The 576,716-nt window shown below is 40.0% G+C and overlaps 3 protein-coding genes and 1 long non-coding RNA gene across 11 annotated transcripts; 1 reads left to right on the top strand and 3 right to left on the bottom strand.

Annotated features, from left to right (window-relative positions):
* Positions 1-4,227: 4,227 nt before the first annotated feature.
* akap6 (A kinase (PRKA) anchor protein 6) lies at positions 4,228-408,496 on the bottom strand. 7 transcript variants are annotated; one of them, XM_073040038.1, is made up of 17 exons: positions 408,396-408,496; positions 353,409-353,510; positions 350,276-350,589; positions 288,041-288,292; positions 280,254-282,254; positions 237,172-237,294; positions 227,182-227,278; positions 217,439-217,602; positions 130,122-130,270; positions 124,545-124,665; positions 94,904-95,050; positions 80,245-80,469; positions 54,144-54,359; positions 13,894-17,535; positions 6,967-7,107; positions 6,194-6,228; positions 4,228-5,305 (listed from the first exon to the last, which is right to left on the bottom strand). In XM_073040038.1, the coding sequence occupies exons 3-17, from the start codon at positions 350,585-350,587 to the stop codon at positions 5,026-5,028; spliced, it is 7,905 nt and encodes a 2,634-aa protein (XP_072896139.1). In that variant the 5' UTR covers positions 350,588-350,589; positions 353,409-353,510; positions 408,396-408,496; the 3' UTR covers positions 4,228-5,025. The 7 variants fall into 7 exon arrangements, with proteins under 7 accessions (XP_072896139.1, XP_072896141.1, XP_072896140.1 ...); XM_073040040.1 differs by lacking the exon at positions 408,396-408,496 and adding an exon at positions 361,025-361,043; XM_073040039.1 differs by lacking the exon at positions 408,396-408,496 and adding an exon at positions 360,908-360,999.
* LOC140725070 (uncharacterized) lies at positions 18,758-23,269 on the top strand. The gene is made up of 2 exons (XM_073040045.1): positions 18,758-19,026; positions 19,310-23,269. Exon 2 carries the CDS (start codon positions 19,478-19,480, stop codon positions 22,643-22,645), a length of 3,168 nt encoding a protein of 1,055 aa, XP_072896146.1. The 5' UTR covers positions 18,758-19,026; positions 19,310-19,477; the 3' UTR covers positions 22,646-23,269.
* Positions 408,497-437,385: 28,889 nt separating the features above from the next.
* Positions 437,386-446,985, bottom strand: LOC140723356 (uncharacterized). Its single transcript, XR_012097871.1, has 3 exons — positions 446,638-446,985; positions 442,744-442,902; positions 437,386-437,791 (listed from the first exon to the last, which is right to left on the bottom strand). It is a non-coding gene; the product is annotated as an uncharacterized lncRNA (long non-coding RNA).
* A 27,707-nt stretch (positions 446,986-474,692) lies between these two features.
* arhgap5 (Rho GTPase activating protein 5) lies at positions 474,693-545,924 on the bottom strand. Of its 2 annotated transcripts, none has more exons than XM_073040046.1 (7): positions 545,458-545,924; positions 540,091-543,998; positions 537,633-537,768; positions 493,922-493,999; positions 484,242-484,373; positions 481,557-481,662; positions 474,693-477,026 (listed from the first exon to the last, which is right to left on the bottom strand). In XM_073040046.1, the coding sequence occupies exons 2-7, from the start codon at positions 543,811-543,813 to the stop codon at positions 476,714-476,716; spliced, it is 4,488 nt and encodes a 1,495-aa protein (XP_072896147.1). In that variant the 5' UTR covers positions 543,814-543,998; positions 545,458-545,924; the 3' UTR covers positions 474,693-476,713. The 2 variants fall into 2 exon arrangements, with proteins under 2 accessions (XP_072896147.1, XP_072896149.1); XM_073040048.1 differs by lacking the exon at positions 545,458-545,924 and adding an exon at positions 545,344-545,415.
* Positions 545,925-576,716: the final 30,792 nt, after the last annotated feature.

The raw sequence follows: 576,716 nt of genomic DNA on the forward strand, positions 1-576,716 counted from the left end.
ATTGCATTTACCATCAACTTAGCCAGCAAGTTAACCTTTGGGGAATCCTATACGAGGACTCCCAAGTCCCTTTGCAAGTCTGACTTTTGAATTTTATCCCCAGTTAGAAAATAGTCTGTGTCTTTATTCCTTCAAGCAAAGTGCAAGACATCACACTTCCCTACAGTAATCCATCTGCCCATTCTCCTAACCTGTCTAAGCCCCTTTGCAGGCTCTCTGCTTCCTTTACATTGCATGCCTCTCCACATTTTTTTTTGTATTATTGACAAACTTAGCCACAAAGCCATGAATTCCATCATCTAAATTATTGACGTATAATGTGAAAAGAAGAAGTCCAAACACCAACCCTGTGGACCACACTCGTCACTGGCAGTCAACCTTTATGCCCACGCTTTGCCTCCTGCCAGTCAGCCAATCTTCTATCCATGCTAGTAGCTTTCCTGTAAAACCATGGACTGTAATCTATTTAAACACCTTGTCAAAGGCCTCCGAAAATTCAAGTAAACACCATCCACTCTCTCTCCTTTGACAATCCTGCCTGTAATTTCATCAAAGAATTCTAAGCAATATGTCAAGCAAGATTTCCCCTTAAGGAACCCATGCAGACTTTGGCCTATATTGTCATGTGCCTCCAAGTACCCTCAAGGTTGTATATGGTATACCTACTTTGGTATTAAACTTACCTTGAACTTTGATAATGATTTCTTCCAGCAAATTGTTTGTCATACCTTATTAGTGTATAGTACATTGTAGGACCAAACTGGTACCAAGGATAGACAAGTTATCAATTACTAATATAATTCCTTAACAAATAGTCCAAAAACATGTTTGAGCTAATTTGGCATTATTTTGTTAAATTTTTGATTGTTGATATCCTCCATTTCCCATCCCCCACCCCCAACACAGATAAATTATGCCAGAAGCACTTATTTGGAATTATTGTTTGGCAGTTGATCATTGGATTTCTCTTATTCATTAGTTAGGTACCTCCTCAAGAAAGTTAAATATGAGCATCAATTTAACTAATCTGAAATATTATTGTGATTCCATTTGTAATTATATCACTTTCTTTACACTTTGCTGAAGCCAGTTATACTTTTGAAGTCAATTACAAAATGGTAGTTTTCACACTGTAGCAAATAAATTATTTTTGTTCTAAAATTGGAAACCATTACTGTTGGCAATGAAGTGACTATCAACATGTAATAGCCACGTCAGTTTAACCAAAATGAAAAAAATCTTGAAAGTCCCATGCAGTTTTCAAATCTTAGAAACCAAACTGAAATCACTTGATTTGGTGATTTGGCATATCCTTCTTTAGAAACATACACTGGATATTAATAGAATATAATTTATTTTTGTATCATGTTTTATAGAATTCATTTATAATCTTAATGAAAAGAATAATTGGAGGAAAGTGAAAATGCTTCAAACTTTCTATTTCGTTCTATACTTTTATACAAAATTAAATAATCAATTTTCAATGATCACTTTAAAGTATAATTTGTTGCACCAAAATGGTGGAATGATATAGAAAATGGATTAAATTCAATTTTAGAGAATCAGTACCTTAGAAGTTTAGAAGTGAAGGCAAAACTGATCAGAAATCTGTATGTCTATTATCTGCTATTAATTTGATTCATGAATGATTGGTATAACACATCATCATTTGAGAAGGCAATTTTGTTGCTTAGATGTTTAATTTACCAATAGAATCCATAAATCATGTGTTCATTTTTTTACATAAACATGGTTACTTTTAACTCATAGATTTTATTGTTCATATTTATATTTATGGGTGCATTAGAAAATAAACTGGATAATTTAAAATACATTTTGTGTTAACTGTGTGGAATTTTCATTTTCAATGTCATTAGGTCTGAATAAAAGAAGATATAGTCTCTAAATGCCTATTGACTAATAGTGTTGCAACAACCAAATAGTCTTAAACATAAAAACACCATTCCTTAATTTACCCAATATTATGTGCTATAACTCAAACATTCTGTTGTTTAAGAATCAAAAGTTCAATTAATTTATGTATCGATCAATGAATTTGAATTATTGACTGACTGATTCATTCATTGATGCTGAATAAACACCAAGAATGCTGTATAAGGAATAAGTGGTGAAGAAGTTATTCTATCAAGAGTTTAATTGTGATGATAATGCAGATATCAACTATTGGCATTATCATTACAAATACTAGGAAGACATGGATGTTATCTTTTTGAATTAAGCTCAACTATAAGCTTAAATTAATAGCAAGTATTTTCTACACATGATTCAGATCTAAAGAATCTGTCAATCAATATCATGGAATAAGATGCATTTTATCATTAGATAAAATATGATACACTTTGTAAGTTGTAAAAACACCTTTCATGATGAAAAATAACAATTTATTGCCAATTTTAAAGCCCTTTCATGCTGCCCAAACATTTTTAGACTGATTTTCAACTTCAAACTCTTTGATATGTAGTTTTTCTTTTCCTCTCTGTAGGTATACCCCTTGCAATCAATTTATTTTAATTGTCATATGTATTATTTTGCACATCCATATTAAGCATTACTTGTTGGTTATTAAGTCAATTTTGAATCTGCCAGACCTTATGGACATTTTCTTTAAATGTTACATATTATTTTGTTTGAATTTATGCTGTCTGGACATCTATGCTCTTTTAAAAGATGCTTTTCATCTTTTTTGACTTAGGTTTTGAAAAACATGATACATAAAATTCATCATTAATGTAAATTCCTAATGACAGGTAAACAGATGAATGTACACAGAGGAATTTGATATATGTATGCAGGTGAAAGGAATAGAAAGATTTGTTAATGGGATACATTACACAAGGTAAGAGAAAGCTCATATGAAGTTGAAAACCCAACCCATATAGTCTACCCTTTCTTACAGTACTGTATTGTATAAATTAAATCCTTTTATTTTTTCCACATTTCTTTGCTAAAAATAGCTTAGAGCTTTAAGATTGTTTGCAAAAGCTTTTGTTCTAAATATTCACAGGCACCAACTATTTTTTCAAATGATATTTTCAGAGCTTTTTCACAAGTTAGCATTTAACTTCTTGAATATGTTATATAGAGTATTTCTGGAACGCACAATGCCAATTGACATTTTTTTTTTGCTTTCTCAGTACATTCTATGGGTGGAGTGTAAAATACTTCTGCAAAGTATTTTGCAAAGGGAACTTGTTGGTTCAATATAGTAGTTCCAGGTTATGAAATTCATTTTCAATTGAATTAAAAATTCACTACTTTAATTTCAAAATATTGCATGAATCTTAAATCAAATGCTAATTTCCACGGAAAACCAAACCCTAACTAAAATTAAATAGTTAATCATAATCAGTTTATCTTTATCTGTTCAGTCATCCAGATTAAATAATCAAGGGTGACAGATAGGCAACCTTCACCAATTAATATTGCTAGGTATGGGTAACATGATAGCTGAGTACACCTTTGTATCTTGACCCTCCAGAGGGTTGCTTTTGATTTACTTTTAAGTGCTTCTTCTTATTTCTCTACTTAGTAGGCTATTCAAATACTAACTGTTCTCTTCCTTGAAGAAATGCAATATTTCCCCTGACCAATGGGAATCACTAATCCATTACTTTTCAAAGTGGTGAAGGAGTACTTAGGATGGTATTGAGAACATCAAACTTTACATAGGAAGCATACATGGGCATTGCATGAGGTGCAGAATCAACCCACCCACCTTCTGAGAAAGAATCTGGATTTTCTCAGATCCCACAGAACCAGACTGAAAGTAAGTCATCCTTTCAAAAGGACTGCCCAGGAAGCAGGTAGGTATAATAAAATCTCACTGAGGGTCCTTCTGAGTTAACCAGAGAGATCTTCTCCAGCTAAAAAGGACCTAGTTGAGAATGACGTGATAAAACTTTTGATAGTAAGTTTATAAGTTCACCCATGCCATACCCACTCAACTGAATGAGTTAAAACTTCTTGCTCTGATTCCAATATAACACTGATCCTTAGTGAAATGTAAAGCCCAAGAACATTGGAGATATCACATCATTGTTGTATGAAATGGCTTTTCAGCTTTATGAGAATTTGGCAGGTAATGTCATATCAATCTTAGTTGTTTCATAATTTTTATGTTCCTGCGCAAAATTGTTGGTATAAACTGCAATGTAATATTTTAAACTATGCAGGAAATCTGTCTCTGGAAACCAATAACTCAGTCCATTTTGTTGTCTGATAAATTAATTTTTATTTGCCAACATTAATTTAACTTTAACCCATGCAATCTATCAGCTTAAGGCTTAATATTTTCCACATCACTGGACGCATTAACACAATACAAGAAAGCATTGTATATCATTGTACATGAACATTAGCATTTTCTTGTACATATGTACAGAAATTGTACACACGGCATAACCTTGCTATCACATCTCTTTAAGCCAGCTTTTTAACTGGGAAAAGCCGCTTCTTAACAAAGGTATCTGAAATACAGCAAGGCACACATTGTTAAAACATTTCTTCTCTTCCCCTTCTTAAGAAGCAGAAATAATAAAACTGACTGTGTATTGAAATGAAATACATATAATTGCAATGTACAGCACAGTAACATTGTTTTATAAGTTCCAGGGTTGCATAGATTGGATCTATGTATTCTATACATTATATTAATTACATAAAAATAAATCAAGGTGTGATAATTGAGATTCAACATAAAGTTCAAACTAATTCCTGTTATAAATATTATGCTACCTGCCATCTATTAAGTTTAAATAATATTCATGGTTCTTCTTGGAATTAGCACATTTAACATAATGAGGCCCACTTTCTGTGAAGGTGTTTGTTCCCTACAGATTCTCCCCTAAAATCCAAACATTACTCCTATATGTTAATGGGTGAAATGGCACGACATGAACTGACACAAAATTATAAATCCCCATACCTTTCCAAATGCTGTGGTTTCCCATTTAATATCAAAAAAGTACCTACACCAAGAGAATGAGGACATTTATAAGCTGTATATCAGAATGGAGGAGGTCCTTGGAGGTAGCTTAGGACAAGAATCCATAAAGAAGAATAATGATGGATGTTGCTGCAATCTGTTGGTATTACCAACAAGGGAGTAACGGCAACTGCCATACAAAAGATCAGCAAAAGCAACCGAATTACCACACCTGCATGAAAAACTCGCATTTGGAAGGAGCTTGTCTTCAAGATCAGTGAGGAAGAGGATGGTTCAGTTAGATTAGATGTTACCTTGGGAATAGTTGGGCAAAAATGGAGCAAAGATATGGCCAGATTTCTGGAGGGAAGAAAGAGGCAAATAAATGTTTAGTCAGCAGCAAAACAATAGAAAATTCTTCCTTTGGTCAACATTCTAAATAGTCAAATTTATAGCTACTTAATAAAATCATAAGATTATTAATTGGAATTGGAATTTTAATTGGACAGACTACTGAGCTGTTCTTGAACATTGACATCAAATAAAAATGTTTTCAAGTACAACATACTTCTGTCAGCCACCAAAAATCTAATTACTATAACAGTTGTACAGTAAATTAAATTACAATGGCATTAAATCATTGTTGAGCTTTTATAAATTTTTAATAATATCTTCACTAGTGGAGGTAAACTATCATGAGTGACCTTTCTTTTCTTGCTTCATCCTCAACTGTGATCTTAAATATGCAGACAACACCCTCAGGAACATGTGTCAATATGCAAACAACATTGATTGAAGCAAAGCCCTATGATAATGGATACATAAAGCAGCAATTGTTGGGCATCACATGAATATAAAAACCTGAAGTCATGGCTATCCATAATGCAAAGAGGTGAAATGCTACAGTCAAAAATATTCACTCTAGATATCCTTAAACCTAATTCATTCTACGTTTATTCTGTTATACATATTTTAAACTTCAGGTTTTTCCTATATCTAATAGCATGAAAGCAATAACATCTGGCCAGCCATGGGGTTCGATTTTCACAGTGAAGACTCAGTCTGGTATAATTAAACCATGCAGCAAAGAGCAGGAGCTTGTGATGAGGATTATGAGGAAATGACTCTCAGAATACAGTTGAGGAGATTAACGTAATGCACATCCCTTGTACAGCTTTTAGGAGCACTCCAGACATGCATTTATTCACCTTCTAAATTAGGCAGAAATAACTCAGTCTAACTAGTTACCTTTGCTTTTGATCTTGCTTTGTTGCTACTGACCTCTACATTTATACAGAAACATGACAGGTAAAAGAAAGAGAAGAGCAGTAAGCAGTGAATTCAGAAAGTAACAAGTGATACAGGAGGTCAAAAGCTTCAGTGCATTAACTCTTATCTTTTCAAAATAATTTTTCCAAAGGCACTTATTGATAAATGGAGTTTGAACTAATAAGTTTCAAGTCAAAGGTACAGTATTATAAAGCATATTCAGTTTGATGTCAAACAATTCCTGGGCAGAACTATTGAAGTATTTTTGTTTTCTGTTGATTATTAGTACCTTTTCCGACAATTGAAATGAAAAAACTGGTGATTATGCAGCAGACATAAGTAATTGCTGATAGTTCATGCCAGTTTATGGGATAAAAGGCAAGTGTTTTATGTTAATGTTTATGGGATAAAAGGCATGAGTTTTATGTTGCAGCCCCAGAAACCTTCAAACTGAAATGCACTAAGGGCAACTGCAGAGGAAGCAAGCCTGTCAGGAAACGAGCAATGGATATTTTATACAAGCATAGTAATCTTTCTATTTTGCAAAGAGATCTAAACTGACTGAGGGTAGATCACAATCCAACAATCTCAAAATATCTTTACTCTTTTAGATCCAGTCTTTGCAAAAGTACTGAAATGCTATTTAGTCTTCTGTACAGAGAAAGATTTGCTATCTAAGAGCTAGTTTAATGGATTTAAATCAGACAAATATTTGCAAAGTGAAGTATATTTAATTGACTCACATCCTATACCTTGGGTACAGATTTGGCAGCATGAGAGTCACTGGGAAGTTCACTGTGGTGGGATACATAAGGTGTAGGTTTCGTTTCAATGGTTTTAGAGTTTTGCTCTTTCCTGAGATTCTGTTTTACATGTTTTTGTGAGTTAGAGATCTGTAAATAAAAAAAAGCAGTTATTAGCAGTTTTTGATCAACTCCCATTTCCATCAAATTAAGTATAAAATGTAGCATGTGATTAAGCCATGTCACATTAAGACCATAATAAATCTTTGCACTTAATGTAGTCTCTGCCTAACTTCTTGAAATTTCAGATGCCGCAGACATTACTGTGAATATCAACATATGATTATCAAATTGAATTATTTTCACTATGTGAAAATACCTTATATTTACTCATTTAAAAAATTTGCATAGAGATTATAGCTGGACTGGTCATGAATATTCTTTGTGAGCAAATGTGGAGTTTTACTGTTACATGTTCCTTATCAGCATTAAAAGAACTGATCAGCTGAGGGAAAACAGTAATACACAGCTAACTGCTGCAAATTTCAATTTTGTATAGGATATTATTTGTTTTTATTAAATTAAATAGCTCATTAAAACAAATCCACTGGTGAAATACTGAGTTGCAGGCACATTTTCCCAATTATATTAACAATGTCTGATTATCATTTCAAATGTGTTAATTTAGATCCATCTTCATGAAATCACTTGCAAAACACCACCAGATACAATTGGACATCCCAAAGATTTATCCTTCCAACAAGCACTAACATATTTATAGTTCTTAATACCATCATCTTCTCAAAAATAATCAGTAAACTCCAAGATCTGGGCCTCAATACTCCTTTGTGCAATTGGATCCTGGATTTCCTCACTTGCAGACCCCAGTCAGTTTGGATTGGCAAAAAACATCCCCTCCACAATCTCCATCAGAACAGGAGCACCTTAGGGATGTGTGCTCAGCCCCCTGCTCTACTTGCTTCACACCTATGACTGGGTGCTAAGTACATCTCCAACACCATATACAAGTTTGCTGATGACACCACTGATGTGGGCCGTATCAAAGATGGTGATGAATCAGCATACAGGAGGGAGACTGAAAATTTGGCTGAGTGCTGTAATAACAACAAACTCTCACTCAATGTCAGTAAGAATAAGGAACTGATTGTAGACCTCAGGAGAAGGAAATCAGAGGTCCATGAGCCAGTAATCGTCAAAGGATCAGAGCCAGAGAGGGTCAGTACCTTCAAATTCCTGGGTGTCACTAAGTCAGAGGATCTGTCCTGAACCCATCATATAAATGTACTTGCAAAGAAAGCACAACTGAGCTTCTACTTCCTCAGGAGTCTGCGGAGATTCTGCATGTCATCAAAAACCTTGGCAGACTTCTATAGAAGTGTGCTGACTGGCTGCATTATAGCCTGGTACAGAAACAGCAATGCCTTTGAGCGGAAAATCCTTCAAAAGGTAATGGATTCAGCCCAGTACATCAAACGTAAAGCCCTCCCAACCATTGAGCACATTCACATGAAACGTAGTAGAAAAGCAGCATCCATCATTAAAAATCCTCACCACCCAGGCCATGCTTTTTTTCTCTCACTGCTGCCATCTGACAGAAGGTACAAATGCCTCAGGACTCACTCCACCAAGTTCAAGAACAATTACTACCCCTCAACCACTAGGCTCTTGGACTAAAGGGGTTAACTACACTCATTCTACTTCTGCTGTCCCCACAACTGATGGTCTCATTTTAAGGACTCTTTACCTTGTTCTTTCATGCTCGTTATTTATTGCTATTTATTTATATTTGCATTTGTACTGTATGTTGGCCATTGATGCTGTTTACAGTTACTGTACTATAGATTTACTAAGTATGCCTGCAGAAAAAGAATTTCGGGGTTGTATCTGGTGACATGTATGCTCTCTGATAACAAGTTCAACTCTGAATTTTGAACTTTTAAAGGAAACAAAGAGATCAGCACTATGAAGAAAAGGGATCTGGCATTTTTTTTTTGCCTTTTGTAATAACTTTGCAGGTTATGATTATTGCTCACAATTCCAGGATTTACTGCCATACTCTTGAACATAGAACATAAATCATTATAGCACAGTACAGTACCTTTGGCCCTTGATGTTTTATGGACCTTCTAACCTACTCTAAGATCAATTTAATCCTTTCCTCCTACATAGCCCTCCATTTTTATCTCATCCATGTACCTATTTAAGAATTTATTTAATGTCCTTATTGTATCTGCCACTATCACCAGCCCTAGCAGGGTGTTCCAAACAGCTACCACTCTGAGTGTAAAAGAAATGTACCTCTGATATCCCCCCTATGCTTTCCTCCATTAAGAAAATTAAACCTTTACTTCTATTAAATCTCTCCTTATTCTCCTAGGAATAAAATCCTCATCTATTCAACCTTTCCCTGTAACTTAGGTTCTCAGGTTCCGGTAACATCCTTGTAAATTTTCTTCGTACTCTTTCAATTTTACTGGTATCCTTCCAAAAAGTAGGTGACCAGAACTTCACACAATGCTCTATATTTGTTCTTACCAATGTCTTGTACATCTTCCAAATAACATCCCAACTCCTGTATTCAATACTTTGATTTATGAAGCCGGATGTGCCAAAAACTCTCTTTATGACTCTATGTACTTGTGAGGCCACTTTCAAGGAAATGAATTCCCATATCCCTCTGTTCTACTTCACTTCTTAGTGCCCTACCACTCACTGTGTAAGTCCTACTCTTGTTTATCTTCCCAAGTGCAACACCCCACACTTGTCTGCGTTCAATTCCATCTGCTATTTTCAGCCCATTTTTCCATCTAGTCTAGATCACACTGCAAGCTTTGACAGCCTTCCTCACTGTCCACGACATCTCCAATCTGCAAATTTGCCAATCTTTTTACCATATTATCATCCATATTATCCATATAGATAACAAACAACAACAGACCCAGCACCAATCCTTGTCACAGGCCTCCAATCGGAGAGCCAATCATCTACTAACACTCTTTGGCTTCTCCTGTGAAGCTAATGTTGAATCCAATTTACTACCTCATCCTGAAAGCCAAGTGACTGAACCTTTCTGACCAGCCTCCCATGCAGGACCTTGTCAAAGGCATTGCTAAATTCCATGTAGACAACATCTATTTCCTGTATATTTGGTTAGACACAACCTACTAAGCACAAGGCCACGTTGACTATCCCTAATCAGGCCCAGTCTATCCAAATACTCATAACATCCCTTAGAACATCTTCCAATAATTTATCCACAATTGATGTCAGACACACTGTCACTGCCCTATAGTTGGCTATCTTATTTTTAGAGCATTTCTTGAACAAGAGAACAACATTAGCTATCCTCCAATCCTTCAGCAATTCATCTGTGGCTAAAGACATTTTAAATACTTCAACCAGTGCACCTGCAAGATCTGGGAGAACACTTTGTCAGGCTGTAGGGACTTAGTCACGTCAATTTGTCTTAAAGCAGCAAGCACCTCCTTTTCTCTAATCTGTATATGGTCGATTGCCTCACACATTTTTGCCTCAGTTCTATAGACTCTGCGTCTGTTTCCCAAGTAATATGGATGCAAAAATTTAAGATCTCCCCCATCTCTTTCAGCCCATGCATGGATGACCACAATGACCTTCAAGTGGACCAATTTTGTTTCTTGCTATCCTTTTGCTCTTAATATATCTATAGAATTCTTGGGACACTCCTTAAGTTTGTTTTCCAGAGCCCACTCATGCCTTCTTTTAGCCCTCCTGATGTCTCTCTTAAGTGTTCTCTTTTATTTCTTATACTTCTCAAGTAAGTCATTTGAACCTTCCTGCCTATACCTGTCATGGACCTTTTTTTTCAACCAGAGTCTCAATATTGCTTGAAAACACAGTTTCCATGCAGCTGTTAGCCTTGCTTTTTATTCTGACAGGAAGATACAAAGTCTGTACTCTTAATACTTTACTTTTGAAGGCCTCCCATTTATCAAGCAACCATTTGTCAGAAAACTAACTTTTACACTCGCTGATCCTTTCTGATGACATCAACATTGGCCTTTCTCCAATTTAGAATCTCAACCAAGGATCAGTCGTATCCTTCTCCGTAATTATCTTGAAACTAATGGAATTATGATCACTAGGTCCTAAGTGCAGCACCTACACAAACATCTGTCACCTGCCCTGTCTCCTTCACTAATAGGAGATTCAGGATCACACTCTCACTAGCTGGAACTTCTATATATTGATTAAGGAAACTTTTCTAAACACACTTGTCCAACTTTATCCCATCTAGCCCTTTTACAGTATAGGAATCCCATTCAATATGTGAAGAGTTAAAATCAAGTACTATCACAACCTTATTTATCTTGCAGCTGTCTGCCATCTCTCTACAAATGTGCTCTAAATCCTGTTGACTATTTGGTGGCCCATAATATAATCCTATTAACCTTTCTATCATGAATTTCTTATTTCTCAGTTCCACCTATTTTGCCTCAGTAGACAAGCCCGCCAATCTGTCCTGTCTGAGCACTGCCACGGCATTTTTCCCAACTAGTAATGCCACCCCTCCCTCTTTAAACCCTCCCCTTCTATCATGTCTAAAACAATGGAACCTGGAACACTGAGCTGCCAGTCCTGCCCTTCTGCAACTAAATCTCACTAATGACTACAATATCATAATTTTACTTGCTGATCCATGCTCTAAGCTCATCTGCCTTCCTACAGTACTCCTTGCATTGAAATAGACACTACTCAGAACATTCGTCCCACCATGCTCAATTTTTTGGTTCCTGTATTTGTATGTAGACTGAACATCTTTCCCCACAATTACTCTACCATTGCCCTGGCACTCTGGTTCCCATCCCCCTGCAACTCCAGCTTAACAACTCTGAAGCAGTACTAACAAACCTTCCACAAGGATTTGGATTCCTTCCATTTCAGGTGCAAACTGTCCCATCTGTACACATTCCACCTTCTCCAGAAGAGACTCCAATAATCCAAAAATCTGAACTGAATTTAAATTTCCTGTTCACTATGATGAAGTTTGCAGCTGGAGAATTTAACTCAGATAAATAAATAAACAGTGCTCAGAGTTAATGCATAGAAATTCAAAAATATGTGCAGTATTAATATTATACAGGTGCACAAAAGACCTCAGCAAAATACTTTCGCATTTGGTATTTGGGTATAAATATTACTAGTAGAAGGAACAAGATAAAGTTTTGCATAAAACACAAAACAGCAGCGATTAATTGAAGTTATTGTAAATATGAAATAATTAAGAAACTTAGAGATGGTGCGGGGGGGTGTTATTCTACATAGATTTAATATCAATCGTGTTGATGCATAATTATTGATAACTGAATGCAGTTTTTAAGGTCCATTCAGTTGCAAGTATTTTCTTTGGCTTAAAGGCACCTAAACACCTGGTTATCAAAACAGATTTTCAAGATCATCTTAACATAGATAAAAGCACACTTGAAGGTTTCTGGTGAGGATCCACATTATTAGCTGTTTTCAATATAAAGTCACATCTGGATCTAACTTAGTTTTGACATCCACTTTCAACAGATTATTGTGCAAATGTTATCTGTGTGCTTCAGTGAAACAAGGGCATTTACAAAAAGATGATTTAGAAAAGAGCGCTGATGCCCACATGGGAGAATTAAGATGAAAACTCAGATTATATTACTAATGAAATAGACTAACAAATTAAACATTTCATAGATGTGTTGGGAAAGTACAGTTTGCAATTAATAACAATTCTTAAGCACCTTTAGATAGGATTATGATGTATCTCCAAGCTTGATAACTCAAATTATTGGACATCCTTCTAGTAAAAAACAATAATTCAGTCTTTTGCACCCTGGGCAGCAGTGACATAATCTGGATAACAATTCGGTCTTAGAGGATAGGTGCAGAGGCTGCTCCCTAAAATGCCTCCGATGTATGTAGGTATCATAAATGGATGGTGGGATTGATGGGATGAACTGATCTTTTCCTCTCTATTGCTATGAGTGAAGGTGAGGAGTAAGTGTAGTGCTGGTTTATTACCAAGAGATACACATGATAGCCATTCTACATCTCCGTTTTCTCAATAAACTGTATCTTTCAGGCTTATATCCTGCTACAATTTACTGCTCTGGAGATCAACCTTCCTAGAAGCATGTGTGTCAAGACAGGTTCAGTCAAATGATTTACATTGGAAATAAGGAGAGGATAATATTGGTGGCATTGCCATACATTATACTTATGACATTTATAGGGAATTCTGGCTCCTTCTGTCCCCACGGAATAATTTCACACATTTTGATTGCTTCTTCACTGCTTGGTTGAACTAGGCAAAAGGAGACTATGTGGGTCTCCCTACCTCTCTTTCTAAAAATATTGTTAAAACGCCCTGATATACATACAATACATTAAGTAAGTAAACTGAGCCAATTAACATTTTGAGTATGTAGTTCCTGTACTGTTGTAGTTTAATGCAGATTATAAACAAATATGCATTGCTTCTTGCACATGATTTTAACATCCACTAACAATTCTTCTGTGCCAGATGGCCAAAGGGAAAATTGTTCTCTTTGTCCTGGGTCATTGAGCCAGAGGTCAGACATATTAATCACCACAAAGACAGGTAAGTGAAATTTTCAACATTAATTCAAGTGACTTGTCAGTTATTTGAAATGAATTGAAAACTCATAAATAAAGATCTGCTTTAAATGGTTATGTTTAATTCTGTCTCCACTAAAATTGCACACTTTTCAGGATGTGATGATTTCAAACCAGATATTCCTGAAATTTTGCAAATGGCTTTGGAATAAATAAAATGGATTTTTTTAGTCTATCTATTTCAAGTAGAAAATAGGTTCAGTCATTCTACAGTAGATTGAGATACATTAAAATTATACAGTATTAATGTAGCAAATAACCTACCTCTTTTTGAGACAAATTAAAGATCCCATCATAATAATTTTCTTTCCTGTAAAGGATTTCTTTGACTTTGCAATCTGCACCTTGGTTATCTTCCTTAATAGCATGACCATTTTGTGGAACATTTATTTTAGTGCTAGGAGATAAATTGTCTTTTGGTTTCTCAAAATTAATGTCATTTGATTGCACCTCCACCACTGGATTAATTTTCATACTATGAGACCAATTTCCAGAAATATTTTCATAATTTTCCCTGTTCAATAGAGGTTTACTGGCCTCAACCATTTCAGCATTTGACATAACAGAGAAGGGCTCATTATCTGATGAATATTTTGTTCTGTTTCTTTGTTCTGTAGGATGCAAAGAATTAAGGTAAGGATTTTGAATATTACATTCCAATGATTTGTTATCTTCTGGTGGGTTACTTGTTTGATTAATGGGAACAAAACATGTATCTTGATCCTTAATAACTTTCCTTGTTTCACTCAGATTTCTATCACATGTGCTTTGGTCAAATGGTGCCACATGAGTAGTGTTTGATGCCACAATGTCTAGTCCATCATTTAACAATGGTAATTCATCCGGAATAGGGTCCTTTTGTAATGCAGAATCAAATAGGCAGGATTTATCGGATTGTTCTTCATGTACAAAGTTCTCATCTTCACCATTGTTTTCCAATCTAGCCTCTTCACTTAAATCTAACAGTAATGGTGTACTGCTTTTCTCATCTATGCAAGTGTTTACTTCACCACAGTCACTGTCATGTGAAGATATGGACAGATAGGAGTAAAAGTCTCCTTTTCGAAGCTGCAAAGCTCGGTGAGAGTGTTTCAACACTTTTTCCTTGATCTGGGCCACTGATGTTGGACTCACCATTTCAGAGTCCTGCTGAGATATATTCTTCAAGGCAGAAGATGCCATATCAATTATTTCCTTCACAAAATTATGAACCGAACTATCTTCTTCCCCATCACTATGAGGAATATTAGAGTGGCAGGTACAGTTTGAAATATCTTTTGCACAATCAATGTTAACTTCCTCCAACTCTCTGTTTTCTGAAATATGATGAGATGAGGATACAGCTGAATCTTTTCTGGCCGTATCTTCATCACCATGGCAGCTAAACATCAATTCTGCTTGAGAACCTTGATGTTGTTGTTTTCCCTCATATTCACCAATGGCAGATTTATCCCCATCTAATACTTCAACATCAGGAAATGTTTCAAGGCTCTTCATGTAAGTAGGCTCCCCATCAATGTTAAAAGTAGGTGATATTCCATTGTCTTCAAAATATATAAGCTTTTTATCCTTCTTTTCGGGTTGTGTCATGATCTGGGGAACAGAAATCTGTTGTGATTCTGTTTTTTGTTCAAATGGTTTATTAAATAATTCAGATTTCAAACATTCTGTTGTATGGGTTTTGCTAGTATTTTTCCTCTTTTCAAAGGAATTATGTTTTTTGCTGTCTAACATTCTACTTAGTTCTTTTTCATCTTTTAATGCAGATTTTTCCACATTGCCATTCTCTACATCATCTTTTAACTGGTGATTACAGTGTCTGCGAGCTTCTGTTTCAATCTGCAGGAAATGTCTTTCTTTTGGATGGAGCAAATTACTTTTACATTCTTTAAACTCGGACTGCTTTGATAATGAACTGTTTAAAAATGGATGAAGTGTGGAAGAATTTTTGAAAGCAGGTAACCTGATACTATTTGGGTCTGCCTTGCAACGATCCTTTTCTCCTGTATTCAATTTTGGATTCAGTTTTTTCTTTCCTTTTTGGGGGACAGAAAAAATTGGTTTAATCCAGTGGTGGAATTCATTCTTCATGTAGTCTCTATCTAAAAGGCGATTATTTTCTTCATTAATGTCATCATCAGTAGCAATACTGGAATCATCATCATCTTTAATGCACAGTTCCTCTTCAGTTAGTGTAAGGGTTGAACTGGAAAGTAAATCACTATCATCTTCTTCATCAGTACAAGCAGAAGTACAAGATACATTTACAATCATGCTTATATTGGTATCAGCTTCATCAGTTACTGAGTGATTAACACGCTTTTTGAATGATACATTGGAATCCAGAATTCTGTTTTTATGCACAATTATGTCCTCTGAGCATAAGGAGAGATCATCGCTGCTGCTTAGCTCTGTGAGAGAAGCAGCAGAATCTTCATTTGCTGATGATGTGGCATCAAATGATTGCTGTCCAATGAATGACATTTTAAGAGAGTTGCTCTGCAGTGTGATATCAGAAACACTACGTTTTAGTTTTGGACTAATTGGATTCTGGATGTTTTCTAAACGTTTCAAAAGGTCCAATGTTCTCTTGCTTAACTCCCCCACTGCATCACTACTGATACTAATATCCCCTGAACCTTGGAGGCTAAATAGCTCCTCTGTGATTTTGCATGGATTACCCCAGCTGTCTAAGGAAGTACTGCGATGGAGATCACCATTTTTGTGATTGTTAGTTCCATGCCTAAATATGTCACCAGCAATTGAAAGTGACTCCACAGATGACCTCTGAGACAAAAATGTGAGATCTGTTTCATTTATATCTGGAGATACTCCATTGTCATCTATTTCACTAGGACCATTTTCAAGGTTAACTGTACTTGATGATGCTGGCAGGCATTTTTCTGACCTAGCCAAGTCTAGTGTGCCATCTGGAGATGAGAGTCCATTTTTATAAATAATTTCAACTGGTTTTGGGCTCACATTCCCATTAGTAGTTTCCTTTTTTTCAGTTGTGTGACTTATGTTTAACTCAAGCTCAGGGCCCTGTAGGTAGGAATAGTCATAAAATGTGAATACATCATATTGTGCCTCCAGATCATTTGAAAAATCCTTTGAACTAATTTTATTCAGATGAAATGGCTGTAGATTGCCCTCATTACTCAGACACTGTGATTGAATTTTTTTTGACAATTCTGTTTCACTTTTTGTTCTTTGTGTTTCTGCTATATTCTTTATTTCCTTCTTTCCAAGCGAGTCTTGCCTTTTACAAATGCATGATTGAATCGGACAATCTTTATGTTTCAATTCTATTAGGGGGTGCAGAGATTTGCTAGCTAGCTTAATTTGTACTTGATCATCGTGGTTTGACAGAGAAGTTGTTTCTGCATCACCTTCACTAACTATTCCACTCTCACTCTCATGCCTCAGTGCTAATGGATTGTCCTCTTTTACTGGGATCAAATCACCCAGTAAGTCTGGCAAAGAATCATCAGAGGAGAAAGAAGAATCTTTACTTGCACTCCTTTGTAAATTGGTTAGAAGCTTTGCATTGGAAAAATTTGGTGCATTATTGAAGTATGATGAAAAATCTCTTCCAGGCAGCTGTAGATTATTTAAGCTGTGGTGCTGATGGGAATATGGACAAGAGGAAATAGGTGGTTCACCGGGACTGTATAGTGATTCTCCAGGCCCACTGCTATAATCGTCCAACATAAGTTCTTCAATGAGATTATTCATAGGTCCAGGTGAAAATTTTGATACATCATTCTGCTTGCATGCAAGATCAAGTGTTTCATCTTGGATACCAATCAAATTGTTACTCATGTCTGTTTCATCCCATTCCAGTGAATCTTCACCTGAGATATTTAAGTCCATCAGGCCAGGTTCAATACAGCTTAAGGAGACCTAAAAGATAACAAAAATATTTTTTAAGTGTTAGTTTTGTTTTATTGAGCATTGATAAATCAACGAGTAGCACTTTAAACAATATTGAACAAGAGGCTATCTGAACAACACACACAGAATGCTGGAGAAACTCAGCAGGCCAGGCAGCATCAAGGAAAAGAGTACACTCAACTTTTCAGGCCGAGACCCTTCAGCAGGACCTATCTGAAGTGGGTTTCTTCAGAGCCTGGTACTGTGTTCCTCATGTTTTATGACCTATATCAATGATTTAAGGATATAGGGGAAAATTCTAGGTGATATAAAACTTGACTCAAGCATAGACTAAGATTAGGGAAATCAGTTTAGAATTTCCTAACACACTAGTGTACACTGCATACTTTATTACAATGATATGGTAGAAAATTTAGATAAGGTTTATGGGCAAATTTATTTAGTTATGGGAAAGCATCATCTAGTCTGGCATCACTTTCCTCAAATCAAAGGAGACTAAGGAGAAGTTCAATTGACGTCCCGAAAAATATCAGAAGGTACACAGGAAGGGCTTATTCTCTCAGCAGTGAGGTTATTCATGGGGATGAAATATCTGAAACTTACTGTATACATTTGTACAGTAAATGTATAATCCAGGCTGAAATCCTTATCACATATTTAGAAATATCTGGATGCGCATCCAGATTCAGACATGAAAGTTAGAGTGTAGAATCAATCTAAATACTGCTTTTGTGGACAGCATGTTACATAGATTTCTGTAAAAGACTAAATAATACAGTTGATTTACCCATAACTGCATGATATCAAGTAATGTGATTTCTCTATATTTTACATAATTCTTGATGGACATAATTTCATCAATATATAGGGGTATTGCAAATTCACTGTTACAATTGGGCAAGTTGTGATTCGTGTGGATGCTGTAATTATTCAATATCATCAAAATTTAGAATATTTTTACTTTGGGGCCTCAGTAAAGCTATCTGTTTATTTTGGTGTTTGGCAACCTGCCCATTTGAAGGGGAGGAATGCCCTGCAAGCTCTTGAAGACTATTTAAAACATGAAGTCACACACCCATCGATTTTACTGAAAGCAATAAAATACAGAAGTCAGAAGCTAACCAAGAAGTTTTAAGCACTTCCATGATTTCTTATTGAAGCTACCACAAGAAGGGATGTTAGCCTAGAAATGAGGTTGGATGGGGCTTGTGCTGCCTTTATGGCAGTTATTTAGTTTATAATATTTTCGCTTAGTAATTCGTTTGTTAGCATTTTCTAGTTAAAGTTAGGATTGTTTAAGTAAATTCGTTGAAGTTAGGATTGTTTAAGTAAATTCGTTGTCTGTAATATATAGCAGCATGTGATGACGTCACATCCGGTTTCGCCGCGTCTTGTGGGAAAATACCGGTTTGGAGAAACGGGAAGGTGGGGGCTCACATGTGCGAGTCCAGCGCAAGAAAAGTTGTCTTCTACGCATTAGAAACACAGTGAAGCAACGCTGTAAGTTCACGAGATAATCGATATGTTGAATTAAAATGTTAACGCTGATTCTGTTAAAAGTAACGACGGTCAATAAGGTTTATGTTTTCGTTAGTTAAAGAGTTGCGGATAGTTGTGTTGAAGTGTATTTAAAGCAGTCAATGGCGTAAGTAGATTCTGACTGTATGCTGCACTTTAATGTAATGTAGTTGTTGTAGTTTTACCTTTGCAAGTATTTACTATGTAAATGTGATATCTAGAAGGAAACAAATACTGTACAAATCTTGTATTGTTTTATCAACAGTTTTCACCATACGTTAATGTGGAAGAGTGAACAATAAATGGTTAATCTTACTGCGACCTTGTTTTCATTGACTACGGTTTACCTCGGTGTTTAGTTCAGCGTTCTGTTACACCCGAGCGAGAACACTACAGTGAAAAAGCAGCATTATCAGGTGTTTCAAGTGCTGCAATGACAACTCGATCCAGCATCAAGTCGTTGCCATCCAGCGACAGGGGCAGTAGGGCATCATCAAGTAAGGCCGCCCAAGCAAGAGCTAAAGCAGAATCCGCCAAGTTGCGAGTGCGCTATGCCAAACAAGAAGCAAAATTGAAAATGAAAGCGGCTGCCAGAGAAGCCAAAAACCAGAAGGAAGCGGCTGCCGGAGAAGCCGAAAACCAGAAGGAAGCAGCTGCCAGAGAAGCCGAAAACCAGTTGGAAAGGGCAAGGATAGCGGCAGAGTTAGAAGTGCTGATGCTAGCACGAGAAGAAGAAGCTGCCAGGGTGGAAGCAGATTACATAGAAGATGCTGAAGGAATGCATGATCTGGTTGACGGAAAATCTACTTCAGAAAAGATCAGGTTGGAACGCACAAGCGACTATGTCCAATCTCAAATAGACTGGCAGACTCGTCCTTCCTCTCCATGCTTATCTGATAACGTCCCACATCATGAGGAGCCTCAGAGAGGCCCGATCGCATCACATCCATCCGAGGAAAACAATTTACCCTTGCAACTCTGCGACGAACTCAAGAATGAAAGGGCTCACGACAAGTACTTCTCGACACCAAACTTACCAGATTCGGGGAGAAGAGAGGCAAAGACCGAATTCAGAACAGCAAATTCCATAACAGATGTACGCCCTCAGTTGTATACCCGCCGACGTATTTCCCCAGCCCGCATGCCACTTGCAGTCGAACCCATGGCACGGTATTTAGCACGACGGGATCTCATCACTTCAGGACTATACCAGTTCAACGATAAACCTGAAAATTACCGTGCATGGTACTCCACATTCACCAACGCTATCGACGGAGTCCAGCTCAGAGCAACCCAAGAGTTGGATCTTATGGCGAAATGGCTGGGAAAAGAATCATGCGAACAGGTGAGACGCATACGTTCAGTGTACATCAACAAACCCGAGCTAGCCTTGAGCAAAGCATGGGAGAGACTTCGGGAGGGCTATGCGGCCCCCGAAATTATTGAAGCAGCGCTATACCGACGTCTGGAAAATTTTCCTAAGGTGTCAGCCAAGGACCACATTAAGTTAAGGGAGCTCGGAGATTTACTCATGGAGATTCAAGGTGCCAAAGAAGATGGCTACTCAACTGGTCTAGTATACCTAGATACTCCATCTGGGATTAGACAAATCGTGGACAAACTTCCATTTGGGCTGCAGGACAGGTGGTTGTCTGTTGCCTCAGAGTACAAGGAAGATCACAGAGGTCAATTTCCTCCCTTTGAGTATTTCACTAGGTTTGTGTGCAAGGAGGCGAAGAAGCAAAATGACCCTAGCCTCATGGGTCCAGGAAGCAGTACAATTTACACCAAGCCAGATAAATCCTCTTTGAATAATTTCAACATTAATAAACCAGTCTCAGTGCTTAAGACTGAAGCCTTTACAACTAACAACAACCCTAGCAAGAATTGTCCATTGCATAACAAACCCCACCCCCTCAAGAAATGCAGAACGTTTAGGGAAAAACCCCTTGAAGAGAGGAAAAGAATATGTTTTAAATGCTGTTCCTCTACCTCTCACCTTGCTAGAGAGTGTACGATCGCCGTGAAGTGCCCGGAATGTAATAGCACTAATCACGATGGGGCCATGCATCCCGGCCCGTTACCGCGAACCGACAACGCTCCTTCACCCCCACAACAGGACGGCGGGGAGGGAGAAGCTCACTCCAGGACAACTGTTGTCAGCTCGAGCTGTACAGAAGTTTGCGGTCAAGCTCAGTCAAGCCGTTCTTGTTCAAAGATCTGCCTCACTAAGGTGTACCCTAAGGGAGCCAAAGACAAGGCCATCAAAGCCTATGTAATTCTGGACGATCAGAGCAATCGCTCACTAGTCAGTCCAGAGTTCTTTAACTTGTTCAACATTGAGAGTGAGCAGTTCCCATACTACCTTAGAACTTGCTCATGCAACATGGAAACTTATGAAAGGAAGGCAGAAGGCTTCCAGATCGAGTCCCTGGATGATAAAATCGTCATCTGTCTCCCTCCACTCTTAGAGTGCAATGAAATCTTGAATAACCGCACTGAGATCCCGACGCCAAGTGCGGTGCTACACCAGCCACATCTCCACCACATCGCCAAACACATCCCAGAGCTGGATCCAAAAGCAGAAATACTCCTGCTATTAGGAAGAGATGTTCTCCGGGTGCACAAGGTCAGGCAGCAGGTCAATGGACCACACGACGCTCCCTTTGCCCAACGCCTGGATCTGGGCTGGGTGGTGATAGGAGAGGTGTGCCTTGGCAATGTACACAAACCGACAGTTAACACACTCAAGACCAACGTGCTAGAGAGTGGCCGCCATTCAATTTTTCAACCCCGCACAAGTGTCACGTGTATTAAGGAAGCAGGACAAGGCTTTAACAAACGTAAAGTAACTGATGAGATGCTGGGTCAGTCAGTCTTCACTCAAACTGAGCATGATAATAAACTTGCTCAATCAGCTCAAGATGCCATTTTCTTAAAAACAAAGGACACCAAGGTCTTCAGAGATGAAGCAAATAATGGGGTCGCCCCACTGCCTTTCAGAGAACCACACCAGTGCTTGCCAAACAACAAAGAGCAGGCAGTCAAGCAGTTCACGTCCTTGCAAAAAACCCTGAAAAGGAAACCTGAGATGCCGCAACACACCCGATTGACCCACGAGGTACTGTGCACACTAATGGCAGAGGTCACAGTCATTACAAATGCACGACCACTCCTACCCGTGTCTTCTGACCCGGAAAACCCCTTCATACCCTCGCCATCAATGCTCCTTACGCAGAAGGCAGGAGCTCCCCCTCCACCAGGGGACTTCCCTGATAAGGATTTGTACACAAAGCAATGGAGACAGGTCCAGGCTCTGGCAAATCGGTTCTGGTCTCGTTGGAGACAGGAATATCTACCTTTGTTGCAACACAGACAAAAGTGGACAGAACCCGGCAGGAATCTTCAAGTTGGAGATTTAGTCCTGCTCAGGGACAAGCAAATCACCCGCAACTGCTGGCCAATGGCCAGAATCACTGCCACATTCCCTAGTCGGGATGGACATGTCAGGAAGGTCGAGTTGAAAACTACCAACCAAGGCGATGTGAAAATTTACCAAAGGCCAGTTACAGAAGTCATTCAACTTCTACCTAAGGACTGATTTAGAGACTGAAGTTTTGTATTATGTTCATTGTGACCTTACGAAGGTCAAGTGTGGAGTGTGCTGCCTTTATGACAGTTATTTAGTTTATAATATTTTCGCTTAGTAATTCATTTGTTAGCATTTTCTAGTTAAAGTTAGGATTGTTTAAGTAAATTCGTTGTCTGTAATATATCGCGGCATGCAATGACGTCACATCCGGTTTCGCCGCGTCTTATGGGAAAATACCGGTTTGGAGAAACGGGAAGGTGGGGGCTCACATGTGCGAGTCCAGCGCAAGAAAAGTTGTCTTCTATGCATTAGAAACACAGTGAAGCAACGCTGTAAGTTCACAAGATAATCGATATGTTGAATTAAAATGTTAACGCTGATTCTGTTAAAAGTAACGATGGTCAATAAGGTTTATGTTTTCGTTAGTTAAAGAGTTGCGGATAGTTCTGTTGAAGTGTATTTAAAGCAGTCAATGGCATAAGTAGATTCTTACTGTATGCTGCACTTTAATGTAATGTAGTTGTTGTAGTTTTACCTTTGCAAGTATTTACGATGTAAATGTGATATCTAGAAGGAAACAAATACTGTACAAATCTTGTATTGTTTTATCAACAGTTTTCACCATACGTTAATGTGGAAGAGTGAACAGTAAATGGTTAATCTTACTGTGACCTTGTTTTCATTGACTACGGTTTACCTCGGTGTTTAGTTCAGCGTTCTGTTACACCCGAGCGAGAACACTACAGGGCTATTCAAGTAAAAATGTACGCATCATGAAATGAAATACCATTTCTTGGTTTTAATGCATCTCTTTGTAAATTCAATTTGACACTTTCTATCATGAGTCACGTTTGCATGTCTGATGTGCATCGATTGTTGTTCCTTTGTTGTTGGTGAAATCAATACGTATTGTCCTAGCAGCTACCCTTGTTTGATGCTGTCTGGTCAACCAAGGCTTTGCTCCAATATAAGCAAGTCCGACCCCATTGAGCTCCCACTCAGTCAATCCAGCAATTGACTCCCTGATCCCTGAGGTTCCAATGGTAGCCCATATCCAACATGGTCCCAGACTCTTACTTCATTTTTGATTTTCCCTCTACCCTGTAAGTCCCTGATGTTGGCTGCCTACTCAATGCTTTACCTGTTCATCGATTTTACTATATCCCATCCTATCTACCCTAATTTTGATAGCCATCCTTCTCTGCAAGCCCCAACACTGATCACTGATTGAAAACCACCATACCTGTGGCCCCATTATTGATTGCTCAGTAGATCAAAAGACTAACCATTTGCAGCACTGTGACTCCCAATGTCCTGGAAATATCTCTGTCTAGGTTGTCCCTCAAAGTAAAACAATCCATAAGCAACAAGTAAACTTAAAGTCATGGATCTTGATGGTGCATCCCCAAGCTGCCTTGGTGCTGCATCCAGCAGCACATCAGAAGTGCTACCACTTGAGCTTCAGCTCGACAGGGTGGAGGTTCTAATAGTCCTGCCCATTATTTCCATTTCACTGCATCCCATTTAATAATAACTATTTCTCTATTTCTAGCTCTCAAAGCACTTTTATCCCCTGCACACATCCATCTTATTCTGATCGTGCACTCCAGCACTTCTACAATAGCCACGGGTAGTTTTCAGTTCTTATCTGATTGCAAGATAGCAATAGGAGTAAGCTATTTATATTCTCTAATCTAGTCCACAAGTTAAAGTACAAAATTGGCAAAAGACTAATTTAAATAACATTAGACAGTAACCTGTAAAGATTGATTGGGAGACTCTGTTAGCAGGTAAAAGGATGTTTGACAAATGTTTAAAAAGAGGCATAACAAGAACTCAGTGCCAACAGGATCCTGTTAGTGTAGAAGGCAAGGCTGGCAGGATTAGGAAACCCTGGTTATTGAGGGCTTTTGAGGCTTTAGTCAGGAAAAAAAAAGAGGCATATGTCAGGAGGCATAGGCAGCTGGGATCAAGAAATGCTCTGAGGAGAATAAAGGATGTACCAGTGCACTGAAGATGGAAGTAAGGAAAACAAAAAGGTGACATGAGATATGCCTGACAGAGGGGGAATGGAGAATCTTAAGACATTCTATAAGCATATATGAAGAGCAAAAGGGTATTGGGGGAGAGATTAATTATCATTAAGGATGTGTGGTTATCTATGCATGAAGCCACAGGAAATGAGTAGAGTCTTGAGTGAATATTTTCACCTTTAGTTCTCATGAGGGTCATGGAAGTGAGGGCAATCAGGGAAAAGAACAATGATGTTCTGAAACATATCAATATTGCGTAAGAGAAAGTGTTGGTGGCCTTGATGCAGATAAAAGTGGATAAATCTCAAGGACCTGACCAAGTATATTATGGAGCATTGTGTGAAACAAGGGAAAAAACAGCTATGGAAGAGGGGCTAGAAGACAGGGTGGCTACTTTAGAAGAGCTGCGAAGACAAGTCAAGGAACTACAAGCCAGTGAACTTAAATTGTGGAAAAGTTACTGGAAATTATTCTGAGAGACATAGTCTTACTGTACTTGTAAAGGTAAACACTGATTAGGGATAGTGAGCAAGGCTTTGAGGATGGGGATCATTTTTCACAAATTTCATTGAGTTTCTTGAAGAGGTGACCAAAGGTTTGATGAGGGAGGGCTATAGATATGAGCTATAGACATTGTCTGTAGATTTTAGCAAGATTTTTGACAAGGTCCTGTAAACTGATCCAGAAAGTGAAATTCTATTGGACCCAAGGTGAGCTAGCCAATTGGATATAAAATTGATGGAGCAGGTCAGAGAATGATAGTGGAGTACTATTTTCTTTCTGTGTGGAGACCACTGACCTGTAGTGTGCCACAGGTATCAGTGTTTAACTCCTGTTGTCTGTCATATATATTAATGATTTGGATGAGAATCTAGGTGGTATGTTTTGGTAAGTTTACAGATGACACCAAAACTGACAGTGTAATGGGCAGTGAAAAAGTTTGTGTAAGGTTATAAAAAGACCAAGATCAATGAGGAAATGAGCAAAGGAATGACTGATGCTGTTTATTTATTTAGAGATACAGTGTGGAACAAGCTTTTCCAGCCCACTGAGCTACGCTGCACAGTAACCTACCAATTTAACTCTAGCTTAATCACAGGAACAATTTACAATGACTAATTAACATACTAACTGGTATGTCTTTGGACAGTGGGAGGAAATTGGAGCACCCAGAGAAAACCCCTTGTGCACATGGAAAGGAACGTACAAACTTGCTTACAGAGGATGCCGGAATTGAGCTCCGAACTCCAGTGCCATGAATTGCAATAACGTTGTGCTAACCACTACACTACTGTGCTCTAACTCCAATAAGTATGGTGACGTATTTTTAGAAATTAAACCAGAGTGGAACACACACATGGAATGACAAGGTCCTGTGGAGTGTTGTAGAATAGAGAGACTTTGGGGTACCTTTACATAGTTTCCTGCAAGTGGTAGCAATGGGTAGTTAAGATGGTGAAGAAGGCATAAGGCACACTTCCATTTTCTGGACAGAAAAATGTGTGCAAGCATTGGGATATCGTGCTGTGCACTGGGATATAAATGCACAATGCATTGATAAGACTGCACCCAGAATATTGCATGGAGTTCTGATCACCTGTACTATAGAAAGAAATTGATGAGAAAGGAGGCTAAGAGTTGATCTGATGAGGATCAGTAAAGTCATGAGGGACATAGATAAGGTGGATGCTCATTGTCTTTTATCTAAGGGTGGAGGAGTCAACAATTAGAGGGTGTAGTTTAAATGAATGTGGTGGGTGGCATATTTCAGTGTCAGGGCCTGCGCAGTATAGAATTTGAGGCCCAGTTCTCATCTAGGTCAGGTCACTGGACTGTAGGAAGCAAATGGTTGTCATGGACTCTGCAAATCCTGGACAGTTAAGTGTGGTTGTGCAGGGACTGTGGGTAGCAGTTCCTATCAGTAGTTCCTGTCCAGCACAATCCTGTCCCTTAGTGTGCAGACTTATTACAAAAATATTAATTCAAACAAAAACAATAAGTTTACAATCCAAATAGGTCCATTATTTTCATAGCTTTTTGTTACAGATTCTTAAAATAACATTTTCTTCATGTGATAGTCACTTTCCAGAGTCCTAGAGGCCAATTTCTTTCCACAGCTTTCTATCAGAGCAGCATGGTCTTTCCAAAGTGTTAGAGTTGCTTTTGACAAAGTTAAACTTTTAACCAATATTCTTTTCACACCTTCTTGTTGTAAATAAGAAAAACAGTGAGATCTTGTAGGCCCATGTTTAATCAAAAGGGTTATATTAATTGTTCTGCATCAAACCAGACAACACTGGCAAAGTTATTTGTACCAAGGAAACTGGTAGACCAGACTATTTTGTCAAATAGTATATCAAGCATAGTCACAAGTATCGTTGATCAATCAATAGTTAGGATATTTGTGTACTCCAAGAGTCAGCCCTCACAGCGTTAATTTTGGGTGTCTGGGAACTCCGTCCCCAGAAGCTTTTAGACTATCTATGTGAATTACTTTGTCCCAGCAAAGGTAGTTGAAAAACATCAAATGCAGATAATGTCAAACTCTAGTAGCAAAACAGTATCAATGTGAAGAAGTGTGTGGGATTGCTAATAATACCAAAGGGAATAACAGAAAGACAGGGTGAAAGAAAGAACTAGAATTAATTCCTCAATCTTCAGTTTCTACAATGGAAGACTTGCTCATCTGCAGCTCAATGGTATGTCCTTTTAGTTCATAAGAGCTGTACCTGTGTTTGGAAATCCTTTGGAAAAATCTTTTGGAATTTAGAAATCTTTTATATATCAGAAATCCATCATGAGTTTTAAATGTGCATTAAAAACTACATATTATGTACTATATTCTGTTGTGGGCCAAATCAAAGGACGGGATGAATCAGCACTTAGAAGGGAGATTGAAAATTTGGCTAAGTGGTGTCATAATAACAATCTCTCACTCAATGTCAGCAAGACCAAGGAACTGATTATAAACTTCATAGACTATATACACTGGCTGTTTTACAGCCTGGTATGGAAACACCAATGCACTTGAATGGAAAATCCTATAAAAAATAGTGGATTTGGCCTTGACCATCTTGCGTAAAGTTTGTGCAGTAACTTAACCAATATTTTTCCATAGCCTATTTCAATTAAATCATTGATTAATTTTTGACCTCTTGAGAATGTTGAGCACACCTATGTGAAATGCTGCCATGGAAAATCAACGTCTGTCATCAGGGATTCCTACCAACCAGGTCCTGCTCTCTTCTCACTGCTGCCATCAGGAAGAAGGTACAGGAGTCTGTAACCAGCTCCTTGGTGTTGCTGACATTGAGTGAGAGAAGGTACACCACCAGGTTCAAAAACAGTTACTAATCCTCAACCTTCAGGCTCTTAAACAAAAGGGGATAACTTCACTCGCCCCATCATTGAAATATTCCCACAACTAATGAACTCACTTTCAAGGACTCTTCATCTCACATTCTCATTATTTATCACTATTTATTCATATTTGCATTTGCACAGTTTGTTGTCTTTTGCCCTCTGGGTGAACATCCTAGTTGGGTGGTCTTCCATTGATTATTGTTATATTTATTCTATAGATTTGTTCAGCATGCTCACAAGAAAATGAATCTCAGGATTGTATATGCTGACATATATGTACTTTGTTAGCAAAAATTTTGTTTGAACTTTGAACTTGACTAAATTTAAATGTATATCATTAAAAATAAAATAAACCATATAAACTACTTTGTTAGCCGGAAGTATCTCCTCCTGGGTAGAAAGTGGTACCCACCACTCAGTAGTGGGTATTGGCCATTAGACCTCACCACAGAGACTAATCAGGGAAGTAAGCTTGTCTTTGAAGAGTCAATTGACACAGTATAACTTCCCTATAGTGAAGGTACCTACAAATGCCGATATCAGATAGGGCTTTAAACCTCCTTTTGAGTTTAGGGCTTTGCAGACAGCAAACCCAATACTATCACACTCAAGAGAAATGCACCTTTTGGAGCTGGAACAATTGACATGCATATAACAGAGGATATTAAAAGAAAATGTTGAATAAAATCACTATATCTTCTGTAGTGAAGTTCAGAGTCACTTTGAAGGAAGCATTGCCTGTCAATATTTATTCTACTTTGTATCAAGGCAAATTGGTATTTTGCCCTATGACAATAATATAACTCATAAACTACATTTATAATGGATTAATTTGCTGAGTAAGTTCAAAAATAAGTGGCCATATGCTTCCAGCAGTAAATTTACAGATGCTGCAGTATTTTCAATTATCAATACATAATCTGAAAAGAAACATAATTTGTCATAAATTTAAAATAACAAATCCTTTAGACTATTATTCAAATTTAAAAGTGCCTGATTTCATAACATCTAGGAAATTGCACTATGAACTTATGTTTTCATGAGGCCACAAACAACACCAATTTTAAATTGATTTCTTTCTTGAATGCCTTTGTTATGTTATTATTGTAAATGGTTCTCTCTACATACAACTTTTACTCTTGACATTAAAGAAACACAATGCTACAGACCTCAATAAATCTACACTGTCTTTTTCGATGTTCATAGCTCAAATTTCCCTTATACTAACATACCCAATACCATATCTCTTAATTGTGGTGCTTAAAAATGATTAGCATTTATCCCTCATCACTTGAAGTAGAGAGTGCCAGAGATTCATGAGCATTTCATGGAAGCACCTTTTCCTCATTTCAGTCTTAAATAGCTGATCCCTTCCCCTAAAACAATGATCTCCAGTTACAGACACATTGTCTAAACTGTGAAGGAATATGCTTTTGGTTTTAGTCCTTCACAGAATGTTGCCAGTATTGCCAAATGTGAAGGCTCTATCTCATATGTACGATGAACTCCAATTACTGTATGTGAGAAACTGCACCTCAGAGCAGAGTCCCTTCCTCTAAACTGCCACTGACAAAAGCAAGCTGAGCCAGAGCTTTATCATTAGTGAAATCTGAGAGCAATTTTAATAATCTTCAAATATTTCTAACATTCAGTGACCTTTAAAGACTAGGTTACACCTGGTAGAGGTAGCTGAATTCTTTCCACAAGGAGAACTTGTGAACCAGATGAGTTATTACAAAAATCTGGAAGTTTCATTGACATCACTGATGAAAGTTCTGTTTCTAAAATTCAACTTAATTACCTGAATTTAAATTTGACAGCACTAATAAAGGCTGGGACTTGTATATTGAGAGGGTTGAACTGTATTGTAGCACAAACAATGTGGAGGAGAAAAGGAAGTATCACACTTCTTAGCTTCAGTCTCTTTTGCAATCTAGTAACCCCTGAAAAGCTAGCAAGCAAGACATTCGACGAAATCGTTACAATTTTATAAAAGCACTTGAGCCCTAAACTGCTGGCAATAGCTGGGAGATATAGATTTTACAAAAGGAACCAGTCAAAAAATGAAAGCATTTCTGAATACATTGCAGAACTGTGCAAATGTTCCCAGTTCTGTGACTTTAGAGATGGACTTTCTGATGCATTAAGGGACAGGCTTGTATGTGGCATGTATACTCAAAGCACTCAAAGGCTATTATCTGAAAGAGATCTAACCTTAGAATGGACATTGACCATTGTAATATCATTAGAGACAGCAGCAAAGGATGCAGCAGAACTACAGAAAAGGAGGTTAGAATGCGAAATGCACAAAGTTTCCTGAATGGTGCAAAAAGCCAAAGATGTTATTGATGTGGCAAATCCTCCCATGATGCAAATGACTGTTGGTTGAAAGAAAAAGTCTGCAGAAAGTGCAGACAGGGTTACATGGAGAGAATGTGCAAGGCAGAGAAAAACCACAACCAAGTGAAAAATCTCAAACACAAAACTAAGCAAATGCACAAAGTTACGGAATGTAAAACAGAGTCAAACAACAGTCTGGCAAAGGTGAGCTGCCATGCCCAGAACTGCATAGTATAACTGAATCAGGTCACAAAATCATCATGATCACAATAGATGTGTCCGATGTAAAACTGAAAATGGAAATGGATACAGGGTCAGCTTTGTCCATAATTCCAGAGGATGACTACAGCAGTCTGTTTTCTAAGATACCATTAGAGAAGACCTCAGTGATGCTAAAGACTTAAAATGTCTCCCAAAGGCAAACTAAAACTAAATGTGACATATGGAGGCCAAACACAATAATTAGAGTTCTATGTATTGAAAAGTGGAGGGTCAGCACTTTTGGGACATGAATGGCTAAGAAAAATTCAACTAGACTGGCACTCAATCAAAGTTCTCAGTGTGATATCTACAGGCAACAGCAGCCCAAATGGTAGCACTAGCTAGAGACTGGTACAGCTGCTTAATGTTAATGAGAAGGTGCTTGGGAGGGGGTTGGTAAACTCAAAGGCGTGAAGGTCAGAATTGAACTGAATGGAACAGCAACACCAAGATTCCATAAAGGATGTCCAGTGTCATACACACTATGTCCTAAAGGGGATGCTGAACTGCAGAGCTTGGAAGTGTCTGGAATTTTCTCCAAGGCTGAGTGGAGTGAATGGGGCATGCCATTGCCCTGCTTGATCAAGAAAGGGAAGGCTGAAGCTGTTTGCATATGTGGGGATTTCAAGGTGATCATCAACCCGGTGCTGCGTTCTGTGCAGTAGCCCCCGCCACTAATAGACTTCTTTTTTACATCTTTGGCAGGGGGTGAGAGGTTTTCACAGATTGGCTTATCAGAAGCCTATCTGCAAATGGAGATTGAGGAGTCAAGCAGGAAGTTCCTCACAATCAACATTCACAAAGGACTGTTCCAGGATAATCAATTCGTATTTGGCACTGTGTCAGCTCCTGCAATTTGGCAAAGAGCAATGGACCAAGTGCTCCAAGTTATCCCAGGAACCCGATGTTACCTTGATGACATCATCATGAGTGGAAAAAATGATGAAGAGCACCTTCAGAACTTTTGTAAAGTGCTTACCAGGCTGATTAGTATGGTCTGTGTGCAAAGCGAGAAAACGTGAGTTTTTCATGAATGAAATCTCATATTGTGGACATGTCATTGACAAACATGGCTATATAAGTCACAAGAGAAGACTGAAGTAATGCTGCAGTCATCCAAACCAAAAAATCTTACCCCTTGTAAACTACTACCACCAGTTTCTCCCAAATATTGCTACAGTGCTGCATCCTTTGAATGCACTGTTGCAAACAGGAGCAAAGTGGGAATGGTTGGAAAGAGGTGAAAGAGCATTCGAGGAAACAAAGAGACTAATAACATCAGATGAACTCACCCATTATGACCCATCCCTGCCCATCAGACTGCCGTGTGATGTATCCCCTTATGTCATTGGAGCTGTTTTGTCAGACATTATGAAAAATGGATCCGAATGCCCAGTTGTGTTTGCTTCAAGATCACTGATGAGCGCAGAACGCAACTACACACAGATTGACCGAGACCTTTAGTCTAGTATGGGGAATAAAGAGGTTCCACCATGACTTCTATGGACAAAAAATTATGCTAGTGACGGATCACAAACCTCTTCTATCCATTTCAATCCCAGAAAGGAAATTCCAGTGATGACTGTTACCAAGTAACAACATTAGGGTTTATTCATAGGAGCCCACTCTAATGACATAGAGTTTAAGGATACCAAGCAACACAGCATCACTGATGGCTTGTCACATCTTCCACTATTGGCAAATGAAGAAGAAATGTCTTCATATTGTGACCTAGATGTAGTGTTCCACACCACATTCGTGAACCAATTGCAGGTAACAAATTCCAAAATACTAAGGTAAACAAGGAATGACCCGACATTGTCAAAAGTCAATGAAATCACCATGCAAGGATGGACAGCTTATGGTGGCCCTATATTTCCAGAGTTCTCAGCGAGATGAGACCAACTGTTGGTATGTCAAAGAACACTGATGTGTGGATCTCGTGTTGTGGTTCCATCTAAACTGTGCATTAGAGTGTTAGAGAATCTGCATGAAGGACACCTGGGTACAGTCAAGATGAAGAGTCTCACAGGGAGTTACATATGGTGACCGGGAATAGATAAACAGATTGAACACTTGGCCAAAAACTGTTCATGATGCCAATATGTTGAAAATGCATCCCCACAGGCACCATTACATGAGGAGGTGGCCATCATCGTCATGGCAAAGAGTACATATTGACTAAGCTGGGCCATTCATGGACTCCATGTTTCTGATTGCTGAGGATGCTCATTCAAAATGGCCAGAAGTTATTCCAATAAAGTCAATCACATCAGCAATAACTGTCTCCTCTCTGAGGACTATCTTTGCCAGAAACGGAATACCAGAACAAATTGTGAATGACAATGGACCATAATACACGTCAGAAGAGTTCCGACTGTTAATGAAGTAAAATGGCAATCAGACATTTCAAGTCAGCTCCTCACTGCCCAGCAATGAATGGGCTAGTTGAAAGGTTTATCCAAACCTTCAAGAAGTCCATTAAAATGATAGACAAGGAGGATATTTCCTTAACACAAGGTGGACAACTTCCTTGTTGTGTATTGGAACTCTGTTAATGTGATAACAAATCAAACGCTTGCAATGCTATTTATGAGCAGGAATCTGAGATCTTGTATAGACTTCCTGAAACCAGACCTCTGGAGGGAAGTGCAGAATAAACAGTTCAGCCGGTTGCCAATTGAAGCAGCAAGGAGCTTCGAGATTGGACAGGAAGTTCTAGCATGTGATTATGGAGAAGATATGTGGACACCCATTAAGATAGCTACAAGAACTGGACCACTGATGTACACAGTGGATGCTGGAAATCAGAAGTGGAGACATCATGTGGATGAGATACTGGATGCTCAACTGAAGAACAAACCTGAGTCGACTGTATCCAACAAGATGGACACATTACAGTCTCCAAATTACCTCTTGGTGAAGATGTCACTGACAGAAATGTGACACCGGAAACTAAGAACGTTGTCTTAGATAAGAAACCTACCAAACCTCATGTCACTCCACAGATCCAGAGGCACTACCCCAAAAGAAACAGAGCACCACCCAGAAGACTGAACCTTTAGAACTAAGAAGTTAGTTAATGGACTGTCATTGTGAAAGCATGTTTATTTGGAATATGGGTTTATGAAAGGGAAATTGAATGTGTGGTACATGTACAGCTTTATGTTCTATTAATCTAAAGGGGGAGGAAGTGTAATGTATGGATCTATTTCATTACATATTGATTTGTTGTCTATGCATGTCTCTCTCATAGCAATGTAAATACACCTTTTAAAACCATCTCCCACATATGTGCTTTTACTTAATTGCACAGACACAACAATCATCTAACTCAGATTATATAACAACTACGTCAAAAATAGTTCTGTCCCAGGCACTGAGCCTTGTAAGACTCCACTTTTTACAAACTGCCATCCTAAAATGATTTTTTAATTCCTATTCTCTGTTTCCTGTCCATTAACCAAGCTTCAATCCATGCAAATATACTACGCTCAAAGCCAGGAATCCTAATCAGATTCCTCTGTGGCATTGTTGAATTTCTTCTGATAATCTATATACTGGTACTTTCTTATTTAGACTACCAGCTACTTCTTCAAAACACTCTAGCATGCTGTATTTGTCAAACACATTTCACTTCCTTACGACCTGAACCTAATTAACTCTAACTATATTACAATTTTCAACATATGCTGACACTGTGGTTATAATAATGGATTTAGCATTTCTCCAGCGATAATGTCTGCCTTACTGTTTCTTTTTCCCTCATTTAATAGACAATTGAGTTACATTTGCTAACTTGGAATTCCCTTGTACCATTTCCAAATCTAGGGAATTTTGGAATTTCTGAAAAATTATCAACACTGATTTTGTAGCTACCTCTTGAGATTTAAGCCATTTGGTCTTGGATGTTTGTGAGACTTTGGTTTCACTAATATTTTCTTTGATAATTTTAATCAGTTCGAAATTCCTCAATCTCATAACTTGATGAATCTCTTTTCGTTTTTGTTATTCCATATTATAATTGCTCAATATGCATATACTGTGGATTCTGATTAACTGGAATACATAGGGACCATTACATTTTGGCCCAATTAAGCAGCTGTCCCAATTAGCCAAGGTTTCATGGAAATAGTTTAAAAAGTATATAAAAAAAGACAAAATACCTTTTAACTGAGTAACAAATTATGCATACAGATCAAATTAGAAAACAACTGGTGGTTGTCCATGGCATCGGATGGTGACCGGAAACCTGTGGGGGGGGGGGGGGGAGTTTTTAAAGTGGAAAAGCCGTTGCTCTGGAGTAGTTCCATTCTCTTGACCTTGGAAGTCCGGGTCCAGTGGGATGAGTAGACATCAAAACTGGGGTCTTCCATGATTGCAGTGGATGACCATGACTGCTTCTGTTTCTCAGCAGGCTATTTGTTCTCCATCTAGTGTTGCAGAACCATCTTCCAGGCCATTAGATCTCACTGTAGATTTCATCTGCCCAGTCTGCCGGAGCTGACTTCACATGCTAGGACAGGCCTGTCCCTGTCTCACTGAGGTATGAGACCCACTAGCTACTCTCACCTGATTTAGCTCGCCTGTCGAAGCAGTGTATTGATGTGTGGCCGCTGTCATATACAAACAGCTTCCTAGAGCCACAGGTGAGAACTGAGTGTCTGGTGGGGACCAAAAGTAACATTCAAGATAATTGTTGATGCTTTCAAATTCTTCTTGGTTCCCAACTTGTTGAAGTAGTGAAATTTGCATTTTCCCTTCCTTTCCAGTTTTGAAGAAGGGTCTTGGCCTGAAACGTCAGCTGTTCGTTCATTTCCATGGATACTGCCTGGCCTGCAGAGTTCCTCCAGCATTTTGTGTATGTTGCATCATTTCACTTGCCCATTTCTGGCACTTCTAAGTCTGAATGCTTGAAACTGCAGTGAGCAAAACAGTTCGGAATTGTCTTACTGCTTATTTCTCACCAACTATCAGTGACAAAAATCACTGCTTTTTCAACACATACACATAACTGATGCTATTAAAAAAAAATTTGCTCTAAGCAAAGTGCAGTCTCTAATGGCCACGAATGTGTACATAACTGATGCTAGTTAGAAAATGTTCAACAACAATCTGCCCCCATTAAGTGGCATATTGTCCCAAATAAACAAAGGAAATCTCGGCTATTTTCATGATTAGTTTTTGTTCTTTAAGAGTTGTCCCAAGTAAGTGACCCAATTAACCAATAGCCAAATTAACTAGAAGCCACTGTATTTATTCGATGTTTCCTAAGTTACTAATGATCTATTACTATTTAAAATTTCTGTTGTTCATAATTTAATTTCATCAAATGTGCTACTCCAATTATTTAACTTGCTTCTTCAAGTTTATTAATTTACCCCTACCTGGACATTTCTTCGCCAGGATGAGTATGCAGTCTAATCCACATAGTAGTTACTTTAGTTTTTAGTAGTACTTTACAAAATTTCTGTATATGTTGGTATCCTGCATACAGCTTCCTGTTGACTGCAAATTTGTTTGAATTTGTTTTAGTACTTAGGGTCTTTGAGTCTGAACATCCCTGTATTTTAAAAAAAACATACCTCCAGGGTGAGTGACACTGTACAGCCAAAAATGGAGAGACAGCAGCTTCCATCACATTGAACAGGAGATGATGAGAAAGATTGCAGGATCTTGTCAGTCAACACAAGGCGCAAATGCTGCCAATCCTAAACAAATGTCTTCACTCTACAGGCCAAGGAACTGCCCAGAGAACCATATCTCAGCTCTGAGCAGCTGCACCCAGTGCTGTCAGTAATAAATTTTGATACATATAATACTATAATGACCACTTTTGGCACTAATTTTGTTAGCACTCTTGTTCTGAAGAACACAGTCAGAGGGCTAAATAATGCTAATAAAACATTAACCAAACACAAATTAACACTTTATCCAACCTTTGCCTGATTACATAGAAATGTTTAAGATACATTGTATGATTATAATTCTTCAATCTTTTTAAAAGAACCGCAAAATATCTTTTAGGAAAGCTATTTTCTTTCTGCTTTTCTATATTTTTCTTCATTCACACAACTTAATGGAAATGTATAAAATAAGAAACATAGAAGACAGCATTATGGAATATCTATTACATGAACAATTATAGAAGAGAAATAATTGTAGACAACACATGGGACAGAATGAAACACAGCCAATGAATTGGCTATTAACCTGTCCTTATAATTATATAAAAGAACAAATTTGTATTGACATAACAATAAAATTTGGAATCCTTAAATGTACTTGTTAATGAATTTCTTTCATGTATTAATAAATTATCTGGCTGTAGGCTCAACATTTATCCAACTCACACATGATGTTTCACACCTCATAAAATGAGAATTTATCACATATTTTACATGGATTCAATGAAGCAGTGAAAGCTTGGTTTACAATTACATTATACAGTATAATCATAGCATTTATGTTTTAACCAACTTCAACCAATAGTTTTTCTATTCCGGGCCTTCCATGGTGTTCCAATTTGGAAGTTGTAAACTGATTAGCATTTGAAATTTTGATAGGTAGCCAGCTCACAATCATACCTGTACTTGCAAAAGATTGATTCAATAGACATCAGATAAGTACGAGCTCGTACACCAGCCAACACTTCCTCTCTGACAATATTGAGATAGAGAATGAATCACCATCGAGAGGATTCAGATTTGAAAATCTACTTAATCTGGCCAAATACCTAAACTCAATCCTATTCTAGTCTTGAGGTTGGACAAACTTTTTGTGATTGTATGGATCATAATATTCTTGAAGTTGTTAGTGGTTGAATGTCAATTTAAATCAAGAGTTGTAACTGTAGCAGCTAGTTAATACAAATAAAATGTCTTCAGACTTGGACAAAGATAGATACTTAAATAAACATCATTTTCTGGAGATACAACTATCTCTCAATGCAGCCCTCAAAGAAAATGCAAGAGACTAAAGATGCTTAAACCTGGAACCATGCACAAAGCTCAGGAGGAATTCAATAGGTCAAGCATCTATGGAGGGAAATGGACAGTTGATATTTTGCATTGAGACAATCAACCTGGGTGAGTTCCTCCAATACCTCATTCCAAACAAAAGAGTCTGAAATTTGAGAGTTGCCATTGCCGTTGAGATGAGCTCCCATCATCAAAATACAATTTTGCACATCTACTTATCTACACTCAAAATAGTGAAGTAAACTATGTAATTATAAATATTAAAGCTGCAGTTAATCACCCACTGTTTCTTTGTGCTCAATATGTATAAAATCTCTCTGTACTTTTCAACTCAAGTCAAGTCAAGTGAAGTCAAGTCACTTTTTATTGTCATTTAGACCATAACTGCTGGTATAGTACATAGTAAAAATGAGACGTTTTTCAGGACCGGACCGTGGTGTTACATAACACAGTACAAAAACTAGACTGAACTACGTAAAAAAAAAACTCAGAAAAGAACTACACTAGACTACAGGCCTACCCAGGACTGCATAAAGTGCACAAAACAGTGCAGGCATTACAATAAATAAAAAACAAGACAATAGGGCAGTAAGGTGTCAGTCAAGGCTCTGGGTATTGAGGAGTCTGTTAGCTTGGGGGAAGAAACTGTAACATAGTCTGGTCGTGAGAGCCCAAATGCTTCGGTGCCTTTTCCCAGACGGCAGAGGGAGAAGAGTTTGTATGAGGGGTGCGTGGGGTCCTTCATAATGCTGTCTGCTTTGCAGATGCAACGTGTAATGTAAATGTCTGTAATGGCAGGAAGAGAGACCCTGATGATCTTCTCAGCTGACCTCACTATCCACTGCAGTGTCTTGCTCAGAATGCTCTCAATACAACCCCTGTAGAATGTGATGAGGATGGGGGTGGGAGATGGACAGATGGACTTTCCTCAGCCTTTGCAGAAAGTAGAGATGCTGCTGGGCTTTCTTTGCTATGGAGCTGGTGTTGAGGGACCAGGTGAGATTCTCCGCCAGGTGAACACCAAGAACTTTGAACTCTATGAGATTTTTCCAAGGTTCTTCCAGAGGATTCTGAGGACATAGAACAGTACAGCACAGGAACAGGCCCTATGGTCCACAATGCTGTGCCAAACTAATTAAATTAGTAATCAAATGCTCAACTAAACTAATCCCATTATCTTTCCATTTCCTACACATCATGCGTTTATCCAAGAGCTTCTTGAGTGCCCCGATCATATTTCCCTCCACTACCACGCCTACAGTGCATCCCAGGCACCCACCACTCTCTGTGTAAAAACTCGCCCCACACATCTCCTTTGAACTTGCCCTCTGGTCTTAGATATTTCAAACCTGAGAAAAAGATACTCTATTTACGCCCCTCATAATCATAGAAACTTCTGTCAGATCTCCCCTCAGTCTTTGATGATCCAGAGAAAACAACCCAAGTTTGTCCAACTTCTCCTTATAGCATGTGCCTTCTAATCCAGGCAGTATTCTGACAAACCTCCTCAAAGCTTCGACATCCTTCCTATCACAAAACTACCAGAAACTAATGCACTAATTCAGATGCAGCCTAACTAGAGATTTTATAAAGTTGCAACATAACTTCACACTACTTCAACTCAATACCTTGACTAATAAAGACAAGCACTGAAGGAACCATGGTTGACAAGAGTTGTGGAACATCTAGTCGAGAGGAAGAAAAAAGCCTATGTAAGGTTTAGGAAGTAAGGATCAGACGTGTCTCTTGAGAGTTACAAAGTAGCCAGGAAGGGGGGACTTGAGAGATCCAGAAGGGGACAGGAGAAGGTCTTGGTGAGTAGGATTAAGAAAAATCCCAAGGCATTGTACATGTACATGCAGAACAGGAGGATGAATAGAGTGAGGGTAACACAACCAGGGATATAAAAGGAAATGTGCCTGGATTCAGAGGAGGTCCTCAATGAACACTTTGCTTTAGTATACACCAGAGAGAGGTACCTTGATGAATGTAAGGGTAGTGTAGGACAGGCTAGTATGTTTAATGTCACTGGAGGCCACATGGAATAGATTGCTATGAGAAGTAAGGTAAGAGATGGCTGCAAATTTGACAATGATCTTTGCATTCCCACTGGCTATAGGAATAGTACCAGAAGACAGGAGAATGACAAATGTTTTTACAAACACAAGAAAATCTGCAAATGCTGGAAATCCAAAGCAACACACACAAGAAGCTGGAGAAACTCAGCAGGCCAGGCAGCATCTATGGAAAAGAGTAAACAGCTGTTGTTTCAGGCTGAGACCTTTCATCAGGACTGGAATGGAAGGGGAAAGATGCCAGACTAAGAAAGTGGAGGAGGGGAGGAAGAAGTACAAGGTGGCAGGTGATAAGTGAAACCGGGAGAGGGGAGAGGGTGAAGTAAAGAGCTGGGAAGTTGATTGGTGAAAGAGATAAAGGGTTGGAGAAGGGTGAATCTGATAGGAGAGGACATCTCATACAACTTCAACATAACATCCCAGCTCCTGTATTCAATACTTTGATTTATAAAGGCAATTGCTTTCTTTACAACCAGATGTACCCATGAGGCCATTTTCAAGGAATTATGGATCTGTATCCCCAGATCCTTCTATTCTACCACATTCCTCAGTGCCCTACCATTCACTGTGTAAATCCTACCCTTGTTTGTTCTCCCAAAGTACAACAACCCACACTTGGCTGCATTAAAATTCATCTGCCATTTTCAGCACATTTTTCCAGCTGGTGCAGGTCATGACAGCATTTTTTGACAGCATTCCTCATTGTCCTGTATGCTTCCAATTTCTTTGTCTATGATGTGTATTTTTAACTGCATTCCCCCATAGTTAGATCTGTTTGGGCCAACAATCGTGAATGTGTAAATAAGAACAGGCCAAAGACTAGAGACAAGAAATCAACAGAGATATTTTGTTGATTGGGGAAAATGGGGAAAATATTAGATTTGCTTCTATATAGAAACATAAATGTAAAATTAAATGAGCATTGCCAGTAATACTCGTTTATTTTTCTGTAATAGCATTGTCACAGGACAGCAGCATCCATCATCAAGGACCAGCACTACCCAGGCCATTCTCTCTTCTCACCTTTTTTTATTTGTATTTTGTATATGCACAGTTTGTTATCTTTTGTACTTTGATTGTTTATCCATCCTGCTGGGTCTTTCAATGATTCTATTGTGTTTCTTTGATTTACTCTAAATGCCCGCAAGGAATTTCAGGATTTTATATCTGTTCTTTGACAATAAATTTACTTTGAACTATAGAAGTTCAAAGTAACTTGTACTTCAGTACTTGAACTATCAAGCTCTGAAATTTAGAATTGCAGTATCTTCTCACTCAGTGAAAAGTTAAGTAAACAGAGAGTTAAGACTTTACAAATATCACAAAAGTAGGTCAAAATAGGTCAAAACGGTTAAACCTACCTCAGGATATATTGTTGGAAGTATTTAGATATCTTACATTTGAAGTAAATGCTAATATTCATGCAACCTGAAAACATTTGCAACAACTGATTAATCATCCTACCTCATGGCTGAAAGAAACAATTGTCCTAAAAAGTTTACAAAGATGCAACTCATTTTTGGACTACACTTGGAAAGAGGAAAATAAGATCTGTGGTAATTAGGGTAGCAACTCTGAAGCAATTGCAGAAGGTGGTGAATTTGATTCCAAACATGGCTGCTGTTTCTATGGATGTAAAAATGAACATGGAAAGACTACATGTTCTGAGAACATTGGCAAACTTACACACACTGAAAGTGAGTAAAAGTTCATTAATGTTAGCCTAGGAGCCGCTGAGGGAGGTGGCTACCTTCAAGCAACTGACAACCTTGATTTTATGTTCTTGGTGTCTGGCCGCAGCAGTTCTCTTTGCTTCCTTGTGGAATTAAAAAAGTTGCAATCTTTGACATTTCATGCGAGACAGAAGAGCTCTCCTTTGGCATCAATTCAGTATATTTTGTTTTGGTTGCCAAAACTGAGAGAACTATCATTGAGTACAGTGGACACATGGGAGAATTTATCGTTGTGTTTTACAGCACCATAAATGAAGATTTCTGAAGAAGCAGATGTTTTAGATCCACACTGAATAGTGCAAATTGTCCATCATCCAGGAAAGCTCTCAAAGAACTTTCGAATATCCATTGCCTTTCTGTGAGTCTTACCAAGTCCTCTGTTTCACTGAATACCAATTTTTTACATAGTATTCTGGAAAGCTTTCAAATATTACTGAATTAGAACTGTCCTTTTGTCCAGAACTTGGCAAGACCAAAGATAAAAGTCTGAAGGTTGAAGAAAAGAGTGGGCAAGTCCAGAAGTCAGAGGCTTGATGTCTGCAAGTTCAGGCCAGAGACTGGAGATTGGAGGTCTGAAAGTCCAGGGACAAGGAATGGCAGCCTAGGCTTGGAAGCCTGTCTATGTGTGTGAGTCCTTAGGTGGGTAAAAGAATAAAGATTACCTTTATTTTTCACATATATATTGAAACATATGGTGTAATGTATTATTTTGCATCAAATCAAATCAGCAAGGATTGTGCTGGGCAAGTATCACCACGCTTCCAGCGCCAACATTGCATGGCTACAACTCACTAACACTGAATGCAGAACACTCGGAGAAAACCCATACAATTAGAGGGAGAACATTCAAACTCCTTACGCAGCAGCAGGATTGAATCCGAAATTATGATTGCTAGTGCCGTAATAGGCTTACATTAACTGCTATGCTACCATGCCACTCTTTTGCTATTTTACCGTGGTCCTGTTTTGCTTTGTTGTTGCCGCTTGTTTTATTCTGCTGAAAAGTGTGGGCATGTTATGCTATGGTGGCAGCAAAATGCGTAGCAACACTTTTGGGCTGCTCCCAGCACATCCTTGGGTGTGTTGGTTGTTAATGCAAATGACATGTTTCACTATACATTTTAATGTACATGTGATAAATAAATGTGAATCAGAGTAGCATGTGGGTTGGTTTTGGGGCACCAGGAGTGGGAGAGGATGGTGTAAGTTTGAAGAAATGATGGAAATTACCCAGATGCATCCTAAAGCTGTAATTCTGATGAATATGTGGGTCAAGGTGGTCCAGCAGCTGGGGGTGGTTGTTGGACAACCAATGGGAATAATGACTGCATATTCTAGTTTTTTCAGTTATTTACATAAAGGCTTTGAAAAAAGAGCAAGCTACTCTTACTTTTTTTGTTTATGTTGTTTTATTTATTTTCTAGCTGATATGGGGAGAGAGAGAGAGGAGAGAGAGAGAGAGGAGAGAGGAGAGAGGAGAGAGGAGAGAGGAGAGAGGAGAGAGGAGAGAGGAGAGAGGAGAGAGAGAGAGAGAGAGAGAGAGAGAGAGAGAGAGAGAGAGATATCTATAAAGGCCTGGATTCCACACTAGACATGTGGAATTCATGTTAATGTGACAGAAATGTAAGTGTCTCAATTCCACACAGGGTTCTCACATTTCTGAGAGATTTTGTTATTTTTGAGAAATCAGTGATTACTGTGATAAATTAGAAATTGAAATTGTTATTTTGGAATAATTGGAAATATTCTTAAAAATTGCTTTCCTAACAAGAATGTCTATTTCCCCCATAAGATTAAATGATAAGGATGAACACTATGATATTGCGCTTTCAAGTTATTTTTGGAAAGTTTGTTTTTATGATGTAATTGCAGTGTTTTGTTTTGTAAAATGCAAATAAGAATTCATCCTGGATTGGGAACTGGGGCAAATAGCAGCAATCCACTAGTGACCACCAGGAACAAGAAAGAGTGTAGAGGAAAAAACAGGGAGTCACTGACATCCTCGATTCCAGAAAATTGAACAATGAACATCTGCCTCCAGGTTTTCTTCTGACTGCTCCTGATGGAAGCAGACCCTTGAACACAAAGAAACATGAAATGGAACATGAAGAATGTGGTGAGACTATGTCAGCTCACTGCGATGAGGCATTAGAATGCATCTGTTGCATTTTATTATGAAGGCTGGCTGTGGGTGACAGATGTTTGATGGGATAGATCAACATTGAAAAATGGGGAATTGTGATGGTAGCAGACAGTTAATACAAATGAGAACCAGTCTTCAATCTAGGGCAAGGATAATTGCTTGAATAAATGCCATTTTGTAGAGAGAGAGCCAAATCCAAAGCAATGGAAGAATAAGACAGTTTTGGTTGGTTGGATTCCTGAAGAAAGTGCTTGACCACATCAGATGAGATATACTTGTATCATAAATATATAATTCTCCATAGCCACTTGCCTACATCCAAAATTTTGAAATAAACTACGTAATCAAAATTGTATTTAATCACCAGCTGTTATTTTATGTACTCAAACAATACAAAACAATATATTCTGAATTCAGGGAGATTCTTCCAGAATGCTTGCTTGTATTGCTGAATAAAGGCATTTTAAGCCTGCACCACTCATCTCCACGAGGCTCATTCAAAGTCACCGCCACTGCATCAGTCTTTTCAAAGAAGGTTTTGGTTTAAGTGTAGGTCTGATTTTAATTTTTCTGTTTTTTAAAACTTGAACTGGCAATCTTTTCTCTGACTTATGTTTCAAATTGTTCCCCCTTGCCTCCAGCCACCCATTTGCAGATATTTTGACAGGAGCTGAATATGAAAGAGAGAGAGAATGACCTATGGATAAATATATGATGGGGCGTGTATAGTGATGCTTCAGGGCCTTTAAAAGAGCTTGTTGCCACGGCAGATACAGTGAACCTTGTACTCTACCTTAAACATACAAACTGTGGAAATCTGTCATTTGCCTGCAACAGGCAAGGCTGTGCATGCTGTGTCAGAGCAAGCACAGCGTAAAGCTCCTTCTCCAGAGAAGTGTGGTCACTTTACACATTGCTGCTCTAAAAGCTTCAGGAATTAGGTCCATCCTCTGAAGTCATGTATTGTGAAGGGAAACGAGCCATCTCTCCTCTTGTTGCATCATTTCCTTTCAAATCTTCCATGTGGTCTGGTTTTCCCCCTACTTCCCAAGACATACAGTTTGGTAGGTTACTAAAAGTTGACATCTGAAAATTGGGAGGACTCCATAAAGTCCTGCCTCTTATCATCATCTTTGACCATCAGCAATCTAGTCTTCACAGGCATACTGTTTCTATCTGGCTACTGTAAGTTGTACCCAATGTGTAGAAGAATGGTAGAGTTTGGGTAGTGCAGAGGGGCTGATATGATGTGGGGAGAATAAAATGGTTCAGGGCAAAATCATTAGTAAGATGGGTATTTGATGTTGGTATAGAGCAAGGGACCTGTTTCTGTCCTAAATCTCTCCACAGAAATCATGATGGCAATTGCACAGCCTTTTCAATGAGTTTCCTTCTTCTCCTCTGACAAATAGTCACACAACAACCACAATATGATGCCAATCAGAAAGCTGGTAGAAGCCCTTTCTCAGTGCAATAAATAGATGGAATACTAATAACATCAAATGGTGCAGGAATAAATAGACATTTTTCTCCAATCGGTAAAAGCCAAGCAAAAGACTTTGTCAGTCACAGTCAAGAGAAAATCTGCAGATGCTGGAAATCCAAGCAAAACACACAAAATGCTGGAGGAACTCAGCAGGCCAGAGAGCATCTATGGAAAAAAGTATAGTTGACATTTCAGGCTGAGACCCTTCATCAGGCAGACTTTATGTCAGATAAGACTTTTCCTTTGGCTTCTGCAATTTATCTCAGCCTGCCGCTATTCACATTGCAGATGCATGACTGCATTGCTAGATCCAGTTCAAACAGAATCGTCAAGTTCGTTGATAACACAACAATTCTTCCTTGTACAACTGGATCCTGGATTTCCTCACTTGCAGACCCCAGTTTGTTCAGATTGGCAACCGCATTTCCTCAGTAATCACCATCAGCACAGGTACACCACAATGTTGTGTGCTTAGTGCCCTGCCCTACTTGCTTTATACTTATAACTCTGATGCTAAATACAACTCCAATGTCATATTTGTTTGCTGACAACACCACTATTGTTGGCCAAATCAAAGCTGGTGTCAATCAACATACAGGAGGGAGATTAAAAATCTGGCTGACTGATGCCACAACAACAATCTCTCACTCAATGTCAGCAAAACCAAAGAGCTCATTAGTGACTACAGGAAGAGAAAACTGGAAGTCCATGAGCCAGTCCTCATTGGGGATCAGAGGTGGAGTGGGTCAATTCCTCTGTGTTATTATTTCAGATCATCTATCCTGGATTTAGCATGTAAATGCCATTATAAAGAAGGTACAGCAGAGCCTCTACCTTCTTAGAAGTTTACAAAGATTTGGCATATCATCTAAAACTTTGACAAACTCGTATCTTTGCACAGTGGAGAGTACACCGACTGGTCACATCACAGCCTGATTTGAAAACACCAATGCCTTTGAATGAAAAACTCCACAAAAAGTAGCACATACAGTCCAGTCCATCACAGGTAAGGACCCTCCTCAACATTGAGCCCAGTTACTTATTTATTTATTTGTTTGTTTGTTTATTTATTGAATTACAGTGCGGAATAGGCCCTTTGGGCTCTTTGAGCCATGCTGTCCAGCAATTCACCAATTTAATCCCAGCCTAATCACAGGACAATTTACAACAACCAATTAACTACCAATCAGTACGTTTTTGGACTGTGGAAGGAAACTAGACCACCCGAAGGAAACCCATTGAATCACAGGGAGAATGTTCAAACTCCTTCCAGGCAACAGCGGGAATTGAACCAGATCGCTGGTACTGTAAAGTATTGTGCTAACAATTACATTACTGTGTCACCCCAATCTACATCTACAAGGACTGCTGTTGCAGGAAAGCAGCATCCATCATCAAGTACTCCTACCATCCAGGCAATGCTCTCTTCTTGATGCTGCCATCAGGAAGGAGGTACAGAAGCCTTAGGTTCCACACCACCAGGTTCACGAACAATTATTACCCCTCAACCATTTAGCTCCTGAACCAGAGTGAATAACATCACTCACCCCAACACTGAACTGATTCTTTCAAGGACTCTACCACTCATGTTCTCAACATTTATTTATCTATTTATTTATTTATTTATTTATTATTGATATTTGTTTCATATTTGTACAATGTGTTGTCTTTTGTACATTGATTGTTTCTCTGCCTTTGTTGTATGTGGTTTTTCGTTGATTCTATTGTGTTTGTTTGTATTCATTGTGAATGTCCACAAGAAAATGAATTTCAGGTTAGTATTTATATTTTGATAATGAATTTATTTTGATGTTTTGAATTTTGAACTTTGAACCTATGGAAATAGTTTCTCCTTATTTTCAGAAGTAACACCCTTCAGTTGAGTGCCAGCACAGGAGACAAGGATACCCCATGAAATTTAGTAGTGGATCCACCATTGACACAAATTAGCCACTGGTTGTTTGGAGCTAATTTAGAATAGTTCCTCTTTTCCCCACTCTGACCTCTTCTCACCTGCCTATTACTTACCCCTGGGTCCTCTCCTCCTTCCCTTTCTCCAATGGTCCACTCTCCTCTCCTGAAAGAATCCTTCTTCTCCAGCCCTTCACCTTTCCCATCCACCTGGCTTCACCTATCACCTTCCATCCAGCCTCTTTCCCCTCACCCTATTTTTTTTATTCTGGCCTCTTCCCCCTTCCTGCTCAGTGCTGAAGAAGGGTCTTGGCCCAAAACTTTGACTACCTATTCATTTCCATAGATGCTGCTTGGCCTGCTGAGTTCCTCCAGCATTTCGTGTGCATTGCTTTAGAACACTTTGTACCTACTTTATTTTTGAAAAATAGGTGTAACGCCCATTCAACTGCGAAATTCTAAAAATGGCAACAACATTCTTGATGAATAAACTCTTCTCAGGCTTCCAGCCAGGTACACGTATCGATTATAACGGATGTTTCAATGACAAACTCTGCCATCTTCTTCAGGAATGAATTTTAACATTCCTGCTGTTAAAATTGGCTTAGAGTTTTTGAAGAAATAGCTGAAGAATTTAACGTTACTGAGCCTCTTTTTGTGAATTAGTGTGAGGTTCAGTCTACAAGTAGAAGGAATGACTAATGTGTTAATTTGGGCTGTTTTAAATTGTATCAGGTCTCTATCTCTGTGTTTTGAATGACGTGTGTCTCATCACTTTTCAAGCTGCTCTTATTTATTCTAAAAAAAATGAAGGAGAAGAAAATGTATGTTCAAATAAATTAAATGATTAGCTACATATATCTACTGTTATGATTCAACTGCAAAACCAACAGTAAAAAGATTACAATAACTAAGTTTAAACTTGTGTTGCCTAGAAAATAAACAATGCAACATTGGTAGTTCATGAATTTGTATAATAAGGACATTCACTTGTTTGTTTTAAAATAGATCCTAACGTGTTGAAATAGCAGGCAAGCAAATTTCATTTGAATGTGTAAATGTGCATAAATGTTAATATCACAAAGTACAATTCACTCTATTTATGTTTGGAGCATATCATAGCACTGCAAGAGAACTATATGTATTTTGTTTTGTTCCTAGGATCCAAAGTAACAATTATTTCATTCTCCTTTACACTTTCGTACTGGAAATGACATTAAACAATCTTGAGTTTATTTTATTTAATCCTAAAGATATAATGTACATTTAAATCTATGTTTAAATTTCTACTAACACTATTAACTCATTTTCATTAAATGTCGATTTCAAACTAGAAATTGTAATACAAATCTAGTCTTTTGAAATTAATATGCACAGAGAATTTTGGATTGGTTATGGAAATGATTTAACAGATTATTTTATTTTTCACTTTATTCATGACAAAAAGGTCTGTCATAATGACCATGCAATGATTGTAAATCTAATATAATGGCAAATCTAACACTTGCTTAGGTATGTTGAACATCTACTGTGATGGATTTTTATTAGATTGGATTTTATTATCTGCATGCTGATAAAGGAAACACTAATGACTAGCTTTGTTTGTTATTACATGATAAAAGCCACAACTGTTGGCTCAATCAATCAGTTTAATCAAATAAAACATTATTTTCTTCCAAAATGTTCATGCTGACCTTGCATTCCATAGGAATTGAGTAATAAATAATATAACCACTGTAGCTACTTTACCAAGCTTTTATGTTTCAACAAAAATATACTGTAATAATGAAATCTGATAACAAATGTGGATGACATTTTGTGATAGTTATTAGTGCACACCAGATTTAAAATATCTTTCTGCATTTGGTTGTTAGAGATGTAAGAAAAAAGTTGTTAGATCAGGTAATTACTATTGCAAAACACATTAAAGAGACAATATAACTGGAACATTATTTTGACAGAAATTATAATCTGTCATCAATACATCTGTACATGAAAAAATTGAATTAAACCACTATGACCTGAAAGATTGTCACTTTCCTTTCTAATTATTTGTCATTTTATAGATTCACATCATTAACTTTGTTTTCAGGTATTTCAGCATCAACAAAGAAAAATCTTGGACTATATCTGGTGCGAAGTATTCATTTAGCAACATGCCCAAATCGAAGTTCCTTAACATGGACTAAACTCTTAGAGGCAAGAACATTCAAAGTACAATGGATTAAAAATACCAGCTTCAACCACCAAAGGGAAAGACCACTTACATGAGATTCGAGACCTCACAATACAAACATTGGGGGTGGGGACTGGATCTTGCTTTAATTGGTGTGATAGCACAGACCACTCCGGCTTATGCAGTTTTCCACAGGATAGTTTATTTCTAACGGATTAGCAAATCCCAGGCTGGTGAAAGGTCTCTATAATAGGCACACTCTACCCTCTGGATTGCAGCGTCAGGCATAAGACTGTAGTCTTAATGCATGTGAATATCTTTGCATTCAAAAATATTTAATAACAGGAACAATAAATAAAAATACTAATAAAATAATTAAAATACATATTCATTTTCCCCAAAAAAATTAAGACATTAAAAATCTCACTAAAGATAATGAATTATAATTAAATCCAACTTAATGGCATCAAATAAAAATGAAATTAAATTATGCTACCATTTACTTATTTCATCTAATTGATGTCAAAGACTCTTTGGATTTGCACCAGCTTAACTGGTATGGTGACGGTGGGCCTGAGTGAGGGAAGTTGGCATTCTGTGCAACAAAGTCTGACTCCTTCGTTAGACTCCATGAGGAGTCTAATGTTGCATAGCAGGTGGAAATGGATTAAATAGGAAAATCTGTCAGATCTACTTGAAAGATCCCTTCCAATTGAGATTTTACAATAACTTTCTCTAAATTTATATAAGAATTATCAACTACTATCAATTCAGAAAGGTGCATTTTATGCAATGTTATTAGCAATAAAATATGTAATATTTTCAAAAAGGCAACAAGTTGTGATTTTCCACCAGCATTATGTATCACGGTAAATTTATTACACCATTTAGTGCAAAAAGGAAACCTATCTCATTCAATCCACACAAAAAGAACACAATGTGATTCATTAGATTTCTTAAATATTTAGCGATGCTAAAACACGGAAATTAATTGTATTATGAAAAATCAGTGATAGAAATCTATAAAAAGAAAATCAACTTAAACCTAATTAGGCTGTTTCACAACCAGCTGAGTAATTCAGATACTTCATACCATCGAGGCTGTGTCACAATTAGAAACATTGTTATATATGTCAGCCATCTTCTAATACATGACTTTCTACTTAGTCCTAAAAATTGTAATACAGTATTACACAATATACTTCTAGTTGTTGAGAATTACTTTTTCAGCATTTGATTTAGCCGGTGAATGCATGGCAGAGGAACTAATGCAGGGGGCTGAGGTTCAGATTTCTGGATCATTGGGATCTCTTCTGGAGAAGGTATCCAAACCCGAGGGGACCAATATCCTTGTGAGCAGGTTGGCTAGAGCTGTTTGAGAAGGATTAAACTTATTCAGAGGTGGGTGGGAATCGGAGTGATAGGGGTGAGGATGGGGTAGCTGATTTACAACAGAGACAGAGTGTAGTGAGACTGCTAGCAAGGTGAAGATGATGACAGGGCAAAATTGCAGTCAACGGGATGAGTTGCAAAGTAAAAGGGGGACAAAATCCAAAAGTGTGAATATAGGACTGTAGGTGTGATATTTGAATCTGCACAGTATATGGAATGAGGTCTGTGTTGAGACCGTTTCTTTTTACGCTATGGGTCAATGATTTAGGTGTTAATAACAGATGACTTCATGCCCAAATTTGTGGATAATACCAAGATAGTTGGAGGGGCAAGTAGTGTGAGGAAGCAGAGAGGCTTAGACAGATTAGGAGATTGGGCAATGAAGTAGCAGCTGGAATACAATGTTGGAAAATGTATGGTCATGCACTTTGGTAAAGAAATAACAGTGTAGTTATTTTCTAAATGGAGAGAAAATTCATAAATCTGAGGAATTTAGTCTGTGTGCAGGATTCCCTTAAGGTTAATTTGCAGGTTGAGTTGATGGTGAGGAAGGCAAATGCAATGTTACCATTTATTTCAAGAGGATTAGAATATAGTTTCAAAAAACTAGGTAATGATAGAGATCAAGAAGATTATAAGGCTAGCAGGAAGGAGCTTAAGAATGAAATTAGTAGAGCCAGAAGGAGCCATGAGAAGGCCTTGGCAAGCAGGATTAAGGAAAACCCTAAGGTATTCTACAAGTATGTGAAGAGCAAGAGCATAAGATGTGACAGAATAGGACCAATCAAGTGTGACAGTGTAAAAGTGTGTAAGGAACTGGAGGAAATAGCAGAGGTATTTAATGAATCCTTTGCTTCAGTATTCACTACAGAAAAGGATCTTGGTGATTGTAGGGATGACTTACAGTGGATTAAAAAGCTTGAGATTTGCATTAAGAAAAACATTAAGAAAGAGGATGTGCTGAAGCTTTTGGAAAGCATCAAGTTGGATAAGTCACCGGGACCAGATGAGGTATACCCCAGGCTACTGTGGGAGGCGAGGGAGGAGAATGAACTTTGCATCATCAGTGGGGATGGGAGAGGTTCCGGAGGTTTGGAGGGTTGCAGATGTTGTTTCCTTATTCAAGAAAGAGAGTAGAGATAGCCCAGGAAATTATAGACCAGTGAGTCTTAATTTTAAGTTAATGGAAAAGATCCTGAGAGGCAGGATTTATGAACATTTGGAGAGGCATAATATGATTAGGAATAGTCAGCATGGCTTTGTCAAAGGCAGGTCATGCCTTACGAGCCTAATTGAATTTTTTGAGGATGTGACTAAACACATTGATGAAGGTAGAGCAGTAGATGTAGTGTATATGGATTTCAGCAAGGCAAGACTTATTGAGAAAGTAAGGAGGCATGGGATCCAAGGGGACCTTGCTTTGTGAATCCAGAATTGGCTTGCCCACAGAAGGCAGAGTGGTTGTAGACTGGTCATATTCTGCATTGAGGTCAGTGACAAGTGGTGTGCCTCAGGGAACTGATCTGGGACCCCTTCTCTTTGTGATTTTTATAAATGACCTGGATAAGGAAGTGAAGAGATGGGTTAGTAAATTTGCTGATGACACAAAGTTTGGGGGTGTTATGGATATTCTGGAGGGCTGTCAGAGGTTACAGCGGGACATCAATAGGATGCAAAACTAGGGTGAGAAATGGAAGATGGAGTTCAACCCAGATAAGTGTGAGATGGTTCATTTTGGTAAGTCACATATGATGACAGAATATAGTAGTAATGGTAAGACCTATGGTAGTGTGGAGGATCAGAGGGATCTTGGGGTCTGAGTCCATAGGACACTCAAAGCTGCTGCACAGGTTGACTCTGTGGTTAAGAAGACATTGGCCTTCATCAGCTGTGAGATTGAGTTTAAGAGATGAGAGGCAATGTTTTAGCCATATAGGACCCTGGTCAGACCCCACTTGGAGTTCTGTGCTCAGTTCTGGTCATTTGGAGTATTGTAAGCAGTTTGGGCCCTTTATCAAAGAAAGGATTCAGTGACATTGGAGAGAGTTCAAAGGAGATCAATGAAAATGATTCCAGGATCGAAAGGCTTATCATATGAGGAGCGTGGAATGGCTCTGGGCTTGTACTTGCTGGAGTTCAGAAGAATGACGGGGGAATCTCATTGAAATCTATTGAATGTTGGAACAGTCTTGATAGACTGGATGTGGAGAGGGTGTTTCCAATGGTGGGAGAGTCTAGGACCAGGGACAGAGGGACAGAGGGACATCCATTTCGAATGGGGATGAGGAGGTATTTCTTCAGCCAGAGAGTGGTGAATCTGTGGAATTTGTTGCCACAAGCAGCTGTGGAGACCAAGTCATTGGGTATATTTATTGCAGAAGTTGATAAATTCATGATTAGTCAAGGCATGTAGGGATAAAGGGAGAAACTGGGAGATTAGGGCTGAGAGAAAAATGGATCAGTCATGATGAAATGGCGGAGCAGGCTCGATGGGCCAAATGGCTTAATTGTGCTCCTATACCTTATGGTCTTCTGATTACTTGCTTTACATTACGTCAATGATATACAATTGTTAGAATTGTGAAGGGTCTTAGCACAAAACACTAATTGTTTATTCATTAATTGTTTATGACCTGCTGATTTCCTCCAGCATTTTGTGTGTGAAATTTAGCTCGATAGTCATCGGCAGTCAGAGAAGTAGGTACTAAGGGGCATCTCAGAGGAAGAAAGGGAGACTGAGAGTTCTAAAGAGGATTTCCACACCTTCAGGTTTTGTTGGTGAAAAGCATGATATCAATGATTGAGGATTTATATCTGGAGATGATTAGAGTAGCAGGGATAAACGCACTGTGTTATGTGTTAGAGGAGATTTGAGATACGTGTTTTAAAAGAGGAAAGAGAGGTAGAGAAGCAGAGCTGTAATAGGAGGGAACCCCAGATCAATGGCCTTGGGAGCTGAAGACATCATGGTTAATGGTGAAACGATTACACTCAGGAATTATCAGAGATGTGAATGGAGATGTTCAAATATCTTGGTTACTTATAGGTTTGGCAGGGAAATAGTGATTTGCAACAATCAATACTGAGATCAAGAGCTAATATCTAGATAACTTGTGCCTGCAGCATTCACATGAGGAATTCAATTAGCATGGCCAAGATCAGAATCAAAGACTTGATTGACATTTTCAGCCATGGACATCCTGTAGCTGTCCAGTTTCCTGCTTTGGGCAAGTTCTCTGAGATAAGAAAGTATGCTTGTCATACTGTTTCATTAAAGCAAATCTTCTCATCTACTAAACAAAGAGTAATATTTGTGTTACCTGTAGAACAGCTTGTAAATATCTTATCCAAGGCAGATGTGGACTGAAAAAAATATAATTTAAACATTTCTCCCAGTTCTATTTTATATATTATGTTGTGCCATGATAATGTCTAATATCTTCTTAAATATTTGATCTCCTATACGATGTTTAGAAATTGGCAAGGACAATGTAAGGAAGAATCGAAGAATATTTGAGAAGTAGGGTAAGTTCATCTCAGTCAGACTGTAGAATTTTTTACATTTCTCCATTTTGTAATGTTTCATGTTATATTACCTTGTACTGAAATCTTACCTTTTCTTTTCCTAGTTGCTTTTGCAGTCTGTTCTGCCACTGGATAGTTTGCATTATTATGGCTTCCCACCTTCTCTCCAGGTTCACAATAACAAGTTGCATTGACTGACGATCAGCTTCCAAACAGTTAGCATCTCTGTCATCGAGGAGACGTTGGCATAAGTGAAGTACAGAAATTATGCCACGCCGTCGTTGTTTAATTTCAGAGCACAGTGACTAAAAGCAAATTATTAAAATTAGTGATATGTGTTATCTTGTACATTTCAAACCAATATTCTTACAGCAACTGACATGATATAAATAAGAAGAATGAAAATAAAACATGACAATAGCCATCAAAAACTTCAGAAGCAGGGTGCTTATTCAGAACGCATGATGTAGGATTAATCAAATTCATAGATTCAGACTAATTTATGTTAGAAACAATTTAATTCCATTGTAGCTGAATGATATTTACAGGGTACTCTTCAAGTTTTAAGTTTCTCCATGTAAAGACAGTTCTGTTAAATCAAGAACAAGTTATCATAATCTTTCTCAGGTGTGAAAGAACACCAGAATTTACTGCCATTGATTAAATATTCCATATGAGAGAGAATAATCTGTGGAAACTAGAGCAGATAGGCTTTATAGTAATTCCAGAGGATACATGCTGTTGCTATCAACCATGAAATAATGATGTGTCTGTATATTGGATTTTTTTTCACTTTTGCAAATTATCACTCCATTGAACAGAATAATTATCACTCCAGATAATATAATAAATCACTTAACTTTCCCAAACAATCATCTGAAATTTAACCCTAATTTAAACAATTATTAGTATCAAATTACCTTAATGTAGATTTTATTTAAAGCATGGAATAACTCATTTTATTAAACTGTAACCTGCCTATGTGGTTATGCAACAACCAGTAAAAAATCTATATGCCTGCAAAAATTATCTGTGTATTTATGTGTGGACATATTGAGATAATATTGGAGGGCAGAATCACATAAGGTGCCAGTTTAATAACAATTAAACAATGACTGAAATAGGAATTCAGTCTTAGCATAAGAATAAAAATCACACAAGTGGTAAGTTTTACTAGTTTATTTGGAAAGCAGGACACTATCTCTTTTGATATAGTATACTGTATACTGTACTGAACCTTAGAGCACTGAGCAGGATCAACGTGGACTTGGAAACGTTCAAGCCTTGGTGATGTCTGCAGTTGCACTGGCCCTTTAAGACCATGCAGCTGTTAACAACCTGCTGAACCTTACTAATGTGGTATGGTGATCTACAAGTGGTGATCTTGAAACTCATCTATGGACTACTCTAACTATCTTCTCATAAATTATGTTGTTAAAAGATCTTTACTACTTTTTTAATTGCCTTTGATGACTGGAAAAAACAGAAACAACTGAAATTCATGTAAATAATTAAAATGTAGGGAATGTCAATAGCAATTTTTAAAATTACACTACATTCATTTATGTATATTAATTCAAATAGTAATATTAATTCCTTTACTTCCCATTTTAGTAAAATTCAACAGTCACATTTAAATGAATAGGGCTGTGCCAGTTATGTCCCTGGACTCACTAATGAGTCTAAATACAGTGTGGGTCAGATACACCTATATCTCACCGTCAGTGTATTGTGTATTGTGTGCAGCTGCATATAACCCAAATATATTAACATGCATGCTGCCTCTGGTTGATATTTATGTCTGAAGCCAGCTGTCATTACAATCCAGCCTTTATAGATTGGTGATGAGGATGGGTTCTCTTGCAGTTTACCTTTGGGATTACACTGGACAACAAATTTTTTCAAAAGTGTTGCTTCCTCGGAACACAAATATAATTTCAGACTACTTGTATCACGCAGGAATTTGGAGAAACAACAAATTAACTTTTATTGAATATCAAACACGAGGAAATCTGCAGATGCTGGAAATTCAAACAACAACACACACAAAATGCTGGTGGAACACAGCAGGCCAGGCAGCATCTATAGCACTGGCAGTACGGCAGCATTATCGACGTTTCGGGCCGAGACCCTTCGTCAGGATTATTGAATATAATGTGTTTAATTGCATAATGGTGCTGATGCTTTGCAATAGTTCAACTAAGTTGAAAATATTTTGTTAATGATTTTCATTTGTACTCAGTGTCTGAGGCTTCTCGCTTAAGTGTCCAACAATAATTCGCCAGCATTGATGGATTCCAGTTGCCCTGATATCTTTTCTCCATGACTGCAATGTCCTGGTGAAACCTTTCACTACGCTCATCACTAACAGCACCGAGATTTGCAGGGAAGAAGTCTAAATGGGAATGCAGAAAATGAATCTTTAGTGACATGTTGCATTTCAAGGTTTTATATGCTTGAAGCATGCTTTCAACCAGCTGCGTGTAGTTTGGTGCTCTGTAGATGCTGAGAACAATTTCAACATCTTCCTTGAAAGCCTTCCATGTGATTTTCTCTGGTCCCACTAGAAATTCTTCAAGTTGCCTGTCATTGATGACCTGTTTGATTTGTGGACCAACAAAAATGCTTTCCTTACTCTTGACATCAGTTATTCTGGGAAGCATCTGTCTCAAATATCAAAATTCTTCATAGAAATTTTTGTGCCTGGTGATAGCAAATTCCATCTTTACACTTCTAAACCCTATAATTATTACTAAAACCTGTCCTGCCATGCAGCAGCCGCACAGCCTAAGCATGCCCAAGCATGCCTGGACAAGATAGGAAACTTTCCAGCTTACATTGTAGGCAACATTTTAATTGCCTTGAATTATGAATTGAAATAATAAACATAAGTGATTTCAAAAAATGGTTCACGAATAGGGAAACTTCATGGTAATTTTCATGATCAGTAGCCCAAAATACATAAGATACACCTAAAGGTATTCAGGAAGTAAAATCTTTGTTGTCCAGTGTTATTGAAGGACATTGACAGCTCACACATGAAAAGTTTAAGGTGATCTTTTAGAACCAAAACTTTCTTTTTGTGTGGTGTTTGCCTGCAGACATTCTCAATGAATAAATTGAATCACATTCACCTAAGAGCTCTGTGTGGACTGATACAAGTGCACAGCACAAGAAGCCAAAATGGCAAGGTAAAGTTAAGTTGCTGGCCATTACAGGATTACCAAATGAATCAAGTTTAGCCAATTCCCTTTTGAATAGTGCTAGAGTAACATGGCTGCTCCGAGACTGCATCAAAAACCTTGGCATGTAAGATGATTCAGCTTGTACATCAGTCAGATGGCCATGTTCCTGAAAGCAAACAATCTTATGGAACATAGTAATGGTGCCAGAGCCCTGATCAGGTGATATTCAAGTATTAAAAGTACACCTGACAGGAGTTAGCCAAGAACTATTATGCCATGCTTCAAACTTCCTCATAGCACGTAAGACAATAAATTGGCTTGTCTACAGATGCTGTGCAGAAATTGGAAGATTACTGAAGCTGTTAAAATAGCTGAAGTCTGGACATTTGGCATTAGGTGCTAGAAATAGAGTGAACCATCAGTATTGTAATTTTGTTTTTGTGTTTTAGATTACACTTTGATAGATTTATGTGTGCACCAGCAGATAATTAACTCAGTTGAAGCTGTTGACCACACCAAACCTGCCCTTTGAACTTATTTGTCAAATTGTTGAGTTGATGGAAAAGGTGTCTAAGAAATCTAGAGACCGTCATCCCCCACATTCAACTGCTGTAGGTGCAACTTATAGTCAGGGAGGTGGAGCAAAGAGCCCTCTATGAAACTGAACCTGAAGGGAGCTGGTGAGACCTGTTCAGTCATTTGCTATTGTTATTCTGGACATCATGCCCTGCAATTTTGTCACTCTAGAACAGCCAAGCTTTTCAATGGCCAAAACACAGTCACATTTCAAAAGTTCACAGATCCAACGGCCAGACACACAACAAATGCAAATTCACTGGCAGCTCAAAGCAATAACAAAGGAAGCACTTAATAATTTCGGACTTGTTTTAGACAATGAAAAACTGGGATTATATAATATTATATATGTCTCATAACTAGCAACAGTAGCAAACATAGACATTCAGATAAAGAAGCTGATTAATAACCATGCATTGATGCAGTATATAATACTGCCACAATTTGATGATGAATCAAGACTGTTACTCTGGCAACTCCAGCCAGACATCATTGACAAAAAGTAGAGTCACATGGAAGATCTGTTCCAGTGTGGTTTCACAGGCAATAGGACAAATGATTGCTGCCATGAGACTTTGTAGGATTTGGAGTTATAACTGAGGATTCCAGGACTCAGCCCTTCTGTGTGCAAACCAGTGTCATCAACTCTAGTGGTCCAACCTGCTGGTAGGACAGAACAATGATGATGGAGGAGTTTGGAAATTATCATCCTGTAAGGTGTGATTCTGCAAGTTGGCCTAGGTCAGGATGTTGCTTGATTAGCATGTGGGACAATTCTGTCAGTTTGCACACCACTCCTCAGGAGTACTTTGCACTGGTGCTTTGGTTGATCTCAAGTGTTCTGCCCATTTTCATCCTTTCTTTTACTTTTAATTCATGGAGCACCCTGGACGCAACCACATAGGCCAGGCTAGGATAAGAAGTGAAATATATCTTATACTGATGAACGTAAGTCAATCGGATGAGGTTTGAAGGATAATTTGTCATTATCACTAAGACCAGCTTTTTAACCATCTGGATTCTTGGATCAGATTATTAATCCTGTAATTTACTCATACTGAAATAAAATTAAATTTAATAGGGTGAGGGTAGAGAAAAGAAATCACCATATTCAATCTCCCTATTGCATGTGTGCGGTGTTTATGTAAAAAATTAACAGAACACATGATTTTGAACTGAAGTAAGGAATTTCAGTCAGCAGAATGTATTTAGATTATTGGTGCCGTTTATAAAGATTTATCTTGGCAACTGGCACTCAATTCATATAAGCAAGCTGCAAAATGAACAATTATTTGACTCCTTTGCAAAATGTGTTGAGTTATACATCAGCAGGAAGATATTTTACAGGGATATTCTATTTGTTGATGTATTGCTTTTGCAATATTTTAAATTTCCATAAATCTATAATATGTAGAATTTCATTATTTCTATAATAAGAGCATATTGTACCTTTAACATTTCTGAATTTTAAATAAGATAGATGATAAATTTCCCATTTATTTATTGCCAAATATGGCTTTAAAGTGTATTTTTCAATTTTAGGCAGTAATGCATTTCCATCTACAATTCCTTAAGTTTCCTTAAAGGAGAAATCTACTATTTTAATCGTGAGTTTAAATCATTTAGTACAAACAGAGTCAAAGCCCATGAGTTTAGCCATGCACTGCCATGCTAAAAAGAAATTTAGTTTGTAATATCTTTTTTACCACCTTGAAGACTGCTACATGCAATGCATTCTGGATAACATTACATTCAGGTAAACTACACTCAGTGGCCACCTGTACACCTGGAATCATTTTCGTGAACCTTCTTTGAACCTCTCCAAGGTGCACTGGCTAAAGTATTTCCTTCTCATCACCATTCTAAATGGACATCCCTTGATGCTCAATCGTCCTAGACTCCCCCAATATAGGAAACGTCCTTTCCACATCTAATCATTTCAACATTCAAAAGATTTCAATGAGATCCCCCCTCATTCTTCTAAATTCCAATGAGTACGTGCCCAGAGGCATCAAATGCTCATCATATAGTAAGCCCTTCAATCCTGTAATCCTTTTCATAACCTCCTTTGAACCCTTTCCAAAGCCATCACGTCCTTTCTTAGGTAAGGGGCCCAAAACTGCTCACAATACTCCATGAGAAGCCTCAACCGTACCTTATATGGCTTCAGCATTACACTGCTGCTTTTATATTCTAGACCTCTTGAAAAGAATGGTAACATTGCATTTGCCTTCCTCACCACTGACTCCACCTGCAAGTTAACCTTTAGGGAATCCTGCACAAGGACTTCCAAGTCCCTTTTCACCTTAAGACTTCTGAATTCTCTCCCTGTTTAGAAAATACAGTAGTCCAAACTTTTATTTCTTCTACCAAAGTGCATGACCATACACTTTTCAACACTTTCCATCTGTCACTTCTTTCTCCATTCTTTCTAAGTTCTTCTGCGGCCTCCCTGCTTTCTCAACACAAACTACCCCTCCACCTGTCTTTGTATCATCTACAAACTTGACCATAAAGCCATCAATTCCATCATCCAAATAACTTAAAATTAAGTGCTCCCACTACCGATCCCTGTGGAACACCACTCGTCACCTGCAGCCAATCAGAAAAGACTCTCTGTCTCTTGCCATTCAGCCAATAGTCTATCCATGATAATACCTTTCCTGTAACACTATGGGCTCTTATCTTGCTAACAGCCTTATGTTTGGCACCGTGTCAAAGGACTTCTGAAAATCCAAGTACTCAACATCCACTGATTCTCCATTGTCTATCCTGCTTGTTGTTTCCTTAGATTTTCCTAAGATTTTATTTTCCTAAGATTTTTCCCTTAGGGAAACCTTGCTGACTTTGCCTAATTTATCATGCACCTCCAACAACCATTGAGTTCAGACTAACTGGCCTATATTTTAGTTAATTCTGCCTCCATACCTTTTTGAAGAGTAAAGTTACATTTGCATTTTCCAGCCCTCGAGAAGCATGCCAGAATATAGTAATTCTTGAAAAAATCATTACTAACGATTCCACAATTTTTACAGCTACCTCTTTCATAACTCATCATTTCTCCTAAGGGTTCCTTATCCTTAAGCTCCTGAATCAAATCCAGTTCAATACACCCAATCCAAAATAGCTGATCCCCTAATGGGCTCAACCACAAGATGTTCTAAAAAGACACCTTGTAAGCTTCTACAAATTCTCTCTCTTGTGATCCAAAATCAGCACCAACCTGCAGATTGAAATACCCTATGACTATTGTAACATTGGCCCTCTTCACATGCTTTTTCTATCTCCTGTTGTCATTTGTAGCACACATCCTGGGTACTGTTTGGAGGACTGAATTTAACTCCCATCAGGGTCTTTTTACCCTAGCAGTTCCTTAACTCCACCCACAAAGATTCTACATCTTCCAATCCTATGTCATCTATTCTCATGGACATGTTGGCCCATGGCTTTCTCTTGTGCCAAGATGAGGCCACCCTCAGGGTGGAGTAGCAACACCTTATATTCCCTCTGCCTACCTGCACATCTTTTAGATAAAATGTGTATCATTGGATGTTAAGCTCCTAAATGCAATCTTCTTTCAGCCACGACTCAGTGATGCCCACAACGTCATACCTGTTATCTTGAACGGAATGACAAAATCATCTACGTTATTTTGTATACTGCATGCATTCAAATGTAACACCTTCAGTCCTATATTCAATACCCTTTTTGATTTTGTCTCCCTGTTACAATGCAACTCATTCCACTGACTGCAGTTTTGACCTATCATCTGCCTGCTCCTTCCTGACAGTCTTGCTACACACTGCCTCTGTTTGTATTATCTGAATTTCCATTCTACAGCTCCCATATGACCTATGGGATTATTAGCATATGAACTCTGGATATTTAGATGAGGCCCCTGGATTATTAATCCAGTAATTTAACACTGTGCCATCACGATGAGTTGCACAGTGTCACAGGACTCAGCAATTTCTCCTCCAACGAGCTAGTGGGGTTGTTTACCCGCAAACTAGAGATATAACAGAAGCCCTGTGAATGAAAGATAACTCCTTTTTCTCTCAAGATTACATCAGTTATGATCTCCTAAGTGTAACTTGACCATTGCCTAGAAGGCTATTGTGTAGTGGGCTTCAAGGAGTAGGGTTGCTCTTGGAAGGTATCCCTACTGAAAGCCAATGGCCTTTAATAGCCATTCTCAGCTTATTAAGAGTCTACTCAGCTGGAGCAAATATATATCGATGCTAATACCTGACAAATACACAAATGTGTTGAGCTGATGTTACTGTGACATTTTTAATGGTTTGATGTATAAACCTCACGTAGAATTTTGGTTCAACACGAAGAATTTCTTTTCATTGTGGTCCAGTGGGTATTGTAATAGACAAAAAAAGAGGAATGAAAATGTGTGCTCCTATGTCTTGAGATTGCATCTTGATGTGCTGTCTAATAACTCTGCCAAAAGGGACCCTTTACCTTGTCCTTCCCTTCATTTTCCCCTTCTGTCCTGATGCTCTGAAGCTCCTGGTAAAGGATCAGATCCTTGGCTGTGAAACTGTGTGGCATGCTGTAGTACCCGTTGAATTTTGAGATGTGCTGGACTCTTGCAGAGTTTTTCAAATGACCCTTCAGTGTAATATTTTTTGAAGTAAAACAAGAGAGGTATCGTGGTGTATGCTCGTGCCATCAAACAGCATTAATAAAACATCACTTTTTATTGTTGTTTATGGAAACCTGACATGCACACTATGACAGCCACATTTAGCAATATGACAATCACAATTACATGTCAAAATATTGCTTTTAGGCATAAAGCCTCCAGTGTATGTGAAAGACAATACAGAAAAGGCCATCAAAGCTAACTACTTTGCCTCAAGATTACATTGGTTAGGATCTCCGAAGTGTCACTTGACCATTGCTTAGAAGGCTAATGCACAGTGTGAGAAAATGCGGTTAGATGTCGGGCTCCAGGATTTATGAAAGCACTTCAGAATTTAGATACATTTTATGATATTAATCATCCTTAAATACTAATCATCACTGTTACCTTGGAAGGATTGAAACTACCAAGATGCAGGCATGGCAAGAGAGTATGGCAATCCCATATGGAATGTTAAATACCAGGCCACTAGTTAATTGCTCAGATTTATCTAGTGGCAAGGAACAGTTATCAATATAGTAGGGTAAAACTTGTAAACTACAGATTGCCTTCTACCAAAGTTAACTGCTATAATAGGTAAAGTCTTGGGAGAAGGGATTGGATGATGGGTTTGGAGGTTGGAGGAAACCTTAATTGTTACCAAAACCAACAGCATCAATCCCAGTTTGATGGGAAGCAGAGTCTTCCCATTTTAACTTCTTCCTGCTCCATTATCAGCAGGTAAAGTGAAGCAAAATTGCTCTTTGAACATCCATAATGCCTTGTGAAAATCATATTTTAGATTGTTAAGCATGGGCTTAAATGAACAACTTGTCTATGATTGCCTCTATTTCACAGTACTTTTACTCCGATTATATCAAGGTTTATTAAGGGGTTGATTTAGTTTAGAAAATAAATCATTGAGCTGTAATTGCTCACAGCAAGTGCTCTTGTTCCATTGAATGTTTTTTTATTGCTGCCCTTTATAATCGTTTTGCTGACACGAGTTGGGGAATGTATCATTCTTAATAATACGCAGAAGAAATGGAAACCTGGTTTGCATTTGAATTGCTCTTTGATCCTATCATTTTCCAGTGGTGTCTCTATTTGGTGGACTGTCTGCTCAGATATGTTTGCAATATATTATAACCCACCGTAACTGCAGATATTACAAATGGTTACCCAGCACAGACATTTTTGGGCTTTTGCTTAACTTTGATAGTGACAATGTAAGTGCCAGGTTCCAACAATTGAAGAAACTTCACAATAAATAAACTTGAATGTAAAGAAATTCAACTGAACTGTTAAGCCGTCGTTCTTGCAGCAGAAAATATTATGCAAACAAAATCAGAATTTCATTGAAAGAGTTCTTGTTTGAACAGGACTCACAAAAATATTAAAGATCAATGAACCTGGACTTTGTTCAGACTCATTATCTGGTTATGGATCCAGGAAGCCTACAAGAACTTAAGATAGGTGAAAGGATTGACTTCTAACAGAAAGAATTTCCAATAAAAGGAAATTGATGGTTGATAAGATTCTCCATTGAGGAAACAGGCAGTTGAGTGTAATTCATTGCTGATACAGCCGGAGGGAATTATGTCAGTTGTACAAAGCAAGGATAATCTCAAAACTGAGTAAACAGGATTTCCAGTTTAAAATGCAGCTAAAAACACATAACCACAAGAAGAATAAGTGTAAATTGAACCTTATATATAGTTGGGAGTGTAAAAAAGTCTGTCCTTTGTTGTTTTACAATCCTAATTTTCCCAATTTATTCTCCATGTTATTTGAAAAATACACTGCAGTGAATTTAGTCTTCTTTCAAATTAAATTTAAAAAGTAAAACTCCAGTATCATCTCCTTTGATCATCTTTAAACCTTTAAAAGAACAATGAAGTATTTAAATTTACAAACTGACCAAAAATGTAAAAGCCATTCTTGATGTGTACCATGCTTTTCAAACATATTTGTCTTCACATTCTGACATAATTAACTCATTTTTAATCACAGGTTAATGTATTATTATCCCAATATCTCTTTATTAGTTCTACCAAGTTCTTTTGATTCAATATTAATTATTTTATATTTATCCATGTTATGTTGCACCCACAATATCAAGAATACCTAATTCTTTCTGAATTTGATTTCATGGCCATCATTTCTTGCTTGACTATAATTTCATCAGCACATTTGGAAGTTATGATTATGATATTCTCCTACAGATTGTTAATTTAAGTTAAAGGTAGCATTATAATCTTAAGTGCCTGGTTTCTATCTTATTACCAAGATATTCTCAGTACCTGTAATATTGGGATTAAAATAAAATTGCATACTGTACATGGCATGAAGTTACATCTTATTTTGTCTACATCAATCATAAAATGTGATCCATATGTAAAATGTTATGATAAAATATAAAAATAGCATCCTAAATGAATCCATCTTAGAAATATTTTTAAACAAGTCTTGGTATTGTTTTAAAATGGAATCAGATGCTAGGAATAATTTTGAATTACAGTATGTGAGAGTGAAAGTAATGGAAAGTCTTGCCTGATCATATTTACTGGAAATGTGTTGAATATCTAAGCTTTTATGTGAACAACCGCACAATGACAGATAACAAATCAATGCAAAATAACAACAAACTAAAATTATGTATTCCTTGGCTATGTCGCATTCACAAAATATCTTAACTACTGTTATCTAGGATAGTACACAGTTGCGAATGACAGAGGAAATTTTGATTTCATTTTGTATCTTTTTATAGGGAATATTAATTAGTTCATACTTGAATGCACAAAATACAATATCCATTCTTTAAATATGGCAAAATAATCTTCATGGAATGACAATGTAGCAAGTAAATGAATGTTAAATGAAAATATGTGGATTTGATGATTTTTCTTTTCAATAGAAGTCTGAGTGATAGAAATAAAACTTTTAAATATTGAAATGCATTTAAATAAATCATATCAACCATACAAACTAATTATATATGCTGCACATTCTATGCTTAACTACATTACTTAAGTAATTAATGTTTCACAAAATTTAAAGAAATTTAAATCTACTTTAAGTTTTAAGAAATAGATTGATTTAAATACTTTTAGATTTTCACTACATAAATTATTATTCATAACATCAAGGAATAAGCTATATCAGAGAAATCATCCTAAATGAAAAGAAAACATAACTTCTGCAAATATTTTACTCATAAGGGAACACATCAGAAATTATGAGAATGCTAGTCCAATGGAGGATATTTTATTTATTATTATGTCATCATAATTATCTCATCATAACTTATTACTTTTACACCAAGATCAGTAAAATCAATGTTATTTTAAAACATCTCTGCCTTAGGAATTGTTAATAAGAAGATGGACTGTTTGCCTGATATATCATGCATCAGTATTTCCAATCTCTTTTCAATAGTGCTGTTAATCAATTTTTGACTTTACTAGGATTGTTTCCTGCATTAGTGAAACAGGAAAAAGTAGTCCTGAATGTAATATTATTCAGAAAATATTTATCCACAACTGCAGAAGATTCACTGATGGATGTCAGACATCTTCCATAAATACTGTCATGACATCAAAATTGCTTCTACTAACTTAATAGAAAATAATTGTTTTTGTTAGTAGCACATTTCACATGGTACTGTATAAGCTATAAAATAAGTAGCCCTGTACTCAAAACTCTGAAAGGGTAATCAAATGTATTAGTGAGAAGGGAGCAAATGCACTATTAGTGAGAAAAATAAATTTTCATAGTTAAGCAAAAATGGTTGGAGACAGTTTTATGGAGAGGTTTTAAAATCTTATTGAAGCAAGTCCACTTCCAGTTCTGTACTCTGTTATGCTAATGTGACAGTCTCTCATTAATAAAAGCACTGAAAAGTACCTTACTTGAATTGTGGTAATGCATACTGTTCACTTTGGACATTAAAAGGAAAATTTATCTTAAGCATAACCTAAAGCAAGACCAAGAGTTTTCATAATCAGTTTAATTAAGTAGCAACTGTGCACTAGATTTTTAAAAATTACATAAAGTGAGCAGCAGAGAGGAAATTTTTAAATGCATGGCCTTGCCCATTGTTGATCATGTGATTTTCTGAATATTTATTGGAAAAATTATGTCGCCTCACCATGAGCAGCTTCTTTATTTACATATCCGGACCTTGATTAAATACAAAATGGGTGTAAATAATTTGGGACAGTTTCTCCTTCCCATTATAGACTATTTGGTTTCACTATTTTGTTAAGCACTCCTATGATGTACTATTTTGTCTGCATCAAATCAAAAAGATTATAGATTTTAATTCACTGTTTTGAAGATTTTATCAGTAATAGTAACTTATTTAATGAGCACTTTTCATACAGATGATGTAGTTCCAAGTGCTTTACAATGGGATTAAGTGCAAACATGAAAATAAAAGACAAAAAGATACACTATTAGTTAAAATCAATTCTAAAAGAAAAAGGAAGCCAAATAATAAATTAATACTATGAATCGAGTTTTTCCTAATTTATACTATGCCATTAATTTTTATTTTTGTGTTAGACTATGAAAATACAGAGTTGCAATATGGGCAGCTATAATCACTCACAGATTGTTTGCTTCACTCTTACATTACTGGTCTCCATGATAGGATTAGTCAAGTTTAAAATAATAATTTTGTTTGCAATAGTGTGGTTAAAAGAAAGTTATTATAAAGGCACTTTGCAAAAATTATGTTCATAATCAGCAACCATATTCATGAAATTGCATTAATAATGGTAAATTAATAGGCTATTAATTTGTATTTGTTAATGAACTAGATTCAATGCATTGTTTTGATTCCCTTAGCTATACTTTTTCAGTAACAAACATGGTTCTGAAAATATATTAGCAAAGGATCTTTTAGATTATTTCATCTTATTTCATGCATCTTTTGTTGGGAGAATCTTCTCATCATGTTGAGCTCATTTGTCTTAGTTTCTCTGATTATGAAAAAAGCTAGCCTGAGCCCCATACCTTCACAGTAAATGGCTCATATATAATGCCAATGCCACAAGATAGAGAACGTCAAGAGAAGGGTGGGGCAGCAAGACCTGTACATGAGCAGATTTTCTGGCATTGTACCAGCAATTACTCTTGTACGAAAACCGAAGGTGATATTCTAATATGCTTCATTCCAGTCCTGGAATGCTTACATGGTGATGCTGAGCTCTCCTCAGTTCTGATCACTTCAGTCCCCATATGCCCATCAATCACAGCTATGCTGAACTGTCTTGGTCCTCCAGGTCCACAATTTGCTGTTACTTCTACTAAGATCACTGAATGATCACTTTCAGTACTGTAACAACAGTTTCTCTATTAAGTGATCTGGTTGCCTGCTCTCTTTTACTCACCAACCTGTGTCAGCTCATAATGCAGTGGCATGATGTGATATTAACCAAATCTCTGCTTGCAGCCCCAATGCTCCCGCCTTAAAGGTAAACTGGTGAGTCATCATTTAATTTAATTAAAAAGCTGACTCACTCCACAATGGAACACCATTTGAGTTCATCTTCTGTCTGCACACTCCTATAAAATAAACCTATATATGCACTGTCCGCTTAAGAGGGGCCTTAACTGAATTTAAATTCAGGAAAAACTGCTGAATTAATTTAGAGACAGAAAAGTCTGCAGATGCTAGCATCTGGAGAAAAACATAAATTGCTGGATTAATTCACTGTGTTAGGCACCATCTACAGATGTTTTGGGTCTAGACCATGTATCAGAACTGAGAATGTAAACGGAGATAGCAATTATAGATGTGAAGGGGAAGGGTGAGGCGAGAGCTGGCAGGCATAGGTGGAACTAGGTGAGGAAGTAGTGATGGCAGATGAAATCAGGTGAGTGATTGGAAGAGTACAGGCAAAGAGAGAGGTAGAGAGATAAAAGGTTGAAGATTCTGAAATCTGTTAAGTAACGAAGGTGATGAGGAACCAGATAAGAGAAGGATTAAGATTAAGATAAGCTTTATTTGTTAAATACACATTGAAACATTGAATCATGTCATGAAATATATTGTTTATGTCTAAGACCAACACATTCTGAGGATGTGCTGGGGCTGTCCTGCAAGCGTTGCCGTGCTTCTGGTGCCATCAAAGCATGGCCACAAATTATTAACCCGACCCTGTATAGCTTTGGATTTTGGGAGGAAATTGGAGCAACTGATGGGAAGCAGTACATCGGGAGAACATACAAACTCCTTACAGACAGCATCCTGGGTTGCTGGTGTTGTAATTACAGAATACTTTACCACAACAAAGCACCTCTGTAACTTGGTGAAACTTTCTTTGAAGTGCAATACAAACACAACACTTATATTTAAATAAAGGGGCTCAAATTTGGAACCTCCGTTCAAGTTTCTAATCTTCTTTTATTGAGATTCATGGAATATTTACCCAAAGTGTTTTCCAGTGCCTCTTTACATTATTAATTGTCACTTCATCCATACTTTAGTCCTTTAAGAAGAAGCATGGGCAAGTGTAACTCAGGACTCCCCAAAGCTCCAGTGCTGATATGGTTCACAGATAGAATTATAGAGTCATAGAATGCTACAGCACAGTAACAGGCCCTTCAGCCCATCTAATCTGTGCCAAACCATTAATCTGCCTAATCCCATCGACCTGCACCTGGAACATAGCCCTCCATACCCCTCTCATCCATATACCTATCCAAATTTCTTTTAAACATAGAAATTGTACATGCATGCACAACTTGCACTGGCTGCTCATTCCACACTCTCACCACCCTCTGAGTGAAGACGTTCCCCCTCATGTTTCTCTTAAACATTTCACCCTTCACCTTAATTAATGACCTCTAGTTGTAGTTGCTCCCAACCTCTGTGGGAAAAGCCTGCTTGCATTTACCTTATCTGTACCCCTCATAATTTTGTGTACCTCTATCAAATCTCTCCTCAATCGTCTACATTCTGGGGAATAAATTCCTAACCTATTCAACCTTTCCCTAAAACTCAGGTCCTCAAGTCCTGGCAACATCTACATAAATTTTCTCTGTCCTCATTCAATCTTATTTACATCTTTCCTGTAGGTAGGTGACAAAAACTGCATGCAATATTCCAAATTGGGCCTCACCAACATCTTATACAATTTCCACATAACATTCCAATTACTGTACTAAATGCATTGATTTATGAAGGCCAATATGCTAAAAGCTTTCTTTAAGACCCTACCTACCTGTGACACTACTTGTGCTACAAGGGAGTATGTGTTAAATTAGACTTTAGTGACAAGAGCTCTGAGGTTGACTTTCAACTCAAGAACTCATGTATTAGCTTAGATTAGATTAGATTCAACTTTATTGTCATTGTGCTGAGTACAGATACAAAGCCAATGAAATACAATTAGCATCTAACCAGAAATGCAAAGAATAGTGTTATTTACAAAATAACTGCGAATAAAAAGTAAGTGCAACAGCACATAAATATAAAAGTACTGAGACAGCCCAATATGAGTGCAATACTGCTTAGCGCTGTGATGGGAGGTTCAGCAGGGTCACAGCCTCAGGGAAGAAGCTCTTCTTGAGCCTGCTGGTACACGAGTGGAGGCTCCTGAAGCGCCTACTGGATGGGAGGAGAATAAAAAGTCCATGGTTAGGGTGAGATGCATCCTTGATAATGCTTTTCACTCTGCCCAGGCAGCATTTATGGTAAATGTTCTCAATGGCGGGCAATTGGTGCCGATAATCCGCTGGGCAGTTTTCACCACCCACTGGAGTGCTTTGCAGTCCGATAGGGGACAATTGCCATACCACACTGAGATGCAGTTGGTGAGTATGCTCTCAATAGCACAGTGGTAAGCCACATTCAAAAATCAAATCTGAAGCACAATACTTCTTTCCAATTTATTTGTGATTCTATGATGTTCAAGTCCTTGGATAAGCCCACAATCTCATACTATAGCAACACTATATTCCTTCTTAGGCAACAAGATAGGGCAAGTGACTGAATTATCAATCTGGAGGCACTTAAGGTCCTGTAACCATTATTCTATTAGCTTTAAAATAGTTATGGTGGAAAATAGGACAGGTATACAGGATAATGTACTAAGCTTGTGAAAGCATTTGGTGAGATCTTGCAGAGGTTGACTGGATGGGACTGTTTTCTAGAGAGATGTAAAAAGATGACTCTACTTTAGTCAAGAAAGTACAGCAGCCCCTGCACTTCCTGAGGAGTTTGAGATGAGAAAGACTGCCCCCAATCTGACCACATTCTACTGGAGCAACATTGAGAGTGTCCTGACCATCAGAATCACCATCTAGTATGAAAATTGTGAGTCATCTGACCTCAAGATTGCAGCAGATTGTAAGGATTGCTAAGAGAATCATTGGGGTCTCTATCTCCCCCATCCAGAACATATATCAGAAACACCGTGTTTTCAGAGCCCACAGAATTATCAAGGACCCCTCCCATCCATCCAACAATCTGTCCGATCTCCTACCATTAGGCAGATGGTACCACTATATGAGAACAAGGACTGTTAGGCTGGGTAACAGCTTCTTCTCCTGGGCTGTGAGATTACTGCTACCACCAAGTACACATTACTTATGACAGCATTGCATTTTTGTTTATTTAACTATACCTCATATATGATCTTCATCTAGTCCATCTACAGAATATATATTTATTATCTGTTAATATTATGGTGTCAATATTATTTTATGTGCTGTATGTGATACATATACTGGGTTTTGCATCTTGGTCCCAGACGAACATTGTTTCATTTAGCTGTGCACATGTGTATGGTGGAACTTTGAGTGAAAAGCTTCTAAGAGTGTGATATCAGAAACCTAGGACTAATATGCTCCAGCTAGAGTAAAAGGCAAGGCTAGTAAGTTCAGGGAACGCTTTCAGCAAAGAGCTATTGAAGGGGCACTGTTCAGGAAAAAGGAGGAAAAAAACATCGGGTTTATGTGATAGGGAACAAATGAATCTCTTGATGACATCTAAGAGGGAGATCAAGTGGGCAAAAAGAAAGTATAGGATGGATCAGGCAGGCTGGACTAAGGAAACTCCCAAGAGATTCTATAGGAAGGGTAAGATGAAGGAACACATACCAATCCTCATTGAGGCATCAGAAGTGGAGAGAGTGAGCAGCTTCAAGTTCCTTGGGTGTCAAGATCTCTGAGGATCTAACTTGGTCCGAACATATCAATGTAGTTATAAAGAAGGCAAGACAGCGGCTATACTTCATTAGGAGTTTGAAGATATTTGGCATGTCAACAAATACACTCAAAACTTCTATAGTTGTACAGTGGAGAGCTTTCTGACAGACTGCATCACTGTTTGGTATGGAGGGGCTACTGCACAAGACTGAAAAAAGCTGCAGAAGGTTGTAAATCCAGTCAGCTCCATCTTGGGTACTAGCCTACAAAGTATCCAGGACATCTTTAGGGAGCAGTGTCTCAGAAAGGGAGTGTCCATTAAGGGAGGTCCCATATGGCCAGCTAATCTGGAAGGTTAGATCGCATGGGATCCAGGGTGAGATAGTTAATTGAATTCATAATGGACTCAGTGGTAAGAAGCAAAGAGTGATAGGTGAAGGATTTTTTTTTCAGTCTGGAGGACTATGGTGAGTTGTATGGTGACACAGGGATCAGTGCTGGAACCTTCATTATTTATATAAATGATTTGGATGTGAATGTAATTTTGTGAATAATACTAAAAAAAAGATGGTATTGTAGACTGTGAAGAAGGTTATCAAAATTTACAGGGTGATTATGATCAGCTTGGTAAGTGGGGTAAGGAATGGCAAATGATCCTTCAGTTCAGACAGGTGCAAAGTGTTGAATATTGAAAAGTCAATCCAAGGCAGAACTTATAGAATGGTCAGGCCTTGGAGAGAGTTGTGGATCACAGGGACCTAGGAGATGACACAACTAATTTTGGCAGAATTGAAGAGGAGATGTACAGGAGCAAGATAGATCAGCTGGTTGAGTGGTGACACAACAACAACAACTTACACTCAATGACAATAAGGCCAAGGAATTGATTATGGACTTCAGGAAGGGGAAGTCAAGGGAATACACACTAGTCCTCATTGAGGGATCAGCAGTGAAAAGGGTGAGCAGTTTCAAGTTCCTGGATGTCACCATATCTGAATATTAGGCCCAAAATATTGATTACAAAGAAGACACAATAGTAACTATACTTCATTAGGAATTTGAGGAGTATGGGTTGTTACTGAAGACATTCACAAATTTCTACAGATGTACTGTGGATAGCGTTCTTACTCATTGTGTGATCATCTGGTATGGAAAGGCCACTGTGCAGGATCAGAAAAAGTTGCAGAAAATTGTAAACTTAGCCAGTTCCATTATGGGCACTAGCCTCTCCAGCATCGAAGACACCTACAAAAAAGTGATGCCTCAGAAGGGTGGCATCCATTATTAAGGACCCCCATCACCCAGTACATGCCCTCTTCTCATTGCTACCATCAAGGAGTAGGTACTGGAGCCTGAGGACACACACTCAACATTTCAGAAACAGCTTCTTCCCCTCCACCATCAGATTTCTGAAAGGACAATGATCTGAATGGACAATGAATCCATGAACAATATCCCACTTCTTTGGCACTACTTATTTATTTTTATTATTATGTAATGCAACGTACTGCTGCCACAAAAGAACAAATTTCACGACAAATGCCTGTGATACTAAATCTGATTCTGATTCTGAGTACAGGTACATAGTTCTCTGAAAGCTGAGTGGTGAAATAGGTATTTGGCATGCTGGCCTTCACCAGTCAGGGCAATGAGTAATGGAGGTGGGATGTTATATTGCAGTTGGACAAATTTTGATGAGACCACACTTGTACTATTGGTCATATAACTGCACTTGGTTTCCAAATTAGTAATGTTTTTCCTGTAACAGGGTGACAGCTTTGGTTTTGGTAAAATTTACAAGAATGCTGCCAGGATCCAAGGGCCTGAGTTATAAGGGGAGGCTGTGCAGGTTAAGACTTTATTCCTTGGAATGTAGGTAATTAAAGAACGACCTTATAGACATGTATAAAATCATGAAGAGTATAGACAAAGTGAATGCACATAGCTCTTTTTTAATTGAAGGGAAGGGGAACTAAAAATTAGAGGCCATAGGTTTAAGGTGAAAGGTAAAAGATTTGTAAAGGATATGAGAGCCAGCTTCTTGTTCCTCAAAAGTAGTTGATTTTAAGTAGCATTCCTGCCACTATTTTCTAATCCTTCTATGCATTCCATTAGTGGAGTAAACACAGCTTGCCCATCTTACTGCAGTAAGTAATAGAATAGTACAGCACATTACAGGCCCTTTGGCCCACAATGTTGTGTCGACCCTCAAACTCTGCCTCCCATATAACCCCCCACCTTAAATTCCTCCATATACCTGTCTAGTAGTCTCTTAAATTTCACTTGTGTATCTGCCTCCACCACTGATCCAGGCAGTGCATTCCACGCACCAACCACTCTCTGAGTGAAAAACCTTCCTCTAATATCCCCCTTGAACTTCTCTCCCCTTACCTTAAAGCTATGACCTCTTGTACTGAGTAGTGGTGCTCTGGGGAAGAGGCACTGGCTATCCACTCTATCTATTCCTCTTAATATCTTGTACACCTCTATCATGTCTCCTCTCATCCTCCTTCTCTCCAAAGAGTAAAGCCCTAGCTCCCTTAATCTCTGATCATAATCCATACTCTCTAAACCAGGCAGCATCCTGGTAAATCTCCTTTGTACCCTTTCCAATGCTTCCACATCCTTCCTGTAGTGAGGCGACCAGAACTGGACACAGTACTCCAAGTGTGGCCTAACCAGACTTTTATAAAGCTGCATCATTACATCGTGACTCTTAAACTCTATCCCTCGACTTGTGAAAGCTAACACCCCATAATGAAGCTCATTTCTCACTGCTAGCCAAAGTCCATAAGATAGAGAATTTTTGACAATTCAGCTAGAGACCTCCTCCAATTAATTTGATCTGTATTTAACTATTGTATTGTTTTTATTTCTTCTGGGAACATCTGCATCACTGCGAGGTAAGCACTCATTGCCTATCATGAACTGTTGTTGAATTTTATGATTAGCCACCCCATTTCTGAGGGAAGTAAATGGCCAAATATGTTGCTGCAGCTCTGGAGTTATATTCTCGAGCTGCAGCAACATCACTAGGGCCAGAAGGGAAAAGGAAGACACATTTCCTATAGGGCATTAAGAAATCTGTTGGGTATTAATAATAATCTCGTAGTCTCATTATCATTATTATTTAGACAGGCTTTATATTCCAAATTTATTTAATTAACTGTATACTAATTATCCAGCAGGGATAGTACTATTCAAACTTGTATCTTTAGGTTATTGAAGTAGATTACTGTATTATATGTTCAGTAAAATAATCACCATGTGACCATACCAAGACATTTCACTCTTAAGATCATCAATGAGACTTAGACCATAATTTTTCCACTACAACTTGTAATTCTTCTGTACCTTGCATTCCAATTTATTTGTATACTGAGATCCCCAAAAAGAGGCCTTAATGAAGTCAAAAGACAAAATAGATAAATACTTGAAGGTAAAATAATTCCAGGGTCTTCGGAAGAAGCAGCACAATAACCTCTCACAAAGAGTTAGTTGAGAGACAGTGGGACAATTGTAACATAGATCCTCCAAAATTGTAACAGATTTTGTTCATTGAGATACACACAATGAGTTTGAGCTTCACTAAGGAACAACTCCAACAAAAAATAACTAAACAGCTTTAAACACTTCATATGCCCTTTCATGACCTCTAAAAACCCCTTGCTTATATGACTGCAACTCTAACATCACTCAATAATCTTGATCCAACATATAAACCAGCCTGTTTGAAGATAACCCATTCTCCATCCTCTACTCTTAAGTATTCTCTCCTCAAGCAGAGTGCACGGTGGCTGTGAAGTAGCAACTCATCAAAGTCTCGCTGGCTCCAACTCCCAGACTTACAACCTTCAATTTCAAGAACAAGAGCTGCCAATGTATGTGGACACCACAGTCATAAAGGATATTGAAAAGAAAATTTATTTCTACTCTTTTATCTTTTTGTTCCTGAACTAGATTCCTTATCCATCATGGAAAATCTTCACCACAAGAACTGGGGCTTTTCAAGATGCCTGCTCTCTACATTCTCAAGCAAAATTAGAGAGGGCAATGTCTGGCCTTGTCAGTGAAGCCTGCGATCCGCGTTAAGTTCTTCCTCCTGTCCTCCAATTCAACTGTAAGAAGCTGCCTGGAGTGTACTGGAAATTTGTCAAGGCTATGCAAATAGCTCAGACCAAGAACATACTGTCTGCTTCAACACCTATCAAAGACCAGCAGGGTCCCAAAGAGAAAAATCACCTTACTGATTATTCAGAACTTCCTTCAGTTAAAATTGGCAAAACCAAAATCATTCTATTCCTTTAAAGCATGAAATAATTTGCATTTATATAGCATCTTATTATGTCTTTCAGGATATCCTAAAACACTTCACAACAAATTACTTTGAAATGCTATGTATGTGAATGCAGTAACCATTTGCACACACCAAGGTCAAAGAGAACAATGAGATGAATTGATCAGTTAATCTATTTTTTGGTGGTGTTACTTGAAGAAAGAATATTGGCTTGGACATCTGTTCATCTTCAAATAGTGCTATGGGATCTTAAATGTCCACTTGAATAGGCGCAAGATCTCATTTTAACATTTAATCTGCTGAATGCAGCTCAGGCTTAAAAAGGCATGGGAGCTATAAAATGAAAACAGGCACTTGAACCAACCAGTTCTTGTCAGTGTCCATCCACCAGGAGAGAACAGTTTTAATCACTTTTAATTTGCACATAACCTCAGCATCTTTTCTTCCATTCACTATTCAATCTAATTTTGAATGTTGGCAAAAGCTTCTATCTCACCCATTAAGCCCAGAAAGGAATTCTATAGCCTCACATTCTTCAAACACTGTTAAATGTAATTTTGCATGAATAACCCTTCAGTCTTGAACGGTCTTCTATTTATTCTGTCCCACCTTTGTATAATTTTCCATGATTTTGTCATAGTGCTTCATAACTTACATTAAACTGATGATCTTGCACCTATTCAAGTGGAATTTAAGATCCCATGGCACAGGTCCTTCATTATGCTTTCTGCTTGTTAGCGACATTATGGGACCATCTTTCAGTGCATTGGCCTGAAATGCTAACTGGCTTTCACTCCATGGGTATACTTTCAGTTTCTGTTTCAAAGCTCCAGTATCCATGCAATATTCTTCTTTTACAATATTCGAGGTGGTCTCATCAAAATTGATTGTAATCGCAAAAAAAAATCTTTATCCCTGCACTCCAGTCACTATCCAAGAAAAATCAAGACATCTTTGCTCCTTTATAATAAGCCTGCAGACTCACAACTCTCTAAAATATATTTCCTTCAAAATTGCCTCCTGGAAGGACTTTATTCATTTTCCCAGTTCTTGCATTTTGTTGGCCAGAAAGAACTATAGTCTATAAATCAGTGATTTTGAAAGAATCAAGGACAGTGAAAGTGGACAAACCAGTTGTCCTTGTTCTTCCCATGAGAACAGAAGATTGGGGGCTGCCATTTTGTGAAGCTGCTCTGCATCATCCATTTTGTGAACTGGTTTTCCTTAGCTGGATCAATATTCTAACAAAGAAGCAACAATACTCTAGAAAATCTGATGGACTAGAGGTAATGTCCGAATATGAAGTTATCTGGAATGATATAACATGCAGGTTTACAAATTATGTGGTCTGTGTCTGCCCTGAATGATTCAAGCTGGTTACTAGTTTGGTAACTGATTTAGAACAAAAAGCCATAAATTACCAGTTGTCACTTGTGGAAGAAGACAATAAATGGATGTTGGCTTGGACCAGAGCCAATAAGAAGGTGATATAGGTCAGTCAGTTGACCCACTGCTAACGAGACTGAAATATGATATTTGAACTTGTAAGGAAAGAATATAAAAGCAGATGTTTGAATGAAATGCAGAAACATCTCTCCAGGGACTAACCACTGAGGAAATGGAGTATCCCACAGACATGTGGAGATTAGATTGGGTCTCCTTCTCTGGATATTACCTTTTCTATTCTTTGACTGTTCATGGATGGTCAGGAGAACTTAGTAGGTGTGCACAGAGGTACTTGGTTGTGTAAATTCACATGCTCTTCAATTGAGACAATAAAGGCACTTGTTGGTAGTTACAGATTCTCTCGGTTCCTCTCTGTTCTGATCATTATTACTAAGGGGTAGATCATTGTATCAGTTTCAGCTGTGGGGTGGAATCCTTCCATACAGCTGCCTCTTAGAAGTTTTCCTTCTCCAAGGACTGTGATTTCCCCTCATCCATAGCCTAGAGATCGCCTACATTAAATCTCATCTGTTTCCTGCTCCTCTACGCTTAGCTCCTTTCCATCAGGCCAGAGCAAGGATACAGATCCCCTGGTCTACATCTTGTGCCCATCAGGTTACACATTCAGTGGATCAACTTTTCTCATTTCTGCCAACTTCAACAAAATCGCCTTAATTCATGATTTCATTTGGCACAAAGCAACTATAAACCTATTAAACCCTGAATTCCTGAAATGATGTTTTACTTGAATAAAATGACAAAACATACCTGATCCAGTTAGAACGTGCCCCAATAAAATATCATTAATTTTATAAATAATATTTTGAGCCTTTCTCTTCCTTGCTACATGCACCAATTCCAGTTTTTAGAGAAACAGCTCCTTTTTTTTTTACCAATACTGCTCAACAAGCTGCCAGGAGATTTGCAAAAGATGATTTACCTTGTTTTTCTGTTATGGAGAAACTGTGAACTTGTTTACCTTCTCCCTTGATGATGTGGCTTAGATGAGCAACACAAAAGTCCTACTTACAGTCTCTCACTTTAATATTTTATGGTATGAATTCCGTTTTGCCAATACACTGAAGCATATGATACCAGGAGCAGATTTAAGGACTTGGTAAGGAATAAAGAGAGGTGTGTTTACATTCCCTTTTTATTTAAAAAATATAAATGGTATATTGGTAATAATGGAATAATTTTGGATAAAAAGTAGAATCATTTTAATAAAAGTCACATATACATTATAATTAATAAGCAAATTGTTAATTTGTCAAGTCTTTAATCAGTATATAACCAATAATACAGTGGGTAATTCTGGCATGACACAATTCTTCAAAGAAATCATCCAGACAGTTTGACATAAATGTATAAGTGGTCTAGATTATCAATAAGAAGAATTTATTTATCTTAGCTGAGGGATCAAAAGGGTAGGGATGTCTAAAACCAGAGGGCATGGATTTAAGATGAGAGGGAAAAGATTTAAAGTGGAGCTGAGGGCATGTTTTTCATAGTGGATTTTGGAACAAGCTGCCAGTGGAAGTGGTAGAAACTGGTACAATTACAGTTAAAGTAAAAAACATTTGGATAGGTTGCTGGATGGGAAATGTTTAGAGAAAAATGCACCAAGTGCAGGCAAATGGGACTAGCTGAGAACAGCACCTTGGTCGGCATGGACAAATTGGGCCTAAGGGGCTGTTTGTGTGCTGTATAATTCTATGACTCTATTGATATATAATTCATGCCTATGGTACCTCTTGCATATTCCTTTTTCATGACATGCTGGCTCCTATGTGGTGAAATAACCAGCAAGTTTTGAATCTTTACGTAAAAGATAAAATTATAATATGCTGTATTTCATCTTTATAAAGATGGAAAAAATGTTTACTTTTCCTTCATCTCAATTCCTCTTTTTCCATTGTCGGCAATTTTCTTTGATAATTTGGCCAACATATGCAGCACCTTATAGCTTTAATCCAAACAATGAGAGCCTGGGAAAAGGCAAGAACTACAGATGCTGAAATACTAAAGTAAAAACAATTAAGTCAGGCAGCATCTACAAAGAAAAGAAGGAGAAAATGATTCAGAGCAATGACAATTCAACACAACCTGAAACTTTAACTCTGATTCGCTCTCCACATTTTCCACCTGACGTGTTGAGTACTTACAGCATTTTTTTTATTTTATTACAGAATGTTGTGCTTTAGTTATGATTCTTTACCCAACCTATTCAAACTCTCAATCTACAATTTTTTTTACTTGACCCAACATTTGTTTTGCTCTTCATGTAAATGGGTGGGCTTGATAAAATTTAATACTAAAATTTGCACCCGAAAATATTGCCTGCATAGTGTATATGACTAGAAAAGAGAGAAGTGGGAAGTTCAGCTTTGTACTGGAATGCAAGTACAAAATAAAATAATAACATTGGCCAACATTCAGAAAGACTAATGGTATCACTTGAATTTTCTGTGGTAAATATGCCACAACTGTCATGCATTGGCTGAACTTCTAAACCTAATGTTCTCATCAGAATATTTTTATTCTTACATGCATATCTGATGAAAAATTTTAGTGCAAACAGTGCCTGGACAATTTGAGATTCTTCTTTATAATGAATGCTGAGAAAAGCCAGAAACTGGAATTTAACTGATGTAACCCCATTTTCATTTCTGTTTTCATAACAAGAAGTGTAACGGGCAGCCTATCGTGCAATTAGTTATGTGCAATTTGACAGTGCTCTCTGTAATCCTATCATATTTGTTCTTTTTTACAAGTTTCAGGAATTACTTTTATTTTCATACTATCTAACTTTGATTGCCATAAAGCCCTCAGAAATTCCAGGTGGGTGTAGCAAATAAGAGGCATAAAAAAGTCAGCAATAATACTCTTACCTTAAAATGCTGAAGTTTTTTCTGGGTCTCTGCTGTTCCTTCTTTTTCTTGCAGAAGGCAGGAGTTAAAGATGAAAAGCTCTGTATCTCGCATCCAACCTTTCAATTCTTTGATCCTGACCTCCAGCTGCCTCACTAGGCTACTGCTTTCAGGTGACAGAAGATTGCATGCTCCTGCACCATTTGGCCCCAGCGCTGCATCCTGAGTCTTCTCTCCAAGTGTTTTCTGACACAACCAAAGGGAAACATCAATTAGCTTCATGTACTGTCCTTATTTTTAAGGTGGCTATTAACAAGTCACTACCTTATTGACATACATACCAGCTGGAAGTGCCACTCTCTTTAAAAGTCCAATTAAAATGACATCTGAACCACAGTTCAGACTACTGCAACAGAGCCATCAAATACATAGAATATCAAGACATTGCCAAATAACAAAATGCAATATTAATTCATTAATTATAATTATGCTGCAAGTTTAAAAACTATCACAAAGCACACTGAAACCATCAATTAGATGATAATCCCCATAACTAAACTAGCCATTCAAAGCATATTAATCTTTGGCAATATTCTGAGTAATAATAGTTACTGTGTTGGACGATGGATGTGGGAACCATGGCATCCAGCCACAATTAAATCATTATATACAAATGATACCAGACTAATCTATTTGAGAAAAATGTTAGGTGAATAATTCTGGCAATTGAGTTTCTGAGATCACATGAATACTAATAATATAAAGCCTCACAGTGGAATCCAGATTTAGCTATTGTTTTCTGCTGTGACAAATTTACCAGCAGCATCAGACTCAATACCCTGAGAGAGTAGGTTGCAAAAAAAGAATTTATTGCTACTTTTTGTTCAGGAACACTTTGCAATCATAAATTCTTCATAAGCAGAATACTTCTGAGAATGGTCTGTCTTCATAAATATACGACAGAGCACATCAATTTCATTTAATTCACAATTTGTGGCAGCACAGCAGATGCCATTGCCTTTCTTGATAGGGTTGTTTAATATGCAATTGCGATGGAGTAATGTGCAGCACAGGGGACAAAATTTCTTGGATTAAACTCCACGCACCACTGACATTTTATTTTATCATTTTCTGTTGTCTGACTGTTCATTCTAGATGAAAGCAACATTAGATTCTCTCTCATTTTAGTTTAACTCTTTCTAAAGTATTTTTTGTTTCGTATTTATAATGTCAATTCAAATTAAATAGCAAAAATGTTGAATACTTTTGTTTTGTGTTTGTAATATAATGCATTACTTTTAGCTATGACAGATACAAGCTGCTAAACATTTACAGCTACACAGACTCCTGGCGTAATTTAAACATTATAATAAAAGAAAAGGAATTAAATTCTGTTTCCTTCATATGAGCCAGATACAGCTCAAATTACCAAAGCATGCAATTCTCATTTTCATTTTGTTTTCATTATTTTATTGAAGAGCAACTGGAACATTCTGATACATTAGTATAAACTTATAGTATTTACTTAATTAAACAGTTTGTCTAATGTTGTAATAGAATGGGTAAATGAAAACGGAGTCAATGAGCAAAAAGTCTAATACTGCAGTGTTTTTCCTTTGTGCACAGCAGTGATGTAATGACATGTTTGGATACAATCTGAGTATTTGATTATTATTCCTCCCTCTCTTCCTTTTCTTATCTGTCACTACTGCCTCCCTGTTACAGACTCACATTCAGCCTAGCGGCCTGGTTAGCATGAACTGCAGAATTTTTGAACCTTCTGTCAGTGCTTAAATTGTAAAATATTGTCCCTTGCAGAACAAAGGTGTCCACATTGGATTTTCTTGTGTTGTGTTCACAATGATCTATTCATATTTCTAGGTAAGACTGAGAAACTTACTTAAAGATTATACATTTTTAGTTATGGTAAAATTCCAGTTCTGCGTTTAAATTAGAAAATAATCAGTGTGTTAGGGAGGAAGAAATATAAGCATGGGAAGAATAATAATTAACAATGGGATCTCCTTACTCACAACCTGCAAGAATAGTCATACTATGTTGATTTTTAGAATATCAGATCTGCTGAAAACTTCCAGCACTTCCTGACTTTATTTCAAATTTCCAACATCTTGCAACACTGCTGCCTGATCTACTGAACATTTTCTATGTATGATCATACAATATTCTTCATTGGATAACCTCACACTTTTGATCTGCTTGTTTTATTTTCCATTATATTACAAAACAGTTCAAATTCAAGGAAAGATTATGATTACTTCCAGAAGAAAATGCAATAAAAGCTTTCCAAACTAGACATTGTACAATGTGTCATGAGCTTATTATCACTTTGTTACAGTGTTGTGATTTAAATTGAGTGTGCAGCTCAAAAAAATTCCATTCAGAGAAGGCATCCTATTGGAAAGCAAACGTACAAACTACTCAGCTACAAGAATTCTTGGGTGAATTTGAAATGTGGGAACATGCATTGAATCATTCCTGATTGAAAATTTGTAAATAAACTTCACGGTTTGTATGGAGATACTTGTTAACATAAGTTGTGCACTAAACAAGCTGTAACTAACTTTAGATGCCACTGTACTTTTACTCTGAAAATTCTAAAACCCTAGATTTTCTTAGTTTTGACGCATCCTTTGGTGACGATGAGTTGTGCACACATATGAAATCAGAGCTGGAGTAGGCCACTCAGTCCCTCAATCCTGTTGTGCCACTTAATAGCATCATGGGTGCTCTGATTATAATCTAGACCATACATTCCCCTCTATACAACCTTGCTATTCAAGAACAGCAATAGCTATAGGCCAAGGGGGGACTCAAATCTGCTCCACCATGTCTGTTCTAATCCTGGCCTCAGTATTCCTTTCTTGCCCACTCCCCCTACTCTCTGACTCCTGTGTTATTCAAGTATCTGTTAACCTTTGCATTGAATACATTCAGTGCCTCTGCTTCCGTAGCTCATTGGTTAAAGAATTCCTAACATGCACAACCATCTGAGAGAAGAAATCCATACGTCTCAGTATTGAGTAAGTAACCTCCTTTTCTGAAACAATGTCCCCTGGGTGAAGGTAACTACTCTGGGTCAAACGTCCTCACTAATCCATCCTGACAAGCCCTGCAGAATCTCTTAGTCTTCAACAAGATCACCTCTCATTCATCTGAACTCCAATGCACAAACTGCTTAATTTTTCTTCATAATGCATCCCAGGAATCAACCCAGTGATCCCTCTTCCCACTGCCTCCTGTGCAAGTATAAAATACCTTAAATATGAAAACCAAAACTGTAACAGTTCTCCAAGTATAGTCTTATCAGATCATTGTAGTTACATCAAAACTTCCATGTCCCTTTACCAACCACCTGGCTTCACCTATCACCTTCTAGCTTGTCCTCCTTCCCCTCCCTCCACCTTTTTATTCTGGCAACTTCCCCCTTCATTTCTAGTTCTGATGAAGGGTCTCAGCATGTAATGTCAACTGTTTAATCATTTTTGCAGATGCTTTCTAGCCTGCTGAGTTCCTCCAGCATTTTATGTGTATTACTTCAAGAATTGAGTTACTCCTACCATAAAAAGTATTCAAAGAATCTGTTTCTACCATTCATTGAGGAAGAGGATTCCAAAGGCTCATGACTCAAAACGTATTCGCCCCTAAAATCCAATGTGAGGATTGTAACGTATGGTTACGCTGTCTTCATTCAATGGAACACATCACTTGCCATGTTTGAATTGCTAGATAATTTTCATAAACTCAAGGACATTCTGCAGATGCTGGAAACCCACAGCAAAATGCTGGAAGAACTCAGCAGGCCAGGCAGCATTTACAAAAACGAATAAACAGTCGACATTTCGGGCTGAGACTCCTCATCAGAACTGGAAAGGAAGGAGGAAGACACCAGAACAAAAAGGTGGAGGGAGGGGAAGGAGGACAGGCTAGAAAGTGATAGGTGAATCCAGGTGGATGGGAAAGGTAAAGGGCTGGAGATGAAGGAATCTGATAGGAGAGAAGAGTGGATCATAGGAGAAAGGGGAGAACAAGGGGCACCAGGGGGAGATAATAGGCAGGTGAGAAGAAGAAAGTGGCCAGAGTGGGGAAAGGAAGAAGAGGGAAGCAGGAGGGGAAAAGAAATAAAAGAGAAAAAAAATACCATAAGGAGAAATCGATGTTTGTGCCATCAGGTTGGAGGCTATATAAATGGAATGAGGTGTTGCTCCTCCACACTGAGAGTGCCTCATTGTGGCAGAAGAGGAGGCCATGGACCGACATGTTAAAATGGGAATAGGAACAGGAATTGAAATGTTTATCCACTGGGAAATTCTGCTTTTGGAACATGCAGAGCTGTTCAACAAAGTGGTTCCCTCCAATTTACATCAGGTCTCACCAGTAGAGGAAGTTGCATCGGGAACACCAGATACAATAGACAGCCCCAACAGATTTGTAGGTGAAGTGTTGCCTCACCTGGAATGATTGTTTGGGGTCCGGAATGGAGGTGAGTGGAGAGGTGAATGGACAAGTGTAGCATTTCTCTTGCTTGCAGGGATATGTGTCAGGAGGGAGATTAATGGGGAAGGAGGAAGGAAAGCGAAGAGTTGGGGGGGAAGTAAAGAGGTGTTTATTGGTAGACTCCTGTTGAAGAAGACAGTAATTGAGGAGAACGAGGTGTCAGAGGTGAAGATTCATGAGGTGGTAGGTGAGGACAAGAACTGTGTACCTGTTGAGGCGGTGGGAACATGGGGAGAGTGTGGATAACTGGGAAATGGAGGAAATGCAGGTGAGGGCAGCATCGCTGGCGGAGGAAGGAAAACCTCATCCTGGGCACAGGTGCAGCAGAAATGAAGGAAGTGAGAAAAGGGAATAGCATTTTTACAGAAGACTAAGTGAGAAGAGGTGTTGTAAAGATAACCATGGCAATTGGTAGATTTATATAAGGTGTATGTTACTTATGGTTAGAGGCTTGCACAGTTACCTGAAATGCGTAGGCCCAGGCAAAATTTAGAGCTCATCTGCATCTCCTGAGAAGGATATGGAATTCAATTTCTTTTAGTGGCACATTTTGGTCTTGATATCTTAACTGAAGTATGAAACCACACAAAATTTCTTATTATGGTCCAGTTGTGAGAATTAGTCTCTAAAACTCTTGTGCTTATTTAGCTAACGCTGGGTAATCTCTGCCTCCCCTCCTTCCTCTTTCAGCCTCTCAGCATTCTGTCTCCAAGAAGATGCCCACTAATGCACCTACACTGTTTTATACTGTTCAGCCACCTACATTCAGAAAGAGTGAATACTGAACACCAAAATGACAGCCAAATATCAAATCAACATGACATCACTGTTCTCTTCTGTAGATCCAAGTGGCATTCATCATCGTCATAGAGTTGCACAGCACGGAATGTCCATGTCAACTTTTTGTCCATCTGACAAAATCCCATTTGTCTACACTAGATCAGTATTCTCTGTATCTTCCCTTTTCAAGTACCTGTCTAAATGTCTCTTAAGTGATTTTACCTGATTCTAAACCCTCCTCCAACAGTGAGTTCCAGGTATCCAGTTATCCAGTTCCAGGTAAAAACCTTCCCACGTAATCCCTGTTAAAAGTCCTTCCTCTCACTTTAAACATATACATTCCTACCAATCTCTAGATTATTCAAGTTCTCTAATATAACCATATAACAATTACAGCACGGAAACAGGCCAGCTCGGCCCTTCTAGTCCATGCCGAACGCTTACTTTCACCTAGTCCCACTGACCCGCACTCAGCCCATAACCCTCCATTCCTTTCCTGTCCATATACCTATCCAATTTTACTTTAAATGACAATACCAAACCTGCCTCTACCACTTCTACTGGAAGCTCGTTCCACACAACTACCACTCTCTGAGTAAAGAAATTCCCCCACGTGTTACCCTTAAACTTTTGCCCCCTAACTCTCAACTCATGTCCTCTTGTTTGAATCTCCCCTACTCTCAATGGAAAAAGCCTATCCACGTCAACTCGATCTATCCCCCTCATTATTTTAAATACCTCTATCAAGTCCCCCCTCAACCTTCAACGTTCCAAAGAATAAAGACCTAACTTGTTCAACCTTTCCCTGTAACTTAGGTGCTGAAACCCAGGTAACATTCTAGTATCTTGGTAAGGTCCTGGTAAACTTCCTCTGCACACATCTTAATAAGGATTGTGTGGTAGTCAGAACTTCAGGCAATATCCACGTGTGTCTAACTAGTGTTCAGTAAAATAGGAACATAATGTTCCAATGTTTATAAAAGCAAGCATGCTGTATGCCTTCTTCACTACCCTACCCGCCCATGTTGCTACTTTCAAGAGACTATGGACTAATTGAAACCTAAGATCCCTCTGTTGATCAATATTCCTTAGTGCCCAACCGTTTAGTATTTATGTCCTTACCTTATTTCACTTTGCAGAATTCATCACTTGGTACTTGTTGGGATTATGTTCCATCTGCCAACTCTCTACCCAGCTTTCCACCTGATCTATATCCTGCTGCAGCCGGATATTTGTTAACCTCAACACCATCAATTTTTGTAACATTCACAAGCTTACTAATCATATCTCTTACATTCACATAGAAGTCACCAATAAAGTCACAAACAGGTGTTCCAGCACTGATCACTGTCATACACCAGTGATCACAGTCCAAGTTAGAAAAGCATCTTTCCACAACTATGCTCTGTCTCCTATCACAAAATCAGTTTTGGATCCAATAAGCTAGCTCACTTTGGATCCTTTGTGTCTTAAACTTCTGGACCGATGTAGTATGTGGGCCCTTGTCCAATGCTTTACTAAAGTTCATAGAAGCAACATCTACAGTATCACTGCCTTCATTAATCTTCCATGCTATCACCTCAAAATTTAATCTAAGTATTTGGAGAGGATTTCTCCTGCATGAAGCCACACTGACTATCCCTGATCAACCCCAATCTTTTCATTTGTACATAAATCCTATCTCTTGGCATCTTATCTAGTAATTTCCTTATCACTGACATAAGGCTCATTGGTCTGTAATTATCTGGCTTATCTCTACTGTCTTTCTTAAATAAAGAAGTAACATTAATTATCCTCTAGTCTTCTAGCAACTCCTTTGTGGCTAATGAAGCTGCAACAATCTCCATCAGAGCCCCAGCTAGCTCCTCTCTTGCTTCCCGAGCAGATTTGGTTAGATCTCAACCAGGGATTTATGAACCTTTATGCATCCATTGTAAATGAACTTACTATCTTCCACGACCTTCTCCTTGGTAAGCAGAAGTGAGAAGTGTTCATTTAGGACCTTGCCCAAATTACCTGACTCCACACATAGGTTTCTAACTTGGTCCCAAAAGGGACTATCTCTATCCCTGGCTACTTTCTTGATCCAAATATGCTTATAGAATGTCCAAGTATCCAATAATGCCTGAACAATGTACAACACATCTGGCATCAGTTGAACTTACAGACACCAAAGGCATTATTTTGGATATGCTTTGCCACATTATGCTGTTATTTCACCTTAGTTACTTGTTTTGGCTAACTAGATTTCTCATGCCATTCAAGATATTAATATGTCTTATGGTATAGTTTTAACACAGATTGCTTGGCTGGTTTGTATTCATTTGCAGAAGGATGTAGGTTTGGACTCATGTCAGTCAAATCAAGTAACTAGGATGAAGCAACACCATAATGCAAAGCTGTGTATTAGTTAATAAAGCCACTGGTACATCTAATTAGTTAGATTTACTAATTAAACTAATAATTGTTTAAAAAATTGCAAGCATTATTATCAGGGAGCCTGCTAAAATTGGCTAAGAGGATTTGTATATTAAATGCATCTCTTACTATTGGGAACCTTAATAACCAGTATTGGTCTTTATAATTTGGGTGAGGAAACTCAGTGGTGCAGATGCCAGTTAGGGCCAAAGGTAGAGATTGGTTCACAGGCCAAAGAAGCAGCTGCATTGCTAAAAATATATTTAATAAAGCAGAGCAATTTTGTACCTATTTGCAGGAGCCCTTAGTTTCCTCAATCTTTGATGGGATTTATGTTCTCTCTGACACTTCTCCTCTGGTATATACCCAAAAATAATATCAGTAATGCAACAACAGAAGTTTTCTGCAGGGAGACTTTCAACATCACTGGTCTGACTTATATAACTGCAATATAATGTCCCAACTCTGTATTCAATGATGAAGGGCAGCATGTTTTTCACCTTTTTCACCATCCTGCCTACCTGTGATGCTGCATTCAACATACTCCTCAGTAACTCTGTTCCATCACAGTCCATTTGTTCTGTCATTCAGAGCATAACTACTATGCTGGTTTGACATTCCAAAATGGATCACCTCACACTTATCTGTATTAAAGTCCATTTGCCACTCATCAGCTCACTTCTCTAGTTGATTAAGATCCCCTGTAACCTATGCTAATCTTCTTCTCTATCAATGACATATCCGAATTTCATGTCATCCACAAACTTACTGACCGAGCCTTGTGTGTTCGCATCCAAATCATTTATATAAGTAATGAATGGCAAGGGTTCCAACATTAAACCCTGTGGCACGGCACAAGTCGCCAGCTTCCAGTCTGAGCAACAGCCTTCAATAAGCACACACCATACCCATAGTAGCCTAACAGTTATCGTAATGTAATTAGAGCACCAGCAAACCAGATTCACTTCTGCCTCTGTCTGCAGGGAGTTTTCACCTTCTTCCTGTGACCTTGTGAGTTTCTTTCATGTGGTCCAGTTTCTTCCTGCATTCCAGAGAGTACAGGTATTAGGCTAATTGGTCACTTAGGTGTAATTGGGCAGCACTGGTTTATTGGGCTGGAAGGGCCTGTTATTGCGCTGCATCTTTAAATAAAATAAATAATAAGTAAACCACCCTTGACTTCCTACCTCTCAGTCAACTTTGAATCCACCTAATTGCCTCTCTACTTCTCCCTGGATTCTTTGGGATCTAACCTTTCAAACTAAAGTACCATGTGGGGCTTTGTCAAAGGCTTTGCTAAAGACTAAATATACAACAGCTACTACCCTATCTTTATCTACATTTTAGTTGCCTTTTCAAAAAGTCCAAAAGATTCCTCAAACATGACTATCTACACATAAAGCCACGCTGACCCCTCCTAATCAGACTCTGTCTATTCAAATGCTGGTTGATCTTGTTCCTCAGAATTTCCTCTAGTAACTTCCCCACCATGAGTGTCAATCTAAATGTCCTGAATCTCCCTGGCTTGTTCTTGCTCCTCGTCTTAATGCTTCTCCGTGGATTGTCACCTTGTCGTGGTGGAGAAGCTTGTGTGGTCCTGAGATCCTAAGAGTGATGCTGTCTGGAGCTATGCTCCTGGTAGGGTCACCCATGGTGGTAAGGTCGAGGGTGAGGTCCCTGACAAAGAACAATCCAACCAAGACCTCAATGGTGGAACAGGCAGATGAAGTTACTTCGAACTCAATGGCAGTGAAGGCGGATGAAGGCTGCAACAAATCCATCAGCTCCAATTTCCGTGGTTTCCATGCCATTGGAATCAGTTGGTTGATTTGTGAAGTATGGTGTGCTTCTTGGAGTGCAACATCAAGTACACGTTAAACAAATACACACACAGGCATCTTCGCTCTGTGGAAACGGAATGAAGACCATCATCCTCGACCTCGAGGGATAGCCACAACGATGTCAACTTAAACAATGGAACAAACCTAGCTATCTTCAGGCTTCAGGAACTTCACCAATGGCTAATAATGAAACAAATTATTTGCAAGGGCTTCTGCAATTTTCTCTTTTGCCTTCCACAAAGTCCAAGAAACATTCTGCCAGTCCCTGGAGATCTATCCACTTTAATGCTCTGTAAGGCTGCAAATATCTCTTCTCTAATGATATTAATGTCCTCAAAAACATCTCCACTATTTTCCTTATCTTTTTAGAAGACTTGATTTTCTCTTCAGAAAACACTTGGGGGAAACATTCATTAAAAATCCCACCCATCTCCTGCAGCTTGAGACACCTAATGATCCCCAAGGGAACCTACTGTCTCCCTAGCCATGCTTTTACCCTTAATATAGCTGTAGGACTTCTTGGGATTTTCCATAACTTGCCAGATTCATCTCATACTGTCTCTTTGCCCTCCTGATTTCCCTCTCAACCCTTTAATAGTCATCAAGGGTTGTCAACAAATTCCTAAACACAATGTGTGCAACACGTGGTGGGTCAAATGGTCCTTCTTTTTCCATGTTGTATGAGTCTATGACTCTAATCCATGAATTGGCAATATAGATAGAACCAATCATATAAATTGGAAAGAGTAGATTATCTCGTCTTTATATGCATTCATAAAAGTTTTCTGGAATAGGGCACTCCAGAAACAGCAAGACTGCTGACTAATCTTTCTTTGGTAATGAATGATGAGTAACAAGACAACTTGGTTTAATACTTCAGCAACTGGAGAACATTTATCAAACAACCATCGCAATATTACTCAAACATTGGGGTGAATCAGTTGACCTTGCCTCCTCAACATTACTTGGATTTCCACAAGTGAAAGACAGAAGTCTCAGAGAAACTGGAGGTCAGGTGTCATTGTTTTTGATTGTTTAATCTGCTCTTGGACTCACCAGAGATTCTAGTGGTGGAGTTGAGACTCGGTGAAAAGAGGGTTCAGCTGATTTTAGCATCTCTGCCTTAGCTTTACACCTTGGTTCGGAGAAACTTTGTCTAATTTCTATATACATTATATGGTTATTTACGTTATATACATGATTATAGTTAAATGACAATAAACTTGACTTGACTACATCTGGGAGTGATGACACAAAAACATGACCTAGCTTATTTTAATGGGATCACTAATCCCAATGAAAAAGTTTGGTGCAGCTAGGACTTCAAATTAATTTTACTTCAGTGTTTAAAATTAATCGTTAGCATTTTAATACTTTTAATACCATTTTTATTTAATTATCATTATTTTAATTATTTAAATCTTCTTGCATACATTTTTAATTTGACTGGGAATCAGGTTTAAAAATAGTTGACATGTTTTTGAAAAGTTGCATATGGCTTCAGAACGATCCAAATCAATGTTAAGTTTGACAAAAAATAACTTTAATCAAAGTGACCAAGAGTACTGGTTTTGGTAATACTGACTTTTTACAAGGCAAGAAAGATCAAATTTCTTGGCACAGCCAATGGTTAAAATGACAATATATGTGATAGATATTCAGAAATAAAAACTTTATGCTGGATTTCTCTATACCCTGAAGGCAAGACTTCTTACCAAATAAATCAGCCATGAGTGGAAATAAAGGGTGTCTGATAACATAAAAAAGTGCATGTAAAAGAGCACAGAAATGTGCTGATCCAAAGTCACAGGATTGATGAGAAACCAGTAAGCATAGACAATAAACGAACTAAAAAAAGAAAATTGAAAAGAAATTTCTGATGTACGTCAATATTAATTCAAAAAGTTTTTACAATTATGTTAAAAGAGAAAGATAGCTAAGGGTAACACAAGCCCTTTGAAAACAGATACAAATAGTTTGGCAAATCAAAATGTGGAAATAGCAGACATTGAACGTTATACTTAAGAATATAACTGCATTAGAAATAAGCCCTTGAATAGGCCAACCTTGCCCTTCAGGCCTGCACTGCCATTCAACAAGATCATAGCTATTCTTACATTTTCCTGCCTTTTCACATATTGCTTGTGCAAAAAATCTATTAATATGAGTCTTCAATTTACTTTATGATTGGGGTTGAGAATTCTATAGATTCACGATCTTCTGAATGACGAATTTTCTGCTCAACTCAAAATAAATGTCTAACCAGCCTCATGGGACAGTCCTTTCATCCCAGGAATAAATGTAATGATTCTTTTACTACAGCCCTTTTTCTAAAACAAGGTGAATAAAACTGTATTATGTACTCCTGCTGTAACCTCATCAAAGCCTCATATAACTGTGGCATTTTTTTACTTGTAATATCCAACCATTTAAAAATAATGAATAATATCGAGGGTGATACTGGATCTCTTATTAGAAAATGAGACTGGTCAGGTGACAGAAGTGTGTGTAGGGAAACACTTTGGATCTAGTGATCACAATTCCATTTGTTTCTAGATAATCATGGTGAAAGATAGAACTGGTCTTCCGGTTAAGGTTCTAAATTGAAGAAAGGACAACTTTGATGCCATCAGAAAGATGTAGATTGGGTTGCTTTCATGCAAAGGGATACTTGGTAAGTGGAAGGTCTTCAAAGGGAAATATTGAGAGTGCAGAGCTTGCATGTAGGTACAGAAGAGATGTCAGGGGTAAGTTTTTTTAACGCAGAGACTGATGAGTGCATGGAATGGGCTGCCGGCGATGGTGGTGGAGGTGGATACAATAGGGTCTTTTAAGAGACTCCTGGATAGGTACATGGAGCTCAGAAAAATAGAGGGCTATAGGTAACCTGAGATAATTTCTAAAATAAGGACATGATTGGCACAGCTTTGTAGGCTGTAGGGCCTGTATTGTGCTGTAGGTTTTCTATACTTCTATATCCTCCTCCTTCAAAGAATGGGGTTTCATCTCATCTACCATTGATGCTGCCTTCACCTTTATCTCCTCCATTTCCCGAAGTTCCAACCTCTGCCATAATGTGGATAGAATTCCCTCTGTCCTTATCTACCACCTCACAAGCCTCCGCATCCAGCACATCATTCTCTGTAACTTCAGCTACCTTTAATGGGATTCTCCCTCCCCTACCCCTTCACTTTCCACAACGATTGCTAACTACGTGACTCCCCTGTCCTTTCATTCCTCCCCACCGATCTTCCTCTTGGCACATATACCTGCAAGCAGGACTGTGCTATACCTGCCCCTACACCTCTTTCCTCACAAACAAACGGTTCCTCCCAGTAAGGTGACACTTCACTTGTAAGGCTGTCAGGTCCTCTACTATATCTGGTACACCTGGTATGGCCTCCTCCACACCTTTGAGGCCTAACGTAGATTGAACACCTTTACTCCTTCTACCACAACAGGCAGGATCTCCTGGTGGTCACCAATTTTAATTCTACTTCCCATTCCCATTCCCATTCCAACATGTTTGTCCATGGTCTCCTCTATGGTCACAATGAGGCCATTCTTAAGCTGGAGGAGTTTGGGTAGCCACCAACCCATTGGCAAGAACATCAATTTCTCTAACTTCTGATAATTTCTCCCTTCTCCCACTTCTCTATTTTCCATTCCCATTCTAGCTCCCTTCTCACCCCTTTTCTTCTCATGTGTCCATCACCTCCCTCTGGTTCCCATCCTTCCCTTTCTTCAATGGTTCACTGTCCTGTCCTATCAAATGCCTTCTTCTTCTTCTTCTTCTTCAGCCTTTTACCTCTTCCACCTATCACCTCCAAGCTTCTTACTTCAACCCCCTGCCCCACCCACCCACCTTCCCCATCACCATTTTCTTCCCAAATCACCTATCACTTACTAGCTTGTATTCCATCCCTTCCCCCAGCTTTTTATTCTGGCTTCTTTTCCTTCCTTTCCAGTTGTGATGAAGAATTTCAGCCTGAACATCAACTCTTTATTCCTCTCCACAGATGCTGCCTGACCTGCTGAGCATTTTGCTCTGGATTTCCAGCATCCATAGAATCTCTTGTGTTTGTTCAATAATTTTCAGTTACATCTTAGGGTCTTTTACGTTTTTCAATTCTTTCTTGAGAGCAATTAGCCTTGCAGCTGAGACATTAGTACAATTCTGGGACTGAGCCTGTCAACTTTAATCAAAAAGGCTGGGTCTTGCCAATCAACTAGAATTGGCTTTCCCAATGTAGTATTGTAACTGGGGAATTTGGATTAAAACTTATTAGTTTAGTAATGAATAACTTTTGGTATAAGTTATTAAGGAATCCAAGTATGTGCCAGAACAAAGCTTTTCACAAGTAGCTAGCAGATGCTGTCTGTTTAGAAGACCAGTAAAATGATGCTTTAATTTTCTCTGAAAGTTGGTCTAAGTTTTGGAGAGTCATAACCTGCAGGATTGTAGTATTATCTGGAGTATTCAATCAGGCTTGACAGACTGACATTAGATCATTAAATTACTTGTGTCAATAAACTTACTGATTTGAGCAGAAGGGAATAATACATTTTAAATGTGCACCTATCCTCTTATTGACAGGATTATTTCAAATTAATCTGCGAATCATTACTGATAAAGAGTTGAACTATCAAAAAAAGATTTTTATCATGCGACATTAGTACAGTTTAAAGTGAGGATCATATTGTAGCTTATTTAACTTCTTTTCTAGTAGATTCTGCAAAAATAGTGAAAATTATTTCAACCTAACAACTGGTTGAAACACCATTAACAAGTGATAAGAATCATTCTTAATTATAGAAAACAAATTAGACTTGAATTAAAATTATCACTAGTTTCCAAACTCTATAGTGCTACCATGACTGCATATTTATACAACAAGCAAATTAATATATGCATTTTTAGAACTACGATTAGTCCTTTTCACCTGCAGAGTAAGAAAAATTAAATTTTGCAACAACATTTTAAAAATATTGGAAAAGGCAAAAATAGGCTATTTCCATAATAAAAAGTAATATGGTCACTTACTAAAGAGAAAATGAAGCTGGGAAATTTTAATTTATAACAATATTAAAATGAAAATGAATCATAATCATTAAAAAGCACATACCTCTAACAGATGCCATTTGTCTTTAATTCCATCCACTTTTTCAAAAAGATCACAGGGTAATGAGCTACCAGATTGTCTCAGTGATTCAACCTTCTTGAGTAAATGTATTTTCTTAGGAAGCCACATTGCCATTTCTGTGCTGTAACCCTGTAAAGCAAATAACTACAGCTTTGTATTTTCATTTAAATTGCCCAGTTTTAAATCACAGATAAAATGGAACTCAAACCATGAACATTAAATCATTCATACTTAAGCTAACTTTATTTCTTCATACATGTGAATCAATACAATCTACCTCAAAGTGTGAATCTTTTCTTGCTGGGAAATACAATGGGGAGAACAGGCAAAAGAAGTATTTATATAATGCCCATAAACAGTAAACACCTTTTAGGCATTTCTCTGACATTTTAGAAAAAGTTAAATTTGCCTAAATTTACAGTGTTGGAATGAATATAACACAGGAGATGCATATGAAATGCATCAATTCCAAGAAAACCGAGGCAGCAGAACAAGTTACTATGCATAGCCTAACCAAAGCCTTTAACTCCATCAGTTAGGTGGGCTCAACCTCTTCAAATTTGACTGTTACAGAGCGTGCAAGTCGCAGTAGTAACCATCAGATCTGTAACAGAAACAATCTCAGTGAAAATTGGTGTCAAACAAGGCCACGTCATTTTCCCCACACCTTTCTCAATCTTTCTTGCCACAACATTGCTCTTCACCTGCAACAAATTTCCTATGAGAGCAACACTAATGAGAAACTGATTAATCTACAGCAAATATTCTCCAGAATTAACGTCACTCAAACTTCAGTGACTGACTGTAGTTTGTAGATGACACAAGCTTTTGGGCACAGTTAGATGCCAAGCTCTAAGATAGACTCATTAACTGAAATATAAAAGAGTATGTATCTTACACATAACATCCACAAGACTAAGGTCCTTTACCAGCCTGCTCCGGCCTACCATAATTTTTGAACAGTAAAGGTTCATTACATGGTAACCTTGGAGAATATGGACCAATTTCTAGATCTCAGGAGGTACCTTTCAGCAAAGGCAGACAATGATGAATTTCACCACTACTTTCAATGAGTCAGCATATGCTTTGGGTTAGCTGTGCAAAATAGTATTTAAATATCAACACCTCATATCTCCTACAAACTTCAGGGTCCACTGGACAGCAGTGGTCCCTGCCTTTCAGTAAGTTTTTGAGTCTCAGAATACCTTCAGCAAACATTGGAAAAATTCAATGGAGGGCAATTGGCTGATATCAATAACCTCTTCCAAGCCAACATCTTCAGAATTGAGCACTGAATCTCTCTCAGTCCTTTGTAGAGGCCACATTTTCCTATTGTCCTGCTCATATCCCCAGGGTCCTGAAATAAGCCCTTTGTTACTAGGCAGACAAGGAAAATTATTCAAGAATGTGCTCAAAGCTCTTTGAAGATGTACAACATCTCAAATGACTCCAAGAATCTCTAGCTTTTGACCAGTCATACAAAAGGAATCACTGGGAGTCTATAGAACCTTGCATAAACAGCGGAAATAACACACCAACTCACAATCTACACACCCAGCCACCTCAGCAACTAGCCCCTGTCCTAAAGTGAGAGATTCTTACATCAGCTTCATCAGTTCAGATCAAAACCCACAAATCAGAAAGGAACCAAGTTATCCTTGACCCCAAGGGAGATCCCAAGGTGAGGAGTACCTGTCAAAAAAATTACTTTATTGAAACATGAGAAAATCTGCAGATGCTGGAAATCCAAAGCAACACACAAAATGCTGGAGGGACTCAGCAGGCCAGGCAGCATCTATGGAAAAGAGTGAACAGTCTGAGACCCTTCATCAGGACTGTAAAGAAAGGCAGAAGAAGTCATATTAAGAAGGTGGGGGAGGAGAAGAAGAAGTATAAGGTAACAGGTGAAATGGGGAGAAGGGGAAGGGGTGAAGTAAAGAGCTGAGAAATTGATTGGTGGTAAAGGGCTAGAGAAGAGGGAATCTGATAGGAGAGGACAGAAGTCCTATGGTAGAAGGGGAAGGGGAAGGAGCACCAGAGGGAGGTGAAGGGCTGGTAAGAAGAGGTGTGAGAGCGAAATAAGAATGGTGCATGGTGAAGGATAGGAGGAGGCAATTATCAGAAGGTGAGGAAGTTGGCGTTCATCCCATCAGGTTGGAGACTACCCAGATGGAATATGAAGTGTTGCTCCTCTAACCGGAGTGTATCCTCATTGTGCCGGTAGAGGAGGCATAGACTGACATATTGGAATGGGAATGGGAAGAAGAAATGAGATAGGTGTTCACTGGAAGATCCTGCTTTTTGTGGCAGGATTGTGGTTTCCCAATATACGTCGAGTCTCAAGCCACACTGGCAGCACCTGATACAGCAGATGACCCCAACACACTCACAGGTGAAGTGTTGCCTCACCTGGAAGAACTGTTTGGGGCCCTGAATGGTAGTGAGGGAGGAGGTGTAGGGGCAGGTGTGGCAATTGTTCTGCTTGCAAGGATGGAGGGAAGGGTGTTGTTCCTCCAACCTAGGTATAACACCCTATATTCCATTTGGGTAGCCTCCAACCTGATGGCATGAACATTGATTTCTCGAACTTCCAGTAATGCCCCCCATCCTCCCCCCTCCACTTCACCATTTCCCATCCCCTTTTCCTCTCTCACCTCATCTCCTTGCCTGCCCATCACCTTCCTCTGGTGTTCCTCCCTGCCTTTTCTTTCTTCCATGGCCTTCTGTCTCTTTCACCAATCATCTTCCCAGCTCTCTACTTCATCCCTCCCCCTCCAGGTTTCACCTATCACCTGGTGTTTCTCTCTCCCCTCCCCCCCCCCCCCCACCTTTTAAGTCTGCTCCTCAGCTTTTTTTCTCCAGTTCTGCTGAAGGGTTTCAGCCTGAAATATCGACCGTACTATTTTCCATAGATGCTGCCTGGCCTGCTGAGTTCCTCCAGCATTTTGTGTGTGTTGCTCAGAACCCTATCTCTGGTGTGGTTGTGGGACGATGGGGTCTGGGCAGATGTAAACCAAATGGAAGAGATGCAGATGAGGGCAGCATTGATGGTGGAGGAACGGAAGCCCCTTTCTTTGAAGAAGTAGGGCATCTCAGTTTTTCTTAAATGAAAAGCCTCATCCTGAGAGCAGATACGGCAGAGACGGAGGAACTCAGAAAAGGGAATGGCATTTTTACAACTGACAGGTTAGGAAGAGGCATAGCTGTGAGAGTCAGTGGGTTTATAAAGGATATCAGTAGATGTACTGTCTCCAGAGATGGAGATAGAGAGATTGAGAAAGGGGAGCAAGGTCTCAGAAATGGATCAAGTACTCTATTGAAACACTGTTGCCCTTGACAGCAATTGGTTGCACAGAACAAATAAAGAACAGTCATGTTATTGATTTTAGATCTTTTAGCATTATTTTTAAAACAATTCATTCATGTGACTGCCAGGGTTGAGATAACTGGCTGGTACTAACCAGCACATTACTTTTGCTTTAGTTGATCTAGTGATATTATAATTCACCTCTAATATAATTCTAAGCAAACTGTTCTCAGCTAATTATTTTATTTAATAATTAGTATTTTGATCAATGACTAAATACTCTCCAAAATCAAGACTATTGACTATGTATAGAAGAGATTTACAAAGATGATTGTAGGATCAGAGACTTCATTTACACAGAGAAACTAATGAAACTGGAGGAATTTCATTAGAATAAATAAAGATGTGGGAATTTGATAGCCTTCAAGAGAAGTGAAAGGGGTTTCAATAAAATCAATGGGGAGAAACCATTTTCACCAGCTTGTGAGTTAGCGACTGGAGGGCACATCATTAAAGTAATCACTGAAAGAAGACAAGGAGCTGTTAAGAGATTTCCTTCATCTAAAGACTGAAAACTGAATGCCCTAACAGAAACAATTGTTGAAGTAGATTCTGTAATTGCCTTTTACATGGAAATGACTTAATATCTGATGGAAAAAAAACAAATGTTAGAAAGATATTGAGAAAAACAGGTGAATGGAATCAAATGGATGACCTCTTCTGAGAACATGCAAAGGGGTGACAGCTTTTGTCCTGTGTTATAACATTCTATACTTTATGGGTCTGAACAGGGAGCTTGCGCTTTGTTTCACAGTAAGCATATTCAATCATAATTAGATTTGAAACAAGTGGTGGACCCTGTTTATGCTGGAGCTTTATGTTATTCAAGTCATACTGGCATTTCCTGAGAATTGGTGGAATTAGTAGAGCCTGTGAACCTTGCTGTCTAGCATCTACATGAAGGAAAGAATTCCCAATGAACTCACTTACCAGCATTACCAGAGGCACCACTTTCTGTGCACCCTGCATCCCAGCACAGAAAGCAGGAAACATCCAATATTTTGGTTGCCTAATAATTCAGAAAGGTTTTAAGTGTAAAATTCTTCCCCTGTTCTAATAACAGAACAGGATCATAGAGTTCTGGGTTGTACATTGCAGCTTTCTGTTTAAAATAATTATATTCTTACAAATTTTGACACAACATTATTGTATTGAGTGTTGTGTAATGAACCAGATTTGATTAGGGAGTTTGAGGTAAAGGAACCCTTAGGTGATAATAAAATGGTAAAATTTACCCTGCGGTTTGAGATGGAGAAAATAAAGCCAGATGTATCAGTACTGCAGTGGAGGAAAAGAAACTGAAGAGGCATGAGAGAAGAGCTGGTCAAGGCTGGGTGGACTGGGTGGACTGGGACTCTATCAGGGATGATAGCAGAGCAGCAAAGGCTGGAGTTTCTAGGGCAATTACAGAAGGTGCAGGATAGACACAACACAAAGACAAAAGGGAGGATAAGGCAACTGTGGTTGACAACGGAGGTCAGAGTCAGCATAAAAGCAAAAGAGGGGCATATAATAGAGCAAAAATTAGTGAGAAGTTAGAGGAACACACACAAAATGCTGGAGGAACTCAGCAGGCCAGGCAGCATCTGTGGAAAAGAGTGAACAGTTGACTTTTTGGGCCGAGACCACACTTGTTACATTGTGAGCAGTTTTGGGCCCTTTATCTAAGAAAAGATGTGCTTCCATTGGAGAGGTTCCAGAGGAGGTTCATAAGACTGATTCTGGGAATGAAAGGGGTTAATGTGTGAGGAGCATTTGATGGCTCTGGAACTGCACTCGCTGGAGTTTAGAAGAATCAGGAAGATCCCATTGAAACCTATTGAATATTGAAAGGCCTAAATGGAGTAGATGTTTTGTATAGTGGGGGAGTCTAGGACCAGAGGGCACAGTCTCGGAATATAGGTACATCCATTTAGAACAAAGATGAGGAGGTATTTCTTTAGCCAGAGGGTAGTGAATCTGTAGAATTTACCACCATGGACAGCTGAGGAGGCCAAGTCATTGGGTATATTTAAGGGCAAATTTGATAGGTTTTGATTAGTCAGGGCATCAAAGGTGATAGGAAGAAGGCAAGAGAATGGGATTGAGTGGGATAATAAATCAGCCATGATGAAATGGTGGAGCAGACTAGATGGTCCAAACAAGCTAATTCAGCTCCTATGTTTTGTGGTCTTATTATGCATTGCCCACTCATTTGCTCTATTTTAACTTTATTTCTCCCACAGTGTGCAAACATCATTTACTGAAGTTGTGCATGTGATCTATGACTTCATTGGTAGCTAAGAACCACAGAAACAGGACCATTCAGTCTTCCTATCTATATGGTCCTTTGGTTATAGAGATCATGCTAGCTGTGGACCCAGACTCATTACCAACCTTAAGTTACCCTAACAAAGAACACTGAATCTCATAAAGAAGCTTAAATATAATGGGCTAAATAGCATGGATGAACAAACTGACCAAAGTATTATGACTACTGGATGTGAACACACAGAGCATTCTTTTTATAATAGAGGCAAAATAATGGCACATAGACATAAACACCCACAATATGCTTGCCATTACAGATTGTAAATGTGATAAAGATTTGTAATTAAATATTCTAGAAAACAACATTTAAAACTGATACATAAAGTAGAAAAGTGGCAGAGTTAGCTCTCTTATTAATGAATGGATAAAGACATTTGAGGGAAAGGATTACAGCTCAAAATTATGAAAGTTTTAAAGCAGCTGAGAAACATAAAAGAGTTGTATATAATTGTCCAGTCATGATGAATCCAAATATTTATAGGTGCATGTAAGAGTAATACAATATTCATGGGAAACTTGAATCTAAAGAAAATGAAGCAAACCAAATTAGCAGTAACAGTATGGAGGATGAATTCATGGATTTGCATGAATTGCCTTTTCTAGTTCAGTATGTCAAGGAACCAATGAGGGAATAGGCTATTTTTGATCTAGAATTGTGTAACAAGGGTTAATTGTTAAGTCAGTAATGACTAAATAATAGAATATTATGAAAAAAATGAAAAGAAATTTAATTAAATCTGAAACCAGATCCTTAAATGTAAACAAACTAAAGCAGGAAGGCAGATGAAGTGAGTTGGCTATAGTATTTTTAAAAGGTATGGCATAAAACTAGTGATGCCTAATATTCAAAGAACTTACACATGCTGTAGTTTCCAAGTGATATAAATCACTTCCAGGTTAAAAATATCTAACAAGAAAAGTAGTGCAGTAATGGCTCTCAAGAGAAATTAACAACAGCATTTAGAGCAAAGGAAAAATCTTATAATGGTTCCTAAAGACAGCAGTAAACTAGAGTTTGATTGCATTTCAGAGTTCACTAAGGTATCAACAAGGAAGCAAAAGCAGAATAAGAAAGTAATGCAGTAACAAGATACAACACGATGGTAAAGATTTCCGTAGATATGAAGAAAGGAAAAGATTAGTTCAGCTTCAGGATTTCTTCACAGACATAGACAGGTTAAGTGAATGGGCAAAGGCATGACAGATGTAACATGATGTGGAAAAATAAGGTAATACAGTTTGGTACATAGAGTATTTGCGTATTTTAAAAATGATTAGGGAACAAAAAGTATCTGTACAACCTGGGCATCCTTGCACTTTAAGTTAACATACACATATAGTAAGCAATTAGGAAGGTAATATAACTTTTATTGGAATATAATTTGAGTACAAGAGATATCTTCCTCAAATTCTGTATGTTCTTGGCAAGACTGTCCATAAAATATTGTGTACAGGTCTCTATGACACGGCCATATTGAGGTGTGTCAGGAATGGACAGGAGGAGGAGTATAGGAAACTGATACAGGACTTTGTGATATGGTGCAACTCAAACTACCTGCGTCTCAATATCACCAAGACCAAGGAGATGGTGGTGGACTTTAGGAGATCTAGGCCTCATATGGAGCCAGTGATCATTAATGGAGAATGTGTGGAGCAGGTTAAGACCTACAAGTATCTGGGAGTACAGTTAGACGAGAAGCTAGACTGGACTGCCAACACAGATGCCTTGTGCAGGAAGGCACAGAGTCGACTGTACTTCCTTAGAAGGTTGGCGTCATTCAATGTCTGTAGTGAGATGCTGAAGATGTTCTATAGGTCAGTTGTGGAGAGCGCCCTCTTCTTTGTGGTGGCGTGTTGGGGAGGAAGCATTAAGAAGAGGGACGCCTCACGTCTTAATAAGCTGGTAAGGAAGGCGGGCTCTGTCGTGGGCAAAGTACTGGAGAGTTTAACATCGGTAGCTGAGCGAAGGGCGCTGAGTAGGCTACGGTCAATTATGGAAAACTCTGAACATCCTCTACATAGCACCATCCAGAGACAGAGAAGCAGTTTCAGCGACAGGTTACTATCGATGCAATGCTCCTCAGACAGGATGAAGAGGTCAATACTCCCCAATGCCATTAGGCTTTACAATTCAACCGCCAGGACTTAAGAACTTTTTAAAAGCTATTATTAATGCTTTTTGAGATAGTGATTTAGATGCATATCATATTTTTTACTGAGTTAAGTATTGTATGTAATTAGTTTTGCTACAACAAGTGTATGGGACATTGGAAAAAAGTTGAATTTCCCCATGGGGATGAATAAAGTATCTATCTATCTATCTATCTATTCTCTTTACCAAAGGCAGGACATGTGTGTAATAGAGGGAATGAATTGAAGGATTTCTAGATTGTATCCTTGACTTATGAGGAAGGATTAAATGGGTTGGCATATAGCCTCATCAAGTTGAGTAAGATGAAGGGTGATTTCATTGAAACATATAGATTTCATATTAGGCTTGACAGGACAGATGCAGAGATATTTCTAGAGGCAGGGATTCAAGATTGCTTCATGTTATTTACAGTACATAAGTGTAAAGGAGGATGAAATAATTGTTACTCTGGATCCAATGCAACACACAAAAAACATAATAAGATAAAGAACACAATTAAAAACACAAGAATTATTAATACATAAGGTGGCTTATAGACATTGATTGTATGTCCATTAAGTGCTAGGCACAGGAGTGTCTGTAGATAAAGTAACAGTGACAGGAGATAAAGCAGTGGTGGTGGATGAATGAGTGGAGGTGTTGATCTGCTTCACGATATGTGGAAAATAACTGTTGAACCTGGTGGTTCTGGCGCGGAAACTACATAGCCTCTTTCCTGATGGGAGTGGGACAGACAGTCCATGAACAGGGTGGGCGGGATCTTTCATGATGTTACTGGCCCTTTTCCAGCACCTTTCTGTATATACAGTATATCCTTGATAATGGGTAGGCTGGTGCCAGTGATGCATTGGGCACTTCTGATTACCCGGTGTGGAGCCTTTCTGTCTGCCATGGTGCAGTTTCTGTACCATGCATGACAGTCTCAAAGTAAGGAGTCAGCCATTAACAAGGAGAAAAAATTTCTTCAATTAGAAGATAATGAATCTTTATAATTCTTACTTAATAGAGCAGTGGGGTCAGTAGCTCAGTCGAATGAAGACGGAGATTATTAGATTTTTAAATATTAAGGGAATCAAGGTATATACATTACTGGATGAAAGTGATGGTGAGGTTGAAAATCAACCATGATCGCATTGATTGGCAGAGCAGGTACATGAGGCCAAATGTTCTATTCTTGCTGTTAGCTCTTTAATCTATTCCATACTACTTTGTCTATCATTATCATTTAAATGCCAGAAATTCTTTATCCCTTTTTTAACATGTGTGTACATGGTATCAATGTTATTTTAAAAAAATCAGTCCTTAATTACTTCAGTGAGGTGTGTCACTGATTGGTAGAATACCCAGCTATGTTATGATGTGTAATGATTGAACTAATTGAGCAGCCAATTACAAATCAGTTGTTAAGTAATTAGCTGTACTATCTTGGTTTCACACCTGTTATTTATATAAATGACCAGCGTGACAACTATGAAAGAGCAAATAGATTGAAACTCCTAATTATGTTGATTCATAAATGCTGCAGTTTACATCTGCAATTTTTCACATAGAGGGCTGTCGGAAATATTTTCTTCCAAGAAAGATACCAAGGAATGAGCAGACTGGGATTCCAAATAAGGTAAACACCATGGAAAAAAATATCACCCTGAGAAACGCTCCTTGCATTTTGGGCTTCAAAACACCAATGGCAGATGGCATTTAGCTGGTCAATTGCCTTGCTGTCATGCACAGCCTCTTTAAGAGGCTAAATCAAATTAAAGAACTAAGGGAGCATTCTAATGCTGTAGACATTTAATAGTTACTAAATTATTCAAAGATGAAAAACTACTGAAAGAAGACAGAAGATAATTAAACACAAGAAAAACTATCTGCTATTTGATACAATGTGAGAACAGAAACACAGTCAATACTTTTTTTAAAAAACTAAACACTGATAGGGATAATTACATTATTTCTGATATTTTCCTATAGCCCACACACTATCACTGATTTGCAGTAAATTGCATAAAATATAAGGCACATTCCAGGCACTCTAGAGTGGACATCAGTTCACTTTAGTAAAAAAAACTTCTACGTCCATTTGATCACTTATCCAATTGTCTCCAAACTGTTTGAAAATTCTCTGGACAAAGCTGAGATTGTTTTACATGTTCATACTTGTAATAAAACATTAATAAAATTATTATAGCAGAGAATCTATATTTTCAAATGCTGTGAATGTAATTAAAATACCACTTTCTTCTCCTTGGGCTAAATACATGCTTGTGTATAGTAATTTTGTTGAAAATTGCACCAGGCAAAGCTGGAGAATCAGACAAAGCCTTGAAACACTGTTAATTGTCACCATGGTGACCAGAAGAATAAGCCATTTTCAAACTCGTACAGAAGACTCACTTTGACAGATTTGGACACTTTTAAGTCTCCTTCAATGTTAGAAGAATGTGGTGTCTACCCATATTTGAGTCACAGAAGAAAACTATCACAGAGGCTTTCAAAATGAATCTGACCTTGAACATGTAAAAAAAATCTACACATGTTAAATCTATTGTAGTGAAAACTGTGTGAGATAACTGAATGTTATGTAGTAATGCTAAGCAAGTCAAAAAGATTTAAAAATATCTGGTCTGTCAGGATAAAGACTGTATAGTCAGTTTATGTGAACTACGCCCCAAAGTTCCCAAGAATTCATCTGCTGCAATACACTTCAGAGTAGGAGACTAAAAGGTTGAATAATGGTATTCAAATTAATGCTTTAAAAGCACACATTGAAGCAAGAAGTCCTTTCATAATTTCCTTGCTAGTTTGTAGGAAACTGAATTTGATTGAGTAAATACTTAGTGAAGCTAAAGTTATCTTTGAGGTTAAAAGAATGTCTTGCAGGTTAGTTGAAACCTGTTTAAAACTAAATAAATAAATATAACTGAAATCAATGCTGCATGAAAACAATTTAAATTGAATGGCAAATTCTTAAAAAATGTTTATCTGTAAACTTTTTTTAAAAAATTATAACTTCTGTTTATAATTATTTACAACTTGTCTGCCATTTGGGCTTCAAAGGTAATCTGTGTTTGATGTTATTCAGTGACAAAGACTTTTCATCCTGTTCTAAGTACTACTGAAAATATATACTGATTTATCCAAAGCTGGCATGTTTTTTTTTGAAGACAATTTATAGTCCAGGATGACCATTTACAAAATTTAGTAGGTACTGTATGTGTAGTTCTATCCAAAGCTATTATTATTATTGTATATAGTTGGTTGCTAAACAAAGGTCTTCAGAAATTTAGAACTTAGACTCATTCAGATATTAGATTAGAGTGTTCTCACTGCTTTGGATTCACAGAATGAAAAGAGCATTTGGAGAAAAGTAGCTGCAATCTTTTAATGCTGATGACCTCTGACAGGCTCACAAAATTTAGAAACAAGAGGTTTTTTAAGAAAAAGATAAATATATCCATAATTTCTGAAGAGGAGAACAACAGCACAATATTCTACACATTTTCTTCTGTAACCTAGTAATAATATAACTTGTTTCTGAGTACATTTTCTTTATGATCTTTGAAAAGATTAAAGAACTGCAATGTCATTTAAAATTGCTAGAACTCACCAAGCAAATTACATTTGAGGCTCTGAATCAGTTTTTTTTCTTCAAGCTGATTCCATTTACACGCATTGAAAATCACATTACATAGCCCATGCATTGTTAATTGGACATAGATTGCATTATCATCATTATAAATCAAACTCCAAATATCAAAATGAATTGCAAATTCACTAATAGGAGATCATGAAGCAATCTTTTTTAAATATCTTCCATTAATAATTAAATTCAAATTATATTACTTTGAAATTCTCTTATGAGGGTAGTCGGCTTATTCACTTTGACCCTGCTTTTAAAATACAGAAATTTTTCAATCAAGTTGTTGCTTTCCACTGTCCATTGTTTAAAAAGATCTGTAGTTGAATGCAAGAGTTTTTTAAAAAAAGAGCAGATTTACCTGAAACCTGAACATTTAATGTATTGAAGAAAAGTACTGATTGCAGTTAAGAGGTCAAAAGAGCACTTTCTTTACCTACCAAAACTGAAGAAAGCACATTACAAATGACAAGTATGTCATTTTTTTCAGAATCTTTAAAGTATGGTGTCTATATATAAAAGTATTTAGAAGGTGACAGTAATTTGACAAATCAGGAGCTCTTTAAAAGACTTTTGATAATATGGATTGCTGAAGACATGCAGGGTTATTTAACTTGCTGGAATTTTTTTCTGTGAAGATTACATTATGGTAGATTAATATTGCATTATAGCCATTTATCATTAGAAAAAACCTTCCTGTTGATTCATGTTACACAGCCAACAGTAAAAGAGTTCAGATATTAGACTGGAGTGTTCCCACTGCTCTCGATTCACAGAATGAAAAGAAGCAGTTGGAAAAAATAGCTGCAATCTTTTTATGCTGATGACCTCTGACAGGCTCACAGCTCTTCTATCTGCACAGAATTTGCATGGGGTCTGTGTGCATATGAACAATGTAACCTAAATGGTAGACAATCTTTATTCTAATGAAGTGGGTGTCAAGGTCAATGTAAAACTGCAATGATAAATGGAGCACTACTAGGCATGAGGATTCGCTCATACAGTGTGCTGCTTTCACTTAATTGTTGCCTGAAACATGTAAGTTAATAAAACATAGAAAACTCTTTATGCCAATTAGTTTCACTTTAATGTGCTAACATATTAGAAAAGAATCTTATAGATGGATGACAGCATTTTAGTTCTAAGAAACCTGATTACACCAAATCCCATTTTCAACATTGCTAAATGAAAGAGTGGGCTTCTGATAATAATAGGTAGCAGAAACTGCATTCATAACTTGAGCAAATTTTGCAATTATGATGCAGTCTTCCTGTACTTCACTACTTCAATTTTAGATTCTAATTTTAGTTCACCTGAAAATATAATTCCAAGTACCAATTACACAGCAAAATAGCTGTCATTAAAGATGGTTTGACTCTCCCATAACCTCTTTTATTCAATAGGCTGCCCAGCAAGTGGTAATAAGGATCTGGAGAACTGACAAGTTGGAAATATCATCTGTTGTTAATTTTCCTACAATTGGTTTATTAACCTTGATTTTTGGGGTGAATGAATGATTACAAATAGTAATGACGATGCGTGTAAGACAATGCTCCTATTTTAATTATCTGAGAGTCAAAACACATTTTACTTTCGTATATCTATTGTTTGAGCAGAAAATAATGAATGTAGCTGAGAACAATAGATGCCAGTGTGGGGGTTCAGTAGCAATGCAGAAAGCTACTGATTGATAAAAGACAAGTGCACACACTTTCAAACCCATGCATTCTTAATGTTATATTTTTCATTAAGGAAGGTGCATAGTGTCGGTGAAATGCTTTTGGAGAACCTTCAGACAAATCATACAATGAATGAAGACTCCTTGCAAATTGACAAAAATTTGTGAACATACAAATCTCCAAACAATGAAGAATGTGTTGACGTGGAGCAATGATTAGTGGCGACGTGAGTAGCAGTAATGGGAAGAATTCAAATAAATTCCAAATTGCCAAGAAAATGTGACTATTAGCAAATGCAAGAATCAAAGGCAATGGAAAGTTAAGATAATAGGCATATCCACAGGATGGAATAAATGCGCCACCTTGGGCCTCTTTAGGCACCTTCATGAAAATTGGTCAAAGAGAAAGAAGAAATCATGTTCATACAATAGAAATGTTATCAGACGTAGCTAATCAAACATCTGAAAGAAAATCAGTAATATTAAAAATAATAGCTATTAATTGGCAAATTTATTGTCTGAGGCTTTAGAGAGGAAAATCTGCATTGATAATTATTTTGATCAGAAGTTGTGACATTTTCAAAAAACTTTTATTGATTTTGTAGGAGTTGCTTAATCTCTATATCAATTGTAATGTTATTCATCCCAGCATATAGTAGCATTTAATATAAACAATTTAGGTTCTGTATATCAGATAAAATCATTTCATTCCTGCCTTTAATTATAGTTAGACTTTTTTTCATAATTTTAACATGAACAATGTGACCCACAGAATATATAGCAGCACACCAAATAAGAAGTGCACTTCCATACTGGTATAATTCACCAAAATATACTAAAAAAAAACTTGGCCACACAAAAGCTCAATACATTAAAATATTTATTTGATAATCATGTGCAGGAAACACTAGATACAGACTCATCTGTGTTAGATTTGTCCTGTCTGAAACATTGATGTGTCCATGAGGCAGACCCAGTGGGGTGTAGGCTACAAAATTAAACGGTTGTAAAAGAAATCTTAATGTGGGATGGAATTCAGTCTAACCTTGACATGACCTTAGAAAAAAAATGCATAAAGCAAAAATTAATGCTCTTTGTAAGACACATCAGATTTTGTAACCAAACAAGTTTGGAATAAGAAAAATGTGAAACTACTCGAAAAATGTTGACGAGGTCAAATTAAACAGCAAACTCTGGAAAAGTGGAGGCTTCAATAGACCAGATCTGTTACTGTGGAAGCATCTAAAGCATTTGGAAATGATCCAAGCAAAAACAGACACCGAGCAATATTGTTAGCTTGATTATTCTGAGAAAATTGTTTTTATAGTGTGGCTATGGGTGGGAGAAACTGCTAATTGCTTGATTATTACTGCTGGAAAAATAATTTAGAACTATTCATTTGTTCCATTGAATTACTGAAAGCTTGTAGGCCAGTTCTGCCTTCGTAAACTAAGACAAGGTATACTTGGCATGTGTTAGAAGTTCATAAAATTAACTATTTGTATAATCATTCCATGTTTTCATTTTAAATGTAACACAAAATAAAGTTTCAGTTTTCTACATGCATGAATTTACAATTTAAATATTGCGCATACTGATAAGGAAGTTCTACCTTTTGACAGTAAAACAGCCATTTACAGCATTTGACAAGTCTATTTGCATCATCAAGATAAATCATTTCAGAGACTGAATTTTTCTTCCTTGCAATTACTTTAACTTCATAATAAGTAAACAAGTTCAACAAAATGATTTTTTCATTGGCAATGTAGCATTCCATATAAATAATGAAACTACTTCTTAAAATCACTAATAATCCCCTCTGAGCTGATAATGATATTCAACTATTTAAATATTTCTGATATTTGTACCACAGTCCAGTTTGGAAATTAGGCCATCTGGTGGACATTATAGGTAAGAGTAAATAATTCAAAGAACTATCAACAACACACACAAAATGCTGGTGGAACACAAAAGGCCAGGCAGCATCTATAGGGAGAAGCGCTGTCGACGTTTCGGGCCGAGACCCTTCTATCATGTCACTTTAAAGGACTTAAGCTTGTCAGGACCACTATCAATAACTGGTGCTATGCAGTTGAAATCGAGTTTAATCTAGAGTAGAGCAACCTTGTGCAAATTGGTGCATGCCTTAGCAACTGTTGAAAAAATCATCTAATTTCTCTGAGAATTTTCTCTTGTAAAATGTGCTCAAATGATGGCTACTGTAGGGAAATTCATGAAAATACAGTACCTATAAAAAGTATTCACCCCCCCCCCAAAGTTTTCATGTTTTATTGTTTTACAACATTAAATCACAGTGGATTTGATTTGCCTTTTTTGACACAGATCACCAGAAAAAAACTTCTGTGTCAAAGTGAAAATAGATCTCTACAAAGTGATCTAAATTGATTACAAATATGATACATAAAATAATTGAATAAGTATTCACCCACTTTAATATGGCACACCAAATCATCACTGCTGTAGCCAAGTGAGTTTAGAAGTCACATATTAGTTAAATGGAAACATCCTGTGTGCAGTCAACGTGTTTCAATTGATTGTTGTAAAAATGCACCTGTATCTGGAAGTAACAGTAACTTCCAGTACAATAACTGCTGGTAAGTCAGTATCCTGTCAAAAACTACACCATGAAGAACAAAAGAACATTCCAAGCAACTCTTCAAAAAGGTTATTGAAAAGCATAAGTCAGGAGATGGATGGAAGGAAATTTCCAAGTCACTGAATCTCCCTTGGAGTACAGTTAAGTCAATCATCACGAAATGGAAAGACTACGGTACAGCTGTAAATCTGCCTAGAGCAAGCGATCCTCAAAGACAGAGTGACTGTGCAAGAAGGGGACTAGTGAGGGAGGCCACCAAGAGACCCACGACAACTCTGGAGAAGTTACAAGCTTCAGTGGCTGAGATGGGAGAGACTGTGCATACAACAACTGTTGCCCGGGTGTTTCACCAGCCGCAGCTTTGTGGGAGAGTGGCAAAAAGAAAGCCAGTGTTCGGGGGAAAAAACTCACATGAAATCTCAGCTGGAGTTTCCCAGAAGGCATGTAGGAGACTCTGAAGTCAGCTGGAAGAAGGTTTGATGACCTTCTATGGTCTGATGAAACCAAATTTGAGCTTTTTGGCCATCAGACTAAAGGCTATGTTTGGCATGAGCCAAGCACCACACATCAAAAACATACCATCCCTACCGTGAAGCATGGTGGTGGCTGCATCATGCTGTGGGGATACTTCCTTACAGCTGGAGGACCTGAAAGGCTTGTGAAGATAGAGGGTAAAATGAATGCAGCAAAATACAGGGAGATCCTGGAGGAAAACCTGATGCAGTCTGCAAGAGAACTGAGACATGGGAGGAAATTTGTTTTCTAGCAAGACAATGACACCAAGCATCAAGCCAAAGCTACACAGGAATGGCTTAAAAACAACAAAGTTATTGTTCTGGAGTGACCAAGTCAGAGTTCAGACCTCAATCCAATTGCAAATTTGCAGCTGGACTTGAATAGGGCTGTTCACTCATGATCCCCATGCAATCTGACAAAGCTTGAGCAGTTTTCCAACGTGCAATGGGGAAAAATGTACAAAGCTGATAGAGACCTATCCACACAGACTCAAGGCTGTAACTGCTGCCAAAGATGCAAGGGGTGAATAGTTTTGCAAACAATTACTTTGTGTTTTATATTTGTAATGAATTTAGATCACTTTGTAGAGATTTGTTTTCACTTTGATACGGAAGATTCTTTTTCTGTTGATTGGTGCCAAGTTAAATCCACTGTGATTCAATGTTGTGAAACAATAAAACATGAAAACTTCCAAGGGGAAATATTTTGTATAGGCACTGTACATCTGCAGTGAGCTTTAATTTCACTGTACCATACAGCAGGTTTTTCTTTCCTCAAGACATAGGTTTTACTAACCCTGTTTAAAGGCACAACATTGAAATAACATTCCTTGTTCACCCTGAAATGTGAACTCCTTTAACCTTGTATGTGTCTGTAACACTCCATTTAGGGTTGTCAAAGTTACAGTCATCTTCAGCTTGGGACAATTCCAGTCAGCAACTGCTGCCACCTCAGACAGTTGTATTGGAGCTCCAGGGTGTGGGGTGGTCTCTAAATTGGTAAATTGATTTGTAATTGTCACATTTACTGGGGTACAGTGGAAAAACTTGTCTTGCGTGCAGTCTACAGATCAATTAATTACAATGGTGCATTGAAGTAATACAAAGCAAAACAACAGTAAAGCATAAAGTCTTACAGTACATGGAAAGTGCAGTGTAGAGAGACAGTAGGTGCAAGATCACAACGAGCAAGATTGTGAGGTCAAGTCTATCTTGTACTAGGGAATAATTCAACAGTCTTAAAACAACAGATAGACTCCTTCCTTGAATGTGGTGGTACGTGCTTTCAGCCTTTTGTATCTTCTGCTTGATGGGAGAGGGAGATGAAGGTCCAGCATGGGTGGGATCTTTCTCAATGCTCGTTGCTTTGCTGAGTCAGCAAGAAGTTCAGACCATCGCTAGAGGGAAGGTTGGTTTCTGTGATGTGCTGAGCTGTGTCTACAACTCTTTGCAGTTTCTTGTGGTCATGAATAGAGCTGTTTCCCTACCAAGCTGTGATGCATCTGAATAGGATGCTTTCCAGAGTGCATCTGTGAAGGCCGAAGAAGAACTGCCAAGTTTCTTTAGCATGGAAGTAGAGACAGACGAGCTTTCCTGGCTTTGGCATCAACGTGATTCGACCAGAACAGGCTTTGGTGATCACAAACAAGAGAAAATATGCAGATGTTGGATATCCAAGCAACACACCCTAAAATGCAGGAGGAACTCAGCAGGTCAGGCAGTATCTATGGAAAAGAGTAAACGGTCGACATTTCGGGCTGGGTGTTGGTAACGTACACACCTAGGAACCTGAAACTGTCAACCTTCAGTTCTCAAATGTCATTCTCAAGGAGAAGGAAATTAATCTACATTCCCTTCATCCAATGAAGTAAGGAGAATGGGTACATGACAATTTAGCTGTATTTCAGTTGTTGCCTAAAGGGTAGACACTCCCTAGAGACCTCCCTGGCAAATTACTGCCAGGAATTCCCCAGGAGAGTCTTCCCACAGAACAAATATATTTGCTGTAGGCACTGTTTACCACCAGCCTTTGCAGTTGCCTCTGACCTTCTGCCAGCACTGTCTCTCAAACACCCTCATCCCATCATTGCAGCATCCATTCCTTTATTGGCGACACTCCCCTGTAATGGCAAAAGTGTTACTTGCCCCTTTGTGCTGTCTGCAAGATCACACCTAGCATTCTTCATTGTAATAACCACAAGAACTTTACTGAAACTAGGACTAGGAAAAAAGCATAAAGCGTCTTCTAAGGGCATGGCTACACAACACAGTAGCATCATATAGCACTATTAGAGGTAATTAAGTATATTGAAGTAATATTGAACTTTTCTTTGCTGTATAACAATCAATAACACAAATTGACATGTTTCAGTTGTACTGCGCATCATGAAATAGCCTACAAAACCAAGTCATTTTCTTCTGGAATTGCAAAATGATCAAATGTATTTATCTGGCTTTTTAATCAAACAATCTGAAGAAAGAGGAATCTGTAGAGTGGCATTCTCAATGATTTGTTATCTGAACATCATTGTGTTCAGTACAATTTTAAAGATGATCTAAATTTTGAGCTTTACATATCATAATAATATCAAATAAAGACAAAACAGAGCTGAGAGACAATAAACAAAAATAACCAGCATTAAATTCCTGAACAATGGATATAAAAGCCTTAGAATATTGGGATTTTGTATGATGTTTTTGGTAAGGTGTTTACAAAAAGCAGCTGCGAGCTAGACTGATAAGGAATTCAAAATTTATTTACATTTTATTACCCAAAGTATTTCAGTAATTGGTGTACTGTATTTTCTGAGGTATGTTTCAGGTAAACTGAACACTAGAATTTGGTTAACGATAAGCAACTAATAAACAGCATTGTATGAAGAACCTTGCCTAAATGAAATCACCTTAAACTCAACATCCACCTTCACACACTGTTCATAAGATTGAACTAAATAAATGTTTGCACAATATTTCTTCTGTAACAAATACACAATGCCCTGTTGGCAGCTAATTGTCATGAGATGCATGATACACATTTTATTTTATTTAATGATCACTCATTATATCATTCTCACTTTTTTACAATTTTACACAGATTATTTAGAAAGACTGAATATTACAACCTTCCACAACCCACCTGTTTTAACTTTTGTTTAAAATTGCTCTGTATTAATTATTGATTTTTTTTCTTTGCTCAGGCTGTTGTCAGATGTGGTAAATTAACAATTTTTACCATAACTGTGATAGTTTTTCTTGTTGCCAACTTACTTGTAAACATCATAAGAGAATAAACATCATATGAGAATGTTTGTCAGCCTAATCCAGTAAGAAATTTAGTTACAAGCAGAAGGAAAATATGACAATATTTAAATAATAACTTTAAAAATCCACTATATATATATACAGTAGTTGCAAAACAATTTTTCTTTTGTATATCACATATGTGAAGCTTAAATATATAGCTGAATTGTAATTAACAATCACTATTAATATTAATGCTAATAGGGCCCCATATCTTAGGAAGGAATGTACTGGCTTTGAAGAGGGTCTCAAGGAGATTTATAAGAATGATTCCAAGAATGAAAGGGATAATGTGTGAGGAGCATTTTATGGCTCTGGGCCTGTACTGAATGGAGTTTCAAAGAATGAGGAGGGATCTCACTGAAACCCACAAATGATGGAAAGGCCCAGAAAGAGTGGATGAGGGGAGGCCAGATCGTGGTGAATCATTGCCACAGACAGCTGGGGGTGCCAAGTCACTGGGTACATTTAAAGTGGAGGTTGATAGTTTCTTGATTAGTAAGGGTGTCAGAGGTTACAGGGAGAAGGCAGAAGACTGGGTTGCGAGGAAAAGTAAATGAGCCATGATTGAATAACAGAGTGAACCTGATGGGCCGAATAGCCTAATTCTGCTCCTATGTCTTTTGGTCTTGAGGCCTAATAATATTCTACATAATTCTACATAATATTTATGTAACCAGTTTCTAAATTGTGCTGTTGTTAAAGATTTTTAGTTCCTGGGAATTGGCTCTTCTAATGAGTTTTATTTAAACTTGCAGCACATAGCATTAAAAAAATCTTATTGAGGGAACTGCATGGGTAAAGCATAATGGAGTTTGTACAGTTATTTACTGCAGATACTTTAGAATTCTGGTAGTTTGCAAAACTTTGATAAACTTCTTTTCAGTAACTTTGCTAAATGATCTAATTTCTTTGTCTGATATTCCCAAAATTTAAAAATTAAACAAGGATATGTTTCATTGAAATGGTAAAGTGATCTCAAGAAACCATTTTCAATGTTTCTCCCAGACCCATCAAACACTCTTTAGTTCTTAGCACTAATTATAGTGACTAAAATAAAGAAAATAAAACAAATGTCTGAAAAGATGTTGCAATAAAAGCCACTGGTCATAACATAATGCCATTTTAAGCATATTAGTAAGGCTGAGGGTAGCAATACTGTAAGCAGGATGTCTAAGACATTATGAATTAATATATTCATAGGAATAAAATTGAATTGGTAATTTATTTTCATTGCAAACTTTTTTGGAATGTAAATCTTGTTTTCTGAAGTATACTTCTATCTCCTAGGAAACCGCTTTTAGCCTGCCACATTGAAGAAAAAAACCAACAGCTGCTTTTGTTTCTAGTGTAAAGCTTCCCCTTCATCTGAGCTCTTGCTTTTGAAAGTGTCTAGACCACACTGTGGTGTTTATATATCTGCACCTGTCTTTCCAAGAGCAGATAATTTTTATTCCTTCAGTATTTTGAAGGAAATATGCTCAACTCTTTACAGAACATATTATCAAACTCACACAAATGAGGTCATTATGTGGACATGGACACATTCTTGATAAGAGCAAGAATCCTGAAGAAACACAGCTGTGTGATGGATTATTCTCTCTGTTATATATTAAGAGCTATACTATGACTTTTCAAATGTAATATCGCATTCTAGCATTCATTCACATCAGCTTTCAAACCTTCTTTACCTTGTAATTCACTGCTTTGTCTTTTCCATAAATGATTTGGGGGTTTAAAAGAAATGTCAGAGGGAGTTATGTCTTAACTGTTGCTGGGATTATTCCCAGTCACATGGCCACTCTGTGCCACAAGTAGAGCACAAAAAGGTGACAAAGGCAGTGATTTCCTGTCAGTAAAGAGCAGGACAGGGCTGTCTAGAAGTGATGCAAATGAGGGAAACTTTCACCATGGTTTGTTTGATTCACTCAGGGTCAAAGCATGCCGGGCTGAGAGACAGAGCAGGAAGAGACCTAAAGGAAATATATCCAAAGCCTCTCAAGAAAATACAGCAGGTCTTCAGAAACTGAACTCCAGTGTCTTCTATGTATGATTTTGCTAAATAGAACTGCACAAGTACGATCCCAATAAAATTGTTTGACTGTAAAAAGGTTCAATTTTTAAATAATTCTCAAAGTTTCTAGCCATGAAATCAATATTAGATAGAACTGGTTCCACTCTTATGATTCACAAAAGCTGACTTGTGTCAATTGCTTCAAAAGAATAGATAAAATTATTTTGGTAATTTATCATTTGGAAAATTACTCCACCACTGGATACTCGGTTGCTATTTTGTAACCCAGTGCCTGATTTCTTAAAAGATACAGTAATTATTTTTCATGCAATTTTTTTGAAAGCATTTGTATTGCTTTGAAATGATTTTTGCAAATTATACACGGGGAAACAGACCTTCAAAATCTTTGCAGCAAATACTGGAAGTATGATTATGCAACAACTCGGCGACAACCATGGCAGGTTGTTGAGTGATCAAAAACAGCATTAAATTGCTTTGTTGAAGCATGTTATGATCTGAACTATAAAATACAATTAGCATTAAATTGTTGGTCATGGCTACCACACCTGTGAGAGTGCAGTTTCATGAATCAACTAAATGTTTCACTACATATAAGGGCAATTGGATTGACACTTAAAATTAAGTCAGAGAAAGAATGAAAATTCTGTTTAAAGTGAATAGATTTTCTAATGGGCAAAATGGTACCCCTCAATATGCAATATTGCTGTCCTCCAGTTTAATCAAACTTTCAAAAGTATATCTCCTTTTATTTGGCTAAGAACTGTTAATAAACTATTCACCCACAATTTCAGTATCAAAAATAACTTGACATAACAGTCATCTGATCAATTGTCTTACTGTAATATAAGCATGATGTAGGCTGTACTATTGCTCAAATGCTTGCATGTTAGTTATCACATTCCATTACATTTGTAATGAATAGGAGACAGCGTAGGCAATTGCGTTATGTGTGACCATGTATTGAGTTTTAACGTGCTTTTATGGCTGATGAAAACCTTTGAAAATACCTAGAATTTGCATTTAATTCACACCTTCAACAGAGCAAAATGTCTCTCGGTGCTGCACTGGATTAAACCCTCAGAATCCTAAAAATAGCCTCAATATTGAAATAATGTCTTCCAGCTCTAAGTTTTAATTACAGTCAACAGTGAGTCTCAGTTGATCTGGGCCAGATTTCAAGCGGCAATATTGCAATTGATTTAAATGCTCCAAAGCTAGAGGGGAAAAATTCAGGCAGAGTACCCTTCTCTCCATGCACATTAAATATTGAATAGCGGTAGGGTTTGATTATTTTGTGATGTTTCCATCACCAGCCACTCACCTCTCCCCACAGTTCCCTGGAAGACAAACTATTACTGTACACCATATTCTTCATGTGAAAAATTTGATCACTGATATATACCAAACAGCAATAAAGATTGTCAAACAAAACTATACAAGCATTTTAAATCTTCATAGTTAACTTTCCCTCCCCGGGATAAGACTTGGATCCATCCATTTATATTAGAAACTGAATATTTGGAACTCACATCAACCTACTCAAACACTAGCTATTTTTTAAACAGGCAAGATGTTTAAGTAAGGCATATCACTTACTAATGACAGTCGTTGCTATACCTGCAGGGGGAAATAAAAATACAATAACGTGGCTCAGTAGCTCAATGTTAGAATGTTGGATCCTCAAGTCCAAATATCCAGAAGCATTCATGGTGAAGTTTCTGTTACGAGCAGAATTGATCATCTCAGTTGTTCTATCTGGATGCACCCATGATTTGGTTATTGAATAAAGGAGTAACATTGATAGGGTATCAGAAGTGTCTGTCAACAAGGATGCTCCAGCTACTTCAATAAGAGGTTTCAGGTGGTATCAGATAACCTAGGTTGCCATAAAATATGCTGGCTAAGCAGAGTCTACTGTAGTCTTTTACGGAAATTTAATAAAAATAACGGCTACTACTGTGTGTAGAATCACTGTGATAATATGTTCCCTTTGAATACCTAAGCCTCTTTATCCAGTTGTTCAGTTACTGCGATGAGAACTTGATGGTTGCAATTTGCTACATACTACCTGAACAGGTAGTGGAGGCAGGTGCTCTCAAAGCACTTGCATATCAAGCAAGCACTTGAAATGACAATGCTAGAAGGCTGCTGACCAAGAGCAGCTAAATGGGATTAGTACAGATAGGTTCTTGATGGTGAACATCATTATGGTGGGACAAAGAGCCTGGTTCTGTGTGGTATGACTTAATGCTTCTAAAAATGGACAAGAATATCACAGATCAAGTCATTTAGTCTTTAGCTGGTTTATCTCAGCCAATTGTCCTTATTTCCATAGGTTCAGAAGGGCACTTTTCTTCACTGCTTCTCAGAAATAAACTGCAAGGCTTTTATTTTGTGGACATCAGCTGGGAAAACTAGACAAAGTATCTTGCTTTCAGCTAAAGTTTATACATAGTAATTAGCTACTAACAGGAAAGATAACAAGAAAGGGAGGATGACTCCACACCTCTGAAGAATTAGCGGCTTCAAAAAGAGAGAGCAAGAATACTTAGAAACATAGAAAACCTACAACACGATACAGGCCCTTCAGCCCACAAAATTGTGCCGATCCTGTCCTTGCCTGAGAAATTACCTAGGGTTACCCATAGTCCTCTATTTTTCTAAGCTCCATGTACCTATCCAGGAGTCTCTTAAAAGACCCTATCGTATCCGCCTCCACCATTGTCGCCAGCAACCCATTCAACACACTCACCACTCTCTGCGTAAACTTACCCCTGACATCTCCTCTGTACCTACTTCCAAGCAGCTTAAAACTGTGCCATCACATGCAAGCCATTTCAGCCGTGGGAAAATGCCTCTGACTGTCCACACGATCAATGCCTCTTATCATCTTATACACCTCTATCAGATCACCTCTCATCCTCCGTGGCTCCAAAAGGCAGAGTTCACTCAACCTATTCTCATAAGGCATGCTTCCCAATCCAGGCAACATCCTTGTAAATCTCCTCTGCACCCTTTCTGTGGTTTCCACATCCTTCCTGTAGTGAGGTGACCAGAACTGAGCACAGTACTCCAAGTGGGGTCTAACCAGGGTCCTATATAGCTGCAGCAAAACTTGGCTCAACTAAACTCAGTCTCACGATTGATGAAGGCCAATACACCGTACGAATTCTTAACCACAGAGTCAACCTGTGCAGCTGCTTTGAGCGTCCTCTGGACTCAGACCCCAAGATCCCTCTGATCCTCCACACTGCCAAGAGTCTTAGCATTAATACTATATTCTGCCACCATATTTAATAACCGAAATGAACCACCTCACACTTAATTGGGTTGAACTCCATCTGCCACTTCTCAGTCTAGTTTTGTATCCTATCAATGTCCTGCTGTAACCTCTGACAACCCTCCGCACTATCCACAACACCCCCAACCTTTGTGTCATCAGAAAATTTACTAACCCATCCCTCCACTTCCTCATCTAGGTCATTTATAAAAATCACGAAGAGTAAGGATCCCAGAACAGATCCCTGAGGCACACCACTGGTCACCGACCTCCATACATAATATGACCCATCTACAACCACTCTTTGCCTTCTGTGGGCAAGCCAGTTCTGGATCCACAAAGCAATGTGCCCTTGGATCCCATGCCTCCTCACTTTCTCAACAAGCCTTGCATGGGGAATCTTATCAAATGCCTTGCTGAAATCCATATACACTACATCTACTACTCTACCTTCATTAATGTGTTTAGTCACATCCTCAAAAGCTTGTGGATGTGAGAGAAAACATGAGCCACAGTGGCATTTGAGAACTGACCTTGGGTATTAAGAAGAAAAACACAGATCCCACTCAATATTAAATGTATTATGATTAGTTGTGTATCATGATTCTGGACCTAAATATTTTCTTATGACACCCAATGATCAGAGCTGTGGTAGAAAATTACACTTAAAAAAAAAACATGCAGGTTCTTCAGTGATGAGAGATGGCTGTTATTCTGTGATCTCAGCTCAGGTTCTAAGAACTCCAGCATTGTGGCATCAAGCTAAAAATAACTAAGGTTTAAATGAATCAGAGCTAAATAATCTAAAAAGGGAATACAGAGAAAATCAATCAGTATCCACAAGAGAAATGAAGGTTAATGTTTCAAGTTGAACCTAAAACCACTGAGTATTTCCAGCACTTCTGTCCAAGAACCAGAACACAATCCCACACTAGAAACCAGTAATTGGAAAGCCACAAAATTCACCTCTATGAATTTAGATGTGATTAGATCGGTGTACTTAATTTCCTCTCATTTCTTCCATGATGATTATTAGATCTTTTGCCAAGAATTTATGCTTTAATCCTTTTAATGGAGATGAGAAACTAATTAATATTGTTTTTTTTGCCTTTAATGGAATGTCACTATTAGAACCATCTTTAGTGAAACACAAAGTATTTCACAAGTATACGTGTGTCTGAAAGTGGATGCCATTTTATGTGTAAACCCGAGTATTGCCTGATTTCAACCAAGCTCTGCCAATTGATGGTACAAATTAAAGCTAACTCATCACAAGGACTACATTTCCAATGTACTGGAATGTATCATATTGCAGAACATGAAACTGCATGGCAAGTGTATTGGATATTAATGTAATAGTGAATGCCAGAGGAGAAAATCTAGCTGCAGCTGAATCAGACTGCAGGAAACTGAATCGTGGAGTTGCAGCAATATTGTGTGTTTCAAAATGATGATAAATTCACGCAGCTAATAATAACTAATACTCTGAAAAGCATTAAAACTATTAAATAAGCTGCCAGAACTGCAGAATTAAACAATGAAAACTTTAGGTTTAAATAAAATAAGTGAACAAGCCACAGCATCAAACTTTGTGGGTATTTCATAGTTGAAGTCAAACTGTCAGAGGGAAATGCACATTCTGGAAATGCTTTGAAACCTGCTTCTAAAATCTGGCAAAGTAGCACGATATGTGCTGGCCGACACCTTGCCAACTAAAATCAGATACATAACAACACATTCAATAACAATAGCTGGCAACTCAGTGAAGGTTTGAAGCCAGAGGAATTGTTCCCAGGGGCAGAGAAAATTTCCAAAAGTTTCAGACTAGCCTTTTGGTGACATATAAAAGATGATAGGAAACTTGGGGAAAACATAGCAGCAGAGCTGTACTTCAGGGCCACTTAGCTTTGATGGATATGCTTCACTGAAACCGTAAAATAGAGGCAGGGTTCGTTTTGAACAGGGATAATGCCACTTGGGATTGGTGGTGACACAAACATCATTAAGAATGCCATATACAACACTGTCATTAGTTCATATTGTAAAAGCAAATATATATCACAATTGTGCATCAACATAAACAAAACAGTATTTTTCAAATACAATGAACATGTATATACATTTATTTAGAAGAGGTTGTTTTTTTCCATAAGCCTTGTCTCCAATTTGCTGTGAAGTGTGAATTCAAAGATTTACTATTAAGTGGATAGCTCAAGGATCTCATTCCAAAACAAAACCTTTGTTTTCGTACAATAAACCCATTAGTAGATGGGTCAATGCATGATTTCTTTGAGAATGTGGATGTTGGTGCATCTGAAATTCAAATGACAGCCTCAGAACATGGCACTGTGCTATAGAATAATACCCATCAGCAGCCAATCACATTGCATTATTTCAATAAACAAATCAACCTTTTATACACAGATGCAAGGCAACATCAGAATGGCATATTCTTAGGGGAAGTAAATTAGAAGTCTGAATTTTTCTTAAGATTCTCCCACCCCTCCCCCATAAGCCACGCCGCAAAATGCCACAGGGAAAATGTTCCTCTTTCTGGAGTTGTCACAGATGGAAATATAGTTTAAGAAGATATGACAACAGGGGTTCTGAATGTTTGATAGGAAAAATACAGCCACAAAATGATGGTATTGTTTTAATATCACTAAACTTAAAGACTTGTGTAGAAATAATTCATTTGGAACACAAGGGGATTGGTAAAATGCCTTTAAATTGTAATGTAAAAACAGAGCCTTCTGTTATTTGAGGTGGTCAGCATGGTTGTTGGTCAGCAGCTTTGAACTCCAAAATTAGCTGAGTATGCTTTCATAGTGTGCAAAGAAGAAAATAGATTTTAAAAACTGCTTGTTACGAAACTGATATTAAAGCAAAGTCTTGTCTTTACTATTTTGCCAACATTCTGCATAGTATCAACAGGCGGAATTTCAGAACAAAATTTACCGACAAATGACAAAGACTGTATTTTATTTGTTCAACAAAATTTTCATCTGCAGGGATTAATACTGCAGGAGAAAATCTCTATCCTTCTAGAACAAAAGGGGAAAAATACCCTTATATCAGCATTTAACAAAAAGAAGAACTAAGTAAAGGAGATTCTAAAGATAAAGTTCAGTGGAGGTGAGGAGCGAAGCTGTGAGAAGATAGTAACAGCAAATGAAGCAGTGTGCTTGATTCTTCTAAACAAGCCCTCCTCAGCTAAGGGCTACTTTGAAGTTTAAAGAACTTGCTTCTTTCAGGAGTCTGTGTGCATCACTGCCCACCACTAATTAGCAGCATGCCAGTTTCATCCAGGTAAAGGAAGGACCCCAAATGTGGTGCATTCAAATAAAAATCAAAGAATACACAAACCCCTTTGTGCTTACTACAGTGCTTCAAAAACTCTCTTTTCATGTATGTAGTTATGCCCCTGGAGAATGCATGTGTGATTTGCTCTCACAGCTACCCTTGCCTCTATCCAAGGGCTGTTCCTGCATGTGGTCTGTTTTCTTTCCTCACGATTTCTCAAAAAATACAAAATCTGATTGCCCCTTATCTATCACTCCTGTACACCACCTACGGATTAGTGGCATCCACCCCCCACTGGCAGTGTGACAAACAATGCCCCCAGCTGCTTCCATTACTTTAGTTGATAATGCACAAACCTGGACGAGAGACATTTCTCCTGCTGCCACTCTTTAAAACGATAGTAAGTTCTGATGAAGCCACTAAGATAAGAGAGAGGCTCCTATTTGACCTTGAATTTCCATTGCTTGTATAAAAATGAAAAATTACGAGAAGAGCCAGAGGGTGGTTGTTTCTTGTCATTATCCTGTTGTCAATTCTGATGGTGGTTATTAATTTTTTCCTTTACGATTCACAATCTGCTCTTTGAAATGTGCCATATGTTCGAAGCAATTCAGGGATGACAACTGTCAGAATTACAACAATAAAAAATAGCCTAAATGAGGCAGATTTACTGCTGTGGAGGTTTGGCTGAAAATAACCCCAGAAATGCTAACATATTACTCCTTCCCTGTTTTAAAATGCCATTGTATCCACAGTATAAGCTTTGAGTTTTTTTAATCAGTAAAAGAACAAAACAATATTCTACAACATTGAGAATTTAATAGTTTATGTAACTGAGTGATGCTGAAATACACATTCCTCATTTTTCTCTTTGAAACTATTTAAATTAATATTAGATTCAAAAATATTTGTTTTAATCTTGTGTAAAATAACAACTCAAAGCAATAGAGGCTGCCCTATTTATAACTGATAAAAATTCATTGAAAGCTGACTGGTATCGATGCAGTGATAAACCATACTCCTGGCAAATTTTGTTCTTACAGTTTCTGAAGGGCAGACTAATCTGTCTGAAGCTTCAAATAAAAACACAGACTGTAAAGTAAAGCCCCTGCTTGCATTGACTATTCATTTTGTCTCAGTCTATTTATTAATCCTGTCTCCTTTATTTCTGCTTCTCTACAGGAAGGATTCTTCATTCCTTTATAAAATTAAACTTAATAGAATGTGATAAAGGGAACTCTTTGGCAATTATGATGTCTGCACTCTCTGCTGGCATGCAGGAGATGGAAATGAAGTTGGGGACAGGGAAGGGAATTCTAATAGGCACCATGATATATACAATGAACGTCAAAATGTCCACCGAGAGAAAGACTTGTCAGGATAATCAGATTTTCCATAGCCACATAAAGACAGTAACATAGGCTCTAACCTTGTAAAGATGCTGCTGCTGCTCTTCTGACATCATCAGGTCATGGCTGTCCATCACTATGGATTCCATGTCAATCAGCCAATCCCAGAGCTCCTGGTATTCTGATTCAAAGTCCAAAAGGCTGGAAAGCAGAATTAAAAATGCATTATGCATTATATAAATAAAATATATATTTCTGAATGTATACTGGCTAGAAAAAGTAATTGCTTGTTATAGAGAAAATTAAACTTGAAACTAGAAAGCAAGATTTCATTAGGTTTGATTATAAGATATCACAACATGATTAATAAATTAAGGTAATAATGCATCAGAGAGAGAGAAATACTATACATCAGCTTATTCGATGTCAGCACTGGTAGTATGACAAGCAATAATTTGTCACTGTTTCAACATACAGGACATAAATATATTCGGCAGAAAAGATTGGCAAAGTTATTTAATACCTATTTCATGTTTTAACTCGTTTAAAATTCTTCATTTCAATTTAGTCTTGAGCATCATTTCAACTAGATAGATGAATATCAGCAATGCAAGAGGGACAACAGCACTGAAGGCAAACTTGCAGTCAAAGGTTTTATTTGAAGATGAAAGTACATTGGGAAGGTATTTTATTTGGGCATGAGTGAGCATGCCAAAACGCTCAAAAGGCTGGATGCACCACTAGACAGGTAATCCCTATTGATATGTCCAGTGCAAAGGTAAGGCCAAAAAGTCAAAGCAAGGAATTCTCAAAAAGGCAGCTACGTATGTTAAAATTCAATAGGAGTTAATTAGATTTCAGCTAAATAAATCATTAGAATGAGGAGCTTAGAAGGATTAAAGCCATGTTCAGTTCAAAGCTGAGTGCCTGAGTTAAGCAAAGTACTGGGTTTACAACTCTGTATCAGCACTCCAATGGAGTGATAATTGTGGAAAGTTCATACTGCAACAAGGCTATGCAGAATTCTCAAGATTTACCAAAATGTAACTCTTGATGATGATCCTTATTTACACCTCATAACATCGAATAATTCTTGTCATAAATTAAGAATTAAATTATGCTTGGGTATTACAATGATGTCATTCAGCAATAGTTAATGGAAAGAAAACATCTTGAGGAGGATTTCTTGCCACATTCAAATGGGTTCCAAAAGCTGGCTCAATAAAACGTATATAAGTTTAGCAGAGTGAAAAAAAGAGAAATTTTGCTCTGCAGATCTACAAATAGCAGTTGGTTTTGCTATGATTTCAAAGAGCCATTCATTAGGCAAGATAATTACTTCATGATGAATTTCATAGTTTTGCATTTAGATTCTGTCTGAATAAACTGAAGCAGAATATTGGACTTATTGAGACATACTACTCAAAAATATTCAAATTCAGGCTACAAATATTTTTATACTTCCTGAATGAATTGATTTTTCATCAAATGTGTTCAAAAGTATAGTTCCTACTTCATGTAGCTTAAGTGCACATATATTGAAATAAAATACATGCCCTCCTTTGTTCACACAATAAAATTGAATAAATTCAATTTATTTTACTTGGTTAATAATCTGATGTATTGTAAATGACTGATAATTTTAAAATGGAATTATATAATTTTCTAAAGAAAAGTAATGTAATTGAAAACAAATCTCAAATCATATGTATTGTGTAATATTAATGTGTGCAATTCTGGTTGCCTCATTATAAGAAAAATGTGGAGGCTTAGAAAATGGTACAAAAGTTTGTCAGGATGCTGCCAGGCTTTGCAGGCATGAGCAATAAGAGAGCTTAGGACAAATATCGGTTATTTTCTCTGGAGTAACAGGATGAGAGGAGACCAAATAGTTTATAAAATTGTGAGAAGCATAGGTAGGGTAGACAGTCAAAATATTTTTCCAATGTTAAAATGTTAACGTGTAGTCAAGGTGAGAAGGGGAAAGTATAAAGAATAAATTTTATCATTTCTGTTGCATTTCAGTACTGGAGCTACTGACTTGACTTGTAAACCCATTAGCTTTTCAGGGCATTTTTTTCTACAGAGGGTGTTAGGTGCCTAGAATGGGTAGTCAGGAGTAGTGGTGGAAGCAGACATGATGGTTGTTTTTAAGAGCTTTTAGATAGACACATGAAGAATCAGAGTGGTGGTATATGGATCATTGCGAGCAGAAGAAATTTAGTTTAATTTGGCATTGTGTTTGGTACAGACATCAAAATTTCAAAATTCAAAACAAATGTATTATCAAAGTAAATATGTGTTACCATATACCTTGTATTCAATTTCTTGCTATACATAAACAGATAAAAACTGACATGCAACCAATGTGCAAACAAAGACAAACTGTGCAAATGAAAATAATATTGAGAACATGAATTGTAAAGAGTCCTTGACAGTGAGTCTGAAGGCCATACAGTCAGTTCAGAGTAATGGTGAATAAGCTATCAACGTCAGTTCAGGAACCTGATGGTTGTAGGGTAATAACCGTTCCTGAAGCTGGCGGCATGGGACCTGAGACTACTGTGCTTCCAGCCTGATGGTAGTAACATGAAGAAGACATTGTGGGCCAAAGAATCTGTTCCTGTGCTGTACCATTCTAGGTTCTATGTTACTTTTTAAAACATATTCTGTAAAACTTCTGCATTGTATGAATCGTTTTACATGCCTTAGATTCTTTGCTGATGGTTGACAAGGTCTGGAACATCACGGTGAAAGGGAGCAGAAGTTAATTTCACATCTCCTAGGATACTTAGGAGACCTTTTAAAACATTCTCTCCTTGACTAGTGTTCACTGACAGAGTCAAGACTAGACTTAGCTTTGTTAGACATTGCAATGTATTGGCTTGCTGTCACTGTCTAGGCTCACATTAGGAATGGGCAAAGTGTTGAAGGGAAAATATAATTCCCTTCCTTGTAAGTTCCCAGCTGAGCAATCCAGCAGGAACAGCTAGAAAATTGAGGAAAATAACTTCACCACACAACAGGAAGAAAATTTTAGTCATCTTGACCATTGTTTACAGATTTTCTTGTGGCTAGCTTAGGTAGATTTGGCTCAGCTGCAAGGGAGTTTGTCAACTCTTGGGAAATTGTGCAGCAGATAAAAGATCCATTGCTCCAGTGTGTGCTATTTGTAGGATGGTTTGCAGTATCTGTGAGTCCCTAATTTGCTTCCTTAATGAACCATTACAATCTTGAGCTCATCCCTTCTGATGATCCTGGGGGATAGTGTGAAATGTGGACTCTTTAGAATAAATGCCCATAGTTAATTTGCTTCCATTGTAAAAGTTATCCAGCTTGCCTTCAACTTCCATGTATTCCTGTTCATAGAACCGCCTCTCACTAAATGTTTGCAGGCAAGTTACATCTTAAAGGACTTCAGAACAATCCCAAAGCATTTCACAGCGGGCAGAGTACATTTACTTGTAATGCAGGAAAACAGAACACCCAAGTTGTTAAGCACATTGAGATATTAATGAAGAATAAGAACTCTGGAATGATCTTAAATCATTGACCTGCTGAAGAATGGGAATGATTTTCCTGCTTGGAATTTTTAAGTGGAATATTGAAACATCTTTTCTCAGCAATATTGCTAAAATAATAGATTATCTGATTGCTTCAGACAAAATTTTAAGAGTTTCAAAGTCTGGTACCTAATCACTCCCTAGTTAGATATTTTATTTAATTAATGTATTTCTCTTCTATAAAGATTTTACACCAGTCTGTTAATGTTCGGAATAGCAACTTCACCCATGTTTCATTGTCATGCAAATAGCACTACTTCTAAGGTGGAGATACCTGACTGAGCTCCATTTGAATTTAATGCACATCATACTACAGCTATAACTGGTCTAACTAACATCAATCACGAATACAGCTCCTACACTAATCCATACACTCAGTGGTCACTTTATTAGCAACCCTTGTACACCACAACTTAAGTACACAGACATAGTCAAAAAGTTCAGTTGTTGTTCAAACCAAACATCAGAATGGGAAGGAAATATGATCTAAGTGACTTTGACCATGGAATGATTGTTGGTGTCTGATGGGGTGGTTTGAGTATCTCAGAAACTGCTAAACACAAGGGATTTTCATGCACAGCAGTCTCTCAAGCTTACAGAGAATGGTATGAAAAACAGAAAACATCCAGTGAGCAGCAGTTCTGTGGGAAAAATGCCTTGTTAATGAGAGAGATCAGGGGAGAATGATCAGACTGGTTCAAGCTGACAGGAAGGCAGAAGTATCTCATGTAATGACGCATTACAGCAATGGTGTGCAGAAGAGCATCTCTGAATGCACAGCAAATTTAATCTTAAAGTGGATGGGTTACAGCAGCAGAAGATCATGAACATACACTCAGTGGCCAATTTATTAGGTACAGGAGGTACCTAGCAAGGTAGCCACTGAGTGAAAATTTAGGGTGTTGGCATGATTGAGTCAGGAAATTGTAAGTTTATGACTTGTTCCAGAGATTTGATCACTGGCTAAAACTCCAGTGAAACACAAACTGTCCATTGTTGGGTGAGATATTTGTCTCCCGGATAAAATATCACATATAGCTATTCAAAGATGAGCAAGGGAGTTTTATCCGTGGTTCTGCCTAAAATGTATCTCAATCAGCTTCACTAAAGAATATTTTATGGTTGATATCATTTTTTGCATTTCGTGGAGCTTGCTTTCTATAAAATTGAAGGCAATGACACACACAAAATGCTGGAGGAACTCAGCAGGTCAGGTTGGAAATCCAAAGAAATGGAAACAGTTTCTGTATTCCTGCATAACAGCACTAACAACACTTACAATACACCAAATTATCTGTGAAATGTTTAGGACACACTGAAATGATGAAAAATATAGAACATGTGGAATCAATCTTCCTCTTTTTTACAACTTTTCTGAGTCCCAATCTATTAAAACATCCAAACCCTTCAAAACATTCAGTTTTCTTGTTCCCATAATGTAGTAAGTTATAAAGTTGGGAAACCGAGGCACGTGGGAGATGGAGCAAAATTAGTCCTTTTCAACACATTTATTATTTTGCTTCTAGACACCAGAGGAATTCTTGTTGCAAATGTGTACTAAATATGTGACAATGCATATATGTTTTAGTTCTTTTTATTCAATTCATTCATGGCGTTATGTAGCACATAAGGCTGATCCCTTGGAAATACCTATATTGTGATTGGGTTGTGCAACCTGTGGTTTGTCTGTTGTCAAAACGCTGAATTATGAATCACTGAGGGTGGCAACAATAAAATTCTCTAAACTGGTAAAAAAAACACTGCTTTTTGAGTTGTTGTAGCACATTGAGATTGTTGACATATACAAATTAAATAGTAGGTGCAAAAGAAGATAAGCTTAGAAAATGTTTGTATGTATCAGTAATTTCAAAGCTTTGGGTGCAAGAGCTAAGTTTATCATCTGTTTTAACATGGGCAAGTTTTAATAATGAATTAGAGCTGATGTGGGTCACTGATAAATTGTGCTACGTAGTTTAGTCATAAAGGTCATAAAGGTTTACTGTGTGGTTAAGAACATTGACATAATATTCATAAAATGATTAATGCAGTTCAACATAGATTAACTAAAAAAGAAAAATTAAGTCATTTTGATACCTGTAAGTATCTAACCGATTGACTTTTGACATAGCAGCAAATTCTTGTTTCCGCTTGTTGCTGCTTGTATACTGTTCACTATAGAGCTTCAGTGACATCTGCTCCACGGCATCTCTTCGAGTTTCCAAGTTGATAAGCTGTATCTCTCCCTAGAAACAGAGTGCATGTAACCAGTGAACATAAATAGTTTAGCATTCATCAAACAATTCAGGATTTTCTCTGCAATGTTATTCTCCAAGCCTGGGAGTTCAGATGCCATCCTTGGAGACTCCTGCTAGTATATGGGCATTGCATCAATAAAAGGGCATAGATAGATTTTTTCACAAAGTGAGTAATGTATTCGCTCTCCCTTGTGTGCTATTCAACTGTATAATTTTGTAGAATGCAGGCTCAAATTTAGCAAGATTCAAATGAAATGCAGTACTCAGTGGGTTAACAATTAAGGTTGCTTACAATTTCTTGTTTCCAAGGCCAAGTCAGGGCAAAGTGTGGGAGTGATTTTACAATGTTCAGAAGGCTGGTATTACAATACTATTCATTCAACTTTATGTCACCAGAGTTTCAAGGGTTTAGATCACTTAATTCCATCAGCACAGCTCTGTTGCATAGCACTGACTGTTGCAAATTATAGGCAGAAGCAATTTACAACAATCACCTTGTAGTCTATGACAGATTTTTTTATGTAATCCCAGGTGCTTCCTCTGTTATTAATATTTTACCTGCAATGTTTTCCATTCTGTTTCAATTCTGTACTTTTAAAATCTAGCTTCAGACAGAAAGCCTTTTCCCAGCAGCATTCATTAGCATTTTCAATTCAAACTGCATTCCATAACCTCTGTTCACAACACAATTAATTTATCCATATCCTGGGGTAATTCAGGACTTCTAGTCTAAGACATGGGTACAATGATTTGCAGCATGAAGGCAAAACAAATTGTAGTTAAAATAATCAACATTAGACCTTAAAAATCTTAGTCCTGGTTTACTTAACATGTAAAAATGAAGCTGCTCATACATTGTATGACAATTTGGCCAACTTTTAAGCTCAACTTCTCTCCCCAACTTTGTGAGAATTTATGTCCCAATTTTTTTGTTTTGTTTTGGATTTCTTCTCAGCTGCTGAGCATTATACCAAATGAAACAAAGGGGAGACAGTCACTTCCAGACTGCTGGCATTGACATGGCACGAGGGAGTATCATTCAGCCCAATGAATCTATGCAGCTTTTCTGTAGAACAATCCAGACTGTCCTTGACCTCTCCCCTGACCCCTTCTTCCCCCCCCCCATCCCCACCATTTCCTGTGATCCTGAAAATTATTTTCTCTCAATTACATTCCCCAATTCTCTTTGAAAAAACCATTGTTGATTATTCTTGTACCACCAGTATGGGCAAGGATTTTCCAGTACATAACCACTGAACACTGACAAAGGGCTTTATCTCACATTCACCTGTCTCTTTTGTCCATCATTTTGAATTTTCTGTATGTTGCTCAGTCCTTGAACTATCCATTAACAGGAGTAGCTTCTAGCAATTTCTCCCACCTAAATCCACAGTGATCTTGGACAGTGCTATCAAACTTGTTCACAACCTTTTATGCTCCAAAGACAGCCACAAATGTTGCAGCCTAACCTAATGAAATCCACCATCCATGAAACCTTCAATAAACCTCCTAATCCTCTCTATGATTGTTATATTCTTCCTGAAGTGTGGTGACCAGAACTAGAGGTAATTCTATAGTTGTGATCTAACCATTACTTCACAAAGGTTCAACAGAAACTTCATGCTTTTGCCCTTTATACCTTCATCAATGATTCGCAGGATCCCAATGCCCTCCCAACATGTTCTGCTACTATAAAGGATCAATGAATGTACATACAAACATAGAAATTTCTGTTCCTATGCACCCTTGTGAAATGTGTTATTTAGTTTATGTTGCCTTCCCTAATTCTCTCCAGCAAAATGTTCCATTTGATATCCTTCTGTATTAAATTTTGCCTGTCACTTGTCTGCTCCTTCTGTAACCTACTTATGTCATCTTGCAGTCAACAACTCTCCTCTGTTTTTTGTTTAGCTCACCACCTCCAAGTTTGGTGTCATCTGTAAACGTTAACAAGCACAGAAGCTATTTTAGGCTCAGCAAAGCCCAACTTTGTAGCAAATGGGTTAATTTATTGTATTTGTTGATGTGGTTAAGGACATTGGCTAGCCTAACAAGGCTTACAATTTTCCCTTGCAACTAATGGGGCCCTGGTTTAGTATTTCTTCCATTGCAGTCTGACATTGCAGTACACCCTCATTATACACATACCTGTCTAGATCACATACAAGTTGTGAAGTAGACGTTTAAGGCATAACCTGTTGACTCAAAACTGAGAGGGCAATCACACAGGGAAATGGGTAGATGGTAACCGATGATGATGATAATAACTGTGACAGAGCCCTGCATTCCAAACTGCAATAGACTATCAAATTGCAGTCCATGCTTGTGATGCTTCATAGTTTAAAAATAAAATTTCACCCAGAATGCTGAGAAAAAGATATTATAAAAAGTAGGGAAAGTTGAGAAAAGAACCATATACTCAGACTGGATAATGGGGTTCATTTTGTGCTTTCCTACATTTAAAATAAATTATGAATTGTCCCTAGAGGACAAAATTGATTTTTGACTTACAGTATTTAATAATAGAATTATATTTGTTCATTTTATCATACTGGGTAATATTATATCCCCACTTGGATCCATCCTTTTGTAAGCATTCACGAAGTGTGGGATTCAGTGTCAAATACTGAATTTATTTCCATTATTTCAGAAAATGTAACACAATTGTTGTCACCCAGCACATAGCTAATACATATATTAAACTCTATGTAGAAATACTTAAAAGAGTTCTAAAGTATGAGTGTATTTGTTTTTTGCTCAGATTCAAACAGACTAACCAATTAACAGATCAGATTTTGCAATGCAAAAGCAAAAGTTTGAATGACATGAATCTCTTAAAGTAAGGGCTTAAGTATAAAAATGAATAGTGTTACAGTTCAAGTTTGACTTAAGATTTTTGCTTACTGGGGAGGCAGAGCTCATATTTTTATGAATTAAATATGTAACAGCTGATGGGAGAATATAATGAAAATAGCTCAACAGGCGAAGGCAGCAGTAGCCAAGATCATGGGATCGTGAGTGGCTCTGCTGTACAGGATGGCAGGGAAAAGAATGGAAGAGCTATAGTGATATGGCAGGATTGGTGAACCTTTCAGAGAGTGTGTGCCCGAATTGGCAATGATCTTCTAAAATTCCTCTCACGTGCCATGATAATTCTGAGCAGAGATTATCATTGATTAATGAATGTAACAACAATTATGAACTTTTTTAAAGATAAATAGATGAGTCCATTGCTTATTTATGTGTATTCATTGTTTTACTATTAATAAAGGTATATGAGACAGATTGAAATAAATGAAGTATTTTAGAAACCTGTTCAAAATTATTAATATTATTTTTTTAAAGATAATTGAAAAATAACATATTTTCTACATACTATTGTTATAAATAAAATATGTTTATTGCAAAAAGATAAATATTCACAGAGGCGTTAAACTACATATAGTAGTTATCTTTATTTTTACTGAATATCCAGTGTTCACTCACAAATGACAGAAGAAAGCAGAGCGAAGGCAATAGCAACTGGCCCAACGATGTACTATACAAATAATGATGTGTACACTAGGTCTGTGAGGATTTCAAATCCCATCACCCACATTTTGCATTCTCACAACTAGTCCATCTAGTTGGTGCCAAGCCGGCGTGAGATGTTTCCTGTAAAAACATCTCACTGCTCTTGAGTTATCAAAAAGAAGTCACTCTCTGCTTCATTTGGCAGTAAAGATAATGAGATAAGTATTGTGTATGTATCTTTTCACTCTGGATGGAATTTGAAGAATTGAGGAGCAGCTCTGCATGCCACGTACCAACAACTGTTTGTGCGTGCTATCTTGGACACATGCTAGAGGTTCACCACTCCTATTTGGGGATTCCATGGTAAGGACAATAGACAGGAGTTTCTATGGCCCCAAACAACACTCCCAGTTAGTGCATTGCCTCCTAGGTGCAAAGGGCAGGGATGTCTCAGAGAGGCTACACAGGCTCCTGGAAGGCGAGAGTGAACAGTCCATTATTGTAATGCAGGTTGGTACTAATAATATAGCAAAAAGTGGGATGAGGTCCTACAAGCTAAATTTAGGGAGCTAAGAGATAAATTAAAAGGTAGGACCTCAATGGTGATAATCGCAGGATTACTGTGCCATATGCTAGTCAGAGTAGGAAGAGCAGAATAGATAGGATGAATATGTAGCTTGAGCAATGGTGCAGGAGGGAGGGGTTCTGATTCTTGGGACATTGGAACCAGTTCTGGGAGAGGTGAGAACAGCACAAACTGTATGGTCCACACCTGGGAAGGACAGGGATCAAAGCCCTCATTGGTTTGTTTGCTGATGCCATTGGGGTTTAAATTAGTATGGTAAGGGGATGGAAATCAAGGCAGAAAGACAGAGAGAAGGAACGCAGAGACCAAAGCGAAAGTTAAAAAAGAGAAAAGTAAGTGTAGAGAAAAGCCAAATGTTAGACAAAAAGAATCTTAGATTCTAAAAGGACAATGAGTGAATAGGCACTTTATCTGAATGCCCATTGTATTCAGACAGTCAGTGAATTTGCAGCACAAATCAGAACAAAGTGTTATGATTTAGTGGCCATTACAGAAACATATTTGAAGGGTGGAGATGATAGGGGTAGGGAATTAAATATCCAGGGTATCAGGTAATATAGAAGGATAGGCAGGAAGGTATGGGAGGCTGGGTAGTGTTTATAATTAAGAATGAGATTAAGATGAAAGTAAGATACAATGTAAAATCTAAAGAGCAAAATGTTGAGTCCATCTGGATAGAGATCAGGAATAGTAAAGGGAAAAAATCACTGGTAGAAGTTGTCTATATGCCACCAAATAATAACATTAGTGGCAGAGGCAATAAACCAACAAGTATCCGATGCATATGAAAATGGAACAGCAACAATGCATATGAAAATGGAACAGCACAATGCTAGAGGAACTCAGCAAGACAGCCAGAATCAATGGAGGGGAATAAACAGTCAACTTTTCAGGCCAAGGCCTTTCACCAGGACTGGAAAACGAACAGGACAGAAACTAGAATAAGATCATGCCATCAGGTTGGAGGCTACCCAGACAGAATATGAGGTGTTGCTCCTCCAACCTGACCATGATGGCCTCATTGTAGTGGTTGAGGCCATGGGCAGACATTTTGGAATGGGAAAGGGAGGTTGAATTGAAATGGAACTTTCAATTTGACATCCTATTCCCATTCAGACAAGTCCCCATCAATTTCTCTAACTTCAGGTAAATTCTCTCCTATTCCCCTTCGATATTTTTCCATTACCCATTCTGGTTACACTTCTCACTGCTTCTCTTCTCTTTACCAGCCCATCTTCTTCCTCTGGTGCCCCTTCTCTTCCCTTTCTTCCATGGTCAACTATCCTCTCTTATTAGATTCCTTGTTCTTCAGTCCTTTACCTCTTCCACCTATCATCCTCCCCCTCCACCCACCCACCTACCCCTCAAATGCCTGCTTGTACTCTTTCCCTTCAAGTCTTGATGAAGAGTTTCAGCCCAAAATGTCAACTGTTTACTTCCTTCCACAGATGCTCTATGACTTGATGAGTTTCTCATTCTGCATGTGCGTGCTCTGGATTTCCAACATCTCTGTGTAATCTCTTGTGTTTAAGAATTGAAAGGCAGTTATCATAGGGAACTTTATCTTGCACATAGATTTGGTGTATCAAATTGATGGAGGCAGTCTTGAGGAGGATTTCATAGAATGTATCTGTGATAGCTTTCTTGAACAGCATGATAGTGACCTTAAAAGGGAAAATATTATTTTAGATGTGGTCTTGTGCAATAAGACAAGTAAAAATCAATGATCTTGCATTCAGTGATCCTTTTGGAAAGAGTGATCATGGTATGATTGAACTTTTCATACAAATGTAAGTGCAATAGTTTAATCTAAAACCAGTATATTATTGTCTAACTAAGGGAGACTGCAATGGAATGAGGGAAGAGTTGGCTAGTGTAAATTGGGAACACAGGTTGTATGGTGGGACAGTTGAGGAACAGTGGAAGACTTTCAAAGAGATCTATCACAGCGCACACCAAGAGAATAGATCAGTTAAGGGAAAGTGTAGTAAGGGTGGGGAGAGCCAGCCTCAGATAACTATGCAAGTAAAGGAAGGCATCAAACTATGAGATCATACAAATTCACCAAGAGGTCTGGTAAAACACAAGATTGGGAAGACTTTAAAAAGCAACAAAGAACTGAACAAGCAATAAAGAAAGAAAAATTAGATTATAAAAGTAAACTAGCACAAAATATAAAAGCAGATAATACAATTATATAAAGTGAAGAAGGTGGCTAAAGTGAATATGGGTCCCTTGAAAGATGAGAAGGAAAACTAATATTGGGTAATGTGGAAATAGCTGACTATTTTGAGTTGGTTTACATGGTGGAGGACATGTCTAACATGCTAAAGAGAGATGTTATGGATGCCATGGGATGTGAGGACCTCGATACAATCACTGTCACTAAAGAGATAGTGATTAGCAAACAAGTGGGTCTAAAGGTAAAAATCCCTGGTTGGTTGTGGTGGGATGCATCCCAGGGTACTGATTGAAATGGTGGAAGCCACATTGTTCAGTCATTAAGTCGAGTCCGACTCTTTGTGACCTCATGGGCAATAGGGTTCATAGGGTTTTCATGGCAAGATACGGAAGTAGATTGTCAGCCCTTTCTTCCGAAGTCATGCTAAAGCCATTTGAGACAACTTACCAAAATTCTCTGGATCCTGGATAGGTGCTGCGGATTTGAAGACAATCAATATCACTTCACTGTTTAAAAAGGATGTAGGCAAAAGATGGGTAACTATAGGCCAGTTAATTTAATGTCTTTAGTTGGGAAAATGTGTGATGCTATCATCAAGGAAGAAATGAAATTATGACTCATCTGTTAGAAATAGTTCCATCAGGTTGACACAGCATGGATTCAGGAAGGGAAGATGCTGTTTGACAAACATACAGGAGTTGGATGAGGATATAATGAGCGCAGTGGATAGAGTGTAGTGAACAGGCAGATGTTATATAATTGCATTTCCAGAACGTGTTCGTTAAGGTGCCACAAAAAAGACTTATCCATAAGGTAAGGATGCATGAAGTTGGGGGTAATATAGTAGCATGGATAGGGGACTGGTTAACCACCAGAAAGCAGAGAGTTGAGATGCATTGGTGTTTCTCTGGCTGGCAGTAGGTGGAGAGTGGAGTGCTGCAGGGGTCAGTGCTAGTTCCACAATTGTTCATGATGTACATTAATGATTTTGAAGATAAGACCAAGTGTAGCTTCTTTAAAGTCTGCTGATGACACTAATTTGAGTAGAAAAGCAAATTGTGCAAAGGATACAGAGAATCTGCAGAGTGATATTGATAGGTTAAGTGAGTGGGCAAGGGTCTGGTTGAGGGAGTACAATACTGTATTGGTAAATGTGAGGCCATTCACCTTGGAAGGAAAAATAGAAGATCAGTTTATTATCTAATGGTGAAAGGATGCAACATGCTGCTGTGCAGAGAGACTTGGAGTGCTAGTGTCTGAATCTCAAAGGTCAATTTGCAGATGCACCAGGTTATCAAGAAGGCAGATGGAATGTTGGCCTTCATTGTTAGAGGGATTGAATTTAAGAGGAGTGAGTTATACTACAACCATACAGGGAACCTCTGAGGCTGCACCTTGATACTGTGTGCAGTTCTGGCCATCTTACTTGAGGAAAGATATGCTGGCTTTGGAGATTGGTGTAGAGGAGTTTCACCAGGTTAATTCTGGAGATGAAGGAATTAGTCTATGTGGAGATATTGAGTTGCCTATATTCACTGGAATTCAGAAGAATGAGAGGGGATCTTTTAGAAACATATAGAGTTATGAAATAATAGATAAGATAGAGACAGAAAAGTTGTTTCCATTGGCAGGTGAGACTACAATAAGAGGGTGTAGCTTCAAGATTCAGGGCAGTAGATTTAGCACAGAGATGGAATGGAATTGCTTTTCTGTGTAATTCTTGCCAAAGAAGGCTATCACATTGAATATATTTAAGGCACAGTTGGATAGATATTTGAACAGTAGGGAGTTAAGGGTTATGAGGAAAAGGCAGACTGGTGGAGCTGAGTCCATGATCAGCCATGGTCTCCATTGATGCTGCCTGGCCTGCTGAGTTCCTCTACCATATTGTGTGTGTTGTTTAGCCATGATCTTAATGAGCGTTGAAGCTGGCTCACTGGGCAAGATCCCCTACTTCTGTTCCTATTTCTTATGTTCTTATCTTCCTATTAAATAGTATTATGGGATTCATTCTACTTGCCTAGTGTAGCTTTACCATTACTCAAGAAGTTCCTCATTACCCAGTATTAATTGTGCTTCATTAACATCACGATCACCATTCTGAAAATTTATTCCTCCACCAGCACTACACTGTAGCTGTAGTGTATGCCACCCACATGTGCTTTTGCATCCAACCAAGATTTTCCAACAGCACATCTAGCTCCAGTATCATTATTTCCACAACTCCCTCTTCATCATCCTGTTCCACATCTCTTGCCCTCCAGCCACTAGCAAAGGCTAATTCCACATAATTGCCATTTGGAAATGATCATATAATAGCTGTAACAGAAGGAGGTTTCCTTGACATTTCTTGTGCTTTTCAAAAATTTAGTACTGTACCCTCAAAACAATGTGTGCACAGTTGATGACTGCTTTGGACCACTGGGGAGACTACTCTCTTCCAGAATTCTTGTATGAATGCCATCAGCTGCTCTCTAGTGAAGGAAACAGAAATGAACCTGTAGAATAGAGTGGACACCAACACTAAAGGGAGCACACTCTAGAAACTCAATACAAATTGGCAATCATAGTCACAAATTCATGTGAATTAAACTTGGCAGGTGTGAGGCTGAAAAGGAAGGCTGCTATTAGGTAATTATTGTTTTATAGTTATGAAATTTTAAACCAAAATATAAGACATTTATTCCTCTGTAAAACTCCTTAGTCCACATGCCGGTGCCATTTCCAACAAAATAAATGATTTCCTTACATTTCCATTCCATATACAAACTACTAAAATGTCATATCTATAGAATCTGCATACAATAAATAAATTCATGCTAGGCTAGCTAATTTAAAATTTCCAGTCCAAAAGACTGGCTACCCAAAGTGAATCAGTATGGCATCAAAGTCACTGCTTCAAAGAGAATTGTATCCACAAAAAAAGAGAAAAACGCAGAGCACATATTGGTCACATCCACTGCACTGAGATCCCTGCTTTCCGAGATTGGCTCAAAACTAACACAGTGCACTGATGCAGAATAAAATCAATCTTAAGTTCAACTGTTTGATGAATATTTACTTCTGTCTCCAGAGTTTTGGGTTCAGATTTGAAATCTGCTGAATCATGTCATTTATTTTGTGTGTGTGCCAACACCAATTTACTATCTGCAAGAAAGTTCCTGAACTGGAAGTCCCTTGTGGATTCTCTGTTGGGTATTCTGTCAATCAGAAAAGGTATGTAAAGCACTGCCTGTAGGAACCATTATCATTTACTATTCATACCCTGTTCTGTATGCTCACAATGAATTTTCTGATTGCTGTAAGCTCTACATGTACTCTAGTGATAGCATATGTAAACATCAATCATTCATACATCATTGAAGATTACAGTGATATGTCAGTCAATTGTATAGTTAAGTATACTCTTCTAAGATCTGTCAATAATTACAGATATTCTGCCTCATATTAAAGAATTGAATGTTAAAAGTTTATGGCATGAAGTAGAGATGCATCTGTCTTTCAAAATCAACACAAAGAGAATATTATATGAAATTACAATTTTAGAAATAAGTAAAAAGCTTTTAAATCAAATCAATTATATTAAACCTTTCATGGTTTATAAAGGCACAATAGCAACTCCTTCCTGGGCATTGTAATAGACAGATATAGTTTAAAAGGATTTTCCTGCTCAAGTGTTTTGAATAAAACTGTAATAAATTTCTAAATGTTTTCCGTCTTTGTACAGTTTGAAACAATGAATAATAAATCTTCAAATGTACTTTAAAGCTAACAGGAAAAAAAAGGATTTGAAGAAAAACTCTCCAGGAGTTAAGCAAACAGGAAAGGGCTATATCAGAAACAGATGGTCAGTATCACATATATTTTTCAGGGAAAAATTGATAAAAATCAATGCCTCCAGTGACAAGCATTAATAAACTCTTCAGAATTTTAAAATTACAGGCTTGCATTTAATATATGCATTAGAAAAATATGCAAAAGATGATTAAGGAACAATATGGTTGAATGTTGAATTCAAATTATGGAAAACTCATAACAACAGCAGCCTCAATTGAGATATTTGGAAGATTAAAGGCCATTGCTTTAGGCAGGTGTTACACAAGATTCCATTAATATATGTAATTAACATTGGCCTAAGCTTTAATGAACATGCAAACCTTAATTAGCAATGTATTAGCTGACATGTAAAAAGCTGATCATAATGTCAGAACCAAAATTTGTAAGCTGAGATTGTACTAAGAATAAAAAAAAGTTCTATTTCTTTAATCATATTCTAAATTGGCACAAGATTTGTTATGGCTACTGAGAGGTTAACACTGTTTTTGGAACATTTAACAGGAATCCATAATGCTAACCAGTGTCACTCTTTTTGAATTCACAATATGACTGCAAAACACATTGAAACTGATTCTGCACAAGGTACTGTACATATAAAATCCCTTTACTTTGGTAAACAGAAAATATTTAATAACCTTATTAAGTATGCTACTTTTTAAAATGAAAATTGGGACCATTAGTGAAGCACTCTTCGCAATAAAGCGCACTGCACTATTTAACTGTTACCAGAAGAGTAAATTACAATTTTACACCATAATGCTTGCACATTCTTGAAGTCTACTAAAGGTAGTGATAATCTTTTTCCTTTCATACCATAATAGACTAAATCTATCAGTTTATCATTGAATAAATTGATAGCTATGGGGAAAGAGTATTATAACTAAGACAGTGAAAATTATTGATTTTAAACAGTTCCAGTACATTAATAGGGAGAGTAATTGCAGAAAATTGATGTTAATATCTGGTCATAAGTAACAAAGGAACTGTTGTGAAAGATCAGTGTGAAATTCTGAACAAACAGATATACTTTATTGACTAGGAAGAAGGAATAATGAAGTTATGCAAGAAAAAAAGACAACAGAAAACTGTTTTAAAAATGTCAAGCCGACTTCAAGTATTGCACACCACGAGCCTTTAACAACATATTAAATACAAAATACATGGACGATTACATACTCCTAGTAATACTACAATCAGTTTTACTTCTGCTGGGATAGCCTATTGAAAAATGTTTTGTTTAATTCTGAAACAATGAAATGTTAATATCAGTAATGAAGATGTTCTTTGATCTATATGTTATGTCTCAGGATCATTTCCAATACATTTGTTACAATACCAGGTACCTACATCTTCTGAAGATCTCATCTCAGTGGTTTAAACATCAAGAATTTTTGCTTCAGTTATCAAACCATGAAAAATTTACAAAATAAATCAATTAATAATGTGTTATCTGCATTTGCCATTGTCTTGGATTCATAAATGAAAATCTGGAAATCCCTCCAAAAATGTTAAATTCTCTAAGTTTATTTTAATGTTGCATCTGTCAGTGGCTAAATGGTCTTGACATGCAGCTTGTTTGCTTTTCTTTTCTGTCTAATAATCTACCTTCAAAGTTCCTGTCAGGTAAATGACCTTGTATTTCATTAACGGATAATTAAATGGATTTATTCCACTAACGGCTTTAATTAAAATGCTAGAAATATTGATTACCCCTATCATCCTTATTCCCAAGGATGAAAAAGGTTCTAAGAGTGTTTATTTAGAAACAGCAAAGAATTAAATTAGATTGAATCTCTAGGAGACCAAAAGAAATGTAATACTTTCTGTACTTCAAGCAGAAAATGAGATTTTGCTTCTTTGTTAAAACATATAATTTTCTTTAACAACAAGTACTGTTTAGTTTAATACCATCGGGGAGCTATTTTAAATAAATGTAAATAAGCTGTCATGGTAACAAACCTAGCACCTTGATATACAGGTATGAACATTACGAACCTGTGATTCCTATCCCACGGCAATAAAGCTGTACAAATCAAACAAAGCAGAATATCAACACCCTGTGCTCTTTTCTGTGTGCTGTCCAGATTTAGAACAAATAGCCCATTAATGTGGTCATAACATGCACCATTTTTGAAGCTGAATACTTATGACTTCTTTATTTGTTTCCTGACAAATGTGTGAGTAATGTTGCAACAAGAGAAGCCTTTCACAAGAGCATATAAAGCTTCCACCTCGCTCATCATCACACAGCAACATCTTCTGAACAATAGACTAGCTGTGTTATAGGGAAAATGTAACTAGAGGGCACACATTAGAATTTTTAGATTGGCTGAGGTAGGAAACAAAGATGTATGGAGCTATCATGTCAAACCCATAATGTCCCCTAAGGAGGGCTAACACATGTGCTTTCTTTAAATCTTCTTCAACCTGCTGGGCATGTTCCATCTGGGTAATGCTGGGCTATTTTAAAGGAAATGTTTTGTGACAGTCAGATCATTTTCCCTTTTAGGGTTGAGGTTGGCTCAACACCCTTATTGTATGTCTGCCTGAGGGACCAGACACAAGGTTTTCTAAATTTCATTAAAAGCATAATTGACTCTTAACCCTTGAAGCTTCACTCACAGCATTTGTTGCAATAACCACAGGGTGTTTGGTTTACACTACACAGTAAGAATTAAAACCCTTTTGGCTAAAGCTACTATAACAGAATTCGCTTTCTGAAATTTAATTTGAAGTGCAGTTTAAAGGTTTGAGAGTGAACTCTCAAGAATTTGTAAAATTCCAAATTGTATGACAAAATAAAAGAAATATTTCAAATGTTAATCTAATGGCAGATTCTATAAATCAATATTATTATTCAATGAATGACAGAGAAATTTGATATCAATTTCCATCAAATATAGTGAAGAAATATGATTGTGAGTAAGTTACTCTCTCATTCATCTTCTGCAAGTAAGATCTGGCTACTGCAGAATCCAACATCCTACCCCACTCTTCCCATTCTCACTCCTTGGAACCATATTTAAAATTAGCTGCCATTCACAAGAGGAAGCAGCGATTGCATATTCATGTCCTGACACTCCATGTCAAAGTGCATTCAAGGTTTCATCCCATTACTAAAACATCAGCATTACTCATAAATAAGGGCAAAGCGTACAGCTCAGTATGCTGAATGAAAATATCTTTTTGTGTTTATGAAATAATTCCGTAATCAAAACTGATCCATTTTCTTTCTAGAAGAACTGATGCAGCAGTTTACTGTGCTACCATATATTGGTCAGGTGTACAGAAACTTACAGTTGCATTCCATTCTCTTGACAGAAATATTGGCATTGTCCTTGATAGGGCATGAAAAATGCTAATGGATTTGAATTATTGTAATTCAATTTTTTACTTCAAATAGTATTAATTTTGACATTGACTGGGAGTAATATTATGTCAACCTACACAGTATGAGAAAGATCATTAAAGCAAACATTCCATCAAATAATTACGAAGCAAGATTATTGAGAAACAAGAAAGAAGGGTCATTGTTCATAAGTTGACCCTTTTTGAGGTTAAGCAGTCATTTAAGGTAGAACAGAAAATCACGGAGGATTGATTAGATGATATATTTCCTAGATCTTACTGAATTGATGAACCTAAAAGATAAGCGGATGTGGAAAAGAAATGAAACCTTGCAATCTATAGTCATACCATTCAATAATAATAAGAGGTGGATTTCTAAACTAGCTCATCAAAATAACAAATGGTAATTTTTCAAAATTAGACTAAGACCATCTGAGAACTGTCATTAAACCTGTTGAACCACAGGATTGAAAGAAGCTACAGAAAGTTGTAAAATTAGTCAGCTCCATCTCAGGTACTAGCCTCCATAGTGTCCAAGACATCTTCAAGGAGTGGTGCCTCAGAGAGGCAGTGCCCATCATTAAAGACCCCATCACCTATGACATGCCCTATTCTCATTGCTACCATCAGGAAGGAGTTACAGAAGCCTGAAGGCACACACTCAGTGATTCAAGAACAGCTTTCTCCCCTCTGCCTTTCAATTGCTAAATGGACATTAAACACATGAATACTACCTCATTAAAAAAATATTATTTCTGTTTATGCACTATTTTAAATCTAACTATTTAAAATATATATTTACTGTAATTGATTTACTTTATGTTTTTCTATCCAGTATTATCATGTATTGCCACTAAGTTAACAAATTTCATGACATATGCCGGTGATATTAAACCTGATTCTGAGACGAGTGGTGTTGTTTGGCAAACTATTCTTTACCTCCCAGTGTTTGAACAAAAGTTCTCTGACATTTTCCAAAACCTTGTTTTGGATGAGAATACCACCACTGACATTAGGTGACCTTCTCTCAGTCACTGACGCCAGTTTCACTGAAAGTCTCTGTCCCACAATGCGCAAGCTCACAGTTCTCAAAACTTCAAAGTTCATTTACCTTCTTCCCAACAATAAGTAGGATTTTTATGGTGTGGCCACAGTTTCAACATAATTTCACAGAACCCATTTCTTTCGATTTTAGTTCTCTTTATTCTCCCATGTCTACTGTGTACTACAAAAAGAAGTGGATACAGCCCAGTCTTTCACAGGTAAAGCCCACTGCACTACTGAACACATCTACATGGAACGCTGTCGCAGAAAAACAGCATCCATCATCAAGGACCTCCACTATCTCTTCTCCCCGATGCCATCAGGAAACAGATACAGGAGCCTCAGAACCGATACCAGGAACAATTATTACCTGTCAACCATCAGGCTCATGAACCAGAGGGAACATGTACCATTGTGCTGAGAAGGAGGGGTGGGGGTGTTATGCCTTGGATGTTTATATTCTGATCACAAGACCCTGTAGGATACTGGTAACATAGAATACTGCAAGTCAGGTTTACAGGTTCATTAGTAAGACTGGTGGTTGGGGAGCTGCACTGCCTTGGTTGTGGTGAGGACTAGTCCTAATCCTAGGCCGAGGCCACAGTGCTGCCTGCAGCACTCAGCCAGGGGAGGAGACATCAGGGTGGTGCTGCTCTCCTGTGTTAGCTTGTAGCTGCTCTCCATTGTTCGTTCAGTGGAAGAACAAGCTGGACCAGGACAATTTATCATCAATCTAGTCATGCCATAGAGACTTAGGCTACATTTTTTTCTCTCTCTATGACTGTATGTTTCTTTTTCTGAAATGATAACCATGAGCTATGTGTAGTTGGTAATATGTTTTGCACCCTGGCCCCAGAGGAATACTGTTTTGTTTGGCTATATTCATGTATTCTCTAAGAGGACCACAGCCTTGTCATTAGGGTTTGGAAGCTTGCATGCCTCAATGACCCAGGAAGCTATGTTTGCTGGAGTCAAGGCCTAGTGCTTTGGCCCTTGGTAGGGTCACCATGTCAAACAGGTCAAAAGGTAGAGGCCAGATTAAGCGTGGTCCACCAGTCCTCCAGGTTCAAGGGTTCAGCTCAGGGCTAACAACCTGAGCTGAACCCCTATATTTTCTATATCTGTGACAGACAGAGGTGGAAGACTTTCATTGCTGCCCTAAACGCCAGCGACATAATCAGAATCAGGTTTATTATCACTGGCATGTGACATGAAATTTGTTAACTTAGCAGCAGCAGTTCAATGCAATACATAATCTAGCAGAGAAAAAATAATAATAATAAATAAAATAAAACATAATAAATAAACGTAAATCAATTATGTATATTGAATAGATTATTTTTTTAAATGTGCAAACACAGAAATACTGTATATTTTTTTAAAATGAGGTAGTGTCCAAAGCTTCGAAGTCCATTTAGGAATCGGATGGCAGCGAGGAAGAAGCTGTTCCTGAATTGCTGAGTGTGTGCCTGCAGGCTTCTGTATCTCCTACCCTGGGTGCAAGCACATATTCATGTACGGTTGAATGATAATTAGACTTGAATTTGAACTTGAACTTCACTAAAACGAACACTGAACTGTTCCCACAATCTACTGACTAACTTTCTAGGACTCTTCATCTCATGTTTTCTATATATATGTGTTGCTTGCTTGCTTGCTTGCTTGTCTGTTTATTTATTTATTTATTTATTTATTTATTTGTAATGATTATTTTGCTCTTATTTTGTTCTTTTGTATTTTCTGTGAATCCCCACGATAAAATGAATCTCAGGATTATATATGGTGACATATATGTACTTTGATAATAAATATACTTCGAACTTTCTCACTTACATCTGAGTCAACTCTGATGCTTTTTTCCACGATTTCAGTTTCCTGTTCCTAATGTGTTTAACTTTGACCATGGATGTCCAATCCCTCCACACCTCCAACTTTACCTAAGGGGTCAACAGTTTCTCATCAACCCAAATCCAAACTAGTCCCCCTCCCCTTAACCATGACTTTTCTTCACCTGGCTAAACTCATTCTCACATTAATAAAAACACAAAATGCTGGCAGAACTCAGCAGGCCAGACAGCATCTATGGGAGGAGGTAGTGACAACGTTTCGGGCCGAAACCCTTCATCAGGAGTTTCGGCCCAAAATCTCATCACTACCTCCTCCCATAGATGCTGTCTGGCCTGCTGAGTTCTGCCAGCATTTTGTGTTTTTATTTATTTCCAGCATCTGCAGATTCACTCGTGTTGCCTCATTCTCACATTAAATAGCTTCTCCAGATCATGGCTATTGTTAAAGGAATGAGTGAACTTGGAAGCTACGTTTATCTCTTGATGGGATATGTGGAATTGTCTTTGTTTCATTTATATTCTGTACTGGTTTTTATTCCTGCTCCCATGCTGAAATCAAAATTTTCATCACCTTTGTTACCAAATTCTACCCTGCTCTCATGTTCATATGATCCGTGTTTGATACTTCCCATCCCTTTCTCAATATCTATATGCTAGTTCAAGGAACAGGTAGGCAATGGATATCTATTACAAGACCACAGGGCCTCACAGTTATTTTAATACAACTTCTCCCATTCTGCTTCTTGTAAGAACCAAACGCCATTCTCCCTATTTCTCCAAATCAGTTTGGATATCGACACCTTTCCTATCAGTTGCTACCAAGAAGTCTTCAATTTTCTTTAATCATTTTCCCCATCTACCAGAGATAACAAAGCCCTCATCCATATCTATTCCATTTCTCACATTTCTGTTCTCAATTCCTCTTGTCCCACAGAAATCAAGGGTAGGATTCTCCTTGAACTGAACTTCCACTGCACTTTCACCTGGCTATTATCTGTAAGTTTTTCCCACATTCAACATAATGCTAACACCAGACATATCATCCCCACTCCTTCCCTTTCAGCATTCCAAAGGGATTGGCGGACTTTGCATCACTGGTTCATCAAATGAATTTCTGGGCTGATGGCTTTGTCATTTTAGGAGAGATAAAGATAAAGATTTTCTTTAAACGTCACATATATGGAAATATTGTGAAATGCACTTTTGCGTCAGTGACCCACACAGCCCAAGGATTGTGCCGGAGCAGCCTGGAAGTGCTGCCAACATAGCACATCCTCAAATGACTAACCATATGGTTTTGGAATGTGGGAAGAAACTGGAGCAACCAGAGCAGACCCATGTGGTCACGGGGAGGGCGTACAAACTCCTTACATACAACAGAAACCCGATCAGTGACTGCTGTGGCTGGAAACCAATGTGCTAACTGCTACACTACCACATAGTATGCAGGTGCAGGACATAGTTCAGAAGACGTATTACAAAGGGGTTACAAATAATCCAAAAGTACTTCCCAGGTGAAGCAATAATTTACTCAGCCCTATTCCAATTTAGTGCACTGCAGTCAGTGCTCACAAAGTGATCCGCATGGTGGAAAAACCAAGAACAATGAAAGTCTTGTCTTACCATACTGTTTCACAGCTCCTTGGTAGAGATCATAAAGAGCACCAAATTTCTTGGTGTTCACCTGACGGAGAATCTCACCTGGTCCCTCAACACCAGCTCAATAGCAAAGAAAGCCCAGCAGCGTCTCTACTTTTTCTACTTTTTGCGAAGGCTGAGGAAAGTCCCATCTCCCACACCCCCCCCCCATCCTCATCACATTCTACAGGGGCTGTATTGAGAGCATCCTGAGCAGCTGCATCACTGCCTGGTTCAGAAATTGCACCATCTCAGATCGCAAGACCCTGCAGCGGATAACGAGGTCAGCTGAGAAGATCTTTGGGGTCTCTCTTCCTGCCATCACGGACATTTACACTACACACTGCATCCGCAAAAGAAACGGCATTATGAACAACCCCATGCACCCCTCATACAATCTCTTCTCCCTCCTGCCGTCTGGGAAAAGGCTCCGAAGCATTCAGGCTCTCACAACCAGACTATGTAACAGTTTCTTCCCCCAAGCTATCAGACTCCTCAATACCCGAAGCCTGGACTGACACCTTGCCCTACTGTCCTGTTTATTATTTATTGTAATGCCTGCAATGTTTTTGTGCACTTTATGCAGTCTAGTGTAGGTCTGTAGTCTAGTGTAGCTTTCTCTGTGTTTTTTTTTATTACGTAGTTCAGTATAGTTTTTTGTACTGTGTCATGTAACATCATGGTCCTGAAAAACGTTGTCTCATTTTTACTATGCACTGTACCAGCAGTTATGGTCGAAATGACAATAAAAGTTGACTTGACTTGACTTTCAAAGAGATCCAATCGTTATCTAGTGCAACACACACAAAATGCTGAAGGAACTCAGCAGGCCAGGTAGCATCTAGGGGAAGAAAATGCCTCCAGCATTTTGAGAGTGTTGTTTGGATTTCCAGCATCTGCAGATTTTCTCTTGTTTGTGATTTGATTACCTGGTGATTTGAGGCAGAACAAGGTAAAACTCTAACAATGCAGAATAAAGTGTGACAGCTACAGAGAAATTGCAGTGCAAGCAAACAATAAGATTGAAGATTATGTTGAGGTAGATTGTGAAGTCAAGAGTCCATCTTCTCATACTAAGATTAGAACCTGTCCTTGAGCCTGATGGAATGTGCTTTCAGGATTTGTATCTCCTGCCTGATGGAAGAAGTGAGAAGAGAGAATGTCCAGGGTTGGTAGGGTCTCTGACTATACTGGCCGAGTAGTAAAGAGTACAATAGTGTCCACAGAGGGGAGGTTAGTTTCCAGGATATACTGAGCTGTGTCCAAAGCAGATGCTGTAGCAAGTTGTGAAGCATCTAGATAGGATGCTCTCTATGGTGAATCAATACAAATTGGTAAGGGTCAGCAAGAACATGCAAAATTCCTTTAGTGTCTTGAGGAAGCTTCCTGGGAAGAAATAGATGTTGACAAATGAGAGGAGCATGAAATAAGAGTTAACTGAGATAGAAATAGTAGGAAGAAGGATGGACATGAATTCTCAATGGCAGACATCAAATAAGGCCATTCATGTCAGCCATCTTACATTTTTTCATACTATCATCTAAATCTCTGTGGACGTTCTTAAGACTAAGAGATAGAGTGCTTTGAACAGTCAGCAACAAAGTATAGATAGATAGATACTTTATTGGTCCCAAAGGAAATTACAGTGTCATAGTAGAATTGCAAGTGCACAGATATAAATATTAGAAAAAAAGTAGAAAGTATTAAAATACATTACCATAAACAGTGAAACCAGAGGGGTTCATCACTTCCACAGCTATAGGTTGACTCATTTTAGAGCCTAATGACCAAGGGTAAGAATGACTTCATATAATACTCTTTGGAGCAGCACAGTTGTCTTAGTCTATGACTAAAAGTGCTCCTTTGTTCAGCCAAAGTAGCATGCAAAGGCTGAGAAACATTGTCCAGAATTGCCAGGATTTTCTGTAGGGTCCTTTGTTCTACTGCAGCATCCAGTGAGTCCAGATTGATTCCTGTAACAAAGTCAGCCTTTCTAAACAGTTTATTGGGTCTGTTGGCATCACCTGGGTACTGGTGACTACAGACTGGTAGACCATATGAAGGGCAGGCCTGCATACACAAAGGACCTCAGTCTCCTCAGGAAGTAGAAGCGACTCTGGTCCTTCTTGTACACAGCCTCTGTGTTGGTGCTCCACTCAAGTCTCTCATTCAGGTGCACTCTTAGATACTTGTATGACCTCACCATATTCACGCCTTCACCATCAACAGTAACGGGGAGCAATGTAAACTTGCTCTTCCTAAAGTCCATCACCATCTCCTTTGTCTTACTAAAGTTGAGCTGCAGCAAATAATTCAGCTCGCACCATTTGACTAAGTCCTCCACCAGGGCCCTGTATTCATCCTCCCATTCTCCCTTATACAGGGTAAACAGGAAGAAAGCCAATATAGTTCCCTGTGGGGCCCCAGTGCTGCTTACAGCCGTCTGACCCACAGCTCTGAAGCCACACATAACTGTGGTCTGCCAGTCAGTTAGTCCATTATCCAGGATACAATGTAAGTGCCAACCTGCATTGAACAGAGCTTCTCCCCCCAGCAATCAGGGCTGTGTGGTATTTAAAGCACTTGATCCTCACTGTGCTGTCCTGCTTATCCAAATGGGAGTAGGCTCTGTTCAGCAGGTAGATGACAGGATCATCAACTCCAACGTGCTCCTGGTTAGCAAACTGCAGGGGATCGAGGGCTGATCTGACCAGGGGTCAGAGGTGAGCCAGGACCAACCTCTCCAGGGTCTTCATGATGTGTGAGGTCAGAGCCACTGGATGGTAGTAATTCAAGACATTCAGTTGGCCCTCCTTGAGTACTGGGACCACACATAATGTTTTCACACAGTTGGGACCCTCTCCAGACTGAGACAGATAAAAAATGTGCCAGAGAACCATACAGCTGCCCAGCACACTCCTTCAGGACCTTGGGGTTCGTGTCATCCAGTGCCACAGCTGCCTGTGGCAAAGAATTCCACAGATTTACCACTCTAGATGAGGAAATTCCTCCTCATCTCCGTTCTAAAAGGACAGCCCACTGCTCTGAGACTATGTCCTCTGGTCTTAGACTCTCCCACCATAAAAAAATCTTCTCCACACCCACTGTATCAAGGCCTTTAGTCATTACAAGAAACAGAGTGAGCGGGTTGTAGTTGAAGGCTGGGTTTGTTCACCAATGTGGTTTGTCGAAGAATGGTCACCAGCAAGCAGCAAATCTGTCACGGTCCGGTCTGTGGACTCCTCATTCCAATTATGTGCTTTTCCCAGTGTTCAGATGGGCGCCTTGATTAAGGCACCTGATCTTCATTTAGAACTGGCAGCATAAAAGGCTCCGGGTAACAGGTACTCAGGGCTGGACAGTCATCAGATGTTCATCACCAGTAACCAGTCACCGGAAGCCAGTTCGCTGAGAATCGTGAACTCTAATTGCTTTAGTGCCGTAGCCGCTTAGTGAATTCAGTCGTTTTCGTGTCCAGCTGAGTTGCCAGCCGTTTTGCTGCTACCCTGAGTTGGGTATCCTGTCTCCTCGTTGTCCAAGTCCTTCAAGTCCAGGCTCCAAGCTGTGTTCCAGTTCTAGGCTCCAAGTCGTGTTCCAATTCTAGGCTCCAAGCCGTGTTCCTGTTTCAGGTTCCGAGCTGTGTTCCAGTTCTAGGCTCCAAGCCGTGTTCCTGTTTCAGGTTCCGAGCTGTGTTCCAGTTCTAGGCTCCAAGTCGTGTTCCAATTCTAGGCTCCAAGCCGTGTTCCTGTTTCAGGTTCCGAGCTGTGTTCCAGTTCTAGGCTCCAAGTCGTGTTCCAATTCTAGGCTCCAAGCCGTGTTCCTGTTTCAGGTTCCGAGCTGTGTTCCAGTTCTAGGCTCCAAGTCGTGTTCCAATTCTAGGCTCCAAGCCGTGTTCCTGTTTCAGGTTCCGAGCTGTGTTCCAGTTCCAGGCTGAGTCCCAGTTAAGTTCCGAGTTCACGTCAAGATCCAAGTCAATTCCGAGTCCAAGTCCTAGTCCAGGTTTTACTGGTTTGTTATCCAACGTTTACGTCCATGTTGACATTTTTGTCCTCACTCCCTGGCCTTCCTAGTAACTATCAATAAACATTGTTCTGTTTAAACTACCTCTGTGTCTGTGTCCTGCACTTGGGTCTGCTCCCAGTGCCCCCGTAACAAAATCATGTTCTAGTAGGGTGCAACTGTCCAATATAGGCCCTTCGGCCCGTGATGCTGTGCCGAACATGTAGTTATTTTAGAAATTACCTAGGGTTACTCATAGTCCTCTATTTTTCTAAGCTCCATGTACCTATCCAGGAGTCTCTTAAAAGACCCTATTGTATCCGCCTCCACCACCGTTGCCGGCAGTCCATTCCATGCACTCACCACTCTCTGAGTAAAAAAACTTATCCCTAACATCTCCTCCAAGCACTTTAAAACTGTGCCCTCTCGTGTTAGTCATTTCAACCCTAGGAAAAAGCCTCTGACTATCCACACAATCAATGCCTCTCATCATCTTATACACCTCTATCAGGTCACCTCTCATCCTCCGTCGCTCCAAGGAGAAGAGGCCAAGTTCACTCAACCTATTCTCATAGGGCATGCTCCCCAATCCAGGTAACATCCTTATTGATCTCCTCTGCACCCTTTCTATAGTTTCCACATTCTTCCTGTAGTGAGGTGACCAGAACTGAGCACAGTATCCAAGTGGGGTCTGACCAGGGTCCTATTTGGCTGTAACATTACCTCTCAGTTCTTAAACTCAATCCCACATTTAATGAAGGCCAATGCACCGCATGCTTTCTTAACCACACAGTCAACCTGTGCAGCAGCTTTGAGTATCCTATGGACTTGGACCCCAAGATCACTCTGATACTCCACACTGCCAAGAATCTTACCACTAATATGATATTCTGCCATCATATTTGACCTACCAAAATTAACCATCTCTCTCTTATCTGGGTTGAAATCCATCTGCCACTTCTCAGCCCAGTTTTGCATCCTGTCAATGCCCCGCTGTAGCCTCTGACAGCCCTCAACACTATCCACAACACCCCCACCCTTTGTGTCATCAGCAAATTTACAAACCTATCCCTGCACTTCCTCATCCAGGTCATTTATAAAAACCACGAAGAGAAGGATCCCTGAGGCACACCACTGGTCACCAACCTCCTTTCAGAATATGACCCATCTACAACCGCACTTTGCCTTCTGTAGGCAAGCCAGTTCTCGATCCACAAAGCAATGTCCCCTTGGATCCCATGCCTCCTCACTTTCTCAATTAGCCTTGCATGGGGTACCTTATCAAATCACTTGTTGAAATCCATATACACTACTTCTACTGCTCTACCTTCATCAACGTGTTTAGTCACATCCTCAAAAAATTCAATCAGGCTCGTTAGGTGCGTCTTGCCTTTGACAAAGCCATGCTGACTATTCCTAATCATATTATGCCTCTCCAAATGTTCATAAATCCTGCCTCTCAGGATCTTCTCCATCAACTTACCAGCCACTGAAGTAAGACTCACTGGTCTATAATTTCCTGGGCTATCTCTAATCCCTTTCTTGAATAAGGGAACAGCATCTGCAACCCTCCAATCCTCTGGAACATCTTCTGTCCCCATTGATGATTCAAAGATCATTGCCAGAGGATTAGCAATCTCCTCGCCTCCCACAGTAGCCTGGGGTATATCTTGTCTAGTCCTGGTGACTTATCCAACTTGATGCTTTCCAAAAGCCAGCACATCCTCTTTCTTAATGTCTATATGCTCATGCTTTTCAGTGTGCTGTAAATCATCCCTACAATCGCCAAGGTCCTTTTCCGTAGTGAATACTGAAGCAAAGTATTCATTAAGTACCTCCGCTATTTCCTCCGGTTCCATACACACTTATCCACTGTCACACTTGATTGGTCCTATTCTCTCACATCTTATCCTCTTGCTCTTCACATACTTGTAGAATGCCTTGGAGTTTTCCTTAATTCTGCTCGCCTTTTCATGGCCCCTTCTGGCTCTCTAAATTTCATTCTTAAGCTTCTTCCTGCTAGCTTATAACTTTCTAGATCTCTATCATTACCGAGTTTTTTGAACCTTTTGTAAGCTCTTCTTCTTGACTAGATTTACAACAGCCTTTGTACACCATGGTTCCTGTACCCTACCATCCTTTCCCTGTCTCACTGGAATGTACCTATACAGAACGTCACGCAAATATCCCCTGAACATTTGCCACGTTTCTGCCATACATTTCCCTGAGAACATCTTCCAACTTCCTGAATGATAGCTCGTATTTCCACTTACTCCAATTAAATTCTTTCCTAACTTGTCTGTTCCTATCTCTCTCCAGTGCTATGGTAAAGGAGACAGAATTGTGATCACTATCTTCAAAATGCTCTCACACTGAGATACCTGACACCTGACCAGGTTCATTTCCCAATACCAGATCAAGTACAGCTTCTCCTCTTGTAGGCTTATCCACATATTGGGTCAAGAAACCTTCCTGAACACACCTAACAGACTCTACCCCATCTAAACCCCCTGCTCAAGGAAGATGCCAATCAATATTTGGGTAATTAAAATCTCCCACCATGACGACCCTGTTATTATTACAGCTTTCCAGTATCTGTCTCCCTATCTGCTCCTCAATGTCCCTGTTACTATTGGGTGCTCTATAAAAAACTCCCAGTAGAGTTATTGACCCCTTCCTGTTCCTAACTTCCACCCACAGAGACTCCGTAGACAATGCAGCCATGCCACTATCTCTGATCGTCAGTGCCACATCCCCACTTCTTTTACCTCCCTCCCTGTCCTAAATAGCTAAAGCCTGGCACTCTAAGTAACCATTCTTGTCCCTGAACCATCCAACTCTCTGTAATGGCCACAACATCATAGCTCCAAGTACTGTCCACGCTCTAAGCTCATCCACTTTGTTCATGATGTTTTTCGCATTAAAATAGACACATCTCAAACCATCAGTCTGAGCTCATCCCTTCTCTATCACCTGTCTATTCTCCCTCTCACACTGCCTATAAGCTTTCTCTACTTGTGAGCCAACCGCCCCTTCCTCTGTCTCTTCAGTTTGGTTCCCAACCCCCCCAGCAATTCTAGTTTAAACTCTCCCCAACAGCCTTAGCAAACCTCCCTGCCACGATATTGGTTTCCCTCGGATTCAAGTGCAACCCATCCACTTTGTACATGTCATGCCTGCCCCAAAAGATTTCCCAATGATCTGTATCCCTGCCTCCTGCTCCAATCCCTCAGCCACGCATTTATCCTCCACCTCCCTCTATTCCTATACTCACTGTCACATGGCACAGGCAGTAATCCTGAGATTACTACCTTTGAGGTCCTGCTTCTCAACTTCCTTCCTAACTTCTAGCAGTCTGTTTTCAGGAACTCTTCCCTTTTTCTACCTATGTCATTGGTACCAATATGTACCATGACCTCTGGCTGTTCACCTTCCCACTTCAGGATATCATGGACGTGATCAGAAACATCCCAGACCCTGGCACCTGAGAGGCAAATTACCATCCGTGTTTCTTTCCTGCGTCTACAGAATCGCCTGTCTGACCCCCTGACTATAGAGTCCCCTATCACTGCTGCCATTCTCTTCCTTTCCCTACCCTTTTGAGCCACAGGGCCAGACTCTGTGCCAGAGGTGCAGCCACTGTAGGTTGCCCCCCCTCCCCAACAGGGGTACTTATTGTTAAGGGGGACAGCCACATGGGTACTCTCTAGTATCTGACTCTTGCCCTTCCCTCTCCTGACTGTTACCCGCTTATCTGTCTCCCGAGGCCCCGGTGTGACTACTTGCCTACAGTTCCTCTCTATCTCATAGCATTTCATAGATTATACACCTCTCTCAATTGTCCTCTGCTCCAAGGAAAACAAATCCATCCTTCAACTACAACTCTCTCAGTCTGCTTCTTGTAATCATGTGGGTGTGGAGAGGATGGTTTCTATGGTGGGAGAGTCTAAGACCAGAGAATACAGCCTCAGGTAGAGGGGCATCCTTTTAGAATGGAAATGAGGAGGGTGACAAATCTGTGGAATTCTTTGCCACAGGAAGCTGTGGAGGTCAAGTCTTTACATTTAAGGCAGAGGTTGATAGATTCTTGATTGGTCAGGGCATGAAGAGTTACAGGGAAAAGGCAGGAGACTGGGGCTGAGAAAAATTGGATCAGCCATGATGAAATGGCCTAATTCTGCTCCTTTTTCTTGTGGTCTTATGATGACATCCCTTTATCTGAGCTCCTGCATCTCAGCTTCATCTGATCTCAAAATGAGGCTTTCTGTTCAAGGACTTCCATATTGTCTTGGGTTACAGAATGATGCTAATCAGCTGGTAGGTTAGGGTGAGCAATAGCAAATGGAATATGACCCCAATATGTGCAAAATGATGTATTTTGGGAGGTCTAATCAGAAGAAGAGAGAGACCTTTGTGTAAAGGTCCGCAGCTCCCTAAGGATGACAATGCAAACCAAGAGGCTGGTGATGAAGAATCTCTTCTGCCATTGCAGAAGCTCTCACACATATTATCTGAGAAATATCCAATAGTGCATTCATCACCAGCCACCCCCCCCCCCCAAAAAAAAACCTGAACTTTTATTCTATGGATTGAGCAATCTGATTTCTGTATTTTAACATTTCATATTGAATTTTTACATTTTACATAGTGACAATAGAGAATGGTTAATGGATTCTCAGATTAGAAATAAACAAGTCATAACTACTGGGGTGCTGAAGTGATTTGAGCTGGGGCCAAAAAGTGAATGTCAACAGCAATGTGATGTGAAAAGTGAGATTAATTCACTTTGGTAGAAAAGAACAGAAAAGTGGAGTACTTTAAAATCGTGAGAAATTGGAAGTTGTTGACTTCAAAGGCATTTAGATAGACTTGCATACAAATCACTGAAAATTAGGAAAACAGCTGTGAGCTTTCAATGCAAAAGGATTTGAACTCAAAAGCTGAGAATACTTGTTCCAATCATCTGGATTGATGAGACCACATCTGGAATATTGTGTATGAGATTTTCATCGTACCTAGGGAGTGATATACTTGCAATTAGGGGAGCACAACAAAGGTTCATCAGATTCATTCCATGGTGGTGGGTTTACTGTTTGAGAAGAGATTAGGCAGGCTAGATCTAAACTGATGTTCAAAGAATGAAAGGTGATCTCTCCAGAGGCAGATCGGCAGATATTTAAACAGGGAGATATTTTTTAAAACTCAGCGAAGGTATATTGCAATGAGAAAGAAAGGACCTACAGAAAAGATGGATCAACTGGGGCTAACTAAGGAAGTAAGGATAATATTAAATTGAAAGAAAAGGGCATAAAATACAAAGATTAGTGCTAGGGCAGCGAGTAATGAAAATTTAAAAAACCAGCAAAGGATAATTACAAAAATTATAAAAAGAGAAAGAAGAGACTATGAAAGTGAGCTACCAAATGATATAAAATAGAGCTTCTACATGGAAAATGGAAGAGAATAACTGAAATAAACTTTGGTCCCTTATAGAATTAGACAGGGGAAAATAAGAAGAAATAGAGAAATGACAGAGATTCTGGGCAACATTCTCAGTCAATATTTAAATGAAAGACAATAAAAACATTCCATTATTAATAGCTAATTGAGGGACAATAGGAAGGGAGGAAGTTAAAATGAGAGAAAAATTGCAAGACACACAAATGAGTTAAACTTAATAAATCCTGTAGAGTTGATAACTTCTATTCCTGCATCTTAAGGGAAGAGAGGTAGAAACAATGGATTTACCAAGATCCTCTGAATTCTGGCAAGTGTAATGGGTCAAATACAGAAAGGAAAGAGATAGCAGAAACCTTGACCTGTTAGCCAAATATCTACCATTAGAAAATGCTGGAATTTATTATCAAGGAGGAATTTAGAAATCATAAGAGAACCAGGCAGAGCCAGCATGCTTTTATGAATAGGAAATCATGTTTGACAAATTTATTAGAATTCTTTGAAGATGTAACAAACAGGTGCCACATAAAAGAGTCCAAGATAAGAGTATATGGGGTTGAGAATAATGTTTTGACATGGATAAAAAGGATTTGCTAAATAGCCGCAGGGATCTGTGCTGAGACCTCAATTATTTATAATCTATATTGATGAATTGGATGAAGAAACCAAAAATACTATAGCCAAATGTGGTGAGGATACAAAGGCAGGTGTTACAAGCACATGTTGAGGAGAACTCAAAGAGCTTGTCAACAGTATATGTGAATGTGTGAGTGGGCAAAAAAATCAACAGATGGTATAAAGTAGGAGAAAATGTTATCCATTTTGGAAGGAAGAATGAAAATTCAAATTATTTAAGTGGGGTCAGATTACAAAATGTTGCAAAACTAACATCTAACACAAAAGGTTAACATGCAGTTCCAGCACATAACTAGGAAGGTTAATATTTGGCTTTTATTGCAATGGAGTAAAAATAGAAAGTGTTTGTGTCTTCACAGGCTGTTAAATTCAGATTTGTTCTCCATATTTAAGAACTGATGTACCCGTAATGCTGGCAGTGAAAAGAGAGTACTCTAGATTGATCCCAAGGAGAAAGGGCATACCACATGATGATTGAACAGTTTGGGCCTACACACATTAGAACTTACAAAAAATCTAAGAAGGTCTTACTGAAATATACATGAGTGAATGCTGAGAGAAAATTCCCTTTGAGATTATCTCAAATTAGAGGGCATAATTCTTCAGAATAAGAAGTCACTCATATAAAATGAAGATGAGGAGGAATTTCTTCTCAAAGGGTCATAAATTCCTGGAATTTCCCAGAGAGTAATGGAGGTGGAGTGCAAGGCAGGCATTAACAGTGAATTAAGTTACAAAGGTGTTGAGGGCACTCAGAGAGAGAAAGAAAATTATGTTGAGTCAAGATTGGTTCCGCTAACATCTTACTGACTATGGATCAGGCTCATTGACCCACCACTATTCCTGTTCTTGTGTTCTAATGAATGGCAGGATAATCTCACGAGGCTCACAGGATGTATCTCATGGCTGGGGTGTCCAGAACCAGGGGTTACTGGCTCAAAATAAGGAGGCAACCATACAAGACTTAAATGAGAATCGTAGGAATTCTCTAACTGAAGGGCACTGAAGTCTCAATCAGCTACAATATTTGTTAAAGAGAGCAATAGAGTTCAGGTATTTAGAAAATGAAGAGTGCAGAAAAGAGGCATGGAGGCTAAAGCTCAACAGTAGTCTTACTGAATGGGAAAGAGACTGGCCAGGACTGACTGCTGATCAGATTCAGCAGGAGTTTTCAGTGGAAAAATGTCCCACACTCTGAGGAACAATATCTTCAGAAAATCTGTTCTTACTTAATTGTGAGACTCAGTCGGTCTGTCACTGACCTCCTGGCGTGGTCACACAGAGAGCTTAAGTTTGTGGTTCATTATGATTCTATACTATTAGGTTTTTGTGGGTGCTTTAAACTAAAGTGATAATAGTCAATTACACTCTCCATCTGTGGGAATACTGTAATTTTTGTAGAAACCATGTGCATTGCTTGCTGCTCCCTATGTAACCAGGAGGTGAGGTTATGTTTACTTCAGTGAAAACCTTTCTCCATCTCTCTGATGTGATGATAGTTAGCATATTGATTTTCTGTTGCTGATATCTCCATCACCAGCTTGGGATGGCCCTGCTGATAATATTTAGGACAACTGTGAGCTTTACAGCTGCAGTTAGAATTGTTCAAGTTGCATTTGTGACTACACATCTGTGTCACAACTACGGATTCAGCAGCGCAGTAGATACAGAAATTGCGCTTGTGAATTTACATGTGTCAGCTAATTATTATTTAATGGTGATAGTATTTAACTTCATACTTGTTGTCGTAGTGCTTGTCGAAACTTGGACAGAGCACAGCAATGCTTCGCTGCCCGTTTGCTTTCGGCCTTCCCTCAGAAATTGGACCTTCAAGTCAACAGATTCTGAAGACTAGCAGTATTCGTTTAATGTTTAGAGTTTCTTTTCAGCCACAGTGTAGGCTTCATTTCCCTTTTGAAAGTTTTAGTTAACGGCCCTATTTGGCCTAGCATTTATTGATTATTTTCCCTTTAACACTGTTCACATTAAAGTTTGTGAACTATCGACCTGTTCAGTGTCTCTCACTCCGCATGTGAGCCATATCTGAACCTGGTAACAATCTGATCTCTGACTGACTGATCTCTGTTCCTATCTTCTTACAGGAGCAGTTTCTGAAGAGTTTCTCCTCAGTCAGATTAGTAATGGACATTTTCTCCCTGAAATACTCTCCTGACTGAAGTCTTCCCCTTCCTATATTTCTGATGGCCCTCTCTGCCTCCTCATCCCTTTTATGCTGACAGTCAAGCAGAGAATTGTCAACAATCTATTAGCAAAATGGAGGACTATGCATGTAGAAGAGAAGGGTTAGATTGATCCTAAAGTAGGTTACAAGCTTGGCACAGCAGGTGCTGCCCTTACTGTGCTGCAATGTTCTATGTTCTATACCCCCATGTGCCAACTTGGAGAGATAAATGATGACTGGAGATTCCTAGCACAATTCAACCACAGCACCCTCTGTGAATGTAACAGCATGCTACCTGCTCACTCCAATGGATAAACTTCAAAGTACTTAATTCAATCATTCATAAACTTGTACATCCTTAAGGATCATTTTAGATAGTTCAGGTGGGGCCATAGAGTCACAACATACAGCAAGGAAACATACTCTTCACCCCAGCCCATTCATACTGACCAAGATGCCTATCCAAGCTAATATCATTTGCTTGCATTTGGCATAGATCCCAGATCTAAACCTTTTCTGTCTATGTACCTATCCAAATACCTCTTCTACATTGTAATTGGCCGTGCCTCTACAATTTTCCTCCTAATACCCCCACCTCCTGTGTGAAAATGTTTCCCCTCAGATCCCTTTTTAACTTTTCCCTCTCATCTAAAATGTATGCTCTTTAGTTTTAAGGTTTGCTTCCCTCTGAAAAGACCATGTGCATTCACCCTATCTATGATTTTATATACTTCTATAAAGTCACCTTTCAGCCTCCTATATTCCAAGGATAAAAGTCCCGCCTATTTAGCCTATCCTTAAAACACAAGCCCTCCAGTCTCAGTAGCATTCTTGTGAATCTTCTGTATTTTTTTTTTACCAATTTGATGACATCCTTCCTATAGCTGGCCAACCAATACTCCAAACTATGGTCTCATCAATGACTTGTATAGTTGCAACATGATGTTCTAACTCCTGTTAGAACTCAATGCCCTTACCATTGAAGGCTAGCAACCATGGCCTATCTGACCATGTCTCCATTTTTAGGGAATTATTCACCTTTAGCTCTAGGTCCCTCTGTTCCACAACTCCCACCGAGGCCCTAATATTAACTGTTAAAGTGCTGGTATGATTTAACTTACTAAAATGCAACATTTCATACCCAAGTCCAAGTCAAATTCCATTTTCCATCCCTTGATAAACTTTTTTATTTCATCTAGATCCTACTGTAATCTGTCATCTTTACTGCATACTACACCACCAGTTTTGGTGTCATCCACAAATTTATTAACAATGCCAACAATGTTCTCATTCAGATTGTTAATGCACTGCAGGTGACAAACAAAAGTGGATCAAGCACTATTCCCTGCACCACACCATCGAACGCAAGCTCCAATTTGAAAAACAACCCTGCACTACCACCTTCTATCTTCTACACCATGCCAATTTTGTACTGAATTGACTTGCTCATCCTGTTTCCTATGTGATCTAATCTCTTCCTGACTGAAGTTCCACGTAGGACCTTGTCAAAGGGTCAAATCCTTTCTGCTCTATGATCAATACATGACATCAACAAAAGTCATGGGGCCCAATTTGGCATAGTTAAGCTTCAAATCGGCAATGTAGAATGACTAACATCATCTACATCCCAACCTGCAATGTGCAGAACACATCATCTGCTGTGATATTCAATTTGTTTAAGTATGCAACATTGCTCTAACAATGGGCACTCAAACTGAAACAAATCAGCACTCATAACATTCAGGAAAACTTCAAACAAGCCTATCTCACTGCCACCAAGTATAATTCAAACTGCTTACCGTAAAGAAAACTCTACGGGACAAAGGCCTATAGATAACCATAAGAACATAAAATATAGGAGCAAAATTCGGCCATTTTGTCCACTGAATCTGCTGCACCATTTCATCATGGAAGATCCATTTTCCCTTTCAACCCCATTTTTCCTGTCTTCTCTCTGTAACCTTTCAAGCTCTGACTAATCAAGAACCTATCGACCTCTGCCTTCAAAACACGCAATGACCTTTCCTCTACAGCCACCTATGACCTATTCCACAGACTCACCAGCCTCTGGCTAAAGAAATTCCTCCTCATCATCATTCTAAATGGACATCACTGTATTCTGAGGTTGTCCCCTCTGGTCCCAGAATCCACAACTATAGGAAACATCCTCTGTACATCTACTCTATCTAGGACCTTCAACTTTTGATAGGTTTCAATGAGACACCCCTCATTCTTGTAAATTCGTCTGAGCAGAGGCCCAAAGTCATCAAACACTCCTCATACATTAACCTTTTCATTTCCAAAATAATTTGCATGAACCTGCTCTGAACCCCCTCCAAAGTCAACACATCCTTTCTTAGATAAGGGGCCCAAAACTGCTCACAATACTCCAAGTGTGGCCTCACCTATGCCTTATAAAGCCTCAGCAATACACCCTTGCTTTCATATTCTAGTCCTCTCAAAATTAATGCTAAAATTGCATTTGCCTTTCTCAACACCAACTCAACCTGCAAGTTAACCTAAAGGGAACCCTACATGAGGACTCACAAGCCCCATTGCACCTCCAATTTTTGAATTTTCTGACTGTTTAGAAAATAGTCTACACTTTTGTTCCACTACCAAAGTGCTTGGCCATACACTTCCTGACACTGTTTTCCATCTGCTACTACTTTGCACATTCTTCTAATCTGTCTAAGTCCTTCTGTAGCCTCTCTGCTTCCTCAACACTACCTGCCACTCCACTTCTCTTTGCATTGCCAGTAAATTTGGCCACAAAGCCATCACCTTCTATCATCCAAGTTATTAATAACGTAATAAGAAGTGGTCCCAACACTGACCCCTGCAAAACATCTCCAGTGACCGGCAGCCAACCAGAAAAGGCTCCCTTTATTCCCAGTCTTTGCCTCCTGCCAATTCTCTACCTATGCTAGCATCTTTCCTGTAATACCATGGGCTCTTATCTCATATGCAGCACCTGAAAATCCAAGTACACAAGATCTACTGATTCTCATTTGTCTATCCTCCTTATTTCTGCCTCAAAGAATTCCCACAGATTTGACAAGCAAGTTTATTCCTCAAGGAAACCATGTTGACTATGGCCTATTTTATCATGTGCCTCCAAGTACTCTGAGATCTCATCCTTAACCTTTGAGTCCAACATTTGCCCATCCTCTGAGGTCAGGCTAACTGGCCTATAATTTCATTTCTTCAGTCTCCATCCCATCTTGAATAGTGAAGAGACATTTGCAGTTTACCATTCCTCAGGGACCATGCCAGAATCTAGTTATTCTTGAAAGATCATCAGTATGCCTCCACAATCTCTTCAGCTACCTCTGTCAGAAACATTGAGCATAGTCCATCTGGTCCAGGTGACTTATCCACCTTCAGACTTTTCAGCTTCCCAAGCACATTCTTCTTACTAACTGCAATTGTATTCACATCTGCTCCCTGACACTCTCGAACTTACAGCATACTGTTAGTGTCTTCCACAGTGAAATAAGATGCAAAATACTTATTCAGTTTGTCCACCATTTCCTTGTCCCCTATTACTACTTCTTCAGTGTCACTTTCCAGTGGTCTGATGTCTACTCTTGCATCCCTTTTATTTTTTATATATCTAAAAAAACCTTTTGGTATCCTATTTTAGGCTAGCTTACCCTCATATTTCATATTTTTCCTCCTTATGGATTTTTTGTAGTTGTCTTCTGGTGGTTTTTAAAACCTTCCCAATTCTCTAACTTCTCACTAATTTTTGCTCTATTATATGCCCTCTCTTTAGCTTTTACCTGTACTTCGTTTTTTGAGTTCCCTTGTCAGCCACGGTTGCGTCATCCTACCTTTAGAATATTTCTTCTTCTTTGGGATGTATCTATCTTGTGCCTTCCGAATTTCTCTCTGATACTCCTGGCATTGTAGTTCTGCCATCATCCCTGCTAGTGTCCCCTTCCAATCAACTTTGGCCAGCTCCTATCTCATGCTTCTGCAATCCCCTTTACTCCACTGTAATGCTGATACATCTGAGTTTAGCTTCTCCCTCTCAAATTGTAGGGTGAAGTCTATCATATTATCATCACAGTCTCCTAAAGGTTCCTTTACCTTAAGCTCCCTAATCAAAACTGTTTCATTACACAACACCCAATCCAGAATAACTGATCCCCTAGTGGGCTCAACCACAAGCTGTTCTAAATAGCCATCTCGTAGGCATTCTACAAATTCTCTTTCTTGAGATCAAGCACCAACCTGATTTTTTTCCAACGTACCTGAATTTTGAAACCCACATTGCCCTTTGACAACACCATTTGGTTTCAACACAAATACACTATTACAGAAATTGAGTTCCTTTTGACTAAATCCAGTTGCTTTGAATGATTCTGTGTCCTTAACCTCTTAACCTTCTGGTTAAAGTACTTCAAAGAGCTGATATTGGATTGATCTAAAATGGGAAGGTTACAGTTAGATGATCCTCTGACTCACAATATGTGCTTGTTTTGTTGTCAGATCTTCTGGAATATATAGCCCTGTTCACTGAGAAACCAATCATATATCAAGAATTTTGCACTTTTACTTATGCAGACACCTGGGGAAATAATTGCATCAGGAAACCTGTCAAAGAAAAAGTTAAGTACTTCTCCATTTTGATCCCCCTGTTATGAGACAGGTAACAGAAGGTAATGTCACTCTTACTGCTTTAGCTGATAGTCTTGGATCGAATACAAGCCTCAGTTATCAAGATTGCATCTTTCTACTGCCAACTATTTCCTTGGGAATACCAGACTGATACATTGAACATCTTTGGGCATCATTATGACTTTAATACTTGGTCTCTTACAGGTGGCTTAAATACAATGCTGGCAGCTGAGTGGAGTGAAAATAAGCTGAACAAAATCAATTTGAGTTTTCCAATATCCAAGTAATACTATACTTGTTGCAGTGTTAATAATAATTAAATCAACATTTAGATAGTGCCTTTAAGGTATAAAAGTGCCTGCCCATTTCAGAATGGGAGGGTTTGGGGGGTAAAAGAAGTTTACATCCAGGAGAAAGTAAAAAATAAGCACTGGTTAGGAATTAGTCCAACATTGATGTTGTTACAGTTAAGTATGAGAGAAAATGGGACAGTAAGGTTGAGATGGGATTAACACAGTTTTAATTGGATTGACAGGGCTCATAATAGCAAGGCTGGACTTCAAATGAATAACAAAGAAAAAATGAAGTCACCATCATTTACACAAAACTGCTGGCCTTAGTTTGGTGCTGCTTGCTTTGATATTAAATTTGTTGAATATTCTAATTCTCTTGACTTATTAGAAAAGCCTGAATAGCATCTATTTAGTCTGCATTTTCAAGGATCTATATACCATCAATTCTAACTCTCATAATATATTTCATGATATTGGTATGTTCAGGTAGGCTTGTAGCCAAAGGTGTATCTGCTCCTGAGAAGCCCTCCTGTGCCAGGAGAGTGGCATAGTACAATGAATGAGAACACTGGGATCAAAGTACCTCTGTGGCTTCATACTTACTTGCAGCCTGAAGTAAGTCCATATATGTTCAGCTAACTCCAAAAAGTAAGTTCCAGAAAACTGTTTCAATTTCAATGAACTTAACTCAGATATTCAGTTGACGTTAAGACTTTGAACCTTTGCACTTATACTGTGCTTCTTATTTCACAACTTGTTTTCTTTGTATTTATATGGGTGAAGGTAAAGATGACACACTCTGGACTGCAAAATCATTTCATTTATCATAATTAAATTTGATACATGAGACTCAGCAGGTGAATCATACAAATTACAAAAATGATACCCTTTCCATTTATGTCATTTTGAGACTCCACTCATAGTCTCGAAATAACCCACTCTAAAACCAAATGCCAACATTTGAAGTGTTGTCATCGTTGCAATATAACAACTATAGCAACCAAATTTTGGACACCAGATAATTAATGTTAGTAATATTGATATTGTTTATGAGTAAGTAATTATAAACTTACCTTTAAGGTGAAAATTGAACTGATATGGTGATCTGAATCTTCTGGGAAATGCTGGCCAAGCTGGGACTATATACCAGCATTTCTCTTTGTAAGTGTCACACAGTTTGGGAGACTGACAGAAATGCATAAATCCCATGCTTGCCACAGCACTTTGTCAATAATTCCCCAACCATGTTCTGACATCAGACTTTTCCTGGAGTCCACAGGTGGAGAACAAACTTTTTCAAAAATAATACAGTACTGGGGAAACATTATTCATGCAGGCACAACAAGTCCATTCATTTAAAAAATGAAAGTCCTAGGTGTATCTAAACCAATTTATATATTTTACATAATTGAACTTGTTTAATGTTCTCAATTGTTTGAAAGTTTTTATGTTTTTTGAGTTTGATTTTTTTACCCAATTGTGTTTCAAATTTACATTGATTTTTGACAGATTTTTATGTTTTTATGAAAGATATTCAGGAATATTTGAAGTTTTTTATAGGTTTCATAATATTCCAAAGTTGTCAAAATCTCTGCTGGTGTTTTAGGGACAGAGCTTGATCTAGCTCACCCAGGTGACGGCATCAATAAGAGGCAAGGCACCAATGCTATGCAGAAGCCTTGTAGGCTTGGAGAAGCAAATGCCAATATTATTACATGCTCAAATGGATTATCCACATTCATCGCATAGGTTGAGAGAAACAAGAAAACTTGGCAAAAAAATCTGGCCAGACGCCTCATGGAATCTACCATGACTTTGATATTATGTAAATTTTTTATGATGGAAGCTGATCCTGCATGACAGGTAGGAAGTCTACCCTCCTAATGGCTAATTATGTATGTGCACAATCTGAGCACAAGATACAACAGCATCCTAAACACTTAGCACAAGATGTACAATTCATAATAATGTTAATTAAAATAAATTGGTGAAAATGGAATGTCTTTCTATAGAAATAAAAGAGTGAATTGAGTTTTGTTTAAATCAGAGCAGTTTAAACCTCACTGCACCTTTTAATAGTTGGAAGTTATTCCAGAAAACTTTATAACAGTTCTTATCTTCATTGCATGTTTCTTATTTAATATTATAAAATACATTGAACCCAAGTATAGCAAGCATTACATTAATTAAACAAGTTCCTTTTTGGCAACTGAGTTATTTTTGTCATCAGTTCCAGATAGATGACATTTATACAAAGTAAAAGTACAGTTTATACGAAGCAAGTAAAGAGAGGCGATAGTAGCTGTTACAATATTGCAGTGGGATTATTTTCATCAGACCTTGTAATCTAATTCACTCAGTGGATTCATTAAACAGCACCAGTTCTGCCAACCAGACACTCAACTAACCACAGAGGAAATAAACCTAATAACTGAAGATGGAGGAAAGCCCTGGATATGGCAGACTCCTTCAGGGGCTTTTAATCCTGGCATGAATTTTATGTTTCAGATATTGTTCCTGCCTCAGAACTGTATGCTTTCCTAATATAGAAATTTCTCTCTGATTCCCTTGAAGATCCTTTGCTAAAAACAGATCAAATTAGTGTTACAAAAATATTATCTTTAGAGCTTTACATCTGATATTTAGCACTAATTGTCTTGCACTGTTAAATAAGCTCATGCCTAACAGGGAATGGAAAAAAGTTATAACCACATATTAGTCATTCAGTGGATAAAAAAAGGCACATGAATGTACCACACAGAAGTATGCATGGTGAGAACCAATATCTACCCTATATTCCAAGACTGGACTGGTAGCATTGTAGGTTACAGCACTTTGAGGGGATGTGGAATTATCTTTTAAAATACAATGAGGATTTCTGTTTACATTGCTCATTCAGACAGCAACACTTTGGTGAAAAAAACAACTTCAATTCTTCCCTTATCCTTCTGCTAATTATTTTAGTGATTGTTTTTAAAACATAAGATGTGTCCTTCATTCTTTTTGTCTCTGGGTTACCTCTTAATGTATCTTTTAAGTTTCTTATATTCAGAATACTGAGTGATGTTACCTATTGTTTCAGATGTACATTTATGCACTTATGAAAACTTTTCTCAATTGCGAGTACAACACCATTGGCTCCACAGTGTCTATTCTAATCATGGAGGTTTTTTGGACACTTCCTCATAACTGAACACTGAGTATCTTTGAGGTAATAAACAGGGAACTGGATGCAAAATTCATCTACAACATTACTCATATGAAAAACAAAATTTTCATGTCAAATAGGTTTTACTAATGCTATTTCCTTAGCTACTAAACGGAACCGTGCTGAAGAACCAACAGTCAAACTGCACTCTTCCTTTGTCCTTATTGAGATCTGTGAATCTTGTGACCTCAAAAATAACTTTATAATATTCTGGGTCTGCTCAATCCTCACTTGTCACAGATTTAGAGTTGTGCGGTACAGCAGCAGGTGCTTCGGCCCATCATTTTCATGCTGATGACCAGCAAGACCCAGCTATACTGATCTCATTTACCAGCCTTCTGTGTCTTGATGATTCAAATGCTCTCTATGTTATGACAGCTTTGTCCATAGAAGTGAGAATCATTCAGCTTCACAGACTGATGATCATTCCGCAGGCACCTACTGCTCTCTGCCACATATAGACCCATACAAGTGCAGAACAATCCCATTCAGCCAATCATATCCTGTGTAGGCCTTATGTGTTATTACCCTTCATGCTTCTCCCCCATTGCACACTCTCCTCTGCTTAATAAGATTCAGATGGTTGAACTTCGTCCACTTTACATGCCCATTTTTCTGTTCCTTTGTGATTTTATAAATCTAACAAGTACAACCTACCAAGAACCTGGCTGATAAAATACTAGCAATGTAAGAAGACTCCATATTACTGTATCTAACATTCATATCTACCAGCTCAGAAATGCCACTTCATGAGTATTGTTGTTAAGGGACAGGATCTACATGTGATGAGTTCTAGGACCAATGCACCATCAAGATATTTTAACATCTTTCACCAATTTATTTTTTGTGATTTTTGTTTGATTGGCAATTTAATGCCAATTGCATAAAAATCACTTGGAATTTGTACAGGGGATTCACCTTTACAAAAATTGGGTTGAGATTGTACAATTTAGCATAATCACCTACTGAACAGAGAAAATAAAATCAGTCCCATCATCCAGGCTCAATGTAAGCTCTATGTCCAGAGCCAAAACCATTATGATCATATCTACTATATCCCTAAATCACACATATCACAGAATGGCTACTCCATGGAAGGAGGCTGTTTAGCCTGTCAAGCATTATTTAGATCTATGCAATAAAATCCAGCTAGCTCCGCTCCTCCGCTTTGACCAATAATCCTTTAAATTGTTTCAAATCTTATATTTATCCAACTACATTTGAATCTGTCTTCACTCTGACCCCTGATAGTACATTTCAGACCTTAACCACTTGCTGTGAAAAAAGCAACTATTCCTTGAGTCATTCTTGGCAAATCATTCCTGAATTTTGATTTCCCCACCAATGGAAACTATTTATCTTTATCTACTCTGTCTACACTCTGCATGTTTTAAAAGAATCTTAATTAAAATTCATTGCAAGTAGAACAAACCCAGCTTCTCCAATCTATTCACGTATCTAGAATCCCCAATTACTGGAATCATTTTAGTCAAGCTCTGGGAAAACCCACTTCCACTTCAGTATTCAGAACTGACATACAAAGATACAATTCCTGAATCATTCATACATCAGAACTGAATCAAGGTTCCAGAATAAGATGGCCTCAGAACTCTACTGATGCACCTGCCTGGTCCTTTTTGTCTGTCTGGCATTCACCCCCTTCTACTCTGCTTGATCTCTCTTTATTTATGGGGAGACTACCTTCTGCAACATGCTATCCATGAAACCTCACAATGGACTGCAGTGATGTGGGCATGGTATTAGCAATACCATGCATAAATGAAAAATAACCTTACTTTTGTATTCAGTTTTCCTTGCAATCAATTATACCATTCAATTAACGTTCTTAATTAATCACTGCAGAAATTAGATTGTTTCTTCTTGATTGTACAGCATTCAGCTCCATTCATAAGTCCTGAGATAATGGTGCTATCCTGTCCCACAGCAACACCTAGGTTTGATCATATACTTAGCAAGTAACATTTGTGCTTCACAACTGCAAGTTCTGATCATCTTGATGAGGAGAGAATTTAACCATATCCTCTTGGCCTTCAATGGCATTATCTCGATTCTTAGTTGATCACCATAGACCAAAAAAAATCAACTGCACCAGCTGCATAAGTGAAACTGCTACTCAGGGAAATGGAAATTCTGCTGCAAGCAAGCACATCTCAATCCTTCCCAAATCCTCACTAGCTCCTATCAGGCATAAATTAGAAGTATCATGGAATACTTATAACTTGCTTGAATGGCTGAAACTAAACCAAACAGTGTACTAAATATTACCAGTCTTCCTTTTCTTGTACATATTGGCATTTTTGATTGGCACTTCACCTTCCTGACTAAATAGCTAATTCACTATGTGACAAGAATAATTAGCACTTTAGTAACTCAGCAAAATTCCCTTTCCAGCATATAACATATAACAATTACAGCACGGAAATAGGCCATCTCGGACCTTCTAGTCCGTGCCGACGCTTACACTCACCTAGTCCCACTGGCCCGCACTCAGCCCATAACCCTCCATTCCTTTCCTGTCCATATACCTATCCAATTTTACTTTAAATGACAATACCGAACCTGCCTCTACCACTTCTACTGGAAGCTCATTCCACACAGCTACCACTCTCTGTGTAAAGAAATTCCCCCTCGTGTTACCCTTAAACTTTTGCCCCCTAACTCTCAAATCATGTCCTCTTGTTTGAATCTCCCCTACTCTCAATAGAAAAAGCCTATCCACGTCAACTCGATCTATCCGCCTCATTATTTTAAATACCTCTATCAAGTCCCCCCTCAACCTTATGTGCTCCAAAGAATAAAGACTTAACTTGTTCAGCCTTTCCCTGTAACTTAGGTGCTGAAACCCAGGCAACATTCTAGTAAATCTTCTCTGTACTCTCTCTATTTTGTTAATATCTTTCTTATAATTCGGTGACCAGAACTGTACACAATACTCCAAATTTGGCCTTACCAATGCCTTGTACAATTTTAACATTACATCCCAACTGCTATACTCAATGCTCTGATTTATAAAGACCAGCATACCAAAAGCTTTCTTCACCACCCTATGAACATGAGATTCCACCTTCAGGGAACTATGCACCATTATTCCAAGATCACTCTGTTCTACTGCATTCTTCAATGCCCTACCATTTACGATGTATGTCCTTTTTGGATTATTCCTACCAAAATGTAGCACACTTATCAGCATTAAACTCCATCTGCCATCGTTCAGCCCACTCTTCTAACTGGCCTAAATCTCTCTGCAAGCTGTGAAAACCTACTTCATTATCCACAATGCCACCTACCTGAGTAACATCTGCATACTTACTAATCCAATTTACCACCCCATCATCCAGATCATTAATGTATATGACAAACAACATTGGACCCAACACAGATCCCTGAGGCACACCACTAGTCACTGGCCTCCAACCTGACAAACATTTATCCACCACTACTCTCTGGCATCTCCCATCCAGCCACTGTTGAATCCATTTTACTACTTCAATATTAATACCTAACGATTGAACCTTCCTAACTAACCTTCCGTGCGGAACCTTGTCAAAGGCCTTACTGAAGTCCATATAGACAACATCCACTGCTTTACCCTCGTCAACTTTCCTCGAAACCTCTTCAAAAAATTCAATAAGATTTGTCAAACATGACCTTCCATGCACAAATCCATGCTATTCCTAATCAGACCCTGTCTATCCAGATAATTATATATACCATCTCTAAGAATACTTTCCATTAATTTACCCACCACTGACATCAAACTGACAGGCCTATAATTGCTAGGTTTATTCTTAGAACCCTTTTTAAACAATGGAACCACATGAGCAATATGCCAATCCTCTGGCACCATCCCTGTTTCTAATGACATTTGAAATATTCCTGTCAGAGCCCCTGCTATTTCTACATCAACCCCCCTCAAGGTCCTAGGGAATATCCTGTCAGGATCCGGAGATTTATCCACTTTTATATTCCTTAAAAGCACCAGTACTTCCTTCTCTTTAATTGTCATAGTTTCCATAACTTCCCTACTTGTTTCCCTTACCTTACACAATTCAATATTCTTTTCCTTAGTGAATACCGAAGAAAAGAAATTGTTCAATCTCCCAAAGGCTCAACAAATAAGGAAACATGTGGGTGAGGGTTGAGAAGACATTCACCTCAAAATTGTCCTCCATAAAAAGGATATAAAAACATTGGACAAGGCACAGAAGGATTTACAATGATGGACCCAGAAGTGAAAGGACACATCTACCTAGAAAGCTAAAGAAGTCTGGATTCTTTCCCTGAAAAAAATAAACACTAGGAGTGACGATGACATTAAAATAATACAATAAATTGCTCAGATAAAAGCTAAGGACCACAATACGCTCATCCATAAAAACAGTGTGAAAATCAGGCAAAACCCCTATTTCAATGAATGTTTGGCTTCAAAACTTAAAGTTAAATGATTAATTGTGAAATTTGCTATAAATAAGCTCGAAAATGAACAAAAAAGTAATTAATGCAAGAGTATACTTATGGGAGGATTAAATTAATTGAGAGAAAGTATGTGTGGAGTGTAACACAAGCATAGAGTTGCTGGTCCAACAGCTAGTTCTGTGCAATAAAGCTCCAAGTAAGCTTGCATATCTTTCGGACTTGAGATGTGCTGCCATTGCTTCATGTCATAACCTTAGAAATAATTCTTTCAAGCAAAATTGCAACTTAGAGCAAGTTAAAGTTCAATTCCAAGTTTAATTATCATTCAACCATACATTTATACAGCCAAATGAAACAGCATTCCTCTGGGCTAAGGTGCAAAACACATTACCAACAGCATACTGCACGAAGCACACAGCACAAATAGCACATATTGTTACAATTTCAGAAAGACATATAGACCCAAAAAATAATATAGCTGAAGTCCCTGAATGGCCTGTCTGTAGAATTGATGGTAAGTACTTCCACTGAATGAACTCTGGAAAGCATCACCAACGAACACCAGAGTGCAGTACCGATAGGAGTGGCTGGCCCCCTAACCACCAAGTACAGATTCCAGCATGCCCCACCTTGCAGCATCCATCAATACTTTTTCCAAGTACAATGAGGAATGGTCAAATAATATGTATGTTAATCAGCAATAACTAACTCATGAACGAGTAACTGAGAAAATTAGCATAAATAAGGCTGAGAATGAATTTTTGCAACAAATTTAAGAGATGCATTGCTGGCTGATTCACTCAGAGACACTCACATAGGATTCCATTAGTTTCTGTATTTTTCATATAATTTCAGTTTTCAACCTATTTCCCTATCAAGGTCAACTGACATGGCATATGATGTGAGTACACAATATTTCTTCTCAAAACAAGAAAAACTAAATAAATCAATATATTCCAAAACAAAATGTTGGGTCAAAATTTTGTCTTCTCATGACTTTCAAGTAGATTCACAGATTAAGCTGTTAATTGATTATTCCAACTTTCTTTATTTCTGCTGTCAAAAAACACAGCTGGTGCCACTTGCAGTGTGCATTTGTTTTCCTAACTGGTCAGACTCCCTGTAGCATTAATGGCATCTTGCCATTATAGTAAGGCACAATTTCTCCCCCTTCCCCCACCCCACCCCACCCCCAAATGTAAAACTTCAGTTCAAGGGACCATAATGCAGGTGAAATTTGTTTAAAGTGTTGGGTTGGGTTAACTTGTGGAAACTGTTAAAAATGTTGGTTTAACTTTCCTTGTGGAGGTATTTACAAATCTCATTAGGAAGGGATAAGTCTGATGATGCTGAATAATTTTCTTCGGTTGTTCTCCTCTGTGCATTAAGATGATTAGCTGTACACACCAACCGTTTCACAACAAATACTTTAAATGAACTAGACTTAAAAACTCTCAAAAAAATTAAATTAAATATTATTCCTTGGCACAGGTCAGATATGCAATGAATGGTCTTTTAAAGTATAACTCATTATATATCACCACTGAAATGTCTTTAATATCTCCTGATAAACTATAATCTTTAGTGTTCATGATTCAAGTTTAAACTTAACCAAAATATTTGGCCTGATTATTTGAACAGAATTCAGGTTGCAGATTCTCAAATGATCAGTTTCCTTTTAAATCACAAGGCTTGTTCTCTGAAATGTTGTTTTAAATACTTTGTAGGGAAAAATCATAATTCAATGATTTAAAAAAAGTCTGCACTAAAGGAAAAGCCTGCCAAGCTCATATGTGAAGAAAGGCCAATTTGACAAGTTCCCAGATGTTGACAACAATTCTACTGCTGGCGAATTCCCAATTCACCAATGTTGATTGGCCTTCGCCACTTTCAGGGAGACATAGCTGCATCTGGATCTATGCTTCTGGAGGGAAACAGCCACTTCAGGAGGAGGGAGGGAAACTGTTCCGGGAACAATTCTTGTGCCTAAAAGTTCAAAATGCATGCAAAACTAATAGCATTGCTGGCTCTCGTACTGAGTGTATCATTTGATGAGTTACACAGTTAATTACTATTAGCCAAGTTAATTTGTTGGAATAAACATAAACTGATTCCTTTTTATAAGTGCAACAAGACCAGATATTATGAGTGAAATAAATACAATTAGCGATTTTCATTCAATATCTAAGCCACTAAAAATTACTCCGGATTGTTTTAGAGCGGTTGTCTTCGTACAAACACTCAATTTGAAAATCAGAGTCATCAGTAATTGTAATGATTCCTTTTGTTGATTTGGAATTTTTAGTTATAATAGCTTGCTACTTACAGGAAGATTGCAAGGGAGGCCATAACGGGCAAAGAAGCTGGCTGTGCCAAACATGTGGAGGTCCTGTCAAAATTAGCCGCATGACCTTATCATTATTTCTTGAATCTGTTTACTGCATGGCAGTCAGCCAAACTGAAAGTCCAGTCAGTGGATAGGAAAGAAAATTATCAGCAAGAGATTATACTAGGACATCACTGGGTTGAACCACATGCAGTGCTGTAAAAATCGCTTTCCCATTTGTCTTGCTGAGCTAGCAGCTCTCTTTTCAGTTTCAATACTCCAGTTCCCAATCCCTGGGAAATCTGTCTGCAGCAGTGAATTTTAAAGTCATAATTTCCCTTTGTTGCAGTCTTCCTTCACCCTTTTCTCCCTCCTGTTATGGGGGATAAACTTCAAGGATACTATCTTTCAGATATGAGTTACATTTCTGCAGCCCTTGTTAAAACTCATACTGTCACAAGTAACGTCTCAGCAGCAGTTTCCAGAATTTACACTTTTTCATTAGGGACTGATGTACAGTTAGTGTAAGCGGTAGAACTATCCATGTAGCATTAAAAAATGTCAAGGCAATAACCTCAGCAATAAGCTAAGTCCCAAACAAGTATAAATTCCTAAGTACTCAGCTGTTTTGCTTTAGTCCCTTATAACTTCACTACATTCCATACCAATACTCGAATGCTTTTTTGTGCAGAAGTGCATTAATCAAGCATCACCCATGCCAGACAAGAAGAGGGTACTTGCCATTCAGCACTACAAGTTATGATGTTGGACAATGAAACCACTATGTTTGCTCCAGCTTGTGAGTGTCATTAAGTTGGACAGAATGATAGCTTGCATGATCAGTACGCAAGATGGCACCAGCGAACAACGCGTCCCACGGCGATGTTCTGCTGACAGTTCACGAAACTACTTCTTTTTTTCTGCAAATATGACTCTACTATTAAGCTGTGTGCACTTGGATTTACATTATGATGGTGTGCTTTGGGGCTGATTGAGCAATCTGGCACTTTGCTGATTCTAAGAGAGTTTGATGAGGTTTGGAGCAGAATGTGTGGCCTGGAGACAGGGTACGAGCCCGTGATCAACTCCATTGCTTCCCTCTGACTGGGGGCAAGTGCAGGAATCTTGGGATCCACATTGGCAGGATTGATCGGCGAGGATGTGGACTTGTTTCAGGGGACTTTGAGGTTCATGTTGCATAAGTTCCTGAACTCTGGTTACTCTTTCTTTTGCTGTTTTGGAACAGTTTGACTGGGGTGATCGATGTGGACTGCGGCTCATGGAATGTCCCTGCAGGCCACATTGGCTAGCAGTGCTGAACAGAATAAACTGGTTAGTCGTTTGATAATCTATGTGTTGTTTGCTTGCTTTTTTGCTATTTGCGCAAATTGTTCTTTTTTTGCATTGGGTGTTTGATGTTTTCTTGAATGGGTTCTGTGGTGTGTCTTTGTTTCTGGGCTGCCTGCAGGAGGACAAATCTCAGAGTTGTATTCTGTATACATACTTTGATAATAAATGTACTTCGAATCTTTGAACCCTAATAACATCACCAATGAATAGCTAATTCTCTCATACCCAGGACTGTGCAAGGATTTTACAAAACAAAAATTCCCAAGTTCAAAAACCACATACAAGGTAATACTTCATGTGTTTTAACCCTCTTCAATAGACAATTTACAGCAATTCTCGCTTCGCCTATATAGGGGGTGATAACCCCCGGCTCAGCCAAACTTAAGAAATCTCATTTGGGTGGATACTGTGAGATGTGTCCCTGTTACATATCAGTACCCCGAAATAACAAACAGTACACAATATGTGATGAAACGATTAAGCTCTTACTTTGACTAATTGGTTAGTAGAGAAACGAAATAAAAGAAAAAAGGGCCCAATCTTATCGAACAGTCTGTGCGCAAAGTTGAGCTCACTCATAGGCCGATCAGTCACCATCCATCTCCTCCGATCGTCACTGCCCTTCAGACCCTTGCTCTGAGTCCACCCCGTCTGGCGGTCTACCAAATCTCTCCATTCGCGTCTTCTCTCTTCATCTCTCTCTCTCTGGCAAAAGCCCCTGAGATCAACTGCTTCCAGATTCACAAGACAGGAACAATATCCTGATTGGCTAACATGCTTACCACAGTCCTGTTATCTCCAGCCATAACCCAAACATTGCTGCTACAGAGAAACCATTGCTTCAGCAGTGAACATTACAGAGAAGCCATTACAGCGCATTACATTACTTTCTTAAAATAAATGTTCAACTAATCCTTCATGATTTTCTCCAAGTTTATATAGTGCCAATACAGCTTTTCTCACAGTAGAAATCTACTTGGAACTTTCTTCAACCATTTAGTCTCAAAAATCTTTTGTGAGCTTTCCCACAAGGCTCATCTGCTAGCCTTACTCTCGTTCTTTCCATCTCCTTGGTCAGGTAGGCTACTAAAGTTACAAATTTCACCACTCTGGGACCAAGACAAAATGAAGTTCAAAGGTAAAGAAATGGCATAGAAGTCTTGCCATGAGCAAGATGTCACTGCAAAGGTCCTGCTGATACCAGATTAATTAATTAATTAATATCTGCACTGTCACAGGGCACCTATGAAGTACAACAAATCTTCAATTCTTTCCCATCCCCCCTTAAACTCATGAGAATGCGGTGCGATGTTTAGTTTCTATAGTGTTCTGCAGACCTTCATGTTTCACGGAAGGAGAAAAATGATGTTGATAGATGAAGAAGATGAGGATACATTCACAGCCTCATGATATTTCCATCTCTCAAGACAAAAAGCCTGAGGCCATTGTCCTTATCATCCCATATCAGTAAAGGGAGAGCTGAAAAGAATGGGAGCTTGACAGTAAGTTCCTTGTGTCCTCTAAGGCCAGAGGTTAGCATGTGTTGGAGGAATACTACATTTTAGGCTTGTAGCCAGCTGAAAGACATCTTACAGAAACACTAAACAAGAATCCTCAGAATGTGACAAAGAGTACTTTGTCAAAAATGAAAAAAGCTACTGGGGAGAGAACTGCACAGCAAAATGTTGGAAAGTGATCTGATCATACTATATCAACTTTAAGTATGATTATGCTTGGAACAGATTTGTTGTAGGAGACGAGGATATATGGGGAGCATTAAAATAGACAGATTTTGGATTCATCTACTGGCACTTCCCAGAGCTGTGTGCTCAGCCCGCTGCTATTCACACTGCTGATGCATGTCTGTGTCGCAGAATCCAGCTCAAACCATGGCATCAAGTTTGCAGATGACACCACAGTGGTCGGCCTTATTGAGAACAATGACGAGACTGAGTATGGAGAGGAAGTGGAGCGGCTGGTGGACTGGTGTGAGAAGAACAACCTAAGCCGGAATGTGAAGAAGACAAAGGAAACCGTTGAGGACTTCAGGAAGGTGCAGATGAACCATTCCCCACTGTGATTGCTCCTCCTTAGAGAGAGTTAAGTGCACCAAGATCCTAGGAGTTCACATCACGGATGACCTCATCTGCTCCCTTAATATCACCTCCCTGAACAAGAAGGCATAACAACGACCCCAGTTCCTGAAAAAAGTAAGAAAAGCAAGGCTTCCCATGCCCATCTTAACTGTGTTTTACAGGAGCACCTTTGAGAGTGTCCTGACAAATTGCATCTCCATCTGGTATGGGAGCAGCTGAGCATCAGACCAGATGCCCCAACTAAGGACTGTGAGATTGGCTGAGAGTATCATGAGGATCTCCCCACCATCCATTGAGGACTTTTATCAGGAGTGCTGCATACGCAGGGCCCTCAGTATTATTAAGGATACCACCCATCCATCCAGCATCCCCTTTGACTTTCTACCATCAGGCAGGAGAGTCCAATGCGTTAAGACAAGAATGGTCAGGATGAGGGCCAGTTTCTTTCCCCAGGCCACTAGGCTTCTGAACTCCCTGCCACATTGTATTCAAAGTGTCACTGGTTAATCTGTCCCGTACATTATAATATTTACTATTAATGCACTTAAGTTTGTTACTTACGTGTGATTCATCTGTAGATTTTATCCCTATCTTCATAAATTATTGTATGTTATGTGTATATTGTGTACTACTGTACTTTATACCCTGGTTCGAAGAAATGTTGTCTTGTTTCTATATATATTATATGGTTATATGTATGATATACATGTATTTAGTTAAATGACAATAAACTTAACTTGGCGGTAATAGAGTGATGATAACTGGGAAACAATCTACCAGATAGAAATAATCCTACTGTGATACGAGAAATAAATACTTGTCTAAGTGATAATGATCAGCTATACTTGGAAAATGGAGCTCATAGAGCAAACTAAGCAACTGAACTTTCAGGCAAATGTAACCAGGTGACTGCTGAATATCGTATTTTTATTGTTAAAGTGCACTTATGTATTCACTTTGGTAATGCTAAAATAGGTGCCTGTACCTTTAAGAGAAAACAGTGATGTCATTTTGCATGGGTGGAGTAGAACGAAGAGTTGCCATGTTCTAGAAAGGACGATGCTCAAATGCTTCTCCCAGGTTTGGTGAGGAAAGATTATTGTGAGTAAATGGATCAGCGCTGGTTAGCCTGATTGAGAAGTTCCTTAATCTAGGTTAGATTTTTTAGTAGTTCAATTACAAGGCAATATTTTGTAGAAGTTTATTTGTCTTCCTTTATTGTTTCATGACTGAATGTGAATGTAACAAAGTAATGTGAATGTGTTAATTTCTGTTCACGTAGTGTGAATGAGGAAGACTCATTTCAATGTCTAGCCTAATGAGTTTGGAAGTTAAGCATGTGTATGCCAAATGTGAGTATATCTCTTAGTTAAAATGAGATGTACTTATTCATATTTTCGATGATGTGTATAAGGTACAGGGTTGGTGGGATTCTAACATTGTTTATATTGTTTTTGTTAGAATTGCCACTACCATATTGGTTTTGTATATTTTGTTTTAGTTATTTTCATACTGCATACGTAACAAGGGTGTGGTCTGAAGTTAAACTGAGATTGTAATGGCGGGAATTGTTTTTAAAATTTATTTTGTCATTTTTTATTTTGATACCCTCTTTCTGCAATAAAACATCTAAAACAGATAAAGGAATTTAAGACCCGAAAAAGAATTTGTTGTCCTGCGTGTGTATTTTTCCCCAGGCTACAATACAAACAATTCCAAATGAAGGAAGACAATGGAAGAAGGAGTTTCTCTCTTCATTAAGTTGTCCAATGGCTGATGAGGGAAAATCATAAGCACAGAAGCAGTTTTATCTTAAGGTGATGCAAACCACCAGATACATCGATCCTTCCCTTCTCCCTTCAGGGTTCTGAAAAGAACATGTCGCTTACACTTCTATCTCCACCAATATAGACTTGCCCCTTTTCATGTCATCTACCTGTTTAATGCAGGTTATGTTACACATACCTTTTTATCTCCTCCGTTTCTGCCATCCAGGGATCCAAACACTCCTTCCAGGTGAAGCACTGACTTAAAGGTATTTCTTCCAGTTCAGTAATATGGTCTCTACTACATTGAGAAAACCACACTTGATTGCTTTGCTGAGACCCCCATTCAGGTCATGGGTCATGGGTGACCTTGATCTTCCAGTTGCCTGTCAGTGTAATCTTCTACCCTACTCCCAGTCTGATCTCTGTCTTTGGCTTCTTATGCTTTCCAATGAAGCTCAACATCAGCTCAAAGAATACCTCATTTTCACATGGGGCAAAGTCAACCTTGTGGACACAACAATGAATTCAATAATTTCAGGTAACATGAGAGTCCCACTTTTGATCCACATTCCCTGCGTTAAAATTTCTCTCTCCTCTTCTGGTAATTTCATACTCCATTCTTCTCTGTTTACATCATTCTCTGTCACATCTTTTGCTATTCTAAACTTTTTGTCACTGTTTCAGCTGGCCACTTGTATTTACCACTAATTCTTTCCTGGCATATGGAGCATAACGATACTTCCACGCTAAGAACATAGAAAATTGAACAGTACTGTACGGTAAAGGACCTTCAGCCCAGGATGTTGTGCCACCCTTTTAACATACTCCAAGATCAATCTAACCCTTTCCGCCTACATAGCCCTCATTTTTTCTGTCATCCATGTACCTCTAAACTGTCTCTAATATATCTGCTTAATCCATCCCCACCACTAGGAGTGTGTTTCATGCACCCACCACTCTCTGTAAAAAAAACTTACCTCTGATATCTCCCTATGCTTTCCTACAATTTCCTTAAAATTATGCCCTCTCATATTAGCAATTTCCACCCTGTGAAAAAGCCACTGGCTGCTTTCTAATCAATGCTTCCTCAAATTCTCATAAATCCTGTCTCTAGGAATCCTCTCTAATAGTTTGCCCACCACTGAAGTAAGACTATTCATTGGACTATAATTCCCAGGATTATCCTTATTACTCTTTCTGAAGAAAGGAATAATATTTGCTATGCTCCCCTCTTCTAGTAGCAGCTCCTGTGACTAGCGATGATGCAAAAATCATTGCTAAATGGACAGCAATCTATTCCCTCGCTTCCTGCAGTAACCTGTCCAGCGTGTCCCTGGTTCTTAAGTATCCTAATTTTTTTTCAAAAGTTCCAGCACATCCTTTTTCTTAATGTCAAAATGTTCCTGCATATTAGTCTGTTCTACATTGACCTCACATTCAGGAAGATTTCTCTCACTGGTGAATACTGAAATAAAGTATTCATTAAGTTCCTCATCTAGCAACTCCAACTCCAGGCACAAGTTTACTTTTTTTATTGCTGATAAGTTCTACCCTCACTCTAGTCACTCTCCTGTTCCTCCCATACAGGTATGCTAAGTATGCCTTACAGTTTTCCTTAATCCTACTTGACATATCCTTCTCACGTCCCCTTCCTGATTCCCTAAGTCTCTTCTTAAGCTCTGTTCTGTCTGCCTCATAACTCCTAAGAGCTGTGCCTGGTCCTTGCTTCCTAAACCTTCCGTATGATTCCTTCCTCCTCTAGACCTGATGCTCCACTTCTCTTGTCAACTGTGGTTCCTTCATCCCACTTTCCTTTCATTGCCTCAATGGCACAAATTTATCCAAAACTCTGAATAGATGGTCCCTAAACAACATCCACATTTCTATTCTGCATATCTCTGAGAACATCTGCTCCAAGTTCCTGCCTAATGGCTCTTATCCCTATCAAAGACTATAGTAAAAGTCAGGGAGTCTTCGTCACTGTCTCCAAAATGCTCACCCACTGAGGGATCTGTCACCTCACTAGTTTCACTGCCCAGTACTAAATACAGTATGGTCTCTCCTCTAGTTGGCCTGTCCACATACTGAGTCAGGAATTCCTCAGCCACAACTACGGACTCTGCCATGGACCTGGGTGGACTGCAGAGTAGGGTCAGCAATCACGCTTGTGAGTATGATATTCCAGCCAATTAGTGTTTCATTGTGGTGGTACTTAACTCCTTTCCTCTTGTTTCAGTTTCTGTTGAACCTTGACCAAAGGTCAACGCTCCCTGCTTACCTTTGTCCTTGCTCTGGGAAGGAAGGCTAACATTTAGGTTGATGCTGTGGTGAGGAGGAGCAGTATTTATTCATGTTAGTTACTGCAAACTCCGAACTGCAATGTCAGCGTTAGCTTTCAGCTTGAGAGCTTTAGTTAATGGCCCTAATAGCCATGCGGTTATTGATTTTCCTTTAATTCTGCACAGTTCTTATTAAGAGTCAGTGAGCTGTTCGTCCGATGTTGCATTGCACCCCCTGCTTGGGACAGAACTGCACACAACCATCAGCAAGACTCGACACCAAAAATGGACCCAGTGGAGAGAGAACAGCTGACCATGGCCTGATCAACAGGAGAGAAGTCACAGTCAGTGGAGGCCGCGTTAGTAGAGGAGACTCATGTAGTGCGAGAGCTACTCATGGAACGACAAGCCCCGTCCAAGCAGGAAGAACAGGTGTCAGCCCTCGCAGTGACAGTTCAGCAAATTGACATGGATAGTCTGAATCAGGTGGCAGCCATTACCACTCACTGCCGCAATTCACCAGCCTTCAGCCAGCATCCCCCTTGTCCTCCTCTTTAACAGGCTTATTAGACACAGCCACTAATACCCCAACTCCTGCAACTGGACCAGAACCAAATATTCCTCCACCAGGCAGATACTCTGGTGGCCCTGACAGCTGCAGGAATTTTATTATTTAAAGTGAACTGACTTTCCAAGCCCAGCCAGATCAGTTTGGTGATGATGCACGTAAACTGGCTTACCTAGCGAATCTCTTAGGTAGATCCCCATTCAGCTTGTTCAATGCTCTGTGGGAACAAGGTTCCACCACAGCCCTGTCATTCCAGCAACTTGTAGTTGAGTTCAAGAAAGTTTTTGATCTTTCATATGGGGTCAGGAGGCTGCCCATCGACTCTTGGACGGGCACCAAGGGAAAGGGACTATGCAGTAAAGTTCTGCACACCTGCAGTTGAGACAGGGTAGAACGAGAGATCCCTCATCACTACCTTCCAACGTGGGCTGAACACAGGGGTCCAGCTCAAGGTCACAGTGCATGACGAGCAGGAAGCCTGCATGACTTGATAAATCTGGCCATTTGGATTGACAACCAGGCAACTGAGTGACGCAGAAAAAGAAAGCCCAAGCTTTCTACTCCTTAGATCACTCTGTTCAACATCACTCAGTACACAGGCTGTGGAGGAGCCTGTGTGGGTGAGGTACATGCACCTATCACAGGAGGGACAAGATTGGTGCAGGAGAATAGGTGCCTGCCTCTACTGTGACTATCCAGTTCACCACCGGCATCACTTTGCAGTAAAAGTGGATACCTGTCAGCAGGAGGTGAAGTGGTGACCAGTCAATTCTCCCTGCAAGCATCTTCCCCTAATCACATAATGCTCCCAGCTTCCTTAACATGGCAGTCTCGGACCCACAAGCTTCAGGCATTTTCTGACTCTGGGGCAGCCAGGAATCTCACGTATTTCTCTCTGGCTCAAATACGGAGAGTTCTGACTCAGCGATTGAGAGAGAATATCAATGCCAAGGCCTGGATGGTCAGCTTCTAGGCACCAGCAAGGCCCAACTTTCCACAGAACCCTCCAACTTGTGCCAGAAGGCAACCATAGGGAACAGCTCTCCTTCTCTCTTGTTGATTCCCATGAACTGCTGCTGGTGTTTGCCCTTCCCTACCCATCTCAAAACATCCCAAGGGTGCAAGAATGAGGACTAGCATGCTGGACTACCTGGCTGGATTCCAATCAAGCCCCTGTTAGTGAACCCCCTCCAGTGCCAACTGCTAGTGTGGACCTGTCTGACGTTCTGCTTGAATACGCTGACCTTCTTGAGGTCTTCAATAAGAAGAAGACCACCTGCCTGCCTCCACACCAGCCATAGGACTGCACCATTGACCTCTTACTCAATATTAGTCCTCTCCGGGGCCTGCTCCTTTCCCTCTCTCATCCTGAAACAGTGGCCATGGAAGAGCACATCAAGGAGGAGTGGTCTTTGGATTTATCCATCCATTAACCTTGCCAACAGGATTGTGCTTCTTTTTTGTGAGCAAGAGGAAGGTAAGCTCTGTCCCTGCATTGATTACCAGCCCTTCAACAACATCACAGTGAAAAGCCACTACCCTCGCCCCTTGCTTGCCTCTGCATTTGAAAATCTCTATGGAGCAACAATATTTTCCAAGATAGATATACGCAATCTTACAACCTGGTTCATATCCAAGAAGGGGATGAGTGGAAGACAGCAATCAACTCCTCCACTGGTCTCTATGAGTACCTCATGATGCCCTTTGGTCTGGCCAATACCCCTGCTCTTTTGCAGGCCTTGGTCAATTATGTATCCTGCGACATGTTGATCAGTTTGTTTTCATGTATTTGGATAACATTCTTATCTATTCACCCTCTCAACAGGAAATCACCCAGCATGTCCAGAGGTTCTCAGACAACTTCCTGAGAACAATCTTTATGCCAAGCCAGCTAAGTGTGAGTTCCACAAAGAGCAGGTGTCATTCTTGGGCTATATCCTCACCCCTTCCAGTGTTCAAACGGACCCATGTAAAGTTCAGGCTGTTGCAGAGTGGCCCAAACCTTCTACAGTCAAACAGTTGAGGTGCTTCATGGGATTTTCAAACTTTTGTTCCACTTCATTAGAAACTTCAGTTTCATAGTGGCCCCGATAAATACACTCATCAAAAAGATCTCTGCAGGATTCCTATGGACATGTGAAGCAGACCAAGCATTCTCAGAACTAAGACGACACTTCACCACTGCCCTTGTGCAGTGAGATTCATCCAGTCCATTCATCATTGAGGTTGATGCAACAGATATCAGCATTGGAGCAGTAGTCTCCCAGCACTCTTCTCTTCTGCAGATAATCGGCTGCACCCGTCACTTCTTTCCTGTTAATTGACTCCTGCTGAGTGTAACTACAATGTTGGGAAAGCATGGTGACACTGACTGGAGGGGGAAAAATACCCCTGTCTAATATGGACAGATCACAAGAACCTCTCCTACATTCAGACACCAAGAGACTCAACTCCCATCAAGCCTTTTGGGCTCTCTTCCTCACCCGGTTTAATTTCACCCTCTCCTATTGTCCTGGCAGCAATAATACCAAGGCTGATGCTCTCTTCCACCAGTTTGACATCTGAGGACAATGCCAATCCAGAGCTCATCTTACCTCACTTGTGCACTGCTGCTCTTTTAATCTGGGGAATAGACGGAGAGCTGAGGACTGCCCAACAGTTGGATCCAGCTCCAGAAGTGGGGCGTCCCAACCATCTCTTTGTCCCTGCCACTATGCACCCTGGAGTGTTGGAGTGGAGTCAGTCTTCCCATCTGGGAATTCAATGGACCTTGGAATTCATAAAGAAATGATTTTGATGGGCATCTATGTCCTAGGACAAAGACATAATTTCTGCCTGTCACACTTGAGGCCAGAATGACCTATCACGTCAGTGCCCTGCTGGTCTACTCTGCTTGCTGGCTGTGCCTCACCACCCCTGGCCCCACCTTCCAGTTGATTTCATCACTGGTCTGCTCCTATCAGATAGAAACATTACTATTCTAATCATTGTGGACCAGTTCTCATTGCTTCACTTCATTCTCACTTCATTGCTCTCCCCATGCTCCCATTGACTTGTGAATCTACCACCCTCATGATCCCGCTCACGTTCATGCTGAATGACTTTCCTCAGGACATAGTTTCTGATCAAGGAGCAAACACTGTCGTTTTTGGAAGGCTTTCTGTTCCCTTTTGGGAGCCACAGCCAGCCTCACATCATGTTTCCATCCTTAAACTAATAGCCAGACCAAGAGAGTGAATCAGGAGCTAGAGGCAACCCTCCACTTCCTTGTCTCTTCCAACTCCACAGCCTGCAGCTCTCAACTGGTTTGGGCAGAGATTGCCCACAATAACCTCCAATCATCCTCCACTGGCATATCCCCCTTTGAATCCCAGAAGGGAGTCCAGCTACCTACCTCTCTTCCCTGACTAAGGGATTGATGTGGGAGGTCCTGCTGCTGAGTAGATGGTCCAATGGTACAAACACAGTGGCTTCTCTGCTACATGCTCAAAAACAAGGCACCTAGCTAGCTGACTGGCTCTGTTGAAAGGTGAGGCCTCTCGAGCCAGGGAAGAAAGTCTGGCTGGTGTCTTGAGATCTTCCTTTGAAAGTTGAGACCTGCAAGTTGGCCCCACGCTACAGTTGACAATTCAAAGTGGAAAAGGCTATCAACAGGGTCTTATAAAGATTGCCCCTACAATTATCAGTGAAGATCCACCCATTGTTCCATGTTTCTCAGCTCAAGCCGGAAACTTCCTCCCCCCTTGCTCCAGTCACTGCCCACTTCCACTTGGTTGGTGGGCCCCTGGTCTATTCCTGGCATCTTGCTGAGTGCAGGGCAGAATTTAGTATCTTGTTGACTGGGAGGGTTATGGCCCTAAAGAATATTCTTGGGTTCCAGCTGGGCATTCTGGCCAAGTCTCTCATTCAGGACTTCCAGCAGGCACCGGTTCCTGGCACCTTGGGAGCAGTGCCTAGGAAAGGGGCCCTGTCACAGCCACTGACTCTGCATAGGGTCTGGTTGCCCTCAAAGGTAGGCTGTGGAGTGGGTCATGATCATGAGAATGCACTTTCCAGCGAATTAGTGTTTCATTGTGGTGGTGTTTAACTCTCTGTCATTTCAGTCTTGTCGAGTCTTGACCGAAACCACAGCAACGTCAATGCTCCCTGCTTACCTTCATCCTTGTTCCGGGAAAGAAGACTACCATTTATGTTGATGCTGTAGAGGAACAGTATTTGTTAGTGTTAATTACTACTTCCAAGCTGCAGTGTTGGTGTTAGCTTTCAGCTTGAGAGTTTTAGTTAATGGCCCTGTTGGCCTAGTGTTTATTGTTTTTCCTTTAATTCTGCACAGTTCTTATTAAAACTCAGTGAGCTGTTCACCTGCTTCAGTGTCTCTTCCTTTGCACTTGGCATATAACTGCACATCTTTGTCATTCATCTGCCATATCAGCCTATCCTTATCTTCACTGGCACAGGACACAAGCAGCAATCCAGAGACTACTGCCCTTGGGTGACAGTTTTTTTTTAAACTTCCTACCTAGCTCTTCAGGACATCATCTGTTTTCCCATCTATATTATTAGTACCAATGTGTTCTGGCTGAAGAGTGCTGTGGACCTGATCTAAGGTAGCCCTGACCCAGACACCTGAAGTTTCTTTCACATGCACAGTATCTCCTGCTGTTCCTCCAACTATTGAATCCCCTGTAACCAACACTCTCCTCTTCTCCCTGTTCCCATCTGAGCCACAGAATTAAACTCAGTGCCAGAGACCTAGTCACTGTGGATTTCCCCAGTAGGTTGTCAGCCCTAATAGTATCCAAAATGTATACTTGTTATTGTGGGGAACAATCACAGGGGTATGCTGCACTGTCTGCCTATTCCCTTTCCCTCTCCCAACAGTTACCCAGCTACTTGCCTCCCTGTAGCTCCTACGTATCACGCCTCATTCTCCTGAATGATCTGTAAGTCATCCAGATCCAACACCTTCTACCCTTTCTCTTAAAACTTACTTCATTTCTAAATCTTTCCAGTTTCCACTGAAGAACACCACCATGAAATGCTAATTCTGTTTTTTTCTCCACGTTCGCTGCCTGACCTGCTAACAGTTTTTCCATTATTTTAATTTCAGATTTTGAGTTTCTACAATATTTTGCTTTCAATTGGTGTTGTATCTTGTTAGTCAATAAAGCAGAAGGATCTACCAAACTGTCAGACCTACACATAGGAAAAGGTTTTCAGGGCCTTCAGAAATTACCGTGACCCTCCAAGAAACGAGATAGTGGATGGCCTCAGGTTTTTCAAATGCCAAACAAATAGAAAGTCATTTGACCCATACTTGAATTCATGCAAGTTGCTGCCTCCAAACTGTAATGTCAGAGATCTGGAAGATTCTTCGATGCATGACAGAATTTTATGTGGAACTGAGGAAGAATCTATTGAGAGAAACACTGTGATCTAGCAAGATGTGCCAATTCCTATAAAGTCTCAGAGCTCTCCATAGCCACAGCTAATGGATTGGACAGCAGACAACAAAATTCTGCACAGAAGTGCAGGACAAATGAACAGCAACAGCTAAATTATGCCAATATTACAGCAAATAATATGAATGATAGAAGCAGAAATGAGAAGATATGCTACAAATGCAATTTCCAAAATGCATGCAATCAGCCATCTATTTTACTAAAGCATCACTTCCTCAGGTACTTGCATTCTTATGTTTCATGTCACTTCCTAAGCTCCCACCAAAAGCTTGTTCAAAAAGCATTCCTGTCACATGCTGTGAATTTTTGGTGAATCATGTTATAATATGTCTGTGAGCTACCTCTAACCATTCTCCATCTTGAAAAGACACAACGGTTTCTGACCTCAAAATGCTCTGATGCAGTAAGATGCACTTAATTTCAACCAATTCTTTTTATTGGTTTATAAAGCTAATTATTTTAATTTCCAATACAACTAACTCCTGGTGTTCCAATAAACCCATGTATTAATGGCTATGCAATGAATATATGTCATAAAATTTCAATTCATGTCCAATCTGACATTGATACTCTACTACAAAGATTCTCCCAGATCTGGTAGAAAAGGGATAGTTCATCATCCATGATCATATTAAAAAGTGGATCAAGCCCAAATGATCGAGCTGATTATATCTGTGTTTCTCTATTTTCACTAAACTTACATATTGAGGAAATTTCCAAACCTTTGCCTGAACAGTAAAGAAGTGCAAGATATCAAAGCAAGATTGTATGTGTTTCTACAAGTTTTTAAAATGGAACAAAGAAACAAAAATTAACGTTGGTCCCCAAGAACCTTCCTGAAGATTAATAATGAGGAATAAAGTAATAAGATAATTAAATAATAAGGTAATTAAAATTAATTATACTAATACTCACACAGAACACATAAAAAGCACACCAATTCAGGAGAAACATTAAATAGACGGTGACACTAAACAAGGTACAATGAGTGCCACTAGCATTAAAGATTAACAAATTGTCTAAACGTGGATGACTTATAACAAAGAATTCTAGAAGAGACAACTGCATAGAAAGTGGGTGTCCTGGGCAGGAGATGCCAAAATTGCCTGGATTTTGTGAGAAGTTTGCAAGATTTTGAGAGGTGGCAATTGTAACACTTGGTCACTGGGAAAATGTTAAAGCTATTATTAGGAAATTAGAAAGTAGACAGAAGATCATAGTATGATTCGGTATAGATAGCATAAATTTATGAGAAGGAAATATTGTTTAACAATTTAAATCAAGTTTATTAAGAATGTAATCCTTTTTTTAAGGACTAAAAAAATTGGAGGGTGGGTAGAAGCAATCAACATAATAAACTTAGATCTCCATTGAGTTGCTACAGAAATGGTTCCTGTACAAGATAGGATCTCACGTGATAAACATTGATGAGGGAATAATTACCTATCATAGGGAGAAAAAAACTGGGACAATCAGGCCGTTTTCTGGAGACCTGTTGCTATCAATGGTGCATGTATCTCATCCAGGGCTCCTAAAATTTCTTCAGAAGTTGAGCCAGAACTGTTTTTAAACACAGTTCCCCAAATTTATTTGTGAGTGAATGTCATCAATGTGATGACATTCATTTTGCATTATTTATGACACACTAAGAGCTTCTAGTGAAGACCAATAATATGCTGTGGAAAAGTGAGTACTTAATCTCTGGAATCATTTAAGCAACAGCTAACTACTGTGAAAGGGGACTTTTTACTAGATGGATGAGCTCGGATAAGTTGAACTTTTTGGTTTCTGCTGGTCTTATGAATTTCACCCTGACATTATTCTTTACACGAGTCCCTAGGTCAGAAGCAAGGATAGTGTCTGGAATCCTATGTATAATAACATTGACAATTGTTGTTCCATATGTTTGCATAACTAATAAAATAAATAATCCATGTTTCCAAGCCTGTTGTCATTTTATAACAAGAAGAAAATCTACATGTATCCAAATCAAAAGATTCTTTACTCATATTTTAAACACAAGTGTACTTTGCTTTATACTTCTTTGAATTTCTGTCTGTTTAAATACTACGTTTGACAAACTGTTTATTTTTGTTTGAGAGAATATTAACAGGGCTTTAATGTAAACACCAGTTATAAAGAGTTTTTGCTGTGTGAATTGGAACACTACTTCTTTTGCTGGATTTCTCATTTTATTATTTTTGCTTGACTGGTTGTTATGTTAAAATTATCCCTTAATCTTCTGGCATTGTTGTCTGAGGGAGTTAACTTCATCAGAAATAGTGTGACATTTCGATGATTATGTTAGCTCAAGTGTTCCACAGTAAAACTTTCCAAATCTTCCAAGATAATTCTCACAGTAGTACCACCAGCAATTGATAGTGAATTTAATTACCATTTTCACAATTTGCAAATTTATAAGCCTTTATTTTCTCAGTTTAATACCATTCTTAACTTCTTCAATTTGCAACAGATGAATTAATTTTCCTATGGACTTCCTATAAAATCATTGAATATTTTTTAGATGTTTTCTATTGCTTATCCACCATTTTATCTTTTCTCTTTTGAGCTTAATCATCTTTCATCTCATACCAATGTAAATGCATTTATTTAAATTTAAAACTTAAGTTTTGGACTACAATTTGTCTAACTCAAAATTGATGTAAACATTTTGTTATGTAATGCTCATGTGTCCCTAGAGGATTCAATACCTTATTAATTATTATCTAATTATTAATTAGATGCTAATTATTAATTATTAATTAATTGCTACTATCTTATTAATTAATCCGATCCTATTAGATTACAGATCTAAAATAGTCTCTTCCTGGTTACTCTGGGAAACTGTTGAGTGAAATGCTTTCTATGAACTTGTCCTCAAGGCTACCTTTGCCAATTTAATTTCCCTGGTTTATCTGAAGATTAAATTTGCCCATGATTATTTCATTATTGTTCTTACAAGCCTTTATCATTTCTTAATCTAAATATCTAACAACTATTCTTTGGGAACCAACAAAAGATTTGAACCAATTTTTTTCATTTCCCTGTTGAAATTTCTTATTTCCATCTAAACTGACATCTTGGAGCAAGATCCTATTTGTTTGTTGTCCTAAAGTAATTCTTTATCATCATAGCAAACCCCATTCCTGTCTGTTCAATTTTTTAAAAATTCAGTTCTAATCAGATGTAGATCTTAGTGCGTTTACTAGGGTTGGTTCAGTTATAATTCAAGGAACTTGCAACTTAATATTTCCCTAATCTATTGAAATACAATAACAGTGATATGCAGGAAGGAAACCAGCACAATTCTCATGATTTATTTGGAAAACCTGCTATAGATATGAACATCCCTGGTGTAGCCAGTGCTCAACCAGTCCCATCATGGGTACAACTCCCTACCCAACATCTACAAGAAGCCATCATCAGAGACACCCACTCTCCAGGCCATGCCAACTTCTCAAACTGCCATTAGGCAGGAGGTACAGGAGCCTGAGGACCCACACCTCAAGGTTCAACAATAGTTTCTAGTCCACTGTCATCAGGTCCTTGAACCAACCTATAAAACTTTAACACCTCAGACTATGTACGTTTTCTTCTCTCTCAATCTTGGACTAGGGCCGTTATGTTTGTTTTGCATACATCATGCATAATTTATGTTCATTTAAATTTTATGTTAACTTATGTTTGCCCTCATCTTGTAATGTCATATGCTGCCTGCAAAGAAAACTCATTTTCATGGCATTTACACCTATGTATGTATGCCTATGATAACAATAACTATGAACTTGAACTTTAAGTGAAGTCACAGCACTGATGCATGAACATAATTATGTGACACACAGCAGCAACAACCTAACCAATGATTAATTTCAAGATTTTAAAGCTTATGTTGTGCAACTATAAAAGAGGGAAATACAAGTTTTAGAATGAAGCATTATCGGACTGTCACACAAATGTCATGTTAATAGAGTAGGTTTACTGCTGGCATATTCTAGTATAGTCTTCTTCTTTCCGATGATAGAGCTTACAGATGAAATTTGCTGGTTGAGTTTGAACCTAAATTGCATTAAGACTGTGGTCTAAATTGTGTATGATATATGAGGACCAAAACACTCATCCATCTTAATGCTTCAAATGTGCAAGCATATACTTGAAACAGCTGGCATGCTCTTCAGTTAACTCTTATTAAACCTACAGTTGAATTAAAGAACGCAAACATTAGCCCAGCGATACATGACCAACTAGAATTGCTTGAATATTTCAAATTACTTCAGAAGCATTCAATCATATCAGACAAATTAAATCCAAGACAAAAATTTTCAAACAAAAATCTGTTACTTCCTCACACAGAATAGAGATCAACCCAACATTAGCCTAACAAAATTCTAACAGCACAAAGCATAAACCCTTAACAACACGAGGTTTGACAATTCAGAAAACAGGACAGACACATGCTTAACACATTAGTATTAAGAAGCAATAGCTATCAGGAGAAAGAGGGCAAAATTTAGTTACATCCAATTGCTTTCAGGGAGACAGACATTATTTCACAGAGTCATATCATCAAAATACCTTCAGTTCTTTGTCTTTTGAGTTTTGTTTCCATATAGATTGAACATAAGTAATTTGATGTTTAAAAGTGAAATTTGTTTCCGGGTGCAACCATTTTGCATTGTAGGGAATAATATTTTATTGGTTAATGGAAGGATAGAACATTATATAAGACAAAATGTCTACATTTAATCTCCAATATAACTTGTCTCAGCATGTTTTAGGGTTAAGGATGTCCTTAACTTTCCCATATGAGTTTGAAATTTCTTTTAGTATGTAGCTATAACTTACCAATCAAGAAGGGTCCATGATTTAGAAACATAGAAAACCTACAGCATAATACAGGCCCTTCGGCCCACAAAGTTGTGCAAACATGTCCTACCTTAGAAATTACTAGGCTTACCTATAGCCCTCTATTTTACTAAGCTTCATGTACCTATCTAAAAGTCTCTTAAAAGACCCCATTATATCCGCCTCCACCATCGTTGCTGGCAGCCCATTCCAAGCACTCACCACTCTCTGAGTAAAAAACTTACCCCGACATCTCCTCTGTACCTGCTCCCCAGCACCTTAAACCTGTGTCCTCTTGTAGCAACCATTTCAGCCTTGGGAAAAAGCCTCTGACTATCCACACGATCAACGCCTCTCATCATCTTATACGCCTCTATCAGGTCACCTCTCATCCTCCTTCGCTCAAAGGAGAAAAGGCCGAGTTCACTCAACCTATTCTAATAAGGCATGCTCCCCAATCCAGGCAACATCCTTGTAAATCTCCTCTGCACCTTTTCTATTGTTTCCACATCCTTCCTGTAGTGAGGTGACCAGAACTGAGCACAGTACTCCAGGTGGGGTCTGACCAGGGTCCTATATAGCTGCAACATTACCTCTTGGCTCCTAAATTCAATTCCACAATTGATGAAGTCCAATGCACTGTATGCTTTCTTAACCACAGAGTCAACCTGCGCAGCTGCTTTGTGTGTCTTATGGACTCGGACACCAAGATCCCTCTGATCCTCCACACTGCCAAGAGTATTATCATTAATACTATATTCTACCATCATATTTGACCTACCAAAATGAACCACTTCACACTTATCTGGGTTGAACTCCATCTGCTACTTCTCAGCCCAGTTTTGCACCCTATCAATGTCCCGCTGTAACCTCTGACAGCCCTCCACACTATCCACAACACCTCCAACCTTTGCGTCATCAGCAAACTTACTAACCCCTCCCTCCACTTCCTCATCCAGATCATTTATAAAAATCACGAAGAGTAAGGGTCCCAGGACAGATCCCTGAGGCACTCCACTGGTGACTGACCTCCATACAGAATATGACCCGTCTACAACCACTCTTTGCCTTCTGTGGTCAAGCCAGTTCTAGATCAACAAAGCAATGTCCCCTTAGATCCCATGCCTCCTTAATTTCTCAATAAGCCTTGCATGGGGTACCTTATCAAATGCCTTGCTGAAATCCATATACTAATTGTCTGCTGCCTCTGCTGGATTACTCAGCCTGAGCTAAGGCAATGGTAGAGCTGATGTATCTTGGTCAGTATTTTTGAGTTGGAGGCAAGGGTAGCTATATTTCCTATCTGACAACCACCAGAGGAAATGCACATAGGTGGAGTCATATAAAAAACTTAAGGGCATCTTTAACCTTCAGTCATGCTGTGATCCTGCTTGCAGCTGGATAATCTGCTGAGATGGGTGCTTAATGCCATTTTAATCAAAACTCTGCCTTTTCTCAGCCTCCAATGCTGTCTTCATTTAGTGTGGTGAGCTTGGTCACTATTCCCATTTCACTTTCCCCAACTTTAACTCCAAATTTGGTCCAAACTGAAATCACCATGAGAATACAGTAGTGGCTTTATGTGGTGTGTAGTAATAACCCAGAGATGGATTGTACATTAAGCAGGCAATTTGTTTGCTGGAGCCTAACAGTATCATTACTTATCCTGCATATTGATTCCAGCTAGTTGGTGATCTTCAGGGTCTAATAGCACTTTGCCTGCACTGTTTAATAAGCACCACAAAAAGCAGATTTGTGGACTGGAGACCTGGATTTCCCAGTAGGAATCCTTCTCCATCTATATTTTGACAGCATCACAGATGGTGCCTCTTTCCTCCCCTGCATTTAGATTCACACTTCATCAAGCTTACAGATTCAGAAGGTTTTCCTTAGGTTTTACCAATTCAAGGAGCATTGCATATGCAACCCACACAAACCCACCCCTCCAAATACTGATGACCTAGAGCCCACTTCCAGAAGAACAGCTTTGTCGGCACCAGTCAAAGTCACCATTGCCTTGAATTTCTTTATCACAGGACCTTTGTCAAATTAAATATGCAACAGCTCACTATTGTGCAAGGAAGGTGACTTATGCTGTCTCTGGCAGGTTTCACAGTTCATTTCTTTCGCAATAGGGCCAGTTAAACAAAAGTGGAAAGCTATCCAATTTCCCTGAATTTCATGAACATGAAAGGTTTTCATTTGATTAATGTGCAGATTGTGTGCAGCACCAATCATTTTATTCTGAATCTAATGCCTGCACCTAGTATGCTGTCATAATACTTTCATCTTCTGCCAACTCTCCATACTAACACTAACATTCAAAGCCAAGTATCAAGATGATTGATTGGTAATTAGGGCTTTGTCCTGAAGTTAAAGCTGATGGTCCCATTAAAACCTCTATAGACAGAAGTGGACAACCTCTATAACAGGGCACTTGGGAATGCAAGAAGGGGGATTCTGCAGACTATAAACATTCTGAAGTCTCTGCTGTTGTACAATTACAAAATGTTATAAAAATACTGAAGTCATCTCAGAATGCTAGATGTTTAAATCATGCTTATTGGCAGGTAACGTTCCCCTCACAGTACAGAGAAATACACCCAGCCTCCCTCTAAATTAATCCGTACCACCGCCTCTACCTTTTGCACCAGCTGCTTCATTTGTTTCTACATGATTGTACCCAAGTGGGTATTTGGGAATCTTCTCGGGTAGCTTTGAAGAACTGGGGTAATTGTTTTAGAGAAGCAGTTAGCCTGTAGAATTAATTTCCAATACCCATTCTGCTATCAAAAATAGTCAATATCAAGCATGAAACTCCTTGTTGCACAGGCCCTTGAGATGGATTTAAAGATTACAGTTCTCCAGAGTGATGACAACTCCTCACAGACAACAGTTTCTGAATTGCCACTGACTAGGTCACTGAAGACCAATTGTTCAAATCAGGTGTGTAAAACTGGATGAAAATGTCACCTTCAAACTAACCCGCAAAGATCCATTGAAGTAATGAATGGTAACTGCTACTTTGAAAACAATCATTGGTTGTAAAAGCTTCTGGCACTTTTATCATGCTTTGGACAATCTATCTCTACAGAATATTCTACAAGTCACAAGAACCATCACACACTGTTTTGAAGATAGTATCTATGCTCCCAAGCTATGATGCTCTTGAAAGAATGTCCTTGGGATTAAGCCAATGGCCATTTCTTCATCCTTTTCCTGGCAGAATGCAACTCTTATACTCTTTACTTGTTTATAGAATAGGCACTCAAGCAGTATTCACCCGGTGAAAGCTCTTTCAAATCCTTAAATACTCCTAAGTAGGCTGGTATCACAGCACTGGTGCTTGACAAATTAAGATGCTCTAATAGAATTAATAGTGAAGTATCAGAAATTCTAAGTTTGTAAGTGGCATTGGCTCTGATTCTGAAATGCCTGACTGATCATTGGACAAGTTCCTTTTTTCTCAAGATAGTGTTTATATTGTCAAAAGCAAGGATGTGTTTCAGTATGTACAGCCACATTTCACATTTCAGATTAAGCAACTGGATAATGACAATGCAATGCTTTCAGAGCACACACAAAAATGACATGACACATGAATAACCTAACCGAACTTCACCAATTTTCCTCCATCACCTCTGTACCTCCAGCTTGTTTTCTTCCTTGTAATTTTGGCAGCTTGTTTTCAATGTCGACCCAGCTCTCACTTTCCAGTTATGTTTTGACAATGCTGGTTTACTCAACATTTGCTCTCACATGTAACAAACAAAATGCTTAAAGAGGTTGAGTATGACAGTATTCTTAAAATATGGTGTATAAATTATTGAGAACATCATTCCTTTTTAAGCCGATTATACTTTTAAGATTGCTAGATAATTGCAGAAAGGCCACCTAAAGATAAGGACTCTATTTCCAAAGATTGCACCTTGTTTGCCTGTTTCTCTGACATCAAGGTAATGGCATGAAGGTAGTGTGAAAGGTAATTAATCCTCCATCATTTGCAAAGTACATGACCCAGGATTGAGGCCCTAATTTGGTTTGATCATTCTGATGAAACCATTCCTCCATTATATACAAACTGTTGAAATGGCAAAGATAGGACACATTGGACGTCCACCAAAAGGTTTGGAACAAGAGTCACAGTAATACAACATGCAGCCAGGTCCCGTGTCCCAACTTGTTCATGCCAACCAAGGTATCTTCCTGAGCCAATCCCATTTGCTTGCATTTGGCCCATATCCTTCTAAACATTTCTTATCCACGTACCTGTCCAATTTTTTTAAAATTGTGTAATTGTTCCTCCCTCTATCAGTTCCTCTGGCAGCTCATTCCATACACCACCCTCTGCATTACAAAACCTACCTCTCAGTTCCCCTTTACTTTACTCAATTTATACCTGTGCCCTCTGGGTTTAGATTCTCCCACCCTGGGGAAAAAAAGACCGCAATAATCTATCTTTACCCCTCTACATTCATAAAATCACTTCCTCAGCCTCTTTCACTCCAGAGAAAACAATCCCACCCTTTCCAGCATCTTATTTCTCATCAATCCTACAATCCTAGCAACATCCTCATGAATCTTTCTGCAGGATCCATAACTAATCATATCCTTCCTGTAGTATAGTGACCAGAGCTGCAGATATTCCAGGTGTAACATCAAAAGCGTATTTTATAGCTGTAAAATGACACACCAGCCTCGGCTGTGCTTCCAGCCTTTACTCTTCAGGAGTTTCGCAGCACTCTTCAAGTGCTGTAAATCTCTGGAATTCTCCACTTTCCTCCACAGAAAGCATTGAAGCTGAATGATGGAATAATTCAAGGCTGAGATAGATTGATTTAGGGATTATCAAAGAATCAAGGGCTGTGAGATGAGACAGGAAAGTGATGCTAAAGCATAGATTAGATCAGCCATGATCTTATTGAAAGATGGAGCATACTCAAGGGGCCATATAGCATTCTCCTGCTTCTATTTCCTATGTTCCCAATTTAAGCTGGTAAACATCTGTATAATCTGGGAACCTGCTACAAGTGGCCCCTGATACTACAGTTTCTTTAGATACTCTTCCACTTCTGGCTCAGATGCTGAAAACAGAATGGTGGATTCAATCCATCATCTTCTTTATACCATATTTGGTAAACTAATAAGGGACAATGCTCTTGTTCGTAATCTTGTGACCTGTATAATATCGGACCCCAGAGGGATAGACAACAGGTTGATGATGATGTCTTTTGATTGGGCAGATGTCCTACTTCATCATGTGAGCTGCCAGCCCCCAGAAATGGAACACTATAGAGCTTCATACAGAATGTGAATGGCCATTGCTTGGAGTAAATACTGGATGACAAATAACATATGTAGATTAGGTCTGCCAGCCAAATGGCATCACTGTTGAGCACCAAGTAGTTTCCATGAGCAAATTCATCACTCACACAGAAAACAGCAATTCAATTTCCCTTCTTTGAAGAAATTATTTCTGAAGGCTTCTTTTGTCTCCAAGCAATAGGTATTTTATTGCATCATGAAGGAAATATGACTTTCAGTGACCTGCTAGAGATGAAAAACTGCTTCATTGGGCAACCATTCAAGTAACTTTGAGGAAAACAATCAATGTTTCATCCTTGTAACTTTTTCATTTGGCTATTAAATGAGAAAACATACATTTTTAAAGCCAAAGCTCCTCCTTCACCATCTTTTTGTTGCAATTTCCTATCTAGCAGAATCTTTTCAAGGGTGAAGCTATATACTTCAAATGAACACAGAAACATTGTGCTTGAAGACAATTTCTCTGCATCAGTAAATGCTCAAATATAATCTACCCGACAAACACAAATGGCTTTCTAAGTATACTCGAGATATTTACAAGAGTTTACAGTTAATCCTCGAGCTAACGTTTAACCATAACTGACCACCAAGGAATCAGAGAAAACAGAGATGTTGCTGCAAAGAAAAATGGACATCAATGACCATGAGTGATCATTGCATCGTTTTGAGATATGTAATAAACAAAAATGTCAAGGTTAATTAACCATTGCATAGAATAGTGAAAGTCAATAAACTTCTTTTGGTAGCAACCAAAAACTGAAAAGTCATAGAGCCTTGCCTGCAAAATAGTCAGATGTAAACCAAAATTATTTATGTAAAAAAGCAGGGAAAACAGATTGCATAAAATGTGTCAGATTCTCCAGGGAATTGAAGATTCAAGGCGAAATGTTTGTATTGTAAGGATTGTTCATTTATGCTGTAAATAAATCATCTTTTCTGTGTACTCCACCATCAAGTGCCTCATGTTTATTCAAAACCTTGTCAGTCTGGACCCTTGAAGGAAAGAGGGTGACTCGTGGCTGACCCAATGATAGAGTATAAAGTAAAACCCAGAAAGAACTTATGACTAACAATGCCCTTTTCTTTTCTTTGTCTTCAGCTGATCAGCAAATATTATCATCCTGAATGTTTCCTGAAACATGGCTTCACGAGGACATACCCGACCAAAACGTTTCCATAGGCGGCTTCCAGACCGTTCGGGCTGATCGGAATTGCACTGAGAGCGGTAAGCGTAAAGGAGGGGGGCTTGCTGTTCTGGTTAACAACAGATGGTGCATTCCTGGTCATATTACGATCAAGGAACGTGTTTGTAGCCCGGATATTGAACTTTTTGCTGTTGGACTCCGGCCATATTATTTGCCAAGGGAAATCTCACATGCAATTGTGGTTGTTGTGTACATCCCTCCCTCTGCCAACCCGACGTCGGCGTGTAACTTCATTCACACTGTCATAGCCAGACTATAAACCCAGCACCCAAGGGCCCTCATTACCATCTCGGGTGACTTCAACCATGTTACCATGACTAGAACACTGCCCAACTTCACGCAGTATGTGAGCTGTACGACCAGAGGGGAGAGGACCCTGGACTTGATGTATGCTATTGTTAAGGATGCATACAGCTCCTCTCTCCTCCTCCCACTGGGAAGGTCAGATCACAACCTGGTGCATCACAAACCCTGCTACGTGCCTCTGGTGAAGAGTAAATTGCAACCTCGAGGACAGTGAGGAAGTGGTCGGGGGATGCTTATGAGGCACTCCAGGGTTGTTTTGCGGTGACAGACTGGCAGGCACTCTGTGAGCCACATGGCGAGGACATTGATGGGCTCACAGAGTGCATCACTGGTTACATCAACTTCTGTGTGGACTGCAATGTTCCGGCAAGAACTGTCCTTTGTTATTCAAATAACAAGCCATGGGTAACAAAGGACATTAAGGACATCCTGAACACTAAAAAGAGGGTGTTTAGAGATGGAAATAGGGAGGGGCTGAGGACAGTACAGAGGGACCTGAAAGCCAAGATCAGGGAGGCTAAAGACAGGTATAGGAGGAAGCTTGAGTGGAAACTCCAGCAGAACAACATGAGAGAGGTCTGGAGTGGGATGAGGACCATCACTGGGTTCCGGCAAACTAGCAACAGAGGAGCTGAAGGCAGTGTGGACAGGGCCGATAAACTTAACCTGTTCTTCAACAGATTTGACACTGTGACCCTTGCCCATCCCCCACATGATTCATCTGTTGTCGGCCCCCAACCAACACATACTCCACTCTCCCCTCCTACCCCTCCTCACAGCTCCCCACCCTGCTCTCATAACTACACCCCTTCCCCACCTGAAACCACCATGGTGGGCTTCACAGCTGAACAGGTGAGAAGACAGCTGAAACGTCTCCACCCAGGCAAGGCTGCAGGCCCGGATGGTGTCAGCCCCAGGGTGCTCAAAGCCTGTGCCCCCCAGCTATGTGGAGTACTTCACCATGTCTTCAATCTGAGCCTGAGTCTCCAGAGGGTTCCTGTTCTGTGGAAGACGTCCTGCCTCGTTCCTGTACCGAAGACACCACGCCCCAGTGGCTCCAATGACTACAGACCGATGGCAGTGACCTCCCACATCATGAAGACCCTGGAGAGACTTGTTCTAGAGCAGCTCCGGCCTATGGTTAGGCCACACTTAGACCCCTTCCAGTTCGCCTACCAGCCCCGACTAGGAGTTGAGGATGCCATCGTCTACCTGCTGAACCGTGTCTACATCCACCTGGATAAGCTGGTGAGCACTGTGAGGGTCATGTTTTTTGACTTCTCCAGTGCGTTCAGCACCATCTGCCCTGCTCTGCTGGGTGAGAAGCTGACAGTGATGCAGGTGGATGCTTCCCTGGTGTCATAGATTATTGATTACCTGACTGGTAGACCACAGTACGTGTGCTTGCAACACTGTGTGTCAGACAGAGTGGTCAGCAGCACTGGGGCTCCACAGGGGACTGTCCTGTCTCCCTTTCTCTTCACCATCTACACCTCGGACTTCAACTACTGCACAGAGTCTTGCCATCTTCAGAAGTTTTCTGATGACTCTGCCATAGTTGGATGCATCAGCAAGGAAGATGAGGCTGAGTACAGGGCTATGGTGGGAAACTTTGTCACATGGTGTGAGCAGAATCATCTGCAGCTTAATGTGAAAAAGACTAAGGAGCTGGTGGTGGACCTGAGGAGGGCTAAGGCACAGGTGACCCCTGTTTCTATCCAAGGGGTCAGTGTGGACATGGTGGAGAATTACAAATACCTGGAATACGAATTGATAATAAACTGGACTGGTCAAAGAACATTGACGCTAACTACAAGAAGGGTCAGAGCCGTCTCTACTTCCTAAGGAGATTGAAGTCCTTTAACATCTGCCGGACGATGCTGAGGATGTTCTACGAGTCTGTGGTGGCCAGTGCTATCATGTTTGCTGTTGTGTGCTGGGGCAGCAGGCTGAGGGTAGCAGACACCAACAGAATCAACAAACTCATTCATAAGGCCAGTGATGTTGTGGGGGTGGAACTGGACTCTCTGACGGTGGTGTCTGAAAAGAGGATGCTGTCCAAGTTGCATGCCATCTTGGACAATGTCTCCCATCCACTCCATAATGTACTGGTTAGGCACAGGAGTACATTCAGCCAGACTCATTCCACCGAGATGCAACAGTGAGCAGCATAGGAAGTCATTCCTGCCTGTGACCATCAAACTTTACAACTCCTCCCTCGGACTGTCGGAGTCACCCTGAGCCAATAGTCTGGTCCTGGACTTATTTCCACTTGGCATAATTTATTTATTATTATTATTTAATTATTTATAGTTTTATATTGCTATATTTCTACACTATTCTTGGTTGGTGCGACTGTAACGAACCCCAATTTCCCTCAGGAATCAATAAAGTATGTCTGTCTGTTTAAGGCACTACCCCATATAGGCAACTTCTCCCAGTGTATTAACAGCTCTAAGCCATTTATAAATGCTTTGGGACAAGAAACTTCATGTGCCTTGTGGTTAATGCAACATACAGGAGCTGACCGAAGTACACCAATGGGCACTGCACAGCTATTTTCTGTTTAACTGCAAAACATCCCTTGTTGTCGTCTATGGAGCATATTGGAAATATTATACATCAAAAAATACCACAATTACATGATTCAGAGTGCTCCATGGCATGAGATGATACGCAGCTCTCAGATTATGATTTCTCTTCTTGGTGATAATTAACCAAAGCAGCTCGATTCAACTCCATTAGCTCAGACTTACTGGACAAACTAACTGCTTTAATATCTGAAATTATAATAGTTTTTGCAGCTCATACACTTCATAGATAGTTAATAAGCTGTAACCTAACTGCCTACCCTTGACATTCAATGTCATTACCATCACTGAGTCCTCCACCATCAATGCTCAGGGGGCCTCCACTCATCAAAAACTGTGGACCAGCCACTTAAACCAATGACTATAGAGATCTGAGGATATGTAACAAGCAAGTGACAAGCATCTTGACACCTCAGGCTCCTTCCACTATCACTACAGCACGTGAGGATTGCGGTGGAACATGCTCCACTTGCACTTCAAATAAATCTCAAGGAAATTGGCGTCACTTAGGGCAAAGCAGTGTGTGTAAAAAGACAATTAACTACCTCAAAATATTTATTCCCACCACCATTGTCACACAGCGGCAGCTGTATACACAATTTACAAATTGCACTACAGCTAATGACCCAGGCTAATTAGACACCTTTCATACCCATGATGTTTATTGCCAAGGCCAACAAGTGCATGGCAACATTGCTGTTACAGATTCATCTCCAAATCAGTCACCATACAGACTTGGAAATACATTGCCAGTCCTAAATTGTCACTGGATCTAAAACTTGCAATCCTTACTCAATCGCTCTGTGAGAGGATCTTCACCAGAAGAACTTCAGCTGTTGAAGATTTTAAGTACTTGGTAAATTTTAAGCGCTGGTAAAATGGTGGTGTGCTCAGTCTTAGCAGCCTCTCTGTGTAATTGTTTGTCCTGTCTGTCTTTTTCAGAATTGCAAGACACTACTGGTTATCAAGAACATCAAGTACTGCAGGCCTATCCCATCGGCAAGTTGCTTGACAGTGGTGGAGCTGGACTTGTTGTGTACCGTGTTGCAGCCTGCTTCAGCTACCCTGGGAGGAAGGTGTCAGAGCCAGTGTGCGGAGGCTGTGCGTGTGCCAACAAATAGTGGAAATGATTAGCTTCGATGCTTGAACAAGATCACGAGATCTTGTTTGACTTTGGTAATGTAGAATAATACGACTCTGAGTCAGTGGTTCATTGGTGAGACCGATAGCGGGGGAGCTGCGCAGCCTCAATTGTTACATGCACCAGGCCCTCACGCCTCAGGGGGTCACCTGTGCAGACACCAGGGAAGGAGATGTTGGAGCTGGCTGTGCATCTTCAAAGGGCAGTGCCTCTGAAAGGCGGCATCCATTATTCAGGACCCTCATCACCCAGGCCATGCCTTCTTCTCACTGTTGCCATCAGGAAGAAGGTACAGAAATCAGAATGCACACACTCAGCGATTCAGGAACAGTTTCTTCCCTTCTGCCATATGATTTCTTAAATGGACATTGAACCCAGGAACACTATCTCACTTTTTTATATATTATTTCTGTTTGGCAGTATTTTAAATCTATATATATATATTTATATTTATTTACTGTAATTGATTTACTTATTTATTTTTCTTCTTTCTATATTATCATATATTGCCCTGCAGTTAATAAATTTCACAACACATGCCGGTGATATTAAACTTGATTCTGATCCTAATTCTAATTTCAAGCATTTGCAGAATCTCTTGTGTTGGTCGGTTTCCAGTTCATGAAGATGTTCTAACATAAATTATTAGTTCTTAATTCCTATTTTTTTAATGTTTAGTTTTATCAAGTTCACTTAAAGAAGCTCAGAGGCCTTTGACAGCAAGCATTCTGAAGAGTGGGTCTCAGAACTCACTGCTGAAGAGCAATGGCTGCTTTTTCCACTTTGCGGTATTTTCCACACAGAAAGTTCTCCTGCTTAAGCAAACCTGTAGGGCCTCAAAAGGGTAGTCTGACCACAAGAAAAGGATGGAGAAGTGACGGGGTGGGGGGAAGGGTTGGGAATGGGGGTATGGTTGGTGAGTGCAGGGTATGAACACATTGAACATGTTCCGACCAATTATATTTGCTTTGGCTCCTTGACAGCATTAGAGGCTCTGTCAGAGGATTAAATGTTGAGACCCCCTCAGTGATTTGAGCATGTAATCTTGGCTGACATTTTGCTGTACTACCAAGCAAAGGCTTTGTTCTAAGCGAGGCATTAAGCCAAGCTCAATTACAAAGGTAAAAGTTGCTGTCATACTATTCAAAAGGTGTCCAGTGTCCTGGTCAGTACCTGGCCTGCTTGCAACAATATCTAAACAGATGTGTCAGCACAATGGCTTTGCACAGAGTCCAGCTGTCCTGCATATCCAAGGTCCCAGTTCAATCCTGAGTCCAGATGCTCAGTGTGGACTTATTACACTCTCCCTGTGACTGTGTGAGTTTATCGTAGCTTTCTCCTATATCCCAATGAAGTACTGGGCAGCAGGTTACTGGACTATAAATTGCCCCCAATAGAGTTAACTGGTGGGAGAATCAGGGGCTTTTATTGGAAATGTGTGAGAGGATAGGTTACAAGGAAAGACAGAAAGTGAAGGAAATGCACTGATGAAATTCCTGTAAGACTCAATGTTCAGTTGAAGTGCCAAAAAGCCTCCTTCCAAGTCTTTAAGAAAATATAAGATTGCATTTACTGCTTTTGAATCTGATCTGGAACCAGAGTTGTTGCATTTGCAACAGTAACTAGATTTCAAAATAACCATTTTTTGCATGAAATGCATCTTGGGGCATCCCAGGAATGTAACAATTGCAACATACAAACAAGTGCTTCATCGCCGTCTATAGTTTTCATCAATTCCTTCTATCCTTTCAACACACGGGTTCAACAAATGGGTTCAAGGGAATAATAGTTCAATTACACATTCTAATTTAAGAAAGTACTTGGAACCAATCATGGAATGTTTTTGTGCTGTATAAGCACCAACCTGTAATACAAAGTGAAAGGATACCATTTACAGTAATTTCTGTCAATCCCAATTCCTCTAAAAATGCTGTATTTCCAGAGAATGTCACATTTTATTTGTTTTATTGTATTACGCTCACTGTGATAAATATCCTTTCCATTGCTGCCGCGTTTACTAATTTGATGTTGGTTCATAAATCTAAATGATATGATTTAAAGGTATTCTGAAGTTATTATTTTGTTGTCTTAAACCTGGCCTTTACTCATTATAATGAACTGAAAGGCATGCATCTATTAAAGTTCTTATCACTCCAGTGACTGCATTAGCACTTGGCTTCACTTCATAGCATGGTAATCAAAAGTAAAGCTCCCAAAAGATAAATATCTTTGATTTCCTACTGTCTACTTTATCCTATTCCACATTTACCGTACTCACAAGAGAATCAGGCCAATATCCAAACCTTCAGTTTTATACATTTCAGAAATGATGTTCCTCCAGTTGCTACAATCAATAAAAGGAGATATTTGATTTTAATTCTGCCAATAATGTCAATGTATTATTCTAAAACATTCTGAAAAGAAAAGCTAACATCCTTGAGCATGAAACTGTGTGGCTCACTGAAAACTCATGACATTGAGTAGGACCTGTTAATAAGACAATGGGAACTAAATTGGAAGGCTTCCAAATATGAGCACAGAGTTTGTGATGGGCAATTAACCAGCTCTCCTTGATGTAATGTAAGCAGCATATCAGTTTTAGGTTGTCCGTTTATTATAATAATTTCTGCTTTCAGCCAGCACTTACTGCATGTTTGATTGGCTGCGCACATCAGCATGGGGTCCAATATCATAATTTAGTAGTACCAATTAAAGCTAGCCAGCACTGCTTAAAGCTATATTACACTCTGAAAAGATGGAAGCATTGCAACTGAAGGAAGTCCTGATAGTCACACAAAAATCTAATCCAACCTGGGAATCAATAAAGTATATCAAACAAAAGAGAATGCCAGCTTCAAAGTTAGGACTGCACCAGAGGGCTTGAAGATGCAGGTGGACCATTAAATTTCTTTAGCTTCTACCAGCCATGCTGTAGCTACTGAAGGTACATTTCCTGGAGCAATTAAAAAGTACATGGTAGATGAATATTTATGATTTTATGTAATATGGCATGGTTTCACTTATAAAAACTTGTTTAGAAGTGGTAATCACTGAATCAAATATGCATAAAGCAGCTAACAATGGGCTCCTTTACCCAACATCTATTATTGGAAAATAATAGAATCAATTGGCAAGAAGACTTGGAAATTCATAATCCAATCAGGGTCAACATGAAGAATTAGGTCTGACAAATTGATTAGGGTTCAGTAGTCGGCATGAATAAAGTCAGGCCAGTAGGTGTAATTTATTTAGATTTTCTACAAGCATTCAGCAAGTTACCACGCAAAAGGTTACTTTGCAAGAGCATGGCTCATGTAATTGGAGGTAATATGTTACTGTAGATAGAGGACTGGGTAACCAGCAGGAAACAGTGAGTAGGGATAAGGAGATTATTTTCAAGTTGCAACCTGTAAGCAGTGGGATGCAGAAAATTTAACTGTTCACAATATACTAAAATTTAGAGGAAAGAAACGGTTGTACTGGAGCATGATTTGCAGATGAGGGGTTGAGGCAAGCTGGGAGAAAGATAAAATAAGTTCACAGAGTGAGACTGATAGGTTGAGTGAATGGACAAAAAGATGGCAATTGAAGAATAATGTGAGAAGTTGAGAAGTTGTTCATTTGTATGATGATACATGGTAATATTTAAATAGAGAAAGAACTGCAGAAATTTGAAGCACAAATGAATTGTGAGAGCTTCAACATGAAACATTAAGAACCGGCATATGCATGCAGTAAGAAATCGAGACAGTTAATGGCATGCTAGTTTTGATTTCAAGGGAATGTGGTGTGCAATCAGAGGGATATGTTTTCTGTGCATACAGTATGCTGTTGAAAGGGCCAGTTTCCATGTTGTAAGGTCCTAAAGCTCTCAGAGAGTGTCACTCGGAGAGTTGAAACCAGACATTTGCTGTCAAATCAGTATGATCTCACAATTTTGCATCATGCTAATGAAGGTCAGCTGAGATCATGATAATGCACTCACAAATGTGACAAATGGCCAAAGTGCTTGTGTGTGTGTGTGTGTGTGTGTGTGTGTGTGTGTGTATGCGCGCATTAAATGCCATTTCGGCCATTGAATGGCGAGCATTAGGGATGCAATTTCTCAGCCCCAAATAATATTCATGATATTATGTAGCAACAGAGCCCTGTCATTCTTCTTTGTTAATTTTCTGCAACTAACCATATAATGGATAATTTTGCAAATGAGGGTGATTTGTGGTAGTTAGATTTTTAAAAAAATAAAATTAACCGATCACATTTAAACATTATATTGTAGGGGTTGATTAAAGACACAATTATGTTTTCAGTTATGGAAACATTAAATAGTATCAATAAATTTTCAGCGGGTTCCTCCATTGCCTTTAATCTATCATCATTAGTGTGTCAGCTGAATGTTTGTTTGGAAGATGGATTTGTTCCATGAAATCTTTGGCAGATTTAAGGGTAATAGTGAAAACATTATTACATTTACCTTATCTGAAAAAAATGTGACAGAGTAGAGAGAAAAGCTAAATCATGATGAAGTGGTGAGTGATTACAGCAATTAATGCAATCTATTGGTTTGGGGGAATGGGAAAGTCAACCATCTAGATGAATGCTTCATCTTCCTTCCCCAGTGGCCCTGTAAATACTATTTTAATTCATAGAGTAATTACAGGCAAACTAATTCTGAATTTATAAAGGACTGGGAATTACATTAGACCAATTCAGTTCACTCCCATTACTTGCTGGCCATGTTCTTCCCTTGCCTGTATTAATCTGGTTCAGATATGAGGGCCCAATCAGCCTGGAGTAGATTTTGGAGGCACACCAAGACCTCAGCGGAGATTAGGCCTCAGGCAGAGAGAGGATACCATTTAAATCCTCAACCCTGTATTTGTCTTACAGCTTTTGGTAAGAGGCAAGGGTTTGGATCGGTTGTTATCTTTTGTCAAAGTCTGAGAGTCAAAGGTCTTTGATGATTAAAACAAATAAAATGGTTTTAAATTATTTTAAATGTGTTAAATCAAAAATAAATGTATTTTATTAGAAGATTAAAATGTTAATAAATAATTACAAATAACAAACGTAAGGGGAAAATAAATAGATTTAATTTATCTTTTTCTTTCCAATCTTCATGTTAGGAATCCCTTACATATGTCACTTAACTCAGCCGGGACCAATGGCAAGGCCACATAATACTGGGATGTTTTTAACTCATAGTGTCTGAGTGGAAGCAGATCTCTTCTGAAGTGCCAGACAGCCCACCTTGATTCAATCCATTGGATAACATCAGTTCAGAAACATTTATTGTATTAGTATGAAATTGTGTTCTTTTTTCCCAGCTATGCTAATAGCCTATTAACTCAGATATTTTAAGTAAGTTAATGCCTCCCACCGTAGTGCCTGCATGTTCTTCTGCATTGTTCATTGAAGTAAGTAGCAAAGCTAAAATCGCCAATCAGCATCTTCACTGAAGGGAGACAAGAGCTAACAGCAATGGTTGATTCAGCAAGGGATCAGGAGTCATAGCTCAATGAATCTCTAGAAATTTTAGTTCTTTAAGGTATACACCCATTATAGCACAGTTTCAAAAATATTTTGGATATCAGGCTCAAAGCTGTGAAGTGTTCATCATGTCAGTTTTCCCATAGAAACTTTTTTAATAAGCAATTTCCCAATAAAACTTGATGTAACAGAAAGCAGATATGCATTCCACAGAAGACAATTAAAATAACCAGATAGTGGCGTCTAAATATGCTGGCACGCTAGTGTTCGATGTCTGCTTGGAATTAGCAAAGAAGTTTGTGCAGATGAACGCTGTATAAAGCTTATCCTTATAAACAGCATTTTGGTTTTTAATTAAAATGGATGAAAGGGGATAGAAGAGAAATTGTACAACAAAGATTCACTGGGCTATTTACAAGGAAGATGGGACTGTTCTACAAGGAGAGTCTGTGGAAACTAGGTCAATACTTTTATAGGTTTAAAGGAAAGAGGTAATCTTGGTGAAGTATGCAGAGTTTCATATGAGATTTGACCAGGTAAGCTCTGGAGGATTGTTTCCAGGGACCGGAAACTCTAGGATTAAAAAACAGATTAAGGGATGTCTGGCTCAGGGTTGAGATAAAGATTCATTTCTTCAATCAGTGGGCTATGAATCAAGAGGAATGTATCTGACAAGATAGTCGACAATAAACAAAATAACATTTTGGTTAGAAGCTTGAACAATAAGTGGTTGATTAATGGTGTTGAGTAACGTCCAATTTGATAGCAACAAATATGTCAGAAATAGAAACTTTAGCATCTTTAATAAGGAGTTATTTGGCATTTATATAAGCAAGATAAAATAGCTCATTCATAAAATAGTCTGTTGCTTTTATAATAACTTCATTTCCTCAATATGAGAAGTGACCACAGAAATTGTTTGAAGGTTTCAGAAAGAAAATATACTCAAATTAGGAAAGCCCTGTTGCTCCTTTTTTTTTAAACAATTCTGTTGGCTTCACCCAACACTGCTAAAAAAAAAGTTAATATCAAGAGGAATTGGTTACTGCTTTTCAAAAGAACACTTTCCATTTTTTGGTCATAAGATATACAAAAGAAAATTATTGTAAAAATTCAGCTACACTCACATTGGAACATTGTTCCCTCTAAGAACACGGTTGCACTGCTGCACAGAAACTGAAATGCTCCTGCACACACAGCCTTTGTTGCCACACTGTTAGAATTTTTTAATATAATGTTAATATAATTTTGAAATTATGTTAATATGATTTTGAATTATGCTAATATAATTTTGAAATCAATGTTAACATAATTGTGAAATATCCTGTAATTAATTATGCATTAATGAATACAATCCATAAATCTGCTGCCTGAAGATTTTGACCAACCCACAATATCGAGTAGCATTAACTGTCCTTAACGATGTTTTAGAAGATCTGGCATCTGTTTTCTAAATTGCTTCAGAAAAGTTGTTTGAATACAATTGAAACAATGCAGCATGCAAAACCAATGTCGGTCACATTGACTTGATGATTCCATTTATTAGGGTGACTAAATGAACTATCTAATTGCATCTATAAGTTCTGAGTTATAAGTTCTATAAGTCAATACTGCGCCTATTATTCAATTCATTCAACATGTGCATTATCACTTGAATCCTAGATTTCCTGACAATGTAGTAAGAGAATGGCAAGCTTTTGACCCTATTGCGACTACAAACACAACCAATTTTGAATTTGGAAAGAGAATGTTGTACAACTGACAAAAAGAGTACTCAGTTACTATTAAGAGATACGATGACAATGTTGCCTTAAAAATATTACAGAAATACTGTCACTTCAAATTTGTTGTTTCTAAGAAAGTTAAAACTGGTTCAAATAAGACATTCACTGATATATTGAACTACATGCTTAGAAATGAAGAATTTGAAGAACTGCCAATTCTTGTTGACATCGTTGGAACATTTCAAGCTTCTAATGCTGACTGCGAATGTGGGTTCAATCTGATGAATTCAATTAAATGAGAATCCAGAAACAGACTAGAAGTGGAACAGTTGGATGATCCAATGAGGATTGAGATGTATCTTTCATATGGATGCAAATTTAATCTGAATAGTGTTTATAGACAATGGATTTATAATAAAGACAGATGAGACAAAGTTTATAAAATGTAAAAGATTTTCTTTGTTGCACTGTATTTCAGTATACCCTTCAATTAATAAATAAAATCAAAAGTACTTGATTTTTCAGTTTGCATTCTAAGTAATCATAGTATGCATATTACAAAAAAAATTAAAATGCCATGCAGTTTTCAGGCCGTGCTCAGAGCAATGGTTGGTGCACCTCATGTTCCACCTGGATAGCCTCCAACCTGATGGTACAAACACCAGTGTCTCTAGATTTCAATAATTTCACCAGCTCCCACTTCTCTCTTTTTCCATTCTCCAGTCTGTTTCACCCTCTCATCCATTCTCTCCTCTTCATCTGCCTAACACTTCCTTAGGTGTTCCTCTGGCTTCCATGATTTACTGTCTCCCCTTTCAGATTCCTTCTCCTTCATCCCTTCACCTCCTCCACCTCTCAGCTCCCAGCATTTTACTTCATCTCTCCTTCCCCACCCACCCACCTTACCCCTCACCTGCCAACTTGTATTCCTACCAATCCCCCACTTTCTTATTCTGGCTGCTTCTCTTTTCCTTTCAAGTCCTGATGAAGGATCTCCACCTGAAATTTTGACTGTTTATTGCTCTCCATCAATGCTGCCTGACCTTTGTGACACAAAGGTTGGGAGTGTTGTGGATAGTCTGGAGGATTGTCAGAGGTTAAAGCAAGACATCGTTAGGATGCAGTACTGGGGTGAGAAGTGGCAGATGGAGTTCAACCCAGATAAGTGTGAAGTGGTGATGCACCATCAATAACTCACGCTGAGACTTAGGAAGTGAGATATCGGCTTTTATTGACTGGAAGAACAAACAACACTACATCCTGGGAAAATGAGGGAGAGCAGCAGACCACAGTCGCCTTTATACAGGGGTCTGTGGGAGGAGCCACAGGAGCAGTCAGCAGGGTCTGTGGGAGGAGCCACAGGAGCAGTCAGACAGGTATATCTAGTTCACCACAAGTGGTCTATTTTGGAAGGTCAAATTTGAAGGCAGAATGGCACCACGTACGGCAGCCATGTTGTGAGCTCTGTCCCAACTTTACAATGTACTGCTAATTTCTGTGATTTCCTTCACATTTCTGTTCAAGAAGCTGATAGACACATCAGATATGATTGACTGACTCTTCTGAACATCAAGAAGACAGCATTTACCCACTATGTGCTGGCTTTTCTACACTGGGAGCCCCTGCTTATGCAATCCATGGGAGGCTCAGTTATTATACCGCCACTACCTTGGAAGCAGCGCCAGAGGTGAGGGAGAAGGGCCAGCGTCCTGGTGAGGTTGAGACGGCGTGCTAATTGGCCACTGCTCCCTAGCACACTCCTGGCTAACGTTCAGTCCCTGGACAACAAGCTGTGCAATCTGAGAGCCAGAATCTCCTACCAGTGGGAAACAAAGGAATATAACATTTTGTGCTTCGTGGAGACTTGGCTGACAGAGGAGATACCGGATCGCGCCATCAAGTGCTCTGGGTATCCCTGTTCTGGGCGGACAGGTCAAAAAATCTCTCTGGGAAGAGTAAAGGAGGTGAGGTATGTTTCATGGTCAATAATGCTTGGTGCGACCCCCGGAATGTGCAAGCCCTCAAATCCTTTTGTTCCCTGGATCTGGAGTACCTGGTGCAGCTGTGTAGACCTTTCTGGTAGCTGAGGGAGTCCATGGCTGTTATTATCACAGTGGTGTATAGTCCACCACAGGCTGATACTGACCTGGCTCTCAGGGAACTGTACAAGACCATCAACACACTGGAAAATGCACACCCAGAGGCTGCCTTCATCATTGCCAGTGACTCTAATAGAGCATCGCTGACTAAAGTCTCTCCGAAAATCGGATCACTCCTCCATCTTGCTACTGCCGAGGTACAGGCAGAAGCCGAAACAAGAGGCAGATATAGTTAAAACCATCTGCTATTGGTCTGACTAATCAGTCTCCATGGTACAGGGCTGCTTTGATGACATCATCTGGAATGTCTTCCATGATGAGGTTGTCTCCGAGTTCACGAATGAGGTCACAAGTTTCATCCAGAAGTGTATCGAGGGTGTTGTCCCTCAGAAATTGGTCAGGGTCTATCCATACCAGAAACCCTGGATCAACAGTTCTGTGCGAGCAGCACTCACTGCGCGACACAGAGCTTACATTGCCAGTGACCAACAGGAACTCAAAAAATGCAGTTACAAACTGCGCAAAGTCATCAAGGCAGCGAAACAACAATACAGGGACAAGGTCCATACTCAACTCTCCACCAACAACACAAGCAGCTTATGGCAAGATCTGCGCACCGTTGCAGACTTCAAAGCTAAACGCAGGGGAGTTTCCAACATCGATGCCTCTCTCCCAGACAAGCTAAATCCTTTTTTGTGCTCGATTTGATGTTGTCAACACTGAGCCCCTGAGGAGACCTGCGCCTTGGTCATCTCTGAGGCTGAAGTACGCAGGTGTTTCCAACGAGTCAACAGTTGCAAGGCTGCGGGACCGAACGGCATCACAGGGCGGGTACTCAGAGTGTGCGCGGCACAACTGGCAGGTGTGTTTACAGACATTTTTAATCTCTCCCTCTCCCAGTGTAGAGTGCCTTCCCGGTTCAAAACATCCACCATTGTTTCTGTACCCAAAAGACCAAGGTTACGTGTCTGAACGACTGGCGTCCTGTCACACTCACATCAATAATAAGCAAATACTTTGAGAGGCTGGTCAAGGATTACACCTGCAGCATGCTACCACCCAAACTGGACCCCCTACAATTTGCCTACCGACACAACCGATTGACAGATGATGCAATTGCCAAAACTCTATACAGGTCCTTACACACCTGGAGAGGAGGGATGCTTATGTGGGAATGCTGTTCTTGGACTACAGTTCAGCATTCAACACCATAATTCCCTCCAGGCTCGACAAGAAGCTCAGAGACTTTGGCCTTCACTCTGCCTTGTGTAGCTGGATCCTGGACTTCCTGTCAGATCGCCGGCAGGTGTTAAGGGTGGACTCCCTCACCTCTGCTCCTCTGACCCTCAACACAAGTGCCCCTCAGGGCTATGTCCTAACCCCTCTCCTTTACTCTGTATACCCATGACTGTGTCACCACCCACAGCTCTAATCTGCTAATTAAATTTGCTGATGACACTACACTGATTGGCCTAATCTCAAACAATGATGAGGCATCTTACAGAGAAGAAGTCATCACCTGACACAGTGGTGTCAAGAAAACAACCTCCCCCTCAATGTCGCAAAAACAAAGGAGTTGGTTGTGGACTACAGGAGGAATAGAGACAGGCTCACCCCTTTTGACGTCAATGGATCTGGGGTTGAGAGGGTGAATAGCTTTAAATTCCTCGGCATACACACCACCAAGGATCTCATGTGGTGACCTGATGGAGGTGTACAAGATAATGAGGGGCATTGATCGTGTGGATAGCCAGAGGCTTTTTCCCAGAGCTGAAATAGCTAACACGAGGGGGCATAGTTTTAAGGTACTTGGAAGTAGGTATAAGGGGAAGTCAGGGGTAAGTTTTTCACACAGAGAGTGGTGGGTGCATGGAATGCACTGCTGGCAATGATGGTGGAGGCAGATACAATAGGGTCTTTTAAGAGACTCTTAGGTAGATACAGGACCTTAGAAAAATAGAGGGCTATGCAGTAGGGAAATTCTAGACAGTTTCTAGAGTAGGTTACATGGTCAGCCCAACATTGTGGGCTGAAGGGCCTGTAATATGCTGTAGATATCTATGCTCTAGTTTCTATGACCTGCTTAGTTCCTTCAGCATTTTGTGTGTATTATAAAAATTATCACTGATTCCTCAGAAAAGCAAATTTCATTTGTTTAACTTGAGTGAACTCAGTCTAGATAAACATGGCAATATCCCTGACAGAAGCCAAAAGATTAGCCAGTATTCAAAATGATACTGTTTGGTGATGTACCATATTTTTGAATTCATAAATTGCACACATCCAACAGTCTCTATCAAGTCTCCTCAGAGTCAAGAACTTTCTCTAGTGAAAAGAAACCAGTTTCTCTTATGATAACTTTGTGATAATTAATCAACATTATTCAAAGGAAAACTGGGAAATCTCTCATCAACAGGAAGTGTACTTACACTGATTATATTACACAGAATTAACAGTTACTGAAAACCTTAAAATCTCTGAGAATTACTACAACTTTCTGTTTACTCTCAGTTAACTAGCATTGAAGAGAAAATATATAAACAGGAAATCTAGAGATGAAGTAGCAAAAGAAAATAGTGTTATCACAGTTTTAAGAACAAAAAAAGCATTTTTTAAACAGGTGCCGAAGTAGACTCTGTGCTCCTCAGGTCTGCTCTGCTCCTCAATATGATGACTGATCCAACCCAGAACTCTTCCTTTCTTTACCATTTCTAAAAGTCCACAATTCCCAGGTCTTTCAAAACCTTACCTATCACAATGGTCTAGCCTCCATGACCCCCAGGGTAGAAAATCCCAGGGATCCAACTCTCTGCACCAGAAGATACATAATCCCATGCACCTCAGCTTTAAGGAACTGCCCCCTATCCTCATTCCCTCTTTGAGATTTACCCACTAGTAGAAACATCTTGACATCAATCCTGTCATACCCCTTTAGGATTTTAAATGTTTCAGTGAGATTACCTGTCATTCTTTTAAACTCGATTGAATATACATCTAATTTCTTTAGCCACTCATGATGGGCAATCTTTTTCATTCCCAAATAACCAGGAACTTGCCTTGTGCATCTGTTTTAGACAGGCTTTAAAGCCAGTATATTTGATCTGAAATAACGATACCAGAACTATGCATGGAACTCCAGGTGCAGCCTCATTGGTACCCGGTGGAATTTTAACAATATGTTCTTATTTCTAAACTCCAACCCTTTTACAATAAAGGTCAAAACTACCATTTGCAGTCCTAGCCACTTGCGCCCACATGCTCACCTTTTTCAATACATGCACATGAACAAGAACAACTAAGGAGAAGAATTAAATTTCTTTTCATAAGAGCAGGAAATAGGGTAAAATTAAATCCAGTGATGTGCACAATACAAAATAGGCAGTTTTAAATGGTCCAGTACAGAGTAGTTGGGCTGAAGAGTTTGTTTCTGAGCTGTACTGTTCTAAGACTCTGTGTAATAATACACCTGAAAGATGTGGAGAAAGATGCCTCTTATAAATTGTTTGAAATTTTGTGACATCACCTTATGACGTCAATAGCATCTCTACAATTTTCTGCATCCAAATGAGATGTTGTGTGAAATAATGATTATACTTGTCCTTATTTGTGGAAATTGTCTGTGACATTGCTTCTTTTTCTAAAATGTTCTAACCTTTTGTTTTTACAAGAGATCCAAAATGTAACAAGCTGCTATACAGCTGAACTCTTCTGAAAATTGTTTTATATAATTGACAAATTGAACCAACTTACCTTGGGGCTTGCAGAACCTTCTAAACTATGTGCAGTCACATCAGTTGCCAATATGTCCGCTTTGATTATGTCCAGGGCTCCAAGAATCCAACTGTGCTGGCGTTTGATTTGCCTCTGTAGTTCCTGCCACTGACTTGCAATAATCTGCAGCATGTCTCTCAATCCTTCAAAGCAGAGCAACGAGATATCAGCACACAACAGGAGCAACACCAATCGTAATAATATTCAATTAACAAATGTCACAACAGTGACAATATTTTGCAAATTGTATTTGTACATGAATATTTCATTGAGCTGTATGAAACATCTGCAGGAAAGCACTTTTTCTGAACTTACTGCCATTATAAATCAAGGCAACTACTCTTTACAAATACCATCTTCTCACATTTGTAAATGAAGTTGAAATGTATTGAATTCCAGAAAGGATGGCATCTAATGCTATTAATTACAAAGACATCCTTATTTCAAACAATGATGTTTCAATTGAAAACTAACACCATTTTGTTCATAGCTCTGCTTCAGTGATTTGCCTCAACACAAACTTCTGAATGGCATCCTGCTGTACCAATCAATACGGCATTTCAGCCTCTTGGAGATAGGTCTTTGGGGTCTTACGCTATCAAGTCAGCTACAATGCTTTGGATTGATAGAAGCTGTGCTGACTTCGAAGATTGGGACTATCAAAAAAAAATTAATTTATAGCCATCACAATCATCTGAGTGCTGGAAGAAAACATTTTCATCTTCTGCTGAACTCAAATTGGTTCTCAGCAGGGGCCAAGAGCAATAGAACTATCTCCAATCATGTTTTATCTTAATATAACAACAGATGAACAGTGGACAAGAACACATTGTCAGCTTTTAAAACATTGTTCTGAACAGTCTGATTTTTGCAATGAAATTTTATGTAACCTTGAAATGATAAAAGAGCAAAGAAGTTGAATTCCTGGAATTGTGAAGCATTAATTTAACCTACCTTGCAAGTGGGAAGCTATAGGATAGCTGAAACGCTGGGATTTATGACTCACTCAATATTGCTCTCCATTGATTTCACAGACAGTTTAATTCAGGTTGAATGTAAAACCAATATTGTACAGGTCCTGACAGAGCACAACAGGCAGGCTAAGCTAATATTATCCATATTTAATTAGTTAAAATAGTTACTAAGCTTTATTTAATTGTTTACTTCACTAATTTATCATCTTCAGCATGGTGTACTTATTTGTGTTCCTTCTAGTTACAAAGAATTTATTCTAACTTTCAATTAACGACAGAAGTAGTAAAAATATTTCTCCTCTTTTGATCTTGGGTTACAATAACAGCTGGGTGGATCAGAATACTGCTTCCTGTGTTTGAGAGTGGACACAAATGTACAGCAATATCATGTTTTTAACTTACCTAAAAATAAATCACAAAGACTAAATCTTACATAGCTAGATAAAATATTATAGCAATTAATATCTCAGTAATTACTCATTCTTCCAACCTCCAAAATTATTTTAAAACACTCCTGGTTCTCATAAACATATTCTGATATCTGATTTCACACCATGGTAAATTTTCTCTGAATGTTAATTCTTAAAATCCCTTTGGATTTTGTGAAATATTTTCTCCAATTACCTAACTCTGCAGCAAATCACTGCCCTGCCCAATTTCATCTCTCTTTTCTCACCGTGACTCTGTACAGTCTCCTCCCTATCTACACTCATCTATGGAAATACCTATTCTCCTGTTTCTGTTTCCAGTTTCCTTCAGACCTAAACCATCAGGTTTTGCTAAATTTGTTGTTTCATGGAAGTACAGATTGAGCAGCTTAGCTTTCACCGATTACCATAAATGCTTAACCAAATTTCAATTTAAAGAATGTATTTGGTAATTCATCAAGTTCATAATGTGGGATAGTATATTGGTTTTCATATGTTCATTCAAACAATAACTTGCAGATTTAAAGTTTATGAGATACATCTGGTTCAGCCACTCTGATGGTGACATGTACAATTGTTATGATCCCAGCCCCCTCCTTTGTGAGAATCGCAAGAGCCCTAGTGAAGGGGGGGTCAATGACCCAAGAGAAGAGAGAGATACCTGTGGTGTCCCTCATTTCACAGCGAGGCAAAAGCTGGCGACTGTGGTCATTATCTCATGGAGACACCTTTGTGAATTGGGAAATGTACTACGTGTATACCCTCAGGGCAACGTGGGTGGAGAGACGGAGAGAGATTGCATCATCCCAACCTGACTGACATCTGAGACCCCGTGAGTTCAGATAAAGGAGGGGTTGTAAAGACAGCCCCCCCAGACGCACCAGAAGACACGCTAGAAATCCTGTGACAGTGTTTAATAGCGACAGCCGGTGGGGGGGGTTCGTGTGCGTCTTTTCCTTGCCTGGGATTGGCGACCTCACCACGAAAGAACGGCTTTAGCTACAGGAGAGGCCACAAGTGAACGGCCACCCCCCAACGAGACTCCGACGGATCGAACTCATAAAGGTTGGAAAAACCCACCAGGTAACTGTTCTATTCTATACCTATCTCTCTCTCTCCAACAAAGTGCACCACCGCGACACCCAAAAGACGACAGCTGGTGGAACTGCAGTGACCGCGAGAGACTTTTAGATATACATCGGACAATATATATTACCCCTAGACAACGATAGAGCTTATTTCTTATTGATTATTACTATACCTGCGCTTTAGATTGAGTATTGATGACTTATGTTATCTGAATGTTTGTATTAATCTTATTTTTGTGCCCCTTTATAAATAAAAACTTCTACAAAATAGTGCCATCAGACTTCAACGGACCTCTCTATCTTTGCTGGTAAGTGATCCAGTTATGGGATACGTAACAACTTGGAGTTCTCGTCTCCGGATTTGACACCAAATTGGGAGGCCAGTGAATCGGGCTTGTAAGTCCAAACTTGGATCTGGTTGCGCAGGTAGCCAGACGGGAAACCAGCAAAGATGGACATGGGTGAATTTATGAAAAACCCGACTGTGGAGGCGCTAGAGGCAGCCACCAAATCAGACTTGTTAAATTTGGCGAAGGGATTGGACCTCACAGAAGTGAGGTCGTCCATGAAAAAGCGGGAGGTGTGAGGGGCCATAACTCAGTATTACATTGGGAAGAACGTGTTCGAAGCTGAGGTATGGGAAAATATCCCTGAAAAAGTACCAGCTAGTGGGATGGACCAGCTAGAGTTGGAAAAATTAAGGTTGGAACATGAATTTAAAATAAAGCAGCCGGAAGCAGCTGAGAAGGAGGAAGAACAGGCTGAGAGAGAGAAAGAAAGGGCCGACAAACAAAGGGAGCAGGCGTTCCACATAAAGGAGTTAGAGGTGAAATGGGACCAGGAGCTCCAACTAAAGGGGTTAGAGGTGAAAAAAGAGCAGGACCAAGCTGAAAAGCAAAGACAGCATGAAATTCAGCTAAAAGAGCTAGAAGTAGCTGAGAAAGAGAAGGAACGAGCCGAGAAAGAGAAGGAACGAGCCGAGAAAGAGAAGGAACGAGCCGAGAGAGAGCAGGACCGAGCTGAAAAGCAAAGAGAGTATGAGGAGAAACAGAAACAGAGGGAACATGACTTGGAGATGGAGAAGTTAAAGAAAGAGCGAAGAGATCTAGGGTTAGATCGAGAGGAGAGGTTTAATGTTAGTCGGGAGTTGAGGGTAGGACCTCCATTCGAAGAGTCGGATGTTGATAGTTATTTCTTGCTTTTTGAAAAGGTGGCAGTAAATCAGAAGTGGCCCAAAGAGCAGTGGGTGGCGTTGTTACAAAGTGTGTTAAAAGGGAAGGCACAACGAGCATATGCGGCATTGGCCGTCGAGGAAGGGGAAGCGGAGAATTATGCCAAAGTAAAGGAGGCCATTCTCCGGAGTTACGAGCTAGTACCTGAAGCTTATAGACAAAGGTTCAGAAATTTACGGAAAGGGTGGAATCAAACGTATACCGAGCTAGCCTATGAAAAGGGTGTGCTCTTGGACCGTTGGTGCACCGCGGAACAGGTAGACGGGGATTATGGGTGTATCAGGGAGTTATTTTTGATTGAGGAATTAAAAGGGTGTGTTCCGGAGGAGATCCAGATGTATTTGAATGAGAAGCCGAATAAGTCCATCTCAGAAATTGCTAGGTTCGCAGATGAATATTCCCTAACCCACAGGACAAAGTTTTCCTTGCCAAAAGGTTACCCGAGAGACTGTGGGAATGACCGAGAAAGTCCGCCGGCTGAGGCAGAGGTCCCGCCGGGAGCTAGTGGTAAGGTTGAGGGGGAAAGGCCAGGCGGCCCGAGATTTCCGGGCTTGACCTGTTTTAATTGTGGGAAGGGAGGACATATTGCCTCTAGGTGCTTTGCTCCGAGAAAGGAGCCAGAAAAAGGGAAAGCAGCGGTCCCTATCGGGTGTGCCGTGGTAATCAGTAAATCGACGAGAGAGCCCCGGGTAGACAGAGTACAAGAGGGGTCAGAGACTTGGCTGTCACCCGGAACCGTGTCCGTGAAGGGGGGAGACCCACTCATTCCCGTCCGAATCTGGCGAGACACCGGGGCGGAGCTGTCGTTGATCCGCCGTGAGATACTAGAATTCGGTCGGAGAAGGGGAATGGTCGCCGTGAAGGGGATAAGTACAAGAATAGAAATGGTGGCCCTACATCAGGTAATTATGGATTGTGAGCTGGTATCTGGACCAGTCAAAATAGGGGTGCCATCAGAATTCCCGAGAACTGACGCGGACGTCCTCCTCGGAAATGATTTAGCCGGGGGGGCAGGTTTGGACAAGGATGACATGGCCCAAACAGCCTGTGAGGATTGCAGCCCCGCCCCTCGCATCTCCAGTCTGTACCACAGGCGCGAGCATTCGCAGCCTGTCGAGAAAGGCAGCTGAGAAAGTGAGCAGTTTAAATCTGGCCAGTATTGATTTGGCCGAGACGGTCCTACCGACCCTGTACCACGAGGGTTCTGAGGGTGGTAAACCGAAGAGTAGTAAAGTGAAAGGGGTTAAGGGAGAGGAGCTAGATCTGCCCTTAGCGAAGAGAAAGGTCCTAGAGGTAGGAAATAAAGATGAGAAACGGAAAAAGCTGTTAAAAGGTCCAGAGTTGGACATGGATGATCTGTCGGGGGTGGCAGCCCTGTTTGAAGAAGTTGAGAGTTATCAAGGTGTTCCCGATAATGAGATGAAGGCAGTCCTAGATGAAAAGGATGCCATTACCTTGGAGAGGTCTGCTGGGTTGGCAGACGAGGTTGTTTCAGCCCGCGGGGTTGAGTTTACTCCGGAAGGGAGCTGCCCAGAGAGGAACTGGGAGGATCAGGGGAATTTAGAATTTGAAAAGGGTACGGGTATTGAAAGCCTGGAAGAGGCAGATGTCCCGTTTGAGTGTGTCCAAGATGTGGATGCACGTGGTACTGAACCTAGCAATGGAGCTCAGAAAAAGTCTGAGGTATTTGATTCAGTTGAAAAGGAACGCAGTCCCTGTGGGTCAGATGGACTGGGTTTAGTGAAGACAGGGTTAACCCTGGTAATTGGGGGAAGGGAGGGTTCCCAGGTGTTGGTACACGAAGGGGTGGTGAACCTTAAAGTGGAACTCGACCATGGGGAGATAAACATTATTATTGAAGGGAACGGAAAGTTTGTAGTTCCCAAATCGAATGAAGAAAATTTAAAGTTTAGATTGGTGTCAGAAGAAGTAACCAGGCTACAGAAACGATGGCTTGGTGACGCGGTGCCTGCGCATCGATTACAGGTTGATTTGGAATGTAAAGGTGCCCCACACACTGTTGTTATTCAAGAGAGCGCTGTGAAACAGCCGAATTTTAAATGCGGCCTGAGGGAAAGGTTCGAACTGAAACCCATCAGCCTGCATGGTCTTGACAAAAGGGTTAGCTACCTGTGTAACATTAAAGAATTGGGTGGAAATTCACACGATGATTTAAGTTTGGGACACAGGGTTGAGAGAATAACCCTTATGGAACGGAAAGACGGGAGAGTACCTCGCCAAATTACCCAGGTCTCCCACGTAGGAACTCACCGGAACAGAGGTGACGGCTAATGGGGGCGCCATTTTTAAATAGAAAAACCAGCTGTACGGGATTTTGACAAAGCATGTGAATAACAAAGACAACCCCCTTGGAACCCTGCCTGTTGAAATCTGATGCTACCAGCCTTTAGTCAGGGACAAGATGTTACCATATTAAAGGAAGTGCCACTGTAATCGTTAACTGTTTAGACGCTGAAAAATGTATGACGGTACAGCTCTGTAGTTAAAAGAAAAGCTTTTGTACTATGTTAGATCCTAAAACCCTGTAAGACTCTGTACCACTCCATTTTAACCGCTGGTAAAAACATTTTTAAGAGGGGAGGTGTTATGATCCCAGCCCCCTCCTTTGTGAGAATCGCAAGAGCCCTAGTGAAGGGGGGGTCAATGACCCAAGAGAAGAGAGAGATACGTGCGGTGTCCCTCGTTTCACGGCGAGGCAAAAGCTGGCGACTGTGGTCATTGTCTTGTGGAGACACCTTTGTGAATTGGGAACTGTACTACGTGTATACCATCAGGGCAACGTGGGTAGAGAGACGGAGAGAGATTGCATCATCCCAACCTGATTGACATCTGAGACCCCGTGAGTTCAGATAAAAGAGGGGTTGTAAAGACGGTCCCCCCAGACGGACCAGAAGACACGCTAGAAATCCTGTGACAGCGTTTAATAGCGACAGCCGGTGGGGGGGGTTCGTGTGCGTCTTTTCCTTGCCTGGGATTGGCGACCTCACCACGAAAGAACGGCTTTAGCTACAGGAGAGGCCACAAGTGAACGGCCACCCCCCAACGAGACTCCGACGGATCGAACTCATAAAGGTTGGAAAAACCCACCGGGTAACTGTTCTATTCTATACCTATCTCTCTCTCTCTCCAACAAAGTGCACCACCGCGACACCCAAAAGACGGCAGCTGGTGGAACTGCAGTGACCGCGAGAGACTTTTAGATATACATCGGACAATATATATTACCCCTAGACAACGATAGAGCTTATTTCTTATTGATTATTACTATACCTGCGCTTTAGATTGAGTATTGACGACGTATGTTATCTGAATGTTTGTATTAACCTTATTTTTGTGCCCCTTTATAAATAAAAACTTCTACAAAATAGTGCCATCAGACTTCAACGGACCTCTCTATCTTTGCTGGTAAGTGATCCAGTTATGGGATACGTAACACAATATATCACACTTCATATTTTAAAACCCATCCAAATTTTTCCTTGCCCATTTATTCAAAGTTTGGCTGAATTAATACAATTATGTTTAAAGGAATGATACTACTGTTGTGTATGGTGGTTTAAATACACTCAGTAGCAACTTTATCAGGAACAAGATTTGAACCCGGTGTGGCCCTCTGCTGCTGTAGCCCCTCCACTTCAAGGTTTGACATGTTGTGCATTCAGAGATGCTCTTCTGCACACCACTGTTGTAATAGTGATTATCCGAGTTACTGTTGCCTTCTGATCAGCTTGATCCAGCCTGGCCATTCTGCTCTGCCCTCATAAGGCATTTAGACCCACAGAACTGCCGCTTATTGGATGCTTTCTGTTTATCGCACCTTTCTTTGTAAATTCTAGAAACTGTTCTATGTACTATATCACCACTAGTGTCCAGCGGTCATGGAGCATACGGATCCCTTCTTTGTAGAAGTCGGCGTCTTGGACCTCCAGAAGTGGTCCACAGCAGGGGGTGATTGATAAGTTTGTGGCCTAAGGTAGAAGGAGATGAGTTATTAACTTCAAACTTTCTGCATTTTCACTCAAAGAGTTGAACTGCATGTGCATGTAATGAGAGCTGTATAACTCATCTCTTTCTACCTTAGGCCACGAACTTATCAATCTACAAAGAAGGGATCCGTATGCTCCACGACCACTGGACTAAGTGTGTAAATGTAGGAGGGGACTATGTTGAAAAATAAATGTGCTATGTTTTCTAAAATTGACTCATTCTACCTTAGGCCACGAACTTATCAATCACCCCTCATGGATCACACTTCTTCCCCATTCTAATGTTCGCTCTGAACAACAACTGAACTTCTTGACCATGTCTGCATGCTTTTATGATTGAGTTGCTTCCACATAATTGGTTGATATTTACATTAACAAGCAGGTGTACAGGTGTACCCAATAAAGAGGGTACTCGGTGTATATGATTACTTCCAAGAGTCTGCACCTGTACCCTAAAAAACCAAAGACATTTGGCATTCTCTATGACCACAACCATGATGCATCTATTTCCCTCCACAAACATTCTGCAGCTTTTGACCAAGTCTACCAACCTCCTCCAATCTCTTTCTTATCCAGTTCACCATAATATCACGGTTTTGTGATCATAAATTTCCTTTTATGCTCCAAAATCAATATCTTGGGATTTTCCCAAATGTCTCTCTGTGGCCTCCTTCTCCATTCTTGTGCTTATTCCTGGTGACTTCATCCAAAGACATGAGATCAGGACTCATATGTATACTGATGTTCACTGGCCACTTCTCCCAAACCTTCTAGTTCTGCATTATCTGGTTGATTAATCAACATCACTTTTTAAAATGAGCTGGGCATCTGCCTTTTAAGTGCAGGGCGGTACAAAAGCCAAGAAGATGCAATGTACCTGAGGTAATCTCAAGAGGAGAAGACAATGGTGGCTGAAGATGATTGCAGAAAAAGGATGATCTGGGGAGGTGTGGAGGGGAGATACTTGGATTGTCAGCCAGATGGGAAGGTAGTTTGGAGATGGAGATTGGGGGATTGTGCAGAGGATATTAGTGACAGTTATGCTGAAAATGATTTAGGATTGTCTTTTTTTGGGGTGGGGGTTCAATCAAGGAAATTATTAGAGAAGCTTAGGACATTGTCAGCAAGGAAGAATAAGAAATGTTGGGAGAAATCACTGAAGAAGACATTACTTAGAAGTTAAACCACACCTCACCCCATCCACTTTTTATCTTTTTCAGGCCTACTGCGGTGTACAAAACATGTTTCCTTCACAGGCTTTTCCTACATAATGCAAGTAAAATCAAAACAAGTAGTACATGGTCTATTGTGCTACTTGTCTGTCAAATAGATCAAGACCTAAACCTAAGTTAAGTAAATGGATGTTACCATAAAAGCATTGTGCCATTTCAATCAAATTTCTTGGAGAATCTTTGACATTTCAGACAAACTCCGCTTACAAGTGCCCTGCCCATTGAGTTAGGTTGAAATTGACTGTTTGCATTTTGGTGACCTGAGCTGTGCCCTGTCCAATTTCATTTTCTTGTTTTAGAAAAAATAAATAAAAGCTGGCTGTAGTTCATTCTGCAGCTGCTGTTCATGTGAAGTAGATACAGGTTTTCTCTGACGTGAATATGCTGGATTCTATAAATGTAGGCTCCACTGAAGGAAATATGTATTACTCAACTTTTATTCTGGTTTACATAATATCTTCACAATGATCCAAATTAGGTGGCTGCACTCAACCTCTACAACCACCCTCAAAGTGATTTTTATTCCAGTAGTCACCATTGACAAGAAAATTATCCAACTGAAAGGAAAGCAAATGCCATGCAAAATTGAGTGAGATTTGATTTTCTAATCTCCCCCACCACAGAGATTTTTAAAAAACACAGAAATATCCTGAGTAAAATAGTGAAGTACATGCATATTCTCACCAAATTAAATGGGACTTGCCTAAATAAGCAAATTGAAGTAATTTGTTCTGTCATCTTTTCTTGCTTTAGCAACTCACCTGACTTGTGAGACTCAATAAGCTCCAAAAGCTGCTGACCCTCTTCCACCACGGCATCTTTAAGTGCACAGTGACTGTCTACATTAAGTTTAAAGCTCTGCAAAAAATACATACATTTGAAATTAATACCATTTTCCCCCCATGTTGTTCTGTCCTGCAATGAAGGAAAATATTTCTGCCAGCTTTGGATATCAGATTCTTCTTGCACCTTGCCCAAGTAATTACTCTCCTTCTCTAAGCCAAGACAAGGGAAATGAAAAGAATTTGATCCTCGTCCAATATCAACAAACATGTACATTCCAAGGATAAGGGATAAAAGAAGGGCATGAGACAGAAAACAGGAACAGGTAACTTTGCCATTTCTGAGCACGTTGACACATTGGATTGCGTAGGAGAGAGATTTTAAGAGAAGCGAGCGGGAACATTTGCCACATTTCCTGAGGAGGCATTAGATTGTGCCGAATTAAGCATTTGACAAGATTCAATAAAAAGAAGTTAGGCTTAAATGGAGTGGCCATTGTGCGAGTGGGCCAGTGTTAGAGCGGGAAGTTGTGGCTTTGGCTCATATAATCTTCAGCAAGGAGAGCCGTAGGCCACAGGTAGACTTTATTTTTGTTATTTATTCTTTCTTTTTTATTGCATATTTAGAACAACGGGGATGCCAGACAGATAGTGGAATATACCTCTTGCGGGATGTGGGAAGGCAGGGAGATCTCCAGTGTCCCTCACAACTACACTCGCAGAAAGGGCATTCAGTTGCAGCTTCTAACACTGCATTAAGGAGTTGGGGAGCTAAAACTGGATGAACTCCAGATCACTTGGGAGGCTGAGGGCTTGGTAGACAGGACATATAGGAAGGTAGTTACACCCAAGGTATAGGACATAGGTAACTGGGTGACCATCAGGAGGGAGAAAAGGAATAGGGGGCCAGTTCAGAGTACCTCACCCACAGGTATACTACTTTGGATACTGTTGTGAGGTGATGACCTAGAAGAGGAACTCTACAGTGGTCAGGTCTCTGGCACTGAGTCTGGCTCTGTAGCTCAGAAGGGAAGGAAGGATAAGAGGCAAGCTGTAGTGATAGGGGATTCATTGGTTAGGGGAATGGAAAGGAGGTTCTGTGGATGAGAACAAGATTTCCAGATGGTATGTTGTCTCCTGTGTGCCAGGGTTTGGGACATCTCTGTCAGCTCCACTGCATTCTTAAGTGGGAGGGTGAGCAGCCAGAGGTTGTGGTCCACATCGGTACCAATGATATGGGTGGGAGGGGTGATGAGGTCCTGTAACATGAGTTCAGGGTACTAAGTTAAAGGACAGGACCTCCAGGGTTGTGATCTCAGAATTGCTACCCATGCCACGTGCTAGTAAGCTCAGAAACAGGAAGATCATACAGTTTAACAAGTGGCTGGATGGGAAAATGCCTGTTAAATCTGTTCATGAAAGTTTCCTTAATCAATACATAGAAGTCCCAACTAGAGAGAGTGCAACATTAGATCTTCTACTAGGGAATGAGATTAGGTAGGTGACCGAAGTTTGTACAGGGAAACACTTTGCATCATAATGCCATTAATTTCAAGGTAATTATGGAAAAGGATAGGTCTGGTCCTCAGTTTGAGATTCTAATTTGGAGAAAGGCCAATTTGGATGATTTCAGAAAGAATCTAGCAAGTGTGGATTGGGACAGGTTGTTTTCTGGCAAAGGTGTACTTGGTAAATGGGAGGCTTTCAAAAGTGAAAATTTGAGTGTACAGAATTTCTATGTTTCTGTCAGAATGACAGGCAAGGATAAAAGTTTTAGGTAACCTTGGTTTTTGAGAGATATTGAGGCCCTGATTAAGAAAAAGGAGGTTTATAACAGGTATAGGCAGGCAGGAAAAATAAGGTACTTGAGGAGGAACACTTAAGAAGGAAATCAGCTGGGCTAAACACATGAGGTTGCTCTAACTGACAGGGTGAAGGGAAATTATAAGGGATTCTACAGATATATTAAGAGCAAAAGGATAGCAAGAGACAAAATTGATCCTCTGAAAGATCAGAGCAGTAATCTATACATGAAGCCAAAAGAGATGAGGGAGGTCTTAAGTCAATGTTTTGCATATGCATTTACTCAGGAGATGGACACAGAGTCTATAGGCATGAGGCAAAGCAGCAGTGAGGTCATGGAATCCATACAGATTACAGAGGAGGAGGTGTTTGCTGTCTTGAAGCAAATTAAGGTAGACAAACCCCTAGCACCTGCAGGAGGCAAATGCAGAAATTGCGGGGCTCTAACGGAGATATTTAAATCATCTTTAGTGACAGATGAGGTACTAGAGGATTGGAGGACAGACAATATTGTTCCATTGTTTAAGAAAGGCTTTAAAGAATAAACCAGGAAATTATAGGCCGGTGAACCTGGCATCATATTAGTGGATAAGTTATTGGAAGGCATTCTAAGGAACTGGATATGTAAGTACTTGGATAAACAGGGACTGATTAGCAATGGCCAATTTGCCTTTGTCTGTGGTAGGTCACATGAAACCTATTTTGAGGAAGTTACCAGGAAAGCAAAGTAGTGGATGTTGTCTACATGGAGTTTAGCAAGGCCTTTGACAAGGTCCCACATAGGAGGTTGGACAAGAAAACTTAGTCGCTTGGCATTCAAGATGAGGTAGCAGATTGGGCTAGACACAAGCTTAGTGGCAGAAGCCAGAGAGTGGTAGTAGATGATTACCCCTCTGACTGGAGGTTTGAAACTAGTGGAGTACCTCAGGGATCAGTGATGGGTCCATTGTTGTTTGTCATCTTTATCAATGATCTGGATGATATTGTGGTAAACTGGACCAGCAAATTTGCGGATGGCACCAAGCTTAGGGGTGCAGTGGACACTGGACAGCAAGGAAGACTAGCAAATGTTGCAGCAGGATCTGGACCAGCTGGGAAAATGGGCTGAAAACTGGCAGATGGAATTTAATGCAGACAAGTGTGAGGTGTTGCACTTTGGGGGGACCAAACACAGTAGGTCTTATACAGTGAGTGGTAGGGCATTGAGGAGTGTGGTAGAACAGAGGGATCTGGGAATGCAGATCCATAATTCCTTGAAAGTGGAATCACAGGTGGATAGGGCCGTAAAGAAAGATTTTGGCACATTGGCCTTCATATTGAATATAGGAGTTGAGATGTTATGTTGAAATTGTTTCAGATGTTGATGAGGCTTAATTTGAAGTATGGTGTACAGTTTTTGTAACCTACCTACAGGAAAGATGTAAATAAGATTGAAAGAGTGAAGAGAAAATTTACAAGGATGTTACCGGCACTTGAGGACCTAAATTACAGGGAAACATTGAATAGATTAGGACTTTATTCCCTAGAATTGAGGGGAGACTTGATAGAGGTATACAAAATTATGAGGGATATAAATAAGCTAAATGCAAGCAGGCTTTTTCCACTGAAGTTGATGAGACTACAACTAGATAAGGGTGAAAGGTGAAATGTTTAAAGGGAATATGAGGGAGAATTTCTTCATTCAGAGGGTGTTGAGAGTGTTTTATGAACTGCTAGAGCAAATGGTGGATGCAGGTTTGATTTCAATATTTAAGGGAAATTTGGATAGGTACATGGATGGTATAGGTTTGGAGGACTATGGTCCATGTGCAGGTCAATGGGACTAGGCAGACTGATGCTTCGACATGAACCAAATGAACCCTAATGCAAAGGACCTGTTTCTGTGCCCTAGTGTTCCATGACTCTATGATCCGATGTCCCACTTTTGCCCTGGTACAGATCGCAGATCCAAAGAAGATATGATTGAAATAACCAGTGCAAATGTATAAGACACATTTATCCGGCAAACCACCACAGAATACAAACCAATAAACTACATCTTGCCTTGGCAGAACATTGCTGTTGCATTGTTTGGGTGGCATGGCAAATGGAAGCAAACCTTGGTCAAGCTGAATTTCTTTATTATGTTGAATTCTCCTCCTCTGTGTTCAGACATGTCATAGGAAGTGTTTGTAAAATGACATTGGTCATGATCTCCCTTATCAATGAAAATTAAATGAATCTGAATTTACATGAACGTAACTCTGGTTGTTAATTCCCAAGGGCAGCAGGTTGATATACCTGAGGCATTGAAGGTAGCAGAACATGTATATTAAATTGGGGTATTGTTATCTGCTCCTCATGAAAAGTTCCCTTGCATGCAGTAAAAGGCCTTAGCATATTACTAGCTGATAACTGAAGGGTATCATTTTGTGAATGCAACTTCAACCACTAACTGATTGGGCATCAAGATTCCACAGCCAAAATCAAAAAGGTTATAAATATATTTACAAATTATTTATACTTTAAGTTTAGTTACTGTGTTTATTAAATTGTATCTATTGAAATAAAATGTAACACTGGAACTGAATCTTATGCCTTGAATGTATGATAACACATACTTAGTTTATAATTATAATTAGACACATACATACGATGCTTACACTGATAATTAATTTAATTAACTTAATTAAGCACCAAAGCAATTAATTATAGCTTGGCTCTTGACTTAGTCAGAAAATCCTGAGAAGAACAGCGTGAAATAATAAGGAAATTACTTTGCACCCTGACTTCATAATCAATGGTCCTACAAGCCTTAATGTTAACTACAGCATTTTAGCAGTACAGATTGCACTTGTGAAGTAAGCCTTTGACAACAAGAACAACAAGAATCCATTTACAATTCTGAAACTTCCATTTATCATCATTTTGACCACATCCACGACGGAACACAAAGCACAGCCCCCTGTAGTAATTAAAGTCCAGTTGTATTCACTAGAAGAAACTGTAGCATTCAGTGAAGAGAAACTGCAATTTAATTATTTCAGAATCTTGGCTTTAATATGTCATGTTTATAGCATAATAGAATTGTTAAGATTTTTATTACTTGTTATAAGCATTTAATACACTAATATTATTTTGCAATAGCACCCTAAGGGCCCTCAACAGTCAGAGGAACAGACAGGAGATTTTGTGTGAACAGGACACCTGGATGGCATGTTGCCTTCCAGGTGCCAGGGTCAGGAACATCTCGGATTGCGTCCACAGCATTTGGAGAGGGAGGGCGAGCAGCCAGATGTCTCGGTACATATTGGTACTAGTGACATAAGAAGGAAAAGCAAAGAGGTCCTGAAGAGAGAATTTAGAGACCTAGGCAAAAAGCTGAGAAGCAGGACCTACAAGGTAGTAATTTCTGGATTGCTACCTGTGCCGCACACCAGTGAGGGTAGAAACAGGATGATTTGGCAGATAAATGCATGGCTGAGAAGTTGGTGCAGGGGGTAGGGCTTCACGTTCTAGGATCATTGGGATCTCTTCTTGGGGTCGCACCTGAGTCTGAGGGGAACCAATATTCTTGCAGGAAGGTTTGTTAGAGCTGTTGGGAAGGATTTAAACTAATTTGGCAGGGGGATGAGAACTGGGATGAAGGGACTCAGGATAGGATAGGTGGTTAAAAACAATGATAGCGTGCAGTCAGACTGACAGAAAAGCAGGCAAATGGTAAGTCAAAATTGCAGCCAACAGGGTGAGTATCAGTGCATTAAGGATGCAGAATCAAAAAGGGTAGCAAATACAGTACTCAAAATGTTAGATTTCAATGCCTCACTGTGGCTATCACTGAATTGTGGATGAAGGATGATTGCAGTTGGGAGTTGAATGTCCAAGGTTAGATATTGTAGCAGAGGGATAGAAAGGCAGGCAGAGGGTGTGGCTTGGCTTTGCTGGTAAAGAATTGCATCAAATCCTTAGAAAGATGTGACACAGGATCAGAAGATGTTGAATCTTTGTGGGTTGAGTTAAGAAACTGCAAGGGTAAAAGGACCTTGATGGCAGTTATATATAGGACTCCAAACAGAAGCTGGGATGTGGATTACAATGAGAAGTAGAAAAGTTGTGTCAAAAGGGCAATGTTATAATAGTCATGGGAGATTTTAACAGGCAGGTAGATTGGGAAAATCAGGTTGGTAATGGATACCAAGAAAGTGAATTTGTTGAATATCTACAAAATAGCTTTTTAGTGCAGTTTGTCATCGAGCCTACTAGTGGATCAGCTGTACTGGATTGGGTGATATGTAATGAACCAGAGGCGATTAGGGAGCTTAAGGTAAAAGAACTCTTAGGAGACAGTGATCATAATATGATTGAGTTCAATTTGAAATTTGATAAGGAGAAAGCAAAGTCTGATGTAGAAGCATTTCAGTGGAATAAAGGAAATTACAGTGGTATGAGAGAAGAGTTAGCCAAAGTAAATTGAAAGGAGATGCTGGAAGGGATGTCAGCAGAGCAACAATGGCTTGAGTTTCTTGGAAAAATGAGGAAGGTGCAGGACATGTGTATTCCAAAAGTGAAGAAATACTCTAATGGCAAATTAGTACAACTGTGGCTGACAAGGGAAGTCAAAGCTAATGTAAAAGCAAAAGAGAGGGCATACAACAGAGCAAAAGTTTAGCAGGAAGATAGAGGATTGGAAGCTTTTAAAAACCTACAGAGAGAAAGCAAGAAGAATATTTAGGAGGGAAAGATAAAATATGAAAGCAAGATAGCAAACAATATCAAGGTGGATAGAAAAAGCTTTTTCAGATATATAAGAAATAAAAGAGATATGATAGTGGATATAGGACCACTGCAAAATGAGGCTGGAGGATAATAACAGGGGACAATGAAATGGCAGATGAACTAAATAAGTATTTTGCATCCGTCTTCACTGTGGAAGACACTAGCAGTGTGCCAGGTGTTGAAAGGTGTGATGGAAGAGAAGTGAGTGCAGTTACTATCACAAGGGAGAAGGTGCTCAAAAAGCTGAAAGACCTAAAGGTACATTAGTCACCTGGACAGATGAACAGCACCCTAGGGTTCTGAAAGAGATAGCAGTAGAGATTGTAGGGGCATTAGTAATGATCTTTCAAGAATCATTGGACTCTGACATGGTTCCAGAGGACTGGAAAATTGCAAATGTCACTCCACTCTTTAAGAAAGGAGGAAGCCAACAGAAAGTAAATTATAGACCAGTTAGCCTGACCTCAGTGGTTGGAAAGATATTGGAGTCAATTGTTAAGGATGAAGTTATGAAGTACTTGGTAACACAGGACAAAATAGAACAAAGTCAACATGGTTTCCTTAAGGGAAAATCTTGCCTGGCAAAACTGTTTGAATTCTTTGAAGACGTTACAAGTAGGATAGATAAGGGGATGCAGTCAATGTTGTATATTTGGACTTTCAAAGGCCTTTGACAAGGTGCCACACATGAGGCTGCTTACCAAGTTAAGAGCCCATGGTATTACAGGAAAGCTACTAGCATGGTTACAGCATAGGCTGATTGGTAGGAGGCAGTGAGTGGGAATAAAAGAATCCTTTTCTGGTTGGCTGCCAATGACTAGTGGTATTACACAGGGTCTGTGTTTCGCCCACTTTTTTGTGATGTATGTCAATGATTTAGATGACTGAATAGATGGTATTGTTGCCAAGGTTGCAGATGATACAAAGATTGGTGGGGGGGGGGGGGGGCAGGTAGTGTTGAGGAAACAGGTAGGATGCAGAAGGACTTAGACAGATTAGGAGAATAGGCGAGAAAGTGACAAATGAAATACAATATTGGTAAATGCTTGGTCAAGCACTTTGGTTAAAGAAATAAATGTAACCAGGTGACTGTTGAATATAATTTTTTATTGTTAAGGTACACATGTATTCACGTTGGTAATGCTAAAATAGCTGGCTGTGCCTTTAATAGAAAATGGTGTCACTTTGCATGGGTGGAGTAGAACAAAGAGTTGCCATTTTCTAGAAAGGATGATGTTTGAATGCTTTTCCCAGGTTTGGTGAGGAAAGACTTTCGCGAGTAAATTGATCAATGCTGGAATAGTGTGATTGTGAAATTCCTTAATCAACCTACTAGTGTGAGCGAGGAGAACTAATTTCAAGGTCTAGTCTATATGTGTTTGGAAGTTAAGCACGTGTGTGCCATATGTGATTATATCTCTTAGTTAAGATGAGATGCATTTACTCATATTTTCGATGTTATGTACAAGGTACAGGGTTGATGGGATTCTAAAATTGTACTTTTTTAGAATTGCCACTACTGTATAGTTTTGTATATTTTGTTTTAGTTATTTTCATACTGCATACATAACAAGGATGTGGTCTGAAGTTAAACTGAGATTGTAATAGTGGGAACAGTTTTTTAAATTTTATTTTGTTGTTTATATTTTGATATGCTCTTTCTACAATAAAACATCTAAAACAGATAAAGAAATTTAAGACCCGAAAAGGTATTTGTTGTCCTGCATGTGTATTATAACCCAAGCCACATATTTTCCCAATGGGAAAAATATCCAAAAATCTTAGATGCAAAGGGACTTAGGAGTCCTTGTGCAGAACACCCTAAGGGTTAACTTGCATGTTGATTTGGTGGTGAGGGAGGCAAATGCAATGTTAGCATTCATTTCAAGAGGTCTAGAATACAAGAGATGTGATGCTGAGGCTTTATAAGGCACTTGTGAGGCCTCACATTGAGCATTGTGAACAGTTTTGGTTTTCTTATCTAAGAAAAGATGTACTGGCATTGGAGAGGGTTCAGAGCAGATTCACAAGGATGATTCCGGGAATGAAAGGGTTATCATGCGAGGAACATTTGATGGCTCTGGGCCTGTACTCGCTGGAATTCAGAAGGATGAGGGGGAATCTCATTGAAACTTTTCAAATGTTGAAAGCCTCAGATGGAGTAGATATGAAAAGGATGTTTCCCACGGTGGGAGAGTCTAGAACAAGAGGGCACAGCCTCAGGATGGAGGGGCATCCATTTAAAACGGATATGTGGTGAAATTTCTTTAGCCAGAGGGTGGTGAATTTGTTACCACAGGCAGCTGTGGAGGCCAAGTCGTTGGGTGTATTTAAGGCATATTTAGGTTCTTGATTGGCCATGGCATCAAAGGTTACGGGGAGAGGGCCAGGGGGCTGGGGCTGAGGAGGGAAAGAATGATCAAACATGATTGAATGGCGGAGCAGACTTGGTGGACCAAATGGCCTAATTCTGCTGCTATGTCTTACGGTCTAAGCAGTGGAGCATTTCCATCAGTATAATTTCCATGGTCCTTCCTCATAGCTCCTGCAAATTATTTTTCCCTCAGGTGCCCATTTAATTCCTTTCTGAAATCCCTGTTTAATTGAGGGGGTGAGGAATACAGGAAATTTCATGTTCCAACCGAGCTTCACTCATATTCTCCCTGTGTATTTTGCCATTATTTTGAATCTAGGCCATCTTAGTTCTCAAACCATTCAACAGCTGTTCTCTAGTTGCCCTATCTAAACACAATGATTTTACAAGTACCTATTGAATCTGTTCTCAATTTTTTGCACTAAGGAGAACACTACAATCTTCTGTAGTCTAACCAATCCCTCATGCTTGAAACAGCTCTAGTGAAAATTTCTGCACCCTCTTTACAACCTTCACTAGGTGACTAGAACAGAACCTGAAATTCAAGCTATGGTCAGTCTGATGTTTAATAAAGGTGTCATGTGAATTTGGTCTAAGCAGCTTACTTGAAGGGTCTCAGCCCGAAACATCAGCTGTTTTCATTTCCATAGATGCTGCCTGACCTGCTGAGTTCCTCCAGCATTTTGTATTTCTTACTTTTAGAGAACCTTCAGAGGCAACATCTTTGGTTGGTTTGGAGTCACATACTGACTAGGTAAGGCTAGCAGATTTCCTTCCCCGAAGAAGAAAAAGTCCAGTACTCTCATCATCACTGTTCCTTTTCTAACTTTTTAACAAACTGAATAGATATTTTCTATCTATTATTGAGAAAACTTGTTCACAGCAATCTGTTTTGTGCTACAACTAAAAATCAATGCATGGGTAAATTTTTAGCCATTTATCTTTATCTTTACACAAATGAGTATTACATAATAAAATATTGTAAAACCATTGAGTTAAATTCTATTAAAGTGAACATTTGGGAGTTCATTCCTTACCAAATGGGTTTCCAGGTAAAGTTTCAGGCTGTTTGTATCAGCTTTTGGAGGTGTCCAGTTTTCTGTTGTTTCCATTGCTTCGAACAACCAACAAATCAATTCATCGAGTTTATTTACAAAGCCCTGGGAGAAGAAGTGAAGATGTTAAGAGGCAGTAACTGCTATTAAAATAAATTAAGTGTTATTGTCTTTGCAGACAGCAGTAATTACAAGGATGCTGACAGAATAGGAATTTACTTATTTGTGATGTCAGCAACTGAACCTTTCCTGTCCTGGTTGGGTTTCTTTGATTAAAGGTCTTTGCACAAGTGCTTATATATGCAATCAATTTTGATGGAGCCATTTGTAAAATTATAACATTCTGCAAAAAATAAGAAAGAGTGCAAGCCACAATGATAACTGAATAAGTTATAAAAGTCACTGAAAATGTAGCACACTGGTAATATTATTAAATTACAGTAAGTGGTTGGAGTGTGCTGAATGTTCATTGTACATTCGGTTGAGTATCTTCTTTCCATGTTGGTCTTGCCCTTTAAGCAGTTCTCAAAGTTCAAAGTTCAAAGTAAATTTCTTATCAAAATGCATATATGTTACCATACACTACCCAGAGATTAATTTCCTTGCAGGCATTCATAGTTGAATGAAGAAATACAATAGAATCAATGAAAAACTACACACAAGCAAAGACTGATAAACAACGTGCAAAAGAAGACAAGTTGTGCAAATAAAATAAAATAAACAAATAAATAAATAATAAGAACATGAGTTGTAGACTCCTTGAAAGTAAGTCCAGGGGTTGTAGAATCATTGCAGAGATGAGGTGAGTGAAGTTATCCATGCTGGTTCAGGAGTCTGATGGCTGATTTTTGAACCAATATGTATTAATGCTGCTTCCTCTTTTAAAATTCAGGTTACATCTGAGTTCATTATAGACAGACCAGCTAGGTGCAAGTGTCTCTCAAATGTTGGTTGATTCGATTTACTTGTTCTTAAAGTAGAAATCTCTGCTTGAGGGTATCCCTGACCATAATCACGTAATTTATGCTGACAATCCAATGAATAAGAAAGTACACATTGTCAGAAATATGATTGAATAGCCTGGAGGTACCAATTTAGTGAACAATTTGAACTTTTGAATAAAATGTACCATTTCTAAATCAATGAACGATTCAAATTGGGAGGGATGGTAAACACTGAGGGAGACAACAACTGTCTTTGGTCATCTGTGTATTTGTAATCCCATATCACTTATCCTCTGTGCCAAAGATTTTGTAGTATCTACCTCATTCTCCTTACCATGAATCTAATACTTCATACTAATTTAACTATGTTGAAAATCATTTGGTTATTACAGGTTCCTTTGCTTAATGCCTTCTTTCAATGTTTTTCACCCTTAGTTTTATTATCCCTCCTAATCATAACTTAGAAATGATTAACTCTATCCAAAAATCTACACTGTTAATGTGAAATCTTAAGAAAGATGAATGATGCATTTCACATCATTCTTCAACAGATAAAATTAGCCTGTGATCAGAATCAGGCATAAGTAGAATCAATCTGCACTAGCTTAGATCTATATATATCTGCACTCACTGGCCACTTTATCAGGCACCTCCTGCAACTAATAAAGTGGCCATTGTGTGTATGTTTGTGGTCTTCTGCTGCTGTAGCCTATCCACTTCAAAGTACAACATGAAATGCTTTCACAGATGGTCTTCTACACACCACTGTTGAAACACATGGTTATTTGAGTTACTGTCGCCTTCCTGTCAGCTTGAACCAGAATGGCCATTCTTCTCTGCCTTCGCTCATTAACAAGGCATTTTCACCCACACAGCTGCCACTCACTATATGTTTTTTTTTAAATTTCTCACACTATTTCTCTTGATATTGCTGTGCAAGAAAATCTCAAGAGATCAACAACTTCTGAGATACTCAAACCACCTGTCTAGCACCAGCAATCACTCCACAAAGTCACTTAGATCACATTTCTTTCCCATTTTGATGTTTAGCCTGAACAACAACTGAACCTCTTGACTGTGTCTGCATGCTTTTATTCATTGAGTTGCTGCCACATTATTGGCTGATTAGATATTTGCATTAATGAGAGGTGTACAGGTGTACCTAATAAAAGGGCCACTGAGTGTATGTCATAGTGTATTCAGTGAATTTGAAAATATGTATGTTTTTATAGTGTGCCATTTAGAGTTCCTACATGTATTAGAAACTTAATTTTAACCATTTCATTGATGACCTACAAATGGTTACACAGTAGGAATGTCTACTCAGAAGCTGTTTCAAATTGTCCATGGCCATATTACATTGGAGTGCAACATCTGTCTTGAGGAGCAGTGATCTGTCTTAAACTAACTTGAACTTAGACCTTGATGATGTATAACTATGCATCTATTAAATTGTTGAGTTATTCAGTGCCACAAAGAACTCCGTTCAAAAATAATTTGATGCTTTTCTCTTAATCAATGAATGCTTCTTCTTTGACATTTTGTAGTACTTTTGGTTGCATTTCCATCAGTCTCCCTAAAAGTTCTTTCAGGCTAAACCCATTGGTGGAAAATTTTACTTTCTGTTAGCTCAGAGCTAAATGTAATTATGTCTACCTGTACCTATAACAGCCTAAATACTGCCTGTTAAAGTCTCCTTCCATACTTCTAGCCCAAGGATTAACTTTCCTGTAGGTTCTCACCTTCATTCTTCACAAACCTTAGCTAATCCAGAATATAGGACTGATATCAACACCAAAGCACATATCATTGAATGTCATTCTTGTCAAATCCCATTGTTTTCAAGATTTAAATACTTCTATAACCTCAAACCTGACATGCATTACCTGCAGATGTGGTGACGGCAGGTTCCATTATGGCCTTCAAGAGAGAATTTGAAAACTGTACCGTGAAAAGAAAATTGTAAGGCTTTGCAGAAAAGGCCAAAGAGTGGAACTGGAGAGTTGATTTGGTAAAGGGCTAAAATGGACACAATTAGCTGAATGTCCTCCTCCTGAGGTAAAACTATTCTATGATACTACTGTATGTGATTGAAGTGTCCATAATCTGTAGTCACTATTTTTCTCTCCTTTGGAATTTGCTCCTCATGGTGCAGTTCAAGGCCGTTTTCCCCTAATCCCAAGAATTTCCTTTACTTGCTACTTGGTATCCATTGACACCCTTTAGAAGACATTCTGTCACACAGTTATATGAACAGTGATTTTATATTGAATGTTGCTTTTGGTTTAAACAAATTCCAGGACTAAAAGTTGGAAAAGTTGGAAATGATAATGACATCACATACAACACATAACGCAATGTTATGATTATAACTGTAGATGTCTCAGGCATTTGCAAGAGAAACCAACCATAAAAGAGAGTTGGAGTATCAAACTTCTTCCAGAATTTAAACAGAACAATTCTTTTCTGTATGTTTAAAATGTATTTATAAAATATTATTTTCAGGTCTGCACAGGCAAGCACCTCCACATCTCCACCCAGCTAGCAGAAGTCACATATTTGTTTCCAACTCATTAACTGCAGCCTATTTAAACCCAGCTCTCATCCACAGTGCTTTGTTCTCCCAATGAACACCTGGCCTTCAGTTACCTTCCTTAAATTCATGACTTCATTAACTTTGCCTCCAACTTTCACCCTGCCCTCAAATTTACCTGGTCCATTTCCGACACCTCCCTCCCCTTTCTTGATCTTTCTGTCTCCATCTCTGGAGACGGCTTATCTACTGATATCTACTATAAGCCTACAGACTCTCACAGCTACCTGGACTATTCCTCTTCCCACCCTGTCTCTTGCAAAAATGCCATCCCCTTCTTGCAATTCCTCCGTCTCCACCGCATCTTCTCTCAGGATGAGGCTTTACATTCCAGGAAGAAGGAGATGTCTTCCTTTTTTAAACAAAAGGGCTTCCCTTCTTCCACCATCAACTCTGCTCTCAAACACATCTCTCCCATTTCTCACATATCTGCCCTCACCCCCTCCGCCTGCCACCCCACTCGGGATAGGGTTCCCCTTGTCCTCACCTACCACCCCACCAGCCTCCAGGTCCAACGTATAATTCTCCGTAACTTCTGCCACCTCCAACGGGATCCCACTACCAAGCACATCTTTCCCTCCCCCCCCCTTTCTGCTTTTCGCAGGGATCACTCCCTACGCGACTCCCTTGTCCACTCATCCCCCCCATCCCTTCCCACCGATCTCCCTCCTGGCACTTATCTTTGTAAGCGGAACAAGTGCTACACCTGCCCTTACACTTCCTCCCTCACCACCATTCAGGGCCCCAGACAGTCCTTCCAGGTGAGGCGACACTTCACCTGTGAGTCGGCTGGTGTGGTATACTGCGTCCGGTGCTCCCGGTGTGGCCTTTTATATATTGGTGAGACCCGATGCAGACTGGGAGACCGTTTTGCTGAACACCTATGCTCGGTCCACCAGAGAAAGCAGGATCTCCCAGTGGCCACACATTTTAATTCCACGTCCCATTCCCCTTCTGATATGTCTATCCATGGCCTCCTCTACTGTCAAGATGAATCCACACTCAGGTTGGAGGAACAACACCTTATATACCGGCTGCGTAGCCTCCAACCTGATGGCATGAACATTGACTTCTCTAACTTCCGTTAATGCCCCTCCTCCCCTTCTTACCCCATCTCTGACATATTTAGTTGTTTGTTTTTTTTCTCTCTCTCTGCCCATCTCCATCTCCCTCTGGTGCTACCCTCCCCCTTTTTTTCTCCTGAGGCCTCCCGTCCCATGACCTTTTCCCTTCTCCAGCTCTGTATCACTTTCGCCAATCACCTTTCCGGCTCTTAGCTTCATCCCACCCCCTCCGGTCTTCTCCTATCATTTCGCATTTCCCCCTCCACCCACTACTTTCAAATCTCTTACTATCTTTCCTTTCAGTTAGTCCTGACAAAGGGTCTCAGCCCGAAACGCCGACAGTGTTTCTCCCTATAGATGCTGCCTGGCCTGCTGTGTTCCACCAGCATTTTGTGTGTGTTGTCTTCAGTTACCTTGTTGACTTGATGTGTTATGTACCTGTTCTCTCTTGTTTTGTGGGTCCTCATGGCTTTTTTATTTTACAGTTTATTAGTAAAATATCAATTAATACTAAATTGTCTCCATTGCCCTGCATTTGGGTTAAGACTCCTCTACATTTCCTGACAGCAATGGTAAACAAACCATAGACCCAGAAGAGTATGCTCACCTAAAGGAAGTCATTCATTGACAGTAGCACACAATACAGATGCAGCAGGAAACCACTGACCATCTGCTCTACACTCTCAACCAACTTTCCATCTCGATACAGCAACCCAGCGCTAGTCAGACCCCTTGCTCGGAACCCTAAATTCCAGTGCCTGAATGCTTCGAAGGATTCCCAACCTGATGCCACAACATCCTGTCTCAGTGCATCTTACACTTCAAGCTTCAACCCTCTCTGTATTCCAACAGACCAAGCCAAGATTGCCTTTGTCATAAGACCATAAGACATAGGAGCAGAAGCAGACTATTTGGCCCATTGAGTCTGCTCTGCCATTTAATCATGGGCTGATCCAATTCTTCCAGTCATCCTCATTCCCCTGCCTTCACCCTAAACCCTTTGATGCCCTGGCTAATCAAGGACCTATCTATCTCTACCTTAAATGCACCCAATGACTTGGCCTCCACAGCCGCTCACGGCAACAAATTCCACAGATTTACCACCCTCTGACTAAAGTAATTTCACCACATCTCAGTTCTAAATGGACATCCTTCAATCCTGAAGTCATGCCCTCTTGTCCTGGACTCCCCTACCATGGGAAATAACTTTGCCGTATTTAATCTGTTTGGGCCTTTCAATATTCGGAATGTTTCTATGAGATTCCCTTCTCATTCTCCTGAACTCCAGAGAATATAGCCCAGGAGCTGTCTGATGTTTCTCATACGGTAACCCTTTCATTCCTGGAATCATTATTGCAAATCTTCTCTGAACCCTCTCCAATGTTAGTATATCCTTTTTAAAATAAGGAGTCCAAAACTGCACACAATACTCCAAATGTGGTCTGACAAGTGCCTTATAGAGCCTCAAAATCACATCCCTGCTCTTATAATCTATACCTCTAGAAATGAATGCCAACATTGCATTAGCCTTCTGCACCACCGACTCAACCTGGAGGTTAACCTTAGGGTATCCTGCACGAGAACTCCCAAGTCCCTTTGCATCTCTTGCATTTTGAATTCTCTCCCCATCTGGATAATAGTCTGCCTGTTTATTTCTTCCACCAAAGTGCATGACCATACACTTTCCAACATCATTTTTCATTTGCCACTTCTTTGCCCATACCCCTAAACTATCTAAGTCTTTCTGCATACTCTCTGTTTCCTCAACACTACTTGCTCTTCCACTTATTTACTAGGATGTTACCTGGGTTTCAGCACTTAAGTTACAGAGAAAGGTTGAACAAGTTAGGTCTCTATTCATTGGAGCGTAGAAGGTTGAGGGGGGATTTGATCGAGGTATTTAAAATTTTGAGAGGGATAGATAGAGTTGACGTGAATAGGCTGTTTCCATTGAGAGTAAGGGAGATTCAAATGAGAGGACATGATTTGAGAGTTAGGGGGCAAAAGTTTAAGGGAAACACGAGGGGGTATTTCTTTACTCAGAGAGTGATAGCTGTGTGGAATGAGCTTCCTGTAGAAGTAGTGGAGGCCAGTTCAGTTGTGTCATTTAAGGTAAAATTGGATAGGTATATGGACAGGAAAGGAGTGGAGGGTTATGGGCTGAGTGCGGGTAGGTGGGACTAGGTGAGATTAAGAGTTCGGCACGGACTAGGAGGGCCGGAATGGCCTGTTTCCATGCTGTGATTGTTATATGGTTATATATGGTTATTTTTGTATCATCGGCAAATTTAGCCACAAATCCATTAATCCCATAGTCCAAATCATTGACATCTCTCTCCTGACCTGGAAAGTTCAGATCTGGACTGCCGCTAACTGGGACAATAAAATCACCATTTGCAATCAATATAAGGAATTCACCACAGCGATGCTTCACATTTTCAACCATCCAGGAAGAGGAAGGAGGGCAGCAGATTGGATACTTCACCAGTGTCAAGGCTCACATTTGGTGCTGGATTACATCATGGAATACAGGACCCTCACGGTGGAATGCAGCTACATTGCAGAAGCGCTGCCGACCCATGGGCATCATGGCCTCTCAGAGTGCTTGAAGGACAAGTTGTCCACCCGAGAGACATCCAGAGACCTTGAAAGTGTCATTGCTCTGGCCTTCTGATTCACAATCGACCCTCCAGATGATCAGCCAGAATCCCAGTTCCGGTCCCAGAACCATTTCAGGTTGCAGGACCCTCATCATGAACATCTGCAGAACCCATAAAGTTAGGGAGAGCTCCCTTAACCCCTCAAGGGTGTGAGTGTTGGTGGTGAAACAACTTGTGCGCTTACTGTGGAGCTGCTGATCACCCACGCATCAAATGCCCACCATGATTAGGAAAATGGAACCCCCAGGGCAGGGACAAGGAGCCTTCAATCTGGTAAGCTCTGCCAAGCCTCTCCTTCCAGCCCAATGGCTCGACTCACTCACTCTGCCCTCCTCCACAGACCCTAGCTGTACGCACATAGGAAGCTCAGATGGATTCCAGTGCAGCAGACAACTTTCTGAACCAGACCCTGTGTGTGCAGCACCCAACTGAATCTATCTCTCACTTCTGCATCACAGCCATTGACGAATGTCTCTTAGGGTCTGGGATGTTCAGGGTCACCTGCCACTTGTTTCCAGCTCATCACCTGCAGCCTACTTAAACCCAGCTCTCATCCACAATCCTTCCTTCACCCAATGAACCAGCCCGTCTCAACTAGTTCTTCCTAGCCTAGAGTAACCTTGTTTATTTGTCATGTTAATTATCTGTTCTCTCTTGTTTTGTGGTCCCTCTTGGCTTACTATATTGCAATTTATTAGTAAAATATCGTTTACTGCTAATCATCTCTGCTGCTCTGCTTTTGGGTTAAGCCTCCTCTACATTTCCTGACAATTATTAAATAATGATGTAATTGGGGCAGGGAGGTAACAGCTGAGCTTAGTAACATGAAAGCTAAATTATAGTGAGACTCCCTCTTTAATTAAGAGCTGTACCTCCATAATATATCACTTTGTGCCACGTTGCATAACCAAAGCATATGTTGAAACTAACTTTCTGGCTCAGTAAGTCTTAATTTGTGAAGCAAATTTTAAAAAATGAAATGTTCAGAAATCCATGACTTTGTTAAATTTGATTAAAAAATAAATACAGCATATGTGTGGTTCACTCTGTGGGTAAAGCTCTTTCACACTGAATGTATCTAATTCTTTACTGAGCTGTGAGTGAAGGTGGAGTTTGAAATGCATCTTAGGCATAGTAGTGTCAACCCTCATTTTTGACCATTTCCCTTGTACACCCATAGTAGATAATGCAAAAACTTGGAAGTTCTTTAAACTGCAGATAAGAAAAATGCGGTACAGGCTTTTTGGTTGTCACTTATTAGCATTAAGGCAAAGCAGAATTAGAATTCTCATTTCCCCTGTAAGTACATTAACTGTTGACCACTGTTTCCACTAGAAAACTGAAACATTGATTCCATTTCTCCTTCTGCAGATGCTGCTTGACCTGTTGGATGTTTCCAGCATTTTCAAATATCAAACTTCCAGCATCTGCTGTTTTTTGTGAGTTTCTCGGCAAATGTACTTTAACAAGTATTCATGCCCTTATTAAGTTATTGATTTCCCAACACTTGACTGTCAGAAAGTATAATATTCTCAGAAGTCTGACAACTCATTATATTTCGAAGATGGATTACAGATGAACTACTACTAATGCCATCAATCTGAATTACTGGGAGAGGGACTGCAATAATGATTCAGATTGTTGAGAACAGCCCTAGTATAATTTAGGTTCCCCAAGTGACTTACTGAAATTCTAGAATTCTATTTTGGACCATAATTAAATTAAGAAGTAATGTCCATATCATTAATGATGCAAAAGAAATTTAGATGTCAACATTTAGTTGGTTAATGTTTTATATTTCAATTGATACAATTTATTTATGATGCATGTTGTAAACCTTAAATAAAAATAGCCAATGCTTCTCAATGCAGATTGATTTCTGCAATGACAACTCTATCTGTATGTAAAAAGGTACAAAACAATACAACTGATACATGCTTTTAGTACAAGATAAAAATTACATTTGCATTGTCCTTGAAAGGACAATTATTCTCCAAAGCTGTCACACATTTCCTTCCAAAATTAAATAATATTTGAAGCAACAAGACAAGCTGCAAGAAAAAGATATTAAGCAGTAAGCTATCCACATAATTGGCAAAGGCATCTGGTAAATATAAAGACAACTTGTTGAAAACAAAGTGGTTTTCAAATTGTTTTGGCCATCGTCATTGAACAATAACTGCAATGGAATCTGACACCACCAGATCTTTCTCTCATGCATTCTGTGTGTCTATTTGATTAAGAAAATAGCATCAATGTGGATTCTTGTTGTTTAATAAACAGCAAAGAAAAGAGTGTCATCTATGTCTCACTGAAAATACTGATGTGTGAAATTTCAGACTCAAGTATGTTAGATTGGAAGTGCAACAAAATCTGTAGCTTATTCAGTTCAGTACAAAGACATAAGGAAGTTTCTTCTATGTGGGGTTAAACCTTTTTATAGAATCACAGAAAGATATTTGACTTATTTTGCCAGTGAAGGACCTTTGAAACAGCCATCCATTTACTCATACTGACTTTCTCTTTACCCATAACTGCATCTTTCCCTTCAAGTCCTTATCCAATTTGCTTTTGAATGATACGAGTACATCTGCTTCCCTTGCGTTTTTGGGTGTGACTTCTAAATCACGATTATCTATACAGTGCAAACTCCTCATTTGCCTCTTATTATTTTGCTGATAACCAAATTGATCAGAGTGTCATTCTCCAAAGAAAAAGATCCTTCACCCACCATGCCCATGCCAACAAAGAGATTACAAGGAAATTCCCACTGATACTATTCCCATTTACCAGCGGTTGTCCGTAGTCTTTGATACCATATTGATACATGTCTGTGTTCTCCATTCTACTGATACTTTTATACTTGCATATGCATACTCTCCAGAACACAGCATACAGAGAAACACTAGAATGTGTGCATGTGGTTCATTCATCTGTTAAAAAATAGTGCATGTTGTATATGTCAGACATTCACATAAGACTATAAGACGTAGGACCAGAATTGAGCTATTAGGCCCATCGAGACTGTTCCACCATTCCATCATGGCTGATTTATTATCCCTCTCAACCCTATTCTCTTGCCTCCCTTCCCAGGTGGGCTGCAATCAGTGTGAAGGGTCATTTGTTGGTGACGCAGCATGAGGTTTAAAAAGAGCTTTAATGATTTTTGGTTCTTTTTGGGAGGCTGAAATCAGTGCAGGGACAATAAAAAGAAGGGAGGTGTAAGCAAAGCGACCACTGTGTGAGTGGGCCATTGTTAGAATGGTCAGGCTTTGGCTCAACAGGCTTAGGCGAGAAAAGGCTTGAGCAAGCACAGGTGGGTGATCTCAATAAGTAAATAATAAGGGTTCCAGTAAGTATTTTTCTGTTAGTACATAGCTAGTGCGCTGAGAATGAAACTGGACAAAATGGTATATTCTTTGCAGGAGATGTGGGAACTCAGGGAGTCCTCTAGTCTTCCTGATAACTAAATCTGCATGAACTGCACAGAGTTAAGAGATCACGTTAAGGAATAGGAGTTGCAGTTGGATAATCTTCAGCTCATACAGGAAAATGAGGAGGTGTCAGATAGGAGCTAGAGAGAGGTAGTCACCAAAAGTTTCAGGAGACAGGTACCTGGGTGACTGTCAGGGGAGAGAAAGTGAATAGGCAGCAAGTGCAGAGTACCCCCATAGACATTCCCCTCAATTATAAGTATTCCACAGTGGTTACTGGAGAGAGGGAGGACCTTTTGGGGGAAACTGCAGTGACCAGGTCTCTGGCACTGAATATGGACCTCTGGCTTGAAAGAGAAGGGGGGCTGGGAGTGGGGGGGGAGAAGAGGAGTTCAGTAGTCACAGAGGATTCCATAACTGGAGGAGCAGGAAGCAGATTCTGTGGATGTGAGACACCCAGATGGTATGTTACCTCCCAGGGGTGCCATGGTCAAGGATATCTTGGATCAGGTCCACAGAATTCTAAAGGGGGAGGGTGAACAGCCAGAAGTCATAGAGCATATTGGTATCAGTGACATAGGTCAGAAAAGGGAGGAGGTCCTGAAGAGAGAAAGTAGGGAGCTAAGCAGGATCTCCATAGTAATCTCTGGATGCTGCCTGTGCTAGGTACCAGAGAGGGTAAGAATAGGATGATTTGGTGCAAGGGGCAGGATCTCAGATTTCTAGATCATTGGAATCTCTTCTGGGGAAGGATGGGTTACACCTGAACCCGATGGGGACAATTATCCTTGCAGGCAGGTTTGTTAGAGCTGTGAGGGAGGGTTTAAACTAATTTGGCAGGGGAATAGGAACTAGCATGATAGGGCTGAGGATGGGATAGTTGGTATACAAGTAGATGCAGTGTGCAGTGAGACTGTGAAGGACAGACAGATGACAGAGGAAAACTGGAATGAGTAGAACTATTTCATGTCAAAATTGAAAAGACTGATGAATGCAGGACTGAAGGCTGAAGGTGTTATATCTGAATGCACACAGCATAAAGAATAAGGTAGATGATCTTGTCGCACAGTTAGAGATCAGCAGGTATGACGTTATGTGCATCTCTGAGTTGTGACTGAAAGGAGAACATAGTTGGGAGCTTAACATCCAAGGATACACATTGTACTGAAAGGCAGCTGGTAGGCAGAGGTGGGTGGGGTGGCTCTGTTGGTAAAAAATGAAATTAAGTCCTTAGAAAGAGGTGACATAGGATTGGAAAATGTAGAACCCTTGTGGATAGAGTTAAGAAATTGTAAGAGTAAAAAAAATGTGATAGGAATTATATACAGACCTCCAAACAGTAGCCCAAATGTGGGATATAAATTACAAAGGCATATATAAAGGGCACTATTGCAATTATCATGGAAGATTTCAAAATGAAGGTAGATTGGGAAAATCAGATTGATGCTAGATCCCAAGAGAGGGAATTTGTAGAATGTCTATGATGCGGCTTGCTAGAACAGCTTGTGTTTGAGCCCACTATGGGAACAGCAATTCTGGATGTAATGACCCAAATTTGATTAGGGAGCTTAAGGTAAAGGAACCTTAGGAGTCAGTGACTCATCCTGCAGTTTGAAAAGCAGAAGCTAAAATCAGATGTATCAGTTTTACAATGGAGTAAAGGGAATTACGGAAGCATGGGAGTAAAACTGGCCAAAGTTGAATGGAAGGGAATATTAGCAGGGACAACAGCAGACCAGCAAAAGACCAGCAGAAGTTCTGGCGGAAATTCAGAAGGCGCAGGTAAAGATGAAGAGATATTCTAAAGGGAGGATGAGGCAATCGTGGCTGACAGGGGTAAGTCAAAGACAGCATAAAAGCAAAAGAGAGGGCATATAATATTGCAAAAATTAATGGGAAGGTAGAGGATTGGGAAGATTTTAAACATCAAAAGAAGGCAACTAAAATTCCGTAAAGAGAAAAAAGATGAAATGTGAAAGTAAACTAACAAATAATATAAAAGATGATACAAGATTTTTTTCAGATAGATAAAGAGAAAAAGAGAGATGAGAGTGGATATTAGACTGCTGGAGAATGATACTGGAGAGGTAGTAATGAGAGACGAATAATAACAAACAATCTTAATAAGTATTTTGTATCAGATTTCACTGTGCAAGACCCTAGCAGAATGCCAGAAATGCACAAGCATTGGAGCAGAAGTGAGTGTTGTTGCCATTACTAAGGAGAAGGTGCTTGGGAAGCTGAAAAGTCTGAAGGTAGATGAGGCAGATGGAAACATCCTGTATTGTCCCGGTACCGAAGAAACCACAACCAAAGGAGTTGAATGACTTCAGACTTGTTGCCTTGACGTCGCACGTGATGAAGACCATGGAGCGGCTGATAATACAGAATCTGAGGCCACAAACCAGGCACGCCCGGGATCCTCTTCAGTTTGCGTATAAGGAGAAGGTGGGAGTGGAGGATGCTATCACGTATTTGCTGCACAAATCCCTCTCTCACCTGGATGGAGTCAGTGGTGCTGTGAGGATTACATTCCTGGACTTCTCTAGTGCCTTTAACACCATCCAGCCCAAGATCTTAAGGCACAAACTAACGGAGATGGGAGTAGACTCTCACATGGTGGATTGGATAGTGGACTACTTGACGGATAGACCTCAGTATGTGCGGTTGGGAGACTGTAGGTCTGACACGGTGGTCAGCAGCACAGGAGCGCCGCAGGGGACCGTGCTCTCTCCGGTCCTGTTCACCCTGTACACATCAGACTTCCAATATAACTCGGAGTCCTGCCATGTGCAGAAGTTCGCTGATGACACGGCCATAGTGGGGTGTGGCAGGAATGGACAGGAGGAAGAGTATAGGAAACTGATACAGGACTTAGTGATATGGTGCAACTCAAACTACCTGCGTCTCAATATCACCAAGACCAAGGAGATGGTGGTGGACTTTAGGAGATCTAGGCCTCATATGGAGCCAATGATCATTAATGGAGAATGTGTGGAGCAGGTTAAGACCTACAAGTATCTGGGAGTACAGTTAGATGAGAAGCTAGACTGGACTGCCAACACAGATGCCTTGTGCAGGAAGGCACAGAGTCGACTGTACTTCCTTAGAAGGTTGGCGTCATTCAATGTTTGTAGTGAGATGCTGAAGTTGTTCTATAGGTCAGTTGTGGAGAGCGCCCTCTTCTTTGTGGTGGCGTGTTGGGGAGGCAGCATTAAGAAGAGGGACGCCTCACGTCTTAATAAGCTGGTAAGGAAGGCGGGCTCTGTCGTGGGCAAAGTACTGGAGAGTATAACATCGGTAGCAGAGCGAAGGGCGCTGAGTAGGTTACGGTCAATTATGGAAAACCCTGAACATCCTCTACATAGCACCATCCAGAGACAGAGAAGCAGTTTCAGCGACAGGTTGCTATCGATGCAATGCTCCTCAGACAGGATGAAGAGATCAATACTCCCCAATGCCATTCGGCTTTACAATTCAACCGCCAGGAGTAAGATATGTTAAAGTGCCGGGGTTAGGACTCAATGTATTTAAGTAAGCTACTTAAGAACTTTTTAAAAGCTATTATTAATGCTTTTTGAGAAGGTGATTTTAGATGCATATCATATTTTTACTGAGTTAAGTATTGTATGTAATTAGTTTTGCTACAATAAGTGTATGGGACATTGGAAAAAATGTTGAATTTCCCCATGGGGATGAATAAAGTATCTATCTATCTATCTATCACATCCCAGAGTTCTGAAAGAGGTAGCTAAAGAGATTGTGAAGGCATTAGTAATGATCTTTCGAGACTCATTAGGTTCGGGAATGGTTCTGGAAGAGTGTAAAATTGCAACTATCACTACACTTTTTAATAAGAGAAGGAAGGAGGGAGGGAGGCAAGACAAAGGAAATTATAGGCCAGTTAGCCTGACCTCAGTGGCTGGAAAGATGCTGGAGTCTATTATTAATGATGAGAGTTTGGGGTAATTGGAAGCACATGATAAAATAGGCCAAAGTGACCATTATTTTCTAAAGGGAAAATCTTGCCTGAAAAATCTGTTGGAATTCTTTGAGGAAATAACAGGCAGGATTGACATCAGAGACTCAGTAGATGTTGCTTATTTGGATTTTCAGAAGAACTTTGATTAGATGCTGCACATGAGGCTGCTTAACAATGTAAGATCATGTGGTGTTACAGGAAACGTAGTAGTATTAATAGAGGATTGGCTGATGCAACAGGCAAAGAATGGGAGGCGGGAAGCAAAAGATGGGAATAAAGGAGGCATTTTCTGGTTGGCTGCAAGTAATAGTGGTCTGCCACAGGGGTCAGTGTTGAGACCATTTCTTTTCACATAATACAGAATGTCAATGATTTGGATGAAGGAACTGATGGCTTTGTGGCCAGGTTTCTGGATGATATGAAAACAGGTGTAGTACTGAGGAAGTAGGGTGTTGGCAAAAGGACTTAGACAGATTGGGGAATGGGCAAAGAAGTGGCAGATGGAATATAGTGTAGGAAAGTGCATGGTCATGCACTTTGGAAGAAGAAATAAAGGCTTGATCTTTTTTCAAAATGGGGAGAAAATTCAAAAATTAAAGATACAAAGAGACCTGATAGTCCTCACACCAAATTCTCTAAAGTTAAGTCAGTGGGAAGGAAAGAAAAACAATGTTAGCATTCATTTTCAGAGGGCTAGAATACAAAAACAAGCATGTTATACTAGGGCTTTATAAGACATTGGTCAGACTGCACTTGGAGTATTGTAAATATTTTCAACTCCTTATTTAAGAAAAGATGTAGTGGCATTGGAGAAGGTTCAGAGAAGATTCTTGAGAATGATACCAGAAATGAAAGGGTTAGCATATGAGGAGTGTTGGATGGCTCAGGGCATGTACTTGCTGGAGTTTAGAAGAATGAGGGGAATCTCATCCTAGCCTATTGAATATTGAAAGGCTTAAATAGAGTAGATGTGAAGAAGATGTTTCCAATATTAGGGGAGTCTAGGACCAGAGTGCACAGCCCCATATTAGAGGGATGTGCATTTAAGACAGAAATAACGAAACATTTCTTTATCCATAGGCTGGTGAATCTATGGAATTCATTACCACAGACCGTTACGGATGTATTTAAAGTGGAGGTTGATAGGTTCTTAATGAAATAGAGCATCGAGTTACAGGGAGAGGGCAGGGGTATGGTTGACCCCTAATAAATCAGCCATGATGGAATGGTGGAGTAGACTCAATGGGCCAAATGGCCTAATTCTGCTTCTATGTCTTATGGTCTTATGGTAACCTTTGACACCCTGACTAAACAAGAACCTATCAACCTCTGGTCTCGCACTCCTCCACTATAGGAATCATCCTTTCCACATCTACTCTGTCTAGGCCTTCTAATATTCGGTAGACTTCAATGAGATCCCCTCTAGTTCTTCTAAACTCCAATGAGTAGAAACTCAGAGCCATCAAGTGCTTATCATATGTTAACCCATTCACTCTTGGAATAATTTCTGTGAACTTCCTCAGGACGCTCTCCAATGCCAGCATATCTTTTCTTAGATAAGGGGCCCAAGACTGCTCACAATACCCCAAGTGCTATCTGACCAATGCTATAAAGTGCCTCATCATTACATCCTTGCTTTTATATTCTACTCCTCTTGAAATGAATACTTACGTTGTATTTGCCTTTCTTGCCACCAGCTTGACCTGCAAGCTAACCTTTAAGGAAACCTGCACAAGGATGTCCAAGTCCTTTTACACCTCTGATTACTGAATTGGCTCTATCTTCATATTGTCCGCAAACTTGGGCACAAAGCCGTCAATTCCATCATCCAAATCATTAACATATAACGTGAAAAGAAGGGTCCCAACACCATTTGTCACTGGCAGTCAACCAGAAAAGACCCTCTTAATTCCCACTTTTTTCCTCAGTATTTACACAAACTGACCCTTTTTGAAATAAGGCTTATTTACACAGTATTTACAGATTTAATTAATTTACATGCTTTCTAATGTGTTTCAAACTTCCCACAGTGATATGATATTCTTGACTTATGGGATGTGTTAATTTGTAACCCAGTTCAGTAGAGTCATGTGCTGCTTCTTCCACGGTCTCCACCAGATTAACCTCTAGAATACCAATCTTCTCATTCTCATCATTGGCATGAACACTGGATTCTCCAACTTCCGGTAGTTCCCTCCCCCTCCCTTCCCCCATCCCAGTTTCACTCTGCCTCCTCCTCCAGCTGCCTATCACCTCTCTCATGATTCTGCCTTCTTCTACTGCACAGTGCTTTCACCTTACATTCCTTCTTCACCTTTCCTGCCTCCCTATCCCCTCCCTGCTTCCCCGCCCCCACCTCTTGATCTTTCCCCTTACTGGTTTTTCACCTGGCACCTACCAGCCTTCTCCTTCCCACCCTCCCCCCACCTTCATCATAGGGTCCCTGCCCCCTCCCTCTTCAGTCCTGACAAAGGGTCTCGGCCCGAAACGTTGACTGTTTGTTTCCACAGATGCTGCCCGACCTGCTGAGTTCCTCCAGCGTGTTGTGCGTGTTGTCTCTCATTCCCATTGATGTCTCTTGTGTTAAGTGGCTTTAAATTTACCTGTTTTCACAAGTTATCTCTTTCTAGCTTTGACACTTTTCAAGGACGTCTTCAAAAGGCAATGCTCGAAAAAGGTGCATCCGTCATTATGGACCCCAGTCATACAGAATATGCCCTCTTCTCATTGCTACCATTAGGAGGAGACAGAGGAGCCTTTGTGGCTAGGTACAGCTAAAGTGCCATCTATAAATTTGCTGATCTATTGTTGGCAGGATTTCAGATGGTGATGAGGAGGTGTACAGGAGTGAGACTGATCACCTGGCTGAGTGCTGTCACAACAATAACCCTGCACTCAACATCAGTAAAACCAAAGAATAGATTGTGTTCAGGAAGGGGAAGTTGTGAGAACAAATACCAGTCCTCATCGAGGGATCAGCAGTGGAAAGGGTGAGCAGTTTCAAGTTCCTGGGTGTCAACCTCTCTGAAGGTCTATCCTGGGCCCAGCACATTGATCCAATTGCAAAGGCGGCTACATTTGATTCAGAGTTTGAGGAGACTTGGTATGTCATGAAAGACTCTCACAAATTTGTACAGATGTACTATGGAGAGTATTCAAACTGGCTGCATCACTGTCTGGCATGGAGGGGCCACTACGCAGGACTGAAATAAGCTGCAAAAAGTTGTAAATTTAGTTACTCCATCAACTTTGGCAAACTCCTATAGACGTGTGGTGGACAGTATATAGACCGGCTGCAACATAGTATGGAAACACCCTTGAACAGAAAATCCTACAAAAACTAGTGGATACGGACCAGTCCATCATGGGTAAAGCCCTCCCCACCACTGAGCACATCTACACGATGCTTCATCACAGGAAGGTAGCATCCATCATCAGGGACCCAAACCACCCAGAACATGCTCTCTTCTTGCTGCTGCCATCTGGAACAGTTACTACCCCTCAACCATCAGGCTCTTGAACCAAAGGGGATAATCTCACTTGCCCCATCATTGAACTGTTCCCACAACCTATGGACTCACATCCAGGGGCTCTTCATCACATGTTCTCAATATTCATTGATCATTTATTATTTATTTATTTTTTATTTGCACAGTTTGTTCTCATTTGCACGCTGGCTGAACGCCTAAGATGGTGAGGTCTTTCACTGATTCTATTATGGTTATTATTCTATTATGGATTCATTGAGCATGCCTGCAAGAAAAGGAATCTCAGTGTTGTACATGGTGACATATATGTACTTTGATAATAAATTCACTTTCTTTGAACTCGGTTTTTTATTATGTATTGCAATGTACTGCTGCCAAACAAAACAAAAGATTTCACAATAATCAGAGAGCTAGGTAATGTTAGAGATCTAGATTATAAGACTAACAGGAAGGAGCTTAAGAAGGAAATTAGGGGAGCCAGAAGGGGTCATGGGAAGGTCTTGGCAGGCAGGATTAAGGACCCCAAGGCATTCTACAAGTATGTGAAGAGCAAGAGGATAAGACGTGAAAGAATAGCACCTATCAAATGTGACAGTGGGAAAGTGTGTGTGGAACCAGAGGAAATAGCAGAGGTACTTATTGAATACTTTACTTCAGTGTTCACTATGGAAAAGGACCTTGGTGATAATAGTGATGACTTGCAGCAGATTGACAAGCTTAAGCATGTAGATATTAAGAAAGAGTATGTGCTGGAGCTTTTGGAAAGCATCAAATTGGATAAGTAGCCAGGCCCAGATGAGATGTACCCCAGGCTGCTGTGGGAGGCAAGGGAGGAGATTGTTGAGCCTCTGGCGATGATCTTTGCATCTTCATTAGGGACAGGAGAGGTTCTACAAGATTGGGGTGTTGCGAATGTTGTTCCTTTATTCAAGAAAGGGAGTAGAGATAGACCAGGAAATTATACGCCAGTGATTCTTACCTCAGTGGTTGGAAAGTTGATGGAGAAGATCCTGAGAGGCAGGATTTATGTACATTTGGAGAGGTATAATATGATTAAGAATAGTCAGCATGGCTTCATCAAGGGTAGGTCGTGCCTTAAGAGCCTGATTGAATTTTTTGAGGATGTGACTAAACGTATTGAAGGAAGAGCAGTAGATGTAGTGTATATGGATTTCAGCAAGGCATTTGATAAGGTACCCCATACAAGGCTTATTGAGAAAGGAAGGAGGCATGGGATCCAGGGGGACATTGCTTTGTGGATCGAGAACTGGCTTGCCCACAGAAGGCAAAGAGTGGTTGTAGACCAGTCTTATTCTGCATGGAGGTCGGTCACCAGTGGAGTGCCTCAGGGATCTGTTCTGGGACCCTTACTCTTCATGATTTTTGTAAATGACCTGGATGAGGAAGTGGAGGGATGGGTTAGTAAGCTTGCTGATAACCATAAGGTTGGAGGAGTTGTGGATAGTGTGGAGGGCTGTCAGAGGTTACAGCGGGACATTGATAGGATGCAAAACTGGGCTGAGAAGTGGCATATGAAGTTCAACCCAGATAAGTGTGAAGTGGTTCATTTTGGTAGTTCAAATATGATGGCAGAATATAGTATAAATGCTAAGACTTTTGGCAGTGTGGAGGATCAGAGGGACCTTGGGGTCCGAGTCCACTGGACGCTCAAAGCAGCTGCGCAGGTTGACTCTGTGGTTAAGAAGGCATACAGTGTATTGGCCTTCATCAATCATGGAACTGAATTTAGGAGCCAAGAGGTAATGTTGCAGCTATATTGGACCCTAGTCAGACCCCACTTGGAGTAATGTGCTCAGTTTTGGTCGCCACAATACAGGAAGGCTGTGGAAGCCATAGAAAGGGTGCAGAGGAGATTTACAAGGATGTTGCCTGGATTGGGAAGCATGTCTTATGAGGATAGGTTGAGTGAACTCGACCTTTTCTCCTTGGAGCGACGGAGGATGAGAGGTGACCTGATAGAGGTGTAAAAGATGTTGAGAGGTGTTGATTGTGTGGAAGTCAGAGGCTTTTTCCCAGGGCTGAAATGGTTGCCACAAGAGGACACAGGTTTAAGGTGCTGGGGAGTAGGTACAGAGGAGATGTCAGGGGTAAGTTTTTTACTCAGAGAGTGGTGAATGCATGGAATGGACTGCCGGCAAAGGCAGTGGAGGCGGATACGATAGGATCTTTTAAGAGACTTTTGGATTGGTATATGGAGCTTAGAAAAATAGACAGCTATAGGTAAGCCTAGTAATTTCTAGGGTAGGGACAAGTTCGGCACAACCTTGTGGGCCAAAGGGCCTGTATTGAGCTGTATTTCTATGTGTTTATGTTTTTCTTTGTTTCTTATCCTCCGTACAACAGCCCAGAGTCAGGTTTAATATTAAACCTGATTCTGGGCTGTTTTTCGGAGGATTATTCTATAACTTCGCAAAACTTACCTATTTGATATCAGATTGTTAAACTTGAACATGCCCCTAATAATAGCCATTTCTTCTGTGCTTCTTTGGCAATTATCACTGATCTCTCAGCCACACCTTTTGACATAGTGAAATAAATAATGTGTATAATACTATTTTGCTTCAGAAAGTACTTGATAATCTGGATGAATTCTTCTAGTAAACTATGACTTAAGGAAAAGGAGTTCAAATCTTTGGTGGTATGCTTCATTTTACCACTGGATGCAACATGCTTCACCTCAATTTTTGGGTAACTGACAATGAATACAAAAAAAGTTATAACCTTCTACAATCATCAACATGCACTCTTTCAAATGATCTTGTTGGTCATTTTGATCCATATAAAGGCATTTTCTCTAGATTGGCTCTTCAACCTTAACAAATGGTATACTTCTAAAATGTTGTCTTCTTTATCCACTTGGTATAATATGTCTGTGTCCCCATTCATAAGAATATTGGTCCATTAAAAACTTATATTCAGTTGTAATATAGAACATATGTTTTATTTTGGATAATTCTTTGATTTAGTCCATTATTTTAAAACTTTTTCATATACATGATATGGAACAATATCTTTCTGTATTTCTCCACAGCTGTGGTTTTATTGTTTTATTGTTGATTGTGCTATTTCTTATTATATCAGAATTTTCAAATGGTAATCTTGATAATCTATCTGTAACAGCATTTAACTTTGAACTTTAAATTCAACTTTATAATCTTATTCGGACAAAAGTATAATCATATTATTTATTTTATATAGGGATGTTATTTATTTTATTTCTGGTCACTTCTTTTTTCAAATGTTATTTTGGGCAATTTTGATCAGAGCAGCCTGCAGTTAAAAAATGTCACAGCACTGGATTGAACTGAACTAAGCTGAATTGAATATCCCCGGACTCTTTCAATTTTGTGTTTTATATTCTGTATTTTTCGCTCTTATTTTGCTATTAGCGCAACTTGTTTTTTTCTGCTCCGGGGGGAGTGGGGATTGATATTTTTCTCTGAACGGGTTTCATGGTTTTCTTTGTTTCATGGTTATCTGTGGGAAGATGAATCTCAGGGTTGTATACTGCTACATGCTTTGAATCTTTGAATACACCACATTAACAGGCCCTTCTAGCCCAATGAGCCTGTGCTGCCCAATTACACCCATGTGACCAATTAGCAAAGTAACCAGTACATCTTTGGAATATGGGAGGAAACTGGAACACACGATCATGGGAGAATGTACAAACCGATTACAGACAGCGGCAGAATCGAACCTGGGTTGCTGGTGGTGTAATAGTGTTCTGCTATTAAGGACCAAGAATTTCTATCAAAGGCTCAAAGACTGTGAGCTGAGATAAAGTTTGCCGAATAGGAAGTGATAAAGACTTTTTGCTCCAGAGATCATCCTCAGTTACTCATTTGTAAGATACTGTCTCTCATTGGTCAATGTATATGATGTGACTGTTTTTGACTAATTGCAGCTTCTACTATAATTCAAAACAACGAGCACAGGTTGCAACATATGTGTTATGTCAAAGTGGCCAAACAAAAAGCTCAACTCACTGATCATCACTAATTTTATGCCCTTTGCTGTTCATTGCCCCAGTCCCATATCTTGCTTCAGTAACAGCATAGTCTTGTGCATAATCTTAGCACATTACTGTACTGTGGCTCAGAACATATTCATATTTATTCATATTTCTTGTGATGCAGAAGAAAGCCAATTGGCCTCTGAATCTATACCTGTTCGCAAGAGAATTCCCATTCTTCTAATTTCTCATGTTCTTTTTTTCTCTTTTTTTAAATCTTTTTCATGTTAATTAATTCCCCCTGATTTAACCTAGCATTGAACTAACCAACTACCGCCTCTTTGATCCACAAGGCCAGGATGAAATCTGGGATGCTGGAGTGGCAGTGTTATTTGCTATGTCACTGTGCCACTCCAACATTGTAGTGCCTTTGTTTTCATAATTGCCAATATTTTTTTGATTGAGTAGTTGCAATCACTTTGCAACTTTTATTCCAAAATAAACTGCTACTTTCTATCCAAATGTACCTTGTTTGTTCTGAATTTTATTTGTTGCCTTTGTGCATGAACACTTCCAATATTTAAAGATGTTCTTCTCCGATCCTACTGGCCATTGGTACATGTAAATCATGTGGTACGGAAAATGATCCATATATTGTAGTAAAATGTCCACATACCATTTAATCCCTATAGGTCTTCACTTTCTTCCAAGTCTAATAGGCTAACAAGCAAACTGTGTGATTTTCACTTATTTACTTAGAGCTTTCCAAATACAACAAATTTTAGTCAGACTGTTGTCTCCAAACATTCTCCCACCATAACCATAAGGCAAACTGGTTTTATGTTTTTCTTTCCCTTTTCTCAAGCAGGTTTGCTCAATTTGGAATTTCAGACACAGGGAGAACATGCAAACTCCACACATACAGTACCTGACATCAGGATTGAACCTATATCTCTGGTGCTAAAATGTAGTGGCACTACTAGCAATGCAACTGTAAACTTCAATCCTTCATATTCCTGACTCATTCATTTTTCCCAGTTTTCTACAAAAAATTATGCTGAGATGCATCCTAGCTTGCACTTGGACACATCATCAGTGATGTAATCTGGAGTCATCAGATGTTTTTGGGCTTCAGCCAGTTTTGATCAGGCCCTGGCTGTTGTCCAGCAGCATTGGTCCGTGGGTCACACCTCTTGATTCATAGCCATCTGCAGGCTCACTCAGCAGCCTCTGAGATGGTCCTAATGACTCTTTTCTTTGTAGCCCCAGTAATGCCAAGGAGAGAGTAGGTACTGCACAGCAAGCAGCTAGCAAAACCTTTGCACCCCACATTGTGCCCTCCACTCCTGTCTCTGGTACAGCTCTACCAGCTCCTGGTATTTGGCTTTCTTATGTTCAAATGCCTCCTCAATCCGGTCTTCCCAAGGAACTGTCAGTTCCTGCTTCAAAGTTCCTGACAGAATCACAATATCAGGTCTCGGTGATAATGATATGATGAAGTCAGGGAACTTGAACTGCTTGCCAAGATGGACTTTCAGCTGCCAGTCGGATGCTGTGGTGAGCAAGCCTACTGGTGATCTGGCCTGAAGCTGTGGTTGGTCTCCAGTTCTGACAAAGACTATGAGCTTTCTGGGTTGGCAGAGGTGCTTACTGTTGTTAATGGCTGAGGGGCTGCTTTCTCCCACTGCCTTCAGCACCTGGTCATTACACTAGCAGTAGCAACCTTCTCCCAGGGCTTTTGGGCAGTTGCTGATGATATGTTCCAAAGTCTCTCTGCCAGGGCAGAGCGGACATGATATTGCGACACTTTTGCCCCAAGCAAAAAGGTTTGCTAGACTAGGCAGAATGACGTACACAGCCTGGATCTTGAACCTGATGCATTGGGGTTCTGTCTGCCAGATTTTGGTCCAGATCTTCTACTTCAGTGCACCCTCACGCCTTGTTCAAGCTCCCTGCTGCCCCATTCCTATCATCCTGGTGGTACGCACTTCCTCGACAGCTGCTCGCATCTCTTCCTGGACCATTTTGTTTCTGTCCTTGCCCTGGGCTCTGTCAAAGCCAGTTGAAAGGAGGCTGCTTGGCCCTGCCTAACCATACACCACTATCCCTACCAGATCCCTGTGACTCAGTCATCTCCACTGCCTTCCATTTCCTAGCTATTTGGACCTCAATGCCTGCTGATGAGTCTTTGGGGTTGCTGGAATTTCTGTACATCAGCAATTCTCTTGTACAGGAAACCATGAACTCCACATTCAGGCTGCTGAAGGGGAGTTGCAGTTTATTCCTCTTCCCATACAAAGCAATGCACAAGGTGACATACAGGAGTGAAATCGATCAGCTAGTTGCAACAACAACCTTGCACTCCACATCATTAAAACCAAGGAATTGATAGTGAATTTCAGGAAGGGGAAGTTGGGAGAACACACACCAGCCCTCACTGAGGGGTCAGCAGTGGAAAGAGTGAGCAGTTTCAAGTTCCTGGGCATCAACATCTGAGAGGATCTACCCTGGGCCCACCATTTTGATGCAATCATGAAGGAATGCATGCCAGTGGCTGTACTTCATTAGGAGTTGTGCAGATTTGATATGTCACCAAACACTAGCAAATTGCTACAGATAGAGAACATTCCGACTGCTTCATCACAGTCGGGTATGGATGATACTATGCACAGGATCATAAGAAGCTTCAGAGGATTATAGACTCAGCAAGCTCCATCATGGGCTCAAGCTTCCCCGCCAGTGAGGATATCATCAAAAGGTGGTGCCCCAAGAAGGAGGCATTTATCATTAAGGACCCTCACCATCCAGGACATGCCCTCTTTTTATTACTACCATCAGGAAGGAGGCACAGGAGCCTGAAAACTCACATTCAATGTTTAAGAAACAGTTTCTTTCCCTCTGCCAAGAGACTTCTGAACAGTCTATGAACTCATGAACACCAGCTCACTATTTCTCTTTTGCACTGATGGTTTATTTTTATTGAAACTTATGATAATTTGTTAAGCCTGCACTGTACTGCTGCCACAAAGCAACACATTGTCAGTGACAATAAATGTGATTCTGATTCTGATCACATCTCCAAGCAGATCCTCCACCTTGGTGCCCAGGTCTATAGGCATTCAATTCCTTTTACACTTTCAGGTGAAGATTCCCATGAGGATATTGGTCCTGTGTCTGTCTGGTGCGACCTGGTAATGCTGAATGGATCCTTTATGCTCCAAACTTGCTCCCAAAGTCTCAAGCATAAGAACCCTTACTTCCTGCATCTTTATTCCAACCATACTTTACATTATGAATCCGAAACTCCTCAGCAGATGGAATCAGATGACCACTTTTAAGGTTTTACTCTTCAATTTCCTCCCTGACATGGAATGTCCAGCTGTAGAACCTCAAGTGCTTCCTTTTCCAAGACATTTGCCCCAACTTGGATCATGACAACAGGCTGTTCCTTTAAGCATGAATTCCTTCACAGTATTCCAGACAGTCCTGCTTTGCCATAGTACCGAGAGGGCAACATAGATCCATAGAGTCATATGGCACAGAAACAGTCTCTTGGCTCTAACTTGTCCAGCCCGACCAGGATGCCATCTAAACTAGTCCCATTTTCCCAGATGAGGCCCATATCCCCCTCTAAACCTTTCTTATTCCTGCACTTGTCAAAATATCAGTTATTGTACATGCACCAACCACCTCCTCTGGCAGCTTGTTTCACGTATAAGACCATAAGATATAGCAGCAGAATTAGGCCATTTAGCCCATCGAGTCTGCTCCATCATTTCATCATGGCTGATCCATTTTCCCTCTCAGCCCCAACTTCCTGCCTTCTCCACACATCTCTTCATGCCCTGACTAATCAAGAATCTATCAACCTCTGCCTTAAATATACTCAATAATTTGGCCTCCACAGCTGCCTGTGGCAACAAATTCCACAGACTCACCACTCTCTAGCTGAAGAAGATCCTCTTCATCTCCATTCTTAGAGGATGCCCTGCCATTCTGAGGCTGTGTCCTCTGGTCCTAGATTCTTCCATCATAGGAATCATCCTCTCCATATCCACTCTGTTGAGGCCTTTCAAATTTTGATAGGTTTCAATTAGATCATCCCTCATTCTTCTAAATTCCAGTGAATACAGTTCCAGAGCCTTCAAACACTCTTCATATGATAAGCCATTCAATCCTGGATTCATTTCTGTGAACCTCCATTGAACTCTCTCCACTGTCAGCACATCCTTTCTGAGATAAAGGGCCCAGAACTGCTCACAATACTCCAAGTGAGGTCTCACCAGTGCTTTATAAAGCTTAAACATTACATCCTTGCTTTTGTATTCTAGCCCTCTAGAAACGAAAGCTAACATTGCATTTACCTTCCTCACCACAGACACAACCTGCAAATTACCCTTTAGAGAATCCTACACAAGGACTCCCAAGTCCCTTTGAACCACAGATTTTTGAATTTTCTCTCCATTTAGAAAATAATCTACCCTTTCTCCTACCAAAGTACATGACCATACACTTCCCAACACTGTATTCCATTTCCACTTTGTTGCCCATTCTCCTAATACCTACTACCTAATATCTACTTTCTCAGAACTACCTGGCCCTCCACCTATCTTTGTATCGTCTGCAAACTTTGCAACAAAGCCATAAATTCTGTCAGCCAAGTCATTGGCATATAACGTGAAAAGAAGCCAATACAGACCTCTGGGGAACACCACTAGTCACCGGCAGCCAACAAGAAAAGGCTCCCTTTATTCCTACTCTTTGCCTCCTGCCAGTTAGCCACTGCTTTTTCCATGCTAATATCTTTCCTGTAATACCATGGCCTCATAGCTTGCTAAGCAGCCTCATATGGGGCACTTTGTCAAAGACTTTCTGAAAATCCAAGTACACAACATCGACCAATTCTTTTTTATCTAGCTGAAGTACAGTATGTACTGTTGTTTGTGTAAAAATAGCACCTTCAGGTTTCTATCAAATTTTCCCCTCTCAACTTAAACCTATGTCGTCTTGTTCTTGATTCCATGAATCTAGGGGACAAAAGCTGCGTGCATTCACCATATCCTTGCCCCTCACGATGTTGTAAACCTCTGTAAGATCATCCTCAGTTTTCTACCCTAACCTACCCAATCTTACATGTCATCTGGGACACATACTGACCACAGCAGAAATGTTCATCCATTCCTTTACTACCTACTGCCCAACATTTGGTCATGCCCTCATCACTATTTCCCCACAGTGCTGAATGTGGTCATGATTGAACTTTACCCAGATATTGTCATACAATTCCTAATGCATTGCTTAAGCTACAAAGAAAGGCTTTACATAAAATAGTATTGATTTCCATCATCAAAAGGGGAGTAGGTCGGAGACAGCAATGTATCAGGTCCTTAACCAGTTCTGACACACACTTACTTGCATGAGATAGTGAAGAAGAGGAAATAGGAGTAGCAGATCTGATTTCCCTCTCCCTAATGAGAATACATAGACCTAAATGCTAGTTCACTCTTACTGGAGTAGCCATTATGAGCTAATTCAACACAGGCCAGAGAATTAATTGGGTCTTCCTGGAGTTCAAAGCCTTCAACCAAACAAGTCAGAATTTATTCATTGACACATCAAAACTGAAACTATTGTTTAGAGGCAAGAGTGGCTTAATATGCTGCCATTGTAGTGCTCTGTAGGAATATAACCATTTTAGCCAAATATTGAGCAATACTGTTAGTGATTGTTAAAAGGTCCATAGCAAGAATTCTAAGAAGCCATTCTAGGTTATTAAAAATGAATGTTATCCAGCAGGGATTTTATCTAACCTGTGTGTAGATTTATATCAATTTTTTGAATAGCATATATGTATGCTAACGATAACCACAGTACATTTCAAATTTAGTTCATTGGCTGTGAGGTGTTTTAGGATAACCCATGGAAAGAAAGGTACATTATAAGAATACTTTTCTTTTTCCTTTCAATAAATACAAATTGTTAATGGTCATTTTTTTCTCTCTAGCTGAATGCCAACCATCAATTTGAAGACTTCTAATTCAATTTGACAACTATGTAATTCATCCCACCTACTCAACTTACAGAGTTCATTGTTTCCATTATCGTTAAAAATCTATAGCCTTTCTATTTTCCTCACTGCACCATGGTTACCTCTGGAGTAAGTTCAATAGAAGGCCACCTCTGCGGGAAACTTAGAAAAAAATTATTTCAGCCCCAAATTCTCCAGCGTGCATCATTGTGCAGTTACCAAACTTTTATGCACAGGCTGACCAACATTGATGCTTTATTAATATGGTTTAAACTATCTGCATTCAAGTAATGGCACAGCCATATTTTTCACAGTAACATTTGTTTGGTTTAATTAAGATCATCATCTCTGTGAAATATGTAACCTGACATTTTAATTACTATTCTAATAACACTAACATATGAACTAAGCAATGTTTCAAAAACATTCAGCTGCCAATAAAAGTATAAAGGCAGCAAACTTTTTCTTTGTTAGTAGCAATATAGCTAATTCTGTTTTCTTTATGCTCACTTGCATTCCGATTGATGTATTCTTCAGCTGATTCCTTTGTATAAGGAGACAGAATATGCAGCTCCAGAAAATATAATGGTTTTATTTGTGCAATAAAAGTTTTAATTAATCCTTCACACAGACATATGATGGCTATAAGAACTCCTTAGAGGGTGACAAACAGTATCAGAGGGACAATTTATTCAATATAGACACTAAATAGCAATATGGCACAACATCCAAAATCCAGCATTTGTAGCAATTGTCTTTCAGAAACATATTTCATTCGCCTACAGGACAATTTAGCACCAATGAGGTCTATAAATAGTGCCTACATTTTATTTATTGAGATTGCATCAGATTGTTTTATTATTTACAGTCAGTTTTGTTGGCACTTAAGAGCACATTTCCTAGTTTCACGAACTCTCCAACATTCATTAGATTTCTCAGTATCATGTCAACCTGTTTCCAATTACTTTCTACATTTTTAGCATCTGTGTTATCATTACTTTCCCTAAAACTATGAAACATATAGACTATCTTGAACACTGTTACAAGCAAAATATTTGATGAAGAGAAAAGACCTTGAGCACAGTATTTGTGGCCATTTGAAATAATGAGTACTTTGGTATTACTATGCAAAGAAAGGCAAAATTAAGGGAAGTTATTGGTCTTCAAGGAATAAAGACCGCCAAATAACGTCAAAGAAAGAGCATGCTCCACCCAGTATGAAAAGGGAGTCCAAATTCTTAGCTAGTGCCTCAGGACATTTTCATTTCACATGAGAATCAAAAACAGATGAGAAAAATATAAGTTTCTCCATTTGTTCATCTGGTAGAGGAATGAAATAAGGTAGTGCCACATGTATAAATAAGTAAGAAGTATTTTCTAAAATCACCTTCACAGCTAAGCTCAACCATTGGCCCGCTAATTCTATACACTTTGCCACATGGTCACACAAGTTTATTTAATGAGCAAACATCCATAAATTCTTCTATTTACTTCCTGAAGCAGTAGTTAATTGACTGGGACAAAGATTGTATCGTAAAGAATTCCTATGCTGCAGATGTGGTTAGAATTCAAAATGTACTTAATTGGGTGTAAGATGCATTGGATGTCTTGAGGTGTCAAATAGGCTCTAGAGCAGGGGTTCCCAATGTTTTTTTATGCCGTGGACCAACACCATTAAGTAAGGAGTCTGTGGACCCCAGGTTGGGAACCCCAGCTCTAGACGAACCGAGTGACGTGATGAACAGGAATAAAGCAGCACACTCTGATGCCTCCCCAATCACGTTGGGGGATTTTAACCAGGCCAGCTTGAAAAAGTATCTAAATAATTTTCACCAACATATCACTTGTGGAACCAGAGGAGCCCACACACTGGATCACTGTTATACTACCAATAAGAATGTTTACACTATGCCCACACTTTGGAAAGTCTGATCAACTGGCTGTACTTCTACTCCCTGAGTATAGGAAGAGACTGAAGATCACAGCACCAGTAGAGGGGATCAAGAAGGTACAGCCAGGGGAGGCAGAGAAGTACTTATAGGACTGTTTGAGTTGGTGAACTGGACAGTATTTGGGGATTAATCTTTGAGACTGAATGAATATGCCATAGTTGTCACTGACTCCATTAAAATCTGTGTGGATGAGTATGTACCTACAAGAACGTGCCGTAGATTGTAGAATCAAAAGCCATGGATAAACCAGGAGATATGTAGTCTGCTGAGGGCTAGATCTGTGGCATTCAATGCTGGTGATCCTGGACTATACAAGAAGACCAGGTACAACATACAGAGGGCTATCTCAAGAACAATTCTGATTGATGTTAGAGGTGGAATCGGATGCACAACATCTCTGGCAAGGTTTTTCAGGCCATTATTTCCTACAATCATGAATAGCAGCGATGCTTCACTGCCACATAAGCTCAACACCTTTTAGGCACACTTTGAAAGCGAGAATAAAACTACAGCTATGAAGATCCCTGCAGCATTTGGTGACCCCATGATCTCTGTCTCAGAAGCTGACATCAGAACATCTTTCAAGAGGTTGACCCTCGCAAGGAGACAGCCCTAATGGTGTATCTGGTAGGGCTCTGAAAACCTGTACCAACTAACTGATGGGTGTATTCAAAGACATTTCAGTCTTTCATTTCTATAGTCAGAATTGACCACCTGCTTCAAAAAGAAATTACACCAGTGCCCAAGAAGTGTAGGGTGGTATGATTACCGTCCATACCACTTTTATCTATGGTGATGAAGTTTGAAAAGTTGGTTATGGCTAAAACCACTCCTGCCTAAGCAATGACCTAGACCCACTGCAATTTGCCTATTGCCATAATAGGTCATCAGTGGATACGATTTCATTGGCTCTTCACACAGCCTTGGATCACCAAGAGAATACTAATATTTAGGACAGGCTGCTGTTTTTTGACTACAGCTCAAGTGTTTAACACAATCATTCCTACAGTACTAATCAAAACCTCCAAAACCTTGGCCCCTATACCTCCCTCTGCAACTGGATCATTGACTTCATCACCAGAAGACCACGGTCTGTGCGGATTAGAAATAGCATCTCCACCTTGCTGATAATCAACACTGGTGCACCTCAAAGATGAGTGCTTAGCCCACTGATCTCTGTATCCATGACTGTGTGGCTGGGCACAGCTCAAATGCTATCTACCAATTTGCTGAGGACACAACTATTGTTGGCAGAATTTCAGATGGTGACGAGAAGCATAAAGGAGTGAGATAGATCGGCTGGTTGAGAGGTGTCACAGTAACAACATTGCACTCAACATCAGTAAGTCCAAATAATTGATTGTGGACTCCAGAAAGGATAAGACAAGGAAACACACACCATTCCTCATCAAGGGATCAGAAGTGGAAAGAGTGAGCAATTTCAAGTTCCTGGATATCAACATCTGAGGATCTGTCCTGGGCCCCATGTATTAATGCAAGCACAAAGAAGGCACAACAGCAGTTTTATTTCATTATCAGCTTGAGCACATTTGGTATATCAAGAAAAACACATGCAAATTTCTCAGAATTGTACCATGGAGAGCAGTTTAACTGGTGGCATCTCTGTCTGGTATTGGGGAGGGGGGTTCCACTGCACAGGATCAAAATAAGCTGTAGAAAATTGTAAACTCAGGCAGCTCCATCATGGGCACCAGACTCACCAACATCCAAGACATATTCAAAGAGCGATGCCTCAAAATGGCAGCATCCATCGTTAAGGTCACCCATCACCCAGGCCATGCCCTCTTCTCATTGCTACCATCAGGGTGGTGATACAGGATCCTGAAGGCACACTCAATTTCTTCCCCTCTGCCATCTAATTTCTGAATGGACATTTAACCCATGGCTGCTACCTTAATATTTTTCTTTCTCTTTTTGCACTACTTATTTAACTTTTTAAATATATATATATACTTCTTACTATAATTTACAGTTTTTATTATTATATATTGCAATGTATTGCTGCCACATAACAACAAATTTCATGACACATGCCAGTGATATCAAACCTGATTCTGATTCTGATTAAGGTTGTGAATGCAGCTCAGTAATCAACAACTTTTTTCTTTCTTTTTCTCTTCTTTTGCACATTTTAGACAAAGGCCTAAATTGAGTCTCCCTCGCAGGAAACATTGAAAGAAATAATACAATCTATCAGAAATTATGCACGTTGCTTGTAGAATAAACACATCACAATGGCATAGGCAGTCCCTCATCTGTTCACCCACCTCATGTGTCCGGGTGTCTGAACATGGGTACACTGTTCAATACTCTTCTTGTTAAGGGCATTGTTTCATTCACAGAAACAAAATTATCCTCTACTTACATCACTTTAGAGAGGTTGAAATTTATGTTGGATTACATGTATTTTTAAATACTTTATTTACAATTTTCAGTTTTACAAAGACAAAACATATTGAAGACGTACAAAACAATACAAAGGAGATGCAGCTCCAGGTGGAGCACAGACAAAACATATCAAAAACAAAAACAAAAAGGCAGCCAGACAACCTACAGATTACATAAATATATTTAAAAAAAAAGTTGAAACAATAGTGGTATCACGGAAGCAATGTAAAATAAAATGAATAAAGGAATCCAGTTAGGTACCACACCCACTCATGAGACTAGACAGGTCAAGATCACTGTGTATGTGAGGTAATATGACACTGAGCCAAGAAAGGTCCCCATATTCTCTCAAATATATTCCGTGTATTGGGTTTGTGCAGACGCAGTCTTTCCATTTGTATAATAGACAACATCTCCTTGAGCCAGTGTGCAAAGGTAGGTGGAGTAGTAGATTTCCATGTCAGAAGAATAAGTTTCTTAGCCACCACCATTTCTAGATGCAGAGCAATCTGCATGTCATGCGGCAACTCAAGAGTCACTGCAGAACATCCAAAGATGGTGAGGTCGTGATTGTGCTGAATGTCTCTAGAATAGGCTTTTGAGAGCCACTCAAAAATTGCAGTTCAAAAGTTGTATAATGTAGGGCAAAACCAGAAAAGATGGGCTAGTGAGCCTTCAGCAGCGTGGCACTTGTCGCAATCAGGAGACACAGATGGGAAGATGCGATTCAGTTTTGTTTATGAATAATGCAATCAATGCATCACCTTGTACTGGATTAACCTGCAGCATTAATTAATAGAACAACAGTGAACCTGGGACATTGCCTCCTCCCAAAGTTCCGCTGATATCTCTGAGTTCAAGTCCCTAGCCCAGGCTTCCCTAATAAAATCTGTAGAAATCAAAGGAGTAAAACAATTCACAAATTTTGATATTAACTGTTTGGAGTCTGGAGGGAGCAAGAGGTTTTCAAAAATGGGATGGGTAGTGGAAATAGGCTCGAAGTGTGGGCACTTTTCCTTAACGTAGTGTGTAACTTGGAGATAGCGAAAAAAATGTGAATTTGGAAGGTTGAACGTAGTGCTTAATTGTGTGAATGATGCAAATTGGCCATCGATGTACAGATCTAAGTTTTGATAGCCCTCTCTCTCCAGATTGCAAACACCCCATCTAATTGTCCAGGCTTAAATGAGTGATTTTGACAAATAGGAGCATGTATGGAAACACTGGGAATTTGGTGAGCCACTTTTATCCGATTTAATATTCGTAAAGAATTCTTTAAGGTAAAGTTTTGTTGGATTAGCTTGTCTGTTGAGGCATAAGTGGAAAGCAGAAGAGCAGGAAGTGAAGAATATTTAACAACAGAGGCTTCCAGTTGTAGCCATGAAGGTTTTTTTTCGGTCTCAGCACCTCCACAATTCCAGTATGTAAGAGCCCTGGAGTTAGCTGCCCAATAATAGTGTTTGAAAACTGGCAGACCAAGACCACCCTTTTTAAGAGGGTTGTGTAGGTGAGCCTTAGATATCTTGTGTGATTTATAGCCCCACACAAAGGGCAATATGATAGAATCAAGTTTCTTAAAAAAGGATGCATTTAAGTATATAGGCAGGTTTTGAAAAAGATATGGAAACCTGGGTAGGGTCACCATTTTGATCGCATTTACCCGTTCAATCATGGATAAGGGCAGTATCCTCCAGGACTCGATATTTTTTCTGAGTTTTTCTAAGGATTCTGTAAAGATAAATTTGAAAAGATGCTTTGGGTTCTTAGTCAGTTTAATCCCCAAATAGGTGAAACAGTCCTTCTCTACTGTAAAAGGCAACTTTTTCAGGAAGTCTTCAGTAAATTGATCCACTAAGGGCATGAATTCGCTCTTTCCCCAATTTATGGTATAGCCAGAAATAGTCCCGAAGGAATTTATATATTCTAGTAGGATGGGAATAGAGACCACTGGGTCAGCTAGACAAACAAGGAGGTTGTCCACGTACAGGGTCACACGGGTCTTAATATTACCCAACTTAACACCTTTAATATGTGGGTGGCCCCTAATGCCAATTGCCAGGGGTTCCAGCGCAATGTTAAACAGCAGGGGGGACAATGGGTCCCCTTGGCGAACACCACATTGCAGGGAGAACAGATTGGATCTATCCCCATTTGTGAGAATGAAGGATTTTGGATTAGTATATAATATTTTAACCCATACTATAAAAGTGTCGCCGAATCCAAACCTTGTGTGTTGCAATTAGATAGGGCCACTCTATCATATTGAATGCCTTGTGGGCATCTAGAGACAGTATAGCAGCTCTATCATCTTTCCCATAATCGGCATACAAAATATTGAGAATTTTGCGGACATTACAAAAGGAGTACCTGCCCGGGATAAATCTTGTTTGGTCCCGGTGAATGATATTTGCTATATACTTACCGAGCTGATTTGCTAACACTTTTGTAATTATTTTCAGATCATAATTTAGTAGTGAAATGGGCCTATAGTTCCAGGGTCCGTTTCGCCTTTATCTTTTTTTTAATAAAACACAGATATTTGCTTCACTGAGAGAGGGTGGGAGCCTCTTGTTTTTAAAGGTATCCTGAACCATTCTCAGCAAAGTCAGTGTAAGGACATCTCAGAAGGCTTTGTAGAACTCTGGCCCGAACCCGTCTGGTCCAGTTGCCTTACCGGTGGGAAATGCTTTGATGACATCCTGTAACTCAGATAGTGAAAAATCCAAATCCAAATTCTCCCTGAAAGCTGCATCTAATTGTGGGAAGTAAAGCGGATCAAAAAACTTAACAAAATCTTCCTGTGTAGTTGTTGATTTGGAGGTGTAAATTTCTGAATAGAACTCACTAAATCGTTTGTTAATATCCTTTAATTCCGTAAGCATCAAGCCAGATTTGGATTTTATTTTGTAAATGACTCATTTTGCTTGTTCTCCTTTTAACAGCCTTGCCAATAACTTCTGTGGTTTGTTACCAAACTCAAAATGTCGCTGTTTAAGTTTAAGTAGTATGTTGTCAATTTATTCCCCTAGAATGGAGTTGTATTCCTATCTTAATTTGAGAATGTTATTATAATCTGATTGGAGCAAAGAGTTTTTGTAAGCCTGTTCAGCCGCTAGTAATTCTTTCTCAATCACTTCCAATCTACCTCGCTTAGCCCTTTTCAGTGTTGCTTCATAAGAAATAATTTGTCCTCTGATATACACTTTAAGTGTTTCCCAGAGTGTTGAGTCATTCACCTCGCCGTTGTCGTTGTTCTCAAGGAACTGCAAGATGTGCATCGTAATATATTCTTTAGATGCCTGATCCTTGAGCAAAAAGGGATTAAAGCACCAGTTATAGGCTTGCTTAGGGAGAGACAATTGAAGATTGAGATTGACAGGATGATGGTCAGATATTATTATGCTGTGATATTTGGTGTGGTCAATATTAGAGATTAATCTAGAGTCAACTAAAAAATAATCAATCCGTGTATCTGATCTGTGTACATGAGAATAAAAAGAATAATCACTGTCAGATGGGTGTTGTAGACTCCAAATATCCACCACTTTCTTCGACTTCATCAAATTGTTAAGAGTTTGCACAGCAAGAATATTGGGTGGGGTTGCAGAGGAGAGCCTATCTATATATGGGTCCAGGTAGCAATTAAAGTCACCCCCAATCAATATGTTGCTTGAATCGTTATCTGGGATCAATTCAAACACCTTACGGAAAAAAATTGGATCCTCCAAGTTCGACCTGTAAACGTTTACCAGTGTAATGGGAAGTGAATTGATATGCCCAGTTAAAATAATAAACCTGCCATTTGGATCAATTGTGGATGAATGGAAACGAAAAGGCACAGTCTTACGGAAGAGGATGGCAATACCTCTGGCTTTGGAAGTGAAAGGTGCCTGATGGACCTGTGGAATCCAATTAGCCCTGAGTTTCCTATGCTGAGTGGCTTTAATGTGAGTTTCTTGTAAGAATATAATGTCAGATTTCAGTGACTTTAAATGTGCGAAAACTTTACCTCGCTTTATTGGGTGACCTAAACCGCGCACATTCCAAGAGACCAAGGATATGGAGTCAAGAGTATTATTCATTTGTGGTACCTTTTGCATTATAATGAAACGCAAACTTAACATTCAGTCTGGCAGCCAGCAAAAACCAACAAAAAATAACATGAACAGTTAACAAATATATGAACAAATCGCCCACCCATTGCTTCCCTAAACAAAGCAGAGTTGCCCTCATCCTAATCTGGGACTGCCGGACAAAAGCGGAGAGAAACACCTCCAACTAACAGCCCCTCATTAGCACACACAGTAAAGAACAAATTGAGGATAGGAAAAAGAACTGCCATCATTAAAGTCTGCTCAGTGCACGTTTAGACTCCATTTATGTTACGAATAATAGCCTTTCAAAGTTTTTGGTCTACAAAAGTCTTGGCTTCAACTGGGTGGCGAATATTTTTACTTGCTCTTGGTGATGAACATGGAGCCTGGTCGGGAAACATAGCAAATGCCGGACCTCCTTCTCTCTCAGCAGTTGCAGCACCTCACGGAACACCTCAGCTGTTGCTCCATAACCTCCACAGTGTATTCGGGGTAGATTAAGATTCGATGACCTCCATAATCCATTGAGTGTTGCCTCCCGAGCCACAGAATCTTTTCCTTCTCCTGTGCGAAATGCACCCGTGCAATTATCATATGGGGCCTTGAGCCTTCCGGTGGTTTGAGCTGTTGTATGCGGTGCTCTCTATCGATAACAACCGGCTTGAAGTTATCATCCCCAGCAGCTTAGGGATCAGGTTAGCGACAAATTCAGTCAGCCTCCCTTTCTCCTCACCTTCTGGGATGCCAACAATCTTTATGTTATTGCGTCTGGATCTCCCTTCCAGATCTGAAAGCTTGGCCCACAGTCTTTTATTTTCTTGCTGCAGTTCGGCGACTGAAGTTTCCACGACATGATTTTCAGTGTTCAACAGTCTCTCAGTGAGCACTTGCTGGGCGGACAACAGACTCTGGAAACTGTGCTCAAACTTGTCAAACGGCGCATTGAAGGACTGCAAGAGCTTGTTTAACATTTTCTGCCAAATAAGAGGAAGCTCGTCTTCCTCTTCGGCTGACGACATTTCTGGAGAGTTCTTGCTAGCTTGGTCATGGCTAACATTAGCTGCAGCATTGGCTAGCGGGCGAGCGGCTCCCTTCCCACCTCATGCTGTTTTATTGGACTTGTTCATGTTACACTTTGGTGGCATAAAAGAGAAACAAACAACGGAGATCTTGCAACAAAAACTGAGAGTCAAGCATTCAAAAAGGCAGCTTTAACTGGTAAAGTTTAGTGTGCCATGAGGAGCTGGAAAAAACACATCTATACGGCACTCATCTCACTAGCGCCCCCCATGTTTGATTACATGTATGATAGTACAAGTGCATGGTACCACACTTCCAAAATTCAGGCCCACACAGTTATCTCCTTATATACCTCTGCACCTCCCTCTACAACTGGATCCTCATCTTCCTCATCAGGAGACCACAGTCAGTCAGGATCAATGTCAACACCCCTTCATTGCTGACAATCTGATATTTGCATTCTGTGCATCTCCAGCTCTATGGTGGTATAAGTTGTTTATCATGTGTCTATCTAAGAGTCTCCTAAATGCCACTAGCATATCTAGCTCTACCACCACCCCGGCAACATATTTCATACACTCACCGTTGGTTGTGTAAAAAAAACTGACTCTGACATCTGCCCTATACTTTCCATCAAATATATACCCTCATATATTAACCGTTTCTACCCTGGGAAAAAGGTGCTGGCTCTCCACTCTATGCTTCTTATCATTTTATACAGCAGAAGGTGAAATAAAAGATAACAAAAATAGGGAGAAAACTGCAGAGGCTCTAGCCAGGATATATTTCTGATTACCACATTACAAATGATATATGATGACAGTAGAAAAGGTCTCATTGCTGTAAATGACCTCCTTCTGTTTTATCAGTTTTCTCTCATTCTCTGACATGAGAAGTGAGATACACCACAGCTTCTTCGCAAAGTCTTTACAGTGTGCAGGAAACAACTACAGGGACTTCATAGGAGTGTGAAGCAAATGACTGCCAAGACAGCTCGTGTCATTAGGAATAAAGAAGCAATTGCAAATGAAGGAGGTTTGTAGGAGGGGGTGTCAGCAGAAAGAAAGTAGATTTAGAGAGGAGAAAGAAGTTAATAGAGGAGACTGGGAGTGGCTGTCTCCATCTCAATTGTCAAAACTGGATGGCAGACAGCATGGAAGCAGAGTCCAGACAGACAGACAGACTTTATTGAGGTGCTGAAGAGGTAGAGCCAGGATACATCAAGTAGTGCATGAAACTTATCTCCTGTGTGGGAATTCTGCTTCCAAGGGGAAGTGCAACTGAAGAGGAAGAGGAGTGAAAGAATAAATTCTGGGAGAGCTCCACCATTGACAGAACAGGAGCAGAAAGCACAAGGATTGGTGAAAGTGCTCGGGCTACAATCAGAGAGGTGAGAATGAGCAGTTCCAAAGCATTGGTAAACAGAGAAAAAGCATTGCAGGTGGACAGCATGTTTGCTCATGCCAAAGAAAGTCTTTGGTGAAGTTCAGAAAGGTATGATGGACACAGAGTTTGTTTTTGTGTCGTGTGGTGGAAACAAAGCTGAGTATGGTATAACAAACAGGATGTTGGATAATGAGCATGTTTTAAACTGATATATGACAAGATCCAAAAGATTGCAGGATTCGAGTTATGATTAAGAATCAGTTTTGCAAAACTTTTAAAAACTGATTAATCATTTTCTTTCTGTCTGTACTGTTAAGTCACACTTCAGACAGTTGCTTGAGGGACCTTTATGTATTCCTTAGCAAACTGCCAAAATCAATATACTGAGGATATTGTGGGTAACAGTAAAAGAAAGAAATTTACCTTTGTAAACAGGAGGGGCATCAATTATTGATTATGCTTGAGCCTGAAGCACAAAATCTATTAATGATCCTTCCAGCTCATACAGAACTTCCCAATGCCACAGAGAAAAATGGATAGCCTTTGCAGTGTACATTCCTCTCTCTTTACAATAAATGAGCACTGAACAAGAATGAACATACAAAATCCATCTCCTTTCTTCCCCACATTCTTCACACACTGTGAAGCTTTCGATAACTTCATCTTCTTTTTAAAACATGCAGATGACTACATGCAGTACAAGAACAAGCACATTCTTCCTTTTGTACAGAGCAAATTAATTTGTTTCCTATTTCCTATCAAAGGGAAAATTGATATTACAAACACTCTCATACACAATTTGATAAGCAAGCATTACCAGGAAATGTCCATATTAAATATATAGGTCCTTTTCACATCACATAGAAGAGTGATGATAGGCATTATCCTGATCCTGATGTTGTCCATTTGGCTGGTAACCCACTCAACGGTTCTAGACAAAAATCCTCATCTATGTGGGGAGCTGTGTCCGACATGCCTGTGGATCCTATGCTGGAAGGACGGCCTACAGTGGGTGGATTTCTCCACAGGCATGTGTATATGAAAACGAATAGCCTTCTTTTGTATTGAGAAGTCTCTATGGCCCCCAGTACCAGCTTGAAATTTGCTGAAGACATGTAAATTCATAATAACAGGCTTTTCAGGTTCTGCACTCTGGCTCCACACTCTGTGCTGGATCATCTGGCCAACCATAATGTGTGCATCAGGCTATGTCTTCATCAGCTACAGCTCAGGCTTATCACTCCCAAATTTATCAGCAAGTTCCAAGACCTGGCCTCTGTACCTCTCCTTGTAACTGGATCCTTGATTTCCTTATCAGGAGACCTCAATCAGTACAGACTGGTAACAACACAGCAGCACAAAAAGGCTATAAGCTTAGCTTCTTCTCTTCCCTGTGGCTAAGCACTAACTCAATATCGTCTATAAATACACAGATAACACCACTATTTTTGGCTGGATCATGGGTGCTGATGAATCAACACACAAGAGAGAGACGAAACATCTTATTGAATTGTGCCACAATTTCAACAATATCCACAAGACTAGTGAGCTAATTATTGACTTCAGAAAAGGGAAGTTAGGAGACTGTGCTCCAGTTCTCATTGATGGATCAGAGGTGGAGAGATTAAGCAGCTTCAAATTGCTGGTGTTAACATCTCAGATGACTTGTCTCGGGCCCAACTCATAGAAGCAATCATGAAGAAACCATGCCAGTGACTTTTTTTTTTAAAAGCTTAAGGATTTTGGGCCTGTCACCAAATACTCAAACAAACTTCCTCAGATGTACTGTTGAAAATATCTTGACTTGGTGCATCATGGCCTGGGACAGCAGTTCCAACATATTGGAATGCTAGAGGCTGCAGAGAGTAGTGGACACAGCCCAGTCCATTAGAGACACAGCCCTCCCCATCACTGACAGCATCAACAGGAAGCACTGCCTCAAGAAACTGGCATCTATTGTATCTGAAGTATTATACTTGTGTACAGGAAATGGCATTAAACAATCTTGAATCTTGAATCATGAATTATGAATTATCCATCCTGGCCATGCTTTCTTCTCATTGCTACCAACCATCAGGGGTACAGAAGCCTGAAATCCCATACCACCAGGTTCAGGAACAGCTAGTTTTCTGCAATAATCAGGTTCTTGAACCAACCAGCACAACCTTAACCCAACCTCAACAATGAACCATAACTGATCACCTTTTGCACTACAGTGAATATGTCTCTAATTGTATCTTTTTTTGCACAACTGTCATGTTTTTGCACACTTCTCTCTTAATTTCCTATATAATTTCTATGCCTGTGATACACTCATAGTATAATATATTATACATGAACATTATACATCTAATTTCTTTGTTGCCCTCTCAAATAACACAATCAGATTTGTGAGACATGATCTCCCCTACACAAAGCCATGCTAACCCCTCCTAATCAATTCTAATCTTCCAGATGGACATAAATTCTGTCCCCCAGAACCTTCTCCAATGACTTCCCTTCAACTGATGGCTCACTGGCTTGTAGTTTCCAGGCTTATACCTGCTGCCCTTTTTCAATAATGGGATAAGAGTAATAGTTTTTGCTGAGGTCTAAGGATATTGCAATGAGACTTTCTAGTGGAGAGAAATGATATGCCTCTTTGAAACTGATTTAATTGGCTTTGGCAAAACTCCAGGAATGAGCCTGATATATGTGTTCTCTTCATAGCAGATTACTGGAATGAAGAATACTATTTCTTTGTTGGGCCAATTCCCCCAACGTTAACTATTCAACTATTAAGCTGAAAAAAGTACACATCACACTGAGACACAGAAGCATTAAGTTCATTTATTATAACAACATGAAGATTAGAAGATTTACTTGGGACTTATTCTACTTAAACTATTCACATGAAGAACTTATTTTATGTAAAATAATTAAACTCACATTTCAAAAAGACAATCAGCTGAATAATATCTTCAGAAATATATCTCCAGCAAAATACTTTCTCCTTTGGATTAAATTTAAAAAGTAGAAACATACGTAAGGCTCTTTATTGGTTCAATATTAATTTTTGTACGACAGTCACACAAGAAGAAAAGGGATAAGAAAACTCTTAAGCCTATTTTATATATCCCGAACAGAATTCAGCCCTGCATTTTTCCTAAGCAAAATCCAGCTGTTCCTTAAATAATCTCAGAAACCTTGACAGTAAACTCATTTCCTGACCACCTAGTACACATTTTTGTCAACTACAAGGTAAAGAAACGTTACCTGTTATCTGCCCTGACTTGTTTTTCATAACCTTGGAAAAATATGTTTTTCACTCAACTGGGCATAACAGCCACATGACAACGGAATTCTTAATACTTGTTTAGTAAATATTAACCTGAAAGAAATTAGACCTTCTGTATCAGGTGCATTTGCCAGCTGAGGCCACATGATGGTGCTGAAAACATAAGTTTTCCTTGCACTGCAGCTCTAGCTTATGCATCCTTCAGCAGTAGAAATTGATATTCTGCAGAATTTATATCACAGAGTCTACTTGTGATACAAAACTGTTACATAATGCTTTGTGCACACGTGTTTTAGAAATCCTTCAGTGTTCAAATCAGAAATTAAGATATAACCTGCTAAATAAAAGCTAAAAAAAAAGTATCCATTAACATCCTGCCCAAAACAACCGGGTGAAGAATAATTATTGATATTCTTACTTGGTTAGGCTTATCTCACTAACAGACACATACACAGACTGACATAGAACTGACAATTCTCGTGTAAAATGATGCTGGTACAATGGTAGTAAAGCCTGTAAAGATGAAATGAAGTTACACTGTAGGGCACTGTTTTTTTTTGTTTTCTTATTCCAATAAAAGCAATAGAAAGAGCATTGCACTTTGCATAACCAGAAATGGCACGACAGAGATGAATGGGTCAAAAATGAAAGAGATAATTTGTCAGCAGTAATACTTATTCACCAGAGAGCCCATAAAAGTTCACAAGAACAAATGGAATGAAAGTACTTAATCTGAGAAGAAAAATGACTGCCTTACCTCAATTTTTTCCCACACAATGCTGTTATTCTGCTTCTGCTGAATATCTTCCTGCAGCTGTTGAATTAGACTTGTTTTAGAAGAAGCACCATTCAAGGCATTTTTTGGCATCTTTGTTAACCAATGTTGTGAGGGCTGGCGTATAGTGTGGTGCTTAGCACTTGCTTCTGGTACCAATGGCTCATCATCTGACAGGATGTCGCTAAGTGGGCCTGATTCAATGCTGTCCTCTAAGGAAGGAGCTATATCACTTGAGGAAGTTGGAGAAATAGTTCCAGCTACAGGCACCCATTTTCTGTTCTCCCTTCCAACTGGAATTGATGGATTTACCTCAGTCACTGAGTTCGCTTCTGAAAGCTCCCAATCATCAATGTTCTGAAGGGCTTCACCTTCAGGTGAATGTGACAACAGCTTTGTCAAGTTCTCCAGCTTTAAAGCCAACACTTCAGTTTCTTTCAGGTGGGATGGAAGAGCTAGATACTCACTTGATCCAAACCAAGTGTCAAGTTTATCATTCTCAGCCATTTGACTTTGATTTGAGGTGTTCTCTGTCTGAGTTTCCTGTTGTAGCAAAGATAAAGCGGGGCTACAACAAGTAGAATCTGCCCTGACTGCACTATCTGAAGATTGAAGAGGGAACTTCGAGGGTATTGCTTCATACAAACTTTGTCTCATGGGTGACTTACTTTTAATTGTTTTCCCAATCTCCTGATTCTGACACCTGAAGGACTCACAAGCAGATTCATTACTGTCCTTGCAATTATCAGTCAATGTATCTGAATTCAGGGGTTCTGAAATATTATTATTTTCACCAGCTATAGTTTTGATATGTGGAGCACAGCATGATTGGAAATTTTTTGTTGTAAATGTGTCTTCTGGTTGCTTTTGATATAAGGAGGTCTGATCAGATGAAACAGAAATGTCGTTCTGTTGTTTGTGCACAGGAGAACTGATATTTTGAGATAAAGGTTTGCTGGATTGTTGTCTGGGCCTTCTCAAAGATATATTGTTGGATTGCCTGAGATCATGAAGGTCACATGATTTACTAACTGGTGAAGGCTTTCTTTGATGCTGGACGTGCACTTTATTTGGGCTTAAAGGGGGCTTTCGTAAATTACATTGCAAATGCAAACTCGGGTATCCATTTTCTGTGCCACCTGCTTTGCTTAATTCATCATATGAGTGACTGACAGCAGCACTGGAAATACTTGGATAGGAAGAAGGCAAATCCAGACGAAGTTTGGACCTGTCTGGGTGATCAAGAAGGGTAGGTGTACTCCTGCTTATTTCCGCTTTGTGAGAGAGATCAGAAGCTAAAATTCTGCAGCAACTAACCTCCAAGTCATCTTTAGAAATTTCATCTAGATACAAAGCTCTCTTAGGTAAGGAAGGTTGTGTTGGGGAATCCTCATTATAGTTGAAACAATCTTTAATTGTTCTTTTTGGTGTTGCATTTTCACACTGGATACTGTTTGCACTGGAAGAACGCATTTGGATAACACTCTTTGTCTCCAAATCATCTACAATATTATCTGAGATTATCTTGGAGTTCTTACTAATTCCAGTTTGGATTGTTGTACACTCTGCAGGTGGAGTCTGCGACAAAGCTGGATGATTTTTTGATACAGGTGATGTTTTGGAGTTTGCTGCATTGTTCTTGTCCTGTCCTGGAGCTTGGTGATCTGTGATGGTCAGCTGATGTTCATCAGCATTTGCTTCCTCACAATTCGGAGTAGAATTATCATTTGCAACAGAAATCAAATCCAACTCTGCAATGCCACTTTTCGGATCCGAATTCCAAGGTCCAAAAGGTTTCGACTTAGTCTTGGACGTTGAACTCGAAGTCATGTTGGCCTCTGAGTCACAGGGCACGTCTTCACTAGGACTATAGTCAGATAGTTCAAAGGCAGTGATACCACAATCCAAAGAAAAATAGTCTTTTGAACATTTAATGGTCAGCTGGCCTGCATCATCAACTTCAGTCAGTGAGTCCAGGCAGGTCTGTAAACACAGAACAATCTGTAAACAAATGCACAATCAGTACCCTTTGATTTTATATCTAAGTCACAGAGTGCGATGAAAACAGAAAAAAAAATGAGAAGGCTTGGTGCCTTAAAAAGTTGTAGAAAACCACATAACATATAAATAGGAATTTAAAAACTGATATCTGGCCACTCAAACACAGACCATAAAGGTGTATCTAAATCATGTGACAACTACATTTTCAATTACACCATGCCCTCTTAGGAATATGAGGAAAATGTTTAAAATGTGAAGCTTTTGTCACCTCAGCAAAATGAATAAGACCTGGATCACAATTTATTACTAAGTTTAATGATACCAACTAGAATTAACCTTTGATAGCAATCAAAGTTAAGAGAATTTGCAGCCAGAGACAGAACAGCAGCCCTCGCTACTGTGCTCAAAGGAAGATCCTGAGAAGGTTTCAGGAATGTCTGTAAAAGGAGCTTCTGCTTTGATGACACCTGTATGAAGCAGCTGTAATATCACACGGTCATCCTAGCAGCCAATCACAGAATGGAATTATCAGAGGCATCATACCAGGAAGCAAAACATTGAGCATAACTGAAATGCTTCAACTGTTCCTGCAGCACAAACATTCAAGTTCTTTAAAACTCCACCTCTAATAGTTGCTGAGTTATCCATCACCATTTATGACTAGATGTGAGAATATGGCACAGCTGAGAATGGACAGCTCAGTTGACCACATTGCTTTTTATATGCTGTTCAGCACACATAGCATCCTGTGTTGCAACTACATGAGGTTGACACTCCACTTTTAGGTGTGGTTGTGGTATTCCCCAAATGCTCTCCTCACTCCCCATTGAACCAAGGATGATCCCCTAGTTTGATTTCAATGTCTCATCCCTGACTTCTCAAGGGCATGGTAAATAAATGCTGGCTTTGCCACAGAAATCCTACAGAACAAGAAATATCTTTAAAAAGTCATTCTTTAGGTGCCTGGAAAGCAGTGTGGATGAGTTGGAAAGCATTTAATTGAGTCCCAGTGGTTCAAATCACCATGGCTGCAGCTGACTCTGGAGCATGGAAAATCATTCAGTGGAATGATTTCCCACTAGGGTTTTCTCCTCTTGCTTTTTAAAGTAACCAATACCACATAGGTGAGATCTTCTCTGCAGTGAACTAATGGCAGTAGCTTCATTGAAAAACACATATTTTGATACCGAACTTCTGCAATCTTAATCATATGCTTTTGAATCTCATTGCCAAGTGTATCTATACAAAGATTAAGACATTTATTTGCAATCAAGCAAAATCTAGAGTTTTCCATTCTTTAGCTACTGTATTTTTTTCTCTCTCAGGCTTTCTTAAACTGCTTTGAGTAAATTAATTACAATCAGTTATCTGATTTATATAAGTGTGTAACATATTTAACTAATTTACCATCACTGATTGGATGTATATGTTTATAATGAGCAGTAGATTTTCTTTGTAGAGTGTGTTATACAAGATGCAAGATTTACAGAGTACAGTGATAAAAGAGAAAAACGCATATACCTCATGTCTGTATTAAAATTCACAGTGCTTCATGTCTTTCACTTTTCAGTTTAAGATAACCATTGCTGAATTTGTGATTTATTTTTTGTTCCTGAGTTCTTCATCCTAATTCTTATATACATCTTCTTCGCCTTGTCATCAAATTTCTGAATGGTCCATGATCCCATGAACACTATCTCATTATTCCTCTTTCACAAAATTTATTTATTTATCTAGCTATCTAGTTATTTATTTATTTTGTGAGTTATAGTATTTTTTATGTCTTGCACTGTACTGCTGACCCAAAACAACAAATTTCATGACATACAGTAAGTCAATTATAATAATTCTGATTCGAATATATTGTCACAAAATATATGAAGCTGTTACTTCATGACAGAAACAGTAAAAATATCTATTAAGGAATATATGCACTCAGTTGGAACTCCTGTATATCTGCTCATTAAAGTAAGTATCTAATCAGACAATCATGTGACAACAACTCAATGCTTAAAAGCATGCAGACATGGTCAAGAGGTTCAGTTATTGTTCAGACCAAACATCAGAATGGGAAAAAATGTGACCTAAGTGACTTTGACCATGGAATAATTGGTGGTGCCAGATGGGGTGGTTTGAGTATCTCAGTAACTGCTGATGTCCTGGGATTTTCATGCACTAAAATTGACAGAGAATGTTGCAAAAAAACAAAAAAAATCCAGTGAACAGTAGTTCTGTTGGAAAAAGAATCCTTGTCAATGAGAGAGGTCAGAGGAAAATGGACAGGCTGGTTCAAGCTGACAAGAAGGTGACAATAACTCAAATACTCACACATTACAACAGCGATGTGCAGCAGACCATCACTGAATGCAAAACATGTCGACATTTGAAGTGGATGGGATAAGCCCCAGAAGACTACAAACAGACACTCACTTTATTAGGTAACTCCTGTACTTAATAAAGTGGCCTCTAAGTGTATTTAAGTAAGTTTAGGTCCATTAGCCTGACTTCCTTAATGGGAAAAATGCTTAACAAAATAATTAGAGCCGTAATACTTGATCACTTATACTGAGAACATCACTTAACCAATGGATCATTTTGCTTCAGAAAACTGAGTCTTCTCCTTCAAATTCAATTAAACTTCTTGAGGAAGTCATCAAAACAGTGGACATGCTGCACCTGGTAGGCAATTCGCAGATCAGGCAACAGCCTCATAAATTTCCCCACATCTTTTTTTACTGCAATTGCATCTTTCTCATCAGATGGCAAACAAACCTATACCTAATCTCAGACCTAAACATGAAAAAATTCCCAATAATATTTCCTCAAGGATATGTGCAATCTTCTGCATTGAAATGAAAACTTGCAGAAACCTGTGGGGAGAAAGCCATGCATAAATTTTGTACTTAATGAAAGACAAGTTGCCAGTGGTGTTTTGTGGGGATTGATTCCTTGCTAATTTATGCCTCTCAAAAACTGATTCACTGGATTTGATCCATAGCTATTTCTCAGTACTTAGTCAGTCCTTTGCTGTTGGTAACAAATATTAATGATTTAGTCTTAACTGTAAAGGTCATGATGAAAAGTTTGCAAATGATATAAAAAAACAAGGTCAAGAGAAGAAAAGCTTCAGACTGCAGGAAGATATTGATGTGCTGGTCAGTTGGGCAGGAAGTCGGCAAATGAATTCAATATATGTTTAATTTATCTGGATGGTGCAAAAGTGAACAGAATATATAATAAATGGGAGCATATTGGATGGGGCAGAGGACTTGATGGATCTTGTATATCCACGGAGACTGAAATCTAGCAGGCCCAGCAGTTACGACTGTTAAAATGTCACATGGGATCCTTTTTTTTATTAGCCAAAGTATTAAATATACCTGCAGGGAGATTGTGCTAGAATCGCATAGAACATAAGTTAGGCCACAGTTCGAGTACAGGTATGGTCACCATGTGATAGGAAAAATGTGTTTGCACTGCAGAAGGTGTGGAGGGAATTCATGAGGATGTTGTCAGGGCTGGAAAAGTTTATCAATGTCCAAATATTGGATAACTTGGGGAGCTTTGTTTTTATCACAAGCCAAGAAAGGAGATTTAATAGGTGTTTAAGTCAAGAGGTGTCTAAAAAGAGTAAATAGAAGAGAACTAATTCCCTTGGCTGGGGAACTCGGGGAGGTGAGGACGTTGGGGGTGGTGGTTAGAATTTGATGGAAATTACATAATTAGTGAAAGGATGAGGAGATGAGGAAAACTTTTTTCACTCATAGAAGCAGAAGCAGAAGCACTCATCTTCACATCTCAATTAACTTGGAAGAATTGTGATCCACTGGCCATTAGGATTAGGCACTGATATGGCAAATGTTCTCTTTCTGCACTATAAATATCATATTATTCCATGATTTTCAGCAGAATATTTTTAAAAATCAATTGAAAAATTTCCCAGCTTGATTCCGTATTGAGTGTGCTAATAAGTAATTTTGAAGTTCAGAAGTTCAAAATCAATTTATCATCAATAGATAATTTCAATAGTACAATACAATTTCAAGAACAATTATGCATAAACAAAGATTGACAAACAAACAATGTGCAAAAGAACACCAACTATAAATAAAAATAATACTGAGGACACGAGTTGTAAAGTGAGTCTGTAGGTCATAGAATTAGTTCAGAGTAGTGGCAAATGAAGTTGTCCAAGCCTGATGGTTGTCAGGTTACCGTACCAGGCTGTGATGCAACCAGTTAAGATATTCTTCATTGGCATGTATAGAAGTTTGTCAACGTTTCTGAGGACATGCCGAATCTATGCAAACTTCTAATTATTCAATAATCAATACTACTGATTAATTTGATTGAGTTTTTCCAAGATATAGCAAAGTATAAAGATAATGGCATTGTAGTGGATTGGTATGGAAGGGTGTTTAATGGACAGCATATACAAAGTGGGTTAAAATGCCTATTTTGTGCTCTATGACTCTGTAACGATTATAATCAACACATCTTCAAAAATAATTACTTTAACAGTCATTTGGAAACACCAAGGTGCTGATGCAGTTTACAGTCAAGTCTGTCACAACGGAAGTTGCTTGAGAACAGGTTACAACGGAAATAAAACTGTGTAGACTCTTAAGGAACGCGCATAGGTGGGCAATGATGGCACAGGGCAGAGTTCCTCATAAATGGGCATCCTCCCTCTGTGTATCCCTGATGTAATCCTGTCTTTCAGCTTTCTGCGAGCAAAAAGTAATTTCATGGAAAATTTATATACTGCATACTTACTGGAGGTCATAAACTTCAACACTAAATAGCCTTGCAGCAGTGTGAAGCAAAAACATAACAAACAAAAAAAAATGCTGGATTGACAAAAGCTATAAAAGAGATGGAGATACAAAACAGGTCAGACAATGTTATGAACTAGTGGTTCAGTTTGATGATGGTTAATTGACTTTTTCTCTCTCCACAGTTGATATTTAATTTGCTGAAATTTCCAACATTTTCTGAGCATTTCAGAATTTCAGTATCTACCATATATTTTGTCTTTTGAAGTGATGTAAAGCTAACTGAGTAACATTAACTCGTAGCACAATGCAAATCTGTTGCTATCAAAACAAGGCAGTGCAATGTTATGGAATTTCCTTGCTTAGTCTCATTGCCTGGTCCTGCACCATTAACATTCTGGACCAGCCATGTAAGTACAACGGTTGCAAGTGTAGGCCAGAAACTGAGTACCCTGAGTACTGTGAATCACTCAGTTCCTGGCATGCCAAAACCATCTGCATGGCACAAGTCAAGAACACAATGGAATACTTTCAACTTGCCTGGATGAGTGCTGCACCAACATCACTCAAGAAAATGAAGGAGTCATCAGTAGTAATATTCACCTTTACCATTAGTGGGTCAGGTAATTCACCTATTGTGCAAGCTGCCTAATGTTTTGTTGATTAATAATCCAATATTTAATTTTTCAAGTTAAGATGTTACATGTCTGCTGGAAAAAATAGTGTTCTGAAGATCTCCTAAAGCATAGGTAATGTGTTATAAATTCCAACACAACAAATAGTCTGCAATATCATTTCCTTGATGTGATGATTTGGTTTATTGCGGATTTATACTAAACACTTTCTAGCTGCATGTTTCATTATATCCATAACTCAAATCTCAAGTAAAACTGACAGCAAAAACTTCAATCTCTTTCTCTAGTACAGTAAGTAAAAACTTCCTAATTAGACTAAAACTGGAATTAAATAAATGAATGCTCACAAAAAAAATACCTCTTTTCTGTCTTCACTGAAAGCCTGAAGAATGTCAGTCTGCCTCGTATAGTTTCCGTTCGAATCCTGAAGACCTTGTAAGATTCTTTCACGGAGTACAAGGACGGAAACACGCAGCTGATGCCACAGAAGCTGAACTGTATGGATGTCCACCAGAATATTGACTGAGTAAGATAGAAGCTTCAGTGAAATTTCCGTCTCTAGCAGGGCATGGATGAGCTCCACATGATCAGAAATATCTTCACAAATATCCTGCAGGGATGGAAAGAAAATAAGTTACAGTATCATTTATCCTAATCATGGAATTTTTTTGCATGGATCCACTTACTGTTCATGATCATTGCATAGACAACACTTTCATTGACTTTGATTCAATACTGTGCATCAAATTATTTGGAGTGTCATGTGGCACTCTGACCAACTTTGAATGTTTAGAGTGAACATCAGCTCAGTGATTTAAACCTAAAGCTAGGAAGCATTCATATTATTTGACTTTTGTATTTCAGAAATACCAAGAATATACAGTAAATTATGCACAGGGTGATAGCGTCGTAAAGAAAGCTCTTCACACATTGGCTTTCATATATCAAAGTATTGAGTACAGGAGATGGGAGGTCATGTTGAAGTTGTGTAAGACATTGGTGAGGACTAATTTGGAGTATCGTGTCCAGTTTTAGTCCCCTAACTAGGGAAGATATAAATGAGGTTCAAAGAGTACAGAGCAAATTTACAAGAATGTTGCTGGGAACCTGAGTTACATGAATAGGTTAGGACTTTATTCCTTGGAATGTAAAAGATTGAGAGGAGATTTGTTAGAGGTATTCAAAATTATGAGGGGTATAGATAGGATAAATGCAACCAGGTTTTTTACACAGAGGTTCAGTGGGACTAAAGGTCATGGGTTGAGGTGAAAGGTGAAAAGTTGAAGGGGAAAATGAGGGGAAACTTCTTCACTCAGAGGGTCATGAGAATGTGGAACAAACTGCCAGCGCAAATGGTGCATGTGAACTCGATTTCAACATTTAAGAGAAGTTTAAGTAGGCACACGGGTGGTAGGGGTATGGAGGGTATGGTCCCAGTGCTGCTTGATGAGAGTTTAAATAGCATTGAACAGATGGGCCCAAGGGCCTTTCTGTGCTGTACTTCTCTATGTCTCTAAATTCAAAACAATGAAAAGATTGTTTTCCACAAATATAAGGAACACTATTGCCTAGAAATTCACTCTGGATTAGTAGCACAAAATTATATTTCAGAAGCTGACGACAATAGGTTATAGAGTAAGAGATCACAACAGCACAGAACAGACCCTGTGGCCCACCTGGTCTGAGCCAAACTGTTACTCTGCCTCGTCCATCAGTCTATGCAATGCTTGCTGTTGCCAGCCAGAAATTAATTCATAGATATATATTTCTCATTTTCCAAATTGTCTTCCTTGAATTAAAAAAATAGAAGCTACCAATGATAAAAATACAGGAGACAGATGACAGGGATGAACTGCATCTTTGCAGGTGATGTTGCAGGCTGCTGCAGTGCAGCTTAATGGCTTCAGATTAAATATACTTTAAAGAAACTTTATTAAATGCAAACACATGCAGGTGATTATGGACATGACTTTGACAGATATTGTTGCGTACAAAAGCCTAATAGAATACTTAGACCCCCAAGTTATCCATTATACAAAGGACTGAAATGTTTCCTGGCACACAGCATAAAAAAAGATTGTTCCAACTCTGCAAAATGACAGAACTTTGATTTGTACACTTATAAGTGGAAAATGTAAAGATGCCAAATACCAAGATCACAAGACAATGGCTTTTATATATACATAGACATACAGTATTTGCGGAGATGTATCTGTGCCAGAAAGAACATAAGACCATAAGCCATTGGAGCAGAATTAGGCCATTCAGCCCATTGAGTCCACTCCACCATTTCATCATGGCTGATCCCAGATCCCACTCAACCCCATACACCTGCCTTCTCACTATAACCTTTGATGCACTGACCAATCAGGAAACTGTCAACTTCTGCCTTAAAATACCCATGGACTTGGCCTCCACCACAGTCTGTGGCAGAGCATTCCACAGATTCTCTACTCCCTGGCTAAAGGATTCTCTGTTCTAAAGGGTCACTCCTCAATTTTGAGGTTCTGCCCTCTAGTTCTGGATACCTCCACCATAGGAAATATCCTTTCCACTTCCACCCAATCTAGACCTTTCAACATTTGATAGATTTCAATGAGATCCCCCCACATTCTTCTAAATTCCAGTGAGTAGAGGCCCAAAACTGCCAAATGCTTCTCATATGTTAACCCCTTCATTCCCAGAATCATCCTCATGAACCTCCTCTGGACTCTCTCCAATGATAATACTCTGTGCGGCCTGACTAGTGTCTTATAAAGGCTCAGCATTATCTCCTTGCTTTTATATCCTATTCCCTGTGAAATAAATGCCAACATTGCATTTGTTTTCTTTACTGCAGACTCAACCTGTAAATTAACCCTCTGGGAGTCTTGCACGAGGACTCCTAAGTCCCTCTGCACCTCTGATGTTTGAACCTTTTCACCATTTAGATAACAGTCTGCACTATTGTTCCTTTTACCAAAATGCATTGTCATATATTTCCCAACACTGTATTCCATCTGCCACTGTTTTGCCCATTCTTCCAATTTGTCTAAATTCTGCTGCAATCTCATTGCTTCCTCAGCACTACCTAACCCTCCACCTACCTTCATATCATCCACAAACTTTGCCACAAAGCCATCAATTTCATTATCCAAATCTCTGACAAACAAAGTGAAAAGTAGCAGTCCAAATACTGATCCCTGAGGAACACCAATAGTCACTGGCTGCCAACCAGAAAAGGCCCCTTTTATTCCCACTCGCTGCCTCTTGCCTGTCAGCCATTACTCTATCCATGCAAGTATCTTTCTTGTAATGCCTTAGGATTTTATCTTGTTAAGCAGCCTCATGCAACACCTTATCAAATGTCTTCTGAAAATCCAAATAGGTGACATACACTGCCTCTCCTTTGTCCACCGTTTGTTACTTCCTTGAAAAACTCAAACAGATATGACAGGCAAGATTTCCCTTTACAGAAACAATGCTGCCTTTGACTTATTGTATCATTATTCTCCAAATACCTTGAAACCTCATCCTTAAAGGAGCAAGTGTTCAAGGAACTGCTGTATATTTGGGTGCATAAGTCCCCAGGGCTTGATGGGATCTATCCCAGTATGCTATCAAAGTAATTGAGGAGATTGCTGCTGCTCCAACAGAGATTTTTGCACTTTCATCTGTCATGGATGAGGTACCAGAAGTCTGGCAGATTTCTAACGTTCTTCCTTTATTCAAAAAGGTTGGTACAGTTGAGCCTCTAACATCAGAGCTAGGGAAATTATTGAAAAAATATTCTAATAATCTCACTTTTAGATTTAGGTTTGTTTATTAATCATGTGTACATCGAAAAATAGTGTGAAATGCTTTGTTTGCGTTAACATTAATATAATGTTAACATAATGTGAGGATATGCGGAGGGCATCCCACAAATATCGCCACATATTCTGGCACCAAAATTGAGCGTCCACGATGTTCAGCAGAACAACACTCAGCCAAAATTCAACAAGCAAAGGAACCCCTTCCCCACCAACACACACACACACACACACCTCCCGCCCCCCCCCCCCCCGCCCCGGGGCAGGCCACCTCCAAGGTTCCAATTTTCAGAATGTGGTCCCCGACCCACAGATATCAGGCCTCCAGCCACAAGATTTGCCAATCTAGGGGCTTCAACCTTCAGAATTTTCCCTGCAGACTCCCCATGCCCAGGGTTTTGATCCCGAGATTAGCTTATTATGAGCCACTGTCTTCAGGACCTGCCATCTGACCTCAGGTCCCCCATCCCGCAATTTGTTGACATGGATTCCAAATCCAGGACTCTGGATCCATTCTCAGACCAGATGAAGGGCCCTGACCCAAAATGCTGAACGTCCATTTCCCACTAAAGATGAGCCTTGGACAGGTACATGGAGGGGTGGGCCCTGGAGAGGTAGGGTCTGACTGAGGGGGGGCAACAACATGGTTTTGTGCAGAGAAAATCCCTTCTCACAAATCTGATTTGTGATTTTTGAAGAGAACTACAAAAGTATGGTAGACTTGGATTTTGACAAGGCTTTTGACAAAGTTACTTGTGGTAAGCTGGTCCAGAAAGGTTAAAGTACATGAGATCCAAGATACTGTATGTTGCTAAATGATCCAAAATTGACTTTGTGATAGTAGGCCATGGGTATTGATTCAGGATTATTTTCTGACTGAAAGTCTGCAAGCAGTGGTGTACTGCGGGAATCAGTACTGGAAACTTTGTCATATATATGAATCTAAGTGGACCGATCAGTAAGTTTGTTGATGACACAAAAAGTGGTATAGAAGTTAGCACAGAAAGCTGTGAAGGGATACAGGATCAGAATCAGTTTATTATCATTGACATATTCATGAAATTTGCAGCAGCAGTGCAGTACCAGACTTAAGAATTTACCTTATATTACAATAAATAAATAAATTGTGCAAAAGGAAAATAGTTCTTGAAGTGATCTCAGTCAGAGGGACACAGATCATCTGGAAAGTTGGACAGAGTGGTATCAGATGAAATTTACTTCAGACAAGCAGGAGGTAATTTTACGTGGACGCCTGTATATCTGCTCATAAATGCAAATATCTGATCAGACAATCATGTAGCAGCAACTCAGTGCATAAAAGCATGCAGATGTGATCAAATGATTCACCTGTTGTCCAGAGCAAACATTGGAATAGAACAGAAACATGATTTAATGACTTTGACCATGAAATGATTGTTGGTGTTAGAGTATCTCAGAAACTGCTGATCTCATAGGGTTTTCACACACAACGGTCTCTGGAGTTTACAGAGGATGCTGCGATAAAAAGCTTCCAGTGAGCAGCTGTTCTGTGGGCAAAAATGCCATGATAATGAGAGAGGTCAGAGGAGAATGGCCAAAATGGTTGAAGGTGACAATAACTCAAACAATCGCACATTACAACAGTGATATGCAGAAGAACATCTCTGAATGAACAACACATTGAACCTTGAAGTGGATGGGCTACATCAGCAGAAGACTATGAACATACATTCAGTGGCCACTTTATTAGGTACAGGAGATACCTCATAAAGTGGCCACTGAGTGTACATTTTAGGACATCAAATACTGTCAGGATGCGTACGGGAAATGGCAAGGACCTCAGGGGTGTTGATGTATAATGTATAGATGGTTGAAAGTTCATAGTACCCTGAAAATGGTGACACAGGTCAAAAGGGTAGTGAAGAAAGTATTTGGCACATTTGCCTTCATAGGCTGAAGCACTGAGTACAATAGCTGAGATGTCACATTGCAGCTCTGCAATACCTTGGCTGGCTCTCTCTTGGACTATTAAGTGAGAGGGGGAAATTTAAAGGAGATCTGAGGGGCATGTTTTTCACACAGAGGGTGAGATTATGTGGGATCAGCTGCTTCAGAAAGTGATAAAGGGATAGGCAATTACTATGTGTAAAGGGCATTTGGACAGACACCTGGACAGAAAAACAGAGAGATATGAGCCTACATTGGACAGAGGGGATTAACATAGGTCGGCATTGATCAGATGGGTCAAAGAGCCCCTTTTTGGGCTACACACCTCAATGACTCAAATAACTCAAGTATCTGAAAGTTCAAGCTCACCTCTTAGTAAAGCAGGTGTTAAACAACTACTGGAAATTCCATGCTGATGGTTTGTATATACTGTGAAGAATTTAATGTGTCTTCTCAAGACAGCCAATGATGCAACATATAGTCTAGTTGACTGCTCTTAATTCCCAGTACATTGATTACTTCCATTTTAAACTTAACCACATATTACCCTGAGAGGCTAAAGCACATTTTTTTTCTTTCAAGTCACATTACCTCAGGGAAAACTTAATATTCAGACTGTAAGTTCAGACTTTAACTTTACACAAAGGTGAAACAACAAAGATATCCATATTTGCTTTCAAATAATTTCTTAAATCTAGTTTTCTTCCCTTTCTTCCACTTTTCTATCCACACACCTCTTGTCATCAATACTTATCATTAAGATATTCTCAAATGACCATGCTTTATCTAGAAAATCAAAGGCTAGAAATTTTTCCATGCAAGAATATGCAGATTCAGCTGGTGATATTAAACTCGCCTCTGGATGTTCTTTGTGTAGACCGCCACTATAAAATGATTCTATATGTGCAATCCAACAGAACGGGCCTTGGATAGTGTGGAAGGTTATGAGAATTTACGGTGTTATTCTAATCAACTAAGTATGTGAATCGAGTACCACCAAATAGGTTTCAATCCGAATAAATGTGAGGTATTGTATTTTGGTAGATCAAACAAGGGTAGAACTTATACAATGAATGGTAGGGCCCTGGGCAACCTAGGACAGGCAGATGGATCTAGCTCACTGAGTCAGCATGGATGAGTTGGGCTTACAGACCTGCCTCCATGTTATATGACTTCATGGCTCTAATCAAATGCAGGAGTGCTCAAGGGAGACTCACTGTGAGAAGTAAGTAGATAATTTTAAAAGGACCTACACATATTTAGTATAAGGACCTTGGCAGGTTCCCTTTAAACAATGCTGAATCATGTTGCATATCTTCTGATAAAGGCCTTTTTTCTGCATAAATGGATGGATGACTACATTCAGCAGAGGTGGCATGCAAATATGCATTACATGCTAATGAATATCGCTACAAAAATCTGGGCAGCTCTGTGGGCCTCAATAATTAGAATCAGGATTAGGTTTATTATCACTGGCATGTGTCACAAAATTTGTTATCTTAGTGGCAGCAGTACAATGCAATACATGATAATATAGAAAAAATAAATAACTACGTCAATTAAAGTAAGTGTGTGTGTGTGTATTAAATTGTTAGATTAAAATAGTGCAAAAACAGAAATAATATAAAAAATTGAGGTAGTGTTCATGGGTTCAATGTCCATTTTGGAATCAGATGGCAGAGGAGAAGAAACTTTCCTGAATCACTGAGCCTTCAGGCTTCTGTACCTCCTTCCAGATGAGAAGAGGGCATGCCCTGTGTGATGGGGATCCTTAATCGCCTTTCCGAAACACCGTTTCTTGAAGATGTCTTGGATACTACGGAGGCTAGTACCCAAAATGGAGCTTTTTTAACAACTTTAACAATAATAGAGGCCTTGACACAATATGACAAACATGGTAAAGAGCTGGAAAGTTGATTGGCAAAAGGGATACACAGCTGGAGAAGGGAAAGGATCATGGGATGGGAGGCCTACGGAGAAAGAAAGAGGGAGGGGAGCACCAGGGGGAGATGGAGAACAGGCAAGGAGTGATTGTGAGAGGGGCAGAGAGAGAAAAAAAGGGGGGGAGGGAGAATAATAAATAAATAAATAAATAAGTGATGGGGTAAGAAGAAGAGGAGGGGCATTAACGGAAGTTAGAGAAATCAATGTTCATGCCATCAGGTTGGAGGCTACACAGACAGAATATCAGGTGTTGTTCCTCCAACCTGAGTGTTTATCAAATGTAACCGTTTGGAAAACTACTTAAACTCAGTTGATTCCACATCTTTCAGTCTCTAGCATGTTAAGGTTAAAGCAGCATCCTCTTAAATTTAAGTATGCCAGAGATGAAGAAGCAACTTACAATTATTTAGTGCCATTCATGACCTAAGGATGAACTAAAATGCTTTAGAGTGTCTGAAGTCACTTTAAGTGTTTGACTCTTTGTTGAGTAGGGAAACACAATAGCCAATCTCTACACATTAATTTTCTCCAAAATAAAAGACTAGATAAGATTTTTTAAAGAGTATTGGACAAGGAACAACTGTTGGGGAGTAGACTCAATATGACTACGGGACCTGAGAGGGGTAAATGAGGCCTTGGTTTAATATCACACTAAAATCCAGCATCTCTATCAATGTTCATTCCCTTAATGCTCGCTGATGGATCAGCCTACGCTTTACACTGACATCTCTGGAGTGGGGTTTGAACCCTCTGAATCAATCACTTTCAGTTTCCAATGAAGCAATGGTCAAAACATCGCTAATTAGGGAAACAGAATGGAGCCAACCATTGTTATTACTGGCAGCCTGCCATTTTAGATTGCTTAGCACATAAGGTAGCCCATGCATCTAATAAGTCTGAATGCACACTCATCTTTCCACAAAGAAAAATAGTACAATGTTCAAATTATTCTTCTGGAAAAGCTTTCTGCATTTACCTCACTAATTTGACACTTAGCCACTGCTAAAATACTGAGCTCAATTAATAGCTATGTAAAGTTCCATCAGCCGCAATTTCCCAGGTTACCAAAGTTTATAAACACAACCAGTCCTCAGTTTAGTAACAAGGTTTATTAAGCTCTGCCATGCCACACGTCCCCTGCATGTCTGCTGCCAACCGAATTCAAGCTCTGGAAATTCAACTCTGAAAATATTCCAAATAATACTTAAGGGCTGTGGCCTGACAGCAGATGAAAGATCCCCACCCTCAGACTTGCATCACTTGATATGTAAGCCAGCAGCAAAATAAACAAAATCTAGGCTGAAACATAGTCATAAAATTCAAGGGAGATATTACAACTGTTAATTGTAAGTTTCAAAATTTGACAGAAGAAGCCTTTGTTAAGATTAACATTGCACTTCATATCAAGCTAGAAAAACAAACAGGAGCTCAGATCTCAACACAAATTTGATATCTGAAAAAAGTTAAATATATACTTATTTTAGAACCTTGTTTGATCAAAGAGCTCATAAAACATGCATGAACATATTTTGCTTTACTCGATTGAAATACTTCACTCAAAATATACAAATGCCTGCACTAAATCTATATATATTGTACATTTTGTTTCACCACAAACATCCTGAAAACTTCCTGCTGACTGATTTATCACTCATGTTTTCTTTTTCTCACCTCTTTGTTGATCATGAAAGTTCCTCCAGCACTAAAGTGACAACTTCAACCCTGAACTTGGTAAAAGTTTGAAGTTACCTATAACACTGCTGGTGCTGCAATATTGTTTGCTACACGCTAACTGGAATCATATGATCAGAAAGAACTAAATATACAGTATCTTTAAAGATTTACATTAATTACATTCATGTAGCAGAACAATCCACATTTAAAAATCAAGCAATAAGCATTTAATAAGTTTTTAAAAATCAAATATAGGTATAACTTATATTTCTCATAAAATAGTTAAATACCTTGCCTGCATAGTAACATTGAGCCATATTTTACTCCACAGTTTGCAATGTTATACTGCCATTCATTTGTAGAAAATTGTTCATCAAATATGACATACGAGTCTATATTAACCAGCCACACTGTCACCTCCTGATTCACACAACTGCCTTCCTCAGTGGAATAATAATGGCTGTTGTGCTCACTAACACACAGCTGTTGCAGGGCATCAAGCAGATGATGTGCAGCTCATACATACCCAAAATAACTCAAGTAGATCCCCGTGGTTTGACAAAGTATGCATAAAACTAAGGCAAATGCTTTCTCAGCCTTACTGTGGTTCAGATGCTATGAGATACAAAGATAAATACTTTGTAAAAATAAACCACTGAATTTGAAGAAAATAATTTCTAGAAAGATTATTAACTGCTCAGCCGCTCCTTTAGTTATTTGACATAGAGTATACAGTCATTCATTAGGTAGATTAAACATGTGGTACCCAGTTATTCACGTTTGTATGCCATTGCATACAAATCAAATATGACATGTATTCGGGTTAGGGTTACCACAGTATTTGTTAAATTATTGGTGCAAAAATACCTGCATCTCTTCATTAACGATTTGAAGAATCAAGTGATTCAGAGCCTACATACTCTATGTATATAAAGAAAAACATAGATTTTGTTCTTATATTAATTATACAGATTTCTTCCAACTGATTCCGTTTCTGATTCCAAGTGAACAATTGTTGACAGGTCCAATTGACAACTGGATCTTAACAGAATGTAGAAAAATACAGCACAGGAACAGCCCTTCGATCCACCATGTTATGCAAAATTAATTAAATTAATGATACCCGATGATAATCCCTTATCCTGCATATGGTTGATGGTCTTTCATTCTCTGCATATTCATAAGCCTCTCACAGAGCCTCTTAAAGGCCTGCACAATATTTGCTTCCACCACCTTCCTAATGGTGTATTCCAGACACCCTGTTAAAGACTGCGCCCCACACATTTCCATTGAACCTTCCCTCTCTCACCTGAAATGCATGTCCTCTAGTATTAGACATTTTAACCCTGGGAGGAAAATTACCAGCTACCTCTATCTAATAATTTTATAAACTTCTTTCAGGTCTGTCCTCAGCCTCTGCAACTCCAGAAAAAACAGGCCCAGTTTGTCCATCCTCCCCTTGTAGCACATGCTCCCTAATCCAGGCAGAGCCCTGGTAAGCCTCTTCTACACCCTCCCCAAAGCCTCCACAGCCTTCTTATAATGGAATGACTGGAAATGAATGCAATACCCTGGATGTGGACTAACTGGAGTTTTATATAGCTGCACATAACTTCCCGACTCAACTTATAAAGACAAGCATACCAACTGTCTTCTTTAGCAACCTATCAAATTGTGCAGCCACTTTTAAGATTCCTTTGCCCATCAGTGTTATTAAGGACCCTGACATTAATTGTTTACTTCACATTTGATTTCCTGAAGTGCAGCACTTGCCCAGTTTAGACTCCATCTCAACTGGAGTTCACAAACTCAAATGGAAATTCCCTAAAGTTGGCTGACACGCCACCACATTGGTTAGGTATAGTGTGACCAGTCTTTTGTTGACCACACAATATTCCAGCTTACTGGTAATGACATAACATCCAAATGGAGATCACTGTTTCTGGTATCTGGTGTAAATTTAGGCATCTATAAGTTCATTAGCCATTAATTCCATTGCCTCACTGTGTCTGGTCTTTAAAAATCTACAAGTAACAAAGATAAAGAAAAAGAAGTTTCAAGAGTAAATGGGTTGCAGCAGGAGCATAAATGGCCGATATTGTGGAGAGGAGTATCACAGTCAATACAATGCTTTTCCCTCATCATCCAAATAAGGTTTATTCAGTGAATACAGCATCACAGCATGACAATATTACAGTATTCCACCACTCACACACTTCACAAGCAATAGTTTCAAATTACTACACAGTCATCTCTATCCAGAATGCACTCGAGGCCCTCTGGTGCCCACTGGTCACAGAAAGCCCTCAATCTACCCATGGCTCCTTCTCCAAGGACGCATGAGCATGGACAAAATCCCCAAAACAGAGCAGACTTCAGCCCAGCCAGGACACTCGAATGCCCATCACCTGGACCTGTGAATGGTCAAGCTGGCCAGACCCAGGAGAAAATTGACTGTGAGCTCCCTTAATTGACCCACCACCCCACCTCCCCCCCTTCACAATGGGTGACTGAAGATCAGGTGCATGGAGCCAAGGCTTGAGGAGCAGCACCTTCAGATATTCAGATAGAGGCTGCAACCTCTCACACTCCATATATACAATGTAACTGACTGCTCCCAGCCGCAGAAGTGGCAGGTGAATGGGGAGTTCATAAGCCAAGCTAGCAATCTGTTAAACAGAACAGGTTTGGGCAACACTCTCCACCCTAGGCTCCCTATGTAAAGGGGGTGGACTCCCGCATAACGAGACCTCCACTGGAACCCTCCCTTGTTGCCAGATGGCAAAATAGACCATACAGCAAGGGCAAGGAGTTGTACAGTGTGCAGAAGCAGACCGTACAGAAACCATCTCATGTGCACCACAAAATAGTACTGAAAGGCTGCTCATGTTGTGTGGGGACCTACAGTACTCCTGAGAGAGATTTCAGGCTGATGAGCAACTCCAGCTGAGCAGAAGTTAGTACAGTTGGGATCACTTCATTCTCGTGAGCCACCTTTGATTCAGGCTGGGGTCTGGCCTCCTTCTCAGCAAAAACATGATTCTCTGCTGGCAGAGGAGCACTCTGACTGGAGGTGACAATGTCCCTGACTTTTAATAGCTCATGATAAATGTTGAGGTTCTTGCTGGGAGTTGGCAAAAAACATACATGTCAACGCAATGCTGATCACAGTTTACACTGGTAAATCAGCCAATGTCAGACAACATACCTACTAAATTCCAACTGTCCAGATTACAGCTGTTACACCTGTGCCCCAACTCTGAGGGGCCGAAGGGTACAAAGTAGCCCCCTCCTTTTTGAGAATCGCAAGATCACTATTAATTCAGGTCAGGAGACCCAGGAAATGAGAGAGAGACGCAGAATCCACAGGGGGTTTGGAATGTCCTGGCCCCTCAACGATACAAAGCCACGGGAAACAGCCATTGTCTCTTGGAGACGGAATTGTGTATTGAGCACTGTGCTATTCATCGACATCCTCAAGGAATGAGCAACGTGGGCTGGTTGGGGGGGGTGGCATCATCCCAACCTGATTGACCTCTGAGACCCCGTGAGTAAGGATAAAAGAAGGTCTGGGGAACAACACCTTTAGACGCACCAGGAGAAATGCTAGAAATCCCGTGACAGCGTTTAATAGTGACAGCCGGTGGAAGGTCCACGTGTGTCCTTTCCCGTTGCCCGGGATTGAGGCCTTACCACGGAAGACGGCTTAGCTAAAAGGAAAAGGACACCGACGACATTTCGAAGGATCGACATCATAGAAAGGAAAACGGGCAAGTTCTAAACTCCGTCTCTCTCTCCAACCAAAAGCTGCAGCCTAAATGAACTTGAGTGACTTTTATATTTCCATCGGATAATACATTATCCCCTAGACAACGATAGAGCTATTTCTTATTGATTATTATTATACCCACACTTTTAGATTTAGTATTGACGACGTATATTATCTGTATGTTTGCATTGATATTATTTTTGTGTATTTTTATCAATAAATACTGTTAAAAATAGTACCATCAGACTTCAACGGACCTCTCTATCTTTGCTGGTAAGTAACCCAGTTACGGGGTACGTAACACAGCCAATGTTTACTTTCTCTTTCTGGCCAAACTGTGGATGAATTATACCGTCTTAGAATTCTCCTTGGCCCTGGGCTGAACCTTTCCACTACCAAAACAGCTTATTCACACTCTGCTGTGAGCTGAGGAATCTGCAGTGGTCTATCCCAATGGTCTCCCAATCAGCTTCCCATCATGAACACACTGTAGACTTGGGCTCATACACAACAGCGCCACCTGCATGCAGACTCCTCAAGTCACACAAACTGCTGATGCTTGCTGATCACATTAGCTCTGAATCTGGCAATGCCATGATTTTAAGAGTTTTACAAATACTATCATATTGATGCTTGTTTTTGTAAACTACAAGCAAACTTCAAACATTTCTCCATCAGGCACTTTCTGTTGTAAATCTGTGTGCTTCATACAAATGATGCAATTATCTAAGGTGTCTACAGTTTGTGCATAAAGGTGTCAAACATAATGCAATGCACAATAGTTGGGTGAATCTGCACTACTCAGCCTGAAACACTGAATCAACACTTAACAGAGGAATGACACATTTAAGAAGCCAACCCTACATAGGGCACTGGTGGCACTGAGAGGCATCAATGTTTTTCTAAGTAAATGGTCTTTTGAGATTTTGTGAGAGCAACTCTCACTCCCTATATTCTCAGGCTCCTTCACTATCATTTTCTTGACTAACTCCTCCGGACCCATCATCTCCCAAAACTATACTTCCATCCCTGACATTTTGTAATTCATCATATTCCTGACTGGCCTTGATTATCATGAAAGTTGAACCCTTTCTCCATAGGTCTCCACAACTAAAACCATCCTATCCACTATACTTCAGGGGCACCACACACAATGCTGGAGGAACTCAGCAGATCAGGCAGCATCTATAGAAATGAATAGTCGAAGTTTCAAGCTGAGACCTTTCACCACGACTGGAAATGAAGGGGGAAGAAGCCAGAATAAGAAGGTGGGGGAGGGAGGGAGGGAAGGAGAACAAACTAGAAAGTGATAGGTGAAGCCCAGTGGGTAGGGAAAGGAGATGAGGTAAGAAGCTGGAAGGTGATTGTGGAAAAGATAAAGGGCTGGAGAAGAAGGAATCTGATAGGAGAGGAGAATCAACTATGGGAGAACAGGAAGGTGATAAACAGTGAGAAAAAGAGAAGAGATAAGAGGGAGTCCAAAGTAGAAATGAAGAATAGGGAAGGAAGAGTGGGAAAAAGTTGGAGAAACATAGAAAAACTACAACTTAATACAGGCTCTTTGGCCCACAAAGTTGTGCAGAACACGTCCCTACCTTAGATATTACTAGGGTTACCCATAGCCCTCTATTTTTCTAAGCTCCATGTACCTATCCAAAGGACTCTTAAAAGACCCTGGAGTATCCTCCTCCACCATTGTTGCCGGGAGCCCATTCCAAGCACTCACCATTCTCTGCGTAAAAAACTCACCCCTGATATCTCCTCTGTACCTACTCCCAAGCACCTTAAACCTGTGCCCTCTTGTGGCAGCCATTTCAGCCCTAGGAAAAAGCCTCTGACTATCCACATGATCAATGCTTCTCATCATCTTATACGCCTCTATCAAGTCACCTCTCATCCTCCGTTGCTCCAAGGAGAAAAGGCCGAGTTCACTCAAGCTATTCTAATAAGGCATGCTCCCCAATCCAGGCAACATCCTTGTAAATCTCCTCTGCACCCTTTCTATTGTTTCCACATCCTTCCTGTAGTGAGGCGACCAGAACTGAGCACAGTATTCCAAGTGGGGTCTGACCAGGGTCCTATATAGCTGCAACATTACTTCTCGGCTCCTAAATTCAATTCCATGGTTGATGAAGGCCAATACACCGTATGGCTTCTTAACCACAGAGTCAACCTGCACAGCTGCTTTGTGTGTCTTATGGACTCGAACACCAAGATCCCTCTGATCCTCCATACTGCCAAGAGTCTGACTTTTAATACTATATTTTGCCATCGTATTTGACCTACCAAAAAGAACCATCTCACACTTAACTGGGTTGAACTCCATCTGCCACTTCTCAGCCCAGTCTTGCATCCTCTCAATGTCCCACTGTAACCTCTGACAGCCCTTTACACTATCCACAACACCTCCAACCTTTGTGTCATCAGCAAACTTACTAACCCTTTCCTCCACTTCCTCATCCAGGTCATTTATAAAAATCACAAAGAGTAAGGGTCCCAGAACAGATCCCTGAGGCACTCCACTGGTGACCGACCTCCATGCAGAATAAGACTGGTCTACAACCACTCTTTGCCTTCTGTGGGCAAGCCAGTTCTCGATCCACAAAGCAATGTCCCCCTGGATCCCATGCCTCCTTCCTTTCTCAATAAGCCTTGTATGGGGTACCTTATCAAATGCCTTGCTGAAATCCATATACACTACATCTACTGCTCTTCCTTCATCAATACGTTTAGTCACATCCTCAAAAAATTCAATCAGGCTCTTAAGGCACGACCTACCCTTGATGAAGCCATGCTGACTATTCTTAATCATATTATACCTCTCCAAATGTACATAAATCCTGCCTCTCAGGATCTTCTCCATCAACTTACCAACCACTGAGGTAAGAATCACTGGCGTATAATTTCCTGGTCTATCTCTACTCCCTTTCTTGAATAAAGGAACAACATTCGCAACACCCCAATCTTGTAGAACCTCTCCTGTCCCTAATGATGATGCAAAGATCATCGCCAGAGGCTCAACAATCTCCTCCCTTGCCTCCCACAGCAGCCTGGGGTACATCTCATCTGGGCCTGGCTACTTATCCAACTTGATGCTTTCCAAAAGCTCCAGCACATCCTCTTTCTTAATATCTATATGCTCAAGCTTTTCAGTCTGCTGCAAGTCATCACTACAATCACCAAGATCTTTTTCCATAGTGAATACTGAAGTATTCATTAAGTACCCCTATTTCCTTCGGTTCCATACACACTTTCCCACTGTCACACTTGATAGGTCAAATTCTTTCACGTCTTATCCTCTTTCTCATCACATACTTGTAGAGTGCTTGGGGTTACAAATAACCCCAAATATAACAAATAAATAGAGGGTTACCTCAAGCAGAGCGGCCAGTGAAGGAGTGGAGTTTTGAGGCTTTGACTCGAGAGGCTTAGATGAGAAGAGGCTGAGGACTAGCTTCACTCCAAGTGAGGTAAGGCTGGGTAAGTTCCTTTCAAAGGGGAAAGTTTCAAAAGTTGAGGCAAGTATTGGGTAGGTCATGGCAGCTGAGATCGGCCCCGTGGTTTGTTCATCCTGCAGCATGTGGGAAATCAGGGATACTTCCAGTGTCCCTGATGACTATGTGTGCAGGAAGTGTGTCCAACTGCAGCTTCTGGCAGACCGCATTGAGCGTCTGGAGCTGACATTGGATTCATACTGGAGCATCCGCGATGCTGAGAAAGTCGTGAATAGCATGTTCAGTGAGTTGGCCACACCGCAGGTAAAGGCTACACAGGCAGAAAGGGAAGGGGTGGCCACTAGACAGCGTAGCAGAAGGCAGGTAGTGCAGGAGTCCCCTGAGGTAATCTCCCTCCTAAACAGATATACTGTTTTGGATACTGTTGGGGGTGATGTCTCATCAGGGGAAGGCAGCAGCAGCCAAGTTCATTGCACCATGGGTGGCTCTGCGGCACAGGAGGGAAGGAAAAGGAGTGGGAGAGCTATAGTGATAGGGGATTCAATTGTAAGGGGAATAGATAGGCGTTTCTGCGGCCGCAAATGAGACTCCAGGATGGTATGTTGCCTCCCTGGTGCAAGGGTCAACGATGTCTCTGAGCGGCTGCGGGACATTCTGGAATGGGAGGGTGAACAGCCAGTGGTTGTGGTGCACATAGGTACCAACAATATAGGTAAAAAATAGGATGAGGTCCTACAAGGTGAATTTAGGGAGTTAGGAGATAAACTAAAAAGTAGGACCACAAAGGTAATAATCTCTGGATTACTACCAGTGCCACGTGTTAGTCAGAGTAGAAATAGGAGGATATTTCAGTTGAATACGCGGCTTGAAAAATGGTGCAAGGGGGAGGGATTCAAATTTCTGGAGCATTGGAACCAGTTCTGGGGGAGGTGGGACCGGTATAAACAGGACGGTCTGCACCTGGACAGGACTGGAACCAATGTCCTAGGGGGAGCTTTTGCTACTGCTGTTCAGGAGGCTTTAAACTAATGTGGCAGGGGGATGGGAACAAGTGCAGAGAGACAGAGGGGTGTAAAATGAGGGTAGAAGCAAAAAGTAGTAAAGTGAAAAGTAAAAGTGGCAGGCAGGCAAATCCAGGGCAAAAAGCAAAAAGGGCCACTTTTCAACGTAATTGTATAAGGGCTAAGAGTGTTGTAAAAACAAGCCTGAAGGCTTTATGTGTCAATGCAAGGAGCATTCGTAACAAGGTGGATGAATTGAATGTGCAGATAGTTATTAATGAATATGATATAGTTGGGATCACAGAGACATGGCTCCAGGGTGACCAAGGATGGGAGCTCGACATCCTGGGATATTCAATATTCAGGAGGGTTAGACAGGAAAGAAAAGGAGGTGGGGTAGCATTGCTGGTTAGAGAGGAGATTAATGCAAACGAAAGGAAGGACATTAGCCTGGAGGATGTGGGATCGATATGGGTAGAGCTGCATAACACTAAGGGGCAGAAAACGCTGGTGGGAGTTGTGTACAGGCCACCTAGCAGTAGTAGTGAGGTTGGGGATGGCATTAAACAAGAAATTAGAAATGCGTGCAATAAAGGAACAGTAGTTATAATGGGTGACTTCAATCTACATATAGATTGGGTGAACCTAATTGGTAAGGGTGCTGAGGAAGAGGATTTCTTGGAATGTATACGGGATGGTTTTCTGAACCAACATGTCAAGGAACCAACTAGAGAGCAGGCCATTCTAGATTGGGTATCGAGCAATGAGGAAGGGTTAGTTAGCAATCTTGTCGTGTGAGGCCCCTTGGGTAAGAGTGACCATAATATGGTGGAATTCTTTATTAAGATGGAGAGTGACATAGTTAATTCAGAAACAAAGGTTCTGAATTTAAAGAAGGGTAACTTTGAAGGTATGAGACGTGAATTAGCTAAGATAGACTGGCAAATGATACTTAAAGGGTTGGCGGTGGATATGCAATGGCAAGCATTTAAAGATCGCATGGATGAACTACAACAATTGTTCATCCCAGTTTGGCAAAAGAATAAACCAGGGAAGGTAGTGCACCCGTGGCTGACAAGAGAAATTAGGGATAGTATCAAGTCCAAAGAAGAAACATATAAATTAGCAAAAAAAAGCGGCACACCTGAGGACTGAGAGAAATTCAGAGACCAGCAGAGGAGGACAAAGGGCTTAATTAGGAAAGGGGAAAAAGATTGAGAGAAAGCTGGCAGGGAACATAAAAACTGACTGTAAAAGCTTTTATAGATACGTGAAAAGAATAAGATTGGTCAAGACAAATGTAGGTCCTTTACAGTCAGAAACAGGTGAATTGATCATAGGGAACAAAGACATGGCAGACCAATTGAATAACTACTTTGGTTCTGTCTTCACTAAGGAGGACATAAATAATCTTCCCGAAATAGTAAGGGACCGAGGGTCTAGTGAGATGGAGGAACTGAGGGAAATGCATGTTAGTAGGGAAATAGTGTTAGGTAAATTGAAGGGATTAAAGGCAGATAAATCCCCAGGGCCAGATGGTCTGCATCCCAGATTGCTTAAAGAAGTAGCCCAAGAAATAGTGGATGCATTAGTGATAATTTTTCAAAACTCCTTATATTCTGGATTAGTTCCTGAGGATTGGAGGTGGCTAATGTAACCCCACTTTTTAAAAAAGGAGGGAGAGAGAAATCGGGGAATTATAGACCGGTTAGTCTGACATCGGTGGTGGGGAAAATGCTAGAGTCGGTTATCAAAGATGTGATAACAGCACATTTGGAAAGAGGTGAAATCATCGGACAAAGTCAGCATGGATTTGTGAAAGGAAAATCATGTCTGACGAATCTTATAGAATTTTTTGAAGATATAACTAGAAGAGTGGATAGGGGAGAGCCAGTTGATGTGGTATATTTAGATTTTCAAAAGGCTTTTGACAAGGTCCCACACAGGAGATTAGTGTGCAAACTTAAAGCACACGGTATTGGGGGTATGGTATTGATGTGGATAGAGAATTGGTTGGCAGACAGGAAGCAAAGAGTGGGAGTAAATGGGACCTTTTCAGAATGGCAGGCAGTGACTAGTGGGGTACTGCAAGGCTCAGTGCTGGGACCCCAGTTGTTTACAATATATATTAATGATTTAGACGAGGGAATTAAATGCAGCATCTCCAAGTTTGTGGATGACACGAAGCTGGGCGGCGGTGTTAGCTGTGAGGAGGATGCAGGGTGACTTGGATAGGTTAGGTGAGTGGGCAAATTCATGGCAGATGCCATGAACAGGAAAACAGATTATTATCTGAACGGTGGCCGATTAGGAAAAGGGGAGATGCAACGAAACCTGGGTGTCATTGTACACCAGTCATTGAAGGTGGGCATGCAGGTACAGCAGGCGGTGAAAAAGGCAAATGGTATGTTGGCATTCAAAGCAAAAGGATTTGAGTACAGGAGCAGAGAGGTTCTACTGCAATTGTACAAGGCCTTGGTGAGACCGCACCTAGAATATTGTCTGCAGTTTTGGTCCCCTAATCTGAGGAAAGACATTCTTGCCATTGAGGGAGTACAGAGAAGGTTCACCAGATTGATTCCTGGGATGGTAGGACTTTCATATGAAGAAAGACTGGATTGACTAGGCTTATACTCACTGGAATTTAGAAGATTGAGGGGAGATCTTATTGTAACGTATAAAATTCTAAAGGGATTGGACAGGCTAGATGCAGGAAGATTGTTTCTGATGTTGGGGAAGTCCAGAACGAGGGGTTACAGTTTAAGGATAAAGGGGAAGCCTTTTAGGACCGAGATGAGGAAAAACGTCTTCACACAGAGAGTGGTGAATCTGTGGAATTCTCTGCCACAGGAAACAGTTGAGGCCGGTTCATTGGCTATATTTAAGAGGAAGTTAGATATGGCCCTTGTGGCTAAAGGGATCAGGGTGTATGGAGAGAAAGCAGGTACAGATTTCTGAGTTGGATGATCATCCATGATCATACTGAATGGCGGTGCAGGCTCGAATGGCCTACTCCTGCACCTATTTTCTATGTTTCTATGTTTTCCTTAATCCTGCCCACCAAGGCCTTCCGATGGCCCCTTCTGGCTCTCCTAATTTCCTTCTTAAGCTCCTTCCTGTTAGCCTTATAATCTTCTAGATCTCTAACATTACCTAGCTTTCTGAACCTTTTGTAAGCTTTTCTTTTCTTCTTGTCTAGATTTACTACAGCCTTTGTACACCATGGTTCCTGTACCCTACCATAACTTCCCTGTCACATTGGAATGTACCTATGCAGAACTCCATACAAATATCTCCTGAACATTTGCCACATTTCTTCCATACCTTTCCTTGAAAACATCTGTTCCCAATTTAAGCTTCCAAGTTCCTGCCTGATAGCCTCATAATGCCGAACCATTTTTCTGCCTAGTCCCACTGACCTGCACCTGGACCATATCCCTCCATACACTTCTCATCCATGTACCTGTCCAAGTTTTTCTTAAATGTTAAAAGTGAGTCTTCATTTACCACTTCATTTGGCAGTTCATCCCATACTCACACCATTCTCTGTGTGAAGAAGCCCCCCCTAATGTTCCCTTTAAACTTTTCCCCCTTCACCCTTAACCCAAGTCCTCTGGGTTTTTTTCTCCCCTAGCCTCAGTGGAAAAAGTCTGCTTGCTTTCACTCTATCTATACCCATTATAATTTTGTATACCTCTATCAAATCTCTCCCATTCTTCTATGCTCCAGGGAATAAAGTCTGAACTTATTCAACCTTTCTCTGTAACTCAGTTTCTCAAGTCCCAGCAACATCCTTGTAAACCTTCTCTGCACTCCTTCAACCTTATTAATATCCTTCCTGTAATTCAGTGACCAAAACTGCACACAATACTCCAAATTCGGTCTCACCAATGCCTTATACAACCTCACCATAACATTCCAACTCTTATACTCAATACTTTGATTTATAAAGGCCAATGTACCAAAAGCTCCCTTTATGACCCTATCTACCTGTGATGCCACTTTTAGGGAATTTAGTATCAGTATTCCCAGATCCCTCTGTTCTACTGCACTCCTCAGTGCTCTACCATTAACCTTGTATGTTCACCTTGGTTTTTCCTTCCAAAGTGCAACACCTCACACATGTCTGTATTAAGCTCCATCTGCCATTTATCAGCCCATTTTTCCAGCTGGTCCAAATCCCTCTGCAAGCTTTGAAAACCTTCCTCATTGTCCACTACACCTCCAATCTATGTATCATCAGCAAATTTGCTGATCCAATTTACCACATTATCATCCAGATCATTGATACAGATGACAAATAACAATGGACCCAGCACTGATCCTTGTGGCACACCACTAGTCACAGGCCTCCACTCAGAGAAGCAATCCTCTACTACTACTCTCTGACTTCTCCCTTTGAGCCAATGTCTAATCCAATTTACTACCTCACCATGTATACCTAGCGACTGAATCTTCCCAACTAACCTCCCATGTGGGACCTTGTCAAAGGCCTTACTGAAGTCTATGTAGACAACATCCACTGCCTTCCCTTCATCCACTTTCCTGGTAACCTCCTCAAAAAACTCTAATAGATTTGTTACACATGACCTACCAAGCGCAAAGCCGTTTTGACTACCTCACTATCACTATCTCCAAAATGCTCTCCCACTGAGAGATCTGACACCTGACCAGGTTCATTTCCCAATACTAAATCAAGTACAGTCTCTCCTCTTGTAGGCTTATCTATATATTGTGTCAAGAAACCTTCCTGAACATACCTAACAAACTCCACCCCATCTAAACTCCTTGCTCCAGGGAGATGCCAATCGATATTTGGGAAATTAAAATCTCCCACAATGACAACTTGTTATTATTACACCTTTCCAGGATCTGTTTCCCTATCTGCTCCTCGATATCCCTGTTACTATTGGGCAGCCTATAAAAAACACCCACCAGTAGAGTTATTGACCCCTTCCTGTTCCTAACCTCCACCCACAGAGACTCCGTAGACAATCCCTCCATGACGTCCACCTTTTCTGCAGCCGTGACACTATCTCTGATCGACAGTGCCATGCCCCACCTCTTTTGCTTCCCTCCCTGTCCTTTCTGAAACATCTAAAACACGGCACTTTAAGTAACCATTCCTGTCCCTGAGCCATCCAAGTCTCTGTAATGGCCGCCATGTCATAGCTCCAAGTACTGATCCATGCTCTAAGCTCATCCGCTTTGTTCACAATACTCCTTGCATTAAAATAGACACATCTCAAACCATCGGTCTGAGCGTGTCCCTTCTCTATCACCTGCCTATCCTCCCTCACACACTGTCTCCAAGCTTTCTCTATTTCTGATCCAAACGCCTCTTCCCCAGTCTCTTCAGTTTGGTTCCCACCCCCCAACAATTCTAGTTTCAACTCTCCCCAGCAGCTTTAGTAAACCTCCCCACCAGGATATTGGTCCCCCTGGGATTCAAGTGCAACCTGTCCTTTTTGTACAGGTCATATCTGCCCCAAAAGAGGTCCCAATGATCCAGAAATCTGAATCCCTGCCCCCTGCTCCATTCCCTCAGCCACGCATTTATCCTCCACCTGATTCTATTCCTATACTCACTGTCAATGTTCATGCCATCAGGTTGGAGGCTATCCAGACAGAATATGAGGTATTGCTCCTCCAACCTGAGACGCAGTAGAGGATGCAATGGGCCAATATGTTGGAATAAGAATGGGGATTGGAATTAAAATGGCTGACCACTGAGAAATCCCGGTTTTTGCAGATGGAGCAATCTACAAAGCAATCCCTCAATCTACATTGGCTCTTGCCAATGTAGAGGAGGCCGCGTCAGGAGTGCCAAGTACAGGACATGACCCCGACATCTTCACAGGTTAAGTGTTGTCTGACATGGAAGGTCTTTGTGAAGGTGAGAATAGGGAATGGCACTGTTGAAGGAGATAGGGTGGGAGGAGCTGTAGTCAAGATAGCCATAGGAATTGGTAGGTTTATAAAATATATCAGTAGATACTTGTCTCCAACTATCAAGAAAGTGGAGAGAGGTGACAGAAATGGACTAAATGAAGTTAAGAGCAGGGTGGAAGTTGGAGATAAAGTTGATGAAATTGACGAGCTCAGTGTGGCTGCGTGAGACAGCACCAATGCAGTCGTCGATGTAGCACAGGGAGACTTCCTTTCCTTTCTTTTCAGTCCTGATGCAGTCCTGATGAAGGGTCAAAACATTGACTGCTTGTTCATTTTCATAGATGCTGCCTGACCTGCTGAGTTCCTCCAGCAATTTGTGTTTTGATGGAAAGTTCATGGTCTTCCATCAAAGTGAAGCAATTTGCCTAGAAAAATTGATAGAATGTTCTACTTTTTCACTGCTAAATGTATGAACAGCAATTATTTGTGGAGTTAATCGCTATAGTCATTTCCAGATCAAACGTAACACAGTGGAAATCCGACTGATCACGTCTTGAGCATCCACCATTGATATATTGTCCACAACAAACTTAATGATGGCATTCCTTTGATGTGGAAATTACATCGTGTTACTCTTTTCACAAAGCACTCTCAGAAACAATAGCTTTTAGCAGCACGAGTAGTTCTGCCACATCAATTAAGGGGATGGGAAATGCTGGGATCTGGAGCAAACAATGTATAAGTGCCCATAGCTACAGCTTTGACTTGTAGAACGTGAAAGAAATCAAAAAAGAAGTTGTTGGGCTGAGAACAAGTTCAGTTAACTCCCTGCCTCTGTTGCTATCTCCACCCCTCCTTGCCTCGATCTACTTAATGTTTTCCAGCTCCTGCTGTAACCCTTCCCCTTACCTTTTTATACCAACTATCTCCCCTCACAACTCTCAATCCTGATGCAAGGTTTCAAACCGACCTGTTGACTATCCTTTTGTCTCCATTGATGATGCCTGAGCCACTGAGTTCCTTCAGTAGTTCATTTTTCTCCTTTTTTTGCTACAGTTTAAAGGGGGCCTTCCTGAGCAAGTCCTTGATGTAGGCTGGAAACTTAACTCTGGTCAATCCCTGCTCTACAAAGCCCCACCCCACAGCACCCATTTTACTAGTTGCCAGCTCTCTGCTCTTGACTCAGGGAGATGTCTTCTCAGATCCCATATCTACCACTTCCCCTTCCCCTGCTTCTCCTCTCCTCTGATCCCACACCCCAATCTTCCACGTTCTTCTTCAATTGCTCTGTGTGAAGGCATCCAACTAAGTGTCATTCAATAGTCCTAACATGTACTTCAGACCATACTCAGTCTCTAAGCAGCAGGCCCATGATAAAACTATCTTTGCTGTGCTACACAGCTACTGGGTAACATCCCTATGGGTTCTGAAGAACCTCTAGGCCATCTTGTTTCAGTTTGCTTCTTCAATTACACAGTAAGGCACAGAATTCAATAACATAAATCTCTTCATCATATTAATATAAACATGAAGCATACATGTGGCTCAGAAACTGAGAACTCTAAGTGTGTATCCACATATGCATTAGGGAAACAAAGCTTAGATATGCTGGGCCATTTTAACAAGGAAACAGCAAAAGAGAAATATTCCCACTCAAAAGTTGCCTCGACAAGAGAGAGGTGAAAACATGGCCTATAAATAACAAATGGCACAAGCAAGCCAAACAAGACAGCTGAGGCCCACTTCTACTTGACTTCAAATGCAGCCCTTCTCTTGGACAATGTCTATTGAGCTCAGGTTCAAAACTGATACAGTTCTGGACATAAACAGAAACAGGCTATCACAATACACCAACAACTGACTAAACAGTGGTTAATAAGTGCTGGATTAGGTCTAAATTGGCATTTTTTCTTGTAGTTTAACCTTGTTTATCCTTATTTGAATGTTTGTCTAATCACCTGTTTGTCTGTAAATATTTTTGAAGTTTCTTTGTCTGTAAACCTAAGGCTCACATCAACTCAAATCAAAGATGTCCTTGCCATCTCACAGACTGTTCTTAGCAGAGAATTTCCTTGTCTGTCCAACTTGAACTAGTTTTTAGCATAAAAACCATCACACAGCAAGTTTTTTTTAATCTTTACTTTCCTCCTTACAATAGAGTAGTGTTGGCATGTGGCCAAGTGATTAAGGCATTCATCTAGTGATCTGAAGGTCGCTAGTTCGAGCCTTGGTTGAGGCTGCATGTGTGTTCTTGAGTAAGGCACTTAACCACACATTGCTCTGCGATGACTCCGGTGCCAAGCTGTATGGGTCCTAATGCCCTTCCCTTGGACAACATTGGTTGCATGGAGAGGGTAGACTTGCAGCTTGGGCAACTGCCAGTCTCCCATAAAAATAAACCTTGCCCAGGCTTGCGCCCTGGAAACTTTCCAAGGCACAAATCCATGGCTTATCGAGACTAACAGAGCCTACACAGTAGAGTGAGTTGGTTACTGTCGAAGCTGTTATGCTTTACTGCTATTTCTTTGTTATGTAATAAAATGCCTGTAACCACAAGATTTGTGCCTCAGTGTTGACTTCCAAAGAACTTTCTGGACAATATTATCTCCAGTTCCAACTAGGGCTACAGCACACACAAATTAACGTCTTAATGCTAGACCAAAGACTCAGTGATTGTCATATATATTGGACCTGTATAGTTACAAAGTAAAAATTAGTTATACAGGCTAGCCATCAGAAGATGCTGGTAAGCAAGTACTTCACCCAGGATCAAAAGGCCAAATGGACACAATTAACAATAAGACACATCCAACCTTTGCAGTTCAACTCATTCTGGACCATCTGTGCATACCTGGCCAAAGATACAAGACCTAAATGACCTGGAAATCAGATGTCAGTGCACATGAGCTCCTGATTTACCACTGAAGTCAGCATTTCAATGGGTCATCTTTCCTGTGGAAAAAGGTAAGTGCTGTGACGTGTTTGAACTATTTTATACTATGAAATACTTTAAATTATGTTTTAGTCATTTATGGTTACTTTAATGGAAGTTTTTAAATATTTTATTTAATTATTTTTTAAACTTTCTTGAGTAGTTTTTAAACTTATTCTGATAATGGGGAGTAAAAGCCTTTGACTAGGTGATGGGGTTTGAGGTAGATGCCACAGAATACAGACCCTCTCGTCTCTCAAAATTCACTCCACCTTGTGCGACCTCTCTCCAGTGTGAGGTGTCAGATTGTTTGGCCATGCAGTCAAAGAAAGATAAATATGTTTGGGTAGGCAGGGCAGGCAGTAGATCTAGTCAATGAACTGGGCCCAGCTTAATCTGGCCCAATACTTTCAGAAAACTGTGCCATGTTACGCAAGTAAAAGGTTATATTCCTGAAAGACACTGTCAGTGGAGGGGAAACTGAAAGGCAATTTCTTGCATATTTGGTGATTAATATGTACTCTCCCCATTCCTCATTCAGAAAACGTCAAGAACCCATTCAGAGGTCCCAAGTATTTTAAACCAAGCTATTTTGTCCCAGTAAATTTTTTGGTTATTTTTATAACAATTATCAGGGCATCGAAGCAATCCCATGAATCCAAAACTTTTCCTGTACTCTTAAAAAATGTGAAGCAGAGAACCCAAAGAGCTCTGCATTCTCTTCAGCTAACAAGAAAGCTGCGGAAGCTTGCAACCCACTGGCAGAGAAGCCAAATGCAGTGTAACCCAACCCCTTCTGAATGTTGCCAGCAACTAAATGGCGATTGTAGTGCACTCGAAAGCCTGTGATTGGGAAAATAAAGTAGACTTACAGTAATGTTCAAGTATCACTGCCAGTACCCATGGCACTCTAGCAGAACTAGTCCTGGATTTGTACAAATGAGGGCTGGATATACTGTCCTGAGTTCTACTGCGTATTCTGTCCTCATGACCAATGTTCCAATAGCAGTCCAGTGGCTGTAGCTAGCAGGGATATTTTCAGCACTGACCTAACTATCAGGAGAATGTCAACTGAACTTTGAGCCAGCAAGTGGGAGTCTCAGCTACTGTTTCCGTCAGCAGAAGTTTTAAATTCATATCTTTGAATTTGCTGCTACAAAAGAATATCAAGAAATTACTCGTGATACACTAAAATTAGAAATTTTGATTTAGTTGAGTCAAGATAGCGGTTTCTTCTTTAGATATTGTATTGCTTTTATAGTTATGAACATGCTTAAATCTCCATGGCTTTTAAAATAATATAAATTAATTTCTATGTCCTAATTAGAGAGTGTGAAGATTATGTTCCAGTCAATGCAATTTTTCTCCTTTGCAGATAACAATTGCAAATCCTCCATCAGAATAACCATTGTAATTAGTTCAACCACATGAGGCTGGTTAGTCCTTATGAGTAAAAACTGCTCAACCTCTTCCAGAGAAATCCTGAAGATTAATGATTGTTTGCACCCATAATGTGAGTTGCTTGGTGACTTATAGTACGTTGTACTGGTTGAGTCCCAAGCAAGCGAGTAACCCTGTTCACCTCTGGTTCACCTCAAGGTCATTCCACTCGATTCTATGTTGTACACTATTTCCTTTCAAGTTTCTAAAGGAGCGCCATTCCCGACAAACCATTGCAATCCTTACTTAAGGTTCAGTCAACAGCTGAAGCCTCGTCAATGTACAGTAACTCAGTAATCTCGGCTCATGTTACGACAGTAACATACTGAAGTGTGACAGATCAAAATATCAAGCTCTGTCTGCCCATGTTGAACCTATTTTTGTTACATTTTGCACAAACATTAGCAAAAATTTATTCCGCCATATTATGAGTATATCACTATAAATTATTTTTGACAAAAGCAGTTGTTAGTTTACATCTCAGGTTCCTGACATTTTTATGGAATATTAGTAAGCACCCAGCTGTTCCTTTATTGATGCCAAGTGCAGCCTGGATTAGAGCAAGTAAAACTAGATCAATAGGGCAGTTACTCCAGAATATTCAGGAGGATTTCATATAACAAAGGAAATCAATTGGTTATTTATTGCAAGCCCATGATTAGCAGTCAAATAAATGGAGTTTCCTTTGAAATTGTGAGAATTTCATTCAGCAGAATCCAAAACATCATGAACACAAGAGATCCTGCAGATGCTGGAATTCCAGACTAATACATACAAAATCCCAGAGGAACTCAGCAGGTTAGGCAGCATCCGTGGAAGTGAATAAACAGCCGACGTTTTGAGCCGAGACCCCTTCAGGACTGAGATGGAAGGGGGAAGACACCAGAGTAAGAAGGTGGGGGGAGGGGAAATGAGGGTAGTTAGAAGGTGATTGATGAAGCCACAGGGTTGGGTGAGACAGAGCGGAGAATTCCTCCCTTCCTCCCCTCCCCCACTCCCAACCCACCCGTCAGTCAGGTTCCCCCCCACCCCCGAAACTGGAAGAAACAACACTATTCTGGAGTGTGTAAGTACAAACAAAAGTGTTAGCCTAGAGTTGCACCCAATAAGCATAGTGTCCGCACTGCCAGACAGGAATAATAAGAATCATGGGGCTTTGGGGGGGGTGGGGGGGAAGAGACACACTTTGTCACAGTGAGAAAGATAAAGGGCTAGAGAAGCAACAAGTAGAAGGGCAGCAGAGATCACAGAGGGGGTTCACTTTTGACCTCCTTATGTTACCTTTTTTTTATATGATCATTTGTTATTGACCCAAACTTAAGGAGCAAATTAAACCATAGGAAGGACACAGGTGCCTGGAAAGGAATACAGAAAGGTTAAATGAACACAAGAAAGAGAGGACAGAGTAGGTAAATTACCCTCTCAGGCCTACACCCAACTCAGTAAGGTCATGGCTGATTTTTATCTCATTATTAGAACATCAATAATGTGTGGCTAGAACATCATTAGAATCATGTTCTAATCCCATACATCTTAAAATCCATTCATCTCTACAATGACCAAGCATTTTCAATATAACTAATTGGGAAATAAAATTCACTATGATCCCTTGTCCATTCATCCCTCCCTACTAATCTCCATCCTGGCACTTATCCCTGCAAGTGCCAGAAATGCTACACCTGCCCATTCACCTCCCCCCTCACCTCCATTCAGGGTGCTAAGCAATTCTTACAGGTGAGACAACACTTCACCTGCAAACCTGCTGGGGTTGTCTATTGTATCCAGTGCTCCCAATGCAGCCTCACCTACGTTGGTGAGACCCAACACAAAGTGGGGGACCACTTTGTTGAGCACCCCCGCTCCATCTGTCAAAAGCAGATTTTCCCAGTGGCCAACCATTTTAATGCCTACCCCCATTCCCATTCCAACATGTCTGTCCATGGCCTCCTCTTTTGACAAGATGAGGCCACCCTCAGAGTGGAGGAGCAACACCTCATATTCCATCTAGTTGACACCAACCTGGGGCCATAAAATTAATTTCTCTTTCCGGTAATATTTATTTATTTTCCCTTCCTTCTTCCCTCTTCTTCTATTCCCCAGTCTGCCCTCTTACCTCTTCTGATCAATTGCCTATCACCTCCCCCTAGTGCCGTCCTTCCCTTTCCCACATGGTCCACTCTCCTCTCCTATTCCTTTTCTTTTCCAATCCTTTACCCTTCCTGCCCACCTGGCTTCACCTATCACCTTCTAGCTTGTCCCCCATCCCTTCTCCGCATGTTTTTATTCTGGTATCTTCCCCTTTCCTTTCCAGTCCTGAAGAAAGGTCTTGGCCTGAAACATCGACTGCTTATTCACTTCCATTGATGCTGCTGAGTTCCTCCAGCATTTTGTGTGTGCTGCTCAGAATGCCAGCATCTGCGGCATCAAAAGATACAGGGAAAGCATGACGAATAAAGGTTTTTTTTCATCTGCAATTCAGCCTAAAAGAAAGAATTAATCAAGGCTTCAAAGGAAACTGGTAGGCTGTTAAAGAATGATTGACGGATTATCAGGGCAGAGTGGGTGATTGATTTTGCTGGAATTGATCAAGAGCACAGACTCAATGGATCAAAATCTCCTTCTGTGTCAAAATGATCATATTATTCCAGTAACAAAACTGTAGGGAAGCAGCTGAACTCAGGTTTATTTCTAGTTACGCATCTCCCCCTCTAATCTGATCATGACCAGTTACAGGTCCTCTGTAACTACACACAAGTTACACGTCTGTCCATGGCCATGATGTCAGGCATAAATGGGAGTTGAACTGAAGTGAGAGGCAACACTTCATATTCCGTCTGGGTAGCCTCCAACCTGATGGCATGAACATTGATTTCTCTGACTTCCAGTAATCTCTCCCCACTCCCTCCTTCACTAATTTTCCATTCTCAATTCTGGTTACACTCTCACCCCTTCTCTTCTTCTCACTTGCCCATGACCTCCCTCTGGTTCCCCTCCTCCTGCCCTTTCTTCAATGGTCACCATCTTCTCCTATTAGATTTGGTCTCCTTTACCTCTTCCACCTGTACCCTCTCAGCTTCACTCTTCAGCCCCATCCCCCACACTCGCACCTTCCCCCCCACCTGGTTTCATCTATCACCCACCAGCCCGTATCATTTTCCCTCCCACCACCTTCTCATTCTGGCTTCTGCCCACTTCCTTTCTGGTCCTGATGAAGGATCGTAGACTGAAACATCAACTATTTATTCCCCTCTATAGATGCTGCCTGATGTGCTGAATTCCTCCAGTATTTTGTGTGAGTTACAATCAGCGCAGATCGGAACAAAAATTTCCTCCTTAGTGACAAACAGCACAGCAAACTTCAAGGATACCACTGCTTCCCTCTCTCGTTTCTCATGACTCGGTGGCTAGATACAGATAGTGATGAGGAGGTGTACAGGAGTGAGATAGATTGGCTGGTTAAATGGTGTCACTAAAACAAACTTGCAGTCAGTGCCAGCAAGGCCAAAGAATTGATTCTGGACTTCAGGAAGAGGGTATTGGTGGAACACACATAAATAACAGAGGAATCTGCACTGGAAAGGACAAGCAGCTGCAAGTTACTGGGAGTCAACATCTCAGAGGACCTATCCTGGGCCCAACATATTGATGCAATCAGGAAGAGGCCACGCCAGCAGCTATTCTTCATTCAGAGTTTGAGGAGATTCTGCAGATGCTCTGTGAAGAGCAGTCTGACTAGTTGCATCTCCAGCTGGTATGGAGGCTCCCATCTACATGTCGATGAAACTCTTCATCAGATTGATAGTATCCTGGCGAACAGTCTCAGCCAGAAACATTGACTGTTTATTCCTGACCAGCTGAATTCCTCCAGCATTTTGTGTCTGCTGCTCTGGATTTCCAGCATCTGTAGAATCACGTGCGTTTATACTTTGCAGTAAATCCATTCCACGGGTCTCCCAAACACCCATAAGCCAAGCATTTGGAAGCTGGGTAGAAACTGCAAATTTCAATGCAGACACTAGTCAATCGAGTGGCTGAAAATGAAGTAGCCAGATTTCATTGCAGGTAACTGCAAATCATGAAATCTGGATCAATAAAGGATTCAGCCAAACCTTTTTATGCAGTTTGGTAGTGGTGGATGTCTAAAGAGGAAATACATAAGTGTTTGCTTCAGCTGCATAAAGGTTTTAGGCCATATATGGAATGTAGTGCATGATTCTATTGTGTAGATTCTTGTTCACTGAGAAAGGATGCAGTGGCAAAGGAATACAATGCAACATAACCAGAATGATACCAAAGCCCCAAGGACTAAATGATAAACCAAAATTACATAAACAGGATATATTCCTGCAGCACAATATGTCAGGGGTTGACTTGGGTGTGTCCTTTAAGGGTCATGAAAGGAAATGGTGGAGAGGAGCTCTTCCCACTGATGAGAAGCAGGATAAAGCAATATAACAAACTGAGAGCCAAGTGAGGGCTGGGGTGAGAAGTTAAGAAAAGCCTTGTCATGCAAAGTTGAAAAATAAACATTCCTGCCATATGTAGTAATTGCTAATTCAATTCATAATGTATATTGAGGATCAGTAAATATTAATTAGCCAAAGGCACTAAAGAATATGAAATAAGGATTTGATGAACAATCTTGCTGTATGCCAAAACAGAATCAGCTATAGCTATATACCTAGAAAGAAGATCAAACACTGAAGCTACTTCTAGACCATGGGTTCATGCTCTTTGTAAATTATTGAAACACTTTACACTGTGGCTTCCTAAATGATGGCAACACTGAATTTGGACTGACATAAAGAAGAAACAACTTTGTTTCAGTACAAAAATGATCATTTGCTTTGCTTAACTCAAACTCATATTGTTTCAAAAAATCATATAAATTGCTCTCATGTGTAATTTTAATGCTTCTAATATGAAACCATATCTTGGAGCCTCCTGCATAAGTTTGAAATTCGTAAAATTACTGGATTAACTTCATTAAGAAAAATATTAAAATAATAAAAGTAGGTTCATCATTCTGGCTTCTTCCCCTTCCTTTCCAGCCCTGATGAAGAGTCTCAGCCCAAAACGTCAAGTGTTTATTCACTTGCATAGGTGCTGACTGATCTGCTGAATTCTCCAGGGTTTTGTGCATGTTTCACCAGAACCTGCTGCCTGTTGCTTTCTGTTGCTGTCTTAGTGTGTTACTTGTCCAATATGAAAAAGTTTTCACTGCCTCTTTGTCAATCAGGTAACACATTTGCCTTAGTCACTACTTCAGCTGATATATTTTTAGTTACAGAGCTACAGAGAGCATTCGTTGCATTCACAACATTGTTTCTCAATTTAGTGCAGCCCAGGAGTTTAGACTACATGATTATTACTGTATTTGTTCCTGAAGGTATTAAATACAGGCAGTGCCTTCCAGAAGAGAGAACTCCGTTTGATTAATGATCCTGTTATTCAGTTCATTATCTACCTCCTTGCACGGAGAGTGCTTCATGTATACTTGAACTGCAGGTACCCTTTCAAGTCACATAATAGCTTAAATCGCGCATTTATCATTGCTTCATCAATATTTTGGAATTCACTGCTAAAATAAAAAGTTGCAAAGAACTACACTTATCACAACAGGATGGCCTAAGGCAGCATATAATTAATGAAGTATTTTTGAAGTGTACTTCCAGAGGTAATGCAGGATTCTTGGCAGACAATTGTGTACTAAACGATCAGATTAAGTGCTTTAAAAGCCTTGGTTAAAGAATAACTATAAGCCAGTGCACCAGCTCCCTTGCCTCTCCTTGCAGAGTCAAAAAATATTTTATGTCCCCTTAGGCAGGTTTATATCTAAAGTCCAACACAAAGGATAGGACCTCTAACATGCTCTCAGCGTTGGTTTGAGATATCAACCTACGTTTAGCCTTCAGGTCACTCGAATGGAATTTCATCAGCACCTCTGGAAAACAAACTTGTCAGTATCTCTGAATTCACAAGAACATTACTTACTCGAAAATAAGGTAATTATTTTGCTAGGAAAAGCAATAAGCTAGATCAGAAAAGTTTTAGTAGTCACCAGAAAAAGTTGACAAAGGGGAAGAAGACAAAATATGAATAATCTGGCAAGAAAAATATATATACAGTATATTAAAAAATTTAAGAACAACAACTGTGCAAAAAGAGGGTAGGAGAGAGTAAATATGAATTCTTTAGCAAAGGCAAGAACACTTATTAAACAATAACTTGTATCTATCTTCACAATACAAAACTAAAGACCAAATGAAAAGTGAAGTTAACCTATTTTATATTTATGAAGAGGAAGTATGAAGAAGTTAAGGGGATTAAAAGCAGAGAAAAGAGAAAGCCTTGAGATATGGCACTCAGGGATGAGTGGAGAAAAAAAGTTTATACTAAGGAAATTTTTATTCATTGGAAATGTCCTACTCCAGAAAGTTACGGATGATCAGTCACTAGATATACTCGAGTGAAACACAGAATTCTGAGACAAAACCAAGTCGAGAGACAAGAGGATTGAGGTTGGATATCAGCTGTGATCTTACTGAGTTGCAGAACAGACTAAAAAATTTGAATATGCTTTTATTTGATGTTTTCTTATGATCTTAAATAATTAAAAACCCATCTAAAATGTCATCAATATACAAATAAATGTTTATAATGCATATACAGTACCCGTTATGATTTTACACTGTATCTGTTGCAAAAAATGATTATCAAGTTATCAAGTAATTGTGCTCACCGATTGTCATTAGGTGATCCCGTTTAATGCAGGGTCAAGCATCCTGGCAACTTACTTTACATGAACCATTGTTACCAAAGAACTATTTTGAAAATTATTTTGGATTAGATTGCAGTACAACTCTTTCTCACAAATTGCTTTGAAATTCTAGCCTTTTGGAATGAAAAAGCCAGCATGAATTTGAGGGAATAATAGGAACACATGAACGAAGGAGGTTGCACCGAAAAACAATTCACTTACACAAAACTGTAATTTAGAAATTGTTTTTTAAGTAATGCATTTCAGAATATCCATAGGACACTTAAAACCTATCAACTGAATTATATCTTAAAACCATTTTATAGGTAATAGTGATTAATTTCATATTTATTGAATACTCCTAAAGTTTGGATTCTGCACAAGGAAAAGCATTTGTTGAAAGATTTAATCATAGTATTAACTTTACCAGCAGGCGGTGCTGTGACTCAATTCCACACCCCAGTAGTAAATGTGGTGAAGCACACAATCTGCTGGAAGAATTCAGCATGCCAAGCAGAATCAGAAATACAGTCAGGTTTACAGTACTAGCATTGACATATGTTGCTAAATTTGTTGTTTTGTACCAGCAGTACTGTGCAAGACATAAAAGTTGCTGTAAGTTACAAAAGTAAACAGCTCCTGGGTATTCCTGTTGAGGTTGTGATTGAAGGTTCATAGATCATCTGATCATAAATCTGATGATGGAGGGGACAGAAGCTGTTCCTACGATATTGAGTAACTTCAGGCTGCTATACATTCTCCCCAATGGTAGTAGCAAGAAGTGGACATGCCCCAGATGGTGAGGGTTCTTAATGGTGGATTCCACCATCTCAAGGCACTGCCTCTTGAAGATATTCTTCATGGAGGAGCGGGCTGTGCCCGTGATGGAGTTGGCTGAGTCTACAACCCTCTGCAGCTTCTTTCCATCCTGCGCACTTGAACAACTCATCAGAATGCTCTCCATCATACATTTGTAGAAATTTGCAAATTCAGCATCAGTGGGAAGAAAGAAATTATTAAGGACTGAGCAAGGACATATGGATGGCCAGCATAGAGAGGAGAGGATTGGTGGACTGAGGAGGATTGTAAGATGATGAGCAGCATTGGGGGTAGGGTTGGAAAACTGTGCTGGGTAAGTGATAGATGTAGGCAGACAGAGAGGAAAAAGAATGCCTCAGCTGGAGCAAGTTGGGGGAGGTGTTGATGAAGACACGAGATGGCTGCTGGGGGAAGATAAGCAGGAATATCCATGCTGGTTTCTGATAATTAATAGGAACCATTAGAGGAGAAGGAAGAAGTGAACAACAGTTGAAATCTGATTGAAGGTGAGGATGGGGGTAGGGGTTGGACTTGGGACTCCTTATTTGAAGTTGGTGGGTAGAGGAAAGGAAAGGGGCAAGGATGGGAGAGGGGCTGGGGATGGGTGGAAGGGGATAAAAATGGGAGCATCAGATAATCATGAGAAGAGAACAGAGGGAGGAAAAGGAAAGGGCGGGGAAGGTGTTGACCTAAAATTGGAAAAGTAAATTTTCATGCTGTGGGTTGTAGACTACCCAGGCATAATATATTGTTTCTCCAGTTTGTGTGGGGCTTCATCCTGGCAGTAGATAGGGCTAAGGATGGATAGTAACTGTGATGACTTGTCTTTCAAAAAAATTCCTGCCAAATAGTGCAAGTGAATACCAAAAAAGTGAATCAGTATGCAATTTCCTTATATGACCACTGGGTGTCACTGTGGAACTGCAATCAACCAAGTTGATAGGGTTAAAGCAGTGGTTCCCAACGTGGGGCGTACGCCTCACAGGGGGGTAATTTGATTTTTAAGGGGGGCAATTCGTGAATGAGTTATTAACAGTGAATTTTTTCTAGTAAGTCTGTGTGTATGAGTGTGTGTGCGAGTTAATACATATGTGTATATACAGTATGCATACATAAAAATACTTGTGTATGTACATGTGTAATTGCGTATGTACTGTATATATAGTGTATCACCATCATTACAACCATCAAATGGCTTTCATAATTAAATTAATGAATTGACTGATGTAGGAAGGAACGAATGAACAAGTCCAAACGCGTAAGAAACTCGTACGAGGTCGCGCCAATGCTGCTTTTTGCAGTAGCTTTCGGTTCTTGGTGGTGTGAAGGTGTGTACATTGCGTCATCTCTTTTAAACGGTGTATCTGTCTTTGTATGCTGTAGAAACGAATCGGCATTGTTTTATTTATTTATTATTATTATTTTATTATCACTTAATGTTCTTTTTTTTACAATTTCTTAGTAATTTCTTCCTCAGAACTTTAACAGTCCTTTGGTTCTTTTATTTTTCTCTTTCATGAATGCCATGTTCTTTGGAAGCTTGTTTAAACCAAGTTAATGGTCTTTTAGGCTTCCTCCAGGTGAATAGGAGTTCACTTTTTGAATAATAAGAATTATATATCACCACAGGGGGCATCAGGATTTTAGAGGTGATTAGGTGGGGCATGGCCAAAAAAAGGTTGGGAACCACTGGGTTAAAGTCAGTTAAGTTGTAACAGCTGAGCTTCAATTTAAACCATTTTTGCTCCAGAAATTTGTTAGCGCATATACAGTAACTCACATTGAGTGGCAAAGTGGACATTAAATGCAAACTGAAGTCTTGACAGTGTGTTCAGCAGCCTTAGTATTAAAAGCAGAGAAGGCCATTCTACAATTTTGTAAAATGAGCAATGCACATTTGTACCCATTTTGTGGGAGGCATGAAGATGTGACATGTCTTTATGGGACAGAACTGCAAATCTTTCTCATGCAGCCTTTCACTATGGCAGGAGCTCTTTCCAAACGTGAACCATTGCTTCAATTCCTAGGGCTGCTTTTGGGCAGATGTGTCAGTAAAGAGCAGGTATATAATGGGGATTGGCATCATGTCTCTTAGACCACTGGTTTGAAATTGTGCTATTAAATGTATATAGTTAGAGCAGAGAGTGTCTTCATCAACAAGGTCCCATCAATAAATAAGGAAGACTTGGTCGCAAGGTAGATGATTTCTAGACTGCCTTAGAGGATTTGAAGAATCAGCCAAGCAGCAATGCACCAATCAATTAAAACTTCACCAATCGGTTAAGCTTATGTAACCTTCTTCAAAATCATCCCACCCTCAAAGCCCATATTTAAGTTAGAATTTTGCAACACTGTTACTAATCATGTTGCCTTACCAATTGCAGTGTTCTTTTTCCTGAAACAAGTGATGTGCCACAGGTGTGCTCAGTGTTTTCAGTGACAAGCTATCAGACAGAAATAGCACAGGAAAATTGCAGTGCATGAGGACATTTCTATCCCTGCACATTCTTCTTCGGTCTGTCAGAATTCTTGGACCAATGCATCACCACTTCTATTTATCTTGACTTCATTTTTCCTACCACAAGCTCTTCGGATTCTTAGAAATAACAAGAATCCACAAATACCTGAAGGACCACACACTCACCTCTCCATCCTAAAACATTAGTGTATGCTTTTCTTCCCTCTTACTGGCCCACTATGCCTCGCCACTACAAGCTCAATGGCAAACTGCCTATAAGAATTCTTGTTTGTTTTAAATTGTCTATTTCCTCACTGAGCTGCCATTTCCATCACACACACACACACACACCCTGCAATCTGCGCTAATTGGGATTCTGCTTTAAATAAGTGCAATATACTGAAAACCTGGGCCAGTCAAAATAAACTCGAGAAGATTAAACAGAAAGCACAAGGGCTTAACGACTAGACAACAACTAACAATTGCAGATGTAAAGCAGGGCTCATGACAGTACCTCCTTTCCTGAGGCTGGCACCTGACGGCCTAGGGAGTCCTGGGAAACTCGAGACAGGGCTGGTAAATTTGAAACGGACCTAATGAGGCAGGTCTGAGGTACTTTTGAGGCAGGGCTGGCAAGTTCAAGACAGACCTAATGCTCTCAAGGCAGGGCTGGAAAATTCAGGTACATGGAATGGGCCTCAGAAACCTGGAAGGCTATGCGTGATTCAGGAAACCTTGACAACCTTGAATGTAGAGCAGAGAAGCTCAGACCTTTTTAACAACGTGTGCTGTTTTGACCTTAGTTTAAACAAAGAGGAAATTCATTCATGTTTCACCCAATGCAAGATATAAACATGGCTGCAACATGAGGACATAGATTGAGTCAAAAAAATATATAATCAGAAGCACATAGCTGAATCAAGTAGAAATTGCTGTGGCTGATGTAATTGAAGACATCCATCACATGTACATCAATTCAAAACAACATTACTGATTCCCTCTGGGGTGAGGTATCACCTATTCCTATTGGACATGGCTCTCACTTCAGTGAGATCACCAGCCTTTTTTGGTCATTCCTGATCCTCAGTCAGCAGTACTGACCATGGCAAGATTGTGAATGCAAAGGTGGGCCCTTCCCATAACTTAATATGATCGCATTATCAAATATATATGTTGAAAACTAAATTTCACTGCAGGTGTGTTATGAAGGTTACCTTATGTTTATTGGGATGTTTCTGATCACGTCCACGATATCCAGAAGTGGGAGGGTGAGGAGACAGAGGTCGTGGTATATATAGGTACCAATGACATAGGTAGGAAAAGGGAAGAGGTCCTGAAAGGAGAATATAGGGAGTTGGGAAGGCAGTTGAGAAGAAGGACCGCAAAGGTAGTAATCTCGGGATTACTGCCTGTGCCACGCGACAGCGAGAGTAGGAATGGAATGAGGTGGAGGATAAATGCATGGCTGAGGGATTGGAGCAGGGGGCAGGCATTCAAGTTTCTGGATCACTGGGACCTCTTTTGGGGCAGGTGTGACCTGTACAAAAAGGACAGGTTACACTTGAATCCTAGGGGGACCAATATCCTGGTGGGAAAGTTTAATAGAGCTGTTAATGGGGTTTAAACTAATTTGGCAGGGGGACGGGAACTGGAATGATGGAGCAGAGGAGAGGGAAAACAGAAATAGATCTAAGGTAGTGAGCAGTAAAGATGTCAGGAAGGACAGGCAGGTGATGGGGCAAATTTGCAGCCATTGGGATGAGTTGCAATGCAATAAAGTTGCAGGGTAATCAATGCAAGAAATACCAAATACTGGACTTAAGGTGTTATACTTAAATGCACGCAGCATAAGGAATAAGGTGGATGATCTTGTTGTACAGTTACAGATTGGCAGGTATGATATTGTGGCCATCACTGAGACGTGGCTAAAGGATGCATGTCTCTGGGAGCTGAACGTCCAAGGATACACAGTGTATTGGAAGGATAGGCAGGTAGATGGAGGGGGTGGCATGGCATTAATGGTAAGAAATGATATTAAGTCATTAGAAAGAGTTGACATAGGATCGGAAGGTATAGAATCTTTATGGGTTGAGCTAAGAAATCGCAGGGGTAAAAGGACCCTGATGGCAGTTATCTACAGGCCTCCAAACAGCTGCATTGATGTGGACTACAGACTACAACAGGAAATAGAAAAGGCTTGCCAGAAGGGCAGTGTTATGATAATTGTAGGGGATTTTAACATGTGAATGGATTGGAAAAATCAGGTCGGCACTGGATCTCAAGAGAGAGAATTTATAGAATGTCTACGAGATGGCTTTTTAGAACAGCTTGTTGTTGAGTCCACTAGGGGATCGGCTGTACTGGATTGGGTGTTGTGTAATGAACCAGAGGTGATTAGAGAGATGGAAGTGAAGGAACACTTAGGAGGCAGTGATCACAACATGATTGAGTTCACTGTGAAATTTGAGAAAGAGAAGCCGAAATTCGATGTGTCGGTATTTCAGTGGAGTAAAGGTAATTACAGTGGCATGAGAGAGGAACTGGCCAAGGTTGACTGGAAAGGGACACTAGCGGGAAGGACGGCAGAGCAGCAGTGGCTGGAGTTTATGTGAGAAGTGAGGAAGGGGCAAGACAGATATATTCCAAAGAAGAATAAATTTTCAAATGGAAAAAGGATGCAACCGTGGCTGACAAGAGAAGTCAAAGCCAAAGTAAAAGCAAAGCAGAGGGCATACAAGGAAGCAAAAATTAGTGGGAAGACAGAGGATTGGGAAGTTTTTAAAAGCTTACAAAAGGAAACTAAGAAGGTCATTAAGAGGGAAAAGATGAACTATGAAAGGAAGCTAGCAAATAATATCAAAGAGGATTCTAAAAGCTTCTTCAAGGATACAAAAAGTAAAAGACAGGTGAAAATAGATATAGGACCGATAGAAAATGATGCTGGAGAAATTGTAGAACTGAATGATTATCTTGCAACAGTCTTCACTGAGGTAGACATCAGCAATATACTGGACATTCAAGGGTGTCAGGGAAGAGAAATATGCGCAGTCATAATTACAACACAGAAAGTACTCAGGAAGCTGAATAATCTAAGGGTAGATAAGTCTCCTGGACCAGGTGGAATGCACCCTCATGTTCTGAAGGAAGTAACAGTGGAGATTGCGGAGGCATTAGCAATGATCTTTCAAAAGTCGATAGATTCTGGCCTGGTTCCGGAGGACTGGAAGAATGCAAATATCACTCTGCTATTTAAGAAGGGGGCAAGGAAGCAAAAAGGAAATTATAGACCTGTTAGCTTGACATCGGTGGTTGGGAAGTTGTTGGAGTCGATTGTCAAGGATGAGGTTACGGAGTACCTGGAGGCATATGACAAGATAGGCAGAATTCAGCATGGTTTCCTTAAAGGAAAATCCTGCCTGACAAACCTAGTGCAATTTTTTGAGGAAATTATAAGTAGGCTAGACAAGGGAGATGCAGTGGATGTTGTGTATTTGGATTTTCAGAAGGCCTTTGACAAGGTGCCGCACATGAGACAGCTAACATGATAAAAGTCCATGGAATTACGGGAAAGCTACATATGTGGATAGAGTGTTGATTGATTGGCAGGAAACAGAGTGGGAATAAAGGGATCCCATTCTGGTTGGCTGTCGGTTACCAGTGGTGTTCCACAGGGGTCCGTGTTGGGGCCGCTTCTTTTTATGTTGTATATCAATGATTTGGATTATGGAATAGATGGCTTTGTGGCTAAGTTTGCTGATGATACAAAGACAGGTGGAGGGGCCGGTAGCACTAAGGAAACAGAGAGTCTGCAGAGAGACTTGGATAGATTGGGGGAATGGGCAAAGAAGTGGCAAATGAATTACAGTGTCAGAAAGTGTACAGTCATTCACTTTGGTAGAAGAAATAAACAGGCAGACTATTGTTTAAATGGGGAGAGAATTCAAAATTCTGAGATGCAAAGGGACTTGGGAGTCCTCGTGCAGGATACCCTTAAGGTTAACCTCCAGGTTGAGTCGGTGGTGAAGAAGGCGAATGCAGTGTTGGCGTTCATTTCTAGAGGAATAGAGTATAGGAGCAGGGATGTGATGTTGAAGCTCTATAAGGCACTGGTAAGACCTCACTTGGAATACTGTGTGCAGTTTTGGGCTCCTTATTTAAGAAAGGATGTGCTGACGTTGGAGAGGGTTCAGAGAAGATTCAATAGAATGATTCCGAGAATGACAGGGTTAACATATGAGGAACGTTTGACTTGAGGATTGCAGGGCGCCCATTCAGAACGGAGATGCAAAAACATTTTTTAGCCAGTGGGTGGTGAATCTATGGAATTTGTTGCCACGGGCGGCAGTGGAGGCCAAGTCATTGGGTGTATTTAAGGCAGAGATTGATAGGTATCTGAGTAGTCAGGGCATCAAAGGTTATGGTGAGAAGGCGGGAGAATGGGACTAAAGGGGAGATTGGATCAGATCATGATGAAATGGCGGAGCAGACTCGATGGGCCGAATTCTGCTTCTTTGTCTTATGGTCTTATGAGAATTCCGATATGAGGTATGAAGCATAGTCTCCATAATGAAAACGGTCCTCAGACCACCAACTGCATGGCTAGATTCCGCTTTAAGTCCATCTACAAGCTTGCAGATGACATGACCATAGTAGGCCACATCTCAAATAACGATGAGTTGGAGTACAGGAAGGAGGTAGAGAGCCAAGAGACACGGTGTCATGACAGCAATCTTTTTCCTCAGTGTCAGTAAAGCAAAAGAGCCGTCATTAACTTCGCGAAAGGGGGTGGTGCACAGGTGTCTGCTTATACCATTGCTGTTAAGGTTGAGAATTTCAGGTTCCTAGGAATGAATATAACCAGAATCCTGTCCTGGTCTAACTATGTTGATGCTATGGTCACAAATGCTCATCAGTACCTCTAGTTCCAGGAAATCTGGCATGTCCCTGTCAACCCACACTATTCTTCACCAAAGCACCACAAAAAGCATCCTATCTGGATGCATCACAGTTTAGTATGGCAAGTGTATGGCCCATGACACAAGAAATTGCAGAGAGTTAATGGACACAGCTCAACACACCTCAGAAACCAGCCTCTCCTCTATGGATTCATTCCACACTTCTCGCTGCCTCAGTAAAGCATCCAACATAATCAAAAATCCTATCCGCTTAAGACATTCTATTTTCAACCCCTCCTATTGGGCAGAAGATGCAAAAGCCTGAAAGCACACACCATCAGGTGCAAGGAGAGTTTCTATCCAGTTGTTATAAGACTATTGAATGTTTCCCTAGTACCATAAGATAGGCTCAGCCTCACAATCTACCTCATTGTAACCTTGCACCTGACATCTACTTGCATTGCACTTTGTCTGTGACGTAATACCTTATTATGCACTTAATTCTGTTATTGTTTTACCTTGTATTGCCTCAGTGCATTATTTTAATGAATTGATCTGTATAGGCGGTATGCAAGACAAGTTTTTCACTGCACCTTGGTACATGTGACAATAATAAACAAACTTACCAACTTAGTTAATATTTTCTAGATTATTACATAGAAACAGACAAGAAGAAACAAAAATATGGTGTTTTAAAAGAATGATGGGAAAAACTGTAAAAGAATGAACTGATTCAGACATGTTCAATAAAATCATGAGGCCATACTATAGCTGATGATATAAATTATTGACAGAACAGTTATGTCAATGGAGACACCAAGTTTTAAAGAATAAAAATCTCCAAAAGAGCTTTGCACTGAACAATATAGCATGACATGTAGGAAGGCAATAGACAAATGTTTTATGGATGGAGTTTGATAAGTACTTTGAAGAGCAGTGGACGAATGTATAACTGGTTAAGATTGTACAGCCATGCCAGCAAAGACACCTTTATAAGCTTACTCTTCCCACAGAGTGTACATTGGTTGAGAGTGTTACTAGACTAACGTTCAAAACAGATCAAGATGAAAAAGTGAATTAATTAAGTATTGAGACCCACTTTTTCATGCCGTTACCTACCTCAAAGAATTCAATCTCAGTTGTGTTCATTTCTGTTTCATGAAAAAATAACATAGAAACATGCACAGTATTTATTTCAGCCTTTCATCCACTGCCAAATGAATCAGTGAGAATTACATTACAGGAAGAAACAAGTTTTAAAAGGGTGTTCAGATTTAATGTGATTTTGCTAAATTAAAGACCAATGCCAAGTTACTAATATGTAGAAAACTCACAACATAAATGAGTTTAATCTGGCCAGGTTTTGAGGAGAGCGGAAGAGAAACAGCTGATTTAGAAAAAGAATTATGATTCAAGTTGTACAAAGAAATAATGCGGATAACCGTAGAGAGATTTCATGTAATCACCAAAGAGTAAACCTGACAGTCAGAAATGGGACAGTGGAGTGATTGTTTAAACTGGAAGAATGAAGAGAAATCTTGTGGAAATACGAGATAAAATTAGAAGCATGGTGATGCATCACTTAATTCTTACTGGAATGATAGAAAGCCTGTGTAAGAGATCTAGGAATATGAGCATATGCTGGAAATTAAGAAAATAGTGGATTCCACTGAATTGAGTCACCATGCAACATATTCCAAGTCAAAGAATGGATATAAAACTCATGAGGGTTAATTTGCAGGATGTGTCAGTGGTGAGGAAAGCAAATGCAATGTTAGCATTCATTTCAAGGGAGGACTAAAACATAAAACCAATGGTGTGATTTTGAAGTTTTACTGTGAGGCCTCACTTGGAGTATTGTGAGCAGTTTTGGGACCCTATCTTAGAAAGAATGTGCTGACAATGGGGTTCAAAGTAGGATCATGAAAATTATTCCAGGATTGAACAGCTTGTCATACTAGGAGCATTTGATGGCTCTGGGCCTATATTCACTGAAATTCAGAAGAATAAGGAGTGACCTTACTGAGACTATCAAATGTTGAAAGGTCTCAATTGAGTGATTGCAGAGATGGCAAAGTCTAAGACCAGAGAACATAGAATAGAGGGGCATTCTTTTAGAATGGAGATGAGGAAGAATTTCTTTAGCCAGAAAGTGGTAAATCTGTGGAATTGGTTACCACAGGTGGGTGTGGAAGCCAAGTCTTTATGAATTACTTAAGGCAGAGGTTGATAGATTTTTGATTGGTCAGGACCTGAAGTGATATGGGGAGAAGGCAGGAGATTGGGGCTGAGAGGGAAAATGGATCAGCCATGATGAAATGGCGCAGTAGATTCGATGGACCAAATGGCCTAATTCTGTTCCTATATTTTACGGCCCTATATTCAACTATCTCCAAGCTATAATAAAAACACAAAATGTTGAAAATATTGGAAAGAGATGATGTTTCAAGTCAAAGGCTTTTCATCAGGATTCTATAATCTTAACTTTGACTGCAGAACATAGAACAGGAACACTACAGAACAGTACAGGCCCTTCAGCCCACCATGTTGAGCCAGCCTCTTAAACCACTCTAACGTCAGTCTACTCCTTCACTCCTACATAGCCCTCCATTTTTCTACCGTCCATGTATCAATCTAAGAGTTTCTCAAATGTCCCTAATGTATCTGCCTCTACCACCACACATGGCAAGGCATTCCATGCGCTCACCCCTCTCTGCGCAAAAAACTACCTCTGACATCCTCCCTATACTTTCCTCCAATCATTGTACAATTATGCCACCCTGATATAGCCATTTCCACCCTGGGGAAAAGGTCTGTGGGTACCCACTCGATCTATATATGCTTATCATCTTGTACACCTCTTTCAAATAGCCTATCATCCTCTTTCACTCCTGATGCACCATCAATAACTCACTCTGAGACGTAAAGGCGAGATATCGGCTTTTATTGACTGGAAGAAGGAACAAGCAGTGGTTGACCACCATACTACACCCTGGAGACTGAGAGGCCGGGCTCAGGCCTCAATCGCCTTTATACAGGGGTCTGTGGGAGGAGCCACAGGAGCAGTCAGCAGGGGGCGTGTCCAGACAGGTATATGTAGTTCACCACAACTCCAAAGGGAAAAGCCCTGGCTCACACAACCTACCCTCACAAGAGCTCTCTATTCCAGGCAGCACCCGTGTTTGTTTCTCTCTCTTTCTCTCTCTCTCTATATATATATATATATAAATTCTACAGAGGAATGTTCGATTCACAGACATTTCCTTTGTTCTACAGTTCCCTCCACTACCATCCCTTCTACTAAAAACCTGGCTACCTCTTTCTTTTCCTGTTCTGACAGAATCACAAAGCCACAACATTGACCATTTCGCTTTCCACAGCTGCCTCAGATTTTCCAGAATTTTCCGCTTTGGTTTCAGATCTGGGAATCTGCCAGTTTTTTTCAATTTTCATTTTCTATGTGTTTCCTCTAAATTCACCTGCAGTGTTTTCATTGTGTTTTGCACTCGCCACAGGATTTTTGATAGGTCAGGTGTGTGTGTGTGTGTGTGTGTGTGTGTGTGTGTGTGTGTGTGTGTGTGTGTGTGTGTGTGTGTGTGTGTGTGTGTGTGTGTGTGTGTGTGTGTGTGTGTGTGTGTGTGTGTGTTCACTGCTTGAAACCAAGCCCAATTTTCTGTGGCTTACACACAAATAAAGGTCTAACATTCCCTCTCTAAATCTTTCTGCTCATTCCTTACCTCTTTTAAGATGCTCATTGAACACTCCCTCAGTCGTCCATCCTAACTATCACTGTGTGGCTTGGTGTCAAATTGCTCCAGCTGCTGACATGGCCAAGCTAGTGTCTAAACCAGTGGTTCCCAACGTGGGGCGTACACCCCACAGGTGGATAATTTGATTTTTAAGGGGGGCAATTCGAGAATGAGTTATTAACAGTGAATTTTTTCTAGTAAGTCTGTGTGAGTATGAGTGTGTGTGCAAGTTAATACATATGCGTATATACAGTATGCATACATAAAAATACTTGTGTATGTACATGTGTAATTGCGTATGTACTGTATATATAGTGTATCACCATCATTACAACCATCAAATGGCTTTCATAATTAAATTAATGAATTGACTGATGTAGGAAGGAACGAATGAACAAGTCCAAACGTGTAAGAAACTCGTACGAGGTCGCGCCAATGCTGCTTTTTGCAGTAGCTTTCGGTTCTTGGTGGTGTGAAGGTGCGTACATTGCGTCATCTCTTTTAAACGGTGTATCTGTCTTTGTATGCTGTAGAAACGAATCGGCATTGTTTTATTTATTTATTATTATTATTTTAATATCACTTAATGTTCTTTTTTTTTACAATTTCTTAGTAATTTCTTCCTCAGAACTTTAACAGTCCTTTGGTTCTTTCATTTTTCTCTTTCATGAATGCCATGTTCTTTGGAAGCTTGTTTAAACCAAGTTAATGGTCTTTTAGGCTTCCTCCAGGTGAATAGGAGTTCACTTTTTGATTAATAAGAATTATATATCACCACAGGGGGCATCAGGATTTTAGAGGTGATTAGGTGGGGCATGGCCAAAAAAAGGTTGGGAACCACTGGTCTAAACTCGCTTGTTTGACATGACAGTGCTGTTGACGTCACTTTTCACCTGGAGCTTAACAGAGATTAATTGGTATAATGCAGAGTTTCAAGATGTACCTGTCACCTGGAAACATGTATCAGAAATGCAGTCATCTGCTTTCCAGAAATTATGCTTACTCGTCAAACCAATTGTATGAATCTGCAGTTTAAAATGGACACCGTTTTCAATAGGATGCAAATATGTTAAATTATGAGGATAACATGGAAACAAGAAGATACGCTCACCATTGAAATAAATTGCCCTGTAAATATTGCAGGATCATTATCGGCACTGACTAGAGAGGATAATCGCTCACATAGCACTGCGACTGGGCTTTATTCTGAATCCTGTTTCTGCCCAACTGACTGCAAAATAATCTTTTTCCACTAGATGGAGCATAACTAGATTTACAGCAGATTCAGCAAGCATCACGTCTCTGAACTGAAAGTGGATTCTTATTCCATTAATACAAGCACCGTTTACATGGAAGAGGATTGCACACTGTCATTTTTTTTTCACGCAAGATCTGAAATTCACTAACGATGAAGGTCATGGCAGATAGCAATTGTTCTAGTTTGTTTTGAGCTGCAGGAACACGAATAAAATGTGGCATACAGGAATCATTTCCTCATGCTGAATACAAGCAAGAAAAATGATGATCCATTGTTGCAGGTAAACACTATTTTTTTAAAATATTCATTAAGTCATACAATATAGGAATAGCTTCAAACCTAAGAGCAATTCTTTTCAATCTTCATCAACTAATTTCTTTCACCAACTTTGCTTCAAATCACACTATCTTGCTCCTCATCAACCATCAGTATCACCACAACAAAATAGGGGAATCCTTCCATGTCTATTGTATTTAGAACTTTTAACTGTTCAAAGACATGGTTCTATTGTATCCAACTATCACTTCATCATTGATGGCTCTGCCTGTAAATACTTTCAGCCAATCAGTATTTTTGATCTTTATCACTCTTGGTTTCAACTGGAATCCTCACATCCAAGAAGCAGTTTTCATCCAGATTTACTCATCTTAGCCTGTATAATATCCACTCCTGTCTAAGGCTTTAGTTTTGTAGAAAGGGTAAGTTTTCAGATGACGTGGATATTGGTGGCATTGATGATGGTGAAAGGGGCAGAGTAAGGTTACAGAAACATTATTGGTCAGCTGATAATAAGGGCAGACATACACAGTGAATGGGAAGGCCATGGGGAATATTAAAGAACAAAGGTGTATTTGGAGCAATCTTCCCAAAGTACCATCCAGGAAGACAGCCTCAAATCAATGATCTCTGATCAATGATCAAGTCAATGATCTCTGCATTTTGAGCAACACAGACCAAATGCTGGCAAAACTCAGCAGCATCAATGGAGGGAAATAAACCATTGCTGTTTCAGGCCAAGACCCTTCATCAGGACTGGAAAAGAGGTGGTCAGGAGCCAGGATGAAAAGGTAGGGGGAAGGGAAGGAACACAAACTGACAGGTGATAGATGGCTCTGCCCTTTTACTTTCCAGTCCTGATGAAGGGCTTTGGCCCAAAACATCAACTATTTACTTCCCCTCATCAGTGCTGCCTGGTCTGATGAGTTCATCCAGCATTTTATGTGTGGTTGCTCAAGGTTTCCAGCATCTACAGAATCTCTTGGACCTCTGCAATTGACTGAGATAAGATAAAGAGTATTCAGGGAAATATTAACACTTCAAATATATTAACTAAGCGGAAATCTCAATTTCACTCAAGTCCCAGGAATCCTAATGGTTGCCAGGAGGAACAAGGGTGCCTCCTTCTAATAACCAAAGTTCATGCACTATCCATCTCCGACCCCCCCATAAAAAGCATCAACCTCCCATCACCCACCAGGTCAGTGACTGGAACCTACCTCCCACACTCCAACACTTGTAATTACTGACTGCCTTTGCAATGACTTAGACCTGTCCCAATGGAAGCCAGGTCTGCCAAACAAGGAATGCCCATCAGGCCCAAACTGGTGTTTATCATGCATTAAAAATACCAAAATATGACAGGAAGATTCCAAAATATGGCCTTTCAACTTGAAATTCCACTCTTCCTATATAATCAATCAATACAGTTCAAAACCAAGCCCATTGACAACTGCAGGGCAGAGATTATCTTCTCCTCTCCGTGCTGATGATGAACATTTACAGGGCATTTAATGTTCAAAGATAAATACATCTTCTTGTTTCCATGCCATTCCCATAATGTAACACATTTGAATTACAATGAAAATGGTGTTTATATTAAACTTCAGATTAATACAATTGGTTACATGGTAAGCATAATTTATGCAAAGCATACTCTTGCATTTCTGATACATGTTGCCAGGTTTCAGGAACAGTTTACAATACTGAATTATACCAGTTAATCTCCAAGAGCACTGTCCTGTCAACAAGAGTAGAGGTTGGACTAGCTTGGTCAAGTCAGGAGTCAATGACACCATTGGTCTGTAACAGAAGGATAAACTAAGGGCTGTCACGACAGCAACAGGTATCACAAAGCTATTCAATATAGATATAGAAGAAACAATCTAACGTTGAAAACAGCTTTTGGATAAGAAGCCAAATGACAAAGGATCCCAGGAATTTTTTTTTACCAGAACTGGCACCTACCGTCCAACAAAATAAAACACATGATGATGAATTTGATCAAAGAGCAAGGAATGATTCACATTCCTGAAGAAAATTATCCCAGAACATCATACAGTACTCAGAAAATAATCAATGAAATATTGAACAAACCTCCAAAATCCAGGAACCTGGATAACCTTCAATAAATGAGCAATAAGAGGCTTCCATTCATTATCCTAATTGCCATCTCACTCGGCATTGTGTTCTGACACAGTCATTCTTGCAAATAGTTACTGGGTAGTGTTTCATGTATGAGGTGTGAAGTTTCTGCACAGTTTTCAAAACAGTCTTTACGCAAAATGAACAGATGGTAGAACAAAATAGGCTCATAACGTAATGACACATTACTCATTAGAATGAGACACTTTGTTTAGTTGTAAAAATATTTTCACTCTTATGAGTTTGCTTATATTTTGTAACCTGTTGAGAAAAGCCAGCCATTGATAGTTTGTTTCAAGTCACTTATTCATAAAGAAGGTAAATCCAGTTGAATTGACTGTATTCAGTTCATACATTCATTGGTAAGCTGTGATATTTCAGCCATTGGCTATTCCATCAAAGTAACATCTTTGGACCATTTTGAACCACACCTTATCAAAATATTTTTGTGAAATCAAAAACCAAGTAGACGACAAAAAAAGGAAGACATGAATTCACATAGCATCTTTCACAGCCTTGTCAGGGATCCCAAAGGATTTTACAGCAATTAAAATATTTTTTGAAGATTTGGCACAAAGTTAATATAGTCAATCTGGTAACATTTACATCGTAAAGCCTCACAAACAGCAATATGCTAATCTGTTTGATAGGAAAAAATTAAACAGAACATTTTGTCATTTGCACTTTGGATAAACACTACATGAGAGGTAGTTCTCCCAGAGTTTCCAAGAGCATATTTTATGTCCACCTCAATGAACAGCTAGAGCTTTGGCTAGTCTCATCCAAAACATAATATCTTTCTTCCACAGTACCACAGCAGGAATGTCCACCTTGATCATTGTACACCTCATTCTGGAATGAGATTTGAATCTAAATCATATAACTTATAGGTAAGAATACTTCCTTCTGTGACACACAGTTTCCAACCTTCACTGTAATTAAGATAACAAAAATATATTTTCTTTATAGGGGATAATGTTTATTTTTATACAGCTCTAATGTTTCACACCTGATATCAAATCTATGAGCTTCTGAAATACCTTGAGTAATTTAGAATTCCAGTTGTTTACTGGTGCTGTGCTTTAAAATGGCCTCCTTTCACAAGGCTGTATTATTGTCGGTTTACAATGACTGGGCCATTTTTGTGATTTCATATTTACTGAAAATATATGAATGCATAAAATTGCAGAATTTTATGGGGCATCCATTATATCTCTGTACATAACTACAAGAGCAAAAATGCATATAATTCTGTGGCAGCAGATCATAAAATCTATGTTCTAATTTAGTTATTCAATATGACTTTTTATTGTAGTGATATGCAATAATAATCCAATATTCACATTAACTCAACAAGATATTTAGAGCAGGCATAATAGAAAAATATTTTTAAATGGAACTTCATGTCATAATTAACCAAATTTGTGCATTGATTGCCAAGGTAACTGCTACAGTGTAATATTTATAATTAAAATAATAATAGAAATGCTGGAAATATTCTGTAGGTTAAGTAGCATATTCGAGACAGAAACATAATTAAAGTTCCAGGTCAATAACCTCCTATCAGAATTAGGAAAAGCTTATAAGTTTAAACATATCTTATTTTGTAGAAAGGGAGACTGAATAACCCAAAAAGGTAGTGGGGTAGTGGTACCAAGTGAAAGAGGATGGTAAGAGCAAATAAACAAACCAAAGGAGCTAAAAACAGAAAATGAACAGAGAAAGAAAAATACCAACGCTAAACCTATGAAATATATGAGAGAGAATGCTGGAAATATCCGTTATTCCAGACATCATCCATGGAGAGAAAAAACTGCTTAGCATTACAGATTAACAACTTTCATCAGAATTGGCCAGTTTCATGCAAGCTCATTATTTGTAATTGCTGAGTTCACTGTTGAATCTGAAGGGTTGTAATGTGCCACGTTTCTCCAACTCCATTGATTCACAATTCACACTAATGTTTCTGAGATGCCTTTGGTCTTCCTTAACAATACTAACTCCTCCACCATATTTGGTAGTGTTCACAACTGCATTATAGACTCAAAGTTACAGAGCACTAAAGCACAAAAACCCTAAGACACAAGACACAGCAGCAGAATTAGGCCCTTTGGCCCATCTAGACCATGCAGAACTTATTCTGCTTAGTCTCATTAGACATGGATCTGGACTGTAACCCTGTATACCTCTTCCATCCATGTACTGATCCAAACTTCTCTAAAAGTTGCAATCGAGCCCACATCCACCACTGGAGCTAGCAGCTCGTTCCACACTCACACCATCCTCTGAGTAAAGAAACTCCTCCTCGGTTCCCCTTAAATATTTTACCTTCCATGCTTAGCCCATGATGTCTAGTTCTAATCTCACCCAACTTCAGTGGAATAAACCTGATTGCATTTACCCTATCTCTGCCCCTCATAACTTTGTATACTTCAGTTGAATCTCCCTTTATTCTCCTACACTTCCAGGAAGTAAGTCCTAACCTATTCAAACTTTCCCTAAAACTCAGATCCTCAAGTTCCAGCAACACCCTGGTAAATTTTCTCTGCAGTCCTTCAATCACATTGACATCTTTCCTGTAGGTAGATGATCAGAACAGCACACAATACTCACCAATCTTATACAATTTTAACATAACATTACAACTCCTGCATTCATTACTCTTGTTTCTGAAGGCCAATGTGCTAAAAGCTTTCTTTATGACTCTTCCACTCACCATGTAAGTCTGACCTTGGTTTGGACTCCCAAAGTGCAACACCTCACATTAGTTTCCAACTGCCATTTTTCTATTTGGTCCAATCTGCTACAAACTTTTGTCACTGTCTAGAATGCCGCCAATCTTGGTGTCATCTGGAAATTTGTTGATCCAGTTTACCACATTATCATCTGGATCGTAGATATAGATGACAAACAACAACAGACCCAGCACCAATTCCTATGGCACACCACTAGTTACAAGCCACTAGAGAGACAACCATTTACTACCACACACTGGCTTCTCCTGCTAAGCCAATGTTTAATCTGATTTACTACTCATCCTGAATGCCAATCGACTAAACCTTTACGACCAGTCTCCCTTTGCCGAAGGTCTTGCTAAAGTCCACGTAGATAATATCCACTGCACTTCCTTCATCAACTTTCCTGGTACCCTCCAACAAAAAACTCTATTAGATTGGCTAGACATGACATACCATGCACAAAGCCATGTTGACTATCCCTAACCAGATCCCGTCCATTCAAATACTTATATATACTGTTCCTCAGAATACCTTCCAATTATTTACCCTCTACTGGTCTAAAATTTCCCAGTTTATTCTTAGAACCTTTTTTGAACAACGGAACAAATCTACATTAGCTAACCTCCAGTACCTAACCCATGGCTAAATACATTTTAAGTACCTCTGCCAGGGCCCCTACAATTTCTGCACTAGCCTCCCAAAAAGTCCAAGGGTATACCTTGTCTGGTCCTGGGGTCTTATGCACCCTAATTTTGCCTCAAACTTATGAATTATGTGTCCATCTCCCAAGAATATATAGATGCAAAAAAAAAACACTGAAAATCTCCCCCATCTTTTTTCAGCTCCATTCACAGATGACCACTCTGATCTTCAAGTGGACTAATTTTGTCCCTTGTTATCCCTTTGCTCTTACTAAATTTATAGGAACCCTTGGGATTTTCCTTCCCCTTGCTTGCTAGAGCAACCTTATGCCTGCTTTTAGCCCTCCTGATTTCCCTTTTAAGTGTTCTCCTGCATTTCTTATATTCCTCAAGCTCCTCATTTATTCCTTGCTGCCTATACCCGCTATGATCTTCTACTTCTTCTTAACCAGGGCCTCAATATCCTTCAAAACATCAAGGTTTCCTAAATGTGCTGGGTTTGCCTTTTACTCTAACAGGAACAAACAAACTCTGTACTCTCATTTTTTTTACTTTTGAAGGCCCCCCATTTACCAAAGATCTCTAGATATCCCAGTCTATACCTGCTAGATCTTTCTGATGCCATCAAAGTTCACTTTTCTCCACTTTAGAGTCTCAACCCAAGGACCAGTCCTATCCTTTTCCATAATTATTTTGAAACTAACAGAATTAAGATCCTAAGATCCAAAGTGTTCCCCTTAACATAGTCCTGTCACCTGCCCTGTATATTTCTGCTATGTATTCATTAAGGAAACTTTCCTGAACACATTTGACGAACTTTATCCCATCCAGTCCATTTACAGTATGGGAGTCCCAGTCAATATGTGGGATGTTAAAATCACCTACTATTACAGCCTTAAGTTCAGTTTCAATTCTATAGCATACTTAAGATAAGTTCCAATTCTGCCACTTCTACTCCCTCTATCCATCCACCAGACCATGGCAAGGGTAGATACTCCCAACCTCACTGTGACCTGACCAATTTCCTAATTGCTTTGAAATTCCCCTCCCTTTTCCAGCACACTGGAAAAAGATATTCTCTCTGCAACTCTGTGGTTAACTCTTCTATCTCCTCCGATTTCTCCACTTCTCACTGCACCTTCCTTCCTATACAACCATACAACATACAGCATCTATTATTTTACAGCTTCCCTTCTGGACTCAGCTATTCCAGGCTAAGCAGTAACTAACTTGTACTTCCAATTTTTATACTGATCATAACATTGTCTCTTCTGGATGAAGAAAACCAAATCAGTCACGGCATTGAGTACAAGAATTGGGATATTTAGTTATATCTGTGCAAACTGATGGCAGTATCACACTTGGAGTATTGTGCGCATTTCTAGTCACTATACTACAAAAAAGGGGTTATTAAGCTAAAGAGGGGGCAGAAAAGATTCACAAGGATGTTACTGGGATTAGGAGCTTTTGTTATAAGGAGAGAATGGATAGGCTGAGACTTTCTCTCTATGCAAAAGGAAGCTGAATGGTGGCCTTATAAATGTTTACAAAATCATGAGAAGCTTCAATAAAAGGATGGTCACAGTCTTTTACCCAAGATAAGGGAGTCTAAAGTTAGAGACATAAGTTTAAGGTGAGAGCTCCAAGTTGCCAGATGAAGTGAGAAAGATGGATAAAGTTACAATATTTAAAGAATATTTGGACAGGTAAATGGATAGGGAAGATATAGAGGGATATGGGCCAAAGTCAGCCAAACTGGACTAGCTCTGAGAGGCACTTTATTTAACATGGACAATAGACAATAGACAGTAGGTGCAGGAGTAGGTCATACGGCCCTTCAAGCCAGCACCGCCATTCAATGTGATCATGGCTGATCAAAGACAATCAGTACCCCGTTCCTGCCCTCTCCCCATATCCCTTGAGCCCGCTATCTATAAGAGCTCTATCTAACTCTCTCTTGAAAGCATCCAGAGACTTGGCCTCCACTGCCTTCTGGGGCAGAGCATTCCACATATCCACCACTCTCTGGGTGAAAAAGTTTTTCCGCATCTCTGTTCTAAACAGCCTACCCTTTATTCTTAAAGGTTGGTTGAAGTACCTTTCTCCATGCTGTATAACTCTATGAATCAAAATAAATGGTGGGCAATCACTTTACAGAATCTCCCCATTCAGTCTGCAATTCAGAATGCAGGATGCCTTCACTTTCTGTTGTCTCTCACAATAATTCTCTATTCTATCCCCATCTGCACCTCTCTGCCTTGGACCTCTTGCACAGTTTCAATGAAAGCTCAAAAAAAAACTTTCATCTTTCAACCAGTCAAAGTAAAGCCCTCGGGGCTCAATACTGACATGATGAATTTCAGAAAACAAACCTTTCAGCTTTGTTTCAGTACAGGCCATCAATCCAAGTTAGCTCAATTCTTCCCTCTTCACAGATGCTGCTTACCCTGTTGGGCATTTCTAACATTTTCTCAGAATTCCAGTTGCTTCGGTATTCTGCACTTCACAGGTCCAGTATAGTTCTTTTTCTTTCCTTTGTTCTTCCTCATTTCCTAATGACATCTCTTCCAGACAATCATTGCAATTAACAAGTCTTCATCATCTCCTCAATAATGGCATCGTCACCTTATTGCTTATTCAACCCGTTTTGGTTTCCACAATATCAGCAATATCTCTTGCCATACCCATGCTAAGCTCTTCAATTTCATCAATTTTACCTCCAACTTCCACCCTGCCTCCAAATTTACTTGCTCCATCTCTGACACCTCTCTCCCTTTTCCCAATCACTCCATCTCTGGAGAAAGCTTGACATCTTTTACAAACCTACTGTCTCTCATAGCTTTCTTGACTATATCTCTTCCCAACCTGTCACTTGTAAAAGTGCTTTTTCCTTCTCTCTGTTCCTCACTCTGCCACATCTGATCTCAGGGTGAGGCTTTTCATCCTAGAACATCTGAATATCCTTTTTTTTTCCCAGATAACAGGGTTTCCCTTCCATCACCATCAATGTTGTCTTCACATGCATCTCCTCCATTTCCGGAGCATCTATCCTCACCCCATCCTCCCACCATCATAAAAAGAATAGAATCCCTCACCGATCACTCCACAAGCCTCCATGTGCAACACATCATTCCACCATCTCCAACAGGATCCTACCAAGATAATCTTTTTTTCTGCTGCCCTACCCCTCTACTTTCTATAGAGATTGTCTACTCATCCCTCCCCACTGATCTCCTTCCTGGCACTTATCCCTGCAAGCATGACAAGTGTAACACCTGCTCCAACACCTCCTCCCTCACTCACCACAATTCCTGGCCCCCAAACAGTCCTTCCAGGTGAAGCAACACTTCACCTACAAGTCTCTCAGGATCATCTATTGTATCTGGTCTCCCAGCGTGACCTTCTCTTTGTAGGTGAGAAGCAGCACAAATTGGGATTGGGCTCATTGAGCACCTTCACTCTGTCTGTCGCAAAATGCAGAATCTCCCCATGGCTACTCATTTTCAAATGACTTCCCATTCCTATTCTGACACATCTGTCTAAAGTCTCCTCTACTATCACGATGAGTCCAGGCTCAGGTTGGAGGAGTAATACCTCATATTCCATCTGGGTACCCTTCTCTTTTTTTTCCATTCCCCATTCTGGTTACCGCCTGTTCTCTTCTCTTTGGCTGCCCATCACTTCCCTCTGGTTCCTCTCCTCTTTCCTTTTTTTCCATGATCCATTGTCCTCTCCTATTTGAAGCATTTTTCTTCAGCCCTTTACCTCTTCCACCTGTCGCCTCCCAGATTCTTACTTCATCACTCCCTCCCTCAGCATTCACTTGCACCCTCACCTGGTCTCACCTATCACCTGTCAGTCTGTACTCCGTCCCCTCCACCATCTTCTGATTCTGGCTTCTGCTCCATTCCTTTCCTGTTCTGATGAAGCATCTCAGCCCAGAACATCAGCTCTCTATATACCTACATAGATGCTGCCAGACTTGCTGAGGTCCTCCAGCATTTTGCGTGCTTTGTTCAAAATTTCCAGCATCTGCAGAACCTCTTGTGTTACCCTTTGTTCTCTTCGCCTCTTCCATGACTTAATGAGGTAAAGTACAAGAACAAGAGCCTATTCATTGAAATCAATCCTGTGCTAGAAGCAGCATTTGGGTTGCCAAATGATTAAAGATATTGCCAGAGGTTTCATCTTATATCTTGCACCATTCCAAACCCTCAACCCAGTGAAACTGGCCATTTCCTATCTTAGACCATAAGACCATAAGATATAGGGGCAGAATTAGGCAATTTGGCCCATCAAATCTGCTCTGCTATTTCATTATGGCTGATACATTTTCCTTCTGAGCCCCAGTCTCCTGCATTCTCCCTATATCCCTTCATGCCCTGACCAGTCAAGAATCTATCAACCTTTATCTTAAATATACCCAGTGACATGACCTCCAGAGCCACCTATGGCAAAGAATTCCACAGATTCATTGTTCTCTGGCTAAAGAAATTCCTCCCTATTTCCATTCTAATAGGACAGCTCTCTATTCTGAGGTGGTGTTTTCTGATCTTAGACTCCCCCACTACAGGAATCATTCATTCTATTGATGCATTTCAGCGTTCGAAAGGTTTCAGTGAGGTCAGCCCTCATTCTTCTGAATTCCAGTGAGCAGAGGCCCAGTGTCATCAAACACTCCTCATATGACAAGCTGTTCAATCCCAGGAACATTTTTGTAAACATCCTTTGAGCAATCTCCAACATCAGCAGTTTTAGGCCCCTTATTTTTCTTATCTAAGGGGCCTAAAACTGCTCAAAATACTCCAAGTGAAGCCTCACCAGTGCTTTGTAAAGTCTGAACATTACATCTTTGCTTTTATATTCTAGTTCTCTCAAAAAGAATACTAGCATCACATTTGCCTTCTTCACCACTGACTGAACCTGCAAATTAACATTTACAGAATCCTGCATGAGGATTCCCAAGTCCCTTTGCATCTCAGATTTTTGAATGTTGTCTCCATTTAGAATATAGTGCATGCTTTTCTTTCTTCTCCCACTTCCCACTGTATTCCATTTGCCACTTCTTTTGCCCATTCTCCGAATCTGTCCAAGTCCTTCTGTAGCCTCTCTATTTCCTCAAAACTACCTGCTACTCCACATATCTTCATATCATCTGCAAACTTGGCCGCAAAGCCATCAATTCCATCATCCAAGTCATTGATATATAACATAAAAAGAAGCAATCCCAACACAAACCCCTGTGGACACCACTAATCACTGCAGCCAACCAGAAAAGGCTCCTTTTATTCCCACTCTTTGCCTCCTGCCAATCAGCCATTGCTTTATCCATGCTAATATCTTTCCTGTAATACTATTAATTTGTTAAGCAGCTTCATGTGTGTGGCACCTTGTCAAAGACCTCCTGAAAATCCAATTCTCAACATCCCCCGATTCTCCTTTGTCTATCCTGCATGTTACTTCTTTAAAGGCTTCCAACAGATTTGTCAGGCAAACTTTTTCCTTAAAGAAACCATGCTGACTACAGCATATTTTGTCATATTTTTTTACTGAGTTAAGTATTGTATGTTATTAGTTTTGCTACAACAAGTGTATGGGACATTGGAAAAAAAGTTGAATTTCCCCATGGGGATGAATAAAGTATCTATCTATCTATCTATCTATCTACCTATGTGCTTCCAACTACCCTGAAATCACATCCTTAACCTTCGACTCCAACACCTTCTATCACTTTTACAGCTACTTAAAAGTTATTCAATTTAAATGAGAAAAAAAAATCCTTGCACAACATTTTAACTTTTCTTCTTAGTTGACCACAGCAGAATCCAAGACAGTCCTTGGCATTCTACAGATCAAAGTGAGAGAGAAAGCAGAAGGCTCAAGTGTGGAGCCATATCATAGAGCATATAGAGCATTACAGAATTTATGATGCTGGCAGAAGGGAAGCCATTGCAGTGCAGGTGAATGGGACCAGTATAGATGGGTGCCTGATGGTCAATATACTGAAGCGTCTCTTTCTGTGCTGTGTGACACTAGGACATCTGCACTGATCTGAAGTGTGAGAGCTGGTTTTACTATCTGAAAGCTAATAGGCTCCAATTATCAAAATTATTTTCTTCTGAAGTTCTTGAGAAAATATTCATAATTAATGCAAAGCTTTTATAATGTAACAGTATGCATTTGCTAACAGAGCAAATATTCTTGTTTCTTTTCAGATAATGCTAGAAATAATATCATTAATGGACTTTACAAACTGGTTTATGACCAGACTGAAATGAACATGTAACTAGCTGAAAGTGAACAGAAAGGTTAGGGATAAAGGTCAGGATTGCTGGCTTTGGTTGTTATTATACAAACTGCTAAATAGCATGCACATTTAAGGAATAAGAGCGGCCTTAAATGTGATACACTTCATGATCAAAATATCTGCCGATGACAGCTCATCTACATTTACATTTGGTCATCATTAGTTTCTGGTACTTGTGTCCCAGGGAAAGTGATTACCTTTAGGAGAAATTATTGGCAAAATGTCTTTCAGTGGCAATGATAGATTCTGAAAGCTAATTATTCTTAATTATTCTTTATTTAAAAAAAGGAGGCGGATAGTAGTTTGCCTCCCAGGTGCCAGGGTCCAGGATGTTTCTGATCGTGACCACAATATCATGAAGTGGGAAGAAGAACAGCCAGATGTCATGGTACACATTGGTACCAGTGACATAGGTAGGAAAAGGGAGGAGGTCCTGAAAACAGACTACAGGGAGTTAGGAAGGAAGCTGAGAAACAGGACCTCTAAAGTAGTAATCTTGGGATTACTGCCTGTGCCATGCGACAGTAAGTATAGGAATAGAATGAGGTGAAGGATAAATGCGTAGCTGAGGGATTGAAGCAGGGAGCAGGGATTCAGATTTCTGGATCACTGGGACTTCTTTCGGGGTAGGTGGAACCTGTAAAGAAAGGAAGGGTTGCACTTGAATCCCAGGGGGACCAATATCCTGGCGGGGAGGTTTGCTAAGGCTTCTGGGGAGAGTTTAAACTAGAATTGATGGGGGGTGGGAACTGAACTGAAGTGACAGAGTAAAGGGAGGTTGACACAAATAGAGAAAGGTTGGAAACAGTGCGAAAGGGAGGATAAGCAGGTAATAGAGAAGGGACGCGTACAGACTGATGGTTTGAGATGTGTCTATTTTTATGTGAGAAGTATTATGAACAAAGAGGATGAGCTTAGAGCCTGGATCAGCACTTGAAGCTATGATGTTGTGACCATTACAGAGACTTGGATGGTGTAGGGGCAGGAATGGCTACTTCAAGTGTCAGGCTTTCGATGTTTCAGAAAGGACAGGGAGGGAGGCAAAAGATCCAAGGGGACATTGCTTTGTGGATCCAGAACTGGCTTGCCCACAGAAGGCAAACAGTGGTTGTAGACAGGTCATATTCTGTATAGAAGCCGGTGACCAGTGGTGTGCCTCAGGGATCTGGTCTGGAACCCCTTCTCTTCGTGATTTTTATAAATGACCTGGATGAGGAAGTGGAGGGATGGGTTAGTAAGTTTGCTGATGACACAAAGGTTGGGGGTGTTGTGGATAGTGTGAAGGGCTGTCAGAGGTTACAACAGGACATTGATAGGATGCAAAACCGGGCTGAGAACTGGCAGATGGAATTCAACCCAGATAAGTGTGAGGTGGTTCATTTTGGTAGGTCAAATAAGATGGCAGAATATAGCATTAATGGTAAGACTCTTGGCAGTGTGGAGGATCAGCGGGATCTTGGGGTCCGTGTCCATAGGACACTCAGTGCAGGTTGACTCTGTGGTTAAGAAGGCATATGGTGCATTGGCCTTCATCAAGCATGGGATTGAGTTTAGGAGCCGAGAGGTAATGTTACAGCTATATCGGACCTTGGTCAGACCCCACTTGGAGTACTGTGCTCAGTTCTGGTTGCCTCACTACAGGAAGGACGTGGAAACCATAGAAAGGGTGCAGAGGGTATTCATAAGGATGTTGCCTGGATTGGGGAGCATGCCTTATGAGAATAGGTTGAGTGAACTCAGCTTTTTCTCCTTGGAGCGACGAAGGATGAGAGGTGACCTGATACAGGTGTATAAGATAATGCGAGGCATTGATCGTGTGGACAGTCAGAGGCTTTTTCCCAGGGCTGAAATGGCTAGCACAAGAGGGCGCAGTTTTAAGGTGCTTGGAAGTAGGTACAGAGGAGATGTCAGGAGTATGTTTTCTACACAGAGAGAGGTGAGTGCGTGGAATGGGCTGCCGGTGGCAGTGGTGGAGGCAGAAACAACAGGGTCTTTTAAGAGACTCCCGGATTAGTACGTGGAGCTTAGAACAATAGAGAGCTATGGGTAAGCCTAGGTAGTTTTAAGGTAAGGACATGTTCAGCACAGCTTTGTGGGCCGAAAGACCTGTATTGAGCTGTAGGTTTTCTATGTTTCTATGTTATTCAACAATAGGACACATTTTATTTTAATAAATATACTTCAGAAATAACTACTAAGAGATGAGTTTCTATTGCTCTAAGTAGGGTGAAAATATAATCTTCCCTTTATGTTTCCAATTTCAGTAGGGCTAATGTTCAGCAGAAATTTCTCAACAGATTTAATTAAATTTTAGTATTAATTTACATGCAATATAACTTCACATCTTTTTTATTTCCTGCCAAAATGCATTCTTAAACACCAGTCAGGTAGAATGGGTCAGAAGCCAAATGCTTCAACGACATCCAGGATTCTTTGTGGAAATGGTTCAAAGCCGTGCAAATTACAGTGCCTTGATGAATCCCAATTGTTCTTTCTAAAAAGTAATGCTACACCAATAATAGGCTCATCCAGTTTCAATATTATCTGCCGTCATCCACCTATACTGCCAAATTATGTTAAATTGTGTAGGGATATAGGAAGTGCAGTTCAACCAAGAATCAATTTTAATTTTAGACAGGATCTTATTTTAAATTATATTAATTATTTTAACTCATGTTTTAATTCATTAGTATTGTGTGTAAAGAATCCTCCATTTTTCTTACCTTAAGTTGGACCAGATGAACATCAACATGCTTATTCTCAGTGTCCTGCTGCACAGAATATGTCAGGTCTCGAACTCGCTCAGATGTCATACGAAGCCAGTTTTCAATTTCTGGCAGATGTAAGACAACTTTCCAGTCTGCACCAGTGTGAAGTGGAGGAGGCTTCTCATAGCGCTGGATAGCATCCAATTCTTTTATCGTCCTCTCATTCTCTGGTTCTTCCAAAGGGGTCATGTTTGTGATCATGGGAGATGCGTTGGTCGCTGTGGCATCCAGCTGTTGGCTTCTCATGGGGGACAGTATGATACTCATGGCTGTTTGGGTTAAAGCCACATGAAATCCTTATGAACTCAGATGAAAACAATTGCATGTACCGAATAAAATATTAGAGAAAGCTAAATCAAAATCTAAGTAAATTTCAATTTGATCTGAATCTTAGTTCACTGGATCAATTTAGTTCAATTACTTTCCATCCTGGGGTAGGTTTTTAATTCTTTCTGAGAAATATTTAATGGCACAAATGAAGAAAGAGGAAGAGACTTGATTTTAAAAAAGTAACTTTGCATCCCTGTACTCCTAAATAACTTAATGTGAAAGTACGAGAAAATTCATTGTGATTTGACCCTGTAGATGTGTGGAACTTACACAAGTTATTTCAAAAAGTGATTACAGAACTCAGGAATGTTACTATCCACTTTGGATTCCCAAAATAATACAAAGCAAATAAAATAACACAATACCATGGGGCTGCAATTATGCAATTCTGAGTTAAGTTGTTCTTCTAAATTGCATTGAGTGATATGATTTCAGTCAGATTGATAGGAGAGGCACCACAGTTGAAAGTAGATGTTGTGAGTTGGAGGAAAGATCCGTGGTTTCATCCTCAGTCACACTCCAGCGATTCCATGCTACACAATGCATTTGGTGGTAAAGGAACAACAGACAGATGTGTGCCTGATTCTCATAAAACTCTCATCTTTCCTCAATGATCATAACTACTGGAAATCACTTTGACAGAATAATTAAAGAAAAAGAGATTATGCTCCTGCAATGAAGAAAAATGATAGGTGACATGGAAGTTCAGCCATGATCTTATTGAATGGCAGATCATTCCTTCTTCTACTTCTGATGTATCATAAATCTTTGTTCTTTATAAATAATCTATCTTACCTCATTTTATTATTTTCCTTCTTTTCCTTTTTGATCAAAATAATTGGGCTTTGGGGCATCATCAAGACTACCTTCATTGCAAACCTTGGCTGCTCTGACCAGATGGTGGTAGATAATATTAAAATCATAATAAGATTATAAAATGACCTCAACCAGGGATTCCAAAGTATTTGCCCAGTGACAATGAAGAATGATAATAGTTATCCATTTTAGACTTAAATCTCTTTTGCTTAATAAACCAGTTAAAAATAATACATGAAAAATGCATAATTTCATAAAATAAACAAAAATGTAAAATTACATAACATTTAAGGTAAACTGCAACATTGTTCTCTTCATGTTATTTATACTTCAGTATATTTTATTCTAATATAAACAATGGGAGCTATATTGTATTAATTTTACTATTTTCCACTTATTAAATTATGATACCAAGTGCAGTTTATGTTGAACATTTTGCCTCTGTGAGTCACATAGATCGATGGAACATCAGAGGCTTTGCAAAAGGGTTAGTTTTATGCTCCAAACAATTTGCAAATGTCCAATGTTTCTGACACTGTTCAGACTGAGAATCTGAAAACAAAACAAAAACTTTCCTCATCTCCAGACCTAAAAAATTCAAATGACAAATCATCAAATCAAAATATAAAGACTGTAGTGCCTAAGATCAAATGCCATTATGCATGGCAGCACAAATAGACAAGAACATAAAAAGGCAAGTAAGGTCTCTGTTTTTGTTTCTAGAAGCCTAGAATCCAACAATTGGTGGTATGTTTAAATGCAGACAAGGCCTTAAGTCAGAATCCTGCATATTTACTGCATATTATCTTATATAATTTATCATAGGTAAGATAAAAGGACAAATGAAAAGTTATAATGGAAACTCACTTGACTATTACCAGGGATGAAAACAAAAAAAATCAGGGTTATGAGAAGTTAAGCCCATTTTCATTAGAGCATAAAATCCTAACAAGTTGTCTCATGGTGGTCTCCTAAAATATGACTCGATAGGATAAAGTGTGATAGATTATTTTTATTGAACAGTTAGTTAGCATTAAGAAGATATACATTGCAAAACAAATTAAAGCACAGCATCGACCTAATTATGGAGAGTGCTAAAAATTGATTATTTTCTAAAGCAAATCACTGTTGAAGCAGAATCCATGATTCATTTAAAAAGAAGTTATTTGCAAGCAAAGGAGCATGGTAGAGTATTGGAGCAAAAGGGAAAACAAATTAGATTAAAGAACTTGTTGGCTCGATTCAGAAAAGTATGTGATTTATAAGCCATTGTATGGACAGTACTTTTTTACATAAGCATTCACAATGGGATCCTTGGCTTCCAGGAAGTCCCTAAGATTACCAGATTTCCATTTGCCTGTCATTGGACTTTGGTATTTGCACCTGCGTTATCTTATTGGGTGGCTGGCTTTAACAAATCAGATATTTTTGAGCATGTGTCAATATTTTTTGGAGTGGGAGTGTTTCAGAACTTGAAGATAGTATCTGGAAATATATATATATATATATATTTTGCAGGAGATCCCACAGAGAGTATCATTATTTACATATATTATCACAGAGTTTTCTACTTCTCCCTGAGAATCTGTCTCAATCCCAACTGCAAAAAAAGAACTACGTGAACCATTTTTTAAAATACTTTGCTTCATTTTGATTTTCCTTTAGAAACAACCTGGTACTTTCCCTTATTGAAGATCATCAGTTAGTAAACAAGTGGAAACAGACCAATACAGGACATAAGCCAGGTAATACACTCTCTAGCCTGTTCCACCATTCACTAAGATCATGGCTGATTTAATATTGGCCTCAATTACACTTTTGTCCTGTTCGTGCATGTTGAATGCACTATCCTGGCTATATATTCACACTTATGTCTCCTTATGTCTCTTTAATCATGCATTTTTAATTCAATTGCCTTCGGACTTTTCTCCCTTTAACCTACCTGTGGATTTTTATTGATATTGATGTTCAATATTGTTCTGGAATATTAGCTTATTTTTAAGATCTTTACAGATTGCCAAGGTGATCTTGATATTTTTTATACCTGCAATGAAAAAATAACAAATAAGTAAATATTGAAAATAATGATGTAAGCATGTGTTCAATGTAATACTCTCTGCTTAATATATGAGTAATAACTTCAACCACCTACTCTTTGAAACTGGATTTGCTGAGTTTAAACAGTGATTTATCCTTATTTTAAACCATAATTCATTCAACATACTAAGAACACACCACACATATTGCTTAATACAACAGGGCAATTTCACGATGGGACAAAGACGCACATTTCCTTCTTACCACTCCAAAGCAAATATCGACATACCATTTTTACTGAATCATTTAACGCCCTTTCAAAAATAGGTTAATTAAATGCCTTTATGAATCTATTAGCTCCAGTAATCATTATTAGCTTTCCAAACATTATTATTTGGAACAAATCATTAAGCAAATACTTGCTGAATTTTCAATATGGATTGATTCATTGTCAACGATCAAAACTCATTCTTTGCTTGGAGGCCTTAAAGAGGAGGAAATGCAAAATTAAACTAACAATGTGAGCTGTTGTTCAGTTAATAGAATTTTCCTTTTGAGTCAAAAGATCATGGCCTCAATTGTTAATCCCAATGCTCAGGCATAAAAATGTTAATGAACATTCCAGAACAGCACTGATGGAGCAGTACACTACCAGAGGTTATATCTTTCAGATGAGATGTTAAGCCGTCTGCTCTTTCTTGTGACCGTAACAGTTCCCATGGCATTATTTTAAAGAAGGGATTATCCCACTTAATTGGGGCACCCTGATCGGGATGCAAACGTGTCTGTATAAAAAGAAACACTAATTTTTTGGAACACAAATAACTTTGATTCACGTTCGTCTGCTACTGACACAACGAACAAAGCTGTGAACGCTGCCACAGATGGAGGACCTTCATTGCTGCCCCAAAATGCCAACAGCATGATGGGCAAAAGAAGAAGAAAGTTCAAGTTTATTGTTGTTCAACCCTCTACATGTACACCACCAAATGAAACCAGGCTCCTCTGGACCAAGGTGCACAACACAGAGCATGTAACTCACACACAACACAGAGTAAGATTACCACAAATAAATTATAAATAATAATGTGCATTTATGGCACAAGTTTAAAGATGAACAGTATAATGCTACTGGTGATTCATCCATAATGAGACCTGGGTGGTGGCAGGGAATTCAGTGAGTTCGGTAGTCTCACGGCCATTATTTATATCAATCACAGGATTGTGCTATATAAGTGGAATGTTTCTTTTAACCACCTTATCAACGCATGCCTGAATGTCATCAAAGTCCCAATGCTTGCAGGCACGGGCTGCTTTATTTTATTTGGAACTGTGAATGAAATTGCACGCTGTACATTCCCATTTCTAACTTTATGATGGATAGATGGTCAATGGTGGAACAGTTGAAGATCTTTATGCATGTTTTCTGGGGCATCATGGTAATGTAGTAGTTAGCATAACATTACTAATGTGCCAGCTGTAAGATTGCATTTGATTCCCTCTGCTGTCTGTAAGAAGGATAGATATTCTTCTCGTGACCTTGTGGTTTTCCTCCCACATTCCAAAGATGTATGGTTGATTTAGTGAGTTCTGGGCTTGCTATGTTGGCACAAGAGGCATGGAAACACTTGTGGGCTGTCCCTCACATTCTTCACTGTTTAGATTTGACACAAATGACAGATTTCACTGTGTGTTTTGATGTACATGTGTCAAATAAAGCTAATTTAACCCATTTAATCAAACTCCTATAATTATGTCCTGGGGCAGAGATGATTATCTTCCAACTTCTGTTGTGTGAAGAATGACTCCAATTATTCAATGGTGTCTCCCTTGTTTCTTCAATTTTACCATGGTTCCGTGATGCTATTTTACTTGTTGCCTTGATGTCAAGGGTGATGATTCTCACCTTCTCTCTGAAATACAGTTGGACCAAGTCTATGATGTCCAGAGTCCAATAGTTCAAGTAATGCTTGAAATGGGCATTGTTGAACCAAGTAATGCCAAGTAATTGCTACTTGACAGCACTATTAATAACACCTTTCAACCTTTTCTGTTGATTTAGAGTAACGTCATTGGAATGAATTGACCAGAGTGGATCATGATGGAAGTTATTATCTGGAGTCTGGGAATGAGAGCACTTAAAACTAAATGATTGCACCAAACATAATTGAAATGTAAAAAGATATCAAGATGATTTTGAAACTCTACAACTGATGTAACAACCATTCACTAGCATATAAAAGTATCCATGTTGCTATCGAAATATATTGGCAATGTACTCTGTTTGAACAACCAGTTAGTTTGATCTTTCATTGATTCTTGTATGGTTATTATTCTATTATAGATTTATTGAGTATGTCCACAGAAAATGAATGTCATGGTTGTGTATGGTGACAGATATGTACTTTGATAATAAATTTACTTTGAACTTTGAACTTGTTGACTTGTCCTTCTATTCAAAAGGCTTAAGCGAAGACACGATTCCATCTGTCTGGAGCATGAATTGTTTAGTTTCTCATGGCAAATTATTAATCATTTATCTGAAGTACATGTCAACTGGCAAGCAGATCTCCAGGCCAACTTCTATGATGCATCATCCTCGAAAATTGCACCATAGAGGAAGGACAATTCACTACAGCATTGTGTGTCATTCCTATGACATGGATCCTGATAATACATCACGGAAAGCTCATAATGACTGTCATGCATCACACATAATCCAATCTGTCATTTAAAAAGTCAGCCTCATTGTTCAAGCTGGATGAACTCCAGCCTCGCTCTAATGTACACTTGTAGGTTTCTGAGTTTTGGCTCTGACCTTTTGTGTTTAAGCTCTCTGAATTTAGATAAACAGAATGTGTGATTGTTTGAGAAAAAGAGCAGGAATTTAGATAAAATTTGAAGAAATTCATCTAATGCATAATTCACATTAACTTAAAATAAATCTTTATCATGGTTATTGTGAGAGTCAGACACACAAATGTTGGGAAAAATTGTTACAGAAAAGAGATCAGTGCAGGTGTTTTTTTAAGTCATGGCTTTTCAGTTTTGTAATATTATAAATAAACTCTTCTCGGGCTTCCAGCTGAGTACAGGTGTCAATTATAATCTACGTTTCAATGACAGACTCTGCCATCTTCATCAGGAATGATGTCTGGGCATGTCTAGTCCAGTGGTATTTATACCCCCATAGTCCGTTTCTCCTGATTGGGTAAGGACTAACCAATCAGATTTCCGCTCTCCCACCTTGTTTACAATTGAATTCCAGTTCTTACTTAGAGCGAGATCTTCATCTTTGCTAAATCTAGTTTTATTTCAATAGCTTCCTTCACCAGGCGGTCCCAAAAGCCATTTGAGTGGCACAGTAGTTTTGTACAGTCCAAGGCAACCCTATAGCCATTGCGAATGCAATGTTCTGCTGCCACTGATTTCTCCAGGTAACCCAAATGGATACACCTCCTGTGCTTCTAGATGTGGGTTTCTACCCTGTGTCTACAAACACTGCCCCACATTCTCAGGGAACCCTGTAAATGTCAGCCAACCTGAGTGCCAAGTCACCTTTGATCTGCATAAACTGGGATTTGATCTTCTTAGGGGTTTGTGAATGGTATTAATCTGATATTTCTTCAGAATCCTGGCGATCCTTCCAGAAACCATGAAAATATAGGGAAGACAGGTAGTAATGACAGATTCCTTCTCATTGTTAGGATTTCTGGATTTTCCATTGGCCATTAATTTGCATTAATATATCTGTTTGGGTTACCCAGAGAAATCAGCAGTTGCATTCCCAATGGCCATAGGATTGACTTCAATGGCACAAAACGTGCCACACTAATGACTTTTTGTACAGTCGGCTGAGGGAAGCCATTGAAATAAAACTAAAGGAGAAGAATTTTAACAAAGACGATGGTCTTGCTCTAAGTAAGATCTGGAATTCGAGTATAAACGAGGTGGGAGAGCGGAAACCAGATTGGATGAGGACTAACCAATCAGGAGGGATGGACTACAGGGGTGCAAATACCACCAGACTAGGCATGCGCAAGCATCATTCCTAATGAGGGTGGCAGAGTTTGGTATCGAAACATCAGTAATAATCGATATCTTTACTCAGCTGGAAACCTGAGAAGAGCTTATTCTTATGCCGAGAAAGCACTAGATCCTTTTTGAAATATTATCTTTCAAATACAATAGCGAGGGGTAGAATGTCCATAGTTATACAGAAAATAAACCCAAACAAGGATTTCATTTAGAGTTAAGAAAAGCAAAGGTCCACAACTGTAAGAACCAAGCAAAGGACTGATGACAGAATGTATTTCTTTCAGATAGAAAATGGTCAACAGCTGGATGGCTGAGTACTTTTAATTTCCTGTAATGGATACATTTTTCTTCAGATGACTGTGCTATTATTAGCAGATTGTATCTTTGGCCAAAGATTCATGATAATTTCTCCCTTGAAGAATCCCATGACACAATTACTTTTCCACTTGTACATCAATGGGAACACAACAAATGTTAGCAAATAGTTATAAATAGTTGGAGAAAGAAAGATAATGCAATAGGCTTCAATTAACGGTGTTGATTAAAATTATGGACTTCAAACATAAATCCACATTCAGTAAGCACTTGCTAGCATGATAAAAACATAAATAATAAGATAGCTGAACAGGAACATTGCAATCCTGAAATTAACATGAAAATCAGGAAATGCAGATTGTTTTCAACACTATGGAGTAAATTATAATTCACTATGCAATTGAAACAGAAGACAAGCAAACCCCACTCTGCAAGAACAAATTATGTCTTGACATTTTATGGACACTTTACTCAATGGTTCTATTATTTCAACAGTAATGATTATTTTGTCCATAACTGGCCTTTTCTTTAGGTATCCAAGGCAGCAGCTGCCAGTCTCAGCCCAAGTGGTTCATTTTAAACAAAAGATTTTACAAAATATTAATTTGTTTTGTGTCTCTTTCATTGCTGATGAATTTCTGGTGGATTTCCTGCTTTTACTTCAGTCAAGTTACTCCTAGGGAACTAGTTAAGCTAATGAAAAAAATTGCAGCATATACCTGTCTGTGAAAATTGATGCACAATACTTGGCCTGGATTTTACAGCATTATCAAAAATAATGTGGTGATATTCAGCAATACCACACTGCAATAATTTCTCAAGTGTGCATACACAAGTGCACTTTCACAAGTACCTATTTCTATAAAAGGATGTGCCTATACTTAAGAAACAGGGAGGAACAAGCCAATCCAACTTCTTGAACTGCTTCATCATTTAATCTAACTAAGGCTAATCCAGTCTTGGCCTCAACATCATTTGCCCACACTCTTCCCATCTCAACGTTCAATGCTCATATTAAATTTATTATCAAAGTACAAATATGCCACCAAATATTACTCTGAGATAGATTTTCTTATAGGCATTCATAGTAAATACTAAGAAACACAATAGAATCAATGAAAAACTTCACACAAAGACAAACAACCAATATGCAAAAGATACCAAACTGTGAAAATACAAAAGAAAAAAACAAAATAATAATTAATAAATATTAAGAACATGAGTTCTTGAGTTCTTTAAAGTGAAGCCATGGATTATGGCATCAATTCAGTAATTTGTCCATTCTGGTTCAGGAACTTGATATTGACTGTTCCTGAACATGGTGGTGTGGGACCTAAGGCTACTCTACCTCTTCCTGATGGCAGCAGCAAGAAGGGAGGGGTTTACCTGTTATGGACTAGGCCATATCCACTGCTTTTTGTGGGCTTTTCTCTTGGATCTTCAAATTTAATATACCGTACATGATAACCCTACCACACAGTCCTCTGGAGCACTGAATTCCCAAAGTGAATAACTTCACATTTTCGCACTTTATACTCCATTTGTCAACTTCTCACTTAATCTACCTATAATTCCCTTATAGTTTCCTTGTGTCCTTATCAGAACCTGTCTAACCACATGTTTTTGTGACTGAAGTACACTGATCTATTATGTCTTATCATGTGCCTTCTGGATATGCAAATATACTACATCTGCTGGTTCTCTTTATCCACTCTACTGTTATGTCCTCAAAAAAAGTTATTAAAAATTACTTTTCTTTCATAAGACCATGGTATTCCACCATGATAGACACTTGCTAGTTTGTTGTCTGTAAACTATATTCATTGTGATTGGTTGCTCAGTCAGCTTGAAGGTTATTGGGTACTGAGGATTCTGTTGAATTGACATGAGAACATTATTTCTTTTATTATTTGTATACACAACTTTCTTCAATATCATTGGTGTTGTTTCACCTTTGACAATACAATCCAACCCTATATAGCTTGGTCTTGAGAGAGAAATAGCCTGTATAAGGTAGTGTCATCACAAGTATTAGCCAATCATGGGAATTTAATATAGAACATAGAATAGTACAGCACATTACAGGCCCTTCGGCCCACAATGTTGTGACGACCCTCAAACCCTGCCTCCCATATAACCCCCCACCTTAAATTCCTCCATTTAAAATCCGAAAAGGAGAAAAATATCATTAGGGAATCTTTACGGCGCCAGATTTTGCTGTTTCTTTTGGATTGAATTATTTCTGCATGCTCAGTGAATCCATTACATTTGTGCAATGGATTACAACAGTTTCAATCACACATGACCTTTCAGTTCCATATATAGGGATTCAAAGGAATCCTAATCATCATTCACAAAGGAGGCAAATACACTGAAATGAAAGCCATCTGCAATTAAATGCAATTACTCGAGTGGGTCAACACATTGCAGAATATTTGGGACGCAACAGCATATCCTCCTAAACAGTTAACCCTATTGCAAAGAATAAACTAAATGGATTTATTTATGCATACACTTTCCAAGAATAGCATCTACTGCATATATACAAAAACAATGAGCATTGAACAATTGCCATTGCACTGCATAACTACCAGGCTACAGTCAAAAATTCCTGAAAATTGTGCTGTGCTCGCATGTTAGATAAGGGCAAAACAAAACAGCTTTAAATCATTTAGATAATTTACTGAACAAATTTAGTCAAATAACATATAAAGGATTAACATTTGAAACAATGACATTAATTAAAAGCTCTAAAAATAAGTGCACAGAATGAGTTGCCACAAAAATGTGAGATTTGGAATTATCATATTTAAAACAGACATACAAAACAAATGCTTATCTGGGACAGGCATTTAATAAGTTAATTAATCACTAATATTTGTTTAATCATGTCACACGGAAAATGTTATAACCTGTTATTGTTTCTTCAATAAAATGAGCACACATTTTAAATTAAATTCATTTTAAAGACATTGTATATTTCATAGTGCAGTACTTACTGAACATTGAAATATCAAACATTTGAAAAATATTTCATAACACAGTATTTACCTAAAACCAGCAAGGCTGATTCTCTCTGACTTGTAATAAGCAGATGGTAGAGTACATCAGTCAGATTACCCGGTGACATTCAATTTATTGACCTAATAGATAAAATAATCTAGTTACCACAATAGTAGCTCTGTAAATGATTTTATTTCCCAACACTGCTGTTCTTATCACAACAGTAATGTGTGTTTGATTACCATCCGGGATTTGCAGCATTCTGACCTTTACAACCCACTGATCTGTCAAGTCATTGGTTCCCGGAAACTGCAGATCCACTCTAACAACACAAATTTTAAAACGTACCCTCAGCTGCCTGCCTTAGCAAGCTTGAGCGTAGAGTGAAGTAATATTCTGCAACCAAATACTACATGAGGTAAATTAAAGAATTCCTCTGCCTTGCATGACTCTCATCATAGAAACTGAAATTCACACCTCTGATGCTCACTTGGAATCATTAGAGATATTATTCAGAAATCCATCACCACATAAAGTCCCATATATTACAATTCCAATGTAGTTCATCAGTTAATCTTCCCGAAGCTCATTTATCTTGCTAAACATAAAGAACAAAGCAGGTAGATGATCTCATATTTTCTTATCCTCTGTCCCTGAGGAAATCAATATTATCCATTGGAAATGTTAAACTCCTCCTCTAGTTCTCCTCCTTCCCTCTCCACCCCTGTTTCTCTCTTGCCCACCCAGTTCTTTCATTGCTGTTACAACCTTGTAAAATATGCATCTAATAAATCATTATTCCAGTTTTAACCTAGCACAAGTCTAAGGCAATGTGTCAATCTAAAATGTAAACAGTATCTTTATTCTTGGAGCTACGGTTACTGAAAGAAAAGATTGCCCCTCTATATAAAAATGTTGTTTACCTAATGTTCTGATGCAGTTACTCAACTGCAAAATCATTCTTCATACGCTGAAATTATTCTTTGACACCGACCATTTGCTCAAATCATGACAGATGTGAGTGCAAGCAGGAGGATCCTTGCTCGGAAGCAAATGACCTTCTTTACCAGACCGATTAGAGCAGTGTAATGCAGTGAAAGATAGATCCATTAAGCCAGTGAATATCAGTATCCCAGCTTTCCTCACTCCCATCACTTGACTGATAATTGTTAATCAGCCTGAACCTTTTTAGCTGGAAGTAAGAGCTATTCTGTACGGTGGAGAGAACTGGCTTGGTTTGTTTTCAATACTCAGTAGGAACATAGTTAATAAGAACAATGGAATGAACCCCTCTGCAATAGCTTTCATTCAGTTATAGCAGTGGCTATAAAAACACAACTTCAGTCCTCATCAAGGTTGTCTAAAGGGCATATGCAAAAAAAGTAGGAAACAAGGAACATTTTTCATAACCACAGAGCATGGCAAAGAACCTTGATTAAATTTAGCAAGTTTATTTGTCTTTTGCATTTAAAATAAAGATTGGATTCCAAGAAAATTACAGGTGGTCTGCTGAAATTATTAGATTAACAGTGTATAAGCAAAAGAACTAAATTACCTATTGGGAGCTATCAGGAAGCCTCAGCACTGCACTGATGTACAACGTCCTTACAGAAGGGTGCCACGGTAGTGTAGTGATTAGCATGACACCATTACAGCCTGGGGCATTGGAGTTTGGAGTTCAGTTCTGGCACCATAACCAGTTTATATGTTCTCCCCGTGACCGTGTGGTTTTCCTCTGGTGCTCCGGTTTCCTCCCACGGTCGAAAGATGTACTGGTTCGTAGGTTAATTTGTCATTGTAAACTGTCCTGTGATTAGGCCAGGGTTAAATAGGTGGGCAGCTGTGCCAGAAGGGTCTATTCCACACTGCATTTCTAAATAAAAATAGATAGATGGTTTCGTACTTGCTGATGTAGCCAAGAATCTTTTAGAGCGTGGAGTGGGCAGAATGAAAGGAGAATATGATTTATGGCCACCTGTATGAACTATTAATTCTCAGAAAATACGCACTGAATTGGCTGAATATTCGCATTTCCTATTGAGAAGTCTGTCTTGATTGACAACATTAAAACGCTTTAATCGATTAACTAAGATTGATTACCGTACATATAGTCAAAATGCTCCTTGTTATATATCGTAAGAATAAATAATAAATATTGCTAAGTGTAAGAGCAGTTCAGATGGCTACTTGAGTGTAGACATAGAAATAGTTTTTGTACGGATGATTCTAATACTATTTTATATCTCTTGGACCATATCACTTCACATGCACTATGTTTTTTGTCTTCTATTAAGCGGTTATATTCAGTCACTGGGCAGACCATGTGGTGTGAAACTGAAAGACTGAACTCATTGTTGAGACAGTTCTTAATCTTGAAATTTAATTAACAATTAGCGCTATGGAACTTGCAGCAACTGCTACCCTATTTCCCTTTTGTCTCTTCCCCTGATCCATCTGATCCCCATCACATATCACTTCCCTTTCCATTTGCCTATCACCCACAGACTCCTCCCAATAGTTCCTCCCCACCAGCACTCACTTTGCCCTCTCCACTTCCCAGTCTTCATTCCATGCTCCACCTTCCTCACCTTTCAAACTCCATCATCTTCAGTCCTTCATTACTTCCACTTATCACCTCCCCATTTCACTCTATTCTCCCCTCCCCCACCTCCCCTTACCTGGATCTACCTATCGCCTATCAGCACATGCCTCTTTCCTTCCATCCTTTTATACTGCCTACCTCCCCTATCTTTCAGTCCAGATGAAGGGTCCTGACCCAAATCATTCATTTCTGTCCATTGATGCTGCCTGACCTTCAGCAGTCCCTTTTGTTTTGTGTGTTACATTACATAAGGACTCGTTAACCTGGTAATCCTTCCCACCTGAAAAAACACATTAAACAATCACAGTGCAGAGCCTGAGTACATTTTCATCACATCTGGGTCCAGGCTTAGAAAGACCTTTGTACTTTACTCTGCTCAGTCTGCCATTCTGGATAGGCCATAGATGGCAAGACAGGACTGAAAAACTCCCAAAGGTGGGGGATAATAAAGTGGGTCAAGCTTGGAGTCAAGAAGTGAGCCAGAACTTCCCCAAAGAAGACACACCAGTAGCAACATTTCCTTAGATGTCTGGGGAGATCTGGTATGTCACCAAAGACACTAACAAATGATTAGAGATGTACTGTGGGGAGCATTCTGACTGGTCGCATCATGATTTGGTATGGAGATGGCAATGAACAGGATCAGAAAAAGCTGCGGAGTGTTGTAAACTCAGCCAAGTCTCCCCGCCATCAAGGACATCTTCAAAAGGTGGTGCCTCAAGGAAGAGGCATCATTAAGGACCCTTGCCATCCAGGACATTCACCTTTCTCTTTGCTACCATCAGTGAGGAAGTACAGGAGCCTCAAGACATATATTCAACATTTTAGGAACAGCTTCTTCCCCTCAGCCATCAGATTTCTGAATGACCACTACCTCACTTTCTCTTCTCTTCATGCACTACTTATTTATTTTTTACATACTTTTTATTCTCTGCTGCCACAAATCAACAAACTTCATGACATATTGTAGAATATGAACACAACGCTGGAAGAACTCAGCAGGCCAGGCAGCATCCGTGAGAAAAGAGTAACCAACGTTTCAGGCCGAGACCCTTCATCAGGAATGGGGGGGAAGAGAGGACCGAAGCCCAGTAATAGAGATAGGGGAGGGGGTAGGGCCTAGAGGCGCCAGGTGGAAAACCAATCAGAGGAAGGATAAAGGGGGGAGGGGAAGGGGATAAGCATGAAAGAACTGTAGAGATAAAGAAGCAAAAAGTTGAAAGGGGAGAGAGGCAGAGAGGGACCTGGGATAGGGGAAGGGGGAGGGTATTACCGGAAATTGGAGAATTCAATGTTCATACCACCAGGCTGGAGGCTACCCAGACGGTAGATGAGGTGTTGCTCCTCCAACCTGAGTTTGGCCTCATCATGGCAGTAGAGGAGGCCATGTATGGACATATCCAAATGGGAATGAGAAGCAGAGTTGAAGTGGGTGGCAACTGGGAGGTCCTGTCTATTGTGACGGACAGAGCGGAGGTGCTGGACGAAGCGGTTCCCCAATCTGCGTTGGGTCTCGCCGATGTAGAGGAGGCCGCACCGGGAGCACCAGATGCAATAGACGACTCCAGCAGACTCGCAGGTGAAGTGTTGCCTCACCTGGAAGGACTGTCTGGGGCCCGGAATGGTGGTAAGGGGGGAGGTGTGGGGACAGGTGTAGCATTTGTGCTTACAGGGATAAGTGCCGGGTGGGAGTTCTGTGGGGAGGGACGTGTGGACCAGGTAGTCGCGGAGGGAACGATCCCTGCAAAAAGCTAAGAGGGGCAGGGAGGGAAAGATGTGCTCGGTAGTGGGGTTTTTGTGTTATGACATATTGTATGTCAGTGATAATAATCCTGATTCTGATAGGAGAATACAATCAGGTGGGAGTAGCAGGGATTTCAATAGGCATAATCAGGGTCCAGTCAAGGTGAGGTTCTGGAGAAGGCATCAGGCAGGAGTCTGATGGTATAATAACCACTGGGAAGCAAGGGGTGGGGGAAAGCAGAGAGCACTGTAGGTGACTACAACAAGATTTCCTAGGTTCTGTTACTGGATTGTAGGGTTGGTAGAAGATGGAGGCTCACTTGACCAGGAGAAGAAGACAGACTCCTCAGCCTCAATGGAAAAGACCAAGTTACACAGAATCTGGTTTCAACGAGCTGGTTAAGACCTGCCTTTCTCTCTACACCTCATCTGGCATCCCTTCACATCTGTACTGGGACACTTCAGGTACCAAGTTAAATTTCTTTAGACAGAACCATAAATATAAGACTACATTAAAGAATTTCTGGGCATCAGCAACCAGATTTTCTCATTGTCCTGGACTGGATATCATTTTCCTGCCACCTTCAGAGGCTGTGTCCTTTCAGGAGTTAAACTGCAGCAGGTTTTCCCCAGATCTTGTAAATGACACAGAAATCCAAAGGTCCCTGTGCAAGCCAGAACATAAAAATGTGGTCAGCAATACAAGCTGTGAAGCCTGAGGGGTCAAGGTGAGTCAAGGAAAATGGAAATACAGCGGAAAATTGGAATTCAAATAGAAAATCAACAAGATCCTGATTACTAGGCAGGCAAGGGTTGAGAACTCTGCTCCTCCTCATTAATTTTTTATATGTGAGGGTGCACATCTAACAGCAACACCAAACAGCTCAGATCCATTATACAACCAACAGATAGCAAATTGAACTCCCAGAGTTCCTCAGCCTTTGGCACAGTTCATTCTGGCCTGTTAACAGGCAAACATGCCCACTGGTTAAGCTATGCAAATCAATTGTTAAATAACCATTACACATATTTTATCAGATATTATGTGGCCTTCACTGAGATGCTTGGTGTTTCAATAAAGGTCAATGGGTAGGCAATAGAAATGTTCAGAAGACAGTGGAACTATGCCAGGAGACAAACCATGAAATCTTGGAAGCAATGACATCAAACTCAAGGACTTTACAAGTATGATCAAAGGCAGTAAACAGAGCTTCAAATGATATTACCCACCAAACGCAGCAGTGCATTCAGACACAACTCGATGGACTTTACCCCCTGATAATAATATTATCAGTTAGGGCTCATCCCCGATATATATTGACTCATTCCATGCTTTCATAACACTGAACTGAAATGTTGACTTTTGCTTTGCTTTCCAACCATGGTGCATACCCTACTGAGTGTTTCTGGCACTTTATATTTTTACAGAATTCCAGTGTCTGCAGTTTTTTGTTAAAATTATACTACGAATCCCCATTGGATGAACAAGTAGTTATCAAAATACCATTTTTAGCTATTTTTTCTATGTGCTACATCCGACAATTATTAAATTACAGTACATCTTATGTTATTTTCTGCCTTTTTTGTTTCTGAGTGATTTCATGCAAATTCTTGGTCATCTACTTTTGACATTACTTGTCCAATTTGAGAGCTTGAATCATATTTTACTGTCCAATCAATCTATTAACAAGAGCATTTTTTTCTGATCCCTAGAGATGCAAACTCAAACAATGCCCACTTCACAGCCCACCTGCAACAAGGAGAAAATATAGCCTGTACATTTTAGGTCAGGTAACATTTAGAATGATTGATTTGTTACAGCACATAACAAGGCCGTTTGGTCTACTCAGTATACGATTGTTCCTAGTAATCTGACCATTCTCAATCCTACACCATTTCAACATAATCCTTCATTCCCCTCAAGTGTCTAGCCCATTCCATTTTGAATGTCTAGACACATTGAATTTTGTTCACAAGTTAAAAGCTGAGCCCCCAGTCCTTGAACTAAAGGAAAAGTTTCCTTTACTGCTATGTCTATGTCATGATCATATACACTACCATCAAATCTCCTCTCACTTTTCCTTGCTCCAAGGGGAACAAAACCAGAATCCCTAGTCTTGTCCAATTAAGGTCTTCAACTGAGAATATTCATTTTATTTCTCTTTCCAAAGATGCTGCCTTACTTGCTCAGCATTTCTAATATCTGCTAGTTTTTCCATCTTAAGTGCAAACTTAATGTTGAAACCCCTCATTATTGGAACTGTTCAAGAATATTCAAGACCTTGTAAGCAAGCATTCATACTCTATTTTTCTCTATTTGCCTTCCTAATTGCTCTCTCAAGATGCTCTGTTTATTTTCCAGGATTTGTGCACATATTTATCTGCCTCCTCGAATCCATTCTAACTGTGAAATTTAATCTTTGTTGCCTTCCCTTATTCTTTTTGTCAATATTTATCACTTCACAATTTGGTGCATTAAATTTCATCTGTCACTTATCCATCCATTCAACCAGTGTACCTGTATCTTCTTATAATTTACTGCTATCCTCACTATTTACAACACAAAGGCAAAACAGGAAAAGTGATCTAACAAGAAAAGTTAAAAATAGAACAACGTGTAAGGAGAAGCTTAATAGCTGCCAGTAGAAAAAAAAACTAAACCCTAAGTTTGGGACCTTTTTAGATTTATTTAAAGGAAAGACCAAGAAACTGTTAAAGGGAATGTGTAAGTGAATTATCAAGAACATTGATGGTGGAGGTGGGGAGGGGTCATTGCCTTATAGTTGCTTGTGCATTGGAGGGGGAGTGGAGGGTCACTTTGGGGTTCTAACGTTTATTCATTCTTTGGGGCACTGCTCTGTTTTCATAGATGTCTGTAAAGAAAAAGAATTTCAAGATGTACATAGTATATATTTCTCTGACATTAAATGCACCTATTGAAAACAGACTAAGAGCTTCTATCTGTAAATAGGAGAAGACAACTGAGGGTAAATGTGTATTACAGGCAAACATAGGAGAACTTATATCGGGGAAAACTTAAATAGCAGAAGAATTAATGACGTGTTTTGTGTCCACTTTCATGGAAGACACATAAAATCTCTGAGAAATGCTGGAGATCCAAGCAACCAATACAAATAATGAAAATAAATTAGCATTAGTTAGAAAGAAGCCAGAGAGATATGCCACAGTCTTCACTTGTTGTTTTTAAGTCATCTTCCTATATATGTTGCTGAAAATCTTGAAATACATGATGTTTAGGAACATATATAGGTTGAGGTTAGGTGGGACTACAACCAGATGTCATGGGTTAAGGGTGAAAGCTGAAAAGAAAAGTTTAAGGGGAATGAGCTGCCAGCATGTAGTGAATGCAAGCTCAATTTCAACATTTAAGAGATGTTTGGGTAGGTACATGGATTATACGAAATATGGAGGGCAATGGTCCCAGGGCAGGTCGATGGGAGTAGGCAGTTTAAATGGTTCAGCATGGACTAGATGAGCCAAAGAGCCTGTTACTGTGCTGTACCTTTCTATGACGCTATAACTCTATGGACCTCAATTATGCTTAAGAAAATATTGCAGACACTTGGAATTTGAAATTAAGACAAAAATGTTGGAAACACACAGTAGGCAAGGCATAGTCAGAAGAGTCCTCAACTTGAGGTATTACTTGTATCGCTTTCCACATATCTCCTTCCTATGTTTATGTAGTGTCTTTGTCATAATAAAAATATCACAAGGCTTTATATGACAGCATATGCAGATAAAGACTGACACTGAACAAATATAGTGTAAACAGAGATGGATCTTAGAAAGAGTCTTAAAGGAAAAGAGAATAAGTTGGCTGGGCAGAGAGATGTATTAGGAGGACCTCAGTGCTTAGGAAAAGGTATCAGAAGTAAAAAGACATGGATGCTGCACAAAAATAGGTTAATGCCCCATATTTTGATTCTAATAGAATTTTTAATTTCTCCTACTCACGTCAAGTCAGTCCAATAATAAAACTGTTAGTAACATTTGAGGAATTCATTCCACATTATCATCAGATTAAATTTCTCTGCACAGCAAGCAAGAATATAATAAGATTGGATTTAGTAACTTTTCAGTGATTTCATAAACAATAAAAAGCCATAATAACATAGCTCTTGAAAAAATCATGACAATGCTTAGTGCTTTAAAAATAAGTATTTTAGATATAATAATTTACTGTTTTTGTAAAATGATACAAATTTGGTGTGGTGGTCATTGAAATGATATGTAGTTCTGCCTCTTCTTTGTTAAGTTTGACACTGAGAATTGAATCAGTTCATAGACCATTCAGAAGACCATGTGAACATATGACATGCAAGCAGAATTAGGCCATCTACTCCACCATTACTTTGTGGCATATATATATATATATAAACACTCTCAATCCTTTTCTCCTGCCTTCTCCATATAACCTTTGATGCCCTTAATAATCAACAACCTATTAACCTCTACTTTAAATATAGCCAATGTCTTGGCCTCCACAGCCATCTGTGGCAATGAATTCCACAGATTCACTGCCCTCTGGCTATAGAGCCAATAAGCGCTCCTCATACATTAAACCTTTCATTCCTGGAATCATTCTTGAGAACCTCCTCTGGACACTCTCCAATGCCAGCACATCTTTTCTTAGATAAGGGGCCCAAAATTGAACATAATAATCCAAGTGTGACCTAACCAATATCTTATAAAGCCTCAGTATTACATCCTTGCTTCTATATTCTAGTCCTCTTGAAATAAATGCTAATATTGCATTTGCCTTCCTTACCACCAAGTCAACCTGCAAGTTAACTTTTAGGGAATGCTGCACGAGGAACCCCAACTCCCTTTTCACATCTGATTTCTGAATTTGCTCCCCATTTAGAAAATAGTCTATGCCTTTATTCCTTCAACCAAAGTGTATACACACCCCTACACTGTATTCCATCTGCTGTTCCTTTACACAGTTTTCAAATCTGTCTCAATCCTTCTGCTGACTCATTGCTTCCTCAACACTACCTGCCCTGCCACCTATCTTTGTATTGTCTCTAAACTTAATCACAAAGCCATCAATTTCATCGTCCCAACTTTTGCTATATTATATGCCCTCTCTTTTGGTTTTATGCTCTCTTTAACTTCCCTTGTTACCCATGCTTGTGTAATATCTGGTTAAGATTTTTACTGCAATGCTGTAGATATTTCATTTTAGTAAGTTTTCTGCAAAAGCAGTGTCTCCTGCTGGTAGAATGTTTTGGCTTTGACGTGCTGTTCAAATTAGCAAAGTTGTGTTAGCCAATCAGGATGGTGGAATTGGGAGAAAGTTCTAGAGAGAAATGGGCAGAGAGAGATTTGTGGCAGACAGTAGTCTGGTTCAGGGTGGCTGGAGCTACGGAGAGGACAGGAGGGAAGATGACTGAGAATGCCATGGGAAGGAGCGTCCCCATTGCACAAAGTGCTTTGTGCGGATGATTGGCTCCAAGGAGGAAGGGCCAATACTCCAGAGAGACAGCCCATTTGTTCAAGATGGATCTCGAGTGCAGTTCAGTGCGTGTGTGCTTTCACGCAGACTGTGGGTCCAGCACATGAGTAAAAAACAACTCCAGCAGGAGCTCCAACTTTATACGCACATTGGACTGGTCTACACCCTTTTTTCCTTTCTTTTTCCTAACTGTTCAATAAAGCTGAAATTTGTAAATATACTTTCTTTATGATTTTGTACTTTGTATGATCTGTTATTGCTTGCTGACCAACAACTGTGTACAGGCAGTATTTACACAGCATTTGCTCCAGTTGAGACTTCTTTAATCTGAACATCGTGACATTCCCGTTTAGTTGAACCCCAAATCAAACTGACCCTAGATGTATATTGTTTGTGAACGATGGCCTTCTCACTGCTGAGTCATGTGGCCGTTAGCAGAGCCGGCTAATGATCAAGTTTTCATATGAGCCCGGTGGAGGCGCTACACTTACTTCATCCTCCTATCAGAAGTACTTCTTTTGGGATGAATCTATCCTGCATCTTTCAACTGCTCCCATAATCTCCAGCCATTGCTGCTCTGCCAATATTCCTTCGTGTCCCCTTCCAATCATCTTCGATCATTTCCTCTCTCATGCCTCTGTAGTTCCTTTACTCCACTGTAATAGTGATACATCCAATTTTAGCCTCTTCCTCTCAAACTGCAGGGTAAATTCTATCATATTATGATCACTGCCTCCTAGGGGTTCCTTTACCTTAAGCTTGTATGATATTCATAAATTCTGGAACTCATTTATACACATGCCACTTTGACAAGAACACTTGCAATTTAAAATGTTGTCATTTAAATGTTATGTACTTTCAAACGAATCTTCAGTATTGTTGTTTATTGTTTACCCAATAGTTCATTGTTGGTAAAGATAAACTATTTGCTCTTGGGTTTCAGGCATTATCATAAACTGTATCGTCCTTCCTGTCATTGCCTTCTTTCAACCTAAGATCATTGAACAAGCTTTGTAGGTTTTTTGCCTATTTTCTGAACAACCCAACAAACTATCAAAGCTCCTAAAGTTCAAGGTAAATGTATTATCAATGTGCTTAAATGTCACCATATACAACCCTGAGATTCATTTTCTTGTGGGCATACTCAATAAATCCAATAACCATAATCGTATCAGTGAAAGAATCTGGGTGAACAACCAATGTGCAAAAGACAACAAACTGCAAATACAAAATGAAAAAAGAAATAATAATAGCAACAAATAAGCAATAAATATCGAGAATGTGAGATTACGAGTCCTTGAAAGTGAGTCCATAAATTGAAGGAACCTTTCAACGATGGGGCAAGTGAAATTGAGTGAAGCTAACCTCTTTGACTCAAGAGCCTGATGGTTGAGGAGTAATAGATGTTCCTGAACCTTGTGATGTGGGTCCTGAGGCTTCTGTACCTTCTTCCTGATGGCAGCATCGAAAGAGAGCATGACCTGGGTAGTGGGGGTCTCTGATGATGGATGCTCCTTTCCTGCGACAACGCTCCCTGTGGATGTGCTCAGCAGTGGAGAGGGCTTTAGATGTCATGCTGTATCTTTGCAAACTCCTTGGGAAGTAGAGGTGCTGCTGTGCTTTCTTTGTAATTGCACTTACATGCTGGGCCCAAGACAGATCCTCTGAAATGATAACACTGAGGAATTTAAAGTTGCTTACCCTCTCCACCACTTCTCCTCTGAGGACTGGCTCATGGACCTTCCGTTTCCTTCTCCTGAAGTCAATAATCAGCTCCTTGGTCTCGTTGAATAAGAGGTTGTTGTTGTGGCACCACTCAGCCAGATTTTCAATCTCCTCTATGTTAATACTGTACATCACCACCTTTGATTCAGCATACAACAGTGGTGTCATCAGCAAACTTGAACATGGCATTGGAGCTGTGCTTAGCCACACAGTCGTAAGTATAAAGTGACTAGAGCAGGGGGCTGAGCACACAGCCTTGTGGTGCACCTGTGCTGATGGAGATTGTGGAGGTGATGTTGCCAATCCCAACTGACTGGAGTCGGCAAGTGAGGAACTCCAGAATCCATTTGCACAAGGAGGTATTGAGGCCCAGGTCTTGAAGCTTATTGATTAGTTTTGAGGGGATGATGATATCGATTGTTGAGCTGTAGTCGATAAAGGGCATCCTGACAGCATCTTTGCTATTCCTGAGAGGCATTTTCATCTTATCTTTTACTTGCCTTTTTAATTTATAAAATGAGGTGCATAAAACACAATATTGGTAAACAAATGCTCACATGCATAGAAAATAAAATTATATCCTATAATTTAGATTTAGTAGCTAAATTAATAAAGTTAAGAAGAAAGACAGCTTCAGCTTTCCAGCTTCCTAATGACTGACTGGAAACAAATTGGCTATGGGGTTGAATCATCCACATCAGGGACCATCCACCAACACAAGGGCTGGTCAATTCTGCTGGGTTTAGTTTACAGAAAAGCTGTTCAGATTCACCTCCAACTCTGTTCCTAAGTGTCCTGCATCACAGGTAGCCAGAGAGGGGATTAAGGGGGGGAATGGGTTGGCGTACACAAAAATGCATAGCTTGGGGGGGAGGGGGTCTGGATGAACAAACCGAGTCTGTATTCTTCTGTACTCTCTCAATCACTCCGATATCATCATTTTTCCTGTCCCTTCAACCCCAACATTCCCTGTTACACCTGCACCAGGTACAGAGTGCTTCATTTGCTGAGGAGTAGCAAATGGGACTGAATATTGTGTAAATATCAGTGAACGTCATTAATGGGAGGAAGATCATTAATGAAGCAGAGGTCATTGCCCTGAGGAACAACTACCACCTTCCTCCTTTGTGAGATATGTCCATCTCCATCTTTATTTCATATTTTTCCATCCATATTCCCCTTGATACCTATTGACTTCAGTTTTACCAGGATTTCTTGATGCCACACACAGATGAATGGCACCTTGAAGTCAAGAGCAAACCTCACCTGCAGAATTTATTTCTTTGATGCATATCTAGACTAAGGTTGTTATGCCAAATGGAGTTTAGAGATCCTAACAAGCTCAAACTGAACAGGTTATCGGTGAGTAAGTACTTCATCACAGGACTATCAACAACACTTTGCTGTTGATTAAAAGCAGACTGATGTTTCAGTAAAAAACTGGTTCACACTTGTCCTATCCAATGTGAATGGTTCATATATAGCACATTTTCCAACTTTTCAGGTAGATACTAGTGTTGTAACCACTCTATAACAGCTTTGCCGGAGTCAGGTCCAGTTCTGGAGTAAAGTTCTTCACTTCAGGTTGTTATCTGGTCCCTGGTCTTTGCTGCATGCATTGCTCGATATCATGTGAAATAAATACAAATGGTTAATGCCTGCCTTCTGTGATGGTCAAGTTCTCAGAACAAAGGAAAGATAGATCATCTGCTTGACATTTCTGGTTCAACATCAAAATGTTGACATTGAATGTAATCTAACAGCTATTAATACAATAAATAGCCAGATGTATCATTATTTTTAATGACAAGAATGCCTGATTCTGAACACAAAAAATTGTAAATAAAAGCATAATTTAAAGTTCAATTTCTATTAGTTTTGATAGTTAAGTTGCTAATTTTATTCAATAAACTGATTTTATGTATCTCTGACATTGTACTCTGCCTCACTTCAGAAACCTACTGTGCAACTGAAATCTCTCCAAGCATCCACACCACAACTTTTGGGTTCATTACTACAATAAGTTAACACCTCATCTTGAATACTTTAATGCTGTATTCATTTACCAAATCCCCACTGTAAGTATCTGCCATGGTTCATCTGATAGCATTATCACCTGAATCAGACAGTTTTGCTTCCGGCCCAATTTACAGGTGTGAACTTTCTCCACTGCAGAGGTGAAGGTGTGCTGCCATCAGCAGTGGGACTTCCAGATGGTATAAACTAAACCCCATCTCACGCTAGCCTATCATATAAGATGCTGCAATAACCTTTCAAAGATCAGGGGGATTATCTTGAGTGCCTTGGCTATCATTTATTCCCTGTATCTCATTAAACCTGATTGTTTAATCTTCATTACACTACAGTTTATAGAATCTAAGTTTGTATTAATTAGCTGTTACATTCCCTGCATTAGCAAACAATGATTTTGTTGGAAAACTAAATGAGTTCTCTGGCTATAAAGCACTTTGTGACAGTGGAATTTACATAGCCATCTTCCAGTAATTGCACAGGTCCTGCAGCCATCGCTTTAATTTTGTTACGGCACATTAAGGCTAAAAAAGCTTCGGTTACGGATTTATCCAGCCTAGTGTGGATGTAGCCTAAGAGTATGAGTAGACCTGTCTGTGCCAGAAATTCCAGTAACGCTGTATCTTAGTGTTCAATCGATTAACTGATAGAGCCCGCTTCATGTGACCTCACCATATCTCACATCTTTTTGGCTTAGTCATACCAGAATGATCGTGTAATTGGCCAGGTATCCAAATCCCACTATTGCTCATTCAGGGTGCAAAGGTGAATGAATAGTCAATTGCTTTCCCGACTGGTTACAGGAATATACAAATGCAGGCTGTATTTCTCAAAATTTAGAAGACGAAGCACTTGCTTGATCAAAGTTTTTAAAATACTATGAACATAAGAGTCGTGAATAATCCAATCAACAAACTCACAATTAATCTGTACAAAATACAAATTTCTACATATCAAAAATATGAAAGATTTCATTGACAGCTCACAAGCAAAAAAAAAAAGAGATTGCTGGAAATCTGAAATAAAAATAGAAAATGCTTAAAACACTCAGCAGCTCAGGCAGCGTCTATGGAGGGAAAGAGAGTTGATGTTTCAGGTCAAAGATCCTTCATCGGAGCATATGACCCTTCTAATGAAGGTCTTCAACCTGAAATATTAACCATTGTTCTCTTCCTACCAGATGTGGTTTTTAAAAACAAGGCATGATCAGCTGAGTATTTTCAAATTCTTCTGTTTTTTTATCCTTAAAACCTGATTCTATTAAAACTGGCAAAAAGAAATGTATAAAAATAAAGCAAAGGATCATCTTGGTTCAAAGCATGCTGCCTAGCTTGTTTCTTTGGAAGAACATCTAGAACTATCAAAACTGCATTTATTCATACATAAGCACAAGAAAAAACATTTGATCAAATGGATGCCATAAATACTGTGTGATATTAAATAAAAAAAGTTCTTCCACTTTAATGGGTCTGCCTCAGAAGATTCTATTAGCCACAGACTACTGATCATCTATTAGTTACAGCAGTTTGCTACAAGATATCTGTGCTTGATCAGTTCGTGCCTTGATAAATGAATTCCAACCGAAAGCTGATATTACTTCAACTGACTGAATACCGGCTGTGCCCTCTACTCAAAACCCAACTCTAAAATTTCATTCACATATCTTCATTATGAGTCTATGTTGCAATTGGAATCTGAAATAACTCTGGTGCGCATTTAAAAATATTATCAGTTAATGTATAAATGGCAACTCTGTGTTAACTTGGCGGGGGGGGGGGGGAGGTGGGCAGAACTGGAACAAGTAAAAAGGGAAAGAGTCTGAGGACATTAAAGTGAGCCTGGATGGATTGTTAAAAAAAATCAAGTTCAATCAACCCAAACAAGTTTTTGAAGAAATAACTGGAATTGTAGTTAAGAACATTTCCATACTCATAGCTCAAATCAACTTCTACAAGCACCCAATAGCACTCCACATAAAAGATTATTAGTTAAAATTATCCCTTGGATTAAAATTTATTGATCCAGCAAGGTGATAAATTAGGCAACCAAAATCACAAGATAATGTTAATGGGCATTTATTCAAAATGATACAAAATAATTAATGGGTGGCTAACATGGATGCTGGGAACAGAACTGTTATTTATTTATTAATAATGTAGATAACACAACAGAACAAATCCATCTAATTTTATGAATGCCACAAGGATAGATGCCACCATAAGTACAGTGGACAGAAACAAAAAATTACAAAGGGACATTGACAGATTAAACAAGGTGATCAAAATGGGTTCCGATGGATTTCAATAGAGATACTGTATGTGTAAGAGTAAATGCATGCACTCAAGTGGTGCAATGCCTGGAACAAAGAGATATAAAAACTACATTTAAAAAGCTGCAGGAGGTGGAAATATAAACAGAAATGAGTTCTGGCAAAGGGTCTTCAACCTGAAATATTCTGTTTCTCTTTCCACAAATGCTGCCTGTATTTTTCAGTATTTTCTGATTTAATTGAGAAGAGATTTATATACCTGTTTATAATATATACATCACTAAAACATAGTGGTCAGGTACAGAGAAAAATTTGAAAGGGTTAGTGAGATTATTGCCTTTAGAACGTGACTTTTGCTAGAGCAATATAAAGTCGTGATTAAACCAGATCTGGAGTACTCCTGTTGATTCTGGCCACCAGGCCCATAAACTGCCGATTCACCAGAATGTTTCTGGTGTTCTAAGGACCAAGATGGTAAAAATGAATGAGCTGTTTTTGTCCTGGATGCTCAATAGTTTTTGGAGCTACATTCATCTATGCAAGTGGGAAATATTCCTTCACATTCTTGACACATGCCTTTTAAACATGACAAGAACTGTGGGGCACAACAAGGCGAGTCAATCAATACAGAAGATCCAGCATCTGACCCGCTCCATAACCCATGCTACTTACTTAGTTGATCCAATTAAAGTTGTCGCCAATGATCTGGAATAGGGCAGACACTGAAGTAGACCGACCATGTAAATAAAGTGATTATTCCAACTGAGGTTGGTGATAGTAGGGGAATCAATGGTGGTGAATCATTGAGTGTCAAGGGCAGGTGGGTTATTATTCTCTTGCTGGGGAGAGTTATTGCTTGGCTCTTTAGTGGCATAAATATTCTTGCCACTTCTAACTCCATGTCTGATTGTTGTCAAGGTTATGCTACGTGCAGGCACATTTGCAGGAATGAATAATGTGCATCATCTATGAATGTCCTGGCCTCTAAACTTGTAATGAAAGGAAGGTCATTGATAAAGCAGCCAGAGATGAGACCTCTAAAGCAGACCTAGGTTACTATGTAGTGAGACCCTGGGGTTTCAATTATTTGACTCCAATTTTCCTTCGAACAAGGTACGGTGTTAATCACTGGTGTGTCTACCACCCACTAGAGTTTGCATTACCTCTGAGCTTCTAGAATGTTAGAAAGAGTCAACTAAGTTTGAAAGATATTTGAATAAGTACATGGATAGAAAAAGTTTAGAGGGATATGGGCCAAATGCAAGCAAATAGAACAAGTTTGGTTATTATGATTGGCATGGACATGATAGGTCAAAGTACCTGTTTCAATGCTGTCTCTGACACTATGACTCCAGTTGGAAGCAATTATTATCAACTACCCAGAGTTTAAGCAGATACCTGTAGCTGAAGCAGGGCAATTACAGCCTGGTGTCACATTTGATACAAGGTAATCTTCTTCCCACTCTGTAACCAAGACTAGCTCAACAACATTAACTAACTCCAGGCATGCCCCATTCGCCTGTTGCCGATACCCACAAATAAGCCTACTTATTTGTTCTCATACACTGACATTCCATTTCCCACTAAGTAAACTGAAGCTCATAAATAATCTGCTGGCTGAACGCCAACGTAACAGCCTCATTCGCTACACTCTCCTGTGTTTACTATCTCCGTTGGCTCCTGGTCAGGGACTGAGACACTGCCTACGTACTGTATTTTCAAATTCTCCTATGACCTCTCACTTTGCATGAGCCATGTAATTTCCTTCAGACTTTCATTTCTTTAAGATTTTTCTATTCCTTCAAATATGGCCTCTTTCTCACCCCAAATTTCAATCTTTTTCAGAAGGACAGGTAAAACTTAATCTGGAATTCTCTCAACAATCTCTCTGTTCCTCTATCTCTCTTTTCATAGGATAGTTCCATAGCTAACAAGGCATTCCATAAAACCCATTTAGCAGATTGGTAACACATACAAAATGCAGGAGGAACTCAGCAGGTCAAGAAGCATCAATGGAAATGAATATACAGTCAATGTTTTGGGCTGAGACACTTTGGTAAACAAGGTTTCAAAACCAAGCTTTTGGTCGGTCATTCTGTCCTCGTATATCCTGCAGTATTCTGGGTTAAAACATCTTTATGAGATATTTTGCTCATCTGTATTAGCCTAGCCTGCCAGAGAAAAAGGGATAAAATAAGGATACTTAGCTGTAGTAATGCAAACAAAACTCACCTTGTCTAGTTTGAAGGTGGTGGCACTACACAGCCAGCAGATCATAGCCGAAAGCTGGGACACTCATCTAAATACTTTAATAAGCCTGTATGATTTAGATTTCTTTTCTGTTCTAGCTTTACTAATTCATTACCTACATCTTCGTGAGCCCCTGAAACCGACATGTTAACGCAAGAGAATGTCAGCTGGTGGGAGCAGAGGAGTGCTCCTCCAGGACTGGCTGTGGTGGAGGGAGGGGGGAGTTGAAGAAATTGCTCACACTGAATTCATATATTTCTCTGTTCTTGCAATGTACAGTATGTCCTCATAATAGGACATACAGAGGTTTGGCTGTCACAAGGGGAGGAATGGCTGCTGGATGATCCAGGTTTCAGATGTTTCAAAACAGACGGGGGGTGGGTAGACGAAGGGAGGTGCGTGCCATTACCAATCAGGGATTGCATCAGGTCTGCAGAAAGGAAGGACGTCACAACAGCAACAGAGACACTGAGGCGCAGATTGGAAGGCAGATTTTGGAAAGATGAAAATAATAACAGGGTCATTGTCATGGGTGACTTCAACTTCCCTAATATTAGGTGATGGAGCCTAATCTGTTAGTTGGACTCATCAAGGATTCCTGACACAATATGCAGACAGGTCAACTAGAGGAGGGGCTGTACTGGATCTACTACTAGGCAATGAATCAGGTCGGGTGACAAATTTCTTGGTGGGTGAGCAACAGTGACCACAACTCCCTGAACTTTGGCTAGGGATTGGAGCAGACAGAATGGAAAAATATTTAATTCAGTAGTGTTGACCACAGAACTAGGTTAGGAAACTCGCAAAACAATTCTTAATTAATCAAGGCTCTGTAATAGTCTCTGGACAAACAACAACATAACTATATTGACCCCAGGGCAACAACTTAAGGACATGAATTCTACTGTTCCCTTTGTACCAATACTCACTCAACCCACGTTTCTAATTTATAACACTGAAATAGGGGATCTCCCATTGGCCTGATGATCAACCCTCTCTTCTCTCAGCCCCTGGTGTGGCGTTTCTTCCACGCAATGTTTTAGTCTCCAGAGTTGTCACACCTTTGCATTTGAAGCTCCTTTTTTTAAACACTTATCAGTTCAAATGATGCAGTTCATTCCTGTTGGCTCAAGGTCATTTGACTGACCTTTATCACCTTCTCATTGATTCTGGTCCAAGCCAGTGTCCATTTATTGCCCTCTTCCTCAAGTAACAACTGGTAATTTATGGCTGTTGGTACTAAATCAGTTACCAAACTGGTAACCAGCTCAAATCACTCAGGACAGACACAGACCCCACCATTCACAAACCTGCAGGTGATATCATACCAAAGGACACTGCATAAATAACTTCTTATTTGAAAATTATTTCTAGTCTAGCAGTTTACCTGGAGCATCATTGTGTCTACTTTAAAACACTGATTCAGCCAAGCAAAATCAGTTCATAAAATGGAGAATGTAGAGCAGCTTCACAAAATGGCAGCCTCCATTCCTTTGACCTCATGGCAAGAACAAGGACAATTTGTTTGTCTACTCAGGGAAATACACAACAGAAATGTAGAAGTTGTTTAGGGAGCACTTGCATAGAACATAAGAAATAGGAAAAGGAGTAGGCCATCCGGCCCATTGAGCCTGCCCCGCCATTCAATAAGATCATGGCTGATCTGTCCATAAACTCAGCTCCATCTTCCTGCCTTTTCCCCATAACCCTTAATTCCCCTACTATGTAAAAATCTGTCAAACTGTATCTTAAATATACTTAGTGAAGAAGCCTCAATTGCTTCCCTGGGCAGAGAATTCCACAGATTCACCACTCTCTGGTGAAAACAGTTTCTCCTCATCTCCGTCCTAAATCTCTCCCCTGAAACTTGAGGCAATATCCCCTAGTTCTAGTCTCAGCTACCAATGGAAACAACTTTCCTATTTATATCTTATCTATCCCTTTCAAAATTTTGTATCTTTCTATAAGATCCCCTCTCATTCTTCTGAATTCCAGAGAGTTTGGTTCCAGGTGACTCAATCTCTCCTCATAGGTTAACCCCTTCATCTCTGGAATCAACCTAGTGAACCTCCTCTGCACTGCCTCCAAAGCCAGTATATCCTTCTGATGCACCATCAATAACTCTCTGAGACGTGAGGCGAGATATCGGCTTTTATTGACTGGAAGAAAGAACAAGCTGTAGTTGACCACCATACTACATCCTGGAGACTGAGGGCAAGGCTCAGGCCTCAATCGCCTTTATACCGGGGTCAGTGGGAGAAGCCACGGTCAGTGGGAGGGGCGTGTCCAGACAGGTATATGTAGTTCATCACATTCACCCCCCCTTTGTTTTAAAAGAGCGTCCCCATGGGGCGAAGTTTCTTACAAGTATATTTACAGGTTAAGTCTATCAGGTGGTCGAATCTGTCGCTGCAATCTACGTAGCACCGGCTGTGATTGCACAGGTGCCGGTGGTGGTGATTGCACAGGTGCCGGTGGTGATTGCACAGGTGCCGGTGGTGGTGATTGCACAGGTGCTGGTGGTGATTGCACCGGAGACGGTGGTTGTGCTGGTTCCGGCCTAACTGGAGGTGTCAGCCCACTAGGCGTCAGTGATCCCTCATGCGTGTGCGAGGCGCCTGGTATATGCGCGTGCGATACACCCGGTATAGGAGTGTCGTGAGGAGTCTGTGTAGGGCTCGGTGTGCGCGGTGTCACCTCGGGTACAGGGTTCATAGTTACCATGGAGTGTTCGGGGTAGTGGTCTGCTGCTCCTGCGGGCGCCAGGTTGTGGACGGAGACCGTGTCCTCCCGCCCATCAGGTAAGACCACGTAAGCATATTGGGGGTTCACATGTAGAAGGTTAACCCTCTCGACCAGTGGGGAGTATTTATTGCTCCTCACATGTTTCCGGAGCAGCACTGGCCCTGAGGACGTCAGCCAAGCCGGTAGGGTGGTCCCAGTGGCAGACTTCCTGGGAAAAGAAAATAGGCGCTCATGAGGGGTGGCATTGGTGGACGTACATAACAGGGAGCGGATAGAGTGGAGTGCCTCGGGGAGGACCTCCTGCCATCGAGAGACCGACAACCCTTTTGACTTAAGGGCTAAAAGTGTGGCCTTCCACACTGTGGCATTCTCCCTCTCCACCTGTCCATTTCCCTGGGGATTATAGCTTGTGGTCCGACTAGTAACAATGCCCCTAGCCAGCAGGTACTGGCGCAGCTCGTCACTCATAAAGGAGGACCCTCTATCACTGTGGATATAGCAGGGATATCCGAACAGAGTGAAGAGCTGGCACAGGGCTTTTATGACGGACATGGTAGTGGTGTCGGGGCAGGGGATGGCAAAGGGGAACCGCGAGTATTCGTCGATAATGTTGAGAAAGTAGACATTGCGGTCGGTGGAGGGAAGGGGGCCCTTAAAGTCAACACTCAGTCGCTCAAAGGGGCGGGTGGCCTTGATAAGTTGTGCCTTTTCAGGACGGTAGAAGTGCGGTTTGCACTCAGCACAGACTTGGCAGTCCCTGGTCATCATCCTGATGTCCTCAAGGGAGTACGGCAGGTTCCGGGCTTTCACGAAATGGTAAAATTGGGTGACCCCTGGGTGGCAAAGATCTGCATGGAGGGCGTATAGCTGGTCGAGCTGTGCGCTGGCACACACTCCCCGGGATAGGGCATCAGGGGGCTCATTGAGCCTTCCAGGCCGGTACAGGATATCATAGTTGTAGGTGGAGAGTTTGATTCTCCACCGCAAAACTTTATCATTTTTGATTTTGCCCCGCTGTTGGTTGCTGAACATGAACGCAACTGAGTGCTGGTCGTTCAGCAAGGTGAACCTTTTGCCGGCGAGATAGTGCCTCCAGTGCCTAATAGCTTCCACTATGGCCTGGGCTTCTTTCTCCACCACGGAGTGCCGAATTTCAGAGCCTTGAAGGGTACGAGAAAAGAATGCTACTGGCCTGCCTTCCTGATTGAGGGTAGCAGCAAGTGCGAAATCGAAGGCGTCACTCTCTACTTGGAAGGGAATGGTCTCATCCACCGCATGCATCGTTGCTTTGGCAATGTCCCCTTTAATGCAGCTGAAGGCCACGCAGGCCTCAGCAGAGAGGGGAAGTGTGGTAGACTTGACCAGGGGGCGGGCCTTGTCTGCATAATGGGGGACCCATTGGGCGTAATAGGAAAAGAAGCCCAGGCACCGTCTGAGGGCTTTGAGGGTGGTGGGAAGAGGGAGTTCTAACAGGGGGCGCATACGGTCGGGATCAGGGCCAATGACCCCGTTTTCCACGACATACCCAAGGATAGCGAGTCAGGTGGTTCCGAACACACACTTGTCTCTATTATAAGTAAGGGTCAGGGCTTTGGCCACTTGGAAAAATCGTTGGAGGTTGGTGTTGTGATCCGGCCAGTCGTGACCACAGATGGTGATGTTATCCAGATAGGGAAATGTGGCCTTCAGTTGGCACTGGTCCACCATCCGGTCCATTTCCCTCTGGAAGACTGAGACACCATTTGTGACACCGAATGGGACGCGCAGGAAGTGATAGAGCCTGCCGCCCGCCTCGAAGGCGGTGTAGGGGCGGTCCTCCGGGCGGATGGGGAGCTGGTGATAAGCAGATTTCAGATCTATGGTCGAGTACACCTTGTACTGAGCTATCTGGTTGACCATATCCGCGATGCGGGGTAGGGGGTACGCGTCAAGCTGCGTGAACCTATTGATGGTTTGACTATAGTCCACGACCATCCTATTTTTCTACCCAGTCCGAACAACAACCACCTGGGCCCTCCAAGGACTTGTGCTTGGCTTAATGATCCCCTCCCTGAGCCTCTGAGCTGCACCTCTGACTGAATGAAGGCCCTGTCCCCCGCGCTGTACCTCCTGCTTTTAGTTGCCACAGGTTTACAGTCGGGGGTCAGGTTGGCGAACAGCGGTGGGGGAGGGATCTTGAGGGTGGAGAGGCTGCAAGTGGTGTCGGTAGCGCAGCTGTCGGCATGGTGCTGGGCGGGACGTGTGGTTCGGTGTGTGTGTGTGGTCAGTAGCGGGGTATATAACGAAGTCCCACAAAACTGAGGATTCCTGACGGGCCTGAGGGGCCCGTCATATGCCATAGTCACACTTTCGAGGTGGCTCTGGAAGTCCAGCCCCAATAGCACAGGCGCGCACAGTTGAGGCATGACCAGTAGCGCAAAGTCCCGATATTCTGTGCCCTGCATCACCAATGTCGCTACACAACCCACCCGGATATCTGTGGAATACGACCCAGAAGCCATGGTAACCCTCTGGCTTACCGGCCGTGTCACGAGTCCGCAGCGTTGCACCGTGTCCGGGTGAATAAAACTCTCAGTGCTGCCAGTGTCAAACAGGCAGCTAGTCCTGTGCCCCTCCACCAGGATGTCCATCATTGACCTTGCAAGCTGGTGTGGGGCGCTTTGGTCAAGGGTTACGGAGGCCAGAGTTGAACTGCTGTCTTGGTGCCCGGTAAGCACCGGTGGGTAGGGGGCGGGGCATGTTGGCGCCGACAAAGATGGCCGCCCCCATCCGGGCAGGCAAGATGGCGGCCCCCATGCCTCGCACGAGGTGTGCAGGCAAGATGGCGGCACCCATGCCTCACACGCAGCGCTGCCCGACCCCGCTCGTGGTTTAGACTTACAGACCTTGGCGAAATGGCCCTTCTTCCCGCAGCTGGAGCAGGTTGCTTCTCGGGCCGGGCAGCGTTTTCGGGGGTGCTTTTCGAGTCCGCAGAAGTAACACTGCATGGGCTTGCAACTGGCAGCAGCTGTGGTCGGGTTCGGGGAGTTCGTGGACTCGCGACTGGCAGTGGCGTTGGCGAATTCGCTCACGGGAACCGGCAGCAGGGTCTGAGGTGTCCACAGAATCGGCGGGGGATCGCGCGGCTGGACAGCGTCAGCGTTGTGCAGAGCAGCCTCCAGCGTGTCGGCCGTCTCGATCGCCGAGCGTAAGGTAAGATTGGCATTTTCCAACAGCCGCTGGTGCACGTACACTGACCTGATTCCTGTAACAAAGGCATCTCGTATGAGGAGCTCCGCATGCTGTTCCGCCATGAGAGCTTTGCAGTCGCAAGTTCGCACGAGTGTCTGTAGGGCTCGTTGAAACTCGGCGCTCGACTCTCCAGCCCGCTGTCATCGCGTAGCTAAGTGATGTCTTGCGTAGATGGTGTTCACCCGCCGCAGGTACTGTCTTTTGAGGGCGTCCAGTGCCCCTTGGTAGGTCGGCAGGTCTCTGATAAGTGAGTAAACTTTCGGGGTGACCCTCGAGAGGAGAATTTGGTGCATAACAGCGGGCTCAGTCGCACCAACCTCCTTCAAGTATGATTGGAAGCATGCAAGCCAGAGTTCAAAGGCAAGAGCTGCTTCAGGGGCTTGGGGGTCCAAGTCCAATTTTTCTGGATGTAAAATACTTCCCACGTTTTAAAACTTCCAGTCAATAAAATTGATGCACCATCAACAACTCTCTGAGACGTGAGGCGAGATATCGGCTTTTATTGACTGGAAGAAAGAACAAGCAGTAGTTGACCACCATACTACATCCTGGAGACTGAGGGCAGGGCTCAGGCCTCAATCGCCTTTATACCGGGGTCTGTGGGAGAAGCCATGGTCAGTGGGAAGGGCCACAGGAGCAATCAGCAGGGGGCGTGTCCAGACAGGTATATGTAGTTCACCACACCTTCCTCAAGTATGGAGACCAGAACTGCATACAATACTCCAGGTGTGCCCTCACCAGTACCCTGTATAGTTGTAGCATGACCTCCCTGCTGTTGAATTCAATCCCTCTAGCAATGAAGGCCAACATTCCATTTACCTTCTTAATAACCTGTTGTACCTGCAAGCCAATCTTTTGCAATTCATGCACAAGTACTCCCAAGGCCCTCTGCACAACAGCATGCTACAATCTTTCACCATTTAAATAATAATTTGCTCTTCTATTATTCCTTCCAAAGTGGATGATCTCACATTTACCAACATTGTATTCCATCTGCCAGACCTTGGCCCACTCAATTAACCTATCTATATCCCTCTGCAGACTCTCCACATCCTCTGTACAATTTGCTTTTCCACTCAGTTTAGTGTCATCAGCAAATTTTGCTACGCTACACTCAGTCCCCTCTTCCAAATCATCAATGTAAATGGTAAACAGCTGCGGGCCCAGCACAGACCCCTGCGGCACCCCACTCACCACTGACTGCCATCTGGAGAAACACCCATTTATACCAACTCTTTGCCTCCTGTTGGTTAACCAATCCACTATCCATGCCAATACAATCAAATGCCATCTGGAAATCCAAGTATACAACATCCACCTGTTCCCCTCTATCCACTGCACTCATTATGTCCTCAAAGAACTCCAGTAAGTTTGTCAAACAGGACCTGCCCTTTCTGAATCCAAGCTGCGTTTGTCTAATGGAACCACTCCTTTCTAAATGTTTAGCTATTTCTTCCTTAATGACAACTTCAAGCATTTTCCCAACTACAGATGTTAAGCTAACTGGCCTATAGTTGCCCGTCTTTTGCCTACATCCTTTTTTAAAAAGTGGCGTGACATTTGCTGTCTTCCAATCAGCCAGAACCTGCCTAGAGTCTAAAGAATTTTGGTAAATGATTATCAGCAAGTCTACTATAACCTCTGCCAATTCCCTCAGCACCCTGGGATGCATCCCATCAGAATCAGGGGACTTATCTACCTTCAGGCCCTCTTGTTTGCTCATCACTATCTCTGGATAGGTTAGATCCACTGAAGCAGGGAAAGGATGGAAGAAACCATGGCTGACAAGAAAAGTGGAACATCTAGTCAAGAGAAAGAAGGAAGCATACTTAAAGTTTAAGAAGCAAGAATCAGACAGAGCTCTTGAGAGTTATAAAGTAATCAGGAAGGAGCATAAGAAGGGACTTAGGAGAGATAGAACGGGACATCAGAAGGCCTTGGCGGATAAAATTATTTAAAATTCCAAGGTGTTCTACACATAATTAAAGAACAGGAGGATAAATAGAGCACGACTGGTAAAAGATAAAATAGGAAACGGGCCAAGTCAGACGAGATAAAGGGGATGCTTAATGAATATGCTACTTCAGTATTCACCAGGGAGAAAACCTTGATGAATGTGAGGCTGATATGCTGGAACATGTCATATTTAAGAGGAGATCCTGGAAAATCTCAAAAAGATTAGGATAGATAAATCCCTAGACCAGCAGGATATACTTCAGGTTACGACAAAGGATGAGATTGCTGCACTTTTGGCAATAACCTTTGCATCTTCTCTGGGCACAGGAGTAGTACCAGAAGATTGGAAGGTGGCAAATGTTATTCCTTTTTTCAAGAAACATAACAGGGACAATCCTGGGAATTATAGACCAGCAAGTCTTACATCTCTGGTGGGCAAATCATTGGAGAGGATTCTTAGAGATAGGATGTAAAAACATTTGGAAAAGCATAGTCAGGTTATGGATGAACAGTATTACTTTGTGAGGGGCAGGTTGTGCCTCACCAGGGTGACTGAATTTTTCGAGGACGTAATGACAGAAATTCATGAAAGTAGAGCAGTGGATGTGGTGTATATGGATTTTGTTAAGGTGTTTGACAAGGTTCCCAATGCTAGGCTAATTCAAAAAGTTAGGAGGCGTGGGGTCCAGGGAAATTTGGCTATGCCCACAGAAGGCAGAGGGTGGTAGCAGATGAAGCATATTCTGCCTGGAGGACCATGATTAGTGGAGTTCCACAGGGATCTGTTCTAGGACCACTGCTCTTCCTGCCTCCCCTGCCCTTCTACCTTATAATCAACCAATCTCAGTCCAACATGTTGCACCAGGAAGCAGGCCACTAACTGCCCATATCCTGAACAACTCTCTGGCAAAATACAGAATCTAATAATAAACACAAAGTACTCTGCAGATACTGTGATATTCAAATCAACATGCACAACACACTGGAGGAACTCAGCAGGTGATGAAGCCAAATTCAGGTTGGAGGAGCAACACCTCATATACCGTCTGGGTAGTCTCCAGCCCCTTGGTATGAACATAGAATTCTCCAACTTCCAGTAAATCCCTCCCCCTCCCTTCCCCCATCCCACTTTCACTCCTTCTCCTCTTCCAACTGCCAATCACCTCTCTCATGATTCTGCCTTCTTCTACTACCCATAGTGCTTTCCCCTTACATTCCTTCTTCACCTCTCCTGCCTATCCCCTCCCCGCTTCCCCTCCCCCACCCCTTGATCTTTCCTCTGATTGTTTTTTCACCTGGCACCTACCAGACTTCTTCTTCCCACCCTCCCCCCACCTTCTTTATGGGACCCCTGCCCCCTCCTTCTTCAGTCCTGACGAAGGGTCTCGGCCCGAAATGTTGACTGCTCGTTTCCACAGATGCTGCCCGATCTGCTGAGTTCCTCCAGCGTGTTCTGCGTGTTGATTTACAGTAACTAATAATATGTGGCTTTTAGAAAATTATACTCATTGATAGAAATCTTGCCTTAAATTGAGAAAATTGGGCTGTCTAGCAAGTTAATCTGACATAAAACATAGTAGATTAGAATTCCTAATTTTACCTCCACATACATTATCCCACCTACAGCCTCAAACAGAGCTATGGTCCTTGCCTTCCCAACTTCTCCAACTTTCTCCATAATTTGTCCCATCTTTCACTGAATACTCTTTCACTAATTAAACATTTTATATTAGCTACTTTTATTCATTGTTTCTCTTCATCTCTCTTATTTCATTTATCAGTTTCTCTTATACTATCTCATTCCCCACTTTTAAGAGCCTGTCATTTGTAAAGCTAGTTTCCAGTTTTATTTTAATGTCTATACTCTTATATCCATGGAGCTCTAGCTTTAAAGCCCTTTTGTTGTGGGAATGCGCCTGGTCAGCACCTTAAACATTGATTTAAAAGCCTTTCAATGCTTAATTACTGTATTACTGTTCATTAGTTCCAATTCACATGAGTTTCAACTCATTGAAATTAGCTCTCCACCAATAAGGTATTTATATGCCTTAATGATCATTTCCATTTCTCACTGTTCCTCCTCCCTGATATAGAAGTGATATATCCCACCTCAGTCAAAATAAAACAATCAATAATTACAGTCTGGGTAGCCTCCAACCTGATGGCATGAATATTGTTTTTTTGAATTTCCGGTAATGCCCTCCCAATCCCTATTCCCTCTTTCACCTATCTCCTTACAGCCTATTGCCTCTCTCTGGTGTTCCTCCCCCTTTTCTTTCTTCCATGGCCATCTGTCCTCTCCTATCAAATTCCCTCTTCTACAGCCCTGTATCTCTTTCACCAATCAACTTCCCAGATCTTTACTTAACCCCTCCCCAATCCCGGTTTCACCTATCACCTTGCTTTTCTTCCCCATTCCTCTCCCCCCACCTTCTAACTGACGCCTCGTCTTTTTTCTCCAGTCCTGCTGAAGGGTTTTGGCCAGAAACATCAAATTACTCTTTTCCATAGATGCTGCCTGGCCTGCTGAGTTCTTCCAGCATTTTGTGTGTTGCTTAGGTTTCCAGCATCTGCAGATGTTCTCTTGTTTGTGAATCAATAATTGAGGGATATCCTGATCTTGGAAACGATTTTTGACTCTAGCAAATACTCACTTTGCCAATATATGTATTATCTCCATTCCAGTCCAACTTGGAAGAGTTTAACACAGGAAATGTTGCTCTCTATTAATAGTGTATTTATCTTTGAATTGTCTACTGCTTTTATCACCCACTCTCTGATGGCCTCTGATGGCCAATGGGCAAAATTCTTCGGCACCTTAAATTTTTTATCTGGTTTCAGATGATACAACCTCCACAGGGCCCTGATCTCAACATCATTGGGGCTGTCTGGGAATACCTGGAGAGACAGAAGCAAGCAAGACAGCCAAAGTCTGCAGAAGAACTGTGCCAAGTTCTCCAAGATGCTTGGAACAACTTACCAGCTGATTTTCTTATAAAGCTGCATGACAGTATACCTAAGAGAATTGATGAGGTTTTAAAGGCAAAGTGCAGTCACACCAAATATTGATTCAATTTATTTGTTTCCGTTTACTCCTCTTTGCAGTAATCTTTTTGATATTTAGAAAATTTTCATGTCTTTATATTTGAAATCGTCTTTGCTTTACAATATTGTTTTACCTATGCCTAAAACTTCTGCATAGAACTGTATGGTGTATACCAGCAGTTATACCATACTTTTGCACATTTGTATACTCTATAAGAACATTAGAAATAGGAGCAGGAGTAGGCCATCTGGCTTGTTGAGCCTGTTCCACCATTCAATAAGATCATGGCTGATCTGGCCATGGACTCATCTCCACCTACCTGCCTTTCCCCCATAACCCTTAATTTCCCTACTATGCAAAAATCTATCTGACTTGTCTTAAATATATTTACCGAGGTAGCCTCCACTGCTTCATTGGGCAGAGGATTCCACAGATTCACCACTCTCTGGGAAAAGCAGTTCCTCCTCATCTCTGTCCTAAATCTACTCCCCCAAATCTTGAGGCTATGTCTTTTAGTTCTAGTCTCACCTACCAGTAGAAACAACTTTTTTTGCCTCTATCTTATCTATCCCTTTCATAATTTTATATGTTTCTATAAAATATCCTCTCTTTCTTCTGAATTCCAGTGAGTAGAGTTGCAGGCAACACAATTTCCCCTCATGTTCTAAGCCCCTCAACTCTGGAATCAACCTAATAAACCTCCTCTGCACTGCCTCCAAAGCCAGTATTTACTTCAAGTAAAGAGACCAGAACTGCATGCAGTACTCCAGGTGCGGCCTCACCAGTACCCTGCACAGTTGCAGTATAACCTCCTGTTCTTAAATTCAATCCCTCTAGCAATGAATGCCAACATTCCATTTGCCTTCTTGATAGCCTGCTGCACCTGATAAACAACTTTTTGTGATTCATGCACAAGCACTCCCGTCCCTCTGCACAGCAGAATGCTGCAATTTATTTACAATTTAAATAATTATCTGCTTTTTCAGTTTCCTTCCAAAGTGCACATTTACCAACATTGTACTCCATCTGCAGACACTTGCCCACTCACTTACCTATCTATATCTCTCTGCAGACTCTCCGTATCTTCTGCACTATTTGCTTTTCCACTCAATTTAGTGTCATCAGCAAATTGAGAAGTCCCCTCTTCCAGACCGTTAACGTATATCGTGAACAATTACGAACCTAGCACCAACCCTTGCGGCACACCACTCACCACAGATTGCCAACCAGAGTAACACCCATGTATCCCAATTCTCTACTTTCTATTAGTTAGCCTCTATCATAATCCTTGAAGCTCTTCACATCCAGGATTTTCCTTCCCTACTCCCTGATTTCTAATAATTTCTCTGAGAAACATTGGGTCTTCAGTCATATACAAACATAACCTAGTCTTCCCTACCATTACTGCATATTATTTCTTAATGATTATTAATGCTTTCAGTATTCTGACTGCTTTCTACTTCTTAACCTGAACTCCAACCTTACTTAAAAATGTGTTTGGAAACAGTTGGGGCCTTGTGGTGATCAGCAAAGTAATAATACTTGAAGAAATCTCCCAACAAAAATTGACCAAGTCCCCATTGAGAAGATGGGGGCTGCTCTTTTACCACTGTTCATTGCAGTTAGATATCTGTTCAGTCAGATCTCTGGAGAACTACATTCTCACCTAAATCCTTGAAACAAATGACAAACAACAGAGGACCCACCAACAATCCCTGTGGAACACTACTGGTCACAGGCCTCCACTACCACCCTCTGACTCCTTCCACAAAACCAATTTTTTATCCAATTGGCTAGCACACCCTGGATCCCATGTAATCTAATCTTCTAGACATTCCTATGAAGTGGAAGTTTGTCAAAGGTCATGTTAAAATCTATGTAGATAACATCCGCCTCTTTGTTACCTGTCCTAAATAAAAATCAAATTTGTAAGACATGCTGAGTATGCTGTGAGTATAGGGAGTTGGAAAAGAGGTTGAAGAGCAGGACCTCCAAGGTAGCAACTTTTGAATTACTCCCAGTACCACATGCTTCTCAGTGCAGGAAAGATGAATGAGTGGCTGAGGAACTGGTGCAGGGGGCAGGTTTCAGGTCCTTGGATCAATAGAGCCCCTTCTGGACAGGGGTAACCTGTACAAGAGGGACAGTTTACACCTTAACTAGAAGGGAACCAATATCATGACAGTGAGGTTCGCTGGTGCTACTCGGGAGGGGTTAAACTAGTTTGACAGGGGGGTGGGATCCAGAGCACCAGATCAGAAAGTGGAGGGATAAAGTGGTCAGGGTCAGTAAAAGCAGGCAAGAACAAAGTAATAGATATGATAGGATGGATAGTTTGATGTGTGTATTTTAATGCTCTGAGTATTATAGGTAAAGGTGATTAACTTAGAGCATGGATCAGTACATGGAACTATGATGTCACGGTCATTGCAGACTTAGTTAAAAGAAGGATAGGAATGGGGGTTTAAAGTCCCAGGGTTTTGATGTTTTAAAAAAGATAGAGAGGGAGGTGAAAGGGTTGTGGCAGGGCAGGGGAGATGCACTACTAATCAGGGACAATATCAAAGCTACAATCAGAGGGAGCATATGGCAGGTTCATCCACTGTATCTATATGGGTAGAACTCAAAAAAATAAGGATGCAATCACTCTGATGGGCTTGAACTACAGAACCCTCTATAGCCACCAGGGCTTTAAGGAACAGATATGCAGGCAGATGAAGGAAAGGTGTAAAAACAATAAGGTTGTTGTCCACTTCCCTAATACAACTGGGACATAAGTGCAAGAGATTTAGATGGGGCAGAATTTGTTAGGTACATCTACAAGGGTCTCTTAAATCAATGCAGTATGTATATAGTCTAACAAGAGGCTGGATTGTACTGGGCCTGGTTTTGGGTAATGAGACTGGCCAGATGACTGACTTTTCAGTGAGAGAGCAGTAAGGGAACAGTAACCATAACTTCTTAAGTTTTAAGATAGTTATGTATAAGGATAAGTATGAACTTTGCAGGAGAGTATTAAATTGGATCAGGCCAAATTATGACAGCAGTAAGCAGGAACTAGGAAGGGTTAATTGGGAACAATTTGCTTGGGACAAGTCCATATCTGACATGTGGAGGGTTTTTGAAGACCAACTGCACAGAATACAACAGGTATGTTTCAGTCAGAAGGAAGGACAAGGATGGCAAGGCTCTTAATACTTTACATTAGTATTTACCCAGGAGAGGACGTGGAGAATAGGGAGATCAGTGCTGAGCTAATTGATATATGAACACATTTCAGGGTAAAGGAAGAGGTAGTACTGTGCATCTTAAAGAGCATTAAGGTCAATAAGTCCCAAAACCTGATGGGGTATATCCCAGGTTATGGAGAGAGGCAGAAGATGATATTTCTGGGACTTTGACCAATATTTTCATGACCTCTCTAGCCTCAGGCAAGGTCCTGGAAGACTGGTGGGTAACTAATGTTGTTCTATTGTTCAAGAGGGGATCCAGAAATAATCCTAGAAATTATACACTGGTGAGTCTCACATCAACGGTAGGGGGAGAGAATTCTTATGGATGGGGTTTATGAGCATTTGGAAAACCATGGCCTAATTAGGAAGAGCCAGCATGGCTTCCTGTGAGGCAAGTCATGCTTGACTAGCTTGATAGAGTTTTTTGACAAGGTGACGAGGATGATTGATGAAGATAGAGCTGTAGATATTGTCTATATGGATTTTAACAAGGCATTTGACGATTCCTCATGAGAGCTTCATCCAGAATGCTAAGACCCATGGGATCCATGGTGAATTTGCCATTTGGATTCAGAATTGTCTTGCCCACAGAGACAGAGGGTAGTGTCAAAGGGACACACTCTAGCTGGAAGTCTGTGATTAACATAGTGTCGCAAGGATCTGTACTGGAGCCTCTGTTGTTTGTCATATAAATCTGGATGAAAACATTAATGGTGGGGTAGTAAGTTTGCAGATGGTACTGTTATGACCCCAGCCCCCTCCTTTGTGAGAATGGCAAGAGAGAGAGAGAAGCCTTACGGTTTGGAATGTGGGCTGGCCTCTCAGCCAGACAAAAGCCATGGACATAGCCATTGTCTTGGGAGACACCTTTGTGGAATAAGGGACTGGACTACGTGCAAACCCTCAGGGCAACGTGGGCTGGGTGATGGGGGAAAGATTGCCTCACCCCCACCCTGATTGACATCTACAACCCTGCCCGTCCAGATAAAAGGTGGGCTGCCGAGGAGGGGCCTCAGACGCACCAAGGAGACACACGAAGAAGACACGATAGCGCTTCCCATCGGAGCCGGAAGCCATTTTGAAGGAAGCCACGTGCGTTAGATTCCGGATCAGGAGTCTGTGGCTGAAACCAAAGGAAAACCGTTTTAACTAACAACCGGGATTTTCTTCGTAAAGACGACGGGCAAGTGTTCCTTCTTTCTCACCACTCTCTCTCGCCAACACGTGAAATGCCAGCGGTTCCCAAACGGAAAAGCCTGCAGATTTATGAGTGACTTTTATATTCCACTGGACTCAGTATTCCCCTAGACAACGATAGAGCTTATTTCTGATTGATTATTACTATACCTGTGCTTTAGATTGAGTTTTGACGATGTATATGATCTGAATGTTTTGTATTAACCATACGTTTGTGCCCCTTTATAAATAAAAACGTTTGAAAATAGTACCATCAGACTTCAGCGGACCTCTCTATCTTTGCTAGTAAGTCACCCGGTTACTGGGAACATAACAGTACAAAGATTGATGGTGTTTGTGGTGAACTACATATACCTGTCTGGACACGCCCCCCCCCCCCCCCCCCGCTGACTGCTCCTGTGGCTCCTCCAACAGACCCCGGTATAAAGGCGATTGGAGCCACAGACACTTCCTCAGTCTCCAGGATGTCGTGTGATAGTCACTTGCTGCTTGTGCTTTCTTCCAGCCAATAAAAGCCTACCTTAACCCACGTCTCAGAGTTATTGATGGTGCATCAATTTTATTGGCTGGAAGTTTTAAAACATGGAAAGCATTTTACGTCCGGAAAAATTGGACATTGATCCTCAAGACTCAGAAGCAGCTCTTGCCTTTGAACTCTGGCTTTCATGCTTCCAATCATACTTGGAACAGATTCCCGTGACTGAGCCCACTATTATGCACAGAATCCTCCTTTCGAGGGTCGGCCTGAAAGTTTACTCCCTTATCAGGGACCTGCCGACCTACCAAGGGGCACTGGACACCCTCAAAAGACAGTACCTGCGGCTGGTGAAACCATCTATGCAAGACATTGCTTAGCGACACGGCGGCAGCAGGCCAGAGAGTTGAGCGCTGAGTTTCTCCGAGCCCTACAGACACTCATGAGGGCCTGCGACTGCAAGGGACTGACGGCGGAACAGCATGCGGAGCTCCTGGTACGAGACGCCTTCGTTACGGGGATCAGGTCAGTGTACGTGCGCCAGCGGCTGCTGGAAAATGCCGATCTTACCTTACGCTCGGCGATCGAGATGGCCGAAACGCTGGAGGCTGCTCTGCACAACGCTGATGCTGTCCAGCCATGCGATCCCCCGCCGGTTCCGTGGACGCTGCAGACCCCGCCACCCGTGAGCGAATCGACCTCGGCTGCTGCCAGTTGCGAGTCCACGAACTCCCCAAAACCGACCACAGCTGCTGCCAGTCGCAAGTCCGCGCAGTGTTACTTCTGCGGACTCAAAAAGCACCCCCGAAAACGCTGCCCAGCCCGAGAAGCTACCTGCTCCAGCTGCGGGAAGAAGGGCCATTTCGCCAAGGTCTGTAAGTCTGAACCACGAGCGGGGCCGAGCAGTGCAGCGTGCGAGGCATGGGGGTCGCCATCGTGGTCGCCGCCATCTTGCCAGCCCGCCTCGTGTGAGACATGAGGGCGGCAATCTTGGTCAGCGCCACCTCGCCCTGCCTCTGACCCACCGGTGCTTACCGGGAACCAAGAAGGCGGTTCAACTCTGGCCTCCGTAACCCTCGACCAAAGCGCCCCACACCAGCTTGTAAGGTCAATGATGGACATCCTGGTGGAGGGGCACAGGAATAGCTGCCTGTTTGACACGGGCAGCACTGAGAGTTTTATTCACCCGGACACGGTGCAACGCTGCGGACTCGTGACACGGCCGGAAAGCCAGAGGGTCACCATGGCTTCTGGGTCGCATTCCACAGACATCCGGGTGGGTTGTGTAGCGACATTGGTGGTGCAGGGCACAGTATATCGGAACTTTGCGCTACTGGTCATGCCTCAACTGTGCGCGCCTGTGCTATTGGGGCTGGACTTCCAGAGCCACCTCGAAAGTGTGACTATGGCATATGACGGGCCCCTCCCACCACTCACTGTCAGGAATCCTCAGTTTTGTGGGACTTCGTCATATACCCCGCTACTGACCACACACACGGACCCACACATCCCACCCAGCACCATGCCGACAGCTGCGCTACTGACACCACTTGCAGCCTCTCCACCCTCAAGATCCCTCCCCCACCGCTGTTCACCAACCTGACCCCCAACTGTAAACCTGTGGCAACTAAAAGCAGGAGGTACAGCGCGGGGGACAGGGCCTTCATTCAGTCAGAGGTGCAGCGGCTGCTCAGGGAGGGGATCACTGAGCCAAGCACAAGCCCTTGGAGGGCCCAGGTGGTTGTTGTTCGGACTGGGCAGAAAAATAGGATGGTCGTGGACTATAGCCAGACCATCAATAGGTTCACGCAGTTTGACGTGTACCCCCTACCCCACATCGCAGATATGGTCAACCAGATAGCTCAGCACAAGGTGTACTCGACAATAGATCTGAAATCTGCTTATCACCAGCTCCCCATCCGCCCAGAGGACCGCCCCTACACCGCCTTCGAGGTGGGCGGCAAGCTCTATCACTTCCTGCGCGTCCCCTTTGGTGTCACAAATGGTGTCTCAGTCTTCCAGAGGGAAATGGACCGGATGGTAGACCAGTGCCAACTAAAGGCCACATTTCCCTACCTGGATAACATCACCATCTGTGGTCACGACTGGCCGGATCACAACACCAACCTCCAACGATTTTTCCAAGTGGCCAAAGCCCTGAACCTTACTTATAACAGGGACAAGTGTGTGTTCGGAACCACCCGACTCGCTATCCTTGGGTATGTCGTGGAAAACGGGGTCATTGGCCCTGATCCCGACCGTATGCGCCCCCTGTTAGAGCTCCCTCTTCCCACCACTCTCAAAGCCCTCAGACGGTGTCTGGGCTTCTTTTCCTATTACGCCCAATGGGTCCCCCATTACGCAGACAAGGCCCACCCCCTGGTCAAGTCTACCACACTTCCCCTCTCTGCTGAGGCCCGCACGGCCTTCAGCCGCATTAAAGGGGACATTGCCAAAGCAACGATGCATGCGGTGGACGAGACCATTCCCTTCCAAGTAGAGAGTGACGCCTCCAATTTCGCGCTTGCTGCTACCCTCAGTCAGGCAGGCAGGCCAGTAGCATTCTTTTCTCGTACCCTTCAAGGCTCGGAAATTCAGCACTCCGCGGTGGAGAAAGCCCAGGCCATAGTGGAAGCTATTAGGCACTGGAGGCACTATCTCGCCGGCAAAAGGTTCACCTTGCTGACCCACCAGCGCTCAGTTGCGTTCATGTTCAGCAACCAACAGCGGGGCAAAATCAAAAATGATAAAATTTTGCGGTGGAGAATCGAACTCTCCACGTACAACTATGATATCCTGTACCGGCCTGGAAGGCTCAATGAGCCCCCTGATGCCCTATCCTGGGGAGCGTGTGCCAGCGCACAGCTCAACCAGCTATACGCCCTCCATGCAGATCTTTGCCACCCAGGGGTCACCCAATTTTACCATTTTGTGAAAGCCCGGAACCTGCCTTACTCCCTTGAGGACATCAGGACGATGACCAGGGATTGCCAAGTGTGCGCCGAGTGCAAACCGCACTTCTACCGTCCTGACAAGGCGCAACTTATCAAGGCCACCCACCCCTTTGAGCGACTGAATGTTGACTTTAAGGGCCCCCTTCCCTCCACCAACCGCAATGTCTACTTTCTCAACATTATCGACGAGTACTCGCGGTTCCCCTTTGCCATCCCCTGCCCCGACACCACTGCCACATCCGTCATAAAAGCCCTGCGCCAGCTCTTCACTCTGTTCGGATATCCCTGCTATATCCACAGTGATAGAGGGTCCTCCTTTATGAGTGACGAGCTGCACCAGTACCTGCTGGCTAGGGGCATTGCTACTAGTAGGACCACGAGCTATAATCCCCGGGGAAATGGACAGGTGGAGAGGGAGAATGCCACAGTGTGGAAGGCCACACTTTTAGCCCTTAAGTCAAAGGGGTTGCCGGTCTCTCGATGGCAGGAGGTCCTCCCCGAGGCACTCCACTCTATTCGCTCTCTGTTATGCACGTCCACCAATGCCACCCCTCATGAGCGCCTCTTTTCTTTTCCCAGGAAGTCTGCCACTGGGACCACCCTACCGGCTTGGCTGACATCCCCAGGGCCAGTGCTGCTCCGGAAACATGCGCGGAGCAATAAATACTCCTTGCTGGTCGAGAGGGTTCACCTACTACATACGAACCCCCAGTATGCTTACATGGTCTTACCTGATGGGTGGGAGGACACGGTCTCCATCCGCAACCTGGCGCCCGCAGGAGCAGCAGACCACTACCCCGAACACTCCACGGTAACTATGAACCCTGTACCCGAGGTGACACCGTGCACACCGAGCCCTACACAGACTCCTCATGACACTCCTATACCGGGTGTATCGCACGCGTATATACCAGGCGCCTCGCACACGCATGAGGGATCACTGACGCCTAGTGGGCTGACACTTCCAGTTAGGCCGGAACCAGCACAACCACCATCTCCAGAGCAATCACTACCAGCACCTGTGCAATCACAGCCGGTGCTACATAGATCGCAACGACAGATTCGACCACCTGATAGACTTAACCTGTAAATATACTTGTAAGAAACTTCGCCCCATGGGCACTCTCTTTTAAAACAAAGGGTGGGTGAATGTGGCGAACTACATATACCTGTCTGGACACGCCCCCCCGCTGACTGCTCCTGTGGCTCCTCCCACAGACCCCGGTATAAAGGCGATTGGAGCCACAGACCCTTCCTCGGTTCCTCAGTCGGAACACAGTAGATCAGTTGCAGATACTGTATGGGCAGAGAAATAGCAGATGGAGTTTAACCCAGCTAAGTGTGAAGAATTGCACCTCGGTAGGTCAAATGCAAAGGGACAGTACACTGATAAGGGCAAGACCCTTAACAGTGTTAATGATCAGCGGGGATCTTGAGGTCCAAATTAATAGCTCCCTTAAAGTGGCTACACAGCTTGATAGGACAGTTAAGAAGACATATGGTAGGTTTGCCTTTATTAGTGGAAGCAGTGAGTTCAAAAGTCAGAAAGTTAAGTTGCAGCTTTAAAAAACTCTAGTTAGTAATCTGGATTACTGCATACAGTTCTGGTTGCCCCATTATTAGGAACAATGTCGAGGCTTTGGAGAGGGTGCAGAAGAGGTTTACCAGGATGTTGCCTGGAGAAGAGGGCATGTGAAAAAACAAGAGGTTGAGCAAACATGTGTTACTTCCTTTGGAATGGCGAATGCTGATGTGAGATCTGATAGAGGTTTAAAGATTACGAGGGGCATAGATAGAGAAGGCAGACAGCGTCTTTTCCCTCGGGTTGAAGTGTCCAATACCAGCAGAGATGCACTTAAGGTGAGAGAGGGTAATTTCAAGCTTATTACAGAGAGTGGTGGCTGCCTGGAATGCACTGCCTGAGGTGGTGGTAGAGACAGATGCATTAGTGACTTTTAAGAGACGTTATATAGGCCCATGAATGCAAAGAAAATGGAAGGATATGGACATTGTGAAGGCAGAAGAGACTAATTTATAGCTGTCCATTTGATTACCATTTTAATTAGTTTGGCAAAACATTGTGGGCCAGAAGGCCTGTTCCTATACAGTACTGTTCTGTTCTGCTCTGGGCTCTATACGGCCCCATGAGGAAGAGGATTTCTTGGAATGTATGCGGGATGGTTTTCTGAACCAACATGTCGAGGAACCAACTAGAGAGCAGGCCATTCTAGATTGGGTATTGAGCAATGAGGAAGGGTTAGTTAGCAATCTTGTCGTGCGAGGCCCCTTGGGTAAGAGTGACCATAATATGGTGGAACTCTTCATTAAGATGGAGAGTGACATAGTTAATTCAGAAACAAAGGTTCTGAACTTAAAGAAGGGTAACTTTGAAGGTATGAGATGTGAATTAGCTAAGATAGACTGGCAAATGATACTTAAAGGGTTGACGGTGGATATGCAATGGCAAGCAATTAAAGATCGCATGGATGAACTACAACAATTGTTCTTCCCAGTTTGGCAAAAGAATAAACCAGGGAAAGTAGTGCACCCCTGGCTGACAAGGGAAATTAGGGATAGTATCAAGTCCAAAGAAGAAACATATAAATTAGCAAAAAAAAAGCGGCACACCTGAGGACTGAGAGAAATTCAGAGACCAGCAGAGGAGGACAAAGGGCTTAATTAGGAAAGGGAAAAAAGATTATGAGAGAAAGCTGGCAGGGAACATAAAAACTGACTGTAAAAGCTTTTATAGATATGTGAAAAGAAAAAGATTGGTCAAGACAAATGTAGGTCCTTTACAGTCAGAAACAGGTGAATTGATCATAGGAAACAAAGACATGGCAGACCAATTGAATAACTACTTTGGTTCTGTCTTCACTAAGGAGGACATTAATAATCTTCCGGAAATAGTAAGGGACCGAGGGTTTAGTGAGATGGAGGAACTGAGGGAAACACATGTTAGTAGGGAAGTGTTGTTAGGTAAATTGAAGGGATTAACAGCAGATAAATCCCCAGGGCCAGATGGTCTGCATCCCAGAGTGCTTAAGGAAGTAGCCCAAGAAATAATGGATGCATTAGTGATAATTTTTCAAAACTCCTTAGATTCTGAATTAGTTCCCGAGAATTGGAGGGTGGCTAATGTAACCCCACTTTTTAAAAAAGGAGGGAGAGAGAAACCAGGGAATTATAGACCGGTTAGTCTGACATCGGTGGTGGGGAAAATGCTAGAGTCGGTTATCAAAGATGTGATAACAGCACATTTGGAAAGAGGTGAAATCATCGGACAAAGTCAGCATGGATTTGTGAAAGGAAAATCATGTCTGATGAACCTTATAGAATTTTTTGAAGATGTAACTAGTAGAGTGAATAGGGGAGAGCCAGTGGATGTGGTATATTTAGATTTTCAAAAGGCTTTTGACAAGGTCCCACACAGGAGATGAGTGTGCAAGCTTAAAGCACACGGTATTGGGGGTATGGTATTGATGTGGATAGAGAACTGGTTGGCAGACAGGAAGCAAAGAGTGGGAGTAAACGGGACCTTTTCAGAATGGCAGGCAGTGACTCATGGGGTACCGCAAGGCTCAGTGCTGGGACCCCAGTTGTTTACAATATATATTAATTATTTCAATATATATTAATTATTTAGACAAGGGAATTAAATGTAGCATCTCCAAGTTTGCGGATGACACGAAGCTGGGCGGCAGTGTTAGCTGTGAGGAGGATGCTAAGAGGATGCAAGGTGACTTGGATAGGTTAGGTGAGTGGGCAAATTCATGGCAGATGCAAATTAATGTGGATAAATGTGAGGTTATCCACTTTGGCTGCAAGAACAGGAAAACAGATTATTATCTGAACGGTGGCCGATTAGTTAAAGGGGAGATGCAACGAGACCTGGGTGTCATTGTACACCAGTCATTGAAGGTGGGCATGCAGGTACAGCAGGCGGTGAAAAAGGCAAATGGTATGTTGGCATTCATAGCAAAAGAATTTGAGTACAGGAGCAGGGAGGTTCTACTGCAGTTGTACAAGGCCTTGGTGAGACCACACCTAGAATATTGTGTGCAGTTTTGGTCCCCTAATCTGAGGAAAGACATTCTTGCCATTGAGGGAGTACAGAGAAGGTTCACCAGATTGATTCCTGGGATGGCAGGACTTTCATATGAAGAAAGACCGGATCGTCTAGGCTTATACTCACTGGAATTTAGAAGATTGAGGGGGGATCTCATTGAAACGTATAAAATTCTAAAGGGATTGGACAGGCTAGATGCAGGAAGATTGTTTTCAATGTTGGGGAAGTCCAGAATGAGGGGTCACAGTTTAAGGATAAAGGGGAAGCCTTTTAGGACCGAGATGAGGAAAAACTTCTTCACACAGTGGTGAATCTGTGGAATTCTCTGCCACAGGAAACAGTTGAGGCCAGTTCATTGGCTATATTTAAGAGGAAGTTAGATATGGCCCTTGTGGCTAAAGGGATCAGGGGGTATGGAGAGAAAGCAGGTACAGGGTTCTGAGTTGGATGATCAGCCATGATCATACTGAATGGCGGTGCAGGCTCGAAGGGCCAAATGGCCTACTCCTGCACCTATTTTCTATGTTTCTATGTTTCTATACCTTTTCTGTCATTGCCTTTCCAAATGCTGGTAGATCCTGACCCTCAGAATCCCCTGCAGAAACTTTCCCACCACTGATATTAGGCTCACTAATCTGTAGTTCCCAGGCTTGTCCTTGTCATACTTTTAGAAAAAAAGCACAACAGTCATGTTTCGGTGTTCTGATATCTTAGCCACGGCTAAAGGTATCACTGCCAAGGCCCTGCGATTTCTTCCCTAGCTTCACAGAAAATCCTGGAATACGCTCAGCCAGTGGATTTATCAACCTCAATATGTGATAAGACCACCAGCCCCTCCTCTTTTTTCATGTGGATCAAACTGTGTCCCCACACTTACTCTAACAGCCACAATTCTTCACACTACATTGCGAAAGCATCCTGTTTATAGTGGTCAGACATTTGTCCTGAAAATCGTGAGTTACAGAGAGGAGCTATTCTCATCCAACACTCGGCCGTGAGATCTAATGGCCCCTACCTTCAATTACTCTGCAAAAGACAGTCAGCTTTACTGCTAATTGCTTAGCCTGAAGTGCAAGGAGGGCCCTTTATCACTGTTCATTGAATATTTTACCTCCTTTATATGCTTATAAAATGCCTTGTTATTTTGCTATTCTTAGTTCCTCTGCTTACTCTTCCTAATTGCTCATTTTTGTTTCTGCTGATCTAATTACACGCCTTTTTTAAAAAAAAACATAGGCCTCAATTTTTGTTCTAAGCATTTAATATTGTCATGGAACCCTTGCCCTTTTTCATAACCAATTTAATATGGAGTTGATTTTATAATTTCTTGTTAAATCTACTCCATTATTAGAACGCTATTTGGCCTGACATTTTTCAAAATAATTAATCTGGGTTGATCCCAATTCATATGACAGAAATAATTTAAATTCCACTCTATAATACTTGACTCAATGCCTTTTTTTAATGTAAACCTCATTGGATTATACCTGAATACTCTCAATGTTAAGCTATTTGTTACTGTAGAATATTCAGGTCAGTGCATGTCCAGCATGCTGACAAGAAAGTAATCTTCCCTGTGTTGAACGGAACCAGGAGTTATCTTCTGCACATGTGATCAGCAATCCCAAACATTCCACTGGCTAGCTGGTGGCAGGATTATCAAATGTAGAAGATGGCACTTTTAAATTCCCCTGCTACCATCCGGGAAATGGTACCGCAGCATAAAAGCCAGGACCAACAGGCCCCGGGACAGCTTCTTCCACCAAGCCGTCAGACTGATTAAGTCATGCTGATACAATTGTATTTCTATGTTGTAATATAAAGACTTTTACTCCTCATGTACATAAAGGTTATAAGTAGTAAAGTCAATTGAATTCAAGATGTTACCATTACAATAACAGTTCTAATACTCACTCCAATGTTTGCCTAACAAGAGTCAAAACAAGCCAACTGGACTAGGGGAGAAGGCCGGGAACTGGGGTTCAGGAGGACATAGAAGATGATTGAATGGCGGAGCTGATTCGATGGGCTAGATGACCTAATTCTGCTCCTATGTTTTATGGTCTTATAGACTAGCACTTGATTATACATTCAAGTCAGAAATGGAACTGTGCATACATGGAAGCCCTTAATGCAACTTCAACTCTTACACCAGTCCAGATGTAGCACTTGCATGGGTAGGCGGTTACCAAAAGCATTTCAAACCAGAAGTATGAAATGCACATATTTCATTACGTTTGACAAAGAATGTTCAAGCCCAAAACAGACAGTGGGATGTGTAATAATGGATAAACCTACACCATCTGTTATACTTCAAAAAAGGAATCATTTTGTCAATATATTAGGGGTCTATTCACAGTGCAGGGGGATCCACTTTGAGCTGGGAGGAGGAGGGGGGTAACATTCACCAAGACGAGACAGTTTTTTCTACAACTGATTTTTATGAGCTAGAATATAAGGGAGATAATTAGGGGCTTTTATTCAGAACAACGTGGGGTGAATTGACAGTGCATGGTGACTGCACTCCAGACAGATGGGTCAAATTAGACTGATGGGTTAAGTTAGATGGGGTCAAGTTAAATGGGTCAAATGCTCCTTTACTGCACTTCTTACATTGAAGTTAAAAGCAAATCCTGTTTTACAGATAGATAAATATTTTTGGATAAATATTACATATTGCAATCTTAAATGAGTAACCTATAATTTAAGCAAATTTATTTTCTTTTTCTGGTAACATAAAAGATCATTTTTCTACCATCGTACTAAGTGAACTTTCAAAGCTAAACAGCAGATCATTCAGTTGAAGAATGAAGGCATTGGTTCCTGAATTAGAGGAGATATTTTAGTAGTTCCAATGATCACAGCTAATATGTGGAAGAGCCATTTTACAGGGAAGGGATAGTATGCCACTCATGTCATGACATTCCCCTCATCCACATGCCAAATTTTCGGTATAATAACATATTATCAATAAGACAAACATTAAGTATACAAAACTCTAGATGAGATCCAACTAAATTCATTAACTATACCTGGCTTTCTCTGAGAAGTAGAGGATATAGTCTACTGATACTACCAGCAGCGCGGACCAACAATGGACCTGGCTGTCCACAGCAGGCCACATTCTACATATCTACACTACCATGCTTTCTTTGCATTCTTACCACCCATATCTTCAGTAAAGTCATAACAAACCTATGTGTGGACTACAGGAGTTCATCTAGTCAGCATCAAATTATAGGAAATCATAACTCATAAAGAGTGTAATATAAATTACATGATTGCAGTGCTTCCTGGCGATGTGTTCAGTGCTGTGACTCAGCAGCAACATCAGGTACTGAGAAATGGACCTCTGTGAATGTACCTACACGGCTTTGCAAATGATCATACCATGTCACACAGCTGCTTGCTAAAACATCGGAGCAACATAAATGTCTCCAGAAATAGACACTATTCCAAGCACTGCCTTCACGGGACAAAATTAGTGAATAGACAGAGGAAATGAGCCTCCTTCAATAAATGCAACATCTCATTGACTCATTGGAATTTCTGGCATACAATCACTTAAAGTGGAGGGTGACTATTTGGGATTGTATTGAAAATCTCAAGCCATGCATCAGGAATACACAGAAGCAACGGAAGGAGTAGGCCAGTAGGCCATTTCACAAACTACCCATCCCTCATTGCATCGGTCAAAACCAGCCCCACCTGGAGTTCTCACATTGGTCTCATTAGCCATCTCAGAAAACCTCAAAGCCAGAGTGGAAGTGAGTTACCCTCAATTCCAAGAGAAGAAAATGCAGGTGCAAGATGGGACACAATTACATTACAGTATTTTCAAACCTAACAATAAACTATTAAACTAACAGGTTGTCTTTCTGCGAGTGCATTTAGCAAATCACTGCCTGAATACATGCCTGCAGCTTCCTTCTGATCAATAACCAGTTCTATCAAGGGCAATTCTCTGCCTAAATTTTCTATTCCTGACAGAAGCTCAAATGTTGATCTACAGTATATTCTTCAAATGCTTCAAATCTGATGCAAAATTTGAACATTTTTGCATTATTCATGTTACTAGATCTATGAGTACATCTTTATAGTTTAGAGATCTTAAAATTTATATTTCTTCCAAAAGGATTTTCATTCATTTTTCAACCATGCCCTTTTTCTGTATACTTGGTTTTCATCTCACTTTCTTGAGCACACCTTGTAATTGCTTTTATAATAAAATATGGCTATTTTAATTAACGTCATTGTTTCTGCCAAAACAATAAAAGTGCTGTAGATATTCAGAAGGATGGGCAGAAAAAGTAGGAATCTGAGGAGAAAAAGTAGGAATGATGCGTTGGGGCCTTTCAGCATCCGCAGTCCCTTGTTTTTCAGTTTGATATTCCTTTTTCAAGCACAGAGCCAATTCTATTCTTAATAGACCAGATAAAAAAATAATGAGTCATTATTTTCTATCAAGAAATAATTGATGTAAAGAAACAAGAATATGGTTGCATTTTGTGAAGGACTAAAAGGTACAACCAAGACCAACCAAAAGTATAGAAGACTAGTTGGCTTCTTTTATTCCAAATATTTAATCAAATACATCCCTTACACACTTATCTGACCTGAAGCATCAATTTTATATCAATGCACCTGACCTTGTACATTATATACCCAACCAGCACCAGGTTTTTGATCCTAATGTACTTTGCCTGACACAAAAACAAGTGCAGATGACAATATCAAATGAATTTTACCTGATCATTCAAGTTATGGAAAATGTAATTGCAACACCAGAATTATGTTTTGTTAATTTTCAAAATAAAACTCAACATGTGTTGAATTCTAAATTAGAAATTCACAACTCTTGTTTTTGTTAATACATGAGACTCCTCCAAAAATAATTTTTAATGCATACTTTTCATATACTAAGGACCTGTTGTAGCCCCACCTACTGTACACAGTACAAAGTTATAACAGTGATCTACCTTCAAAAGTCAATGTACACGCACTTGAATAAGCTGATCATTTTCTTCATTAATAAAGTATAAATATTACACTGTCAAGTCCATTGGGAATGTATTTGCTCCACAAAAAGATGTATTTTTAATATAAAGCTGAATTGTTAAATTGAATTGTATTCTGATTAAGTTATAATTCTCTTTATCAAGTTATCCATTTTAATGAGGCCATCTGCAAGTTTCCCATAATCTCCACAAGAAACAGCCCAACCCAGCACATGCAAGCGATTTGACAAATGAGGGAGTCCAGACCAAAGCACAGCAGCAGCTCCCTAGTGGTTCACCCATAGGCTGCATTTGCTGCACACTGCCCCAGCTGTCTGCTCAGACATCGTGCCCTTCCCAGCAGCCTGCAAAACAACCACCATCTCAGATTGAGATCAGTCCCTCTTAAATTACTAGTCCTGCAATAGTGACAGTACATCCAACCAGAATGCAAGTAAGGAACATTCATCAGTAAACACTATGCACTTTAAAAAGATTCCAAGCCAACAAGCAATCTTAGGTTTCTGTCACAGAAGTAAAATAGTCTGTTGTCTGTGTTGAGATGTATAAAGAATGCATATTCAGAATGACTAAAAAAAAAGTCACCATAATACACAAGACACAGATGAAATGCAAAATGATTAATGTATTTAAACATCTCCACCTGCCCCAGCCAGATGAGATGTAAAAAAGACTAAAATATTTATGTCTTTATTTGAGTCTTCACATGCCTTTCATTTCATAAAATGCCACCATTTTGTCTAGATGAGCTTCCTCCTCAAATTAAATATTAATAGGTTAATGAAGATCTATCCATGAAAATACAGGTCTAGATTTCCTTACTGTACTGGACAATCTTAAGCACATATTTCCTACATTTGAACAAAGATACTTAAGCAGAGAACCATAATAAAAAATTTTAATCCCTTAAAATCACCGGTTCAACACATCATTGAAATTATATTAATCTGCATCAACTAGTGTGGAAATTAATGCCATAGAAAAACAGTTGAACATGGAAGAAAATTAGAATTAAGCTCCTGGTGACAGGATATATTTACAACTAATAACAGAGGTTGCAATTAAATAGTAGGCCCTTTGGTATGTGGAAGATTATGCCTACGCTACTCCTTAGAATGAACAATACCCGATTCTGCAAGTGTGTGAAAATACCATCTTAATTATATGTGCCATTAATAATGCATTATTATATTGTACAAGATATTTAGCCTTATTGTTAAGTCATTTGCAAATTCTATATGTCATTTTCTCAAAAACAAAACTAAAAGTTAAAACAAAAATAAAGGGCTGGAGCCTGTGCACTAAAAGCCTAGGCCTTCATCTTATTCCAGTCTGCAGAGTACAGTGTATTGATGCAGCAGCCCCCTCGTAAAATTTGAATAATGCCAAACACAAAGAAGAAAGTCTGTGTAGGCGTTTTCCTTGCACCACAACAGAGTTTAATTCTGAAGTCTATGTTTACCACCAATTGTTATTTTTAAAAAGAGAGTCTTAATGGCAAAGAACTTACCCTTTCCCTTTATGCCATCTTCCTTTCGGTTTGTTCACATCTGTAGGATGCGCTAGGAGGTGCCTCGTTTGACCTGCTGCATGCTGCTATGACATCAGTCAGATGATACAGCTCATTATGGGACAGACTACTGTTGCTATAGAAACCGAGATGTGCCGTGAATTTCTACTGCAGGCCTATTGGCACTTAGAATAAGGTGGTCCCTCAACGTGCTGTCAGAATTTGGCTGCAAATGGCAGTTTTCTATAAAAAGAGAGGAGTAGGAAGGATCCGCCTCACAGCACCAGGCTTTCTGTGAGGCTGAACATTTCGTTTGGAATTATACACAGAAAAGGGGCAGCAGAGAAGGAAGTGTGCATTTTGCCCCCTAGAAGCACTGAGGAAAGAATTCTAATAAGGCAAAAGTATCATTCTGTTAACAAAAAAAAAGACAAGTTAGTCTCCAAGAGATTAGGGGCTACATATTAACTTTGACTCTGTTCAATAAATCATCCAGAGTTAAATCAGCTGCTTCTTATACACAATGGAAAAGAGAATCAGTGAGGTGCATAACAAGCAACAGAAGGGTGGTGGCTTGAAAGTGACTTCAGCACAACAAGTACACGGGCGATTTCATCTTGTCAGGCAGCAAGGAAACTCAGCTTCAGTCAGCCATCTTCACACACAAACCAATTTCCTATGACACACTTGAGATTTTGGAATATAAGTAGATATAGGATATTCTGTGCTGCCTCTCTTCAGATTTATAGAATGGCACTGCAGAAGACATACTAAAATATATGTTTAACAAAATTGTGGGTTAGGAGGAGCAGGGGATCCAATTGCTGTGATATAACCCACTAACTCTGGCACATCACACTTACAAGACCTCTAGATATTTCACCTTTCACAGCAGATAAATATTCAGCAGCCAAGGTCTACCCTAGAGCACAAAGAACAACTCAGTGGTTACTGCCAGAAAATAATATTCAAGAACTCTCTTTCGAAAATTCTACTTCAACCAAAGCTATGAGATTTACCAAAGAATGAATAGAAGGGTATTTCTGTAAGCTGCTATTTACAGATCTACTGAAAGAAAATATGTGTCTTCTTTATATTCATTTCAATGATTTCATCTATTTGGACACCACATCACAGTGATGAAAGGTCTCAGTCCAAAGGGTCATATGTTTATTCCTCTCCATTGATGCTGCCTGACCTGCTGAGTTCCTCCAGCATTTTGTGTGTGTTATTCTGGCTTCCAGCATCTGCAGAATCTCTTGTGTTTATGGCTGCAGAGAGCTCATTTTTGAAGATAGTAAATCATAAGACCAAAAGGAATAGGAGCAGAATTAGGCCATATAGGCCACTGAGTTGGCTCCACCATTTCATCATGGCTGATCCATTTTCTGCTCAATCCCATTCTCCTGCCTTCCCCGTAACCCTTCATGCCCTGATTAATCAAAAACCTATCATCCTCCACCTTAAATACATCCAATGACCTGGCCTCTGACGCTGCTTGTGGTAACAAATTCCACAGATTCAGCACTTCCTGGCTAAAGAAATGTTTCCTCACCTTCAATTAAATGAACATCCCTCTATTCTGAGGTAGTGTACTCTGGTCCTATACTCCCACAATATAGGGAACATCCTCTTCACATCCACTCCATAGAGAGCTTTCAAAATTCAATAGGTTTCAATGAAATCCCCTCTCCCTTATTCTTCTAAATTCCAATGAGTGCCAACAAATGCTCCTCCTATGATAAGCCTTTCATTCCCAGAGTCATTTTTGACCCATCTCCAATGCCAGCACTTCCTTTCTTAGATAAAAGGCCCAAAACTGATCACAGTACTCCAAGTGAGGCCTCACCAATGTCTTATTCAGCCTCAGCATTACATTCTTGCTCTTATATTCTAGTCCTCTCAAAATGAATGCTAACATTTCATTTGCCTTCCTTATCACCAACTCAACCTGCAATTTAAACTTTAGGGAATCTAGCACGAGGACTGCCAAGTCCCATTACACCTCAGATTTTCAAATTTTCTCCATTTAGAAAATAGTCTACGCTTTCATTCCTTCTACCAAAGTGTTTGCTCATACACTTCTAATCAATCAGCCAATCCTCCATCCATGCTAGTATCTTTCCTGTAACATAATAGGTTCTTACCTTGCTGAACAGTCTCATGTACAGCACCTTGTCAAAGACCTTCTGAAAATCCAAGTACACAACATCCACCAATTCTCCATTGTCTATCCTGCTTGTTATTTCCTCAAAGAATTCTAACAGATTTGTTGGCACAAGATTTTCCCTTAAGGAAACCATGTTCCTCCAATTATCCCAAACTCTCATCCTTAACAATCACCTCAACCATCTTCCCGACCACTGAGGTCAGGCTAACTGACCTATAATTTCCTTTCTTCTGACTCCCTCCTTTCTTGAAGAGTGAAGTGACATTTGCAATTATCCATTCCTCTGGAACCATGCCAGACTCTATTGATTCTTGAAAGATCATTACTAATGCATCCACAAGTGATGCAATTGATCAGATATGGTATTTGCAAACTTATAATAACTAAGAAAAACTAAGAAAAATAATGTGAAAATTATGATAATCTGTTATATGGTCAGGATCCACAAAAGAGATCATTTGCTGCCACCAGAAGATTTCTAATTTAACAATGAACATTCTCAGAATAAAATAAAATGCAGCCAATAATGCAAGGTGATTTGTCTAGTCATATTTCTCTGAAACCAAACCATGTAATAATTATTAATGTGTATATTACAAATACATCTGCTTATTGTCATGAGTCAAACTACTCAAGCCAGGAAACTCAAAACTGGAAGAAAATGAGATCTTTCTTACCAAAATGCTGTTTTGCTTCTGAGAAATATATTGGCTCAGATCTTGCAATGGGTGGTGCTTGTTTGACTTTCTTTTGGATTCTGTACAGCAACATGCCGAACAATCAAAAGGCATAAGGCTCTTTACAGATCATGTGGAACCCATGTGGATGAGGCAACCAACTGTGCAGTTCTTTAAACAATCAGATTGAACTGCCAATAATGAACAATGCAGTGTCTACATCAAGTGATAAATGCAAATATAATGTTAAATCAGGTTCAGGAAGGCGGGGGAGCATGTGGGAGCAAAGATTAGATTAAGAAAAAGATGGAGAAAGAATAAGAATTAAAGTATCTTTATCATGCTCAACAGCAAAAATCCAAAAGTAAACAATTACACCGATGAAAAAAATATTTTTCAGTTATGTAAGCTTGTTAGGCATGAACTAAGTCTTAACATATCATTTGATGGCCCTTGCCCCTTTATCATCTGATTCTCACAGTATCAAGGCCCTGTGCTAGTATGGAAAAGAGAGGACAGCCGTAATGAAAATGTAGTCTGTTCTTGACTGCATCAGCTCAGAGGAAGTAAGCCAGAGAAACCCTTATGAAGTAAATCACCAAGCAAGAAGGGAAGGACTTTGACAGCTAATGTATCAGATTGCAGCAAAACAAGAACACTTCTACCCCTTTTGCAGAGGTCCTAATCCACACTTACAAGTGGGCAGGGAGAGACGACCTGAGAGAAAATCTACCAACAGCGACTGAGTTCATCAGTCAGCTCCAGTTTGTGCTGGTGGTTGCACAAAGCATGAGAAACATTCTGTGTGGCGTGCACTGGAGTTACTTCTGAGAGTTTTGGTAACTTTCACAGGTGATCCCATGGAAACTCAGAAAGCTCCCACCTTATTTTTAAAGATTTTTTCTTTGGTGATGGGCCTGCACATTGTCTCTAGCCGTTATTTTGTGCAGCAACATATAGTAAATATGCTCAGGTGCTGACTCAGAAAAGGAAAGTGTTTTGTGGGCAACACAAGTGAATCTGCAGATGCTGGAAATAAATAAAAACACAAAATGCTGGCAGAACTCAGCTGGCCAGACAGCATCTATGGGAGGAGGTAGTGATGACGTTTCGGGCCGAAACCCTTCATTGGGAGTTTTTGTTTTTGTGGGATTCCTTTATCTTTGCCAACTTTTCTTACAGTTTCCTCATCCATCCAGAGATATAGCCAGTGTCCTGAGCTTTCAGACTGTGTGAGGTTGGCCTGCACCTGGAATAAAAGCTCAGCAATCTCCACCTCCCAAGCTGTAGCTCACAGAGCAACACGTCACAGGAGCACTGGGATATGTCAACAACCACATATGACAGGCACTGGAGGATTGCACAATTGTGGTTCGTAATTATTTGTGTTGACTACTAACTAAATCTGAAGCATTGTTGAAATAAAGTTACTATTCCTGGATTGGGTGAATTTAAGGTGGAGGTTGGTGGGTTGTTGATTAGTCAGAGCACGAAAAGTTACAGGGAGAAGGCAGGAGAATGGGATTGAGAGGGAATTGCATTAGCCATGCCAAAATAGCAGAGCAGACTCAATGGGCTGAATAGCCTAAATATGCTCCAATGTCTTATGGTCCTATTTGTCAATTATGTTCAAATTAGAAATTGTTGAGTGCAGGACCCAGATGGTGGACTGAAGAAAGGCAGCTAGCCTGTGGCAATGAGGACTCGTATGGCTTTAAGGCACTAGTAATTGGGGTTCAATTCCTGCCACTCTCTGTACGTTCTCCCTGTAATTGTGTGTGTTTTTTTTCCAGGTGTTATGTTTTTTCACACATTCCAAAGACATACGGGTTAGTAAGTTGTGGGCATGCTACGTCTGTGCCAGAAGCATGACAACACTAGCAGGCTGCTCCCAGCACATCCTAGGACTGTGACGGCCATTGATGCAAACAAAGCATTTTGCTTAGTGTTTGATGTTTTGATGTACATGCGTCAAATAAAGATATTCTTTTCAATCTCTCCGCTGATACAGAGCGGAAGGCAGTTGATACTCCTGAGATAAGAGAATGATTCAGATAAAGTATTCTCAGGTCACACATTCACCAGAAGTTCTGGCATCAAGGAACACTCGAGGTTGATACCAAAGCTGATCTTCTTCCACTTTGTGCTGTGCTTCCCCATCTCCCCTCTATATTTGGCTGCCCGTTAACCAAAAGGGACATACTGAAATGGCAGTAAGAACTGGTCCTTCAGTATAACAAGGCTACAGTACTGGAATTGGAATTGGTTTATTACTGTCATGTGTACCGAGACACAGTGAAAACCTTTGTTTTGCATGTAATTTGTAAAGGTCAATTTATTACAACAGTGCACTGAGGTACTGCAAGGTAAAACCAATTACAGAACACAAAATGCAATGCAGGTAGACAGTCAGGTAGACAGTACTAGCATGAGATAAATTGTGAGGTCAAGTATCCATTTTATCATATCGGGGGACAGTCTTATAACAGTGAGGAGTACTGTCATTGTGCCTGGTGGTAAATGCTTTCAGCCTGCTGTATCTTCTGCCCGATGGGAAGGTGAAGAACAGAGGGAAGTATAGACGAGCTCATGGAGAGGAGGCTGGTTTTTGTTTAAACCCTGAGCTGTGTTCTCAACTCTCTTGCAGTCATAAGGCAGAGCAGCTGCCGCACCAAGCCGTGATGCATCAGAAAGGGTGCATCGAAAAATACTGGTGAGGGTCAAAGGGGACGTGCAAAACTTCTTCAGTCTCCTGAGGAAGTAGAGGTGCTAGAGACCTTTCTTTCCATAACATCCATTGTTGATGTTCATTCCTAGGAACTACAAGCTCACAACCTTTCTGACCTTAGCACCACTGATGTAAACAGAAGCATATGCACCAACCTTCTTCCAGAAAACAATGGCCAGATCTTTTTTGCTGGCATTGAGGCAATGGTTTTTGTCGTGATACATATGTCACTAGGCCTTCCATTTGCTTCCTTTACTGAAATTCATCAAGATTTGAGAGTCGGCCCACTACATTGGCATCATCTGCAAAGTTGTAGATGGAGCTAGAACCAGAATCTGGCCATACAGTCATGAGTGTATAGGAAGTATTGTTATGTACTGTAACTCCAAAACATAAAACTAATTGAAAGACATATACGAAGCTGGGAGACGCAAGTCTACTTCATTTCTTTACTTTAGCAAGAAGTGCGCATATCGTGTGGTGGCATAATGATGTATGCCATTCACATACTTTTACACAAAACCCGTAATCAACTATGTAAACAAGGAATGCTTACTCAAACAATATATTACTCAAATATTACTGAAATATTAAATACACAACATTCCTCCCTACTTAGATATAAACTCCAACTCAATATAGAATGCATCTCAACTACTATACTGTACATATATGTAGTCACTCGTGGTAACTACTCACATAAGTGGAGGTGTAGTAAAAGCAAAGGGAATAAGTTACACCTCTGTGCTTTGTTTGTTTGGAGTTTTTTGTTTAGTACTGGGGACAGACAGATGTTGTATCTTCTGTTGACCACTCAATTTTGCTTAAGTTTCATCACTTCAAGATTGTATGTTTGCTAATTCCTAATAAAGGATCAAATACATATCTTTGAACTTTGGAACAATCATTATTGAAGCTGAGGGCGCATCCTGCAAGTATCAGCAAATCCGTGGGGGTCATCAGCAACGACAATTTGGTTTGGTTGGAATTGGCCACAACTACTATATAGAAATTTCCAGCCTAGTAAATTGTAAATTGCCCCATTCAGATCTGAAGATTTAATCTCTAGGAAGGCTTTCTTAGTCTTGTGGGATAACATCTCTCTTGAAAGGGGAGGGGTCACTCTATTGGTAGGAGCAACTTGTCGCTGTGAAACAATCTCAGGTTCTGGGTCCTCCTCCATGGTGGTTGTCAGAGTTGACTCTGGGACTGTAGTAAGTGGCTCTGACAGCTCTGGCCACTTATCTCCTCTAACAACTGACACTGCTGTCCTCAACTGATCAACGGGTTATCTCTAGATGATATCAAATGCAATCTCCACTGTTTAGGCAAGTGATCCAGTTCTGTGCATAATCTTTCCAAGTCCCCACGTTTGATCGCCTCTCAAGTCCCTCACCAGAACTGCTTGGCCTGGAGTGAAACATCAAACCTCCTTGTTTGAGGAGCCTTCAATTTGTCTCTGCTCTTTGTCCTGCATGGTCCTTCTGAGATTAGGTTTGAGGAGATCCAAGCGTGAGGGCAAAGGATGAACCAGGAACAGCGATAGCTGATGAGCTGTTGACTGTGGAATGTGTTGCATTGTGATTTACAAGGAGGAAATTGGCGAGCTGATACTAACATTACTACCAAGAAATATGTGCCCATAAAATGGTCTGGCAAAATCCACATGAATCCCTTGCCAGGCCAATGCAGGCCATTCCCAGGGATGGCGAGGTGCTGCTCTTGGCATCTTCTAGAGGTGTCGGCATTGTGAACAGTGCATAGCAAGCTACTCAATTTGCTGATCTATCCCAGGCCACCAGACAAAGGTCTGAGCCAATGTTGTCATTTTCACCATGCTGAGATGAACAACATGTAGCACCTCCAACACTTCTGCTCTCAGCTTAGATAATACAACACCTCTCAGTCGCTTCATAACACAACCTCCATCAAGGGCAAGTTCATCCTGGCACTGGTAAAACTGGGGGAACTGGAAGTTCTGCTGCACATTCCAGCCATTTTTGGGTGGCCATGTGGTCCCGAGACAATGGGGGGTGTTTTCTAGTTTCCCTTTGGATCATTTCTGTCGTGACAGGAAGACTTCTGATTTGCATTAGGGAGAATATGTCAAAAGGAGTGTCCTATTTTGTAAATTTTTCAGTTATTTTCTTTTCCCAGGGTAAACAGGGCAATCCATTGGCATTTCTGTGATTAGGTGTCCTCTTGAATTCGATCTTATAATTGTGACCTCCAAGAAACAGGGCCCATCTCAGCACTCGGGCTGGTGCTGTTAATGGAACAACCTTCTGTGGATTGAAAATGGACACCAGTGGTTGATGATCAATAATGAGGGTTATCCTCTCCCATGCAAGTACTGATCGAAACATTTTCCACCCCAAATCAGACTCAAGGCCTCTCTGTCAATCTGTGTGTAATTCCTGAAGAAGCATGTGATATAATTTTTTTAAAACTCAGACATCTCACTGTGGCTTTTTAAACTCGAACATCTTGCTGCACTTCAACAGATAGGTAGTCATCTCAGATTCATTATAGGACTGTTATGTTTTGTAAATCAAAAACAAAGATCATGTACACAAAGGATTGGGTGACCTCCTCCTGTCTGTAAATTTCCATGATTTTCTGAATATGCCAAAGAGCATCTGCAGAGGGTGAATTAATCAAATCAAAATCAAATTAAGTTTAATTATCATTCAAACCATACATGGATATAGTCGAATGAGACAGTGTTCCTCTGGGGCCAAGGTGCATAACATACATTCAAAATAGCAAGAGAAAAAAGCATGTCGTTACACAAGAAAATACATGTCCAAGTCCCTGAGCAACAGCAAATTGATGGTACAAACCCCAACAATCCAGCCTGTCATTCCTCCTGTCAAACACTGGAGGGCAGCACTGATGGGAGAGACCAGCTCCCAACCAAGCACAGAAGCCACACGACATCGCCTCCAGCACTCTCACCTGGTCTTCAGGAGCAGGCTAGCCCACAGCTTGAGGCCTAGTTCTTGCTACAACCGAGGCCACAATGCTGCCTTGTCAACCTGTCTCACCACCAATTAAGGGAAACAGGTCTGCAACGTCTCACATTATCGATGTCCAACAGGGTCTTGCGATCGCAAGAGAAACATCCAAGTCAGTCACTCAGAGTTACACTGCACGCTGGTTTCACACACCAACTCTGATGTCTTTGAGTAGCAGGCAGCAACACGGTCTGCACCCAGGTCAGTACCTCCAAACCTTTTCTGGCCTGTCTGTCGGCTTCTCCTTCTCCGGCCCAATCACCAGTTTCTCCTTATCCGACTCATCTGCCAGTTACTTCGACACCGCATCTGACTGCTCCGCACATTGAACAATTCACTGATGTAGTAGACCTGGTGCACCCTTGTTTTTGGAGTCCATTACAGTCTTACAATCACAAAAAACACATTCTTTTTTTAAGTGTGCACCTTTGGTTGGCCCCTGAGAGGCTGCTGCATTCCAACACACTGCCAACTTACCAAAGTCAAGACTATGCAAGGAATCAGGGCAGGGAGTTGCAAGACGGATGCTCTGTAGACACAAATATTACACACCTTCAGTTGAAAAATAGCCCAGCATGTGATGGGGCTCCATGCTGCTTGGGGAAGCCTGGAATGTGGGCCATGCCTGCTGTTCTTTCATCCTGCTTCATGGGAATGCAAAAGAGGTCCCCTGCCACAGAGAGCCTAAGTCACCTCTTAAATCTAGTTGTGTACAATGAACAGTCAAATCATATCTACTGTAAATTAGAACTCAAAATCCACATTAAGAGAATCAAAGTGTGGAATCAGGAGGAAAAGATCTTTTAGCAATGCTCCCGCCAGTGTCTTAATAATTGTCAGACCAAACTTTGCTGAGTAAATTTATAACAACTCTTTTGCCAATCTCATATCGAATCTTGTTCACCCTTGTGTTCCTAGCCTCAATAATCTATTTCAATTCCCAGTTAATCAAAACCTCGCTTTTAAAATTCTTGTCCTTGTTTTTAAAATCCGTCCATAGTTGCAACTTGCCCATATCTGTGATCTCTTCCAGCAGATATTTAGTCACAGCATTGTTGGTGGAGCTGCCAGACCCCTAAGCTTTTATATTTCTCGTCAAAACCTTTTCCTATCTACTGTATGTCTCTCAATCTTGCTTTAAGGTGCTCCTTACAACTTACCTCTTTAACCAAGCTACTAGCCATCTGCCCTGATATTTCATGTGGCTCACAGTCAGTTTGTTTTGACTTCTGTTAAGTATTAGACATTCTTCATAAATGAAAGTTGTTTTGGTCTTGTTGGGAGGTGAGGTAGGCAGACCAATTTAATGAAATAGCATACAACCAATGTTCAAACACTTTCTAAACATTATAATGTTCTCCCTGCAATGTGTTGGCACAAAGCCCAGATACTTGCAGAATAATGCATTCCAATATGGATCATGTGTATTTTCAGTGGGCGTTGAGTGTGTGCATACTACCATAAGTGTTGTGTATTTAATATCTCAGTAGTATTTGAGGAATATTGTAAATATATTGTTTGATAACACATCCTTTGGTGTTTGCATAATTCATTATGGGTTAGATATAAAAGTACGTGAATGGCATACGTCATTACACCACCACATTATGTGTGCACCTAGCCAAAGTATAAACAAATTACATGAGTTATCAGTGGCTCTCCCATGTTTTCCTTTCGATTGGTTTTTGAAGTTACAAAACAAAACAACAGCCTCTGATTTTCTGTCTGAAAAAATTGTGACACCCTAGAAATTTTTGGCCCACTGTCTCCTGGTGGAAGTAGTAAAAGCTTAAAACTTGTTGTAGCAAGCTAATATTTCTGATGATTTAAAACGAGCATTTTTTGTGCATACTCTATATTAAACTGGGTTAAAATGACAAAACTGTTCCATATTTTTTAATCTCACTGTTCATTTTCAGGATATTTTTGCTTCTTCAGCAAAAATATTTTTCTTCATCAGCACTGCCAATAGACCAAATGCTCTATAATGACATACTCCCAGTTTTACAAACAGAGGAATATAAGTCATAATTTAATCCAGTTACAATTCATCACAAATGAAGGACAACATTTAACTACTGAGAAAATAAAAGACTTTCAGAATTCAAATTATGGACCTACTTTACAAAAACTCTTTAATGTTGAAAAGCATACAAAAGTGAATAAAATATTATTTATTACTAAATACTGCCAAAGTATAAAATGATAGACTACAGTTCTTACCATTTACATTTAAAGTGAGAATGGTAATATATTCTAAGATGCTAGTTTAAGTTTACAGATCAAACAGCAGTTCTTGCAGTAATTTCATGATGAGCAACGCACTGAGAATATATCAACAAAATCTACATTTCATTTTGTCTTTCATCACTTTTGCTGTTGCCTTAAAGTAATTCACATCTGCGTCTGAGTTCCAATCTTGGGCCCTCTGACACTGAGAAAAGATATTTAGCACAATCGACTAATATAAGATGGCTTCCCTGAATCCAAATGATGTTAAACGACAAGATTAAAAGTAAACATTGATTTAGGAGGAAGACAGCAAAATACTTATAATCAGCATTATGGTTAAGTCTGGTGATAGTTTTGCTGTTACTGCAAGAAACTGCAGACAGAACATCATGAAAAGCAGGCCCCCTCCATGGACTCTGTTGACACTTCTTACTGCCAGTATAACCAAAGATCTCACTCAAATTGACATTTTCTGTTCTCCGTGCCACTGAGCAGAAGAAACAAAAGGCCTGTGCCACCAGGCTCAAGGCCAACTTCTATCCCCCATTATAATACTACTGAATGGTTCCCTAGTACAATAAATACAGGCTCTTAACTTAACGTACTACCTCATCAAGACCTTGCATCTTATTGGCTACTGACACTGTACTTTCTCTGTCACTGTAACACTTCTACTGCACTGGTTCTACCTCAATGCACTGTTATAATGAACTGATCTGTGTCAACAGTATATAAGACAAGTTTTTCACCTACCTGATACATGTACAAATATGAAATTAGTTTATTGACTTTAATGAAAAATGCTGTAAAAATAAATCAATGTGGTCATCACTTGAAATGGGAAAATTTCAAAGAGAGTGTTGCAGCTAATCAGACTACACTGTACTGCTCTGATGTATGTACATATATAAGCCTTTACTTAGTGCCGTTTATTTGCATAACACTTAAGGTTCAGTAATTAAACCATATTTTCAAAAGAAAACAATATTATTTATGCAATGCATAGACTTTGGCTGCCACTTAAATTAAAAATCACTTGATTCTAAGTTTTAAAAGGGCCGTACAATTAATTTATTGAGTCTGGATACTCAAATGGCACTTTATTAGGTTCAACAGAATTTTCATGAATTTCACTAAAAGACCGAGGTGATTTAAACTTCCTATCCTTCAACAGATCCCTTATAAGACCATAGACACAGAAGCAGAATTAGGCCATTTGGCCCATTGAGACTGCTCCACCATTCCATCAACCCATTCTCCTGCCTTCTTCCTGTAACCTCCTTTCTCCCATGAAAACAATATGAAGGAAAATGGTGAAATTGCATTACAGTATGAGCAGAACAGCAATTTTATTGTTCAACAACGTTCAAGACATTTTCGAGTTCTTCAGGACAATTTTCCAAGACACATTTTCCTCTGGTTCCTCTTCATCATCATTTTCTTCTTCTTGATCATTACATTTGTTACAATTCGTTACAATTTGTTACAATTTCTATGACTTCTTCACTGTTTGTACGGATGCTGAAACAGGGGTATCCTTGTTACGTCCTTCCTACCACTCAATTAGTTCACCGCTCAAATGATTTTTCACTAGATTTTCAGAACATGCATAGTCCACTAATGCATTGACGTTGGCTGCCATTTAAATTTCAAAATTTCAAATTTCAAAATTTCATCACATACCATCACCATCTGATTGACTTTAAGCAATGAAACCCTTCATAATTTCTTCATTAGGTGACCCTTCTTCAAACATAACATGAAGCCATTGTTTCACCAACATCTTCACCTGTTTCCATGTAAGAGGCGCATTAAAAATTGCACCTTGATGGAATATTTTGCTTAAAAGTTTCAAATTTTCCTTTGAACTTTATCAGCGTTCTTATAAGGACATGCTAGTATACTTTTTACTTATTGCATAATGTCCTGTTTCATATGCTCAATTAAACTTGTCACCATAGCAGGGGAAAAATAACATTATTCCCATTCATAAATTCTTCTGCAGGAGGATGAGTGAGGCTGTTACCTAACAAAAGTACAGCATGACTTTATTATCTTCTAGCAGACATTTACTCAAAATATCATTTTATGCTTAGTAAAAAATGTTTTGAAGTCACCGAAGGTCTCTGCATCAATCCAGACATTACTTCGAGCTTTATAATTAACAGTGAGATAGAGAAGTGATACCTTTCAAAAATTTTAGCTTAGAATACTTCTGAATAACAAACAACTTGATGTGTTCCTACAGCATCTGTACTCAAAAGCAGAGTTATCTTTCTTGCTCACAGCAGCCAGATTGTACAAACCCCATTTCCAGAAAAGTTGGGATATTTTCCAAAATGCAATAAAAACAAAAATCTGTGATATGTTAATTCCTGTGAACCCTTATTTAACTGACAAAAGTACAAAGAAAAGATTTTCAATAGTTTTACTGACCAACTTAATTGTATTTTGTAAATATACACAAATTTAGAATTTGATATCTGCAACACACTCAACAAAAGTTGGGACAGAGTTAAAATAAGATTGAAAAGTGCACAGAATATTCAAGTAACACCGGTTTGTAAGACTCCACATTAAGCAGGCTAATTGGTAGCAGGTGAGGTATCGTGTCTGGGTATAAAAGTAGCGTCCATCAAAGGCTCAGTCTTTGCAAGCAAGGATGGGTCGTGGCTCACCCCTTTGTGCCAAAATTCATGAGAGAATTGTTAGTCAGTTCAAAAGGAACATTTCCCAACGCAAGATTGCAGCGAATTTAGGTCTTTCAACATCTACAGTACATAATATTGTGAAAAGATTCAGAGAATTCAGAGACATCTCAGTGCGTAAAGGGCAAGGTAGGAAACCACTGTTGAATGCACATGATCTTCGAGCCTTCAGGCGGCACTGCCTAAGAAACCATCATGCTACTGTGACAATTATAGCCACCTGGGCTCGGGAGTACCTTAGAAAACCATTGTCACTTAACACAGTCCGTCGCTGCATCTAGAAATGCAACTTAAAACTGTATTACGCAAGGAGGAAGCCATACATCAACTCTATGCAGAAATGCCGACGAGTTCTCTGGGCCTGAGCTCATCTCAGATGGACCGAAAGACTGTGGAACCGTGTGCTGTGGTCAGATGAGTCCACATTTCAATTAGTTTTCGGAAAAAACGGGTGTCCAGTTCTCCGTGCCAAAGATGAAAACGACCATCCTGATTGTTATCAGCGAAAGGTGCAAAAGCCAGCATCTGCGATGGTATGGGGGTGCATCAGTGCCTACGGCATGGGTGAGTTGCATGTATGTGAAGGTACCATTGACTCGGAGGCGTATATTAGGATTTTAGAGAGACATATGTTGCCATCAAGGCGACGTCTCTTCCCGGGACGTCCATGCTTATTTCAGCAGGACAATGCCAGACCACATTCTGCACGGGCTACAACAGCGTGGCTTTGTCGACACAGAGTGCGTGTGCTTGACTGGCCTGCTGCCAGGCCAGATCTATCTCCTATTGAAAATGTATGGCGCATCATGAAGAGGAAAATCAGACAACGGAGACCATGGACTGTTGAGCAGCTGAAGTCTTATATCAAGCAAGAATGGACAAAATTTCCGATTGCAAATCTACTACGATTAGTATCCTCAGTTCCAAAACAATTAAAAAGTGTTATTAAAAGGAAAGGTCATGTAACACAATGGTAAACATGCCTCTGTCCCAACTTCTGTTGAGTGTGTTGCAGCCATCAAATTCTAAATTTGTGTATATTTACAAAATACAATTAAGTTGGTCAGTAAAACTATTGAAAATCTTTTCTTTGTACTTTTGTCAGTTAAATAAAGGTTCACGTGAATTAACATATCACAGATTTTTGTTTTTATTGCATTTTGGAAAATATCCCAACTTTTCTGGAAATGGGGTTTGTACATTAACCCAGTTTTGTCAGCATTATTGATTTACCCTGCAGTCAGTTCATGTTCAACTACTAAATTCTGAGAAGTTTCACTGCTGTTTTTTATTGGGGGGTTTTTTGCCAGAAATGTCTTGTCTTTGAATCCTACACTGAATCCTGAAGCAAGTGGACAATTATTGAAAAAAGGCACATGCCTCTGTAAGTTTAATGTTTTCATAAAATTCCTTTTTTTTTCCATTAGCATTGACTCTAAGACATGTGTCTCCTGAACTTGAGCAAAAGACAAGATCAAGATTATGAAGATTTGTTGTATGCACAGCATTTTCAACACTTTTGTCCCTTGTTGGGTTTGGGAAGCACTCTTGAAGCTTTAGTTTGCAATTTAATATCATAAATCATCGAGGAACATTAAATTCATTCATAAGATAGTTACAATTGTCATGGTCCGGTCCAAAGTCCGCATTCCGGTTTAAAGTTCCGGTTCGCGGACTCCGGACTCTGGGTCCTCCGACTGTCCCTTGTTTCGGTTGGATTCAAGCATTTGAACCTGATGCTCATCTTGTTGGCTGGGAATATAAGTGGCTCTGGGATTGAGTGTAGTTGGGGGGTTGTCTCGTCAGTCTCCGCTTGGAGTAACCTACCGGAGGAAGGCTAGCTCATTCAGTGAGTTATGGATTTGGCTGTTCCGGAGCCCGCCGAGGTTACTGGCCACCTCGAGTCTTGGAGCCACCCCAGACTGAGCTCCCTTCCTGCCCGTTGCCTCCGTCGGGTAAGCCAAGCTGGTTGCTGTTACCCTGCGGTTGGTTCTGTCTCTTCCTGTTCCTTGCCTCTGACGGGTTGTGTCCCGTGTCCTGCCCAGGAGTCCCGTGGCCCACCCAGGAGGCTAGCTCCAAGAACCCAAGACTCAAGCCAAGCCTCAAGACCCCAGCCTCAAGAACTCCAAGTCTCCAAGTCCTAGTACCCAGGCCTTGTCACATTTTCGCCTGGTTTGGGGGTCCCAGCCCAAGTCAAGGCCCAGGCTCTGGGTCCGTGTCCAGTTTCAAACTTGGAGTCCGCCCAAGACTCCTTGTTCCCAGTCCCTCGTCCCAGTCCTGCTTCCCTAGCCCTGTCTGTGACATGTCCCGTCCTTTAGTAATGTCCTGTCCTGTTCCTAGTACTTCAGTGTCTGCGTCCTGCATTTGGGTCCAGTCTCAACACCCTCCGTATGACAACAATGTTCACCATTTTTCAGACTTTCATGCTCTGTTCCAACCTCAGTCAAGAGAGTACAAAGAAGAAAAAGTTGAAGAATGTGCTCAAAGCTTCCTTGCAGAAATGCAACATCACCACCAAGGTCAAGAAGCCTGTGGACCATTGCCACTCAAATGATCATTCTAGACAATATAGAGAACCTTAAGGCTATGCATCAAGAGCACTTAGAAACACTGGAAGAGGAATGCATCACTTTGCAAACTACCTTCATTTGTACTGCCATTTTTGCCATGAATATCCAAGATTCTGTGAGTAGAAATTTGTCTCATTTGCTTGTGTATTCATGCAATTAAAAAGCAGTGTAGTGAAATTCAATTCACGTGGAAGCAGAATATAACACTGTCTCTTTTTTGTTCAACATAATTCACTGAGTAAGAAGGTGGCACTTAGATCAAATCTCCAAACTGAACTTGAATGCGAAATAATATATATGTATCCACGTGACTGAAGAGCAGGAGTAAGTCTCTTGTCCCCACCAGCTAAAAAAATTATGCTGATATCTGAGAGTGAAGTCAACTCTGTATTCCTGATTTAAATAGTGACAAGTATCCATTTCCCTATGTTTAAATATACTCAAGGACCCTGCTTCCACCACACTCTGAATTTCAAAGGCTCATGGCCATTTTGGAGAACATATTTTGTCTCACCTCTATCTTAAATGGGCAACTCCTAATTTTAAACCGAGACCCCTTGTTCTAGATTCTGACACAAGGAGAGGCATCCATCCTGTCAAGATTTCATCAGGATCTTCAATCAAGTCCTCTCCTCACCTTCGTAAACTGCAGGAATACAAACATGGCCTACCAGCATATCCACATTGGATGGCCCAGGAAGTAAATATTTTCTGAACTGCTTTTAATACATCAACATGCTTCCTTAAAAAGGGAGAGAAATACCTTACACAATACTCCAGATCAACACACACAAAATGCTGGAGGAACTCAGTACATCAGGCAGCATCTATGGAAAAGAGTAAAGAGTTGACATTTCAGAGTAAAGAGTTGACGTTCATCAGGACTGGAAAGGAAGGGGAGAAGTCAGAAGAAGAAAGTAGGGGAGGGGAGGAAAAAGTACAAGGTGATGGGTGATAGGTGAAATCAGGAGAGAGGGAAGGGGTGAAGTAAAGAGCTGGGAAGTTGATTGGTTAAAGAGATAAAAGGCTAGAGAAGGAGGATAGAGGACAGAAGACCATGGAAGAAAGGGAAGGGGGAGGAGCACCAGAAGGAGGTGACGGGCAAGTAAGGAGATCAAGGGAGAGAAGAAAAGAGGAATGGGGAATGGTGAGGGGGTGGGGGATGTCAATCACCATAAGCTCAAGAATTCAATGTTCATGCCATCAGGTTGGAGGCTACCCAAATGGAATATAAGACATTGTTCCTCCAACTTGAGTGTGGCCTCATCGCAGGCATAGAGGAGGCCATGGACTGACATTTTGGAATGGAAATGGGAAGTGGAATTAAAATGGGTAGACACCGGGAGATCCCGCTTTTATGTGGCAACGGAGCGAAAATGCTCAATGAAGCAGTCTCCCAATCTACATTAGATCTCACCAATATGCAGGAGACCATACTGGAAGTACCAGTTACAGTAGCTGACTCTGAAAGACTCGCAGGTGAGGTTTCGCCTCGCTTTGCGCTGAGTTCTACATAGGTACATTCCAATGAGACAGGGAAAGGATGGTAGGTACAGGAACCGTGGTGTACAAAGGCTGTTGTAAATCTAGTCAAGAAGAAAAGAAGAACTTATGAAAGGTTCAAAAGACTAGGTAATGATAGGGATCTAGAAGATTATAAAGCTAGCAGAAAGGAGCTTAAGAAACAAATTAGGAGAGTCAGAAGGGGCCATGAGAAGGCCTTGGTGGACAGGATGAAGGAAAACCCCAAGGTATTCTACAAGTAGGTGAAGAGCAAGAGAATAAGATGTGAGAGAATAGGACCAATCAAGTGTGACAGTGGAAAAGTGTGTATGGAACCAGAGAAGATAGCAGAGATACTTAATGAGTACTTTGCTTCAGTATTCACTATGGAAAAGGATCTTGGCGATTGTAGGGATGGCTAACAGTGGACTGTAAAGCTTGAGCATGTAGATATTAAGAAAGGGGATGTGCGTTTGGAAAAAGAAATGAATGAATGAAATTTTATTTCAGTCAGTACAAACATAACAAAAAGCATCATTTTCAATGATGATTTCATAAGACAAAATTAAATAATAAAAATCTTTAAAACAGACCAAAAGGGTGTAGGCTGAAGCTACAGCTTACTACGCCTACCCCTCTTACTTATACAAAAACATATTTGGCGTCAATCGTCACATCAAAACAAAAAAAATCATAATCTTTTAACACAAAATCCAATTCCACGTATCATTTATTTGCATTACTCCCACTCATTTTAAATCATGTATTTTATATTTGTTCATTAAATTATTTTTAAATATTTTTTTAAACTTGTTAAGTGTGGTGCATATTTTTAAATTCTCACTAGAACCGTTCCATAGATTCACCCCTCTGACTGAAATACAATGATTTTTTACATTTGTTCTTATCCTTTGTTTTTGAAATATACATTTCTCTCAAACCATGTTGACTTTCTATCATTTTAAACAACCTTTGGATACTTTGTGGTAACTGTCCATTTTTTATTTTATACATAATTTGTATTATTTTAAAATCTACCAAATCTCTAAATTTTAAAGTGTTTAGTTGAACAAATAATGGATTCGTTGTCTCATAATCACTTGTCTTATTTACGATTTGTATGGCTTTCTTTTGGAGTAGAAAAATTGAGTTTGTATTTGTTTTGTACATATTTCCTCATACCTCTACACAGTAAGTCATGTATGGGACTATATCAAGTTGGATAAGTCACCAGGACAGGATGAGATGTACCCCAGGTTACCGTGGGAGGCGAGGGAGGAGTTTGCTTAGCCTCTGGCGATGATCTTTGCATCATTAATGGGGACGGGAGAGGTTCCGGAGGATTGGAGGGTTGCGGATGTTGTTCCATTATTCAAAACAAAGAGAAGAGATAGCCCAGGAAATTATAGACCAATGAGTATTACTTCAGTGGTTGGTAAGATGATGGAGAAGATCCTGAGAGGCAGGATTTATGAACATTTGGAGAGGCATCATATGATTAGGAATAGTCAGCATGGCTTTGTCAGGGGCAGGTTGTGCCTTACAAGCCTGATTGAATTTTTTGAGGATGTGACTAAACACATTGATGAAGGAAGAACAGCAGATGTAGTGTATATGGATTTCAGCAAGGCATTTGATAAGGTACCCCATGCAAGGCTTATTGAGAAAGTAAGGAGGCATGGGATCCAAGGGGACATTGCTTTGTGGATCCAGAACTGGCTTGCCCACTGAAGGCAAAGAGTGGTTGTAGACGGGTCATATTCTGTCGGTCGGTCACCAGTGGAGTGCCTCAGGGATCTGTTCTGAGACCCTTACTCTTCATGATTTTTATAAATGATCTGGAGGAGGAAGTGGAGGGATGGGTTAGCAAATTTGCTAATGACGCTAAGGTTGGAGCTGTTGTGGATAGTGTGGAGGGCTGTCAGAGGTTACAGCGGGACATTGATAGGATGCAAAACTGGGCTGAGAAGTGGCAGATGGAGTTCAACCCAGATAAGTGTGAGGTGGTTCATTTTGGTAGGTCAAATATGATGGCAGAATATAGAATTAATGGTAAGTGTGGAGGATCAGAGGGATCTTGGGGTCCAAGTCCATGAACATTCAAAGCTACTGCGCAGGTTGACTGTGTGGTTAAGAAAGCATATGGTGTATTGGCCTTCATCAATTGTGTGATTGAGTTGAGGAGCCAAGAGGTAATGTTGCAGCTATATAGGACCCTGGTCAGACCCCACTTGGAGTACTGTGCTCAGTTCTGTTCATCTCACTACAGGAAGGATGTGGAAACCATAGAAAGGGTGCAGAGGAGATTTACAAGGAGGTTGCCTGGATTGGGGAGCATGCCTTATGAGAATAGGTTGAGTGAATTTGGCCTTTTTTCCTTCGAGCAACAGAGGATGAGAGGTTACCTGATAGAGGTGTATAAGATGATGAGAGGCCTTGATCATGTGGATAGTCAGAGGCTTTATCTCAGGGCTGAAATGGGTAGCACAAGAGGGCACAGGTTTAAGGTGCTTGGAAGCAGGTACAGAGGAGATGTCAGGGGTAAGTTTTTTTATGCAGAGAGTGGTGAGTGCGTGGAATGGGATGCCAGCTACAGTGCTGGAGGAGCATATGATAGGGTCTTTTAAGAGACTCCTGGACAGGTACACAAAGCTCAGAAAAATAGAGGGCTATGGGTAACCCTCGGTAATTTCTAAGGTAAGGACATTTCCAGCGCAGCTTTGTGGGCCGAAGGGCCTGTATTGTGCTGTAGGTTTTCTATGTTTCTATTTAGCAGCCATAACATTGTAAAATGTGAGGCATCCCTATAATACACTATTATTGCATCTCACCAACCAGTAAAAGAAAAGAACAATTTATACCTCCCCTTGATTACCTTTTAGCTGATTAATATTCTATCTGTGCCAACATTTGACTACATATACCATGAGTTTCTATTTTCTAAAATGTAACACCATTTGACGTGCATTCTAGAAACCTTTGTAGTGTGTATCCACTGGATCCTCTTTATTCACAACTCATTTTGGTTCCAAGATGTGCAAATAGGACATTCTCAACAAAAAATGCCAGCAGTTTCAGTCATACAGCAACTTATACGGTGAGCAATAACATGTTCTACCTATATCACCATGGCTAGAGGAAGTTTGCTACAATTCATGATTTGCAATTCCCTGACGCTCTTATTTCACCCAATTCTTCCCAAGCAACACATCCTAAATATTGACTTGAAAAGGATGAAAGGTGCTCACTCTGAACATCCAAAATTCTTAAGGTTCGACAGGGTAGATGCAGGATATTTGTGTCCCTGTCTAGAATTATGGTTTCAGGGACAGAGATAAGAAAAAAAAATCCCACCAGCAGTTCTTGATTCTTTGGAATTATCCACCTAAGAGGCTGCATTGGGTCGGACAGAGTGTACACTGAAGACAATGATAGAGTTTTTGCACTAAGGTAAAAGGTCAGCTATGCCTGAACAGCTAGTGGGGTGAATGGCATACACCTGCTTCTATTACACCCAAGACAACGGATACCACCGACTGAAGATGTGATTTTGCAGATACCACATTTCAAATGTGAGATATACTACGATCAAACCACTCCTTACTGTCCAGGTGACATGTAATCTAAAGCCCAAATGCTTCAGTACACAATCTCCCGCACGCACTCTAATCGCAACATGTGAAGTGCATTGATCTGCATTCTGGTTATTTTCCTCCTTTGGAAACCCTAAGCAAATGATTAGAAGCTTAGTCCAAAGCAGCTCATGGTTTAAATTTAGCTCTGACCTTCTGCAGGCAAATGCATCGGAATACCCCAATGCTGTGGGAAGTATCAGTTTAGAAATTTCTATTAATAAAAAGTGTGAGGTGTTGTTTTAGTACAAAGAGACCATTATAATTTCTGATTCAGCAAAATTTAGCCTGATGTTAGGTTTTGTTGAATTTTCTGTTGCATATATCTCCAGTCAGTGTGAAATTGCTCAGAATAAGCTGACACAGCATAAAGTGCAGAGCTGACCAAGTGTGGCTCCGCTGCAATATGCAGAACTTCTTATCAGAGCACATCAATTATCATTATTAATCAGGAGATCTTGACAATTTTCTCAATCCACACATTAATTAAATGTGCCTGAATAAAAGCATTGTACAGAACCAGATTAGGGTGTTTTCTTTTGCATCTGTAACTATGGTGATATGTTAATATTTGTGTCAAATCCCTTTGACTGCAATTCCCATTGACATGAGTGAATCAACAGTACAGATGTCAGAGAACAACCAGATTCCAATGCATTACACTGTGCCAAAACTAGACTTTGCAAACTTAAACTTCTCGTTTTCTTAGAAAAACAGCAATTTTGTTTATTCAACTGGAAAACTGTAATTCAGTGTAAACACACTGTGTACATGGGTTATATCTTTGGTCCTGACAATTACAAAACCCTGTAGCTACTGTATATTCAATATATGGCAATAAAAAGTATTATACTTTTTAATCATAAATACAAATCCAACAATTAAAGTCAAAGTTAAACACTGGCTTCTGCAAGGGGATTACAAACCTCTGTAGATGGATAAACAGAGGAGAGGATTCAGGCTTTTCTGATCTCCTAGGACTCAGGTTTACCCTGCTGAGGATGACTAATTCAGACAAAGGCTTCCAAAATGGACACAGATGTTCTTTGATGATTTGTCCCATGAAATGGCCTCAGTACTAGAAGTAATTGCACTTAGGGAGGTGTTGGATAAAGCTACTTGCTGCATTCTGAAAGGCTCTCCATGCTGGACAATAAAAGCACCAGCAAACAGTAAACTCTAACGGCACAGATTCAGACCAAACAGAAGTGAATTACCAGATGGTGCAAAATGGCTTTGATTTTTATGTATGCTTAAATCAGACTCAGAAAAGTGAAGAGGATTTGTAGTGCATAGAAGTAAGCTTCCATTGACATTGCTTACTTAAAATTGTTGTCATCAGTGTTCATGCATTGCAATATCTTTGTTCCAGATGCCTCCTGAGTTATCTTTAATAAATCAATACCAGTTCCTGCAAGTCACAGAATGGTAAAGGTAGCAATTGTAGTTGAAATTGTTAAATAAAATGACAGCACTGATTTTGCTTAAGAACTCATTTGATTCTGAGCACGGTGAGTTAGGCAGTCAAACAGTATGTTTTGTAACTCCAGAAACACACGAGCCAGGATAACTTTTCCTTTTTATTTGGTGAGGCACTCACATATAACCTGGTGACATAACGACGTATGCCATTCTTAAATGTAACCCATAATGAATTATGTAAACAAAGAATGATTAATCAAGCAATATATTTACAATATTGCGCAAATATAATTGAAATAGTAAAAGCACTGCATTCTCCAGTGAGAAATATATGGCAAAATCTGCTGAAGAGTATATTAAAATGTGCCATAACAGTGAATGCAGCAACTCTGAAGCCGCAATGTCTGCTTCCAGACACAAAATGCATTCTTGTGAATAAGATTATCTACCTTGTCTCCTACTTTATATAATCACACATTTGACTGGCAGTTATTCAGTAGTTATCAAATTTCCAATAGGTTATTTTTTTCCCCTGGGTATGGTGTGGAAGCACAAATTTGCAGGTGACTGGGTTAACTGAAGGCTTCTGAATGTGAATAGTCTCTTGGTTGGCAAATTCATTTCACATAATTTATTCTAAGCTTCTTATGGCAAAATACATTAAGTACACACTATGATGTCTAAGAGAAATCATTATGCAATAGCTCACTTCTCAGATTAGACTAGCTGAAATAACTGTTAAATCTTCAAATAATTTGATTTTCTAAATTAGCATTTGACAATATTAAGAAACTAGAGGTGTCCTGTTAAATCGGTGTAAACATCAAACAACAATTGAAAATCAGGAATTTAGCAGGAAATTTACAGACAACTTTAGTTAAATGTCCAAAAGTTAATTTATTTTGAATTACCAAATGGCATCAGCAAAGTGCAGTGAACAGACGCCATGAACTGATTTCAGAGAAATTAATCACATATTTTCCATGTTCCTGGTGTCGTTCTAGTCCACTCTCAGTGACAGGATTGATCAAAACCGTGTAACTGGAGCCAGATGGACATTGCAACTGATTTTGTAGAGTGGTGCACAATACCGGAAATAGACCTTTTATGTTATGAAGAGATTCATGTGGCAGAAGGTTGCAGAGAATTTTGATCTAACACAAGTGGTCAGAAGCAATGTGAGTCAATCTAAAATAATAATTGTGTGAATGAAATTAAGAAAATGATGCATGTTGAACGTTCCATTTGTGTCTGTGCCTACAGCAGAGGACAAGTGTGATATCGTTGACATCCTGGGGAACTTATTGGTAAATCACGGACAAGAACTTCACATAAAATTAACATAAGTAAAAGAAATGTTGATGAAGAAAACAAAGTCATCAAGAAGTGACAGAATCCCCGGACCAGCTTATTTCCACCATAATGTTTTTAAGAAAGTAAATGAGAACAATACAGAGCTGTTTACTGCTATTTTCTTAAGTTCTCAAAACTTGGGACTTCAGATTGGAAAACTGCACGCTTTCCCACTAATTAAGGAAGGTGAGAGGGGACCAAAAGCTAATGGGTATCTACAATTAAGCATGTCTACTATATATGCTGGTGAAGATCGCTCTGAAACAGGATGCAAGGTATCGGGGGAAAAAACTAACATCCTGCATTAACTTGATAATAACTAATCCCATTAATTACAAGACATTTATGGAGAAGGATAGGACTGATCCTAGGGTTGAGATTCTAAATTGGAGAAAGGCCAATTTTGATGGCATCAGAAGAGATCTAGCAGGTGTGAATGGGACAGGTTGTCTTGCAGTAAAAGTGTGATGGGTAAATGTGAGGCCTTCAAAAGTGGAGTATTGACAGGTTTAGGGAACCTTAGTTTTCATGGACTATTAAGACCCTCATTAAGAAGGAGGCATATATCAGGTATAGGCTGAAGGAACAAATGAGGTGCTTGAGGAATATAAGAAATACAAGAGAGAAATAAAAGGGCTTAAAGAGGACATGAGGTTGCTCTGACAGACAAACCAAAAGTGAATCTCAAAGGCCTCTATAGAATTATTAAGAGCAAAAGGATAGCAAGGGACAAAATGAGTTTCCTTGGAAGATCTTAAATGAATTTTTTGTATCTATATTTACTCAGGAGACTGGGTCTATAAAACTGAGAGAAAAAAGAGCAGCAATGTCATGGACAGTATCCTGATTACAGAAGAGTAAGTTTGAAGAGCTGTGGTCTGGGTGTGGGCGGATGAAACAAGGCAGAAAATCAGGTTGGCATGGGGACTAGACGAGCCGATGGGTCTGTTTCTGTGCTCTAGCGCTCTCTGACTCTATGGTAATGTCTGTGAATATATTCATGACATAGAACTTAGTAAAAGATCTCACGTCATAATTTAAATGTAATCAAATATCTCATCAGCAAAGTGCATCAAGAGCAATTTTCTTGATTGGTGCAAGAAGCCCCCAGTGCAACATTTGTCTTGCCAAACAGAAGTAATAGCTCATTTTGTAAATGCCTGGAAATTATTACAACTCAAAATAACTATAACGATCTTATCTGTTGTGTCAAAATACCTGCATTGCTCTCTCCAACTTCCTACACAACTCCCTGCCTTGTGTAGCTGGATCCTGGACTTCCTGTCAGATCACTGGCCAGTGGTAAGAGTGGACTCCCTCACCTCTGCCCCTCTGACCCTCAACTCAGGTGCCCCAAGGGCTGTGTACTAAGCCCCCTCCTTTGCTCTCTGTATACCCATAACTGTGTCACCACCCACAGCTCCAATCTGATAATTAAATTTGCTGATGACACTACACTGATCAGCCTAATCTCAAATAATAATGAGGCAGCCTACAGAGAAGTCATCACCCTGACACGGGGGTGTCAAGGAAACAACCTCTCCCTTAATATCACAAGAACAAAGGAGCTGGTTGTAGAGTACAGGATGAATGGAGACAGGCTAACCCTTATAGACGTCAATGGATCTGGGGTTGAGAGGATGAACAGCTTTAAGTTCCTCGGCATAAACATCACCGAGATTCTCACATGGTCTGTACACACCAGCTGTGTGGTGTAAAAGGCACACAGCGCCTCTTTCACCTCAGACGGTTGAAGAAGTTTGGTATGGCCCCCCAAATTCTAACTTTCTACAGGAGCACAATTGAGAGCATCCTGACTGGCTGCATCACTGCCTGGTATGGGAACTGAACCTCCCTCAATCGCAGGACTCTGCAGAGAGTGGTGTGGACAGCCCAGAACATCTGTAGATGTGAACTTCCCACCATTCAGGACATTTACAAAGACAGGTGTGTAAAAAGGGCCCGAGTCACCTCAACCACAAACTGTTCCAGCTGCTACCATCCAGGAAACGGTACCACAGCATAAAAGCCAGGACCAACAGGCTCCGGGACAGCTTCTTCCACCAGGCCATCAGACTGATTAATTCATGCTGATGCAGCTGTATTTTTATGTTATATTAACTATACTGTTGTACATAAAATTTATTATAAATTACTATAATTGCACATTGCACATTTGAATGGAGACGTAACGTAAAGATTTTTACTCCTCATGTGTATGAAGAATGTAAGTAATCAAGTCAATTCAATTCAATACTCTTCACTAAATTGCAGTTTGCGCTTCATACTCTCATTGGTATTCATTCCCTCACTTCCCCACACCTCAAACCCAACACCTGGCCACTCAGGCTGTTCAGCCATGACACTCGTAACCTTCAAGTGCTTTTTAATTTCCCTTAAATGGAATATCATCGACTGTCTGAGCCAAGAAGAAACAGAGCAAACGTAACTCCCTTTCCCTCCGGAGAGATACACATGCTACCTCTCACAATATGGCCAACAATCTGCCAGTGTGGACAGGAGGCAGGACTTCTGACAGAAATGGTTAAAGATACAACATTGTGCGATGCCTTCAATATCCCTGCTGGCAGAGCACAGCAAAACACGGAATGGATATCTCAGTCCGACCCCAGATAAACTTACTCTTCGCATCAATGGCACTCACAATCAGTTCTACTGACGTCATGCCAGGTTTCTTCTCTGACCTCTGCCACCTTTGTGCCTTTTGTTACCTACAGATGGAAGGTAGGGGTGTATAAGCAGAATGTCAAGCTGAATGTCCAGAGAACATTGAGGAACTAAGAAGGGATTATACAAATTGAAGAACTGCGAAACCCCTCTGTGACTCTGATTCACTGTTGGGAAGCGACCATGGAGAGCATCAAAAGCTTCATCATCTTCAAAGGTGTTTAGAAAGCATGAGAGAGTCAGGGGGAGTTGTGCCAACTCCAGACGGATTTCAACAACTTCTGCCTTTGAGAAGGGTGGATGGGAGAGAGGAATTTCGAGAGGTAAAGAGTCAACAAGCTGTTCTCTTTACCTCTGAACTCACAAGGCACACTTGTGTTTCTTCTTCTGAAAGGTTCACTGGGAGAGCTCTGTGATTTGCAGCATTAAGGAAAAGGACATCTCAGTAACATCCTCAAAGATAGACATACTAAAGATCTGCAGATCCCTTTAAGCCAGATTGTATAACAATAAGACCGCAGAAGACAGCACAGGCACACAGAATTTCCTGTCCTCCATCACAGTGGCACTAGATGCCAGGAGATCCCAGAACAGCCACTGCCCCAGGAAAAGCTGACTGGCTCCATCCATTCCCTTGACACGAATGAAACTCTCGGAAACAGTGGCTCGTTGAAAGCAGCGTGCCAGAAAATTGAGTGCCGGGCAGAGTGAATATAGTTGTGATTACTAAGGGGTCGTTTTACCCTTGCAGTTCTTTAACTCTACCCACAGGAATTCTCCATTCTCCGAATCTATGACACTTTTTGCTAAGGATTTGATTTCATTTATTACCAACAGTGCCACCCCACCTTCTCTGACCACCTGCCTGTCTTTTCAATAGGACGTGTATACTTGGACGCTTTGGTGACAGCTGTGATTTTTTTTCAGCCATGACTCTGTGATGGCCACAAAGTTACACCTGCCAATTTCTCATTGCACTATAAACTCATCTACCCTGTTTTATGTACTTCTGTGCCTTGCCTATTTAAGTATATAAATGCCTCTCAAAAATAGTGACTGTATCTAACTCTACCATCTCTTCTGGCAGTGAAGTTAAATATCAACTACTCCCCATGCATAAAACTTACCCTTCAAATCTCGTTAAAACTCCTAACATTCATCTTAAAACTATGCACTCTTGCTGTGGGAAAAATATTTTGATGATCTACCAAGGTGTGCTAATCATATCTTTTGTAGTTTTATCAGCTCACCCTTCCAGGAAAAACAAGTTCAGCTTATTTAGCATTTCTCCAAGAAAAATGCTGAACTTCCTGCTGCCTGAGTGAAGGCACAGACTGATACCTCAAGATGACAAAATTGGAAATGAAGCAAAATCTGCACAAGTGCTCAGGGATGCTTGGTTCTTCCTGCATGTTGGAAGTTGTTGACAACCTGCTCTGGGTCTGTCCAGAACTGATAACCACGGTCAGTTGCCATGCCTGAGATGGATGACCCACATCCCCTGTGTTAATGCTCGAGGCCTGATGGCTGAGTGGAATTAGGGACACTGACAATGAGAAAATTATGAAAGTATCATAACTGGAGGCAGGAAGCTATACAGAGCCTGAGGCAGCAAAGCAGATATTGCTAAAACAAATAAAATCCCTTCCTCTCAGGAAAGACGGCTGGTAATGGATTCTGAAGAACAACTAAATTAAAGCCTCATGTTCTTTCTTCTCTCTTCACTCCAGGGGAAAAAAAAGCTTACCTCTGTTTGCATCCTACCTTTTCACCAACCCCATTTCAGTCACAAATTCAGTTCAATTGTCTGCATGGCCAGTCTTTCCTTAAAAATACCTTACAATGGTAAGTATACCCATTGCATTTGCTAAATAGAATTCCCTAAAAATAATCAGGGAAATAAAAATCTTCAGGCCAGTACAAAACCTCTGTCACACATTTGAAATGGAGCTGTTTAACAGGTGGTTCTAACACAGCTGCCAAATTTTATGTAATCTAATATATAATCAAAACAACTACAATTTTCTTCAATTTTGTTCCTGACTCAGGTCACTGCCCTGATTGAAATTCAGAGGTGGTTAATGCTAATTTACATAAATACATGAAATGACCGATGTAACCTTTGCCGATCAATGTATTAAACATAATGATTTGCTGTTCAGCTGCTCAGTAACTATGACTTCACTTATTTATACTGAGGATTTCCATTCTTTTTAAACTTAATTTTAATTCTTGTTTCTGATTTATAAGCAATCAAAAACATTTACTGTACAGCCAGTAGTCAGTGTTCCTCCTTGATTAATTCTGTCACTTAACAGTTCAAAGTAAATTAAGTTTACATTGATCTAGACCAGCTGGTGTAGGACAGTATGATGAATCAAATCTGCTATGTTTCATCCTTGAATGTGCACTAGGGGCAAAAATTCCGGCAGTTCTTTAGCATGGAGTTAGAGGAGGGAATTAATTATGTAACTTTTTGAGAATACAGCATGTCTAGATCATAAAGTTCAATGTTATAACATTGGCATTGCAGTATCAGAAAAGTGGGAAATCCTGCTTGTTGAAAAAGTAGCTTCATAAACCAATGATCTGTATTCTAAAAGCGGACAACCCCCTGTAGGTTCAGTCAATGATGGGTTATCAGGTTCCATGCTCAGCTCCCAGTCAGTCACAGGAGAGTCCAGCTTCTGCACAGACTGAGGAGGTAGGAAAGAAATACATAAAGATATAAAGGTATGATTTTGCATTTATCTTCTCTCTAGACCCTCAAACCCACTAGATCCAACTAAAGCAACATCAACAATTTACATCTGTCTAGTTTAAGAACCAAACAGCTCCAGAGTTTTCTAATACCATGAGCAGCACCTTATTGCAAAGCCTAACAGATGCTAGAAATACACATCTACCTTGATATCACTTACCTGTTAAAGTTGCTGATCTCCCTATCTCTCCACCGTTAAACCTGCTGAGCACTGAAAACCCGACAGAAGACTTTGTGGAGACAAGTTCATCTTTGACCTTCCGTACCACAAATATAGGACAACATGGACCATCTATTCTACTCATTTATGTTCTATTCCAGTCGCCGTACTTTTAATTGTAAGTAATAGAAGTATAGAAATACAGTAATATTACTACTAATATTAACTAAAAGAATAGTCTCCCTTGTCCATTCGCCCCTCCACACTGATCTCCTTCCTGGCACTTATCCTTGTAAGTGGTGTTATGAATGAGGAGCAACTCTGATGGGCAGAAGGGTACAGAATCGCCAATGCCCCCCCCCCCCCTTTTGGAGAATCGCAAATTGCTACTATTCCAATGCTGTTATCAAAGGAAATGAGAGAGATAAACAGCTCATACAAATTTATGAGAGAGAGGCACAGCACAGGTTGGAATGTCTCCTATTGACAAAGAGATTACTGCTATTGTCTCTTGGAGAAGGAATCGTGTATTGAGTACTGTTCTATTCATTGAAACCCCTCAGGGGGCAACCAGAGTGGTCTGGTTGAGGGATTGCATCATCCCAACCTGATTGACATCTGAGACCCCGTGAGCGGGGATAAAGTAGGGTCTGGGGAACACCCCTCAGACGCACCAGGAGAGACGCTATGAGACCGGTGGGGGCTTGTGTGTGTGTCCACCCTTGCCTGGGTGATGAGTCCTCCACGGAACGGTCTAGCTAAAGGACGGAGACGGATCAAGATCGTAAAAGGAAAGTCGGCAAGTTACTCTCTCTCTCTCTCTCTAACAATTGCAACACATCGACAAACAACTACCGCAGCCTGCATGAACTGAACTGAACTTTATATTTCCATCGGACAATTCATTATCCCCTAGACAACGAAAGAGCTTATTTCATATTGATTATTATTATACCCGCACTTTTAGGTTTAGTATTGATGTCGTATACTATCTGTACATTTGCATTGATATTATTTTTGTGTATTTTTACTAATGAATACTGTTAAAAATAGTATCATCAGACTTCAATGGATACTCCTATCTTTGCTGGTAAGATACCCAGTTACGGGGTTCGTAACAGTGGAACAAGTGCTACACCTGCCCCTACATCTCCTCCCTCACTACCATTCAGGGCCCCAAACAGTCCTTCCAGGTAAGGTGACACTTCACCTGTGAGTCTGTTGGGGTCATATACTGTGTCTGGTGCTCCCGGTGTGGCCTCCTGTATATCGGTGAGACCCAACTTAGATTGGGAGACTGCTTCGCTGAACACCTACGCTCCACCCGCCAGAAGAAGCAGGATCTCCCAGTGGCCACCCATTTTAATTCCACTTCCCGTTCCCATTCCAATATGTCTATTCCATGGGCTCCTCTTCTGTTGCGACGAAGCCATGCTCAGGTTGAAGGAACAACACCTTACATTCCGTCTGGGTAGCCTCCAACCTGATGGCATGAACATCGATTTCTCAAAATTCTGTTAATGCTCCCCACCCCCTTCACCATTCCCCATTCCCTACTCCCCTTCTCACCTTATCTCCTTACCTGCCCATCGCCTCCCTCTGGTACTCCTCCCCCCTTTTCTTTCTTCCATGGCCTTCTGTTCCCTCCTATCTGACTTATCCTTCTCTTCTCCAGCCCTGTATCTCTTTCACCAATCAACTTCCCAGCTCTTTACTTCATCTCTACTCCCTCAGGCTTCACCTATCACCCTGTGTTTCTCTCTCCCCTCCCCAACCTTTTAAATCTACTCCTAATCTTTTTTTCTCCAGTCCTGCCAAAGGGTCTCAGCCCGAAACATCAACTGTACTTTTTTTCATTGTCTGTGTATTAATGAGTGCAACTGCTTAAATACAATCAAGATTTGTTTGGAAAATGCATGTGCTATTAAATAAAAATAATTATATAAAGTATTAGTCACATTTCCCACGTACTTGGTTGAGCATGCAAGAGACATTGTCCACTCCTTTCTCCTGCCTATTCGAGGTTCTTGGTGAGAACTGGCAGCTGCACTACGTGCAATTGTTAAATGTTAGAATCACACATAAACAGCAGCAAGGCAACAAACACGGACCCCCCCCCCCCCCCAACACCACCGTCAGCAAAAAAAAGCATCGGCGCCCTCCACCAAGCACTCAAATGTTCAGCAAGCATCAATAAAGACACGGACGCAGTACCCCAAAGACTACTCATTCATCCAGTAATTCGACATACCACAGGCTCTCTCTCTCTCTCTCTCCCTAATAAGGGAAAAAGAGCTGCCCCCATTTCACAGCGAGAGGTATGCTGGTTCAACTGTCGGGCTGAACCAGCTGAGGACGGCTGGCGGCCTCATACCCCAGTGAGATAGGAGCATGCCTGTCCTAGCTTGCAAAGACAGCTCCGGTGGACTGGGCAGATGAGATCAACATTGAGATCCAATGGCCAGGAAGGTGGTTCTGCTGTCAGGGAACGTAATTGAGAGAAATGTACATAATTCACAACACCGACGTTGAGTTGAGGTTTCATTTTAAGAAGCTGGTCTGACATGATGATGTTGTTACGTAAAGAGATTTAGTGTGCTTTTGTGTTTTGGTTTTGGAGTTCATTAAATAAAATATCTCACTTCATTTTGTTTGCAGAAAACTACATTGGTGACCCTGATGCTCTAGGATGATTCCAGAGTTATTCAACATGTCAGCCAATGCAGTTGCTCTGAAACTTCCGGAGTTTTGGCAGCAAAGTGCCTTTGTCTGATTTGTACAAGCTGAGGCCCAGTTCACTGTGCAAGAAATCAACATTGACAACACCAAATTCTACTACGTGGTAGCATCTCTCAACAGCGAGTCTGCTTGAACACCCGGCTGAACATGATAAATACTCATCACTGAAAACTCACCTTTTACAGACTGTTGAACTATTGGAGTCTGACCACGCCAAACAGTTTCTCTCCTTACCTAGTCTCAGCGATGCTAGACCTTCAGAGCTAATGGACCACATGCTGTCCCTCCTGGGAAATCACCATCCTTGTTTCATTTTTAAAGAGTTCCTCATTCAGCAAATTCCTGATCAAGTTTGTATAGCCCTCACTAATGCACCCGGAGCTTGCTAAAATGACTGATAGTGTACACTCAACTGGGCAGCGATGCATCATTCCTCCTCCTTTCTCTCCCTTAGTAAGCCCAGTCAGCAAGTTTCCCAACATAGAAATGCCCACAAATGCAAAACAAATCATGCTGGGCTTGAGCTTTTACCACACTTGCTTTGGTACAAATGCTAGGAATTGCCAACCATCTTGCAGCTTCGACAGTGTCAGCACATCAGGGGTCTGTGAATACCGTGGGTTCCAGCTGTCAGGGTCATCTACTGATCATTATGGATACTCTTTCAAGGTGTCACTTCCTGTATGACACAGGTGCTCAAGTGAGTGTTCTGCCAGCGTCACCTATTGATGAGAAGGCAAAGATCAGTGAAAACTCGCTGGGGGTTGCCAACAGCAGCAAGATCCAGACTTAAGGCACACACCGAGTGACACTCTGCTTCAGTGGGCAACATTACTCATCTGACTTTGCTGTGGCTGAAGTGGCTAGATCTCTGCTTGGTGCAAATTTCCAGTGTACCCAAAGACTGTTAGTTGATTTTATGAACTGCCAGCCTGTGGATGTCAAGGAGTTTGGGAGAAATGTACATAATTCACAACCACCAACATTGAGTTGGGGATTCACGTTAAGAGGCTGGTCTGACATGATGACATTATTACATGAAGAGGTTTAGCCCGCTTTTGTGTTTGGGTTTTGGAGTTTAATAAAATGTGTTATGGGTTTCATTAAATATATAACGCCTCACTTCACTTTATTTGCAAAAACCTACACAGCAAGCTTTGTGGAGAGCAAAGAGCATGACAAGGCACAGAAGAAGTCATGATCATCCACTGCAACCCAGTTTGTGGTGACTGTTCACACCACTGGAAGCGGACTTCCAAAGTGAAGAGAGTGGAATTGCCCCAGTACAATGGCTTTTCCACTTTAAAAACGCTCCCACACAGGTCCTCTGTCTTCATCAGATACGACAGACAACCAATCATGTTCAGAGACAAATGTGTCAGAGGCGTAGGAGTTGAATGGTGCATTCGCTGGCATTACACTTAAAGCCAGAGACACCTCTTACTCCATTATTAGGGAGAGAGAGAGAACCTGTGGTACATCAAATACCGGGTGAACGAGTAGTCTTTGGGGTACTGCAAGTCTGTGTCTTTGCTGTTTGCTTGAGTGCTTGGTGTTGGGTGCCGATGGGTTTTTTTGCTGGTGGGGGAAGGGGCAATGGTTGCTTTGGTGCTGCTTACGTGTGGGAGGGGGGAGCTGGGGGCTGCTGTGAGGTTCTAACATTTAACTGTCATTCATTCTTTGGGGGCACTGCTGTTTTCGTGGATGGTTGCAAAGAAAAAGCATTTCAGGATGTATATTGTACACGTTTCTCTGACATTAACTGTACCTTTGAATTGTTCCAGAAAGACGGTGCTCCATCATTGGACTTACTGTGCAGCAGGTGACAAAGAATGACAGATGCAGTTATAAAATCTTACAGCTCAAAAATAGGCCCTTCTGCCCACCAATACTGTCCTGACCACCAGCCCTACTCCTCCCCCCTTTAAACCTTTCTTACACAAATCCAACTGTCAGTATCGGACAGCTCAGTATTTACCTGTACACACCTGAGAATGAATGAATGAATGCAGACAGCCATTTTGACATCAGAAGCCACAGGTAGCTTGATTTGGCCCAATTCTGGCCTTGTTGGTTTCTGAGCTCGCAATGTTGTTTTTTATGTCGAGAGTTCCTAAAATGGTCCGTGTCTGCAATGTGTATTGTTTCTGTTGATAGACAATAATGAAATGAAAATTGTGGAAACTTCATTTCCTGCAATATGCTTAATATCTATGCTTGAAACAGCAGAACACTATCCCAGTGAAGATAATGGCTATTGTTGGCTGACATAAGTAAGCTTAGAAACCTTGCGGATTCCAAAACCCAACACTACGTTCACACATAAATGTGACAGGTACATGACTTCTATTATTCCACCAAACTTTTGTCGTAAGACAAAATGAGCCAAATTAGGCCATTGGGCCCATCGAGACTGCTCCACCATTCTGTCATGACTGATTTATTATCCCTTTCAATCCCATTCTCCCACCTTCTCCCTGTAACCTTTGACGTCATCGATAATCAAGAACCTATAAATGTAATCAATGACTTGGCCTCCAGAGCAATAAATTCCACTGATTCACTGCCTTTTAGCTAAAGAAATTCTCCTCATCTCTGTTCTACAGGGACATTCCTTCATTCTGAGGCTGTGCCTCTAGTCCAAGACTCCCCCACCATCCTCTCCACATCCACTCTGTCTAGGCCTTTCAATTCAACAGCGTTCAATGAGATCCCCCGAAATTCTTCAAACTGCAATGAGTACAGGCCTAGAGCTATCACATGCTCCTCATATGTTAACCCTTTCATTTGTGGAATCATTCTTGTGAAACTTCTCTGTACCCTCCCCAATGCCAACACATCTTTTCTTAGATAAGGGGCCCAAAATTGCTCACAATACTTCAAGTAAAGTCTGACCAATGTGCCTCAGCATTACATCACAAACACGAGGAAATGAGCAGATACTGGAAATTCAAGCAACACACACAAAATGCTGGTGGAACGCAGCAGGCCAGGCAGTATCTATAGGAAGAAGTACAGTCGACGTTTCGGGCCGAGACCCTTTGTCAGGACTAACTGAAAGAAGAGATAATAAGAGATTTGAATGTGGGAGGGGGAAGGGGAGATCTTAAATGATAGGAGATGACAGGAGAGGGAGGGATGAAGCTAAGAGCTGGAAAGTTGATTGGCAAAAGGGATACACAGATGGAGAAGGGAAAGGATCATGGGACGGGAGGCCTACGGAGAAAGAAAGGGGGAGGGGAGCACCAGAGGGTGATGGAGAGCAGGCAAGGAGTGATTGTGAGAGGGACAGAGAGTGAGAAGAAGAAAAGGTGGGGGGGGGGGGGAAGAGAGGATAAATAAATAAATAAATAAGAGATGGGGTAAGAAGGGGAGGAGGGGCATTAACGGAAGTTAGAGAAATCAATGTTCATGCCATCAGGTTGGAGGCTACCCAGACAGAATATAAGGTGCTGCTCCTCCAACCTGAGTGTGGCTTCATCTTGACAGTAGAGGAGGCCATGGATAGACATATCAGAATGGGAATGGGACGTGGAATTAAAATGTGTGGCCACTGGGAGATTCTGCTTTCTCTGGCGGACAGAGCATAAGTGTTCAGCCAAACTGTCTCCCAGTTAGCATTACATCCTTGCTTTTATTTTGAGAGGATTCAAATATGAATCCTAACATTGCATTTGCCTTCCTTAGCACCAACTCAACCTGCAAGTTAACCTTTAGGGAATCCTGCATAAGGACTCCCAAGTCCCTTTGCACATCTGATTTTTGAATTTTCTACCCATTTAGAAAATAGTCTACACCATTATTCCTACCACCAAAATGCATTAACATCCCCTTCTCTACACTATATTCCATCTGTCACCTCTTTACCCATTCTCCCAGTCTATCTGAATCCTTCCGCAGACATCCTGCTTCCTCAACACTACCTGCCCCTCCACCTTTCTTCATATCATCCACAAACTTCGCCACAAAGCCATCAATTCCGTTACCAAAACATTGACGTATAATGTCTAACACCAGCCCCTGTGGAATACCACTAGTCACCAGCAGCAAACCAGAAAAGGCTCCCTTTATTTCCACTCTGCCTTCTGCCAGTCAGCCATTCTTCTATCTATGCTAGTATCTTTCCTGTAATATCACGGGCTCTTATTTTGTTTAGCAGCCTCATGTTGGCACCTTCTCAAAGGCCTTCTGAAAATCCAAGCAAACAACAACCACTGACTCTCCTTTGTCTATCCTGCCTGGTATTTCCTCAAACAATACCAACAGATCTGGCAGGCAGGAAACCATGCTGACTTTGGCCTATTTTATCATGTGCCTCCAAGTATCCGAAAACCTCATCCTTAATAACGGACTCCAACATCTTCCCAACCACTGAAGTCAAGCTAACTGGCCTAGAATTTTCTCTTTTACCTCCTTCTCTTCTGAAAGAGTGGAATGACATTAGTAATGTTCCAGTTCCCCAGAACCATTCCAGAATCTAATGATTCTTGAAAGATCACTTCAGGCAAAACTACTGTGCAAAATTTTTAGGCACATATTTACTGTATACTGTAGCCAAAACTTTTGCACAGTACTGGAGTAATTGTGTGTACAGTATTGCACTATCCTAATTCCACAAAAAAGAACTAATTTCATAACATATGATGATTAACCTGATTCTGATATGGGTCTCTATTGTGGACTGAGAGTGGGAAGGGGAGAGGGGAATCATGGTTGAGAAAAGAAGAAGGGAGTGAGAAGCACCAGAGAGACATTCTGTAATGACCAATAAACCAGTTGTTTTGAATCAAATGACCTTGTCTGGTGTCTCAGGGCTGGGTGCGTCTGCATCCACTCCACCCCACCACCCCTGGCACTCCTTCTCTGCCACCTGTCCCACACCACTCCCGTGGTGCTCCACCCTCGCCATTTCCAACACTCTGTACTCCTGTCAGATTTACAAACTTGCTCTCCGCTCCACGTTGTCAAATACAGTACTATGCTAAAGTCTTAGGCACCCCAGCTATATATATGTTCCTAAGACTTTTGCACAGTACTGTAGTTATTTCAGAACCCTGGGGTGTAGTCCATCTGGTTCCAGTGAATTGTCCACCTTCAGACCTTTCTGCTCCCCAAGTTCTTTCTCATTAGTAATAGCAATACACTCACACCTGCTCCTGACTCTCTCAAATTGAAGGCATACTGCTCCTGTTTTCCACAGACTAAGTAAAAACTGATGAAAAATGCTGTCTAAATTCATCCACACTTCTTTGTCCTCCCTCCTCCCCCATTGCTACCTCCCCAGTTTCATTTCCCAGCAGTCCGATAGCAAAAGGCAGTGAAAGTTTTGCTGTCACTTCCAGTTGGGACTGATTGAAGGTGGTAACAATTTAAAGATGCATGATTTTCAGAAACAGCAGCCCAAGGAGTAGAGAAACTAGTAAGTTTGACAACTCAGTCTTGCTGGAGAGGAAAACGTTTGCCCAAAAGTTCACCATGGGTCATAGTCATGTTAGCACATTATGCTTGGCTTCAGGAATGCATCAATACAGGGGTCACCAACCTTTTTTGCACCGAGAACTGGTTTAATATTGACAATATTCTTGTGGACCAGCCGACGGAAGGGGGGGGGGAGGGTGTTAATTACAACCGGAATATAGATGATAAGTCAACTATAAGTCAATTATAAACGGCTAATACACTCAATTTCGTTTCTAAAAGGGTTTATCTAATGAATTTAATATGAAACACACAGCGCATATTTTCCTCACATGAATATAGTGATAAGTCAATTATAACTCCCTTATAAGTCAATAGCATCATAACATTTTAAGTAACATTTGGATATTAAACACACAGCGCATATTTTCCTCGTATGAACATATAAAATAATTGCAACACACCAGTGAGAGGACAAGGTAAGGGCCGGAGGTCCCCGTACCGGGGTGGCGGTCGCAGTCCGGAGAGAGCGACCGACCGACCGAGGAGTGCGACAGGGCGTGTGCTCTCCCCCCTTGTAAGTCGGTAGGATCTCTCGGCTGACAAAAGTTTGGCTTGAGGGGTGACTTTCAGTAGATCATAGAGAGGTAGCTGAGTGTGCTCACTTCCCCCTGAGCCCGAATGAGGTCGTCTGGTTCCCCACAGACATTCGGTTTAGTAAACGGGTTCAGAGGCGGCGCCCATCTGCCCGCGCTCCAGGCCAGTACCAACGGCACTTCCCGCCGGCCGCGCGAGGCGGCCCGTTACCCGAGGCCAACCAGTGATCCCCGGCGCGAGGGTATCACTGCGTTCAGGCGCGTTCAACAGCGGGCGTGACAGGGAATGAGGAAAGGTGCAGCTGACTCATATCGCCAAATCATATCGTTTCCTCGCGGCCTGGTAGCACATGCTTTGCAGCCTGGTGCTTGGGAACCACTGCATCAATAGAAGGAAATTCGGGGGCAGAGCACACCCCCCCCCCCCCGACTGGACTGTTTTGGAATCCAGACTGATTTTGAAAATAGTTTCAATCGAGGCATTCAAAGAGCCATTTATAAACCAAGGGCAGGAAAGTAAGAAGAGGCGGCATACTGGCCTTGCAAATAGAGCGGCTGTTTCCCAACTCCAGTGACCCAGGTTCAGCTTTGACCACGGGGGCTGTCTGGACGGAGCTTGTACATTTCCCTGTCACCGCGTGGGTTTCCTGCCACATCCTAAAGACATGCGGGTCCTCGGGTTACTTGGTAATGTAACTTGTTCAATTTGTGAAAGGGAGTGGCAAAATATGGAGGATGGAGTGTTGATGGGAATACGGGGGTATGAATGAGATTAGCCTTCTTATTGTCTGATGTGACTCGACGGACTGCAGGGTCTGCTCTCAGTATCGTATCACTACCAATCTGAAAAATGGACAGAGATCATCGAATATCTAAAGGGTTAAACAGACCCTCGTTCGATGCTGCAGCAGTTTCATGATCCGAATACTGTTTTCTATTTATGCTCTAATTCAGGATTAAATTTCCTGAATTAAATTTGTAGCACTCTCATCAGTTGGAATAAAAAAGTTACTTGAAGTTAGCATTGACCAAATGTCTGCATTTCCAAGAACTACGGCATGTAGGATAATAATTGTATCTACTCCCAGCAAAGACTAAAGGCGATTTACATTTTAATCAAGACATCCATCAAACATCAAAGCAAATTATCGGTTGGGGCAGTTTGTGCAACTGTAAAGGGGGGGGGGGTTAAAGAGCGAGGAACGTCAGAATTTGAGGCTTAGATGATTTAATTGCTCAAAAGAAATGGTGCAAAATCAGCAAACAATCATAAAAACAGTTCAGGACCTGGACCCTGCCGGAGGGTTGTGTAATTCAGAATATCCAATTCAGAAAAGTGAGCGAGCGAGGCCAGAACTATCATCCGGCGGATTTTATTGATGTTTGAATGTCAGGAACGGGAACACTGGTGAAAAAAAATGGTAAGCACAAAAAAAAACTGGAGGAATTTAGCAGGTCAGTTAACATCTATGGAGGGAAATGGACGATGTTGCTTGCACAAGAGGCCTATGGAATGTAGATTGTGGGGAATTAATATATTATTAATGCAAAATATGGCATGTTTATTTCCGTGTCTGATTTCAGTATCTGTAATACATTTGTTTACCAGCAGAGGCCTCCATACCCTCAGCCTTCCACAGCACGTAAAATCGGGATCTTCTCCTCAAGCTGCAACCATATGGGCCTGTTTGCATCCAAACACTGGCAGCCAACGAGCGGCACCGCCGTCGGACAGTGAAGCGAAAACTTAAAGCGTTTCTCGTGTGACTGCCACAGTTACCTTCAATGTCCCAGCATTTCTACCACTGGAACACGCCAGTCAAGCAATTCGGTTTCAGGGAGAGGTTCTTATTTTCAGTTTGGAATGCTGCAGGTTCCCTACCCCAGCCGGCAACTCAATACTGGTTCCTACCAGTAAGCGTTTGATAGCAGTCTAAACTTTTCGAAGAATGCAGATACTATTTTTTTTTAAATCCAATAAATAACATTTGTATACAAATTTATTTATTTTCGCTACAAGGTTCCACTGTCGTACCTTGTAATCTTTTGAACTGCTGACATTTCAGTTTTTGAATTTTTAGTTTTTCATGTTTTACAATTTTCCCTGTGTTTTGAGCTCTACTGTGAAAAAGGAGCAATCGATTCTCAAGTAAAAGTTCTCAGTTAAACTGATCAAAATCCATGGTTGTAATACTCATTGGTTGGGTGCTGAATACTTTTACAAGGCACTGTGTATTTTTTATGGTATAAAGTGATGAGGAACTGCTGCATACTTGTTTGTGTACATGGCTCCAGGACAAATTCCCATGCACCAATCAATCTTCAAGCCATGCCATTCAAGGATGTGCTAATACTTTTTGTGTGTCTGACCGTATGTGTTGTGTTTTGTGCCCTGCAAGAAAGCTGTTTCGTTTAGCTGTATAAATGTGTATGGTTGAATGACAATTGAACTTGAAGTGTACTGTTCTACCCCTTGGATCATATTTTAATCCTTTCCTCATGTATACTTGCTACTCTGTGTATCATGAGTATATTCAGAGGACAGCCAAGGAAACCCAGGTTTTCCCTTTCTTGAATTTCAATATAGAGCTTTGTATTCCTTCATTTCTCTCCAACAATGTGCTCAAGCAAATATATTTTACACAGTCATAAATTGTTTATGCACTCAATGGCCACTTTATTAAGTACACCAGTACACTTGCTCATTAATGCAACTATCCAATTCACCAATCGTGTGGCAGCAACTCAATACATAAAACATGCAAACATGGTCAAGAGGTTCAGTTATTGTTCAGAACAAACAGCAGAATGGGGAAGGAATGAGATCTTGGTGACTTTGACCATGAAATGATTGCTGGTGCCGGACGGAGTAGTTCAGAAACTGCTGATCTCCTTCATTCACAACAGTCCCTGGAGTTTATACAGAATGCTGCAAAAATCAAAAAACATACAGTGAGCAGCAGTTCTGTGGGTGAAGATGCCTTATTAACGAGAGAGGTTAGGAGAAAATGGCCAGACTGGTTCAAGCTGACAGTAATTCAAGTAAACATGCATTGCAACAGTGGTGCGCAGAAGGACATCTCTGAATGCACAGCACGTCAAACCTTGAAGTAGATGGGTTTCAGCACCAGAAGATCACAGTGGGTTCCATCCCTGTATCTAGGAAAGTGGCTGCTCAGTGTATAAGCTTCTGAGAGGTGTATATGAGTCCTTTCCCCAGGATGGAAATGTCAGATACTAGTGGCTTAGGTTAAAAGTGAGAGGGTGAAAGTTTAAAGGAGATGTGCAAGGCAGATTTATTTTTAATTTACTGAGCGTAGTAGGTGCACGGAGCACTGCCAGGGGAGGTGGTAAAAGTAGAAAATGACCGCAATATTCAAGAGGCATTTAAACAGACATAGGAATTGGCAGAAAAAGTAAATATGTACCATAAGATAAATGAGCAGAATTGGGCATTTTGGCCCATCAAGATTGCTCTGCCATTCAATCAGGGCAGATTTATTATCCCACTCAATCCCTTTCTCCTACCTTCTCTCCGTAACCTTTGATGCCCTTACTAATCAAGACCCTATGAATCTCCACTTTACATATACCCAATGACTTGGTCTCCACAGCCATCTGTGGCAATGAACTGTGCAGATTCACATAACTATAACTGGGCTAAAGAAATTCTTCCTCATCTCTGTTCTAAAAGTATGTCTTTCTAATCTGAGGCCCTCTGGTCCTTGACTATCTCACTACTGGAACATCCTCCCTACGTCCTCTCTGTCTAGGCCATTCAATATTTGGCAGATATAAATCAGATCCCACCTCATCCATTAACCCTTTAATTCCCAGCATCCTTTCTTAGATATGGGGCTCAAAATTGCTCACAACACTCCAAGTGCACCCCTGTGGATAAAATTAAAATGGCCTGGGAGCAGGATTTAAATATCTCCTTATCCGAGGAGAGCTGGGACTCAGTTCTCAAATCGGTTAACTCAACCTCCCTTTGTGCTCGCCATTGCCTCTTACAGTTTAAGATTGTTCATAGAGCCCATATGTCTAAATCTAAACTATCTCGATTCTACCCTGGCATTAGTCCGCTCTGTGATAAATGCAAGAGGGGCGTGGCCTCTCTCATCCTTATGTACTGGTTCTGTCCTAGCTTGGAGAAATTCTGGAAAGATGTCTTCACTACATTATTGGGTATTCTGAATCAGCACCTAGAACCTAACCCCTTAATTGCTCTGTTCAGTTTTTGGGGCGAGACAGATTTATGTCTGGGTCCGACCAAATGCCAAATATTATCCTTTGCCTCTCTCCTGGCGAGACGCTTGATCCTCCTTAGATGGAGAGATGTTGCCCCGCCCACTCATGCGCAATGGCTTAACGACGTTATGGCCTGCTTGGACCTCGAAAAAATTCATTATTCAGTTCTTAATTCGGTTCTAAAGTTCCATAAGGTCTGGGGACCTTTTATCGAGTACTTTCATAACCTTCCTCTTGACTAGGGTTTTTTTTTCTTTTTTTTCTCTTCTTTTCGGTCCCTTGCTTTCAGCTCCCTTTTTTTTTCTGGTAGTAGGTATTATTATCCTCTGTTGCTAAGTGTATTCACAGTCTGGGAGCTTTATACTGTGTGGTGGTTGGTCTGGAGTTGTTTTTTTCTTGTGTTGTGGGGCTTGGGGAGGACACTAAGCTCACTTGTCTTTAATTTAGGTGCTTTTTTGTTAAATTCTCTTCATTTGTAGCATATTGTTATTGTATGCTTAATCTTGCACTGTATTAATGCTCCTCACTGGGATTTGGGGCTTTTAATTTTGTAAAATGTTTTGAAAAACTAATAAAAAAAAATTTTTTTTAAACAAAAAAAAAACACTCCAAGTGCAGTCCAATCAATCCCTTATAAAGCCTCAGTACTATGTCCTTGCTTTTATATTCTAATCCTCTCAAAATGAATGCAAACATTCGATATTCCTTCCTTAGTAATGATTCAGCCTACAAGTTAACCTATGGGAAATTCTGCACCAGGACTCCCCAGTATCCCTGCACCTCCAAATTATGAATTCACTTCTCACTTAGAAAATAGTTTACTGTAGCGATGTGCTACACACAGCGCTGAAATAACGACACACAGTCAGTAAGCCGTTTCAAGACTAGTTTATTCAAACTTCGCGGCGCTGGCATTTAATCCCTAGCGCCCGCCCTCTCCGGGCGGAAATGACATCAGAGGTGCATTACCAAAGTCTCCCCCCGTGTGCTGGCTATTTGTGAGCCGGTTCGCCTGCGCAGAAAGTGGGTCACCACATAACCCCCCCCCCCACAGAACTGGCGATACACCCCCCAATGTCCACAGTCTGGATCAACCTCTGTTTGGGAAGTCTGCCTCTGCGCCTTGGTGCCTGAACCTCGACCAGCTGTGCCAAGTCCACATGGACTGGTTTGAGTCAGTCCACCGTGAAAACCTCCTCTTTCCCCCCCAATGTCCAGAACATACGTGGACCCGTTGTTGTTGATCACCTTGAACGGCCCCTCATACGGCCGCTGTAGCGGTGGCCGGTGTCTGCCCCTTCGTACAAACACAAACTTACAGTTCTGCAGGTCTTTGGGTACATGGGTCGGGATCTGTCCGTGCTGTGAAGTTGGTACGGGGGCCAGGTTGCCGAGCCTTTTGCGTAGTCTGTCCAGGACTGCTGCGGATTCTTCCTCTTGCCCGCTTGGGGCTGGTATGAACTCTCCCGGGACGGCCAGGGGTGCGCAGTACACCAACTCGGCCGACGAGGCATGCAGATCGTCTTTGGGCCCGGTGCAAATTCCAAGCAGGACCCAGGGAAGCTCGTCCACCCAGTTAGGTCCTCTCAGGCGGGCCATGAGAGCCGACTTCAAGTGACGGTGGAAGCGTTCCACCAGTCCGTTCGACTGTGGGTGGTAGGCAGTAGTGTGGTGTAGCTGCGTTCCCAACAGACTGGCCACAGCCAACCACAGGCTGGAGGTGAACTGGGCGCCTCTGTCAGAGGTAATGTGGGCCGGTACCCCGCAGCGTGCTACCCAGGTTGCGATCAGTGCTCAGGCGCAGGAATCGGCAGATGTGTCGGTGAGCGAGACCGCCTCTGGCCACCTCGTGAACCGGTCTACCATAGTTAGGAGGTACCGCGCTCCTCGGGACACTGGTAGGGGGCCCACGATATCCACATGAATGTGGTCGAACCTCTGGTGGGTGGGTTCGAACTGCTGCAGCGGGGCTTTAGTGTGCCGCTGCACCTTGGCTGTTTGGCACTGCGCGCACGTTCTGGCCCATTCACTGACCTGCTTGCGAAGTCCGTGCCACGCAAACTTGCTGGAGACCAGCCGGACGGTTGTCCTGATAGATGGATGTGCCAAACAGTGTATGGAGTCGAAAACTCGCCGCCTCCAGGCTGCCAGGACGATGGGGTGAGGTTGGCCGGTAGCCACGTCGCACAGGAGGGTCCTCTCACCTGGGCCTACGAGAAAGTCCTGCAGCTGCAAACCCGAGACTGCGGTCCTGTAGCTGGGCATCTCGTCGTCTGCCTGCTGCGCCTCCGCCAGTGCTGCATAGTCCACCCCCAGGGACGGCCTGGACAGCTGGTCTGGAGATGGCGTCCGCCACGACGTCGTCCTTTCCCGAGACATGCTGGACGTTCGTCGTGTACTCAGAGATGTAGGACAGATGTCGCTGCTGGCGAGCCGACCAGGGATCAGACACCTTCGTGAACGCAAAGGTCAACAGTTTGTGGTCCGGAAACGCGGTGAACGGCCTGCCTTCTAAGATGTACCTGAAATGCCGGATTGCCAGCTACAGTGCCAACAGCTCCCGGTCGAAAGCAGTGTACTTGAGTTCGGGTGGTCGTAGGTGCTTGCTGAAGAACGCCAGGGGTTGCCAGCGCCCCTCAATGAGTGCTGCAGCACCCCACCGACTGTTGTGTCGGATGCGTCCACTGTGAGTGCGGTCGGAACGTCCGTTCTGGGGTGCACCAGCATCGCGGCATCTGCCAAGGCTTCCTTGGCTTTAACGAAAGCGGCCGCGGCCTCCTCGTCCCAAGTAATGTCCTTGCCTTTACCCGACATCAGGGTGTACAAAGGGCGCATGATACGGGCTGCTAAGGGGAGGAAACGGTGGTAGAAGTTCACCATACCAACGAACTCCTGCAGGCCTTTGACCGTGTTGGGCCGGGCAAAGTGGCGGATCGCGTTTACCTTGGCGGGCAGAGGTGTTGCCTCGTCTTTGGTAATCCTGTGGCCCAGGAAGTCGATGGTATCGAGACCGAACTGGCATTTGGCCGGGTTGATTGTGAGGCCGAAATCACTCAGGCGGGAGTAGAGCTGGCGGAGGTGGGACAGATGCTTCTGACGACAACTGCTGTCTATAAGGATGTCCTCCAAATAGATGAACGCAAAGTCCAGGTAGCGTCCCACCGCATCCATTAGCCGCTGGAATGTCTGTGCAGCATTCTTCAGGCTGAATGGCATTCGGAGGAACTCGAACAGGCCGAACGGGGTGATGAGTGCTGTTTTGGGGATGTCTTCAGGGTGCACCGGGATTTGATGGTATCCCCGGACGAGGTCCACTTTGGAAAAGATTCTTGCCCCGTGCAGGTTTGTTGCAAAGTCCTGTATGTGCGGCACGGGGTAGCGGTCTGGAGTTGTAGCCTCGTTCAGTCTGCGGTAGTCGCCGCATGGTCTCCAACCCCCGGCTGCTTTGGGCACCATGTGCAGGGGGGAGGCCCATGGGCTGTCGGACCTCCGTACGATCCCCAATTCCTCCATCCTCTTGAACTCCTCCTTCGCCAGGCGGAGCTTTTCCGGGGGGAGCCTTCATGCGCGGGCATGGAGGGGTGGTCCCTGGGTCGGGATGTGGTGCTGTACCCCGTGTCTGGGCATGGCTGCCGTGAACTGTGGTGCCAGAATCGATGGAAAGTCTGCCAGGATTCTGGTGAATTCGTTGTCCGACAGCGTGATGGAGTCCAGGTGTGGGGCCGGTAACTTGGCTTCACCCAGGGAGAACGTCTGGAAAGTCTCGGCATGTACCAGTCTTTTCCCTTGCAAGTCGACCAGCAGGCTGTGAGCTCGCAATAAGTCCGCCCCCGGGAGTGGTTGGGCCACGGCGGCCAGTGTGAAGTCCCACGTGAACCGGCTAGCGCCGAACTGCAGCTGCACTGTGCGGGTGCTGTAGGTCCGTATCGTGCTGCCGTTTGTGGCCCTCAGGGTGGGTCCTGGCTTCCTGTTGTGGGTGTTGTACCCCATCGGGGGCAAGACGCTGATCTCCGCTCTGGTGTCGACCAAGAAGTGGCGTCCCGACTGTTTGTCCCAGACGTACAAGAGGCTATCCTGGTGGCCAGCCGCCATAGCCATTAGCGGCAGCTGGCCCTGGCCCTGGCTCTTGCAGGGCGGGTGACAATGGCGGGCTTTTGTGCCCCACCGCTGGTGGTAGAAACACCACTGTTCACTGGTCTCCTCACTCCTGCCTCTGTGTTGTGTGAGCCCCCTTGCCGGGCCTGTTCTTGTCCGCTGTTGGGCGCGTGGCCTGGTAATCTGACGGACGGAGGCCATGGTCTCCCTCTTGGCTTTCCACAGCACGTCTGCCCAGGCCACCACCTTCCGGAGGTCGCTGAAATCTGCGTCGGCCAGCAGCAGATGTATGTTCCCGGGCAGTTGCTCTAGGAACGCTTGCTCAAACATGAGGTAGGGCTTGTGTCTGTCAGCCAGGGACAGCATCTCGATCATCAATGCTGACGGCAGCCTGTCTCCCAAACCGTCCAGGTGAAGCAGGCGGGCACCCCGCTCACGCCGTGAGAGGCCAAAGGTCCCAATGAGCAGCGCCTTGAATGCTTCATATTTACCTTCTTCCGGGGGCGACTGTATGAAATCCGCAACCTGGGCGGCCGTCTCCTGGTCAAGGGCGCTCACCACGTGGTAGTAATGCATGGAATCAGAGGATATCTGCCGAATCTGGAACCCGGCTTCTGCTCGGCTAAACCACACGCGTGGTCGCAGCGTCCAGAAAGTCGGCAGTTTCAGCGAAACTGCGTGAACAGATGAAGAGTCGGTCATCTTTGGTCCAAATCCCGTTTGGACCGTCGGGGTCAGCAACGTAGCGATGTGCTACACACAGCACTGAAATAACGACACGCAGTCGAGACTAGTTTATTCAAACTTCGCGGCGCTGGCATTTAAATCCCTGGCGCCCGCCCTCTCCGGGCGGAAATGACGTCAGAGGTGCATGCCCAAAGTCTCACCCCGCGCGCGGGCTATTTGTGAGCCGGTTCGCCCGCGCAGAAAGTGGGTTGCCACACTACAGATTTATTCCTGCTACCAAAGTAAATGTTCATAAACTTCCCTACACTCTATTCCATCTGCCCGTTATCCTAAACTGTCCATGTCCTTCTGCAGACTCCCTGCTTCTTCAATACAAGCCAATCAGCATAGGTCCCCTTTATTCCCATTTGTTACCTTCGGCCAGCCATGCTTCTATCTTTCCTCTAATGCCACGGGCACTTATCTTGTTTTGCAGCCTCAACATCCTTTATCATCCTTTATCTATGCTGGCTGTTATTTCCTCAAAGAATTCCAACAGATTTGTCAGGCAAGATTTCCCCTTAAAGAAACCATGCTGATTTCAGCCTATGGGCAGTCATGTTGAATAAGTTTGGGTTGACATCATGATTGGTATAGACTTACTGGGCAGAAAGACCTGCTTCTGCTCTGTGCAGTTCAATTTATCTGTAAAAATGTCATACACGTTCTGGAAAATACATGCTTTTCATGAATTATATTAAAACCTACATTTAATAGCTGAGTCTTTGAATATTGAAGTGGCAAAAGAAAGCTCAATTGCACTTTAGATCCTTTATATCATCCTTTATATCAAATCAAGTAATTGCTTTACAAAGATATTTTCCAGAGCAGGTCTGATTTCTTTACAGGAAATCAAAACTACAATTCCTAGCAGTGTAAATGAGAACAAAATGAATTGTCTGACATTTTAAGTTATTCAAAATTACTTAGATGAGGGGCATTAAGGCAATAACATATTGAATTGTTATTATGCAAGTTTAACCATACATATTCATAGAATCATAAAATGAAAGAACAGATTGTACTTAGGAGCTTTAAGGCTGTAAAGATCAGCAGTTCTGACAACTCATATCATGACATCCATTCACTCATGCATTTGAAAAATTAGTTCTTTCAATCAGAACAAGATAGAAATAACGAAATGATCTTTATTGAAATTGAACTATAATTCGCCCCAGTGCTCAATCACCAAGGTTGCTGATCCTATTACTCAAGTTCAAATTGCATTGATGAGATTCACTTGAGAAATACATGATCACCGTTCATTTTAATGGCTATGGAACAATGATTGGTAGTCAGGCATTGTCTTAACAAGGACTTACAGAAGAACAATGCTGCTACTGTCCCAAGAACAAATAACACAGGAGCAAAGCTTCTATCCCAGGAAGTGTTTTAGAGAAGCGGTGCAGAAAGAAGAGAAAGAGGAGTGGTGAAATTGCAGGAATTAGTGAAAGAGCTGCACTGAAAATGCTCCAGGATGAAGTAACAGAGCAGCAGAAGAAAGTAGCAGGAGTAAACTTTGAATTGGTATGTGCTCACCTGTGTCAAATAATGCAGATAGGCTGTGGTGAGAATGCATTATGATCAGAGATCCAGTGAACTTACATGCACTATAAGGGTTTGTTTTTCTTACAGAATGGGTAGAAGCCTAGTGGAAGAATTCAAACAGAGAATTGCAGAAGAAATGGATGTATATGTGAATAACTTTGAAAAAGAATGTTTGATTGAGATTAGACAATTCACTGATAAATTAAGGGGATGTTTTATGGAGAAGGGAGAGGGGGGTTGTGATTTTGAAAAGAAAAACATCAGTGCCTTAGGAAAGGGGAATGCTTACAAAGGCCGCAGCTACGGGGAAAACAGCAATTGCCAGTAGAGTGGGAATGTAACTGACAGATAATTTGGGAAGAAAAATAGATGAGCCATTCAGAATATACAGGGACTGGAAGAGAAAGAAGAGGGACATTAATCAATTTAGAAAGCAGTCCAATTCAGAGATGTGCGTTTCAAATGAAGAGGCTCAAATGAAATATTTTTTGGAAGTAGAAATCCCATTGATTTCTTATTTTCATTGTTAAGGAATGCTGTTCTAAATGTAGAACTCTTGGTATCTTCTGTACAAGGAGTGGCTGTTCAGCTCATCACTTGCACCAAGGACCTTCCTCATTCTCATATATTAGTACTGCATTAAACAGTGCACTCAGTTACTGAGATGTAGGGAAGGGTGAAGAAGAAATTAATTGCCACTGATGTGACTTTTGTGTATAGCACAGTCTGAAGTTGTAGTAATGCTGAATTTTTAATGCTGTACAAGCAAGCAAATACGTGCTGAATAATAAAACCACATGCTGACCAACAGATATAATTTAGATTACATGTGTTGCTTCTTTTTATCATTTTCCAGAATTCCAGATTCGGGAATTATTTCTGTGGCCTGGATGATAGCAAGTGTGGCCCAAAAAATGGAGATAAAAATGGAAGCAACCATCCAGTCTAACATGAGAGAAAATAATGGAATCAATAATGAAGGATGTAATAAATATCTTAAAATGAATAGGATTGAGCAGAATCAACAGAGATTTCTGAAAGATTATCTGCCGGAGATGTTTGAGGAAATGATAGGGAGTGGGATATCACTCAATGTTGGGTATTTGGATTTTTGAAAGGTTCCACACAGGACATTGGTCAACAGAACAGAGCACATGGAAATGGGGTGGGAGGTGATAAATAAATTTAAACTAGCTTATTATCATTCCATGTAACCATGTACAGTGAAAAACTTAGTTCTGCTTGCCATATATACAGACCATTTCATTATAAATACATTGAGATAGTATAAGATAAAACAATAACAAAATGCAGGTTAAAGTTCTGTGTATAGACAATATGTTGCAAGGCCATAACAAGGTCGACTGAAGGCGAGTTCATCATATCATACTAGGGGACAGTTCAATGGTCTTATGACAGCATGAATTAGTTATTGAGCAGAAAACAGAGTGGTAACAATCATAATTTTCAGTTTGACAGTCTACGACTAGCCAGTCCCTGGCTAGTCATAAACTATATCAACAACTTAGCCGAGGAGACCAAGTATCATATTTACACATTTGTTAATGCAATGTCATCAAGAGGGATGCTGAACACAGGGAAGAATACAAAGATGTTTTGATGGAAAATGGAACAAGTTGAATGAGTGGGTGAGAACATGGCACATGGAATATGTGAAAATTGGGAGGTTATTCACTTTGGTGCACAAAACAAAAAAGCAATACATGTTAAATAGTGAGAGATGTATTGTTAATACTCAAAGGTGTGATCGATAAAGTACATCAGAAAAGCATTTGAACACAGGAGTAAGGCAGTATAACAGCAATTGTACAGGTCTTTGATGAAACAGTATATAAGGAGTATTGTGCACAGTTTTGGTTTTCTTAAGACAGGATGCACCTGCCATAGAGTGAGTTCAATGAAGATTCACTAGCCTGGTTCCAGAAACCGCTATTTCCTGTATAAGACTGAGTAGCCAAGGCCTGTCTCCTTCAAAGTTGAGAAGAATAATAGGGGATTGCATTGAAACTTGCAAATTCAGGTTGGATACAAGGTGGATTTCCCCTGGGTGAATCCAGAACCAAAGTTCATAAGTAAAGTCAAAGTAATATTTATTATCAGTGTGCACACATGTTAATGCATACAACCATGAGATTCTTTTACCTACGATCATACTTAGCAAATCTGTAGAACAGTGACTGTAAGCAGGATCAATGAACAACGAACTGTGCAAATGCAATAAATAGCAATAAATAATGAGTATGAAGTAACAAGATAAAGAGTCCTTAAAGCAGGACCATCAGTTGTGAGAACACTGGATATAGAACAAGTGTAGTTATTCCCTTTTGTTCAAGAGCCTGATGGTTGAGGGGTAGCAACTGTTCTTGAACCTGGTGGTGCAAGTCCTGAAACACGTGTACCTTCTACCTGATGGTAGCAGTGAGAAAAGTGCATGGCCTGGTTGGAGAGGATCTTTGATGATGGATGCTGATTTTCAACAACAACGTTTCATGTAGATATGCTCAATGGTTGGGAGAGCTTTACTTGTGATGTACTGGGCCAAATCCATGTCCTTTTGTAGGATTTTCTGCTCAAAGGCATTGGTGTTCCCATACCAGGCTGTAATGCAGCTAGTTGGCACACTGTCCACCACACATCTATAGAAGTTTGCCAAGGTTTTTGATAACATGTTGAATCTCTGCAGACTCCCGAGGAAGTAGAGGGGCTGTCATGTTTTCTTTGCAATTACATTTATATGATGGACAGGACAGAACTTTGAGATAGTGACACCAAGGAATTTAAAATTACTGACCCTCTCCACCTCTGATCCTCCAATAATTACTGGCTCATGGACCCCTGGTTTTCCTCTCCCAAAGTCTACAATCAGTCCCTTGGTTTCATTAACATTGAGTGACAGGTTATTGTTATTACACCACTCAGTCAAATTTCAATCTCCCTCCTGTATGCTGATTCATCACCATCTTTGATATGGCCCACAACAGTGGTGCCATCAGCAAACTTTTATATGGTGTTGGAGCTGTGCTTAGCCACACAGTCACAGGTGTAAAGCGAGTAGAGCAGGGGACTAAGCACACATCCCTGTGGTGCTCCTGTGCTGATGGAAATTGTGCAGGGAATGTTTTTGCCAATCTGAACAGATTGAGGTCTGCAAGTGAGGAAATCCAGGATCCAATTGCACAAGGGGGTATTGAGGCCCAGGTCTTGGAGTTTACTGATTAGTTTTGAGGGGATGATGGTATTAAATGCTGATCTGTAATCAATAAAGAGCATTCTGATGTATGCATCTTTGCTGTCCAGATGTTCTAGGGTTGTGTGAAGAGCCAATGAGATGGCATCTGCTGTAGACCTGTAGTGGATCTAAGTTGTCACTCAGACAGAAGCTGATATGCTTCAACACCAGCCTGTCAAAACTCTTCACTACTGTGGATGTAAGTGCCACTGGGCAATAGTCATTGAGACAGGTTACCACACTCTTCTTGGGCACTGATAGGATTGAAGCAGGTGGGTACCACACAATGCCAGAGCAAGAGTTTGAAGATATCCATGAATACACCAGGCAGTTGATCAGCACAGGTCTTCAGAACTTGGCCAGGCCAGACGCCTTCCTTGGATTCATTCTCTTGAACACAGGCTGCATGTCATCTAAAGGGACACATTTGGAAATAAGATGTTGGCTATTTAGGACTGAGAGGAGAAATTTCTTCAATTAGAGGGTAATGGTATAGGTTTCTTATTGGAACACGTACCAAGACAACAAATCAGAATCAGAATCAGGATCAGGTTTAATATCACTGGCATATGTTGTGAAATTTGTTAATTTTGCAGCATCAGTACAATGAAATGCATGATAAATATAAAAAAACTTAAGTACAGTAAGTATATATATGCATATTCAATAGGTAAATTAAGGTAAGTAGTACAAAAACAGAAATTTTAAGAAGAGGAGTGAGGTAGTGTTCAATGGTTCGTGGTCCATTCAGAAATCAGATGGCAGGGGGGAAGAAGCTGTTCCTGAATCACTGAGTGTGCGTCTTCAGGCTTCTGTACCTCCTACCCGACAGTAACCATGTGAAGAGGGCATGTCCTGGTTGGTGGGGGTCCTTGATTATGGAAGCCGCTTTTCTGAGGCACCACTCCTTGAAGATAATTTGGATAGTATGGAGGCTAGTATCCATAGTGAAGCTGACTAATTTTATAACTCTCTGGAGCTAGCTTACTTTGATCCTAAGCAGTAGCTCCCCCCCCCCCCCCCATACCATAATACCATAAGGCATAGGAGCAGAATTATGCCATCTGGCCCATCAAGTCTGCTTCACCATTCAAACATGGCTGATCCTCTTTTTCTATCTCCTCCTCAAAACCAGTTCCCAGCCTTCTCCCAATAACTGATGTCATGTCCAATTAAGAACCTATCAATCTCTGCCTTAAATATGCCCAACAACCTGGCCTCCCCAGCTGCACGTGGCAACAAATTCCACAAATACACCACCCTTTGGCTAAAGAAATTTCTCCACATACCTGTTTTGAAAAGGCACCTGTCTATCCTGAGGCTATGCCCTCCTGTCCTAGACTCTCCCACCATGGGAAACATCCTTTCCACATCTACTCCATCAAGGCCTTTCAACATTCGAAAGGTTTCAATGAGATCCCCCCTCATCCTTCTGAATTCCAGCAAATACAGACCCAGAGCCATCAAACATTCCTCGTATGATAACACTTCCATTCCTGAAATCATCCTTGTGAACCTCCTCTGGACTCTCTCCAAAGCCAGCACATCTTTTATAAGATGAGGGACCCAAAACTGTTCACAATACTCAAGGTGAGGCCTCACCATCACACCCTTACTCTTGTATTCTAGACCTCTTGAAATGAATGCTAACATGGCATTTGCCTTCCTCACCACCAACTCAAACAGCAAGTTAACCTTCAGGGTGGTCTGCACAAGGACTCCCAAGTCCCTCTGCACTACTGAATTTTCTCACCATTTAGAAAATAGTCCACACATTTATTTCTACTTCCAAAGTGCATGATCATGCATTTTCCAACATTGTATTTAATTTGCCACTCTCTTGCCCATTCTCCTAATCTCTCTAAGTCTTCTGCATCCTATCAATTTCCTCAATACTACTTGCCCTTCCACAAATCTTTGTATCTCTGCAAACTTGGCAACAAAGCCATCTATTCCATCACCTAAATCATTTATATACAACATAAAAATAAGTGGTCCCAACACCAACCCCTCCAGAACACCACTGGTCACTGGCAGCCAAGCAGAAAATAATCCTTTTATTCCCACTCACTGCCTTCTAACAATCAGCCAATGCTCACCCATGTTAGTAACTTTCCTGTAATGCCATAGGCTCATAACTTGGTAAGCAATCTCAAGCGTGGCACCTCATCAAAGGCCTTCTGAAAGTCCAAATATACAACATCAATTGCATCCCCTTTGTCTATCCTACTTGTAATCTCCTCAAAGAATTCCAACAGGTTTGTCAGGCAGGATTTTCCCTAAAGGAACCCATACTGACTTTGTACTATCTTGTCCTGTGTCACCAAATACTCCATCACCTCATCCTTAACAATTGACTCTTAACATCTTCCCAACCAGGTCAGGCTAACTGGTCTATAATTCCTTTCTGCTGCCTTCCTCCTTTCTTTAAGAGCAGAGTAACATTTGCAATTTTACAGTCCTCTGGCACCATGCCAGAGTCCAATGATTTTTGAAAGATCATTTCTAATGCCACCACAATCTCTGACGCTACCTCTTTCAGAACCCTAGGCTGCAGTTCCTCTGGTCTGGGTGACTTATTTATCTTCAGGTCTTTCAGCTTTTTGAGCACCTTCTCTCTTGAAACAGTAACTGCACTCACTTCTCTTCCTTCACACACTACAACATCAGGCATACTGCTAGTGTCTTCCACAGTGAAGACTGACGCAAACTACTCATTTAGTTCATCAGCCATCTCCTTGATATTGTTTCTCCTGCCTCATTTTCTAGCAGTCCTATATTCACTCTCATTTCTTTTTTATTTTTGACATACTTGAAAAAACTTTTACTATCCACTTTGATATTATTTGCTAGCTTGCCCTTCTTTTCCCTTCTAATGATATTTTAGTTGATCTCTGTAGATTTTTTAAAACTTCGCAATTCTCTACTGTATATGCTGCTCAACAGATGATGCCATTGCCACCACCCTCCACCTGGCCCTAACCCACCTGGACAAAAAAGACACATACGTTCAGATGCTGTTCATAGACTTCAGTTCAGCATTCAACACAATCATCCCTCAGAAACTGATTGGAAAGCTGAGCCTACTGGGCCTGAACACCTCCCTCTGCAACTGGATCCTAGACTTCCTGACTGGGAGACCTCAGTCAGTCAGGATCGGGAGCAGCATCTCCAACACCAACACACTGAGCACGGGGGCCCCCCAGGGCTGTGTGCTCAGTCCACTGCTGTTCACTCTGCTGACCCATGACTGTGCTGCAACACACAGCTAGAACCATATCATCAAGTTCGCCGATGACACCACCGTGGTGGGTCTCATTAGCAAGAACGACAAGTCAGCTTACAGAGAGGAGGTGCAGCGGCTAACGGACTGGTGCAGAGCCAACAACCAGTCTCTGAATGTGAACAAAACAAAAGAGATGGTTGTTGACTTCAGGAGGGCACGGAGCGACCACTCCCCGCTGAACATCGACGGCTCCTCGGTAGATTGTTAAGAGCACCAAATTTCTTGGTGTTCACCTGACGGAGAATCTCACCTGGTCCCTCAACACCAGCTCCATAGCAAAGAAAGCCCAGCAGCGTCTCTACTTTTTGCGAAGGCTGAGGAAAGTCCATCTCCCAACCCCCATCCTCATCACATTCTGCAGGGGTTGTATTGAGAGCGTCCTGAGCAACTGCATCACTGCCTGGTTCAGAAATTGCACCATCTCGGATCGCAAGACCCTGCAGCAGATAGTGAGGTCAGCTGAGAAGATCATCGGGGTCTCTCTTCCTGCCATCACGGACAGTTACACTACATGCTGCATCCGCAAAGCAAACAGCATTATGAAGGACCCCATGCACCCCTCATACAATCTCTTCTCCCTCCCGCCGTCTGTGCTTTTTCTTCCCATGCCATTGGTGCCAGTATGTACCAAGACATCTAGCTCCTCCCTCTCCCTCTCCAAAATGTTTGTGAACGCGATCTGAGACATCCCTGACCCTGGCACCTGGGAGGCAACATACCATCTGGATGTCCCGTTCACGTCCGCAGAATCTCCTGTCTGTTCCCCCCACTAGCGAGTCCCCTATCACTACTGCTCCCTTCTTCTCTCTCTTTCCCTTCTGCACCACGGACCCATGGTCCATGCCTGTAACCCGGTCGTGGTGGCATTCTCCCGGGAGGTCATCCGCCACGAACGTATCCAAAGCTGTATGCTTATTTTTGAGGAGACAGGGGTGCTCTGCTCTAACTGCCTATTTCCATTTCTCCTGACAGTCACCCAGCTACTCGCTTCCTGCAACTTTGGGGTGACTAGTTCCCTATAACTTTGATCAGTTATATCCTCACTCTCTCATACAAGCCGAAGGTCATCCAGTTGCTGCTCCAGATCCCTAACACGGAATTCAAGGAGCTGCAGCCAGATGCACTTCACGCAGATGCAGATGTAATTCCCTGGGAGACTCTGGGTCTCCCAGTTCTCCAACATCCGGCACGAAGAGCACACCATAGCCATTTAAATGGTACAGTAAGAGAGGAGGGGGTAGGGAACAAAAAGGAAACCTTAACAGACGTTTCTGAGCCGAAGCCTGTCGCTTCTACTCTCGCCACTGGCCTACTCCCAACAACGGCCGCTCCTCTTATCCCTTCTGTACTTTTGTTTAGTTGGTAGAGCTCCATTGACAATGCTGATAGGCCATGTATAATGGACAATCTTGAAGCTTCCTTCTTAAGTAACCGCCGCCAACCTGCGAGAAATCCCTCTTGGGAGAGCTCTGTTGACGCTGCTGATACCAGATGGTGATGCAGCCAGTCAGAATGTTCTCTGTGGTATATCTGCAGAAGTTTGAGTGATTTAGTGACATACCAAATCTTCTCAAATTCATGATGAAACAGAGCTGCTGTCTTGCCCTCTTTATAGCAGCATCGATACGTTGGGACAGGCTAGATCTTCAGAGATCTTGACACCCAGAAGCTTGGACGAGGTGGAAATGGGCTGAGTATGGTTGAGTTCTCAAACTGGAGCCAAATGGAGAAAGGATCTCTGGATTCCAGAGGTCACAACAGTCTGAGGAATCAGAGCCTTGTAATCATCAAGAGGGTTATAGCTCAGTGAGCAGAAGGTGGATATATTTGGGAATTTACAAACAACCTCTTTAGCTAGTTAAATAACATTAACAGGTTGTTGAGACTGATGTTCTGCAAGCTTATTGGGATTGAGGTTTAAGAAAAAAAAGGAGAAAACATCACACCAGTAGTTGGTAATGATGGGGGAGCAAGGAGATGGCTGATTAACTAAATGAGTATTTTGTGTCAGTCTTCACTATGGAAATCACTAGCAGTGTGCCTGATGTAGTGTATGAAGGAAGAGAAGTGGGTGCAGTTACTGTTACAAGAGAGAAGGTGCTCAAAAAGCTGAAAGACCTATAGATACATAAGTCACCCGGACCAGAGAAACTGCAGCCTAGGGTTCTGAAAGAGGTATTCATTAGAGACTGTGGTGGCATTAGAAATGATCTTTCAAAAATCGTTGGACTCTGGCATGGTACCAGAGGACTGGAAAATTGTGAATGTTACTCCACTCTTTAAGAAAGGAGGAAGGCAGCAGAAAGAAAATGATAGACCAGTATAAAGATGTTAGGAAGCCATGGACGGATCCAAGTACACTGAGAATTTGGGAACAGGAAAACTCTAGGCTAATGAACTGACGGAAGAGAAGGAACGGGTAAAGAATTGAATAATCTATTAAACTCTAAATTTATGAAGGTAGAAGGACGTCATTGTCAAAGGACAAATTAAGTCCTTTAATCAAAAAGGAAAGGTCAGAGGGATTTTGTGAAAACTGGACATAGGGAGAAATCTAATTTGTATTGGGTGTTTTTTGCTTAAAACCCACCTACCGCTGCTGTCAGCAAAACTTCTAATGTAGCGTAATTACCAATTTATATTTACCAAGCAAGTAAGAAAATACCCAAAGTAAAATAAGCATCAGATCTTTGTAAATGCAGTACAGACTACTCAAAGAGCAACAAATAAGTTCAGAGATTGTCAGTTTTAACTGATTTAATGTAACTAACTAATCTTGAGTAACAGATGCAATGCAAATTAATTGAATGTAATTGTTTCTAGAAAGAGGTAATCAATTCCTTTTAGCAGTGTGGTTATTTGACCAGTGTGAAATGCCCGAGCTTCATGGGTTACAAAAATATTTAGTGCTGACCTTTGTTTCTCTTTGTTCACCTCACCACCCCCCCCCCCCACACACTCCTGCCAAAAGTGAGTGTTGCAAACTATATAGCTTAGCTATCAGTTCCATCCATCTCCTACAATTGATGGAAACTGAACCAGGCAATTAATGGCCTCAGCCTCACAGCTGATCCCCCTATGGATTTCCTTGGTGTGCCATATCTAAGATGCCTTTTCCACTTGTGTATTTCCTCAGGTCATCTAGTGGTGAAATCCCATCCATCACTGCGCGCTCTAGACTTAATTTTTCCCAGTGCATTCTCTCGTAACTCTTGTAAAATCAAAAACATTCAAAACTTTACTGCTGATTCACACCAAAGTCCCATTCACTCATTACCTTTATGCTTGCTGATCAAAACCTTTTTAAGCAAAATATTGATTTATAGCTTGTATTCTATTTCAAAAACTTGGATTTTTCCCACACTATTGTGTGTAATCTCTATTAGCCCTATGAGATTCCAACATACCCATACTCCTTCAATCTGTCCTCTTGCTCATTCCTGAATTTAGGTTGCTCCACCATTGGTAGTCTTCACTTTAACTGTCAAGGCTCTAAACTTAAGTTTCTTTTCATGAACCTTTCAACCCTGAATCTCTGTAAGATGCTCCTTAAAACTTAACACACTGGCTCAACTTGTGGACAGCTGCCAAGCAGATTATTCTGTGGGTTAGCATTTTTTTTTACTGGATAACATTCCCACAAAGCACTGTAGGAGACTTTTGCTCCATTAGTACTGTGGTACAAGTAGAAGTTGTTGACCACATAGCCAGAAGTAAAATTCTAGGGATATTTTGAACTCTGAACAATAACTGTACCTTATAATGAAAAGGCATTCTTAATATCCAGTGTAATATTGTATTTTCTTTTTAAAGAAAGAGTGCACATAATCATTGTTCTCATCTAAACCACAGTCGATGTGCACTTTGCTGGGGACTTGACAGTCTGCTGTTCGTGAATGGATTCTGAATATCCAATTTCCTTAGAAAATCTGCATTTCAGATACTGCACCACTGTGTTACCATAGAGAATCCCTAAGACTTTAAACCACAGTCCATGTAAGCTGTGAAATGTTTTGTGATTCAGTGACATCTGCTTATTTTTCATTCTATTTAATTTCTGAAGAAGTCTGTATCTGAGTTCATTGTTTGAGTGATGTGGCCTGCTATTGTGATTTGTCCATCTGTCAACGAAAGCCAGAGAACATACTCAATCACTTATACAGCTCAGACCTTTGTCCATGACCTTTTTCCTTTGTTTCCTTTACCGGAAATATGGATAACTTTTACTGATGGGACACTTAACAACTTCCTATAAATCTTTTGAATGAAATGTTGCAATAGTTCTGCAATGGACAGCAATGATCTAACATTTTTTCTCTTTTTACTGGGTTTTGAAGGAAATATCCTTAATATGAAATAATGTTGATGGAGGCCACTTGCCTCCACATTGTTTCAAGACTGACAAAATCAAATAACAGAAGACATCTGCAAGTCTTGACAATGCAAGTTCAAATAGATTGTCAAATTGGTTTTCCTTCCTCTTCATTTTATGCAAGGTTCCATTTATCACATGGATAGCATTGTAGCAAAAAAGGATTTGTTGGTTTATAATTTGCAGAGGCATTAGGATATATTGGTTTATGAGGAGCCAAGTTCTCCATTAAATATTCCTACATTAATGACCAGCTATTTTAGTTTTATCAGCATGGTACTGAAAATTAGTTTGTGATTCCATGCAGAAGATATGCTGAAGCTAGGACATAGGCTGGAAAACAAACCTTGGTACAGTAATGCTTGATAAGGGATAGGTAATGGTGCCATTCAAAACTTTTACTAAACTTCAGAGATCAACAACATGCCTGATGCAATTTCTCAGATTAAAGGAAGTCCATATAGTTACCCATCTTCTTACAACCACATCAAAGAGTTGAGAGCTATGTCTAAATCAGTGACCAATTTGGAAGTATCTCTTGCCCATAAAATCCAGGATAAAACAAAACATGCAGAGCAGAACTGCCATCAGACAAAGCTAATCAAAGTGTGACCCATGTGAGCCTGGGTCTGTCACTTAGGCAATCTGCCACCAAGAAATGAGTTGAAGATCTACATTACTGTGCAAAAGTCTTAGGCACATGTTAAAAAAATTCTGTAAAACAAGGATACCTCCAAAAAATAAGAAAACAAACCTTGGAGCACATGGTATTGGGGGTAGGGTACTAACATGGATAGAAAATTGATTATCAGACAGGAAACAAAGAGTAGGGATTAACTGGTCCTTTTCAGAATGGCAGGCAGTGACTAATGGGGTACCGCAAGGCTCGGTGCTGGGACCGCAGCTATTTACAATATACATTAATGATTTAGATGAAGGCATTAAAAGTAACATTAGCAAATTTGCAGATGACACAAAGCTGGGTGGTAGTGTGAAATATGAGGAAGATGTTAGGATAATGCAGAGTGACTTGGACAGGTTGGGTGAGTGGGCAGATGCAGTTTAAAGTGGATAAAGGTGAGGTTATCCACTTTGGTGGCAAGAATAGGAAGGCAGATTACTATCTGAATGGTGTCAAGTCAGGAAAAGGGGAAGTACAACGAGATCTAGGTGTCCTTGTTCATCAGTCACTAAAAGTAAGCATGCAGGTACAGCAGGCAGTGAAGAAAGCTAATGGCATGTTGGCCTTCATAACAAGGGGAGTTGAGAATAGAAGCAAAGAGGTCCTTCTGCAATTGTACAGGGTCCTAGTGAGACCTCACCTGGAGTAGTGTTCAGTTTTGGTCTCCAAATTTGAGGAAGAACATTCTTGCTATTCAGTGAGTGCAGCGTAGGTTCACGAGGTTGATTTCCGGGATGGCGGGACTGTCATATGTTGAAAGATTGGAGTGACTGGGCTTGTATACACTGGAATTTAGAAGGATGAGAGGGGATCTGATTGAAACATATAAGATTAAGGGATTGGACATGCTAGAGGCAGGAAACATGTTCCCGATGTTGGGGGAGTCCAGAACAAGAGGCCACAGTTTAAGAATAAGGGGTAGGCCATTTAGAACAGAGTTGAGGAAAAACTTTTTCACCCAGAGAGTTGTGGATCTATGGAATGCTCTGCCTCAGAAGGCAGTGGAGGCCAATTATCTGGATGCTTTCAAGAAAGAGTTAGATAGGGCTCTTAAAGAAAGCGGAGTCAAGGGATATGGGGAGAAGGCAGGAACAGGGTACTGATTGTGGATGATCAGCCATGATCACATTGAATGGCAGTGCTGGCTCGAAGGGTCGAATGGCCTAACTCCTGCACCTATTGTCTATTGAAAAGTTTCTAAATATCAAAAAAAACTATGAAGAGCAGTAAACAGTAAAACACTCAATGTTTGGTGTAACCACCCTTTGCTTTAAAACTACATTAATTCTCTTAGGTACAGTGTTCACTGTCCTGCAGTTTTTATAAATCAGCTGGTAGGCTGTTCCAAGATTCTTAGAGAACTTGCCACAGTTCTGCAGACTTTGGCTGTCTTGCTTGCTTTTGTCTCACCAGGTAATCCCAGGCAGCCTTGATAATGTTGAGATCAGGACTCTGTGCAGGCCATACCATCTCACAATATATTAAAAAAATCTAGGGTGCCTAAGACTTTTGCATAGGACTGTATTTGAAATAAAGGTATTCGAATAGTCGCAGTAGCTCGAACACAAGAGATTCTGCAGATGCTGGAAATTCAGAGCAACACACATACAATACTGGTGGAACTCAGGAGGTCAGGCAGCATGTATGAAAATTATTAAAGTCGATATTTCGGGTCAAGACCCTTCATCAAGACATGGGGGGTGGGAAGAGATGGTAGAATAAAAAGGTGTGGGGGTTGTAAAGAGGGCAAACTATAATGTGATAGGTGAAGCCAGATGGGTGGAAAAAGTGAAGGGCTGAAGGAGGAGGACTGATAGAAGAGAGTGGACCATGGGAGAAAGGAGGATGGGCACCAGGGAGGTTATGGGCAGGTGAAGAGAAGGGTTAAGAGACCACAGAGGGGAATGGAAGACGAGAGAAGGGGAAAGAAAAAAGGGGGAGAAAAACACAACGACAAATCGATGTTTATGCCATCAGGTTGGAGGCTACCTAGATGGAATATGAGGTGTTGCACATCCACCAAGATGAGGTCATGGACCAACATGTCGGAATGGAAATAAGGACAGGAATTAAAATGGTTGACTGCCAAGAAGGAACAGAGTTGGTTGACAAAGTTGACTCCAATTTACATTGGGTAGCTATTACTTGAGTCAATAAACCATTCTTTAGCCTAATCATAATAAGACATTTTCCTCATTTATGCCTCTCAGCTTTCCAATATTTATTCCATTTCCTTCACTGCTGCTAAAGGCACCATTTTACCATGTTTGAGCTCACCTGGTGCCATCAAAAGGATTAGATTTTGCAAATATTTTTTTAAACAACAGATCACAAAATAAAACTGCCTACAAAATTCTAACAAGGTGTTTGTTTGATGGAGATTCCACCCTGTGGCAAGAATTAGCTAGAGGTGATTTCTTGTGTACAGAAAAAATGTGAAGTAACCAATTACATTAAAAGATCCTTATCAAAGACAAACAGGAATTCAAGACTTCTAAGCCACTGATTTTTAAAAACATTTTAGGATAATAAAGCATTCATACATGAGATTAGAATCTGAAAAATATTCAAACTAATTGTAAAAACTTATTTATATACTTGCTTAAAACTTTGACCATGCATGAAATTACAAAACTTAAATATATTTGGTTTTTTTCAGATTCAAATGGGCTTTATTTTTGTTTACTTTGAATTTACAATATGAAAACCGCTGTCTGATCTATTGCAGAGTATACACTCTACAAAAGCATTTTAATATAAAATTCCCCTTTACAGCTGATACCCTTTTCCCTTGATCCTTTTTGTGATACCAGATCTCAAAATGAATTAAAGATAACAATTTATGAAAAATACACAAGCTTTTAAAGCAATCAAGGAAAAAGATCATTAAAATTCAAAGTATTTGATCTAGTAAGCACACATGCACAACAATTTTCCATTTTAAATTTACAAAAGTAGTGGATGTTTACTCTGAATGCCATGTTACTTTGTCCATTCAAAAATTCCAGTAGTAATAGAATTGGGTCTGTTAACTTTAATAGAGACAGAAAACAATAGAAAAGTCAAAAGAATAAATAAGGTAACATATCAAAACACGATAAGCAGTTGCATTAAGTTCCAAGTGCAGGAAATTCTGAGAATGATTGTAATGGAGAAAAAAGTAATTTTGTGTACGCTACACTTAGAAAAGGGGTTTTCAGAAACTGACCTGCATTTTGTTCTATTTCTTAATCACACTTCTCCACAATATACTAACTGCCATGTGGTATTCAGTGTCATTTCTCAACATAAGGCAATCAGTACGAATGGTTTTCTAGCAGATTAGAAAATGCAGATCTCACATTTTTTCCTGAATCAGTGTTTTATCAGTATGGCAAATATGTCAGACTATGTTTATTCCTCAAGTACAAACTCAATTTCTGGAATATATTCCAACTGATTAAATACCATCTGAAAAAAGGACCTTTAACTGTTCACTGTATATGTCAATTAATTTGACCAAACTAAATTGGAAGGAGATGCTGACAGAGATGACAGCAAAGCAGTAATGGTGAGAGTTTCTGGGGAAAATGAGGAAGGTGCAGGATAGATGCATTCCAAAAATGAAGAAATACCCAAATAGCAAAATAGTACAACCATGGCTGACACAGGAAGTCAAAGCTAATGTAAGAGAGGGCATACAACCAAGCAAAATTAGTGGGAAGATAGAGGATTGGGAAGCTTTTAAAAACCTGGAGAGCAACTAAAAGAATAATTAGAAGGGAAAAGATGAAATATGAAAGCAAGCTAGCAAACAATATCAAAATGGATAGTAAAAGCTTCTTCAAGTATGAAAAAAATAAAAGATGAGAGTAGGTATAAATGAGGTCAGAGAATAATGGGGGACAAGTAAATGGCAGATAAACTGAATGAGTATTTTGCATCAGTCTTCACTGTGGACAACACTAGCAGTGTGCCAGATATTGAAGGCTGAGGGAAGAAAAGTGAGTGCAGTTACTATTACAAGGGAGAAGATGCTCAAAAAGCTGAAAAACCGAAGGGTACATAAGACACCCTGACCAGATGAACTACACCCTAGGGTTCTGAAAGAGATAGTGGTAGAAATTGAGGAGGCATTAGTAATGACCTTTCAAAAATCATTGGACTCTGGCATGGTGCCAGAGGACTGGAAAATTGCAAATGTTACTCCACTCTTTAAGAAAGGAGGAAGGCAGCAAAAAGTAAATTATAAGACCAGTTAGCCTGACCTCAGTGGTTGGGAAGATGTTGGAATCAATTGTTAAGGCTGAGGTTATAGTGTACTTGGTGATACAGGACAAGATAGTATAAAGTCAGCATCATTTTCTTAAGGGAAATCTTGCCTGACAAACCTGTTGGAATTCTTTGAAGAGATGACAAGTAGGATAGATAAAGAGGATGCAGGCAGTGGTGTATATTTGGACTTTAAGAAGGCCTTTGACAAGGTGCGTCACGTGAGGGTGCTTACTAAATTAAGAGCCCATGGTATTACAGGAAAGTTGCTGGCATGGATGGAGCATTAGCTGATTAGTAGGAGGCAGTGAGTGGGAATAAGAGTATCCTTTTCTGGTGGGCTGCCACTAACTAGTGGTGTTCTGCTAGGGTCGGTGTTGGGACCGCTTCTTTTTATGCTATACATCAATGATTTAGATGATGGAATAGATGACTTTGTTGCCATATATTGCAGATGATACGAAGATTGGAGGAGGGGCAGGTAGTGTTGAGGAAACAGGTAGGCTGCAGAAGGACTTGGATTAGGAGAATGGCCAAGAAGTGGCTAATGAAATACAATGTTGTAAACTGCATGGTCATGCACTTTGGTAGAAGAAATAAATATGCAGACTATTTTCTAAACAGGGAGAAAATTCAAAAATCTGAGATGCAAAGTGACTTGGGAGTCCTTGTGCAGAACATCCTAAAGGTTAACTTGCAGGTTGAGTCAGTGGTGAGGAAGGCAAATGCAACATTAGTATTCATTTCAAGAGGTCTTGAATATAAGAGCAGGGATGTGATGCTGAGGCTTTATAAGGCACTGGTGAGGCCTCACCCTGTGTATTGTGAACAGTTTTGGGTTCCTTATCTAAGAAAAAATGTGCTGACATTGGAGAGGATTCACAGGAGGTTCACAAGGATGATTCTGGAAATGAAAGAGATTTCATATGAGGAATGTTTGATGGCTATGAGCATGTACTTGCTGGAATTTAGAATGATGAAGGGGGGAAGGGAAGGATCTTATTGAAACCTTTTGAGTGTTGAAAGGCGTAGACAGAGTAGATGTGGAAAGGATATTTCCCATGATGAAGTTTAGGACAAAAGGGCACCGCCTCAGGATAGAGAGGTGCCCATTTAAAACAAAGATGTGAAAAAATTTCTTCAGCCAGAGGGTGATGAATTTGTTACTACAGGCAGCTGTGGAGGCCAGATCATTGGATGTATTTAAGGCAGAGCTTGATAGGTTCTTGATTGGACACGGCATCAAAGGTTACTGGCAGAAGACTGGGGAGTGGGGCTGAGGAGAAGAAGAAATGGTGGAGCAGCCTCAATGGGCCAAATAGCCTAATTCTGCCCCTATGTCTTATGGTCATAATTTGCTGTCACATGTTTAATCAATCTGTGAAGAAATATCACTAACTCTTATTGTCCACTATATCATTCAATTGAATCTATCCAAAAGGCACTAAACTTACCATGTTCATAGAATCAATATTTCTTTATTATTTCATGGTAAGCTTTGATTCTAAAACAAAGCATTCAAATGAAGCTAAATTCCAGCTCTTTATTTTCACTTATCCCACTACAATAAAAAAACAGGATTCAATATCATCCAAATTAGTAAATTGAAGCAACAATGAGCATTGATTTAACATAATATAGTATTTTTAAGTAACAGACATACCTCTTCAGACAAAAATAAAAAGGATGTTTCCATTGTTTGAGTTGACAATTAACATTGTTGTCAGCAATCCAGGAACTGGTATTACTTAAACATTGCAAGGAGTTGAAATAGACTTGCTTGCCAATGTTACAGTTAGAAAACAATTAAGGAAAATGGATCACAAACTCTTAAGATTTGCTTCTCAAATGATTTATTTACTATAATACATTGCAGATGATGTCAAAATCTTAAGAGTTTTCAAACCAGTCCCACTGAGCAAATAACAACACAGAGCAATTGAGTTATTTTCATTGTTAACTAGCACCCAACCCTACACAAAACAAATACTAGCAGCAGAATGTGTACCAACTGATTAATAATTTTCTGAAAGGAAATTATCTGCAATGTTTGACAGTTTATGAACTGAAGTAGAATTGATGCACTCATACAGCTAGCTTCCCCAAGTTCACATCATTCAGCTCACCAATTTATTTTACAGTGAGATTTTATGAAAACTTACAACACAATGAAATAAACAAAAAGTTTACTAAAAGCAGAATCATTTTACATCAAATAGGTACCGATTCAAAAGAAAATGGTGCTTTTAAAATAAGATATTGCTCCACATATGTAGTTTGCACAAAAACTAAAACAAATCTAAATAAGTTTCAGTAGAAGGTACCACAAGTAGTAATATGAATACAAGTTTGACAAAATTATAAACTGTTGTGTGTAATTGGCAATACCGAAAATATTTATTGCTATGTTAGCAATATTCGACAGGTTACTTGCTAGGGTCACATTAAAATGAGTTAACAGAAAAAGTCATACTTAAAGCTATTTAATACACCATCTTTATTGCAAACACAACATGTGAAAGCTGTATAATTGAAAATTATGGAAAGATTTACAATCTCTTATGAAAAATGACTTTTATGTACACCAGATATTCTTCCGCTCCATCCCATAGAGGAAATGTATTTCTAAAAATGTGTAGGATAAGGTACAAGACCAACCAGGAATTAAACACATGCATTACTTTCCAACAATTAAGGATACTATAAAACGTTTACATTTTATCCTTTAAATGAAACAAATGTAATAAGACATAAAACTGCAGTAATTTTACGCTCAGTTTCTGTTTTCTTCTGAACTGATCCTTGTGCTGTTGGTCATTAAAATAAGTGGATTCTTCCCATAACAAAGAACTACCACAGCTCTATTACCAGTAAACATAAGGTGCAGTAGACATCATGTCTTTTACACAGCACCTGGCAATTTTTCTTAAAACTACATTTTCAGAAGCAGTGCAAATGTTGGGAGGCTGCTATAATGACAGTATTTCCATCTACCCACCCACACAAATTTGTCAAGGACACGAACACAATGACTTTCAAAACAGCACAAATAAAAAGTCAAATCCAGTCAAACAGATGAGTTTTTTTTAACATTGTTGGCTGAGAAATATATTTGACTTCATTTTATACAATTTAGTGTATACATAAACTCTTATTCACAACTGTCAAAAAGTTTGTGAAGGAAACAACCACTATAGAATCCACATAAATTCTCAAGATTGCTTTTCTTTCATGCAGCAAGTGGAATGTATTTATTGCAGCCAGTTTGTTTTGTAGACAGTGATTTCAGAAATCCCATTAATATGCACACCTAAATTTGTTTCCTTTGGAAAGTGAGGAATGCTGGACTGATTTTAAAGCAATGCTGCTATTGTAGCTTGCAAATGCATAACCTTTTGAGGTTTTCAACATGTTGGAAACTGGACTTAAAATACCCAGTTTAGTAATAATGTCTTATAGTAATAACATTAGTTCCTATTTTGCTCATATAACATTAAGTTGATCTGTTTGCATCTCCGATGGGAACGACTGAGGTGTTGGCTGTGGTGGTGGTGGCAATGATGGCAGTGGTAACAACGGTTCTACCAACTGACCTGTACAAGGTGCCCCAGGAGGGTTGAATGTCTCTACAATATCCCCATTGTAAAAGAGGAACTGGCATTGTTGAATAAACGTCTCAATTGCAGACTGATTAACTGCAGCATTGGTAAGAGCATCTGGTCTCAAGAACGTAGGCCAAAAACAAATGGCTAGATTATCTGCCACCATCCGATTTGTTTTGCTCTGTTGACTAACTCTGCAACATAACAAATGCACAAGTACAAGTCAGATTAGTTTTCAGATTAAATAGATAACTAATACTTCAACCTAAGTTCTTCAAGCAGATTTTTTGTTTTCCAGATTCCAATATCTGCAGTCTCTTGTGTCTCGACAATAAACTTAGGTTTCCAACAGCAATCATATTTGCCTTTGTAATGGTTTTAAACATTCAACATTCGTAATTAATTTTCTAAGCATTGTCCTTAATTTCAATTACCTTGGTATTTTAGAAAGGATCCAATAAATTTCATATTAAAGGCAATTTTTTTTTTTAAACTCAACTGTATAACTGAATCCAGTAATTGTACAGGCCAACAGAAACATAAATACTATTCCGTAACACTTGTTTAAGTCCTTTTATACAGATCAGAGCCAGTAATTACAGAAGCTATAGCAGAGATATTATTCAAAAATATTGGATGTGGAAAATAAAACAAAATTTTGAAAACACTAAGGTGAACAGGTACATATTTAGCACCCATGTTGTCAAATGAAACATGGAATAACAGAAGCTTGTCTACATAAATCCATTTACAATGTAAAGTATATGTAAACATTGAAGTAGCTTCAGCATGTGGTGTCCCCATTACCTCTAGTATCCATAAGACCATAAGACAAAGAAGTAGAATTAGGCCATTCAGCCTATCAAGTCTGTTCCACCAATCCATAATGGCTGATTTAATATCCCTCTCAACCCTTTTCTCCTGCCCTCTCCTCGTAACCCTTGATACCCCTACTAATCAAGAAACTATCAATCAATGCTTTAAATATGCCCAATGACTTGGCTTCCACAGCCTTCTGTGGCAATGACTTCCACAGATACACCATCTTCTGGCTAAAGAAATCCCTCTGTTCTAAAGGGACATCCCTCTATTCTGAGGGTGTGCCCTCTGATCCTAGACTCACCCAGTAGAGGAAACATTCTCTCTATTATCATGCTGGACTTGCAGTGGAAATTCAGTTCATGCATTAATGCATTTCCCACTGCACTTATGGGTGAAGCCAGTTGGAAGACATTCTGGACAAAAGTAAGTAGGATAACATTTGTATTCAGTCTTCATTTCTTACCTGGAGCTGTAAGGTATCATTGGAATCCTCAAATCTGCTGTTCTATACCATTATTATCTAAAGCCAATCTTTCCAGAAAGCTGAATTTAGTATCATAATCAAGCCAAGTGTGCACACATTGTAACTGCCCTTTACTGTGTTTATAACATTGCTCTGAATTCTTTTGGGTTTTGATACACTATTTGGATCACCAATAAATCATTCGTAGTATAGATTTAAAATATGGTGAAAATAGATCTTTTTTTTTTACTATTGTATTATTACCAAACAATTAATTTCATTGGACCCTGGTGTATAACACTACCGACTGATCTGAGTCTGAACTGCTGAGATGTAGCAATAAATTAAATTTAGAAAAATTAAACTGTTTTGAATCTGCAGGTAACGATTTCCATCTGAGCAACAGAAATTATTCAAAACCTTTTCATTTTCAGTACTGGAACAAATTTGTTTCCATCAGTTTGTTGTTAAAAAATTAATTCACTTTCTAAAGCTACTACCTACTTGTTTAGAGCAGTCACCTCCGCATTTTGTAATTATCCAAGTCTTCAGTTAAAATTTCATGTAACATTGGTTCACTGAAGATTGAGCATAAGATTCTTGTGCAGATTTTCTCTTTGGTGGAAATTAAAACCACAAAAAAGATACTAATGGCAATTTGTAAAATACTTGACAGATTGGGGATAATATATTCTGTAAGGATGGAGTGAAGCATAGAATGAATCATGAGTTATTAAGTTTAAGAAATACCCTCCTTTTGAAGTTTCCATCCATTTAGCATTGGGAGCCAAAACAATTACTGCATTTTGGATTTGGGGGGAAAAATGGTCAAAAAGTTTTGTGCATGTTTTACAGCACTGAATCATCTGCACTACAAATGATTCAGTCAAGGGTGAAAGAAATGTGATTCAACAAAAATACTTGCTATTTCAGGTATTGGACTCTACTCACATCCTGGTTCACAGCCTAAGAACTATTAGATAGACACACATTTTCCTATTTCATAAATAAAATCAGTTTTTCCAAATGTGAAAGTATAATGTCAGCATGCCAAATAAGTGAATTAGGCATTAGCTGTAACTCGCTGTTCCCCACTGGCACCCAAGGTTACAGCGTGATTCCCCTTGCAATGGAATAATAGCATATTTCAAAATCCTGCTTGGATACCAATTATTAGCGTCAATTCCTCTTTAAAATTTATGCAAGATGATATAACCTGTTGCCAGACACTGAGATGAGATGAATTAGGTTTTTCTGATTCACGTTCATACAAATGCTTATATCAATTTGTTATCTATAAAAAAATCCCTTAATTGAATTTTAAATATTTGCAGATATCCACAAGTTCAAACTAAGGTATGCAATGCCCAATTAGTTAGTATTATAAATATGCAACAACTACAATACAGATTGCTGGACAGACAAAGGGTTGAACAGAAATTTGATCAATCCTTTCCCATCTTTCATGTTGCCTCTTTACACCAAGGCAATGTATCTCAAGAGAGTTCCAGGTCTTGCATGCAACTGAAAATTCTTTACTGTTGCTACAGCAACCCAGTGCTACTTGGTAATTCATAATGAAGGATGGATATTCCAGATGTTTTATAGACCATGCATGCGTATACATAAGCAAAAGATAGATGCCAATTAATTTTGGCTGCACAAACCATTCACTTTTACCCCAGCAGCAAAAGGATTATTTACCACATAGTTTTAGTGTTAGTTATTTCAAAAATATTATTGTTTTGAGAATACGGACTTTAAGTAAGAATTTAAACAATAATGGGATATGCACAAGTAGTTTACATAGATCATCCATGAGGAAAGCACATAGTTCTTTATCAGTTATTTGATAATGGCGGTGGGGTCAGAGAAATGCAGTAAACAAGTTATAATTACATTACAATTAGAAAACCATTACTATTTTCCAACTGGTGCTTTCTTATTACTGAGTAACACGGCTGAATAACTGAGTGGGAGGATCTCAGTAGGTCAAGCAACATCTATGGAGGGAAATTAACAGTCAATATTTTGGACCTAGATACTTCATCTGATTGGAACGGAAGGGAACAGGTGCCAGGAAAAAAAAAGGCTGACAGAATGGTTCCCCTAATCCACATTAGGTTTCAATGATGTAGAGGAGGGCGCACCAGATGCAATGACTTGCATGCACTGCCTCACCTGGAAGAACTGTATCAGGCCTTGAATGTGGTGAGGGGGGAGGTGTAGAGGCAGGTGCATCACAGTGGCAGGTATAAGTGCCAGGAGAGAGATCAGTAGGGAGGGAATAAAGACATCACTTTGGAGTAAAGAGCCTGAAAATGTTATGGAGTATGCATTCTCCACTACATACTGGAAAAGAATACCTCAAAATATTTCCTTCCAACTTCCTAATTTGGGCACATAACTATAATCATCAGGAAAACACAGACATGTCAAGGATGGAGTTGGGTTCAAAACATTCATCCAGAACACTGTGGAACTCCTTGTTATATTATTGAGTTTAGAAGAACAGTGGGGGCAGTGGGATGGAGATCTTACTGAAACCCATCAAATATTGAAAGACCCAGATAGTGGATGTTGAGAGGACGTTTCCAATAGTGGGGGGAGTCTAGGAGCAGAGGGCACAGCCTCAGAATATAAAACATACACGTGGAATAGAAATGAGGAGGTATTTATTTTTGCCAGAGAGATGAATCTGTGGAATTCTTTACGAATGGTTGTGGAGGCCAAGTCATCAGGTCTATTCAAAGTGGAGGTTGAAAGGTTCTTGAGTAGTAAGGGTGTCAAAGTTACAGGGATAAGGAAGGACAATGGGGTTGAGAAGGAAAATAAAGCAGCCATGATGGAATGGTGGAGAAAACTCGATAGGCTGAATGGCATGTCTGCTACACTTTATGGTCTTATTATAAATGAATAATAAAGATTTTCCAATCAAATTGTCGACAAGCAATTAGAGCAAAATAATTACTCCATTCACCATTATGCAAATTGAGAGTCAACGCTCAAAAAAAAATTTTAGAACAGAGATAAGAAATTTTTTGAGCCAGAGTGGTGAATTTGTGGAATTCATTGCCACAGGCAGCTGTGGAGGCCAAGTCTTTATGTACTGTATATTTAAGGCAGAGGCTGCTAGATTCTTGATTGGTCAGGACATGAAGGGGTGCAAGGGGAGAGAAGGCAGGAGATTGAGGCTGAGGGGAAAAATGGATCAGCCACGATGAAATGGCAGAGCAGACTCGATGGGCCAAATGGCCTAACTCTGCTCCCATATCTTATGGTCTTATACAGTTGCAATTCTTATCATGCTCCCACGATAAGGATACAATTTACTTCTCAAACAGAGGAAAGTTAAATTCTTATAAGGGTTGCATGTTGATTCTGACATCTATACTACAAAACTAACTTCAATGATCACTTAAGTAGACTTTTGACCTACCTGTTGAGATGGGTAATGATATACTTGAAAACCTCATAATTTACCGCAGGAAATTTTTTCAATAATTCCTTAAACCCGTTCAGTTTTTCTGACAAATCAACCAGTCCTGCAAGATTAAAAAAAATCTTTATACAGCTTCACCATTTACTGCTAACTTCTTCAGCAAATATAATAAATATGCAATCAGTCAATTCTAAGATAAAATTTTATTGGTGCTTTCAATTTTTGGGCAAAGAGTAGATAAGCAACCAACTGTACAACTCTTGCCTAGCAACATTTTTATTCCATCAATCTATTCCTCATGCATCAAGACAATTTATATGCAGAGTCTCGATAAGACTCTGTGAGGTACATTCTAACCTTCTTGCCTGCCTGATAACGCTGGAACTGGAATCAAGCAATTTACATGCTAGAAAAGATGCCCTGTACAAGGCAAATGAAAATCCTTGCTACTTAAAAGACGAATACAGTCGTCCCTCGTTATCCGCGAGTTCCACATGCGCGAATTCAACCAACCGCGGATCTGGAAAACCCGTAAGTGCTCTTCCAGCACTCGTTGTTTGAGCATTGTTTGCCTCGTGTCCTGTTCCATCACTACTTTGCTTCTGTGAAAAAATGGCTCTTAAAAAGCAATTACTAGGTCAAAACAAATTCCTCAAAGGCTAAGTACAGTGCTATCTCTCGCCGAATGTGTGGCTAGAGGACATGTCACAGAAGCATATCCCTGTTGAAGGCCAAATTATACGTGAAAAAGCTCTTAGTCTCTATGAGCACTACTGTGATGGGGTTAAAGAGAGCGAGAGAAAAGAGCTTAAGGCTAGTAAGGGATGGCTGGCTGGCTACATAAAGTGCTACAGCCTCAAGAACGTAAAGATCACGGGAGAATCGGCATCCCAGAGGAGCTAAGAAACTCATAAAAAGAAAGGCTACCTTGCAAGATTTGTTTGATGATACATGGAAAAAGAAGAAACAGCTTCCTATAACAATGTTTCTAACTAAAGCATCTGCAATTCCGAATTCTTGACGTTCAACGCTTGAAGATCCTCAGTCCTCAACCTCCACAGTTCCTGACTTTAGTATTACTGAGCCTCCGCCAAAGCCTCATTCCCTAAACAAGACAGTGTAACAACTACTGTACAGATATTACAAGTTTTACTCGTTGTTTGATCATTGTTTGCCTCGCGTCTCATTCGTTCCCTGCTTGTCTTGTGAGCGAACATGTACAGTTTTTTTCTTGACAATATTCCCTAAACAAGACAGTGTAACAACTATTTACATAGCATTTCCATTGTATTAGGTGTTATAAGTTCTGTAATCTAGAGATGATTAAAAGTTTTACTTGTTGTTTGATCATTGTTTGCCTTGCCGCTTGTGTCATGAGCGAGAGGAACATGTACAGTTTTTTTTCTTATCAATATTCTCTAAACATTACAGTACAGGCAGTCCCTGGGTTACATACGAGTTCCGTTCCTGGGTCCATCTTTAAGTTGGATTTGTACGCAAGTCGGAACAAGTACATCCGGTACTATTTAGCATCAGTTAGTCAAACGTTTGTCTTAGTATATAGTACATATTTTACCTTTCTATGCATATAAAACACTTAAGAAACGTATGTATTCCAATAATTAAACCACTGCGTTGCTTAGTAATAACTGTAGCTTTCATCAGGGCAGGGCCTTTCACATGCTCCATTATTCTCACTTTATCCCTTATCCTTTAAAATTGTTCCAATCGTTGACCGACTGTAGCCTAACGCTTTTCCAATGACTGATGGCGTTTCACCGCTTTCCAAACGCTTTATTATTTCCACTTTATTTTCAATCGCAATTGCTTCCTGTCAATGGAACAGAAACACTGCGGGCGTTGCATCCCAACCTGCACCGGCTCCCGAGGTCCGCTGGGTTCTAAGGACCACAGCATTAAATTTCCCAGGTCTGCACTGAGACAGTTTAAATGGAACAAGTGGGGGCTGTGCTGGGTTTGGGTATTTGATCCTCCACAATATTCTGAGTGGGAATTTAAACTGGAGGTGGCAGTGGTTTTTTTTACGAGGTCGAGTTGCGAGCTCGACATCAACCCGGCACGGGAGCGGTCTGTCACTAAATTGAACTTGGGAACCTCCGTTCTCTAGCCCAGCGCTGATCTGACTGCGTCACCAGCCGACTGGAATGGGGGGAGGGGGGGGGGCGCGGGGTCAGGGTGAATCTTACTAAGAACAATTTAAGCCAAATACAAAGTTAAACACTCAACACAGTGTCAACAGCAACGACTTCAAATGGTGGACGGCGTCGCGATCCGACTTAAAATGGCGGACACGTTCTCCTTCCTTGGTTCGTAAGTACGAGTTGTCCGTAAGTCGGATGTTTGCAATTCAGGGACTACCTGTATACCAATTATTTACATAACATTTACATTGTATTAGGTGTTATAAGTAATCTAGGGATGATTTAAAGTATACGGGAAGATGTGCGTAGGTCCAAATACTACGCCATTTTATATAAGGGACTTGAGCATCTACGGATTTTTGTATCTGCAGGAGATCCCGGAACCAATCCCTCGCGGATAAGGAGGGCTGACTGTATATACAATGACTAAAATGTGAAACTTTCAGAGAACAACAGTTAAATTTTTCAAAATAAGTCAACTTCATTTGCTTAAAAGAATAAAAACTATCACTTTACTTACTAGCTGCTTCCAACAACTCTGAATGCAAATTATAAGGAATTAGTGGTTCAGGCAAATCAGAAAAGAAAGCTTTAAGGGCTCCTGCCACAGCATTAACAGTCACATCCATTGCAACAAGGTCAATATTGTGATCTAAATGGCAGAGAAAACAGGGAGAAAAGTGGCTCATGTTATTATACAATGCAATTATATATGGCATAAGTAAATGACAATTTCACATTAACGTGCAACTTGTACATAATCAAGATATTTATTTTAACTTTAAAATAAAGATATAAAGTTCTTCAGTGAATATTAAGGTGAACATAAATTTTCATTTCCTGAGAATCTAAGATATAAGCAACATCATCTGTAAGCAGTTGAAGTGAAATATACAGAAAAGCGATCCTCACTGATGGTGGAGATCAGCAATACAAGTAAAAACACTGCAATATTCAAAATCAATATAAGCATTCAAAAGTCTCATGTCAGTTCCTCAAATAAATGATTTAAACTGAGATTAAAATAATGGATTTAATAGGAACCATGGTACCAAAGAGGGATAGATGATATAGTTTTAGATTATTAATTGAAAGATGTAGTAAATGGAAAACACAAGGTTACACTTTTAGCATAACCCCATTTAAGCCCTTGAAATATTACACTATCCTCAAACGATGCTCATTTAAAATCAGTTAACGTGTCAAGTGAGAGAAAATAAAATTAAAATTTTATCACCAAGCAATAATGCAACCCCAAAGTGGATAACAACCCCATAACACAAAATCACTGAGCTAATTTCTTTGGATTTTGATGGTGCAAATTTATGTAATAATTAGGAGAGATTTGTTTCCCAGGGAAAATACACAGAGAAGTAAAGTTTTGGGCTTAATAACAGAATAATGGATAGGGATTGATACAAGAAATATAATCAGAAATCAATTTGACTTTTGCTTCAGATGTACAGAATTTGTTTATTTTTATTTAGAGATACATTGCGGAACAGGCATTTCTGGCCCAATGTGCCACACCGCCCAGCACCCCACCAATTTAACATGAGCCTAATCACTGGACAATTTATAATGACCAATTAACCTACTAACAGGTACCTCTTGGGCTGTGGGAGGAAAGCAGAGTACCCAGAGGAAACACATGCACTCAAGGGAAGGATGCACAAAATTCCTAATGAGGACACCAGAATTTAACTCTAAACTCCGACGCTCGAGCTGTAATAGTGTCACGCTAACTACTACGTTACCATGATGCGTGTTGTGGTATACAAGTACATAATTACAATCATACTGGAATAAAACTGTACTGATGTTTACAGGGATGACAAATGTAAGATGTACCTCCTAGAATTAATGCTTATACTTACATCTCTGAAAGGCTTCCTGCTCTGACAAATATTGCTTTAATTACATCATGCAGACTGGCAACTGTACAGTGGCTATTGAAATTGTGTGCATTTGTGCACATTTTATGCAAATCACAATAGTGAAGTAACTGATTTACTGCGACTAAATTTGTCTTCACTGCTCAGTAAGTAAATCTACCCACTTAACTTTGATTTAATTAAAATTGTGGCAATTTCTATAATTAATGAACCAACTGATGGATTAACACCTAAATTTTTGTCACGTGGTCTACAGAATTATCAACTACTTAACCATATTGTTTCTGAAATAATTCTACAGTTGAATTTAAGATATTAAAAATAGTTTAGCTATAATTTGATAATTCACACATTCAAAATATTTTCATGACTTTTAAAAATAATTTCTGAAATGTTACAAAAAAGATACAATATACTCCTAATTATGTAAAATTCAACCCAACAACCATGAAAATGGTTAGAAAGATGATGCAAACAGCATAAATTAAGCATAAATAGTACAGCACAGGAAGATGCCCTTCAAAATACAACGTTGTTCAAAGTACATTTATTGTCAATGTATACGATATACAACATTGAGATTTGTCTTCTTACTGGCAAGCACAAAACAAATACAATAGAAGCCATTAAAAAACACCACATAACAAAGACTGTCAAACATCTAATGTGCGAAAAAGAACAAATCATGCAAACAACAAAAAGTAAACAAGTAACATGCAAACCATGAACCAGAGTCCCCGAGTTAGCTCATCATTGCAGCAGGCCCAGGAGCGATGGCTGCAGGCCACAGGTACGGTCAATTCAGCGCTGATGTGAGTGGATCGAGGAGCTTGAAGGCTACAGGCCACAGCTGCAGAGTCAGTACAGCACTCAGAAGAAAACCTCACGGAGTGAACTGAACAATGGTATGTCCTTCGCCATCGGCCTTAACCTTTCTAATCTGGCTCAGTACTTAAACTGGTCAAATATCGGCTCATTTTTTGCTCTCAGACCTGGGACCTGCTGATTCAATCTAACTCCAAATCCACTCCAACAATGGCCACCACAGCCGTACCTGTATCCTCAAGAGTCCAATTCGCTGAATCCTTCAGGATACCGCAAAAATGCCAAGTCATACAGACGGCTGAAAAGCACAACTTCCAAAGGAAAATTACAGGCTGCAGTTTGCATTGATTATAGTCCGGAAAAAGTGTAATTAACAGAATAGTTACTAGTTTTGTTTGCTGCCTGCAAACGTCACCATGTCGTGCTAGCACCATCTTTAAGCCAAATTAATTAAATTAGTGATCAAATGCTCAATTAAACTAATCCCTTTTGCCTGTACAATGTCCATCTCTTTCCATTTCACTCACATTTCAAGAGCCTCATCTTCACCTCTGTCATATTTTGCTCCACCGCCAACCCAGGCAGCACATTGCAGGCACCCACCACTGTGTTTTTAAACTTTCCCCTTCACCTTAAATGCATGCCCTTTGGTATTAGTATTTTCCCCCCAGTGTTGAAATACCTGAAGTGTCCACTCTTATGTCTCTCAAAATCTTATAAACCTCTTTCAGATCTCCCCTCAGTCTTCGCTTCTCCAGAAAAAAACAACCCAAGTTCATCCACCTTCTCCTTGTCCTCTCATCCAGGTAGCATCCTGATAAACCTCTACAGCACCTTTTCCAAAGGCATTCGCACATCATTCTGATAATGAAGCAACAGAACTAAATCTGATGCTGCCTAACTAGAATTTCATAAAGATGTAACAGGTCTTCCTAATTCCTAAATTTCAATTCCTTAACTAATAAAGGCAAGCATGCCATATGCCTCCCTTTACCACCCAATCAATCGGTGTAGCCATTTTCAGGGAGCTACGAGGTTGGACCCCAAAACCCCTCTGCAGTTCAATACTGTTAAGGGTCTTGCTCAAGACTCTATGTTTGATCTTCCAAAGTGCAACATTTCACATTTTGCCAGGTTAAAATGAATCTGCCATTTCTGCCCCCTATAGCCTACAGTATCCTCTATCAACTTTCTATGTTATCCATAAACGATCAATCTTTGTATCTCTGTAAAAATACTAGCCATTTTTATTCAGGTTATTTCTGTGTCATATCAACAGCAAAGTAGTCAGCATGGATCCCTGCGGAACACCACGTGTCAAAGACCTCCAGACCACCTAGTTCCATTGACCACTACACTCTGTCTTCTCTGGGTAAGCCAATTATGAATCCAATTCTGTTTCAATCTGTTTTATTCTGTTATTGAAAATAATAAATGGGAGTTACAAAAGCTGTTTATTATGGATTAGAGGATGCACTGGAGAACGAGTTGATTTGCCATTTGTCAAAATTTCCAATTTCAACTACACAATAGAATGACAATCAGAATTATCCCTGCCATCAGAATGGGAAACAAAAAAAATTAAAATGACATTCTTACCAATTTAATCTTGGGATTCTAACAGCAGATTTGCAGTTATAACCAACTTGACAATTGACATTCCATCTCTTTCATGATGGTCTGTTTGAAATTTTCATCTTTTAACATTTATTATTAAACTCTTGTTTACAACAATGGGATGAAAACTTGCTTTGCATGTAAGTAGGTTTCATAAAAAGTGATGGGTGGCCAACAATTAATATGTAATTGGTTTATTATTGTCACATGCTCTGATATAGTGAAAAAAATTTTGTCTTCCATGTCATATGTACAGATAATTTTAAAACCCAAGTACATTAAGAAATACAAGGGAAAGGGAATAGCAGGACAATAAATACTGGGTGGCTCAGTAGCATAGTGTTTAGCATAATACTACTGCAACACCTCAATTCTGCCATTGTCAATAAGGAGTTTGGACACGACTGCGTGGGTTTCTTCTGGGGCTTCAGTTTCCTCCCACACTCCAGAGAAATTGGTCACATGGGTATAATTGGATGGCACGGGCTCATCATCCAGAAGGGCCATTAGCAAGCAGTAGTTCATAAATAGTGTTACAGTTAGAGAAAGTGCAGTGCAGGTGAACAATAAGGCTCAAAGGTCATGTCAAGGTAAATCAGAAGGTCAAGAGTTCATCATTATCATACAAGTGGGTCCATTTAATAGTCTTACCACAAAATTGGGGCTGTTCATGGCCATGACACAGCTTTTGATTTTTTTTTTTAAATTTTCTCTCACATGCTGTGAAAACTGGGATATTTATATAAAAAAAACAAGATTATTCATTTGATATGGGTCCCATTTTAATTTTATAACTTGCAAAAGCAGGCAAATACAGTATGATACATTTACATGTCAAAATACTAAGTTGCACCAACTTATGTTCTTCTAACTTTGTTATATAGTGTGCTTATCAAAAATTCCTTCACATTAGATACATTTCAAAGATCTTCAGACTATTTTTTAGGCCAGGCAAGAATTGGGTCCAAGTGAATTTAGAGTAATTGTTTCCCAAAGGCCAAGTTCTCAACAATCCTAAAGCTTTGCTGCTGTGACCACTTTGTAAAGTATGGTGAGACACAAATGGTGATTAAGACCACCTTGATTCATTCTGAGAATGTGTACTGTCATAAAGCTTTTCATTGTTTCCAAATCTAATGATTAGTTATAACTCCTACTCCTCCATCTAAATACACCACTATGCAACTGGATGTTGGACTTCCTAACCAACAGACCTCAATTAATCAGGATATACAATCACTCCTCCCCCTCCCAATCATCCTCAACATAGGTGACCCCCCCCCCCCCACCCCGCCAGGGCTGTGTGCTGAATCCACTGCTGTACACTCTGCTCACACATGACTGAATGACCAAACACCCAAGGCTCATCAAACAGTGATGAGATGGCCTACAAAGAAGAGGTGGAAGAGCTCAAAGCCTGGTGCCAGGCAAATAACCTCTTCCTCAATGTCAACCAGACAAAGGTGATGGTTATTGACTTCAGAAGAACTTGCACTGCTCACACTCCTTTACATTAGCAGCAGCGAGCAGTTTCAAACTCCTGGGAGGGCACATCTCATGGTCTCTGAAAGCATTCTGCACAATCAGGAAAGCTCACCAGTGCCTCTACTTTCTGAGGAGGCTCAAGAGCTGAATTATGTACATCTATATTCACGCCATTCTACAAATGCACAGTAGAGATCCTAACAAGCTGCATCACTCCTTGGTATGGAAGCTGCACTGTGGCGGACAGAAAGGCTCTACAATGGGCAGTCAAAACTGCCCAATGCATCACTGACATCAGCCTACCCACCATCAAGGACACATATACAGAAAAGGGCCAGCAACATCATTAATGATCCCACCCATCCTACTCATGGGCTGCCTGTCCCACTCCCATCAGGAAGGAGGCTACATAACATCCTCACCAGGACCTCCAAACTCAGAAACAGTTATTTTCCTCAAGCAGGAAGGCTGATCAACACCATCTATCAACTTGCCCCTCCAAAACTCCAAACCCTCCACCACCACTACTATATCATTTCCTGTCAATTTAGACATTTATGTGTCTAGCATCACTTCATGGACATACAATGTACACAAGCTTTCATATTTATTATGCTTATTATGCTATTTTTATTATTGTGTTCTTTATCTTATTGTGTTCCTTTTTGTGCTATATCAAATCTAGAGTAACAATCTTGAATACTGAGCAACAATTGAAAACTATTAAAATAAACACTGGAGTCATCAGCTAAGATGATGAATGCATTGCTGATTGGCACTCAGACCCACATTTAATTGAGTGCCCAGGGACAGAGGGAAGGTTGGTTGCATCGTATCTACCTCTAGCACTTTCCTTAATTCTGCAAAAGTTAAGAATATACTTAATGTGCACATTATAGTTAACTGGCAGTCATCTGCAAGCAATGTTCAAGCAAGAAGAATACATTTCTTAAGACTTAATAACCAACAGGAAGAAGTAGGTTGTATTATCAATATGAAAATGATTAATCAACATGATTAAAGCTGATCTAATCTTGGCCTCAATTCAGCTTTCCTGCCTGCCACCAATCCCCTTCAATTTTAAAAGCCATAAGCTCCAAATGCAACTTTTTCCCGACACCTGCTTACGTAGGCAATTTCAAAGATAGCCAATCTTCAGAAGAAATTCCTCCTCATCCAGTCTTAAATGTGAAATCCTCATTCTGCACCCCCTAGTTCTTCCTAAAGGGCAAATATCCACTCGGTATCTACTTATTAAGCCTCCTTGCGATTTATTGTTTCAACAGTATCACACATTATTCTTCTGAACTACAATAAATAACATTTCCAAGTATTCAACCTTTCCTCATCAGATATCCCCTTCACTCAAACAATATTTCCCTGACCAGCCTCTAATGCGATTCATGGTGTCATGCAGCCTAATATATATTCCAACCAAGGTGCATATCTGAGCTCGGACAATTTTCCTCATTTGGCCCATATCCCTCTAAACCCTTTCTATCCATGAACCTGTTCAAAGGCCTTTTAAACATTGTAATTACATTCAGTTCTACAACTTTATCTGGTAGCTTATTCTATGTACCAATTACAGTGTCTGGAAAATGTTGCCTTCTCAGACCCCTTTCAAATTTTGTCTTGTCAACCTTATATTTTTTGTCTTTTTAACTCCACTATCCTGGGAAAAACACTGTGACCATCCACTTTATCTAAGCCCCTGATATAAACATCTATAATATCAATCCTAGCTTAATCACATTCTTATTAGTTTCATCACCAACTTGCAGTATTTCCTTGCATTACCTCATGCAGATAACTATTTGTATATACCTGCTGAAAGAAGACGATCAAACTTGTATGCTGCCCTCCAAGTGTGATCTCATTCTACATGTTTGTCCATTTTCCCACCCTGTAGCTATTCCATTTTACTCATTGGCCAGATTACCTTGTTTAAAGCTTCTTCTCATGGTTACCCTTGTTTTATGCTAGACAGTCCGACTCCCACACCCTTCCTACAGCTTAAACTTCTTTTGCCTTCTTCCTAGTTCTGATGAAGGATCTTCAACTTGAAATGTTGGCTCTGTTTCTCTTCCCACAGATGCTGCCTGACTTTGTTTTTAATTTAGATTTCCAACATTTGCAGCATTTTTGATTTTCACATGATACTATTTTGGCTTGTTAAAGGTATTTCACAATTTCAAAGTGATATTGCAGAAATAACTGCAATAACATCATTAAAGCGGGCTTAGTAGGGATTCTAGTGGTGCCAGGCTGCCAGATTTTCCAGACTATTCCAAGATAGTTTTAGTTCAATTTTTTAAACAAAATGTAACATGGCAATATAATAAATTTTCCAATGAACATGTTAAGTTTAAGGGGGTGCATGGGAACCAGGGACCTCCTGGAGTTTAAAGGGAACTCAATGATCAGTACCTGCTGAGCCACAGCCACTGTGATTTTCAAACCACTTGATAATGTACTTCCTTAAAATTCCATCTTTTTTCCTTACTTTGATCAATCCAAACAATTCTCCCCTTTGAATGCTCTTTGACCATTCAAACCTGTTTTCTTATTTTTAAAATGTAAATTAGTTGTAATATTTTGCAATAGCTAACATATTAGGACATTTGTTTCCTTCAGTTAGCACTGCAATCATTTTACCTTTTCTTTAATTGAAGCACGTAAATTTTATTACAAAACTGGGAACTTAGGGTACTGTCTCTATGTCTAATCACTTCAGTTACAGCTAAATGAGACATTTTAAACTGATTTGCATCACATCCCATAAATAAAGATGAAGTTATCATTGCCAGTATTGAACCAGCAATAAGAGCTCACAAATGAACTTCATCTTCTTGTAGTTCACCTTTAAAGCCATCCTTTATGCTGCAGCCTGGAAGGAATTGTTGACAAACTATTTGATTACGCAGACCAACATTCACTAACAGACACAGTTAAAAATGAACTGTAAAATCATTACATTTTCTTCTGTCACTCAAGTTCAACAGTGTTAGATTCAATTATGTATTTGTTAGTCCAGGTTTATTACTTATCCTTACCAGAGCTCTGACTGATTTTTTTCTGTTTAAAAATGAAACTTACATATTAAATGTTAATTAAGACATTTTTGTTCATCATAGTTTAAAAGCTTTATACTCCAATATAACAATTTATCCAATTAAGAAGTCTCAGGATTGAAAATGCTCTCAAGTAAGTTAACTTAAATCTAGCTGGAACAATTGCATCAGTGTACTTGTTAGTTACAAGAAAATCATAAACTGAAAAATATTTCATGCAGGTAAATAAATCTATAGTGCTTAGCTTCAATTGGCTTTTTATTATTTGAAAGATATTTATCTGGTTTAGATATATCTAGCACGTCTCTAGTCAACAAAAACAAACTGTTGGAGGAATTCAGTGGGTCACACAAAGAGGTAGTCTACGTTTTGGGTTGAGACCATGCACAAGTGTGTAGGTAAATCTTTCCTACCAAAGACACAGAGTGAGTCTTCACATACCAGATTTGTCAAACAACAAACATGTTTGCATGAAACACTCCTCAATAACTTTCAATATATCATCTTCCTTCACTGTAGAAGTAGTTCTTTAGATCTGACCATGCCATTGGACTGTGAATATTAAGTACCTAATGGATATTGTTTTTAAACTGGAAATGTTCAATAACACTGAGTTATATATTGACATTCTGTGCAAGTAAAGCAGAAACAGTAAGAGTCAAAAGTGAACCCCAAAAAGGATTGAAACACAAGGCTCCAAATACGAGAAATTCTGTAGATGCTGGGAGTCCAAAGCAACACACACAAAAGACTCAACAGGCCAGGCAGCATCTACGGAAAAGAGTAAACAGTCAACATTTTGGGCTAGGACCCTTCGTCAGGACTCTGGGCACCTCCATACCGGTGACACTAACATTGCCAACACTGGTTCCACGATCCCACGTGGATTCAGAACCCCAATTCCACTAGCGTCAATGCTGGTTCCAACGATCCTGGAACCTTGTGCCACAGGAATCCAACACAGTAGCTTTGCTGTGTCTTTACCAGCTGATTGCCAAATTCTTTACTTCAGACTTCTCAATATTAAAAAACTTAATGATAAATATTTCTTATGGAAGCATAACAGTTGAGGTTAAAGAGACTACATTTTTGACTCAACATTAAAGTCATAATTAAATAAAACAAATTGTGTTTATTTAAAATGTATTACCTGGCTTTCCCCTTGGACATCTGGTTGCAGGTGTATCAAAAATCTAAACATTTATAACACTGAAAGACACTAACATGTTGGCTTTTTAACCCTCGTATGGAGTTAATAAGAAAACAATCATTGATGTAATTTATAAAATGCTGCTATAAAGTACCTTGATCAAACTGCCTTTGAATATTATCTTGATCGGTCCTGTTTCCACTGACACGATACAGTCCTTCAGTGTTCAAACCTAAGATGAGAATAAAATTTTTCAAGAAATCATTCAGCATTGAATAAATATAAGAATTTTTAAAAAATTTTGCTATCAGATGGCATTTCAATCATTACAAAGAAAATAATTTTGAATCATGGGATGGAAGCTACCAAATGTAAATAAAGTGAAAGGAATTTTAAAAATTTAATGGCATCTAGCAATGACATTCCAACGGATAGGAGATTTTAATCCTACGGTCCTAAAGAAAAACGAGAGCTCAATGTAGGTGTCCCAATTAAGATTCAATGTTTATTGATTCAGGAACAGTTTTGCAGATTAAAAAGGATTGAACATCTTTCTGCAATTTAAGAGAGAGAAGCTCAAAATATTACAGTCAAACTATTGAGCTGGTTGGAAACAAGTAGCAGGAAACAATGTAGAGATAAAGGGTTAATAAGGACATATCCATGTTTATTAGTGAACCAAAAATGTGATATTTTAAGTCATGTACTTGGAAGCAGTTAATTACAGTCGATATTTATTGAGTTAACAAATGAATTAATGAGCAAAATATTTCAATGGAGAAAAATGCAAAATCACACACGTTGTTTCTAAATTATGAAAACATAACTGGAGGCCAATGAGACCATAGAAAACATATATATCTTTATAATGTCATTTGGCATTCATAAAAAATCATGGAAAGTCAGTGTGGCTTTTCTACTAATCAACCAGAATAATTTTCACGTTAAAATCATGCTAAGCCCTGGTTAGACTATATGAGGTGAACCATGGGGTTCTTAGCACAATGTTTCCAAAGGATGTATTGCCCTTGAACAGAGAACAGCACAGGTTTGTACAGAATAACACACTGGCTGAAATGACTGCATTACATGACTACACAAACTGAAGATGAGATACCTAGAAAATTATGTTAAATTTACAAGATAAAAGGGGGAATTAAAAGAATAGTGGAAAGAAAAAGTGAGTGCAACAGAAGGACCGATGCATGCACATAGCTTTGAAATTGCATCTAATCTTTTATAAGTTATATACAGTCAGCCCCCCTTATCCATGGGGGATTGGTTCCAAGAACCCCCACAGATACCAAAAAACGCAGATGCTCAAGTCCCTTATTTAACCTGTCTCTGTGCGGTGGTCTTTAGGACCCAGCGAAACCCCAGACTTTATTTAACGTCTCCATGCAGTGGACACTGGGACCCAGAGGCTGCACTCTGAATCCGCAGTGTTTCTGTTCACGAAAATAATCACGATCACGATTGAAAATAAGGTGCAAGTAATAAAGCGATCGGAAAGAGGTGAAATACCATCTGTCATTGGAAAAGCGTCAGGCTACAGTCGGTCAACGATCGGAACAATTTTAAAGGAGCATTTGAAAGGCCTGGCCCCGATGAAAACAATTATTACTAAGCAACGCAGTGGTTTAATTATTGAAATACATATGTTTCTTAAGTGTTTTATATGCATAGAAAGGTAAAATATGTACTATATACTAAGAAAAACGTTTGACTAACTGACGCTAAATAATACCGGATGTACCTGTTTCGACTTCAAATCCGACTTAAAGACGGACTCAGGAATGGAACACGTTCATAACCCGGGGACTGCCTGTACTTTTAAGTCATTTCTAGATTACTTATAATACCTAATACAATGTAAATGCTATGTAAATAGTTGCTATACTGTATTGTTTAGGGAATAATGACAAGAAAAAAATAGTCAGTGCATGCTCAAACAACAAGTGCTGGAGAGAGAACTTCTGGGTTTTCCTGATCTGCGGCTGGTTGAATCCGCGCATGCAGAATCTGCGAATAAGGAGGGCAGACTGTACATGTTTGAGACGGTTTCTGCAAACTTCAATCATTAATCTTAAATACAAATACGAAGTTAACAGAACTCAAGGATTAGGTGGTATAAACAACAGTCCAAAATTAAGCTACTGATCAGCTATGATTAGTGGAACACGCTTCAAAAACTGCTCCTAATAAGACACTATGTTCACTCTCAAATCTGCATTATGTTTGCACATGACAAATTGTGGAAGAATTAAGGTATCGCAGTCTATTAAAGTCAAGTTGCATAATATATAAACCCAAAGATTCACAATTCCTTTCTTCAGTGCATCTGTCCTTCTACCATGCTTTCCTTCTTTAATTCTTTCTTTGATCAATCTTTTGGTCACTTATCCTACTTTAATAATGTTAACACAGAACTAAATCGCTCAAAATCAAAATTATTTGTAGATATCACACTGGAGAGGTGAACCAAACACATAAGAAAACAATCTAACCTATGAGAATATAAAAACCTGTACAAAACACAACATAAAACTGATACCCTGAGCATTCATATAGTACATGGAGATATAATCAAGATAATAAGAAATGCAGAACGTTATGCACAAAATCAAAGGCGTCCAGAAATACAGGTGGTTAAGTAGCATTCTCTAGTCAGTAAAGCAAGGACTGGGCTTTTATTCCTTTGGGGCATAAGATTCAAAGGTCTTAATGGTAAACTTGCAAATTAACTGATTGACCCACAGGAGTACTTACGAAAGATGGTTCTGGTCTCCACTCTGGAAAAAAGGTCAGAGAAACAAAAAGCAAATTGAAGTACCAGGAACATTTGGGAAAAAAATAACTACAAGATACCACAATTGAGAAAATACAGCTATCAGGGTGAAACTGAGTAAATTATGGCTTTATTCTTCAGAATGAAGGAAGACTTGGAGGCAATCTGAATTAGATATTTAAAATGATGAATGGGTTTTCCCAGCTATGCCTGCGTTTTTGTTGGCTACGTAGAACAGTATGTTCCAAGCTTATACTGGTATCACTCCCCAATTTTGCCTCGGCGACATCGACGACATCACTGGTGCAGATTCCAGCACTCATGCTGAGCTTGTCAACTTCATCAACTTTGCCTCCAACTTCCACCCTGCCTCAAATTTACCTGGTCCGATCTGACACCTCCCTCCCCTTTCTCTATTTCTATCTCCAGAGACAGTTTATCTACTGATATCTTTTAGAAACCCACTGATTCTCACAGCTACCTGGACTATGCCTCTTCCAATCCTGTCACTTGTAAAAATGCCATCCCTTTCTCTTAATTCCACCGTCTTTGCCGCATCTGCTCTCAGGATAAGGCTTTTTATTCCAGAACTAATGAGATGTTATCCTTCTTCAAAGAATGAGGCTTTCCTTCCTTCACCATCAACACTGCCCTCACCAACATCTCTTCTATTTCACACGTCTGCCCTCACCCCACCAGGGATAGGGTTCCACCTGCCCTCACATACCACCCCACTAGCCTCCACATGCAGCACAGACTTCTGCCATCTCCAATGGGATCCCACCACCAAGCACATCTTTCCCTTCCCCCCTCCCCAACTTTCTGCCTTCCACAGGGATTGCTCAGTTCGGGACTCCCGTGCCCATTAGTCCCTCCTCACTGCTCTCTTTTCTGGTACTTATCCTCACAAGCGGAACGAGCGCCACAACTGCCCCTACACCTTCTCCCTCACTACCATTCAGGGCTCTGAACAGTCCTTCCAGGTGAGGCAATACTTCAGCTGTGAGTATAATGGGGTCATCTAACATAGCCAGTGCTCGCGGTGTGGCCTCCTCAATATTGGTAAGACCCGATGTAGACCAGAAGACTGCCAAGCACCTACACCTACACTGCCAGAAAATGCGGGATCTCCCAGTGGCAACTCATTTCAATTCTACTTCCCATTCCAATATGCCAATCCCTGGGCTCCTCTACTGCCAGGATGAAGGAGCAACACAGTATATTCTGTCTGGGCAGCCTCCAACCTGATGGCATGAACATCGATTTTTCAAACTTCTGGTAATTGTCACCCCCCACTCTCCTTCACAATTCCCCAATTCCCCTCTCTTACCTCATTTCCTTACCTGCCTTTCACCTCCCTCTGGTGCTTCTCCCCCTTCACTTTCTTCCATGGCCTTTTGTTTTCTCCTATCAGATTCCCCCTTCTCCAGTCCTTTATCTCTTTCACCAATCAACTTTCCAGCTCTTTACTTCATCCCACCCCCTGTTCTCCTGTCACCAACTACCTTGTATTTCTTCCTCACCTCCCTCCAACTTCTTACTCTGACCTCATCCTTTCTCCCCCAGTCCTGATAAAGGGTCTCGGCCCAAATCATCAATGGTTTACTCTTTTCCATAGATGCTGCCTGGCCTGCTGAGTTCATTCAGCTTTTTCTGTGTGCTGCTTTGATTTCCATCTGCAGATTTCTCTTGTTCGTGAATGGGTTAAACATGATTGAGATGGAGAAAGTTCTTCCATTAGTATTCAAAGCCCATCTATCTTAACCACAATTCCCCATGTTGAGCCCAGCAGCAGCATTTTTCCTTGAAGACTGATGCAAAACATTATTATCTCTGCTATGCCCTCTTATCTACATGAAGAAATTTCCTGATCAGTCCTATTTTTCCTTTTGCCTGCAGTATAATTTTTGATTTCATACGTTTACTGCCAAGTCTTTTCTCATATTCGACCCAATTGCCTTTTTCTTCAATTCCTCTGAATTTTCTGTAATTGTCTGAGTTCTCATTTTTGTTAGCAAATAGGCATTTCTCCTATGCTTTGTTTTCAGCTCCATTTTACTTTCAACATTTGTTCAATCAGTTTCCATAGCTACTTTAACCATTGCAGTATTACGACGGTTACTTCATAAATGCTCATTATTTATATGGTTATGTCTTGAAAATAATAAAAATATCCCAAGGCACAGCAATAAGAGTAAAGTGAGCAATGCATGCAAAGGAAACAAAAGGGGCATATCAAGGAGTTGAAGAAAATGGGAACAATATGGCATTTGAGCAGTACCCAGTTACACAGCTACACAATCATGATAGCATGATTACAGCATGTGCACCTGTGTTGATTGTCAGCAAGTAAGATATGTTATTACCGATCTGCACTGACTGTTTTCCTGATAAGGAAGTCAACTATCAATGATGCTTGCATTGAATAAGATTCCTTTTGCCATATAACTTTTGGCAGAGTCATACTACAGGTAATTCAATAAATCTTAAATAACTAAAGTATTTATCAACTTGGACAAATTGTATACTTCAATGCATCCAATGATTGTGTGGTAGAAACTCCATTCCAAAACAAAAGAATTTTACACAATGGCCATAATGTTCTTGTGTTACAGACATCATTATCAATTTTTTTTTCAAACAATGAATAGAGGTAATCAAATGAAACTAGTTAATTTTAAACAGCAACTACTTAACAAACTTACTCCTTTTCAAGAAATGAGTATATCTGCAAATTCTTACGAGTTTTCCCATATTAAAGCCAATTAATATAGAAACCAACAACCACACAATTACGATAGCTGCAGATGTAATTTAGGCTACATCAACACTACGCCGGATAAATCCGTAACCAAAGCTTTTTCTCTTCGTTTTTACCCTCCGTCCACACTAAAACGCGTTTTCGTCTCCTGAAACCGGAGCTTTTCAAAAACACTTTCCAAGGTGGATATTTTTGAAAATGCTGCTCGGGCAGATCAGTGTGGACGGGGTAACTGGAGACTTCTGAAAACGCTATCAGATGGCAGCGCGCTATTTCATTGCTTTCTTGAACACAACCTAACAATTTCAGAACAGACGGCAACGAGACTGAAGCCAGAAGAGTTAGAAATGTACTCACCAAATACTTTGACCCATAACGTACTGAATAAATAAATATACTGTACTCACTTTGCCCGGTTTTCTGTCCTTGCTCGTATGAAGGTGGTTTACCTATTTATGCAAGTACTTCTCTGACAATAGATGTGTAACAGTCTAATGTAGCATTGTATAGAAATACAAGAATACACTGATGCAGACATGTTTTATACATTTCTACCCAATTTCCCTCAGGATCAATAAAGTGTGTCTGTCTGTCTGTTAACAAGGCGCTTTATTAATGCAACAGAGTTAGTCGGTTTTTCAATATTCGTCATTAGCCGGGTCAATCTGTCCGTGAACTCCCTGTTGGTTGCCGCCGTACACGCCAGTATTTGTTTTTTTTTTTAGTTTTAAGTTCTCCTGCGCGAGAGCCAACAGCTGTCCGTCATTTTAAGTTTTTCTAGTCTGTAACTACACAAACGCGCACTTCTACGTCGAGATTTGAAACCAAACATGTCGTTTGTTTTCGGTAGATGTGTCCTGCGCATGCGCAGGAGGAGGAAATTTGCTGAAATCGCCGTTTCAGTGTGGATAGAGATATTTTCAAAAACGCATAGTGTGGACGCCTATTTTTACGCGAAACCGGCGTTTTCAAAATTATCTGGTCTAGTGTGGATTTAGCCTTAGTTTTTAAAAAATGTGATCAGTAAAATTAAGTGAGGCAACATAAAATACCTGATAGAATCTTAAAGATGTACGGACAGGGATAGCTATGCATGAATATGAATAAATTTTCAAGGCAGCAGGATGATTTGAGAAAACTGTTGAATAAAAGAAATACACTGAATCATTGGTTCTAAAATGAGGAACAGAATACAAAAAGTTATGAAAAACCTTTTACACAACCCAGATTAAACTTCTTAATTTCTTCTCAAAGTTCTCAAATTTCTTCAACATTTGAGAAAAATGTTCAAAATCCTAAATAATATTTTGAAAGAATAAATAAAACTATCTTCAGTGGTGTACTTCCTCAGGAGGCAAAAGAAATTTGGCGTGTCCCTGTTGACTCTTACTAATTTTATTGATGCACAATAGAAAACACTCTATCTGGGTGCATGACAGCTAGACATGGCAACAGTGACAAGAAGAAACAGTAGAGTAGTGGGAGAGTAGCAGATACAGCTCAGCACATCACTGAAACCAGCCTCTCCTCTGTGGACTCTATATCCCCTCTATACTTCTTGCTGCCTCAGTAAAGCAGCCAGCCAGCATAATCAAAGATCCCACCAACCTCAAACAATTTTTTCCCTTCTCTCATTGGGCAGAAGATACAAAAGCCTAAAAAGCACATACCATCAGGCTGAAGGACAGCTTCTGTCCTACTGTTATCCAATTCCTGAGCTGACCTCCTGTATGCTAAAATGGACTCTTGACCTTACAATCTACCTCATTTATGATCTTGCACTTTATTGCTTACCTGCACCACGTTGTGAGGCTTTTACACATTATTCTGCATTGTTATTGTTTAGCTTATTCTACCTCAATGTACTGTCTAAGAACTTGATCTATATGAACAATATACAAGACAAGCTTTTCACTTTATCTTGGTACATATGACAACATAAAATAATACCAAATTTCTTCCACAAGTTGATAAAAATATTGCGTGACATAAAGAAAGGGATCCTAACAGTGAGTTTATTTTAGGATTTGGAATAGACTGCCTGAAAAACCAGTGTAAACAAGTGCAATAGTGTTGCTGAAAAAGAAAATTATTAACCCATGGTTTTGGGTAAAGAGCAGATAATTGGGTGAAATTGGACAGCTCAAACAAAGAACTAGCACAGGCTTGAAGGAATATTACATTCAAGATGAAAGGTTTCAGTCTGAAACGTCATCACTACCTCCTCCCATAGATGCTGTCTGGCCTGCTGAGTTCTGCCAGCATTTTGTGTTTTTATTACATTCAAGTACCTATTTATTTAATTTATTTAAAGTTCAGCAGTCAACTTAAATTTATTGGTGAAGAAGCCTTGTTAACCTGGTGGCATCTGGCTTAAACATCATAGGATGCATACAAAAAGTACAGAAATGGTAAGATATTTGTCAAAACTTTCGCATTTTAATGATCAGACTTTTCAAATTACTTGTCTAAAAATGCAGCATGATCTTGAGTTCATAGCAGAAGGAAGTATAAATACAATAGAGAATAAAGCTATAAAAGGGTTTTCCTCTTTTCTTTTGTATTTGTACTCTTTCTTTATTTCCTGCAGGTGATCTGAATAACTGTTGTATGACTGTTTAGGACTGATCAAGATAATATTCAAAGGCAGCTTGATCAAGGTATCATACAGCAGCTATTCAGCTTTGTCACCTGCAGGAAATAATGAAAGAGTACAAATGTAAAGGAAAAGCTTCTAATACATTTCCACACGGCTCTGGCATGTGTGAAAAGTCTATTATCAATTCAGTTACTGGTCTCAACAACAAATCAGATGTTTAATATGTAATTGAAGTTCAAATATTATTCTCCATTTTTATAAAGTTTAAAATAAAAATACTATCTATAATATAAAATGCTGGATCCAGTCAAATATATTATGTTCTTTCAACAGGAAAATGTAGGGACTGTGACAATCCTGACACCCATATAAAAATATGCAAGAGACTGGCTAAAGCTAAAGGCTTTACTTGGTTTTGAATCAAAATCATGGGATCATCCATATAATTCGAGACTGCATATGATTCAACTGTGCAGGTGCTTAAGTTTATTACTTGTTTTAGAATATTTAATTTGTTTTTTAAAAATGTTTCACACATGCTGTCACAAAATATTGGCTCTGTAGGCAATAACCAATCATTCCTGTTCTGGTCAGTCCCCATTCTAATCACACCTGGAACACCATTGCTGATATTGAACTGAACCATAGAAAATAGTAAATTGATTTACTGTCACACATACCAAGGCAGAGTAAAAAACTTATCTTGCATATCATTCATACAGATCAATTTACTACCACAGTGCATTAACATAGTACAAGGCAAAGCAATGGCAAAGTGCAGAATATAGTGTTGCAGAGAAAGTGCAGTAATGGGTAGACAACAAGGTACAAGGGTCCATCTTTTTGTTAGGGAAACTACCAAAAGTCTTACAACAGTAGAATAGAATTAAAATATAGCCACCTAAAACAAGATACAGTGAAAAGTTTGCCTTGTATACTGTTCATACAGATGTGCTGAGCTGTGTCCACAATTCTCTGTAGTTCCTTGTGGTCATAGGCAGAGCAGCTGCCATGCCAAGCTATGATGCATCCTGAGAGGATGTTTTCTATGGTGCATTGCTAAAAATTGGAATGGGTCAATAGAAAAATGTCAAATTCCTTTAGACTCCCAAGAAGTAGAGCCACTGTTGATCTTTACGTTCGTGACATCAACGTGGTTGGAACAGGATTGGCTATCGGTAATGTTCATTTCTTAGGAACTTGAACCCTCCTATTCTCAGCACTGTTGATGAAGAGAAGTGCGTGTGCACAACTGCCTTTGCTGAAATCAATAACCAGCTTTTTTGTTTTGCTGACATTGAGGGAAAGATCGTTATCAAGACACCACACTACTGAAGCTCTCTTTCTCCTTCCTGTACTCTGATGCATCATTTCAGAAATAGCCCAATATGGCAGTGTCATCTGTAAAGTTGTAGATGGAGTTAAGAGCACAATCTGGTTACAGAGTCATGAGTGTAAAGTGAGCAAAGGGCTGAGAATGCAGATTTGTGGTGCACCAGTGTTGAGAATAATCATGGTACAGACTTTGCTACCTATACCTCTTACTGATTGCAGCACTGGTCAGAAAGTCATGCATCCAGTTACAGGAGATGTTGACTCCCAAGTCTGGGAGTTTGGTGATAAGTTTGTTTGAAATTATAGTATTGAAGGTGGAAATGTAGGCTAATGTGAGTGTCCTTATTGCACAAAAAATGTTCCAGAGATAAAAGTAGGGCCAGGGAGATGATGTCCACCATAGACGTTTCAATAGAAAGTGAATTATAGTGAGTCAAAGCTATCTGAAGGCTGAAGTTAATGTGTACCATGACTTGTCTTGCAAAGCATTTTATAATGACGGATGCCAGAGCCATTGGGGAAAAAGAAGGTAACCCTTGAGATGATAGATGTCTTCTTAAAGCAGGTGGGAACATCATATTGAAGCAGGGAGATGTTAAAAGTGACTCCAAAACCCTCCACCAGTTGATCTGCATAGGACACAAGGACACCTTGAGCCTGGTGGTTCATGTATTTCAGGCTTCTGTACCTTCTGGCCAATGGGGGGGGGGAAGGGTGGAGAGGAGAGGGACAGCTGGAGTCTCTAATTAAACAGCTTGCTTTACTGGGTCAGCAAGATGCAGGCAGAGTTCATGGAGGTGAGGATGGTTTCTGTGATGTTCTGAACTGTGCCCACAACTCTGCAGTTTCTTGCAGTTAAAGGCAGGACGGTTGCCATACCAAGCCAGAACAAAGAAAGTGTGGATTTCAGGTAACAAACAGCCAAGCAAATCAGTATTGCATTCCAGCAGTTGAGGAGTTGGCCTATAGCTTCTCTTAAAGTTCACATTATCAAAAATAACTACAGTGGATTCCAGTTAATTGGGACACATCGGGACCAGTACTTTTAGGCCTAACTAAACTGCTACCCCAATTAGCCGAAATTTAATGGAAATAGTTAAAGGTATAAAAAACGACAAACTACCATTTAACTGAGTAACAAATTGTATATTTAAACACAGAACAAATTAGAACACTACCAATACCACTACAGTACAATACAACTGAGTATTAGTTAATAGTTACCGACAGAGAATTCATCCAGTGTGTACTTCCAAGTTATTTTGATTGACCGTAAATGAACAAAATCAGTGCAACTAGTGCAGATAATGGACTACTTTCATACAATGTTTCCGACAATTGTAACCTCTGAATCTTCATTACATTGTAACATCCAAGATGAATGTCGATATCTTCACATTCTTTGTAGTACCCAACTTGAAGTAGTGAAATGGATCATTTTCACTCCCGGCTGTTTCTGGCATTTCCAAGCCTGAATGCTTGAAACCGCAGTGAGCAAAACAACTCTGAACCGTCTTATTGCATTATTTCTTTCCAACTATCAGACAAAAAAATCACACCTTTTTGAACACAAACACACACAACTGATGCTATTTAAAATCTGTTCACTCTGAGTAAGGTGTAGTGTCCGCGCACAAATGTGCATGCAATTAACGCTAGTTAGAAACTGTTCAGCAACAGTCTCCTATCCCAATTAAGCAGCAGTGTCCCAAATTAACTAATGGAATCCCAGCTATTTTCTCAATTACCGTAGATTCCGGACTACAGAGTGCACCTGATTAAAAGCCGCAGGCTCTAATTTTAGAAATAAAATCAATTTTTTAATTGTAAAGGCCGCACCGGATTTTAGGCCGCACCGCTACTTTTAAATATACATACGTATCGGTAACACAAATTACGTTGCATATACTTTTTTACTGAACAGCACGAACAACATTCCAATATCTCCTAGCGACTGGTAAAAATATATATACTGCAGCCTACCAGGAAAAGTTATTGATCGACTTTAACTTAAAAGCAGCGTTTTCGCTCGGGTCTAATCGGGTCTGACGCGCTTGCGCAATGCGATCGGGTCTAATCGGGTCTGACGCGCTTGCGCAACGCGATCGGGTCTAATCGGGTCTGACGCGCTTGCGCAACGCGATCGGGTCTAATCGGGTCTGACGCGCTTGCGCAACGCGATCGGGTCTAATCGGGTCTGACGCGCTTGCGCATTGCGATCGGGTCTAATCGGGTCTGACGCGCTTGCGCAACGCGATCGGGTCTAATCGGGTCTGACGCGCTTGCGCATTGCGATCGGGTCTAATCGGGTCTGACGCGCTTGCGCAACGCGATCGGGTCTAATCGGGTCTGACGCGCTTGCGCAATGCGATCGGGTCTAATCGGGTCTGACGCGCTTGCGCAATGCGATCGGGTCTAATCGGGTCTGACTCGCTCGGGTCTTGCTTTTCTTCGAGTATTTTCCATGTTGATGAGGGTGAGTACAAATGACTGATTTACAATAATTTAATTGTGAAAGTGCGCTTGATTTATCGTACAATTTCATTGGACCTCTGTGAACTACTCATCAATTTTATTGGTCTACTGTTACGAGGCAAAATGTTTACGAGGCGGCATGAAAAAAAACCATGTATTAGCCGCTCTGGATTATAGGCCGCAGAGTTCAAAGCTGTTCAAAATGTGGGAAAAAAGTAGCGGCTTATAATCCGGAATCTACGGTAGTTTTTGTTCTTTAAGAGTTATCCCAAATAAGCGGCTGCCCAATTAACTGATGGCCCAATTGACAGGAATCCACTGTATTTAGCTAAAAATCTGAACACTGACTACTTCTGTGAAGTTGTACTCTAGCTATAAATTAGCAAAAAAATATAGCTGACACTAGGATAATAAATTCCTAACAGAGACCTTGAGATACTCCTCCTGGCTGTGCAGGATTATGAATTCTACTATTACTCTTGTTTGAGGGACTTAGCAAGAAGTGGAAAACCACAAATCTGAGATTAAATTTGTTCCTTCCTGTTCATGAAGAGGATTATGAAAAGAATTAACAATCTTTGATCAATAGCCAACAATGTACTTGTGTGAATGTGCCACTGCTATAGTCGAAACAAGCCAGGCCAATTGTGAAAAATCAATTCCAAGTAACAAAAACTACATTTTATTTCATCATTTAAATATTGGTCAAACCATCAAAAATAACTCATCTGCTCAATTTCCACATTTTTTCTTGGACTTGAGAATTCAAGGTCTTACTTAAAAAAGATGGTACCATTTCACACTCCCTCACTGCTGCATATGAGCATATATCTGGATGTTTTGCTGATGCCTCCGAAGTGAGACATGAATCCACAATCTTTTGACTCAGATATTTAAAACTGTCATTACACCAAAAAAGAACAGGGAATTTTTGAATCAGTAATCTCTGCACAAAACAAACCAAAAAAAACCTCTAGATACCAACAGAAATCTGAGAAGTAAACCATGCATTACTACTGCTTTCTTTTCTCCTTCAGCCATCTTAGTACTCAGACTTATACAGTCCTTTATTTTTTTTGTTATAATTTTACTTCAGTTATTTTGAAGTAATATAGTGCACTGAAGTGCGAACATGAGGTCAGAAGTAGAAAGAAGCTATAAATGATTGTCCATCTGGAGCCACTAATTTTCAGGTTTGAAGCTTCTAAAGGTCCAGAATCAATGTCCTGAAGCAATCACTTCTATAAGTAAAGCTATGGATTGCATAAAAGTCAATCTACTTTTATTAGGTAGATATTAACACTTGATTCTTTTCCAAAACCTTGATCAGACCTCAAATATAACACTAGACATAGATTCACTCACCTCATATTTTGAATGAGGATTTGTGAAAGACACAAAGCAAAACCAATGTATTCTCATTTTAATTCATGCTAATACAGATTTAAAACTAGGATTATTCACTTTTGTGAAACTTTGATCTGCAACTGACCTAATCAAGTCTTATGATTATACAGTGTTGCAAAATACCGAAGATGAAGTCCAAAATTTGAAGTTTTACAAAATAAATTCCAGATTTGACATTAGCTAGCAGGTCATGAAAAATAAGAATAGATTTTTCTATCTGACTACTAGCTTCAAGTTTTCACTGATCCACAATTTCTTCAGCAGTGAGCTAGACCTGTTGCTAGTGATAATTTGATGAGAAAAGAAAGAAGGAACACAGAAAAAATTCCAGTGCTAGAAGAAGCTGCAGGAACAGCTGCCAATAATGGTGCTAGCTTTAAATTCTTAGATAGTGTTTCAAAGTTTCTAGTCAGGGATTTCAGTCATCCAAAGCTCCATGAACAGAATGCCACTGAACTCAGACAAAATTATATTTAATCTGCCAGCAGCAGAGTTAAATGCGGTACTCATTGAATAGCAATTCTATGGACACCAGACTGAGCAACAGCGACCTGGCCTAAGCAGCGAAGCCGAGGAAGAGGCAGGCGCAGATGGTGTAAGAGGAAGTAGAAAAAGGGTCAGAAATGGTGCACTAGCAAGGCTAAGAGCGAATCTGACCCAGACTGGCTGTACCAACACTTTTCCTGGCCAACAACAGCTCGCTAGATAATAAAATTGCCTTAGCGAGAGTAAGAATGAACACACAAAAAGATGAGAAACTGCTGCATTCTGTTTTTCATTGAAATGTGGTTAAACAACAACTCGCCATTTCAACTAGATGGGATGACTCTGTTCCACGCGAATAGGAACACCTTGTCAAGGAAATCCAAAAGATGTGGAATCTGTGTGTATATTAACAAAGGTTGGTACACAAACTTATCTGCAGTTAGGAGTCACTCTTCTGGGGAAATTGAGCATCATACAATTAAATGCCAGCCACATTACCTGCTCAGGGAGTTCACTGTTGTGTTAATCACCACAGTCTACGTCCCCCGAGCACAAACACCAAGGATGCACTGGGAGAACTTTATAGTATTATCAGCTCATTACAAAAGAGGCTGCAACAAATGGATTAGACACAGACATCAAAGAACACACCTCATGTGTCATCAGCTACATCAATAAGTGTGTAGATGACATTGCTACTTTAAGAAAGGTCATCTCACAGCCCAACCTGAAGCCCTGGATAAACGCAGAGGTGTGCTCCCCACGAAAAGCCCGACACAGTGACTTCAAATCCAGTGACAGAACAGCTCTCAGAGCAGCCAGGACAAACCTTATATTGGGCATCAAGAGAGTAAAAGGTAGACTATGCAACAAAAACTCAGGAACCACCGTCTCATAAAGATCCCCAGCATATGTGGCTGGACATTAAGGGGATTACTGACTATAGAAAGAAAAATGGTGTTGACTGTACCAGTGACACCTTCCTCCCTGATGCTCTTGTGCATGCTTTGAGACAGACAACACAACGCTGGCTACAAAAGCTACCCCCTCCCAGGTGAGCAGCCACTGTCCATAACAGCAGCAGGTGTAAAGAGGACTATAGAGAGAAAACCCCTGAAAGACAGCTGGGCCAGACAAACATTCCAGGCCAAGTACTCAGGGAGTGGGCACAGCTGCTGACTGACATCTTCAACCCTTCATTTATCTAGGATGCTACCTCCACATGTTCAAATCAGGCACCATCTTCTCTGTACTAAAGAACTTTACAGCTACAGAACTAAATGACTACTACCCAGTGCTACTGACACCAATCATCATGAAGTGCTTTAAACAGTTGATAATGGCACGTATCAAAAATTCCATTCCTGCCACATTGAACACTCACTAATAAGCTTACTGACAGAACTACACTATGACAGATGTCATAGCATCTGTCACGCACCTTTCCCCGACACACCTAGAAAATAAGGACACATGTCAGAATGCTGTTTCTGGATTTCAGTTCGGCATTCAATCTAAATACACCATTATGCAACTGGGTGTTGGACTTCCTAACCAACGGACCTCAGACAATCAGGATGCACAACCACTCCTCCCTCCCCATCACCCTCAACACGGGTATACCCCAGGTCTGTGTGCTGAGCCTATACTTGCACACTCTGCTCACACATGACTGCATGGCCAAAAACCCAAGTAATCACATTGTCAAGTTCACCAATGACACAACAGGAATGGGGCTCATTACAAACATTACAGGTCTACAGGGAGGAGATGGATGAGCACGAGGCCTGGTACCAGACAAATAACTTCTTCCTCAAATGTCAGCAAAACAAAGGATATGGTTATTGGAACATTCACACCACTCGCAATCCCCTTTACATCAGCAGCACAGTAGTGGAAGATGCAAGCAGTTTTGAACTCCTAGGAGTGCACATTACACATAACCTCCCATGTTCCCAGAACACAGCAAAAAAACTCAACAGTGCCTGTACTTTTTGAGGAGGCTGAAGAGAGATAGAGTTTGCACATCCATGCTCACTTCATTTTACAGTTGTGCAGTACAGACAATCCTAAAATGCTGCATCACTGCTTGATACAAGAAGGTTCTACAACAGGTAGTCAAAACTGCCCTATGCATCACTGGCATCAGCCTATTCGCCAGAGACATATACACAGAAAGGTAGTAGAAAAGGGCCAGCAACATCATGAAGGACTCCACACACCTTACTCATGAACTGTTAGTCTCACTCCCATCAAGAAGGCTACAGAGTATCCAAGCCAGGACTAATAGACAGAAAAAGTTACATTCCCCAAGCAGTAAAGCTGATCAACACCTCCACCACAACCATCATTTCTCATCAGAAACTTTATCTACAGCTTTGCATCACTACATGGACATACTGTGGTGTTAGGAAGTTGGTAAACCCTGTAGAATTTTCTCTATTTCTGCATAAATATGACATAAAATGTGATTAGATCTTCACGCAAGTCCTAAAACTAGATAAAGATAACCCAATTAAAGAAGTAACAAAAAATGTTAAACTTGTTCATTTATTTATTGGGAAAAATGATGCAATATTACAAGTATGTGTTGGAAAAAGAACATGAATCTTTGCTTTCAGTAACTGGTGTAACCCCTTTATACAACAATAACTTCAACCAAACATTTCCAGTAATTGTTGATCAGTCCTGCACATCGGCTTGGAGGAATTTCAGGCCATTCCTCTTCACAAAACTGCTTCAACTCTGGGATACTGGTGGGCTTCCTTGCATGAACTGCTTGCTTTTGGGTTCTTCCACAACATTTCTATAGGATTAAGGTCAGCTCATTGACTCAGCCACTCCAAAACACAGATTTTCTTCTTTTTGAACCATTCTGTTGTTGATTTACTCTCGTCTTTCAGATCATTGTCTTGTTGCACTATCCAGCTTCTATTAAGCTTCAAGTGATGGACCACTACCCTGACATTCTCCTGTAAAAAGTCTTGATACAATTGTGAATTCATTTTTCCCTCAACAATTGCAAGCTGTCCAGGCCCTGAGGTGGCAAAGCAGCCCCAAACCATGATGCTCCTTCCACCATGCTTCACAGTTGGGATGAGGATTTGGTGTAGGTGTGCAGTGCCCTTTTTCCTCCAAACATAGCAATGTGCATTTCTGCCAAAAAGCTCAGCTGTTGGCTCACCTGTCCACAGAACACTGTCCCAGAAGTGTTGTAGAACATCCAGGTGGTCTTTTACAAACTTGAGATGTGCAGGGTTTTTTTTGGAGAGCAGTGATTTTCTTCCATGGACACCATTCATGTTCAGTGTTTTTCTCCAGTGGACACATAAACAGAGTCTTTAGGCAAGTTCTACAGATTTCTGCAGGTCTTTTGCTGTTACCCTTGGGTTCTTTTTCACCTCCTTTGGTATTGTTTGTTGTGATTTTTGCAGGATGCCCACTCCTAGGGAAAATACTGAGTTTCCTCCATTTGTAGACAGTTTCTCTCAAATCTTTAGAAATGCTTTTGTAGCCTTTTCCAGCTTCATGCATCTTTACAATTCTTCTTCCAAGGTCCTCTGAAAGTTGTTCTGATCGAGGCATGGTACACATAAACAAATCTTTCTTGAGAAGAGCAGGCTTTCTCAGTAACCTGACCATGTGTGTCTTTTATAGGGCAGGACACTTCAACAACCCACACTTCCAATCTCATCTCATTGATTGGAGCACCTGACTCTAAATAGCTTCTGTAGAAGACATTATCTCAGAGATTCACATACTTTTTCCAATACATATAATTAAGATTATTTTTCTCAATAAATAAAGTATAATTTTTGTGTAATTTATTTAATTGGGTTCTTTATCCAGTTTTAGGACTTAAGTGATTTTATCATATTTTTGGTCATATTTATGCAGAAATAAGAGAAAATTCTACAGGGATTACAAACTTTCTGCACCACTATACAATCAATGTATATAAGCTTTCTTAAGTATTTATATTTATTGTTTTTGTCATCTTATTGTGCTGTGCTGTATCGGATCCAGAATAACAATTATTTCATTCTCCTTATTCTTGTATACAGAAAATTACATGAAACAAGCTTGAATCTTCAATGCGATGGTCCAGTTTTAATCACCTCAGGCTTCACTTAAATTGACTTGGGTTGTTAAATGTGATTTTCATATTTCCCTGAATTTCATTCATCTGTGTGTGTGCATGCTTCTACATACATGGGAATTTCAGTATGTGAAGTATGTGAAATGCGCCAGGGGGTGTTCTGGTATTGTTAACCAATTCCTATGATCCAGTGCAAAATAAAAAGTTTCAATAAAGGTTTATTTTAATGTCAATATTTGGCATGCCAAATTAAAACTGCATCCAATTGCACTTCTTTGAGGCTTCCAAGATTTCATGACTGAAGGGCTTTACAGTTTAATAGATTTAATTTTGTTGAAGAATTAAATTATAAAACCCTTCAGTCGTGAAATCTTGTGAACCTCAACAAAAGAAATACAATTGGATGCAGTTTTAATTTTGCATGCCAAATATGGGCATTAAAATAAACTTGTATTTAGCAGTGGATGATTATCAACCATCAACTGGGATAACAGAACACTGCCAATAACAGTAAGTGGATATACTGGTAATATAAATAAGCAACAACTCAAAAATTCAGGCATTAAACTCAAATGATAAGGGGAAGGTAAATAAGCACTTTAAATTTTAAACTTGTTTTAAAGCACCCAGTAATGTCAATATTTTCCCCCACTCAGCTTTCTTCCATTTACAGGCTGCTTAATCCAGAGCCCTCAGTGAAAGACTGTATCACAGACTGCTCTTGGCCTGTAAAAAATTGCAATAATCCAGCACCCTCTGGACTTGATGGTGTTGGCAGATAATCTAACCTATTAGATTATATTCCTATTATAAAACACTCAACTCACTGCCAGCAATCCAATTGAGTTAAATGAAGCACAGGGAAAAGGGCCCTGCTAAGTTTAAAAAGGTGTAGAAATATTACCCAATGAGCCAAATGCCAAACCATGCCTTACGAACAATTGGATAGAAGGCTGTTAATGTTTTACTGTTTTCAGTAATTGCTGCACATACTCTATAAATCTGTCGAATCAAGATTGTTTAAAGGTAAAGGAGAACAAATAATTATTACTTCAGATCCGATGCAGCACAAAAAAAAATCACAATCAATAAGATAAAGAACACAATAAATAATAATACATAAGGTAATTTATATACATTGATTGACTGAATGTCCCTTAAGTGAGGCTAGGCACATTAGTTTAAATACATAAAGTGACTCACTGTAATTAGTAATATTGGTGGTGGTAGGGTGTGTGGAGGAGTGGTTAGTGAGTGGAGGTATTGATCAGTCTTACTGCTCGGGGAAAATAACTGTTTTTGAGTTTGGTGCACCTGGAGCGTGGAAGTTATCTAGCCTCCTCCCTGATGTGAGTGGAACGAACAGTCCAGTAGCAGCATGGATGGGATCCTTCATAATGTTACTGGCCCTTTTCTGGCACCATTCTGTTTGTCAGAATCAGGATCCAGATTATAATCACTGGCATACGTCATGAAATTTGTTAACTTAGCAGCAGCAGCTCGATGTAATACATAATATAGAGGAAAATATAATAATGAATAAATAAGTAAATCAATTAACAGTATACGTATATTGATGGCAGATTGGCTGGTGCTGGTGATGTGTTGTGCAGTTTTGACTGCCCATTGTATAATCTTCCTGCCTGCAGTTTCCATACCATGCATTGATGCAACATGTTAGGATCTTCTGCACTGCACATTTGTAGATGATGCGAGTGTAGATGTGCATAGTGCAGCTCTCTTCAGAAAGTAGAGGCATTGACAAATGAGACTTTTACTAAGGTGGTCACACCCAGTGTGCAAGCTACAGTCAGTAAATGAGTGACCACCAGAAAGGGACTAAGCAGACATTTCCCTTAGCAATAGAGCCAGTAAAAACAGGCAGGAGCAATATGATAGATACGATGGGACACAGCTTGAAGAGTGTGTATTTTAAAGTTAGGAGTATTAAGGGTAAAGGTAATGAACTTAAGAGCATGGATCAGTTCATGGAGCTGTTATGTTGTGACCACTACAAAGACTTGGTTGAGAGGGGGTATGAATGGGTGCTTAATATCTCAGGTTTTGATGTTTTAGAAAAGATAAGAGAGGGAGGTAGGAGTTACTCTACTAATCAAGGATAACAAAGCTGCTCTCAGGGGGGACATAATGGAGGGCTTGTCCATTGAGTCTATAATACTAGAAATCAAAAGTAGGATGGTTGCAACCCAGGACATTAAAGTACAGAAATGCACGCAAATTACGGAAAAGTGTGAAAACAACAGGGTTGTTCCCATGGGGGGGCTTCAACTTCCTTAATATAAACTGGGACCTTCTTAGTGCAAGTGGTTTAGATGGTTTAGATGGGGCAGAATTTGTTGGGTGCATCCACAGAGTTTCTTAAATCAATATGTAAGTAGCTCAACAAGAGGAGGGGCTATACTGGACATGGTATTGTGCAATGAGCCTTGCCAGGTAACTGACATTTCAGTCAGGGAGCAGTTACGGTACAGTGACAACCCCTTAAGTTTTAAAATAGCTATAGATAAGTATATACATTTACCTTATGGGAGAGTATTAAACTGGAGGAGGGCAAATTACAAGAGCATTTGGCAAAAAATTAGGGAGAGTTAACTGGAAACAGCGGTTTTTGGGCAAGTCCACATTTGACATGTGAAGGGTGTTTAAAGACCAACTGTGCAGAGTGCAGGACAGGAATGTTCCAGTCAGAAGGAAGGACAAGGATGGCAAGATAAGAGAACCTTGGATGTCAAAGGAGATGATGAATTTAGTCAAGAAGAAAATGTATGTAAAGCTTAGAAGGGTAGAGACAAACAGAGCCCTTAAGGATTATAAAGAAGCCAGAAAAGAGAATTAGGAAAACCAGAAGTGGCTACGAGAAGTCTTCTGCAAGTAGAATTAGAGAATCCAAAAGTACTCGATACATACATCAAGAACAAGATAAGTAGGGAAAGGGTAAGACCACTCAAGGATAAAGGGGGGAAACATTTGCTTGGATACTGAGAATGTGGGGAGGTCCTTAATGAGTACTTTATATCAGTATTTACCAAAAAGAAGGATGTGCAGGATAGGGAAATCAGCACTGAGCATATCGATATGCTAGGACATTGAGGTAAAAGACAAGGTAATGGTGGGTTTCTTATAGAGCACTAAGGTGGTTAAGTTCCCAGGGCCTTATAGGATATACCCCAGGTCATTGAGAAAGGCAAGAAATGAGATTGCTGGGGCCTTAACCAATTTCTTTGTGACATTTCTAGCCACTGGCAAGGTCCCAGAGGACTGACAAATAGCTAACGTTGTTCCATTATTCAACAAGGGAAAAAGAATAATCCTAAAAACTGAAGACTGGTGAGTCTCATGTCAGTAGTGAAGTTACTGGGGAGAATTCTTAGATATAAGATTTATGAGCATTTGGAAAACCATAGCCCAATAGAGAGCCAGCATGGCTTTGTGAAGGCCAAGTCGAACCTTAATAACTTGATAGAGATTTTTAACAAAGTAATGAGGGTAATTGATGAAAGTAGACCTGTGGATATTGTCTACATGGATTTAAATAAGACACTTTACAAGGTCCCTCATAGGAGACTCATTCAGAAGATTAAGATGCAAGGGATCCATGTTGAACTGGCCATCTGGATTCAGAATCAGCTTACTCATAGAAGACAGGGCAATGTTCTAAGATCAAAGTACATTTATTATCAAAATATGTATACATTATACATCCTTCGGATTTCTCTCCTTACAGGCAGCCACAAAAACGCAAAAGAACCCATTAAAAAAAAGATCAGCAAACATCCAATGCACAGAGAAAGAAAAAAAATTCATGCAAACAATAAAAGCAAGCAACAGCATTCAGAACAGAAGGTGAGTCCATAGATACGAAGCCCAAAAAAGCATCCGAAGCAGGCCCATAGCTTCATCTTCAGTTCATCACACAGCAGAGTAAAACATCATGTAGCTCTCAGAAATGAAGTCCAGAGCAGCCAGAGCAGGCCCACAGCCTCAACCTCAGAGCAGCGAACAGCAAAGAGAGAAGCATCAAGGAGAACCGCCTCCAGTCCCAACACCTTGCCTTTTCAATCTGTTCAGCCCAGTGTTTAATTTGTCCAATATCAGGTCAGTCCTTACACGAGGACCTGGGCCCCGTCGCAATGATACACACTGGCCTGAGCCCTGCCGCCACATTCCAGCCCGTACACCACCTTTCCAAAATGGCCTGGTGCAGAGATATCAGACCTTGCTCTCGGTTTAGGTGGACAGTTTGCAAAAGTCCTCCACTTCACACGCTCTGTCTCAAACATGCCCTGATCTTAGTCCAACTTTGTAATGCACCCACACCTCTTGATCCTCTAGTTAGCCTTGCCTTTGCACACCTTTTCATTGTTTGGGGCGATTGTTTACCATAATTACCATTGTGTTTTATTTTACATAAAGAGTGTTATTAATAAAGTATTTAGTTGCATTTCTTGCTTTGGGAACCACCAGTAAGTTGCCACTCATCTTCAGTTGTGCCATCTTAAACCAAAATGGTTGAAGGGACTTAATGTAGCTGGATGTCTGTTCTGCAGAGATTTGTTTTGGAACCTCTGCTATTTGTGATGTATACAAATGACCTGGATGAAAATGTAGATGGATGGGTTAGCAAATTTGCAGATGACATGAAGATTGGTGATGCTGTGGAAAACATAGAAGACTAGTGAAAAATAGAAAGGAATATAGATCAGTTGCAGATATGGGTGGAAAACTGGTAGATGAAGTATAACCTGGCCAAATGTGAAGTGTTGCTCCTTGGAAGGTCAAATTCAAACAGACTGTACACTGATCCTTAACAATGCTGAAGAGCAGAGGGACCTTGGGGTCCAAGTTTATAGCTCCCTGATCGTGGCTACACAGGTTGATAGGGTGGTTAAGAAGGCATATAGCATGCTTGCCTTTATTAATCAAGGAACTGAGTTCAAACATCAGGATGCTGCAGCCTTATAAAACTCCAGACACCTGGAGTACTGCACACAGTTCTGACTGTGCTATAAAAGGAAGAATGTTGAGGCTTTGGAGAGGGGACAGAAGAGGATGTTGCCTGGATTAGAGGGCACATGCTATGAGAGGTTGGACAAACTTAGGTTGTTTTCTCAAAAGTGGTGGAGACCGAAAGGAAATCTAATAGAGGTTTATAAAAAAAGGGTTCTGGTTTAGATGGTGCTGGTGAATCTCAGAGACTTCTGGCTGGTGGCCAAAGAAACAAAGAAAAAAACTAAACACTTGGTTAATCACTCTTTTTCAGGTAAACGATCATCACAAATAATAGCCTGCAACTTCCCTCTGTACTTGGGAGGCAATTCGATGTCGCAGAACCGGGTGAGGTGAGGCAGTGGCCCATCGACGAGAGCAAGGAAGACTGAGGTTCAATCGATTTAAGCGCAGGGTCAAATTGGAAAGGTCAGGTACAGGCCGAATTGAAGCAGGGGTCCAGGCCCCACAGGGTACCAAAGTGAGAGAACCTGATGTTTGGACAACAATTTAAGCGCCAGATCAGACTGAAAAGGTTCAGGTATCAGGGCCCAAGGGGAAGGACAGGCCGGGCTGGTTCAGCTCGCTGCTTGGCTCTGCACTGAACTAAGTTCAGTTCAGAATGCTGTTTGTTTACATTTATTGTTTGCATGGTTTGTTTTTTTTCCTCTCTGCACTTCGGGTGTTTGACAGAGCTCTTTTGGGTTTCTTTATTTTGTGGCTGCCTGTTAAGATGACGAATCTCCAGGTTGTATAATGTCAGAATCAGAATCAGGTTTATTATCACCAGCACGTGTCGTGAAATTTGTTGGTATATAGATACTTTAATCATAAATGCACATAATTTTAGTTCGAAGTTCAGAGGACTAGACAGAGTAGACAGACAATATATTTTTACAAAGGTTTAAATGCCTAATACCAGAAGACATGCATTTAAGGTGACAGGGGGAAATTTCAAAGGAGGGGCAAGTTGTTTTTTTTTTAAAAAAACAGAGCGTGATGGATGCCTGGAATGCTCTACCTGAGGTGGTGGTACAGGAAAGGACATTAAAGACTTTTAAGAAATATTTAGATAGGCACATGAATGTGAGGAAAATGGAAGGATATGGACATTGTGTGTGCAGAAGAGATCAACTTAATTGGTTCAGCAAAACATTGGGGACCAAAAGGCCAATTCCTGTGCTGTACTACTCTCTGTTTTATGGTAAGCTTTCCTGCTTTTAGCATGAAATTATATATAACAAAGTGAATATATCCCAAATAAATTGAAAGGAAATAGGTCCACTTTGCAAAACTTCAAACTTTATCAATACACAAGACAACCAGAAGGACATCAGGTACAGGAGGTGGTCTATGCTTCATGATTAGCTCATCTGTCTCAACCCTACTGACCCAACCTGGAACACCTAGTGGTCAAATGTAATCCATTTTATCTGCCAAGTGTGTTCCACTGTCATCCTAGTAGTGGTGTACGTTGCACCTCTGGCCAATATCAAGCAGGAACTGGAGGAGCTGAGCATTGTGATCAGCACTCATGAACCAGCACACCCTTATGCCTTCCCTATCATTGTGGGAGATTTCAACCAGGCTCCAAACAACTACCACCAACATAACACCTGCAGAACCAGAAGAGCCAACACACTTGACCGCTGTTATACCACCATCAAGAACACTTACTGTGCCATCCCAAACCCACACTGTGATAAGTCCAATCATCTGACTGTACTATTCTTGGCATGAAGGCAGAGACTAAAGACTGCAGCACCAGTGGGGAGGATCAAGAAGGTACTGTCAAAGGAAGTGGAGGAGCACTTACAGGACTGCTTTGAGTCGATGGACTGGACAATATTCAGGGATTCATCTTCGAATCTGAATAAATATGTCACAATTGTCACTGACTTTATCAAGACCTGTGTGGATGAGTGTGTGCCTTGGAGAATATACTGGACATATGCAAACCAAAATCCTTGGGTGGGTGAATCAGGAAGTTCACAGTCTGCTGAGGATGAGGTCTGTGGCATTCATGACTGATGATCCAGAACTACACAAGTCCAGGTAGAACAACGGAATGCTTTTTTAAAATGAAAAACAATTCCTATTACAGTTGGAGATGGAATTGGATGTACACCAACTCTGACAGGGTTTGCAGGCCATTACTTCTTGCAAGATAAAACCTCACATCATGAATGTCTGTAATGCTTCACTCCCAGATGAGCTCAATATCTTTTCTGTGAGCTTTGAAAGGGAGAATAAAACTACACCTATGCAAATCCTTGCAGCATCTGGTGACCCTGTGATCAGAACATCTTTCAACAGGGCGAACCCTCATAAAACACCAGACCTTTTTGTGTACCTGGTAGAATACTGAGAAACAACCAACTCGCGAGAGTGCTCAAGAACAGCTTCAATCTCTCGCTACTGCAGTCGGAGTTTCCCACCTGCTTCAAAAGGGTGATAATCATACCAGTGCCCAAGAGCGGGGTGAGCTGCTCTCATATCTACTATGATGATGTGCTTTACAGATTGGCCATGGCCAGAATCAACTCCTGGCTAAGCAGGGACCTGGGCTCACTGCAATTTGCCTATTGCAACAATAGCTTTACAGTGGATACAATTTCACTGGCTCTCCACTCGACCTTGGATCACCAGGACAACAGTAACACTTATGTAAGGCTGCTGTTTATAGATTACAGCTCAACATTCAACACAGCCATACCCTCAGTTCCGATCAACAAGATCCAAAACCTACACCTCTGTACCTCCTTCTGCAAATAGATCGTTGACTTCCTCATTGGGAGACCACAGTCAGTGCAGATGAGAAATAACATCACCTCACTGTGAATCAACAGTGGTGTACCTCAAGGGTGCATGTTAGCTCATTGCTATACTCTCTCTACACTTATGACTGTGCGGTTAGGCACAGCTAAAGCACCATCTATAAATTTGCAGACGACACAACTATTGTTGGCACAATTTCAGGTGATGACAGGGAAGTGTACAGGAGTGAGAAAGTGAGTGAGCTGGCTGAGTGGTGTCACAACAACCTTGCACTCAATGTCAGTAAGACCAAGGAATTGAACACACACCACTCCTCACTGAGGGATCAGCAGTGCAAAAGGTGAGCAGTTTCAAGTACCTGGGCGTCAACATCTCTGAAGATCTGTTCTGGCCCAGCATATTAATGCAATTACAAGGCTATGACAGCAGCTGTATTTCATTAGGAGTTTTAGGAGACTAAAATTTCACCAAACACTCACAAACTTCTACAGATCTACAGTGGAGAGCATCCTAAATGATTGGATCATCATCTGTCAGTGCACAGGATCTGAAAAAGCTGCTGGAAGTTGTAAACTCAGGCTGCTCTACCATGGGCATTTCACTCCCCAGCATCAAGGACACCTTCAAAAGGGATTGTCTCAAAAAGATAGCATCCATCATTAAGGATTCCCCTCATCACCCAGGACATGCCTCTTATCATTGCTACCATCAAGGTTGTGATACAGAAGTACTAAGACACACACACAATGTTCAGGAATAGCTTCTTCCCTTCCATCATCAGATTTCTGAATTAACAATGAACTCATGTACACTTCCTCAATCTTCTTTTTACTCTCTTTTTGCAATACTTATTTAAAAATTTTTATTTTTTTTTTAAACAGGTACCCATTACAATTTTCTCTACTCACATTCAAGTCAAGTCACTTTTTATTGTCATTTCGACCATATCTGCTGGTACACTACACAGTAAAAACGAGACAGTGTTTTTCAGGACCATGGTGCTACAGGAAACAGTACAAAAACTACACTGAACTACGTGAAAACAACACAGAAAAAAAAACTAGACTACAGACCTACCCAGGACTGCATAAAGTGCACAAAACAGTTCAGGCATTACACTAAATAATAAACAAGACAATAGAGGGCAGTAAGTTGGTGTCAGTCCAGGCTCTGGGTATTGAGGAGTCTGATAGCTTGGGTAAGAAACTGTTACATAGTCTGGTCGTGAGAACCCAAATGCTCCGGTGCCTTTTCCCAGATGACAGGAGGGAGAAGAGTTTGTATGAGGGGTGCGTGGGGTCCTTCATAATGCTGTTTCCTTCGCAGATGCAGCGTGTAGTGTAAATGTCCGTAATGGTGGGAAGAGAGACTCCGATGATCTTCTCAGCTAACCTATCCGCTGCAGGGTCCGAGATGGTGCAATTTCCGAACCAGGCAGTAATGCAGCTGCTCAGGATGCTCTCAATACAACCCCTGTAGAATGTGATGAGAATGGGGGGTGGGAGATGGACTTTCCTCGGCCTTCACAGAAAGTAGAGACACTGCTGGGCTTTCTTTGCTATGGAGCTGGTGTTGAGGGACCAGGTGAGATTCTCCGCCAGGTGAACACCAAGAAATTTGGTGTTCTTTAACGATCTCTATTGAGGAGCCGTTGACGTTCAGCAGGACGTAGTCGCTCCATGCCCTCCTGAAGTCAACAACCATCTCTTTTGTTTTGTTCACATTCAGAGACAGGTTGTTGGCTTTGCACCAGTCCATTAGCTGCTGCAGTCTTGCTGATGAGACCCACCATGGTGGTGTCATCATTGAACTTGATGATGTGGTTCTAGCTGTGTGTTGCAGCACAGTCATGGGTCAGCAGAGTGAACAGCAGTGGACTGAGCACACAGCCCTGGGGGGTGTCCCTGTGCTCAGTGTGATGCTGTTAGAGATGCTGCCTCCAATCCAGACTGACTGAGGTCTCCCAGTCAGGAAGTCGAGTATCCAGTTGCAGAGGGAGGTGTTCAGGCCCAGTAGGCTCAGCTTTCCAATCAGTTTCTGAGGGATGATTGTGTTGAATGCTGAACTGAAGTCTATGAACAGCATTCCAATGTACGTGTCTTTTTTGTCCAGGTGGGTTAGGGCCAGGTGGAAGGTGATGGCAATGGTGTCGTCTGTTGAGCGGTTGGGACGGTACGCAAACTGCAGGGGGTCCAGTGCGGGGGGCAGCAGTGCCTCATGACGAGCCTCTCGAAACACTTGATGATGATGGATGTGAGTGCAATGGGACAGTAGTCCTTGAGGCAGGACACTGAAGACTTCTTTGGCATGGAGACGATGGTGGTGGCCTTCAAGAACATTTGAACGGTGGCGCTGCTCAGTTAAAGTTGTGAGGCTGAGTTAAAGTTAATAATCATCTAAAATTAATTTTTAAGAATGCATTTATAATGACAGCAAAAACATAAAGCAAATACCTCAAGAACTTCTGGACTTCATTCTGGAGCTCCTAATACTACTGAGCTATTAAAAAGGCAAAGTGAAATTGGAGATGGGAGAGTCAGCAGGAGACGCTCATGGAGTGAGCACTGTTTCAGATTCGCTCCATAACCTTTACTTTTTTTAACCTATGTTCACCCTTATTTAACTTACTTTTACCTACACCAAAAGATTCTTGCTACTTTTTTGGACTTATCTTTAAGAGTCTATTGTGAATTTTGAAGAAATGAGTACAGAAATGGCTTTGAGATCTAAAGGGCGAGACCCTGGGAAAGATACTAACGGGAACAGAAGGAAAAAAAAGACCGATCCTAAGCGCACTGAATTGACTTAAGAAATGTTATTGGAGCTTTTAAATGAAAAATTTGAAGAACGACGACAAATTTTCAAACAAGATATAAAGGCTTTTCAGGATTATATGGATAAGACTGATTCAGTAGTTAACCAGCAGCAAGCTCTAATCGCAACTCTGCAAGAGGACGCTCGGAAGCGAGACTTGATAATCGAAAAACTGGAGCAGAAATTATCTTCGACGATTAAATAGGTGGAAACACTTAAAGCCAAGAGTGTCGACTTTGAAAATCGGTCCAGAAGACAGAACTTACGCATACTTGGTCTCCCGGAAGGTATTGAACAAGGGGACCCTTCAAAGTATTTTGCTCAACTTTTAAAGGATGCGTTCCCTTCTGTATTCCCAAACGGTCCTCCGTTACTTGATCGCGCCCACAGAATTATGCGCCAATCACCAAGTTCTTCATCTAAACCACCGGTTGTAATTGTCCGATTTCACTATGTGCATGACAAAGAGCAACTTATTCGTGTGGCTCGGCGTTTAGGGATGGTCAAATTCCAAGAATTCGACTTTCGATTAGTGGAGGATTTTAGCCCAGAAGTAATGAAGGCAAGGCTTCTTTTTAAATCTCTGATGTCCGAATGTTATGAGAAAAATCTAAAACCTGCGCTCTTATACCCTGCGAAGCTCAGAATCTCACCTCCGAATGCACCACGGCGTGTTTTTCTCTCCACATCTGAAGCTCGAAGCTTTCTGGATGAGCATTATTCTACTGCTTGACTCTCGTTTTTAATAAATGAGTGACTTTGATCGTTACAAAACAGCTTTTGTTTCCAAAACCAGATTTTGTTTCTGGCTATTGGTGTAGGTTTACTCTATATTTTATATTCTAATTAAAGTTTTTTTTTTCGACGTACTAATCTTTTTATTTTACTTACTTTAACCACTGTACTTTATCTTTGGTCATTATTATTAATCCTTCGAAGGTGAATTTTTTTTTACTAAGATGGCAATTTCTTCTCTAAAATATTTTTTGCTTTTTTTTGATTTCGCCATTTTTTTCCTCTCGTCTTCTTCCTATAATGCATTTCTTATCACATTTTAAATTTTTTTGGTTTGTTTGGGTTTTAACCCGATTTATAAGTTACTAGTGATTATATTCTTTTTGTTTTTTTTTACTAGCAATTATATTAAGAAGCTTGTTTTAGTATAGTGATCTTTTTTTTTTGGAGTTTGGGTGGATCTTTTTTTTCCCTTTATATATGGAGTTGCCTTCTGCTGATATGGGGGTAGATTTAGTTTCATTCCTTTTTCTTCCCAGCCTTCTCCAGGCTTGGATGGGGCTTTCTCTTCTTGGGTGGGGGGTGGGTTTTTTTTCTCTAAATCTATTGTTCTTTTTATCAGTTTTTTAAAGTTTTTTCATTTGGGCTGATTTTAAACTACTAAAATGTCCGCGATGTCGTCACTTCCGGGTCCGCCCCTTATTTTTGTTCCTCTTCCGGGTGCATGAGTTCATAATTTGGTTAACCCTTTATATACCAAAGGGTTGATTTCAGAAATATGGCTCAGACCATTAATTTTGTCTCTTGGAATACTAATGGCTTAAACCATCCGATTAAATGGAAAAATATTTTCAAAGTATTCCAAAGACTGAATGCACATATTATTTTTGTACAAGAAACTCATGTGAGGAAAGAGGACAATCATCGCTTTTTTAGGTTTTGGAGGGGTCAACAGTACCATTCGAATTCGAATGCTAAAGTAAAGGGAGTTTCAATTTTTATTGACTCCTCTATTGCATTTGTCCAACACGATATTTTTTCGGATCCAAATGGTAGATTTTTGTTAATTACTGGGTTACTTTTTAACAAAAAGTTATGGTTAATGTTTATGCTCCAAATGTGGATTATCCCGATTTTTTTAAGTCCTTATTTACTTCTCTACCTAATCTAAATGAATATAGGTTAATAATGGGTGGTGACTTTAATTTTTGTTTAAATCCTTTGTTGGACAGGTCTATATCTACTCAGACTTTACCTAATAAGTCGGCCACTTATATTAATTCTTTTTTGACTGATAATGGAATTTTTGATATTTGGAGATTTCGGCATTCTAAGGACAAAGAGTTTTCATTTTTCTCACGTTTATCATTCTTACTCGAGAATTGATTATTTTTTATTGACTCTTGTTTTATTCCATCGGTAATTGGTTGTAATTATGATATTATAGCCATCTCTGACCATGCTCCATTAAAACTTTCTATTAAATTTATGGATACAGCTTCTAGTGCTAGGCAATGGCAATTTGATTCTACCTTACTGCAAGATCCGGATTTCATTAAATTTATGAAGGAACAGATCGATTTCTTCTTTTCAACTAATTCCACGGATGATATTTCTTGCAGAACACTTTGGGACACTTTTAAAGCATATATAAGTGGACAGATTATCTCCTATTCCGTTGGTTTGAGAAAACGCATTAAGAAGGAAACTCTTTTATTGGTTGATAAAATTAAAGAGATTGACAAGAAATATTCGACTGCTCCTAGTAAGGAGCTTTACAAAGGGTTGAACTTCAAATGGAACATAGTTTATTACTTACATCTTCGATTGAAAATCAATTAATGAAAACCAGATCTGATTTTTATATACATAGTGATAAATCGGGTAAACTGTTAGCTAATCAATTGAAGAATGCTTTGGTTAAATGCCAAATTATTAAGATTTGTCAGCAAAATGGTGAATTGACAGTTAACCATGATGAGATAAACAAATCTTTTCAGGATTTTTATACCTCCCTGTATCATTCTGAATTCCCTCATGATTATAATATCATGTATGATTTTCTTGGGAAATTGAATTTTCCAAAACTATCATCAGATGATCTTTCAATATTAGAAACTCCTATTACAGATGCAGAAATTAAAGGGGTTATTTCCTCTATGAATTCTGGGAAAACACCAGGTCCAGATGGGTATACAGTAGAATTTTTTAAGTGTTTTTCCTCTACTCTTTCTCCTTGGTTATGCAGGGTTTTTGAAGAAGCAATTAGATTGGGTAATCTGCCACAATCTTTTTATAGAGCTTCCATTTCTTTAATATTGAAGAAAGATAAAGACCCTACTGACTGTGCATCCTATAGACCAATATCCTTATTGAATGTAGATTCCAAGATCTTTTCCAAGTTACTGGCATCCAGACTGGAGAAGGTATTACCTCAAATTATCTCGGAAGATCAAACTGGCTTTATTAAAAATCGCTATTCTTTTTTCAATGTTAGGAGATTATTGAATATTGCTTATACTCCTTCACATAGCACCTCAGAATGTTTCATTTCATTAGATGCGGAGAAAGCATTTGATAGAGTTGAATGGCCAGACTTATTTACTGTGCTTGAGAAGTTTAATTTTAGTCCAACATTCATTTCCTGGATTAAACTGATATATCATACTCCAGTAGCCTCGGTTTTTACTAACAATCAAAGATCTCCCTTTTTTCGTTTATTTCGGGGTACTAGACAAGGCTGTCCACTTAGTCCATTATTATTTGATATTGCTTTAGAACCCTTGGCAATTGCTATTAGAGAATCACCGAACATTTTTGGCATTACTCGTGGGACGGATATACATAAGTTATCATTATATGCAGATGATTTATTATTATTTATTTCTGATCCTGAGAAATCCATTCCTGCAGTTATATCATTGTTGGCTCAGTTTAGTAATTTTTCCGGGTATAAATTAAATCTTATTAAGAGTGAATTGTTTCCTTTAAATAGACAGGTTCCAATTTATGGAAATTTACCTTTTAAATTAGTTAATGACTCTTTTATATACTTAGGGATTAAAATAACAAAAAATTATAAGGACTTACTTAAGGTTAATTTTTTACCCTTAATTGATCAGATTAAATGTTTGTTCACTAAATGGTCACCATTATCTTTATCTCTGATAGGTCGGATTAATGCTATTAAGATGATTATTTTACCCAAGTTTTTATATATATTTCAAGCGGTACCAATTTTTATTCCGAAATCTTTTTTTGCTAATGTTGATTCAAAAATTTCCTCATATATATGGCAGAATAAAAATCCTAGATTAGGTAAAAAATATTTACAGAAGGCAAGGAAGGAAGGTGGATTGGCATTGCCTAATTTTAGATTTTATTATTGGGCTGTTAATATCCGATATTTGATATGTTGGTTAAAGAACTGGGATTTATCTTTTAGCCCTCATTGGGTGAACCTGGAAATTAAATCTGTACAAGGATCTTCATTGGGTTCTATTTTAGGGTCTTCTCTTCCTTTTGCTCTTTCTAAATTGCAGAAACGAATTGACAATCCGATAGTTAAACATACTTTACGTATATGGTTTCAATTTCGGAAATTTTTTGGGTTGAATCAGTTTGTTTTAAATATTCCTATTGTATCCAATTTCTTTTTTTATCCTTCTATTATAGACCAAGCTTATTCAGCTTGGAAGACTAAAGGATTACTACGATTTTCCGATTTATTTTTGGATAATTGTTTTATGTCTTTTGAACAATTATCTAATAAATATAATTTGCCTAGATTTCATTTTTTTAGATATTTACAGATTAGGAATTTCTTAAATACTGTACTTCCTACCTTTCCAAATCTTGAGTCTTCGGGTATTTTGGAGAATTTGCTAGAACTAAATCCTTCTCAGAAAGGGGTAATATCAAAACTCTACAATATAATTATGAAGATACGTTCAGAGCCCTTCTATAAGATTAAAAATGATTGGGAAAGAGAACTTAACCTTACTATCCCTATTGAGAATTGGGATAAAATTCTTCAGTTAGTCAATTTATCATCTATATGTGCTAAACATTCATTAATACAGTTTAAAGTTGTGCATAGGGCTCATATGTCCAAGGATAAATTGGCTCATTTTTATTCCTATATAAATCCTATTTGTGACAGATGTCATTCTGAGATAGTGTCTTTAACTCATATGTTTTGGTCTTGTCCGCTTTTGAAAAAATATTGGAAAGACATTTTTAATATTATTTCCACGGTATTGAACATTGATTTACAACCTCATCCTATTACTGCAATTTTTGGTTTACCAATAATGGACTCAATCCATTTATCTTCTTCTGCTTGTCAAATGATTGCATTTCTTACATTAATGGCTAGATCATCTATTTTGTTGAATTGGAAAGAAATTAATCCTCCTACCGTATTTCATTGGTTTTCTCAAACTATGTTATGTCTAAATTTAGAGAAAATTAGAAGTGTTGTATTTGACCCTTCTGTTAAATTTGAAAAGATATGGAGACCATTTATTCAATATTTTCATATGATGTAATGTGACCCTGTTCCAAGCCTATTTGTTTTTCCAGTTTTGATTTTACATATGTTGAGAGGATCGGAGTTGACGACACTGATGATTTTGTATTTTTGTTAGATATTATAAACAGCCCATTTTTTTTTCATCATTTTTTTTTTGCTTTTTTTCTTCTTTATTAGTTATTAGGTTGTTAGATTAGTTTTTCTAGCATAATTTTTTTCTTTTTCTCTTTTTTTTATATATATTATGATATACCTAGTTTTGCTTTGTTTATCTGTTACTTGTATCGTTCATGATTTGGGAAGACTCATTTATATTGTAACTATTGCTTATGTATCCTTTCATGTTTAGTTTAAATTTGTATGTTTGTAATCCCATTATCTATGTATTAATCTTATTATGTTGATATTAATAATAATAATAAAAAGATTGGAAAAGAAAGAAATTGGAGATAAATTATTTGGAATTTCAGTATGTTGCAATAATCAAGTTTACCTCATTAATCTGTTCTTGTCTTGTCAGTTACACTAAATGGAGACTATTCTTGTTTGTATTTAAAAATAATTGAGTAAAATCAAAATTACACTTCATAGCATTTTACAATAACTCTCCAAGAAAGAGCAACAAAGACCATTAACTCAAAAAGGCAGATTCATGTCAGTTGATCACAACAAAGCCTAGAACATTGCACTTCTGTCTGAAAATAGTATAGCCATCATATCTGATAGCATAGTGATTGAACACCTTACGTCTCTCCAAAAGCATATCTTTGAAATCTGGAAATGATGCATGATTCATGTTTGAAGTTTCTGTTCAGAAAGTTTGGAATTTATACCATACTGAATGGTGAAAAGGAGAAAGAAAAAATAATTGAAACAATAATCTACACTTCTAGCAGCTGACACAGTATGGAAATGGAAGGCAAACAGGATGATTCATGCTGTGACATTGTCATGGATAGTCAATAAAATGAATGCAAAGGTGTGTGCACAGGAGCAAAAATTATGTTCACTGCCATCCATATGTATGAATGGAGAATGTTGGATCACAATGCAGTATAATTAAAAAGTGGAAATACTGAACGATAGAACTAGAATGATGCTATTAACATACCTGTGGAAAGTTACAAGAAAGGAATGGCCAAAGACAGGTATTTGATGGATGTGACATGAGTAAGAGAAGTTTTCACTGCTGGAAATACTCTGGTTAAAATTAGATAGACAAAAGTGAAACCATTTGGAGCAGTTTCAGGGGCACCAAGGCAGTGCAGCAGTTGGCACAATGCTATTACAGCTCAGACTGCTCTGGAATTTGGAGTGCAATTCCAGTGCCATTCTGTAAGGAAATCTCCCCATTAGATGCATGGGTTTCTCGCACAGTCTAAAGATATACTGGGTAGGTTAAATGGTCATTGTAAATTGTCCCATGATTAGTTTAGGGTTGTCAAGTTTGTCGGGGATTGTTGGGGTGGATGGCTAAAAGGGCTGTAAGGGTCTGCTCCACACTATCACTAAATGAATAAAACAAGAGCAGATCAGTGTTTGACCTTGCCATTTGATTTTAGTTGAGGGGATTTTTTTTTCCCTGTGCAGTACCAGTTGCAAAATTTTCAAAGAAGCTGCCCAAAAGAAACACCACCTGCCCCACACTTGGTTTCAGTGTGCAGTTACCCAAGGTGGTTTTTCAGGCCCAGGTATTCTCATATTACCATATCTGGGACCTCACTTCTGCAACTACCACAGATGACATGTTTTTCTTTGAACTTCTTGTGTGTCTAATAGAATTCTGTTTCCACGAAGAATCAAATAACAGAGAAAATTTGGGTACAATGTTTGGTTAAGGGGGCCAAATGGAAGGCTTGGTTTGATTAGCATAGGGACATGGAGAGAAACAAAACACAGCTAAACAGTAGAAAGCCCTAAAAGTTGTATGTTTGCAACAAACAGATCTAAACAAGTTTTTAAAGCACACAAGTTTGAACAGGCAAAAAAAGAAAAAAATAAGGGCAACAACATACTTGTTGTAACTGGTGGTTTTAATTGATAATAAAACAGTATTGGGTTCACAAAAAGCAAATGCCACACATTTAAATTCCCCAGAACATATTACTTTTCCCTCTTGGTATACAAGAAAGCCAATACACAGTATTTCTTCCAAAAATATTAGCTCTGGAATGGCATCTTGTAAACTAACTGTGGTTACTAGATAGGGTCCAGCCATCTATTTTTCCTGATGCCATTCCACTGGGTAATTAAAATACAATGATATATGTGCATTTCAATTTAGTTGGAAACATTCACACTGAGAAGATGTGGGTTCAAGCCAAATGTTAATGGCTCAACAAATAAAAGCTACTGCATTAAGCTTTCAGATATCTTATATTGAACCATGTTGTCCAAAATGATATACAGACAACTTCCAAAGCACAATTTTAACAGTAGAGAATCTTGGCCAACAATTAACATATTAATAAGACAAATAGATGAATACATTATTTTTTGAAGATGCTAATTCAATTCTCATACCTTTCAGTGTCTCAAATGCAACTCAATACTTTTGAACTGTAGCCACTATAATGTAGAAAACTTAGCTGACAAACAGCAACAGATAATGCCTTAATAAACTGCTTCAATAACATTACCTGAAGAACCAGTATTGGGCAGGAAATCAGCACAACCCTGCTACTCTTCCTTAATGTAATGTGCTGCGATCTTTTCAGACACCTTAAAGAGTTATACAGAATTATGCTGACCACATCTACCCTCTCCCCTCCCCCCATTCTGCCCATAATCCTGTGACCCAACCCTCCACATACCAATACAAACATTTATTTATTGATACTAGTGTCCCTGGCTTATCCACTTCCTCATTCCATATACTCACCACCTACTTTTAAATGTTACTCCTCACCCTAATACCCACTAGTTCTGTACTCCCCTACCCTGAGGAAAAGAGTGTTACCATCACCTTAACGATGTGTCTCATAATTTTAAACACTTTTTTTTAAAAAAAAATCACCCCTCATTGTCCTACTATCAAATGAATACAGATCTATCCTGACCAACCTCCCCCTATAACTGACAACATCCTTTCTGCACTCATCCTGATTTAACCATGTCTTTTCTTTTCTGTAAGAGGGTAAGCAAACCTGTAGACAGTACTCCAAGTACAGCCTCACCACCAACTTATACATCTGCAACATAATGTCCCAAATCCTATACTTAATGCCCTGACTGACAAAAGCCAGCCTGCTAAATTCCTTTTTCACCACCCTGTCTGCCCGTGACACTGCTTTGCACATTGCTCTTGCATTCACTCCTAGGTTACTCTGTTTTACATGCTCTGGTGCTCTACCATTCATTGTATAACTCTTACTCTGCAGTGACTTTCCAAAAAGGTTCACCTCATGCATATCTAAATTGAATCCCATTTGCCGCTTCTCAGCCCAATTTCCTAACTGATCAAGTTTACACTACAATAACGTGTTTCACTATCAACACCACCTGCTAATTTCACATCATCTGCAAACTTGCTAATCAAGCTTTGTGCATTCACATCTAAATTATTTAAATAAATAATGACTAACAAGAGCCTCAAGGCCAATCCATGTGGCACACATTCATTCCACAAAACAACCTTTCAACCATCACACTCAGCTTCCTACTACTGAGCCAATTTTGAATCTCCTAACTAGCTCCCCCTTCTAGACCCACTTGCCATGCAAGACCTTGTTAAAGGCCTTACCAATACCCAAATAGACAACATCTACTACCATATCCTCATCTACCCTTTTGCTCACCTCTTCAAAAATCTTAAAAATTCATCAGACAATACTTCCCATGGACAGAGCTACACTGACTCCTAAACTTACTCTATCTAAATGCTGGTAGATTGTGTCCCTCAGAATTCCCTCCAGTATCTTCCCGATCTCAAAAATGGCAAAAAATGAATGGCTTTTCTCTGTTTTATGCTACTGCAGGTGACAAATCAGACAAACTGTACTTTGAGGGGTAACTTTGGAAATACTCTCTTCATCATCTTGCCTTCTGAATCCTTTTCTCACTATACACTTCAAGAGGACAAAGTGGAAAAGCAACATCACAAACTTGCATTTTAGCTGCTGGGCTTCAACTACAAATGGCTTCATTTTTTTTTACATCTCATGTGACCATCCTTTTAACCCTTAATCCTATCAGGAAATCCTTCAGAGAATAAAATTTAATTTTAACTGTTGCAGTTCCAAATGAGATCAGAAAAGGATGCTAAAGGATTTGAGAAATGAGAATTGTTTGGAATCTCATTTTAATTACATGGCTAAAGCTCAGTTCTGAAGATAAAAATGTCCCATTGAACAAAGATAGACCAATTCTCATGGCCAGCTGTTTTATTTCAAACTTTAGCCATATGCATGTAACACATCAAATAAAGCACAGTAAACTGCAATATGTTTCAAATAATTGACAACTAGGTTTCTTAAAAAATGTTAATGAATAACAATTCCCAGAAAGAACAAATATTATTGATCTTGTGCTTTCATGCCAGTTTCCATATCGCTTGAATCCCTATTTTCAATGGCTACTCCCCTATTCTTAAACAGTGGCCACTGGTTCAGCCACAACAAACACCATGTCTACCTGTACCCTATCAAATTCACAGTGAGTTTGCTTATTTCAATAAGATTACTAAAATGTGAAAAATAGGAGATAATTTCTCCCCTCAAACTTCTGCCATTTAACAAAATGATGGCTGACCAACCTCAATACCATTTTACTACACTATTCCAACATTATTGATTTTTAAATATCTATAAATATACAGATAACCATTTTGGATACAATCAATGACGGAGCCTCCACAGCACTTAGGGCTGTAGCGTTCAAAAGAGGCAATACACTAAAGTAAAGAAATTATGCCTTATGACAATACTGAATGGGTCATGCTATATTTTGAGACTGCCACTCCAAATTCTCTTCTCCCAATAGTTACTCTGTGAGCCCTCCAAGTATTAAACATATCTCAATGAGATTGCTCTAAGGAATAGAGGCATACCTACTTCCTCTCTCCTCATACAGTGGATCCACCAATCCAGGAAACAACCTGTACTTGCTCTAATGGCAAGTGTAACCTTCTCAATTACGCAAAGCAAGACTGCACTCAAGGTGTGGGTGGTCTCATGAGGGTCCTATGAAAATGCAGGGACTCCTGTACTGTTAAAAGCCATTTAAACTTGTACCTTCCCTAATACTCACTGCACTGACATGCTAGCTTCCAATGATCCATTGAACAAGAATACCAATGGAGCCCATTTGACAGCCAATATTTTCCAATTTCTTTAGTTAAAAAAACTAGTTTGCTTCCTCTATCAAAATGGATAACCATAAATTACATATCTGCAATACCCAATCATCTATTTTGTGAGATACATCCTCAATCTCCAACAGACTAGTGAAACAGAATTTCTCTCATAAATTCATCCCAAATTTGCTCAATCATTTTCTTGCTGTCTCAACTGTCTATAGACTCCAGTATTTTCCCAGCTGCCAATTCCAGATCAATAAATTGGTTTACTGTTTTCCCTCTCCTTCCACTTTTAAAATAGAGTGTTTTTTAATGAGATTAATCCTTTTAAACTGTTGAAGCTTATTGAAGCTTATTTCATTTTGGAATTTAAGTAATCCAGGCAGTTTATTCATGCAGCATCCAAAAAATTGCACCAGTTCTCACAGTGCAACCTCATTTCAAGATATTGTTTATGTTAAGCAGTAATCTGCCACATTCTTAAATGACAAACTCTTCCTATTAATGCAGATGAATAATAGAAAATAGGCAAGCCATTAGTAACAGAAACATGACTTTTAATGCCGTTTTAGTGTGTTTGTGTTACCCATGGAGGCAATCCCCTCCATCATCCTGGGCAGAGTGAACCAGGTACAAATATCAGTTGAAAAGTTTCTTAAACCAGATGTCATTTGTCATCATGCAAGAAAATTGCTATGGAAACAAAATATAATAGCTATGACCAATTACAGAAAAAATTAAATTGATTATTCTAAGGGAGCCTAGAATTTTGAATATTACAGAAGATAACATGAATATCTTAAAATATACTGAGAACATATTAAAACATCTATAATTGTCTCAAAGGAGGAATTACAAAGGAGTCAGTAACAGCAAGGGGATGAGACAGAAGCAAGTTTAACTACAAGTAATATAATGCAGGTGAAAATAGTTAAATTATTATGAGTAAATCTTGTTCCCTATATGGTCATCACTCTAAAAGAAAGTGCCAGCTTTAAAGTCTAGACTGACAGAGATGTATCCACATCTGTCCAGAAATAAAGCTGAATTTTGCTGTGATTTTGGCAACGTCAACCTTGGCACAGGATGGAGACCTCATTCATTGCTAGCGAATTCTAAGCTTTTGAGTTGGGCAAGATAGAATCTAACAATATCACCTTTTGAGGCATAACTATGTACTTTTTCCAATCTTTTAAACTGCAGATTCACTGTACCTTAATCTGATTATCAGTGCTATGGTATTCTTTCAATTTCAGAAGGGAAACCACTTCATTCAAAAACGTTCTCTTTACAAAGCTATGGCATCACCAGTAATATTTGATACAATCCTTCTGCATATAATGGGTAACTTACAGCTTACATTAGGGAAACTAGGCAGTGGAGTAAGTTCGCAGCTTTAAATTTCTGGGCATTAACATATCAAATGACCTGCCTTGGGTCCAGCACATAGATGCAATCATAAGTGCAAGCATCTTTACTTTCTCAGGAGGTTAAGGTGGTTCAGTTTGTCATCAAGCTCTCCCAACACTAACTTCTTCAGTTTAAAGTATCCTGACAGGTTACATTATGATCTGGTATAACAATACAAATACTGAGGAATTTAAGAAGCTGCAGAGTGTAGTGGACACTGCCCAATATATCAGTGGCATTCCCTCCCCACATTTGTAATATCTACAGGAGGTGGTGCCTCAAGAAGGAAACATCAAAGATCCCCAACACCTGGGCCATATTATTTTATTCAGCTACCATTGGGGAGGAGGTAGAAGCTTGAAGTCCCACACCACTAGACTCAGGAACAGCTACTTCCCTGCAATCACTTTCTTCAATCAACTGGCAAAACAAGAATCATTATAATTTAACAACACTACGACCACCTTGCATGAAAATAGACTTCCAAATCTGTTTTCTAGTAAAAATTGTGTATAATTGATGATTAATGTGTTTTCTTATGACTGCTGCTTAAATGATACTACGTGCCTCAGATGTTGCCTCAAGTAAGTTTTTCATTACACCTGTGCCTATATGTACTTATGCATATGTCAATAAGCTTGGCTTTGACTTTAATAAACTTAGAGGAAAGAATCCCAATGAGTTGATGGGCCTGCATTGTATACAATTTACATAAAAACTCCACAAGGCATCTGCAGCTGTCCTCATGAACCTGCCTATAAGAGTTTTGCTCTCAGATAAGGTGACAGTTCCAGGTCACTCTAATATGATTTGTACTTTATTAAATACTGCTAATTGTTACACTACATCAAATTTTCTGTAAAATGGCTACATCGGTTGAATCACAAGTCTTTTCAACTTGAGGTACTACATACAAACTAACATTTTGCAAGGGTCTTTTCAAAAACTTCATACAGCTGTTATGTAAATTTTCTATTACATGCATTCATTTTACAGAACATTGCTCTAATCCTTTAAGGATTAAATAAATGCAATATTCAAAAAGGAATAAAGCCTTTATTTTCATAAAAAATTCAACCTATCAAGACATAACTCTTGTTTATAATTAGCTGATAAATTATTGATTTCCAAATCTGGTGTCATGACCTATGTTCCCTCTAAGCTGTGCGCGTGTGCACGCACACACACGTTTTTCAACCAGCGCACAAAGGAAATTAATGTGCGCATAGAAGGTTAGTTACCTAAAATAATGCAGTAATTAATCATTGCACTTATTGAAAATAACCTTTCAGCTAAATGTTTCTATTAAGTAGTTAGTCAGTTTTTCAAATACCACAATGCACGTCACTAATTTACGTCACCTCACCTTTCCTGTTCCGGTTTATACAGCTATATCACGGCGGTAGCCAACTTTGGCGGACAGTGTTCATATCATAAAGTTTACAAAGATCTGTTTCAAATCCTGTAGAATGTAAAAATCCTGTTTCAAAATGAACAGTTTTGCAACCTTGCACAGTTGATGGACATTGGGGGAACCTTTCTTGCATCTAGTGCAGACTGTGAGCGAGGCTTTAGCCTAATAAATCAACTCAAAAACAATTTGAGAAACCGTTTAGGTGAATGTTATTTGGATATGCTAATGAGAACAAAAGCTATCAACTGGATGGAAATTCTATTAGTCTAGAAAGAGTTTAAAAAGAATGGGTAAATGCCAAAGACAGAAGAGAGAGAAAAATATCAGTGACTTAAATATGTATGTTATTTTGCTGTTATTCTGTGCAGTTTTATGTCAAATATTTTGTAAACCTACATAAACTGTGTCATGTGTGCACATACTTAAGTCACAGGAAAAAAATTTGCAAAACATAAGATTTTTGCGCATACTGACTACTAAAAATTAGAGGGAATATTGGTCAGAACAGCAAACAAATTCACAATGAACTTCACTTTGAAAGCCTCAGCATATTGTTTCTTACCAGATTTTTGCAACATTCTCATTTCGCCCAAACTTCCATTCAGAAATAGAACCAAATAAAACTCCACCATCCCCCCCCCACCACACCGAATAGTAATCTACTTTGCCACACAAGTTAATATCTCAAGACTTAAATTTTGAGTTTACCTAAACAAATGCCAGAAATCAGTGCAATGGCTGAACTCTTTAGCAGAAGTTTTGCATTCAAGGCATATATATGGGGTTTTGAAAAGATATTTAATCAAGTTTTATATAATAAACTACACAGCAGAGTTAAAGCCAATGCATTTAGAGGTACAGTTAGCCAAGCTGCAAGCCAAGAGCTATCTTGAATGGTTACTTTTCAGACTATATTACCGGGTGGTGCAGTAGCTTCACAGTTGGCACAACGCTTTACAGCGCAAGCAATCCCACCGCTGTCTGTAAGTAGTCTGTACATTGTCCCTGTGACTGTAGGTTTGCTATGGATGTTCTGGTTTCCTCCCACATTCTAAAGATGTACAAGTTAGGGTCAGTAAATTGTGGGAATGCTATGTTTGCGCTAGGAACATGGTGACATCTGCAGGCTGCCCACAGCGATCCTACAACTGTGCTGGTTGTTGACGGAATCAACACTTTTCATCATGTTTTGATGTATATGTGACAAATACAGCTAAATCTGTATTTTTTTGTATTAGTATACATTGGAAAGTTACCACAATGGAAGCAAATTCACAGAGCATCATGTAGAGAGTCTAAAGCTTCTTCAGAAGCTCTTCAAAGAATGTTAAATGCTGTACATTGCTATGACATTGGCATGCATGAGAAAAACTGATTTCACAAGTTGTTAGGTCAGTTACCAGAAGACACAAATTTAAGGTAACTGGAACAAGAGTCAAGAGAAATAATATTTTGTCTTCTGAAGTAATCAATAGCTGTATGGATTGTGCTGGCCTGCAGATACAATAGTAACTTTCAAAAGGGAATTGGATTCCTTCGACTTGTAAAGCTATTCAGCAATTTTTTTCTTATTTATGGAGAGGAATGTGTTCTTTGAAAACATTTTCTAAGTTTCAAAACTTGAAAAGGCTGGACAAAATGCAGTGTATTCCCAAATTCTGAGAGTACCATGTTATTTGGTACAGCAAAAAAACTTCAAAAATTAAAGAATCATACCATAAAGAGTCAATAAACATGCAGAAATAAATAATAAATTGAGTGTTCATAAAGTGAGAAATTACTGAATTGAAAATATAATTAGACAAGTCTTCAGAAAGTCAGCACAGATTCAATTGACATATTACATTCCACAGCCTTTTAGATTCTCGAATTCTACAAGCTTCTCAATGCATTTAGCTTTCAGTTTCAATATAATGTGCATGCCTACCTGTAGATTCAATGTATTCCACACATCGTTCAATAAAAGCTGGTATAGGATTATCAGCAGTAACCACATCTTCAAGAGGAACCCCAAAGTAATTACTCTCCCAATTTCTTCTTGCAGGTAGTCCAGGTTTCGGCCCCTTTGAAAAGTAATTCAATTAGGTTCCTATGGTGTTTATCAGCATAAGACATTTAAGTAAAGTAGAATTTCACAAGCTTCTTCGCATTTTAGTGTGCAGTTTAAATAAAAGGGAATTTTCCACAAATTTCTTGCACTTTTCATGAAAGCAAATTTGAAAAAGATACTGACATATCAGTCAGATCTGGATGACATTAGGCATTTTTCACAATTTTACACTGCCTTGAAAATGTATACAGCCCCCACAACTATCTTCACATTTTACTGTCTCATTTTCTAAATTTAAAATATGAAGTAGAATTTTTGAGCTAATCTACTAAACATTGTGCATCATGTCAAATCAAAAGAAAAAACTCCAAAACCTGTCAACAAAATACTAAAAATTAAAACCCAAAATTGTGAACCTACAAAAAGTATTCATTCCCCTTTGTAATTACCATGCTAACTTTCTTCAGGTACAATAAATTGCTCACCGACGCACCCAATTTGTTGATGTAGAAAATTGGAGTATCACCTGTTTTCAATTATTTCATAATAATACCATGTAAGGTCCAACAGTATAACCATATAACAATTACAGCATGGAAACAGGCCATCTCGGCCCTTCTAGTCCGTGCTTGTAGTATGGTAGATTTTCAACAGACCAAACCAAAATGAAGACAAAAGAGCATTCAAGACGAATCAGGGAAATGATAATAGAGAAACACAAATCTGGGGAAGGGTACAAGATCATCTCAAAGGCACTGAACAGAGTTCATCATGAAAATGTGGAAAAATTATCAAACCACAGCCGCACTGCCTAGGGTTAGGCTGCCCCACTAAACTTTGTCATCATAGACGAATGGCACTTGTGAAAGAGGCTACTGTAACACCAAAGTGAGCTGTAGATGTCAGTGGCTGCAACTCAACTGGAGATGAAGTTCATGGCTCCACAATCTCTAAGGCCTTGCACAGAAGGGATATTTATAGACAGTGGCAAGGAAAAAGCCCTGGCTTTTGAAAAGAAGCATATTCTTGCCCATAAAGATTTTGCAAAGCGTCACTTAGGAGATACTGTAAAGACATGGAAGAAGGTCTTCTAGTCGGATGAGACTGAAGTGGAACTTTTTGGCCTCAACATTAAGCAGTACGCATGGTGTAAAATATAATACTGTGCATCAGCCAGGTAATGCCATCCCTGCTGTAAAGTATGATGGAGATAGTATCATGCTTTGGGGATGCTTTTCAGCAGCAGGGACTGCAAATATGTTCAGGATTGATGGAAAAATGAATGCTGCTAAAGACAGATAGATCCTGGTTTTAAAACCTATCCGCCTCTGCCAGTAAACTCAAACTGGAGAGATTCATCTTTCAGCAGGACAACGACCAAAAGCACACTGCCAGAGCAACCATGAAGTGGCTTCAAATGAAGAAAACTGATGTCCTTGAGCGGCACAGTCGGAGTCCTAACCTTAACCCAATTGAACATCTCTGGCACAACCTCAACATTGCTGTCCACTGCCGCTCCTCAACTAATCTGGCACAGCTTGAGCAATTTTGCAAGGAGCAATGGACAAATTTTGCTCCATCACATCTTGCAAAGCTAATAGAGACTTAACCAAAAAGACTACTGGCTGTAATATCCACATGAGGTATTTCCACTAAGTACTGAGCAAAGGGGGGTGAATACTTTTGACCTGCTGACATTTCAGATTTTGAATTTTTAGTTTTTCATGTTTTACTATTTTCCCAGTGTTTTTAGTTCTACTGTGGGGGGGGGGGAAGCAGCATGTGATACACAAATAAAAATTCTCATTTAATCAAAATCTCTGATTGCAATACTCATTTGTGTGAACAAAGGGTTGGGAGTTGAATACTTTTACAAGGCACTGTAGATTATTTAGATCTTAAGACTTGTATACTAACCAAAAATTTGCCATCAAAGGTTTTGGAAATAGTTAATTCAAAACAATGCAGAACACAAAGAAATTACCAATTTGTGCAATATAATCAACATGATGTTGGTACAAAATAACATTGGCAATACTGTTATGCTCTTATGCAGAAATGGCTGCGCTGAAAGAAAAAGATTCACTTAAAAATTCACAGGTCTACTGATAAATTAATCCACAGTACAACACTGAAAAGCTCTGGATCTATTTTGCAATTAATTTCTAACTTTCAATTAAGATTGCTCTTTCTTTAATATAAACAAATTTAGTGTGTGCAACAGTGATCATGATGTTAGAAACATTTGGAAGGAACATTAGTCAACCCAAATCATGTTAGCCCACAATTTATAACAATTCTGTATGCAAAATAAAAAGTACAATTCCAAACTTGCCTTTTTGTTTGGCTTTTGTGGCTTTGGTTTTGCTGGTTTCTTATCCCTCTTCCTCCTTGGATCATCAACTTCTGGATCAGATGCAATAGCAGGATTATCAATTCCTGCTTTCCCACAACTATCTGGGGATAGTAAAGGATCTTCCTCACTCCCACGATGAGTTTTCCCCTTCTTTGGCTTGCGTGAAGATGATGGCACAGTTTCATCATCACTACCATCAAAGCGTTCTCTCCTTCTATAGTATAATCTAGCCTTTCTAAATAGTGTCTTGGATTTGTATTTGTACTTTGAAGGCTTCCGTATTATGGGCTGCTTTGCGGATCTATCGATCAAGCCATTTTCTTCTTCTCCTAGGGAATTACTTCCTCCGATCAAAGTTGGCTTTCTTATAATCTTAGAAGTTTTTGAATCTTGGGGAATGGAATATATTTCATCATCCATTTTCGGTTTTAGCAGAGAATCTCTTGGGACTGAGTAATTGTCAGTTGGATCTAGGTCATCTGGATGGCCAAAAGGTGCTCGGTTGGTTTTCTTTTGGTTTTTACCAATTACCTGTTCAATGGTTTTCACAAGATTTGGATCAAGTTTTCTCACATCGGGCCTCAAAATAGAAGGTTTGGGTTTAATGGGTGGAGGCACTTTATGATTCTCATGATTAACAATTGGACTACTGTGAACTGGATATTCAGTCCCTTCAAAGTCTGATCGATGTTTAGAACGATCATTGGATGAGGGAAGCAACTGCACCTCATCTCCAATAGGACTGTATGGTGGAGGTGCTTCATTGTCATCTTCTGAGTCAGGATAATAATTGTAAGCTGGAGAGTTTGCCCGAGGAGACAAGGAGGCATCATCATTTGCATTAGTGGATTCTCTGGTGTCATACATAAACGAATTTTCAATACTATTTTTCTTCTCTAGAACTTCACTGAAGAATGGTGTGAAAACTTCTGTCTGCCTATGATACTGTGATAAAGTATATATGGCAGTAAATTTTGCAGATATTTCTGTTGCTATATGTTCACCCTCAGTCATCAACTCTTTAATTGCTTCATTTTCAAAAAAATCAGCTTGACTGTCAGTAACAGCCACCAACTGAACAGGAATGATATCTTGCACTTCTGCCAAAAAGGCACGGAGCATTGCCATGGAAGCTTTTCGTTTTGCTGAATAAACTAGGATATACCCATGGACTAACTCATCCTTTCTTACACAAATGGATGAGTGGTATGAAAGTATTGTAATCTGGATTCGTTTGCGCTTTTCACCAATAATCTTCTCAAGTAGGAGTGAATTACTATGACCAGGCTGAGCAGCACTGCAAAACTGAGATTCCAAGAAAGGTGAAAGGATTATGTCAACATTAAATGGATCTCCACACATGGCACACATTACAATTCTCAAGTCAGCTTCTGTCATATCTTTAATACTGGGCAAAGGACTAACAACATTTAAATTGTTTTTCAATGCTTCCAAGAGACCTCTAAGAGCTTGTTTTATTTGGAATTCATGAAATTTGCGAGTATAGGTTCCAGAGGGCACATCAACAAAAGGACATTGCAACTTATTGGCAAGTTGCTGTCCCTGAAGTCTTAAAATTGGCAAGTTCTTGCTACCAATGTCTCTCTGATTTGCTAATATAACTGTAAATGAAAGATTAGCTGTAAACTTGCCCTTCCTGTTTGGGGTAGCTTCACTTCTTATCCGTTCTATGCAATCAGCCATACAACTAAGTGACTCCGTAGAGTTATAAACACAAAAATAGCCATGAGGTCGATGTGTTGTAAGCAGACCAGACAATACAAAAGTATTGAGATCCACTGGTTGAAGATCCAGTTCATATATCTTACCATCTAAAGTATACTCATCATCAGTACACTGAACTCGAATTTCATTAGCTAGTTCCTGTGCAAGTCCATCCCTACCCAAGAGAACAAGAATAAGCTTATCAATATTGGCACTATCCTGATGCATGTTTGGCCGATTGTTATCAAACTGTATAAGACTGGTGGAAAGTAATTGTTCCACCTTAATGTCCATGCAATTCTGACCACTGAGACAAGTTTCTTTAGTTGGGTGGTAGACAAATCCTATGTGTTTTAACAGAAGAGATTCCCGATCCGGTGCAAGTTTTTGTAGTGCCCTGTATCTTGGCTCTTCACTTAGAACAGTGTTAATTTCATTCATTTTGGGTGTTGCATTAAGATCTAGATCATAAAAAAGTTCAGAATGTTCAAAAAGCATTTCTTGGAATTCCTCTTTTGCTTTTTCAACAATTTCTCGTTGATGTCTACTGTAAACCTCTCTACGATCAGCATCAGTTATAAACTTGCAAGCTTCATTGTCCATGACAAAACATGACACATCTTCCCAGGGCTTCCCGGGTGTTATGAACTGTACCTTTTCAAGGTGCTTCTTAAACTTCTCTTTCATTTCAAGCCTTCGCCTCTCAGAAATCAAATGTTGCACGTGATTGTGGTAAACTTTTTCTCCTTCTGATGTACTGAGAAGGTCAAAGGGAAGTCTCTTATCATTCATATTATCAATGTGGTCAGTTTCATCCCAGGGTGTTTTTTCTAACACAACAAACCAGAGGGGAAAGTCAGGTCTCTGTTCCAAAACATTTTGAGCCTCTGACCAGTTCAACTGTTCAATTTCCTCAAGCTCAGGAAGCAATATATTCAGGGCTTTTGGTAACAAAGCAATATATTCTTCCCGTCGTTTTCTAACGTGTTCTTGTTTGAGCTGTTCTATGTGCTTAGAAAATGTGTTTTTTGCCTTCTTTGTCCCTTCCAAAGTTACATATTCTTCATAATCAGGGTGATTTTTCAATTTATTACTTACAGTTTTCCACTCTGCATGATAATCTTTTACAGCCTGGACAATCAACTTTTCAAATTTGTCCGTTGCTGAAGCAACAAGTTGTCTCTGTTGCTTATAAGCATCCAAGTATGGAATAATCTTCGGCTTTGCCCGTGTTTTATCCAACAATTGAATTAAAGTAGCAAAACACAAGTCCACATTCACATGAAATCGCGCTGAAGTTTCTACAACAGGCATATTCTTTTTGTTAGTTGCAAAAGCCTGCACTTCCCGCAGGTAGTGATCAACACATTCATCACACTTTGTTGCTGCTATAACAATTGGTTTTTTTGTTTTAGTCAGCTGAGCAACAAGGTTATTTACAAACTTCAGCTGATCATCAAATTTCCTATTGCACCCTTTGCTCACATCAATGCACAAGAGAAAACCATCGATGGTTAACTTACCATCTGGCATCTGCTTCTGCTCAAAGTCTTGCTCCAAACCCAGTTGATCAGTGCAGATGTACATTAACTTTTCAGCTGACTGTAATTTTGATACAGCTGCTCGTTTTATATATAGTTGTAAGTTTGTGCTTCGATGAGGCAGAAAAGTTTGGTCATCAATAAACTCAGTTTGTTCAATGACTTGTACTTTATATTCAGTTCCTTCCTCACTTGTGTGGCTTACGTCACCCCAGAACAGAAAATGGTCATTGTTGACAACACGACCTCCAAAATCAATAGTGCTGAGTACTGAGGTATGCTCTGGGTAATAATCATCCGCTTTTGGGTGCACGTATCGATTGCATAAACAAGACTTCCCAACACCACTTGTACCTTTCTCCTTCTCTGTCCCTGATAATCCCACCACACTAATACTGTATGTTGGGGGACGCAGTTCTTTATTTTTTGCCATCATTCTTTGCCAGTCATCCCTTTATATTTGAAGACAACATTGGAATGTGCTCCTTTATTCTGTAGTAAACCCACATACAGTGGGTCACTGCTTCTCTTTGATGCAGTCCATAATGAGCTCCATTTTCATTGAAAATACATTTTTCTTCATAATTTTATTTCAGTCCATAGTTCCTCAACATTTAAGTTCTGTTTAAAACAAATAAAATCAGTTAAAAGGTTCAAATATTTAGAAAACAAAACATGTCAAATATCAACTTAAAACCTGCTAACTTTCATTCAGTCACAGCAGATGGAAGTGAAGCTGACCAGATAACAGGAAAAGTTTGTTGACCACCCTCAAACCTCACACTATCGAAATTATATAACAGTCAACGTACAAAATGAATGACAAATTTGTGAGAACTTCTTGTGGAATCAAGCAGCATAAGGGCAGAAGAGAAAAAAATTAGATATATAATTAAGTACTCAAACAGCAATATACAGTAGATTGTTTTTTATTCAGAGGCAAATAATTAACAAAATGTTTTAATATTTAAAAATCTTGTAATGTTTATCTGAATATATCATTTTAAATGTTGACTTTTAAAAACAATTTACTTTATAATGGCTACCTCATTGAAGGCAAGATATTCTCAATTACTTGATTTTCAGTAATATTTTCAGTGAAGCAGCTGTAAATTTATTTTTTAATTTTGCAAATAAAATATTTCAATTTATCTTTTTTTTAAAAAATCACCACTTAAATTCTACTTGAAAGATTCAGATTCTAAATAAATAATAGGGGAAAAAAAGTCGACAGTTACGAAGCTTCAAATTATAAATTACACGCACAGCTGCGGCAATTTCACCGCAGCCAAAACATATAAATTGCCGATCCTCACTCAGTGCGCTATGGCAGGTTTATAAAATACCATCCCACCGTACATATATATATTTTAAATCCAATATCATTTCACCGGACTGAAACTGACTATGTGTGACTCAGCCAAACCAATAAAAGATCACAATAAAATAGATACATAAATTAACTGTGACAATTTTCATAGCTTCCTTTTTGCGTATACTTTTAAAACACGCAAAAAAGGAATACAAGTAAAGAACACTCAATGTCATCTTCTAAAGACACCTTCAATAGGCCCAATACCCTCCCCCACTACGAGCTAAAATCGGGAATCTCGATATTTTACACATGTATATACAAATACTTATGTGAATCGAATAAACACTAATTCCAGTTCGGTTACATCATCACTTTGCCATTACATATTTTAGGAATTATTTTAAAACTGTTTCCATCGTATGCGCCTGGACAGGTCAAGGAAAGACTTGTCTCTCATGACCAACCCTCCTCCCCAAAATAAAACATCGCCCCTCTACTAAAAAAAACCATCAAGGAGAAATTTTACAGCGAACAATCGCAGCGCTCGAAGAGCGAGGCTTGATGCAGACGGGTTGCCTATTACTCAGCGTTAAATTCCCTCGCCGGCCGAGCTTCACCATTCCCTCCATTGTATCCGGATTTTCCCCTTACCCAACATGGTTGCTGCCAAGCTACTCTCGGCTTCCCTCCGCGGCCTGCCCCGGCCCGGCTGATTCCCCCGCCTCCTCGCACCGGGATTAACACAGCGTTTCGATGTACTTGTACCTGACGTGCTCGTCCGCCGCCACTTCTACATTATTTTTTTCAACTCTCCTCCTCGGATGGATCGTTTTTCTTAAAATGCATTTTTGATGTTTAAAAAAAACCCCAAGCAACCGGCAGCTGTAACACTCAGCTCGCGAAACAAGTTTTTATCTGGCCCACACCCCCTTCGCTTTTCGCTCTCGCTGGCCGAGCGGGCAAATCAAAGCGACGTGTGGACTGAAATGGCGGATACCGGCGCACAACTTTTCCAGCTATTTGGGCTCCTCGAGCAAACTCGACTCGCCGCGTCTGTCCCTCTCCCTCTCCCCCGCCCTCCAGCAAACAACGACAGGAGCAGCAGCAGCACCGCGGCGTCGGCGTCCTTCCAGCGGCAACCTCGCTCCACGCACACGCGCGTCCACACGCACGCACGGGACGGGCACGGTCGGGCAGACGTCACGGTGGTCGAAGTGGGGAGTGGGGAGTGGGGAGTGGGGAGTGGGGGGTGGGGGGGGCTCCGACCGGAGGGATGTCAGCGCCTCCTCCCGCTCTCCCTCCGAGGGAGACGGCTCAAGCGGTTGTGCGCCAGTGTTCGCGAGGGATTCCTGAGGCGCCTCGCATCCTTGGAAATGCGTGGAATGTCCGTCCCCCTTAGAGGGAGGAGCTCCCTGAGAATATGGGAAACCAGGACACGGATGTGGACCCGCTCCCGCTTTACGCTGGAGAGTCCCTCGCTGCGAAACGTTATGTTACTTTAGCAGCTACAGATCCGCACGAATTTTAACGAATGGTCGTCGAGCTTCTGGTCTACCATGGATTTGCAGAAGGTCCTGATTTAATTTGGGAATATTGGTTTACAGTGCGGAAATTACAGTCATATTAAAGCCAAACGCTGTGGATGTTTGATAGTGTACTTGGTCATGCTGTTAGATAAATAGCCCCGTTGGTGGAACTTCCGCGACTATGTTGTAGCGTACTGAGATAGCTAGGAATATAACACAAAACGGAGTGTAGAGAGTAATTTGCAGGTAAAGTCGTTTCTGTTAAGAGTTAATCTTTCATCTTACAGAATCTTTCGTTTTCGTTCTGCTGAATATTGATTTTGTTCAATAACACTACTGATTAGTGTTGAACTCTAAATCTCGTCCTTTTTCTTCCCTACAATTAATTCTAACAAAAGGACCATTTGTAAGAGTCTCTTTGAGGTTAAACAATTTGAAATACAAACTGTCCAAGCGAAATACGAGAAAAATGAAATTCGTTGACACATTTGTTTAAAACAAAGGATTTTTTAAAAAGTTGTCAAAACAAATTGTGAATTTTCAAACAATTTTATGTAAATTTAAGACTTCAACTATTTGTTCTCATGGCTTTGAATCTGAGTTTGTGGGTTAAAATCTCCAGAAACTTGAGTATTTGTGTAATCTAGAGTGAGGGGTGCTGCAGTTTAATCTGGAAGATGTTATTAAACATAGAATTCAGTGGAAGTATGTAATTTTAGGGTCTGTTCAGACTGCTCTGTAAAATGAGAAGGGTGGAGCAGATCTGATGGGAAATCTGAGCACTTTCAAAGACTGAGAAACTTCTGCTTATCTTATAATTAATCCAAGAATATGGGCTGTTTATAAAAACTGAAGAAATAATCTTGAAATTTAGGAAGTATGACCAAATATGTACAAGACCAGCTTGGCTTGGAGCCTTGATCAAATCAAACATTGTGGCATTTCTCTCTTTTTGAATTTACACTATAGATAAATTGCCAGAACTTTCACATCCATATAACAGCACTTACGTCTTTTGTAATGCCTTTAGCATTGTCATTTAACAGAAGTTTAAAATAAAAAGGATAAACTACGACTGAAAGGAAGAAATATACAAAAAGATTAAAACCGTTTGCCTGACCTGCTGAATTTACAGCAATTTCTGATTTTATTCTTGATATTCGGCATTGCTGATACAATTTTGGGGCATGGAGACACTCAGAAAGCCAGAATTATACCAGCAGATAGTTCAAAACAGTTTTTAATTCTAAATTTGGAGGAGTTTGGGAAACGGGTGGTAATACTTAAGCAAAAGGAGAAGTATTATACATTTTCTCCAGATCCCCTAACATCTCCAGTGGCTGATCCAATTGCTGCCTGTGCCCTGCAACCTTTTCATCCTTCTTTTATCTATAATCCATCTATCCCTGCTCTAGCGATTTTAAGACTTTGCCTCAGTATACTCCATTCATTAAAGAAGCATGGAAGTGCTGGTGTTTGCAAGCACTAAGAGACAAAAAAGGGCACACATTGTGGATGCTTTCAGGTTTTCAGGTTCTCCTTTTACTCGGAGAAATTGAGATGAATGAGAGCTGGAGTCTCTAATTTATATCCTGAAGGGAAGGCTTTGGGTTGTGGAAATATGAGGAAAGATCAGAGTTACAGAAAGTGGAATTTGAGATTATTTGGGGGGGGCAAATATGATAACATCAATATTCTGGCACCATAAGTGTGTTTTAGAGTGTGGGTTTTCAGAGAAGTAGATTCCTGTGTCATAGACTTAAGAAGGAGTGACAGGAAGTGAGTATCCAGGTATGATAAAGCCTAGCTGATAAAAATATGACTGTCAATTCAACTATTTCTGCATTTTCCAAGCCCTGTGGTATGTTTTCAGGCTGACAGCCAGATTGATGGCTTGAAACCTGCTTTTAAAAGTACATTTTGTACTGACACATTTGTTGACCTTAATGTTAGATAAAATTGGCAAATATACTGTTAAAGTATGAAAACTTTCTCCTAAGTTTAACTTGCAATCTATAATAGATTTTTGCAAAAGATGATTGAAAACATATGTTACCTACAAAATATTTATTTGTTTTTTTAATTAGCTATTTCTCCACAGACGCTGTCAGATCTGAGTATTTCCTCAGAGGTGCCATTCCAAATACTATTCCAGAATGTTGTTTTATTTTACCCACATGGTGAACTCATTGGAACTCTGACAATTGTCAGGAATCTGGCACGTAGTTTGTTCTGTTTTACTCAAAAGTGCTTTCAGTTGTGGATATGGGTTTCCCAGTGGGAGATGCACAAAAGCTATAAAAGGGAAAAGGAGAAAAAAATTGCTTAAAGGAAACTCATCAGTAGGCAAACTATGAGGTTGAGAAGATCGGTCAGTTAAAATGGAATGAAGCACCAAAACAACTGTCCTTTGAAGCCATACCAGTGTCAAGCCATTCTGCTATTGTTCAGTTGGATCTTCTGATTAGTTTGTTAGAATGTATATAATGTCTTTCATGGGCATTAAATATTAGAAGAATCACCCAAACAAACATCCTTGGGAGGTCTTCACTCAGTTTATTTTCTGGCATCTTTTATATTTGAGTGACAATCCCATTACACCTACTGAGCAGGTTCTTTCTCATCATCCCAGAATGCTCCCTCTTTCCCCATTGTCCCGTTATTCCATGCCCAGATCTCCTCTTACTACTGCACCCTCAGCCAACCAAAGTTGCGCTCCTGATAAGTCATAGCTAAAAGTGCTGCATTTTTAATCTTCCATACATTCTTCCAATTCTATCAAAGATCGATGTTAGGCATTTAACATTAAAAATGCCTCTCTGCCTGGCACATTTACCTTCCTTTCTTTCCTTGTTAGAAATTAGAATCTTTGCCTTGCATATCTTGGTGAATAGATTGATCTACACTGCCACCAAAATGAATATGAAATGAAAAATTCCTCCAGGATTTTTCCTTTTTCTTTCCTCTCTGGTTCACATAACTAAAATTTAAAGAATGTGGCTATGATGTATGTTGTCAGAACTCATATTTTAGTGTAACCCAGATATACACAAACCAGAAAAAAGTCATTATCCTTGATTACGTTGTTTTTATTGTCTTTTTGAACACTTAGAAAGTAACTAACATTGGTCTTGTATAAATAGTCAGCAATCGTAATAGTATTATACTGTGAACTGACATCTGTAGTATGTTTATGAACAGTTAGATATGGAAATCATTAAGTGTTTCATGGAGGGCTACATCTTGCACCTTTCTCCAGCTTAATACTGTCAGTGATGAGAAGTTCAAGTGCTTACAACTATTATACCTGTAAAATGTACCAGCTTGTATTCCAGGCCTGCTTCAGAGACTGGTTGGACATTACAATTAAACACCTTCACAACCCCCCCCCCCCACCCATCTGGACACTCAAACAGCCCCTAGAAAGGGTAAAAATCTTTTTTAAAAAGTTTAAATATTTGAGAAAATGTTTGCTCTGGAACAGGGTGTCATAGTGAAGCAATCAGTAACAATTGGATGCCTTACAGCACCAGAGACACAGCTTCAATTCTCAATTCTGACCTCGTGTAGGTGAATGGGTAGGTAGGGACTGGTGATGAGAATGTGTGGAGAATTAAAAGGAGGATTAATATGGGGCAAGTCTAAATTGACAGCTGATGGTTGCTATGAACTGAATGGGTTGAAAGGCCTGTTTTCATATTGTATCTCTGATTTTATGCTCTTGGGCATGGCAGTTGACTTTATATGGGCCAGTTCCTAGCTATACAGAGCCTCGAATTTTATATGATAGATTACCTACCTCAATGACAATCCTAAATGCTTATTATTTGTGTAATAAGTCCCTGGAGCACACAATGAGAAGAATCTGCATTTTTCAGGATCAAAATCAGGCTTATTATCACCGGCAGGTGATGTGAAATTTGTTAACTTAGCAACAGCAGTTCAATGCAATATATAACCTAGAAGAAAAAAATAAAATAATAATAATAAATTAGTAAATCTTATTCAGTATACTTCGTACAGTATATGTATATTGAATAGATTTTAAATCGTGCAAAAAACAGAAATACTATAATTTTTTTAAAAAGTGAGGTAGTGTCCAAGGGTTCAATGTCCATTTAGGAATCAGATGGCAGAGGGGAAGAAGCTGTTCCTGAATCACTGAGTGTGTGCAGACACCACTCCCTGAAGATGTTCTGGGTACTTCGTAGGCTAGTACCCAAGATGGTGCTGACTAGATTTACAACCCTCTGCAGCTTCTTTCGGTCCTGTGCAGTAGCACCCCACCCCCCCATACCAGACAGTGATGCAGCCTGTCAGAATGCTCTCCACAGTACATCTATAGAAGTTTTTGAGTGAATTTGTTAACATATCAAATCTCTTCAAACTCCTAATGAAGTATAGATGCTGTCTTGCCTTCTTTATAACTGCCTCCATATGTTGGGACCAGGTTAGATCCTCAGAGATCTTGACATCCAGGAACTTGAAACTGCTCGCTCTCTCCACTTCTGATCCCTCTATAAGGATTGGTATGTGTTCCTTCATCTTACTCTTCTAGAAGTCCAAAATCAGCTCTTTTATCTTACTGAGGTTGAGTGCCAGGTTGTTGCTGCGACACCATTCCACTGGTTGGCATATCTCACTCCTGTATGCCCTCTCGTCGCCACCTGAGATTCTACCAACAATGGTCGTATCATCAGCAAATTTATAGATGGTATTTGAGCTATGCCTAGTCACACAGTCATGGATATATAGAGAGTAGAGCAGTGGGCTAAGCCCACAGCCCTGAGGTGCACCAGTGTTGATTGTCAGTAAGGAAGAAATGTTATCACCAATCTGCACAGATTGTGGTCTTCTGGTTATGAAGTAGAGGATCCAATTGCAGAGGGAGGTACAGAGGCCCAGGTTCTGCAACTTCTCAATCAGGATTGTGGGAATGATGGGATTAAATGGTGAGCTATAGTCGATGAACAGCATCCTGATGTAGGTGTTTGTGTTGTCCAGGTGGTCTAAAGCTGTGTGGAGACCCGTTGAGATTGCATCTACCATTGACCTCTTGTGGTGATAGGCAAATTGGTCTGGGTCCTTGCTGAGGCAGGATTTCAATCTAGTTATGAACAACCTCGTAAAGCATTTCATCACTGTAGATGTGAATGCTACTGGGCGATAGTCATTAAGGCAGCTCACGTTATTCTTCTTAGACGCTGGTATAATTGTTGCCTTTTTGAAGCAAGTAGGTACTTCCTCTTGTAGCAGGGAGAGGTTGAAAATGTCCTTGAATACTCCTGCCAGTTGGTTGGCCCAGGTTTTCAGAGCCTTACCAGGTACTGCATCTGGATCTTCCACCTTACGAGGGTTCACTCTCTTTAAAGACAGCCTAACGTTGGCCTCTGAGACAGAGATCACAGGGTCATCAGGTGCAGCAGCGATCTTCACAGCTGTAGTTGATTTTTCCTTTCAAAGTGGGCATAAAAGACGTTGTGTTCACCTGGTAGTGAAGCGTCGCTACCATTCATGCTATTGGGTTTCATTTTGTAGGAAGTAATGTCTAGCAGACCCTGCCGGAGTTGTCCTGCATCCAATGTCGCCTGCAGCTTCATTCGAAATTGTCTCTTCGCCCTTGAAATAGCCTCCACAAATCATACCTGGTTTTCTAGTACGGGCCTGGAATGCCAGACTTGAATGCCACAGATCTAGCCCTCAGCAGATGACGTACCTCCTGGTTCATCCACGGCTTTTGATTTGGGAATGTACAGTAAGTCTTTATCGGCACACGCTCGTCCACACAGGTTTTAATGTTGTCAGAAATAACTGCAGCATACTCATCCAGATTTGAAGATGAATCCCTGAATACAGTCCAGTCCACCAATTCAAAACAGTCCTGTAAGTGCTCCTGTGCTTCCCTTGTCCATACCTCTTGGTCCTCACTACTGGTGCTGCAGTCTTCAGTCTCTGCCTGTACGCAGGGAGTAGAAGTACAGCCAGGTGATCAGACTTTCTGAAGTATGCATTCTTGATGGTGGTGTAGCCTTGGTCCAGTGTTTTGTTTCCTCTGTTATTGCAAGTGATCTGTTGATGGTAATTGCTTAGTGATTTTTTCAGACTGGTCTGGACTACAGACAAATTGTGTATTTTGTATTGTTCCAACACGCATGTTGTAAGGTTATCCAACTTGAATAGAAAAGTATACATATTTTAGGAACCCTATCAGAGAGAATAATGTTATGCATTTATGCAAATAAGATAAGTATAAAATATTGATGGATTTTTGTAAATGTAACTAAAATACATCTAGTTTTTACTAAACCTGCAACAAAGTAAAGCTGAGCATATCAAAAATTATATTTAGTGACTAGTCAGTCTTGAATCTCATTTAGAGCAGTTTCACTGTAAGTACCTGATCAGTACTTTCCAATAGAGGGAAACTAGTGTAAATATCTGTTGCTGATGACATAATGCAGTAAAAATGTTTAATATTTCCATATGTTTTTTTTGCTTTATTAGTCATAATGGTGAATTAATCCTACACACCTTTACCACATGTTTGACATAATTCTAAAAACAAAATCTTCAGATTTTCCCCAAATAATTAGTTAACTTAAAACTCCAAAATCTTTATTACAATAATGATAAGCATACAACAGTTGCAGAAATGAACTCAGCACATGGAAGCACATTTCTTCTCTAACCAGTTTTTTTTTTCACTCCCATTCTAAAAGCTGTGAAATAACTTGGGCATTCTCCCAGACCTCATTGACAGAAACATGTTTCATTTGTTAACTGTCTTGCTGTGATTATAATCATAAACAAGATTATCTTGTAGCCAAACACAGTGTTTAAAGTGGGAACCACTCCATAATCTTAAACAGTTTTACTTGACAAATATTATTTTTGACAATAGGGATTTTTATTTTAAGAAACCCTGATTTTCATCTTATTTCTACAGCTTTAGAATTTGAGTTACAGTTGATCAGGCGTTATTACTGGTAATTTTTCAATGTAAAATAATGTCAGCAATGGTGTACAAATACCAAGTTAACCAAAAGGGCTCCAAGAAGGGATGGAAGGAGAAAGAATGAACGTGTCATCCCAGGCTGATATTTCATATCCACAATCATTTCCACACTACAGTCTAAGAGGGCCTTAAAAGTGTGAAACAATATTAACATCATCTGAACTTGCCAGAGCTGCAGAATATCAATAAAGCATAATTTATTCACCCATTCATCATATTCATTGAGGGTGGATCCTGTTACCTCAGGAAAGTAATTTGACATGATTTACAGAAATCTTCAAGCTATTTTAAGAAGTGTTGACATAGCTTTTCTTCTTCACCTCCGTGGTATTAATCTGGCAGAGCAGAGAATCTGCATGAATTTTATTACATTAACAAATCTAACCATTAAGCTCTCAAGAACAAGTGAGAGTCTTTAGGCTTTACTACTGATGTATGCTAGGTAAACCCAACCATTGGTGGTGTGTTGTCATTCCCTACTATACCATTGCAACACATTCAGTACACGCTTTCAGGGGGAAAAAAATTGGTTTGTCAAGTTAGCAGAGCTAACATTCATCTGAATGATAAAAAGAACATCAATGGTTAAATTTTGAAGAGGAATGCATAAAAGTAGGGTTGTATTACCTGAATTTACAAATTTTAAGGACAAACTGATTTAAGTTTTCTGGATATTAAGGGAACTGATGGGGCAGGTTTAGAACCATCTCCTTTGGTTAGCAAGTTGAAAATGAAGGGACAAAGTCCAAATATAAGAACTAGGCCTCTTAGAAGAGACATTATTAAAAAATACAATACCCTCTGCAAAAAGTGTTAAGAATTTATAGCCGAACTGCAATTTATTGTTGAGCAGAGCCAATTGGGAGTTTTAAATCTGAAATTGAGATTTCTGTTATTATTGAGGGAAATAAGACAAATCCAGATGAATGAAGCTCTGTCACAAATTATCTGTCATCTTATTGAGTGGCAAAAGACACTTGAGGAGTTCTCTATTCCTGATCTTGTATTCTAATTAAGGTATTTATAATTTCTGGCACAGGACAAGTGAGTTAGTCATTTAACAGGAAATGCTTGTACATACCTGCAGGGTGTGTTCGTACAAGAACAACTTTTCACTGAATGTTGATGAAGTAATAACAAATCAAAAAGAGTCAGAGCCAACAAATTCTTATGATTTTTTGCTTAATCTCGATCTCTTTTTTATTTTGTACATGAAACCTTAACACTTCACTCTGATAGCTCATCCTCAGAAAGAAAAAAAACTACAAGCAGTTTACTATCGGTTTCAATTTCTAAAATATTCAAAGTAATCTAAATAAGCACTTCATTCTTTTGTTGATCTCTTATTAAAATGTTAATGGAATATACTGAATGTTACAGCATATGTAATGAACAAAAATATAGCTTAAGTTTTCTCACCACCTTGTTTAGTAACCATTCCCATTTTAACATGTTCAAATAATTCTCCAATATAACAAGGTAATAGAAAATGGTTGTCTGTTTACATAGGAAACTGTTCTTTTGAAATAAAGACAAATACAGTTCCGGGAACGTTAATGAGATTCCATAAAATTTAAATACTTTTCATTAAATAGTTTTGTGATCTTCTTGACTCATAATAGGGTAAATGAATTAAGAAATTTTTTTTAAAGTGATTTACATTTTTTTTAAACTGAGCTACAATATGACTGTCTTAGTCAACCTACATTACTCTTACATTTTTTAAAAACTGAGCTACAATATGACTGTCTTAGTCAACCTACATTACTCTGTCCAAAGTGCAAGCCCAGTCAGGGCAGGATCCTTTATCAGCCATGTCATCTACGCTTAGTTATGAATCCTATTTATCTAAACTTTGAACTTGCTTTGAGTACTACAGTGTTGCTTTAGTTCATTCACATAAATATATATTTTGAAAAAGTATTTTTGGGAAGAAAATTTAAAAGAAGTTTCTAAATTATTTTTTAAAAATCTTGGTTGTGTTCTAACAAATTGCACTCTAGGCATCAAGTACTGCTATGGGGATCATTCAAAATTAGACCATTGCTGTACAAGACACTGCTTCTAACATGCATGTTATATCGAGATACTGGCCTAGATTTTGTTCATAATCTTCAGGAAGCTCAGGACGTCAAGGCAAGTGTGCAGAACTTCTGAGGAGTACTTAGTTCAGTTTTCCGACTGCATTCCAGCATTAGACATCTTGACACTTTCACTGCAGAATCTGGCTCCTGCAGGCTTCGGTCAGATGCAAATTCAGCAACACCATTTTATGGAGGGCAAAAGTAACAAAGGAAAGAGACAGGTTTTAAGTACAGTAATTGACAGTTTCTGAAGGAGTTAACCAAACTTAAATAGTTCCTAATGTGTTTTATGTTTTGATTTAAGTAATCTTTAAAATTAAAACTAAACTTAATTTTTGATGGTTTGCGTCTTGGAGTAAAATCATACACACCTTTTTGCTTAACAGCTGGTTTAGCTGACAGTTCAAGTATTTTTCTACATGGAGCTAGAATTAGACCTTCCACACAATACAGGTCGACAAAGAGTTAATAAGACACACAATATTTGTCTTCATTAACCAGGCAGGAAGGTAAAAGTACGACCATGTAAAACATTAGTGAGTCTGCAGCTGGACTAGCGTGTGTAATACTGGTCATCACACTATAGGAAGTATGTGAGTTCTCAGAAGAGTTTGCAGAGGATATTCACCAGGACATTGCCTGGCATGTAGTATTTAAGCAAAAAGGCTAAGGGAGAACTGATTCACGTATACAAAATTATAAGCATAAATGAAGTAAAGAGTGAGAAACATTTCTCCTCAGCAGATGTCTATATACAGAGGCAAAATTTGGATAAAGAAGGAGATTTTTGAGGAAAAAGCCCTTCACCCAAAATGTGGTTGAAGTCTGGAATGCTCTACCTGAGGGGGCAGTGTATACAGGTGCTCTCATAAAATTTAAGAAGTATTTAAAGGTGGTCTTGAAATCCCATGGCACAGAAGGCTACTATGCTGTGAAAAATGGGATTAACATAGACAGGTTCTTGGTGGTCAGCACACACAATGTGGCCCAGAGATTGTGCTCTGGAACTATAACTCTATGAATCACTGTCTGAAAAAAATTAAAGTGCAACAGAGGGAATTGACATCACCTAAGTGTACCAAATTGCTTTAAAAATGTATAAAAATCTTACTGGGCTGTATTTAGATATATTTACCCATGCCAGCATGTTTTACAGGATGCTTCAGAATGAATAATTTTCTTTCTTACTAGCTATATATATATATATATATATATATATATATTTAATATGGAATGTTATTAATTAAACATAGGCCTAGAAATACATCAGTCCACAGCAGTTCAGCGTACTAATCACTGTTTTGGTTGTGGGCACATCTTTTAACTTCAGTATTGCTTAAGGTCCAAGTCATCGGGCTTTTCTGAAGGCAAAGCCTGTCGTTCATGCACTGCAAGAGTTCAGGGCACACACAAGTACCGCTGGGACAAAGGCTGAAGCTGGAAGTTTGAGAAAAAGGGACACGGATTGGATCAGGATGAAGGTCAGATGTTGGCCTGTGACTGGCAGCAGTGGGGGAGTCAGAAAGTTGAAGTGCTGAGGAGTTATGGTCAGTGGGTGATGGTGGGTAACATTTTGGATGATTGGATTGGAGACTAGGTTGTGGAGAGATTACTGAGTGATAGTTGAGCAAGTCTCACCTGGGAAACTTTCCTGTCAGGAGATGAATAGAAACTGAAGGAGGGTAAGTTGTAAATAACTTAAAGGGAATCCATCTTAGTCAGGTCCAGGTCTGCAATGGAAAATTCCTTTTAACTGGCACTGCTGCAAACCAAACAGTACCATTAAACTCTAGTTGGAATGAGGGTGCAAGGGGAATGGTGTTCCTTTGAATATTGGCAAACATCTGCACCAGTGCAACTCATGAAAGGTCGGCAGCTGATTATTCAGAGCAGTGAAATTTGACCTGGCATGGTGACAGTGTAATTAGTGCTTCTATCGTACAGCTCCAGGGACTTGGGTTTAATCCCACTCCAAGCTGCCATCATTACAGGGTGTGTCCACATTCTTTTCGACACTTCATGAGTTTCCACTCCAGACTTTATCACACACTTGGCCTAAACATGACCAAGGAACTGGATTTCATCAGTGAGATGAGAGTTACTGATCTTGAGATGAACCTAGCATTTGACAAAGTTTTATCAAGGTTGCAGCACTGGTACACCCATAGGAGAAAAATTAGGCCATTCAGCCCATTGTGTCTGATACACCATTCCTTCATGGCTGATTTATTATCTCTCTCAACCCCATTTTCATTCCTTCTTCCTGTAACCATTGATGTCCTGACATTTCAAGAACACATTAGCTCTGCTTTAACTCTACCCATTGACTTGGCCTCCACCATCATCTGTAGCAATGAGTTCCACAGATTCACCATCCTCTGGCTTAAAAAAAATACTCCTCATCTGTTCTAAAGGGATATCCTTCTATCCTGAGGTGGTGCCCTCTGGTCTCAAATTCCCCCACATCTTCTCCACATCCACTCTTGGTCTAAAATCCTTAAATCTCTCTCCCAAGAGCTCTGTGATTATTTTCATCAAAAGGACTACAGCAATTAAAGACCACCTTAGGGATGTGAATATATGCTGGCCTTGCTAACAATACCAAGATCTGTGAAAATGAACAAACAAAAAAATATATGGAGTTCTATACTGGACCCCATCCAATGCCAGCACATCTTTTCTTAGATAAAAGAGTCCAAAGCTGCTCACTCACAATACTTTTAGTATGATCTGTCTAATGCTTCAAAGCTTCAGCATTACATCCTTGCTTTTATATTCTAGTCCTCTCGAAATGAATGCTAGCATTTCATTTGCCTTCCTCACCACCAACTCAACCTGCATGTTAACCTGTAGGGAATCCTCCACGAGGACTCCCAAGTCCCTTTGCACCTCTGATTTCTGAATTTTCTCCCCACTTAGAAAATAGTCTACGCAAGACCACACTTAGAGCCAATGGCCTCAAAAGGTTAATATACTGGTAACTGAAATCAGATCTTAACAATAGATTGGATCTGATTGGAGGTCTCATTATATTCCCAGGATATTGCTGTCAGAGTTCCTCAGGGCACTGTTCTTGGTTCAATAACCTTCAACTGCTTTATCAAAGACCTCTTTTCAGTACTGGAGATATTGGATGATTTTACAGTGTTCAGTGAAATTTGACAGCAAATCCAGCAAGTCCTAGCCAACGTTCAGGTGTGAGCTAACAAATGGCAGTAAACATTCAAGTCACAAAGTAACCAGGCAGTCCCCAACAAGAGTCACTTAACTACTTACCATCAACAATCAATGCCATTACCTCCCTCACTAACAACCTCTTGACAGTGTTCACTAACCAGAAACTCATTTAGACCAGCCAAATCAACACTGTCTCTGAGAACACTTCAGAGGCTTGACGTCCAGTAAAGAGTGACCAGCTTCCTGAGAAAGTAAAACTGCTCCACCAGCGATAAGGCAGAAGTCAGAACTGAAATGAAATGCTCTTCACTTTTCTGGATGAATAAAGCTCAACCAGACCTCAAGTTCAACATCATCCGGACAAGGCAGTTCACTCAACTGGCACACCATTCTAAACATTCAATCCCTCGACCATCACATATAGTCTCTGTAGTATGAACCAGACAGAAAGTGTACTGCTCTTTTGCCCTCAGGCTACTCTGACTACCTTCCAAATCTGTGTTCCACACCAACAAGGTGCTTCGGGATAACCATCATCCACAGATTCCCCTTCTAATGACATTGAATCTTGACTTGGCAATTTACCGTTCCTGGGTCTTAAATCCTTCCCAACAGCACTGTGTGATTATTTTCATCAGAAAGACTGCAGCAGTTTGAGAAGTTACCTTCCCACAACCATCTTAGGGATGGGAGCATATGGCGTGCTGGCCTTGCTAACAATGCCAAGATCTGTGAAAATGAATTAACAGAAAGTAGTATGCAGTGGCTAAATAAAAACACAAGTTATAGTGGAGTTAATGTTGAAGGAGATAGAAAGTGTCCTCTTGCAACAATTATCCACTAAGGGTGAGTTGTATAATTAGGGCCTCACAATGTGGTTGGAAAGGGATTTTGAAAGAGGAGAAAGATCCAATCGTGTGGAATTTTGTTTGGACCAACTAATATGGCAAAAATAGAGGCCTTGATTAGGAAATAAATTGAAAAGCAAGTTCTAATGTCAGAATTATCTAAACTAAGTAATAATTGACATGGAAACAAAGACACCAATAACAGCATAACCCTAAAGGAGTGGTGTATTGAGCAGGGTTCCTTTTCATGAGAAATTGATGTGGAAATATGGGGTTGCAGGTTGGGGATGAGCTCCACCTGAACCGAATTGGGACCAAAAACCTAACTGAAAGCTAGTAGAATTATTTAGCTAATAAAGATAGCTAAGGTTATAAAGAAGCAACATAAAAATTTATAATTTATAACTTCTAAAAATTGATCATAATCCTGATATTATCAATTGATGACATACTTTTTAATGATTTTCAGAAGAACTGTAGTAGTAGCAATTTTTTTTTAAATTGAAGTAGTTAAAGTACCATCGACAATACTGAGAGAAAGATGGGTCAGAGTTTCCTTTCCAATTAAGAGATTTGTGTACCAAGTAGGAGTACAGGATATAAAGTTACTAAATTAGGGGAACAAATACATTTTGGAGACTAACATAGTAGTCACCCCACTAAGTGTCGATGAACTAACGGTGACTGGGAGTTAAACTTTCCAGAGTGTAAGGTCATTAGAAAGGGTTGAGAATCTGGAAGGTAGAAGGGATAAGTAATCTTGTTTAAAGTACTGTTACAATATCACTTTAAACAGATATAGATAAGGGGAAAGTAATCAGAGAAAACCGTGGTTATGTTTGAGTAAGAGAGGACAAAACTGAAGAACATTTTCATCAGCTAACAACATGATGGCAATATATATTGATTAGAAAAGCTTAGAACACAAGCAGCATTGTTTTACTGGGAAACTTAAGTTATTACACAGTTTTTTTCCTAAATTTCTTGAATACACTTCAAATGGTTTTTCTAAGAAAATGTGTCACTAAGCTTGTAAATGGGCAACATTAGATTTTTTCTTGACCCAGAGTTAATTAATAAAATAATATCTGTTAGTGATGAAAGGGTGATCAAATTAAATGTAAAATTGGTTAAGATGCTAAATTACAAATACTCCAGATCATGCTAGGCTTAAGTAATCAAAACCTACCACTTATTATGGGAAGGTGTTCAAGAAAGAATTTTAGTCAACACAGGATTGCAACTACTTACTGCACATGAGCCCTGGTTACCAATTGAAACAGGCATGATCCACAAGTGAGGTGAATGATTACATAAGAATAGAGCATACAAAAGTGTTACAAGTTGGGTTTATCCAGATATTATCAACATATATACAAAATGAAAAAAAATTCAGTACAAGGCACCCCTTCCACAAGCATCTAATCCCTCCACCATCGACAAACAGTTGCAGCAGTGTGTACAATCTACAAGATCCACTGCAGCATCACACCAGAGCCCCTAAGGCAGCACCTTCCAGACCCGTGACCGCTACCATGTAGGACGAGAACAGCAGGTACATGAGAACAGCACCACTTGGAAATCTGCCTCCAAGTCACTCAACATCCTGACTTGGAAACATATCGCCGTACCTTCATTGTCGCTGGGTCAAAATCATGGATCTCCCTCCCTAACAGCACCGTGGGTGAACCTACACCTCAGAGACTGCAGCGGTTCAAGAAGGCAGCTCATCACCATCTTCTCAAGGGCAACTAGGGATGGGTGATAAATGCTAGCTTAGCTGGTGATGCCCACATTCCATAAATGAATGAATAAAAAAATTAAGAGAAATCAAATATGTAGAGAGACTAGAAGTGGGAAGTGTTTAGAAAACAACATTTTGGAGAGGGAGGCGTGCACTCAGATGTCTTGGTACATATTGTTACCAATGACATAGGAAGGAAAAGCAATGAGGTCCTGAAAAGAGAATTTAGAGAGCTAGGTGGAAAGCTGAGAAGCAAGACCTCCCAGGTAGTAATTTCTGGATTGCTGCCTGTGCCACGCACCAGTGAGGGTAGAAGCAGGGTGATTCGGCAGACAAATGCGTGGCTGAGAAGTTGGTGTAGTGGGCAGGGCTTCAGGTTCTTGAATAATTGGGATCTCTTCTGGGGGAGGTATGACCTATTCAAAAGCGATGGGTTGCACCTGAACCTGAGGGGGACCAATATTCTCACGGGCAGGTTTGTTAGAGCTGTTGGGGAGGGTTTAAACTAATTTAGCAGGGGGGTGGGAACAGGAGTGAAGGGATTCAGGACAGGACGGATGGTAAAAAAGTAAAGATAGCATGCAGTCAGATGGTCAGGAAGGCAGGCAGGTGATGGGACTTAGTTGCAGCCAACAGGCTGAGTATCAAACCATGAGGGATGCAGAGTCAGAAAGGAAAGCAATTACAGTACTCAAGGTGTTGTATCTAAATGTGTGTCATATAAGAAATAAGGTGGATAATCTTGTTGCAATATTACAGATTGCCAGGTATGATGTTGTGGCAATCACTGAATTGTGGCTGAAAGATGGTTGTAGTTGAGAGCTGAATGTCCAAGGTTACATGTTATATCGGAGAGATAGGAAAGAAGGCAGAAGGGGTGGTATGGCTCTACAGGTAAAGAAGTCATTAAATCAGTAGGAAGATGTGACATAGGATAGGAAGATGTTGAATCCTTGTGGGTTGAGTTAAGAAACTGCAAGAGTAAAAAGACGTTGATGGCAGTTCTATACAGGCCTCCCATCAGTAGCTGGGAGGTAGACAAAAGGTTACAACAGGAAATAGAAAAGGCGAGCCAAAAGGACAATGTTATGGTAGTTATGGGAGATTTTAACATGCAGATTGATTGGGAAAATCAGGTTGGTAATGGATCTCAAGAGAGTGAGTTTGTTGAATGCCTAAGAGATGGCTTTTTAGAGTAGTTTGTCGTTGAACCTACTAGGGGATGAGCTGTACTGGATTGGGTGTTATATAATGAACTGGGGGTGATTCGGGAGCTTAAGGTAAAAGAACACTTAGGAACCAGTGATCATAATATGATTGTGCTCAACTTGAAATTTGATAGGGAGCAAGTAAAGTCTGATGTAGCAGTATTTCAGTGGAATCAGGGAAATTACAGTGGTTTGAGAGAGAAGTTGGCCAAAGTAAATTGGAAGGAGCTGCTGGCAGGGATGTCAGCAGAGCAGTAATAGTGTGCATTTCTGGGGGAAATGAGGAAGGTGCAGGACATGTATATTCCATAAATGAAGAAATACCAAATGGTAATATAGTACAACTGTGGCTGACAAGGGAAGTCAAAGCTATTGTAAAAGCAAAAGAAAGGGCATGCAACAAAACAAAAATTAGTGAGAAGGTAGAAGATTGGGAAGTTTTTAAATGCCTACAGAAAGCAACTAAAATATATTAGAAAGGAAAAGATGAAATATGAAAGCAAACTAGCAAATAATATCAAAGTGGATAGTAAAAGTTTTTTCAAGTATGTTAAAAAGAAAAGAGAATTGAGACTGCATATAGGACTGCTAGAAAATGAGGCAGGAAAAATAATAACGGGATAAAGAGATGGGTGCTGAACTAAATGAGTATTTTGTATCAGTCTTCACTGTGGAAGACACTAGCAGTATGGCTGATGTTGTAGTGTGTGAAGGAAGAGAAGTGGGTGCAGTTACCATTACAAGAGAGAAGGTGCTCAAAAAGCTGAAAGACCTAAAGGTACATTAGTCACCTGGACCAGATGAACTGCACCCTAGGGTTCTGAAAGAGGTAGTGATAAAGATTGTGGTGGCATTAGAAATGATCTTTCAAAGATCATTGGACTCTGGCATGGTGCCAGAGGACAGGAAAATTGAAAAGTTACTCGACTCTTTAAGAAAGGAGGAAGGTAGCAGAAAGGAAATTGTAGACCAGTTAGCCTGACCTCAGTGGTTGGGAAGATGTTGGAGTCAATTGTTAAGGATGAGGTGATGGAGTATCTGGTGACACAGGACAAGATAGTACAAAGTCAGTATGGCTTCCTTCAGGGAAAATCCTGCCTGACAAACCTGTTGGAATTCTTTGAGGAGATTACAAGTAGGATAGATAAAGGGGATGCAGTCAATGTTGTATATTTGGACTTTCAGAAGGCCTTTGACAAGGTGCCACACGTGAGGCTGCTTAACAAGTTAAGAGCCCATTGTATTACAGGAAAGTTACTAATATGGTTAGAGCATTAGCTGGTTGGTAGGAGGCAGCAAGTGGAAATAAAAGGATCCTTTACTGGTTGTCTGCCAGTGACTAGTGGTGTTCCACAGAGGTTGGTGTTGGGACCACTTCTTATTATGCTGTATATAAATGATTTAGATGATAGAATCGATGGCTTTGTTGCCAAGTTTGCAGATGATACGAAGACTGGTGGAGGGGCAGGTAGTATTGAGAAAACAGGAAGGATGGAAAAGGACTTAGGCAGATTGGAAGAATGGGCAAGAAAGTGGCAATTAAAATACAATGTTGGAAAATGCATAGTCATGCACTTTGGTAGTAGAAATAAACGTGGACTATTTTATAAACGGGGAGAAAATCCAGTAATCTGAGATGCAGAGGGACTTGGGAGTCCTTGTGCAGAACACCCTGAAGGTTATCCTGTAGGTTGAGTCGATGGTGAGGAAGGCAAATGCCATGTTAGCATTCATTCCAAGAGGTCTAGAATACAAGAGCAAGAATGTGATACTGGAGGCTTTATGAGGCACTGGTGAGGCCTTACCTTGAGTATTGTGAACAGTTTTGGGCCCCTCATCTTAGAAAAGATGAGCTGGCATTGAAGAGGGTCTAGAGGAGGTTCACAAAGATGATTCCAGGAATGAAAAGGTTATAATATAAGGAACACTTGATGGCTCTGGGTCTGTATTCACTGAAATTCAGAAGGATGAGGGGAGATCTCAATTAAACCTTTTGAATGTTGAAAGGCCTACACACAGTAGATGTGGTAAGGATGTTTCCCATGGTGGGAGAGTCTAGGACAAGAGGGCACAGCCTCAGGATAGAAGGGCACCCTTTCAAAGCAGAGATGCGGAGGAATTTCTTTAGCCAAAGGATGGTGAATTTGTGGAATTTGTTGCCACATGCAGCTGTGGAGGCCAGGTCCTTGGGTGTATTTAAGGTTGAGATTGATACGTTCTTGATTGGACATAGCATCAAAGGTTACAGGGAGAAGGCCAGGAACAGGGGTTGAGGAGAAGATAGAAAAAAGGATCAGCCGTGATTGAATAGCGAACTAAACTCAATGGGCCTGATGGCCTTAATTCTGCTCCTATGTTTTATTGAGCTTTGATGGAGCAAGTACAGCCAACTTATTTCTGTGGCTATAATATCATAAATACAAAGCAACCTGCAAAGAAGGAGGGAAATGGGGATTTATTTCCTCTCAAAGAGGCTTTAGATAGCGAGAACGTGATATAAAGTGGCATAATAACTTTGCAAAGATAATTGAACATCTACTTGAAGATAACAAATTTACAGGATGTGGGGATGTAGGACTATGTTAGAGACCAATTTCAAAGTTCCAGCATGTGCATATTGAGCAGAATAGCTTGCTTGTATGCAATTGAATTATATAAATTATAAACGAAGACAAAAACATTGACAATAGCTAGAAAAGGGAATAAAAAATTTGGGAGGAATCTTTTCATGAATATTTTAGTTATTTTTAACTAGAAGAATAAATCAGCTTGTGCAGACTCTTTTTACAAATGGATATTGATACTATTGTGCAATGAAAAGAGGGAATAGCAGGCTTACTGAATAATTACATCATGTCATTCTTCAGTCAGTAAAAAGCAAAATGTGTCTGAATCCCAAGGAAACTGATTGATGGCTGAGATCTTGCATTGACCATCCTCCAGAGCATACTCCAGCATGGTGTCGGCATAGTTTTCCATTGGGATGTCAACTCCCAGCCAATTAGTGAGTCCCAGCATGTATACAGCACAGGGCCTCTCTCAGCAGCTTTACTCCCAGAAAGGCTTCAGCATTCTGTAACAGCCTGCTCCAGGTTCACTGCCTGTCAAAGCTGATTTTTTTCTCCATATGTTAATGGAAATCTTTCATAACCATAATTTTAAAAGACTGCTACAATTTCTTTCAATAAAGGAAAAATAAATTGGTAAGATTTTTTAAAATTGAAACATTGAAGTACACAGAAAAAAGTAGATATATTTAAACTAACAAAACTAAACAAACTAAATGTGTCTAGTTACCATTTCCTCCCTCCACAGCTGTTTCGCTCCAATAATTTCAAGGCAGTAACAGGTGTGTTCTGGGGCTTATGGTTAACTGGAGCATAGATCGCACTGAGGAGTCCCAAGTTTCTACTCAATTAAATGCTTAAAAGGTGGTAAATCTGAGACAATCTGCTGGCTTCAAGTAAAAGACCGGCCCAAATAAATTAAGAGAACACTAAATAAACCAATTGAAATGGATGGAAAGAAACAGCTATTGGTAGAATAGTAAAGAAACGTTGTTTTTCTTAATTCAGATTGCTTCATTATATCAATTTTAACCATATAATACTATTTTAATGTTTTTATTTTTAAATAAAAGCACCAAAAGTGACATATCACCAGTCCCGAAGATAGTCTAGAAAGTTGCAGATGCTTTAGCCAAAATGTTTCAAAACCTTACTTATCTGAGAATTGGATTTTACCATTATACAGACAATTACGTTATTTGAGAAAAGTGAGGAGGATGAGAACAAGAACATGAGATCTGTTAATCCAACATTCGTCAGAAATAAACTTTTGACTACAAGGATAGGGTGGCTGTGTATTGAGAAAAATATGAGCTGATTAGAAAGTCAGCATAGACTTTAAAAGATTGGCCGTATCTAACAAATAAATTTGAATTTTTGAAAGATTAACTGAAGCAGTAAAATGTGGAGTATTTATGCCTGCCACAGATTCCACAAAATAAATTGTTAGCTGAAATAATTAAGGAATTTAAGGGAGATTATTCGCCTGATTAGACATCCATCTGTATGTTATACATACAATAAATAGGCGGATGCTTAAAACTTGTTCATCTTGATTCCACACTCTGAATAGCTGCTGCAATTTGTACCAGTGTCCCATCCGACACCCCAGATCCCAAAACACAGCAAAAAAAGAAGGAAAAAATTAGCTTTGAAATATTGTTTGGGTTGATTTCACTGTTTGTTGTGTTAAAATGTGATCTGCATAATTTGTGACAGCAGCTGCCCGGTCTTTACTGCCAGGAATCATGGGAAGGAAGTTTCTGCTTTATTGAACCCTCTCAATAGCACACAGAGGACAGCAGCATATAATGCCATCAATTCCATCATTCAGATCATTAACATATAAAATGAAAAGTAGCAGACCCAACAAGACCCCTGCGGAACACCACTAGTCACCAGCAGACAACCAGAAAAGGCCCCCTTTATTCCCACTCTTTGCCTCCTGCCAGTCAGCCCATCTTCTGTCCATGTAATACTATGAGTTCTTATCTTATTAAGCAGCCTCATGTACAGCACCTTGTCAAAAACCTTCTGAAAATCCAAGTAAACAACATCCACTGACTCTCCTTTGACTATCCTGCCTGTTATTTACTCAAAGAATTCCAAAGATTTATCAAGGCAAGATTTCCTCTTAAGGAAACCATACTGACGTTGGTCTATTTTATCATGTGCCTCCAAGTAACCCAAAACCACATCCTTCACAATCAACTCCAACTTCATCACAACTACTGAAGTCAGGCTAAATGGCCTATAATTTCTGTTTTTGTCTCTTTCCCTTCTTAAAGAGCGTTGTGACATTTGCAATTTTCCAGTGCTCTGAAACCATTTCAGAGTATAACAATTCTTGAAAGATCAGTACTAACGCCTCTACAATCTTTCCATCTACCTCTCTCAGAACTCTAGGGTGGACTTTATCTGGTCCAGGTGACTTATCTACCTTCAGACCTCGCAGCTTCACAAGCATCTTCTCCTTAGCAATTGTGAGTGCACTCACTTCTGCACCCCTGATGCACTCAAGTTTCTGGCCTGCTTCTCATGCCTTCTACAATGAGCGCTGATGCAAAATATTTATTCAGTTTGTCTTTTATTTCTTTGTTCCCCATTACTATCTCCCTAGCATAATTTTCCAGTGGTCCAATATTCAACTCTTGCCTGTCATTTATTCTTTTTATATCTGAAAAACAGTTATTATTATTTTAAAAAGATATTATTTATCTTACCTTCCTATTTTATCTTTTCTCTTTTTATTGCTTTTGTTGCCTTCTGTCAGTTTTTTTAAAGTTTCAAGCTTCCCACTAATTTTTGCTATATTGTATACCGTCCCTTTTGCTTTTATGCTGTCTTTGATTTCCCTTGTCAGCCATGGTTGCCTCATCCTCCATTTGGAATGCTTCTTCTTTGGGATGAACAAATCTCAATTGCTCCCACATACTCCAAACATTGCTACTCTACCATCATCCTTGCTAGTGTCTCCTTTCTATCAACTTTGCCAGATCTTCTCTTGTGTCTCTCTAATTCACTTTACTCCACTGTATACAACAGATTTTAGCTTCTCCCTCTCAGACTCTGAGTGAATTATATTGTATTATGGCTCCTAAAGGTTCCTTTACCTTAACCTCCCTAAACACATCTGGCTCATTACACAAGATCCAATCAAGCTTTGCCTTTTCCCTAGTAGGCTCAATTATCAGCTGCTTTAAAAAGCCTTCTCGTAGGCATTCTACAAATTCCTTCCCTTGGGATCCAATACCAACCTGATTTTTCCAATCTATCTGCTGTACCTAATGAAATCCCCCATGACACCTTTTTACATATTTTGTCAATCTCCCATTGTAATTTGTAACCCACATCCTAACCATTATCAGAGCCTTGCACGTAACTTTCATCAAGGTCTTTTAACCCTTGCAGTTTCTTAACTCTATCCACAAGGATTCTAAATCAGATCTCATGTCACTTAAACCAACAGAGCCACCCCACCCCCTCTGCCTGCCTGCCTGTCCTTTCAAAATGATGTGCATCCTTGGATGTTAAGCTCCCAGCTGTGATCTTTTCAGCCTAGTTATTCTCACAACATACTTGCAAATTTCCAATTGCGCTTGAAGATAATTTACCTTATTACGTATATTTTGTGCATTCAAACAAAACACCTTCAGCCTCCATGACTCCAAATACAGCACCTTCAGTTTTCACCACCCTTTTCAATTTGGCTCCACATTACCTGAAGTTAAATTCTTAACCCTTCCTAAACTTTTTACCTTGTTTATTATTATGGAGACTTCCTTAAGCTCTCATGCACTGCCTTTCCCTTTTACTTTATCTATACCTTTCCAAGGCGTGAACCCCACCCTATGTAGTACTTCATTCAAAACACCATCCGCAGTCCTAGTTACTGTATGCAATTCACCAGAACCCTGGTCCCAGCATGGTTTAGGTAGAGCCCGTCCCATCAGAATAGCTCCTCCTTCCCCAAAACTGCTGCCAATATCCCATAAATTTAAACCCACTTCTCTCATACCACTCTCTGAGCCATGCATTCAGCACTCTCATCTCAGTAACCCTGTGCCAATCTGCAGGTGGCTAAGGTAACAATCCAGAGATAGAACCATAGAACATTACAGCACAGAAACAGGCTCTTCAGCCCTTCTTGGCTGTGCCGAACCATTTTTCTGCCTAGTCCCACTGACCTGCACCTGGACCATATCCCTCCATACACCTCTCATCCATGTACCTGTCCAAGTTTTTCTTAAATGTTATAAGTGAGCCCGCAATTACCACTTCATCTGGCAGCTCATTCCACACTCCCACCACTCTCTGTGTGAAGAAGCCTCCCCTAATGTTCCCTTTAAACTTTCCCCCCTTCACCCTTAACCCATGTCCACTGTTTTTTTTTTCTCCCCTAGTCTCAGTGAAAAAAGCCTGCTTGCATTCTCTCTATCTATGCCCATCATAATTTTATACACCTCTATCAAATCTCCCCTCATTCTTCTACGCTCCAGGGAATAAAGTCCTAACCTATTCAACCTTTCTCTGTAACTCAGTTTCTCAAGTCCCAGCAACATCCTTGTAAACCTTCTCTGCACTCTCTTCAACCTTATTAATATCCTTCCTGTAATTAGGTGACCAAAACTGCACACAGTACTCCAAATTCGGCGTCAGATGATTACCTTTCTTGTTTGGTATTTTAATTTAGTCCCTAGCTGTTCAAATTCTCTCCACAGAACCTCTTTCCTTGTTTTTCCTATGTTATTGGTGCCAGATGAACCACAACAATTGGATCTATACTTGCTTAAGTCCTACACCACCCGATTCAAGAACAGCTACTTGCCTGCAACCAACCGGAAAAGCTATAAACAATCGAGTTTAGCAACACTCTGTACTAAAATAGATTTGGTCTTTTTTATTTAATTTTATGGTAAAAATTGTGCAAATTGCTTTACTTGTGAATGGTGCTGATATGAGGTGATATAACATTATACGTGGAACCACACCAGCATAGCAGTTAGTGCAATATTATTACAGCGTGAGGCATTCCAGAGTTCAAAGGTCAAATCCAGCACTATTCTATAGACCGTCTCCATACGTCCTCCCTGTGGGTTTTCCCCAGATGCTCTGTCCTTCCACCCCCCCCCCCCACACAGTCCAAATACATACCACATAGATTAATTGGCCATTGTAAATTGTCCCGTGATAAGGTTAGGATTAACTAGGCTTGTGGGGTTGCTGGGACAGCAGGGGTCAAAGGCCCCACTCCACATTGTTTCACTAAACAAACAAACATATGCCCACGAGGCTGCTGCAAGCAAGTTTTTCATTGCACCTCTGCATACATGTACAGGTGCATAAGACAATAAACACCTTCTCAATTGATCAGCAACCTCAGAGTATGATGTGTCGAGTAATCTCAAAGGTGCCATACACATATATACATAACACCAAAGTTCAATTTCAGCCATATCCATACTACTCTGGCCTTCATAACTGACAGAATGTTTTGACCGTGAGAGGTATATAAAGTAGAATGTTACCAGGCCTTGAAGGGTTAAATTATGAGAGCTAATAACAGAGCAGCTTGGTATTTCCAAGGGTACAGAAGATTAAAAAATGATATAATTTGTCTTCTAAGGGTTTCAGCTAAAAGGTTAGTTTGTTTTCTCTCTTGGTCTGAGATCAGGCCTAACAGGAAACACTAAATGCTTAAGGTACTGTACAAATCAGGTAATCCCTTGGGGAGAAAGAGTATTAATAGGATTTGAATTGACAACCTTACAGAAGGATGTTAATGATGTAGAAGTATTTAAGTAAATAGTGGAGTAGAAGGTGTGAACTAAGGCATTCCCATGTTTGGACCAGGGCAGTGGGCAGCTGTGGCCTACAGCTTTAATGCACCATGTAAGAGCTCACCAGTTCCTGACCCTACAGTGTGAAGACACCATTCATTTCTAAAGGTGTGCTGAGTGCTTGCAGCATCCAAGTCTCAAATACTCCATGGTTACCCTCCACCATAATTGCCTGGTTATTGCAGTCTTTCAGTTCCTTGTGACCCAGAGATCGACAGCTGAAGACACCTTCTCTTACCATAGAACATGTCACAATGGGCACAGGTGGAGGTTGCTGCCATTGCCTCCCTCTTGCACAAAGAAAAGCCCCACACTCTACAATCAAACCTCACATTGTTCAGGTGTCTGTGTAGGAGACCATCTCACTTGCCCTCTCAAGTATTGAGCTTGTCTAAATTCTTCCACCATTTAGCTCACCTATCAACCAATCCCAGACTGAAATGAAAATATCTTGAAGTTGCACTCCTTCGCCAGTATCTTTATCCAATCATAAATCACTGACCATTTTTGTTGGACTTGCCAATTGTATACATCAATTCAGAACTCCAGATTAAAGATTCAAATTTATTTATCGCATGTATATGGAAACAAAGTGAAATGCGTCATTTGCATTTACAACTAATACACTTTCTTACTCTGGCTCCTCATCCTTTTTTCCAGTCCTGTCTCGGCCCAAAACGTTGACTCTACTCTTTTCCACAGATGCTGCCTGGCCTGCTGAGTTCCTCCAGCATTTTGTGTGTGTAACTAACATACCTAATATCTCTTTTTTTAACAAATATCACCACACATTCTGATGCATGCCCACGATGGTCAGCTGGGCAACACAAGCCAACAACGGCAACAAAACAAGCTCCTTACATACATACCCACTCACTAACACACAGGTCTCCAACAGCAGAACAGGCCGCCTCCGAGCCTCCAGGGTGCCTACCTCAGGCATCGCAGAGTTTGGGCTTCAACCTTCAGGTTTCTACCTCTGGACATCGACCACCAGAGATCAACGTCTGGGCATTGAACCCAAGGCTTCCCTATCATGGATTTCGACTTTCAGACTCTTGCAGACCTACGACCCCTGGTGACCGGGGTGGGAGTGGATAACCTCCAGGACTTGGGAATCACTGGTCTCCTCGGCACCCGACCTCCGGGATTGCTAACTTTCTACCATGGAGCATTTGACCTGGACTCTGAACACAGGCTCATGCCGAGACTATTCATTTACTGCCCCAACTTTGAATTCCCCCTCTTCCATGTCCCTTAACCCTAACACTCAGTGCAATGCCCAAAACCAGCCCTACAAACCTAAAAAAACACACTACTAAGGTTGAGGCACGACAGCGATGGACATTGCAGTTCAGCACCATCACTACAATTCAAAGAACTTCAAAGTTCTTGGAGAATCCACTGCACAGGATCAAAAACAACTACAGAAAAGTGTAAACGCAGGTGGCTTCATGATGAGCACCGGTCGTCAGCATCCAGGACATTTTCAAGACGCGATGCCTCAAAAAGGCGTTATCCACGATTAAAGAAGGATGCCATCACCCACAACATGCCTCTTCTCATTGCTACCGTCAGGAAGGAGGTACAGGAGACACACATTCAACATTTCAGCAACAGCCTCTTCCCCTCCACCATCAGATTTCTGAATGGATAATAAACCCGTATACACTTCCTCATTACTTTTCCTTCTCTTTTTCCACTACGTACTTAATTTATCTTTTCTTCTTTTTTAATTATACTTATTGTAATTTATAGTGATGCCAACAAGCTCAATAAACTGATTAGAAAGGCTGGCTTTATTATAGGAATCAAACTCGACACACTGGAGGCCGTGGTAGAACAAAGGACCCTCCGGAATATCTAGCAACTCTGGACAATGTTTCTCACCCTTTGCGCGCCACCTTGGCTGAACAGAGGAGCACTTTCAATAGTAGACTAAGGCAACTGAGCTGCTCCAAAGCGCACTACATGAGGTAATTCTTAACTTCGGCCATTGGGACCTATAGTGAAGAGAAAATCTGCAGGTGCTGGAAATCCAAGCAACACAAACAAAATGCTGGAGGAACTCAGCAGGTCAGGCAGCATCTATGGAAAAGAGTACAATTGATGTTTTGGGCTGAGACCCTTCAGAGGGACTGGAGAGAAAAAAGGTGAGGAGTAGAGTTAAAAGATGGGGGGAGGGGAGGGAGAAGCACAAGGTCATAGGTGAAACCGGGAGGATGAGGGATGAAGTAAAGAGCTGGGAAGTTGATTGATGAAAGAGATACAGGGCTGGAGAAGGGGCAGTCTGATAGGAGAGGACAGAAGGACATGGAAGAAAGGGAAAGGGGAGGAGCACCAGAGGGAGGTGATGGGCAGGCAAGGAGATAAGATGTGAGAGGGAAAAGGGGATGGGGAATAGTGAAGGAGAGGAGGGGGTGAGCTATTACTGGAAGTTTGAGAAATTGATGTTCATTCTATCAGGTTGAAGGCTACCCAGATGGAATATGAAGTGTTGTTCCTCCAACCTGAGTTGGCCTGATCACGACAGATCCCATTCCGATATGTATAAAGTGGGATCTCCCAGTGGCCATCCATTTTAGTTCCACATCCCATTCCCATTCCAATATGTCTATCCATGTCATTTCCCACTGTCATGATGAGGCCACACTCAGGTTGGAGGAACAACACCTTATATTCCATTTGGGTAGCCTCCAACCTGAATGCATGAACATCGATTTCTCGAACTTCCAGTAAAACCCTCCACCTCCTCCCCTTCACTATTCCCCATCCCCTTTTCCCTCTCTCACCTTATCTCCTTGCCTGCCCATCATCTCCATCTGGTGCTCCTCCCCCCTTTTCTTTCTTCCATGGTCTTCTGTCTTCTTCTATCAGACTCCCCCTTCTCCAGCCCTGGATCTCTTTCACCATTCAACTTCCTCGCTCTTAACTTCACCCCTTCCCTTCCTGGTTTTACCAATCATTTTGTGTTTCTCTCTCCTCTCCCCTTATCTTGTAAATCTACTCCTCATCTTGTTTTCTCCAGTCCTGCTGAAGGGTCTTGGTCCAAAATGTCAACTGTACAGCATTCTTTTCTATAGCTGCTGTCTGGCCTCTGAGTTCCTCCAGCATTTTGTGTGTGTTGCTAGGTTCTTTAATGAATCAACCTATAGCCAGGGATGTGATCTTGCAATCTTTGACTTGTAAATCTTGTACAGCTCATTTTTATTCTTTCTTACTTCTCTTTTAGTATTTGTATATCTGTGCACTTGTAATGCTACTGTGGTACAAATTTCCTTTGGAATCAATAAAGTACCTATCTTATTATTATATATTGCACTGTACTTTCATCAAGAAGTGAAAGGTTGAAGAGAAGTAATTGTTCTTGAACTTGATGGTGTGGGGCTTGAGGCTTCTGTGCCTCCTATTGAACGGTAGTTGTGAAAAGATGGTATGATCCAGATGGTGGGGAGCTATGATGATAGATGTTTCCTTCCTGAGGTAATGCAGTCAGTAAATTCTTTGGATGGTAGTGAAGACTGTACCCGTGATGGATCAGGCAGAACCCACTTCTCTCTGCAGCTGCTTGTGTTTCTGTGCACTGGAATTGCTATACCAGGCCGTGTGCAACCAGTCAGGATTCTTTTGACAGTACATCTGCAGAAGTTGGTTTGAGTGTTCGGTGATACGCTAAACCTCCTTAACCTCCTAAGATAGCAAAGACACTGGCACACTTTCTTTATGATTTAATTTAAAAGCTGGGCCCAGGATGGGTGATCTGGTAAGTGCGCTTAGCCATGCGTAAGAATCGGAATCAAAATTAGGTTTATTATCACCGGAATGTGACGTGAAATTTGCTAACTTAGCAGCAGCAGTTCAATGCAAAACATAATCTAGCAGAGAGAGAGAAAATAATAATAAAATAATAATAATAATAACAATAAATAAAAAAGTAAATCAGTTATGTATATTGAATAAATTTAAAAACATGCAAAAGCAGAAATACTGTATATTAAAAAAAAGTGAGGTAGTGTCCAAAGATTTAATGCCCATTTAGGAATCAGATGGCAGAAGGAAGCTGTTCCTGAATTGCTGAGTGCGTGCCTTCAGGCTTCTGTACCTCCTACCCTATGATAACAGTGGGAAAAGGGCAAGCCCTGGTTGCAGGAGGTCCTTAATAATAGACGCTGCCTTTCTGAGACACTGCTCCCTGAAGATGTCTTGGATACTTTGTAGGCTAGTATCCAAGATGGAATTGACTAGATTTACAACCTTCTGCAGCTTCTTTCGGTCCTGTGCAGTAGCACCCCCGCCCCCATACCAGACAGTGATGCAGCCTATCAGAATGCTCTCCACGGTACAACTATAGAAGTTTTTGAGTGTATTTGTTGACATGCCAAATCTCTTCAAATTCCTAATAAAGTATAGCCGCTGTCTTGCCTTCTTTATAACTACATTCGTATGCTCTCAGGATGAGGCTTTTCTTTCCAGGGCGAAGGAGATGTCTTCCTTTTTTAAACAATGGGGCTTCCTTTCATCCACCATCAACTCTGCTCTCAAACGCATCTCTCCCATTTCCCACACATCTGCCCTCACCCCATCCACCCACCACCCCACTCGGGATAGGGTTCCCCTTGTCCTTACCTACCACCCCACCAGCCTCCAGGTCCAACATATAATTCTCCGTAACTTCCGCCACCTCCAACGGAATCCCACTACCAAACACATTTTTCCCCTCCCCCCCTCTTTCTGCTTTCTGCAGGGATCACTCCCTACGCGACTCCCTTGTCCACTCGTCCCCCCCATCCCTTCCCACCAATCTCCCTCCTGGCACTTATCCTTGTAAACAGAACAAGTGCTACACCTGCCCTTACACTTCCTCCCTCACCACCATTCAGGGCCCCAGATAGTCCTTCCAGGTGAGGTGACACTTCACCTGTGAGTCGGCTGGTGTGGTATACTGCGTCCAGAGCTCCCGGTGTGGCCTTTTATATATTGGTGAGACCCGACGCAGACTGGGAGACCGTTTTGCGGAACACCTATGCTCGGTCCACCAGAAAAAGCAGGATCTCCCAGTGGCCACACATTTTAATTCCACGTCCCATTCCCATTCTGATATGTCTATCCATGGCCTCCTCTATTGTCAAAATGAATCCAAACTCAGGTTGGAGGAACAACACCTTATATACCGGCTGGGTAGCCTCCAACCTGATGGCATGAACATTGACTTCTCTAACTTCCATTAATGCCCCTCCTCCCCTTCTTACCCCATCCCTGACATATTTCGTTGTTTTTGCCTGTTCTCCATCTCCCACTGGTGCTCCCCCCCCCCTCCTTTCTTTCTCCTGAGGCCTCCCGTCCCATGATCCTTTCCCTTCTCCAGCTCTGTATCACTTTCGCCAATCACCTTTCCAGCTCTTAGCTTTATCCCACCCCCTCCGGTCTTCTCCTATCATTTCGCATTTCCCCCTCCCCCCACTACTTTCAAATCTCTTACTATCTTTCCTTTCGGTTAGTCCTGACGAAGGGTCTCGGCCCGAAACGTCGACAGCGCTTCTCCCTATAGATGCTGCCTAGCCTGCTGTGTTCTACCAGCATTTTGTGTGTGTTGTTGTTTGAATTTCCAGCATCTGCAGATTTCCTCGTGTTTGATATGTTGGGACCAGGTTAGATCCTCAGAGATCTTAACACCCAGGAACTGCTCACTCTCTCCACCTCTGATCCATCTATGAGGATTGGTATGTGTTCCTTCCTCTTACCCTTCCTGAAGTCCACAATCAGCTCTTTCGTCTTACTGACGTTGAGTGCCAGGTTGTTGCTGCGGCACCACTCCACTAGTTGGCATATCTCACTCCTGAATGCTCCTGTCAGCAAATTTATAGATGGTATTTGAGCTATGCCTAGCCACACAGTCATGTGTATATAGAGAGTAGAGCATTGAGCTAAGCACACATTGCTTAGCCCAATACCATAACAAAAGGTGCAGCAGTGTTGATTGTCAGCGAGGAGGATATGTTATCACAAATCTGCACA

This window comes from Hemitrygon akajei, chromosome 3 (genome assembly GCF_048418815.1).
Source record: "Hemitrygon akajei chromosome 3, sHemAka1.3, whole genome shotgun sequence".
In the NCBI taxonomy this organism is placed as follows: Eukaryota; Metazoa; Chordata; class Chondrichthyes; order Myliobatiformes; family Dasyatidae; genus Hemitrygon; species Hemitrygon akajei.

What these genes read in the sequence shown, in the direction of transcription:
- arhgap5 (XM_073040046.1), bottom strand. Translation starts at nt 543,813, where the DNA reads ATGATGGCAAAAAATAAAGAACTGCGTCCCCCAACATACAGTATTAGT. An exon ending in TCAAAGGCAGTTTGATCAAG is followed by an intron (nt 484,374 to 493,921) that starts GTACTTTATAGC and finishes TCTGCCATTTAG; the next exon opens with ATCACAATATTGACCTTGTT. An exon ending in AGAGTTGTTGGAAGCAGCTA is followed by an intron (nt 481,663 to 484,241) that starts GTAAGTAAAGTG and finishes TTAATCTTGCAG; the next exon opens with GACTGGTTGATTTGTCAGAA.
- akap6 (XM_073040038.1), bottom strand. Translation starts at nt 350,587, where the DNA reads ATGAGTATCATACTGTCCCCCATGAGAAGCCAACAGCTGGATGCCACA. An exon ending in TTTACCTGGAAACCCATTTG is followed by an intron (nt 227,279 to 237,171) that starts GTAAGGAATGAA and finishes TATTTTTTGCAG; the next exon opens with AGCTTTAAACTTAATGTAGA. An exon ending in AATCGGTTAGATACTTACAG is followed by an intron (nt 124,666 to 130,121) that starts GTATCAAAATGA and finishes TCTGCTTTCCAG; the next exon opens with CCTTTTGGACTTTGAATCAG.
- LOC140725070 (XM_073040045.1), top strand. Translation starts at nt 19,478, where the DNA reads ATGACAACTCGATCCAGCATCAAGTCGTTGCCATCCAGCGACAGGGGC.